This window comes from Mytilus californianus, unplaced genomic scaffold (genome assembly GCF_021869535.1).
Source record: "Mytilus californianus isolate M0D057914Y unplaced genomic scaffold, xbMytCali1.0.p SCAF_5, whole genome shotgun sequence".
Taxonomy (NCBI): domain Eukaryota; kingdom Metazoa; phylum Mollusca; class Bivalvia; order Mytilida; family Mytilidae; genus Mytilus; species Mytilus californianus.
The window spans coordinates 41662322-42076701 of record NW_026262701.1 but is presented as its reverse complement, the minus strand read 5'-3'; the positions used below and the strand labels follow the sequence as shown (position 1 = coordinate 42076701).

The following is a 414380-nucleotide window of genomic DNA, read 5'->3' as shown; positions in this document are numbered from 1 at the left end:
AAATGTTCTTCGTCTTCAACTTTATCCGACGTGCATTTTTTACATAATCTTTGTGATTTATCTATATAGTGTTTTGCATATCTATCCGTCTCTATTTTTAGGGGGTGTGCACTTGTTCTGATCTTGCACAGTGCATGTCTATCTTTAAATTCTTTTAATTCCAGATATTTTTTCTGTACCAAAAAAGTGTTTAATTGAAAAACAAGTCAAATACCTTTATCTGATTTAACAGTATTTTCTCTAAAATCTCTCCAATAATTCAGAAAACTTTTACATGCTTAACTATAGTACATAATCGGCCAACACTTACATTTGAGTTTGAATATGACGAGCAGTATAAATATATAACCAGTGTAATTGCTGCATGTAGTAAATGATAATCGCAACAGGATAAAATAACTAACAAACATACAATGAACAAATTACCAGAAAGAAGTTTAATGGCAAACTAGCAGTTAAAGTCATCACACCTTTTTTTGTCAAAATTGATTTAACAATATTAAAATAAATAGGTGGGGTTTGATTGCTAATGAGTCAACTATCCACAACAGTCCAAATGACGTGGATGAAATATATATAATCAGCTATAAAAGGTCCCAACCGGGACAACCGGGTTTTCTGTATTTTGAAGGAGCTTTTAGGTTTGTTTGACCTACCACATTCTGTGCCTATTTTGAATTTTCCAATCTATTAAAGACCATAACTCCTGAACGGCAAAGAACTGAATTATCAATATCGAAATTATCCTCCATTTTGTCATTAACAACATATCAAATAAACTCTTCATAGTTACAGCATAAAAATTTGGTACTCCAGTGTGTAATGGTTGAACGGTTCATAATTTATTACGCGGAAACATAAAGTGCTATTTTAAAATCTATCAAGGACAGTAACTCCTAAACGGTGCATGTTGAAATCGTCAATATCGAACTTGACTTCCATTTTGTCATCAGTAACAACATATATATATTTGAAAAGTATTGGTGTAATGGTTCATAAGTTATTACAGGTAAACGACATAACGTGCAGTTTTCTAATCTATTAAGGACCGATGATAACTTTTGACCAGTAAAAGTGAAAATTGTCGATATCGAACTTGACCTCCATTTTATCATCAGTAACATTTAAAAAGCATTAGCAGAAAGGTTCAGAAGTTATTGCACGGAAACAATATAAAGTGTCATTTTCCAATATAGCAAAGAAAATAAGTCCTTGAACTCCAGAACATGGCTGCGCATTTATTATTCCTTCGTGAATATTTATACATGTATAGCTTTAAAAGTTTTGGTGTTGAGCGTTCCAGAAGGAGGTAAATCCAGAATTTTGTTTGGACGCACCATACAGTCAACACTCAGTCAGACTCGTATACATTCCTGTGATATCAAGACTGAGGCCCTTTGTGTGTTGATAATTGTCTAGACTTAAATGCACCTTTACAAACAGATATGTGCAACAATTCAATAAAAATCGGTTTTATATATACACACAAAAATGGACAATTTTCTTTAAATATAAACCACATACTGAAAAGAGAACCATAATAAAAGGAAAATAAAAAAAAGTAGAAATTGTTTTTTTTTTTTTTTTTTCGAAATGACGATTCTATTAGATATATATTATATAAATTCAATAACGAATAAACAACACTTGAAATTATGTTCAGAAATAAATGCAGGTTTTAAATTCAATTGATGCACACCGCGAGAACGGTTCAAATGAACATTATCGCCCCCAAAAAGGGAAAATTAACAATAGGAAACGAAAAATCGTCTCTTTTGCATGTGTAAAACGCTACGTAAAAAACAAAGGATAGAGTAAAATTCATATAACTATATCGCTATGTTCGAGGCTGTATAGTGACGTTTTTAATTCAGTAAACGAAATCAATGTTTAACTGAATGGTAAATTATAAAATCAAGGATTTCGTAACAGCCAATTACTTAAAATTCTATTTTACTAAATTATTTGATCCTAACAAGGGTTTGGTATGGAAGTCTTGCTCTACCTACCTGTAGACTAGTGCGATGTTGCTCCGACGTCTCTATGCATTTTAGGACTCGCTGGGGCCGTGGCTCTAACTGAGAATCGTCTGACGGTTGTAATAAGAAGACAATTAAACGTCAAAGCAATCTCAAACTCAAGACAATCTAATTAAAATATAGTTCTCTGATTTCGTTATACTCTATATGAGCTATATACGAGCACGCGAGTTAATATGGATCCGAATTTTAATCAGATTGTCTCAGACTACCTGTGGAAATCGTATTACAAGCAGGGCATAACATCCTAATTTTCACTATGGTGTTGTTTATAGAGCTCACAACATTAGAAACGGTCCATACACATCTTATGAATATACTTTTTACATCGGATGTGACCTTGAGAGGTCATACCGGTGTTATGTTGCCGCAGAAATTTCTTTGCCGTTTGACTGATAGCCGAACGTATTTCGTATATTTATGCGAATATTATCGAGTGCAAAATAACATTCCTTATCGTTTGTTATATATTAATTTCATCAATTAATATTCATGAAAATAATTTTTAAGAACATAGATAAATGTATGAAAATGTTTTGTCGTGAGAAATATATGTATCAATAAAAAATCATGGATACCGAAAATTTGTGTTAACGCATGTAGAAGAATATCTCGAGAACGTTTTGCAACAAAAGCGGGAAAATATGAATGCCTACTCAAATCCAGTCTATTAGAAAAACGAATTATTACAGAAGAGTGTCCACCATTCACTTGCATTGCACTAATCCATCATTAGAATAGTAGAATAGAATGATATATAAATGGATGAAAATTTGCCTGTAGAGTTATTAAGATGATCTGCCGCAATATATATATAACTGGTATACAAATATTAATATAATATATAACAACAAACCAGAGTATACTGATAACAAATGATTATATCACTACAATATAATAATTATTACAGTGAGGTTGAATTCCCTGTCATTTATTCATCATCCACACAGGAATTTGTCTCAGAAAATATATGTATGTACCTTAACCTAACTTTCAGGTATAAAGATGTAATTTTTCCGAGACAAGTGCTTGTGACCATCCACCAGAACTTGCTGTCATCCGATGTTCAGTACTTCAGTTCTTTGATTCTTAAAGGTTATTTGCTAGTTGAAATAGGCGTTGAACTAGTTTGCAGCAACTGCGAGTATTTCTAGGTACTTTGTGTCTTTGGTCTTTTTGATAGTTTTATTTGTGCTTTGCGTCGATCTGATGGATCAGTCCCATTATGGCCGATTTTTACAGTTTGCTCTTATTTTGTGCTGTTAATACACCACTGTCACAGTTTTTATTTTTTTTATCGTTTGTTGCTGTCTGTCATATTTGTTTCCCGTTTTTTTTAACATAAATCAGGCCGATAGATTTCACATTTGAATGGTTTCACAATTTTTCATAGTCAACTATACGGTATAAGATTTGCTCATTATTGAAGGTCATACGCAGACCTTTAGCTACTTACATCTACGTCATTTGGTAACTGGTGGATAGTTGTCTCATTGGCAATCATATACTTAAATCTCATTACTTTATTATTTGATACATTTATCTGATTGTAACTAATTTTTGAAGCAGTCGTTAGAACCATATTTATATTGAAGTCGTTAGAACCAGTTCTTGCAGTTGTTAAATCCCCCTTTCATTAGTAAGACCTACAAAATATATACCAATTAGACATATTTAGATATGATTACATAACATGAACGGTACACAGACGTTAAGGTTACCGAGGACAAGGCTTAAATACTGTTGTAATTTGTATTTTGTTTGTTACAAGCTTTATTTTATATGCTTTACGACAATAAAGATTTTTATTATTGGTTTGCTTGGTAATATTCATGCTCGTTTCAGTGATATAGTATACCGTTTTAGACTTTAAAACTGTGCCCCTCTTATTGCAAATTCAATCTTTAACTTAATGAATCACAGGCAAAACTTCTTAAAGACCGAACGAAACACGAATCAATAGACATTTTTAAAAATAAAAGATACAATCAAACATTAATACAGTGACATTTATTCTTCTTTAATAGACCATCAACTAAGAATTTGAGTAGTTTAACGATGTTCCAATATCATTTATAGATGAAGAAGACACAAATCAAGGTGACAAAAAAAAACTAAGGGAGTCACATGAACTCCAAAATTGATCGAGACCGGATTCTTCGATATGATAAGCGTCACCTGCAATGCATGCATCACCCGCCATACGAATCCACCCTCAGTCAAATGGTCACTATAAAACTGTGACTTGAACTTCTTCCGTTTCGGTAGAAGAAGTATTGCTAAGTGGGGCCTCCGTTTCGCTATGTCGGATATATAAATACACAATCGGGAATGGACACAATCAGTTAAATTTCAGATTGGACAACTATTCTGGTATCTTAACACCTAATTGCAGTGTAACCTTTGAAGATTGGGATATGTTGGTAAAACGAAAGGTATGACTCAATGGGGGACGATGAATGCCAAACCTTCATTCGTGTTTTTAAAATTTGCACATTGTCCTCTGTATGACGAAACTATTGAAGTAGCCAAACAATGCGTAACCTTTCAGTCAAATCCTAGTTAAACTGGTCTTCAGCATTATATATAAACGCAAAACCTTGAAACTGTTTCCTAGTTTTACCAGTTCGTAAACAATCTTCTGAATGATACTTCAAATCTGAACACCCAGTGGCAAATATCGCATGTATATCTTTGACGAAAACACATTTATACAATACTAGTACTACGTTTTAGGATGAGATGAAGGGCGGGACATTTGATCTGCCACTGGAAAATGAGGATATGTTAGATAGGGAAGCGAGTTAATCTTACCACATGCCACATACGGACCATCAAAGAGTTGTTGCAAACGTTCTTTGAAGTGCAAATAGCGTATCCCTCTCTCTACACGAGGCATCGGGTTTTAAGTTCCAATATCGGTCGGACGTTGCTGAGTATTTATACATCCCACAGAGTCAAAGGGGCAGCTCCCGATAGCACGAGATTTGCAAACGGACCGGAGAAGTCAATGGGACATGAATTTAACCTCATGCCAATACAGCAATTTAAGCCTCGTACCAATCAATAAGGAATAGAAAACTCAATTAATATCATGTTTCGGCTTACTTAGTATTTCTGATTAATCTTGTGCAAGTTTCAAATTCACATATTCCGGTTGACCACGTTATAACTGAGGAGTTTAACATTGTCAACAACACGTCTCTATGAAAGGATCAAAATATGTTTGTACAGCATGTTTGCAAGAAATTAGTCAATTACTCAGAGGTATGGTGCTAGCAAGTTCTTTTGTGTCTTCCAAGGGTAAAAACCATGCAGATTCGGTGGACTCGTGGTAGCTTGCTTGCCTCAAGTGCGATTAGTCGTGGGTCGATTCCGGGTGAAACCATTGACATGGAAATTGGTATTTGCTACTTCTCCCGTAAGCACGTGTCATTTAAAGAGTTATAGCAAAAAATGATCGGCTCGGAGTTTTGTGGACTGTTACCTCGTGAACTAGCATTTAAAATCCGATTAAACGTGTCTCTATTTAATTTGTATTCATACCATATCAACATGTTCTAGTCTTGATATGCACGTAATAGTTGCCACTTGATATCAATCATCGATCCGCAATCCATCAAGGATAGCTTGATCATAATGATGTGTTTATAAGTAAATTGTCGACCAGCAATCCAACACTCATATCCATCTGTAAAGATATAATTAAGCTCGTAAATACAGACAATTTTAGAAAAGAACAAAATGGTACAAAAAACAGAGAGACTGCTAGAAAAGGAAAGAAATACAATACGGTTTGCTTTCTTAAGTATCTAAATCCTCAGTGCTACTGGGCCGCTCGCTCCTTGTGAGTCCACTTTGCGCGTGTGCTCTGCCCACTGAACCTTGCTACACCACTGCAATCCTAGCCCATCTCCTCGTGCAATAGTATAAAAAAAACTTTCCTATTGAAATTACACTGATTGAAACAAAAAGTTCCTCTGAAACTGACATCATCAAGAGTCTCGTTTTTTTTCCTTTTCTTAACAGCATTATACTATCTGTACAACATATTTGTGATGTTTGTTTAACGTGTTTTTATAACACAGTCGGCATTCCTATGGAAACCAAAATGCTCGTCTTTTCCCGGACTTGTTCCTTCCTTCATAGGAGACAGACTATCAATACGATTGAAATGAATCTAGCATGGCGTGCACATCGGCAATATAAAATAACTTCATGGGTAGAAAATGCATTTATCAATAAGATTCAAACTCGCAAAAAAAACAACTTTTCCCGATGAATAAGATAAGATAAGATAGATAAGATATTTCTATTCCAATTAAAGGGCCCATGAAGAGCAAAGTAATTTATTACAATGATTTCGATAATTGACACAATAATTTTGATAATCATATATACATATGAATATAATTATCTCAATTCTAAGATCTTAAACAACAGCCAGATCAGAGCCATACACATATCAGTAAAAAAGCATAACAATTATATTTAATATCAACAGGCAAATATTCTCAATGGGTTACATATAAACATATCTGTACTATATTGATAGTTTCTGAGTTATAACCATTTATTAATATAAATTGCAATAATTTTCAATACCTCTAGGTTTTCTTCAATAAAAAGCCAATTAAACTTGGCACTTGCGTTTAACATTTCGAAAATTTTACAACTTATCTAAATTTTATCATACAACTCTTTTCTCAAGAGATTATAAAAGGGACATTGACAAATAAAATGTTCTTCGTCTTCAACTTTATCCAACGTGCACTTTTTACATAATCTTTGTGATTTATCTATAAAGTGTTTTGCATATCTATCCGTCTCTATTTTAAGGGGGTGTGCACTTGTTCTGATCTTGCACAGTGCATGTCTATCTTTAAATTCTTTTAATTCCAGATAGTTTTCTGTACCAAAACTTGAAATGTTTAATTGAAAAACAAGTCAAATACCTTTATCTGATTTAACAGTATTTTTTCTAAAATCTCTCCAATAATTCAGAAAACGTTTACATAATTTATTCTTAACTATAGTACATAATCGGCCAACACTTACATTTGAGTTTGAATATGACGAGCAGTTTAAATATATAACCAGTGTAATTGCTGCATGTAGTAAATGATAATTGCAACAGGATAAAATAACTAACAAACATACAATGAACAAATTACCAGAAAGAAGTTTAATGGCAAACTAGCAGTTAAAGTCATCGCACCTTTATTTGTCAAAATTGATTTAACAATATTAAAATAAATAGGTGGGGTTTGATTGCTAATGAGTCAACTATCCACAACAGTCCAAATGACTTGGATGAATTATATATAATCAGCTATAAAAGGCCCCAACCGGGACAACCGGGTTTTCTGTATTTTGAAGGGGCTTTTAGGTTTGTTTGACCTACCACATTCTGTGCCTATTTTGAATTTTCCAATTTATCAAAGACCATAACTTCTGAACGGCAAAGGACTGAATTAACAATATCGAAATTAACCTCCAGGTTTTGTCATTAACAACATATCAAATAAATTAACTCTTCGAACTTACAGCATTAAAATTTGTTACTCCAGTTTGTAATGGTTGAACGGTTCATAATTTATTACGCGGAAACATAAAGTGCTATTTTAGAATATATCAAGGACCGTAACTCCTGAACGGTATATGTTGACATTTTCAATATCGAACTTGACCTCCATTTTGTCATCAGTAACAACATATATATATTTGAAAAGCGTTGATTTAATGGTTCATAAGTTATTGCAGGTAAACGACATAACGTGCAATTTTCTAATCAGTAAAAGTGAAAATTGTCGATATCGAACTTGACCTCCATTTTATCATCAGTAACATTTAAAAAGCATTAGTGGTTAGATTCAGAAGTTATTGCACGGAAACAATATTAAGTGTCATTTTCCAATATAGCAAAGAAAATAAGTCCTTGAACTCCAGAACATGGCTGTGTATTTATACATCCCTCAAAGCCAAAACGTAGAGCTTCGTGAATATTTATACATGTATAGCTTTAAAAATTTTGATGTTGAACGTTCCAGAAGAAGGTAAATCCAGAAATTTGCTTGGACACACCATACAGTCAACACTCAGTTAGACTCATATACACAAAAAAATGGACAATTTTCTTTAAATATAAACCACATACTGAAAAGAGAACCATAATAAAAGGAAAATAAAAAAAGGAGAATTTTTTTTTTTTTTTTTTTTTCGAAATGACAATTCTATCAGATATATATTTTATAAATTCAATAACGAATAAACAACACTTGAAATTATGTTCAGAAATAAATGCAGGTTTTAAATATAATTGATGCACACCGCGAGAACGGTTCAAATGAACATTATCGCCCCCAAAAAGGGAAAATTAACAATAGGAAACGAAAAATCGTCTCTTTTCTGAACAAAACGCTACGTAAAAAACAAAGGATAGAGTAAAATTCACACAACTATTTCGTTATGTCCTTAGCTGTAGTGATGTTTTTAATTCAGTAAACGAAATCAATGTATAACGGAATGGTCAATTATAAAATCAAGTATTTCGTAACAGTCACTTACTTAAAATCATTTTACTAAATTATTTGATCCTAACAAGGGTTTGGTATGGAAGTCTTGCTCTACCTACCTGTAGACTAGTGCGATATTGATCTAAGTCTCTATGCATTTTAGGACTTGCTGGGGCCGTGGCTCTAACCGAGAATCGTCTGACGGTTGTAATGAGAAGACAATTAAACGTCAAAGCAACCTCAAACTCAATCTAAATATGATATAGTTCTATGATTTCGTTATACTCGTTAGAGCTATATACGAGCACGCGAGTTAATATGGATCCGAATTTTAATACTCATTAGAGCTATATACGAGCACGCGAGTTAATATGGATCCGAATTTTAATACTCATAAGAGCTATATACGAGCACGCGAGTTAATATGGATCCGAATTTTAATACTCATGTCATTAGAGCTATATACGAGCACGCAAGTTAATATGGATCCGAATTTTAATCAGATTGTCTCAGACTACCTGTGGAAATCCTATTACAAGCAGGGTATAAAATCCTAATTTTCACTAGGTGTTGTTTATAGAGCTCACAATTTAAGAAACGGTCCATACAAACTTGTAGGTCTTATGAATATACTTTTTCTAAAAGGTTATTTGCTAGTTGAACTAGTTTGCAGTAACTGCGAGTACTTCTAGGTACTTTGTGTCTTTGGTCTTTTTGTTAGTTTTATTTGTCGATCTGATGAATCAGTCCCATTCTGGTCGAATTTTACAGTTTGATCTTATTTTGTGCTGTTAATACACCACTGTCCCAGTTTTTATTTTATTTTTTTTTTGGGGGGGGGGGTAAATAAGTGCTCACAAACACATTTAACCCTTCCACATCATTATGTGCCTATCCAAATTCAAAAGCATGACATTCTGTGGTAATCGTTTGTTGTTGTCATATTTGTTTCCCTTTTCTTTTTAAACATTAATCTATTAAATTTATCTGATTGTAACTTATTTTTGAAGCAGTCGTTATAACCATATTTATATTGAAGTCGTTAGAACCAGTTCTTGCAGTCGTTAAATCTCCCATTCATTAGTAAGAACTACAAAATATATACCAATTAGACATGTTTAGATACGATTACATAACATTAACGGTACATATTTCATACAATACAAACGTTAAGGTTACTGAGGACATGGCTTGGATAACTGATTGTTAAAAGAATTGTTTTATAAATGTTGTAATTTGTATTTTGTTTGTTACAAGCTTTATTTGATATGCTTTACGACAATAAAGATTTTTATTATTGGTTTGCTTGGTAATATTCATGTTCGTTTCAGTGATATAGTATACCGCATAAAGATCGACTTTCCGTTTTGGACTTTAAAACTGTGTCCCTCTTTTTGCAAATTCGTTCCTTAACTGTAATGAATCACAGGCAAAACTTCTTAAAGACCCAACGAAACACGAATCAATAGACATGTTTAACAATAAACGATACAACCAAATATAATACGGTGACATTTGTTCTTCTTTAATAGACCATCAACTAAGAATTTTAGTAGTTTAAACGATGTTCCAATATCATTTATAGATATAGAAAACACAAATCAAGATAACAAAAAAAAAACTAAGGGAGTCATATGAACTCCAAAAAGGATCGAGACCGGATGCCTCGACATGATAGGCTTCACCCGCCATACGAATCCACCCTCAGTCAAAAGGTCTCAATCGGGAAAAGGACACAATCAGTTAAATTACAGACTGGACAACTATTCTGGTAACTAAACACCTAAGACCGCGAAAACATGTCGCTTGTGAGTCGAGACACACACACATCATATTTGTCAACCAATTCGTAATGATGACCATAAAACGTAGTTTCGATTCCAGTTGTTCTTCCTCATAACTCTGTTGGATAAATTATAGGATTTTTTTATATTGTTCATTTGCTTCTTAAAGTGTTTGGTGGTGCTTTGTTGCCTCCGGATACCAAGGGTTGACATGATGATAGAGAAATATAGTCATTCCTTGGACTTCTTACGTTTCGACGGTAGAAGTCTTACTAAGTGGGGCCTCCGTTTAGCTGTGTCAGATGTATAAATACGCAGCCACGTCAGGATGAAACGAATGCGTTAAATCCGATGCCTCGTGTACAGAGAGTGCAATGCCCTCTGCACATTATAGAACCCTTGTAACAACTTTTTGAGGGGTCCGTAGGTTGCCTTTTTTAAGGCATTTTTTTTTACCCAACCCAACATACCCTCATTCCTTAGTGACAGTTCAAATTTCCCGCCTTTCATCCCGATCGAACCATACCTTGTAGAACCGGTAACTAGTGTATTAGTTGTTAATTTGTTCTCGTCGTGAACATGCATGAAACGTTTGTCACTGCACGTAAAGCAAACACGAATAAATAAATCCGGTGTCTCCCGTTCCAACAGTTAACCTTTGCTTTGGTGAGGCGTTCGTTTAACAGTGTGGGCAGTATCAATACGCAGTCACGTCAGGTTTGAATGGGGACGTTTAATCTGATGCCTCGTGTACATGTAGAGTGTGTCTCGCCCTCTGCACATCATAGAATCCTTAAAACAAATTTCTGTCCCTACCTAATAGATATCAGGGGCAGATTCAGGATTTTTGAAAGGGGGCGTAGAATAGAATCTTTCGCCGAGCGGATAAAGGCGAAAAATTGTTTTGACCTTTTTTGGCTAAAAAAAACATAAAATAAGTGTAAAATGCACTAATTTAACGGTTCCTGGCGTGGGGCATGTATATTTCATAGTTAAAGTGTAAGGGTTGGACATTTTTGATGCAGTATTTTCCCCATTGATTGTCTATTATAAAATGATTGGATGGATCCAAAGCTATGTACCCATATATTTGATGTGGGATTTGTCAGTAAAAAATGGACATGGAAAAATTCTCCCTAGCCAAGTCAGTCACTGAAATAGAGGTCACAACTAACATCTGAAGAATGCATTGCGAATTTGTGATTCGCACCCAAGATGCATCTGATCTTACATACTAATATAATTGATGTTTTACTTTATTCACTTATCAATAAAAAATAAATCCACAAACACATTTATTGAGAGTTTCTAGTGACGACTTCTGTACAAATCTGTCGTCTAAGCCATAGGGTTCACCAGAAGCATCTTCCTCGGATTTCGTCGATGATTTTTCCATAGTCAAGTTCAATGTTTATGGACATACAAAGAGTTAAGGCACGGACCATTTGATTTTCTGAGGGTGGCCTGGGATTTACATGCGAACCAAAAAAATAATTACGCCCGTTTTTAATACATTTAATGCTAAATAATTTTGTTGGAAATTGTTTTTTTTTCTAATAGCAAAAAAGTGGGCAAGATTATTGTTTTCAACCCAGGTACGGCCAGAATTTTTTTAAGGCAAAAATCAGGTCCAGAATTTTTGTTCTCTAAAATATATCCCGAATCCCCGATAGACCCCTACTGTGCAGAGACTACCTATTTGTCATTGTTATTGTCCCGAACAGGCGTGAACCATTTGTATCTAAACAAACAGCAACTAATCAATCAATCGGATGTCTCCTTATGGATATAGTGCACACTGGAGTTCGGTATTTTTGTTATTTTACTTTTGATATGTGCGTGTCTACATTGACGTCTTTGATTTCTATGAATGATGCTGGAATATCTACCTAACTTTAGTGTCGTTGTGTTGTTTCCTATTGACTTATAACTCACAACTCCTTTTTATTCAAGTTAAATAATGAATCATATACATCTAGATTTATCACGAGAAACGAGCCATCCGTATACTTCTCGCATTAATTTAACAAGGTCCTGTATACTATCTTGTCAAGACACGAGACTCTTTTGCTACACAACTGCAATCCTAGCCCATCTTCTCGTGCAATAGTATAAAACATTTGTCCTCTCTATCCTTTAGACAAATATTACTCATTCTAAACTGATTGAAAGATTGAAAAAAATAGTCCAAATTGTTTCATAAAACAGGATGGCCAACCTAGATGCAAATATGGGAACAGTATACTTTCCTATTGAAATTACACCGATTTAAACAAAAAGTTCCCCTGAAACTGACATCATCCAGATTCTTGGTCTTTTATTCTAAACAGCATTATGATATCTGTACAACATATTTGTGACGTTTGTCTAACGTGTTTTATTACACAGTCGGCATTCCTATGGAAACCAAAATGCTCATCGTAACGTGTTTTTTTTATAACACAGTCGGCATTCCTATGGAAACAAAAATGCTCATCGTTTCCGGGACTTGTTCCTTCCTTCAAATGAGACAGACTATCAATATATACGTTAGTGGAAAGGTTCAGAAGTTATTGCACGGAAAAAATATAAAGTATCATTTTCCAATATAGCAAGGAAAATAAGTCCTTTAACTCCAGAAAGTGGCTGCGTATTAATACATCCCTCAAAGCCAAAACGTAGAGCTTCGTGAATATTTATACATGTATAGCTTTAAAAATTTTGATGTTAAGCGTTCCAGAAAAAGGTAAATCCAGAAATTTGTTTGGACGCACCATACAGTCAACACTCAGTTAGACTCATATACACAAAAAAATGGACAATTTTCTTTAAATATAAACCACATACTGAAAAGAGAACCATAATAAAAGGAAAATAAAAAAAAAGTAGAAATTGTTTTTGTTTTTTTGTTGGTTTTTTTTTCGAAATGACGATTCTATTAGATATATATTATATAAATTCAATAACGAATAAACAGCACTTGAAATTATGTTCAGAAATAAATGCAGGTTTTAAATATAATCAATGCACACCGCGAGAACGGTTCAAATGAACATTATCGCCCCCAAAAAGGGAAAATTAACAATAGGAAACGAAAAATCGTCTCTTTTCTGAACAAAACGCTACGTAAAAAACAAAGGATAGAGTAAAATTCATACAACTATTTCGCTATGTTCTTGGCTGTAGTGATGTTTTTAATTTAGTAAACGAAATCAATGTATAACGGAATGGTCAATTATAAAATCAAGTATTTCGTAACAGTCACTTACTTAAAACTCTATTTTACTAAATTATTTGATCCTAACAAATGTTTGGTATGGTAGTCTTGCTCTACCTACCTGTAGACTAGTGCGATATTGCTCTGAGGTCTATATGCATTTTAGGACTTGCTGGGGCCGTGGCTCTAACTGAGAATCGTCTGACGGTTGTAATAAGAAGACAATTAAACGTCAAAGCAATCTCAAACTCAATCTAATTATGATATAGTTCTCTGATTTCGTTATACTCATAAGAGCTATATACGAGCACGCGAGTTAATATGGATCCGAATTTTAATACTCATTAGAGCTATATACGAGCACCAGAGTTAATATGGATCCGAATTTTAATCAGATTGTCTCAGATTACCTGTGGAAATCTTTTTACAAGCAGGGTATAAAATCCTAATTTTCACTAGGTGTTGTTTATAGAGCTCACAATTTAAGAAACGGTCCATACAAACTTGTAGGTCTTATGAATATACTTTTTCTAAAAGGTTATTTGCTAGTTGAACTAGTTTGCAGTAACTGCGAGTACTTCTAGGTACTTTGTGTCTTTGGTCTTTTTGTTAGTTTTATTTGTCGATGTGATGAATCAGTCCCATTCTGGTCGAATTTTACAGTTTGATCTTATTTTGTGCTGTTAATACACCACTGTCCCAGTTTTTATTTTATTTTTTGTTCATGGTTTTTTTTTTGGGGGGAGGGTTGGTAAGTGCTCACATAATTATGTGCCTATCCAAATTCAGAAGCATGAAATTCTGTGGTAATCGTTTGTTGCTGTCTGTCATATTTGTTTCCCTTTTCTTTTTAAAAATAAATCAGGGCGATAGAGTTCACATTTAAATGGTTTCACATTTTATCATAGTTAACTATACGGTATAAGATTTGCTCAATGTTCAAGGTCTTACGCAGACCTTTAGTTATTTACATCTACGTCATTTGGTATCTGGTGGATAGTTGTCTCATTGGCAATCATAAACTTAAATCTCATTACTTTTTTATTTGATAAATTTATCTGATTGTAACTTTTTTTTGAAGCAGTCGTTAGAACCATATTTATATCGAAGTCGTTAGAACCAGTTCTTGCAGTCGTTAGATCACCCTTTCATTAGTAAGACCTACAAAAGATATACCAATTAGACATATTTAGATATGATTACATTAACGGTACATATTTCATACAATACAGACGTTAAGGTTACTGAGGACATGGCTTGGATAACTGATTGTTAAAAGATTTGTTTTATAAATGTTGTAATTTGTATTTTGTTTGTTACAAGCTTTATTTGATATGCTTTACGACAATAAAGATTTTTATTATTGGTTTGCTTGGTAATATTCATGTTCGTTTCAGTGATATAGTATACCGCATAAAGATCGAGTTTCCGTTTTGGACTTTAAAACTGTGCCCCTCTTTTTACAAATTCGTTCCTTAACTGTAATGAATCACAGACAAATCTTCTTAAAGACCCAACGAAACACGAATCAATAGACATTTTTAACAATAAACGATACAACCAAATATAATACGGTGACATTTGTTCTTCTTTAATAGACCATCAACTATGAATTTTAGTAGTTTAAACGATGTTCCAGTATCATTTATAGATTAAGAAGACACAAATCAAGATGACAAAAAAAAACTAAGGGAGTCATATGGACTCCAAAAAGGATCGAGACCGGATGCCTCAACATAATAGGCGTCACCTGCCATACGAATCCACCCTCAGTCAAAAGGTCACAATCGGGAAAAGGACACAATCAGTTAAATTACAGACTGGACAACTATTCTGGTATCTAAACACCTAAGACCGTGAAAACATGTCGCTTGTGAGTCGAGACACACACACACATCATATTGGTCAACCAATTCGTGATGATGACCATAAAACGTAGTGTCGATTTCAGTCGTTCTTCCTAATAGTTTAAACATATTTTATTGTTCAGAAACTAAACAAATGGATGAGGCACAAGTTCTACAACTTAATAATGTCTTCTCCAGTACAGACACAATTTACAAATAAATGAACGTTCTTCCTAATAACTCTTTTGGGTAAACTAGGGGATTTTGTTCATATTGTTCATCTGTTTCTTAAAGTGTTTGGTGATGCTCTGTTGTCTCCGGACTCCAAGGGTTGACATAGGGTATAGATATATAGTCATCCCTTGGACTTCTTCCGTTTCGACAGTAGAAGTCTTGCTAAGTGGGGCCTCCGTTTAGCTGTGTCAGATGTATAAATACGCAGCCACGTCAGGATGACACGAATGCGTTAAATCCGATTCCTCGTGTACAGAGAGTGCAATGCCCTCTGCACATTATAGAACCCTTGTAACAACTTTTTGAGGGGTCCGTAGGTTGCCTTTTTTAAGGCAAATTTTTGTTACCCTACCCAACATAGCCTCATTCCTTAGTGACAGTTCAAATTTATCGCCTTTCATCCCGATCGAACAATACCTTGTAGAACCTGTAACTAGTGTATTAGTTGTTAATTTGTTCTTGTCGTGAACATGCATGAAACGTTTGTCACTGCACGTAAAGCAAACACGAATAAATAAATCCAGTGTGTGCATGGGGCGATCGTTTAACAGTGTGGGCTGTATCAATACGCAGGTACGGCCAGAATTTGTTTAAAGGCAAAAATCAGGGCCAGAATTTTTGTTCTCTAAAATATCTCAGACCCCCCCCCCCCCCCCCCCCCCCCTCCCCCCCGAAAATCAAATGGTCCGTAACTTAGACTTTTAATCTATCTAGAGATTACTGACTGGAGCTCATTATTCAGCAATGTTATTAATGGGCGGGGGCGTGTGGGGTTAAATATGTTTTCGTAGGTAAATTATATAGTTGTGGAACTTTTTTTTATCATGTGAGTGTAATAGAGTATTACCTTCTGTTGGGGGGAATTGTGAAATAGGAGTCAATACGTCCTAGTTCCATCCTTTGTCGCTTTGGCATCATGGCATCATGCTTGTCATCCTCAGCCTTAGCAATATGTTACTGTGATTTGAATTTCAAAATGACTAGTGACGTTTTTTCGACGTACTGGTCAACTCCAGGGTAGCGAATCACGTGACTTTGGCATAATCAATAGTATATTACACGTAAATACAAGCGAATAATATCTTTATAAGTAACGAATTGTCGCATAAAAATTAAATATACGGGAAATGGCAAAGTTAACGAAATCTAGTCTGATTAATCATTTTAACAGTCTTAATTAGAAAAAAAGAAAAAAAAGTGCAAGTAAAAGGGGGGGGCGTACGCCCTCTACGCTCCCCTCTGGATCCGCCACTGGAAATTCATTTTCTAATGGCAGTTCAAATTCCTTTGCAGAACTGGCATACCTAGTGTATTAGTTGTTAATTTGTTTGAGTCCTGAACATGAATGAAACATTTGCCACTGCACACAAAGCAAACAACAACCAATTGTTTAGGTAATGCGTCTGTTAGCAGTGTGGGATGTATAAATACGCAGCTACGTCAGGTTTGAATAGGGACGTTAAATCGGATGACTCATGTACTTTTAAGAAGTGTCACACTCTCTTCACACGTGATGAACCCTTATATCAACCTTTTAGGGGTCTGTAGGTGGATTGTTTCAAGGCATTTGTATGTCCCTATCAAACCCTCATTTTCTAGTGGCAGTACAAATTTCCCGCCCTTCATCCCGAATCCCCGAGAGACCCCTACTGTGCAGAGACTACCTATTTGTCATTGTTATCGTCCTGGACAGGCGTGAACCATTTGTATATATCTAAACAAAAAGCAACTAATCAATCAATCGGATGTCTCCTTATGGATATAGTGCACATTGGAGTTCGGTATTTTTGTCAGTTATTTTACTTTTTGATATGTGCGTGTCTACATTGACGTCTTTGATTTCTATGAATGATGCTGAAATATCTACCTAACTTTAGTGACGTTGTGTTGTTTCCTATTGACTTATACCTCACAACTCCTTTTTATTCAAGTTAAATATAAATGACTCATATACATCTAGATTTATCATGAGAAACTAGCCATCCGTACACTTCTCGCATTAATTTAACAAGGTCCTGTATACTATCTTGTCAAGACACTATACTCTTTTTTATTTTCAAGACATAATATGACAAAGTGAACTCATTGACACTGTCTAATACGCGGACGCATGATATTCTGGTTTGACCATATATATCACGGACACGTGTGTGCCAATGTTATAATGAATATGAATTTGTAATACTAGTACCTTGAGTTGATACATTCGTTATTTCATAGAAATAACACGTTTGACACTGTCATTAGCATTGAATGAGTGCATGATTGTTGTTTGCTAAACGTCCAGTGGTTAATATTCCATGCATAATAGGTACGAGAACAAATTAACAATAAATACAATAGGTAGGTCCTGCAAGTTAGGGGTAAACCGGAATGAAGGGCGGAAAATTTGAAATCAGTCCTTATTCCGACCGGACGTGGCTGCGTATTTATACATCCTCACAATCAAACGGGCGCCCCACTTCAGCAAAGGTTTACTGCCGGGAAGGTTTTTTTTAATTTCTAAAGGGTTAATGATATACAATAGGCATCGCGGGTATATATATGTTAGCCACCCGTATAAATGCACTGTTGCATCTTCATACATTGGGATAGGGGGACAAAGTGAGTTGCTGTGAAAATGGTCTACCTGCATGATCAAAAGATTTACATTGAGTTTCATATATTTTGCTTGTTAAATGCTTTTAATTAATTTTGATATCTTTTCATTATTAATTCAATTTTATCTAAAAAGAATAGTTTACATGATGAGTAAAAACAAATTGGACAAAGAAATATAAGCATCCCTTGGACTTCTCCCGTTTGTCAGTAAAACTCTTGCTAAAATGGGTAGTCCGTTTTAGGTGTGCGGGATGTATAAATACGCAGCCACGTCTAGTCGGAATGAGGACGCTAAATCAGATGCTACGCTCCCTACACATTAAAGGACCCTTCCAATATCTCTCAAGGGTCAATGGGTAGCCTGTTGTAAGGCAACATTTATATCCCCTTTCCAACATACGCACACATTTTACAATGGTAGACAAAATTCTCGCCCTTCATCCCGGTCGACCATTCAGTGTGTTCTAGTCCTAAATATACATGAACTATTTGCCACTTGACGTTAAACAAACAACAATTTATCAATCAAAGATCGGCATAATCTTTATCAATTCTTTGTTTGTTGATTTTTTTAAATTCTATATTAGCAGTAAGACGAGATCTTTTCAACAGGTAAGGGTAAATTTTAGTGAGTTGTTTTCATGTCCACAATACTTCAAAACAAGTTAGAAAATTGTCTGCGCTAATTTGATGAGGGAAAATGAACAGAGCATTAGGGATAAGTGGTAGGTTCGTATCTATCTTTAGATCATAAGAATCAATGTGTATTAAATATCCGCGAAAATATTACGCAGCCACCAATCAAAGATTCGACCGTGATCACCTCGAGTGCGGTAGGTCATGAGATCGATCCCTGGCCAGGAGCAGAATCGTACTGCATACAATGAGCAACCTTTCCTATTCATTCACCACAGCTGAGACTACTATAGCGTTATAGTAGTCTCAGACCATAGCGAGTAGTCTCGGATCCTTCAAGAAGCTATTGTCATTTGACTACCAAATAAACGTGTAAATATGTACACGTGCACCTTTATCCAAAAATACTTGACCGTACACGCGCACCGACCCCAAAATGATATAAAAGTCAATCTATTATCTAATGACGTTGCCTTGGTAACTCAGTGGTAGAAGAATTAGAATTAATACTTTAAATTTATGATTCTCCGTTTAGCACGGGACACAAAAGTCCGAATAACTGTGTGTCCGTTTAGGATAATTTGTCTTTCTGCAAACTGACACCTTTAAATATCTAGCGCGATAAAATCTGGTTTTAGGTTCTTAAGATGTTATCGTGCTGAATACGCATTTGATATTTAATTTTTTCTTTACACGGTAAACAAACATCAATCAATCAAATTACCTTTGACGAAAAGTTACAAATATTTCACCTGTTTTTTTAGGTAAGTAGGTCTATTCATAGATATTATAGCCACTGTACAGATGACTTATGTTACGAAGTTTTCGTCTGTCATATGCCAAGTGTCCTTGACCTCATTTTTATGGTTCAGCGACTGCTTAAAATATGTATAGTTTTTTTGTCATGTAAATTTTTGACTTACTTAGTATCATGAGTAGTAGGATAAATTAATATATTTGGTATATGGGCTCCTTGCAACGTCTACATGTCCGTCAGACAGGGTTCAGCGGACCTCAACCTCCTTTCATGTATAAGCGCTGCAGTAGGTCTATTATATGTGATATACATGTCAGTCTTGCAGGTTTCATCTGACCTCGACCTCATTTTTATGTTTCATTGGTCAATGTTAAGTTTTTGTGTTCTGGTCTGTTTTTCAAATACAGTAAGCAATAGTTCAACTATATTTGGTGCTTAGAATGATTGCAAGGTGAAAATTTCTGTCTGGGAGGTATCATCTGTCCTTGACCTCATTTTCATGGTTCATTGGTCAATGTTAAGTTTCTGTAGGTTAATCTTCTTCTCAGATACTATAAGTAATAGGTCAACTATATTAGGTGTATGGACTGATTGTAAGGTTTACATATCTGTCTGACAAGGTTCATCTGACCTTGACCTCATTTTTATGGTTCATTGGTCAATATTTAGTTTTCCTGGATAAGTCTGTTTCTTTGATACTATCACCAAAAGGTCAATATCATATAGTATACGGTATGATTGTAAGGTGCACATGTCTGTCTGGCAGGGTTTATCTGACCTTGACCTCATTGTCATGGATCAATGATAAATTTAGTTGATGTGATACTGGTAGTAAATCTTTATCTTCAAGACTTTCAACGTTAAATCAACCATAGTCAGTAAAGCAATCGAGACATTTCAGCGTGACCACTTTTGTTTGTTACAAAACAAACATGGTTAAAGAATTGACATTTTCATCAGTTTTTCTAGTATTTCACTTTTACCAATTGAAAAAGTGGTCTTCCCCTTTTTTTTTTAAATCCTGGACCAGCCACTGTAAATGCGCACGGTTTCCGAACTTGAACCTCGGACGCATTTGATAAGTTTTGTCAAGTCCCTTGTCCTCAGTTTTATTGACCCTTGTTATATAGAACCCTAGTCTTTTCATTTGAAATGGTGTTGACTGTTTGAAAATACAGTTTTATTTAGGTCGGTATTATTTGAGATAGTGTCGGCGTCAACAAGTGGTTAAAACTTAGGACAGTTTGAATTCTTTGTGTAGTTTACCTGTTAAATATTGCCATTTGAATTTCAATATTTGAATTATTCTATCAAAATTGTGTAAAATGGAGAAAATATCTCATTATCAACAGTTCATTTTGTTGTCGAGCCTGCGATTTTTGTCGCAGAAAGCTCGACATAGGGACGGCGGCTACGGCGGCGGCGGCGGCGTCAGCTAACTTCTTAAAAGCTTTATATTTTAGAAGGTGGAAGACCTGGATGCTTCATACTTTGTATATGGATGCCTCATTTTACGAAAATTCCGTCAGTCACATGTCCAATGTCCTTGACCTCATTTTCATGGTTCAGTGACTACTTGAAAAAAAGTTAAGATTTTTTTGTAATGTTAAATTCTCTCTTATTATAAGTAGTAGGATAACTATATTTGGTATGTGCGTACCTTGCAAGGTCCTCATGCCCGTCTGACAGTTTTCACTTGACCTCGACCTCACTTCATGGATCAGTGAACAAGGTTAAGTTTTGGTGGTCAAGTCCATTTCTCAGATACTATAAGCAATAGGTCAAGTAAATTCGGTGTATGGAAGGACTATAAGGTGTAAATGTCCAACTGGCAGGTGTCATCTGACCTTGACCTCATTCTCATGGTTCAGTGGTTAAAGTTAAGTTTTTGTGTTTTGGTCTGTTTTTCTTATACTGTATGCAATAGGTCTACTATATTTGGTGTATGGAATGATTGTAAGGAGTACATGTCTGGCTGGCAGGTTTCATTTGACCTTGACCTCATTTTCATGGTTCAGTGGTCAAAGTTAAGATTTTGAGGTTTGGTCTTTTTATCTAATACTATATGCAATAGGTCAACTATATTTGGTGTATGGAAATATTTTATGATCTATATGTCAGTCGCGCAGGTTTTATTTGACCTTGACCTCATTTACACAGTTCATTGCTCAGTGTTAAGTTTTAGTGTTGTGGTCTGTTTTTCTTAAACTATAAGCAATAGGTCAACTATATTTGTTGTATGGAAGAATTGTTAGCTGTACATGCCTGCCTGGCATGGTTCATCTGACCTTGATCTCATTTTCATGGTTCATTGGTCAATGTTTAGTTTTCTTGGTTAATGTTAAGTTTATGTGACAGTTGTAATAAAGCTTTATATTTATGACTATCAACATAATATCAATGATTAGTAATGAAGGCGAGACATTTCAACGTGTGCACTCTTGTTTTATTTCTTTTTTATTTATCAATTATATTATAAAGAAATATAACGACGGTTCTAATTGCATATTACATGTACTCAAAAATAACATTTCTTAGCTCTTCATTAAATTTACATTAAGAATAAAACTTGGTTTCTAATGAGTAACAACTGTGGCATAGTAGTCTGTAATGGGCGCGTAATGATTTTTGCGCGCAAATGTAATGCACCGTCTGTAATTTATTAAGGATATAAAGAGACATTTAAAACATCTATAAGCATCAAATTAGTTTTGTCAATACAAACGATAAAGAGTTCACAAAGCAAAAAGGACCCAAACCCGGACAAGCAATCAGAGTTATTATTTCTAAATGTTATAATAGAAAATTTAGATAGAACATTATCCGTATATATATAACAGTGTCCTTTTGTATAGCAAATACGTAAAAATTCTAAGTAAGTGTTGTGAAATTGTTTTTTTTTTTAATCCTACCTGAAATGCTTTTTTTATCGCTTATTCTTAGTTCTGATTATTTTTCTACATTTAAATTTGGTATTCATATAATGATGTTATACAATGTACCCTCAAATTGTTCTTAAAATTGTAATATAAAAAACTGTTTTCATCTTTTTTTCTAGTTCAGTACAAATATTTGCTTAACATTTTGACATAATATTAAAATGAATTACTCTTCTTTTTATCCTCTGCAGTTGTCTGTCTAATATGTGAAGCATCTAATTAATTCAATTTATAATTCTGTTACCATATGAATCCAAACATTTACTAAAAAGTATAAGTAGGTTTATATCAGTATATTTATTTACGTTAATAATTTCGATATTTATATATTTATAGCTTGTAAATTTGATCAAATGCTCCCGGGAATCTCACTCAATTCGAGATACTAAATTTGATGCGTCTTATCAAAGTACAAAATTGCAAATTTCCAAACTAAGTTTTCTCTATAAATTGCGTCAAAGATTTTTTCCTGTTTTTAGGAATCTATTTTTAGCTCTATATATATAAAGAAATATATCTATTGCCGGATACGTACACCTGTGTGTCCTTGTAATTTAAGTAAAACTTGGTTTTTAATAGATAATAAGAAGGATTGGACGTCACTTATACTGGTAGAGTACAATATTTTATTCCAAATAAGGCCTAATAAGGCTTACGGACGGCCTAGCGTTTCTTACCATTCTGTGGTACTGTGCGACTTTCGCAGTTATGAAAGTTACAAAATTGAGTGTTAAAACAATATGATTTAAAACAAAATAATTATCTCATAATGAACTAATTTTCAATCAGATCAAATGCTATAGTCACACCTTTTTATTAATTATCCATTCATGTATTGTGTTCATTCATCAATTAGTAGATTGAATTTAACACCAGGTGGCGTTAGCTCTACATTTATTAAACTTATCGATCTGCGGCATCTGTCAACCAGTTTTAATGACCAAACACACAATTAAATTATTTCCAACAGCTGTAGAGACATAAAAATTTTCTCTCATTAAGTTTTTCATATATTTACACGTGAAAATGTACGCATAAATAGACATCGCCTTAGAAAATTGATTTCACAGGCAGTGGCACCGCCCAATCAGCATCATCAGCTACCTGTGTTTCGTCTGCTGATAGCTATCTACAGACAATTCATTTTGTATGCTACAAGATTTCCAAGGTATACTGAAGAAACGCGTGTTTAATATTCGATTAACAGTTTAAAGACAAAAAGTTGACATTGATTTTTATGCATTTTTAGCAACGGAGGCTGCGGATTAATGTATTAAAAGCCCGTGCGCGGACTGACGTCACTTAGTAACCCCCATAACAGAAAAGATATCTGCACAACGAAGCGATCGATTTTTACATTGGATGGTAGCAAGTTGCCGCATATTTAAACAGGCTTTGTCGTGTGGCTTGTTTGCATCTATGAAACCGGTATATGGTAGCCATTTTGTTGATGAAATATTTAGCCGGAGATATGCTTTAGCTAAAAATATATGAAGTTTTCATACATGTCCGTGTTTTTACCGGCATCGCTAAAACGGTGTGATGAGTAAGATAGTTGGATGTATATACGAGAGGTGATTCTGTGAGTCAATAGCTTTTACTTTATATTCAATGAATATATGATAATAACGAATTATTTGGATTGTACTTAAAATATATTAATACACCACATTGTTTGGTCTTAAACAATTCCATCTCTTTAGAGCTTGAGCGTACATATCAGGCTCAGGGGTGGAATACATCGTTAATTAAAGGATTTTTAGATTAAAGACGTGCATAAAAATGGGGTGTACTATGAGTGCAGAGGATAGGGCGGCCCTTGAGAGGAGTAAGGCCATAGAGAAAAATTTGAAAGAGGATGGTATACAAGCGGCGAAAGACATCAAATTACTGCTTCTAGGTAAGTGTATTATCGTATTTTAATGTTAATTATGCATGATAATCGAAAATGAACAGATATGGATGTATATTTGCTGACATTTTGGAATTTGATTTATGCATATAGTGGTCGCCATTTTGAATTGTGTGGAAACTATAATATTAATTATGAAGAAGCGGTATTATTGATGTAGTATGGCCTAACAGATTGATGATAAAGCTTAGTGTTTGTACATTATATATACACATATTGATATAAAAATAGAGTTGCTTATAATTAACATTTTATCTCTCTACAGGGGCCGGCGAATCTGGAAAAAGTACTATCGTTAAACAGATGAAGTAAGTTAATGCTACATTAGTATGTGATGGGCTAAGGAGGAAATACTACGGATTTCCTATCATATGGGGGCGCAATAAGGGATAACATTATACTATTGATGGCTTAAGTATTTAATACATAATAAGCTTACATATTTTAATACAATTGTACCCAAATTGAGTATTTATAATATATTGGAATACCTTTTTTTTTTACTTTGTACTCGAGACTTTGTATTAATAGTCGATTTGCCGGCTTAGTTACGTATTGAGGAAGTCTTTTTTTAAGTAAGATATTCCCACTAGCCATATCAGTCCAACATTGAAGTATGATTCACGATTAAAAAAGATTTAACGTTCAAAGGTATATTAGAATTATTGGTATATTTAATAGAGGAAACCAACATGACACATAAAAGGTGGTTCTCCTTATAATCACTAAGGACTTGAAAGACTTGAGAAGATGACACTCAACAAGTTGTTTTCTCTTCATTTATAAAGTACTTGTATATGAAAATTCATTGACTTTTAGATGAATTTAGTCGTGGGTATTTGAAATGTATTAGATAATTGATACTGCTGTTTAGAATATCTGATCTGGGACTGAACACATGCTAAAATAGGTCACAATAAATTTGTCCCAGATCTGAATACAAGCAAGAATGTTGTGTATGTCTAGTGTGGGGCAGGCCGAGGAAGTTCAATTCTTTAATTTTAGTCTTGGAATTTGACACTAGTCCTAGTAGAAGATGGCCAGCTGAATAATATCGAACTTTTAACCCGAATTTAAACTAATCTTTGTGTGATTGACCAGAGGACAAATCTATGAAGGAAGAACATTACGAACTGAATGAGTTACATTTCAAAATATTCCACAATGACACCCAATGCAAACGGCTTTCAAACTTCATATTGCACAATCCAATCCACTTCATTGATAAAAATGCATCATATTCATTGATGCCTTTTACAGATTTTTACTGGTTAAGAATCATATACACTATCAATCATTCATAATCATTTACAACAAATAATCTGTTTACAAACTATATACCAATTCATCATGGCATGAACTACTGAGTCTGTAGTCGAAACAAACTGACATGACATCAAATACTACCTATGAGAATGAATAAAAGGAGACGTGATGGGATAAAAATCAATCAGACAGCAACCCAGCAGCAATTAAAATGATAAGATCAAATACAACAGAGGAGATACACTTATACATATAGGTCATCAGTGAAGTGTGTATAATATGTCTAGCTCTAAGTCCCCTCGAAATAAGACAATCTTAAAATGAATGAGAAGATCAAAGATCAAAAACATGATGTATGTAAACAGAACCACTGCCAAGGTTTTTGACTTCGATGGAGGATAATCAGTATGTTTTTAATTTGAAGAAAACCGTCTCTCGTTGTATCTTTTGTGTAGTATGTAACAGAAATCATTTTGCAGTGAATTCCATAACATATTAGAGTGCATACATATACTTTGAACGATGTTGAAGAAAACAGAAAATTTGTGTGTTTAATCGTTATTTCCGAAATGAAAATATTATGAAATACTGGAAGTTTATGACATAAAAACAAAATCTGTATTGATCAAATTTATCGACAAAGGGGCGCTGGGCTAAAAATTGCATTTCATTTATTTAAAAGTTCTTTATTTACTGTAAACGATGCACACGAAGTCTTTTCTATACGTATTTTAAAGTAAACTGAGACTAAAGTTATGACATATAATCCCTTACAATACTCATAACCAATTATGTAATTAACTTCAAATAATTATCCATGTCTACACACCAAATATTTGTTTACAATATTCATCTGTCAGGTTGATTGCCTTGAAAATGACATCATTGTCATTGTTTTGACTTTGTTTGTTTGTTTATACGAAAATGGAAAACTGACAAAAGAAACTGAAATAGTGCAGCTAGTGTGAAAAACGTTCACTATATTTAAAAAAGTTTAAACACGAAAATTTTGACCTTTAGTAATATAAACAAAAAACATACTAACACTTCCTTTATTTGGTCATAGCAATGTGACAAACAGCACTGTCAGTGTTTTTTATTCTTATATTTATTTACAACAGCTCTGCACACGTGTGTTATATAAACTGAATGGCTGAAATGATTTAAGATTTACATAAGTTTTAAACAGAGGTATTAAAAAACGTTAAAGATTCAAAAGAATAATGAAGTATTGTAAGACTTTTGCGCCGATATGGCGTAAAACGAAAATCAATCAATTAGTTTGGTAAGAATACAATGATCCTACGTATATCAATTCAGAAACAGATGTTAAGAAGGCTCTTTCGGATTCTTTAACTTAGGAATTGAAGATTTTGAATATATGTAAATTCACAGACATACATGTCGTTGGTCAATACTATAACAACCCAACGGTTATTAAGCAAAACATCAAATTATTTTGAGGTTATAATCCTTTTTTAATAGACGAGCGTCAGATACTGAATCGCACTTAGTCTAGAAAGGATGTAAATGAACAGGGACTACAAAAGGTCCTGTTGACACAAAAGCACTGCCCCTCCCCCGAAAAAAATCCCAACACCAACCATCATGTCATGGTTTCTGACGTTTACCTTCATATTAACAAGACGAGGGACAAAACCTTTGTTTTAGTATTTAACCCCAGCCTTTTTATCTCGATCGTTGGAATCACTAATGGACAGTAATGGTACAAAGACAAACGAATATGTATAATAAGAATCCAATAAGAAAAACACTTGAATCAACCGGATTGGTATTGCAGGTGACATAAACACAATATTATTAGCATAATACACGGCTACATCCTATACCAACGGGAAGCTTATTTTCTGCACTTTTTGTTTGGCCTGGTGGTAAAAATGATGAATGTCTATTTTCATTTCCCATAATACTATATTTTTTTCTTTCTAACGCCCAGGAAAGTTTTAACAATTTAAATTGTACAATTCAATGTACATACAAGAAGTCTGTTAAACAATCTATCATGTCTTTTCTGAAGCTTAACTAGGCAATATGTGGCAAAATATCACAATTATCTTTTAGATAATACATCGTTATTTGTCATTATCGATAAGAACTTATTTTTTTTATTTTTCCACGAAGTAATGAAAGTAAGAGAACAAATATGTTTTTTCGAACGTGTTTTATGATAAAGGCAAACATTATATACTGTGAAGCAATGTAAACGTATAACACCTGTTTAGTTCCATACGCCATTAGGGCATGAATGGTAAATATTATATCGTAAATCGACAAACTCAACACCCCCCTTTTTTCGCTTCCGTTCTCGTCAAATGAGTATTGAATGGTATCGTCATTCATCACATCCTGTTGTTAACTTGTTGTAATTATCATTTTTTGGCAACGTAAACGTTATTGTATAAAAAATAAGTAATGCCGTTGATCCTCATGTGGGTTATCCCATTCCCAACCTCCGACATGCGGTTCTTTATAATCAGAAATTCTTTACATCTCGGAGATGATTTGATTCATTTTACTGAAACATATATATATATATATATCATTCATACAGATTAACGTTACCGAATTTAACTTTTGGGAGATACATTTTACGACAAAGAAACAGGCCTTATAATCTATTTTTCAACGAGAACGGTTGTAGGCCAGTCTCTTATGTAACATATAAAAGACAAACAGTAAACAAAGAGCGAAAAACTTCCTGTTAAAAAGATTATTATCAGAATCATTAATTCAACAAGTAAAGAGTAAAACGTCCTGTTTATAAAGAAGAAATTTAAAACTCTTGTTCAAAAGATACATGTATCTCCTTCCTCCCTTTACACGTTTTTACAATGCAAACGAAAAATACGAATCTTGATCTCTCGTATTACAAATGTACTCCATTTACCTCTTTGTCGTGTTAAAGACAGTAGTATTTGTGTAGCATTTTTCAACCTGATAATGACCATGATGACTGTCATCTTCGCTAGCCAAGGGTTACGACCCAGACCCCTCTTCTCTTGGGGAGGAGGGGACTGGATTGTAACCCTTGGCTATAGAGAAGATGAATGACTGCATACAAGTATTTCAACATCGAACAAGTGTTTTATTAAACATAGTCATGAGTACTTTCTAAAAGATTTCAAAAACTTTATCATCATTCAACAAAGAATTTTATATTGTTTGAGGCGATGAACAATTGATCTGCAAAAAATATCTTTTCTTTCAATAAATGTCTACCACTTTTACTTGATTTCCTGAAAAGTGCAATTGTTTTTGAAAAATTTGTCATAAATATTTTTAGCGTACGTTTAAACTTTGCTCTATAACTGTCTGATGTTTCCACATATCATATGAAGGTTCAAAGCCAAAATCTGGGACCCGTACTCAACCATAATATGCTAATTAAGAAATTGTTAGTCCTTGACCTTTCACTGATTTGACGGAATTTGCACTTGACGAAAAATTGAAGTCCAGACAAAACAGATAGTACAGTGAATGGTTTATGATATAGCAGTGTGTTGGGTTGGTGCATTTCTACCTAACTGAATTGTATATTGTATGATTGCATGATTGGTTGATTGATTTGTGCTTGCTTACCGTCCAGTGGCAATTATTTCATACATATTCAGGACGAGAAACCATAATCAATACAATAGGTAGTTTCTGCATGAGCGTGAAATTTGGACTTTCACTGGATATGTTTGGATTGGGATAGAAATGTTGCCTTGCAACATGCCACCAATACGGACCCCTTAAAGAGTTATGAGGGTTTTTTTTAACGTATAGAGAGCGTACAGGAGCACATTTTCTATACGAGGCATTGGACTAAGCGTCAACATTCCGACAAGACGTGGCTGTGTATTTATACATCCCGCACAATAAGGATTTATACCTCCGGTCGTAACTATAATCCATTCACCCTTGGGGTTTTCGAATTTATACCTGACGTCACTCCACTACTGTAGCCTGCATGCGCAATCTAAAATTTCTTAACATTTTTATACGCCCGTTTACGGGACGTATTATGGTATACCGTTGTCCGTCTGTCCGTCCGTCCGTCGTCAACATGTCGGACATACTCAAAAACACTTTAACCAATTTGCATAAAACTTTGGTGAATTGTTTATATCTATTGACGTGAGCTCCCTTTTGTTTTTTATAAATTTTAGATTATACGTTTCCGAGTAATGGGGTTTTATTCATAAAAAAAAGGGGGATTTTCCAGTTTTCGGACAATAACTCAAGAATGCTTTCACCAACTTGCAAGAAACTGTGGTGAATTGTTTATATCTATTGACATGAGCTCCCTTTCAATTTTTATATATTTTAGATTTTACGTTTCCGAGTTGCAGGGTTTTATTCATAAAAAAAGGGGGATTTTCCAGTTTTCGGACAAAAAATCAAAAAATACTTTCAGCAGTTCTTATGAAACTTTGGTGAATTGTTTATATCTATTGATGTAAGCTCCGTTTAGAATTTCATAAATTTTACATTTTACATTACTGAGTTATGGGGTTTTATTCATTAAAAAAGGGGGGATTTTCCAGTTTTCGGACAATAACTCAAAAATGCTGTCAGCAATTCTCATGAAACTTTGGTGAATTGTTTATATATATTGATGTAAGCCCCCTTTACATTTTCATAAATTTCTAATATGACAATGAGAATTAAATGAACTTTAATTGTTTAAAGTCTGACTACAGATTTACTAAGTATTGCGCAACAGCAAAGTGTATTGCACAACAGCAAGAAATCTGTAATTGAATATAAATTCAATTCATATAACCAATTTCAAGTTCATTGACTACATTTATTCAGAAACCTATAATATGTCAAATATTTAATACAATTCAAATTCAGACCTGTATCAAGCTTGAATATTGTGTCCATTTTTGCCCCAACTGTTCAGGGTTGGACCTCTGCGGGCGTATCCAGCTGCGCTCAGCGAAGCAGTTTATTTTTTTTAACTGCAATTGAATTTTTCATATCTTATCAGTTGTAGACAGTGTCCCACCATTAAATGCATTTGTAAACAACTGTCCACCTCATAAAGACCAAGACACGGGGAAGTGATTTTTGAGAGATTAACAAATTTATATATAGATATTAGTCTATTGTTGAAGATCTCTCAATGTCTTTTTTTGTGGCGTTGGATTTTGGCTGTCTCGTCAACATATATCCCACACCAATCAGGTTCCTATCTTCGCACTTGGTATAATTTTATCAGTGCTAAAAACTCATAAAAGACACCAGGCTCGCAATTTTGTACGGCAGACTCGCGTTCCGTCTACATGAGACTCTTTAGTGGTGCTCGAATCAATTAAAACCAGTTGGACGGCAAAATCGTTTACGAAGTTTGAGAGCTATTAAAAGGAAAAATTCAAAAAAGTGTTGGCAAATTTGACTAAGACCATCTATGTCTGTTAGATGCCCAGTCAATAAAACACCGGAAATGAATGGACAAGCAGCCGCTTGTAGACGAAGAAAGAGAGACCATCCATTTCTTAATTATTTAGATATTTATATGGCTTTGACAATCTGATTAAAATTCAGATATATCGCAACTGGCGTGCTCATATCAGCATAATGAAATCCGAGATATATATTTTAAATAGATTGATAGCTTTGGAATAAACTGACGACAAACGAAATTCGGATTGACCATATATATCATGTGGTTAACATTCTGGAAGGGAAGCATATCCTCTCAGATGTGAAGAAGCTGTGTTCCCCACTAGTTCAAGGCTACGCATAAAAGAAATCCGAATATATCTCTTTTTAATAATAATAATAATAATAATAATAATAATAATAATAATAATAAAAATGATAATAAATAGTGTCAGTTTTAAGCGCTGGCCAGATACTTGAAAGGTAACATTCTCAATAATATAAAATAACGGGAAAAGAGAAAGAACAATGGAACTGAAGTCCAGGAAAAGAGGAAGGAAAAGAAAAAAATAAGATTTTTTGTATGATACAACCAACGCCTCACTATGATTATATTTAAAATGTCCGACGATACTTGTTCAAATTCACAACTAAGAGTTAAGATAAACTGATTTTTATCAATCAATACAATGCTAAACCTCTTTTCTACGGAAATACAATGTAATGTTCAGTAAATTGTGGCGATGTCTAACCCTAAAATAATTTTACAGAAAAAAGAAGGGACATTGTTTCCCCAACCGTTCCTTAAAGGGTAAAAAAAGGGGGCGGGGGTAATTACCCCTTCCCAATCTGTTCTATTGAACCAGTCTACTTTAACTTTGGTATTCAATGCAAAATTATGTATATTAATTAGTATGCGACTGACTGCATGGGAAATAAATGACAGCTCCAGAAATAAAAATATCATGCACGATAGTCACCTAAAATCACTAGCAATAAAGCTATACGGCTCATGTATGTATATACAACTTGTATTTGGTAAGTATCATACATTTTAACTGTCCAGTTTTTACTCGAATATCTTCCGCTGTGCAGTCAGGTTGTGCTTCTTATTTCTTCAACGATGGATATAGAATGCTAATTGAACCCTTTATTAAAACAAACAAGTACATATAAACTATATTATACCATGAACTGGTAAACGTTGATTTAACCATTGCGGAAGAGTGTGGGGTGATCGGGTTTAAAGTTACAGACAGACTGCATGGTTAGTCACCAAGAGTTGTACACAGGAAAAGGAAATACATGTAGTACTGCTCATGTATTCAGTCGATCTAAGAAATCAGGATCCTGCCATTTTGAAAAGGTGTGTTCCAACCCCTGAATACTATGAAACGTTCGCATTATTTTAAAAAATGAAAAAAGTGGGGTTCGACCCCCGGAACTCCACGCCCTTCCGGGATCCGCCAATCGAAAATGTGAGAACTTTTATCATAATTATAATAGTACGAATTAGGTTATGAATTCTATTTCTACCCTTGTCCAAAAATTTGAAATTCAGAAGGATCAACGTTCTTGTCATCAGAAGTTATTTACACGTAGTCATAAGAAATGTATGTAGTTTAGCTGTACCCGTTTATCTGATAGACTATATCATGCCACCACGTGCTGATTCCAGCGATATGGTTGTTGCAATCAATGCAGACGACTTAACAAAGCTGCTAATCAATTTCAATGATTCATGTAAATTGATTAAAATGAAATAAAAAATTTCTGTTTTATCAACTGAAAATATATAGAGATGGTAATCTGATTCATACGGACTACAGGTACGACATTACGGCATGTCCTATTCAAATTTGAACTAATTATAAAAAATGATACGATGCTGGAGATCAATATTGTGTGTAACTATACATCAATACGAAGTTGGTGCCAGGGAACAGATGTCTGGCGTTAATTATATGCTGCTTGATCGATTATTGGTCTCGGAAATCGATCACCAGGCAGTTGACACGTTGATTCTGTCACAAACAGTTATTCATAACGAGTATCATGTTCAACAGTTTGCCGTCCCATCAAATGTGGAAGAAAGTAGAAGTCCATTCCTCTACAAAGCAACCCTTCTACAAACGAATTTGATTCGAACACAATTCCATCCCTCCTGATCTTTATTTCGAAATATACGTTACAGATAAACTCCGACTTGACTACAGTTGTGTTCGACGTGACCAACCTGTTTAATAACCCATTGAACGATATATCAATAGTATAATTACAATGATGAGGATTTTGTTTTAAGTTGGCGGTTTATTTAGAACTGTCCATCAGATTTTCATGAAGCGGTGGTTGGATCGATGAAATCCGGGACGTTTTTGACAGATTTTTAAAACTTGACCTGCATCATTAGGCATTTGAAGATGTAAGCGACCAGCTTCCTCCTCGATCGTACACTTGTCACCGAATACGTCTCACTTATCACCGAATTTCATTTACCCCTGAATTGTTTAAATGATACTTGTGGTGGGGGTCACTAATGAAGCAGGAACTGCTATACCTTCATGAAACCCCAGTGTCATTTCCTGCTTATATTCCGATGTGTTTTGCTCAATGTAGTTTCGGATTAATGTTATCGAAGACTGTTTGTTTTTTCATCATTGTTTTATGGTAATTTTGTTATACGTCTTTCTTCGTCGACTTCTGATTGTTAACTCGTGATTTATCTATTTTGTTATATGTAGCATCTGTAATAATTTTAAATTCAGGTTTATCATGTTTATCCCACTATATTTTTCGGCAAATGCCTATACAAGTCGGGAATATGGCATTTGTTTTCCATTCGTTTCGTTGGTTGATATATATCAGGTTTTATGGACTTCCCCCTTTTGGAATTCACCTTGGAGTTCGTTTTGTTAAAACCTTTTTCAATTACAAGTATGGGCTAAAATTTGGGAAAGTCTCCATCTTATTTAAACTTCGATGGAACCTCAAATGGGATGTAAGGAAGCTCCCGGATCGCGTTTAAGTTCAAATGCGGATCCAGGATTTTGAAAAAAGGGGGTAAAACTATACTGTTAGGAATAGAACATGTAAAAAGTCTTAGCATTAACCATATATGTAGTTCCATAAGGGGATCGGGTTCCCTTGCCCCTGCCTGCAGATCCGCCTCTGAAGTATTCTGATTTTCATTATATCGGTTCCAGATTGAAATGAATACAGATACTGTTTCAGTCTTATCTCTACGAGGTTGTAAAGTTGCCACAAATCGATTTTACCATTGGAGATATTTACTCATGAATTGTCTATTTATAGGTTTATTCGATCAGTATATCTACGAAAAGAAGTTAACTTTGCTTGACATCAATTTCAGATATCCTGACGTCATTGACTTCTGTTTTTCGTGTGTTGCTCTATAATATTTGTGTCATTCCCATCACTTCAATAGAAAATATAAATAGGCAAAGAAATGCAATTATTTACTTTGTCACACACTACGTCATAAATAGTTATCATGAATGCACCGAGCATTTTACTTTAAACTGTAAATTCTGTTTTTTATAGGAAACCCAGCTTCGCAAATCAGTCCCTAAAGTCTCATCGTGCACTCTTTCGCCTAAGAATTATCATTAAGTTATATATGTTTTTTTTAAATGATACATAAGGGAAAATATGCTTAGTTATCATAAACAGCAAAATGTTAAACCGTCATTGTCTGGGCACAAAATATGATTGTATGATTGAAGTTACCTCGAGGTTGTTACCCAAGGAACAAACTTGAGAGTAACAACAATCATATGAAATAACAAATCCGTCTTTGTTAAATCATTTGTTTGAATGAACGGCATTTGTGAGACCGCATGACATTATTACATTATAAGAAGTGGATGGTCAACATATATATGTAAGCTTCGGGTTTTATTTTCTATATGTTAAACATTTATTCACATATTATTACCTTTTTTTACAGATTAGGCATGAACAAAAACTGTTTTAATTTCGTACTTGTTAAAGTGATCTGTTGCACTGGTTGGTATTTTTGGCACTTTTTATATTTATCTCTCAAATTCCAATCACGGACGCACACCAACAACAAACAATCTTTAAACTTCAAAATTGTTCAATACTTGTTAGACGGATATTATTTTTAAATGTCTTCAGAAATGATGCTAAAAACAATTTCAAAAATAGATTCAGGAAAATAAATTAATTTGAAATATCTCGTTGCACAGAAAAACAGACATGGATGTTATTACAAAGATAGGAAAAACTTATTATAGAAAAAGATTATGTTTTATTATATTTTGATCTAAACATAGTCAATTTTCTATAAATATATATTCATGCTCTTTGAAAATAGAAATTCTTCGGTTCCAATCAAGTTATAAAAAAATGATAAAGTGCAATCGGTTATTTTAAGAACTTTGATAAACAATATATGGCAAGGAGGAAACTGTTTGTATTAAGTAGATTTTTAAATTTAAATTTAACAAGTACAAATAAGTAAAATCGTATACACGTTTCGGTATATGAAACAAATATAAACTCAATTATTTTATTCTTATGAAAGATAGCATACATCTATAGTACAGAAAAGCGCGAACCAAGAAATTGTTGTAAATTTGTAAAGATATGTGTTCTTTGCTAACCAATGAAAAAGGTTGATTGATGTTCTTTGCAAACATATAAAATAGGTAATTGGTGTTCTTTGCAAACCGATGAAAATTGATTGGTGTTCTTTCCTAACCAATGAAAAGGTTGATTGGTGTTCTTTCCTAACAAACGAAAAGGTTGATTGGTGTTCTGCAAACCGATGAAAGATTGATGGGTATTTTTGCAAACCCATGAAGGGTTAATTGGTGTTTTTGCAAACCTATAAAATAGGTGATTGGTGTTCTTTGCAAACCGATGAAAGGTCTGATTGGTGTTCTTTACAAACAGATAAAAGGTTGATTGGTGTTCTTTGCTAATCAATGAAAAGGTTGATTGGTGTTTTTGCAAACATATAAAATGGGTGATTGGTGTTCTTTGCAAACCGATGAAAAATTGATTGGTGTTCTTTCCTAACCAATGAAAAGGTTGATTGGTGTTCTTTCCTAACAAACGAAAAGGTTGATTGGTGTTCCGCAAACCGATGAAAGATTGATAGGTATTTTTGCAAACCCATGAAGGGTTGATTGGTGTTTTTGCAAACCTATAAAATGGGTGATTGCTGTTCTTTGCAAACCGATGAAAGGTCTGATTGGTGTTCTTTATAAACCGATGAAAGGTTGATTGGTGTTCTTTGCTAATCAATGAAAGAGTTGATTTGTGTTCTTTGCAAACCAATGATTGAAAGGTTGATTGGTATTTTTGCAAACCGATGAAAGGGTTGCTTGGTGTTCTTTGTAAACTGATAAAAGGGTTGCTTGGTGTTCTTTGTAAACTGATAAAACTAAAGGGTTGCTTGGTGTTCTTTGTAAACTAATCAAAAGGTTGATTGGTGTTCCTTGCTAACCAATAAAAGGGTTGATTATTGTTCTTTGCTAACCAATTTATGGCTTGATTGGTGTTCTTTGTAAAGTGCATGATAAAAGGGTTGATTCGTGTTCATTGTTGAGTGCTCATAGATTCTGAAGATAAATGTTATTTTCATTGGATGAATAGTTAAACAGATATATTTTGATAAATTGAGTGGGAGAGAAAAAAAATACAGTTGTTGTTGACATTTATCACGTACTCCCAAAATTGTCATTTCAGAAGATGAGCGGAAATGGCCTTCGTGATTATTGTAGGGAGAAGGTCTTTTAAGGATCAATTCATTTTTACATCGCTGAAATTGTGAGTCGTTAGGCAGTGTATTTTTTCGGAACCATCTGAAAGCCTGATTATTGAAAGTTCTAATATAAATTAAATATTTCAAAAATCCATCTAACAGGCTTCATAGTTCAAGAAAATAGTATATACAGCCCCGTCACATTGCACGCGCACATGTCTGTGCGGCAAGTCGGGGACATGGTCATTAGTTTATAAGGCATGAACATGGATATCTTAATAATTCAAGTTTTAATTCATTGGTTAGCGTCATAGCAACCAGAAAGGTATCACATGAATAAACCCGTTTCCTGGCATCACGAGATCTCAGCTAGTATAAATTCCCACCTTGGTGACTAGCTCTGTATGTGTTGATGCAATTTTTTATTTAAAAAATTTTAAGTGCTTTTATTGGAATTATTACTAATCAAGGTTATTTTTGCAAATGTTTATTTCGAATGAGTTTATTGGTGTGTAGAAACACTAATCTTTGATTTACAAATCTTTCGGACTGTTGATTTTGATTACACATCACTCAATGTAAACTCCTTAAAAAAGTCATTGTTACTATTGGTTATTTTCATTTAGGAGATTTAGTGTTGGTTGCAGATCTGTGGTATAGTCGGGTTATTTTGAGGTTGACATATTGTATAGACACTTCATGGATCTCGTCATGGTCTCTTGTTAGTGACTTCTTGATGTCTTTGTTTTATTGTGTCTTTGTGTGGCTATCTCTCATGCGTGTATACATGTATATCACAACTAGCACGGGTGGTGACGTTTTCCGAGTCATCCCGTTTTGATCCATTTGCCAGTATATTCAGAAAGTTGAATGTGGGCAGTATATGGAAGAAGAAGAAGAAGAAGATTTTATGGAAACGAATTTAAATTGCTGAAAAAAAGAAAATTTGACCTGTCGAAGATTTACTAATTAGGATAATATTAGCAGCTGGTATCAGCATATTAAAGTTATGAAGTTTTCACAAATACGTCGCCTTAAACATTCCGGAGCCGGTTTCACAAAAAAACTTACGACTAAGATCGATCGTAAGTATACTGAATTGTTAATGACTTACGATCAATCTTAGTCGTAAGTTTTTTTGTGAAACCGACTCCTGGTCCGAACTTAAAGTTGCTTTTGATATGTGCCTGATTTACGGATAATAAGAAATGTCCGCTACCATTCCGAGTACTAGTATTGATGTTTCCGGCGGTTATATTAATCATTACTGTTTTACTCTAACTGTAATTAGTTCCACGTCCTCTATATTAGAATTGCAAGTAATATTGAGAATTCAAAACATATAAGGGAAACTTGGATAAACCTGAGATATTCACAAGACATTGTCAAGGGTGATGATCTTGGCTTATTTTAGCCCCTCCCCCTTTTTAGTATGAAGTCTTGAAGTAGAAAGCATGTATCTGTATCTGTATGGGTACGTCATAGCAACCAATACTGCGACTCTTTTCACAAAAAATCTTACGATTAAAATTGATCGTAAGTTATACTGAAATGTGTATGACTTACGAGTATTTGTACGCTAAGGATTTTTTGTGAAAAGAGCCGCAGGTTTTTATATGACACGGATCATCAAAATAACTGACAGTAGGTATGGTATTAATATATACTAATGATAATATACCATGACATTTTTGTGGGTTTTAAAAAGATTCTTGAAATTTTTGATCTAAGATTAAGCGTTTCCAAAAACTCCCTATGCCACTATTAAACTACAAACATTTGACATAAATTGTTAACATGTCATTAGATTATACAACCTATATTTTTAATTCTTTGGTTCAGTTTATATGATCCACCAACGTAATAAGAGTACAAATATTTTGATGATAATTTTGCATACTCTTTTAATCTGCATACAACTAACATTATATCATATGTTCTGTTTTTTTCTCAGAATTATCCATGAAGGAGGTTTCACAAGTGAGGATAACAAACAATATAAACCTGTAGTTTACAGTAATACAATCCAGTCACTGGTGGCCATCATCAGGGCAATGGGCACACTTAATATTCCATTTGGTGAAAATGACCGAGAGGTTTGTATATATATCTTATATTTTATCACTTTTTACTTACAGAAAATTCAAATATATTATGACTTACTAAAATTATGACAGATGTTTTTGTACCTATAAAAGAACATATATATTTTTTTATCTATCATATTTAGGACACCAAATTTCAGATTACTTCATGCAATTTTATTTTACCCTGCAAGCAGTAAAACTTGTTCAATCATAAATGTTTCAACAATTGAACATTTGAATTCAATTCATTTAGAATGTTAACAGTGGATCAAAATGTTCATTGTTATAAAGACCTTTTTGTTCATAACAACAAATTCTGTAAGTTTTTAAGCAATAACATTTTATTATGTTATGAATTATTGCCTTTCATCATCCTAAATCTTTTGAGCAATTATATATTATCTCTCCTTGTCTTTGGTTCCATAGAAATAAAGAAGAACAAAAGTTGTTATCTTTTTATTCAAAATGTATTTAAAAGGTTTGAACATCCTTTAACTACTGTTGCATCTGATACATGGTTAATTAGAATGTTGAGCCACCAGACTTTTAGTAAAATTCTTTCAAAGCCCGAAGCTATATACTTGCAGCCATGTCTGCTCAAATGAATGTTTTGGCACAATCTGTTTGTTTATTTCCTCTTGACTGGTAAATTTAATTTAATTTCCTTTTATCAGACATTGGTATTTGCTGAAAAGCATTAAAACATATATTAGAGATTCAGTTATTAATCATTTTCTCTTTTGATATTTAACCTTCCATGAACTTTGAAAAATGAGGATTTTGTATTAAACTATGTATATCAAGTATATGCTGTACACATCTTCCTTGGCAGCTAAATATAGAAATTCTACAGATCAATATAGATTTGTGTTTAATACAACAAGTAGTTGTGTGTGTCTTCTAAGGAAAAATCAATAGTCAGCTTTACACTGCAAATGTGTATAGTTGATGCTTCAATATAAGTATACTACAGTTCCATCTGTATTTCTAATGATTTTTGATATCTTTACATAACATATTAAATGTTTTTTCATGGTGATAAAATGATCAAATTCATTAAAATATACATATGATTATCTGTTAGAAACATCATTGCTTATGGATTTTAAAGCAACTTCATCTTGCTGATATCTGTCTCACAGTCGATATTCAAGTTCAATTGGCAATGTACATTTCAAAAAGGATAAGACTTGTCATACCTTTGATATGGGGTGGGTGGTAGTATTATTTTATCAAAGAAATCTTTTCATGAATTACTGTATGATTTATGAACCTAGAGTTTTTCTCACAATTTTTAAATGAATAAAAGGGGGTGGGAATGGGAGTTAAAATTCCTTAAACATACATTCAATATAAAAATAGAGATGGTCTATGATTGCTTATGACTCTGATTGGACAACGTTCCACCAGAGACCAAAGGACGAGGATGTAAATAAATCAATTACAGAAAAAGTGTATTTCTTTCGTTAGCAACAAGGAGTGTGGATTTATTAGATTGGCGTTTTTAAGTCCTGTCATTTAACCATTCTGTTGTGCCATTGCAGAAACCACTTTATATTATTTCAGAATAAAAAGTCTCTTGGTTGCCATAAGAAGTTAAACACAATCGTTCTGAGAAGATAGTCTGCAAATCATTGCAGCAAAAATGTTGCATATTCATTATACCAGGCAGTCCATTGGCCAATCTTTTATTTTTTGTCTGACTGATTTATGCCAGTGGTACTCCTGTTTCCTGCTACAACCATTAGTTGAAAGCTAATGCCAAGACCAAATTTCTGTCCACCATGAAGGGAAATTTTGTTTAGCCTCCTGTTTAGGAATAAACTTATACCAATGTTCACACAGTTTAAATTTATCCTATGATGGTTAACTTAAATTATTTCAGTTCCCAATTGTTAAAATTTAACCCCTCTTTGGGGTATTCCCTAAAAAAAAAAAACCTACCCATTGGCTCAAATTGTTAATGACAACAAAATAGAAGACACTATTGCACATGTAATTTCCCTGTTCTTGATGTCTATGATAAAGTAATAACCTTACATTAACTGCTCTTTTGTTTTCACACAGAGAATGCAAGGCAATTTAATTGGTTTGATCCGCATTGATTCTACCTAAAATTAGGGGTAATCATGGTTTGATCCACATTGATTCTACCGAAAATTACGGGTGATCATGGTTTGACTTTGGCTAAGAAACTTTAACCCAGGTTAACTACTTTGGATTGATTGATTGAATGTTGCTTGCTTAACATCAAAGTTGGACCAGAATTAAAATTACTTGAGTTAAAAGGGTATTAGACATTAAGCATTTCCAGTTCAGAATTTCTATATGCAGTATCCCAATGTAGGAATGCTGTAGCAGGGAAAAAGATTAGCAGGGGCCCAGTAGCCAATGCCACTAAAATTTGGGTTGGGCCCTAAAATTTTCATTAAAATTCCCATAGTGCTTATGTTAATTTTCACATTGTGGCAAGTTGAGCCCTAGTTAGAAAATGTTAGTCTTATTTCCTGCTGTAGCTAACAGTTTTATTTTTATTTATTAAATACCGAGTTTAATTTCCTTAGGATAAAGAGAGGTGAAAGATAACAAAGGGACATTCAAACCCATAAGTCGAAAATAAACTGACATAAACTGACAACGCCATGATAAAGTTTTAAAATTACCCCCCAACTGAGTTTAACTTCCTTATTATTAATCATTGTTTGCTTTACATCCAGTGGCAAATATGAACTTCCTTAAGATAAAGTTTTAATTTTAGTGATGGTAATTGTTTGTTTGTTGAATTACAGAATTTAAAGCTTAACCTGATTCAAAATTTTTTTAATCACCAAGTTTTTATCAAAAAATGCTTACAATGTAAATGAATATGTGAAAAATTTCCTTATAGATACAGAGGTTCAAGTTTATAATCATTGAGGAAGTTTTATTTAAAAATGAATTTTATCACGGGATAGTTTGTTTTGGAAAAGTTAGCAAAAATGTGGTTATCTGGGTCAAAATTGCTATGCGTCATCTGCCTGTGGACCCAACTGGTCCTTAAAACAGGTTGTCAGAAGTCATAGCAATCTTGGACTAAGGTTCATCTAGGTATAACTTTGCTCCATCTTTCATAAATCTTTTCATGAGAATACATGTTAGTATTTTTAGGTCACTCAGTTTCACCTGCTCCATTATGTTCAAAGCAGTAGTAACGACACAGTTAAAGTTAAGCATTTCAGTATTTTTCTTTTGGCCAACCTACTCTAATAAAAAATAGATTTTGGTAAAAAAAAGTTAATATTTCACTTCATTAAAATTTATTTTTTCAAAAATATTTCAGTTATTTTAGTTTTAGTCCATCTCAACAAAATGAATATTATCTATTGTAGCACTGTTGTTGTCAATGATTTTTTTATGTAGAAATGTCTCACCTCAAAATTGCATGCATTAGGATACATAATAGGTAACAAAAGGTTACCTATGGTTTTGTTTCAAGCAAATAGTCACCCTGGCATATATATCATGGAAGTGCAGTTGTAGGAAAATTAGTGACCTACAGTCAAAAAGATATTTAAAATATTTGTGGCTTAGATTTAAATATATACCACCTGTTGTTGACTTTTGTTTGCTTTAATGGAAAATTAGTTATTTCAATGAAATTTTGTGCTGAAAAGTTGGGAGGAAATTTTTAAAAATAGCTTTTGTAACCATAAATATCATCTAAAATCTTCAATGAGTATCACATGTCAAAAATCTTAAGTTTATAATTTTGCTTAGCTGTACATGTATTTAAACTATTACAAGTTCAAGGATGGACACCAATTAATTTATATGGATTAAACAGGAAACTCTTACATCGAAAGATTTGTACATGTGTGATGAAAGAGGTACTATGAATTTAAAGGGGAATGAAAAACTAATGCTTATTTTTTTAAATTTTAATCTCAGAAAAAGGGGGGGGGGGGGGGGGTTTCTAGGGATTAAAAAAAAATCAGTTATATAAGTAGAGTACTGTGAAAATACTGTAAGATATCAGTTCACCTCATGAATTTGTTTGACAATTGTACTACTTGTAGCCAAGATATATTAAGAATTATAGAAATGACTGAGAAAAAACATTTCCATCTCACCATTACTCTCACGAAGGGAACCAGATTTCCCAGTGATGGAAGAATTAAGCTTTATATTTTTTTCAAGGCAAGTCATTTTTAAAATGACTTGTAGATTGATTGATTGATTTGTTTGATGACGCAGAATATAATTTCCTGACAAAAAAAAATACGTAATTTAAAGGCAAATATGTCACAAAAAATCACTTCCCTTTATGCAATACTTATCTACTTGAACTTCTCACGAAAATCTATATTTTATATCATTATGAAAATGTAATAAAGTTTGATTGGTTAAACAAATGAAATAGAATGTAGAAAATTAGACTGATCGACAATTAACTCTTAACTTAATGTAAATAAGCTACAAAACAGCTGAGGGGTTCCTCATTTCCACATGTCTACAATCGCATTGAGCATTTATAGGTGGACAGCATTTCAATATGGTCTCTTATACCTAATTTGCAACAATCTATATACGGTGTGGACAAGTTATTTCTTTTCTTTTCTATATGTATGACACTTGCACTATCAATACCTTGACATAATTAGTTTTTAAAAGATTTTGTTTTCAATATTACAAAATTAGAATGGACAGAAATAGGCTGCTGGTGGTGTTCAGGCTATAAAAGCTCCCATGCTATATATAAAGGCTCTCGAAAATTTAAGTCAAGAACAACTTTGTTCACAAAAAACAAATTGAAGAACATATTTGTTTACATAAAAAATTTCTTTGCGCATGGCCTTGATTCCTTCAAACTTTAAATATATACCTCATTTTCAATATATTGAGAAAAAATTGGAAGCCAGTCAAATAATAAATTGATTATATATTGTTGATTGAATTATCAATAGTTCTGTGCAATTTTCAAAAGCCTTGTAAACATATGATTTAATTAGAAATAAGCTCCAGGATAAGTATAAGTTTACATATCACATCCTCTTGAAGAAATTCAAACAGAAACAGACCTAATACCAAATGTCATAGAAGCAAAACATATACACATTAGACCTGAGTTATATAAACAATGGTTTTTGTTGAAAATATAATCTGAAGTATGTGTTTGTGTCTGTTAGTACAAATCACTTTTACATGATTTTGAAAGTCAGTTTTGAGAAGATGTGATGTGTGTAAACTTTTATCTTATTTTCTTGTTTTTCTGTGCTTCGTTAAGAGTTTTGATGTTAAAAAAAATGACAAAAAATAGAATGACCATTTGAAAATTTAGGTTTCTACAAGTTGACAAATTGTACCAGAAATTTGACACTTCGCTTGTTATTATACTCAGACTCTGAAGAAGAGGAGTAATACCAGTCTTCCTTGTCTATCAGTTTGTCTGTCACAGAAATTTTTCTTTGTATTTTTCAAGAATTATGAATGAGAGTTTCCTGAATTTGGTATCATGAGCTCTTCATGTGAGCAATTGTTATACTGGTACTATGTGACGTGTTTTCATATCCATTGCTTATCAACATTATGTTTACAGAATACCTTAAAGAGGGAATATCCATAGTGATTAATAGCTCACTATTCAACATTTTATTTTAGGGAGTGGGTCTTTCAGGATTTTGACTTTTTTAGGCTTGACATATCATGAAAGTGACTTGCCTATCCATTCAGCTTTTCAAATTGAACAGCATGTTTCAAATTGCATCTTACAATTGCTTTTGAGAACTAGATTCAGTTAATCAAATAATGGCAGAAAATAACTGAAAAATCTAAAACTGTTTGGAAACGTGTATTATCATCTTTTACTGCCAAACTGCATGCAGATTTGATTTTGGCACGATGGATAGTAAGTTGTCCCAAATATAGTCCAAGGGAGTGATGATTGGGATTGGGCTTGACAGATATGGTATCTTACTAAAATAGCTACTATGTTTTGAAATACAGAAGAGGAAGAAAAGATAAGATTTAAAAATGAGGATCCCTGATACGAAACCCAAATTTTAAATTGTTCATCTGAAACTTAAAAATCTGTCTTTGCTCTTCAAATCTTGTTTATTTTGCAAAGAGAAAGTATAAGATGTAAGTACAATGAGATATATATAATTTTCACCATGATATAACGTTAATGCAAATTTATTGTTTACAAAACTTTAAAAAATTTTAAAATCCTTAGCTGTATTTGGTAAAACTTTTCAAAATTTTGGGTCCTCAATGCTCTTCAACTTCATACATTATTTGGCCTTTTAACTTTTATGATTTGAGTGTCACTGATGAGTCTTTTGTAGATGAAACGCGTGTCTGGCGTACATAATTTGAAGACTGGTATCTATGATGAGTTTATTAATACTAGTGCTGTGTAATGCTGTCAAGCACTAAAAATGTTTCAAAATTCTTGAGAAAAAATGTGGTGTCATTCACTGTACATTCTTTTGGTATTAATTTATGTTTTTAGGTCATGATGTTATCTGTCTATATTTATGTGAAGGAAAGGATGTATTTACTTTAAGTAGTATTGTTATCATCCTCTTTAAAGCCTTTAAAATACTTCAGTTTTCATATATCCATCAGAGGTCATTACTGGAGACTTACAAGAACTTAGCTTTGATATAGAGAATATTCAACTAGAATATGATGTATTTTATTTTAAGAAGGATTACTCTTAACACTTTTCACACCATTTGAATTATTTCAACAGTATTAAATCTTGTAGTAGATTTTGATCTGGGTTTAGATAATAATCATTACTGTGTCATTGTATTTATAAACTGGACTTGACAACATTCTTTTATCTTTTTTATCATGACCACAACCCTTTTAAAGTGGGAGGATAAAAATTATTGGAAAAAATATGAACTGTAGTTAAATTATAGGTTTAATTTTATGTGTGGTTCTGGTTAAGAAAATTTTAAATGTTGAGATAAATATGTCTTTTGGTCTACAAATTGGTATGTAATGTCAAAAAATTAACATCTTTGGTGAAAAGTAAATATTATATGCTCAAATAATGAATTTAGAATTATAGAACAAAATGTATGATTTAGATATAGTATTCCTTTAAACAAATATAGTTAGAGCTACTTAAATTTCACATTTATAATCTGTAAACATTTAATTATGAGATATTGAGAATAATTTTAATGGGAAAATTTTGAACAATATGCAGGTTAACCAAACACAACAGAATTTATCAGTCAATACCATAAAATCAATGCCTCCTTCTGCAGTGGGGAAAATTGACAACTTTGTTGCCATAGCAACCACTACACATTGAGAAAAAAAAATCAAACACAGGTGAACAAGTTTCTGTATATTTTGATAATCACATGTGAAAACATAATAGAAGATTATTAGGTATGTCCAATAATTAATAGAATTGGTCATTAGTTTGGTGGTAGGTTCATTCATCGTGAAGCTATCAAATTAAGTATATTCATGTAAGATTTTCATTATGCTAAAATTGAAAAAAAATATTTCTTGTTTTAAAGTATATTTGATTCAAACCAAATATATTGATATAGGCCCATTTACCTAGATATGTTGCCTCTTGTGACAGATGGGAAATATTGAAGTCATGTTTTAATTAAAATTCAGTGGAGTTATGCTAATTTTTTTCAACTGATGATTTTCAGCCTGTGTCATAACTTTTACAATTTTTAAAAGCTAGTCTAGTTAATACATTATAGAGGAAATAGAGGTTTTGAATAAAATCTTTAAAGATAACTTCATATTTGTCTTGTTTACAGGAAAGTGAAGATTTGCAAAAAGTGACTGTTTTCGAAGTATTGGACCAGCAGTGTATTGATCACTGGTTTGATTTTGATTGGCTATAACAGTCACACCCATAACTGATTTTGATTTCTGACAGAGTTCTCAGACAACACCTGTTTGACCTAATCCTTTAGTCTAAAACAAATCTCAATTTTATATCCTAAAAACTAAGCTGTCAGTGTTTTATTTAAGCTAGACAGTATTATAGTAGTAGGTCAGACACAAAAAAAACCAGTGTAAACTGTAAGAACTAAATAAGGTCAAAATGAACCATCTTTCCCCTTTTGATAAAAAGAAGAAACTACAGGGCCATTGGCAGTATGAATCAGGTCACCATAATTGAATGAAAATAGTGAAAACTGTAAACAATATTAAGTGACCCCTTTCCCCCCTCCCCCAGAAATAAAGAAAGGAAGTATGAAATATGTCAGAGACCTAATTTTGTGTTACTACCAAATGTGCCTTTAAAAGTTCAAGATAGGGTCCGAGTACACAGTTATCGTCCTTTGATTTTCGTTGTCCACGAATAAAGTCCCTAGTGTGGACAGTGTGTTGCTTGCCAATTTTTTTAGTACCCCTTCCAAATGTATTCCTTCATGTTTTATGCCTCAAATAGCAAGTAGGGGGATGAAATTACACTGTAAAAAAATTTGGGTCATGAATTGCAAAGTAAAGTAGTGATTTGGTCCAGCTGAAAAAGGTTAAAAATTAGCACTTCGGAAGCTGTCAAAAGATTTCAAGACCCCCTTAACATAGAATTGTCCATATTTTGAGTTAGAGCCGATGAAGTTTTCTATAATTTTGATATAATTTGTCCCAAAAGTAGTACAACACACTGTAAAAATATTATTGAGAAAGCGCAGGTGGGATTTTTTTTATTTTCATTTATTGTCTAAAAGAAATGCACTACGAAATAACTGTGTACTCGGACCTAAGAGGCGAAATCAGTAAATATAGAATCTGTACTTTGGCAACTTCCCTGAATGATTTAATGGTGTCAATTTGTCAGATAGCATGAAACTAAAGGATTTAAACTTTTATTTGATAGAAATTCTGCAAAAATTACCCATTTTGGCATTATATGGTCAAAATAAGCATTTCAAAGCTTTTTCAATTTTGATGCATAAGTGGCATTCTGACTTTCTATGTGACAGGTTTTCCTGTGTCAATATTTGTGTTTCTATGCTTTAACCCAGTTGTATTACTCATTTGTGAACTCTGAATCTACAGAAAATAAGATTATCTCAGACAATATGTGCAAAATGTGTTGTATAAATGACCCTCGTGTAACGGCCTGTTTGGATCAAGTTAAATGTGAGGACCTAGGTACATAAAAGTTGAAGTCCATAATAAAGATTTCACTAAATTTGTATTAAAAGCACTTCACAATGTCTTTTGTACCTGTTTCATTTCACATAGTATCTTTCTTTTCTTATGTTAAATAGCAAGTGGTTCAAATATAAGCCTGCTGAGGCTAAAATTGCATGCGAGTTTTTCACTAAAAAGTGAAAAATCTTTGTATCAGACCATACTGTCTGCAAAAAAAGTAGAATGCAAGAGTCCCTTTATGCTCAGATTTATTGTATCATGTAACCTGAGTATAGAAATTATAAAAGAGACACAAATTTTTATTTCCTATAGCTTCAGTATGCATTTTTAAATGTAAATATGTGCTACGGCCTAAATTGACCCTAAATTATTTTCAGTCTTACTTGGCTTAAGACCCTTTTATACTAATATGGTATGCTATTTGTAATTTTTCTTTCCATTTAAAGTACATTTAATACATATGTAAGGATTATTTATAACCAAAAAACTCCACAAATTTAAAATTGCTGGAAAATAATACATCTTCATGTAAGGCCCCCCTTCATTGGAAAACCTCCATTTTTTGGCACAGGCTCATATAAATTTGACTTTTAAATAATTGTGATAAGTCTGATAAATCAAATGAGTATTCTATTGCTTTAAATACATAATATGTCATATATAAAGCCCTTTAAAATGTAATTTTTTGCAATATTTTAATTTTTAAAGCCCCAAATGTTGATAGTTGAAATTTTTCAATTTAAACGTCAAAATTTAACACGCGAAGTTGAATATAGAATTTATCATATTGTCTATAATATATATCCTATTGCCATGAAACTTTGTCAGCAGTCTCATAATTTATTAAGCTTTAGTCATACCAAGTTTTATTAAGATTGGTCAAATTTTTCTATCCTATTAGGTCCGAGTACACAGTTATCGTCCTTTGATTTTCGTTGTCCACGAATAAAGTCCCTAGTGTGGACAGTGTGTTGCTTGCCAATTTTTTTAGTACCCCTTCCAAATGTATTCCTTCATGTTTTATGCCTCAAATAGCAAGTAGGGGGATGAAATTACACTGTAAAAAAATTTGGGTCATGAATTGCAAAGTAAAGTAGTGATTTGGTCCAGCTGAAAAAGGTTAAAAATTAGCACTTCGGAAGCTGTCAAAAGATTTCAAGACCCCCTTAACATAGAATTGTCCATATTTTGAGTTAGAGCCGATGAAGTTTTCTATAATTTTGATATAATTTGTCCCAAAAGTAGTACAACACACTGTAAAAATATTATTGAGAAAGCGCAGGTGGGATTTTTTTTATTTTCATTTATTGTCTAAAAGAAATGCACTACGAAATAACTGTGTACTCGGACCATAGACCTTTTGAGTCATAAAGTTCAAGATGATTTTGTTGAATTGAAAAAAAAAATACTACTGTCTTGTACAATGGACCATTCCATTTAATATATGAAAAAGGGGGGGGGGGTCTTTTCTTGTCTAAATATGTAAAAATGAGGGGTTGATGGCACAATTTGGCATCTTAGGGATTGAAATTTGCCTGAAAATTTTCTTGAGGGGGTCTTTGACAAGGTAACCATCCACTCCCCCTGTCCAGAAATTAAATGGAATGGCCCAATAAAAGAGGCTTTATAGAAGATTTAAGTATAAGCTTCTGTTATGAGAGGTCTAATGAACTCACAACTCCCTGAATTGTGAAAAAATGCATTTGATTCAAGGCCCAAAAACAACAAAAACAACAAATGATTATAGATTCTTTTTTTTTTTCTTTTTCAGTCTGATGCAAAGTTAGTTTTAGATGTGATAGCACGTATGGAAGATACTGAACCATTTTCAGAAGAACTTCTAGCTGCCATGAAAAGATTATGGGCAGACACTGGTGTACAAGAATGTTTTGGGAGATCAAATGAATACCAATTAAATGATTCAGCAAAATAGTAAGTTTTACAGTAAAATTTGCAATCAAACATTTATTTTGTAGTACTAACAAAGAACAAATACCAGGTAGATTACTGTCAGTTCTTTGGTTGTTGATTTTTATGCCCCACCTAGGGGCATTATGTTTTTCGGTCTGTGCGTCAGTTCATCCATCCGTCCGTCTGTCTGTCCCGCTTCAAGTTAAAGTGTTTGATCAAGGTAGTTTTTGATGAAGTTGAAGTCCAATCAACTTGAAACTTAGTACATATGTTCCCTATTATATGATCTTTCTAATTTTAATGCCAAATTAGAGTTTTGACCCCAATTTCACTGTCCACTGAACATAGAAAATGATAGTGTGAGTGGGGCATCCATGTACTATGGACACATTTTTGTTCAACTTATTAAGGAGTGGGGCTATATTGCAATCACGTTTTCTGTCCTTCCATTTGTTAGTCCTTCCATTTGTCAGTCCTTTATTCCATCTGTCCTTGTGTCCAACAAATATTTTTTTGTCAGACTTTTCTCAGAAACTCCTATACATTATTTCTTCACATTTGATTAGCAGCTAGCCAGTGATGAGTTGTAATGTGTTAGCACATTTCTTTAATATTGCTGAACAGAATGACTTCATATTTTGTCAGCAGCACATCAGTGATGTAACATGTTTGTGCATTTGAGATCTGTCAAGACACCTTCCCTGTACTTCATGTTTTCCCATACTTTGAATTCTGAATTGGGCTATGCTTAGCATGACAATGCCTCACCAACACAGTAACAGACACAGTTACTACTTTTATTGTCATCCACCAGATGGGGATTCAAGATTTTGAAAAAAGGGGGGTCGACCGCCAAACTATGCAGTGTTTGGAATGGGACATGTAAAAAGACTATGTATTGACTATAGATGTAGCATCGTAAAAAGGGGGGCACCCTGGGTTCCCCCCTAAATTTGCCACTGTCCACTACCTCTTTCCAACATATAACAGTTTTCTCTTATCCTCTGAGGGAAATTTATTTGCATGTTTGACTGTAAAATTTATATTTATACAGGTTTTCAACTTTTGATATTTTAAGAGCATTCTAGTTCAGAAGTAATTTCTTCTTTAATCTTGTTCTGTATTGTTACTTGAAATAGTCTATCCTCCTCTTAATCAGTGTTTTAAAATCACATCCTGCTCATTATTCAAAAACTTAACAAATTATATATTTGACTAAGGGGTCTCGGTGACTGAGTGGTCTAAGAAGTTCATCTACTGTATCACTAGCCTGTCAACACTGTGGTTGTGAGATGCCGAACCCTGCACGTGGCAGGTGTGTTTGACTCGAATCTTAATCGACTAGGGTTTCTTCTTTTCCTGCCAAAGGTCCTGGTTCTCTCCTGGCACTCAGGCTGCCGCAATATAGCCAATTAAGTGCTGATAGAGGCATTCAACACCAAAAAATCCATCATATATTGACAAGTAGTAAGCTAATGAGAATTGTGCCCCCATTTACCCAGACTTATCACCAAAAATAATTAAATTTTGTTGAGGTATGTTTTATAGGTTTGTACATGTGTTCAATTTGAATGTCTATGAAATTACAAGTTAGAGTGTGAGAAACATATTTCTCTAATTCTTCGTCAATTTATCCCTTTCTGCACCTATTGTATAAAAAAATTTAATCAAAGTGTGGTTCGTTTGGTCTCAGTTCTTCATTGGTTAAAATCTGATTATGACGTCAAATTTACTTGCTTTCCTTTGAATTTCCTATTGTGACGGCATGAAAAAAGGCGACCATGCCTGATGATGTCACATAGAAAGAACACATCTTTTTACAGATCATTCGAAAAGACGGAATAAGTTTGCCTGCATATTGTTTGAAAATCATTAGAGAAACAGATTCCACCACCAAATCTCGTGTAATGCGATATTTATCCACTCTCGACAGTTAAATTTTAAATATTTAAAAATTTAACTGTCTCCAGTGGATAAATATCGTATCACACCCGATGCAGTGGTAGAATCTATATATAATCTTTATCATGTTTATGTATGCCATAACATGTGTCACATTTTCCATTCCTTTAATGTTCTACTTTTTGTTTGCTTTATACTTGTATGAAATTTCTGTCAACAACATTGAATGGGGGCATAACTAATAAGAAATAGCTCATAGGACATCTTGTTATTTTTAGTTTGACCTTGTCCTTGTTACCATGTTAAATGTTTTGTATGAATTGCTGCCATACTTTGAAAATTGAAAATATTGACAGACATCACAGTGTAGCTGTTTCTCAGGCTCATTTAGAACGTGATAATTGCCAGACAATATTTTACCATATAAGGTTAAAACTACTAGAAAAAAGATGAAAAAACTCTTTTTATGCATTTATCATATATGAAACTCCTTAAGGGGGAAGGGAGCCAAGCCCTCTGCCCCCCTCAAATCTCCCTCTGTTTCTTATAATCAGTCTAGAAGTAGATTGTACTTATGTTGAAAATATTGACTTAAAAGTAGTTCACAAACATTGTATTGAACATATATATGTGGGATCAACTATCAATGAACAGATGGCTAATTAATTCTAATACCTTCAAATTGTGCAAAATCAGCAGTTTTAACAAATAGGTTAGTAAACTCCCGCCCCCTTTATGATGCATGCCAGAACTGCAGGTAGCTCAGAACAATCACATTAGACGGAATTATATTTAATAATCCCAAGAGAAAACTTAGATATTCTCCATGAATATATAACCAGTATTCTGCCCACATATTTATTAAAAAATAATATTTTACTTCATACAGACCAAAGATTATACACAAATGCAATTATTGATTTAATTACCGTATTTATAACTTGTTTACTAATCATATAACCCATTAGAGATACAGCAAAACATCATGAGTCATTTTCTCTACTAAAAATATGCACCGTTCAAACAGAGCTCTATAGCTTTGCTATAAATATCAAAGTTCAAGCTGCTTTAAGAAGATATGTGTGCCAAAAAGTACATACAATTATTCAAGTATTTCTCATCCAAAGATTTTAAGGCAGATTTCACACTCAATGCATCATTACTGATTCTAAGATGTACAATCAGATAAATATAATTACACCAAACAAATAACATGAATAAATGGCTTTGTGACTATGGTATGCCAGATAGACACATACTGATCAAGACATTGCAAGGAAGATAAATGAATGGTGTACATTCTTTTGATTCCTTCAAGGAGATTCTATGCACCTAAGTTATATCTTCAAATTTTGCTCTGCATCTAAGATATATTAAACATTTCTACAAACTCATTTCACCACTCTAGGGCTGAAAGATTCAAGTTGTACTTTTTGAAGGGAAACTTCAATGGTTTGCATGAATGAAAAGAAATGTGGGTTATACAAGATCGTGAGGATCTGCCCATTTAGTCATAGTTCTAGCCTAATTTTTCCTCAATTTATACATTATTTTAAAATTCTCCAATGAATAGGAGGGGTGAAACCACTAGAACATCCCCCTCTTGATCTGACAATAAAGGCCTGTCAGCTGATGTAAATTTTGAACACTTCCTGTTTTACAGAAGTCTAATAAATTATTGATGGAAATGAATTTATACAATTCTGCATAATTGGATATTGAAACCATTCTTTATCATGTTTATTTTTGACCTGCCTTGTTGCAGACTATGATATTCGACCCATTCTTCCACCCACTGAATTTACAGAGGAGTATATTATTACAAACGAATTAAATAGTTTTAATTTGTGAATTTTATATTGTTGCAAAGGTTGATGTGCAGTTTTAGAAAACAAAATAATTTAAGAGCAGAATATTAAATATTATCTGGTCACTTTGGGATTGGTGAATTGAAACCCAATAGGAGTTTACGGTAATATTTGTGTAGGCAGCCATGTTTTACGCAGAATATTGAAAATTACGAAGTCTTTGTGGTTTTTACCACAATACTATATTATCTCTGGGATATTAGGATTGCTAATTTTATTATTGACAAATTATCAATTCAAAAATTGCGACAAGTGTTCCTGATTTGATGCATGTACACTTTAGCCTTAGAATGTCAAATTCAAAGATGTTCCCTATCCCCTTCCTAACTGCACCCAGTAGACAATAGGATGGGTGGATTGTAGACTTTATTTCTTGTTGGTAAGATCGTTACCATATTGAAGATTAAAATGTGAGAAGTTACTCCTAGAGTTTGAAATAAGGCATTATTTTCTATCAAATAATATGTTGAAAGTAGTGTGCATTTTATTGACTAGATGATTTCTATCTTCACTAATTGTTTCCCTTACAACAAATGTTGCTTCTAGGTGAAAAAATATTCCTGTCTGGTGCTGGAACAAGTCTACCATTGGCAACACCTAAATCTTTAACATAATTTCTTGTAACTGTTCCAGTATTTTTTATATTCCATAAGACCTTTTTAAAGAAAGTAATAGCTGTTAAATTCAAATTATTATGGAAACTGGTGAAATTTACCTGTAATGTTGCCTAAGCTTCAGTGTTTTGTATTACTATTTTTGATTTGATTCTTTTTAATTTATATAAAAACAAATAGATTGCTATAATGCCAATTAAACAACTACTTGTATCCATATTGACCAGAGGACAAAGATGTGAACATTTAAGTGTCACTCTAAAAAACAGGTGACGTTTGTATTCAGATTCAAAATGCATAGGTAATACAACAGCGAGTCAAGAAGAGGGTTTTTGCCTTTATAGCAAGTTTGACTGTTTGTGCTACACTGCAGCTTTTCCAATGTCACCAGTTTGATAAGCATATTGCTATAAGATTTGAATTGGTCAGATTTATGACATCATGACATAGATCTCTTTGAATTTAAAATTTCTGTCTTGTCAGATTGGAGACTAATTTCTTTGATATGATTATGAACTTTCAACTTTCTTTTTTCAGCTTTTTAGATGATTTAGATCGTTTAGGAGCTAAAGATTATATGCCAACAGAACAAGACATATTACGAACTAGAGTAAAGACAACTGGAATTGTAGAAGTACACTTTTCATTTAAGAATTTAAATTTCAAGTAAGTATTTTGTATATGGTGGCCCTCCTTGTCTTTATACATGCCTGATGACAAAACAAACTCCATAACTGATAAAAATATAAGAACTGAAATATAGAATTATTCTATTAGTCTTAGAACTGGTGAAAACTGGTCAGATATAATATAATACAGTTTCAGTTTTTGGAAAAGATTTGTTTTCTCGTTTGAATTGTTTTACATTTGTCATTTCAGGCCTTTTATATATATAAATAGCTGACTTTGCAGTATGGTTTTTGCTCATTGTTGAAGGCCGTACGGTGACCTATAGTAGTTAATTTCTGTGTCATTTGGTTTTTTGTGGAGAGTCGTCTCATTGGCAATTATACCACATCTTTCTTATTTTTATATTATCTTACTTTAAGGAATGACATTTGAGTGAAGGTCAATGAGACAGCAACCAAACAACAAAAGGCATGATTTTTTGGGTATATTCCAGGAAATGTGTTGTATTGAAATTAATAAGTGACTTTTTTATGTTGCTCTTCATCTAATTGTATCATTCTATTAATTCACACAGGATAATGTGTAAGTAGTCTATCAAACTCACACATAAGAGTTTTTATCTTATATTTAGGCTTTAAGATAAAGTAGGTATGACTTCATCTGAAGTATTGCAACCCTGGAGGTTAATGAGGCATCGTCTGCAATACTGTTAAACATTATTTTTAAATTCAAAGTAATTCAAATTTTCGTAAAGTACATATTTGATTGCGTGTATTATTTGCAAAAATATCTATCTTAATTTCCTTCTGCCTCTTTTTATCATAGTCTGTGTAAAGATATAGAATTCTTAGTAACAACATGAACAAGTTTCTTCCTGTTTATACAGATTTTTGTAATATCATAATTGATTTTTGTATAAATAGATTTCCATGGCAAACAGTAATTCTTCAAACATAATTAGAAATGACCAATAAAGTATTGATATACATCAACTGGTTAGGGAGCTACCATTTAATTTTTATGGGGGGGGGGGGGGGGGGGGGGGCTAGGATGAAAAATCTTGTCCTTCATTTTTTTTAGTTGTAATCTCTGTCCTGCCTTTTCATTTTTCTCTCTATTCGGTCCTGCATTTTTTTTTATTAGTTGATCCTGACTTTTTTTACATAATTTGTCATTCTGCATTTTTTTTTGCAAAGTTGCTCATCCTGCCTTTTTTTTTTTACTCAAAACTCCTGTCCAGCCTTTTTTCAAATTTCATCTTATTTCAACATGTGGTGTATTTTAACATCAATTGATCAGAATATATTAGTTCTCTTTTAATTTATTGAATTTATTGGGAAAATACAGTGATGAAATTGATTTCTGTTGATGACATCATTGCTGGTTATTGTTTAAACCTCAAAGTTATATCTCTGGGGAATCTATCTGTCTGAAAATTATTATTATCTTTTTGTCCATGGATTTACAATGTTACATTATCAATATTGATCCTTGTCTGTGACGATAACTTGGATCACATTCATTAATATGCCTAGCATTTAGGTCAGCTGGTAGCTATAGGCCCCTGAGGCCTTTTTTCTGATTTTTGCATTTACTGGTTGAAAATTATAATGGCCTTGGTTTTTGTTAAATAATTCTTTTGGCTTGCTAAATTTATTAGAAATTTTGGACTTTGACTGTACAGTTTTTTTTTAAAAAATATTCTGAAATATAAATGTACAACACCCATGGTCCAATTTCAAACTAAAGAGTATTTTTAAAGTCATTCACACTGTGATACATGTAAATGGTTGTACATTGAATCGACATTCAAGCATAAAAATGTTCTCTTTGAATTCAAGTCTACAAAGGGGCCGCTGTGTTCAAGTAGTCTAAGTAGTTCAACTACTATATCACTAGCCCATCAACACTTAGGTTGTGAGGTCGAACCCTGCATGTGGAATTTGACTCTAATCTTGGTTGACAAGGATTGTCAGTTTTCCTGACAAAGGTCTGTGGTTCTCTCCGGGCACTCTGACTTCCACCACCAATAAAAATTGACCACCATGTTGTAGCCAATAGTGCTGAAAGTTGTGTGTAAACACCAAAAATCAATCAATCAATCATGTTCACAAAGTTGGAGGCAAGTTGACATCTTACACTTATTTACACATACAGAGATCTTGATAGCACTAACATTGTCTGATTGTTCCTCTTTCTCTGGCTTACACATACACTTAAGACATGAAGTGCTTTGTTGATGCAATGGTAGTAGGACCAAGTTTTTTTTTGAGAAAATTAGCAGATTTGATTAAGTTTCTTTTCTATTTACAGATTATTTGATGTAGGAGGACAGAGATCAGAAAGGAAGAAATGGATACACTGTTTTGAAGATGTAACAGCCATTATATTTTGTGTAGCAATGAGTGAATATGACCAAGTACTACATGAAGATGAAACTACAGTAAGTCACTTCATTTATAGCAATGCTGCTCATCTATTCACTTACTTTTTAAAAATATTTAATTCACCATTGCAGAGTCCAAAGAATTCTGAGTTATATTTTCAAAAATATTAACACAAAAGTGTTTGGATTGGTTACCATGGTAAACAAATTAAACGATGGAAATTCAGTATTCCCCAAGGTCTCTCAAACCTTACCAGACATTTGGTCCAGTTAATATGGGGACTGCACTGGACTGAGGATCATTCTTACCTGTCATTTTGTTATTTTTCATATAAAAAATTCTGAATATTTACTGGACATTTGGTCTAGTTAAGCAACATCGTTTACCAGACCAAACCCAATTTTACCCGTCATTTGCCAATGTCCGATGGAACTTTAGAATTACTGGAAATTCAGCAAATAATTTAATACAATTTTATTTCAGTATATGAACAATGAAAAGTCCTTTAGATTTAAAAACTTCAAATTGTTATAAAACCTTTTTGAAATATGAATGGCCATTAAAAATCAAAATTGCACAATTAAATGCTGGTAAATTAATTGTAAAGTCAACTGAATCAGATTATTTCACCTGAGCAATTTATTGTATGTAATGTCGGTATCAATATGTAACAAAGCCCAGAATAAATATATGAACAAATATAATACTGATCAATGTTGAAATGAGCATAGAGCATGACAGGAAAGGATCATTTAGATACTAATAGGATAATTGGACTTTTTTGTCCAAGCAAACATGATTTAATGAAGCAAAACATTCTAAATACAAGTGTTTCATGATTTAAAAGTGAACAAATACTGTAAATTCAGAAATTATTGGGAGGTTTTTATGATTGGGATCAATGTGACTTGGTTAGTAACGCAATAATTTGATCTCACAATCTGATATTTGATAATATATCTGTATGCAGATGTTTTATTGTGAAACTTGATTTTCTATATAGTTTTGGCTTCATAAAATCATAATGGCTGCCTTTCAAACGTGTATTATAGGCCCGATTTGAAATTCAAAAGTTCTAAATTTTCCTATTAGAATCGAAATAATTCTGTCATGCCATGCTCTATGCTCATTTTAAAATGGGTAGGCATTATATTTGTCAACATTTTACACATCTTTAAAGCTTGGTATAAAAATATTGACAAATATAATGCCTACCCATGTTAAAATGAGCATTAAGTATGGCATGAAAGAATTATTTCTTAATTTTTGTCTTTTCTTAAAAAATCTCAATAATAAATGCGCGCAATAATTTCTGAATTTACAGTATATATAAACTTAATTCTTTAAAAAGGTTTTATTGAATTTCATTGCCAGTTGCTCCCACTCAAATGTCCATTTCATCTCCAGTGTCTTTCAAAATATAATTGACATTGCATATTCGATGGCGATGTCAGGAATGTGTACTACATGTATTTGTAATAAGAACATTACAAAGGAAAAGAAGAGAATCATATTAGACCGACCTTTAGGTGTTTTTTGGGTTTGAGTTGATTGGTTGTTGCTTCATTGAAATTTCTCCTGTTAGTCATATAAAAAATCTACTTCCTCATTGTGGTAATATCTTTTTGTTCAAACTGAAATTGGCCTTTTGTTTTCACTTTAATTATGTTTATTTTGAAAAAAAAATCAGAAAGATAATGTGTTTTGACCTTTCATGAAGTTATTAGATAATTGAATTCTAAAGTTGTCATGGATTCTATCTGTTACTTTATATTCTTTTAAATTTTACATAATAGTCAAATGACTTTTTCAGCATTATATATATCGAATATTTCTTATAATATAACATTTCAAAATCTTAAATAAATTATGGAAATCCTCTAATAGACCACTTTCGAGTTATGTCCTTCACCAAAAAAGTTCATCAATTATGCGCGCCTTTATGACGTCATTTATATGATAGAGGGGATGGCCTGTATCCCTGCTCTATTAAAGTTCATCAAGCGTCTTTGTGATCGTCATTATGCAGGATAAACTAGAAATAATATATGATCCATAGGTACTTCATCACAATTCCCTAGTGCAGCAGAACTGATGAGCAATTATAAGAATTTAATTTGCTGAATATAGCATCATATTTTCTCAACCACTTGCTCAACATGGAAAGGAAGTGACGATGCCCCTAAATGCATGAACAATGTTCATTAAAACCAAAGTTTTTGACGGAGATGCAACGAACTCGAAAGATGTCTATTATGTTACCATATATCATATATGATTACATAGTGCACCTCCATATCACAAAGCATCAATTTATTTTGTACCATAATTGCTAACTGCATGGTCAGGCAAAAAATCTTTAAACAGGTTTTCTGATGATTGAAAGTGATGATTTTTTTACTTTTGCCATTCAGGAGTTATGTCCTTGATAGATTGGAAAATAGCCACATAAAGTGGCAGTTTAAACAAGCCTGAACATGCCTTCAAAGTACAAAAAAAACCTGGTTTGCTGTCAGTTTGACAGCTAATTTCATTTTTTTATTGAAAAGAAGATTGATTTATAATAAGTTCCACAGATAAGTGTTGGTTTGCCAAAACCAAAACAAGATTAGCTTTGTTAAGTTAAGCTCAGTTGTATGCTTCCGCACAGCTGTTTTTAACTATGTATGGAAATGATGAATGTTAAACATTGCAGCTCACATGTGTCAAATTTAACAGTCAAAGATGTTCCTGTATTGTTTCTATCATTAAACTGTGTTTTTATATATCTATTTCCAGAATCGAATGCAAGAAAGTCTAAAACTGTTTGATTCAATTTGTAACAACAAATGGTTTACAGACACATCTATTATATTATTTCTTAACAAGAAAGATCTCTTTGAAGAAAAGATTAAGAAATCATCATTGACAATTTGTTTCCCTGAATATACAGGTATGTCATATATGTAAAAACTATTTTCAAATAACTACAAAATAACATTATACAATGGTGCCTATAAAATGAATTATTCCACAGTTTAAGGTAGAACTCTAATTTTTAAAATTGAAAAAAAAGGTATAGATGGTGTATTTAGTACATAAACCCAAATGGCAACACTCACTTGACAGAACCAAAACAAAAGAACAGTGCTTTAATTGCTGTTATTCATCTCTAAGTCACAGTTATGCCTTGGACATTTAGCAATAGGTACATGTAACACAGTACAACCAGTTTGAGAGGAATTCTTTTGTAAATTATGGGTAAAGAAATCTTGAAAAAAACTTGACATAAGTTGCCTGAAAATCTCATGGTAGAAAACAGAAACAACTCATACACAGAAGACAACAATGGGCCTCATGTTAGAAAAGTTAGCATGAAGTAATGTATGAATAGGGCAAATAATTGTAGAACACTAATAACGCATTGTGTAGTATATTAGAAGTAAATTCTAGACTGAGAAACCTTTAATATATAGACCAAGACTTTGATAGAAACATGGGTGTTTCAGAAATCAAAGTTGTGAAGTACATGGGATAGGTCTATGATCTTTGATGAATGCAGTTATTTTCATATTACCCACCTTTTGACTCCAGAGTTTATAATTTTTTACAACAGGTTACCTACTCTGTGGTAGAACATCCTGGTACTGGGTCAAGTAAGAGCAACTGAAAAAGTAAAATCTAGCTACAATCGGTACAATCTTGGAGGAAAATTAACTGTTTTATGTTTTTTATGCAAGACAAAACTTTCTGAAAACATTAAACTTTACCCCCAAATTTCACTGACTATATGTTAGATTTTACTTCTTTGGGTTGCTCTTACTTGACCGAGTACCAGGATGTCCTACTGCAGAGTAGGTATCCTGTCAAAAAACGATAAAATCCAAAGTCAAAAGTCGGTAATATGAAAATAGTCTATTATAAGTCTCAATATTTGTTTTCCAAGCTCTTAGTCTTGAACATACTGGGGATTGATTATTATACGAGGGTCACCAATTTTGATGGATTTCATGGGTACAGGGGAACCACGAATTTAGATGTTTAATGAATTAAGAATGTTCTATAGGAATGTATACAGAATCTGTTAAAACCACAAAATCAAATATCTATGAAAATGCAAGCTTTCCTCAATCCACGAAAATAAATGAATCCACATTACCGGATGAACATTGTTCCAAATGTACATGTGTCTTGTGGAAGGAAATGATATCATATGTACATGTGTCTTGTGCAAGGAAATCATATCATGTACATGTGTCTTGTGCAAGGAAATGATATCATATGTACATGTGTCTTGTGCAAGGATATCATATCATATGTACATGTGTCTTGTGCAAGGAAATCATACCATATGTACATGTGTCTTGTGCTAGGAAATCATATCATATGTACATGTGTCTTGTGCAAGGAAATCATATCACATGTACATGTCTTGTGCAAGGAAATCATATCATATGTACATATGTCTTGTGCAAGGAAATCATATCATATGTATTTTACAGGTAATCAAACCTATGAGGAGGCAGCTGCTTATATCCAGGCACAGTTTGAAGCTAAGAACAAAAGTTCAACGAAAGAAATCTACTGTCATCAAACTTGTGCAACTGATACGCAGAACGTCCAGTTTGTCTTTGATGCTGTTACCGATGTAATCATAGCCAACAATCTACGTGGATGTGGCTTGTATTAGTCTTGGGCTGTTGAGCGTTTGTATGTGATTTGTATTTCTACGTGCATTGTGAGAATCAATGTGACCATGACATTAGTAAACAAATTGACAAACGATAAACAATCATAATTTGCAAAGTTCCGAAGTACTGTGTAACCGTCTGAAATATTAAATGTGTTATAACTGTGCAATTATGAAATAGTTTATCACCAAGAAATACCTACACAGTGATCATTTATGTTAAACACTAGAATGTGACTGCTCATGAAGAGATGTGTAACACAGAAAGGTTGAGGCCAAGCCTAATAATCAGGACTAGAATTTTTTTTTTAGAAAAAAAAATGGATTGTTTCTGGTCTTGACATCGAATGTGAAAGTAGTATGATGAAAAGAAATGGAGGAATATGAAATAAACCATTTCTATATTGTTGTCACTTGCTAAATCACAGTACCACAGATATTTCATGATATAAATGTTTTTTCTTTTCATTTTGCCTTGAAAATACCGTGCATTTTTATGTTAGTAATTCACAAACATTATGTCATCAAACATCTAATGTAATTCTCTGTACTACCTATAATATATTAACTAATCTGTATTTCAATGTGATAAATATAGAATATGATAATACTTGGGAAATTCCCTTTTATGCGCTGGTGGATTTCAGAATTCATATTCATTTACCGTTGTTCCAGAAGCCACACCTCCTTATATATGCAGAATACATTTACTGTAATGTGACATTTATGATTGACTAAATATAGATCACCAATATCATCATTTGTGAATACTGAAATCCACCAGGAACGAGAGATTAATGGGCAATGTTTGTCCTTTAGAGCTCTTATATATACTGCAATTATTTGTCACCAGTCTGGAAACTATTTATGACTTGTGAAAATCTGTAAAGAGCTCAAATATTCTGTCTCAGTTTTTTTTTTTTGAACAATTCCATTTAAAAGTGCTAGGGTAAGGAAATGATTATTATTTAGTTGTCAAGATTTGTTTTGTTTTGTAAATGGCATAGTAATATATAATATAATCAGAAAGATGTTTTAGGAGTAACTTGTATTTTCATGACTGCACCCCTCAGATATCTACAGTTTCATTTATCAATGAAATGTACATGTACTTTGTTATTTTATGATAATAGCAGCATTCAGCTAGTAGTAATGCAGTATTCGGTTATTCACAGAGTGCCAGTCCACTCTTCAACAATTTACATCAGGTCGATATCACTGCTGTCAACAAATTTCAGGATCTAATTGTTACCCAAACTAGCAAACATGATTCAAATTGAAAGATCATATGGATTGTCTGGTATATGTTGATGTTTTCAGTTTACATATTTTGTGTTTTATACATGCCAAAATTTAATTTAACTTTTTATATTTTTTTCTGTTGTATTTATCAATAGAAAACCAATAGTTTACATTCTGTTTTTTTCTAATTAAAATTTTTCTTGAGGATAACGTCTTTTTTTCGAAGTATTTTACATTTAGTTCATAATTATTATTTACTGTAGAATTGATATATTTTATTACCATGACTACAGGAATATGAAGAGCAAGTGTCTTTTTGCCTCAATGACCTTTATGACAAACAAAACAAGTTTATGCATTTTTTTCTTTTTTCAGTGCATGAAAAATATTTACCGGTAATGTATTAAATAGGAGATCAGAGGGAAGGGATTGTGCAATTTTCTGGGAGGATTTCACCAATTTTCACAGCTTCAAATTATAATAATAGTAGTATTATTTATGTATATTGTAGTCAGTTAAGTTAAACACATCAGTGTGTGATATAGATATTACAATATTGTTGGAATTATTTATAAAGATTATATGTGACCATGATGCATGTGAAATCTGAGTGCCTGAGAAGCTTGATGTTCAATTTTCTAGTTTCTGTGAATGTTTGTGCTATTTATGGAAAGATGACATTTTTGAGATATTGTGTATATTTGTGGATAAATATTTCCTTTTAAATGTAGAACATTACTGGGAAATTTGTAGCATTTTTTTTTCAGACAGTGGCTACAGTAATTAACCAGCATTTTTCAATAGTCATTATCTGATCTTACTTGTCAAGTGAAGTTCTGCATCACTGATCATAGTAGAAAAAGTTAATTACTTCAGCTGCATGATAAGTATATAGTTTTAGAGCTATGGTAAATTGCAAATTTATTGTACCCAAAACAGAAGTTTTCACCTGATAGAAACCAAGCAGATAGATTTAGTTGATATAAAAGGGATAATAAACATTGTTGATCTTTCCAGTTTTTAATCCGTTTATTTCAGTAACTTATGTAAAAAAAAATTTAAAAAAATGAAGGGCTTGATAATTTTCAGTTAACAAAGCATTGTGAATTAAAAAAACACTTTCTCATAGCTTCTAATACAAATATACTTTGTAAAAGTTCCAAAAATCCACCATGCGAGACAAAATTAAAATTGTGTATAAATATATGTTATCAAGAAGTTGTGCAAACCTTTAAATTTTGAAACACATTGTACTTGTGTGGTGGGGTCATCCAAATTCATGCTGACACGCTCTAGGAAACTTAACGAATTCAAAAATATTGTGAAAGAAAAATTGTATTTGAAAATGACTGAAGAATGTTTTGTGCTATTGAGGTGAATAAATTTTTGCAACTTGTTAACAATTAAACATAAAATAAATTTTTCTTAGCATGTGAGGCGTAAACACAAAACTTTTATGAAAAATAACTTTCCAGTGATTATTAAATAAGCAGTGGGAGCAAAATTTCCTTTCTAATTGCACCATTTAATAAAAATTCAGTTTAAGATTTCATTTCAGATATTAAAAGTAGGCCATACTAGTGTAATCAATATTTGTATGAACAGCAGGACAAAGAAAAGGAACATTGCTTTTACCATAATAAGTTTAGATTTGGGACCATAAAATTCAGACATAGTTATCTAGAAATCAAAATGATCATATTTGCTATGTGAATGGTCCAATTTTTCCCAAATATGTTTAGTATAATTTTCCAACAGTAGTGTGAATCTCAACTTCCCATTATTTCTTGATTTTCACCCTGCTTGAAAATTGAAATGCCTAAATATATACCAGGTTTAAAGCAGTTAAAATTTTATAGCGTGTTGAACAAACAAAGGAAAAAATATTGCTTTGTGCTTGAGGTATTCTTAATGGAATTTCCTGTAATGTTTTGTAGAAATATTGTGTGTATTATGACATAAAAAAAATCATGTGTTTATTCAAATTGTGATGACAGTTGCTTAAAAGTAAGAATGCTTAAAGAAATTGATTCATTGAAAAAATAATGACCAGTTACTAAAAAATGAGCAGGCTTATAAAGTATGTAGTCATATTAAATATTTGACAGTAACCCCTTCAAGATGAGTAAATTATGCTCAGTAATTGTTGGATATTTTAAAATCTGTACAGTTAGTTGGGTGTATGGATACTGGTCAATTACGGAGTAAATAGATTTCGCTGCAACATTGACTACTCTTTAAGATTTAGAAAACTATACCCAGAAATTGTTTTAAGATTTTATATTCCATACCATTTATTGATTCCGTGGAAACTGATCACTTGCAGAATTTTGAAATATATTTGTTGTTTACTATTTATTCTGTGTGTGCTCAGCCAAATTGTTACCATCTTACAAAGAAAAAACAGAATAAGTATTAAATGACTTATTAAACAAAATTCTGTAAAGTTTTCAGTCCAATAAATGATTATTTCCAATTTTTTTTTTAATTATATTAATTATAAAATATTTTGAATAAAGGAATTTGTAACAGATCTTTTAGCTTAAACTTATTGCATATTTCTTTAGAATGACAATGTTAAACAAAACTTAATATTGTTTTGAGAGAGAAAAAAAGGTCAATGAATTGAATTACACAAAACTTAATATTTTACCATATCTTGGCATATAAGTATAAATATTAAAACAATTATCTGTTGTGCAAGTTGCAAAATTACAATATTGTCTTAAAATTAATAGCACTATGTTTGTTTTTAATATAAATATATATATATACATATACATATTCATGTGTTTAGGGAGATGATAAAAGATTTGAATTGAATGCCGACTATTTTTAGACTAACACTTTTAGTTCATGTTTTTTATTTTATTAGGCAAATGGTTTTGTTGAACATATCGTACGTTTTGTATTGCAGATTTTCATTTCAATTTTTTTAACTGTTTATTTGTATTACTTGCGTTTTGTCATATTGTAATAATGTGATACTTAAAACATGCTACACTTATTACGGTACTTCTTTCTCCCTTTTGCCGTGGATCTAAAGATGCATAGATGAATTCTGAAATGGCCCCTAAATTTTGTAATCTTTTAAAAAAGGGAAACAATTTTTTTTTCAAATATATTACAATCTGAAAATTAAGGCTTGTAATAACTTGTAAGAATAATTTTAAGAGAGAAAATGTGTTTCAAAAAGGTAAACTTTTTTAAGAGATGCATGGTTTTGAAAATGGTGGATTAACTTATAAAATCAGATAAACAGTTTACAGTTGTTATTGAGCATTTTCTAACTTAGGTTAAAAGGGTGATTCCCTTAAGAGGATTTCCTACCTTAGGTATTTTAAATTTGAAGCCTAACATGTTTATTTGAGTATTGTATACCTCCTATTTCTCAAGTATGATTTTAAACAACCACGAGTTAATCTTTGCTTACCAAAATTCAAATGAAAAATTAATGATAGCCCTAACAAGAAATATATTCAGCTTTACTTAAACTTTTACATACATTCAGTATAATTTTTGCTTTAAGACTATGAATGAAAAAATCTGCTCTTTCAGTTAGGTAAACATAGTTTTCATTCAATCTTAGCTTTACAAGTATTTTAGCCACTACTATTTCGAATGAAGTGATTGCAGATTAATTCAAGTTAATCAGATATATTCTTTTGCTTTTATGTGAGATATGTATAAATATTTTCACATGTTGAAAAAGATATCAATTAAAAACGTATAGACAAGTATTTGAATCTACGTTAAGAGATAATTTTGTGATGTTGTACAAAATAAAGAAATGCTATATAACACAAATTTCTGCTTTTTTCTATTTTCTATTATGTATAATTTGACTCTTTCTTGTTACTGACATGTGCAATAACTTATTTTCTCTCTAGTCAATGTTAATAAATGTCACAATATTGCTTCTGTGTTGTTTTATGTCATAAAAAAGGGGGAGAGAAGTTACAAAGGGAGCGAGCAAAAAAACATAAGTTTGAAACTATGAACCCACCCCCCCAAAAAATGTAAAAAAAGTCAAACAACAAACTTTACACAGAAACTAAGGATTGAGCAACTTGAACCAGGGGTTCAAATAATACGTGTTGAGGTCTAGGACTTGACTTTTCTGGAAGGATTATTTGATTTTTGAATTACAAAAGACCAGGCCCCTTTTCACTTTAAGATTCAAATGGTTCTGGACCTTTCATTCTTTAAAGTAAAGCAAATTTGAACCCCACTAAAATCCATGTTCAATGATTTTACTACATAATTCAGTAAAAAATGTTGAAATTAACAAATATTCAAGTCACAACACAAAAGGATTTACGACCCAAAAAGACAAAAAGATAACAATTTTTATTTTCATACTTTAAGATAAATTATATTGAACCTGACTGCTTTGATAATTGCATCATGCAACCCTTAAGAGTTGATCTTCCACAAAAAGATTTACAGAAAGGTAAAATGTAAATCTATCCAATATGCATAAACATATAACGATCTGGATAATGTCAGTAGTTGTTTTTATACGCCCGTCAAATTTTTGACGGGACGTATTATGTTATACAAATGTCCTGCGTCCGTCCGTCTGTCTGTCCGGCGTAAACATGTCGCACCGTAACTTGAGAATGACTTATCCAAATTTCATGAAACTTAACATAGTTGTTTCTTATGATGGTCAAACGATCTGTATACTTTTTGGTGAAAATAAGATTAAAACTTTTTGAGTTACGGGACTTAGTAACTAAAACAGGTGTGTGTTTTTTTTCACATGTCGCGCCGTATCTCAAAAACGATTTATGACTATTGCTTAAAATTTTACACACTTCTTAGTTATATTAATCTAAAGATCTGTATACTTTTTGGTTTTGATTCAAAATTTTATTTTTGAGATATTGATTTTTTTTTTTTAAAAGGGGGGTTTTCACATGTCGCGCCGTATCTCAAAAACGATTTATGATTATTGCTTAAAATTTTACACACTTCTTAGTTATATTAATTTAAAGATCTGTATACCTTTTGGTTTTGATTCAAAATTTTATTTTAGAGATATTGAGTTTTTTGTAAAAAAAAAAGGGGGTTTTCGCATGTCACGCCGTATGTCAGAAACTATTTATGGTTATTGCATAAAAATTCACACACAAGACGACGGGCGTATCATGGGCTCATGGCGCAGCTGTTTATTAGTATTCAACCCAACCTCATTTCAGTATACTGTAAATTCAAAAATAAGTTGGAGGTTTTTATTGTCGAGCCTTTTACTTTAGTCGAAAAAGCGAGACATAGCGATCCTACATTCCGTCGGCGGCGTCCACAAATATTCACTCTGTGGTTAAAGTTTTTGAAATTTTAATAACTTTCTTAAACTATCCTGGATTTCTACCAAACTTGGACAGAAGCTTGTTTATGATCATAAGATAGTATCCAGAAGTAAATTTTGTAAAAATAAAATTCCATTTTTTCTGTATTTTACTTATAAATGGACTTAGATTTTCTGTCAGGAAACAACACATTCACTCTGTGGTTAAAGTTTTAAAAATTTTAATAACTTTCTTATACTATTTTGGATTTGTACCAAACTTGGACAGAAGCTTGTTTATGATCAAAAGCTAGTATCTAGAAGGAAATTTTGTAAAAAAATAAATCCATTTTTTCTGTATTTTACTTTTAAATGGACTTGGATTTTCTGCCAGGAAACAACACATTCACTCTGTGGTTCAAGTTTTTAAAATTTTAATAACTTTCTCATACTATTTTGGATTTGTACCAAACTTGGACAGAAGCTTGTTTATGATCAAATGCTAGTATCTAGAAGGAAATTTTGTTTTCTTCCAGTTAACATTACATTCAGTCTGCAGTTAAAGTTTTTAAACATTTATTAGATTCATAAACTATCCTGGATTTTTACCAAACTTGGACAGAAGCTTCTTACAATCAAAAGATAGTATCAAGTGGAATATTTTTATTGATTTACTTCCTCCATTTTGTTGAGCCTGCGATTAACAGAAAAAGTAGGCGAGACACTGGGTTCCGCGGAACCCTTACAAATTTTATTAATGCAATAATGAGACTTGGTGATTATAGCAATAATAAGAACTGGCATTCTGATATCTAATACATATATTATCTGCATGCAGATTTTCCTGAAATCACAATAATTAATCTCACATTTTTGTCCATTCTTAAAAAATTGCAAAAATAAATGCATGCAATAATTTCTGAATGTACAGTAGATCACAAGAAATAAAAATTGTAACTTCCCAAGTCTGGAATCTACTCAGTGATTGTCATTTTCTGTAATTGCATTTTAATAGAATTGATATATATTCAGCTATCTTATTTAAATTCATGAATAATTTACAAGATTTAGCATTTATACAGTTTGGGTACTTATAAATCCTATGACTAAATTAGGAGTCTTTAAAAGAAATCTGCTTGCAAATAAAAGGTGCTAATTAGGCAATAGCAAACTAAATATAAATTGTCTGGTAAAAGTACTTTTTTACAATCACTCCTTATTTGAAACTACAGTACATTTGTATTTGAAAAAGGTTGATGAAGATAACACTATAAATTCCGTGCGTCCAAAGAGCGGTTCTGTTTTTATCTACATCAGGTATGCTTAAGCCCTAAGCATTTGATTTGAAAGCCAAGGATGTAAAAATATGCAGTCATGCTAGGGGCTATATGACCAAACAGGGCCTAAAAAGAATAACACAAATTTCTGAGGTAATCGTTTTCTGAGGGACTTACAACCTTAGATTCTAATAATTTCTTAATGGAATTTAATATTAATATCATACATTTTAAACTAACTGAAGCATGCACAATTGGATTGGTGCCTCATAAGTGTAATGCATGGGTGCACAAATATCATTGGTCATACATACGGTACTCTTTATCAACATAATAAACAACATTAACACTTGAACAATACAAAAACTCTATGTCACTGAAGCATTATGAAAATGATAGAGCCTCATGTTCTCCTTGAAACTGAAGTGCACAGATGCAGCATTACAACAGCACACCACATCAATGGTATTTCTTATATACTACTTTATGAATGCATCTTATCTAAAAACTACATTTGAACACTGTAAAAAGTCTGGGTTCATAGTCTTCCTGAAACTGAAGTGCAATTATGTTGAGATAATGAATGAATGGTATATCATAAAAATTTTCCAAACACACCTACCCAGAAAACTTATTGTATGCTCTTGTGTATACATTTTGTTACTCTACCAATTCAGATTTAAAAAGGGGAGTTGAGATTTTAACAAGAGTGCACACACTTAAATGTCTCGCCTGCTTTACTGATCATTGATTTTATGTTGATAGTCTTAAAGATAAAGGTTTTACTACAAGTATCACATAAACTTAACATTTTTAAAGATCCATGACAATGAGATCAAGCTTAAGGTCAGATAAATCCTTTCAGACAGATGTGTACACAATTATTCCATACATCAAATATAGTTGACCTGTTGCTTATGGTAATTGAAAAACAGACCAAAACACAAAAACTTAGCATTGACCAATGAACCATGAAAATTAGGTCAAGGTCAGATGATACCTGCTTACAATCATTTCATAAACTTAATATAAGCTGACCAATTGCTATTAGTATTTGAAAAACAGACCAAAACTCAAAAACTTAAAATTTACCAATGAACCATGAAATGAGGTCAAGGTCAGATGAAACATGCCAGACTGACATGCACCACTTACAAACATAGTTGACCCACTGCTTATAGTATCTGAGAAATGACTTAATCATGCAACTATAACCTTGATCACTGATCCATGAAATGAGGTCTAGGTCAAGTGAATCCTGTCTGGCAGACATATAGATGTTGCAAGGAATCCATATATCATATACATGTATAGTTATCTATTACTCATAATAAGTGAGAAATTCACATGACAAAAACACTATGATTTTTTTCAAGCAGTCTCTGAACCATGAAAATGAGGTCAAGGACAATGGACATATGACAGACAGAAACTTGGTAACATAAGGTATCTGCAGACAAGGTATGAACATGTGATGAAGCATCCAGGTCTTCTACCTTCTGAAATATAAAGCTTTATACAAATAGTTTCACTGCCGCTGGATAGTAATCTGTAATTTATTGTTGAACTTGCCACATTTTTGTTTGCCTGTCCCAAGTTAGGAACCTCATCAGTAGTTAGTTACAACTTTATGTTATTTGGAGAGTTGGGTTTTAATTGCAGATCTATAGGTGTTTGTATCTGTTCAATTTATTCACAACTTTTATAAACTCGGACGATTTAGAACTTGACATATTGTGTAGACATCTGTCTCTTGTTGAACCTCTTAGATATGTAATTTTTGTTTTTGAGTTGCTGTCCCATTAACTTCATCTTCTTTATATTATCTAAACATTATTTTTTATTTTTTTCATCACTGTATATATCACTGAAGCAGACCTAGGGGAATGGACTCATTTTCTGCACTCTGTTGAGATGCATGGATGCTTATGCAACTGTTTACCAGTTATCATTGATGTATCATAAGACTTTATTCTGACACTGGTGTTGACCATGACAATGATGCTGTTATTAGTAAACATCAACTATGACAATCCACATAGGAGAGACAAACATTTCAAAGTTCCATCTACTGTTTAGATAATTCATTAATTTGAAGATTCGATCATCTGAACAGGGGTTTTAAAATTAAAAACAACCAAACAAATGAAAGTACCTTAAGTGAACAAGCTTGTATATCCTACGCCCCGAAAATTCCTTACTACAACTTTATTTTATCTCTGGTGGATAGTTGTCTCATTAGCTATCATACCACATCTCCTCATTTTATCAACATTTAACTCCTATAGGTTCTCAGACCAGACATGATTTGTGATGAATGGCCAGACCAATACTTGCATTACTTTAAGTTCAATCTAGACATACATCTACACGTCCAACCCCCGAAAAAATCCATATGATTTTTACTGAATGATACATGTAGTACAGAATAATGTGTCAAGGGAGGGTGACATGTCTTTCTTGCAGGCAGTTACCTTGTGAACTAATACATTAAAGGTCTTAGTTCAAAGCAGGTTTAATATTCATATCACATCAGCATGTTCTTGTCCTGAATACCGGTATGCATTTAATTTGCCACTGGACAATAAACAGCCATCCATCCATCTAGATAGGCAAATAGGGAGGTTTGTACACACATAAAACTGTTTTACCAATATGTGCCTGCCAAGTCATGGCTATCTGGACCAAGTGTTGTTCTTTATCATTTAAAAGACCCTGTTTATACATCATTTTTTTTAAGTTTCAGTGTTTGTGGTGTATCAACCAATATTTTTGGTAAATCCTGTTTTATATTTTAATAAATCATGTTGAGATTTAATTTTCTTTGGCTAACTTGAGTAATACAATTTTACTAATGGATACACCTAAAGTTAAAATTTCCCAAAAAATACAACTAAATATTATTTTATATACATATGCACATTAATGGCTTTACAATCTGTTGATATTGCACATGGTCATCTTTGACTATTATTGACGTCTTTACACCAAATCCATTAAATGTTGGATGTGTACTGATTGATATTTTAGTCTAAGATGCATAATTTTTTTATAATTTGTTATTGAATTTGAACAGGCTGTCAGTAATTGTGAGTACTCTCTGATACCCTGCCACGTCAGGTCTGTGTCTTTGTGTGACGTTTTTCTGCTTTGTATCAATCTGATGAGTTAACATTTCTCGTTTGAATTGTTTTACATCTGTCATTTCAGGGCCTTTTATAGCAGACTATGCGGTATGCGATTTGCTCATTGTTGAAGGCAGTGACCTTTAGTTGTAAACTTCTATGTCATTTGGTCTCTGGTAGAGAGTTGTCTCATTGGCGATCATACCACATCTACTTATTTTTATATTGTTGAATGTTTGCTGTCATCATAATGTCCTGTTTGTAGTATTTTATTTTTCACCAAAACATATACAAGTGTTTTCTACTTTTTTTCTTGCAAATTGTCTGTTCAATTTGGATTTTACATTGAGGTAATTCAACATTTGCTCCATATGAAAGTCAATAAAGCTTGGATGAAACAGCTTAGCAATTTTGATGTCAAAACCTACATTTTTTTTTAACCTATTTGCCCCCCAATCCAACCTCTAGCCCTGATTCGAACAGCCGTTCTTTTCTAGCCTATATGTCCTTCCACTTTTTCAGAACTGCCACAGCTGAACTGTGTTGACAGCAAAGACTTCAATCTTGCAATTAATGGTCCATAAACTCTTTCCAGATGTGTTATGAAAATATGACAACCTTAATGATGTCTTCAGATAGAAATTGGAAAACTGTAAAAAGTATGGTAGCCTAAAATCAGGTAGGAGTGGGGAGTCATTTAGTGGCCACTACTTTAATGTCATAGTCCCTAGGTATTTACTGTTGTCCAAAATTCATTTATAGGTAGTTCAGAAACAAAAGGAGGTATCATATAGCAAGAAAAATTCTGGTCTGTAAAAACAAGGTCAGTTTTGTCAGAAAAATGTAAAAGTTTTGATAGACCTGGCTTGCCATTAATAATTCTCAAGCAAGACAATAAAGTAAAATTTACTTCCAGTCAGCATGGATGGGTTGCTGTAACTGAAAGGTAATAATTAAATGACAAAGAATAACAGATTTGTCGATGTTCACCTCTCAGATTTCAATTTTCATTTTTTGACAAAGCAAACAACATGTTTTGTATATTATACATTTTATTAACAGAAGAAAACAATTTGGTAATGTCTACCACATCTAAAATGACAGAATTCAAACAAAAAATATGTTGTTACAAATAAGGATATCTTAACAATCATGTAAAAATTGCTTGACAATATGAAAACATTATATAACAATGAATTACATTTTTTTCATAACTTCAGTTTAAACTTCAGTTCAGATAAATGCATTACTATGACAAATAATAATGTTGCATTGGAAATATATGATAAATTATTTATGACACATCTTTTTTGTATACAAGCGCTTATATTATTACCTAACGACTGATATGGATTCTTGGAATGATATCAGAACTGATTTGAAAAATGACATATGATCATTCATACATTTTTTACAAAAATATGTGAGACTAAAATTACAGAAATTATTTTAAATATCCGTTCAAGAAATTACTACTTTTGTATTCAGATACTTGAAAACTGGTTGTAATTTTAATCCAAATGTAAAAGTATCTTCTTGCCATTCATTATCAATTGTGTTATATAATATTGTACAAAGGCAATTCAGTTAAAAAATCACTCATAAAAGTAATTTGTCATTGTAAATGCAGGTGTGTGTAGATGCTTCATTTCAAAATCTGATTGTTTATTCAAACCATGTAGTGAGACAGAAGACAGGGTCAACAATGAGGTTGTAAATCAGAGTATAATCACTATCATCACCTGGATTCACCAGCAATCACATTGTGTCATGATGTTTCAGTTAAAACCTTATCCACATAAGGGGTTTTCTTTGAATCAACTTGTGCACACTGTATACAGAAATATATGTCAACTCCAGAACTTACTCATTTACTGATCAATATAAAAACTTCTATTTGTTGCACTCATTGATATATTTATAAGATTATTATACACTGTATATTGCATAAATAATATAGAGCAGAAAACAACAAAGTGAAAGAACTTTTATATTGCACATCTTGTTTTGATTTTTTTTCACTTAAAAGAATACAAATCTGCCTACATAAAAAGTTTTGAAGACAAAGAAAGAGGTATGATAAGAGCCATTATTTGGGCCCTTAAATAATTAAACATAGTAATATTCTTAAATGTGTATTTTATTGAACTAATTTATTTAACCTAAAATGGCAACTTCCAATTTGATTAAAATCAGATGTTGTGATACGCTTCGCTTCTTCTAATGTGGAGAGTATCGTAGCATAAACTAACAGCTGATTTTAATGAGAATGGGCCACTTCCCACATAGTTTATAAAAAAATAAGTGGGGAATGTGTCCATGGGACACAGATGATGCCCCCGCTTGCAAATAATTTTAAAAAGGGACATAACTCAAGAACTGTACAAGTGACGCTACCCAAATTTGTACTTGATGTGAGTTTTGTGGTAATAAGCATTGTGTATACGTTTCAAAACATTTTAGTTGAGGCAAACTTAAGTTAGAGAACGGAAACAAAAAATTCAGCAATTTTTCCATTTGTAAAGGGGCATAACTCTAAAACGGTAAAAGTGACGCCACTAAAATTCAAACTTGATCTGTGTTTTGTGGTAATTAGCATTGCATAAGTTTCATAACATTTAGTTGAGGCAAACTAAAGTAGAGAACAAAAAAAATAAAAATTAAGCAATTTTTGTATTTGTAAAGGGGCATAACTCTAGAATGGTAAAAGTGACGCCACCAAAATTCAAACTTGATCTGTGTTTTGTGGTACATGTAATAGGCATAAAAATCTCAGCCACAGCATTTCCCTAAAAAGAGATTTCCTAATATGTTTATTATCTAAATATTAATTAAAAATTTTAAAGCCCAAACAAAAAAGTAAGACTAAATTCAAAATAGAAATATTGATATTGAACAAACTAAAAAACTACTTTTGTGAACATATATGCATCTTAATGAGATTATTTCATATATTCATTTTTTATTTAAAATATTCAATAGGCCAAACAAGTGGGCTTATCATACTGTATGATTTCTGCATAGAAGGGAAATAACTCAATCTAACACTTATAACCTATTACATGTATTACTATTGACAACTTGAAAATAATAAATGAGGCAACTATACAAACACCATGTTTTAAAAGGTAAAACTATTACAATTCAAAACTCACAAAAATATTTATTTTATGTTTATTCAAATCCATTTTGAACATTAACTTAGCCATGACAAGTAAAAACTATTTTGTAATTGGTCATAAAGTCCTCATTTAGTACAGACATTTTATTATCAGATTATTTTTAAACCTTGATAAAGACCTTTAACATAGATGTATTGGGCCACCATTTTCTGTCTTTTATACCATATTTGGTTTTATAAGTTTGAGTTATACCTTTTAATTTTGGTGGTTGAACCATCGACTTGTATATTAGTTTTGTTTTTTGTTACTAAATGTACAATCCCTTCAAGAATTCTGAATCATTTTGTTACTGACAACATTTAAAAAACATCATACATACAACAAAAAGCATATATATATGTTATTGAATTATTTAGCTCTAAATATAATCCATATGGATTCTGGAATTACACATATATATTTTATCAATTTTTTCCTTATATGGCTATTACAATAACATTGGTGAATACTGTCCCAAGTAGAATAATATATTGTAATTCAAACATGATTTGCATAATTACGAATCCTTTTTAGGGCTTTGACTTCTGATTTTTGTTCTAGGTTATTTTATGGTAGAATATGTTCATCAGAAAATTTTCGTATCCTATAAACACATTGAATCAGATGGAAATTTAACAAGTATCTTTCGAAAAAGAAAGCATGAGAAATGAGAAATGGAGAGTTATATTTTTAATGTTTTGCCAAGGGAATAAAAGTTGTTAAAAAGTGTTATGGAGCTTGTGAAGAAGTTAGAAAGGTGGAAGTAATATAATAACATTCATTAAACCCCTATATTGATCCCCACAGAGGTGAAACCCTGTTTCTAAGATTATACAAAAGTGGTCCATACTTTCACTCTTTTCCAATCATTGTTTACATTTCACACACTGACCACTAACTGTAACCCGGTTATTCAAACAATCACAATTCATACCTCATGAGATGACGCTGACAATCTGTTCATGTCTCCCATAGAGTTTAACTCTAAATTTACTTCCACTCTGAAGCATGCCCTTTCATTTCGTATCAAATATTCCTGTGAGAAAATTCTGACTTGTTTGTAAATAGCAACTGTATCACAGATGGTTTATACTTCAGTATCAATTCTAAAATCTACGATCTGGTCACGTCATAAGGAGGGTCTGGGTTTTAGAATCAATTTACCAGTCTGAAATAAAAAAAATAATTAATACATTAGTTGACTGATCCCAACAGATATATGAGCATTTGATTGCTTTATGGGAATCATGCTAAGAATACTACTGTGGATTCATTAATATTCGTTGGATACCAGTTTTCGTGGATTTAGTGGGTAAAGGTAAACCAGGAAATTAAATGTTCAACGAAGTACAAATTTTCAATAGGCTTGTATGCAGACTTCGGCAAAACCGTGAAATTAAATATCCACGAACATACAAGTTTTCCTGTATCCACGAAAATTGGTACCCACAAAAATAAATGAATCCACAGTATTTGCAATAACATTGGAAATTAAATTCATTTCAAGTATACATGAAAGGTGCCACTAGTATAAAACAAGAACTGCTTACCCTGCCCAAGACTTCACCCTGAGTTTTAGGTTTCCTGTTCAATATTTAGTTTTTTGAGACTGATGTATCTTTTCATCTTTTTTCTACTGACCATGGTGTTATAAGTCTTTCTACAACTTACAATTTTTTGTGTTCCCATGGTATCTTCTTCCTTTTTTATGTAATTAAGAAAATACATGAATAATTTGAATGACTTATAGGAAAAATACATAAATTTTCTCAAAATGTAAACTGCACAATTATCATGATTAAGGTGGATATGAATTAGGTCCTAAATACTATGACTATATGTGTGTCTATAATGTAGGAATGCTTATTGGCAATGACAATTAAAGACATTTAGTGACTGGACATCTGTCCTGTTAATGATGATGAATGGCTGTTTTACGTCCAGTGTCAAGTCTTTGGTGTGACTTGGTTTGGGATAGAACTCATGACCTTCTACACTCGAAGTGAGCATGATACCATGAGATCACAGAGGTGAGAGTTGTCTGATGAAGATCAGCAATAAAAGTGATGTTCCTACAATATATAGGCTATTTCTATTATTTTCTGGGACTTTTTAATATAGGCATGCATATCCTCTCTTTTCAAACCATCATTTAATGTCTTTTTTTTATAAAATACTTACTTCATCACAAGACATATTATAATCTGCCAAAACCTGTCTACATCTGGTTGCTATACTAGTAAGTGTTAAGGTTATCTAATATTTGACAAGTGCTTATGCATTTATCATTTTTGTCGAGCTTCGACTTTAGTCGAAAAAGCGAGACATAGCGATCCTACATTCCATCGGCGGCGGCGTCCACAAATATTCACTCTGTGGTTAAAGTTTTTGAAATTTTAATAACTTTCTTAAACTATCCTGGATTTCTACCAAACTTGGACAGAAGCTTGTTTATGATCATAAGATAGTATCCAGAGGTAAATTTTGTAAAAATAAAATTCCATTTTTTCTGTATTTAACTTTCAAATGGACTTAGATTTTCTGTCAGGAAACAACACATTCACTCTGTGGTTAAAGTTTTAAAAATTTTGATAACTTTCTTAAACTATCCTGGGTTTCTACCAAACTTGGACAGAAGCTTGTTTATGATTATAAGATAGTATCCAGAAGTAAATTTTGTAAAAAAAAAAACCATTTTTTCCTTATTTTACTTTTAAATGGACATAGATTTTCTGTCAGGAAACCATACATTCACTCTGTGGTTAAAGTTTTTAAAATTTTAATAACTTTCTTATACTATTTTGGATTTGTACCAAACTTGGACAGAAGCTTGTTTATGATCAAAAGCTAGTATCTAGAAGGAAATTTTGTAAAAAAATAAATCCATTTTTTCCTTATTTTACTTTTAAATGGACTAAGATTTTCTGCTAGGAAACAACACATTCACTCTGTGGTTAAAGTTTTTAAAATTTTAATAACTTTCTTATACTATTTTGGATTTGTACCAAACTTGGACAGAAGCTTGTTTATAATTAAATGCTAGTATCTAGAAGGAAATTTTGTTTTCTTCCAGTTAACATTACATTCAGTCTGCAGTTAAAGATTTTAAACATTTATTAGATTCATAAACTATCCTGGATTTTTACCAAACTTGGACAGAAGCTTCTTACAATCAAAAGATAGTATCAAGAGGAATATTTTTATTGATTTACTTCCTCATTTTTGTTGAGCCTGCGATTAACAGAAAAAGTAGGCGAGACACTGGGTTCCGCGGAACCCTTACAATTTTTTTTCATGTAATGGAGTTTATTTTTAGAAGTCATAGAAAACCATATGATCATAGTATACTGTTAATCTTTCACTTGTGTGGACTTCAATATACAGTCTCTCCTGAAACTTTGTGGTTGATAGTTATTTTAAAATTCATGTTCAATCAACATAATTTTGAAGAGTAAGCTGCACTTTTTTATTTGCCATATAGGACACAGAGTTTTGTAATGATCCAAACTTGTAGAAATAAAAATACTGGGTGTGTAAATAATGAATTGATGGCTTGTGAACAATTACTGTCAGTACACAGTATATAAATCAAGACATAGGTGATATTTAGAAAAAAAACAACTCTAAATTTTGAACTGGAATGGCATTTTGTAGACTTCCACAACTGTTTCCCTATAATCTTGGAACTCAGGTTATCAATGTATACCATGAGGCCAAATATTACACTGTAGCATTTTCAGAAACTATTCAGTTATTCAGCAAGAAAGTCCTGTTAAAATTTTTTTTTATCATCATGACCACAGGTTTAAACAATTCTGATAAGACTTACAGCCCAACCAAATTGAAAAAACAGAAATATCAGACTAAAAAATTTTAACAATAATGTTTCATTTTAAAGATGAGTTAGTATTATCCTACAAGTATCTTTTTAATATTTGACAAGTAAAGTGACAAAATATCATTAATCAAACAGATTATAAATTCATTTATCTTAAACACTTCTCTAGGTCACCTACTCGGATACTTATAAAACACTTACCTTGACCACTTGACAACAAAGATCAAAAGTTTTAAGATCATTATGTATACCGGTAATAAAGGATACATTGATGGTGCAACAACCCTTTTATGAATTCCACACAAAAATAACATTAACAGCACTATACAACTAATGGTAAAACAGGGATGATTCCATAATGATGTTGACAAATATACCTGAAAAGAAAAAAAATATACATGTATATTATCAAGATGACACATAATTTAATGATTCCATTTATGAATCTTACTCAGGAAATATGTGAAAAGAGGTTCATCAATAATTTGGGATTCAAAATCTAATGTATTCAAGGTAATATTTTCAAAAGTGTGCACTAAAACGTTGTGATTGGCTAACAATGTCCTGAACAATGAAAATTCTGCCAAAGATTCTGAAATACAGAATTACTGGTTCCTTATATCTCAAATTCAACAGGCCATTTTGCCAAGTGGACTAATTTCAAATTGCAAATTCTTCCCTCTTAAATTATGTTGTATAGACTCTATGTCCTCGTAAACTATGTCTAGACCATCAAACAGTGACATTCCCATAATGGAATATTTCTAATCGGTCCTGCACCTGGATTTTTAACAAGTACAAGATACATTTTTAGTGGTGAAGGAAGCCTGCATGCCCTGACCTTCAACAGGAAAACTGACAATCCTTGTCCATTAAGATTGGAGTGTAACGCACCTGCCATCATGCAGGGTTCAAACTCACAATCTCAATGTTGATAGGCTTATGATACAGCAGTTGAACTACTTTGACCACTCGGCCACAAAAGCCCCACAAATAACAAGAGTAAAACAGTTGTCAGTCATATCAAAACTCTTTTACAAGCATAACTTATAAAATACTTTGATTTACTGCCATTTGTTAGTAAAGATGAAATACTGATTCATTGATAAATTATCCTCAACTTCATTTAAATATTTCTGTTCTCTTAAAGTCATATGAAAAGAGTTTCTCGTAACTTCAATGTTATCGAAATTTTTGACCCATGCACGTATATATATATATATATATATATATATACTAAACTTAGTCCTGTATGCACTTTTTTTTACATACTGTGGATTCATTTTTATTCGTGGTATACCAATTTTCGTGGGTTTCGTGGGTCACAGCGAACCACGAATTTAAGAATTCAACGAAGAATAATCCCGAGAAATGTGTATGGAGTCGGATGTTTATTTCCAGTTATGTTATGCAGTTCTAGTATAGTGTTGACTAACGATAAACATTGTAACATAACACGTGTTTTTCTTGAAAGAAGATACAAGTATTTTGATTAAATCAATAATAAATATATCGAATATCAGTGACAATTTACTTTTTAAAATTGATTTAAACTGTTCATGGAAAATAAATGCAAGTTGTTAATTACCGTGTCATAGTTTGGTTTACTGGTGATTAAAAATCAATAGGATTAACGGTGCGGGGATATTGCCCGTAGGTAATATTATTTATGACAGGAACATTTATTTTCACACCTTTTACTTATACTTATATATTATATCGTGATTAGGGAAATGAGCTTTCGATCATAGAGTTTTAAATGCCTTATAAAATTCCGACAAGAATTTATAAATTGTAAAACAAACAAATAATTAGTTGTCTCTGTCCATTATTGTAATAGAAGTTTTCAATGAACACTTTAAGCTAGAATGACCAAGCGAGGATTTTGACAATTCAAAACCTTTTCAATGAATTCTTTCTTTTTTGTTTGTTTTATTATTGATCAAACCAAGGAGGGTATATGATCTCCTAAATTAAAAAGAAATCGACGAATTACGTATCGGATTTTTTTTTTTTTTTTTTGCTATCAGCGATCCACGAATTTACGTATACCACGAAACGTCTTTTTTTCTCTATCCACGAAAATTGATACCCACGAAAATAAATGAATCCACAGTATATTACAAATCTATAACCTATTATTGACAAATAATTTTTCATTCAGTGATTGTTGATGGCAAGATAGTTAACTTTCGAGTTTGTTGCCGTAGTTTACTGGATCGTGACATTGATAAACAATCAATACGGAGCACCTGGAGCACCTGAACAATAAATGAATTGATAGAGCCATGATATATTTTTTATACTTTCCATGCATTCCAATTTGTTAATCAAACTTTTCCTTAACAGTTGTTAAATGTTTAAGTGTATTTAATTTGTGTTTTAAGAATCAGTTTTTACTATTCACCTTCCAGTGCATGTTTGTTTACATTCTTTCATCACAGTTTTCGTCTCACACTTGTGCTGTGTGGTGGCTGAAGTTCTAACAAGAGGTTTCATAGTTAAGGACACTGCATACAGGACTATATCCGTGAATCAGTGTAAGGGAAGACAGTAATTCAATAGCAGTACATTTATGAAGATTTTGATAATATAAAGAATTATCTTTTACAAGAAAGTTCATGTACACTTGTTTTATAGTAAAACTTATCCTTTCAAGTTTTTAAAACATATTTAACTTTTTTTTAAATGTGAAATTTCATGACTTTAATAGAAAGATGCATGAAAAAATCCTGGGGAATTATGCAATTTTAAGTCAATAAAGTTATCTCTTTCCAGAAATCATTCTTAGACTTTTACAAAAACAGGAGCAAAATTTCATGTACTTCATGCTGTAAAACCTATGATACAGTCTCTTGTATGAAGTTGGACTGTTTGAAAAAAATGAACCAGAATTTAAAGTCCTCCAAAAATGACTGAAATCGTGTGAAAAAAATCTAAAATTTCTCGTTCATCCATATATTGTCTTGTTCAAATCTGCAGGATTTCCTCTTGGAATTCCTGTTTTAATGCAGTTTGATCAATATCTTTTTCTTTTGTTAAATCTGTCCTATTTTGACAGTAACATTTGGATTGCTATACATATGTTATTTGTATAAATGTTCAAACTTGTTTTATACCTACTTTAGTTGTATACGGATCAAGAAGCCAGGTGCCAGCACCTGCAGCTGTGCAAACTGATATCACAATCAATACCACTGAAAAGAACAGGATTAGATCAAAATTAATAGAATAATGATTAATTTCATCATCTACCATCCTATCATTTGAAATACTTGAATTACGATCAAATTAAAAAAATACCTAAATTTTTTTTTTAAATGCATGCAACTGCTTTAAACTAAACAAATAGCTTCTCCAAGCGCAGCTGAATACGACCGCAGAGGTCCAACCCTGAACAGTTGGGGCAAAAATGGACACAATATTCGCGCTTGATACAGGTCTGAATTTGGATTGTAATTAAATATTTGACACATAATAGGTTTCTGACAGAGAATAACTGTAGTTAAAGAACTTAGAATTGGTTACATGATTTGAATTTATATTCAATTTTTTGCTTTTGTGCATTACACTTTGCTGTTGCGAATTGACTCCCCCTCCCCCACAAAAAAAAAATTACCCCCCTTTTTTGGGGCTTTTGTGCAATACACTATGCTGTTGCGTATTGACCTCCCCTTTTTTTTTGCCAAAAAAAAACTATTTGAAGAATTTGTCTTTTTAATTTCTGAAATCTGAAATGAGAAAAAATTTTTTTTTTTTTTTTCTCACCTCCTCCCACCCCTTTTCCCCCCCAAAAAATTCTTTCCCTCAAGATATGGTCATAATCTCAATTCAAATTTCCAATGGAGTTTGCAACCATAATTACCCATTTAAATACATCATAAAAGTCTTAAAATAGAAAATGACATACATAATCATGGATAAAATTAATATTCCTTTATAGTAACTTCTAATAAATTGCTTTGCTGAGCGCAGCTGGATACGACTGCAGAGGTCCAAACCCTGAAAAGTTGGGGCCGAAATGGACACAATATTCACCTTCCCCTTTCCCTTATTCCAAAAAAAATCATTCCCTCAAGATATAGTCATAATCTCAATTCAAATTTAAAAAAAATTTGCAACCATAATTACCCTTTTAAATACATCATACAAGTCTTAAAATACAAAATGACATACATAGTCATGGCTAAAATTAAAATTAATTAATAGTAACTTTTAAAAATAAATTGACAGCTAATCACCTCAAGACAATCATCATTTCTTAATACATAATTTACAAGCAGTGTAAGGGAGGTAATCAAACATTGTTGTTTTAAATTGGGATTGGATTACCTCCCTTAGACTGCTTTAAATTGTCTTAATTGTCCTTTAACCAGGAAAAAAAACTTGTTTTCCCCCTTTTTTGCCTCTAATTCCTTAATGGTTTGAGCCATAACCCCCCATAGTCAATCCTAACCATCCCTTTGTTGTATGGAAACTTGTGGTATAATTTTAGAGAGATTCACACTCTTAAACACAAGTTATTGTCTGGAAACTACAAAAATGCTTATTTGGGTCCCTTTTTAGGCCCCTTATTCCTAAACAGTTGGGACCATAACCCCCAAAATCAATCCGAACCTCCTTTAGTGGTTATAAACCTTGTGTTAAAATTTCATTGATTTCTATTTAATTATACTAAAGTTATTATCCAGAAAGCATCTGTCTTCAGAAGATGCTGATGAGGACGACAACGTGATACCAATATAAAACAAAATTTTTTTTTAATTTTTGCGGTCGTATAAAAATAAATTGACAGCTAATCATCTCAAGACAATACAACATTTCTTTATACCTAATTTAAAAGCAGTGTAAGGGAGGTAATCAAAACGTTGTGTTTGGATTACCTCTCTTACACTGCTTTTAAATTTTCTTAAGTAATTGTCCATTAACCAGGAAACCCTTGTTTTCCCCCTTTTTTGCCCCTAATTCCTAAACGGTTTGTGGTATGGAAACTTGTGGTATAATTTCAGAGAGATCCATACACCGTTCCACAAATTATTGTCTGGAAACTAGAAAAATGCTTATTTGGACCCCTAATGCCTAAACTGTTAGGACCATAACCCCCAAAATCAATCCCAACCTTCCTTTTCTGGTTATAAACCTTGTATTTAAATTTCATAGATTTCTATTTAATTATACTTAAGTTATTGTCCGGAAACCAACTGTCTTCGGACGACACTGACGACGACGACGTGATACCAATATACGAACCGCAAAATTTTTTCGGTCGTATAAAAACTTGCTTTGACTTAATTTATCTTACCACAAGGTGGTTTGGGTTTGTCTTGTATAGTTCTTGCGTGGAGGTCTTCTATTCAAATGATCCAAAACCATATAGGGTCACAATCTAGTTTCCCCATTCTCTTCCCTAACCTTTATCCTATTTGAACCCTAACTCTTTTTAAGTCCTAACTTATCTGGACCCATTGTGCTCTAGAAATTACAGTTGCCTAGAACAATTGAAAATTTGCCCACAGAAAGTGAATATCCAATTCAAAGTGGATTTGATTCTAATTCTAAATGCCAGTTATAAATCATTCAGTGGGGAAAAAAGCATTTATCTGAGATAGTAAAATTATATTGTATAATTTCCTATGGAAATAGAAACAAGGGGTGGTAATAGGAAAACTTGGTCTCTAATATTGAATATGGCAAAAACTTAAACCTCAATATTGAATATCATATAGCTGATACCCCTTAACTAAAGCATCATAGTTGAAAAAAAATATTGAAATAATAAATTGGCAGATTTATTTTAATAATATTCAAGTTCAAGATCTAATAAAAATGACAACTCACTTCGCCATAACCTAGCTGTTGGCTGAACCTTGTCGATTACTTCTGTTAATCTTCTTTCAAAGGCCTTCAAGTCTGAAATAACATTAAAAAGAGTCATGTTAAAAAATATCAATCTAAAATAAACATCATGTCACAAATGTTTGAAAAATACATGAGGGTATGGATGTGGTATTACGGAATAAAGAAAATATTGGGCAAAAAACAGAATGATGGGCCCAAAAGTAAAGAATAGAGAAAAATGCACCAATTCAAAGAAATACAGAATTGACAATAATAGGGTGTCAAAATATACAAAAAAGAGAAAAAATGGGCAAAACAATTGAAGAAAAGAGAAAACAGGTATTAAAATGAATGAATAAATAAATGAACACGTCCCCATCCAGACCCTTTTACAAGTACACTTCAGCTTATGTGAATTTTGCATTTTAAACCTCCCAAAAGTGGATAGCCTAACCATGTGATTGTCCCTATTCAAGTTAAACATCTTGTATCAACTGATATGAATTGAATACAAATTGAACTCTCTAGGCACTCCTGCTTCCTTCACCAATAAAAACTGGTCCCCATGATATAACCAAGAGTACTGAAAGTAGTAAACATGTATTAAACACCAAATATCAAATTGAATTCTTTTTGTGTTGATATCATTAAATTGTACTTTTAAATCTTACTATCATGACTATTGTAAACAATTGAAAAATTATGTCCATTTCACACGGTGGAAAGGATGGTTAAGCTAGAACTCCTAGTGTCCAATACCACTATGGATAAGTAAAAAACAAAATGCAGCTGATATGTATAGCATGTATAGTAAAGTTGTAGAGTAGACCGCCTATATCAGCAGAATAATGATGGTCTCTTAGAGCAAATTTTTTTAGCATTATTACGTTAAGAAATGGTGATTTGAATTAGAAATGTCTTTTTAACTTAAACATAAAATTATCATGTCATGTAACTATGTTTTATTACACTTAATAAAAGAGGATCTTGACTTAATAAGTTGGAAAATTTCAACTTTAAAAAATGGCAAAGCCAAATGATTATAATTGAAAATCTCGCAAGAACTCTCACCACGCAAGCATATTATTTCGATGGATATTATTAAAGTTTCCATGTGATGTAATTTCAGTTTGAGTTATTTCCCTTGGCTGTTATTTTGGAGGGGTAAATGGTTGATTTTCTTAATTTTCTTAATTGACTAACAAAGCTAATATATGCAGTACATACAAGTCTGATAAAAGATCCCTACTTGATTATAGAGATGAATAAAGCAAGGCTAAAATTAAATTAAAATTGTTCAAAACTTCTATAGTCTAGAGGTCAGCATAAAAAGTTGCATTTGGCTGATTTATGAAGGAATTTTTGCATGTTGACCTCCAACATGGCGACAAAAGGAAAGTAACTCTTTCTCAAAGGTGTCAGTCAACCAGTTGATTAAAACTTATCTACACAGTGTATATAATGAAAACTGACAAGAAAATTCCTTTTATTCTTAAGTATTAAAATCCTTGCTCGCAGTATGTGTAGTGGTACAGTCCCGCCAAGAAAATTTACGCTAATTCTGCGTAAAGAAATGAACAATCGTGACTGGAAAATTATGTGTTTACCTGTTATATGTACGTGAGTCCATTTTGATCACGACAAGCTCAAAACTTTAATAGTGGACCTTCATGGACATCGTGATCAATAATAATATGTATTGTGAAAAGCGCAGGACTTTCTTTAGTCGATTAACTTTGTGTTTTATTGAATGTTATTGGTACGATGAATATTTGTTGCTGTAACTATTTAACGAGTAAATAATATATTGGTCAGAATATTTGTTGTGCGAAAGGTTATACATATTTATTGATATATGTAAAATTCTAGAGGTTACGACAAAACCTACAGTATACACAGGTTTTTGGTTAATAAATAATTATTCAAGCTCAGGTAAAGTCTGATTGATAGGGGGCAGTCTTTCATTTGCATACTGTGTAAACGTGATACATACCATGTGAATATCAATTAGCAAATACACAAGTGTAAACCAATGAACAGATGAATCCGGTCATAATAGGCTTCTGAAGGAGGAGCTACATATATGACTGATTGTATTTGATTACTCTATTTTGCGTACAATCTTTCATTAACAATTTTGATTTGATTCATAAAATCATCAATGCTACTTGTAATTAATTATGAAAGAAAAATATTTCAACTGATAGTTTTTATAAATATCAGAGCTTTTATAAATATCAGAGACTATAGTAGTCTCAGTAAATATCCAGAATTTTTAAAACTCTACCTTTTTCCCAAAATATTTACTTTTATCATTAACGGAAATTTACTTTTATTAATTATAAGGGCTTATGGAAAGGTTGAGAGAAGCTTGTGTGTTTTAAGTCTATTGCAAATTCTTGAGGGATGAGAAAATGATAAATAATACGGCTCATTCAGAATTCAATGTCGAGCTCAGGGCTTATACCGCACTCGATTATTGTTTGCTTAACATCCACAGACAAATGAATGAGTGCATATTTAAGAGAGCACACTATGAAAAAAAACAGAAGTGACTGACATCTGAGAATTTTGGGGTGAAATGTTTAACTTTTATTATATTATGGCATAGTTTTATTCCCCCCCGCAATAAAAAAATAAAATGCTCCGCAGGGCGCAGCTTGATACGACCGCAGAGGTCGAACCCTGAACAGTTGGGGCAAGTATGGACACAACATTCAAGCTTGTTACAGCTCTGAATTTGGATTGTGATTAAATATTTGACACAGCATAGGTTTCTGACACAGAATGAATGTGGTCTACAGTCTTCACGATGAACTTTAAAATCTACAGGCCCGGAGCTCAATTTTTGGAAAATTTTATTTAGATTCTGTTGGCCTGTAGATATGATATTACAGGCCCGAGAGCAATTTTACTAGCCTGGGCTGCTGGGCCTGTGGTTTTGCGTGAAGACTGGGTCTAAGAACTTAAAAATTTTAAATTGGAAATTCACCTATTATGGTCCAATATCCAAAATCTAAATACATGGTTAGATTCAGCATATCAAAGAACCCCAAGAATTCAATTTTTGATGAAATCAAACAAAGTTTAATTTTGGACCCTTTTGACCTCAATGTGGACAAAGTTGATAATGGGGCCATAATCAAAAATCTAAATACATGGTTAGATTCAGCATATCAAAGAACCCCATATATTCAATTTTTGTTGAAATCAAACAAAAAAGTTTAATTTTGGACCCCGATTTGGACCAACTTGAAAACTGAGCCCATAATCAAAAATCTAAATACATATTTAGATTCAGCATATCAAAGAACTCTAAGAATTCAATTTTTGTTAAAATCAAACTAAGTTTAATTTTGGACCCTTTGGACCTTAATGTAGACCAATTTGAAAACAGAACCAATAAAATGCTTCGCTAGGGCGCAGCTTGATACGACCGCAGAGGTCGAACCCTGAACAGTTGGGGCAAGTATGGACACAACATTCAAGCTTGATACAGCTCTGAATTTGGATTGTTATTAAATATTTGACACAGCATAGGTTTCTGACACAGAAAGAATGTGGTCTAAGAACTTGAATTTTTTTAATTTACCTATTATGGTCCAATGTCCAAAATCAAAATACATGGTTAGATTCAGCATATCAAAGAACCCCATATATTCAATTTTTGTTAAAATCAAACAAAGTTTAATTTTGGACCCCAACTTGGACAAACTTGAAAACTGGGCCCATAATCAAAAATCTAAACACATGTTTAGATTCAGCATATCAAAGAACCCCAAGAATTCAATTTTTGTTAAAATCAAACTAAGTTTCATTTTGGACCCTTTGGACCTCAATGAAGACCAATTTAAAAAACGGGACCCAAATTAAAAATCTAAAAACACGGTTAGATTTGGCATATCAAAGAACCCCAATAATTCAATTTTTGATGAAATCAAACAAAGTTTAATTTTGGACCCTTTTGACCTCAATATGAACCAATTTGATAACGGGGTCCACAAATAAAAAATCTAAATACATGGTTAGATTCAGCATATCAAAGAACCTCAAATATTCAATTTTTGTTGAAATCAAAAAAAGTTTAATTTTGGACCCCAATTTGGACCAACTTGAAAACTGGGCCCATAATCAAAAATCTAAATACATGTTTAGATTCAGCATATCAAAGAACCCCATATATTCAATTTTTGTTGAAATCAAACAAAGTTTAGATACTGGACCCTATCTTGGACCAACTTGAAAACTGGGCCCATAATCAAAAATCTAAACACATGTTTAGATTCAGCATATCAAAGAACCCCAAGAATTCAATTTTTGTTAAAATCAAACTTAGTTAAATTTTGGACCCTTTGGACCTTAATGTAGACCAATTTAAAAAACAGGACCCAAATTAAAAATCTAAATACACAGTTAGATTTGGCATATCAAAGAACCCCAATTATTCAATTTTAGATGAAATCAAACAAAGTTTAATTTTGGACCCTTTTGACCTCAATATGAACCAATTTGATAACGGGGTCCACAAATAAAAAATCTAAATACATGGTTAGATTCAGCATATCAAAGAACCCCACATATTCAATTTTTGTTGAAATCAAACAAAGTTTAATTTTGGACCCCAATTTGGACCAACTTGAAAACTGGGCCAAAAATCAAAATCTAAATACATGTTTAGATTCAGCATATCAAAGAACCTCATATATTCAATTTTTGCTAAAATCAAACAAAGTTTAATTTTGGACCCTTTGGACCTTAATGTAGACTAATTTGAAAACTGGACCCAAAATTAAAAATCTAAATACACTGTTAGATTCGGCATAACAAATAAATAAATGTGATCAAAGATTTTACAAATCTAATGCGCCATACTGTGCAATTAAAGATTACTTCTTGAAATTTTTCAATATTTGAAATTTGAAAAAAAAATAATATTTGAAGAATAATTCTTTTTAATTTCTGAAATCTGAAATAAGAAAAAATTGACCCCCCACAATTTCTTTTTATCCCCCCCCCCCCTTTTTTCCCCAAAAAAATTCTTTTCCTCAAGATATGGTCATAATCTCAATTCAAATTTCCAATGGAGTTGGCAACCATAATTACCCATTTAAATTTACCATAGTGCTAACTTAATCTATTTTATAATAGAATTAAAAATATAGTGTCAAATCTTTCATATGGATTTTTTTGTAAAAAAAAAAGATGCAACATTTGCAGATATTTTTACTGGTCTTCCTTTATAAATATGCATTTCTTTAAACATAATTTAAAAGCAGTGTAAGGGAAGTAACCAAAACGTTGTATTTGGATTACCTCCCTTACACTGTTTTAAATTATCTTTATTGTTCATTAACCATTACTTTATACATAATTTTAAAGCAGTGTAAGGGAGATAATTTCAATGATGAATTTGATTTATCTCCCTTACACTGCTTTAAATTATGTTTTGTACTAAAGTATTTGTCCATTAACCAGGACAACCTTGTTTTTCCCCCTTTTTTGCCCCTAATTCCTAAACGGTTTGAGCCATAACCCCCCAAAGCAAATCCTAACAATCCCTTTGTGGTATGGAAACTTGTAGTATAATTTCAGAGAGATCCATACACTGTTCCACAGTTATTGTCTGGAAACTAGAAAATGCTTATTTTTGGCCCCTAATTCCTTAACTGTTGGTACAATAACCCCCAAAATCAATCCCAACCTTCCTTTTGTGGTATTTAACCTTATGGTCAAATTTCAAAAAGATCCATTCACTTAAACTAAAGTTAGAGTGCGAAAACCAGTGTGTATTCGGACGACGACGCCGGACGACGACGACGACGCCGGACGACAACGACGACGACGACGACGCCAACGTCATACCAATATACGACCACAAAATTTTTTTGCGGTCGTATAAATATTAAGAATCTAAATACACGGTTAGATTCGGCATATCAAAGAACCCCAATAATTCAATTTTTGATGAAATCAAACAAAGTTTAATTTTGGACCCTTTGGACCTTAATGTAGACCAATTTAAAAACGGGGCCCAAAATCTAAAAACTTAATACACGGTTAGAATCAGCATATTAAAGAACCCCAATAATTCAATTTTTGATGAAATCAAACAAAGTTTAATTTTGGACCCTTTGGACCTCAATGTGGACCAATTTAAAAACGGGGCCCAAAATCCAAAAACTTAATACACGGTTAGATTCAGCATATTAAAGAACCTCAAGAATTTAAGAATAAAACCCCATTGAAATTGGTCAAGAAATAAGCAAATTATACGAGGTATCTTCTTTTGCACAATACTGTGCAATTGAATATTTCTTGCTATTGCGCAATATTGTACAATTGACAATTTCTTGCTATTGCGCAATATTGTGCTATTGGATATTTCTTGCTATTGCGCAATACTGTGCAATTGAAGATTTCTTGCTATTGTGCAATACTGTGCAATTGAAGATTTCTTGCTATTGTGCAATACTGTGCAATTGAAAATTTCTTGCTATTGCACAATACTTATTATATAATAATTTACACATCCTGTTTGGTGTGTATCTCCTACCATATCATTATTATTTGCTTTTAAATATAAAACAGAAATAACTAACTTAAAATGGAAAATTTTAAAAGAAAAAAAATAGGAAAAAAAGAAAAAAAAGGAAAAAAAAAAAAATCCCCCCCCCAAATTTTTTGAACCCCCTTATGATTCATCACCCCCAAACTCAATCCCAGCCTTCCCTTTGTGGTATAGTACCTTGCAGTACAATTTCAGAGAGATCCATACACTTGAACACAAGTTATTGTCTGGAAACTAGAAAAATGCTTATTTTTGGCCCCTTATTCCTAAACATTTTAGGCAATTACCCCCAAACTCAATTCCAGCTTTCCCTTTGTGATATGGAACCTTGTAGTACAATTTCAGAAAGATCCATACACTTACACAGAAGTTATTGTCATTAAAACTAGAAAAATGCTTGTTTTTTTGCTCCTTTATGGCCCCTAATTCCTAAAATTTTGAGGCAATTACCCCCAAAATCAATCCCAGCCTTCCCTTTGTGGTATGGTACCTTGCAGTACAATTTCAGAGAGATCCATACACTTGATCACAAGTAATTGTCTGGAAACTAGAAAAATGCTTATTTTTGGCCCCTTTTTCGTAAACGTTTTGGGCAATTACCCCCAGACTCAATTCCAGCTTTCCCTTTGTGATATGGAACCTTGTAGTACAATTTCATAAAGATCCATACACTTACACACAAGTTATTGTCATGAAACTAGAAAAATGCTTGTTTTTTGCCCCTTTTTGGCCCCTAATTCTAAAATTTGGAGGCAATTACCCCCAAAATCAATCCCAGCATTCCCTTTGTGATATGGAACCTTGTGGTACAATGTCAGAGATATCCATACACTTACACACAAGTTATTGTCATGAAGCTAGAAAAATGCTTGTTTTTTGCCCCTTTTTTGCCCCTAATTCCTAAAATTTGGAGGCAATTACCCCCAAAACCAATCCCAGCATTCCCTTGGAGATATGGAACCTTGTGGTACAATGTCAGAGAGATCCATACACTTGCACACAAGTTATGTCTGGAAGTTACAATAAAATGCTCCGCTGGGGCGCAGCTTGATACGACCGCAAAGGTCGAACCCTGAACAGTTGGGGCAAGTATGGACACAACATTCAAGTTTGATACAGCACTGAATTTGGATTGTAATTAAATATTTGACACAGCATAGGTTTCTGACACAGAATGAAAGTGGTCTAAGAACTTAAAAATTTTCAATTTACATATTCATACATGTGATAGACTGTGAAACTCAGATCAGGAGATTGGGAAATTTTGGTCAGGAGATTAGGACTCAGATCAGGAGGTTTTTAATCGACATTAATTTTGTTGTAAATGTAACCGTGTGCTGTAAAAATGGTCTTTTAAAGTGTGTTTTCTTCAACTTTCCAACCAATTTATTATGTTTATAGTACCCTTGTACTTATAAAGTTTCTCCATCTTTATATTCTACATGTTCAATCTAACATTGTTTTTTTCCAGTATGTTCTTTAAATTTTTTACTTCATATTCTATAAAACAATCATTGCAACCAGAACATTTGTTTAGCTGTCTGCAAATAGCTTTTATTTTATTTTTTCTCTTGCAAATAGTTTTTATTTGCAAACTCAGAAATTCATTCTACCTGAAAAGTTAGGGTCATAGTTATTATATAAATTTCAATTTAAGCCTTAAAAGGAAGTATAGAATCCTCAAATAATTTTCAAATTATTATTTTTTTATTTGTCCTAAGACATTTAAAATCATTTAATAACCATCCTTTTATGATTATTTGTTCAATTTATATTTTATTTATATTCTTTTAAAAATTTTCATTATTAAAAGGAAAGTAACTTAAAACAGGATAAATCAAGGGAAGTAACCCAATAAATACACAGTTTTTGTTACACAACGGCAGTTAGCCTGAGGTAAAAATCGTTGCTTACCAGTATGTTTGACACCCAAGCTGACAAGTGAAGCCATATAATTATGCATGTTAATTGATTTACAGGTAAAATATAACTTCAGGTAATGTCAGTTACACCAGATGCCTGAGATGTTATGTTGGGCAGAAATTTTTCATTCATGAAAAATTTCATACACAGGATTTTTTCAACAGGAGGTCGGGAGGAGACCCCTGAAAACGGGATTATCGTACTCCCGTCGAGAGGTTCACATGTATGCCTATTCAAACCATATCATTATTATTTGCTTTTATATATAAATCAGAAATAACAAATTTAAAATGGAAAATGTTAAAGAAAAAAAAGGAAAAAAAAAATCCCCCCCCAATTTTTTGAACCCCCTTATGATTCATCGCCCCCAAACTCAATCCCAGCTTTCCCTTTGTGGTATGGTACCTTGCAGTACAATTTCAGAGAGATTCATACACTTGAACACAAGTTATTGTCTGGAAACTAGAAAAATGCTTGTTTTTTGGCCCCTTTTTGGCCCCAAATTCCTAAACGTTTAGGGCAATTACCCCCAAACTCAATTCCAGCTTTCCCTTTGTGATATGGAACCTTGCAGTACAATTTCATAAAGATCCATACACTTACACACAAGTTATTGTCCTGAAACTAGAAAAATGCATGTTTTTTTTGCCCTTTTATGGCCCCTAATTACTAAAATTTTGAGGGAAAACCCCCAAAATCAATCCCAGCATTCCCTTTGTGATATGGAACCTTGTAGTACAATTTCATAAAGATCCATACACTCACAAACAAGTTATTGTCATGAAACTAGAAAAATGCTTGTTTTTTGCCCCTTTTTGGCCCCTAATTCCTAATATTTGGAGGAAATTACCCCAAAAATCAATCCCAGTATTCCCTTTGTGATATGGAACCTTGTAGTACAATTTCATAAAGATCCATACACTTACAAACAAGTTATTGTCATGAAACTAGAAAAATGCTTGTTTTTTGCCCCTTTTTGGCCCCTAATTCCTAAAATTTGGAGACAATTACCCCCAAAATCAATCCCAGCATTCCCTTTGTGATATGGAACCTTGTGGTACAATGTCAGAGAGATCCATACACTTACACACAAGTTATGTCTGGAAGTTACAAAAATGCTTATTTTTGGCCCCTTTTGGCCCCTAATTCCTTAACTGTTAGTACCATAACCCCCAAAATCAATCCCCACCTTCCTTTTGTGGTATTGAACCTTATGGTAAAATTTCAATGAGATCCATTCACTTAAACTAAAGTTAGAGTGCGAAAACTAATGTGTATTCGGACGACGACGCTGGACGACGACGACGACGCCAACGTCATACCAATAAACGACCACAAAAATTTTTTTGCGGTCGTATAAAAATGCTTATTTTTGGCCCCTAATTCCTTAACTGTTGGTACCATAACCCTCAAAATGAATCCCCACCTTCCTTTTGTGGTATTGAACCTTATGGTAAAATTTCATAGAGATCCATTCACTTAAACGACGACGACGCCAACGTCATACCAATAAACGATCGCAAAATTTTTTTGCGGTCGTATAAAAAATTAGGGGAAGTTTGCATAATAAGTTATAGGCATTATAATATATTATATACACAAGTAATTTTTCACATTTCTAACAAATGCAAAAAGAATTGATTTACAGGCTTTTATGCCTGATAAATTTATAAATACTTTGTGTCATATTAATAAAATCGCATTGAAGACAATAATCAGACAATCCGATGACCATGCAAGGTTGGCAAAAAAGCGGTCAATACTAGTATTGACCATGCCGGCGGTAAATACTGGGAAATACTGGCAAATACTGGTCGATTGAAATTTTGAGTAGACATTACTATAAAAACCACTCTCTACCTGGTCAATTACTTTTAGTAATAAAATAATGAAAGTGTTAAAGTCATTTTAAATGTTCTCATGTCTTATTGTATTGTAAAAAGGAAACTCATCAGGTGGCTTTTGCACTGACTATAGCATTGCAATCATTACATTTTGCACTGATTTGTTGTTGTCTTATATTGTATAGAAGTTCCAAATAGGGTCTTCAGGTTTCAGTTTGGTGCTTAAGGTCAAGATGGTTGTACTATGTGTATCTAAAAATTGATTATGTAAAGGTAAAATTTTTACTACATTATATATTTTTTGGTTGAAAACATAAATTACAGTTCAGCCATAAGAGTAAAGGCAGGGAAAAACCTTAACGGTCGCCCAGTCGCCCATGGCCTGGGCGATCTTTTTATTCAGTTGTGGTAGCCCAGGTGGCGAATTGAAAACAAAGTACTCGACAGACGGAAATCCGCTGTTTACCGTGGCTCCAAGTGCCGGCTACTTCACTGACAAAAATATAAATTCAAAAAGAAAAAAAAATCTTTTTAAAATGTATACAGGCAAGTGTCGAGAGTCGTATTGTCGCAAAGTCGCAGTCGCGATAAACAAGGATGTAAAATCAGAGTTTACCTTTGACTAAATATAGTTCACGTTAATTCAGGTCACTGATTGGTCGTCTATTTAAAGTCCAGAAAGTATCGTATGTTTGCAAGGATAACAAGAGAGACGTTCCGATGGTCATTTACAATATGAAGTGATCAAATACCCTGTTCAGTTTTGGCTTCAAGAAAGCGAAGAAATTCAGAGAAGATGACAATAGCATGTTATGAAATAATATCAGTCAAATAAAAGAACGTATAATATATAATAATGTTAAGAATCTGGAAAACAGTACCTTTTGTAGTTCCCTTTTCAAAGCCCACGTGGTGTCCAGAGAATGAAGGTCAAAAACGAAAGTAGAATATTGTCGACCACAAATAAATAACATTAGTTTAAAATGATTTTAGTTTCCTACTTACTGAACAGTTTACAAAAAAGAGAAAATCAGAGGAGATATCAATTTTATGACAATGCTTTTGAAATACGTGTACTGTACAAGTCTTTTGAGAAACTAGGGGGGTCATTTGTTTACAAATGTACGTAGTTACGCAAAATAAATCGATCAAGATATTTAATAAATTAGATTATCAAAGAAATAAAATTAAATATTTCATCGATCATCTACATGTATTTAAGGACAGAGAATTCTTTAGTTGTCCTTAAAAAGATATTAAAAAAAAACTGGTACACAGGGTATGAAGATTCCCATTTTGTAAATGATTTTTTTTTAATTAAATTTGATTGAAGTCAACAACAAAAATAAGACAAAATTTACATTTTCCCAAGCATCTAAATCACCTCCAGGTATGCTCAGAATGCAGGGTTTCGAGTCTAAAATTTCAAAATTTTCTTGGGGGGCATACCCCTAAACCCCCCTAGCACGTTCAGCCCGCTTTGCGGGCTTCACCGGTGATACTCATAGTGAAATAAAGTGGGTTACTAACTTTTTGTCTGGGCTAACTCATTTTCAAGTCTAGTAGCCCAGCTGGCTACTGGCCTTACAAAGTTAAGTTTCACCCCTGAAGGTCCTTGATACCTTCCATTTCCTGCATAAAGATGATTTTCATCTCACATTTAATAGACAGGAAATATTTTATTGTTTAAGTGAGTCTTCAAATATCACTTTTATTACTTTCAACCATGTTTTGTCATCATTTCAGTGTCTTCCCTAGAAAAATTGTCATGCATGGTGGGTCCATGGTAGATTTGCAACGCGGCGCACGATGTTTCTTTTTCAGAATTAGTTACACTACATAATTTATATGTTTATAGCCATACACCAATCTAATTGTTTTATTATAGGTAAGTCATGGAACTTTAAAGTATTTATTACAGATGAGAGGAATTAATGAGAGACCTTATAAACAATACTAAAAATAATCCAGTCTGCACTAGTTATTTACAAATTTATGTCATGTACACATTATTTTGTTGATATCTTCCTCTGTTTCAACTTTCCAAAGGTCCCCACACATTTTTCAAAATCAAAATCTTTTTCCTTTGGTCCTTCAATTGATATATGCATTAAGCAATTCAGCACTTTTTGGCATAGTCTGTTTCTCAAAGGTGTTTTAAGTCTGTTTAAACATGAAAAACACCTTTCACAATCAGCTGTTGAAACTGGCAAAACAAGACCAATTGCTGCATACTTAGACAGACAAGGATGCTGTCACGGAATAGAAGTTCCTTCATAATATAAGTTCCAAATGGAAACAATATTCTGGAATATTATTTCCACTGGAATAAATATTACAGTAAATGTTCCTAACGGAATAAATGGTATAGAATATTTGTTCCAATGCCTAAATGTCATGTCTTTACATTCTTTCACTAACAGTGTCCTCAATTTGCTGATAGAATGGTTTCAGCAGCAACAGCAAGTTGTTAAATAAAACTTTGAATGTCATCATTGCTTCACAAAGATTTTACAGGAAACAATAAAAAAAGTCTATTTGCGTTAATTACAGAAGTCGTCAATGAAGAATACCTGACATACGGATGGCATATTTGAAAATTACCTGTTTGGAAGCTAAGCTGACATTTTATTTCATGACAATTAACTTTTTTTTTTAAATACATTCTTGTCCGATTTATTTATGACGCTTCATAATTGTATCTTGCCGAAGTGAAAGACCACTTGTGTAAAAAACGGCAAATGAATCCGCTATGTGACCCATTGAATTAAAGATAGAACAACACTAGTTTATTAAAAACAATATTTCCGTAAATAACTACGTATGTTTTGAAAGTTTTTCCATCAAATGTTTTAAATATTTCATAAGACACGTCTTTTTCTCGGCCCGGTTGCGGTGATGTGTATTCTTTGATATAATCAATCAACCGCGACTAATCTAAAAATAACTGATTGTTGTGACCAATCAAAAAATAATGCATCGATGTAAATATACATTGATATAGCTGATGGAAAAACTGCGAAACTTTATTTAAAAAAAAAAGTTTTGTCCATTCTCGGTGAAATTACGTTAGTTTTATTTTATAATACCAGAGACTATACCAATTTTTTTTAATTTACTTTTTTAAAGATCACAGTAAAACAACGATGTCAAACACTGGCCCATTTTTTGGTGAAATTTATACTGGAAAAGGTTAAACTTTTTATTTAGCACAGAAGGATATGCATTGGGGATTAATCTTACTATTTATTTATCAGCTAACTGGCAACTTCCATTATGTAACCGAAGTCTCGATTTACAAATGTATAACCAACTAATCAAGAAGGTTGTAAAATCCCCGCACGCGCGACGTGATGCATCCAATTATCAGTCGGATGAGTTTAAAACACCCGTGGAGTGTTGTTACTTGTCACTTCACTTTCAAAATATCGATAATAAATATTTTACAGTTATAATTTTCACACATAGCGGGATGCATTGCGGCAATGATGAAAGCATGACGGTCGAAATTTATGCGTAGCGGTACCGCAATGCTTGAATAGCCTAGGGAAAACACTGCATTTATTGGGGGCTGTTGTTTTTATAGTAATTAAATAATCACACCTAGCAATGCCAGGTGATAGGTAATAAGACACCTGTAACTTCATTTACCTGTAGTTTTATGTACCTGTAAAAAATTATGCATTTTCAATAAAAACAAGAAATGATTGTAACAGGATGCTGTTACGAAGTCTCCCAAATGAAGCTCCCATAATTCGTAATTCCCAGGGTCGCCTGACATTGGGCAACGTCCAGTGAAAATTGGTTTGGTCCAGTAAAGTTATATGCATTAGGGATGCCTGGGAACTAACCTTGTATATCATTCAAATCATCTTGGCATGACAAACCAGAATATATATGGTTTAGGGGTGGGGATCTCGACCATTTACAAGATACTAGAACATTGGGGGTGGAGGGAACCCCTGGGGACTGACCCTATACGTCATTCAAATGTTTTTTACATGACGAACAGGAATATATATGGTTTAGGGGTGGGGATCTCAACCATTTACAAGATATTAGAACATTGGGGGTGGGGGGAACTCCTGGGGACTGACCGTATACGTCATTCAAATGTTCGAGACATGACAAATAGGAATATAGATGGTTTAGGGGTGGGGATCTCAACCATTTACAAGATATTAGAACTTTCTTAAATGGCAGGGGGTGGGGGTAACCCCTGGGGACTAACCCTGTATTTCATTTGATGTGCTTTATCATGACAAACCAGAATATATATGGTTTAGGGGTGGGGATCTCGACCATTTACAAGATATTAGAACTTTCTCAAATGTCAGGGGGTCGGGGTGACCCCTGGGGACTAAACCTGTATATCATTCAAACCATCTTAGCATGACAAACCAGAATATATATGGTTTAGGGGTGGGGATCTTGACCACTTACAAGATATTAGAACTTTCTTAAATGGCAGGGGATGGGGGTGACCCCTGGGGACTAACCCTGTATTTCATTTGATGTGCTTTATCATGACAAACCAGAATATATATGGTTTAGGGATGGGGATCTCGACCATTTACAAGATATTAGAACTTTCTCAAATGGCAGGGGGTCAGGATGACCCCTGGGGACTAACCCTGTATATCATTCAAACCATCTTAGCATGACAAACCAGAATATATATGGTTTTGGTGTGGGGATCTTGACCACTTACAAAGATATTAGAACTTTCTTAAATGGCAGGGGGTGGGGGTGACCCCTGGGGACTTACCCTGTATTTCATTTGATGTGCTTTATCATGACAAACCAGAATATATATGGTTTAGGGGTAAGGATCTCGACCATTTACAAGATATTAGAACTTTCTCAAATGTCAGGGGGTCGGGGTGACCCCTGGGGACTAACCCTGTATATCATTCAAACCATCTTAGCATGACAAACCAGAATATATATGGTTTAGGGGTGGGGATCTTGACCACTTACAAGATATTAGAACTTTCTTAAATGGCAGGGGGTGGGGGTGACCCCTGGGGACTAACCCTGTATTTCATTTGATGTGCTTTATCATGACAAACCAGAATATATATGGTTAAGGGATGGGGATCTCGACCATTTACAAGATATTAGAACTTTCTCAAATGGCAGGGGGTCGGGATGACCCCTGGGGACTAACCATGTATATCATTCAAACCATCTTAGCATGACAAACCAGAATATATATGGTTTAGGTGTGGGGATCTTGACCACTTACAAAGATATTAGAACTTTCTTAAATGGCAGGGGGTGGGGTGACCCCTGGGGACTAATCCTGTATTTCATTTGATGTGCTTTATCATGACAAACCAGAGTATATATGGTTTAGGGGTGGGGATCTCGACCATTTACAAGATATTAGAACTTTCTCAAATGGCAGGGGGTCAGGATGACCCCTGGGGACTAACCCTGTATATCATTCAAACCATCTTAGCATGACAAACCAGAATATATATGGTTTAGGGATGGGGATCTTGACCACTTACAAGGTATTAGAACTTTCTTAAATGGCAGGGGGTGGGGTTGACCCCTGGGGACAAACCCTGTATTTCATTTAATGGGCTTTATCATTTAGAACATTTTCAATTAAAAAGATTGTGTCTATCACAAACGGTTTTCAATTTATAATCATTTGAAAATTTAAAAAAATAAAATCCCATAGGGTTCTATAGTAAAACCCTCTTTTCTTTTTGCCCCTCAAAGTACCCCTTTATAAACCCCATTGCACAAACAAAACCCTGATTGCACCACTAGACATGTTAGTCTAACATATTGTGAAACCCTAAGTTAATCTGACAAGCGGTTATGGAGAACGTGTGCGGACAAGTTCAAATTTAAAAGCGGCGGAAGAGGAAGAAGAAGAAGAAGAAGAAGAAGAAGAATTCGTTTGGGAGACTTAATTATCTTGATTGAAAAATGTTATAATAATTAATTTGTCAATTCTTTATATATATCTAAAATATGCAATATCATGACCTATAAGGACTGAATTAGTAGGTAAAAGTGTTAAAAATTCGTAAGGGTTCCACGGAACCCAGTGTCTCGCCTACTTTTGCTGTTAATCGCAGGCTCAACAAAAATGAGGGAAAAAAATCAATAAAAATATTCCTTTAGATACTATCTTTTGATTGTAAGAAGCTTCTGTCAAAGTTTGGTATAAATCCAGGATAGTTTATGAATCTAATAAATGTTTTAAAAACTTTAACTGCAGACTGTATTTAATGTTAACTGGAAGAAAAACGAAGTCCATTTATTAGTAAAATATGGATAAACAGGTACAAATTTTAACAAAATTTCCTTCTGGATACTAGCTTTTGATCATAAACAAGCTTCTGTCCAAATTTGGTACAAATCCAGGATAGTTTAAGAAAGTTATTAAAATTTTAAAAACTTTAACCAGAGTGAAAATATTGTTTCCTGGCAGAAAAACTAAGTCCATATTTAAGTAAAATACGGAAAAAATGAAATTTTTTTTTAACAGATTTACTTCTGGATACTATCTTATGATCATAAACAAGCTCCTGTCCGAGTTTGGTACAAATCCAGGATAATTTAAGAAAGTTATTAAAATTTTAAAAACTTTAACCACAGAGTGAATGTAATGTTTCCTGGCAGAAAAACTAAGTCCATTTATAAGTAAAATACGGAAAAAATGAAATTTTTTTTTAACAAATTTACTTCTGGATACTATCTTATGATCATAAACAAGCTTCTGTCCAAGTTTGGTACAAATCCTGGACAGTTTAAGAAAGTTATTAAAATTTTAAAAACTTTAACCACAGAGTGAATGTATTGTTTCCTGGCAGAAAAACTAAGTCCATTTATAAGTAAAATACGGAAAAAATGGAATTTTTTTTTAACAAATTTACTTCTGGATACTATCTTATGATCATAAACAAGCTTCTTTCCGAGTTTGGTACAAATCCAGGATGATTTAAGAAAGTTATTAAAATTTTATAAACTTTAACCACAGAGTGAATGTAATGTTTCCTGGCAGAAAAACTAAGTCCATTTACAAGTAAAATACGGAAAAACAGGAATTTTATTTTTACAAAATTTACTTCTGGATACTATCTTATGATCATAAACAAGCTTCTGTCCAAGTTTGGTAGAAATCCAGGATAGTTTAAGAAAGTTATTAAAATTTCAAAAACTTTAACCACAGAGTGAATATTTGTGGACGCCGCCGACGACGGAATGTAGGATCGCTATGTCTCGCTTTTTCGACTAAAGTCGAAGGCTCAACAAAAATGAATAAAACATATCAAATTCATTCATTTATATCAGCTGAAACATGCCAAAAGATAAAAGTTTAAATATATCTTACTTTTTATCATTTTTTTACTTCAATAAATAGTAAAAATTCGTAAGGGTTCCGCGGAACCCAGTGTCTCGCCTACTTTTGCTGTTAATCGCAGGCTCAACAAAAATGAGGAAAACAATTAATAAAAATATTCCTTTCTATACCATCTTTTGATTGTAAGTAGCTTCTGTCCAAGTTCGGTACAAATCCAGGATAGTTTATGAATCTAATAAATGTTTTAAAAACTTAAACTGCAGACTGTATGTAATGTTAACTGGAAGAAAAACTAAGTCCATTTATAAGTAAAATACAGAAAAAATTGAACAAAATTTTAACAAAATTTCCTTCTAGATACTAGCTTTTAATCATAAACAAGCTTCTGTCCAAGTTTGGTACAAATCCAGGATAGTTTAAGAAAGTTGCTAAAATTTTAAAAACTTTAACCAGAGTGAATGTAATGTTAACTGGCAGAAAAACTAAGTCCATTTATAAGTAAAATACGGAAAAAATGGAATTTTTTTTTACAAAATTTACTTCTGGATACTATCTTTTAATCATAAACAAGCTTCTTTCCAAGTTTGGTAGAAATCCAGGATAGTTTAAGAAAGTTATTAAAATTTCAAAAACTTTAACCAAGGAGTGAATGTTATGTTTCTTGGCAGAAAAACTAAGTCCATTTATAAGTAAAATACATTTTTTTTTTACAAAATTTACTTTTGAATATTATCTTATGATCATAAACAAGCTTCTGTCCAAGTTTGGTAGAAATCCAGGATAGTTTAAGAAAGTTATTAAAATTTCAAAAACTTTAACCACAGAGTGAATATTTGTGGACGCCGTCGACGACGACTCCGACGGAATGTAGGATCGCTATGTCTCGCTTTTTCGACAAAAGTCGAAGGCTCGACAAAAATTCGTAAGGGCTCCGCGGAACCCAGTGTCTCGCCTACTTTTTCTGTTAATCGCAGGCTCAACAAAAATGAGGAAGTAAACAATAAAAATATTCCTCCTGATACTATCTTTTGATTGTAAGAAGCTTCTGTCCAAGTTTGGTAAAAAACCCAGGATAGTTTATGAATCTAATAAATGTTTAAAAACTTTAACTGCAGACTGAATGTAATGTTAACTGGAAGAAAACAAAATTTCCTTCTAGATACTAGCATTTGATCATAAACAAGCTTCTTTCCAAGTTTGGTACAAATCCAAAATAGTATAAGAAAGTTATTAAATTTTTAAAAACTTTAACCACAGAGTGAATGTGTTGTTTCCAGGCAGAAAATCTAAGTCCATTTAAAAGTAAAATAAGGAAAAAATGGATTTTTTTTTTTACAAAATTTACTTCTGGATACTATCTTATGATCATAAACAAGCTTCTGTCCAAGTTTGGTAGAAACCCAGGATAGTTTAAGAAAGTTATTAAAATTTTAAAAACTTTAACCACAGAGTGAATGTAATATTTCCCGATAGAAAAACTAAGTCCATTTATAAGTAAAATACGGAAAAACAGGAATTTTATTTTTACAAAATTTACTTCTGGATACTATCTTATGATCATAAACAAGCTTCTGTCCAAGTTTGGTAGAAATCCAGGATAGTTTAAGAAAGTTACTAAAATTTCAAAAAACTTTAACCACAGAGTGAATATTTGTGGACGCCGCCGACGACGGAATGTAGGATCGCTATGTCTCGCTTTTTCGACTAAAGTCGAAGGCTCGAAAAAAAACACCATGAAAATTTCAATCGACCAGGTATTGTAATCGATGTAACATATCTATCAGGGTACAATAAAGATAGCATGTTTTAAATTAGTAAAAACAAATCACTCTTTATTGGAAGACAAAATTAAAATATTTTTCGTTGAATCAACACAAGTAATTTAGATATCACAATATAAATTTGTTATAAATAAAGAAGTGTTTAAACTTTTTTTTTAATTCTACATGCAGACCTTGATAATTTTTATTATTAATTCTACACACAGACCTTGATAGACCTCATTGCTTATCTTATTTGCACTCACAAAAAGATAGCAAACTTCAGTACCTGAATTGATTTTAAAATCTTAAAAATTCCCAATAATAGACTGTCATCGCGGACTTCGCTGATCAATGGGGACATAATCTAGGTGACATGTTGCAATCATTTAATTGTGTCCATCAGGGATTTCCGTGAACTTTAATTAATGTCCATCACGGAACCGAGGAATACGTGTTTTCAATTGTAGCTGCAGTGTAGACATTCAGACCCAACATACACATATTTCCCTCATTCTATAAAGTCATGTTGCTTTACATTGTAGTCCTATCTGGACACTTCCGTTGTCCCGAGCCCAGTCGGGTCCTAAGTATAAATACAGCCAGCGCATGGGTCCCTAGCAGCCTGGATATTGACAACAACAAAACAACTGAAACTAACTAAGCTTTTCACTTGGTAAGAATTCTAGAACGTCTACCACTAGGGGAATTATATTGTTTATGTAACAATCCATTAAGTACTTTTAAAGTAAATAAATCATCTAACGTTATACTTGTTTATATCAAATATCTAGTCCAAATAATTATGACGTTTTGTACAGCTTTTTGATAAATTTTTTTTGGACGCCTACCTTCAACTTTGTAGGAAGGCGTAACAGCAAAAATCAAAAATAGCATTTCTAGACGGTGTAATTATTTGGACTATCAAATATCGAACTTTGCAATGAACAGAGTACGAGTTACAAGATTCAGTCTTTACCACAAAACATACTCCTGTTACATATGCATTGCAAGGTCGTGCAAATATGATATTCTGCTTTGAACAATATTGGTTAATATAAGAGGAATAACACTATATTGTGTACAACTTTTTTTTGCCAGCAGAGCTGTCAAAACTCAAACTGCAAGACAGGATGTTTTGTCAATTACAACTGATCAACCTGCGTGTGACAGGGTATGTCCTAGATATTTTTTAAAAGGGCTCAGTTTTTTTTATGTTAATGAGTTTTTGAACTGAAATTATTGGTCGTGTTCATGAGATATAACTCTTTTAGTACCCTCTGTCTGCTCAGCTGACATTTTCGGCATCAAGAACTAGCACCGGTCTTACTTGTAAAAAATGTTTTGATTGGATACGTTTTTCAGCATAGCCAATAATATCATCCAATGCATAATGTATAATCGACAACGAGGCTGAAGCAGTGCGGGCGATTGTTCATTATCTACATTTGGTACTGTTTGTTATTTACTGAAACATTTCCAATAAGATTTGGAAAGATAGTGCTTGTTTTGTGAAATACTTCACGTAATCAAAGGTTTGCAGAAAAAAAACGATGAAATAAACCAGATTAGAACGTTTCTTGCTCACTTTCGTATCTTGCACATGTGCTAGAAAAAGCTAAATAATGTATGATTTAATGATCATCAAAACAAACACTTTTAGTATCAAAGTATTTGAAATATGTACATAGCTAAAATTGTTTACACATACATGTATGATAGACACCTGAACAAAAGTGCCAAAAATGGCTACAACTTGCCAACTGATAGATAGTGTAACTGTGTATGCGAATCCCTGAAAACCACCAAAACTTATGGCACTGGCTACTGTTAACGCAAAAAAAAACTATAAATAATTATTGTTACTTCCGAGACTAATTGTCGAGATGTATTTCTGGAGAGGGACCAGATTTCATACGGAAATTGCAGGCAACAATAATTTGAATCTGGGTCCATTCGCCCTAAGTCACGATCGCTCTCATTCACATTTGCACCCTTTTTAAAGGTTATGCTTTAGTTGGTGTATTGCTATAAAATAAAGATAATAAGTGTGTTTATTGTTAAAAATAAAGTGACAATCTAAAAACGTAAACAGGTTTTGATTTTGTGAATTATTTTGACGAAAATGAATAATAGATATTTTCATGATGATCAAAGGACTCGTCATTTGTCTCTAACACATGTATGTAAAAAAAAGGCGGAAGATACCAAACGGCTATCAAACTAGTCACAATGACATTGCTACGACAACAACAAATGAAACAAAAACCGGGCTACAAAGCACATGTTTATCTTTCATGCTTTCGATTGAAAATCTTCTTTGTTTTTACAATGATACCAGAAGTCCATTACTCTAGTAATGGACTTTTGATGATACCCAATTAGCTTTATAAATACTAATTAATAGTTATCATACATGATTAACATTTGATAATTAATTATCTAATCACACAATAAATATTTCATTCGCAAAAATTCACGAACTTTTATTCATGAAAATACAGATATATTGATATATACATCTAATAATTCAACTGGTATCTGCATAAAAATAGGGTGCCTACAAACCCAGTAGGCAAACGTGGGGTGCGAATGTGTTTTGGGAGGGAACGGACCAGATACCCAATAATTTAATTTTTTATTGTTACCTGCAGTTGTTACACGAAAAAATTCATAAAAATGTTTGATTTGCGAGCAATCTGTGAAATAAATTTAAACAATAAAATTATGATGTTAAATCATTAACATGATTAAACTTCCAGATGTTTTGACCCATGTGACGTTCATTTTTGCCAAAGGGGGTTGATTAAAACATCTTGCTATTCAAATGAACAAGATGTCCAATTTGTGGTTGGTGAAAAGTTTATATCTTTTCTAAATTTCAATGATAAACTTCAACGATTCAAGATGGAAATTTTGACACGAAGACAGTACAAAGTATCCTGATGCTACACACAAAAAAGACCTTATTTTCAAATGTAAAAAATTTGCGGGTAACAATAACTGCAGGTAACAATAAAATATGAAATTGGGTCCCTCTTCCATTTTGTGTCTAACACATGTATGTAAAAGAAAGGCGGAAGATACCAAACGGCTATCAAACTAGTCACAATGACATTGCTACGACAACAATTAATGAAACAAAAACCGGGCTACATTTGTGCGGATAACCATAGCCAGTGCCAAACTTTAAAGAAAACCTTTGCAAATGAAATTATTTATATTATCAATATCGGGTATAATAAAGACTAGGTATATGTGCTATGTTTACTCATTTCAATCAAATTTTAAATTCAATTTCCGTTAATTCAGAATTCTTGAGTAGTTTTCTCTCCTTTTAGGGTAATGATGCCGACTCATGACTAGAAAGTAGAAACGGATTAAGAGTGAATTTTACTGTTATAAAACAATGTTTATTTCCATGAAACAAATTTAGTGACAATAAATAGTAAAAATATCTTTCTTAATCATGTTAATGGATTTTTTTCATTCACTGCACTGTTTCAAAATTTCTGACAAAAAAAAAAGAGTTTTTACTTCTTTAAAATAGTTTTCCACATCTTGGCATGAGGAGATCTAAGTTTATCTCATGTCAAGCTATGACATTTTAAATCTTTCTACAAATATTTTTAAACATAAAGGTTATCAATTGGCTAAGATTTACTTCATTTAATTCAGTTTTGTGGAAAAAATCATACATGTATATTGTAAACTGGTTCAGGATGCTGCATATTTTAGTTGTAAGAGTCTAGTTTGGTGGTAAGACAAATTTTAAGTCTGCATTGTTGAAATTTTTTTTTTAAGTCTAAAGTTCTTGCTAGAGACCTTAAATGTTGATCTGCTACTTTTCAGCATGGTAGGCACATCAAATTAAGACTCTTCGGGATTTTTTTCAAAACGGTTTTTTATTCGGAATTTTACATTTTGCACTAAGAGATGTTCTTAAAGGTAAATACAAGTATAAGTTTGTCTTTAAATCTTGATTTCCATTAAGTTATTGCAAAAACTGGTGAAACACGTCAAATAAAAAGTACATGAGAATGAAGAGAGACGTTACCATGAATGCCAAAAGTTGTTCTGTAGAACAACAAAAAATTGGCAGTTTTAATTTGTATTAAATAAATTATATTTAGTGGGTTTATTTGTTCAGACATCCTACATGTCCTGTATACTAATGTGTCTTTTTACAATATATATAAAATACATAAATGTACAGTACATTATGCATTAAATGACCATTTGCATCTGGCAAAAATATTTAAAAATAATTGTTTAAATGCAGGATGAAGTTCCATAAAACAGAATGGAATATATAAGTAGACAAAATTTGTATAATACTGCAAATAACATGAAAAAGAAATCCTTAATATTTTGACATCTTGTAAATCTTGGGACTTTATTTCAATGCTTTAGTGATATGATTTTTGACATAAGTTCACCATGGTCTGGGTCATTGTGGATTTGTTGTTTATTATTGGGTTGGTTTACAAATCTAGGGAATAATTGATTCTACAGGCAAGAATTTGGTTCAGACCAGTTAAATCAGAAATATGCCCTTTTAATTTCCTCAAACTTGTCAAATGATTATAATAATAACTTCATGTTTACAAGTTTCTTAGGGGTGGAAGCAAATAGTTCTGCTTTAATTTATACTAGTCTAGGAGAGAAATAATGATTTGGACAATTTAAAATTGACAACAGTAATTTTACTGTGAGCCAAAATTAGCAAGGAGGTTGAAAATTAAGGTCAGAGAGAAAAGAACAATGAGGGACAAAAAATTTTGCATGCTCTTAAATATTGCTATCATATTGTTCAATAATTGTTTTATATTTCCATTACAGGATTTTTTGCCTCTTTGAATGTTATTCTTTACATTTTGAGAATATTACAGATATAGTTTTTGGTAAAAAATGCCAACCAGATCCCGTAGTAGATCACGCGAGCGTTTAGACCGATTTGGTAGAGTTATTGTATCGTTGAAGAGATCCAGGAGTCGAAGTCCAAGAATCAGAAGAAGTCGCAGCAGAAGTCGGAGTCGTAATAGTAGATCACATCGTAGGTCATTGAGTCGCGACAGAAGGTCACCTAGGAGATCACCAAGAAGGTCACCAAGGAGATCTCCAAGAAGGTCGCCAAGGAGATCTCCAAGAAGGTCACCAAGGAGATCCCCTAGAGTTCACAGAAGAAGCCGTAGTCGAAGTCGCAGTCATAGTTCATCATTAAGACGTAGATCTCCTAGACCAAGAAGTAAAACACCTCCAATTGGAAATCGTACAAATATAAATGATATTGAGCTGATGAAGGCTAGAGTGTTTGTTGGCAATGTTCCAGTTGGAACTATTACGAAGAAAGAGCTAGAGGACATATTTGGAAAATATGGCAAAATAATAGGTAAGAATTGACAGCATTGTAGTTAATTAAACAATCTGAAGATTCTGAGTCCTGTCGATCCATAGTTAGAGAGATATTAGGCCCTATAGTTAGTCAAACAATTCTGTGGAATGAGAGAAAGAAAAATTATTATTGAACATGTACTCAAAACTTTGCTTATAGTTATACATGTACATATTGAAACAACTGGCAAAATTTTATAACAAAAGGAATTCATTCATTACAGTAAATAAAAAAAATCTGCTTCAAACAGCCAAGATATCAGTGTGTTATTGTACATGCATTGAGACATTATTATTCACCGAAACGTTGATCTTATTCATTAGCAACCAATTTGATTGAGTTGCCGGACCGCAAATGGTATAAAACAAGAATGAAGAAACAAGAGTGCATTCTAAATTCTGTTGTATACGAAAAATATTCATCACTGATGTAGTAGTCATTGATATTGCCATGCAAGTTAGCAACTATGAGGACCCGTTATAATATGTTATTTTATGAATGTTATAAGAAGAACTTCAAATGTGTAAAGTTAAAAAAACAATTCATTCAAAGATAGGGATGTGTTTATGACCATTGATGAAGCCACACTAATAAACAGTCGTAAAAGGCGTAATAATTTGTTGTAACATGTATCCTGCTTATATGATTGGTCATTGATGATCCTAAAAAATAATGCATTTAAATCGGGTCAGTCAGGCATCATTTCAATTATATTGTACCTTCCATATGCATACGACCACAATTGGCAACTTTTACCTCGCATGCAGTTTATTAATAAAAATTAAGTTTGCTGAAAAGAGAATTCTCTAATGAACTCATTAGAAAACATCGCTTAACATGTACTTAAAATCCGGTAAAAATATAAATATCAGATGTAATTTGATTTTAATGGCACACTTCTGAATTGCAAAACAATGTCATTTTCGGGTGTGTTTTCGTCTAACACAAAAAATGACAATCACCCTCAAAATACTAGCTACATATAAAAAGAGGTTCAGAAAAACAAGGGATTACGACATCGCCCATGGCTGGGATCATGACAAATTGTTTTTGTGTTTTCAATCTGTAGATTTATTGTTCTTGTGAGCAGTGAAATAAAAAATGGTGGATTCTGGCGTTGTAAATTTGAAGAAAACATTCCACATATGTTAATATTCGTTGAATAAGTTGTTGATATGGTTTTAAATGGAAACCAGAAGGAGTGGAACCTGAGGAATTGACGGTCACCTATTGCATGATCTCGGTTGCAAATGGTTCAGATTCTTAATTTGACTTCATTACTGAACACATATATTTTTTGTCTTGAATACATTAGTAGTTAAAAACATTAAAATGACCATTGCTAAAGTTGAAATGACAATTTCGTGTGAAAATTAGGTGACCGTGTTAAACAGTTGACCGCTGAAAAGAGTTAAATTATATAGAGAAAAATGTTTTGAAGGGTCTGAAACTGACTACTGAAAAAAGATGACAGTTTAAGGCAGATTTGACAGTAATGTTTATTCCCACAACTGACCAACTTAAAAATGTGGCGATTAAATAAAACATTTTTTTTTTTTTTTTTATATAAAAATGTGCTTTGTCAAAATTTCCTGATACTGTTCCGGGTTTCTAAACAAAACATCAAAAATACTGATTTTCACAAATTTAAATGACAAGGAATGGCATGTGGAACAGGTGATAAATCTAATTATTCATTAACTTTTTCTTAAAAAACATGGATACATGTACATTTGTATGTCAGACTTTCAATTGTTGCCAAGTTAAAGGTATTTGCAGTTGGTATCTATACATGTAGTTTTCTGTCTCTCTAGAAAAGAACCCTACCTACTGAACGAGTTAAAAAATAGAGGGTCAGGTTTGGGAAACAAATTTTGATGAAAGATCATTATTAACATTCGAAGTTCTGCTTTCACTATGAAATTTCAGATGTTGAAATAGGATTCAAAGAGTTCGTGCCAATCAATACATTGATAAAATTTTATGTTTCTATGAGTCTTAAGGTCAAAAACAATATTTATTTGTCTATTTCCTGTCTTTAGTCTTAAAACAATTGGTCTGTCGGGATTCTTTCTCTTTTTTGTTATTAGCGAAATCCAGAAAAATCATGTGTTTTCTCCTGATTTACACGACACTTCCAGTAATTTTTGCATGGACAACTGAACGTTTGCAATTTCCAATGTTTTTACCCCATTTTTTGTCAATATTGTTTAAGCATGTTATAGATTTGTAATCTATTCTTAAAGACACAACACCATTTAGCGTAGGTTTTTGTGGCAAGTCAGTTTTCGGATCAGTGTTCAAAAATAGGAAACATTAAGAGGTAGGAAACAGACATACATTTTTTTTTGGTTTATGTAAAGTTTACTGTAGTGTGGCTATGGAGAAGAATAAAGAAAATAAAGAACATTCAATTTGTTGACTTCCTTTTGCCTTTTTAATGCTATTAGTTAGCAAGTGTGTTTATGCTAAGTTAGTTCAAATTTGCAATTAAGTTGTTTGGAAGATGATTTAGTCATTGAATTTTGTAAGAAAGTTTTATGGATTTGGCATTAACTTATTTCATCTCTTTTTTTTTTATTTATTTAAAAATGAAAACATTTGTACATGTACAAAGATTGTCCAATTTAGAATAAGCACACTTCCTTTCCTTGTATTGTTTTCCATGCCCCTAAAAATCAGTGCTTGTAATGTGAACTTTGCTTCTGTTGTGAATGCAGGGAAAATATCTACCTGAATTACTAGGAAATATATATTCTTTTAAAGAATAAGTAATCAGTAGTTTTCAAGCACCAGCACAACCAATGTACATGCATAAAACAATATTCTATTTCTTACCAAATTGATATTATGTTAGATGTTTTGACAATTTAATTCATTAATAAGACATAATAAAAATACAAGCCTTATATTTGTAAAGGCCAGACAGGTGTTTCATCTTCATAAGACTCATCAGTGGTGCTCGAATCAAAACAATTAGAAAGCCAAAATCAGTTGCTTAGTTAAAAAGCTTTGAAAACAAAAATATGCCATAAGGTTGTCTCAAACATTTTAACAGCCATCTATACCTGGAGGTAGAAAATCTTAATTCAGTGTTTTGAATGATTTAATGTTAAAATAAAATGTATTAGAGATGACTGTATCAATGATATTTCATATAGTACTGGCTTCTGGGCTGGCGATTACGATATCTTAGGGAGGAAAATTCCACCAGCAGTGACATCAACTAATGGGCTGAAAAGGTTATGAAAAATACTAGGCTTATAACTTAATAAGCTTAAAATCTAAAACATTTTACCTTTCGAAAGTTAGAAAAAATTAATTCATATTATACTGGACGAGTGCTTTTTGATGGCCATCATATATTTCATTTTGTATGCAATCCTTTTTACTACCCAGTACTTTGTGCCTTATTCTTATCATATTCAGGCAATTTCTTTACATACATGCATGTACTGTAGGTTAGTGCTGCACATTATCTCTGGCCTATGTAATCAAAGATCAGATTCTCAACAGTTTAGCAAAGTTCACACTAAATAAATAATAATAAAAAGAAGGAGTACTCTATGCTGTGCGAAAATAATCGTGATGTAATACTGTAAAACACAGCATCAAAAGCAGCAGAGATGGAAATTATTTTGCGCGAAATTTCACGTGAGCGTTTTATCGTATTTAGAAATTTGCTGATCTTTTTTATTTGACTGTTGACTAAGACAATTAGAACAACCGTGGATTCGTACTATATGGTAAAGTTATCAGTATACAAGTGTATTGTTATTGTACTTCCTCATGCTGAAAAGTACGCAGATCTAACATTTAATTATAGGTTTTAGTGTTAAATATGCTATGTTCATGAATATGAAGATATTTATTACAATAAAAGTGTATAATGTAAGTCTTAGTATCCGATTATTATATTGAATTAATCCTTAAAATGAAATAGAAATACAGAAAATACAAAAGAAAACGGAAAATCAACCGAACAGATATATTTGAAAGGAATAAATATATATATGTTAGCACAATTAAAAACAAGGCTTTGATGGTATACATGGTATATATGCATTAAATTCAATATAAAGATAAAATGTTTTAAAAGACTGAAATAAATGTGATCTATGTATAAATTAATTAATTAATTGTTTAAAAAATCCCAGCTTGAAGTATCCAGATTCAAATTTTTACCAATTTTAGTGAGAGAGAAAAAAGATGATACATTTTCGGAAAAAGCCATGTTGTGTTGAATATTTTCCATCTTAACAAATACAAATAAGTGTAAATAAATGTTTTTAAGATAATATTTAAATTTAAAGAAATTAAAAAAAAAATTCATTTTATTTAAAATATGCTTATAAAAGAAGAAAAAACGCTAAGAAACCTGTAAGTTTTTGCATAAAGGGGTATACAGTCTTAAAATTTAATAAAAGGTATCAGTGGTTGGTGAATTCAATTTGGAATAAGAGAAGAGGTGTTGAAAGATTTAAAGAATGCTTGACACAACACAGCTGTTTCTATACTCTCTTTTTATATTATGGCTGTTCTATTGAAACTGCAATATAATGTTCATTGAAAAGGGGCTTCGAATTTGATGCCTCAGAATCTAACATGTAGATAACAGTAAGATGTATATTATATGAACATTCATTCAAAATTAATTGAAATTTTATTACCTGCATGTAGCTGTAAAAGACACAAAATACTTTTGAGAGTATTAATCAAATCATTGGGTACCAAATTCTCATTCATTTACAAAAAACCATTAAAGTTAGAACCCAAAGCTAACTGTGCTTCATTATAAAAATCAATTAGAAAAATGTGTATTATTCTGTAATGTTCTTGTATTTTAGGTCTCTCACTTCACGACAGAGGATTTGCATTTGTACAATACGAAAAAGAAGAAGACGCACTGCAAGCAGTAGAGAACGAAAATGGGGGCCTGTTGAAAGGCAGCAAGCTAGGTAAGACTGAAAATTACAGGTTTTCTAAAAAGTGAATAAAATTTTTTATTGTAATTTTGATGGTTGGAACCATAAAAGCATGTACATGTAGATAGTGGTTGAAACATTTCCATAATTTCCGAGGAGTATTTCTGAAAACCCACTTTGTAAGACATTATAAATTGTTAAATTTCACACCATATACAGTTAACTCTAGTTGTCTTCAACTCGGTTGAGGTTGAAGTTTTCCTGTGGTCCCAAACTTTGTTTCATATAAATATATGTATTTTGACTCCTGATGAGTCAAAATTTTGGTAGACTCTGATCAAATTTATGGTCCCAAAGGATAATAAAAGCATTTGAATTGCATTATTCATCTTGATTTAAAACCCATATGATAAAACATGACCTCATGGATTTAAATGGATTGAAAAGTTCACCTGTAATTAAATTTCTGGTCACTGACCACTGTATTGATTTATGACATATTTTCCACTAGTGTTTATCTAAGATTATCTTTGATCACCATGATAAATAATTAGTGATACATTGTTCTAGTTTATGAAAAATTATTCAAAATGTTTTAAAAACAATTAACCGTAATCATACATTAATGAGCTTCGTTGTGCATAAAGTAGGGATTAGGACTTAAAACTACTCAGTCAGCGTCTTTAATTTTTTTGGTATTTTTTTTCTCTTTCAGAAAAAGATTGAAATAAAAGAAATGAAAAAAAATCTTATTTTTCTAAACAAATCTCTTGTATATGAGAATGAAGAATTTAGTCAACTTTAAATCTAGCTAAGATCGATTGGAAATTACTCTCTCGGCTAAAAACCACAGGATAAAAATTGTCACTGTACAAAGAATATATAAATGTTGAACAATCATATAATTTTATTATAATAATAAAATACCATTACACACAGATACATCGATCCTAGACTAGAATATCGATCCCCTACCCATATTCTTCTTGATTAATTTTAGCCTTACCCAGCTAAGCAAGAGTTGTATCCCTTGGTTTGTCAAACTTCTAGTATTTGTTTGAGTCGAACTATGGGTATCTCAAAATATTTCTTTGGTAAGGCTGACTTCGAGACAATGAGAGTTGGCTGTACCTTAATTATGACATTTTTATGGAAGAGCCTTTTGCCCTCAGTTTGGTCATTTGAAAAATTCCTCATTTATGACATAATGTTTAGATTTTAACTATGTTGATTTCAAATGTGAAATAAGGAGTAATCAATAAGTCATTACAAATTTCATTATTATAATCTGTTAATTTAAAGTTCTATATTGTAGATGTTAAAATGGCATTAGATGGTAGAAAAGGAATACAAAATCCTGCACCTACAAGACAAAGTCCAAGTTCAACAGCTAATAGCACACCTGGTGGATACGACAGAGATAGGTATATGTTTAAATTTACATGAGTTTGTGGGTTCAATTATGCTTTAGTTTTTATACGACCGCAAAAAAATTTTTGTGGTCGTATATTGGTATGACGTTGGCTTCGTCGTCGTCGTCCGAATACACAATGGTTTTCGCACTCTAACTTTAGTTTAAGTGAATGGATCTCTATGAAATTTTACCATAAGGTTCAATACCACAATAGGAAGGTGGGGATTGATTTTGGGGGTTATGGTACCAACAGTTAAGGAATTAGGGGCCAAAAAGGGGCCGAAAATAAGCATTTTTGTAACTTCCGGACATAACTTGTGTGTTAGCATATGGATCTCTTTGACATTGTACCACAAGATTCCATATCACAAAGGGTCAATGCTGGGATTGATTTTGGGGTTAATTGCCTCAAAATTTTAGGAATAAGGGGCCAAAAGGGGGCAAAAAACAAGCATTTTTCTAGTTTCATGACAATAACTTGTGTGTAAGTGTATGGATCTTTCTGAAATTTTACTACAAGGTTCCATTTCACAAAGGGAAAGCTGGAATTGAGTGTTGTGGTAATTGCCCAAAACGTTTAGTAATAAGGGGCCTAAAAAGGGTTTAAAATAAGTATTTTTTAGTTTCTAGACAATAACTTGTGTTCAAGTGTATGGATCTCTCTAAAATTGTATTACAAGGTACCATACCACAAAGGCAAGGCTGTTATTTAGCTTGGTTTGGGGGGAAAGGGGGGTGGGGGTGATGAATCATAAGGGGGGCGGGGGTCAAAAAAGGGGTAATTTTTTTTTTTCCTTTTTTTTTTGTTTAAAATTTACATTTTAAGTTAGTTATTTTTTATCACGAAGAGAAAGTAGGAATTGAGTTTTGGGGTTAATTGCTCAAACATTTATGAATAAGGGGCCAAATATTGGTCGAAAATAAGGATTTTTTTAGTGTGCTCTAATGTTTAAGGAATAAGGGGAAAAAAGGTTAAAAAACAAGGGTTTCCATTTTAATAGACAAATAATTGAGTAAAGAACATTATTTAAAAGCAGTGTAAGGTTGGTAATTCAAACTCATTTAAATATCTCATCTACACTGCTTTTAAATTATGTAAATTGGAAATTTGCCAATAACTTTATTGTTAATAAATGCATTGGAAATTTGCCAACAATTTTAGTGTAATAAACTTCATTGGAAATTTGCCAATATAAAATTTTGCTGATGAAGGTTTTTTGTTTACCTTTAGCCTTGACTATGAAGTCATTTTCTATTTTTATAGCCTTATGATGTAGTTGAATTATTTAATACTTTTATGATGTGTTTAAATGGGGTTTTATCATGTTTATGGTTGCAAATTTATTGTTTTAGTATAATAAACTCCATTTAAAATTTGCCAATAAAAAAACTTTTTGTTTATTTTTAGCTATGATTATGATGTCATTTTCTATTTTACTTTTATGGTTGCAAAGAAATTTTTATTTTTAGATATTACTGTTAAATGATGCTGATTAAGGTTTTTGCTATGTTTAGCCATGACTATGATGTCATTTTCTATTTTAATATCTGTTATGATGTATTTAAATGGGCTTTTATGGTTACAAAGGAATTTTATTTTTAGATATTACTATAAAATGTTGCTGATGCTGATTAAGGATTTTGTTTATTTTTAGCCATGACTATGATGTCATTTTCTATTTTAATACCTTTATGATGTAATTTCCATTTTTAGATATTACTGTTAAATGATGCTGATTAAGGGTTTTTTGCTATGTTTAGCCATGACTATGATGTCATTTTCTATTTTAATATCTTTATGATGTATTTAAATGGGCTTTTATGGTTACAAAGGAATTTTATTTTTAGATATTACTTTAAATGTTGCTGATTAAGGATTTTTGTTTATTTTTAGCCATGACTACAGTCTTCACACTTAACTTTTCAACCTACAAGTCAGTAGGACTTGTGGTTCATAAATTTTTACAAGTCCCCAGAAAATTCTACAAGACACCCAAATTATTATCACCGCTTAGCAGCGCGAAGCGCTGTGAACCAGCTAGGAGGGTCTGGGGGCATGCCCCCCAGAAAAATTTGAAAAATTAGATGCATAATCCTGCATTCTGAGAGCTTTGAGTGTCATGTTTTGAAGATAAATTTAATAGGAATAACATTGACAATTGGAGTAAAAAGTAGCTGTTATAATAATTTTATTCTCTTAAAAATTTAGAAAGAAGGTGCCTTCTCTAGAATGCTGTAACATTTTTCAGCCTCTGATGGTTCAGCTGCAGGCTTCTCATATTTAGAGCAATAAATTTGTGACTCTTATTCTTCTCGTGAATTTTAATAGTATCCAGTTTAAAGTTATCACTACCTGGGGTCACAAACTGTGAATCCATTTTATATTCTGTGCAACATGAACAGAACATTTTGTTTTTCAACTCATACATCAACCACGGACTTCCTTCTTACCAACTGGAAAGGAACTGACGCGACCGTGTAGCGTCGTACTTTCTCTTCCTTACATTTTCATCGGCGGGGGGCTAAAACGGCTTCCCCGGACGAGCTCCGCCAGTACATTGCCGAAGAAACATTTTGGGAATATAAGTTAGGGGGAAGGAAACCAATGATCTGTCATTTCATACAATGTCTCGATCCAGTATTAATCGCAATACGTTTAATTCATGTGAAAAAGCGCAAAATAGAAACCGATTTATTGGTATCACTAATTACCAAAGACGCAAAGAGCGTACCAACTACCGAAAAAATCTACAAGCCCAGTCGGACTTTTGAACAACAAATTTGACAAGTCCGCGGCCGATTTTACTGGCCAGGACCGTCGGACTTGTGGCTAATTTCGAAGACTGTGACTATGATGTCACTTTCTATTTTAATACCTTTATGATGTATTTAAATGGGCTTCCATGTATTTAGATTTTTGATTATTTATACATGTTACCAAATTGGTCCACATTGAACAAAAACGGTCCAAATTTCAACTTTATTACATTACATCAAACATTGAATTCTACATATTCTTTGATATATTGAAATTAACAAACAATTTAGTTTATGGAGATTCCACCATAATAGGTAAATTAAATTTTTTCCAATTCTTACACCACATTCATCCTGTGTCAGAAACCTATGCTGTGTCAAATATTTAATGACAATCCAAAATCATAGCTGTATCAAGCTTGAATTTTGTGTCCATACTTGCCCCAACTGTTCAGGGTTCGACCTCTGCGGTCGTATCAAGCTGCGCCCCAGCGAAGCATTTTATTGATTATGGGCCCAGTTTTCAAGTTGGTCCAAATCGGAGTCCAAAATTAAACTTTGTTTGATTTCAACAAAAATTGAATATATGGGGTTCTTTGATACGATGAATCTAACCATGTATTTTGATTTTTGGGCCCCGTTATCAACTTTGTCCACATTGAGGTCAAAAGGGTCCAAAATTAAACTTTGTTTGATTTCATCAAAAATTGAATTATTGGGGTTCTTTGATATGCCGAATCTAACTGTGTATTTAGATTCTTAATTTTTGGTTCCGTTTTCAAATTGGTCTACATTAAGGTCCAAAGGGTCCAAAATTAAACTTAGTTTGATTTTAACAAAAATTGAATTCTTAGGGTTCTTTGATATGCTGAATCTAAACATGTATTTAGATTTTTGATTATGGGCCCAGTTTTCAAGTTGGTCCAAATCGGGGTCCAAAATTAAACTTTGTTTGATTTCAACAAAAATTGAATATATGGGGTTCTTTGATATGCTGAATCTAACCATGTATTTAGATTTTTGATTGGTGGGCCCCGTTATCAACTTTTTGTCCACATTGAGGTCAAAAGGGTCCAAAATTAAACTTTGTTTGATTTCATCAAAAATTGAATTCTTGGAGTTCTTTGATATGCTGAATCTAACCATGTATTTAGATTTTGGATATTGGACCATAATAGGTGAATGTCCAATTTAAAATTTTTAAGTTCTTAGACCACATTCATTCTGTGTTAGAAACCTATGCTGTGTCAAATATTTAATCACAATCCAAATGCAAAGCTGTATCAAGCTTGAATGTTGTGTCCATACTTCCCCCAACTGTTCAGGGTTTGACCTCTGCGGTCGTATCAAGCTGCGCCCTGCGGAGCATTTTATTTTGAGCTAGTAGTGTGTGAACTTGGTACGGGGTAGATTTGACAACTAGTCAAATACATTGGTCCTAAATACTAATTTTACAGAATAAAGAATGTATTCATACTGTTTTACATTCAGTTGAAAGCAATAACCTCATGAAAGTTTTACTTCTTAAATAAGATCACAATGCATGTGTCCAGCCTTCAGATCTCAAATCTTTTGATTTTTTTATGTCAATTTTTAATTTAGAAAACATTTGTTTATGTTAATTAAAGTTATGAATCAGGTGTATAGCTGTCACCTGTAACCTGTTGTACTTAGTCCATGTATGTAAGAAATTCTACTCCTTTAAAAAGGAACAATGTCTAGATGTTCTTTATTGACTCATTAATTACTTACCTTCCAGAAAAAAACTATTGGTTGAATTATAATGCAAATGAAATTGTCAATTTAGATATCCACCTCCTCCACAAAGCAGACCAGCAATAGACGATAGAGAAAGGTCTACCATGTCTAGAGAAAGGTAAGTTTCAATTATATCTTTATCAAATTAGTTAATTATTTTGTAACAGAATGATATAAAGCAACTTTTGAGAGAGAGAGAAAAAAATCACAAATTGCAACACAAATTTAGTATTTGGAACTTTTTTTTAGAGTTAAATAAGAAAAAAATTAGCAGAAATGGTTATTTTATGTGGTTTGTAGAAAAAAAATGTGAAAACAGTAAGGCCTTTAAAAATCGAGCTTATTTACAAAGTATATGAATTCAAAGTCCTGTTCCATGTTAAAAAATACTTCTGTGGTCTAACTTTATTATACTCAGATTTCCCGTCTTCACTTGTACCTGTTAAAATGACATCCTTAAAAATTATTTGCAATAAATCATGCTATTTCTTTTTCTTGTGAAACGGTAACCTTCATTTTGCATAAAATATAAATAACCCAATCATAAAATTGAGATTGTTAAAGGATGCAATGTTTATCCATTATCTTGTTTGCATTAGAAAATAATATCCAATGGTATAAAAGTACAGATTGAAAAAAAAATTCAGTTAAAAATGTAGCTTTATACATTTTTACTAGTCAGAAATTTTCTTTATGAATGTATTGATGAGATTTTTCTGGAGAATGGTACTGCTCTGCATAAATTAAAAGCAAGGTACATCTCTTGTTGTAATTGTGATAAAATTGTCTATTCAGATATCCACCTCCACCAGCCAGGTCTGGCTCATCTGATAGAGATAGAGACAGGCAAGTTTTGATCAGTTTTCATTCTTTACAAAAGTTATATCCATCTTTAAAATGAGGGATGCATAGAATTGATTTGTATACATAGATGATGCTATTTGTAAAATTTCAATAAAATGCATAGAAACAACTGTCATTTTAACAATTTGTAAGATATATCTCAAAAGTATAAAAATATTTGTGATTTATATGAAATTAATATCTCTACTTTCTAAGATAAAAAAAGACCTTCAATAAATATAAATGTTCGCCAAAAAAAATTACAATAAGAAAGTATGAAAAAGTGAATAATTATCCCTCATTTTGTTGGATATAAAAGTATTTGGACCATTGGGAAGATGATATTCTTCAATCCATGGTAATATTATTTTGGTTTTTACAGATATCCTCCACCCCCTGAAGGAAGAGAGAGATCCCCACTGAGAGCAGATCCATACGATGATAGATACAGAGATCCCTACAGGGACCCACCCCCTCCACGGTATGTCAAGTTATTAGAACTGATTCTTATCTTTCAACATCAGAATTAATGTAAAGGGGACAGTTTTACTTATCTTGCCGCATTTCGTTGTCTCCATTATTATAATAACAATATTTACACTGAATAATGGAAATAATTTTGGTGCGTGTATTTCATCAAATATATGAGGATTATTTTCAAAAGCTATGCTGTAAACATCATGTATTTGAAATTATTAAGACTACATTAAGGAGTCATAAGGACATATATTAAAGATCCATGTTTAACATAAAGTGACTTGCATGTATTTGAAAGATGAAAGTTATCAAAAATTTTGATCTGATGATCTGACTGATCCATCTTCTAATGTTATATTTTAGTTTTGGCCAAATGAGCAGCTAAGCGGAGGAATCAAAAGGAATAAGAAAATTTTTTTTTTGTGTTGTAATGTGGTAGTTTTCTTGTTTTTATCTAGTGATATTTACAGGAGAGATGATCCCTATGCTGACCCTTACAGGAGACCACCACTCCCAGATGATCCATATTATGACAGATATCGAGATGATCCATACAGGTACTTTTGCACATTGAAATTATTTGATAACCAGCAAAAACGATGCAGTAAGAGAGACAATATTTTAATGTTAAAAATTTCAGGTGTTTTTTTCTTTATAATTAAAGTTAGCATAGAAAAGAAAAATGACTGACGAAAGGAAGCAAGTGTTTAGCACTTTAGAAAATACTTGGATTTACAGATACAACCAAAAATCCTTTTTATAGGGAGTAAATAAACATCTTATTGTGCTTCTTTTACACTGTAATCTGCAGTGTAGTTTTATTTGAATAAACAGTTCAAATATCTTCACAAAATAAAACTTTTGTATTATCGACACTTTAAAAACCAAAGGTAAACAGTTATAAAAACAATGGATGACTAGTTCTCAATAGATTTTTTTTTTATTTGAATCGTTTTAATGCTACTTTGTGTATATAATAGCAGATACCCACCACCACCACCAAGAAGGGATCCATATGCTGACCCCTACAGGGATCCATATTACAGAGACCCAGCTTATGAAGTTCCTGCTGTGAGAAAGCCTCCTCCACCACTAGACTGCTCAATTATTATACTGAATAGTGCTCTTATGTATGTATTTATATTCATGTTTCTAATTACCATTTTATTGGAATTTTTCATCTTTTCTCCCTAGAAATTAAAATTACAATTATAGATATGAAAATCAAATCTAGCATGTCTATTTATAACTAAGATGTATTTGGAAGTGTATGAAAGGACTTCCAATATTCCACCACAGCCATTATACTTTCTTTTTTAGTAATTTAACATACAAAAAAAATGAGTAATGTGTATATATATATTGAAAATTACAATAGATATACAGTTTTTCAACTTAATAAGGGCTATTCCATTAAAAAGAATGTACCAGTGTCGGACGGCAATTATAAAAAATCCTGTTGGTTGTTGATGTGTTGAAGCGTTTATGGCCAGTGGCCCTTGGTGTTTAGAGAAACTAAGTATTGTTGGTTGTTGGTCTTCTTTGACAGTCAGTTTTCATGACTGTCGGTTTCATTGTGTTATTTTTCGTTATTTATTATTATTTGTTTTTTGCAAGGACTTATATAACCGATTGTTTTTGTCTCCTGCTCATATCGTGATATTGGCAGGCGCAACGTTGTGTTCTACCTTTGGTACCAGTTCCGGAAGTGCAAGAGTTACTTCCCTTTAATGACAAGCACATGACGAAGGATGTCAAATTCGAAAATAATATTCGGAGGTTCAAATTATCCGAGGTCCCCGACCTACCACTATTGCAATCGGACTTTCGTTTTGGTTACTAGCAAGGCCCGACGGACCTTCGATTTGAAAGAAAATAAAAATAAACTTTGCCGACCTTTTTAACCACCAGTATGGTCATTTTAAAGCCATATTACTATTGAGATCGTATACCCCTCCAGGGATTTTTCTAGTATTCCACAGGGTCCAAATACCGGACCCATTCCTATTGGCAATGGCAAATACCCTACAACTACATTTTTCCCAATTTTCAGTTTGGGACCAAAATTTTCAAACGATCTCAAAATTTATTTTTATCTTTATTATTCATGACAGCGATGCTCATTTTGTTCAACCGCTAGCTTTATACTGAAAATCGCCAACAAGTAATGTGTAAATACGAGTAAAATCGTATCTGACTGACAAAAGAACATTGAAAAACAATGGATGCCAAAAACCGGAAATGAAGACGATTACAATACCGAATCAGATTCCGGGGTCGGATAAGGGTAATTCCGGGTTTGCCGATCAAAAACAATAAAAAAAATAATAATTCCAGGAAGGTGACAAAATACATCTATGATGATTAAATATAAACACTAGAATTGAAAACCAAAAGATATATGGAATAGAAAGAAAAAGAATGAAATATTTTATACAGAAACTCAATTTAACTTTTAGTTCACAAATTTTCATGTCAAAATCCAATGAAATCATACTGTCACATTTCATTGATCATTAATAAATGTTGATATTACATGTAGATGTTTTTATAGAGTATACATATATCTACAATTCCAAGAGGTAATTTCTTCTCAATTTTGAAGGGCCAGTAAAAAATAAGTTAAGATATATTCCAGTTGGTTCTTGTATTATCATGAAACGACTTCCTGTTGGTTGGTGTTAAGATTCATGGTACATTCCTCTTGGTCATGGGGGTACTTAAAAATTGCCTTCTGACCCTAGTACCTCCTTTTTAATGGAATAGCCCTAAGAAGGGGTGTTTACTCATAAATTCAGTTAAATATAACTATGTCTTACAGCCGTCAAAACAAAGTCTATTTCGCTTATTAGAATCATTATAATTTAACTCTGTTATAAGGATTGAATGAGTTGGTAAAATTGTATAGAAATAAAGAAATTTCTTTGAAGTCTGACAATACTGATGTTAAATATTGACAGTGTCTGATTTGGTGAAACAATTATGGTTCAATGTCACATCTTTATTAGTTTCCAGACATACAAATGCTTTTACATATTTTATGCATACATAAGTCGATTAAATAAAGCAGCTAGTTAGAACATAAGGCATCCACAGCCAACCTGCAAGCTCTATACTAGAACATCCTTTAACATTTGATGTCACTTGTTGTAAGAGAAGAGAGATAACTGTAACTGATTTGAAGGATTTCATATTGGCAGGATAATTTATTGATTGATAGAAAAGGAAATCAAGAACCATGAGATGTTATGATGTATATACTCCTAATTTCAGGAAATTCGCAGAGTTTGTTGAAAGAAAATTGAAAGCTGTACAAGTGTTTTGTTCAATCAGCTTGATAAATGAAGAGCGAACAATTCCTCAAGTTGTAGAAGATGCTGCCAAGAAACTGTGCCTGTTTGCTATAGTTGTAAATAGTCAAAACGAAGTTCATCAGTCATTAACAGTCAATATTTTACATGGAACTCCGCAAGGTAAGACTGAATTTGGACTGAGGAAATTGATAGAGGCAAAATGCTTACTCCTTATAAAGACATTAAGGCTAAAATTATAATATTGCATTAGATTCACGGTTGACTCTTTCACAACTGGACACTGAAATTTAATTTATGAAGTTTTTATAACATGAAGATATTGTCTAAAAGACAGGTATAACCTACATAACAGTTTTCAGATGTAAAATTCTTCAATTTTCCAGTTTGATGCTATGTGCACATTTTGATACTGCTACAGTGTTCTCCCCAGGCCGATATGACGCTGCGGTACCGCAGCGCCTTCATAATATTTTTGAAGATCCCGCAGCGTCTTAATTGGCCGCTGTCCCTTAATACTTGATCCCGCAGCGTGTTAATTTTCACATTTTCATTATAAATGTTGGTTAAAATTGTCAAGTAACTGATCACCGCTGATGGGTCGGTCAGTGTTACGCAATAACTGATAATTAGTTTTACCTGAGCCACGCTTATCTCAGCCTTATCGGACTATGTTATCAGGTAATAGCGTAAGTGATCATCAAGAAGATAGATATTTTTTGAAGAAAATAAAAAAATTTAAAAACTTCAGTGCAGAAATTGAAGAAATAGATCGCAAATACATTGTATTTACGCATCGTGTGTGTGATCACTTGACCATTTATATAACGAAATTTTTCATTGGTCGAGAAGAAGAATCTATTTAAACACGACCAATGAACGTGTTGAATACACATGATAAATTTGAATACACATTGCTAAAAAATTTACGATGAAAACTATGAATGAAAGTATTATTAGTTGAAAAAATTAAAATAAAGTTTGATTAAAGATAACGAGGAGTGATTTACTTTAATAGAAAATGAAAAAATGTTGCTTGCAAGGTAAATTCGTCTGAAACTGTCATATTTTTAGAAATAAAGTGATCATTGAACATCGATCGTGAATCCGTGCGTCGGGAAATATGTGACAATCAAAACGGGTACAGTATCGCCACAGCTTCTGTATAATGTCACTGGTAAATAATTTCAATGGTTTTAACTTAAACGAATTTGTAAAATTTCGTTTATATCTATCTGCCAAAGATAGTATTAAACAATAATACGCACGGAAGCGTAATGTGAAACTACGGAAACTGGTCAGCTGTTCATTTATAAAAAAAAATTGTTTTAAAAAGTTGTATACCAAATATCTTAACCATATTCGATTTTATTAATTCTGAATGAACATGTTCTCTGCAAATAACAAAGGGGTGAATTATAAGTAAAAGGTAGATGATGGAAGTATAGAAGTTTTTTTCAGATCAATGACTTCTAATGAAAAGGGGAATACACCTCCGTCTACACTGTCAGTATAAGCAGATTTCATTGCTTCTCATAATCCCAACCACGCTCAAGTTTTAGCAATTGATAAAAGCAAGCACCATGTTTCTGGTTTCAATGACAAGTGGCTGACTGAGTTTTCATGGCTTAGAAATGTTAAAGGGGGTATAAGCAAAAGTTATTGTGAGTGGGGGTTTAATTTTTAACCCTGAAGAGGATAAAGACAAAGTTGAGGAACAGACTGTCCAACAAAATAACACTATCTAAAAACAATATCCCTAGAAGGAGCAGAGAGTAGAGATGAATATTTATATTTTGACTTCTTTAATTGACTGAATATAAATAACTTTTGTGTTTAAAATCAATTTATTTCATATATATATTCTTGTAATTCATTAATACTCTGCATTATTAAACACATAACACAAAGCATTATAATTCATATTCATATTGCATGTCATGATTTATGACTTATTGCTTCAGATCACTCTAAAAAAAGAGTAACGCGCCCTTGAATTTTGCGCCTTAAAAAAATCCTGGGGAGAACACTGTGCTATGCAATTTCTTACAATGGTCAGAAAACGAGTGCTTCCAGTTTTGCCAACTGAAATCGCTTGATTATACAAAATGCAAAAGAATTTGAAGAGAGACACTTACAGAATTTATACCGGATGTATGAAATGTCTGGTTTATGGAATGAATTTCAGACATTTGTTAAATATGACTTGAAATTCTCTTTCTTTCTCAATCTATCACTATCAGCTGCTTTTAACATTGCATGTTGTTCATCACAGAATTATAGATTATCTATAGTTCTTAAAACAAGAAGTTTCTGGGCACAATCGCATCATAGGGCAATAACCATGAGAGGAGATGTAGCAGAGAAACTTCCTCAAGTTTGAAAGACCAACAGTTCCTTGTCTAGCTTAATAACATTCTATGACAGTTACTATGGAATAATAAACATTTATATTAAAAATGTAATGTAGATTCATATTAAATTTATCGAGCGTCAAAAATATTCTTAACTGCAAAATAAAAAGTATTGATTATTAAAGATGTTAAGATTGAGAAGACTTCAAGCAATTACGTATACCGGTATATAAGATCAGGACTTTAAACAATTATGTATACCTGTATATAAGATCGAGACTTAAATAATTGTGTGTATATGATAGAATGTCGAGACTTTTAATAATTGCGTGAATATGATAGAATATCGGGACTTCTTATAATTGTGTGTATATGATAGAATATCGGGACTTCTTACAATTGTTTGTATATGATAGAATATCAAGACTTTTTATAATTGCGTGAATATGATAGAATATCGAGACTTCTTACAATTATGTGTATATGATAGAATATCGAGACCTTTTTATAATTGCGTGAATATGATAGAATATCGGGACTTCTTACAATTGTGTGTATATGATAGAATATCAAGACTTTTTTTAATTGCGTGAATATGATAGAATATCGAGACTTTTTATAATTGTGTGAATATGATAGAATATCTGGACTTCTTACAATTGCTTGAATATGATAGAATATTGGGTCTTACAATTGCGTGAACATGATAGAATATCAGGATTTCTTACAAATGCATGAATATGCTAGAATATAGGGACTTCTTACAATTGCAGAATATCGGGACTTCTTACAATTGCGTATTTATGAGAGAATATGAAATCTTCAACCAAATCGAGATCAAGCGACTGTGAACAATAACATATAATACATAAATGATTCAATGATGCTCACTTTAGCTAGTGTTGTGAATTGTCAAACAAATTTTTCTTCCTACTATTAGCATCATATTACATTTTTATCGTTGCCTTTATTTTATAAAAATGGGAAAATTGATATAAAATTAGGTGGGGTATGTGTACAGACGGACAGGAAATAAAATGTCCATTTCACGATGAACGTAAAAAAAAATAGCTTGCACGAAACACATTGAATAACAAGCTGCAAGCACGAAAACAGGAGAAATAAAATTTGCCAACATATTGCACAAAAATAACCCTTTACCACCCTCGGTAAAAGTTGTCATAAAATACCATAGTCTGGGTTCATATATCACAGTTGTTGTGGTGTATTTGAGAAAGTAAAACAGTGTTTAAAAAGCATAACAGAATTTAAACAGAAAAAAACATGACAATATATACGTGATATATAACTACATGTAGTTGAGGTCTATTTCACAAAATAGTGTAAAAGTGGTGATAATGCAATTTTAAAGAAAAAGACATGTTTATGATGAACTACAGTTTATGCATGATCGGGTAAAATGAAAATAGCCTTGCATCACCTTTTACACTTTTTTGGGGATAGCCCTTAAAGCTATTTAAAATCATAATATTACCTTTCATGGTATAAATGAAAGCTTAAGGTGTTAATCTGTGTAATTTGAATAAAATATTAACTAAAACAGGGTTTTGTCGTTTTGGAAATCCACGAGTGTATAATGTTCATGATATAACTTAAAGTGACTATTTACTGTATTATGATGCTGGAAACACTTAAATAGAAATCTCTTTTTATGAAACCAAGATCACACATAATTTGTTTAATAAATTGCTTATTGTATGCGGTCGTGAAATTAATAAAAGTGTGAACCTCCAAAATGTGTTAATACTGAATTCGAAGTTTGAAATATATTATATTGTTACATATATGTATGTCGTAATAATTATTTGAGCTGAAACGGTTGCATTGACATCCCATAGAATAATTTTATAAAATTCTGCGATGCATATTTAAAATAAACGTGTTATGTTTTAAATGTACGCGCTTTTGTTTGTTGGATGTTAGTTGCTGTATAACAAGAAATTATTCATATAAAAATATACTAATTAATATATATTAAAGTATCGAGGACGAAAATTATGATGTTGCTTTTGTTATGATATGACATGGTTCTATGTAAGATAAGATACAAAAAGTGGAGAAAAAATTATTATAAATATAAAAGTGATCATAGAATGATCCTTAAAAGCTTACTGTATAAAAAATGAACTATTTAATAAATTGCATTTACTTAAAAAGGTTATTTAAAAAACCAGGAAATACACTACAGATAGTATACATATGTAGTGATCAAGCATAATCTAATGGAATGCCAGGTATCGTGTCGTATACCAAATAATTATAAAATAAACAAATGTCTTTAGAATAATGCTTTAACATTAAATACTTATTAAAGCTTTAATTCATTATAAAGTTCAATTCGGTAGCCTCACTTACATTATAAACAGATTTGTGTCTTAAACTAATGGTGACCTTTAGGTATTTTTGATCATTTCGAAGGTGTTTTGTATTGGTCTAGATAAGTTGGATATAAGCGTTTAGATTAGAAGTATGTGTTCAATAAATGTATTTTTGTACTTATAAAATCTTAAATAAACTTAAAACATATGCATGTTTGACAATTTGTTTGTTTCTTGAGGTCTTCAATATAACTGGACATATATACTAAGTTAATCAATTTTCAGTAAGCAGTACTAAAATATTTTCATATGAACGGAGCTTTAGGAAGATCATAGCAGTAACTTTTGTGCTTTATGAAAATATTAAAAACAGTCCTTGATTTAAAAAATGTTCATACATTACTAAAATAAGATTGTTAGATCTCTTCAGAATTATCGGTTTATAGCTTTAGAGCTCTCCGATACCTATTCATGACTTAATTGATTTTAGATAATTATCTGTGTAAAAATGTACGGTTTAGAAAAATGTTGGTTTAGATGATTTCTGAAGTCATGTTACATAAAAAACTAAATGAAAGGTTGAGTTACTTTATGTTTTTTAATAATATAAATATTGTTTTGAATATAAGATAAGATGAGCTACAAAATTTAAAAAGTTTTCTAATTAACTGATGTAAGTTCTTTGTAATAATGTATATTCAAATACTGCGCATTATATGTAAAATGAAAAAAAAGCCATCTGTTAGTTATTTATGTAAATACCGTTGCGTGTTATGTAAAATGAAATAAAAAGTCATCTGTTAGTCATAAAATATATAAATACAGCTGCGTGTAATGTAAAATAAAAAAGTGCCGAACAGAATTTCTTGTTATACAGTTGACTCGTGTTTACATACAAAACAAACATGGAGTACAAGGTAATGAATTTGTTAATAACTTTTCTTCTATTTTACGATAAATTTTCTAGACCATCACTGACTAAAAGAAAATTGTTTTATTCAAAATTATTCTGAGTTATTTAAATTCAATTTCAAAACGAATCTTCTGAACGTAATTATTTAAAATTCAGATTGAAATGAATTTTAAATTTTCAGTGGAAAAAAATTGCTTATTCAGCAATGGAGGCAGGATAGAAATAAAATATTGTGATGTAGATTGATTATCTTTTACTGACCTGCCTTTTGTACCATTTTATCCACAGAACATAGAAATATGCCAGTAGATGATGCTATCACTCTAATCGGTAGAAGTTTTGATGCATATCAGCTCGCTAAACGTGAAAAAGAGACAGCAGCTGCCAGACCTGCCGTTACCCCTGCGGCAAGGGCTCCGCCTCCGTTTGTACCACCTTCACAGGACATACTCTACCTATTGAATCTGTTGGCCGACAAGCGACAACTTACTGTTGAGGAGTTGGATAAAGTTATTACTTATTTGACAGAAAGAAGAAATCAACTTCTAGAGGCTGAGGGTCGTATCCCTCCTAAATCTTCTTATCCTGACAGTAAGTTTTTTGTTATTTATGTTTTGCTCTGACATATAAGTCTCCAAGGGATTGGAAAGGCAATACCCACTTAGCTCATGGCAAGTTAATTCAAATGAGGGCTATTCCTGTAAAAGTCATACAGCTTACAAACTTAGAAGGAATGATCCATATAAGAAGTAGTGATTTTTATCACTCCTAATTAAAATCAAGCATGGTCTCTATTGCTACTACTTAAAGAAAATTTGATTAAAATTCCACCAAATTATGAAATCCATTTCCACAAAACTTACAGTAAATGAGACATTTTTTATTATCTCTGAAACACTAAACGAACTGGCTTCAAACATGGATGACATTTTTACTGAAAAAAGACAATTTTGAAGAAGAAGAAAATTGAAAAATCTTGCAATGCCACACTTAAGTAAATGATTATTGCTGTCATACAGATGATTTCTTTTACATAGAAATAAAATTTGAAAGTTTTTCACGGTTATTTAGCCTGAATGGATTAGATCTTTTACATTTGGAGATTTCATCAAAGAAAGTTTAAAATTCATTAAAAAGTACTTTGGTGTCTTGGTTACTGTTCATTTGATACAAATCTGTAATTTTCATGGAAAAAGTGTTGATTGTGGTTTTTGAATTTTATGAGGTGGGTATATCATTTTGTATTTGTTACTTTTGTTGTTTTTGTTGTTTTATTTCTTTTCATATTTGATTATGTTCTTTTTTCATAATTCCCAACCTCAATATGCCATAGTTAAAAAAATATAGTAATTCTTCCAAGAACGCCAACCATCTCTGTGGTTAAGTGGTAGCTTGGTCACCTTGAGTGCCTGTGGTCATGGGTTTGAACCCGGCAGGGTCAAACCAGAGATGTTAAAATTGGTGTTAACTGCTTCTCTAAGCACGATACATTAAGGAGTAAGAGCAAAGACTGGTCGAATAATATGACCAGGTAGGGTGTTTTCAAGCGGACTTTTACCTTGTGAACTAGCCCAATTAAAAATCTGGCTCAGCGTATCAGTCTAGTACAATATTACATTACCATAATTTTGTCCTGAAAATGCATTTAATTTGCTGCTGGACATTACACAGCCATCCATCATCATCATCATCCAAGAATGCCCACTTGCAAAGTGGGTGGTATACTGCTATCATTTTGTCCATCTGTAACTTTTGTTGTCAAGGTATGATATAATATTTGGTCTAGAACTATAAAATGTTGTACTGTCTAAGCATTGTTTAGATCTGCCCAACATTAACTACCTGTTTGACAATACTTTGAATTTATAATTATACCCTCTTTTGGTCAATGTTTTTCTTAGCTTGTACGTAAAGGAAAGACATATTTGTTCTGGAGCTTGATAATGTTGAGTTGTACTGTGTAAGTGAGTGATGGTATACCTTGCACGACATTATATGCAACTTCTTTATCTTATCTATCAGTACATGTCACTTTAGTCAATCAAAGCTATATAAGGTTTTGAGTCATGCTCTAGTCTTTTTCCATAAAATGGCTGATTTAGTGGTTTACCCAGGATTTTCCAAATTCTTGACCACCAATAAAACAGACTTAATCAATACACCTGCTGTACAATATGCATTGATTTTTTATTCAACATGTTCAAGGGTTGTTCCATTTATAGGAAAGGATACATACCCATGTATGCTGCTCAGCACATACAGATAATTCCCACATAAAAGCCGAGTTTTAAATATATAAGAACATCATTTATTATCCTTATAAAGCATTGTAACATAGCCTTTTGAAATTCACAAAAGCAATAACCTACTGATATTTTGTCTAGCATATAGCACAAAAGGTTATTCAAACACTTTTAAAATTTGATTTGCTGCCAAAAATGCATATAACACTCACCAAATCAAATAGAATATAGTTGAAAAAGCAATGAAAACTTCCATTAAACATTAAATGTGTGATAAATTGTTTCTATGGGAGAAACTTCCATGAATGGATAAGTCCCAATGCGATTGTACAAATAAAGCAAGTGAATTAATACCCCTTATAATTTGCAAGTACTTGCATACAGCTTTTGTGTTCATTACATTTAACACACACTTTTCGGTATTTATTAAAAAAAATCCCGCTATGACTTATCACAGTTATTTTGTACATATATACTTAAAACAATATGAATAACATTGTATGTTAAATTTTCCACACAAAACATAGGGGAGTCATGAAATTATAGGAATTTTGACAGAGAGAAGAGTTGAATACCTGTAAAAAGTAAATTTAAGATTAGCATCCGTCAATGACAGAACCTGGCCACAATATACCTACTGTGGATGGGTCATTATTAGTGGGGTACTCAATTTTGTGGGAGTTTTATGAACATGGTGAACTACAAATTAAAATGTTCAAACAAAAAAACACAAAAATACACACTGGACACTACGTATTCGCTAGCAACAATCAATCAACAAAAATACAATTTTTCGTCAGTCCAGAGTATCTGTGAAAGCAAAACAGAATTCTCAGTAATTATGCATAATGACGAAAAATGCCTTAACAAACTTAGCTCTACAACAGTCCCCAAAAATCAAATAAAAGGTAATTATAAAAAAGAACCGCATTAAGAAACGACAACTGAAAAGTAAAATGATAGTAAAAACTCAAAATGTGTTAATAAGTAAAAATGGTCCTTACGTGAAAGTTTGTTTATCCATTTGAATACCCTAATTTGAAGGTTTAACCTTCAACTGTAGCATAATTACTTTTTTCAAATTGAATTACAGGAATCATTAAAACTAATGAGTTCCAGATTACTTATCATTGAAGTTATACTTCACAGTTGTTATAGTAAAATAATGCTCCCTTTAAAATTGAAAATTGTTAGAATTGGTTAGTTTCTTTATGGTCTCTACATGTATTACTTTTTTTTAGGGAATCAGCTAAAACAATAAATTATAAAATCATCTGCTTCATGGCAATTAGAGGTTCAGATAAATAAATTTCTTACTTGTCTGTTGGGCAAGTCTTTTCGCCTTATCATGCTTATTGCAGAAGCAATGCCTTTAATAGGCTTGCAGTTTCTGGCTGCAAAATGTAGACAGTTGTTAAATTTGTGATTATGCTACACAGGGGAGACATATCTGTGTGTTAAAAAATTATGTAATTGATTTATGCTCCTTGGTAGATTAGAAATCCTGCTGTCTGCCCTTTTCTGACTAAGTTTTTAATCCTTTCAATTTTGAAGAAAATTGTATTCAAAATGACAATACTGTTTCCATAGAAACATTAAAATTACAACCGCTAGTAGAACACCAATAGTTTAAACATTCTTATCCCCCCTCAATCTGCAACCCCAAAACATGCATAATAATGAACATTGAAAAGTAGTATATTAACTTTAACATATTTAAAGACTTACATTCCATATCTAAAAATAAATACAAAATAAGAAAACACATACAAAAATCTCCTAGCACAGTGGAGTGAAGTGTTATATATGGGAAATAGGTTTTTATGCTATGAGGGTTGTTTGTTTTGATTGTAGGAGACCCTGAACTGATGTCTTCAAGGCATCTGAAAAGACCATTAGATAGTGCTGATATGTATTCTGATTCTTCTGAAGCATTGAGAACATCTCAATATATTGATCGTCTAATGTCCATTGGAAAATCAGAGGAGCTTCCAATGGATGCTTACGACATATATCAGAAACAATTACAAGTTGCTTTATTGAAGGAACAGACAGAAAATGCTATATTAGCTAAAGCGGGACTCCTTTCCGCTCCTCAAAAACATGCACTTCTATCTGTTCCTGAGCCTGTCCAGCCACCTCATTTACTGGAAACTCCAGTTGCTAGTTCACATGGTCAGTTACTAAGCTTATTTGAAGTAAAAAGTGAACTACCAAGCTTGTTTGATACTCCAGTTCAACCACAGAGCTTGCTAGGAACTCCACTACTTGATAAGCACCCATCTGACTTGTTTGAAACATCACTACCGGATACAAAGGTTCAAAGTTTAATGAGCATTGATGTAGGTCCAAAAAAGAAGGCAAGGTTGTCTGGACCGCAACCATTGATGCAGCAGGATGTACAACCAACTATGTCATTAGAAAGAATGAGTCAGCATGGTAACAAGAGAATAGAAAAAGTACCAGGTGATGGACCAAGATCAAAAGAAGAACGTAGAATGATGGCCAAAGTTGATGGACCACCAGTCATGCCTGCCATAGCTGATGTCCTCAAGACTGTATGTACAACGACTGCAAATATGTATCAGCTTGTAGAACGCTACAATATTCCTCAGAATTGTCTATATCTGAAGCCACCTATTGTACATCAGGATTTGTTTTCCAAAATCGATGCGAGACAGAGAAGTTACGACAATTTTCTCCAAAGCATGCAGATGCAGTTAGCTGTTGCTGTAGTACCACTTATTCAGACTTGTGCCTTCTTTGAGAACAGCATAACAATCGACAATGAGGTGGTGTATCAGCTTCTCAAAGACAGCATGCTTCTCTTGTGTAACTTCATTTTGGAGATGACCGTCAAACGCAGGCACCTCCTGAGAAACCATCTTCCAAAGGAGGTTAGGTGGCTTTGTGTACGCAAGATGGTGATCGGTGACCATTTCTTTCCTGAAGAGTTTCTTGGTCATACTGAAGATGCGAAGGCTTTGAGACAAGCATTTGACCAGGCTCACAAGACTGGTGAAGAGGAAAAGCATATATTTGCACAACAGTTGCTGAACAAAAAGCGTGTCGATGATACCCTGTCAGATATACCAACATGGTCAAAGATTGCTGAACTAGTTAATTTAAGCTCCACCGTTCCTGTCAATCAGCAGTTTGTGAAGAAACTGCGAGAAAAGTATCTGATACCTGAGAATTGTCACTGTTTAAGGCCACCAACATGTAACCCTAGTATCTGGCATAAAATGAATCATGAGGCAATGCATGATGATCGAGACTTGCAAAACCCTCAGAGGTTAATAGGTCATGCTATTGTACCAATAATTAGAATGCTGGAGAGCATTAAGTTTGTTAATGTACAACCTTTGAAGATGTTCTCAATGCTAAAGGAGACATTGTACATTTTATGCACTACTCAGAGGGAAATATCCGTCATGCGAAGGCGTTACTTGAAGAATGCTCTTCCAGAGCCATTTAAAGTCAAGTGTGATAGCAGGATCCCAATTACCCGCTATTTGTGTGGTGATGGTACAGAAAGTAAGATTAAAGTTAACCAGACAAATGTATTGCTATTTTTTTTAGGAAAGAAAGAATACATGCTAGATCTTGTAAATGTTATTTGTACATTAACAGACATTATTAAGGGGCCTCAATTAAAGTTTTTATCAGGTACTATAATGAAAATTGATCCCTTAAAAAGTGTTTAAAAACTGAACCCAATTTCTTATTTTGGAAAAATTCTGTCATTTTGTATACATACAAGTTGCCAATACAATGAGAAAGAACAGGATAACGATTGCTATCCATCTTATTCAATGTTGCCTTACTGAATATGCATAAAAGTTTGCCATTGGAAGTTAATCAAACAACAACCAACGATACCCTATACAGTAATACCAATACACGTACAGACACAAATAAAAGTCCTTCTTCCTGTTAAAGGAAGGCCTTAAAACTCAGCATATGTAAGTCAATGATGCCAATACCAAAACCAGTATTGACATGATTTAAATATATTTTGACTTTAATTTTTCACTTGATAAATTATGACAGTTCCATTTAGTTTGAGATCACTAAAGTAGGTGTCATATGCTTCCATAGAAATATTTGCCTTAAAGTAGAGGCACACTTTTTTTTACCTTTGCATCAAATGAAATATGGTGTCTTAAACAAATTCTTTCTTGCCAATTTGGGTGCCCCTAGAGGCTGTTTTGTACAAAGACCAAAAACACTTGTTTGAGCAAGTTCAAAACACAACACAAAAAGAAGAGGAAAAAGTTATTGTTGTAAATAGTGCACAGCAATCGTGTGCAAGCAATGTTCACCGAGGCCCCTTCATAATTATAAAAACATGAACCACCAACACTATTGGTCTTGAATCTTGTATAGATTCACAGATCATGAAAATGTGAACTTCAATCAGTCACTGATTGAAATAAAAAAACTATACTTATTGCATTTTGTGCTAATGTATTCAGCATACGAGGTCTGAAAAAGTTACATGGTACTGTAATATGTATTCGCTGTACAATCCTTGGTGGTGCTACCATCAGCTTAATAAACCATTGCAAGTAAAAAAGCAGATTTGAAGCTGCTTTGTAGTCATTTAGATGGCAAGCTTATTAAGTTACCCTTGTAAGCAGCTATGAAGCTGCTTCAGAATCATTTTGGTTGACAGATACTTTTTAAGTATCTATCAAAATCTATGGCCATTTCAAGGCCTAAAACATGGAGCTTCAAAGGTGCATTCATATGATTAAACACATTTTTATTTTGCCCATCCTTAGGCTTAATCTGTTGCCCTGTATTTGTGTTTCCTGAATAAAAGAGTTTCTTTTATAAAGTATTGCCATTATGCACAATTCCTTAGATATATAAAAAAATTTCTTTCAACAGATAATAATGTATGTCATAATGTATTCAGAGTTTTACTGGACATCTGGTTCAGTACAAAGTAACCTTATATCATATTATAGGTTCTAACTATTTTAAAATGCTTTCATTATGCTTTACTTTACATAACTCAGAAATTCTCTATCCACTGAATGGTGTATTAGTTAATGTCAAAGTAATTGAGTTGAATATTCACCTAGAAATTCCACATTAGCGCAAAGTTAAGTTGCCTCAGTTGCTTTAACGACAGTAATATATGGTGTAAGGACCTATGACTGCAAGCTTTTACCATGATTACTGTAAAATATTCAGCTTATTATATTGGTCTAGAACACATCAGGATCTTTCACATAGCCTTACAATATGTTCATTTCCTCAATTATGTCAGCAGCAAAAATTTTGTAAACTATATATCTTACTAATTTTCTTTAATTGGAGCCTTAACATTGACTTGTAATTCCATCCTCAAAGAGATATGGCTATCATATATCCAAATGTTCTTTGTAAAATAAAACATGATTAAAAAGATTTACTTGTAAGCTTTCAAAGTCTGTATAAACATTAATAAACGGACGGAAAGTTAGAACTAAGATGTTTGTTTTCTGCTTTTAGGTTATGGTGCAGGAGAGCCAAAACCTGATACACAGAAAGATCTACAGGCTAAAATATTAAGTATCTTAAATGGGCCAGGAGAAGGACCAGGACTAGGAAGCATGGTAGGATTATCACAACAGCCCCAGGGCAATGGATCTATGGATGGTAGACAAGCACCAGGGGGAATGTCGTCTCTCATCAATCTGGATAACCCCAATGTTCAGAAAGCTTTAGATAATCTCATTCAAAGTGGTCCTAACTTGTTAAAGACATTGTCACATGCTCCTGGGAACCCATTACAACCCGGAGCTGCTATAACCAGCCGTGACAGTCAACATACTCAGCCTCAACCATCAATGGGGCAAAATCAAGGCTATCCTCCCAGGGGACAGTCTATGGGCATGCAGCAAGGAGTCAGACCTCCCTTTAGTGGTGCTGGTGGACAACCTATGAGAATGTCAAATCCAGGGGGAATACCACCCAGACGGCCACCTCCACAATACTGATGAGACTTGTTATTTTATTGTGACATTTTAGTTACATTTATGTAGTAACAGTGCTTTAATTTGTCTAACATGGATAAAGTGTAATGACTTGAAGTATTTTCAACATATCCTGCAAATGAAGAAATATCAAGATAGCGAGAAAAGGCATTGTATACTTGAAAGATTTACCAATTTATAATGTAAGATTTTCATTGAAGGATTTGTTTACTCATAATATATATAGTTGAATGAAAAAATGATTCAGAGTAAGTGTAATGAAAGAAAGAAAGAAAAAACACATACAGCCATAAAAGAAGCTATCCTACATTCTCGTCCGAGTCCGCCTTGATTTTTAATTTTTTACCATTGAAAGAAAAAAAAAGATTGATTTTTATATTCGACACTTTGAAAATAGTAAAATTATGTTTTAAACATTGTCTGTTTGAATTTATTAAGGGAGTTGAATGAGAATTTAGGCATTTTCCTTTGTGTCTTCTTTGAGCATGGTTAGTTCACATTTCTAGTCTGTATCAAACAATAGCTTATTTCATTTTCTGCTCACTATTTCCAAGGTACCAGAACATTTAAGAAATCATTAACAATTAACATTTATTATAAGATAATGTGTATGTATTATATTATTTGTTTGTTTGCTGTTATATTTTTGTTTGTTAATGAACATTTTTCACCTGTCAACAAGTTGTCAAAAACATTAGAGCATTATCGATTGTGTACAGAATCATGTTTATCACACTAGAACTGTCATTTTATTGTAGATTAAGAAATGATTTTACTTAATTCATCCATCTTGTTGATCTTCCAATAAACCATTTGAAAATCATTGTAAAGGTTCATTGTATGAAGATAATTATATAAACAAAGTCCATATTTCAGTCAAAATTTTATATTTTTGCATCCAGTTTACATAAGAGATATTAAAATGTTAAGTTAAGAACATTATACAATACATCACAGACTTTTATAGAAGTCAAAATCTGAAAACTTTGCTACTTGTCGTGTTGATTTTTATTGTGGGAAAGGTATCATTACTGCTGTTTATTCTGTGTATTCCCTGAAAAAACTTAAGAATCACTGACAACCTGAAAATATTAATATTGCATCTTTGGTGAGATTTTATAACATACATTTTTTTAATTGAAATATCAAAATATCAGAATTGTTATGATTTTATAAAAAATCCTATTTGTCATACATATTTTTGTAGGAAATATCATTGTAGCATATAAAGCATGTTGAATCATTCAGAAGTCTCAAAAATCTAGCACCAAATTTTAACATCATTGAAAAAAGGCCATTGTATGAAAAATAAAGAAATTGATATCAATGTCTGTTGTAAATTCTATGCTGAGATACTACATTTAAAGGAGTTACATTTTATACAATAAGTTGAATGTTTAGAAAGTATGGCGGTCTTTAGATGTTCTCTTTCTTGTTCTCTGATTATTGGTGAGACACAGACATGGCTGAGACCAAAGGGCTCTAAAAAAGAGTAGATCATTGTAAATTCCTTGAATTACACAAAAAAAGAAGCGATCTAAATAAGTAAAAAGTGCATTTAATAAGGAAACAATTAATCCTCCAAATGTTGTCTTAAAATCAAATATTTATGATATAAGGTGTTCTGCAATTTAATCATCATCTATTAAATAAATTGCATGAACTTCAAAAGTATCTTTTCAAAATCCTATTCAGGTAAATTCTGGGTAATTTATTAATACTTTTTTTTATTGAAACTATACCAAAATTTTTAATTCTTATAAGGAAACTGCGGTGCTCAATAATGCCTGAGAAAGGTAATATGACCATGGCAATCATACCACATCTCCTTATTTTTATACGACTGCAAAAAAATTTTTGTGGTCGTATATTGGTATGACGTTGGCGTCGTCGTCGTCGTCCGGCGTCGTCGTCCGAATACACATTAGTTTTCGCACTCTAACTTTAGTTTAAGTGAATGGATCTCAATGAAATTTTACCATAAGGTTCAATACCACAAAAGGAAGGTGGGGATTGATTTTGGGGGTTATGGTACTAACAGTTAAGGAATTAGGGGCCAAAAAGGGGCCAAAAATAAGCATTTTTGTAACTTCCAGACATAACTTGTGTGTAAGTATATGGATCTCTCTGACATTGTACCACAAGGTTCCATATCACAAAGGGAATGCTGGGATTGATTTTGGGGGTAATTGCCTCCAAATTTTAGGAATTAGGGACCAAAAAGGGGCAAAAAACAAGCATTTTTCTAGTTTCATGACAATAACTTGTGTGTTAGTGTATGGATCTCTCTGACATTGTATCACAAGATTCCATATCACAAAGGGAATACTGGGATTGATTTTTGGGGGTAATTTCCTCCAAATTTGGGGAATTAGGGGCCAAAATGGGGCAAAAAACAAGCATTTTTCTAGTTTCAGGACAATAACTTGTGTGTTAGTGTATGGATCTTTATGAAATTGTACTGCAAGGTTCCATATCACAAAGGGAAAGCTGGGTTGGAGTTTGGGGGTAATTGCCCAAAACGTTTAGGAATTAGGGGCCAAAAAGGGACAAAAAAACAAGCATTTTTCTAGTTTCCAGACAATAACTTGTGTTCAAGTGAATGGATCTCTCTAAAATTGTACTGCAAGGTACCATACCACAAAGGGAAAGCTGGGATTGAGTGTGGGGGCGATGAATCATAAGGGGGTTCAAAAAATTTTGGGGGGGGATTTTTTTTTCCTTTTTTTTCTTTAAAATTTTCCATTTTAAATTGGTTATTTCTGATTTATATTTAAAAGCAAATAATAATGATATGGTTTGAATAGCATACATGTGAACCTCCCGACAGGAGTACAATAATCCTGTTTTCAGGAGTCTCCTCCCGACCTCCGGTTGAAGAGGAAAATTATATCCCGTGTATGAAATTTTTCATGAATGAAAAATTTCTGCCCAACATATCATCTCAGGCATCTGGTGTAACTCACATTACCTGAAGTTATATTTTACCTGTAAATCAATTAACATGCATAATTATATGGCTTCACTTGTCAGCTTGGGTGTCAAACATACTGGTAATCAACGATTTTTTACCTCAGGCTAACTGCCGTTGTGTAACAAAAACTGTGTATTTATTGGGTTACTTCCCTTGATTTATCCTGTTTTAAGTTACTTTCCTTTTAATAATGAAAATTTTTAAAAGAATATAAATAAAATATAAATTGAACAAATAATCATAAAAGGATGGTAAATAAATGATTTTAAATGTCTTAGGACAAATAAAAAAATAATAATTTGAAAATTATTTGAGGATTCTATACTTCCTTTCAAGGCTTAAATTGAAATTTATATAATAACTATGACCCTTGTTTTACAGTTAGAATGATTTTCTGAGTATGCAAACAAAAGCTAAAAGAGAAAAAAAAAAAAAAAAAAAACAAACAAAAGCTATTTGCAGATAGTTAAACAAATGTTCTGGTTACAATAAATGTTTTATAGAATATGAAGTAAAAAATTTAAAGAACATACTGAAAAAAAAAAAATGTTAGATTGAACATGTAAAATATAAAGATGGAGAAACTTTATAAGTACAAGGGTACTATAAACATAATAAATTGGATGGAAAGTTGAAGAAAACACACTTTAAAAGACCATTTTTACAGCACACGGTTACATTTACGACAAAATTTATGTCGATTAAAAACCTCCTGATCTGAGTCCTAATCTCCTGACCAAAATTTCCCAATCTCCTGATCTGAGTTTCACAGTCCATCACATATATGAATAGGTAAATTAAAAAATTATAAGTTCTTAGACCACTTTCATTCTGTGTCAGAAACCTATGCTGTGTCAAATATTTAATTACAATCCAAATTCAGTGCTGTATCAAGCTTGAATGTTGTGTCCATACTTGCCCCAACTGTTCAGGGTTTGACCTCTGCGGTCGTATCAAGCTGCGCCCCAGCGGAGCATTTTATTATACAAGTGCATTCATGAAAGGTCACTTGTATTCTCCAAGCACTCAAGACTTCTACAATTACATACATGCATTAACAAAATATCTGAGATTTTTTTTATTATATATAAAAACTGAATGAAATATATTCATTGAATTGTATAGCATACCAATGACATTGAAAGCAAAAACCTTCAGCAAAACTTCCAACAATGTACAAATACGAGTATTGAATTGTTGCTGTAACACTGTCCCAGATTAAGGTGATGGTTGAGCATTCACATACATATTAAACTTGCCACATATCTAAGTACATATCCCAAGCTGGCCAGAGGCCTTAGTCATTTTGAGGTCTTTGGCTGTCGTTATCAGTTTGCACTTTGATTTATCTGTCAGTCGCTATTTTTATTTCTTTCATATTTGATATAATGGGGCCTTTTATAGATTACCTCAAAGTTATTTTAAAGGAATTTATTGATGTGACAGTTTGATGGACTCACTCCCAAACTTAATGAAGTCCAAAGGTTTATGGTAAGTTTGTAAGAGAAAGGCAGAGTTTACAAACCAATAAACTCTGTAAAAATTACCTTTCTTGTGATACTTGTAATTCCAATAAACGTACTCAAAATATGTCTTAGAGAAAAAATGTCATCAAAACGTCCATAATCATTTCGCCTGTGTAGGAATTTATACTTTTTGATTGCCATGACGCTCACCTATGAAATATACCATACCTTAACATACAACATTGAAAATATTCATTTATGAAGGCAATAAATGAATATGATCATCTGTAAATGTGTAGATATCACTTTCAAGTCCTATAGTCCTTGGTGCATAGTTGTCTAAATAGAAATTTCATTACATCTGCTTATATTTAAATAATAACCAGGTTATATTTTTGCCTTGCCTGTGATGAAAGTCGCACAATGCGAGACATGGAGATGCTAATCTGGAAGAGGTGTAAACTATTTTATAAAACTTTATATTTCAAAAGGTAGAAGACCTGGATGCTTCAATTTGTCATGCACATTTTCCTTGATCTTATTTACTAGTATATGGTACAGCGACTGCTTTAAAACTTGTATAGTAATGAAATGTATTGTGAATTTCTCCTTTATTATGAGTAATGGGATAAATATATTTGGTATATGGGATCCTTGCAATGTCTTTATGTATATCAAACAGGGTTCACCTGACCACTACTAATGGATTCCATTTTGTGGATCAGTTAAGTTTTATGGCTAAGTGGGTTTATCAGATACTATAGGCAATAGGTTAACTATTTTTAGTGTATGGAATGATTATATGGTGACCTATAGTTGTTAACTTCAACTTCATGGTTTCTGGTGGAGAGTTGTCTCATTGGCAATGGTACCACATCTTATTTTTATATTGGGAACTTAGTGATTTTCAGGAATATTTTCAAAAATTGGGAACAATTTTGGCATTTAACCCAATTCTTTAAAACTTCACAGAGAGTTGGCACATCTATAGAGGTTATGCACCTTCCATCTGCTAGTCAAAGGGGGCATTAAGTGTTACCCTTGACCTTCCTTCCCATTTTAATTTCCACACTCTAGCTTAAGTTTTCCTGATCGAAATTTTATGAATCTACACAATGCTAAGAACCAAAACTTGCAGACAGAGTTTGAATTTGGGCAGTTAGTCCATTACCGTTCTAGAGTTATGCCCCTTTATAACTTAATTGCAAATTTTACAAAACTCCTACACAATGCTAGAAACCAAGCTTGAGCGGGGGCATTCATGTCCTTAGACACATTCGTCTTTTATTTTTACATTTTATATTTCCATAAAGGAGTAGGTGGAGTAATTAAGACCCCTTTTTGGCCCCAAAATATAGCAGTTTTACAAAATTGTTAAAATGTAAACTTTAAGATATTTATTGGTAAGAAGAATGCATCTGCTACATAAATATGGGCTGTTTTTGATAATACAATGCACATATATTGGGTACTAGCATCCTTTAGTCGTGCTAAATTACTGAAATCTTCACAATTTTAGAATTTTAGTTAAATTTTAGACGGTTTCCGTCTAAAATGAAAGTGGCCGCATTTTTGTTCATTCTTAATATTGAAATGTAAGTTGTATTTGATGATAATACATAACATATATAAAGGTTGAGGATGAACACGGATGCGGCCACTTTCATTTTTGACAAAAACCATCTGAAAAGTGACATTTTTGGCATATTTGATATATTTTTCATATTTAAGCTTGAATCGGAGCGTTTTTAATGACTAAATCAGTTAAAATCTTTTCCATAAAGTAATAGAATCAACTGAAATAGACACTTTAGTGTTCAAAAAGTGTCCAAAATCCTTCGTCATATGAACCTGAAATTTGAGGCCAAAATCGGCCCTTACCGGACCTACTCCTTTGAATGTTTAGTATAGATCCTTCTCCATTGTTAAAAAAATAATATGTGCAACCCTGCCATTTGAGTTTTTGATCTATTTTCACATTTTATATTGTAATGTTCAGTAAAGACCATTTTACATTGTTTAAGAGACAATCTGCACAACCCATCCATTTGAGTCTTTAAATCTTTGAATGACTGTGATCTGTTTTTCTTTCTTTTTTTCAAATGCATCATACTTTTTTGTAAATATATAAAGATATGAAGATGTTGAATGATTGCCAATGAGACAACTCTCTACCAGAGACCAAATTACATCGAAGTAAGCAACTATAGGTCGCTGTACAGTCTTCAACAATGAGCAAAACCGATACCGCATAGCAAGCTATAAAAGGCCCCCCAAGATTTATGCAAAACAATACAGGAAAACAAACGACATACTGCAACAATCGACAACCACTGAATTACATGTTCCTGACATCGGACCGGCACATACAGAATGTGGACGGGTTAAACATGTTTGCAGGTGCCCAACCCTCTCCTAACCTGGGGCAGTTGTGTTACACCACGACACAATAACAGACTTATAAAAATCAGTTGAAAAGGGCTTAACTTATCAGATCGATACCAAGCAAAAAACAAATAACATAAACACTAAAGACTACGTTTGGTTGTTGGATACAGTTATGCTAAATTAATAATATAAAGCAAATAAAATGGAGTTAGTACTAGTTAGTTATTTACACTGTGAAAGAAATCATTACTAAACTATATTTGCAGCATCCTTCAATAATGATTAATTTTTAGAGGAAATGGTTATAGTTATTGGCAACATCATATTTTCACAGAAAAAAAAAGATAAGGTGTTAAGAAACTTGAGATGGTTTTATCCTTTTTTTTTTATTATTGGAATAATAAGTAGAACTGAAAAATAATGATTTTTTTTTACGTTCATATGAACTAATGAATGTCAGATATTTGTTAATTAAAGTAGAAATAAATTCAATATATGCATACTCTTGATTCTTCAGTGGACAAGACTGGTAACTGAATAAAAGAAGTAGAACTAACAAGTAAAAGAATAAGGTCAATATGATCTGATGAATGTCCGATATCAATTGATCTTGTTGGACATTTGTCTTTTTTTTATACTTGCTGGATATGTGTCAAGAGAGATGTGGTGTTTTCTTCAATGAGACAGCAACTTCCTAAGTACACAAAAATCCTAAAAGCATTTATGCTATAATTAAAGTTGGGGAAACTGCATAAGGAACAATAAAGTAAGTTTGTTTCTTTTCCCCTGATGATAGCAAAACAGATAAATTGATAATTTCCTTTGTTAACTCTACTGAAACAAATGCACTTGACATGATAGGCATAAATAATTGTATTGACCCAACAAATTATGGACTCCCATATTGTATTGGACCTCTTTTTGTGTTGCTATTATCAGGCAAAAAGGCTTGATATTTTCCATCTAAGGTTCAACCTGCCCAAACAAAAAAGATTTATTACAAGCATTATGGATATTTCCAGTTAAAAGTTCGAGGCCTAGCCCAAAACTTAGTAGCCTGGGCTACTACGCCTCTGTCAATCTTTTTCCCTGCTTATGTAGCAAGAAAACCAATGTCAAACCAAACATATACTTGATTCTCTTTCTGTAAATTAAAAAGATTATCTTCCTTTCCCGAGTCTGCATTAAACAAGATTAATATTTTAACTTTTCAATTAAAATACAACTATACTATGATTTACAAACCTACTTTGGTTTTTTATGCCCACACCGCTAGGCTATGGGGCCATTAAGGTTTACCCTTGTCTGTATGTCATGAAATTGGTTTCCATTCTCTAACTCGAGGTTTGTCTCAACAATTGAATTTGCTGTTTCCACACTCAAACTTTACTTTACCTCAACCAAATATTATGAAATTTGGACACAATGCTTATTACCACCAAACACAGATCAAGTTAGAATTTAGGTGGCATTACTTTCACCTTGAGTTATGTCCCTGTATGAATGAAAATAATGCTGAATTTTCCATTTCCACATTCTAACTTGACTTTGTCTCAACAAAATTTTATGAAACTTTTACCCATTTGCTTATTACCATCAAACACGGATCAAGTTCAAATTTGGGTGGCATTACTTTCACCATTCTCAGTTATGTCCCTTTATAAACGGGAAAAAATGCTGAATTTGCAGTATATTTACAAGCTAGGGCATCTGTGTCCCATGGACACAAGAATATTCTTCTTTTATTTCAAATATGATATTAGACATTGCTTTGTTTTAAAGCATAAAGTTTGTACTTCACAAACCAATGACGTCATTTCAAGGTATGCTTATCTGCCAATAACGTTAGAATAAAGAAGTAATTCACATTTCAAAATGAAAAATGTTGAATAGTGCTGTTTGGTACATTTTTGTCATTGTATAACCATCCAATATAACTAAACAAATATCCTTTTAATTTAATTATGGGAAAATATTCATAATTTGAAACTGGATGTTAAAACAGCCACCAATCAAACAATTATTGTTGATGTGATATTCACTTGGATTCAAAGTAAGAAATTTTCTTTAAAATCACATATTTTAGACTGCATGTCTTAAATGTATACATCATTATTCCTTGCTAAAAAGATGAAAGCCTATATCTATTACTACAATATTAAGTTTGCTTCTTAATGTTTGCTGATTTCATTGTATCCCAAACGAGTATCCTGAAGCATCAACGCTGGAAGATTCAAGAAGAAAGACAGGATGTCGAGAAAGACAAAGATCAACTAACGGTACTCCTTTCTGTGTACTATATGAAATGTATAAATAGATAAAAGGCTATGAATAAAACTTACCCGAGTACGTGATTTTTAATGCAAAAACATGGTTCAGTTTCAAATTTTAATTTGAATATTTAGAAATGCTATATACAAGATACTGAAATACTTGAGGTAATAACATGCTGATAAAAACAAAAATTTGAAAAATTTTCTACAGAAATAATTTGCTTATAAAAAAATTTATAAACAATTGTTTTATAATTTGTTATCTGAGTCAACAGCATAGTACGAGAAGGCATAATAAAAAAAAGAAAATAATAATCCTTCTGGAAAAAATGAGCTGCTAATTGACTTCGGTATGGAAAAATCGGTATTCTGTTTATCGGAAAGGATTTTCTTCTATAAAAAATACAAATACAGCTTCTTATGCAATCAAGGCTTCTATAAAAAAAGCGCACAAAAAGGCTTTTGTTACCGTATTTAACAAAACGAAAAGGTAAATCTTTTAATTTTGTGACATGCAGTACATGTATAACCTACAAACATGTTATAAACAAACTGTTATCACAGTAGTTACCTCCGTGTAAAATTTACGGTCAATCTTTATTCAATCCTGCATTTAAGACAATAGACCATCTTCGAGTTCATTGCATTTTCGTCAAAAACTTTGGTTTTAGTGAACATCATTCGTGCGTTTAGGGGGTGTTGTCACTTCCTTCCCATGTTGAGCTAGCGGTTGAATAAATATGATGCTATGTTGCACAAATTATTCGGAATATTAAATTCTTAATATTGATAATCCTGCATAATGACGATCACGAAGACCCTTGATGAACTTTAATGGAGCAGGGATACAGGCGATTCCCTCTATCTGGTAAATGTCGTCATAAAGGCACGCATAATTGACAAGCCTTTCCAGTGAAGGACATAACTCGTGTCTTGATAAGAACAAAAAAAGTATTCTGTGTAGCAGCGTTAAATTTTGGTAATAAATCTATGTTCACTGCAGTACAACGCTCAATAAAATATTGCTAAATAAACAAGAAAAAATGTATCGAGAATGTCGTAATAAATATTAAAATTAAAATAAAAAAACGGAGCAATGATCTTGTCTTAATGCAGTATATTTTCTATTTTCTTATTTGATGAGTATGAAATAAAAAAATATTATTAGTTTGAATATTTATAACTAATTAAAAATACAATATAAAAAGTATGTAATAATGTGTTTTATTTAAGTGTTAAATCTTGAGATATAACAGTCATTTAGTAGCCAAATACTTATTAAAATGGGTTTATTTATGTGTTTAAATCTTGAGATATTACTGTTATTTAGTAGCCAAATACATGGCATTATAGAGCACAACTCGTATTCAAAGCATGTTAATTTCTAACCTGAACTTTGGATTGGCACATCATGCCTTTCCCACTTTGATAATACTTTAATAGATCACCTAAACAGATAATTCTCTGTTAGCTTGGGCCATTGATTTGGCTCTGTTGTCAGATTTAAGCATAAAATTAGGTGAATGATTCTGGTTTAGTGGGGCCTCTAGGTATTGAATTAGGTAATCTGGCTATGGCAAAAATTCTCAAAAAAAAAAGAAAATTAGCATGCATCTATGATAAGTTTTGATGTTAATAAGCTGATTTAAGGAATTAAATCTTTGGATAGTTTCTTTGGAATGTTAGTCAATTGAAACTTTAGTGAGTTACTTCCCCTTATTGTAGTTAAATGTGCTCTTAAATTTATGTCCAGTTCAAAATGAGAAGTTCAAATTTACTTTCTGCTTCTACGTAGAAACCACACATAAAAAAACAGAAAAATATGTTACCTAAAGTTCTGGTCATCTCTATTCAAGTTGTGCTCTGACAGTACCTAGCCATGGTGGCATTTGATGTTCCAAGAATCTTACAAATTAATTATTAATTTATACTCAAAGCTGAATATTGATTAAGATGTATCAAGGTGTTACAGAATTTTAATGAGAATTTCATATTTAAGACTGAGATCTTGTTATTACTTGGCATCCATTTTGGTATGGCCTAGGATGAATGACTTGTTGAGACATGGGTAAACCATATGGCAGTATTAGAGTATCAAATTTCTTTAATCATTTTTCTTAACTTTATGGACAATGGTAATTTTCCAATTTGTTTGAGGTACTTTTCTTAATATTGTTCAAATACATTGTATAAAAAAATTCCTAAATCCAAGCAGTGCATATCAGAAGATTAGAAAGGTAATAGTATCTGGTACTGCCTCTTAATAATTAAGATAGATGCTGCTGAAATTATTAATAGAAAAAACGGTCAAACAGACGCATCATTTTCTACAGAAATAAGAAATTAGTTGTGTGGTACATATGTGAACTTAATGTGATTTAAAAGGAAAATTTACAAAGGGGCAAGCATAGTTTTAAATAAAAAATGGACAGACAAAAGCCAGGATAAATGTAAAATGTCTTGAAACTAAAGATTAGGCAGCACCAATTCCACTAAAACCTATAAATACTTGGATATTTCACAAGAGTTAGCAGTCTCAGCTCCTTGATGCCACAAATGTGTGCAAAAAGGTTTTGTTTTTTTCACTTATTACTGCTGACAAGTTGTATAAGAGGAAATAAGGGATACATTTTCTTGATAGCCAATTTCAATTTAATAGTGATTTTATTGTTGTTCTTCATTCTTAAAAAAGGATTTTAAAAGTCTTTTAGAATAGTGAGTGCAAAACAATACTGCCATTTGTTGAAGGTGAAATTGACAGAAAAACAATTCAAAGCCAATAAGTAATGAATTGCCAGTTACCAGTCAGAATATGTATAGTAAATTTAAAGCTCCATATAAATGTTCAGTTATTTATATTTTCAGGAGTAAAAACTGGTTGATATGTCCTTCCAAGATTTAGTGATGACTGCCATTTTCATGACAAGTTTTGTAAAAGAAACCAGTCCTGATTATAGCCAAAGTAAGTTGAAAAGAATTTTCACCAAGAAATCTTAATGAGATGATGTCACATGACAAGAGATGATTCTTTAGTCTGTAGTTCTGTACATTGTGTGGAAATTTTTCTACAGATTAATAGTAAATTGTATTGAGTAATGTGTGATGCCACTCCAGAATGTCCTCTTTGAATTGCATTGTTAAAATTTATTGCTGGGAATTTGCTAAATAATAAATTAAAGTGACCAGTAGTTGCCATACATTTAATAACTCGTGTTCAATTTTTTCGTTGTGGGTAACACAGTTATAAATGATTTCATTTTTGTCAGATTTGTGATCCATCATGAAGACCAATTTTCCTGAGGGCACACAGACTGCAGTATGTCAGTTCTTCTTAAACTGACTTTTGTGCTAGTGGGATAGTTTACATTAAAAAAATTTCAAGATAGTTTTATAAAATTTGTGGAGACCAAGATAAGTTATGTGAATCCAACATGGTCAAATCAGACCTGTGGCCTAGAGGGTTGTTTTTTTTAACTGACATCTCATTTGAAACATCCTGTGATCTTTAAAAATGTTCAAAACTTTACTTAGAAGACTTTATAAATTTGTTTAAAAGTGACCTTTGACCTGAGGCATTTTTAAAAGCAACCTTGCAACCTAAGTACTGGAGCAACAATACTTGAATGCAGCTGTAAGTCGTTGAAGGTAGGTCTTTGATATTTTCTGTTTTATTTATTCACAACTTTAACACATTCAGACAATATAAATCTGGACATAATAAACAGACACCTATCTATTGATTTTATGATGACCGCTAGATGTCATTTTGATAATGTCATTTGACTGATGTTTCAATTAAATATTCGAAGAATCTTCTTTTATTTCATAATTGTATAGGTGCAAAGACTTCATTATGTTGGTGTTAATAGAAGACTGACCCATAAGATTAAAAGTTAATTTCAATCAGATATATAGTTTAGGTAATGCTAAATTTTATACTGAAAAAATCTCGAATTAATGGTTACAACTCAATTATCTGGTGCGTAGCTACGTTTACGTCAAATTGCACATGAATTTTGGAGAGAGAAAGTATTTTGATCAAAATTTTCGTGTAAAAAGGTGAGAGAATTAGATGATGTTAAAATAATTAATAGAATGACAGACTTGCTTTTTGATTCAGCCATGCTTGATCTATGCGATCACTCTGGTTTTGGAGATGGTGCAGAATACTGAGTTGAAGACATATCATGAAACCAATTATGTGTTTTAATGAATTGCAGAAACTTTCTACACCATTTTAATCATCAACTGCAAACTTTTGACATGTTATTTGCCCTTAAATTAAGAAAAGATTGGTCGAATAGTGACTTTATTTTAGATATACACTTGCATATAGTTCCTTTCTAAATCAAAATTCATGATGATTTACTATTTATGAATTAATTTGAAAAAGTATTTGTACATCAATTGAATCAGTTGATAAGAATTTTGAAAGTATTATATTAGTATCTTGTGCTTGTTTAAATTATTGTTCAGTGAAATGTAGGTCAACATGTGTAATAATATATCTTTATATAGTTGATTCCCACACTTTTTTGAAATGGTATTCTTTCCATAGGCAAGTAAGAGTCAGAATGATTATTAACTGTCATGATTTTCAAATAAGTATTAATGAGAAACAACCCCAGGCTTAATTCAAAACAGTTAATATCTCATGACCTGTTACATAATTAAATAGACACAATTTATTACACACCTAACTGAATACACACATTCTTGACCTCAATAGTAAACCTACAGATGTATTATTTATTTTGGTCTACACTACATTAAAATATTCTGTTAATTTTGCTAGCTAGCTGAATGATTAATCTGATGTGGTTTTTTTTTTCAAAGAAAATGCTTAAAATGAAAAAAATATCTGGGACTATTATACTAATAGTATAATAGTCCCAGAAAATATGTATAAAAAAATGCAAGCAAATTTTATTTTACTTGTAAAACCAGTGCCATTATCATCTGACATAAGTCAACAATCAAGTTCTAATTAATTAGTTACAATTATCAGAAATTTGGTTGAAATATTAAACAAAATTGAATAACTCTTTATCTGAGCATTTTCTGCAATAAAATTTATTTAGATATAAGAAGATGTGGTATGAGTGCCAATGAGACAACTCTCCATCCAAGTCAAAATTTATAAAAGTAAACCTTTATAGGTCAAAGTACGGTCTTTGTTTGTTTTACATTTATATCCCATTATATTGCTATTTAACAGTAATTGGAAATATCTCAGCATTAGGTATTTGTACATTCAGATTTGAATACAGGAAATGTATTTTTTCTTAATGAAGAATGAACACCAATTAAGATAAAAAATAGTTATTATTTTTTTTAATTTTTGTTGTTGAGAAAGTGCATTTATAAGGGCTCTTTCTGGAAATTATTAAACCTGTCATTATTAATGGCATATAAAACTTGTTTGACGATTTTCCTTTCCATTCTTGTCAAAAATAAAATCTGACAGAGTCTAAAATCGAAAGATCAGTATATATATCTATATTTGCATCAATATTGCGAAATTCCCTACCTTTGGACAATAACATAGAAATTTTACAGTAAGACTGGAAATGAAAAGAGAAAAAATTTTGAAAAAAGTATGGTCAGAAAGAATATGAGACTAGCTATGGCTGGATCACAACTATCCTTACAAAGTTTTGAATTTTTTGTTGATTGATTGGTTTAACCCACAACTCCTTTTAAACATATTTTAAAGTATCTGGTTTGGACATTTTTCTTTAAAACAAATGACCATTAGATTCCAAATCAACACAATGAATAAATCTAACATGAAAAAAAAAACCCAAATCAAACTCTAAAAGAGAGGCGAAATATACCAAAGGGATATTCAAACTCATCAGTTGAAAACAAACTAACAATGCCATTTCAAAAGACGAAAAACTATGAAAAGACAAACAACAGTACATAACAGACAACATAGAAAACTAAAGACTTGGCAATAAAAACCTCACTTAAAACTGAGGGTGATCTCAGGTTCTATAGAAGGGTAAGCAGATCCTGTTCCACATGTGGCACCTGTTGTGTTGCTCATGTAAGTAAAAACCCGATGATATGTCTAATTCGGTAGGTCGCACTCAGGGAAAAGAGGACAGGGATTGTGGTTTCAAACAGTGGAATATATCCGTCGTAATCTGTGAAACAGATATTCCGAAACAGTCAAACAACTTTTATTATTCCACTGTTTAAACATATTGATAGTTTAATCAATATTTGATTGGTTGAGACGATCCCACGTGTCATTGAACAAATCTTCATATTCCATTCTGAGGATCATATTCCCTTCTGAAATCTCGGGATTACTTCATGCGACGTTACGCACGGTTAAAGTACATAACGTTTTGAACTTCTTATTCTTCTTAAAATAGCGATAGCAAAATTCATTATCATGTTCAAATTTATTTCAGACGATAAAACAAAAAGACTTATTATAATTAAATTTTGATCCTTACTATTTATCAATGGGTATCTCGTGTTTAGTTTGACTTACAAAAACAAGCGGATAAGAAAAAAAATGTATGCAAAATAATATTTAATGTATTGATAGTAAACAAAGCATAGGCGGTGGAATAAAACATTCATTTCCCTTTGCCTCGGGAGATATGAAGATTTGCTCACCCTCGAAAAATCATATTTCCCTCGGGCAGAGCCCTCGTGAAATATGAATATTCTTGGGAGAACAAATCTTCATATTTCCCTCCGGCACGGGAAATAAATGTATAATAGCGATCTTAAAATTTTTGAAGGGATGATTTCAACTTCACCACTTGGAACTCTTGGTTTGATAGCTTCCTTGTAAGCAGCAACATCCATCAAGGAAATCATGATAGGAAATGCAAGCTCTGGGATATATATACTCCATATGCAGGTTCTGCTGGAATGTTGCTACATAGAAATGGAAAGTTCACAACTGGGAAGCTGAAATCATCTCTTATGTAGTAATGTTTTGTTCTCAACCGTCCAAGTATGTTGCTATTGATTAGTTTTTAATGACAGAAATGGTATAATTTTTACGATAACGCATGAACTTCTGGGGGTTTCGCCCCTAACCAGGAGGTCCTCTGCCCTGGGCTCGCTGGGAGCCCTCAGACCCCTCGCCGAGGTTCAGGGGTACACGTAAAAACGGCCTAGATATGCAACTGATTATATCACAATATAATATATAATAAGTCATCTGGAGAGGAGTAACAATTTTTCTGTTGGTGGGTCAGCCAAAAAATTAATAAAATATGTGATATTGAAAAAAAAATCTGATATTTATCAAGTGAAAAATGTATTGGGATAAAACTATAGGATTTTAACTCACCAAAATAAAGGGGGGGGGGGGGGGGGGGGGACATCTTAAAAAATATCCATCTTTGGGGTTTTTTTCCAAATAAAAAGAAAGAATTGAAACGTTCAGCAAAATAAGATTTATATATTGCCCTTAAATGACTAATTCTACTAATTTTTTGAATTTTTGCCAAGTATTTCGAAAGTTTTAATAGATAGGTATCAACAGTAAACAGTAAAAAATGATCATAATACAAGATCCACAAAAATGACGCTAAATAAGATTTACAAATCAGCACACATAACTGATTGCAATAAAGATAAAAATGAATATAAAAATGACATATTTTTACATGGTGAGTAATCCAGACTGACATTATTTATGTAACTGTTTGTTTTTATTTCTATACAAACAATTGTTTTCCTTTTGTAAGAAAAATGAATCTAGAATGATAATGTTCTAATAAATTGATATATATTCATAGGATGAGATATTTATATTTTCACCTTGATTTTAATTTTCCTTTCAGCTGTTCCTTGACGTCAGGAGATGTTTATGGACGAGAGGAACTCCTTTGTCCATTATCTAAAACTCAGAGGTTGAATCACCAGTGAGTATTGTACTTATTAATTAAACTGAATCTACTTCAAAACCTTGTTCACTGTAATATACATATTAAACTGAATCTACATCAAAACATTTATATTATTAATGACACATTAACCAAAATTTTGAATTTTCATAATTAGATCATTTAAAAAATGAAAACAACACGTTATAAATTTAATGCATTTGAAGTGCTTTTCTGGATTAACCTTCATCAGGAATGCTTAAAGCCGAATATTTAAAAAGCCAAGAATATATAAGAATCGAAAATTCAGAACAAGACAAAACAAAAAACATCCCAATTTATATATTTCCATAAAAAAAAATATGAACTGAATTAAATCAAAACAAAACAAAACAAAAGACAGCCTGAATTGAAATTTTAGTATGGAAAAGTTAAGATATTTAATTACAACATGTGTTTATTTCATTTTTGATTCTTTTTATAATTATTACATTTATTATTTTTAGGCAGTACATTGGATTTGAGGTAGATGGGACTCGGGAGCACCATGATAAACCTCTAGAGAAATTCGAATAGTTCAAGACAAAAGTGGATAGTTAGACCTGAAGTGGTCTTCCTCAGGCCAAATAAAATAATTAAAAAAAATTATATGGATATCTTTGTGTATTATATTATGGATTTATATTCAACTTCATTCTTTATTTGTCCTTTTTAACTTTTTGATTCAAGAGTCACTGATGAGACTTTTGTAGATGAAATGTGCGTCTGGAGTACAAAATTTTAATCCTCATGTTTATGATGATTTTATTGTCCCCCGCACAACAAGTTGCGGGGGACATAGAAATACCGGGCGTACGTCTGGTCTTGTTTGCGCTCTCACGTGTACAATTCTTGCCAGATTTTTTATTAAACTTATATCATAGGTTTATATCAGCAAGTATCTTAGACGAGTTTGAAAATCAGTGCTGATCAATTATTTTTTAAAGAGTTATGTTCCTTGGAAACATTGATTATACGGAAAATTGCATTGTTAACACTCTCATTAGTTCAATTGTTGCCAGAATTTTATGAAACTTATATCATAGGTTTACATCAGTAATGTCTTAAATTTGACACTTTCGAAAATAACTACTGATCAAATATTTGAACAAGTTGTGCCCTTGGAATTATTGATTATAATGGAACTACATTGCATTTGCTCTGAAGCCTTCATTTCTCTAAGATATTAATAAAAAGTCTTCTAGAACAAAAAAAAAGTGCTTTTTTATACGACCGCAAAAAAATTTTGTGGTCGTATATTGGTATGACGTTGTCGTCGTCGTCGTCGTCCGGCGTCGTCGTCCGAATACATATTGGTTTTCGCACTCTAACTTTAGTTTAAGTGAATGGATCTTTTTGAAATTTTACCATAAGGTTAAATACCACAAAAGGAAGGTTGGGATTGATTTTGGGGGTTATGGTACCAACAGTTAAGGAATTAGGGGCCAAAAAGGGGCCAAAAATGAGCATTTTCTAGTTTCCAGACAATAACTGTGGAACGGTGTATGGATCGCTCTGAAATTATACTACAAGTTTCCATACCACAAAGGGATGGTTAGGATTTGCTTTGGGGGGTTATGGCTCAAACCGTTTAGGAATTAGGGGCAAAAAAGGGGGGAAAAAAAAGGTTGTCCTGGTTAATGGACAAATACTTTAGTACAAAACATAATTTAAAGCAGTGTAAGGGAGATAAATCAAATACATCATTGAAATTATCTCCCTTACACTGCTTTTAAATTATGTATAAAGTAATAGTTAATGAACAATAAAGATAATCTAAAACAGTGTAAGGGAGGTAATCCAAATACAACGTTTTGGTTACTTCCCTTACACTGCTTTTAAATTATGTTTAAAGAAATGCATATTTATAAAGGAAGACCAGTAAAAATATCTGCAAATGTTTTCATCTTTTTTTTTTACAAAAAAATCCATATGAAAGATTTGACACTATATTTTTATTAATTCTATTATAAAATAGATTAAGTTAGCACTATGGTAAATTTAAATGGGTAATTATGGTTGCCGACTCCATTGGAAATTTGAATTGAGATTATGACCATATCTTGAGGGAAAGAATTTTTTTGGGGGAAAAAGGGGGGGGGGGGGGATAAAAAGAAATTGTGGGGGGCCAATTTTTTCTCATTTCAGATTTCAGAAATTAAAAAGAATTATTCTTCAAATATTATTTTTTTTTCAAATTTCAAATATTGAAAAATTTCAAGAAGTAATCTTTAATTGCACAGTATGGCGCATTAGATTTGTAAAATCTTTGATCACATTTATTTATTTGTTATGCCGAATCTAACAGTGTATTTAGATTTTTAATTTTGGGTCCAGTTTTCAAATTGGTCTACATTAATGTCCAAAGGGTCCAAAATTAAACTTTGTTTGATTTTAGCAAAAATTGAATATATGAGGTTCTTTGATATGCTGAATCTAAACATGTATTTAGATTTTTGATTTTTGGCCCAGTTTTCAAGTTGGTCCAAATTGGGGTCCAAAATTAAACTTTGTTTGATTTCAACAAAAATTGAATATATGGGGTTCTTTGATATGCTGAATCTAACCATGTATTTAGATTTTTTATTTGTGGACCCCGTTATCTAATTGGTTCATATTGAGGTCAAAAGGGTCCAAAATTAAACTTTGTTTGATTTCATCTAAAATTGAATTATTGGGGTTCTTTGATATTCCAAATCTAACTGTGTATTTAGGTTTTTAATTTTGGGTCCTGTTTTTTAAATTGGTCTACATTGAGGTCCAAAGGGTCCAAATTAAACTTAGTTTGATTTTAACAAAAATTGAATTCTTGGGGTTCTTTGATTTGCTGAATCTAAACATGTGTTTAGATTTTTGATTATGGGCCCAGTTTTCAAGTTGGTCCAAGATAGGTTCCAGTATTTAAACTTTGTTTGATTTCAACAAAAATTGAATATATGGGGTTCTTTGATATGCTGAATCTAAACATGTATTTAGATTTTTGATTATGGGCCCAGTTTTCAAGTTTGTCCAAATTGGGGTCCAAAATTAAACTTTGTTTGATTTCAACAAAAATTGAATATATGAGGTTCTTTGATATGCTGAATCTAACCATGTATTTAGATTTTTTATTTGTAGGCCCCGCTATCAAATTGGTTCATATTGAGGTCAAAAGGGTCCAAAATTAAACTTTGTTTGATTTCATCGAAAATTGAATATATGGGGTTCTTTGATATGCCAAATCTAACCGTGTTTTTAGATTTTTAATTTGGGTCCCGTTTTTTAAATTGGTCTTCATTGAGGTCCAAAGGGTCCAAAATTAAACTTAGTTTGATTTTAACAAAAATTGAATTCTTGGGGTTCTTTGATATGCTGAATCTAAACATGTGTTTAGATTTTTGATTATGGGCCCAGTTTTCAAGTTGGTCCAAGTTGGGGTCCAAAATTATATTTTTTTTGATTTCAACAAAAATTGAATATATGGGGTTCTTTGATATGCTGAATCTAACCATGAACTTAGATTTTTTATTTGTGGGCCCCGCTATCAAATTGGTTCATATTGAGGTCAAAAGGGTCCAAAATTAAACTTTGTTTGATTTCATCAAAAATTGAATTATTGGGGTTTTTTGATATTCCAAATCTAACCGTGTATTTAGATTTTTAATTTTAAGTCCCGTTTTTTAAATTGGTCTACATTAAGGTCCAAAGGGTCCAAAATTAAACTTTGTTTGATTTTAACAAAAATTGAATATATGGGGTTCTTTGATATGCTGAATCTAACCATGTATTTTGATTTTGGACATTGGACCATAATAGGTAAATTAAAAAAATTCAAGTTCTTAGACCACATTCTTTCTGTGTCAGAAACCTATGCTGTGTCAAATATTTAATAACAATCCAAATTCAGAGCTGTATCAAGCTTGAATGTTGTGTCCATACTTGCCCCAACTGTTCAGGGTTCGACCTCTGCGGTCGTATCAAGCTGCGCCCCAGCGAAGCATTTTATTTAGTTATTGCCCTTGTACCTTGGATAGATAAAATATGTGCAATGCGGGGGACATTGGAACCCTGTTCTTTCATTAATATTACAAAAAATTTTACTGGATAATAAGAACATATATTCTCTTAAGAAAGTTTATTCAAATAGAATTGTGCAAAAAGGCATTTTCATATTTTATTTTCACTGTGGATATTGTAATGTTTCATGACTTAAACCCCCAAAAAATAGTAATTACGATGTTTTTAAAAAATGATAAGGGATTACATATCAATTGATATATTTTCAACCTTGCAACTGCAAGTATACTATTAAACATATTTTAATTAATTGGGTTGACTTTGCTGATATTAGTAGGAAGCATTTCAATGTCAATAATATGTATGATTTATTTGATAGTGTTCCAATTACAAATATTGTTTCATTCTTAAAAGAAGTTTGGAATATATTGTAAAATATAAAAATGTTGTATAAATTTAAAATGATTTTAATTTTTTATCATCTTATCTTAGTGTTGAATTTTATTTGTAAATAAGCAATTTTGCTTTAGACTTGAGTTTTAGTTTATTAAAGGACCTTTTGTCTGATTTTAAAAATGTACTTTAATGTGTAATATATTTGAATTAGCTCTCGCCGCGATATAGCCTTTTTGCGCTGATGCTGCGTAAAGCAAGCACCAATCAATCAATATATTTTCACCCAAATAAATATTTGTAAAGAATGAAATACATTCCAATATGCATAGTGAAAATTATACAATGAATATTGCTTTCTTGTTTGTCTAAGAAGGGATTTGTCTTCATTTGATTCAATAGGGGGAAATTATAAAACGCTTACTGCTTAAGTACACTTTGGTTGGTGTTTTTTAGGTTCTGTTTTGTCATATATTTTCTCTCACAGGTGACACATACAAATTTCTTATCAGGATTAACACCCTGTTCATGTGCTGAAAAGTTATTTCTATTATCAAAATGTTGGTCAAAGTATTTACATTGGATTTTACTAGAACAACAGTGAGTCAGATAATTGTCTTTTCCATTAAATTACTTGTCACATTCAAAAAGACTGGTTGACCAAAAAGGAATACATGATTTTATGTTTTGAGGAACAAATCAATACAGGAAATGCTTAAAAGTGCACTGTTATTCATTATCATCCATTTTATATGTCAGCAATAGATGGATTCGTGCCTTATATTGGAACACCTTAGCCTGGTGTTTTTGTTGGGACCAAAACTGATCATACTCTACTACTATGGACTGTTCAAACAAAGCTATATATTCCTATCAGAACACGAACACCATTATTTAAAACAAACATTCATGGACATATATGATTAGAGAGAGAATACAAGATAAACTATTGAGCATTACACAATATCATGTCTTCCTGCACTGTTCATAAAGTTACTGAATGAAAATATACTCTAGTTCACAGGCCATTAGTATACTATAAGAGTGCATGATGTCTATATCAACAGGTTAACTACAAAAAAAAGTACTTGAGCTTGCTTTTAGTATCTGCAACCTTTCTTTGACATGGTACTGTTTAATATTGTTTCATCTTTGTACCTGTGTTGTTTGTTGTCTATTTTGTATTATTGAGTTCATTGATTTTTCTATACTGGTTTTTTGCTCAATTGGGTCATGGGGTACTGTATAAGTTATTGCCATCAATTGTTGATGTTGTCCATGCCTGAACTTTTTACATTTTAATCTTCTCTGAAGCTGCCAGTTAAATAAGAACCAGGTTCCCTTTTGCAATTTCAATTTTATTATAAAATGTAAAAAAGCCTTGACTAGTTCTTAATTGGATCTTTTTCAAAAGCCTGAATGCTAAGTAAAATAAAGCTCTTCATATTAAAAAGTGCAATATATGCTCCAAAGTCAACACATTTTGGAGATATTGTCAAAGCAAATATGGATTTGCCCATGATGTATATCAGGACTAGAAATATTTTCATCAATATATCCAATTTTAGATCGGACACTTCTAGCATTCAAATAAAATATTTAAATTTCATATTCACAGGAGCCAGGGTTTTCAGTTACATCATTAAACCCAGCATCAAAAGTAACACGATAAAACTAAAACTAGTATCTACACAAAAATTACAAAAAGGCAAAATTTATAAAGATAGCCAGAACAAGTTTTAACATCATATAATATATATATATTGAACAAAACAATGGGAAAAGTAGATATGATTTCATATAATACAACTTTTTCTTTTTAAGAACTGAAAAACATTCCATCATTGGAAATAAAATGTTTCTATTGAGATCTCAATTTGAGATCTCGTATTGGATTAAGGATTTTGTTCCTATTGTTTTTTCAATGCTAAACATACGAAAGTTTTTATAGAAAATCGACATGCTTTTCAACTGCACCCTCGCAAATGAAAATTCAGCACTAATTCAATACAGAATTTCTGCATTCAATGCTAGCAATGACTTGCCCTAAAAACAATTTTGGAAATATAGATATTGATTTAAAAACAACAATATAGATATGGACCTGTTTTAGTACACCTTGAGGTTGTGCTCAACTTTAGTGACTTAGGCTGTGTTCACATTGAGCTAAACTCGGTGTGGTATACAGTGGCGGGTGGGGGGGGGGGGGGAGTCCGGGGGTTGGAACCCCCCCCCCCCTTTATCCTGAGTTAGAAACCCCCCCTTTATAAATGGCTGGATCCGCCCCTGGGTGTAAGTGTACTCCAATCTTAATCTAAACTCTATTACGTTCCTATTGATAAAAATCAATGTTTACATGTAGTTAAAAACAGGGTTTTACTACTTGCAGTCGATAGTCAATGTAGACCTTGTATGGGTTAAGTGTACATAAAAGTTAAACTAGATATTAAGAAAGTGGATTTTATTATGAATATGTAAGGAAGTTGCTTATATTGAATAAAAATTATTATAATATTATAATTTATTTACCTATTTATATGACAAAAACTAAAAAATTGCTCATTTAAAAACAATTAAATTTAATAGCCTTAGTGGACCATTTGATTTTCAGAGGAAGGGGAGATTGTATGCTGATAGAATATAGATATAGGAAGATGTGGTATGAGTGCCAATGAGACAACTCTCCATCCAAGTTACAATTTATAAAAGTAAACCATTATAGGTCAAGGTACGGCCTTCAACACGGAGCATTGGCTCACACCGAACAGCAAGCTATAAAGGGCCCCAAAAATTACTAGTGTAAAACCATTCAAACGGAAAAACCAACGGTCTAATCTATATAAAAACGAGAAACGAGAAACACGTATGAACTACATAAACAGACGACAACTACTGTAATCAGATTCCTGGCTTAGGACAGGTGCAAACATTCATTTTACACCGGTTGATAGTACGGCTATTGTACTTAGAATAGCGCGAAAATGATTTAAATTATTTTCGTTTTTTTTTTGTACACAACTTTTTTTTTGCAAGGTCCTGCATTTTGTATGACGAAATTTTCATTTTCATCATGTCTTGGACAAGATTATTTTTTACAGTTATTTCCAGTCAAGACTATTCATTTACAAAATCACGATTGTGTAGGTGTCTGGGGAATAGAAATATAGTCACTTATGTCTTCTTCCGATCGGCCGTAAAACCCTTGCCAAAGTGGGGCGTCCGTTTGGCTGTGCGGGACATAGGTAGCAATACACAGTTAGAAGTTTAGTTTCGCATTATGGCCATGGTGAATTTTTTAAATATGAAAGTTTTTGTACAATAAAATTGATTTTTAGATAATTGAAGAATAATATAGCCGCCTTAGTGGGTTTATATGAACATTTAGATTGTTTTTAGCATGTTTTATAGGCCATTTTTCTGTTTGACAGTCCGTATTTTCCTATCCGTACCGCCCATAGGTCCATATATTATTGCAGTGTTTATCAACAAAGATTTTGCGCTCGATCTTTTCAATTCAATTTTATGGAAAAACGAGCAGAAATGCATATGATTTTTTTTGGACCTTTTGATAGATATATGTCTATGGATTCAGGAAAGGTATCACTGTAATTGATTGAAATTTTCCTTTGGACCAAATTTTGGAGACTTTTGTGACATGTTCACCCCCCTTTTATGCAATATTTTGTATCAAAGAAATGCAGATTGTTGCCATGGTTACACCCAAAAGAGATTATATTTCACCATTATAACCATTAGAAATCAAATCTATGGAAGATTCTCTTTCTATAAATATACACATGCATAACACAAATATTAAGCCTTATTTGTTAGAAAGGAAGGGAAAGAGGGTGTTTAAAAATTATGAGTGTCAATTTTAAGTTTTTTTCCTAACTGTGTATTGCTACCTTATGGCATTTGACAAAGCAAAGAATTGCTTATTTTTAGACAAATCATACCACAAATCTATTGATATTTAGATTATAGATACAATTCTGAGGGAGAAACATCTTTTAGTATGACAATATATGTTAGTTTTTTTGTTTATTGTCCTTAGCAACCAATATAGACATTTTGACACAAAGACTTGGTTCGGTCATAAATTGATACTTTATTGGCTACCCCTTGGAAAAGAAACAATGCGCGTTATGTAGAAACCTCAGAAGGGAACGCTTTATATTTTTTCATGCGACTAAATCAAATTTATTATTTTAGCAAGTATAAAGTCACAATTTAGCATGAATTAAGTCTAAATTTGTTCCCGCTGTTATAAATTAATTCAGTATTTGCTAAATTTTAACCAAGGCTTTGGCATGCTAATACACAACAAAATTGACATTCTAAAGCCTTAAAATAGCTTTAACTTGTAAAATTTGTCTACTATTAAGGTTAATTTAAGTTTTTAAACAAGAAAAGACAAGCACAGAAGGTATAGTTTTAGAAATTTGACTAAAAAAGGAGAATTTACACTTTGACATGGCATGTTTCACCAAATCACTTTTTTGTTGCATTTCAGTGTCAACTGCTAACCTTCATAAAATATTTATTTCTGAACCAATTATCAAAACTAGCAGGCCAATTTGCTCGTTTAAACTAGCAGAACACAGAAATCCATTTTAAGTGGAATTGGAAAAAAAAATGTTTATCCTTAAGGTAGCAATACACAGTTAGAAGTTTAGTTTCGCATTATGGCCATGGTGAATTTTTTAAATATGAAAGTTTTTGTACAATAAAATTGATTTTTAGATAATTGAAGAATAATATAGCCGCCTTAGTGGGTTTATATGAACATTTAGATTGTTTTTAGCATGTTTTATAGGCCATTTTTCTGTTTGACAGTCCGTATTTTCCTATCCGTACCGCCCATAGGTCCATATATTATTGCAGTGTTTATCAACAAAGATTTTGCGCTCGATCTTTTCAATTCAATTTTATGGAAAAACGAGCAGAAATGCATATGATTTTTTTTGGACCTTTTGATAGATATATGTCTATGGATTCAGGAAAGGTATCACTGTAATTGATTGAAATTTTCCTTTGGACCAAATTTTGGAGACTTTTGTGACATGTTCACCCCCCTTTTATGCAATATTTTGTATCAAAGAAATGCAGATTGGTGCCATGGTTACACCCAAAAGAGATTATATTTCACCATTATAACCATTAGAAATCAAATCTATGGAAGATTCTCTTTCTATAAATATACACATGCATAACACAAATATTAAGCCTTATTTGTTAGAAAGGAAGGGAAAGAGGGTGTTTAAAAATTATGAGTGTCAATTTTAAGTTTTTTTCCTAACTGTGTATTGCTACCATACAAGTACTCCGCCACGTTAGTCAGAATGGGGACATTGAATCCGATGCCTCGTGGATAGAGTGCCACGCTCTCTGCACGTTACGAACCTTTGCAACAACTCTTTGAGGGGTCCGTAGGAGGCTTGATATAATGAAAAATTTCTGTCCACATCCAATATACTGTCATTTTCCAATGGCAGTCCAAATTGTCCCGATCTTCATCTCGGACATCCTCTATTCCATGACCTTCCTATTGTATTTATTGTGAAATTGTTCTCGTCCTGAACATGCATGAAATATTTGCCACTGGACATTAAGCAAACGACAATCAATCAATGAATCATTTTCATTGTTTAAGCCTGTTTTAAACAATAAAACGATTTTCTTAAGATACCAACCACTCATCTTCATGGGAAAAGCCATTTTTATATTCGTTTATAAAAAAAAAAACAAAAAACATAATTTTTTTTAATAACATACAGGAACATTTTCTACATTCCATGCTGAAACCCTCAGCCCTTCTTTTTCAATGGTATCAAACGATTTTTATCACATAACTCCTGAAACAAATATATTTTTTCTAAAAAAAATAATTGAATTTAAACGATTTATCTACCCCCCCTAAGAAATATAATCGAAAAAAATATGAATTGGTCTGAGCCTAACAAAAGATTAAAGAGAAAGTTTTCATTCAATTCTAAGTTATGTACATGCAAATTCAAGTACATGTTGTTTACCGGTGTGAACAATTTTCATGTACAGATGAGAATAACCCGAATAATTCAGTCCCTCCCCGTAATCGATCCCCCCTACTTGCGAGGTTAATAAAGTAATCGCAGATCAGCGGAATATAACGACTGAATTATTCGGGTTAAGATGAGAACAAAATTAACTTGATGTGAAACCAGTGTTCATTTCATGAAACTAATTGTAAGCATGTTTACAGTACGCGACGTTTGGTGTGGACACGGCCTCAGTATGAAGTTCGCCGACTGAATTGTAAAGTTATTTTAACACTTTCGGTAAACAATAAGCGATACCACAACATGGACAAACAAGTAAATAATCTTTATATAAACTGTGAAAAAAATCCCTGTATTAAGCGTCTGCAGGTTTTCCTCAAAAATATCGTCTTAAAGTTGCCTCACAATTCACATTTTCCATTAAATCCAATGAAATAACCAATATTGAAATATCATTTCTGTGAATGATATTTGTACAAATGGCATATCAGTTTTGTCCATTTTCTGTTGTTAATATTAATGCCCTTTGAAATTTCATGATGCACAAACCTTGGAAAAAGGGGTCATACATTTTTTTTAGAATCATAACCCATTATCTAATATATTAACATTAAATAATAATTTTTTTATTGCTTCATGTGTAGGATCACTTATACTTAGTAGCCATGGATATATAATAAAATGCAAATGAACAAGTAGGTGTAATTATACACCACAAATACACGATTCCATGATATATAGTTAAATTTGTACTCTACAATGAAAGAACAATGACCAAAAAAGCAGTTTGTATTTACATAAAAACATTTTTAAAAATACGAGCAAGTGGGTATCATTGGCGTATCTTTTCCGAGGGTAATAATTAACACGATCACATAACAGAAGTGTTATTATAACGGATCGACAATATTGGTAAAACAAGAGAAGAAAAATTCAAAGGTAAATTCAAATATTCGGTTGTTACAAAAATACAAAAAGGATAGTCAAAACTCTTAAGTCGAAAAACAAACAGACAAAATGCCATGGCAAAATAAAAAGAAAAACGACAAAAAGACAAACAACAGTACACAGAACAAAACATGGAAAATAAAGACTGAGTAAAACGAACCCCACCAAAAAACCGGGGGTACAACGATCGAGTGGACCCAATTACCCAGTCACAAATAAAACGTTTGATTCGAAATTATAGCCTGGATTACAGTTATTTATATTACCCCACTGACGGTAAGTCCTTGTATATTTATTAAACAAGAAAATAAATTTTGTTCCGATCGCACTGTCACATTTCCTCGTTCAGCGAATCATGAAATCTGGGTCAAAATTCTAATTCTATTTCATCCGGATTACTGTTCTCAACAGATAAACTGGGCATAGCCATATTTTTTGTCCGTATCAGAACTGTTATATATCAAGACGAGCTGTGATAAACTTATTATTGTCTGTCTATCCTAAAATATCTGGAGAATTATATTTTTTAGATGGTAGATGTCTGGATGTTAGACATGTAGCATAATGATTATTATTGTAACTGAACTTATGGTTCTATTCCTGTCTTGAATAAAATGTAGAGATGTATATGATATTCAGAAATATATGTAGGTGTATATGAACAATTTATATTTCACGTGGAATTGTGTTATGAAATAAAATTGATAATGGAAATGGGAAAACAGCCCAGGAAAGCATATAGTAATGTTTGGTTATTTGAATGCCAAATAAGGGACCTTAGTTGAAAAAATCAACTATTCTAAAAACAATATTGAATACCACATTTTGGTTTAGTTAATGTTTTAAGATATATATAAGGCTTTTGAGTTTTCAAGTAATGTCATATATAGGACAAGGAGTGCACATTTTACTCATCTTAAAAAAAATTCAATCTATTTTAAAAACTAAACGTTTAAATGGCCAAGATGGAAGTTTCAACAAAAAAAGAGTGTCAAACAAAATCTTATTACTGCTGTAGACTGTAACAAGTTGACGCCATCCTTTATACAGAAAAATGACAAAATAAACTGGCAAGCATTACAAATTGAAAGTATGTGCACTAAAAATTACAAAAAGATGTCAATGTATAGCAAAACAGTGGAAAGTTGGACCATATAATGCGAACCATTGGTAAAACGACTAAGCAAGTGTATGCATATTTACTGTTTCATATTTTAAACATTTTCTTTTAAAAATTTGACGAACTACGCCTGGCATTGTCCATTGCACGGTCTCAAACCCAGATATAGCCGGATGAAAGTAATATTTTATCATCAACAGTACCATAGTTGTTCATTTATACAAATAAATATATTGTATATTGTTGCAAATGAATTGTTCTATTCATTTTACATGTAAATTTAGTGGGACAATGATAATGAAAAAGTACTAGCTTCATGTCCCTTTATCTATAGGTCCCAGACATTATCCTTATAGAAAAATTCCTAAGGGGTTCAGCGGAACCCAGTGTCTCGCCTGCTATTGCTGCTGTCTGTGTAAAAGTGTAATGTTGACTTTAAAAAAGAGTCCATTATCAGTAAAATACAGAAATTAAAATAAAAAATAAAAAATTTCTTTAGATGCTGTTTCTTGGTATTGAAGATTAGCTTCTGTCCAAGTTTCATAACAATCGATGAAGGTTTACAAATTTAACATGTCAAAAAAGTTTAATCCCAGACTGTCTGTAAATGTTGACTGAAAAACTAAGTCTATCTATTAAAAAAAACTGAAAATGAAAAAAAAAAATGTATTTTGAAAAGTTTGCTTCAGACATTATCTCTTAATCATAAAAAAGCTACTGCTGAAGTTTCATAAAATTCCATGAAGCTTTGACAAAGTAGTTGACCTGTAACAAACTTTAACCCCAGACTGTATCAACTTGGTAACTATAAAAAAAAACTTAAGTCCATTTATCAGTAAAATACAGGGAAGTGAAAATAAATATTTTCAAAAGTTTGTTCATGATACTCTATCTTGGTCATTATCAAGCTTCTGTCCAATTTCATAAAATTCTTTGAAGGTTTGACAAAGTTAATGATGATTGAAAAACTTTAACCTCAGACTGAATCTGAATGTTTATTTGTAAAAAAAAAAACTAAGTCCATTTATCAGTAAAATACGGAAAAATAAAAATAAATATTTTCAAAATTTTACTCTTGATACTGTATTTTGGTCATAAACAAGCTTCTGTCCAAATTTCCTAAAAATTCCATGGAGGTTTGACAAAGTTATTAATGTCTAAAAAAAAACTCCAACCACAGACTGAATCTAAATGTTGACGCGCTGACGCCGACGACGGAATCTAGGATCGCTATGTCTCGCTTTTGCGACATAAATGTCGCAGGCTCGACAATAAATGGCATCATACACATATAATTAGACTCTTTCTTATACATAATGTTATTGTGTTTTATTCTATTTTTTCGACCCGAACAATTTTGGGTGTTTTACGTATGGACCTTGACATATTTACAAGTAGGGGTGCGGAGGTTTGAATTTGTTTTTCGAGCTTTATTTGATGATCACAATGCTTTGTTGTCGTGGTAATAATAATTAAACGTCAATATCGTCTACCGCTAAAGCTATTGTTGTAAATAAGGATCTTATAGTAATGCCTATCCTTTGTGAGAACTTGACAGTACTTGTGAACTTGAAAAAATTGGAAGGGTGAAAAAGCAATTTCAACTTGAAAAAAGCTGTGAGCAGATTATTAAAGCAATATATTAAGAAACTGACGGTTAAATACTTGTTTCCATGGCAACAAAGCATTTTTTTTTTGTTCAAATGAAACTTATATATAAAAATAAGGATAATATGTGGTGTGATTCCCAATGATGCAACAATCCACCAGAGTTCAAATGACGTGGATGTAAGCAATTATGGGTCACCGTACGGCCTTCAACAATGAGAAAAACCAATACCGTATCTGTGTCTGCTATTGAAAATGCCCTCGATGTGACAAATGAAAAATGTGCCAATTACAACCATCTAGCTATATATAGGGAAGTGGATCTTGGGTTAAGGGATAAAAAAAATCACTAGTACGTTTAATTGTATCAAACTTTTTGTTTTCGGAGCTTCTAAGTAACACGGATTATTTTAATTCTGTTGCAAGGGCAATCGGATAATCTCGGGTAACTTCGTTTCTGTTACGAATGGTTGCACTATTATGAATTATGAATTAATGAAACTGTCTCTCGTCTGAGATCGGCCGATTCCGTTCCTCCATAGAAGGAGAGAAGTGGATTCAACCCGCCAGGAGGATTGCCGATCGATGAAACTGTATTACAAAACAAATGCTTAACTGATTAAAGAGTTATCCCCCTCAACCCAAGACTATTCCATTAAATGTGTTACAGTAGTCTAAGCTCAACTAACCATTTCTGAGCCAATTTTAGTAGATATTCTCCACATACACCTGCTTGTGTAAATTCTTCCAACAATTATTTTGCTGAATAACAGATATTGCTTCGTGTTGCCACACTGCACAACATGACGGACCAAAAAAAAATGTTATCGTTTTTATAAATTTTATTCATTTGTCAGTGAATTAAAATCGCACCATTTGAGTAATCTAGCGGGTAGAAAAGAGAACCCATTAATTCAGAGCTCTCGTGTACTCAATCCGACCATTGAATCAGATCGTAGCACGAGCGACAAACAAATCTGACGGAGCATGAAAATGAGATTGTCATATAGAACTGAGGCTTGAAGCATTCATAATAAATGTCACAACAAAAAGAATTTTTAAAATCTTCAAAATTCTAAAGCACACACTATTTAAAATATATATGGACTTGTTCTTACAAATATATCTTAATTTTGGCTCAACTTGAAATATTGAAAAAATAAACCAAGACGTTTGAGTAACTGCTCCCCAAAGACCCAATGCAGTGTTGAGACATAAAACAAAAATACAATTAAAATTTTGCTAAACGGCCATCAAACAGCAAAATTATAAATGTTTACCCCATAAAAATAGAACACGTATTCTACATGCCAAGGTACAGACAGAAGTGTTGCGTCATTGGCGTTAATAATAGAGAAATGTTTTAAAAAAATCTGAATGTTCAATTTTCAAAACGATGTCAAACACCTCTCACATGTGTTGGTTGTGTTACCATGTCGACAAGATCTCATTCAGCTCAACAGTAAGGTGTGAATTAATTTAAGGTCAAAGATATTATTTAAAACTATCATAGACGCATATATATTATGAATTCACGTAATAGCGACTTATTCATAACCTGGAAATACTTTCACTGGTAAGTATATAAACATTTATTAATTGGAAAAATTATATGTCTTTATATTTAAAAAATAACGTACAATTTTATTTTTTTTCTTGTATTTTTGGTTTTTTTTTTTGGCTATTGGATATTCCATTACCTTTGGTGCAACCTGGATTGTTGTTTTTTTTTTGTATCTTTGAGTTTTACTTATTTATTCTATAAATGGGTTATTCTTTAAATGAAATGCGTTTTACATGGCGATTTTGATTGTAAGAGGTCATTAATTTTGAGGAAGTAAAATTCATGGTTGACCTATCAGAAGCAGATGACGTTTCGATTTAACAGTTATGTATTATAATACTTGTGGATGTCCATCTAAGATTTTAGATCTATGATTATACTGTCGCAAATATCCGTTTTCCTATTCTTCTGAAGCGTCGCCGGAAATTTTAATTTGAGAAAGTAAAATCAACAACTGACAACAAAAAACGCATAACTTGTTATTCCTCTATTTGAGCCACGAGCACATTTAATCCAAAATAAATATAACTTTAACACTTGAATTACGACAATAGTGTACTCGCGGTACCAGTTCTGTGTGATTTGAATTCTGAGTCAAAGTGTATTATGACTTTATTGCCATAACAGAATTGGATCGAGTTTCTGAGAAAATGTTTAACTGTTCAGGTGTGGGGGTAAAGTAGACTCCACCTAAAATAGAGCGATTCCAGTAAATTTTTCTTCGATTAATAGACGATTTAAAAAAAAAATCGCAACCATTGAACCGAGCCCTCATCCCTTCAACTCATGGCTTTGATTGTTCGTGATAATTTTTAATCAAGAAATAGGCATCGAAAGCTTAAGATGTTCATGTATAAATAAGTTACAGGAAAAGATGTCATTGCAGTTAATCTTTTTTTTATGACCGGTGCGCTTTGTATATATACCGAAAGTTTGTTCCATAGTTGTACTGTTACACTATTGTCTAATGTAAAGGGCGGAATGAACGCTCACTCACATGTTAAATCCCTCCATGTTCTTATATGCCCGTTCCATAGTTGTACTGTTACACTAATGTCTAATGTAAAGGACGGAATGAAGGCTCACTCACATGTTAAATCCCTCCACGTTCTCATATGCCCGTTCCAAGCATGGAGCATGTATTCCAGATGTTTTCGTTGGTCACTGTCTGCAATTTTTCGTTTAATGTTTTATTTGTTTTATTTAGCATAAATCATCACGTTGGTTTTCATTTATTATATTTTTGTTTCACATTTTGTCATTCCGAAAATGAAGATGTGTGGTATGCTTCAATGAGACAGCAGCCACCTAATGTTTAACAGATAACCCAATACTTAATCCATTTTAAGAAATCTTTCATGATCAGTTTGGTCATCAGCCTTTTTTTCATTCTAGATCGAGTGACTTTATTATTTTTCTCTTCGGTCAATCTGTCGGTGACCCTTATCGGTCTATCAATGAATAATATTTCACTGCTGCAGTACAGTACAGTTTTGAACAATTTGATCATCATGACCTTCATTTCATGCTTGAGTGACTTTTGTTATACTAGTATTTCTTATATGAGTTTATATTATTGAATTCCCTCGTGGTATTTAGACAATAATGTTTAATCACAGCATTCATGTTGTATTGTGAAACATACTTTTTTATCATTTGGGTCGTCATTACCTACATTTTTATTCTTGGTCGACTTGTCTTAAGTTTTGTATTAAGGTCCAAATCACACTACGTAAACGGTGTCCTTTATAAAGTGTGCCTTCGTGTTCGCGGTGTACTGTGACTTCTATTGGTCAATATATATGTCCTTGTGGTGTTCGAAATGGAAGCCACTGCACACAAAGTCACATCTCATCGATGACACCGTTTACAAAAATGTACATATTGTGCAAATGGGAGCCTTTCAAATATGTTTTTACACAAAAGTGTCGTTCAGGCAATGCAGTTAGTTTTAAATCATTGAAAAATACTATATAATTCATTTTTCAGAGAAAATACAATGAATTAAATAGATACCAACCTTTGAAAAAAAGAATGTGTAACATCAGTTTGGCTAACTCTACATGTGAACAGAGAACCACCACATTGTCTCTCAGTGTTTGTGTAATGTCTACCGTGATACTGGCGTCAGCGGTATCAGTTGGCACCAGCACCAATATTGGCGCACTTTGTAAGATTTTTTCAAGATATCAACAATGGAGAAGTAAAGTTCCTCTGATACAACTATTATTGGTGTCAACTGTTGTCTGTGCAATTTTATGTCCGTTCGAAATCGTACGCATTTGGTTGGCATGGACTAAGCATGACGTCATTTTACCGTGTACCGTTCATCATTTTCTGCATTTGATGGCAGAGACTTGTACTTTTGTAACTACTTTGATGATAACATATGAAAGGCTCCAGAAAATTAAAAACAGATACCCCATAGATGCACAGATGAATCCGAAACGAGCAGTTGGATTGTGTTCCTGGCTTTGTATAACTCCAGTGTTTTTGTATTTAGCTAACAGAGACAACGAGAGTTATGACTTTATATCAGTGTTTTGTTACGTTTGCTTTCTCAATAACAAATTTGTTTCAACATATATGATACCACAGATAATCTCATCAAGCTTCTTTTCATTGTCTTTCATACTTTCTTTAGCTATGTATGCCATTGGGATAAGAATTTTATGGACTTCATCGTTGTCGGCCGTTAGAACAATGGAGTTGAGAGAAGGGTCCAATCATTTTGGTCCAGATCTATCGCATTTAAATAACGTTAAACGACTATCAAGTCCATTCAGAGCTTCAGATTTTTCAGAATCAAAGAGTAAGCCACAAGATGATTCCCATGATGCATTGCATATTGAAAGCTTCAGCAGCAATACTTCACCTAGCAAACAATCAGAAAGCTCAAACCCTGAAAGTACATGTCTAGATGTTTTGACAAAAGATGAAATAAAACTGAACATTGAAAAACTTGAAAAATTAAGTAATGAATTTATAGAGCAGTCAACGTTGGGGAATGTATTCAATGATAGTAAATCTGACGAAGATATTGACCCAAGCCAGTTGAACCCATTACGTCACACACGAAGAAGCGCTGGAAACACGTGGAATTTTGGGGTTGACAGTGATACCAGCAGCATGTCCAGTAAACACTCTATGCCTATCAGGAGTTCAACCAGGAGGAAGAGGCTCAAGAAAAAAAGAGACAAATTGAAAAATCAAGTTTCAGTAGATAGCGTTGGAACAGCTTCGGTTGTATCTGAACAATCAAACACTTTCGCTAACTTAGATGGAACTGACATCGTCCAAATTTGGAAAGACGATTTTGTCAGAAAAAATTCAGCTGGGAATTCAAACAATCAACTCCCCGCCGAACCTAGCCAGGATAAAATCTCAATTATTCTTGAACAGCCAGAATATGATAAAACATCAATTAAATCAAACGAAGGTTGTATACGAGAGAGTGAAGGAAATGTTGAAAAATGTTGTCTTGCAGAGAGAGAAAAGGAAACTAGTTCTAGTACAAACCCACTAACGACAATAAGCTCTGGCTGTTTATCGTACACTTCTGATAAGAAATCCGGAATGTCTATAAGTAGTATCGAGAATCGGCATTTGAGTGGCATGTCGCCTATAGATGATAGATGGAACTCTTCGAAAACCAGATTAATTCACGTAAAATCGATGGAATGCGATTTTCAAAGAAGAAAATCCAGCAAACGTTTTCTTCAGTATTCGAAAAGCTTGGAGATGCGAAGACAAGAGAGCTGTTTTTTCTGGGATGATGAAGACCAAAAAACTCCTGTAAAGCAGTCTTTAAAACAAAGGTCTAAATCATTCGATATGAATATTTTGAGAACCAGCACCCGCGACGAAATGCCAGTGGTAAAAATTCAGGATTTTGGCGAGTTGGGAGTCGATCTCAGAAAATTTCACGTTACTCGACTGTCAAGTTCTATGATAAATTTGAAAACACAAGAATTTACACAAAAGACGACGTACAGGTCTTCACAAACTCAAACTGACAACGAACTATTTTTCCCCGACAACCAGTATGATGATCTACCTGAAATCCGAATAATTCGCCCGAGTGTTCCTTCTAAGCACATATCTCCACGACGGTCGCAGTGGTCAAAACCAATGACTGTCAGACGGATATTGGAAGACGATATTACTGAACTAAGTCCGAATACTGAAAATATACGACAAAGGGATATGACAATGGACAGTCAGTATAGAAGCAATGCATTAGGTACGCCAACAGGGCATCAAGCTACTAGGAAATCTACCATACAAACAATCAAACGAAGCGTGTTAATAATGGTTGCATTTGCGTTAGCATATTTTCCGGTGTTTTTAGTTACTGTCTTGAATTTAGGGAGTTTAATTTCATTACAAAGCTTGTTAGACTGGTATCAGTTTTGTAAATGTATCCAATACACGTATTTTGCCTTTGTTCCGATAATATACGTATATACAAACAAAGGTTTGGTGAAAACTTTGAATCAAGCACCACGGAATTTTAAATTTTAATTAAGAAAATTAGAAATTTACTAATTTCAATTAAATTATGCGTCAGTTTGCACCATTTTTTTTGTACTGGCATAATGCTACTTCGATATTGACCCTTTGATAAAATTTCAATTGAAATTGTTGGCAAATGTTATCATCACGATTAGCTAATTTTTATAATGGTTCGGGGTGTTATTTCTCTGTATATCCTTTCAAGGGCGTAGGAGACAGGGGTGAGGGGCCAACTATGTTTGACACTCCCCTGAGCCCCACTGTAAAAAAAAATGAAACATAAAAGAAAGATGATACTATTAGTGTTTTTTTCTTTCTTGTCAGTTTCAGAAGTTTGCCTACCTCTCCCTCTTCAGTCTCCTCATACGCCACTGTGTATAGAGGCATTAGCTGTCAAATGTATGTTCACCGTTTTGACTCAAATTCTCATATTTGATTTATAACATACTAAAATGTTTATCCAAATTGCAAAGAGTCCAAATGAAACAATTAACAATGCATGGACTCTTTATAATGTATCAGCGTTTCGTGTGCATTTTAAACTAGACGCCATTTAATTAACAATCGAGATGACCTCCAAAGAATGCCGGTCGTCATTCGACCCATTATTGATATCAATATAAAAACAAAAACACAGACAAGCACGTGCAATCGTTTTAGAATTACGATTTTTCTATGCCTGTTTGGTCTCATTTCATAGATTAAAATAAAGACGTAAATCATCGATACACCTGTATAAAAAAATTGTGGTGGCCGAATTAGTCTTGGCTCTTCTCGGTAACTCCCTTGTTCCACTTTTGAATGTTGATATTCTTTTCTTTTTGATAACTGAACATGCTTAGCACATGTGTTACTTATCTCCAGCATAGCTAATGCCCCTTTAATGTGTATACGATTCTTGGGGTTATATACAAACATTGAGCACTGAGTTGTTGCATGTGTTAGTTGAAATGCAACCTTTCAAAATATATGTCGATATATTGAGTAATATTAAACGTGACAGAGCTTAGGTAAAAACTTACCAAAGACACAGGTAAAGACAAGTCTGAACAGGCGGGTATCTGGGCAGTTGAAATTAAACTCTTTTATTAAAGAAGGTAAAATTGATACAACAAAGTTGGCATTTATTTTTTTATTGTTTACACATGTTGCTATGGTCATTGAAAGTTTAAAAGTATATACAGCAGTATAATAAAATATTTGCTGTTATATTCTTATTTATTCACAAATTATATAGTATTGAGCTACAATATATAATGCATCTTTTTGATTAAAGACAAATAGTAAAAAAACAACTGATTGTTTTGTATGTGCAAATACTTTGGAACTTGAAGATGAATATATATAAATTCCATTGAAAAACTCCACGTAAAGATAAGAGATTGGTTTGTTGAAACATAGATACATCTATGGTTGAAATCATTGTTTGCATCTCTGCTCCCTGGCAACAGCACTTTGGAGATAGTTTTTGAAAGCTGGTAACTACCCTATTGTGAAGAGAAAGTCGGGTACACCTTTTATCCTTTTCGTAAAATTGACTTAATTTCATAACAGCTTGTGATCGCAAAATATTTGATTTCAACATTACATCGTCCTAAATATGCGTAAAATATTTGCCACTGGATGTTAAGTAAACAACAATAAATAAATGCATCAATTCAAGTTGCGCTTTAATTTACTGGCCATTATTGATTTTCTCAATACTAATTAAGCACGTCCTCAAAGCCGCTATTAGTTCAGTAATTATAACTGTAGTGAGGACGCAATGTGCCTATTTCTCACCTGGCGTGTTTGCATAAAACTAATACAATGCAACAAACATTTTTGTGTAAAATGAGAACTTGTGGGACTACAGTTTTGCTCTGTCTTTTATTAGTTTCAGGCAGAAAGCAAGGTGAAAATCGTTAACATAAAGGTCAATAACTCCTATAACAAAATGACTGATGACTTTGGCCATGTTGACTACTACATGTAGCTCTTATTTAGCTAAACATTTTGCTGTAGTTTTCATAAAAAAATGAATCAAACTCGTTATTTAAGGACAATTACTCCTAGAAAGAGTGGACTGACGATTTCAGCTTTGATCTATTTGTAGATCATATTTCGCTGATCATTTTTGCTGTTAACAGTTTTGTTTGTTTCTATTATCGCCAAATATCTAGCAAAACCGTACATAGGACAATAACTCGTGAAGTTACTGACGATTTCGTCCATGTTATTGTATATAGTTTTGATCTATCTACTATAGTTTCCGCCAATTATGCAAAAAAAAATGGTAAAATCGTCATTAATGTTAATAAGTCTTATAAGGAGTACTAGCTAGATGACTGACAACTTCGACCATGTTGACTCATTTGTAGATCTTTTAGAATTCTACCATTACAATTTTCATCTACTGACATCATCTACTATTTATTCTACCAAAAAAAACCGCCATAAATGGGTTAGAACTAATCGTCATTTAGAGGAATAATTCATAAAAGGAGTCGACAGTGTTCTCGAAAACTGGCGGTCCTGTCGATTCTGACCACCTTACACCAGGCAGGTTCACCAATTTTTAGTCTTGTGGTGGTCCTCAGTGATGTCAAATTAATAGTTTGTAGTGGTTTTATTCTTTTCAAGGCTTTCTGGTTCCTGATCACAATGTATTTTTATTTTGAATCCATATTGAATCATAGAAAAATGGGTTTGAACCGACCTCCAAACGATTCATGATTCTGTAATGAGGAGTACCCAAATTGCATCCATCCTTAAAAATCGTATAACAGATGTTTTGTTTTATTTCTTCAAATACTTAGAACAATTTGACATTATTCCATGATTACTATTCATTTTTTAAGAAATGGATGCTTGTAACATATTTAATTTGCTCTTTTTTAAAAGATGACTTTTTGTGGACGTCGCATGGCGACGTTTCCATAGATTTTACTTTTTCCAGTGAATACTTCATCTGTTGATATATACTGTGAAAGTTTTGCGCATATCTACATATAATTAGCTATATTGAAAGACGTGCATAATGTCAAATCATCAAAATACAAATTGTTTAGTCTCAAAAAAAACTTATAAGATTTCCGCTGCTTTTGTAATGCTTAACAGGGGCAATTTGGGTACTCGGTGCAATTTGGGTACTGTGACGTTAATAAGTCTATATCAATTTCATCACATGTACTGGTCTCTGCATTTTTCTTCTTCGTGTATACCTTAATATAACACGTGTAACTTCGTGGTATATATTAATTAAGGTATTTATGAAGAAAAAAAAGTTCCGAGACAACTTAAGCGCCTGTGTATATCATTACATATAAATACACGGTTTATCATTACATATAAATACACGGTATATCATTACATATAAATGCACGATATATCATTACATATAAATGCACGGTATATCATTACATATAAATACACGGTATATCATTACATATAAATGCACGGTATATCATTACATATAAATACACGGTATATCATTACATATAAATACACGAGTATTGTTGGAAACTATTTAATTGAACAATAATCAAAGAAACAGTCATAAAGTCGGAGCTCTGTCTATACATCCTGAACATATCAAAGGAAAATATGGTTTCGTCATAATATCAACAACAACAAAAAACACAAAAAAAAATATTGAAAATCGTCATTTGAGGATTATTTAACTTCTATTCATGGTCGTCTGACAAGTCCAAATAATCATGACGTCTTGAAAGGCTGTTTTAATTTTGCCCCAGCAAAAAAAATAAGAATAGCTTTTCAAGACGTCATAGTATTGTCGTAGGAAGGCATCACAGCAAAAAAAAATAAAAAAAATAAATAAACTAGCCTTTCAAGACGTCATAATTATTTGGACTATAGGTCATGATATATCGGCTTTCCACTTTTGTCCCATGTCAAATTTCCTCCATCTATCATGTGTGACCATCTATAACAGTTTTCAAGATGCTAGATACTTTTTTCTTTTACCCCTATGTTCTAGTTTTAGTCATAGCAGTCGTGATGGTTGGCAGTCGGGTCAATTCGGAAACAAATTTGATAAAACTATATAATTTAAGGATGATAGTGTGTCAAAGATTAATTTTGGTTGCAATTGACAAGTAGTTTCAGAGAAGATTTTTGTAAAAGTTAACGGGTACAACCGACATCATCAGAATACATGTTCTTCGTAATTTAAAAAGCGACATCACGAATAATGATTAGGCCAAATAATTATGACGTCTTGAAAGGCTATTTTATTTTTTTGCTTTGATGCTTCGACGCCTTCTTGTCGCAGGAAGACGTCAAAGCAAAAAAATAAAATAGCCTTTCAAGACGTCATAATTATTTGGACTAGAATAATGATATAATATGTGTTTACATCTTCTCCCTAATAATATTTCCCATTCTCCAATTTTCTGATAATCAAACTCGTTTAAAGTTTCGATAGAACATAATTGATTCAAAATTTGAACGCCGCCTCATTAGCCTGTAGTTCAGTGGTTGTCGTTGGTTCATGTCTGTCATATTTGTTGTTCGTAAATTGCTTAATTTTTGTTGTGAATTAGGCCGATAGTTTTCTCAATTGAATTGTTTTACAGTTTTCATGTCGGTGCCTTTTATAGCCGACTATACTGTATTTTTCCCTCGTTGTAGAAGGCCGTATAGTTGCCTATAATTGTTTATATCTACTTCATTTGAACTTTGGGGGATAGTTGTCTCATTGGTAATCATACCACATCTCCTTATTTTTATACTATCGACAATTGTGTGTTCTATATTATAGACAATATGTGTATCAAAAGCAACAGGTCTTGATAACATAAGTGCAAAGTTTTTAAAGATGTCTTCTCATGCTATTTCACTACCACTTTGTCACATTTTTAACTTAAGTATTAAAAAATGTATTTTTCCATCTTCATTTAAATTGGCAAAAGTCATACCAGTTTATAAGAACAAAGGTTCAAAACAGGATGTTTTTAATAACAGACCAATTGTAATTTTACCACTCATTTCTAAAATCCTCGAAAAACATGTGAAAACACACTTAGCAAAGTATCTTAATAAATACAACTTATTGTATAGAATGCAGTCAGCATTTCGCGCAAACCATTCTTGTCAAACTGCGTTAACAGCTTTATTGGATAAATGGCTTAAAGCCATTGATGATGGCGATCTTGTTGGGGCAGTATTTCTAGATCTAGCAAAAGCCTTTGATCTTCTCAGTCATGAACTGCTTATTCAAAAATTAAACAAATACAAATTTGCTTATACTTCGCTGCGATGGTTTACATCATATTTGGCTGACAGATATCAGATGGTATCTATTTCAAATACATTTTCAGACTTACAAAAACAAAAAAACGGGTGTACCTCAAGGATCCGTTTTAGGACCTGTGTTGTTTTTAATTTTTTATAAATGATCTTCCTTTGTCTAATCCTAATCATAACACCGAGTTATTTGCTGATGATAGCACCATATCAGTCATTGGACAAAACAAAAGTTGTATCAGTCATAAACTTAATACGGTTTTACAAGATATTTTTCGCTGGTGTGATGACAATAAAATGGCTGTAAATGTATCTAAAACGAAGGCTATATGTATTGGCTCTAAACAGAAGCTTTCAGTGACATCAAATGAAAACATTAATATTGCTATGAATGGACAACAAATTAAAGAAAGTACATGTGAAAAGGTTCTAGGTATTTTTGTTGGTGCATCTCCATCTTGGTCTTCTCATATTGATTATATCATAAAAAGGGTTAACTCTTCTTTAGCTTTACTAAAAAGGATAAAGAAATATTTAAATCACAAAGCTAGACAAATGTTCTATAACGCTTACGTTTTACCTCACTTAGATTATTGTTGTTCAATATGGGGAAACTGTAATAACTTTCTATTAGATAAAATATAAAAGATAGTTTACTAAAACTGCAAAAGAGGGCAGCAAGAATAATTTTAGACGAACATGATTACACCAAACCTTCAAGCGAATTATTTCCGAGTCACGAATGTAACATTGTGCCGATTACACAAAGAATACATTATCATAAATCATTACTAATGTATAAGGCAAAACATGGCTTAGCTCCAGAATATATGTCCAGTCTTATTTTATCAGCATCTGCAAACCAAAAATACAATACGAGATTTTCGTCCTCAGATAATTTTATAATTCCAAAACCAAATACAGAGTTGTATAAGTCTAGTTTCTCGTACAATGGACCAAAAGTATGGAATGCTCTTCCTAATTCAATTAAAAAATCAAACACAGTATTAGAATTTAAACATAACTACAAATCTATGTACTTTTAACATTACCATGATATTTGTACTGTAATGCCATATATAATAATTGTTTATTGTATTTAAATTGTATTACATCTTTATTTATCATTATTATTGAATATGTATTGTTTATTTTTAATGTAATTATTATTGTATTAAGAGAGCCTTATTGAAAATTGGTGTAATCCAAATGAGTTACTCTCTCTAAATAAAAATATTATTATTATTATTATTATTATTATTATTATTATTATTATTATTATTATTATTATTATTATTATTATTATTACAATAATTATATGTATGTTATATTATCGACAATATATGTTTTATATGAGGGTCATCATTTCTGTATTCTTAGCCACGGTCTTTGTTTTCTGTCCCATTTTTTTTTTTGAGGTCGAAGGTTTGTTTTGACCAATGACAACACTCGTTCTTGCTTGACTGATTATGTCGCACGGCCTTTCGCTAAGCTTGGCCGCAGTTAAGTGTATCTCCACTGAGTCTAGTTATCCCCTATAACCAGCTAGTGCATACATGTTATTATTAAGGGGTGCTTATTTCCCCAAACCCGCTTTTTTGTTATTTTTTCCCACCTTCACTTAATTATACCTCTGTCCAGTTTATAACAGTGGCCCCAAGCGGTGATTCTAGGACTTGAATAGAAGAGTAATTCTTCTTGTGATAAAGATAAAAAAAAAACCTAACATTTTGTAAAACTTTGCTGCATATATTGATAAAAACATCCAGGAAGATATACTATGCAAAGCCGGAAAATAATTCATATGGAAGTGTCTTATAATCATCCTATACACAATGCATTTTCTCAAATATAAATAAGAAGATATGGTATGAGTGCCAATGAGACAACTCTCCATCCAAGTCACAATGTATAAAAAGTAAACAATTATAGGTCAAAGTACGGCCTTCAACACGGAGCCTTGGCTCACACCGAACAGCAAGCTATAAATGGCACCAAAATGACAATCTACTAATTTTCAACCACTGTATCATGTGTATGTGCAGTGGCATAGTTAGGCAATTTTTAAGTAAACGCCCGAACCTCGACTAAGCCCTGGTAGCCCCAGGAAGCTAACGCGATATCGATAAAGAGCATTCCTGTCATTAAAAACTCACCAAAATGCAACATACTTTGGAGACTAATGTGTTTATTTTGTTTTTATGTTTGATTTATTCATTGTGCTGATTTAGCACATTATCTAATGATCATTGGTTTCAGAGAAAAAAAGTCAAAAATCAGTTGCTGTAAAATATGTTTAAAAGGAGATGTGGGGTAAAACATTCAATCTACGAAAGATCGAAAACTTTAGAGATAGTAAAAAGGCAATTCTTCATTTCAATGTTGTCGTTATATTCATTATTTTGACTTTATCTAATTAATTTCTTTCTCCTTTTTATGCGCAAATTTCGTAAATGGACACACGAAATTATTAATTTTCATAGATTTCCAGGTGTAATACAAAAATGCAAACCACATATCGTATCTCAGCTTCCACAATTTATAGTAAAGAAAACTTCAATCAAAACTAGATAACTGACATGTCATTTTATGTGTCAAAGAGACTGATGCTTACAAAGCAAATGTTCACAGGTTGTCAATTTTCATAATTGTTTGCACCAGCAAGTAATTCAGGATGCCATTTTGTGTTCTCGATTAATATATGAGCTGAGTCGGATAGAAATCGACCGTCTTATGCAAATGAATATCAATATATATACCTCTGTTAACCTATTTCCGGGTTGAAAAAATCTCTATGCAAAGTCTGTAACTGTTTGAAAATTGAGTTGTTATAAGAAACCTACAAAAGAGACCAAAATTCTTTTATTTCGTATTTGAATGTTCCAAAAAACAATCAGAGTCTTAATATACATGTACATGTATACGTGCACTTGCATAAGGTCGATTTTTATAGTCCGACGCAGCTCATATGTTTTTCAAGTTTCATTAGTAAAATCCAAGCACTATGCATTTTGTTGGGCATTTTCGTAAATGGTGTGTAACCATTAATTTTGACATAGAGACTCATCAATCACTTTGAAATAACTTAATACATCTATATATCAGTTTTTGATAGACATTTCTCAAAATTTTTGATTTTTTTTTTTAACCAAAAAAGAAGTTTTTTTCCAAAATTAATGACCCTAATTTCACTAAAATATAATATGCACAACTGTACAAAATTTTATTGACCTTCTACCTATACTTTTGAAGTTTTAGCGTTTACAAAAATTGTTGACGGACAGACGGACAAAGTGAAAACTATGCGGGGCCCTAATAAGTACATTTATCAAACAATCAAATGTAAAGTTTTGTACAATAATGTGAATAAAAGTTACCAGAATTGTATAAATCACTGCAACAGTCAATACTTTAGAAATAAAATATATTTGAAGTTCAAAGTCAGTATTAGAACAGCATTTTCCTGTTTTAGCGTGTTAACATAAGTAGATTCAGACTTTGTTAGAAAATGAAAAAATATATAATATGATACCATGAATAAAAGGTAGTATTTCGTCACTTTTATTTTAAATAAAAATTCATAGAAGAAAGAATTACAAGGATCATGTGTTTTAATCAATTCTTTTTTTTTTATTTTGATGATTAACATTTTTGTTTTCTATAAAATTCATGTGTACACCCAGGCGTTACGACGTAAACGTAGCTACTGGTGTGTACTCCTTTTCAGGGAAATTTTCTGTATAAATAAATAGTCCTGTTAACATCCGTCCGTTTATAATCTCTGTGATATAAATATAGGAATTTAAGAAAATAAATTACAAAATAATCAAACCTTGAAACATTGAGCATTTTCTATTGAATTTATGATCACAATAGAAAAACAAAAGATATAGGTATCCATCCATGACATAAAATCAGTTCATGCACAGCAAAAAAACACACAAAAAGCATAGGAACAGCTGTTCTTCATCTCAAAGTCACAGTGAGGCCTTCAACACGGAGCAAAAAAAAACTCCCACCTCACTGCAAGTTTAAGACGGCCCCTAGCACCGGCTTGAGCGGAATTCTTTGCAAAAATAATTTGGATAGATTTTGTAAGATGTAACACCACCTAATCGGGCCCAGTCAGAAAAGAACATACTGGAAAGTAGTACATATTTAAAACAAAATAGTTCCTACGCATAAGGGTAAATCTTACAAGCATTCTTTTGAAAAACGTACAGAACAGTTAAAAATTCAATTTATAATTGAAATATGTTTTGTCACCATAATTCCTCTTGCATTAATCATTTTACTGATTTCTTAGTCTTAATATAAGATAGAGTATTCTCATTTTGATTTTGTGAAAGAATGTATCGATAATTAACTTATCGACAAGTCAATATTTGTTTTATATGAAGTTCTTAATTTGTCTAAGAATTCTTATAGCGGAAAAATTGGATGGGGGTGTCCCTGTTGAGTGCATTCTATTTGGTTTTTCGCCTGTTGTCGTTAATATAACTTTTGCAGCAAGGGGCGGATCCAGGGTTTCAGAAAGGGGTCGTAATTCCAGAAAACGAAATATAAATCGCCGAGCGAAGCGAGTCGAAACCTTGAGAAACTTGAAGTTTCTTTTTTGGCGAAAGGAGAGGCGTAAAGCCCCATCCCTCCTGGGGCCAGTTGAAGCTGCGGTTAACGTCAATTGGCAAAGTGAAATGATTGGCCTGTAATGTTAACTAACTTTTCAGAAATAATCCGTACTTATTTATTCTTGCTATTTAAGTTTTTGTTTAATGGGGAAAAGTTGTAGCAGTATCGGTAGAAAATATCTGTACACAGAAGAAACATTGTTGCAGTGAAAATTTGTAGAGGCTAGTATAATATAACGCACATTTGAAAATATGATGGTTTTTAAAACAATCAAACGAATTATTTACGTAACATAGAATAATGTAGACTCACTCATCGCTTTGCTGAAGTACTGCAAGGTTTCAGAAGCACTGAATGTGGTTATACATCGATCCTTGTAAATTTATTGACTCATCGGTAGAAGAAGCAGCAGAAGATCGTGAGGAAGACAGTCGAACGCCTTAGAAAGATCCTTTAGTATTGACCCAATAAACTTATTTTGATCAAGTGCCATCTTCAAATCCTCAATGATTCTGAGTAGGGTATTTGACGTCCGTATTTTGGCCGTAAAGCTGATAAGTATGGGACTATATGGTAGAAGTGGGTATTGAAGTGGTCACGCAAAATTGTAAATGAACCAGTTACTTCATCTTGGATGCATGACAGAGATTTAAATTGCATTTACATGTGTTGAAATTATCCGAAGGGGAAACTTCCCACAGTAGTAAAAGAGGATGTACAATTACATTACGTATGCTAGGGGTAATGATGAAGGAATAGATCAACACGTAGGGTGGGGCACAAAAAAAATGCTTGATCATTATGCAAATGTTGGGAAATTGATAAGTCCTTAAGAGCCGGCTTCAATTTAGGTAAGGGAAGTTCTTCTTTTGATAAAGTTGCAAATCAATATACTGGTTTGAGCAAATTGAAAGTTTCTGTTTCAATTAATTATGTTTGTGTTGAATACAATTAGGGTAATATATAGCAATGTTCTGACATGGAACATATATATACTTCAGTCTTTTTATAAGTATTGGATATGTTTTATGATAGGTATAGTTGTATAATAATAAGGTTTTGTATTTAGTCAGTCAGTTATGTCATATTATTTCACGTTTATATACGTCGTTGGTTTGTTGAATCCAATATCTTATATATGAGAGGCACCAATGTGAACTTGTAATATTTCACTATTACTAGTACTTGTTTTAATAGATGGTAAAATTGCTATAAATAAGCGATAACTAATTTTAAAACTGATTATGTACCTGTGGGACAGTTTTACCAGTCGTGTAGCCACACAGGCATTTTGTTCGAATACCGCAACGGATTTTATGTATTCAAAACATGATTGGCTTTATTGTTCACCACGAACATTTGAAAAAGTTAAGTTTTGTTGCACCGGTGATTTATTGTATATTTATAGTCTCTTTTTATGTTATTGTTCTAACTCGTTGTTCGAAGATTATTAAAAAAAAATTTTTTTTAAATAAATATAAATAAATAAATAAATAAAATGTTACTGGTGATAGTTCAGATCGCAAGTTTAAGGATATATATGATTTGAAATACAGAGTTACACCTACATGACCTATACTTATTTGAACCTTTAGAAAGGCTTGGCTTGGCTTGGCATAAAGCATGCATTACTTTGTATTTTTCGGAACTGAAATACGTATGCAATATATTCATAAAATTGAGAATGGAAATGGGGGATGTGTCAAAGAGACAACAACCCGACCAAAGAGCAGAAAACAGCCGAAGGCCACCAATGGGTCTTCAACACAGCGAGAAAAAAACGCACCCGGAGGCGGGCTTTAGCTGGCCCCTAAGCAAAAATGTGTACTAGTTCAATGAAAATGTACGTCACACTAAACTCCAAAACATATATTAAATGAACTAAAATTAAAAAAACATACAAGACTAACAAAGGACAGAGGCTCCTGACTTGGGACAGGCGCAGAAATGCGGCGGGGTTAAACATGTTTTGTGAGATCTCAACCCTCCCCTATACCTCTAGCCAATGTAGAATAAACAAACACACAGCAAGACGCACAGTAAAACTCAGTAAAACATGTAAGTGGCAGGGTGTATGGAAACAGTGTGATTTAACACAAATGAGAGACTATTAGAACGTTTATTTGGTTGGTAGATATCTGAGAACCAGTTAATAGTTCGTATTGATTAGTTCACTTGGTTCCTTTCATCCCTTTTTCAAACCTCTTATGGTTTGTTGAATCCAATATCTTATATATGAGGAGCCGATGTGAACTTGTCACACTGAGTAATATTCCACTATGCAGCTTTTTCTTTTCCGTTACTATGAGTTATATAAAATAGTGAACGTTTCGGCTTTGAAATCAGAATCATTGCCTGCACACTAAGAAAACGCAACTAGATAGGTCTAAGTACAGCTTTCACATTCAGCGGCAGACATTTATGATAAAAATACACATATACCGGCCGGTATTACCCATGCACACTGCATTTAAGGAATTACTGTAATATTTTTTCTGCCTATGAAGTATAATAACATCAAAAATGTGGTGCACACTGAATAACCCGCGTAGCAGTCTTTCCTTATAATTTAATTCTAAATTCCATTTTTAAGGAGTAAATCATGAAAAAACGTTAACTAATGACATCACGGTCATAACTTTTTCCTGAGTATTGAAATAGGGGGGGGGGGGGGGGCAAATAGGTCATCAAGTTCTAGCATCCTATGAAAACTGCTAAAATGATATACTAGTAGTTTGGAATTTTCTTTCACAAAAAAGACCCAAATTCCTGCCAAAAACGACAAGCAAACATAAATAATGCTATACAGCGACTTTTTAACGCAAAATATGACATTCAGGTCTGAATACGAGACCGTCGTTGTTTATTCTATTTTAATGGTAATACACCACCTTCAGAAAATTCCCGCTACGAACGCTGTTGGAACCGGAAATATACAATTTCCTCATGAAACTGAACAGATAAAAATCATTTACCCTCAAAATGTCCCAGTATATTCAAGTAGCCGAAGACGAAGGTGAAGAGCCAATTGAAATCCCTAGCGAAGATGATGCGACTCTGCTCTTGTCAACTCTATCTGCCCAGTTCCCCGGAGCATGTGGAATGAAATACAGAAATCCAACCACTGGAAATTTTCGAGGCATTAGACTGACGGATGGTACATTATTCCCACCTGATGGTAACTGGGGACAGAACGTCTATATTGTAGTGTTTGCAAAAGGTAATGGTTGTTTGACCTGTCCATGTATTTATTAAGAAAAAAATGTGAGTTTTTTTTGCAAATTAATATGCGCTGATCTTGTTTTATGTTTACATCTCAAAAGTAATTCGGAAGACAGAACATGGAAACGTTTTAAGGGATGGATTTATATACATACAAAGTTATTAACATTTTGTATTTTAGAACAATTGATATCTTGATATGTGTCCACACAACAGTGTTGTGTTTAATGTGGGTTTTCCCTCTTCTTATAAATGTGTTGACTGTTGTTATCTCCCTTGTAATTACACTATCTTTTATTTGTAGGCGGCATCAAAAAGTATTAATAGCATTAAAATTTACTGGAAAAATTATATAATGACAGTCACAGACAGACAGAATAAAACAAACAAAAATTATAAATAGCTGTCTTTAAACCACCAGGTCTCTTTTGATTTCATTTAAACATTTGATGGCGTTTTCAAAGCTTACTGAATTCACTTCAAGAAGAAAATCAAAATCTAAAGGTTCTTCCAGTGATAACATAAATTTTTTGAACAAGTTTTTCTCTTTCAGTTTCTTTTTTTTTCAAAAATTAAGATCTGTGTTTAAAATTTGTGATTAATTATTTCCAAATCTTCAGACAACGATTGGATAGTAAATTAAAACCAAATTCCTAAATTTCATTTAATAGTGAATTGATACAGACTACCCTGTTACACTGATTAAATCATGGGGGTAAAAGAGCACAAATTACTTCATAAATCAACAAAATTCAACTTGTATACAGATATATACATGTTTACAGATTGCTAGACTCAAGAAAAACATCTCCCAATTTTCAACCCATCTACCATGTTTTCAGATAGAGTTTGGGCCTCAAATCAGGAAATTTTTGGAGACGTTTTTCTGTGTCATTTTGCCATTTTGTAAGAATTGATATTTTTCTCTTAACAAGATAAAGAAACTGTTTCAAATTGTTACAATAAAATGATAATAAATCCATACCTTTGAACTTATTTAGGACTTGTAAAAATAAATGAGAAAATGAGTTTTCTAACATCCATTCATGATATAAGAATAAGAAGTTATAAAAAATTGAATAAGTGAACAATATGATTATGTTTTATACTGGGTAGTTTTCACTATCTTTGATGTGTTCACTTCATAGTAAACTTTTATACTAGGTGTATTTGATTTTTTCATATGAAACATTTCAACAATAATTCTTTCAGAATCGGTTTATATTATCTTTCTCAATTTACATTTTTCATTTTGGTAATTTTAATCTTGAAACATAATCATCATGTTCATTTAACCAAATTATATAAAATGAGACTCTTGTTCCAATGCCATGAAAACTAATCTAATTTTATGAAATTTTCCATTGAATTTTAATTTCCATTTTCTTTGTCTTTTTATAAAGAAAATAAAAGAAAAGGTGAGGAAGGTATTGAAAATCCTGGAGCAAAGAACAAATGTCTAGACAAGCAACGATGCAGTGACCTAATTGTTCTTGGGTTGCCATGGAAGAGTACAGAAGATGATCTGAGGCGGTACTTTTCACAGTTTGGTGAACTTTTGCTGGTTCAGGTGTGTTTAGTCTTGGAATTAATTATAAATTTGTACTGGAAGTGAAATGTTTATATCTTGTAAATATACACAAAACATTTGAAAAGAAGAAAAAATCTATACAGGAAATAGAGCATTCTATATAATAAGGATAGCAAGTTCTCAAAAGAAGGTTATTGCAAATTTTACAGCATAGAACTATATTTAGTTATGTACCACATTTATTTTTATCAAAATCATGTCTGTAAATGGTACCTAGAAGAACAATTTATCACATTTTTGTTTGAATGAAAGGAATAAACGTATGTAGGAATGTCCAGAATGAGCTTCTTTTCATAAATGCAAAATAGTTATATTTATTAATTGAAGTGACATGAAAACAAGTAGTATACTCTTATTTTAGGTAAAGAGAGATCCAAAAACAGGACAGTCCAAAGGTTTTGGTTTTATTCGATTTTCTGAATACGAGTCTCAGGTCAAAGTTTGTTCACAAAGGCATATGATTGATGGTAGATGGTGTGATGTCACAATTCCAAACTCTAATGTAAGTACCGATTTAGATTGTTTTACTTTTAGTTTTATAGTAACCAGGGCCTTTTTTAGAGGTCTTGTACTTTGTTCTGCCCACCTAAACTTATTTCATACATTATAACAGTATATCATGAGCATTCAAAAATTAGCATGTTAAAGAACGCTTATATTACAAGGGTTATTTTTAAATAAATCACTTTTCGTGTACTGTACACTTAATATAGATTTAACCAGTATCAATTTCCAAAAATTTCAGGAAGGTGCTGCTCAGATGGTTAGTCGAAAAGTGTTTGTTGCCAGATGTACAGAAGATTTGACAACAGAAGATTTGCGTCAGTACTTCAGCAAGTATGGGGAAGTTGTAGATGTGTTCATTCCAAAGCCATTTAGAGCTTTTGCATTTGTTACATTTGCAGATCCAGCAATAGCTCGAGCTCTGTGTGGTGAAGATCATATCATCAAAGGAGCTAGTGTTTACATAACTACAGCAGCGCCAAAAAATTCTGAAAAAATAGTGATGAAGGATAAGGAGAGAGGGTATCAGAATTCTGGTGGTTCTCGTAACCAGAATTATCAAGGTGGATGGAATGTGCAGCAGCAAGGAAAACCAATTCAAACCCTTCCTCCTGCACCAATGGGTGATCCCAATTTCAACCAGTTTGGGATGAATTTGTTGAATTCTGCCATGTTTGCAGCTGCCCAAGCTGTTTTAAGTGGCCAGGCTAATTTTCCTGGTCAACAACAACCTCCACCTGTTCAGCAAACCACCCAGCCCGCATCAGCTAGTGATTCCTTTACTAGTCAGACTTATGATTCAACACGTCAAAACAGCAGTAGAGGTTTCTTTGGGGGTTGGAGTGGGGGGACAGATGGCAGTAGTTATGCCAGCTGGGGAGGGGCACAACAACAACAGCAACCACAGCAACAACAACCAAGTGGTTGGAATTAGGACTTTTAAATTGTTATTGTTTTAGCATCAGTACTTAAATCCTCAAAAGTAATCATGTAGATGAAAACTAAATATTTTCCATAATTTTTCTTAAATTCTTACACTTAAGAGGTTATATAATGGAACAGGCCTGCCATCTTCAATATGGTGCAAATCGCTAAAATAGTGAAAATTGTCTAAATTTTTCAGTTAACGCAGGTTAAACATCCATTGTTTGTCTTGATGCAAGATTTTAGAGTAGATTTGTTTTTGGTTTCCACAGAATTCCCCTGAGACATGTTTCACTGTTAATGCATTTTATCCTGTTTCATTTCAGGACGATTGTTTTAAAATTCTAGCATGGCCTGATGAAAAATTGTAGACAAAAAATAGGCTATAGCCATCCTGGTCCTCATTTTAAAATACATGTCTACTTTTAACAAAACTTAGGAAATGTTGAGATTACCTTGATTTCATTTTTTTACCGACTGGATTTCAATAATGTTGCATTTGACAAAAAAAATATTTTACTTTCGTAGGATTTTTTCTCTGATAAAAAGATTGAAGCCGCATTTCTTTATAGTACATTTACTTAATGTTGTTTCAATTTTCTGTGTCTGCCTAAATCTATCTGATGTTCAAAGACTAATTAGGTTTTTGAAATGCCACTTGGGTTTTGGGGGGTACATTGATGCTTAATTCATTAATTATTAAGTAAACTTTTACTTCAGGTCCCCATTTGTGTATTATATTCTGAATAATTGTCCATTTATAGTCCTTTGCTGGAAGACAGTGGACTCTTGGTTATCTTTTTACAATCTTCTTGTAAACATTAAAATGTCCATGTTCAATGTTCAGACAGCTGTCAAAATTTATTATAAAGGAAGTATTGACGATGAAAAAAATATTTTTTTGTCTAGGAAATAAAAAGCTTAGATTTGAAAATACTAAAAATGTAATGTCATATAACCTCAAATTTAATTCTTACAGAAAAAGCACTTTTTTTACCTGTTCTGGCTATATAAAATGCATAACTTCGGTGGATACATGTAGTTGTCTCATTGGCAATCATACCACATCTCCTTATTTTTATATAATTCAATTTAATCATCTTTCAATTTCAAAGTCTATTCTCTATTGAAAAAAGCTACAATTATTTTATATAACATTGATTCCAGGAACAGTCAATGTTTCATTTTTTCTGAAATTATTTAACTAGATTGACGTATGTGTAATAATTATTTCAGCATAATATGAAAGCTCAGAATCAGGTTGTTCCCAGTTCCCAATTTTTATACATGTTCTAGTGCTAGAGTAATATTTTTATATTATTTTTTTTTCTGTTGTTTGTTATTTAGTAAAATTTATATGGTTTTATCTGTAAATTCTAAAAAAAAATATGTTGGTGCGGTTTTAAGTGACGAATGAATTTTATTGAATCATGAACTAAAGAACTTGGATGTGATGATGTGTGAAATTAAGATCATGGGTGAAAATTGAAAGATTTGACATTTCCATCAAATGGATATGGTATGAACTAGACTTGTGTGTATCAGAATGGATCGAATCTGTACGAGTAACAAAAACGCGAACTCGAACAAAATGTGTGGATCTTGTGATGGACTGGATTGAATCGTGTGTGGATTTGCTGCAGACTGAATTGAACTGAATGGATTAAACTGCTATCTGTTATATTGTGTGGACTGAATTTGTGTGATTTTTGAATGAAATGTTATTTTTGGTTTGATTCTTTGACAAATGAAATTAGTTTTCAAAAAAAATTATGAAATGTGTGTAAAATCATGATTTATTCATTACCCCACCATTAGAATTCATGTTTAATTTTTTAAAGCCAAATGCCATTAAATTAATTTTCACCTTAACATAAATAATTTAAAAAAAACAGTTTTGCTTACTGTTTTCACTGTCAGCATTAAATACATAAGTGGCATATAAACATAAAATCAAGCAACATTTAAAAAGATATTAGGAGGGAAGGGGATCTGAAAGTTATTCCAAAGCAATAAAAGTGAGTGACGTTTGGTTTCAGCCTTATTTTTGTTGGTATTTTTTCTGACCTTTGAACAAATTTTAGAGGTTCGAAATTGAAAACGGAATTTAATACCCCCAAACAATTACACACTTTTACCCCTGGCCTTTGGTCTACATAGGGACTGCCACATTACTTGTACATGTATTGTATGCCAGTGTAATGATAACCTCAAACTGAATAAGATTTTTTTCTTTTCAAATCAGGAGTAATATAATCATGACTTTAATCACCTAAGTTTCAAGTACAAGTGTTTAGCTAAATACTGTTTTTATTTATTGATTAGCCCCTTTTTGAACAAAAATCAATTTGCTCTGACTCATCATAACTTATACAAATTAATTTGGATGTGATTTTGTGAATGTGGTGTGAATAAAAATATATATCAAAGTATACTTGTGTTTGTATGTATGATGTTTGCCAGAAGATGAAAGATGGTGTCTGTTTTGTTTCAAACAACATACCTATGAAAATTTGTGTTAATTAGTTGGGAGGGATTGGGGTAGCATATATATGGAAAGATAAGTAATTTAGATCTGGTATGCTAACAGAGATATCATTGCACATTTATACTGACATATTTTGTTCATTGCACTTATTTTGATAAACTAAACCATAGAATTAAATTATAATATTTTATTTTTGGGGTTTAAAGTTCCATCATTCCCATTTCTTAAAGTTTTATAATACAAAATTCATCATGTAAACGGCAGAAAAGTCTGTTGTTTGAAACAATTTGGCATGAATGTGGATTCTTATCATCAAAGATATTCACAAGGTCTCAAATTTACTATCCAATGCCAAAATTTCTATTATATCACTTATTGATATGTCTAACTGTGGCCACTCTAAAAAGTATGTTTGAATTTAATTTTTTCCTGCTTCCATATTGCATGTATTGTCAGGTTTTGAATTAAAAAGCTGAATTATAGTCCAAGTTTACAAATTTTTATATTGAAACATAAAATATGAAATCATTGATTTAAATATGAATCCAGCTTTGTATTTTGAGAGAATAGATATCTAAAATGTAAGAAAAGAAAACGTTTCTTTTATAGATTTGAATTCTGCTAGTAATTTAACTTCTTCTTTAAAAATGTTTTTTAAAAGATTTTTAATTTTAAGAGCCATTGGATAGTATTTTGAGCAAGTATATCCATGAAAGATGGTATACAATTTTATTTTTTTTTGTCATCATTGATCTCTTGTTGCTTTTTAGAATGGTGTTCAAAGACTTTACTGAAGATATTGGAAAAATGAAGATTTAAGTACACAGTTTAGAAATAACATGAGCATTGGAGGTGTTCAGAACCAGCATGTAATTATCATTGAAAGCAGCAATTATTGAGGAGAAAACAGTAACACACATAGCAACTCTATTTTAATGAGGATGCTAAGCTCCAAGAGGTTGCTGTATTTAAGATATGGGAGATCAAAATGATAAAATAAGTTTGAGACATTGGAAAAAGGAGGGTACTCTCAACCCAGAAATATTAACTGCTTATGTACATGATATGTAGCTCATTGGCGTTCTTAAAAAGAGATTGATCAATGATGTCAAGTCCAGAGATAAGGAATAACTGCCCTGTCCATGGATACAACTTATGATAATGTAGCATTGAGCTAACGAGAGAAATACCTGGCATTTCACACCTGTTTCAGTAGAATTAAATGGCTGAATGGGTTTTTTTTTTGGAGGACAACAATTCAAAAGTGGAAACTGGTGCTTCAAAACAGTAGATAGTTCTACTAAAAGAAGACAATTTTTTAAGATTCTTACACTTTTTAGTTAAGTCTTTCACATCTTGCTATTTCCCCATTATTTTCTCTTAAAATAGGTTTCTTATCAAAATATAAACATAAATAATAACTTCCTCAAAGACAATTTTTGCAGACTAAAGAAATGAGAGACAAATAATGGAAAAAGCAAAACAGGGAATCTTTCTTTCACTGGAATTAAATTTTGATGATCCAAACGATGTGGTATCTGGGACAGCAGAACTTGAAAGCTGAAAAATTAGGAATGAAGGAACATTACAACTGATGCTGAAAAAAGTTGCTTTAACGCTACAAATCTGGAATTCAATGAAGGATAGTTCTGGGTATATTTGTATATTGGCCAAAATTTGTTCCTGATAGATCGGTCTTCTTGAAGTATCACGTTAAAACAATCATACGCAACGTGATTATTCCAAACAAAGAAGGATTTCTTTTCATACTACACTAACAGGGTGTTGTCCCGAAAAGCTTACAATATTAGCCAATGGATGTAATACACTAATCTATCATCCTAATGAAACCAAACTATTATACAATTAGTTTACAAACTACCGTCATGCCATGATGGGTTGATCCATCGAAGGTCCGGACAACATAGCAAACAGGATGTTAAAGGACTTCACTCAAACTAGCATCTAGTCCAGCAACCATATTCAAACTGTCCGTAGACTCGGGTAAATTGGAAAGGAGAGATCAAACATATATGCATTTTCAAGAAAGGTGATAAACAGCAAGCAGAAAATTATTAACTGATTTTATTAACAGCATAACCGAGAAAACTTTTAGGACATATAATCTACATGCACGTTCTCCTTTTGATCATACAGCTCTCCAAGTGTGAAGGTAGTTATACATTGTTGGCCTTCAATTTTGGGGATATTGGCATTCCTAGTGAAGGTTAATTCAGAAAAACTTTTCGGATTCAAGAAATAAATGTGTTAATTTAATTTTTCTCACATTATGATATCATGGCATAACATCAGGATAAGTCAGTAAAATGCACATAACAACGCTAAATAACTTCCTGAATGACCAAGGAAACCAAACATGTAGCCATACTGGACTTCTCTAAAGCGACTGCATCTGAACAAACAACAATTAGACATAGGGGACACACTTTCATGACTTAAAAATTTCCTGACAAACTGGAAAATAAAACAGTTGTTGAAGGTTGAAAAATCGGATAAAGTAAGAAAGATTTGAATCAGAAGTGTCTGAAAGGACCTAAATTTTTTGGATGCCACCTTAATTTGGTGGATGTTTCATTCCCAAGGGTAGCACCATGGTCAGTACTTTTGTGATGACATGAAACATCATTGATATGTTCATTTTCTTTAAATTTATTGTTTATAAAATATTGAACTATTAGAAACACGAAGGGTTTTCTACCCAGGCATACATTGATAACTTTAGTCGTATAAATTTTGGCATAACTTTTCAGAATTATCGGTTTACAATGCTATTGGTAACTTCGTATTAAATTCGACCTTCAGACTGTTTTAAGTCGGAGTTCGGGACTTCAACTGTTGAGTGGTGCAGAAACTCGCGTCTGGTGTACCAAATTCGAAGCCTTACTAGTATATTAGGGTGGTAAAGGGGGGGGGGGGGGGTCTGAACACGGAAACACGTGAAATAAAAATCGCAAAAACGTTGCACGGAAAATAAAAAATCCGGTAAAACGAAGCACGAGAAATAAAATCGTAAATATTAAGGAAAAGGGTACTAGAAGTTATTACTCAGCCGTTCTTAGAGATCATGCAGTCATTATTAATGGACGACATGAAGACCCTGCGGTCACCTTTTAGCGTCCGCTAGTTGAATTTGATTTGAAAAAATATTATTCATAGTAATTTGATGGACTTTATTACATACCATACATATACAATAGAATTGCAAAAGTAGAATGGTAACAGTATACATCAAGTTCTATTAGATTACACAAGTTTTACTTTTTAGTCAAATGCGGTACAAGCACGAGAAATGAAGAGTTCCGACACGAAACACGGAAAATAAATAAAGGGAAACACGAAGCACGCACATCTAACCAAACACGAGAAAACGAGAAATAAAACGTCAAAACCCGAAAACACGTAAAATAAAAAGGCCGAAAACGTTGCACGAAAATAACCCTTTACTACCCTCGTATATATATCCTGTGAATTTTACGACCACTGATTTTCCTCTGCCACATATATGATCTGCTAGACAGTCACTTCAACAGTCCGAATTTCGCTGGTGAATATCACCAATAGATACAGAATAATTAAAACTTCGGATGACTTGAACATTCTACAAAATATGGGGATGGAGATTCAATGCAAAATAACTTGCTACAATGAGCATTCGAAATACTAGTACTACACTCTGAACAACCATATATTAGAGGGGGTTCAAGACGGACCCCTAAATATCATCATGGATTGAAATGGTCCATTCCATTAAACAAAGAAGCTAGGAAAGTTGAATCAACACTGGAAATCTGGGATTCCTACGAGAAACCTTGGACATTACACAGAAAGCTGTGAGAAAAACAGCATAACTCCATGTTAAGGTCAGGAATGGAATACGGAGCAGCTATCTTGAAGCCGTATAAAAACGACATAATAAAACTAGGAACAGATAAAGGAAGAACAATTATTACCATTTGCAAGGCCTTTCAAATAACAAACTGGCAGCAAGACCATTTGAGCTTTAACCGTTTATTTTTTGTTCTATAAAGAGGGTGGTAAACGGGGTGCTTGCCTGAAAAAAAAACGTGAAATAATTTCTGTCATTAACGTTGCACGAAAAATAAAGACTCATGTGAACCTTTTGTGACTGATTCACTCTCTTCCTGTATATATAAACTCTCTGTTTTACTTGATATTCCCGATTTAGTATACACATTTATGATATAAATGGTTAACTGCTTTTAAAAAAGTATATACCGATCTTCTCAACTTTTAAAATGCAAATATCCCGCAGACACGAAAGTGTATTCTTGATCTATTTCATTGTCTTTATTAACAAGAATACATACGTTGTCATATTAGCCACACCACCAGCAACCGTGGCCAGGTATCAGAAATAGGAAGTTTGAACAGACAGATGATGAAAAGTGCAAACACTTTAAAGCTCGTCACTGTTAAGATGTCGATCCTATTTAAAGTCATTCTTTTCATTTTATCAAAATATTCAAAGAATCGGTAATGAGGCATGTATATACGAGATACAAAAGTAAAATCATATCAGATTTTAACTTAATATGAAGTCATTATGTAAAGTTGTTTCTTAGAAAAATCTAACGGGAATATTTGTTGGAATGACGAACAGAAGCACAAGTTATTGTAAACATCAAAGACCTTTCCGTTTGATCAAAAAACAAAATTGAATCCATTTTTTCTAGACGATCCCTGCCAAGTGTTTGAATTTTATTTGAAAAACACCGAACACGCAAAATAAGCATTTGAAAATCACGATGCACGCAAAATAAAATAAGCAGAACACGTTGAACGAGGCACCTGTCTTGCACGACTGAACGTCAAATAAAATAGTAAAAACACGTTGAATGTGAAATAAAAAAACGGGCGATCACGTTGCACGAAAATAACGCTTTACCACCCTATATAAAAGGTTTTTTACTTGTCCAGTCGGATACACAATTTCTCTTATTCTACGATATCTCCTCAAAATGAGCTACGCTTTCTTCACCAATGCTCCACAAAGAGCAGACTGAACAGACCCTGCAAGCTGTACTGTTCTGATTTTCCTTGTATTTAAAATCTCTGCCAGTATTATGTCATCATTTGAGAACGAAAGCGTGTTGGCTCTCTTTTATGGATAAAACCGTTTCTGAAGCGACGGTTCTTTTCACGGATTACGACCCGAGTTGTACTTCCTACAAACTTCATTACATGTATACATACGTTTGATTTCTCAAAATGTTTACAGTAGCAATTAACTTCATTGCAGGGTAAGCGACAAAGAAGAAATTACATTTCTATAAAATGTTTCTATTAAAGACATTTTTTGTCTATACTGTTTACATGGAATATTGTGACAATCAACCATTTCTACCCAAAGCATACATTGATTACTTAAGTCGTATTTGGCATAACTTTTCGAAATTATCGGTTTTCAATGCTTTTGTGATCTTCGTATTTAATTCGGCCTTCAAACTGTTTTAAGTCGAGCGCGGGACTGCCACCGAGTGGTGTAGACGAACATATATAAGTTTTAAATTAATCTTTTCCACGAACTTATTCTTAGGAACTTTGATGTATTTCATGAAATTGAATATTATATGAAAAGAGGGACATTTCTTTTTCTATCCGTTTCATACGCATTATCAAATTCTAGTTGTCCACTGGGCGTTGAGCATTGTGGGGCCCTTTATAGCTTGCTGTTTTGTGTGAGCCAAGGCTCCATGTTGAAGGCCGTACTTTGACCTATAATTGTTAACTTTTTACACATTGTGACTTGGATGAAGAGTTGTCTCATTAGCACTCATACCACATCTTCTTATTTATATATATGGTTGCTTGTCACATTATTCCGTGTAAACCTCCATGTTTTGTAATTCTATGAAGTGATTGGAAATGGCAATGGTGGAAAAAAATAATATATTTGACATATAGGGACAAACAAAAGTAAAATCTCTATCACAGTCTTAACAACTTTTATTTTTTAATGGAATTGATTTCTTTTCCTGCAGATGACACGAGATTTTCAAAAGAGTCTACAAGAACGATTGTGATAATGAAATACATGTATCATTGTAACATATATATGGAACCGTCTGTCCCCATTAATCAAATTTGTAAAAGGGTTCGTTTATGTCAAAACAAATTTTGGATTCATAATTGTACCAGTCTTTTGCAATTTTTAAAAGCATTTTCAGGCTCGCATTCGCATTACCAATCATAGTCACGACAGTTTAAGTTTAGTATACACTTTTTTGTTTGTTGAACAAACACATTTTTTATTAATCAACAGGTTCTAGTCGCGTTAGGAAAAAACCAATCACAAAGACGGTTTAGGGAGGGGGCTTGGGCCCCTGGTCCCCCTTGTGGAGCTACATATATGGTTAACACTTAAGACTTTTTACATGTCCCACTTCTAACTTTGCCTAGTTTGTCCTCCCCTTTCTCAAAATCTTGGATCCGCATCTGAATCAATCAATACAATAAGTGATAAGAGGAAATCCTGACAGGTTGTCAAAGGTTCGATTTTCTTTAAATGCTTTGCAGCAGTGAGTCTTGAAAGCGATTTGAATTCTGCAAGTCTGTACATTAGAACACATTGTTTTGAATCTGTTGTCTCATTTCGTCTACAATCCGTCAACTATTTGTATAAAGCTTTATATTCCAGAGGGCAGAAGACCCGAATGCTTCATACTTCGTTTACAGATGCCGTATGTGACGAAGTTTCACGGTCTGTCATAATTAGGCCTCATTTTCATCGTTCAGCGATTGCACGAAAAAAAAGGTGTTTTTTTGTCGTAAAATTCCCACTTATTATGTGAAATAGGGGAACTATATTTGGTATATGGGTTTCTTGCAAGCTAGGTCTTCATGTCCTCATTTAATGGATTAGTAGTCAAGGTTAAAGTTACGTGACTATGTTTGTTTCTCAGATACTATAAGCAGTAGGTTAACTATATTTAGTGTGTTATATCTATAAATGTAAGGTGTACATGTCAGTCTCGCATGTTTCATCTGAACTTGACCTCATTTTCATGGTTCATTGGTAAATGTTTAGTTTTGTGTTTTGGTCTGTTTTTGTCGAGCCTTCGACTTTTGTCGAAAAAGCGAGACATAGCGATCCTACATTCCGTCGGCGTCGTCGTCGTCGGCGGCGTCCACAAATATTCACTCTGTGGTTAAAGTTTTTGAAATTTTAATAACTTTCTTAAACTATCCTGGATTTCTACCAAACTTGGACAGAAGCTTGTTTATGATCATAAGATTATATTCAAAAGTAAATTTTGTAAAAATAAATTCCATTTTTTCCGTATTTAACTTATAAATGGACTTAGTTTTTCTGCCAGGAAACATTACATTCACTCTGTGGTTAAAGTTTTTGAAATTTTAATAACTTTCTTAAACTATCCTGGATTTCTACCAAACTTGGAAAGAAGCTTGTTTATGATCATAAGATAGTATCCAGAAGTAAATTTTGTAAAAAAAAAATTCCCTTTTTTTCCGTATTTTACTTATAAATGGACTTAGTTTTTCTGCCAGTTAACATTACATTCACTCTGTGGTTAAAGTTTTTAAAATTTTAACAACTTTCTTAAACTATCCTGGATTTGTACCACACTTGGACAGAAGCTTGTTTATGATCAAAAGCTAGTATCTGGAAGGAAATTTTGTTCCATTTTTTCCGTATTTTACTTATAAATGGACTTAGTTTTTCTTCCAGTTAACTTTACATACAGTCTGCAGTTAAAGTTTTAAAAACATTTATTAGATTCAAAAACCATCCTGGATTTTTACCAAACTTGGACAGAAGCTACTTACAATCAAAAGATAGTATAGAGAGGAATATTTTTATTAATTTTTTAACTCATTTTTGTTGAGCCTGCGATTAACAGCAAAAGTAGGCGAGACACTGGGTTCCGCGGAACCCTTACGAATTTTTTTAAGACTATAAGCAATCGATCAACTACGATGTATGTCTGGTATCATCTGACCTTGATCTCATTTTCATGGTCTATTGGTCAATGTTTAGCTTTACTGGATAAGTATGTTTCGTAGATACTATAAGCAACAGTTAATCTATATTTGTCGCATATTATGATATTTAGGTGTAAATATCTGTTTGGCTTGTATCATCTTACCTTGATCCCATGTTCATGGTTCATTGGTCAATGTTAAGTTTTTGTAATTTGGTCGATTTCTCAGATACTATAAGCTATAGAAAAGCAGTATTTAGTGTATGGAATGGCTGGATAAGGTGTACATGTCTATCTCAGATGTTTCAGCTGACCTCGACTTTTTTCATGGTTCATTGGTCAATGTTAAGTTTTTCCCGTTTGATCTGTTTCTCCGATACTGTATGCAATAAGACCCACCATATTTGGTGTATGGGGTGTACATGTATGTCTGGCAGTATTTATCTGACCTTGACTTCATTTGTATTGTTCAATGGTTAATGTTCAATTTTCGTAATTCGGTCGGTTAATTTTCTATACTTTAAGCAATAAATAGGCTAACTTATATATTTGCTGTATGGTATGATTGTAAAATGTACATGTCTATCTGGGTTTTTAATTACCTTGACCTCATTTACATGGATCATTGATTATGTCAAGTTTATGTGTAACTTGTAGTAAAACCTTCATTTAACAGACATTCAAAATATATTCAATCATGATAAGTAAAGCAGGTGAGACATTTCAGCTTGTATAAACTCTTTGTTTAATTATGCTTTACATCCTGTATAGCATATTCTAAATGAGAACATGTAATAGGATTATGAACCTTGCTTGATTCTAGAACGACATATATAGCTGGCCTTTGAACTAGCTAGATTGCTAATTAACAGATCATTGGAACACGTTATTTCTACTCCAGGTAGACTAGTCTTTGTTCTTACTCCTTAAAGCTACTAGCTTAGCAGAGAAGCAGCTTATAAGTTGGTTCCAATTTTTAAGTTTTTGGTTTGATAACCTGGACAGGGAATTAATCAGCATTTAATATGACGAGACCAGTAATACCTAACAAAACAAGAGTGCACACGCTGAAATGTCTCACCTGCTTTACTAATCATTGACATTATGTTGATAGTCCTAAATATAAAGCTTTACTACAACTATCAACCTTACAATCATTCAATACACTAAATATAGTTGACCTATTGCCTATAGTTTCTAAGAAACAGACTTAACCAAGAAAACTAAACATTGACCAATGAACCATGAAAATGAGGTCAAGGTCAGATGAACCATTCCAGGCAGACATGTATACCTTACAATCAACCTATGCATTAAATATAGTTGACCTATTGCTTATAGTATCTAAGAAACAAACTTAACCATGAAAACTTAACATTGACCAATGAACCAACAAAATGAGGTCAAGGTCAGATGATACCTGCCAGACAGACATATACAGCTTACAATCCTTCTATACAAAAAATATAGTTGACCTATTGCTTATAGTTTAAGAAAAACAGACCAAAACACAAAAACTTAACACTGAGCAATGAACCGTGAAAATGAGGTCAAGGTAAAAAAAGCCAGCGAGACTGACATGTGCATCATAAAATATTTCCATACACCAAATATAGTTGACCTATTGCATTTAGTATTAGAAAAAAAGACCCAAACTCAAAAACTTCCGAATTTCGCTGGTGAATATCGCCTATAGATACAGAATAACTAAAACTTCGGATGACTTGGACATTCTACAAAATATGGGGATTGAGATTCAATGCAAAATAACTTGCTACAATGAGCATTCGAAATACTAGTACTACACTCTGAACAACCATATATTAGAGGGGGTTAAGACGGTCCTCTAAATATCATCATGGATTGAAATGGTCCATTCCATTAAACAAAGAAGCTAGGAAAGTTGAATCAACACTGAAAATCTGGGATTCCTACGAGAAACCTTGGACATTGCACAGAAAGCTGTGAGAAAAACAGCATAACTCCATGTTAAGGTCAGGAATGGAATACGGAGCAGCTATCTTGGAGCTGTATAAAAACGACATAATAAAACTAGGAACAGATATAAAAGGAAGAACAATCGCCTTAAAAAAATCCCTATTATTGCGAACCCAATGAAAGTTTTCCACAGTGCCATCTCTATCTTGACCAGGTATTTAAACTTTTGTAATTTCACCTGTCCTATTGAATAAATACAATAGCTATTGTTCTCCATGTAGTTTTTTCACTGGGACCTTTAAATTTCTTCTAAGAGAAATCTATCACTCATTGATTAATTTACCTGAGTAAAAAAAAATCTTGTTAATAGAGGAAAATACATGTTTTATACTCAAAACTGCATGTGATGTTATATTTATTCAATATTGATAATATATTTTCAATCGGTTGAATGTTAACAGTGATGCAAAGTTGAAACATTAATAAAATATAAAAAAAGAAGATGTGGTATGATTGCCAATGAGACAACTCTCAACAAGAGACCAAATGACACAGAAATTAACAACTATAGGTCACCGTGCGGCCTTCAAGTTCAACAATGAGCAAAGCCCATACCGCACAGTCAGCTATAAAAGGCCCCGAAATGACAACGTAAAACAATTCAAACGCGAAAACTAACGGCCTAATTTATGTACAAAAAATGAACAAAAAACAAATATGTAACACATAATCAAACGACAACCACTGAATTACAGGCTCTTTTATTATTAATAATAATATTTTTTCATTCAGTTTAATATAAACATTGATTCAATCATAAAAAGTTGATTTCTGTCAAAACTTTCAACATTGTTCCTTTTAAAAAAAAATTTGTTTGACATGAATAAAAACCTGAAAATTATGATGTTCAAATTAAGATCTTCTTAAATGTATTCTATAACTAGACAAAAAAAAATCAAATTTCATTGATAAAACTTTTGTTTGAAATCAACTTTTTATGATTGAATCAATGTTTATATTAAACTGAATGAAAATATATTATCAATATTGAATAAATACATCATCACACGCAGTAAATGAGTATAAAAAAGTATTTTTATCTACATATAAGAAATTGTTTTTACTGAGGTAAATTAATCAATGAGTGATAGATTTCTCTTAGAAGAAATTAAAGGTCCCAGTGAATAAACTACACAGAGAAAAATAGCTATTGTATTCATTCAATAGGACAGGTGAACTTACAAAAGTTTAAATACCTGGTCAAGATAGACTGAGATGGCACTGTGGAAAACTTTCATTGGGTTCGCAATAATAGCATATCAAATACTATTATTACTATTTGCAAGGCCTTTCAAATAACAAACCGGCAGCAAGACCATTTGAGCTTTAACCGTTTATTTTTTGTTCTATAAAGAGCCTCAGGGTGGTAAAGGGGGTGCTTGCCTGAAAAAAACGTTGAAAACGTGAAAAATTTCTGTCATTAACGTTGCACGAAAAATAAAGACTGATGTGAACCTTTTGTGACTGATTCACTCTCTTCCTGTATATATAAACTCTCTGTTTTACTTGATATTCCCGATTTAGTATACACATTTATGATATAAACGGTTTACGGCTTTTAAAAAAAGTATATACCGATCTTCTCAACTTTTAAAATGCAAATATCCCGCAGACACGAAAGTGCATTCTTGATCTATTTCATTGTCTTTATTAACAAGAATACATACGTTGTCATATTAGCCACACCACCAGCAACCGTGGCTAAGTATCAGAAATAGGAAGTTTGAACAGACAGATGATGAAAAGTGCAAACACTTTAAAGCTCATCACTGTTAAGATGTCGATCCTATTTAAAGTCATTCTTTTCATTTTATCAAAATATTCAAAGAATCGGTAATGATCGAGGCATGTATCTACGAGATACAAAGTAAAATCATATCAATATGAAGTCATTATGTAAAGTTGTTTCGTAGAAAAATCTAACGGGCATATTTGTTGGAATGACGAACAGAAGCACAAGTTGATTGTAAACATCAAAGGCCTTTCCGTTTTATCAAAAAAACAAAATCGAATCCATTTTTTCTAGACGATCCCTGCCAAGTGTTTGAATTTTATTTGAAAAACACCGAACACGCAAAATAAGCATTTGAAAATCACGATGCACGTAAAATTAAATAAGCAGAACACGTTGAACGAGGCACCTGTCTTGCACGACTGAACGTCAAATAAGATAGTAAAAACATGTTGAACGTGAAATAAAAAACTGCGATCACGTTGCACGAAAATAACTCTTTACCACCCTCTATAATAAAACGTTTTTTTTCTTGCCCAGTCGGATACACAATTTCTCTTATTCTACGATATCTCCTCAAATGAACTACGCTCTCTTCACTAATGCTCCACAAAGAGCAGACTGAACAGACTTAAAATCTCTGCCACTATTATAAAATCTTTTAAAGACTTGCTTTACCATTATGTCATCATTTGAGAACGATAGCGGCTGCGTGTTGGCTCTCTTTTCCGGATAGAACAGTTTATGAAGCGACGGTTCTTTTCACTGGTTACGATCTGAGATGTTCTTCCTTCAAACTTTGTACATGTATACGTTTGATTTCGCAAAATGTTCACAGTAACAATAAACTTCATTGCAGGGTAAGCGACAAAGAAGAAATTACAAAATTGGACCACTTTCTAGAAAATATTTCTATTAAAGACTTAACACTTCTTTTGCCTATACTGTTTACATGGAATAATATGACGAGCAACCATTTCTACCCCAGGTATACATTGATTACTTTAGTCGTATTTGGCCTGACTTTTCGAAATTATCGGTTTCAATGCTTTTGGGATCTTCGTATTTAATTCGGCCTCCAAACTGTTTTAAGTCGAGTGATGGACTGCCACTGAGTGGTTTAGACGAAACTCATATATAATATGTATAAGTTCGAAATTAATCTTTTCCATGAACTTATTCTAAGGAACTTGGATGTATTTCATGAAAATGAATACTTTATAAAAAGAGGGACATTTCTTTTTCTTTTGTTAATTTCTATCCGTTTAATTTCCTACTCATTATCAAATCCTAGTTATCTACTTGACGTTGACCTCAGATAATCTCTCTTTTTGATGCACTATCTTTTGCTGCAACTACTTTAAGAAATTTGGATTGAAACCTTGTTTATAGAGAATCATTGAAGGTAAGTTTCTGTCAGCTTTGAATTAACAGGATGGTAGCGCTGCAATTGTGCTTACTTTACAAAAAAATAGCTTAGATACAAGCCTTGTAAAAAATACACGCAGGTACTTCCTTTCATGTATATCACGCATAATCGAACAATATAAGTATTGCTTTTAATTTCTTGCAAATGTGTTCATTTATTAAACAGCTTATATATTTTGAAGATACTTAATGTTGATAATGCAAATGGTTGCTTGTCACATTATTAGTCCCCTACCGACGAAATAATCAGTTTTCCGCACTTTTTTTCGTCATGCTTGAAGATATTGACTTGATAATTGTTATATAGTTTACACCATGACAAGTTATAGATCAAGTTAAAATTTTGTTCCAATACAATGAATTTTTAACCAGAAGGAGACTATGTATTGCCATGCAATACTCACAGCTAGAATGCTTGTTCCATGTAAACCTCCATTTTTTGTCATTCTATGAAGTGATCGGAAATAGCAAAGGCGCGGGAAAACATAATATATTTGATATAGGAGCAAACAAAAGTAAAATCTCTATTACAGTATTAGGTTTGGTCCTAGTCTTAACAACTTTTATTTTTTAATGGAATGGAGTTCGTTTCTTGCAGATGACACGTCGAGATTTTCAAAATGGTGTTAAGAACTACTGTGATAATAAAATGAATGTATCATTGGAACATATATGGAACACCCATTTATCAAATTTGTAAAAGGGTTCCTTTACGTCAAAACAAATTTTGGATTCCTAATTGTCCTAGTCTTCTTGGAATCTTTATAGACATTTTCAGGCTTGTATTCGCATTACCAATCATAGTCATGACAGTTTAAGTATAGTAAACACTTTTTTGTTTGATTGTTGAACAAGCACATTTTTTGAATTAATCAAAAGGCTCTAGTCACGTTAGGAAAATACCTATCCCAAAGACGGTTTAAGGAAGGAGCAGGGAGCTACATATATGGTTAACACTTGTACTTTTTACATGTCCAACTTCTAACTTTGCCTAGTTTGCCCTCCTTTTTTTTCAAAATCCTGGATCCGCATCGGAATCAATACAATAAGTGATAAGAGGAAATCCTGACGGTTTGTCAAAGGTTCGATTTTCGTTAAACGCTTTGCAGCACTTAGTCTTGAATTCTGCAGTCGGTACAGGAACACATTGTTTTAATTATTTGTCTCGTCTGCGAGACGAAGGTTTTAATCCGTCAGCAGAGGCTTTAACTATTCGTATAAAGCTTTATATTCCAGAGGGCAGAAGACCTGAATGCTTCATACTGTGTTTTCAGAAGCCTTATGTGACAAAGTTTCCGTCTGTCATAATTGTGTCCAATCTCCTTGACCTCATTTTCATCGTTCAGTTTTTATTTTTTATTTTTTTTGTCGTCGTAAAATTCCCACTTATTATGTGAAATAGGATAACTATATTTGGTTTCTTGAAAGCTAGGTCTTCGTGTGTCACAGTGTTCACCTGACCTCGACCTCATTTATTGTATTAGTAGTCGAGGTTAAAGTTACGTGATTGTTTGTTTCTCAGATACTACAAACTATATTTGGTGTGTTGAATGAATGTAAGATGTACACGTCAGTCTGGCAGGTTTCATCTGACCTAGACATCATTTTCATGGTTCATTGGTCAATGTTAAGTTTTTGTGTTTTGGTCTGTTTCAAAGACTATCAGCAATAGGTCAACTATATATGGTGTATCGAATGACTAAGGTGTACATGTCTGTCTGGTATCATCTGACCTTGCCCTCATTTTCACTGTCTATTGGTCAATGTTTAGCTTTACTGGATAAGTCTGTTTCTTAAATACTATACAAGCAACAGGTCATCTATATTTGGTGCCTATTATATTTAGGTGTAAATATCTGTTTGGTATGTATTATCTTACCTAGACCTCATGTTCATGGTTCATTGGTCAATGTTAAGTTTTTGTGATTTGGTCGTTTTCTAAGATGCTATAAGCTATAGATAAGCAGTATTTGGTGTATGGAATGGCTGGATAAGGTGTACATGTCTATCTCGGAGGTTTCATCTGACCTCGCTTTTTTTCATGGTTGATTGGTCAATGTTAATTTTGTCCAGTTTGGTCTATTTCTCAGATACTGTAAGCAATAGGGCCCGCCATATTTTGTGTATGGAATGATTGTTATGTGTACATGTCTGTCAAGCAGGATTCATCTGACCTTGAACTCATTTTTATTGTTCAATGGTCAATGTTCAGTTTTCGTAATTCGGTCGGATTTTTTTACACTTTCAGCAATAGGCTAACTTAAATATTTGGTGTATGGTATGATTGTAAAATGTACATATCTATCTAGGTTCTTATGACCTTGACCTCATTTACATGGATCATTGATAATGTCAAGTTTATGTAATACTTGTAGTAAAACCTTCTTATTATAGACATTCAAAATATATTCAATCATGATCTGGCTTTTCAACTAATTAGTTTACTAATTAACAAGATCATTGAAACACGTTATTTCTACTCCAGGTAGATTAGGTTTGTTCTTACTCCTTTCCTTAACACTACTTGCATGACAGATAAGCAGCCTATACATTTGTACCAATTTTAAAGTTCTTGGTTTAATTACCTGAACAGGGAATGAATCCGTATTTAATATGACGAGACCAGAAATACCTAAAAAAATTGCATTGAATCATCGGAATTGGTCTTCCATAGACTTCCGAACAAATACAGGGGGGGGTTTCCGTGGGTTGATCCCCCTTTTTTTAACGATCAATGCATTTCGCAAATACCCCTCCATAACATGATATATCTGTTTAATTACACCTAATAGATTTGGATTGAAACTAATTCATTCACATGTTTATGCATAATTTTGAGGATAAGAGGATATTATCATAGAACCACGGGAATTATACATGTACTAATACATGTTAGCCATAGCTCGCTTTTTTATGTAACGTCATATCCAAAAAATTTTGGCGGGAAAATGCTCGAGAGGGTAAAAAAGGAATACTGTAAATTCAGATATTATTGCGTGCATTTATTATTGCGATTTTTAAAAACTTGACAAGAATGCAAGTTCAATTATTGCGATTATAGAAAAATCTACATATAGATCAATGGTTTAGCTATCTAAATGCGAGTTCTTATTATTGCGATACTAAACGAGTCGCATTATACGCATTAATAAAAACCTCACAATAATTTCTGAATTTACGGTATCCAAAATGGCAAATACCATGGTATTTGAGGCAAATTCACCGGCAGTGGTGAAAAATAGGCAAACTCGTTTGAAATGAGGAAAAAATATTAGAATATGCGAAAAATACACTGGCTATCAACCAATCAAAATCTGGCTTTCTTTTATAAGGTGTAATTAGGTTATAAATTCTTTGGGTAGATAACCTATTTTCATCACAATTAAAATTGATGCTCACCAATAAACTGTTGACACAGAGAAATGTCTCGACTGTCGGCATAAAACTCAGTAAAAGACAATCTGATGGACAGCAACATTGCTAATTAATTTAAAGTCCCTGGACCATGAACTAGTGGGCAGGACCTCGAAATGCTCAACAAACTGAGATGTTCAGGCAGTAATGTAGCTTTATAGAAATATCGTTGTCTATTGTAAGTAGTTCCTGTCAAACTAACTTAAGCAGAAACCTTAACATTGAAATTTGGTAATTAATTGAAAGTCACTGAACCATGACCTACGGGACAAGGAGTCGAAAAAGTCAACAAACTCAGTGGCGGATCAAGAAATTTTCATAAGTGGGGTCCGCTCCAGTGATTCCCTAAATAATCACCAAATTTTTCCCACAAAAGCGGGGTCCGATCCCCTGCCCCCACCCCTAAATCTGCCTCTGAAACTGATATGTACTGATAGTAATGCAACTTTATATTACATATCCATGCTCTATCACAAGTAGTTCCTATCAAACTTACTTAAGCAGAAAACAACAATTGTTGACGCTAACTACGACGACCATGCCAGAAAAGCAATCCCTGTCTCGCTTTCTGCAACTTCCATCACAGGAGAGAGAAAAATGGAATTCAACCGTTTTAAATTGTAACAAATGGAACCAAACAATTTCAGTTGCATCTAAAATAAGTAAACAGGTAGACTATTTGAGTGTGTCTCACTTTGATGAGGAAGTTTAAATTTACATTCAACAGGTATTAGGTCACTATAACCACAAAGTAATTCATTTCCCTTTAGACTTATAGTAGTTTCTAAACTTGCTACTTCTCATTTGATTGTGCATTCATTCTATATAAATTTTAGGTCTTAATTTTTGTATGTTTTGGTCATAATCTAATATAAGATCATGTAAATTTAGAAATTTTTAGCGATGTTTTTATTTTGTAAAATTGAGATGGGATACATTTAACAAAAACAAGAGTGCATACACTGAAATGTCTCGCCTGCTTTACTGACCATTGATTTTATGTTGATAGTCCTAAATATAAAGTTTTAATACAAGTATCACACAAACTTAACATAATCAAAGAAAATGAGGTCAAGGTCAGATAAACCAAGCCAGAAATACATGTACACCTTAAAATCATTCCATACACTAAATATAGTTGACCTATTGCTCATAGTATACAAGAAACAGACCAAACCCATGAAAACTTTATATTGAGCAAAGAACCAAGAAAACAAGGTCAATGTCAGATGAACCCTGCCAGACAGACATGTACACCTTACAATCATTCTATGCTTTAAAAGTTGACCTAGTCCTATTGCACATAGTATCTAAGAAACAAACTTAGCCAAGAAAACTTAACATTGATCAATGAACCACAAAAATGAGGTCAAGGTCAGATGAATCCTGTCAGACAGACATGTACACCTTACATGCTTTAAATATAGTTGACCTATTGCATATATCATCTAAAAAACAAACTTAAACAGGAAAACTTCACATTGACCAATGAACCGAGAAAATGAGGACAAGGTCAGATGATAACTACCAGACAAACATATACACCTTACAATCATTCCATATATCAAATTATCAAATATAGTTGACCTATTGCATATATCATCTAAGAAACAAACTTAAACAGGAAAACTTAACATTGAGCAATGAACCGTAAAAATGAGGTCAAAGTCGAATAAAACCTGCTAGACTGACATTTACATCGTAAAATATTTTCATACACCAAATATAGTTAGACTTATTGCATACGGAAACTTCATAACATAAGGCATCTATATACAAAGTATGAAGGATCCAGGTCTTCTACCTTCTGAAATATTAAGTTTATAAGAAGTTTGCTAATGCCGCCAGATCACCATCCCTATGTCTCGCTTTCTGCGACACGATAATGAAAACCATCATTTCAAATTTTGATATCATTATTTACATTCAGAACTTTTATATAATCTTAAATTCCTTAGAATTAAGCATTAGTGTCCATTGTTCAAACATTGCAATAATTAATGCACACAGAAATTTCAGAATTTACAGTATCAACAAAGGACCAAGGACAAGAGCAAAGCATAGTAGTCTTAGTCTCTTCGACACTGAACTTACAAATAATAATTGATCCCTTTCTGTTGCAAAACAATAATTCCAGAATTTTTCAAAGAACTTAAAAATAAACATCACTTTTTAATACTGTTCCTTTACTGAAAATTTTTTGAAAAGTGAAAATAGCAATTTCTCTTTTCTTAACAAAAATCCACTTCAAGACATGATTTATTCTTAAATGATGTCAAAGTTGATTTTGATCAACTGAAATTAGGGTGGGTTTTACATTACCAATACGGTCACCTGTCCATAATCAGGGGCTCATGGTTATAATATCCATAGAGAATATTAAACATAAATAGTGACTTAGTATTAGGCCAACTAAAATTCGATTTTCATTCAGATTTTTTTTTTAAAATGGGGAGGGTGGAAGGATTTTATTTTTTAATTTTTATTTCCTCCGAAACCCTTTTGTAATTTGTTCTTCATATGCAAGGGCAATATAAGTAAGGTTATTTCATATATATAAGTAACTCTACATAATTTAAAAATTTTTTGTAATAAATATTTCTGATTGGCAATCACTGTTCTTCATGTACACTTGTAACTGCCGCTTTAGAAACCTTTATTCAGTAAATAGCAAAAACGTTGAGAAATGCTTTTTTTTAGACTACCTACATCAAATTTATTTTGCTTTCTATATATAAAGCTATGGTTTGTAGTGCCCATAAAATTGAAGCATATGCATTGGTATGCAACACAAGTATTATGAATACAGAGTTCTACTCGTAACTTGAATGTTTCATGCCCTTTCGTAATTGATCTCAATTCTTGGAAGATAATTTTGTCATCAGAGAGCAGCAGAATATGTAGACTTAATAATTTTGGTGAAATTACTCGAAGAAATACGAAAACCGAAATTTGCAACAGGAAGTTTGAATGAAACAAAATTATCGGCAGTTACTGGTAATGGAAATGAACAAAATACAGAATTTGTAAATTTTTTACAGTAAAAAAAATTGGGGCAGGGCTGGGGAAGGAATGAAAATCTTATCAATTAATTTTAATTGGTCTTATCTATGTGATTGTTGAACAATAACATTAAGATTCCAGGAGATGCTTCACACCAATAATGATATAATACACTGTTGACACAGAGAGATGTCTCACCTGTCAGCAGAAAATCCAGAAAAACAATCTGATGGACAGCAACATTAAAAATTAATTCAGTCACAGGACCATGACCAAGTGGGCAGAGCTTCAAAATAGTCAAAAACTGGTATGTACTGATAGTGATGCAACTTTATAGAAAATATCATTGATCTATCACAAGGAGTGATATCAAACTGACTTAAGCAGATTACTTAACAATCCAATTAACATCCACACCGCTGAAAATGCAACATAAATGTCTCTGCTTCCACGTCTTTCGTCACAGTTGAGACAAAAATCTAAAATGCCAGTTTTCCTTTTTGCGAAACATGTTCCTTTCCAATTTTCAAAATAGAAAAAAGTTTTTGCCAGACTATTTACAGTATCCCATTTTAATTGGAATTGATGCCAGCCAATACTTATTGTGTAACAAGCTGTTACAATGAAAAGACAAAAAGACTTCTAGATGTTTTATTTGGTTTAAAAATTCCTGCAGGTCAAAAAAACACATTACACTCCTTAATATTATATATCAATATAATGAATTCGTAATTTCTTCTCTCATAAAGGAGAAATTACAAATATTTCATTTAAATACCAAATTTGAACTCTGTCAAATGTTACTAGAGCTAATATTTGAGAGAACTGCCAGAAACTAGTAGTAAAATATCAGATCTTTTACAATGTAACTGACTCAATGAGAATCGGATTAACTATCATCCGATGATCTAAATTATCCTCTCTACAAGGTGCACACTCCAGATAAAATGTTTTTATACACAATGTTTGGTTTGGACACCCAAATTCTTGATACATGTATAATATCATAAACTGACAAAGACGTGAATAAGATGAAGAAAAGGATAAATAAGACAGGAAACACAAGAGTAACAAAAAAACAAATATATAGTTAACATGGTTATACAAAAATGGTGCATCATAAGTTATAAAATAATAAAAAACAGCTTTTTGTACAACGAAATAAAACTATTGCTAATTTTTCCATGATTGATACTAATAAAAACAGGAATAAAAAACGTACAAATTCTTGATTATAGAAAACTGTTCAGAAATGTAATAAGTAAACAGTGCAGATACTGTTATAAATCTGGTTTGAAATCTTTTCGGTATTTTTCCAATAAAATTTTGTCAGTGTTTTTATACAATGTTCAACTTAGAAATATGATCTAACTGATTTATAAAGTATGTTAAATTTATAAACAATTGAATGTCAAATGAGAAATTACAGCACTCTCACACATGCAAACAGGTTTTAGAAAGTACATTACTTGTATCCTTGCAATATTTAAAAATTTACTATGACAATGAGTCAGTAATGTAATTATTTTCAATAACTTAAGATAGGGTTACTCAAATTGTGAAAAAAAAACCCATGTCCAACAGAATAAATTGCTTTACAGTCAGACCCACTATTAAAGTTCATTTACACCGGGATTGAGAAAATTTTAATGAGATACATAAAAAGAAATTGATGACTTTACAATCCAAGACTGAAATTAAGTGTGTGCATGTCCCTCAATGTAAGGGACCAGCCCATGTATAAACAGAAAGTGTATCTAAATCCTAGCTAACCCTATAATAAGCGTGTAGCAGATTACACAGGCATAATCTATATAATTATATGCACCATACATATATATATAAAATATATCACAAGTATTTCTACTGAAGTCTTAAGTCTTGCTGGTCTCACTAGACCTTTTGGCACACTTCTAGGGAACTGTTTCCCTTCATTTTAGTCCATATCCTGTATGATCATCTGCTCAAGTGTTTTTAGTTGGTAATCTGATTGGCCTCATAGCATCAGAATGCCATGTCCTGATGTTGGCTAATGCTCTGTTAATTTTATTGCACCAATTTATCCTTTCTTCTTTTGTGTCAGCAGAAAGCATATGTCTAAAAATAAAAATAAAACATATATTGATTCATTGAATGATGGGTACTTAAAATCCAGCAGCACATATAACATGCATTTATTCAGGATAACATGTTAATTGAGATACGAATATGCTGCTCTATACTAGACCAATGCAAAAGTCTAAATCAGAGTTAATCAGTCTTTTCTTTTCCTCCTATATTCTTGGTGCAAATTTTAAAGTTTTTGATTTGACCAAACCCTGGATTCAACCCCCTGCAATAGAAGCTAGAAGACTACCCTAGACTGACGAAAGTGTATAATTAGATTTGACAAGTTAAAAATGTCATGTACTAGAGATGAGAACAAGCTTTAAAAGTCATTATATTTTTTACACTACCATCCTGGTCTTTTTCAGGGTTCACATGCTTAACCCTTAGACTGCTGCATTCATTTCTATTGTACTTTTGTGTATTGCTGAATAAAATTTTAATCACTGATGAAATAAACATGTTTACTTACAATTGTAATATCTTTGTAAATATTGAATATTCATCAATAAAAAAGTATTGTTATATTCTGTATTTTTTATTTATTTATTTTTGTGTGAGTCTCTGGTCATTTATTACCTGTACAGGTGCAAATAGAGGTAAACAAAGGTAATTTTTTTTTTTCCATGTTTTATTAACACGAATCCATCAATGTAAAAACTTTTCAAAAGTATCCATGACTTCAGAATTGAACCAATATTGTTAAAAGTCTCTTTTAAGAACTAGTTCCATTGCGATTATCAAAAGAAAAAAGTTTCTTCTCGGACCAAAGTTTTTTTTTATGCAACTATTTTCCGGTATTTTCCTTCCGACTTTCGACTTTTACTTCCATGTACAAATATGTTTTAACAACAAGTTCATTGATATAACTTTCGTCAATAAATAATCTTGACAAACATAATGTTTGAATCTATCGATGTCAGTGATCAATATTGATTCACAGTTGAAAGGCGCAATGATAAACATCGCAAATCCTGTTTCATGTCATCCATTTCGAACATCGTCTGGGGAATCCCTGTGGTTCCCGCTTTAAAAGTCTTCTGTTCGCAGTTTTGCTAGAATGTTTCTATTTCCATCTATTATATCTTCTGTTCTCGTCCAAATCATTTAAATTGGCCGCCGCTGTTACATTGTTATCATTGAAATACTTCTGAAAATGTTGGCCATCACTCCAAACAATTTCCGCCGTTTTGTTACTTTTTCCATCTAAATTTTTCACTTTCGGTTTCATGCTTATACCTGATTTAAAGTCAAGAGAACCTTGAAAGTACGCAGAATTTTAACCAATCATAATCCATTCAAGTCTAAACTGCCGCAATCTCATGAATATTGACCCCGCCCATTCCATGGTAACTGTGTAAACAAATGAGATACAGAAACGACAATAGTCGCGCGTAGCAGTAGCGGACTGCTTTATCAGAACGACAATAGTCGCGCTAGCAGTCTAAGGGTTAATAGTGTTAGAATGTCTATGTTCTAACAAAAGGGTGTAGAAATTTGCCTGCCTAAGGATAAGATTTTTTTTTGTTTCGGTTGATTGGTCTGAGATGTTCATTATAACACACCATCTACTGACCACTCAGTAAGTTATTGGATTTCCATCTCTATCTGCTTTGTAAACACAAGCTTGGACTTGGTCAATGACTGTCTTTGGAAAAATTTGATATGGTTCTTTTTTTGCCATAAAGAATTTGGTGGCAGCATTATTCTTGGTAGTCTCTGATTAATTTATGAACAACTTGTCTAAAACTCCAAGATTTTCAGAACTTATTGTATAGACATTAGTCTATTGAAGAGTATGTTGACCATACTTTTTCCTGGTTTTATTGCATTCTTAGGTTGTCGTTCAACAAACTTATACTTGGAACCTCATATTTTCATGTTTTTTACTCATTATTTTAGATAATTCTTTTCTTTAATTTTATTTCATTTATCATACCTTGTGGTTGTCATGGTATTGTATGTTTTTGAAATCAAAGTGTCTGGTTCCCCTCTCCTTGGCTGTCGCACTGTTACCAGTTCAAATGTATTAGGTCTTGCACAGATATCCCTTGGTATCAAGCCTACTTTTTCTGTTATACATCTCTTCAGGTCAAAATATCCAATAGGATCCTAGAACAGCCAAAATAAACATCGTTTACCATTTTTCAATATTAGATGCTGTATATTTGTAAGATGTGAAAGTGTCTGAATATAAAAAAGAAGATGTGGTATGATTGCCAATGAGACAACTCTCCACAAGAGACCAAATGACACAGAAATTAACAACTATAGGTCACCGTAAGGTCTTCAACAATGAAAGTGTCTGAAGTTGTATGTCATTTAGCTATGTAGTTTTTTTTTTTTAATAATTAGGGTTTCAATGACAAATCTTTTGTTTCTGTCAAATTTTAGGCTTGATGTTGCCCACTTGATGTCTTTCGGTTATTTGTGTCATTAGGTATCTGTCTCATCAAAAGATACCAACAACTTTTTGTTTTAAATTTCCATCTCCTGAATGAAGCAGTTGGACGAGTTCCCTTCATGATGTAAAACTAATATGTCAAATTGTTCAATCTAACTATTCTGAAGTTTTTATATCTGAATTAACTGTCCACTTATGGACTATCAGAAAAAACATACTGTAAATTCAGAAATTAGTGTGTGCATTTATTACTGCAATTTTTAAAGAATGGACAAAAATGCGAGATTAATAATTGTGATTTCAAGAAAATCTACATACAGTAATATGTATCAGATATCAGAATGCCAGTTCTTATCATTGCGATCCTCACCCTGTCGCATTATTCACATTAATTAAAACCTCTCAATAATTTCTGAATTTACAGAAAACAACCTGAACAGAACTTTCACTAAGAATATAAGACATTTTAAATAAGGTTTTTTCAACAAAAGTTCTACCCTATATCTTTTTCATTTCAACCTATTTTGTAAGTCTATATTCTCCGAACCATTCCCATGTACCTTCTTATATTACCATTCTATTTGCTTTCGTGCAGCAATACATACACACTTAAAAAATTATACCAAAAGCACCGGTCTCCATTCATTACCTTTTTCTGTTCATCATCAGGGTATTTCCAGAAACACAACTTGTTACCAGTTAACACACACCATCTTCTGTGCCAGGCTCCAAGACCACTGACATCTTCAAACATTGTCTGAAAGGAGGACATTTTGAGATATTAGTTCATACAAGCTTGTACGTAATTCATAAATTTAATTCGTTTTGTTTGAAAAAAATACGGTCTGGTTTTGTAACCATTCCATATAATAAATAAATAAACCCTGCTCATGTACTAGATTGACACGCTGAAAAGATGTAAAATGGGGTTGACATATTTTTTCCTCAGTTTATTTTCATACTTGTTTCACTTCAACAGTTTCGGTCATTTCTGTGATATCACTTGAGTATGTGTTCCAAGAAAATTTATATTTTATGTTTTGAGTATTGCATAATTTTTTTTCATTTGAAGTGACTCTTTTAGTTTCATTTTTTTTCCAAGAACAAAATGCATTTAATGGTCGGATATCCAGCACCAACATAGGTCGAACAAAAAACCAAAATTTATTTTCAAATAATTTAATATGAACTCATAAGTTGAGCAGCCATAACACTGACAAGATGTGATTTATTATTAGTCCATAAAGAAACAACCTTACCAAAAATCCTCTCTCTTCAACATTTTGTTCCATCAAACATTTCAGTCTCATGTAAATAGTTCCATGCAAGGGAGATAAATAGGAAATCTGAAATAAAGAAAATCATTTGTTTCAAAATGTTTCTGTTAGCAAAGTTTTTTTTCCAAAAAAAAAAGGTATAGATAGGCCAAATATTTAATGCATTGCGTGTTAAATGAACATTTTTCTAAAATTATAAACATAAGAATAATTTAGAATTTTTCATTTTTTTTTGTATGACTATAAGGACTAAATTACAAAAAAATCATGTATCTTGCAAAAATAATAGTTCTAAAACTGCCAGGGTAGCATTGTCTTACTACAACAAATCACTTAAGAATATTCATAACCAGAAACTTTATGTTACTCATTACTTACTCTTTCAAGGGTAAAACTTGTCTTGTCTAAGGATTTCATTGAGATAGGCAGAGTTGTTATCAGTGTAAAGCTGGTTGTTCTTACTGCTGTCGGACCACCAGGACTTGGCACTACAAATACATCAAACTCATTCATTTCAGACGTTTACAACTCAGGAGTATGAAAGTTAGAGAAGAGGAAATTGGTCTTTTTCGAACAATTGTTCACTTTTTTCTACAAGTACATTTAAGGGTTGTCAATTAAACCATACACAGTACCAAGGGGAGACACTTTAATAAAGAGTTGTGACATGAGCGCATAATATGCCGTTGCTTTTTCAATGAATAAAGTTCCATTACTCCTCAATGTCATACCAGAAATTTATAAATAAATTAAGGATGCTTATTTTAATAGATACAACAGTCGCCAAAGTTTCATGAAAACTGCTCAAAGCATTTTTGAGTTCTTTTTCGAAAACTGGAAAATCCCCCTTTTTTATGAATAAAATCACATAACTCGGAAACGTAAGATCTAAAATTTATAAAAATCGAATGGGATCTCACATAAATAGATATAAACAATTCACCAAAGTTTCATGAAAACTGCTCAAAACATTTTTGAGTTCTTGTTCGAAAACTGGAAAATCCCCCTTTTTTATGAATAAAATCACCAAACTCGGAAACGTAAAATCTAAAATTTATAAAAATCGAAAGGGAGCTTACGTCAATAGATATAAAAAATTCACCAAAATTTCATGAAAATTGGTTGAATTGTTTTTGAGTTATTGTCCTACAATTTGACGATGGACAGCCAGAGGTTTACCATAATACGTCCCGTAAACAGAGGTATAAAAATGGGGCATTCTTGTATAGAGGCAATTTTAGAATTTTTCTTCCATTACGCTACAAAAAAACTCCCACTCATAGTTGAGATTTCAAAGTGTCTTCCTAGGTTCCATGTATGTTGTTGTGGAACGGACATCAATTTTAAATTACTTTACAGCCCTCTTTTAAATGGCCTTCTATTCTTTTTATAGTGTTTTGCACAGAAAATATTTGAGGTATCTTTCTCAGCAGGGTTTGAGGAAGATAATTTAATTTGTCAAAAAGGTTACTTTTTCCCTCTTCCCATTGATTCAGTATTGTTTTCTATCAATATTCCAATATGATACTTGTAATTTATAAAAAGCTAACAAAAACCTTTTCCAATCATTTGGGGAAAACCAGTTTGTGATTAACATATACCATGTGATACAATCCACAGCAAAGTGTTGAAAAATTGGTGCAAGGAAATTAAATGCAATTGTATGAAAATTATGGATCAAGAGACCATCACTTTTGAAAATAAATTCATTTTAATAACAAAAAGAATATGAGTCTTTGTGTATGTATTTTATATAATTTCCATCCCTAGGTCACATCAATCCAACCATACCTCTGTTCCTTGGACAATTACAACCAATCATACAACATGGACATGTGTATGCTAAAATTAAAGTTAATTATCTATGCAATAGGTATTTTTCATATTGTTTTTTATACAGTGAAGTATTTCTATAGTCCCCCTAAAAAAAAAACAAAAAACAAACCAACACCAGAAATCTCAAAGGATTATTATGTTTATGGTCCAAGAGACAAGTTTTTATTTCTCATTAAATTCCATGTCCAAGTAACAAAAAAAGTCTTTTCCATAGACAGACACAATCATAACAAAATTTGACAGATGGAATAGCTTCTTCTGAGATATAAATAAGTCACTAAGGAACCTTTCCTATAATTAATTTTTGCAATGGTTAATATTTGTAGTTTTGTTTCCCTAAATATATGGCATTTAAAAGCATTGATAACATATTGAAAACAAGAATTTGTCCATAGTACACATATGCCCCAATAGCACTATCATTTTCTGTGTTCTGTGGACTGTGAAATTGGGGTCAAAACTCTAATTTGGCATTAAAATTAGAAAGATCATATCAAAGGGAACATGGGTACTAAGTTTCAAGTTGATTGGACTTCAACTTCACTAAAAAACTACCTTGACCAAAAACTTTAACCTGAAGCGGGACAGACGGACGAACAGACTGAAAAACATAATGCTGCTAGGTGGGGCATAAAAAATGTTAGTATCAGAGAATACCCCTAATGTTGGATCTGATTAAAACTTTGCAAGTCAAATGAATGTATAACACATAAAATTTAACTCCTTGTGTCAGTTCAATTTATTGCTTTCTTGAAGATTGTTGAGGAAATGTTAACCAAAGTAATGTACCATCATCTTTGTCTTTTTAAGGAATCATTTGGTCACTCATGGTACAGATTACATTAGATCAAATTTATAAAGTGTTATTTTTCATATTAAATTCATAACAACCCATGCTTTTAAAGTCCATCAAATCTATGTTCAAACATTGATTAAGTAGGGAGAGTATAAAGTATCAAATTATAGCTACAGAAACTTGTACACACTTACTAGTAACATGTGAACTTTTCATTGAAGATTTTTTAGGTGTTTTCTTCTTTTTATCTTTCCCAACAGACTCCCTAGAAACATTCTGAAATAAAAACAATTGCAATGGTTTTAAGCAGAATTAATGCAGTATTGTTTTCAAACATGTGAGGCCATTAAAAAAATGTTTCATCAGCCTCTTCTGGTTCATTGAGACTATTGTGCTTCTGTTATTAAACATTTTTCAAAATAAAATGTTCCCTTATTTTGTTAAGTATATCTAACTTTCTTTGTAAGACCCATTTGGCCAACAAACTGCACTCAAATTGTAGAGTTTTAATGGTGGACAGAATAATAAATGTTTTGATGTTCATAGAGTATGGTCTTCAAAATAAGAAGTTGTAGAAACTGACATTTTTCACAACAAATCATAAAAAAAAAGAAAGTTTCAATACAAATTACAATCAATCAAATCATATAAAGATTTTTTGTGAAAAGAGCAAAAGGAGTATAATAAATTTAAGAACTAGGATTTTAAATTCTCTCTGTCAAAAAAACATATGAATATTGTATTAGAAACAAAATTTACAGTTTACAAATATCTCACCATACTGAATATTTCCATTGTAAGTTTAAAACTGCCTGAGATTCCATGTATTTTAATAAGATTAGGAAAGTCCAGACTTCCTCTCATCATAGGATCATGGGTAGATAACATCTGTGTGGTTATAATCTGAGCATTGTTTCTTATCAGGATTAAAAAGTAATGTACTGTTGTATCTGAAAATGTAAATAAACAATTGCCACATGCTGATTGTGCAACATGTCTTTACCCCGTTAACATAAAGACTATATCAAGTGACAATTTCAAAATTCTTAATCAACTAATTGAAGTTCCTGGGTATGTTTCTTGTGCAAATGTTAGAATGTCAACGCATATTTTCGGTTCATGCTTCACGAAATTTGTAAACACTAGACAGAAACATTTTTTCACCTCTACACAGAAGAGAGATCGTGCTGCCATTGGTCAAGATTGGTTTAGTCAGAATGGGTGTGACTTCTATCTATCGATAGATGGCGCAGCATTGAAATCACAAATGTTGGCTTAATCTGCCAAGGGTGGAGAGGAGGGGACTTGGCTAGTGAAGATGATGCATCGTGATATTTGATATGTTTGCATCATTATATTGTATATACCCCTACCAAGTGGCTGTACAATATGTCTGAAAATCATATTCACAGTATAACTTGAACTTAACAAGTTGCATGTAGATATAAATTGATTATTCCTTATCACAGGAGCTGAATCACATATAATAAACATGTTCAATTCAGATTCACCTATGCAGTAATTGTAATATTCTAATTAATATAATTTCTAACACAACACAAGTCTTCAATGACACAAAGTTGGTTCAAATCCACTGTCAGAGAAAAAGTTCAAATCCACTGAGAAAATAGTAATCAAAGATTATGTAACAAGACAGAAAAGTGAATAGATGGACAACCCGAATATTATTTACTCCAAATATTGCTTAAAAGAGGTGTGAAAAATTTTCAATAATTGACATTTGTATATGACTTCTTATTGATAGCATCTATCTCTTCTTTTTAATAAATGTTTACCTGATGTTGTTCCAATCTTTGTAACAAATTCCTTTTTCAATGGCAGTCTGATATCACTAATTGTAAGAGAGCCTTTAGTTCCATGTCCAGGTGGGTCTAGTTGTCCCGTTTCTTTCAAACGCTGCATTTCTGTTAAATATGCTTGCCTTTTCTGACCTTAAGTAACATTCAAAATAAACATATTATTTTTCTTTCAATATATCACTTTTCAGATGGATTAATGAAAACTTTACATCTCTTTTCATATACACTTGATGTTTTGGAAATTAAAAGTACACAGGTTTATTTGCTTTAATTTAAATATGACTCAAAGAAACATGGTGTCATGTGAATATCAATAAGACGCCAAGCCAACAACACAAGTAAAACCCAGTTAAGGCATTTTTGACAAACTTCAATAATAAAGTACCGCCATATAAAATACACATTCTATAAATTATTACTGAGCATTACTAACTCACATTATGTGAGGCTAATGAAATCAATGTGTTTGCAATTTATCAGATATGTTTTTATTTTTATTTTTTTATACAGTCGACTCCACTTAATTGAATACCGCTTAATAGCATAATTCGGTTAATTGCATACTTTTCTCCTGCACAAAACCATTTCCCATTCATCTAATGTTAAATTGTCCGGTTATATGCATAGCCTTACAAGTGGCATTTCGGTTAATTGCATAGAAAATAATCGCCAGCTAGATATGCTTAGTTAAAACTGACGAGATTTTTTTACCGGAAACGGCAATTTGGTAAGTATATTTTTCTTGAATGCATCATAATTTTCGTTATTATTTCATATTTACTTCTGTGTTATTTAAATAAAGTTTTAAAACAGTTTCTTTCGTGTTTATATGATTGTAAAATAAGCCTTGATGTGTACACAGGTAAAGTTTCCCATGTTCTATTTTAAGCCTCGAGGTCATAAAAATGTCAAACAGCTGATTGTCGTAAAAACACGACCATTCTATCTCAAAAGGTGTTAATTATTGATTGGATTTCAAACATTGTTCATAGATTACATTTTGGGTGAATTTTTAAAACAATAACACCTGCTAATTATCGATCATTATCCAATGTGTAATCTCGTAATTCGGCTTGGGGTGATCTACACTTATGTTAAATTGTATAGGGCATTTATATTTGGTTGAAGAATTTTATACATCAATCTTTTATTTTTAATATTTTTTGAAAAGAACATTAACTTCTAATTATTATATTTTCTCACTTTCAACACTCGTGTCCAGCAAATAACCCGTGCAGGGCCCCATTACCTGTTAACTGCTTTGCATATACGAAACTAACGAGGTTAAAGTAACAGTGTTACATCACTGTGCAATCGGTAAATACTGCATATCAAAGGCAGTTCATTACACATTTATTGTTTAAAATGATTATAAACTGTGTAGTATTGTTAAACAGTTTATTTTAATCAGACCGTAACAATGTACATTGTACATCCGGGTCATAGAAACAAATCTATTTTTAGAACAATTTTATTTTCGTATCTCAGGTAAAGGAAAAGTTGGTACGTAAATAAACTAAAACAAAATGTGTTTATAAACGTTATTGAAAGAATACACAATGAATTAACATGTATGACACTAGACAAATAACTTTTATTAGAATAAATAAGCATTCAATATGTTGTAAGTGGATTATGGACGTTCATCTTTCTTCAGGGATTTCCTTTACTGATCTGCACTATCGATGTTGTTTGACTCCGTAATTTGGCATTTCGGATATAAGCATACTCCGCTTAATTGCATATTTTCGTCTGACAAATAGGCTATGCAAATAACCGGAATGTACTGTATTATTTATTTGTCTAAAATAATTCCATAAATAATCATAGAAATCAATAAAATAACACCTATCTTATCCACACAAATCGACTTGATTTGTTTATTCAGATTTTGCTGTCTTAATATACACCCTAATATCAGAGACATATAATACAAGTATGAAGAGACACTATAATATGAATACTTACAAGCTAACAACAAAAGTCTATTGCATTCTACTTGTTCTGCTGACCCAGCAAAATGTGAATTACCCAGGCAGCACTGGTTTAGAGCATTACTCGTTTGCATTATAACACTTTGTTCTTGACTGACTAGTTCCTGTAACTCCTAAAATTATAAATCAAAAAAATTGTTATTTCTTTTTTCCTTCAGATTTTAGGGATATAATTTATGCATCAATAACTCATTCCTTGAAAAATTAAGTCTCCTTATTTCCAAAATCAAGCAACAAGAACAAAAAAAGAACAACAAAAAACAAAACCAGATTTACATGAATGAAAACATTATCATCATATATATATATATATATCTGAGGGTCTTATTTTACATTGACTATATGTACATTGCTTGAATAAAAATAAAAGAAGAATGTGTCTGAGGATACTTATGCCCCCTCTCAAGCTTTGCAACAAAAAAGGGACAGACGGTCAAGGGTACCACTTAATGCCCCTGTCGCCTACGTCGGGGCATAAAAATCTAACTCGATCATACATGAATTCTCTCCTGCACAGACTTTCTTTCTACATCAGGTGGTAGGTGAGTTGGCATTTCTATTTCTTCTTCCTGAATGTCTGCCTGGAACTGACGATTTCTCACTATTTTTCGGTCTGGTGATGTTGGTCCATCCCTATATGAAAAAATTAAAATCTCCAAATAAAATATAATATGAAAGCAATGACTTTTCTGTTGCCCATATAAAATAAAAAAAAAAATTAAAAAAAAAGGTCAGGGACAGGATCAATTCAGTAGAAAATTTCTGACCATATTTGCAAAATTACACTATAGACTTTGAAAGACTAAGTTTTTTTGGGGTTGTAGTTTCCTCTGCATGGTACTGATATGAATACAAGAGACATAATGTTTTACTGTTAAATTCTATAGTAGATTGTTTCAATTGGCATGCATCACTGTACAGGCAGCATTGTATAGGGTATTGTTTCACATACTTGCATCACTGTATAGGCAGCATTGTATAGGGTATTGTTTCACATACTTGCATCACTGTACAGGCTGCATTGTATAGGGTATTGTTTCACATACTTGCATCACTGTACAGGCAGCATTGTATAGGGTATTGTTTCACATACTTGCATCACTGTACAGGCTGCATTGTATAGGGTATTGTTTCACATACTTGCATCACTGTACAGGCTACATTGTATAGGGTATTGTTTCACATACTTGCATCACTGTACAGGCAGCATTGTATAGGGTATTGTTTCACATACTTGCATCACTGTACAGGCAGCATTGTATAGGGTATTGTTTCACATACTTGCATCACTGTATAGGATAAAATGTCAATGTTCACATATAAACCAGTGTTTTCATTATTAAAAGGACAAAATGAAAACTTACCTTTTCAAAATTTCATAGAAACCTAAAACTTCATCATAAAGCCGCTTACCTTTTATTTCTATACATACTAACACTATATACTAGATTATGCTTACCTTTTATTTCTATACATACTAACACTATATACTAGATTATGCTTACCTTTTATTTCTATACATACTAACACTATATACTAGATTAAGCTTACCTTTTATTTCTATACATACTAACACTATATACTAGATTATGCTTACCTTTTATTTCTATACATACTAACACTATATACTAGATTATGCTTACCTTTTATTTCTATACATACTAACACTATATACTAGATTATGTTCATCACCATTTGATTCATATGCACCACTAGTGGCTATCATGTGACTTCTCCTTTTTCTCTGAAAAGTAAAATGGGTAGAATTTAATTAACGATAACATATTTAGTGGTTTTGTTGAGTGTATCTGTCGTCAAGATTATATATAACAGGAAGAAAATATATGATACTAATTTTGGTGTAACATATAATTTTTTGTTTCATATCCAAACAATATCCTTACAAAAATTTGACATACAGTTTCAGGGTTGGCAAAAACCCAGGTTTTATGAGTATTGCCCAGCCAAGTAGGAAATACTGGGAAAACCCAGGTTTTACTGGGTTTTACCGGGTAATACTGGGTAATGTAAAATACTGGCCTGAATTTGAAAGAGGATTCAGTGATCAAACACAAATGCAATACATTTAAGATATTTATAAACATATTTTGATTTATAAATAAGTTTACTTGTTTGAGAGTCTTATAATACAAGTGTATACATTTGAAAAAGTATTATTCTAGCAACTCTGAGACAAGTGTACGTTGAAGACACATTAGATAAATATTAATGGAAAAAGCCTTTCTCAATAATTCTCCTAAAAATCTATTAAATCACCCTTCTGTCTAGATTTGTCAAACTGTTAACATAAAGCCAAAGAATTCATTTTTTTCAAATATATATAACTACATGTAATATTAAGAATTAACAATTACATGTAAGGAAATTACTTTTAAATAATTCATATGTACATCACTAATTAATAAGTAATTATTCAGATTAGAACACAGACTCTCAATGGTTATCTGTATAAAATGTATATATTTAGTTATAATACTATGAAACTACAACAAATCTTTACTATTTAGTGTTGATATAAGCTTAAAAAATTATATTGCCCAGTATTACCCGTTTCTGGGAGTATTGCCCAGCCCGGGAAAACCCGGGAGGGGGGGGAGGTAGTGGTAATACTTTGCCAAACCTGTACAGTTTGGATAAATAAAACAAATTTGGCCGGGTTCGTGTTGCTTAGTCTTTGGTTTTCTATGTTGTGTCATCTGTACTATTATTTGTCTGTCTTTTTATTTTTGGCCATGGCGTTGTCAGTTTGTTTTCGATCTATGAGTTTGACTGTCCCTCTGGTATCTTTCATCCCTCTTTGGTGATAAAATTAACAATGAAAAATTCCATAAACCTATAATCTTTTACAGCATTAGAAAAAAAAACATCCTATGGAAATCTTTTATTTATGTCACTTACGGCTTTATAAGATTATCGACTTTCTCTTATTCATAAAGTATGGAGTTGTAGAATAAATGAGAATAGTTTCTAACTTACTGGTGTTACTTGTGGTGGTTTTGCCTCAGACTCTGTATCACTCATTGCCTCATCAAGAAAATCATCAATTTCTGCTTCATTTGTTTCATCATCAGTTTCCTGCATCCTCCTTGAATCTTCATTGAAAGAGCTTTGATTAGAATCAGTCTCACTGTTCAGACTGCTTGTTGAACTCCCTTGGCTTGAAGATGTTTCGTCAAGGTACTGTTTGAGATTTGTTGTGCTCTGATGTCTGACTGCCGATGGCACAGATGCCACTGTATGTTGTGTTTTTCTGCTGTGACTTTCTGATTTCTGTGGGGTGGCATCTTGTGGTGGTCCATGTGGAAGTATACTTTCTCTTCGAACTGAAGCAGGTACAAATGCACTAAGACTGCAGTCGTCTCCATCAGTGTCATCTTCCATGTAATGGCGAGCTTGATTATTAATAAGAGGTAAATCTTTGACAGGATGATCTATATCTGTAGAAAAAGCACTATTAGAACTTTCAAAAGAATCGTCTTGAGTGTCCATATCATCTGTGGTAGGATCTCCATTTTCTCCAATGTCTGTCTCATCCTCTGTGCTGGATGAAGACTTTTTAACGTACAATTCATCATCTTCAGTGCTATCAAAACTGTCTTCAAACTGAACCTTCTTTCCAGAATTGTCTTGAGTTTTGTTGGTAGGAACATCTGGCTTATCATTCCTTTTCTGTGAGATAAGTCGATATAAACTGGTTCCTGGTTTTGCAGACTGTTTACCATTTGCTTTGTAATTTGGCTGAGTTGTTGGGCGGGGTGGCAATGCTTTGTTTATTTGTTCTGGTAGTGGTGGTGCTGCTGGAGGTAAGGGTGCTTTCCCCTTTCGGGAGCTCTCCTCACCTGAAGATTCGGAACCACTTTTTTGTTGACCTTTCTTGAAGTCATAGGAAGCCTGTTCATCTGAAAGGTCAAATCCCATTTCAGCTAACTTTCTATCAAAATCTAGCATAAACAACAAAGCAAATGAAGAAACCAATTACCAAGCATGCAAAAGAAAATTAGAATATTGTTAACCCTTACCATGCTGAGCCCTTCATATGACGGGATGACCCAGACCACCGTTATTTGGCTCTAATGGCTCTCCATACTTTTAGAGGTCAACTTTATGATACTTATTTCGAAATGGATGCATGTTCCCTCAACCTGAGGCTATCTATTGTCATGTTTCTCATGTTTAAGTAGCATTTTGAGCTCAAATACTAACTTGGAAAATTGAAATTGGATAAAACTGGTTTTTCTGGAGGGGTGGGCTTCCCTTCTGTGTCTTACACAGGAAGTTCAGAGGCCTAAAACTTTCAAAAATAGTGTAAACCCGCAGACATATATCTACTGATCATAATTATTTTTGAAATACGCAGAGGAAACGACTACTTCCAGTTTCAGGTCCAGTTGAAGTCCAAAATCGGAAAAAATCGTGAAATTCCGTATTTTTTGTCCAAATGACCTTCTTTAGACTGGTGTTCCCAGATCAGTTTCACTCCAACCTAAGAACTGTTTGGGTTAATGTGTTTACTGGGGTCCACTGTACATGCAGACTACAGATGGATACCTATATCAGCATCCCTCGGTCTTTGGGGTCAAGTAATAGGACGAAAAATCGTCAAAAATGACGCTTTTTGCACCTGATGACCAACTTTGGGGCAAATTCTCGCCACCCACCCCCACTTCCTCACCCCAACCACCCCGCCCCGTGATCCCCTACCTTAGATTTAAAGAAATCAATATGCTTCAGCAGCAGGGTAAAGCTCATTTGCATATAATTTGCATATTTTTGCAAATAAACGAAAATTAGACTTTTTCTGAAAACAATTCAGCATGGTAAGTGTAATGTTATCTTATTTTCAATGTTGAATTTAAAAAAAACACCCATACTTTTAAATAGTGTTAATTGAAAGGGCAATGGAATCTATTCATGCATTTGCCACCAATGAAAGTTGTTTCTTTGGTACAACCCCATTTCATGATCCCTTCACCACTGTTAATCCCAGAAAATGTTCAGTGTAAAATGGATTAGAACATGATGAACCAATTAATGCAATAAATATCAGATCTGAAAAAAAACATTGTGAGCATACACTTGATTAAATTGGAATAAATTACTTTTAAGACATAAGGCAAACACATGTAAATGGGTTTACCCATCCATATTTTGTGTCTGAACCATGAGATCTTTATGGTTATAATTGCCAATGTTTGTAGGTCTATTTTTTCTGAGGTATAGTTTGTTGGTGAGGACTGTTGCATTGTCCAATATTTTTGGAAGTCCATATTGTTTTATTCATATTTATTCCATATCATCATGTATTCCTTGTGACTATTTTAAATGATTGCCAACTGGATGTTAAACACTTGTTCATCAAATATGTCAGTGTTAAAAATATTTCTGATAATAAAAAAAATATTTGTTTACCTTCTCTTGCTTTGGCCCTGATTGCATCCCTTTTCCCTACTGGCACAGTAGCATTCTTGACCTCAGTTGGTTGATTGACATTGTCCTGAAATAACATATTGTAAACATTCCATACTGATTATACCAATATTTGTCTCATTTGTTCAAATATATCTTAAACATTTAGGTCCAGTGCAAAAGAGGAACAAAAAGAAAACAGTGCAACAGAATGCTTATTTCTTTTTTTGTATGGATCTATTTTTTTAATATATAAATGCCTTAACATTCATAAAAAAAATCAATTTTAAATAAGGTCTTTTTTAAATGATTCATTTTTTTCATAAAAAGGATATTTACCATGCATCTTCTCAATCCAATCACCGTATATCTAGCTCTTATGATCTAGTGTCCAAGCTTAAAATGTTCATACTGGAATTGATCAAGCCATACATTTTTAATATTGACATTAACTTTAAAACCTAATTTTACCCTGAAAAAGATTTTTACAGAAGTGCATTGTCAGCATCTTCACACGTCTAACATTGAAAATTGTGATCTCAATTTACATTTTCCAACATCTGATGCATTCTGGGTAATACTTATCATTTTAGGGTGAAAACAATGAAAGTCGTCTCCTAGGTCTATTAGAAACAATGAATTAATGCAAACAGCAACTCTACTACTTCTGATCATACATTTTTAAACCTTTTAAAGGGACAAATATATTAAATCACCTGTAATTTGTCCTCCTTTAATACACCATTAGTCCATCTGTTCTGTAAAGTATTTAGTTCTGCCATTCTTTGTTTCCTCATCTGATCAGCCACATCACCTGTCTTACTGTGCTGTACCTGATCAAACAACTTCTGATGGATCATTTTTGTAGCACTACCAATCTTACCAGCTGGAGATTGTCCAGGCTGAAGGTTGCTGACTGGAGTTGATATACTACTCTGTATTTTGGTTGCCTTTTCCATGATACTATCTTTAACAACTTTACTTGGAGTTATGGTTCTTGCTTTTGATATATTTGACTGTATGGGACCTTGTCTGCATGGAGATTTAGTAGGTGAGCTTCCAGGATCTACTTTCTTAATGTTTGAAACTTGGTTTGATGATGTCATGGTTTCCCAGGCAGACATACGAGCATTGACCGAATAGGCTGTTGGCTCTTCTTCTTTTGGTGGCACAGAACTGTTCACTCTTTGTTGCCATGAAGCCATTCTAGATGACACAGGCTTAGAAGCTGGATCATCACTGTCGGGTTCCCTGTTTACAGTAGGTTGGAAGGCCTCAGAAGATGATGGAGTCTGACAAGGTGGTTTATTATTAACTGGTGTTGCCATCTGTTTAACAGGTTGCTCAACTTTGGAAACAACAGGCTTACATGTGGCACCAATAGCTGTACCATTTTTTGAGGGCAAATTAACTGGTTCTTTGTTTACTAGTTGTTTAACTTGATGCTTAGGCTTAACCTCTGAACTATGAGAGTCCATCAGTACAATTGATGTTTTGCTCTTAATTGGTGATCCAGTTGGAGGAGCTGGAGCGGCATATTTCTTTGGTGAGGGAAAGGCAGGTGGAGGTGGTGGGGCAGGTACACTTCCTGGACTCGTTTTCTTAGTTGGCGATTGCATAACAATGTCTGCAGAATTATCCCTTTTAGATGTTTGCCATTTTGAATCTACATTAGATTTTGGAGCAGGAGGTTGTACACTATCTTCCTTCTTAGGAGGCTGCCATTTTGGTCTTTTCTCTTCTGTATTTTTACTACTTCTGCAAAAGAATAATATGGTCATGTTCATAAATTAAAGGTAAAATCTTGATTCTGTATATACATCTTTTCAGAATCTGAGCCTCCATAGTTTCAGTAAAACCCATATATAAAGCAAGGCATATAAACTGATCTCTTCTTATTTTTGAATTAACATTTTTAATTTTTTAGTTGTTTAACCTGTAGTAAAGACAAAATATACTATTGGCCATATTCCTGATTTTTTTTGGGGAAAATATTCTTGACTGTTTACTTCTTTAACAATATGTTATCAAAATAGTTTTGTTTCGGCTTCAAATATTGTACATTCTTGAATCATATCAATCTTGTCAATTGGTTTTTTGTAATGAAAATGTCTGTATACATGGTTTTAAATTTTGAAAAGTATACCTCAATATAACAGCAGTCTAATGATACAAATAACTTGGATACATTTAGAGGTCAACATAGTTTTCAAATTTAGTCTTTTACAACAAATCAAGCTCTAAATTGTCCATAGTTTAAAAAATTTGTACAGGTTCCGCTGAACCCAGTGTCTCACCTACTTTTGCTGTTAGTCGCAGGCTCAACAAAAATGGGGAAATAATTATTAAAAATTTTCCTCTAGATACTATCTTTTGAATGTAAGAAGCTTCTGTTCAAGTTTGATAAGAATCCAGGATGGTTTATGAATCTAATAAATGTTTTAAAAACTTTAACTGCAGACTGTATGTAATGTTAACTGGAAGAAAAACTAAGTCCATTTATAAGTAATATAAGGAAGAACAGGAAATTTTTTTTTACAAAATTTCCTTCTAGATACTAGCTTTTGATCACAAACAAGCTTCTGTCCAAGTTTGGTACATATCCAGGATAGTTTAAGAAAGTTATTAAAATTTTGAAAACTTTAACCACAGAGTGAATGTAATGTTAACTGGCAGAAAAACTAAGTCCATTTATAAGTAAAATACGAATAAACAGGATTTTTTTTTGAACAAAATTTACTTTTGAATACTATCTTATAATCATAAACAAGCTTCTTTCCAAGTATGGTACAAATCCAGGATAGTTTAAGAAAGTTATTAAAATTTCAAAAACTTGAACCACAGAGCGAATGTAATGTTAACTGTCAGAAAAACTAAGTCCATTTATGAGTAAAATATGGATAAACAGGATTTTTATTTTTACAAAATTTACTTCTGGATACTATCTTATGATCATAAACAAGCTTCTGTCCAAGTTTGGTAGAAATCCAGGATAGTTTAAGAAAGTTATTAAAATTTGAAAAACTTTAACCACAGAGTGAATATTTGTGGACGCTGCCGATGACGGAATGTAGGATCGCTATGTCTTGCTTTTGCGACAAAAGTCGCATGCTCGACAAAAACTGTGACTCAATTAAACAGAAACTAACATAGAAATGCAATCAATGCCAAATTCTACAAATGACCTGGTTTCATTTGACTGGAAAGGCAAACGGTCAGTGAAACCTGTAATATATTAAACCATTCAGATATGAAAGACTTCTTAAAGCATCAATTATATATGGTGTTTCTAATACCACTAGCCCATTACTTACGGAATTGTGGGATGACTAAGATCATCTTCCCAATTGTTTATTGTGGCAGCTAAGTTAGCAAGTCTCCCTCTCCTCTGTCCTTCTACTTTAGGTGGTTCTTTTTCCTCTGTTAGGGTATTCTGTATAGACTTTCTAGGAACTGGTTTAGGATGTGAAGTGTCAGAATCTGTACCATCTGTATTTAAAATTATTCATCTCTTTAAAACACTTTTCTTTTTTAATTAGTTTTAATTTAGTATGCCTTTATTTCAAGCTTTTACCTTTATTTGGCTTGAGGCATTTTTAGAAAAATGTTTGTGTGCAACAATATGTTTTTTTTTTACTTTTTTTGTTTTTCACAACAGACGACCTATATCTTTTCAATGAATACAAAATCTATTTACCTTCCCATTATTTTTGTGGCATAAACATTATATCAGGAAACAAAGAAGTCTTTTCATCAGTGACTTCCACAAAAGGTCTTGGAATTAACTTTTTTTCAAAAGATTTTTTGTACTGGTCTTAAAGTGTCCCAAATTGTAGTGGAATTCAGAAATGGTGTTGCATTATGAGACTGTGAATGTTTTGGAGGTTTTGATTTTTCACATTATGACTGTTTAATAGAATGGTAGTTTGATTTCAAGAGGTTCATTTGATAGCTACATGTTGAGTGCTCACAAACATGCTTAACATACAGCCACATTTGTTGTGTGTCTGTACTAAGCCAGGAATCTGTAATTCAGTGGTAGTTGGCTGCGTCTGTCATAACTGTTATTTGCTAAAATCTAGTTGCTATCTTTCTTTTTCTTTTGAATTAATGTTATATTTCCCTTTGAAGAGATGCAAACTGTGTACAGGACTATTTCATACCTTCTGAAGACCAATCAGTTCTCTGTTGTGTCAAATGATGCATTCTAGATCTCACACTACTTATAGCCGGTGTGTCTGGCTTAATATTTATTTCATCTTCTCTAACACATTGTCTCTTGCCAGGTGATGCTGAAAAAGATATGGTTGCTGAATAATTGTGGAACTACAAATTTATAACACAATATTAATGTTTATTAATTCTTTTGCATATATTTAAAAGAAGGAAAAAGTATCATACAATTTAAATATTCATTTATCTACCTTCTCTTTTTCCTTTGTACATTACAAGATGATTCAGCACTTCACTACAAAACTTCATGACAGTTTAACAAAGTGAACTGAACTGACCACTACCATGAAATATAGTCAAGGTGATTCAGAATGTCACTACAAAATACTGTGACAGTTTAACAGTCTCATTGAACTGGTCACTACCATGGAATATATTGCATATCCTAAACCCAGTTTACTAATTTGTGTATGTCAAGATATGATATATAATAATGTATGTACATGATGTATTGAAATCTGCAAATAAGTTTCCAAAATAATAAGTTCTGTTTCTTGTCTGAGATACCTCTTTACTAACCTGACACATTTTATGTACATTTTTGGTTAGGCACCGTCAAAGCCAAGAACATTTCCGAATTTTCCAAATACATGTATCTTCAATTATTGGTTCAATTAAATGATTGAAGAAGAAAAAAAACTATTTTACCTATCAACCAACCCTAATATTTTTCAACTGGGAGACAGGAAACAAGTATATAGGTTTTTTTGTGTCTATGATATGCATGTACATGAATTAAAATCTGTAAATAACCAATACTTCTTGTATCAGATATATAAATCAAAATACCTTCTTTCATGAGAGTTTTGGTATCAGATTGTGGTAAATTATCTGTGGTGTTGTCCTGCAGGAATCTTTTTCGAGGCGTAACTTCAGGGGTTTTCCCCATTTTCTGATTTAACATCTCTCTTCTCTGTCGTGTTCTCTCTAGAAGTTGCTGAAAGTACAAATGCAGAGTAATGCAATCACTGTATCAAAATAATTTCATGCTGCTCTGCTTTGTTCAATATTTTGTGTTTTTAATCCAAATTTTGCAAGTACAATGTCTCTCATAACATTCCACTGATCAACGTAATTCAACCTGCCTCAGGGGCACTTTTCACAAAAAATTGAGTATTATGTCTCATAAAATTTTTCTGTGAAATGAGTCACAGGTCTACGAATGAAGCTGGTAATAAAAAAGTAAACACCACTTAAAAGTTACCTAGAACAAACCTAATGATGTTCATAAAACAATCACTCTTGATATGTGCCATCAAATGTTTTCTGTTGTGAAGCTTCAAAATTAAGGGAAATCTCTATTGTTCCATCAAAGATACCAATTCTGTTTTGTATTCGATGGGAGAGAAAGCACCTATTGACGGTGTTGGAGAGCTGTCTTGAGGCTCATGACTGACTTAGCTCACACTATGTCTTATTCCAGCTGATTCCAAAGGATTACAATTTACGAAGAACAAATTCTTAAAATCCTTTTTATTTCCTTCAATAATCCTTCTTGCTATTTGGTAATCTGTGACACTTCATGATCAACTATTGATGTCATACAACAATCATTTTTCTTTTGTAGCGCAAGACATTTTACTCTTGTGACAAATAGGATAAGATTTATTTTACTTAATAAAGTTGAATGTTGTTCTATAGGGATCAGATGCAAAAAAAAACAGGTGTCTGAATCCTAACAGAGAAATCATAAAGGCAATGTAAGGGGTGTGTCATGACTCATGACGGGTACAAGTCAAATCGGCACCTAAAGAAAAAGTCAAATCGGCACCTGGTTAAATCGGCATCCGGTCAAATCAGCACCTATTTATAGTCAAATCGGCATTTAGGTGGTCAAATCGGCATCCGATTAATATAAATAATTATTAATATGACTTGTATAAATGATCTTTCAATTTCTAATTATGTTTAACAAAATTTAGTTGGGATTTATTTTATTCATTAAATCGTTGAAAATCATCACATGTTAATTATTTAGCAGTTAGAATACATAAGTTAATTTGTTTGAAGTTTTCTCAACATTCAATGACTGATGTTTTGATTAGTTTTCTTTTCAATTAATTAAATAATAACTTTTATCAATTAAATGGAATAAGGTTTGACATCTCATTTATACGGACTAATCATGCACATATACATCCACATGCTATTATTTGTTTCTTCGTTTGAATTCAATTTTCAAAACAACGCCTTGTCTGATCAGCATTTTTCATTTGGTCAGTTGTGATTTTTTACAACTAACACAATACAAATTTCATTAATTTTCAGGTATCTAGTTTCTACTTACTTCTGTATATGGGTCCATTATTAATACAAATCCTGTTTATGTTCAAATATTTTCGGTAACATTAGCCAATTTTCCCATTCAAATTTGGCGGTACGAAATAACGTAAAATCTCGAGCATCTGCGAGAAAATTCAAATATTTCGATCTCAATCTACTTTGCGTTTCATATTTATCAAAATTGATCTTGAAAGTTGGTGTCACGTGATGATCATGTGACTGCAGAAGGTGTTAAAAAATCCTGAGCCATGTCACTGGGGAAAACAGTTGCCTTTGTCCTTGTTTTTGTCATCTGTTTACATGGTTCAAAAGCATCTAGATCGAGAAAATTCCTAAATTTCGGCGCGAATGGTGGAACCAACTGTGCCAGTAAGTTTCTTGACTTTTTATGATATACTATTGTCAATTTTATGATCAGATTAATTTACCAGAGCAGTTATCATCTGTCTAGACAGGTGTTACCTCTGACAGAGGACAAAGTCCTTTTTAGTATTTTTTTATTAACTTATAAAATAGACATTTTTTTAAACTTTTCAATAATGTCACCAATAATTTTACATAATACTTAGTATAAGAAAAAACACCTGTTACTGTATGCACACATTATATTAAAGTGGAAATACAACTATTTTGACTTTGTCACCTATTTAAGGAATTAAAAATTTTCTGAACATTTTTTAACATCACAATAGAATTATATGACGTTACAGAACAAAAGTGATTGTTTTGCAAAATGCAAGGATTTTTATTTCTTACAATATCCTGTATGAAATATTCCACACAGAATGTACACGGAATATAGTAGGAATATTGCATTGAATTCCTACCAGAAAAGAGTGATATTCTAGTCAGACAGTAGTAGGAATCCACACGGAAAATAGCCGAAATATTTAAATTAGCAGGAATTTCTTAGTAGGAATTAATATTGTATATTCCTACCAGGAATATTTAAATTAGCAGGAATAATTTGGCGGGAAAATAAAGTTCCTACTAGAAAACCTGGCAGGAATTTTTCAAAATTCCATATAGAAAAAAATATTTTCTAGTAGGAATCTAAAAATATACAAAATGTAAGTGTAATATATTCACAAATACACAACTGGGTCAATCATTTAAGTTTGAATCTCAACAACAAAAAACAAAGGAAATGCATGGAATATATTCATTTAAAAAAAATTGACTTTTAAAATTTTTGAGGAAGCTGTGATATATCCAAGCATATATGTAGATGGGCAAAAATGTTGATTCTAAGATGAAATTAAGGAGTTATAAAAAATTAATAAGTAAAATTATGCACTATTGTTGAATTAACTGATTACCAAATATATTGGCAAACAGATAAAAAAATTCATCTTAAAAGTATAAAATTTACCTTCAATCTACATGAGCCATATTTTCCAACTTTTGAATTTGTGAACTGGAACTTGTTTGCATTTATATAACACAGCAAAATTTGTGTCATTAGCAAACAAGAATCCAGTTTAAGATAATTAAAAAGATTCCATGTAGAAAGATTTTCTAGTAGGAGTAAATTAATTCTGGTAGGAATCTTGTAGTAGGAAAATGAATAATCTTATCATATTTTCTGTCCAAAATCCCACTTGAGATTTTCAAAACAGAAAAAAATCCATACAGACTTTTATAATTCCAGCTAGATGGTAGGATTTTGCAAGTGGAGAAAATAAAAAATCCAGTCCGAATTTTGTTCATTTTCCATGTCCGCCTACTTTCTATATAGAATCTTTGATTCTAGGTGGATTCCTACTACATTCCTACTAGTGTCTAGGTGGAATCCTACTACTTATTTCGTACGGGTTAAATCCTTAGCAAAAGTCATTTATACAGTCAATTGGAGCAAAAAGAACGTCAATCAGAGTAAAATCCTTGAACAGCAATTTGGTGTACACCCTATATATTTTTATTGCCATTTTGATTGAAACCTGAACATGCTGAAGGAACAACAGATTTCCTACTTCATAAATGAGTTATAATGATAAATATGCAGTACTGTAAAATCCTTGGCAAATGGAGCTCACAAATCTGTACAAATAAAGTATGAAACAATTTTGGATAAGATTTCCCTACTGAGGACTTTAACCCATATTTAACTTAATACAAAGCCTCAAATTTAAGCAACAGTCAGAGTTTTGTGCATTTTAACAGCAATGTCAAAAAATGATCCAAAATATTTGGATTGAGATCAACTGAGTGTAAATTAAACAGCCTTTACATTGTAATACAACAAAAAGCAAGTTTTTAAACCTTGTGGTAAAAGCATAGTTTACAGGTATGAATTATATTACACTTTGACAGCTTTAGATGATGCCAGAAGCTCTGTGTGATCATTTGTACGTTTAATTTACAAATATTGAGTGGACCTTGGTCAATCTAAGAAATAAGTTTTGTAAATCTTTGGATCATTGGGTGATACTAAAAATCAACTTGGGATGCCTGGAGTTTAAAGGCACCAAGAAAGAAAATAATAATGAAAATTATGTAGCTTTTAATATTTTATATTGCATTCTAAATTCTAAGTTTTGGTAAAGCCAATTTAGATTATTAAGAAGTTTCTCTGAGGGTAGTATATATTTTGGACAAACAAAACAGAAATGATAAATAATTGCTTCCTGGGAGCCTATTAAACTCCAGGCATCCCAAATTGCATTTGCAATGTATACTGTGCAAGGGTACAAATTTGCTAAATTTGCAAGGTTCAGGACTATTTAAATTTTCAAGTGAAAGATCCTTCTTAAGAAAGTCAGAGTATAAAGCAATAATGAAATGGACAGAGGTCTTATACTTTTATTACTGTAATAAAAAAAATAAAGGTTTGAAATGGCTTTAAGAAATGAAGGTCTTGGATCCACACTAATTTTAAAGATTCTAGTTATTGTTTTCTTTCTGAACATTTGTTAGAATAGGTCGTCTTGATTAATCTTAATTCTTTAATTAATTCTTAATATTAAAATTGAAAATATTCCATTTTTTTTCAGCATGTACTGTTATTTTTACATTTGGAGAACAACTAGCAACTATACACAATGAAACAGTAACGAAATCTTTAGAAAGGTTCTGCAATTATTTACCACCTGCAGTCGCAATACCATGTAAAGTATTTGTAGACTACATTGCATATGAGATTATACGTGTGTAAGTAAGATATATATTAATATTTTGTTCTTAGTGATCATATATATGATTTTAATTGCCCTGCAATTAGTGACAGGATCTAGAGCATTATTCATGAGAAAAAACTCATCAAAGATACCAGGCTTATAAACTAGTATGCCAGACATGGGCCTGGTCTACATAATACTCATCAATCAGTGGCACTTGAATCAAACTATTTAGAAGGTTACTGCGAACTTTTTATGATTAAATCAGTGTTTATATTGAACAGATTGAAAATATATTATTGATATTGAATAAATACAACATCACATGCAGTTTTTTAGTTAAATAGATATAGGAAGATGTGGTATGAGTGCCAATGAGACAACTCTCCATCCAAGTAACAATTTATAAAAGTAAACCATTATAGGTCAAGGTACGGCCTTTAACACGGAGCATTGGCTCATACCAAACAGCAAGCTATAAAGGGCCCCAAAAAATTACTATTGTAAAACCATTCAAACGGGAAAACCAACGGTCTAATCTATAGAGAAACGAGAAACACGTATGAACTACATAAACAGACGACAACTACTGTACATCAGATTCCTGACTTAGGACAGGTGCAAACATTTGCAGCGGGATTAAACGTTTTAATGGTACCAAACCTTCTCCCTTTTCTGAAACAATAGTATAACATCACAACATAGAAAGACACACTATAAGATATCAATTGGAAGGCTAAACTCAATCAAAATACGTAAATTAACACACATTGAACGAATAAATTTGATCTGTGATACCTGAATGCAAATACATAGTTAATAAAAATTATAAGGGATAAATAATTAAGGTCAACATGTATTTTCATCTTTAAGAAGATAATTTTTTTACTCAGGTAAATTAATCAATGAGTTGGTGGCCATGTTGAGAAAAGAGTGTATCTATTTAGTAGAATCATTCGATATTCATTTAAGATTATTACCTTGCTTTGTACACATAATTTGTCAGATTTTTTAGATGTGAAACTTTAAGGAGAATTCTGGCTATTTGTGTCTTTGACCCATTTTTTATAATTTATGGTCTGTTATATTTTTGAAAACATTTTATATTATCCGGAAGTTAATGACAATATAGATGTGCTGACTGCAGAAAAGCTTCAACAGTTATTTCATATACATGATATAATTTATTGATAATTCTATCAAATCAATCAAAGGATAACTACTTTAATCTTGGTCTAATTGTTTCAAGGTCAGAGGCTAATAAAATTCACACAAAGAGTTATGTGAAATCAATTTATTCTACAAAGATGTATTAATTATCACAATTACTCTATCTGAGTCAGTGACTTTAAAAAAAATTCTGTATCAGGCATTTGTAAGATGATATTAGAATTTTTTCAGAACAAAAATACACTTACTCTGCACTCTGTCCATGAATCCACATGGATCAACTTTTGACCATGAGTGTCTGTGTGTGACCATGATTTCTATTTTCTATATAAATTGTATCAGTTCTTGATTTTGTACCTAATGAAAACATTACTTACCTCTGTCCCTATTGCTAAATTCTGAAAACAAAATCATTTAGCATGTAGGTAATTGATAAACTCTAATTTTATTTTTAGATTACCAGCGAAATACAATCCAGATGAAGCCTGTCAAGGACTTGGTTTTTGCTTCACTGATACTGGGGAAGAACAGTGCCACCTGTTTCCAAAACCAAAAGTATGTTATTTCAATATGCCCATGGTAGACATGATGTATTATGTTATACCCTTGGCCATCTGTGCGCCTGTTCACACGTACAAAAGCTAAAGAATGCTAATTGATCATGTTTCATGAAACTTATATGGAATATTTCAATCTATGGAAAAAACTCCCTTTGGATTGAAACTGAAACTAGTTTGGCTGTAATAAATTTGCCCAAAATAAACATTCTTTATCTGGCACCTGTCTATTGTTGAAGACTGTAATATTGCCCTCTAGACGTTTTTGGTTATTTTGATTGTTAATATGCTCCTCCTCTTATTAACATATATACAACATCTTCCTAATTATTTGAATTTAAGAAAAGCAAGAAATGATGACATAGTTAAGATTTTAGTTTTAATTGTTTCAAATGATCAAATTATAAAAAAAAAAAGAAGTTAATTTTGTTTATTATGCCTACAAAGACTGACGTCACATAAGATAGTTGAGCTTTATTTATATAGATTATTTTTTAAATAGGTTAGCCGAGTATTCAATGCAGGAAGGAAGAGAGCAGCTCCTAACATATGTGAACTGCCTGGAATTAAAGAGATTTGTAAACTTATAGACAAGTAAGGAGTTTTTCATTTACCTTGTTCATGGCAAGTATCACAAAAAATGACTTGGAACAGATTTTTATACGACCGCAAAAAAATTTTTGTGGTCGTATATTGGTATGACGTTGGCGTCGTCGTCGTCGTCGTCGTCGTCGTCCGGCGTCGTCGTCCGAATACACATTAGTTTTCGCACTCTAACTTTAGTTTAAGTGAATGGATCTCAATGAAATTTTACCATAAGGTTCAATACCACAAAAGGAAGGTGGGGATTGATTTTGGGGGTTATGGTACTAACAGTTAAGGAATTAGGGGCCAAAAAGGGGCCAAAAATAAGCATTTTTTTAACTTCCAGACATAACTTGTGTGTAAGTATATGGATCTCTCTGACATTGTACCACAAGGTTCCATATCACAAAGGGAATGCTGGGATTGATTTTGGGGGTAATTGCCTCCAAATTTTAGGAATTAGGGGCCAAAAAGGGGCAAAAAACAAGCATTTTTCTAGTTTCATGACAATAACTTGTGTGTAAGTGTATGGATCTCTCTGACATTGTATCACAAGGTTCCATATCACAAAGGGAATACTGGGATTGATTTTTGGGGGTAATTTCCTCCAAATTTTGGGAATTAGGGGCCAAAAAGGGGCAAAAAACAAGCATTTTTCTAGTTTCAGGACAATAACTTGTTTGTAAGTGTATGGATCTTTATGAAATTGTACTGCAAGGTTCCATATCACAAAGGGAAAGCTGGGTTGGAGTTTGGGGGTAATTGCCCTAAACGTTTAGGAATTAGGGGCCAAAAAGGGACAAAAAAACAAGCATTTTTCTAGTTTCCAGACAATAACTTGTGTTCAAGTGAATGGATCTCTCTAAAATTGTACTGCAAGGTACCATACCACAAAGGGAAAGCTGGGATTGAGTGTGGGGGCGATGAATCATAAGGGGGTTCAAAAAATTTGGGGGGGGGGATTTTTTTTTCCTTTTTTTTCTTTAAAATTTTCCATTTTAAATTGGTTATTTTCTGATTTATATATAAAAGCAAATAATAATGATATGGTTTGAATAGCATACATGTGAACCTCCCGACAGGAGTACAATAATCCTGTTTTCAGGAGTCTCCTCCCGACCTCCGGTTGAAGAGGAAAATTATAATCCTGTGTATGAAATTTTTCATGAATGAAAAATTTCTGCCCAACATATCATCTCAGGCATCTGGTGTAACTCACATTACCTGAAGTTATATTTTACCTGTAAATCAATTAACATGCATAATTATATGGCTTCACTTGTCAGCTTGGGTGTCAAACATACTGGTAATCAATGATTTTTTACCTCAGGCTAACTGCCGTTGTGTAACAAAAACTGTGTATTTATTGGGTTACTTCCCTTGATTTATCCTGTTTTAAGTTACTTTCCTTTTAATAATGAAAATTTTTAAAAGAATATAAATAAAATATAAATTGAACAAATAATCATAAAAGGATGGTAAATAAATGATTTTAAATGTCTTAGGACAAATAAAAAAATAATAATTTGAAAATTATTTGAGGTTTCTATACTTCCTTTCAAGGCTTAAATTGAAATTTATATAATAACTATGACCCTTGTTTTACAGTTTGAATGATTTTCTGAGTATGCAAACAAAAGCTATTTGCAGATAGTTAAACAAATGTTCTGGTTGCAATAAATGTTTTATAGAATATGAAGTAAAAAATTTAAAGAACATACTGAAAAAAAAAAATGTTAGATTGAACATGTAAAATATAAAGATGGAGAAACTTTATAAGTACAAGGGTACTATAAACATAATAAATTGGATGGAAAGTTGAAGAAAACACACTTTAAAAGACCATTTTTACAGCACACGGTTACATTTACGACAAAATTTATGTCGATTAAAAACCTCCTGATCTGAGTCCTAATCTCCTGACCAAAATTTCCCAATCTCCTGATCTGAGTTTCACAGTCCATCACATGTATGAATAGGTAAATTAAAAAATTATAAGTTCTTAGACCACTTTCATTCTGTGTCAGAAACCTATGCTGTGTCAAATATTTAATTACAATCCAAATTCAGTGCTGTATCAAACTTGAATGTTGTGTCCATACTAGCCCCAACTGTTCAGGGTTTGACCTCTGCGGTCGTATCAAGCTGCGCCCCAGCGGAGCATTTTATTGCATATGAAGAGCAATTAACACAATTGGTGCAACAAGCAGGGAACTAAATACCTTTCATAAGCATCTTACTTTAATATGTCTGTTATACAGTAAGATTTTTGTTGTTTAATCTCTAGTGTTTCATGTTTCATTTTTCTGTCCTGCAAGTTGTGACATTTGCATGCCATACTATATCTTCTTATTTTTCTGTTACTTACTATGCAGTTTAGGCTTTGCTCACTTTGAAGGCTGTACGGTGTCCTATAGATGTTAATTAACTTCTTTGTCATTTGGTCTCTGGTGGAGAGTTGTCTCATTGGCAATCATACCACATCTTCTTATTTTTATATGTTCTCATTTAGAACCCCCACCCTCTAACCTAACGAAAAGTACAAAAAAGTTAGGAGATTTACTGATGTGGCAATCTAAAACGACAAGTCAAAAAAAAGGAAATAGCACAATGACCAAAAGGAAAAAGACAAATAACAGAGCACTAAATACAACACAGAAAATATAACATCAGAGCAATAGAAACCCAATGAAATATTGAGATTGGAGTCGAGTGCACCTGCACGAGCGAGGTTCGAACTCACAACCTCAGTGTTGACTGGCTAGTGATTACAGTAGTAACTACTTAGACCACTCGGCCACCGAGGCCCCCCCCCCCCCAAAAAAAAAAATTATGAGCGTATTCATGTGCTTCGGAAGGGTTGGCAGTTCCTTACTGACTTGTGTGCTGCCTGACAGCAAAGCTTATGAGACACTTAGGGTATTCTCTCATCTTGCCATCGATGTCCTTCAGGTCACACTTTATAAATACACAACTTCATAGAAACTGCCTAACAGAATTCAAACAAACTTGAACAGATTATTCTTCTGGACACAAAATTGTGCAGCTGCTATTTTAATGTTTGATCTGTGTGATTTTTGGAATTCCAAGTTTCAATACATGGACTTCAATCCATAGTCTATATGTCAACATAATTATTTAAATGTTACCTTAATTATTTCAGAATATTTGATGGTCATATGCCAGCAGTTGATTTAGATGGTGACAGATTTAGTGTCATGAAGGTATTTAAGGTTAAATGTGTGAAGTCATACAACATTAAACTGCTTTTTTCTAGATAGAAATATTTCTTCAAATAAAAAATGAAAATACAGAAAAGAAGAAAATTATTATGTACTTCAGACTTTTTATTTTCATAAGTTTCAAAATGTGTTCATTGTGAAAATCTTGAAAATGTTGCTTTTGCATCATGTACCCCTATGTCTTTTTTACACCTTTTAAGTACTGGTATTTCTCTTGTCTGCCCAAAGAGGTGTCAGGTGTTTGATTTAAAAAAGCAACTTTTATTTAGCTAAAAAAAGGTGTGAGTGAATAAGACAGCAACCCAACAACATAGAAAACATGATATCTAGTTATCTTCAATCTTATAGGCAATTTTAAATTCTTTTACAAAATTTTCAAGCTCTAAATTACCCCAAATATTCATTTCCTGTTTAGATCAGGTTGAAAGGTCAAAGCAAAGAACAATTCTTGTTAAAGGTTCATTATAATTTTTAATACTTTTTTTATAGACATTTAGAGGAACATCATGGAGAGGAAAAGACTGTGATGATGGAAGCAAAGATATACATCCTGGTTCCAGGTAAAGTGAACACTGAAATGTTAGTTATATACCCATCTGTCATGGAAAAACTTACCTAGTTAGCTGGAAAAGTGTTCCATGTATATTATATATAATGTGTTGTCTTCATGACTGTCTGATGTATTTTGTCATTTCCAATCAAAATTTCTCTGCAAACTTTAAGTGTGATGTGCAAATGTTTGTATGAAAAAAATGTCTACTGTGATAGCCTTGGCTATATATTTAAGATAATGAGATATCCAGAGTAAAAATAAAAAGAAAGAAGAAAAATAAAATTTACATATTCAATTCTTTTGTTGAATTAGGAAACCACATAACATCTTCATATTAAAGTAGTCGATTATGTTAAGTTTTCATGATTGTTATATAAACAGTGCTTAGAGAAACAGAGTCCATGACTGTATCTTGTGCTATACAATATGTATCCACCTTAATGGTAAATTTTAAATATTTAAATTGCTTGGCAAGCCTTGTGTCTCACTCAATGCAGTAGTAGAATGTTTAATCTCTCTAATTTTAGCCAGTTTATACTAATCCTGATCCATTGTCTATTTTTTTTAATCAAAAGGTGTTTACTTTTTCTCTGACCTTCATTTAACTAAAATCAGTTTTGTCTTGCAAATCTTTAGTTTTGCCTTTGTGACATCATTGAATAAAGATAAGCTAAAAAAAGCTTGACTTAGTTGTGCTGTTTTTGGCATCTATATAAAAATAAGGAGATGTGGTATGATTGCCAATGAGACAACTATCCACCAAAGTTCAAATGAAGTGGATGTAAGCAATTATAGGCAACAGTACGGCCTTCAACAATGAGAAAAACCCATACCGTATAGTCAGCTATAACTTAGGCCCTGACATGAAAAATATGAAACAATAGATCAGATTAAGGGGAACCACTAGTGGTAGGTCAATTATATTTGGTATGCTGTTGTATTAACATTGGTACATCTCATTTTCATGGAGATTATTTGGCCCAGTCCCCTCAGTCATGGTCAATTGACTTTTTAACTTTTGCCTAGTTCACATGTTAAAGTTTGTTATTAAAGTCAGTTTAAGGGGAACCACTAGTGGTAGGTTCATTTTATTTAGTATGCAAATGTATTAGCATTGACACATCTCACTCTCATGGATATTATTATGTCAGCAGTTTATTGGTATTTTTACAGGCCTCATTTCTCAGATGTAAACAAAGATACTAACTGTAATGGGATATATGTAAGTAAACATGGATTATTAGAATAAACTTACAAAAATATGACACAGGATAAGAAAATTGCATTTAGGATTATATAACCAGTCTTCACATAGTACACCAATCTGAAAACAAAACCAAAAATTTTTTTCCCACTATTTAAAGTTTGATTTTATTACTGGACCAAATAAGAATAGACTGCATGCATTTAAAAAAAAGACTTGAATGAAAAACACTCTAAACATGGGAGATAATGCATTCTACCAAAAAATTATGAACATGTTAATATTTCAACACGTAAAATATATCAAAATTGGATTTAGATTTGTTAATACCAAGTTTAGAAATAATGAATAAAACGCGGTTAAGTTTGAATAAAATTTTGTTGATGTTTAAAACCACTTTCAACACACTTTGCTATATAATAACAATTACAACCAGTTTTTATTGGTGGAGGAAGCTGGAGTACCCAGAGAGAACCAATGATCTTTGAAAAACTGGAAAACTGTCAATCCTAGTCGATTTAGATCAGAGTCAAGCACACCTGGCACAAATTCACAGCCACAGTGTTGACATTTCCTGTTTGAATAGCAGATAAGAATCCTGTTGAGTAATGAGAACATGATATTTGCAAGGAATATAATTTGTTTAGAACTTATAAAAAGTGGAAGCAGTATACTGTGTTTGTACTTAATTAAAACCAATATAAGTCACACAAAACTTAATTTTATGTTATTTGGATTTAGTACTTTACAATTGCATACCACTTTTTGAAAGATTTTACTTGTAATAGATAAATTCCCAACATTCTTCAGACAAAACTTTTGAATGTCATTTCATGCTATACATAATAGATAATATTACATATGGTGTAGTGTTCTTCTTTTTTCATTGGTAATTACAAACACGTGATTCAAAGAGTATTTAATTATATGGATGCTATGTTCTATTAGATATATATTGACGGTAAAAAAAACAATGTAAAATACACAGAAAGAACACTGAAGTCTATTTCCATAATACACTATTTATATATGTAATATTTATATTAATAAGGACTTTCGCTCAGTCAATAAGTTACATGTGGACCTGTTAGATTATATTGACTTCGTCCTCGGTCAATTCAATCTGAACAGGTCCATATATAGCTTATTGACCTCCTCAAAAGTCCATAATTGATAAATATACATATCAATTTGTTTTTTTGGTTTCTTTAACTGATGCAATTCCTTCAAATTCCATGTTTGACCAGCATTTCTATTGTTTTTGTTCAAATATCAGGGTGCTGATAGCTCAGGAAATGCATATGAAGACCAGTTATGTCTGAACAGTCAGCAAAGAGGAGCTGTTGTCTTAGGAGATTCAATCAGTGCTCACTTCCACTTGCCAAGAGAATGGTTTAACACAACAGAAATGTCATATGTAAGATACATTTATACAGTAATTGCTGAAATTCAAGAAATTGTTATGATTGGTGTTTTGATTTGAAATTCCAGATCTAGTATTTTTTTGTGATTGATTGATTGATTGTTGGTGATTAATGCCACTTTCAGCACACTTGGTTATATCATTGCAGCCAGTTTTTATTGGTAGAGGGAGCCAGAGTGCCCAGAGAGTACCACTTATATATTAGGAAGGAAAACTGACAATCCTAGATGAACACACTTTGCCCTGAGCCAGCAATGGCCTCAAAATTATGCCATCTATAGATGTTTGATTTTTGTAGAATTTCTTTTAATCTAGTTGACAAGTTCTCCAAAAATTTGATACAGTGATCTTTGAACTGTATATTTTTTTGGTTATACAATGTACAAGCCTGACCTTTTTTTGTAAAAAGATGGGGGAAATTAATGTTTTTCATTGCCTTTGTCATCAGTATGTATCATTATTTACTAAATAGAGCTTCGTAAATTTTTTTTTTAGGTTGTTTTTGAACCATTGTTGAATATTTTAGAAAATGAACTTGATTGGCCAGAACTATCATCTATGACTGGTAAGTAATTAAGCTGGGAAATATTAACTTTATTTTTCTTTGCAATCTATAATATTGGTGATTACCCTAATGTTGAAATAAGTTTGGGCTTACAAATGGAAAACTAAAATGTTTAACAGATAAATGTGCAATGGTTATCAATATCTTAAATAGTGACACTGTAAAAGAAAAAGATAATGTCATAATTCTATGTAATTTGTACCGGTAACAATTTGTTGACAAGATCGTACTAAGATCTTAACTATTTAAGCCATCTATTAAGAATTCGATCTTCTTTACAACTGCATCAAGGGTAATACAAAATTTTAACTCTCTGAAGTTTAATTATTTCCTTCGTCACGGTGGAGAAATGTCAAATTTCAATTTATGCAATGTAAAACACTAATGCATTATTATTTAAAGATGATACAAATGGTCAAGCATTGATGTCTTATTCTGGTGGTATAAGCATTGTTTTCTTTTTGTATGTTAATCCTCAATCTTGGTAACTTTTTTCACAACTGGTCACATTGGCAAAATCAGTTAAAGGCAAAAATGATTTCAACTAAACTTAATTTTAACCACTGATGAGCACAGAATAATCAGACCATATTGTGTATGCCAAAATAATGGAAAATAGTTGCATGATATATTAATTTCTTGAACTGAATACAGTTTTTATGTTGAAAGTTTTTAGCAATATGAAATCTTTATAGACATTTTTCTTGTTGTTTATTTGTTTTTTTGGATGTTTTCCAAATAAAATGGTAGGTGTTTTGTAACAGCTAACTAAATATTTTCAGCAGAATACACTAGTTTAAAAATTCCCTGACATATTATTTTTAAGTACATGAACTTACCTTAAAGCATCAGATAATTTCTTTTAAAGGATTTATACCAAACCCTTATCCATTGATTAACCATGGACCTACAGATTCTGTTTATATGAGACTGAAGGCAAGAAATAGATGTAACCATAGAGATTATCAAAACATTGCAGTCAATGGTTAGTTATAAGATATGTTTAGAACTGGGTTGCGTTCAATATCGTAGCGGCTACATAGGACTAAGTAGATTTATGACTATTGAATGTGTAGCTAACCTAGTTGCTACATAGATATCGATAGCAGCTAGGCTAGCTACTCGTTCAGTAGTCATAAATCTACGTAGCACTACGTAGCCGCTATGATATTGAATGCAACCCTGGTCTATACTTGCAGAATAGATTTATGCAATAAAAAGGTTGAGTAGATATTATGGTTTTATTGCATAAGTGAAAAATACGTTCAAATGTTAAGGCAGAGTCCTTTTTAGAGATGCAAATTTTACCATAAAATAAATGAAAAAAAAAAAATTGACAATCATAAGGTCAAATCAAACAATTATGGATAAGTTTCATTTGTTCTACACTTATAATTCATACTGTGTTCTAAGGAAATCCTTCATAGTTTTAAATAAACTTTCTTTTTCTGTACCAGGTGCTAGATCTGGTTCAATGGATGATATAATGTTAAGGTTTGTTATCCCTTGCTATGATAATACATGCAATGTTTCTCCCAGCTGTCAAAAATTGCACATCAACACTCAAAAGGGCACTTTGTAATACATTGACACACACAAAAAAAAATATGTACATGCATCTGTATATGACATTCTTAGTAAAACATGCATACATCTACAAAGAAAAACACATTGGTGGCCTTAATTCGTCTGTTGTCTGCTCTTTGGTTGGATTGTTTGTCTCTTTGACATATTCCCCATTTCCATTCTCAACTTGACATTTGAATATGCTATAGAAAGAGAATTATGCGAATGTAATAGCACCAAGCATTCATCTTTTGTGGGAGGCATGTTTTTTTTTCTCAAATAGAAATTTTTGTTATTTTTTTTAACAAATTTTCAATAAAAATACTTTCTTCTCTGAAACAAACTACTTGTTTATCAAGAAGTTTAGAATCAAACAAAACCCTGTTGACCCACAATAGATGAATAGTTGCTGCTTACACATAAAGGGTCTTGTTGGCAGAGTGGTCTAAATAATTAAAGTAGATTAAGTATCACTAGCCTGTCAACACTGAAGTTGTGAGTTCAAACCCCGCACGTGGCAGGTGCATTAGATTCCAATCTTAACTAACTCAGATTGTCAGTTTTTCTGCTGAAGGTCGGTAATTCTCTCCAGGAACTCCGGCTTCCATAAACCAATAAAAAACTGACAACCACAATATAGCCTAGTGAAAGTGACATTAATCACCAACACTCAATCAAAAATACAAAAAGAAGGAATATCCTAGACCTGAAATTTTTAAATGAAATCCCAATACCATAATAATTTCTTGAATCACATTAAACATCAACAATCAATCAATCTCAAGTATAAAATTATAAAAGAAATGTGTAATAAATCTTTATTTATTTATGTTTTTTTTTTTAGGCTTGAGCAATAGAAAACACACACAACCTTACTCAACTGCAATTGGCTTCAAACGTTAACCACAAATGTTGCAAATGACTTTTAGGGAGCTACCATTTGATTTTTATGGGGGGGGGGGGGGGGCTAGGATGAAAAATGTTGTCCTGCCTTTTTATTTTTCACTCTTTTCGGTCCTGCCTTTTTTTTTTTTAGTTTATCCTGCCTTTTTTTTTAACATAAATTATCATCCTGCCTTTTTTTTTGCCAAGTCGCTCATCCTGCCTTTTTTTTTTACTCAAAACTCCTGTCCTGCCTATTTTTTTCAAATTTCATCCTAGCCCCCCCCCCCATAAAAATCAAATGGTAGCTCCCTTAAAGCTTTATCATATAAATCACCATACTTTACCCTTATACACTGAACATTTCAGCACTGGACAAAACTGATAAAAACTGTTTCATTATATGTTCTCAATTTCTTTTCATTGAGATTGAGATTTGGAATGAGAATGCATGAATATTAAACATTAGTATAATTGAATACATTAATTGAAATAAAAGACTTAATTTTGACAACTTATTTAAAGTTTCAAATAAAATGCTTCTGTGCTAGTATGTAATGAATAGTCTATATATAACTATCTCATTGTAAAAGTCTTCATGAAGAAATTTACTCATAATGAGCAGAGTATATTGTATGTACAAAATATATTTGTCTTGTAGTATGTTCCGTAACCCAACAGCAGATTACCCAGTGATTCTATTCTATGCTTTGGTTGGCAATGATGTCTGTAATGGGTAAGTTTGTTTTTGATAAATTCTTTTTTTTCTTCAATTTTTGTTTTATTTGTAGCATATTTTGTTTACATTTTTTTGTATCTTTATTGGAACATGCCTTGAAGGTAGCCAATTGATATCTACATCATAGAAAACAGCATGGGAAATTCAATTTGCTATCTTCAAGGCATGTTCCAATAACGATACAAAAAATGTAAACAAAATATGCTACAAAAAAATAAGTAAAAAATAATACAACAAGATTTTGTATATTATGCATATCAATGATGTGGTAAGAGATGATAGGTGGCTCATTTGTTGTAAATTATGAAACATTCCAACATATTTGAAACAAGTATCTAAGAAAACTGTTCATATAGACACAAGGGGTAATATTGATCTACCAGTAAGGGTATGAAATCTGTACTAATCAATTTAAGCTTCCACAATGTTTAGTTTGAAGATCACTACAAATATCATTGGTTTATTCTTTGAAGTATGGTCCATTTTTATAATCTTGCCTGTGACTAAAGTCACAGTATTGGAGACATAGGGATTACTATCCAGGGCAGCAATGTAAACTATTTATATAATGCTTTATATTTCAGAAGGAAGAAGACCTGGATGCTTCATACCTTGTAGGCAGATAACTTATGTTACAAAGTTTCGGTCTGTCATATGTCCAGTGTCTTGACCTCATTTTCCTGGCTCAGCGACTGCTTGAAAAAAATTTTTAAGTTTTTTTGTGGAGTAATAGGATAACTATATTTGGTATATGGGGTCCTTGCAAAGTCTACATGTCAGACAGCTTTCACCTGACCTTGACTTCATTATTTGAACAGTGATCAAAGTTAAAGTTACATGATTAGGTCCTTTTCTCAGATACTATAAACAGTAAGTCAACTATAAATGTGGTGTGTGGGATGATTATAAGGGATACATGTCAGTCTGGCAGGTTTCATCTGACCTTCCCTCATTTCTATGGTTCATTGGTCAATGTTAAGCTTTTGTGTTTTGGTCAGTTTAACAAATTCTATAAGCAGCAGGTCAACTTTATTTGTGTATGAAATGATTGTAAGGTGCACATGTCTGTCTGGTAGGTACCATCTGACTTTGACCTAACTTTCATGGTTCATTAGTCAATGTTAAGTTTTTGTGTTTTGGTCTGTTTTCCAAATACTATAAGCAGAAACCATCTATATTTGGTGTATGGAATAATTGTAAGGTGAACTTGTCTGTCTGTCAGGATTTATCTGACCTTGACCTCATTGTCATGGATCTTTAAAATGTTAAGTTTATGTGATATTTGTAGTAAAAGCTTTATCTTTAAGACTTTCAATATAATCAATGGTCAGTAAAACAGGCTAGACATTTCAGCATGTGCACTCTTGTTTATTAGGAAATTTTTCCTTAATTCCATACTGTAAATTCAGATATAAATGCATCTCTTTATTATTGCAAACCCAGCCCCTTGACCTGGAAAAAATGTGAATCTAATTAATGAGATTGCCAAAAATTTTATGTAGAAAAATCACAACTGAATTCATGAATGCGGGTTTTTATTATTGCGAACCTAATACTGTCACATTTTTTTGCATTGAAAAAAAAACTTGGCAATAATTTCTGATTTCCAAAATTCCTTCTTAGAATACCTATTTCTCTGTCAAAAGAAATTAACATTATCCATAATTACCATTATAATTTGCATAACATAATTTACTTTCAGACATCCAGATACTATTGATCACATGACCAAACCCGATCAAATGAAGAACAACACAATGCAAACACTGAAATACTTGGTAATTTTTTCTTGATCTATTTCTTATGAGTTAGATTTGCATTTTATTGTCACATATAACAGCATGGAACAACTAACATTCGAAGAGTTTACCTTTATGATTACCTATATTGTATCTGCTATTAAACCAATTTTGATTTTTATTGAAACATGTTTGATATGACGTGCCAACAAAAGAGCAGTACTATATTAAGTTATAAGAAAGATCTTGCTATGTGTAAAATTCCAAATATCCAATTGCAACTCAGAAAATCAACCATTTTTAGCTTACCTGGCCCATAGGGCCAAGTGACCTTTTCTCATCACTTGGTGTCTGTCATCCTCGTTAACTTTCACAAAAATTATCTCCTCTGAAACAATTGTGCCAAATTTAACCAAACTTGGCCACAATCATCATTAGGGTATCAATTAAAATGAAGAGTCGGATGACACCCGCCTGCCAACCAACGTTGCCAACATGGCTAAAAATAAAACCTATGGGTAAAATGTAAGTTCTGTCTATTATCTTGAAATCGCTATAAATAGAGAAAACCTGAATAGACAGAAATGTTTATAATGATGAGATCTACCTATCGTCTGTTTACATCAAAACTGTCAGATGACTTCTTTTAGGAGTTATTGCCCTTTAATAATGATTTATATCAATTTTTTGCGTTTTTGAATAATAACTTAAATACTGTATCAGATAGAGAGAAACTTTAAATAGCAAAATTGATCAGCAAGACAAGATGTACAAATAAGGCAAATAATATCTTCAGTTCACTCCTTATTGGAGTTATTGCTCTTTAACAGGGGCGGATCCAGCCATTTATAAAAGAGGGGGGGGTTCCACCTATATGTCCCCATTCAAATGCATTGATCGTCAAAAAAAAGGGGGGGTTCCAATGCCTGAACCCCTTCCCCCCCCCTGGATCCGCCACTGTCTTTAATGATGATTTTTACCCGTTTTTAGTGTTATGTCTCTTATCAGCAATACAAGATCAACAAAAAATGGATTTTGGTCATGAATATTATTCTAGTCCACAATATTAGAGAGTGTCTATTGTTGAAGATGCACATACACCTAGGTGAGCAACAAATGCTCTCTAGAGCCACTATGTTATATGAAAATTGATATAACGTAAATCATGTTATTTTGCAGGATCAAACACTACCTAAGGGCAGTCATGTTTTCCTTACAGCACTTGCAGATGGCAGGGTATTGTATGACAGTCTGCACAGTAGAATCCATCCTATTGGTTCACTTAGAAATGATGTCACATATGCAAACTTCTACGATTATTTTAACTGTTTACAGGTACATGTGAATCAATCATTCCAATGTTTTATGTTAAGTCTTATTTCATTGTAAAGCGTCATGGCAACCTAGTATACACATCAAATTAACTCCTTTAAAATAATCTTTATAACTATAATATTTTTTATTAGTTTAAGTTGCTATTAATATGCAAGTTTTAATAAATTTGTGCATTTCTTTATATATAGATATGTATAATTTTTTCTTTTTGTGTGGTATTGTCAACTTTAGATGACCCAATAGCTATTAAATTTTATGCTATCTTGACACTCTTTTATATACATAATGTATATATAAAAACATTTATCTGGTATTGTGGTACCACTTCAATTACTGCTTAATAGTAAGATATTAAGTTTTAAAAAAAAAGTATTGTTGTATAAATTTATTTAATTCTCATTACATTTGTCATTAGACCTTTTTCTGTTCTGTAAATATTTACTGTAGGAAAATTTTAAATAAATTTTTCACAAAAGGTTTATAATATTTTGTATGTGCATTGCAGGTGTCCCCATGCACAGGATGGATGAATTCAAACGACACAATGAGAAATTTAACCACAGATGTACGGTATACAATATACTGTGAATTCAGTATCATTTGTGAGATACCAATTGTCGTGGTTTAAGTGGGTTTAGGTCAACCACAAATTTAAATATTCAACAAAGTACAAACTATAAGCTTGTGTATATACACATTTTGTCTCAACCACAAAAATGCAAGTTTTCCTCAATCCACAAAAATTGGTACCATGAAGAAATGATTTCACAGTATAAATTTTTGTTATTCAGTAATAGTTCATATCTTTGAAGTGTTCATTTACTGTACAAAATCAAATAAATTTAGTTTCAGCATTCACATTATACTATCATAATTACAAAAAGGCAAGACATATATCTGTGTCAACAGTTTATTATAAATGTTATTTATGACATGATCATTTAAAATGTCAACTTTTATTCTTATTATAAATGTGTCATTTTATTTTGTTTTCTGATTTTAGAGAGCCAATGAGTTGAATTCAATTTTACAACAGCTTTCAACTGAATATCAGTCCAAAAATTACAAGTTGTATTATGTAGATAACCCAATTAACCAAGGTAAGATTATCATTATAGAGTAACTCCGTTTTAAGTCTCAAAAATTGTCCTGTACTTTTTGTAACTCTTTGTTACCTAATGGTTGAAGCTAAACTTTGCCAGTTTTTGCCAGTTTTAAGTGCATTAGAATCTACTTTTAGAAGCAGCTAATTGTTAGCTCACCTGGCCCATAGGGCCAAGTGAGCTTTTTTCATCACTTGGCGTCCGTAGTCTGTCGTCCTTCGTTTGTTGTCCGTTGTCTGTCGTCCGTCGTCGTCCATTTTTCGTCGTCATCCTCCTCTGAAACTACTGCCCCTGAATTAGTAATTTTAAGGAAATTTTGCAGTTTTTGGTTATTATCATAAATATTATTATAAATAGAGATAAACTGTAAACATCAATAATGTTCAGCAAAGTAAGATCTACAAAAAAGTCAACATGACCAAAATGGTCAATTGACCCCTTTAGGAGTTATTGCCCTTTATAGTCTATTTTTAACAATTTTTCGTAAATTTTTGTAATCTTTTACAAAAATCTTCTCTTCTGAAACTACTCTGCCAAATTTAACCAAACTTGGCCACAATCATCTAGTTTAAAAAATGTGTCTGATGACCCCGCCTGCAAACCAAGATGGCCAACATGGCTAAAAATAGAACATAGGGGTAAAATGCAGTATTATGCTTATATCTCTGAAACTAAAGCATTTAGAGCAAATTTGACAATGGGGTAGAATGTTCATCCAGTTAAGATCTATCTATCTATCTGTCCTGAAATTTTCAGACGAATCAGACAAGCCGTTGTTGGGTTGCTGCCCCTGAATTCGTAATTTTAAGGAAATTTTGCAGTTTTTTGTTATTATCTTGAATATTACTATAGATAGAGATAAACTGTAAACAGCAATAATGTTCAACAAAGTAAGATCTACAAATAAGTCACTATGACCAATATGGTCAATTGACCCCATAAGGAGCTATTGCCTTTTAAAGTCAAATTTAACAATCATTCTTAAATTTTTGTAATCTTTACAAAAATCTTCTCACCTGAAACAATTGAGACAAATTTAACCAAACTTGGCCACAATCATCACTAGGGTATCTAGTTTAAAAATGTGTCTGATGACCCTGCCTGCCAACCAACATGTCAGACATGGCTTAAAATAGAACTTAGGGGGAAAATGCCTTTTTAGTCCCCTACGTCGAAGTTGAAGGGGACTTGAGGTTTGCACTCCGTCCGTCTGTCCGTCTGTCTGTCCTTCTGTCAGTCCGGCAAATCAGTTTTCCACACTTTTTTTCTTCATGCTTGAAGATATTGATTTGATATTTGGTATATTGTTTTATCATGACAAGTTACAAATCAAGTTCGAATTTTGTTCCGGTCTAAAATTTTGTGCAGAGGTATGGTCCTTGGACTTAGAAAATTCACTCAAATATTCAGTTTTCCGCACTTTTTTTCGCCATTCTTGAAGATATTGATTTATTAATTGGTACATTGTTTTATCATGACAAGTTACAGATCAAGTTTGAATTTTGTTCCAGTCTGATGATTTTGTGCAGAGTTATGGTCCTTGGACTTAAAAAATTCACTCAAATAATCAGTTTTCCGCACTTTTTTTCATCATGCTTGAAGATATTGATTTGATAATTGGTATATAGTTTAATCATGACAAGTTACAGACCAAGTTTGAATTTTGTTTCGTTTTGATGATTTTTTGCAGAGTTATGGACTTATGGTCCTTGGACTTAGAAAATTCACTTAAATTATCAGTTTTCTGCACTTTTTTTTCGTCATGCTTGAAGATATTGACTTGATATTTGTTATATAGTTTACACCATGACGACAAGTTATAGATCAAGTTAGCATTTTGTTCCAGTACAATTAATTTTTAACCCGTAGGGGACTATGTATTGCCATGCAATACTCTCAGAATGCTTGTTGACTTATATCTCTGAAACTAAAGCAAATGTATAACGGTTGCATTATTTCATGCATCAATTGTAAATAAAAAATATCAGGTGAGCGACACAGGCTCCTTGGAGCCTCTAGTTCCATTTACCACCAGAACTTCTCTGAATTAATCATAAATAGTATTTAAATTACCGTTACTAAATAGCATTTATCCCCCTCCCACTTCTCCCCTTTCCATCATGCTTTAGTGACTCAGGAATTATATCACAAATTTATCTTTATTTCTAGAACAGATTTAATTGTCATTTCAACATTCTCTTTATTCTCCATGTATATATCAAAGATTGTTGTTTTTACTACGTTTATAATTTGTTTTTTAGTTTTGAATGAGTATGAGAAAAATGGAGGACAAAAATGGGAATTGTTGGAGCCAGTTGATGGATTTCATTCAAATCAGGTACATGTTTACTCATCAGTTCAACAAACTTAATATTATAACAAAGTGAGTTGATTCTACCAGCAAGGTTACCATGCTTGTTATACTTTTGTACATATAAGGCTTAAATTAAAATATTGTTTGTTTGCAGTTTACCAACCGACCTTCGAAAATCTGCCCGACTGTGAAAATGTTATTGCTTTTAATTTGAAGAAATTATTTTTAATTCTTCCATTGAAGCGATCTGGAACATCGGGTCATTTCCGTGATTGATTTAAAGTCTAGGTCAATTACACATTTCAAGTTCGATTTTCTACCTTTCTTTCAAGCGTTCATGGAACCTTTTAATGATAAAGCACATGTCAATTGTTTACATGTATCTATGAAGTCATGGAGGAGTACTTTACTCTGTCGTTCTTCTGTCAATTTTAAGTCAAATAACAAACAAAAAAGTTTAATAGTAAACTGTTTATACAGATTCAGGCAGAGTTGCACATGAAATGATGTCTTCGATGATATCATTGATGATGATGAAGCGTATATTCATAAAACCGACACGATAACCGTTTCATTGGGTACATAATCTTTTTGAGGCTGACTTTATGGAACCAATATCAGTGGTTAAACAATTTGAAATCAGCGTGAAGTATGTCATATTTTCTATAAATCAGTGTGAAGACGACAAAGACGAAACTACTCCTCCATGACTTCATGGATACCTGAAAACATGCCTGTATGGGAGGAAGGGCGCATTTGAAATGTTAATGGATAGTCAATGCCAAATCAATAAGAAGCCACAAAAACTACACAAAGATGTAGAGCAAATAAATGGTTGGCTTGAATATAAATATACTCTCTCTGTATTATATCTATCTTTTATTGCAATGAGTATGCTCCTTTACGACTTTAGGATAAGGGGAGCTTCCTAACTCCTAACAATTATTTTTCTCTCTTACAATATTAGATATACTCAAACTGTGGCCTGTGTGAATTGAATTAAAACATGTCCTTTGGAGCTACATGTATGCTGCCAATATTTTGGTTTATGCAGTTAAAACATTTCAGTACAGACTATATGCTTTTAAAGAGGTGCTATGGATTTAAACCTGCAGTCTAAATTTGTTTGGTTTTGATTAAAGCATGGCATCAACATATCTTTCAAAATATAATCTTATTACATATAATTAAATATTGTTAAAAATATAAGAACAGTCAGATGTCTAATATTTTTTTTTAATTGCCTTTTTTTTCAATTGAGGAAGATTCAATGGTTGATTTTTATTTTATTTAAAACACTCGTACATTGTCTTATGAATTAATATCTACATTTGTCTGATGAAAATACTCTACTCATGAAAACATTCTAGTCAAGAGGCATATATATATTTCAGTGAATATATTTTTTAGAACAATTCTAGTCATTCCTTGTTTATAAGTGTTCTAGTATTTAATAATACCATATTTTTATGTCATAAATTGGATAATGACACTATGTTATAGTTTCAGTTTTGGTTAAAAAGTTTTTTATCTAAAAATGCCTGTTCATTTCATGTTGGTTTTCAATGAATGTTGTTTTAAATAGTTTTTTCTTCACAAGAAACTTGGTTTGTGTAACTGCTTGTTAAACTTTATTATTTTAAACTTTTTTTGGCTGATAAAATAAAATATTTTTCCTACCTGCCGACCCTTTAGTCTGAAGGCACAGTCGGAAAACTGCAAAAAAACATATTTGTAAGGTTGGCCTAATTTATTGCATGAACTTGGAACTGATAGTGACACTATTCATGAAATCTTTTATTTTTTTTATTAGAAATTTCGTAAAATTGCAAAAAAATGACATTTTTCTCTGTCAGTAATACTTTCAATTTGTAGTAGTATCACACTTACAAGCAATAACATGGTTATAGCACTAATGTTAGTGAAAATGAGTTAATTTTTAACATTGAAAAAAGGACAGAAAGGGGACAATGATTTGGTTTTCTAGTTCGGGGAGGAGGATTTTAGAAATGAATAACTTGTTCTGGTAAGAACTGAAAATAAATAACTTTGCGCAAGGTAGGATAACATTAATATTCTGCAATACAAATGCAGGAAACATATGTGTACACAAGTGAAAATAATTTCTTTTTGCGGCACAGCCACACAAAAAATAAGCATGTGTGGCAACAGAAAAAAATAAATGATCAATCTGAAAAAATCCTCCTGCCCCTTCTCCCCAGAATATCAAATGGCCATCCCCTAATCACCAATTTTTGTGCAATTACCAGTGGCGGATCTAGAAATTTTCATAAGTGGGGGCCCACTGACTGCCTAAGAGGGGGCCTGCTCGTCATGCTTCAGTGATTCCCTATATAATCAACCAAATTTTTCCCAAAAAAGGCTACAGGGCTGTATGTTACATGTGTAACCTATAAAGTTTATGTAGATAAAAAAATTGAAAAGAAATAAATTCATACAATTTTATGGATATCCAAACCTTCCGTAATTGGCAGTTTCAGGTTTCTACCCAGCATTATTTCTTCTTTGACAAGATAAATTATACAAACTAAACTCATGTACATATTTTTATATTTGAAATGATATTGTATTTTACAGATAGGCCAAGCTTTGACAGCCAAAGTGGTATGGGAGAACCTAGAAACCAATTATCCTGATGTGATAGGCCCTGAAAATCCTAACAACAGTAAAATAGAACAGATTTTTGGATCACAGGGTGGCTACTGATGTGAAAGAAGGACGTATTTGTAAAATTGACATTTTTATATGATGTAATTTATGGATCAGGAATAAGAAAAAAAGTTAATGCTATCTAAAATTAGAAAAAAATAATTAAATAAAAAAATTCTTTCAAAGATACTTGATATAATCTGCTGGGTTAATCTACATGAACTTACATGTCTTGTAATCAGTTTGAGCATAATAGAAGTACCATGCTAATTTGATGCAATAAAATTGTGCCAAATAAAATTTTAATTTGTTCATAAATATTTGTTCCCAAAACATTATTACACCACTCTAGGAGTGGGTGCTATATAGCATTCATCTTGGCAGTCCTTCTGTCCAACTGTCCTTATTTCTGTCCATATGTTCCCCCATCCATCAGTCTGTTCATTGCCAAGCAATTTTTTTCTATCACACGTTTCTAAGGTACTACTGAACAAACTGATGTTACCAGGTATATTTGGTCTGCAGCTTGGCAGTGATGAGTTGTAAGGTGTGAGCACATTTCCGATCTATAAGACACCTACTTCCTATTGGCTGGTACTTTGAATTTTTCTTTATGTTGAATGAATTTAAAAGTTTTCATAAAACATTTCTCTAGTACTACAGAACTACTTTATATTTGGTCAGGAGCTTGACAGTGATTATAGAATCTGTTAAATCCTGTGATCACTGATCTCAAACATGTTTAAGAACAAATATATTACAGGGCTAGGTGTCTTACCTGGCAAACATCACCTTACACCAAATGTCATTGCAATGAGAATTTCCAGGCCATCATGAAGTTCAACCAATTTTAAAAAAAATCTAACTTGATGTAATTGATTTTTGGCATAATTTGAACTCATCCTGAAAATGCATGAAACTTCTTTTAAACTGAGTTTTACTGTGTGTATTGCTATGTGTTTCTTTATTCTACATTGGCTACAGGTATAGGGGGAGGTTTGAGGTCTCACATAACATGTTTAACCCCGTCGCATTTTTGCGCCTGTCCCAAGTGGGTCTCATTGGGGTCTAAGCGTGACCCGGGATTGCCGATTTTTTGTAAGCGTGACACGTGAAAGTCAAATTATTGTGCCGTGAAATCAGGAAATGAAGTCTAGGGGGACACGGGAAATTACAAAAAAATGAGAATTGCTTACGTACATAGTGTAAGCGGGATACGGGAATCTGACGAAACAGTAAGCGGGATCAGGGATCAGAACTCCCCAATGAGACCCCCTCCCAAGTCAGGAGCCTTTGGCCTTTGTTAGTCTTGTATGTTTTTAAATTTTAGTTCATTTATATGATTTGGAGTTTAGGGTGACATCCATTTTCACTGAACTAGTACACAATTTTATTTAGGGGCCAGCTGAGGACCACCTCCGGGTGTGGGATTTTCTCGCTGTGTTGAAGACCCATTGGTGGCCTTCGGCTGTTGTGTGCTCTTTGGTCGGGTTGTTGTCTCTTTGACATATTCCCCATTTCCATTCTCAATTTTATGAAATATCTGGACAAGCTTTATAGTTAACAACAATAATCAATGTATAGTCCCTAAAGGACAGCATGCTGTCTTTAATAATACATAGTTGGTGTATATACAAGATGTGATCCTAAATTGCCTTGAATCTAGAAAAGAAACGAACAATTGAACAACCATCTCCTTTAAATCTAGATCAGTGGAAAAACAAGGTGTACATAAAGAAAATATAATAAAAACCAGTGCAAGTAGCAATTTAAAACTCTATAATACCATAAAATAGAAACAAAAAGGAATATCAAAACAATGATAAACAATAGCATTTAAAAAAAAATCTTGCACTTACTGAGAGCAAGCTCCAAGTACTAGCCTGCTGGTATGAAATCCTGTCATTCTAAACTCTAATACTGGTGGCTGTACAGCAGAGTAGATTCAATACAGCAAAGTGATACAGAGTACAGGAATAAGCAATCTAATGCAATATCACTGAAATATTTGTGTAGAATTTCAATGCAGAAAAAGAAGTAAGGAGACATTTAAACATGAATAAATGGAGATGCAGGGTAAACATCAATGAAACAGCAACCCAACAACACAAAAAACAAGTGTATATTTTTAATGCAATCTTTAATTTTAAAATCTGAAAAATAATTTTCATTAAAAATACAGAATCACACCTTCACAACAAGTGAGATATTATCTCAGGTACTGTTTGATAGAGGAAAACATTTATTTATACAGCTTGCTTTTGTATCTGCTTATATTGAAAAAGAATTGCAAAAGGGGTTAGCTTGAATCTTCATTGTAGCCATTACTCACTTTGGGAAAAAAGTTTCATGAAAGATTAAGGTTTCAAGTGGGATACCATCGATGGATGTTGACCAAGTCTTTCTTTTCTTTCACTCATTCTGTCAATTTTTGATATGGTTAGGTCTTGGTGGGAAATGTGATTTACATAATACACTACGTTCAAAAAATACTATTGAAAGTTCATACTCTGATTAAAAATCAACAAAGCTAGATTATACATCTGACCGGTAAGGTTGAACTGGTTTTTGCAGTCTGTAATTGATTGACAGATTTTTCTATTGTACTCCTTTGATATGAGCTAGTAAGAGCATTTTCCCATCAATTACTTCAATCAAATCTTAATGTTAGAACAAACAAAAATAAGGTTTCATGCACACCAAGGATGTATAACTAACATATAATCTAATATACGTCCTTGTGCACACGCACTGGTTATAACTAGACAATAAACTTCAATGGAGTTTTTAAACACAGTGTAAGAAAGAAAGAAGAAACTTGAAATCTAACAATATACTTCTGCCAAGTACATTGTTTGCTATGTTTTGTTTGTGTTTCACATTTCAAATACAGTCAGTTAGAATGGATAAAACAAAATAACCAAAATAAAATTAATTTCGAATAAAGTTTGGGTGTTTATTTTGTACATTCACACAGCAAGGTCCTAAACAATGCTCAATACACAGAGACAATTGTGTGAAAATATTAGACTTCAAAGTATAGTATGGTGAATAGCTTATCTTCTGATGTCCACCGTTCATTTGTTATTTAATCCACCAAAGGTTTGATCTTTTTGAATACATAGATTGCAAAAAATTCCAATCAAATTAAAATCATATCCGTCAGAGTGAGATTTCTGATTTGACTAGATAAGATTGCTAATATTTTTATGCCCCACCTACATGTTTTCTGGTGTGTGTGTATTTTTTCTGTATCAGGTTAAAGTTTTGCTTCAAAGTGGTTTACTATGAAGCTATGATCTCCTCAACTTGAAACAAATTTAGTACACATATAGATAAAAGGAGGTGCGGGTATACATCAATGAGACAGCAACCCAGCAACAAAAATATCCAAAAAACATCTACAAGGCAATATATACAGTCCGTCTGAAACAGTTACACATCAATACTCAGACACAGTTTGACATATAGGTGTTATACTTGGGAGAATATAAGCTTTTATACTTGGGAGAATATACAGTCTACAACAATAGACAGGTGTCTATACAAAATATCAATTTCTAAATCGACTCAAGTCTAGAAAAGATGTACATCAATTTAACAAAAACAATCAAAGATCTTCCATTAACATCTGTTACAAGAATAAAGTTAGTTAGAAATTGTAAAATTTGTTAATTTCTATATCAAAAGGAGTTGTTCGATAATTGTTTGGTTGAGATGCCATTTTGATTATGGTAAAGATACTTCAGAGTGTCAGCTGTCAGAATAAGTAGCTTTATCTGGTATTTGGACATTATGTTATATCATTCATCAGTATCATGTACTTCTTAGTTATCCCAATATTTACAAATAATGTACGTTACAAAAAGTTTCCAGGGGTGTTGTTGAAATTTGGAAATTATGATTTAAAGTTGTAGTTGAAATTTGTTAATGTGATTTAAAGCTAATATGTATTTAAAGGTTAATTTAATATATAACGGAAACACTTTTATTTCTGGGGTCCAAGGTTTTAATTCAGTGATATTCCCAACCCATAATGCACATTCCAAATATTAGTCTTTGAAAGTTATTTTTGAAGCATATAACCATATGGTAATAATGAAAGGAAGGGAAGTATAACATAATGCTATTTTTAAAAGAATTAAAGAACATAATTAATTTGTTTTAAGGGTAGGGAGGAGGGTAGATATTTAATTAAGTATTCATAAGGATCATAGGTCTGTTGTTAGTTAATGTGGCGCTTCCAGTATTTTGATATTTAATCGAAGTAACGAGGTTTGGAGATGCTTTTCAATCCAAATCTTATATATTGGGACATGGGAATCATTTATAATAGAACACTATTTGCGGGAAAGGAATTTGTTGATACATTTTGTCTTTTGTCCCTTTAGCACCTCGTTTGGAGATGCTTTTCAATCCAAATCTTATATATTGAGACATGGGAATCATTTATAATAGAACACAAATCTTTCATGTAAAGTTTACAACAATATTAAAAATCATGCTGGCTTGATACAAGAGAGGGTTGAGATCTCACAAAACATGTCTAACCCCGTCACATTTTTGCACCTATCCCAAGTCAGGAACCTCTGGCCTTTGTTAGTCTTGTATGTTTTTTTTAAATTTTGGTTCATTTATATGTTTCAGAGTTTAGTGTGGCGTCCATTTTCACTGAATTAGTATACATTATTGTTTAGGGGCCAGCTGAAGCATTCGGATTTTCTCGCTGTGTTGAAGACCCATTGGTGGCCTTGGGCTGTTTTCTGCTCTTTGGTTGGGTTGTTGTCTCTTTGATGCATTCCATGTTTCCATTCTCAATTTTATTTGTATTTTGAAATGGGTTTTAATTTGTATACAATATTTTCAAATAGATTGTTAAAATTTTTTGAAGGTGATATGATTTCAGAAAAAAACACCAAGCTACTTTTTGATTCATGTTTAATTTTTCTGTGACAATATTTTCTTAAAAAGTGAAGGATTAATATAGAAAACAAAATAAATATTAAAATCTTTTTGCTGGGACTATTACACTAATATATTACTATTTGTCCTAGATTTTTGATACTATTATCAGAGAATGACAGAGATGTATACAGTATATAAATATATGTCTCTGCTATGATATTTTTTGTATGTTTTGTATTTAAAAAAAATGTTGTTTTATATTTTGTATAGGGTCTGATTTTGTTTGGTTTTTTGGGGGGGGGTTTGTTCGTTTGTTTGTTGGGGTTTTTGTCATTCTCACAATATGTTGTTTTATAGCTGATTCATAGCTTCTTCAAAAAAAGTCCGCGAAACTAACTGCTTCCCCGTCTTGTAGTTTGGGAGCAGTAAATTATTCATTTCTCTTTATCCAATCAGATTCTTTGTTTAACCGGCATGCGACTGAAGTGTGCTACTGTGTCATGTTCTCATAAATGAACCATGTGTTGTGCATTGACTTACGGTAAGACTTGAATGAAACTCAGTGTGGATCAGTGTGCGTTCAAGTAGAAAACTTCTACTAAGATACGTCACGTCCATCTTAAGGAAGTAGATAAATGACACAGCACAATTTTACAGACAAAACATTCACTTCATGTATATCCTCTCTTACTCTTAGTCTTACTTATTTACGTCCCTTAGACAACTAGTGAACTACATCAGCAACTGATATGATCAGGTTATGTTAACTGGCTGTATGAACTAATATAGCCCGATTGGGCTATACACGTATAAGTTATATCGAGCAATGGAAATTATCTCCGTATTCAGATGCGGTTCCAGGATTTTGAAAAAAAAGGGGGGGCATATTAAAAGTATATGCATTTCCATACATGTATCTCCATAAGGAGGGGGCTGCCTAGTCCCCATCAGTCTCTGTTATTGTAGTATTTTGAAGGGTTCAACTGAAACCAGGTTAAGGCACATAAATAGACTGTAAACAAACATACAAATGCATATATGGACAAACATCCAACATGTCTTTCATAATCTATACATAAAGTTATCAATCTTTTCATGTTTTATACTAAACCATAGAGAGAGCACCTGTGTACACTGTTGGAGATCTGATTTAAAGCTCATGACCGACTTAATTGGCCAACTTAATTCCTCTTCCAGTTGGTTTGAATGAATCACAGTCTTTACAAAGAATGAATTGAACTCGGTCTTCCATGTATATGGAGTTGAATCAAGTCCATTTGATTTTCCACCTTTGTTGACACTTTAATGTCTAGGTTTTATGAACCTTTTACGTAAATTTTTAACAGGAGTTATAGCTCTCACCAAACCGTAAACCACCTTGTACAGAAATACCAGCTGCTGTCTCTTTTTCTGGACAGCAGGTTATCTAATTTTAAGGGCTAGCATTGATGGAATAACCCCTCTTCTGTTGATGTTTAATCTCCTGTGATAAATCTCATATCTCTGATTTGGAAGCTTTCAAGTTGGTTTATATATTGTCTGTGGTATATGGATAGCATGCCATTGCCCCATATTACTTCGTAGAACTTTATTAACAATATATTATTTGTTTTCTTTCAGTCTTTGATACAGAATTGTAGGTTATGTTTGAGTTCAAATTTCTTGCAAAGCCAAGTGTTTAGGACGCATTCTTTTGAAACTGTGACTAAAACTTTCTTTGCATTGTCCCAGTCTATGGCCAATTTCTCTAGTTCATGTAGGTCTCATAATATTGTGTGTTCATGTTGTGATTTGATGTTCCTGTATACATGTATCAGACAATTATCAGTATACAGTTGATTTAACTGCACCTGGTACAGTTGCAGTTTAATAATGATGTGACCAAGGAAGTATAGTTCCTTGTGGTTCTCCACAGACCACAATAGACTAGCTTCTTCTGATCTATCTCCATCAACTACTACTTACATTTTCCTCTGTGTTAGTAACATTTCTAACCATTTATAAAGTTTTCTCTCACACATATTCAATATTGTGTTCCACAGTGTCAAATGCTTAACTATATAAGGTTGAATGAAAGATATAATGAACCTGTACAAAACAAGACACTTTTGTTGTCAGTAAATGTTTTATGTATGCCATGTGATAATGTGGTCCTATCATAAAAAAATATTTTTCTTATTCATTACCTCACATTTAGTTGTATTAAGAAATGCTGAGTTACCCCCCTTGCAAAATATTTACAACTCATTGATAGTTGTTGAAATATGACAAATTCCATGAAAGGGTCAAATGACCTACGTTAAAATAAGATTGTTTTGTAACTTTATCGAAAATGAAGATGATATAAACAGTTTTCAATTTTGCAGGACTTAGCATGCATTTCAACATGAATCAGTCCCAGATTTTACACCTCAGCAAATGGTTCAATAACCAAGATTTTAACTTATGAGAATTTTGTTTTCAGATGTTAGAATATTCCATAATTGCAGCTCACAAGATGGAAACTAGCTAGATTAACCAGGTAAGTCTTGGTAGACTGAAAAAGGTGTCTGTGAGTTATTACAAATGTATGCTATCAAAATGTAAATAAATAACATCAAAATTATGCAAGTTTAACAATACAAGACTATGCATGAATTTATCTTACATGGATTATATTATGAAACAATCAATACTAGATATTGTAAATTCAGAAATTATTCTGGGCATTTATTATTGCGATTTTTGAAGAATTGAGATTGAGATTAATTATTGCAATTTAGGAAAATCTGCATACAGATATATGTATCAAATATCAGAATACAGGTTTTTATACAACCGCAAAAAATTTGCGGTTGTATATTGGTATCACCTCGTTGTCAGCATCGTCCGAAGACAGTTGGTTTCCGGACAATAACTTAAGTATAATTAAATAGAAATCTATGAAATTTAAACACAAGGTTTATAACCACAAAAGGAAGGCTGGGATTGATTTTGGGGGTTATGGTCCTAACAGTTTAGGAATTAGGGACCAAAAAGGGGTCCAAATAAACATTTTTCTACTTTCCAGACAATAACTTTTGGAACGGTGTATGGATCTCTCTGAAATTATACCACAAGTTTCCATACCACAAAGGGATGGTTAGGATTTGCTTTGGGGGGTTTATTTTTTTTTCATTTCATATTTCAGAAATTAAAAAGAAAAATTCTTCAAATATTATTTTTTTTTGCAAAAAAAAAGTGTTGGGGGGGGGGGGGGGGGGATGTGTGTGTCAATACACAACAGCATAGTGTATTGCACAAAAGCAAAAAAAAAAAGGGGGTAAATTTTTTAATTTTGGGTGTGGGGGGAGGGGGGGTCAATTCGAAACAGCAAAGTGTATTGCACAAAAGCAAAAAATTGAATATAAATTCAAATCATATAACCAATTCTAAGTTCTTTGACTACAGTTATTTTGTGTCAGAAACCTATTATGTGTCAAATATTTAATTACAATCCAAATTCAGACCTGTATCAAGCGCGAATATTGTGTCCTTTTTTGCCCCAACTGTTCAGGGTTGGACCTCTGCGGTCATATCCAGCTGAGCTCAGCGAAGCAATTTATTATTATTGCGATACTCACCAAGTCGTGTTATTTGCATTAAAACAAACCTCGCAATAATTTATGAATTTACAGTATAAATTCAATTTTCAGAAACTAGTGTATTATGGGTAATATGTGTTTATGTACACTGCTATGTTATTTTAAATTTAATGCCACAAAGATTAAAAGTGATAACGTTTGTTTTAAACAACATGAAGATTTTTACACCCTTGAAAATGATCCATTGTTTAAAGTTTAGTGCAGCACTGCCAGTTTCAGATGATTTCCCACGGGTTCTCGCCCAAGATAATATATCTGTAACATGTCTGGAAGGGAAATTGCCCCATTTGTTTTAGGTGCTAGAGTTACAATATTCAATTTGAATAAGTACACTTGAAAATACATTGTTCCTTTGTTATCAAAATTTATTACTTTTACTCTGTTTGATTTTATGTAAAAATTTAAGAAGATGTCATTTTTATTTAAAACAAACAATAAGATATTATGATAGTCTTTTATCAGAATCCAACTATACTTGTGGAGGTAAATTTAGTTACATAGTGTGCTAGTGACCTAATACGATATATATGGGGTCAGTAAATTCCATATGGGGATTCAAGCTTTATCTTACCGACTATTTTAGACTAATATACCGTTAGTATTAAGAACCTACTTCTGTTGGTCTGTACAAAAACAAATGCCAACAATAACAACTTGTTAGCTTTAAATGTGTTTTATGAATTAATTTCAATTGTTCATCATCAATTTCTTCGTCTGTTGAAATCTTTTAAGATTTTTCCTAAACACAGTGTTGTTTTTATAAAGGGACGTAAAACAACTAATAACCGTGTATAAACCCTACAACTAACCCAATGTGGAATATATATACACAGTCTCCATGCAATTGCTTTTAACCAATCATATTCCTAGAAATGTATAGGAGGTAAGATAATTGAATATACTCAGTACAAGCTGTGTGTTGTGATCAAAATTGAAATCCCACACTTTTTACAAAACTACAGAGTTTAATCTCAGTTATTTAAAATTATGAATAATTACTGTTTACTTAAATGTTGAACATACTGAGTGTTGATTACGCTTCATTTAGATAACAAAATCAATTTGTATGTCCTTTGGTCTAACAAATATCTCAGGAACTACTGTACAAACTGATATCATATTTGGGTAGCAGCTTGAAATTGATGAAGTGTGTGTGTGTGCTGTTCATAGCTTTTTCTTTTCTGATATTTTGAATTTATCAATATGAAAACATAAAGTTTTATCACACTTTTCTTAGGATGTACTGAACAGAATGATGTCATATTTGGTCAGCAATTTGACAGTGATGAGTTGAAATACATGTGTGTGCTTTTCAGATCTGTCTCTCACTTCCTGTTTAGGTATGCTAACCACAAAAACACATGCAACTTGTTGTTTTGATTGGTCCATTGTTGAGTCAATGACATTTCAAAGAATTTCGAGAATTTTTTTTTTCACTAAATGCCTGTTTTTCATTGTAAAATAATCCTTTATGAGTTTAACACTTCAAATAACATCTAATTAGAAAATAATTGTTAGTTGGCATGTATTTGTCTTTGCTTAAAATATTTTGGTACTACCGGTACATGTAATACAAGAGAATTTTTTATAGCTTATTGGAGTTAACAAGTTGGTCTGGCATGTGTCATGTAAGAGGTGTTGATCCATCCTTGGAATCTACAATAAAATGTCTATTAAAGCAGTTGATATGGGTGAAGAGTAGCATAGTGATTGATATTTTTGTCGTGAACCTTTTAACCTGTGTAGAAATTTTGTTTTTGAACATTTGTAGCTTTTGAAAAATGAGATTTCAATTTGGCCAAAAAATATATTCCTGAACTTTTTGTGGATGAGCTGTTCAGTTCGGTAGATTCATCTTCAGCCAGTTGGTATTGTTAGTTTAACTTAGTTATGATGACTTAACAGATGTTGACATTGAAAAGACTCCTATGAAATGTTTATGAAAGTAGAAATTGTAGATAAATAATTAATTTGGATTTTTATTGAACTCATGAGAAATATGTCAAGATGTTCAAAGGTGTATTCCCACTGCATTAATAATATTCTGTTCTGATACAAAATTTTACCATGATTCAGCAAATTATGTTTTATAAATTGCTGAGTCATTCTATCAGAGATACTTCTTAATATATATCTTACCAGAATCTAGCATGATGTGAAAGGGGTTTTGCACTGTCATTCAAATATTTCTACTATTCCTTTTGAGAAAGTACATATATGTACATGTATATTCCTTGTTTAATTTCTACAGATTTTTTCATGAAACAGGTTAGTTTAATCATGTTTATGCTTGCTTTTGAAAAATATATTTATTTAATATTGTAAAGTTATATTATTTTTCTGTATAATATTATTTTAAGTGTACAGACTAAATATATTGAAAAAACTAGATACTTTGTTGATGTAAATGTGTCTAGATGGCAATTCTGTACCACTTGCGCCTTTTTTTTTTTGTTGGAAAGGTTAAAGAAGGTAAACATTTTCTTTTCCACTTTATTACATGTATGTACAGCAGTTTCAGGAAAAACATTTTTTCCAGCCAATTAATTCAAATAAGGCATCAGTACCAAGTAGATGAATTAAATACATGAATAATGCTATATAAACATGGTGCATCTGAAGTGCTTTCTGGATTTACCTAAATCTGTCATCAGTAATGTTAAAACCAAAAATTTTTGAAAGCCAAAGATGTACAATTACTTGAGGAGCTACATGACCACAAGGGACCTAAAACATTTAGCCCAAACCAACTACGGTAAAGTGTGCCTGAGGAAGTTATAACTTTAGTTTCTAAATTATTTCTTAATTTATCAATGGGAAAAAAAAAAATAGTATGTTATAAAACATTTCAGTTGAATTTTATATAGGGTCTAAATTTTTCTGATTTCATAATTTTTTCTAAAGTTATATGATAAGTTGTTTGGTAAAAACTATATGCTAGAATACTTAACTTTTGTTTGAATTAATTGAAAATTACCATGGACTTAGGATAGGTTAAATACTGTACTTTAAAATAATGACGTAGCGGTGGGTTATTCAGTATCGCTTTCCTCTTCGTTACTGAAACTCATAAATGGAAGTAGTTCATTTTAAAAGTTTTTAACGATTTAAGATTTTTAAAATGTTCTTTGTTTTATCGATCTTTACATAATACAAAAGTTCTGAAAACTGCCTTGTTATCAATATACTGTCATACTTTACAGAGATTTTACACGTTTTAAAATGATGAATGTTTTCTTCAGAATTAAACACCATTAAGACAACAACATAACGCAAGTTTCCAAAACAAAGCATTACAGGTTACCGTACAACATTTTTGGAGTAATAATGTTTGCAATTAGGTTGCTATGTGATTGAAATTGATCATCATGATCATGGGTCTCCTGATTTTTTCAATAGGATTTTTAAAAATTACATAATTCTTGTCAGAAAAAATATAGGTTTGTTTAATAATAATAATTGTGATACATGTATTAAAAAGTCATTATAGAACAAATAATTTTGTAAGGAAATGTACTTTTATGGTTTTATTGTGAGGAAACGTGGGTTGAAAAATATGACGAAAGTATTATGTTATATTATTTTTTTACTAAATACTTAAATAAGTAAACATAATTAGATTTTGATCATTAAAGTGCATCTATACATATACAATTTAATTGCTTTCCATCTCAGTTATTTTATATGGTCATAAATACCTTTAATGATTTGGAATTATAGGCATCGAATTTCCAAACACCTTGAACTATTTAGAATAATGAGAGCAAAACTTCTTAATTATTTAAGTTCTTTTTATATATAGTCAGATCATGTTTCCTAATGTTAATATGACTTGGAATTTTTGCCCTATTTACGAGAAACTTCTAAAATATAACCCACTGTATTAAGTTATGTCAATATCACCAGAAAATGAAAAAGTTTTTAATATCTGATTTTAATTATCATTTAATTGTTTACATCTTTGTCCTTCAGTCTTTAATGGGGAGTTGTCTCATTGATAATCATTTGACATCTCATATTTTTCATAAGATCTGAGATAACAGTTTCAAAAGCAAAACAATCACCTTTGTCAAAAATTAAATAGCCATCCAATTTTAGAATGTACAAGTGATAGGCACCATTCTATTCGTGTTTCTAATTAAAATTCTTAATAAAGTTCTTTAAAATTATTGACATATCAGATTTAGGTTGAATTTGAAAGCCATTTAAAAAAAAATCGTTTTGGGAAAGCAAAAGTAGTTAGGAATCATATAACATGGGGAAAAACTGATAGCACATTTTGAATAGCATCGTAGCAGCATTCCTTCTTGACCTTTTGTTACATGATATGATATGTTTGATGGGATATGGTTCCTGATTGAAAAAGAATTGGTCCATTTCAACTCAACATTCTTAACTAAGATAACTTGTATAATGAGATCTGATATGATTGCCAATGACTTGCAATGAGACAATTATCCATATGGGTCATCTTATAAACTCAGACTAAAAGTTTCAGAGCCGATAACGTCTTCTTTTATATGGTGATTGAAAAAAATTTGTAACTTTGTTTCTGTTAAAATTTTGAAATTTGTTCAATGGAATAAAATAGTTCCCCATTAAAAGTCATTCATTGTCAGTTTCATCTTAAAACAGACATTCTTATTTAGAAGGTGTTAATTGAATGTGTCAAATACAAGTTAAATTGACATTATCTTTAGTGAAGAAAATCAATAGTCATCTGTACTTCAAAAAGATTACTTTTTACAGTAAAAAAAGACAATAGATGGTAATCAGGACTTGACAATATAAATGGGGTTATCAGGGGTAGTGGTTATTGGTTATCAGTAATATCACTTAAAGTTTTCCTGCTTTTTAGTTCACCTGGCCTCAAAAAGGACCAGTGTGACCTGTAACCATCAGTAAGTGTCAGATGTTCCTTAGTTATTCATATTTCTCTATGAATCTATGGGGTTAATTTATAGAGCCTTGACATGTAAATTGGTGGATAGTCCTTCTGTAAAAAAGTAACAGTTTCATTTCTCTTTATCATGGAGCTAACTGAACCAAACTTGCTTTCTTTAATTTATACTCGTCTTAAACCTAAGGGGCCTTGGTGGCCTAGTGGTAGTCGAACTACTGTATCACTAGCCTGTCAACACTGAGGTTGTGAGTTCCAATCCCTCATGTGGCAAGTGTGCTCAACTCCAATCTTGATTGACTAGTTTTTCTAGTCGATGGTTCCCTCCCGGCAATCTGGCTTCCTCCACCAATAAAAACTGACTTCCACAAAAAAGCACAATAGTGCTGAAAGTGGTGTTAAACACCAATCAATCAATCAATCCATATGGCAAAATCAAAGGTACTTTATTTAAATCATTTGCACCACGTGACTTTGTCCCTTTTGATCAAATTACTTCCCTTAGCTTAAGATTGAAAATATAATTTATTATAGATTTGCAGATAATCCAGTCCTTTTCCGTCATGTATCTAAAACTAATGTATCTTTAAAAACTTCCTTTGGCGGATATTTACAAAAATGCTGTGTAATTCTAAGGGAAAATGCTTAAAATTTGACTTTTTACGAAATGGGAAGGTTGAAATCATCAAGTTTTTAAAAGAATTTGGCCGAAAACTTAAGAAAGCAGGTAAGTTAAAAGTTATTTAACTTTAAAATTCAACCTACAAGGTGTTTCCCTATATGCGAACAAATCATGAACAATATCTTCTTGCATGTGTATTTCTGTTTTGAATCTTGCTATTTTACGATTTTACGTCATTTTATTTGATCTTATATAGCAGTTACACAATGGTTATGCTTCCGATTTTTAAACTAAAAAGGCCGAAAGATTTCAGAGTAGACAATGTCCATTTGTACACGGACAGAAGCCTAAAAACATGAACAATTCACCTATATGCGAACAAATTGTTCATTCGACATAGGTATTTGCATATTGGCATTTTTATACGACCGCAAAAAAATTTTTGTGGTCGTATATTGGTATGACGTTGGCGTCGTCGTCGTCCGGCGTCGTCGTCGTTGTCGTCGTCGTCGTCGTCGTCCGGCGTCGTCCGAAGACACATTGGTTTTCGCACTCTAACTTTAGTTAAAGTTAATGGATCTTTATGAAATTTTACCACAAGGTTCAATACCACAAAAGGAAGGTTGGGATTGATTTTGGGGGTTATGGTAATAACAGTAAAGGAATTAGGGGCCAAAAAGGGGCCAAAAATAAGCATTTTTGTAACTTCCAGACATAACTTGTGTGTTAGTGTATGGATCTCTCTGACATTGTACCACAAGGTTCCATATCACTAAAGGAATGCTGGGATTGATTTTGGGGGTAATTGCCTCCAAATTTTAGGAATTAGGGGCCAAAAAAGGGGCAAAAAACAAGCATTTTTCTAGTTTCATGACAATAACTTGTGTGTAAGTGTATGGATCTTTCTGAAATTGTACTACAAGGTTCCATATCACAAAGGGAAAGCTAGGTTTGAGTTTGGGGGTAATTGCCCTAAACGTTTAGGAATTTGGGGCCAAAAAGGGGCCAAAAAACACATTTTTTTCTAGTTTCCAGACAATAACTTGTGTTCAAGTGTATGGATCTCTCTGAAATTGTACTGCAAGGTACCAGACCACAAAGGGAAGGCTGGGATTGAGTTTGGGGGTGATGAATCATAATGGGGGTTCAAAAAATTTTGGGGGGGGATTTATTTTTTTTTCATTTTTTTTCTTTTTTTCCTTTTTTGTTTCTTTTAAAATTTTCCATTTTAAGTTGGTTATTTCTGATTTATATTTAAAATCAAATAATAATGATATGGTAGGAGATACACACTAAACAGGATGTGTAAATTATTATATAATAAGTATTGTGCAATAGCAAGAAATTTTCAATTGCACAGTATTGCACAATAGCAAGAAATCTTCAATTGCACAGTATTGCGCAATAGCAAGAAATCTTCAATTGCACAGTATTGCGCAATAGCAAGAAATATCCAATAGCACAATATTGCGCAATAGCAAGAAATTGTCAATTGATAGTATTGCGCAATAGCAAGAAATATTTAATAGCACAGGATTGTGCAAAAGAAGATACTTCCTATAAATTGCTTATTTCTTGACCAATTTCAATGGGGTTTTATTCTTGATTTCATGGGGTTCTTTAATATGCTGAATCTAACCGTGTATTTAGTTTTTGGATTTTGGGCCCCGTTTTTAAATTGGTCCACATTGAGGTCCAAAGGGTCCAAAATTAAACTTTGTTTGATTTCATCAAAAATTGAATTATTGGGGTTCTTTGATATGCCGAATCTAACTGTGTATTTAGATTCTTAAATTTTGGTTCCGTTTTCAAATTGGTCTACATTAAGGTCCAAAGGGTCCAAAATTAAACTTAGTTTGATTTTAACAAAAATTGAATTCTTAGGGTTCTTTGATATGCTGAATCTAAACATGTATTTAGATTTTTGATTATGGGCCCAGTTTTCAAGTTGGTCCAAATCGGGGTCCAAAATTAAACTTTGTTTGATTTCAACAAAAATTGAATATATGGGGTTCTTTGATATGCTGAATCTAACTATGTATTTAGATTTTTGATTTTTGGGCCCCGTTATCAACTTTGTCCACATTGAGGTCAAAAGGGTCCAAAATTAAACTTTGTTTGATTTCATCAAAAATTGAATTATTGGGGTTCTTTGATATGCCGAATCTAACCGTGTATTTAGATTCTTAATTTTTGGTTCCGTTTTCAAATTGGTCTACATTAAGGTCCAAAGGGTCCAAAATTAAACTTAGTTTGATTTTAACAAAAATTGAATTCTTAGGGTTCTTTGATATGCTGAATCTAAACATGTATTTAGATTTTTGATTATGGGCCCAGTTTTCAAGTTGGTCCAAATCCGGGTCCAAAATTAAACTTTGTTTGATTTCAACAAAAATTGAATATATGGGGTTCTTTGATATGCTGAATCTAACCATGTATTTAGATTTTTGATTTTTGGGCCCCGTTATCAACTTTGTCCACATTGAGGTCAAAAGGGTCCAAAATTAAACTTTGTTTGATTTCATCAAAAATTGAATTCTTGGGGTTCTTTGATATGCTGAATCTAACCATGTATTTAGATTTTGGATATTGGACCATAATAGGTGAATGTCCAATTTAAAATTTTTAAGTTCTTAGACCACATTCAATCTGTGTTAGAAACCTATGCTGTGTCAAATATTTAATCACAATCCAAATCCAAAGCTGTATCAAGCTTGAATGTTGTGTCCATACTTCCCCCAACTGTTCAGGGTTCGACCTCTGCGGTCGTATCAAGCTGCGCCCTGCGGAGCATTTTATTATTAAAAGGGCTTATATAATCCTATTGTAAGGCAAAATGGACGCTATGCAAATTAGCAAATTACCCCAAATTTTGCCATATGCCTAAACTTTAAATTTTAAAAAAATTTCATAGGTATGTTGATCAGAAAATAATATTAAAAGGTTTCTTTCTTTCATGTAAAATTTAGAATTTACAATGTATCCCCATATTTGTATTGCCATGAGCAACACAATGGGTACCACTAGTGGAGCATGAACTGCTTACCCTTCCAGAGTACATTATTTCACTCCAGTGTTCTCCACCATATTATCATCATGGTATATAATATGATGCTATCTGAAATAATTTTCTTATAGAAAGTGTTATGGATGTGAAGGGATAATTTCTAGAAACAAGATGGTATCTCAATATTTCCTATTTACCAGGTTGCTGTATAAAATTTGTGTTGAGAATTCTGCACTCCCAGTTGTTTTGTTGGATTCATATGATGTTGCTCAATCTTCAGTTTTCTTCTTTGTTGAGGATTGTTGTTAGTCTGTTCATCTTTTTTATGCCCCCGCTGTAGCGGAGGGGGCATTAAGTTTTACCCTTGTCCGTACGTCCCAAAGTTGGTTTCCGTTCTCTAACTTTAGTTTGCCTCAACCAAATGTTATGAAACTTATACAAAATGTTTATTACCACAAAACACAGATCAAGTTTGAATTTTGGGGGGGGTGTCACTTTAACCGTTTTAGAGTTATACCCTTTACAAATGGAAAAATTGCTGAATATTTTGTTTCCTTTCTATAACTTTAGTTTGCCTCAACCAAATGTTATAAAACTTGTACAAAATGCTTATAACCACAAAACACAGATAAAGTTTGAATTTTGGTGGCGTCACTTTAAAAGTTCTAGAGTTATGCCCCTTTACAAATGAAAAAATTGCTGAATTTTTTTTCGTTTCTGTTCTCTAACTTAAGTTTGCCTCAACCAATTGTTATGAAACTTATACACAATTCTAATTACCACAAAACTCAGATCAAGTACTAATTTGGGTAGTGTCACTTTTACCCTTCTTCAGTTATGTCCCTTTAAAACTTTATATGATATGCAAGCGGGGGGCATCATCTGTGTCTCATGGACACATTCCCCATTAATTTATAAATTTTTGATATGATATTGAGGAGTTATGGAACTTTATTCGTTTAAAAAGCAACGGGCGTATCATGCGCTCATGGCGCAGCTCTTTATTGATTATTTGTATTGGTATTTTCTCCCCCCATTTAACCAAGTATGGTAAAAGGGGGGTGTATATAATTTGTGCTTTGTAATACCATTACTGTTTGCTAATAGTATCTGCACAATAAGATATAAATGTTTGTAGATATACCATAATCTGGAGTTACTCATTCAGGAGAATTGTGTCCGAAAACCATGAATGTATCAAAAGAAAATCACTTCTGTCTATATTTTAATTCAATAAATTGCTATTTTCACATTTTTTCTGGTTAATAAATGAAGCTTTGCTGCTACAGTGACTGAACCCACTCAAAGTAGCTGTTAAAACAAACATGAATTATTGAACAGATTGCTATAGAATTCCAGGTTACTTAAAGAGGCCAAAAGCTAAAATAAATTCACGACATTAACATGATTAATGAGGTCGGATCAGTATTATTGTTGATACAAAGAATTGTTATGTAATGTTAAAGAATTGCTCATTTTGTGGTCTAGTTAATATTAAGTAAACCTAAATAAAGACTTTAAGAAAAGTTTTTATTACCACATTGCTTTGTATATAATTGGTTCCTGGTCATAGTTAATAATTAGGAGATCTATATATATAATCAATGTTCTGTTATATGACTGGGTCATAATATAGAACATGTCGGCCTGTTTCATATTTTTTAAAGCGGGGTGCTTTTAAAAGGAGAAATGTTAAATGGATTTATTAATCTTTAGATTTTAGTGTCAGTGACTTGTTATGGTAGTTTGCACTTTCCATAGTGAGTGGTCTTGATAGTCACACATGTGGTCAACATTAAACTGACCAGGTAAGATTGATGGCTAAAATACAATGTTCATTTATCAATATTTGTTTTTTTAATGAATTGCCATTCAGTCTATTGTTAACATGGTAACTAGAATCTTTGTAAAATTTTTGATTTATGTTTGAATTATTTGTAAAAGAATCTAGCTAGGACAATTGTCAGCTTATGTATACAAGCTAAGTGTGTATTTCTAGAAAATGATTGGGTGTCAAAATATTTCATATTATGGATATTTGTATGTAATCAGCTTCATAATTAAAGTGGTTAACATGTAGCATGGATTGATACAGTAAGTCATTAAGTTGGACATGTAGAGAAAAGGTTGTAAAAGTTACGTAAATTGTTGAATTAAAACCATTTGATGATTTATCAGATCTCAGTTACATACATCTAAATTCTTATACAAATAATTTAAACATATTTTAAAAATTTACAAACATTCCAGAATTGAATTTTTCAAAAGGAATGCCAGGTGCTGAAATTATAAGGAAACAATTTCCTTTATGGTTTAAATGAAGCTATTGTCTTCAACTTTTAAGGACTTTAGTTGGATTTACTCATGCCATATGATTTTTTGCATTATTTGCAATCAATCTGAAAAATATGTGTTTTTTAATGTATCTTTTTTTTTATTGACACTTAATTTTGATTAAAAAAAAAAAAAACAACAAATACTATGTAGGTGTATTAAATAAATCATGATTAATATCCTTTTGTTCTTTTGTTGTACTGTTCAACCTTTGAATTATTTAAGGAAGGATTGGCTTTAAGCCACTTAAAGATAACTAATTCCCTAATGTATTTATAATAAAAAGATTTAAGATAAAACTAAAAATAATAATGATGATATTCCTTTCCGAATGAGAATGATGTATTTTAACATCATCATTAAACTGGTCCTTGCTCTTAAATAATAATTCAAAATATATTTATTTATAGACACTCTTAAATATAAAAACAAAAGAACATTGTATTACAAGATTTCCTGGAAATGAGGTTGCAGATACTGGTGCATTTTTAAAACAACTTGAAATATTTTTTTAAGAAAAGTTGAGATTTCTTAGAATAAGGTTGTGATATTCAATTGTAAAAATTGTTTATGGATTTTACTTAATTTTAGTGAGGTAATTTACATATTTATACATAAGTAATCTTAAGGCAAAAAATACTAAGTTTTGATAAGATTATATTTGCTGTCAACAGCAGGTCAAATCAAAACACAATATAAAGGGTCATTTTTGTCGAGCCTTCGACTTTTGTCGAAAAAAGCAAGACATAGCGATCCTACATTCCGTCAGCGTCATCCACAAATATTCACTCTGTGGTTTATAAAGTTTTGAAATTTTAATAACTTTCTCAAACTATCCTGTATTTGTACCAAACTTGGACAGAAGCTTGTTTTTGATCATAAGATAGTATCCAGAAGTAAATTTGTTAAAAAAAAAAATTTCATTTTTTCCGTATTTTACTTATAAATGGACTTAGTTTTTTCTGCCAGGAAACAATACATTCACTCTGTGGTTAAAGTTTTTAAAATTTTAATAACTTTCTTAAACTATCCTGTATTTGTACCAAACTTGGACAGAAGGTTGTTTATGATCAAAAGCTAGTATCTAGAAGAAAATCTTGTTAAAATTTTGTACCTATTTATCCGTATTTTACTTATGAATGGACTTAGTTTTTCTTCCAGTTAACATTAAATACAGTCTGCAGTTAAAGTTTTTAAAACATTTATTAGATTCATAAACTATCCTGGATTTATACCAAACTTTGACAGAAGCTTCTTACAATCAAAAGATAGTACTTATCTAAAGGGATATTTTTATTGTTTTTTTTCCTCATTTTGTTGAGCCTTGGATTAACAGCAAAAGTAGGCGAGACACTGGGTTCCGTGGAACCCTTACAAATTTTTTCTTTAGTCACCACAGATATTCTCATCAGCCTTTCAACCTTTTAAAATGCTGACAAGATATCATTTTTGACCTTGGAAATATTATCAACTAGATGATTTGTTTAGTTATATTTGTATATGTCACTGTTGTATTTACTGAAAAGGTGATATATTGTATTCAAATTCTGTATAGAGGCTCGATTGTGGAACATAAACAATTATTGAAATTTTAGTGATCCCCAGCTTAAAAAAATGTATGCATCACAGAGGATTTTATCTAAATTTTGTATGTCCATTGTACAATACAAGTTTTTTTGTATGACTGAAGAAAAATGACTAATAATTCCAACTGTAAATAATTGATATTTCAAGGCTGAATATAAGCTGACCTGTTATTCACATGTTATTGTTTGGGTAACAGTTCAATGTTGCTTAAATATTTGCTGTCCTTGTTCACTTATGATTGTCCATGGTATGTACATGATGTATGCATGTATGATGTACATGTGTCCTCAACAACATGTGCAGCTGGTGCTATTAAGGACAAATACAAGGAATAGAAAATTATCATGTATTGATTTAGATATAAAACATATATCAGAGCTATTGACTATTAAATTGAACCATAATGATTCCATTAGCTGTTATTTTCATTCATTGAGCCTTTATGTCTACTGTGCAAATTTATGGTGATATTTTGTTGTTAAGTTTTCATTTAGATTTTGATATTTAATCATGCCTGCAGATGTTAACAAAAGTAAAGTTATGGTTCCTAAATATCAAATGCACTTATAAGAGTCTAAAATCCATATTATTCTAGTAAGATTTTTGCAAATGAATAACAGAACTTGTGACAACAACCCAACACCTCAAAAAAGACGGTAGACATTAAAAGGTCAACATACAGTCTGCAACCTAAGACACCAGTCTATACTATATGCCAAGCTCTAAATTTAGACAATAGGTTTGTGAATAAATTGAATAAAGACTATAGATCAAAGATAGACATCAGATTCTTTGGCAGACATTAAACACTAAGATCCATGTTGTAACCAACAACTCCCATGATTCCTGGCTTGAAATGTGCACTTTCACATGAAAAAGTGTTAAACATGTTTTTTGAGCAATCAACCCCTCCTTATGGATCAATGCCCTTACAGAAAATAGATAGAACCATGGAAGTATAATACTTCCATGATAGAACATAGAATAAAAATTCAGATTAGAAATTTTTTAAATATTTGTTTTACAGAGGACAAAAACACAATTAGTAAAAGTAAAGCTAAATGATACCAGATCAAAGACTGTCCTATGATCTTTGGTGGGTAGATGTAATTGTCTCATTGGCAATCAAACCATATCTCTTTTTTTATATCAAAGAGCTTAATCACAATATTGTTGTCCATGCTGTCTGAAATCAGCATATATATATTAAAGTAAACAGAATATAAGATTTATATAGGGTATATGAGCTTGCATACTAAAGTTTCATTAATTTATTTGACCTTAGAGGGTAATTTAAGTCAAATTCCTTTTTTGTTATCTGTTAACTTAGAAACCTGATAAGTAGTCTATATAAATGTACTCTTGACATCCTGGTTAATTATAGGACAACATCGATACAGGAATTGACACTTTTATTTATCTAATAATCAAAAGGGTTCTTCAATTTTTTTCTCACAAATTTGGTTTTTGTAAAGGGTAGGTCATTTTAAAATCAGTGATTATTACTTGTGGTATTGCTGAAGAAAGATCTATTTTTAAATCATTGGAACAATTGTAGACTGGTATTTCTGTTTTAGATTCTGTGACCTTTGATCTACTGATGTCTTACTCACTTTTATACTTTTTCTTTTTTATGGTAAAAATTTTCTTTAACATACATGTAGATCTGTGATGAGAAAAATGGTGTGATGCATATTTTATAGCAGAAAAATAATTTTTATTAAATTGTGTTGTATATTTTTATAAAAATTTAGATTTTGATTATGTTAGCTGTATATATATACATTTTATAACAGTTATTATTCAAAAGAAACAATATATCTTTTTCAGGGGGTGTTGACACAGTTGAGATGTGTGGGAAATATTGATCTGTCTAGGAAACCCTTTCCATTGACTAAGTGAGTCCTCCAAGGAAAAGAAAACACCCTCAGTATGTCTGCTACACCTCATAGAAAGGACTGCACTGATGTCATCATTATTGGTAAGGAGACAATTTATATCATCTAGGCCATGCCAGATTTATTTTGGTTGCATTAGATTTATGTGACTTATAACCAAAAAAAAGGTGTTGTTTAGAGAAACAGTATTGTATGTTTATGATTTGCAGGCATCAATTAATAATTTGATGGTTTCAAATTGAATTTATTGGAGATGTGTGAATGGAGCAAAGAAACAGCTATTTGCAACAATCAATTGAAGTTGATGTCCCCAAATCATCAAATACAATACAGATATCTCCATTCTAATGCAATTAAATGAAAATACAGGGAAATCATATATTTATAAATGAATCACAGGACATCTGTGTTTGAGTGTACAATTCCAGACCATCAATCTTGAAACTGATGTGCTGAAATTTGTGGCATTGTCCAATTGAAATGAACTTTTAAAAGCTGTATAAGAATTAATTTTTTTCTGAAATCATTTGCAGCATGATTTTGCAGACATTTCAATAAACATGTTTTAGTCTAATGCTGATGTCGATATTCAAAAGAGAAAAAAAATGTTTTGATCACAGTATGTGGTGCCACAATGTGGAATTAGTTACTTTATAATATGTTACTTTTGGACAATTACTGTTGCAAAAAAATATTCCTTCCTTATGAATCAGGTAAGCACAGAACTAACAAACTTTTGATAGTGTTGTACCATGCTAATTAATTGAAAACTATTTTATATCCTTACATATATTTATTTTAAATTGAATACATTTCATAAATATTACTTTTTACCAATATTTTCTCCAATCATTTTTTAGTTCAACCAAGAACTATAAATGAATATAATGACCATGTATTTGATTATACATATACAAGTTCATACATACTATAAATTCAGACATTAATATTATATTTAATGTTTGTATTGACTTGTCAGAACAATACAAAATTGCATTACTTAAAACTTACATTTTAATGTAATCAATGAAGTACATGTATTAGATTCAACTTATTGTCAATTGATCACTTTCATTCAACTTATAATTATTGATAATAAGAATTACATATATATATTGATTTCCAGATTTACAGTTGGGCTCAAGAACTGTGGTTCAACTCTTTTTCTTCTTAAGTCTAATGATGAGTATTTTTTTGTACATTTTGTAGGTTTTTTAAGACATAATCCTTTTTACAGGAAATGGACCATCAGGGATCTGTCTGTCTTTCCTCTTATCAGGAAATCGTCCCTATTACAATGGAGGATCCCATTCCAATGTTTACTTGAACAAAAAATTAGAGAAGCTGGATAAAAATAAATCAATAGTTGAAGAGGTATGTAAGATAGTTTTTTTATTCATCAAATAATTGATTTTGAGTAAGAATGTTTCAATTTCTGTTTGTACTTTCAGACATGTTGACTAAGATATTGACCTCATAGCTGAGAAACCATGTATGGTATAGAATGGTATTTTTTCAGTGCACTCATTTACTTTTATTCTACAGCACTGTAACCCTTTGTACAAAAGAAATTGTCTATGGAAATTGGTAGCTCTAAATGGATTCATTATTAATTGCTGGATTCCAGTTTTCGTGGATTTTGTGGGTACAGGTGAACTACTAATTAAAATGTTCAACAAGTACAAATTTCAGTAGGCTTGTATGCAGAATTTGGTAAAACCACAATATTAAATATCCATGAAAATGCAATTTTATTTTAAAATCCACGAAAACTGGTATCCACGAAAAAAATATATGAATCCACAGTAATCTATACTGAAATGTTCATGACCTACAAATTATTTTATTAGATTTTTGTGAAAGAAGAAGCAGTTCATGATTTAAATTTTTTTGTTAGCTTACCTAATTTAATGTTGTTTTAAACTTACCATTAAACGTAACAGCATATGAAAGATATATTCTTTCTTAATAGATATACTGTTTGATGTAAGAAATGGCTACATCTGCAGCTTAATTAGGCAAATCTATATTAACATACTTTATTTTTCCTTCTTTCAGGACTTAGAATATCTGTCTGAAGGCTTAGATGGGAGATCGTCTAACCCTGTTGCTTTGCTTTTTGATAACCTATGTCGACCTGATGCTGACATGGGTGTAAACAATCCATCCCTGTTGTCATGGAAACATGAACCCAAACACAGTATTAATCACATAGTTCTTGGAAAGGGTAAACCTGGAGGAGCTTGGCAGGTAAGAAAGAATTTTTCATCAGCGTGTTTAATGTACAGCATGTTCAATAAATGGTGTGGCATTGACAATCCAATGGGAATATTTAATGATTTTGTTTTGTGGTAAGCTTTTTATTTGAACTCTTCTCGGGAGTTGATTGGCAAAAGTTTTCTTAGTTGCATTTCTACATATTAACTTGTTACTTTGTTTCATTAGTTTTTTAAATTTTCTTCTCATATGTTAAAAAACGTTTTTGCCTTCAAATAAGTGAACTTAATTTTCACTCACAGAAAATGGATGGGAATATGCAGACATTAAGCTTAGCCAACTGGATGGAGCTGCCATCTCTTCCATTTAAAGACTGGATCATGAATCATCACATGTGAGTATTAAACAAACAATAAAAAATTTACACTTTTTATCCAAAATTAGGAACCGCCATTCATAAATAAGGGGCAAGTCTTTAGTAATATGGTCTTTAAAATTCAATAGACTTTGTTGAGGCAGAATACACTGGAAGTTGCTGTTTATGTCTTGTTATAAAATGTAACTAAGGATGAATCAGGTATGACAAAGTGAAAAATGTAAAGTGATATCTGTTAAGATTGATCTTTATCATGTAGATCATGTGCAAATGTAAAACATGTGAAACATGTAAATGCTAAACTTGAAGGTATTTTCTGATTAAATCTTTTCGTGATAATTTGGTAGTCTACTTAGTACTTCTGTGAGGTAAAATGTGACTTTTCCATGACGAATAAGACTATTCTAGAAAGACAAAGATGTATAAATGTACTATATATTTAAAAGGGCCTAACAGTGAGCCAAACTGTAAGGCCATCTCTGTCTAAAGGTGTTAAAACACAATTTATCTACTGAGAATTTATCTAAATATGCAAGAAAAAGCTTGGGGGAAGGGGTTTAGTTTGATTGTTATGATTGTCTTTCAATGTTTCAAATTTGAATACTGGTACAGTTTGAGCTGATAAATAACATTTAGTTTAATTGGTACTTTCAGTTTGAATTATCTTATATGTTGACCTTTTAATATTAACATGTATCTTGTTAAATCAGATAATTATTTATATGGGGGGGGGAGTAAACCTGATAATGCAAGACATTCTCTCATCAATTCATTACATCCCTCTCTCCCACAGAAAAAAATCAAACAATTAGAAAATATAGAACTATAGTAATCAAACAAAAGTACACTTATTGATTTATTTATGTGATAGACAAAATATGAGATGAAAACTAGGCAGAAATGAGTGAATAATTCAAATATTCAAAGTGTATGTAACTAAACTTTTAGAAATTAGTAGAAATCTACATATAGGGGTATCATGCATTGTTGAACTGTGACCTTGTGACCCAAAGTTTAAATGTCATTGATAAGGAATTATATTTATCTGTTATTGACACTGTTTTCTCCCACTCATTAAAGTATTTATAATGTTACCTGGTATGTTGTCACAAGAGTCTTTGAGGTCTTATTTGTTAACCAAGATTTATTGATAATAATCTTGGCCCAGATTTGAACCATGTTTTAAATACTGAACCTAAGACCACAGATTAACTATTTCCATATACCCTAATGCTTTTAGTGGGTGGATGAATTTTTTTTTATAATCTGTCTATGCATGGATAAAATTTAAATTTTAATCTTCTTAACCTGTGAGTTTACCGTAACAGACCACCATGCAAAGCTGTAGTTGCAACAAAAGTACATTGGTTTTTTAATTTAATTGTTGCAAAATATCATTGAATTTTGTACTTATAAAGTATTAAAAGTTATTGATTTGTGTCAAGTGTGTTTTCCCAGGCATTGACAAAAATGTATAAATAGGTCTAATAATATCTTCACTGATTGATATAATATGTTTACAAGGGTGGAACTTACATTGTTGAAAATATTTTAAAATCCAGTTGCAAAAATTTAAATATATTCATAATAGAAAACATTTAAAGTATCCGCACCCTTTGTATACTAAGGTGTTCTATTTAAATGACATATATCCAAAAGTATATGGAACAAGGAATTTATGTTCTGCAATGACACATTGACATATATTTATTATATGCTGGATGCTGAGGAATTTGACATAAATAATGAGTATACCAGGAAATAACAGTATATCACAGAAACAACACTTTTATTGCTGTTTTTATGCCCCACTAAGGGGCATTATGTTTTTCGGTCTGTGTGTCCATTTGTTTGTCCGTTCGTCCGTTCGTTCGTTCATTCGTCTATCTGTCCCGCTTCAGGTTGAAGTTTTTGGTCAAGGTAGTTTTTATATGTATTATGGTATACCGTTGACCGTCCGTCCGTCCGTCCTCGTCAACATGTCGGACATTAATTCAAAAACTCTTTAACCAATATGCATGAAACTTTGGTGAATTGTTTATATCTATTGACGTGAGCTCCCTTTCGTTTTTTTATAAATTTCAGATTTACCATTTCTGAGTTTTGGGGTTTTATTCATTAAAAAAGGAGGGATTTTCCAGTTTTCGGACAATAACTCAAAAAATATATCACCAATTTGCATGAAACTTTTGTAAATTGTTCATATCTATTGACGTGAGCTCCCTTTCGATTTTTATAAATTTTGGATTTTCCTTTTCCGAGTTTTAGGGTTTTATTCATTAAAAAAGGGGGGATTTTCCAGTTTTCAGACAAAAACTCAAGAACAATTTCACCAATTTGCAAGAAACTTTGATGAATTGTTTATTTCTATCGACATGAGCTCCCTTTTGATTTTTATAAATTTCAGACTATACGTTTCCGATTTATGGGGTTTTATTCATTACAAAAAGGGGGATTTTCCAGTTTTCAGACAATAATTCAAAATTGCTTTCAGCATTTTTATTGAAACTTTGGTAAATTGTTTATATCTATTTTTGTAAGCTCCCTTTTGATTTTTATAAATTTTCAATTTCACATTTCCGAGTTATAAGATTTTATTTGTTTATAGTCTGACATCAGATTTACAAAGTATTGCGCAACAGCACAGTGTATTGCACAACAGCAAGAAATCTTTCATATAACCAATTTCAAGTTCTGTTGACTACATTTATTCAGAAACCTATAATATATCAAATATTTAATTACAATCCAAATTCAGACCTGTATCAAGCTTGAATATTGTGTCCATTTTTGCCCCAACTGTTAAGGGTTGGACCTCTGCGGGCGTATCCAGCTGCGCTCAGCGAAGCAGTTTATTGATGAAGTTGAAGTCCAATCAACTTGAAACTTAGTACACATGTTCCCTATGGTATGATCTTTCTAATTTTAATGCCAAATTTGAATTTTGACCCCAATTTCACGGTCCACTGAACATAGAAAATGTTAGTGCGAGTGGGGCATCCGTGTACTATGGACACATTCTTGTTCATCTAGACATTATTATCAGATTTGGTACCAAGATTTTGAAATGGTGGGGTTAAACCATATATAGTTAAGTAAGGGTTGAATGAAGCCAAAGGGAAATAAAGTGCACGGTTTAAGTTGTGTCTTTTTACTTGCATTTAAATTTGATGATTTAATTTTTTCACAGAAAAGAGGATGAAGAGGTGTACAGGAACCGTGCCAGTGTAGCAGATGTTAAAAATTACTATACCAGCTTTGTGAAACAGAATCAGTTGAATTCCTTCTATAATAATCATACAGTTACCTCAGTGCGAAAAGTGTTTGATTTCAAATCTTGCATAGACTCAGAAAGTGGCGAGAGGTTGCCATGTTGCAAGAACTTTAAGGACAACCATCCATTTTTGTGGGAAGTTAGAGGGTACATTGAAAATTTTGAAAATGATTCGGCTACAGACAAGGAGCATGGAACTAAATTACATGAAGAATTTTGTTATATGGCTCCTCATGTTGTCATAGCAACGGGTACATTTGATATTTCTAATAGACTTAATATACCAGGTGAAAATCTGTCATATGCTGTACATACACTTCAAGATTTTGAAAAATGCCTTGTGGAAAGACGAAAATATTCTTCATTGGACCCCATTTTGATTGTAGGGTCTGGTCTGAGTGCAGCAGACGCCATACTTATGGCACTAGAATCAAACGTTTCAGTGATTCATGTTTTTAGGAAAGGTCCAAATGACCCCAGTATTATTTTCAAGAAGCTGCCTGCAGGCATTTACCCTGAATACCACCGAGTTCATGCCTTGATGAAAAATAAGATATCGGACCCCCTGTATAAGTCCTACTGCAAACATCAATTAATTGATTTAAAAGATGACCAAGGAGCACTTTTAGAGTCAACAGATAGCAAAGACATAATTTCTGTAGATATATCTATGGCTGTGATATTAATAGGATCTCGTCCTGATTTATCATTCCTCCCATATGAAGCCAAAAACTTAGGTGTTGTACCAAGATATCCAATAGAATGTAAACCTAATCCATTAGATGTGGACCAGTATAGTTTTCAGTGCAATCATGAAGTTGGACTTTTTGCAATGGGACCATTGGTAGGAGAGAATTTTGTGAGATTTGGTTTGGGCGGTTCCTTAGGAATTAGCAATTTTCTGTACAAAAAGAAACAGAAGGACTGTTTGTAATGAAGAAATCTACATTTTTTTGTTCTCATCATAATACTGTTCGGAGAAATACATGTATTACTTTTATTTATTGCTATTTGTACTTTTGTAAAATGACAATAATTTTTTATACTACATTGTCTTTCAAGAATACACATGTCAATTTGACTAACGTGGTAGAAAAATCATATTAAATAATTTGAAAGTTTCATTATTTGTCAGGTCCTTTTTCACAGATATGCATTACCAATACATGTATTGATTTTTGTGTCACATGTTCCTACTTTCATAATTTTACATTGCAATTTATCACACCTGCATATATGTGTATATTTAGTCATGAATTATACTTGAGATAAGGGACTAATATTCATTAAAAAAAAAGGTCATTTTATAGAAAAAAAGGAGGAAATAAAAGACACTTATTACTATACATTAGATGATAAAAAGTGTGATTTACCAGTAGTTCTGTCCCATGGCTGTGTTTTGGGATAATTGTTCTCAGACTATCTCCTCAGTACATTTTTATGCACATAAGTTTATTGTTTTACATTCGAACTTTTGTAGTGAAACAGGTTTTTGCAGAATTTATAATTGAATTATTTTCATCTTTCATTCTACAAAATGTACTACCATTATAAAACTCCACTGGTTTATGGACATTGTTACTAACAGATCAAATTGCCTTCAGAAAGCAAGCAAACAATATGTGAACACCTGTTTTGTCAACCTTCAGAAATAAGGTAATTTATTTTTTCCTTTTTTGGTATATAAAAGAACAAAAAATAAATGTTTCTTCACGTTTAAATGAAATCCAGGATACTTGTTTTTGTCGAGCCTGCGACTTTTGTCGCAGAAAGCAGAAAGCTCGACATAGGGATAGTGATACGGCGGTGGCGGCGTTAGCTAACTTTTTAAAAGCTTTATATTTTACAAGGTGGAAGACCTGGATGCTTAATACTTTGTATATAGATGCCTCATGTTACGAAGTTTCCGTCAGTCACATGTCCAATGTCCTTGACCTCATTTTCATGGTTCAGTGACTACTTGAAAAAAAAGTTAAGGTTTTTTTGTAACGCTAAATTCTCTCTTATTATAAGTAATAGGATAACTATATTTGGTATGTGCGTACCTTACAAGGTCCTCATGCCTGTCAGACAGTTTTCACTTGACCTCGACCTCATTCCATGGATCAGTGAACAAGGTTAAGTTTTGGTGGTCAAGTCCATATCTCAGATACTATAAGCAATAGGTTTAGTATATTCAGTGTATGGAAGGACTGTAAGGTGTACATGTCCAACTGGCAGGTGTCATCTGACCTTGACCTCATTTTCATGGTTCAGTGGTCTAAGTTAAGTTTTTGAGTTTTGGTCTTTTTTTCTAATACTATATGCAATAGGTCAACTATATTTGGTATATGGAAATATTTTATGATCTATATGTCGGTCGCACAGGTTTTATTTGACCTTGACCTCATTTTCACGGTTCATTGCTCAGTGTTAAGTTTTTGTGTAATGGTCTGTTTTTCTTAAACTATAAGCAATAGGTCAACTATATTTGTTGTATGGAAGAATTGTTAGCTGTACATGTCTGCCTGGCATGGTTCATCTGACCTTGACCTCATTTTCATGGTTCATTGATCAATTTTTAGTTTTTCGGTTAATGTTAAGTTTATGTGACAGTTGTAATAAAGCTTTATATTTAGGACTATCAACATAATATCAATGATTAATAAAGAAGGCGAGACATTTCAGTGTGTGCACTCTTGTTATATGATTATGCAGGAAATCAGCCAGTCAAGAAAAGTTATCAAAAAGTATTTTGTAATGCCATGTTACTCTAATTCACCAACATTGAATGAACGCTTAGGAAGCAGTTGGTTTGTCATATTTCAAAGCTAAGAGTAATAGCTCAGGACCAAATAGATTTTTACAATGGTGGCTGTTATTGCAGCATAAAAGCAAAAAATGTGAGAATTTACTGGAAGATTTATTTCCAGTTTTAATTGAACATGCTCTAAATATTAAAAGGGTACTACAATGTAAATTGTAAGATATATTTTATGATTTTTTTTGTTTTTTATATATTGCATGAAAATCTAAGCTTTTGATTTTTTTGTTTTATGATTTTTAACTTAATTATTGTGTTACTGAAAAATGGCAAACCAGGTCTTGAGTTGTGCTTTTTATACGACCGCAAAAAAATTTTTGTGGTCGTATATTGGTATGACGTTGGCGTCGTCGTCGTCCGGCGTCGTCGTCGTCGTCGTCGTCGTCGTCCGGCGTCGTCCGGCGTCGTCCGAAGACACATTGGTTTTCGCACTCTAACTTTAGTTTAAGTGAATGGATCTTTATGAAATTTTACCACAAGGTTCAATACCACAAAAGGAAGGTTGGGATTGATTTTGGGGGTTATGGTAATAACAGTAAAGGAATTAGGGGCCAAAAAGGGGCCAAAAATAAGCATTTTTGTAACTTCCAGAAATAACTTGTGTGTTAGTGTATGGATCTCTCTGACATTGTACCACAAGGTTCCATATCACTAAAGGGAAGGCTGGGATTGATTTTGGGGGTAATTGCCTCCAAATTTTAGGAATTAGGGGCCAAAAAAGGGGCAAAAAACAAGCATTTTTCTAGTTTCATGACAATAACTTGTGTGTAAGTGTATGGATCTTTCTGAAATTGTACTACAAGGTTCCATATCACAAAGGGAAAGCTGGGTTTGAGTTTGGGGGTAATTGCCCTAAACGTTTAGGAATTTGGGGCCAAAAAGGGGCCAAAAAACACATTTTTTTCTAGTTTCCAGACAATAACTTGTGTTCAAGTGTATGGATCTCTCTGAAATTGTACTGCAAGGTACCATACCACAAAGGGAAGGCTGGGATTGAGTTTGGGGGTGATGAATCATAATGGGGGTTCAAAAAATTTTGGGGGGGGGGATTTATTTTTTTTTCCTTTTTTTTCTTTTTTTCCTTTTTTGTTTCTTTTAAAATTTTCCATTTTAAGTTGGTTATTTCTGATTTATATTTAAAATCAAATAATAATGATATGGTAGGAGATACACACCAAACAGGATGTGTAAATTATTATATAATAAGTATTGTGCAATAGCAAGAAATTTTCAATTGCACAGTATTGCACAATAGCAAGAAATCTTCAATTGCACAGTATTGCGCAATAGCAAGAAATCTTCAATTGCACAGTATTGCGCAATAGCAAGAAATATCCAATAGCACAATATTGCGCAATAGCAAGAAATTGTCAATTGTACAGTATTGCGCAATAGCAAGAAATATTTAATAGCACAGGATTGTGCAAAAGAAGATACTTCCTATAAATTGCTTATTTCTTGACCAATTTCAATGGGGTTTTATTCTTGATTTCATGGGGTTCTTTAATATGCTGAATATAACCGTGTATTTAGTTTTTATACGACCGCAAAAATTGAAAATTTTTTGGTCGTATATTGGTATGACGTTGGCGTCGTCGTCGTCGTCGTCGTCGTCGTCGTCGTCGTCGTCGTCTGGCGTCGTCCGGCGTCGTCCGAAGACACATTGGTTTTCGCACTCTAACTTTAGTTTAAGTGAATGGATCTCCATGAAATTTTACCATAAGGTTCAATACCACGAAAGGAAGGTGGGGATTGATTTTGGGGGTTATGGTACCAACAGTTAAGGAATTAGGGGCCAAAAAGGGGCCAAAAATAAGCATTTTTGTAACTTCCAGACAATAACTTGTGTGTAAGTGTATGGATCTCTCTGACATTGTACCACAAGGTTCCATATCACAAAGGGAAGGCTGTAATTGATTTTGGGGGTAGTTGCCTCAAAATTTTAGGAATTAGGGGCCAAAAAAGGGGCAAAAAACAAGCATTTTTCTAGTTTCATGACAATAACTTGTGTGTAAGTGTTTGGATATTTCTGAAATTGTACTACAAGGTTCCATATCACAAAGGGAAAGCTGGAATTGAGTTTGGGGGTAATTGCCCGAAACGTTTAGGAATTGGGGGCCAAAAAGGGGCCAAAAATAAGCATTTTTCTAGTTTCCAGGCAATAACTTGTGTTCAAGTGTATGGATCTCTCTGAAATTGTACTGCAAGGTACCATACCACAAAGGGAAGGCTGGGATTGAGTTTGGGGGTGATGAATCATAAGGGGGTTCAAAAAATTTGGGGGGGGGGATTTTTTTTTTTCTTTTTTTTTCTTTTTTTCCTTTTTTTTTTCTTTTAAAATTTTCCATTTTAAGTTGGTTATTTCCGATTAATATTTAAAAGCAAATAATAATGATATGGTAGGAGATACACACCAAACAGGATGTGTAAATTATTATATAATAAGTATTGTGCAATAGCAAGAAATTTTCAATTGCACAGTATTGCACAATTGCAAGAAATCTTCAATTGCACAGTATTGCGCAATAGCAAGAAATCTTCAATTGCACAGTATTGCGCAATAGCAAGAAATATCCAATAGCACAATATTGCGCAATAGCAAGAAATTGTCAATTGTACAGTATTGCACAATAGCAAGAAATATTCAATTGCACAGTATTGTGCAAAAGAAGATACTTCGTATAAATTGCTTATTTCTTGATCAATTTCAATGGGGTTTTATTCTTGAATTCTTGGGGTTCTTTAATATGCTGAATCTAACCGTGTATTAAGTTTTTGGATTTTGGGCCCCGTTTTTAAATTGGTCCAAATTGAGGTCTAAAGGGTCCAAAATTTAACTTTGTTTGATTTCATCAAAAATTGAATTATTGGGGTTCTTTGATATGCCGAATCTAACCGTGTATTTAGATTCTTAATTTTTGGTTCCGTTTTCAAATTGGTCTACATTAAGGTCAAAAGGGTCCAAAATTAAACTTAGTTTGATTTTAACAAAAATTGAATTCTTGGGGTTCTTTGATATGCTGAATCTAAACATGTGTTTAGATTTTTGATTATGGGCCCAGTTTTCAAGTTGGTCCAAGTTGGGGTCCAAAATTAAACTTTGTTTGATTTCAACAAAAATTGAATATATGGGGTTCTTTGATATGCTGAATCTAAACATGTATTTAGATTTTAGATTTTTGGCCCAGTTTTCAAGTTGGTCCAAATTGGGGTCCAAAATTAAACTTTGTTTGATTTCATCAAAAATTGAATATATGGGGTTCTTTGATATGCTGAATCTTACCATGTATTTAGATTTTTTATTTGTGGGCCCGCTATCAAATTGGTTCATATTGAGGTCAAAAGGGTCCAAAATTAAACTTTGTTTGATTTCATCAAAAATTTAATTATTGTGGTTCTTTGATATGCCAAATCTAACCGTGTATTTAGATTTTTAATTTTGGGTCCCGTTTTTAAAATTGGTCTACATTTAGGTCCAAAGGGTCCAAAATTAAACTTAGTTTGATTTTAAGAAAAATTGAATTTTTGGGGTTCTTTGATATGCTGAATCTAAACATGTGTTTAGATTTTTGATTATGGAACCAGTTTTCAAGTTTGTCCAAGTTGGGGTCCAAAATTAAACTTTGTTTGATTTCAACAAAAATTGAATATATGGGGTTCTTTGATATGCTGAATCTAAACATGTATTTAGATTTTAGATTTTTGGCCCAGTTTTCAAGTTGGTCCAAATTGGGGTCCAAAATTAAACTTTGTTTGATTTCAACAAAAATTGAATATATGGGGTTCTTTGATATGCTGAATCTTACCATGTACTTAGATTTTTTATTTTGTGGGCCTGCTATCAAATTGGTTCATATTGAGGTCAAAAGGGTCCAAAATTAAACTTTGTTTGATTTCATCAAAAATTGAATTACTGGGGTTCTTTGATATGCCAAATCTAACCGTGTGTTTAGATTTTTAATTTTGGGTCCCGTTTTTTAAATTGGTCTACATTAAGGTCCAAAGGGTCCAAAATTAAACTTAGTTTGATTTTAACAAAAATTGAATTCTTGGGGTACTTTGATATGCTGAATCTAAACATGTGTTTAGATTTTTGATTATGGGACCAGTTTTCAAGTTTGTCCAAGTTGGGGTCCAAAATTAAACTTTGTTTGATTTCAACAAAAATTGAATATATGGGGTTCTTTGATATGCTGAATCTAACCATGTATTTTGATTTTGGACATTGGACCATAATAGGTAAATTAAAAAAATTGAAGTTCTTAGACCACATTCTTTCTGTGTCAGAAACCTATGCTGTGTCAAATATTTAATCACAATCCAAATTCAGAGTTGTATCAAGCTTGAATGTTGTGTCCATACTTGCCCCAACTGTTCAGGGTTCGACCTCTGCGGTCGTATCAAGCTGCGCCCAGCGAAGCATTTTATTATACCTCTGTGCCAAGATAGACATACATATGGTATACTGTAATATTTGTGTCACTTTTTTCACACACATCATTTGGTAGCCAAAGCTTACTTTTACCAATCCCATTTTTGCACAAGTTACAGTCTAATGAAAATAATGTATTTTTTGTTGTTGCTGATTTTCATTTTTCCTACAATGACTTACATGACCATAATGACTTAAACATTTTTTCATTTTATATAAACCTGTTTTGTGGAAATTTGTACTCAATACAAGTACTCAAAATGCAATTTTTAGGTCACCTGGCCCAAAGGGCCAAGTGAGCTTTTCTCTTCACTTGGCGTCCGTCGTCCGTAAACTTTTACAAAAATCTTCTCCTCTGAAACTACCGGGCCAAATTTAACCAAACTTGGCCACAATCATCATTGGGGTATCTAGTTTAAAAAATGTGTCAGGTGACCCGGCCAACCAACCAAGATGGCCGCCATGGCTAAAAATAGAACATGGGGGTAAAATGTAGATTTTGGCTTATATCTCTGAAACCAAAGCATTTTTAGAGCAAATCTGACATGGGGTAAAATTGTTTATCAGGTCAAGATCTATCTGCCCTGAAATTTGCAGATGAATCTGACAACCCGTTGTTGGGTTGCTGCCCCTGAATTGGTAATTTTAAGGAAATTTTGCCGTTTTTGGTTATTATCTTGAATATTGTTATAGATAGAGATAAACTGTAAACAGCAATAATGTACAGCAAAGTAAGATCTACAAATAAGTCAACTTGACCAAAATGGTCAGTTGATCCCTTAAGGAGTTATTGCCCTTTATATTCAATTTTTAACCATTTTTCGTAAATTTTTGTAATCTTTTACAAAAATCTTCTCCTCTGAAACTACTAAGACAAATTTAACCAAACTTGTTCACAATCATCATTAGGGTATCTTGTTTAAAAAATGTGTCCGATGACCCCGCCCGCGAACCAAGATGGCCGATATGGCTAAAAAATAGTACATAGGGCAAAATGCAGTTTTTGGCTCATATCTCTGAAACCAAAGCATTAAGAGCAAATCTGACAGGATAAAATTGTTCATTAGGTCAAGATCTATCTGCCCTGAATTTTTCAGACCAATCAGGCAACACGTTGTTGGGTTGCTGCCCCTGAATTGGTAATTTTAAGAAAATTTTGCAGCTTATCTTGAATATTATTATAGATAGAGATAAACTGTAAACAGCAATAATGTACAGCAAAGTAAGATCTACAAATAAATCAACATGACCAAAATTGTCAATTGACCCCTTAAGGAGTTATTGCCCTTTATAGTCAATATTTTACAATTTTCATAAATTTTGTAAATTTTTGTAAATTTTTACAAAATATTTTCCACTGTAACTACTGGGCCAAGTTCATTATAGATAGAGATAATTGTAAGCAGCAAGAATGTTCAGTAAAGTAAGATCTACAAACACATCACCATCACCAAAACACAATTTTGTCATGAATCCATCTGTGTCCTTTGTTTAATATGCACATAGACCAAGATGAGCGACACAGGCTCTTTTGAGCCTCTAGTTTGCATATATCAAAAGCTTTTTTCAGCAGTTTTTGTAAAATATGTAAAAGCTTTTGATCATAGCATTAACCATGATAGGTATAAATATGATCATGATTGGTGTTCCATCATATCATTAACCATGATAGGTATTAATATGATCGTGATTGATGTTCGATCATATCATTAACCATGATAGGTATTAATATGATCACTGTTCGATCACAACAATAACTATGATAGGTATTAATATGATCTTGATTGCTTAAAAATGTGTGAAGATGATAGATTTCAAATATAGGAAATACATTCAATTTTTATCAATCACTATGTCTTCTGATTTAATAGGTATTAGTTTTTTTCTTTTCTTTACATAATTTCAGGTGCAATATCTAATAAATACATAATGTAATATTCATCCTACCCCATTTGCAAGTAAAAACCTATGTTTATTGGTACTGCTGTTCATGAGCAATATTTTTGGTTACTTTAACCTGCATCATCAAATTATCATGCTTATAGTACATTAAAATAAGTGTTCTCATAGAAATTTTATTTAGGCAAATTTAACTTTCATACTTGAATGGAAAAGCTAAAACTTTAAATTTTTTATGATATACATAAGATCTTAAAGATCATTGGATGCAGTCATAAACATTTTGAGTACAGCAATCGATTTTGGTACTCAAGACTCAGAAATCAACCAATCAAAATACTGCATTTGGTGTTTCAAGCACAAATTGTGTTCTACAAGTACTGAGTCAAGTTTTATGATCGAAAGGTCTGAATAGTATGCTTTTGCTAGCTAGTGACAAGATGATTTTATTCTAGATCAACCAAAAACACAGAATTATTTTGCCAATTGAATTTGTTAGGTTATAAGTATTCAATGGAATGAGCAAGTACACTTTCATGAGGGAGAGCTAAGAAAGAACTTTGCCCATTGAATGCATTGGGTTTTTTTTTCTACCCCTGAAGGTCCAGTTGAAAATCTAAATGACCTCAAAATGTTGATGATTTTTACAGGATTTTGTTACTGCATATAATTACAGAACAGTGCCTTTTCAGTGATTTATTGTTTCAAATTGCTACATATGTATACAGTTTGTACTAATAGGAAAGTAAGTTTGTACAACAGTATTTATTGCTGTCTGGAAAACCCATGAGTTAAACATTGTTTTTGAATTTGGACAACTTTTAAAATAAGTATGTTGAATGCAACCTTTATTTATCTTGAACCATTGACATAAAGTAGCAAATTTTTGCATTTTTTTAAGCAAACATTTTAAATTTGCACAACTATGTCTAACAGTAATAAAGTTTCCTGTTGTCATCTTTGTGAAAAAAAAACTTGTAATTTAAAAATGAAGATTTTAACTTTTTGGATTCAGCAACATTGTGAAATTCATGGATTTCCCATTTTGAGGAATTGTACAATAGAAAATTGTTCCTTGTCATGTTCTTATAATTTATACTTTTATTAAATGTTAACTGATGTGACTTTATCAGTTAACTATATTATATCTTGGTTCCTTAGTTGTTTTCAGATTTTGCTTATTGTCTGTAATATTCAGCACATTTGGAGAAAAAGATATGAATTATGTGTTCACAATATAAATGAAAATAGATATAGGGTAAAAGTCAAATAGGCAGAAAACAAAAGGACAAGAAAAGGTCAGCATATGGCCTACAACAAATGATGTGTCTGTATAGGATGTCAAGCTCTAAAACAAACACGACAAATCAATAAGGAGATGTGGTATGTTTCCAATGAGAAAACTATCTATCAGAGACCAAAGGACGAGGATACAAACAAATGTAGGTCACTTTATGACCTTCAACAATGAACAAAACCCATACTGTAGAGTAAACTACAACAGGCCCTGCCATGTCAAAACGTAAAACAATTCAAGAGAAACACCAATGGATTGGTTTATGCTGAACAAAAAACAAATATGACAGACAACAACCAGTTATATGCTCCTGATTTGTGACAGACACATAAAGAATGTGGCAGGTTAAGATCTTTGAGAACCCTCAACCCTCACCCTGACAGGGGAAAGTGGTGTAACAGCACAGCAAAAGAACAAACTATATAAAAAATAAGTTGAAACAAATCACACACAAAAAAACTAACAAAAAGAACATTAACCCGCTGTATTTGTTTGCACCTGTCCTAAGTCAGGAACCTGTTGTTCAGTGGTTGTTGTTTGTTGATGTTGTTCATAAGTGTTTCTTGTTTTTATACGACCGCAAAAAAATTTTGCGATCGTATATTGGTATGGCGTCGTCGTCATCGTCGTCCGAAGACACAGTGGTTTTCGCACTCTAACTTTAGTTTAAGTGAATGGATCTCTATGAAATTTTACCATAAGGTTCAATACCACAAAAGGAAGGTAGGGATTGATTTTGGGGGTTATGGTACCAACAGTTAAGGAATTAGGGGCAAAAAATAAGCATTTTTGTAACTTCCAGACATAACTTGTGTGTTAGTGTATGGATATCTCTGACATTGTACAAGGTTCCATATCACAAAGGGAATGCTGGGATTGATTTTGGGGGAATTGCCTCAAAATATTAGGAATTAGGGGCCAAAAAAGGGGCAAAAAACAAGCATTTTTATATGGACAAATACTTGAGTACAAAACATAATTTAAAGCAGTGTAAGGGAGATAAATCAAATACATCATTTGAATTACCTCCCTTACACTGCTTTTAAATTATGTATAAAGTAATGGTTAATGAACAATTAAGACAATTTAAAACAGTGTAAGGGAGGTAATCCACATACAACGTTTTGATTACTTCCCTTACACTGCTTTTAAATTATGTTTCAAGAAATGCATATTTATTTAAGGAATGACTAATATTTTTTCTGTCTATGAAGAAATAACATAAAAAATATGGTGCACACTGAATAACCCGGGTAGCGGGTTATTTAAAAGTGTGCACCACAATTTTTATGTTATTTCGAATAGACAGAAAAAATATTAAAGTCATTTCTTATAATTTAATTCTAAAAAGGAGTAAATCATGATAAAAACGTTGATGACGTCGCGGTCACATGACAAAATTATGTCTATGAGCTGATAGACAAAACACTTTCAGCCAATCAGAAGACGTGTTACATCCAAAATTAAATTATAAAGGAAGACCAGTAAAAATATCTGCAAATGTTGCATCTTTTTTTTTTTTTACAAAAAAATCCATAAAAAGAAATTGTGGGGGGTCAATTTTTTCTCATTTCAGATTTCAGAAATTAAAAAGAATTATTCTTCAAATATTATTTTTTTTTCAAATTTCAAATATTGAAAAATTTCAAGAAGTAATCTTTAATTGCACAGTATGGCGCATTAGATTTATAAAATCTTTGACCACATTTATTTATTTTTTATTTGTTATGCCAAATCTGACCGTGTATTTAGATTTTTAATTTTGGGTCCAGTTTTCAAATTGGTCTACATTAAGGTCCAAAGGGTCCAAAATTAAACTTAGTTTGATTTTAACAAAAATTGAATATATGGGGTTCTTTGATATGCTGAATCTAAACATGTATTTAGATTTTTTTATTTCGGGCCCAGTTTTCAAGTTGGTCCAAATTTGGGGTCCAAAATTAAACTTTGTTTGATTTCAACAAAAATTGAATATATGGGGTTCTTTGATATGCTGAATCTAACCATGTATTTAGATTTTTTATTTGTGGGCCCCGCTATCAAATTGGTTCATATTGAGGTCAAAAGGGTCCAAAAATAAACTTTGTTTTATTTCATCAAAAATTGAATTATTGGGGTTCTTTGATATGCCAAATCTAACCGTGTATTTAGATTTTTAATTTTGGGTCCAGTTTTCAAATTGGTCTACATTAAGGTCCAAAGGGTCCAAAATTAAACTTAGTTTGATTTTAACAAAAATTGAATATATGGGGTTCTTTGATATGCTGAATCTAAACATGTATTTAGATTTTTGATTATGGGCCCAGTTTTCAAGTTGGTCCAAATTGGGGTCCAAAATTTAACTTTGTTTGATTTCAACAAAAATTGAATATATGGGGTTCTTTGATATGCTGAATCTAACCATGTATTTAGATTTTTTATTTGTGGGCCCCGCTATCAAATTGGTTCATATTGAGGTCAAAAGGGTCCAAAATTAAACTTTGTTTTATTTTATCAAAAATTGAATTATTGGGGTTCTTTGATATGCCAAATCTAACTGTGTATTTACATTTTTTATTTTGGGTCCCGTTTTTTAAATTGGTCTACATTAAGGTCCAAAGGGTCCAAAATTAAACTTAGTTTGATTTTAACAAAAATTGAATATATGGGGTTCTTTGATATGCTGAATCTAAACATGTATTTAGATTTTTTTATTTCGGGCCCAGTTTTTAAGTTGGTCCAAATTGGGGTCCAAAATTAAACTTTGTTTGATTTCAACAAAATTGAATATATGGGGTTCTTTGATATGCTGAATCTAACCATGTATTTAGATTTTTTATTTGTGGGCCCCACTATCAAATTGGTTCATATTGAGGTCAAAAGGGTCCAAAAATAAACTTTGTTTTATTTCATCAAAAATTGAATTATTGGGGTTCTTTGATATGCCAAATCTAACCGTGTATTTAGAATTTTAATTTTGGGTCCAGTTTTCAAATTGGTATACATTAAGGTCCAAAGGGTCCAAAATTAAACTTAGTTTGATTTTAACAAAAATTGAATATATGGGGTTCTTTGATATGCTGAATCTAAACATGTAATTAGATTTTTTATTTTGGGCCCAGTTTTCAAGTTGGTCCAAATTGGGGTCCAAAATTTAACTTTGTTTGATTTCAACAAAAATTGAATATATGGGGTTCTTTGATATGCTGAATCTAACCATGTATTTAGATTTTTATTTGTGGGCCCCGCTATCAAATTGGTTCATATTGAGGTCAAAAGGGTCCAAAATTAAACTTTGTTTTATTTCATCAAAAATTGAATTATTGGGGTTCTTTGATATGCCAAATCTAACTGTGTATTTACATTTTTTATTTTGGGTCCCGTTTTTTAAATTGGTCTACATTAAGGTCCAAAGGGTCCAAAATTAAACTTAGTTTGATTTTAACAAAAATTGAATATATGGGGTTCTTTGATATGCTGAATCTAAACATGTATTTAGATTTTTTTATTTCGGGCCCAGTTTTTAAGTTGGTCCAAATTGGGGTCCAAAATTTAACTTTGTTTGATTTCAACAAAAATTGAATATATGGGGTTCTTTGATATGCTGAATCTAACCATGTATTTAGATTTTTTATTTGTGGGCCCCGCTATCAAATTGGTTCATATTGAGGTCAAAAGGGTCCAAAAATAAACTGTTTTATTTCATCAAAAATTGAATTATTGGGGTTCTTTGATATGCCAAATCTAACCGTGTATTTAGATTTTTAATTTTGGGTCCAGTTTTCAAATTGGTCTACATTAAGGTCCAAAGGGTCCAAAATTAAACTTAGTTTGATTTTAACAAAAATTGAATATATGGGGTTCTTTGATATGCTGAATCTAAACATGTATATAGATTTTTTATTTTGGGCCCAGTTTTCAAGTTGGTCCAAATTGGGGTCCAAAATTTAACTTTGTTTGATTTCAACAAAAAATGAATATATGGGGTTCTTTGATATGCTGAATCTAACCATGTATTTTGATTTTTGGGCCCCGTTATCAAATTGGTCCACATTGAGGTCAAAAGGGTCCAAAATTAAACTTTGTTTGATTTCATCAAAAATTGAATTCTTTGGATTCTTTGATATGCTGAATCTAACCATGTATTTAGATTTTGGATATTGGACAATATTAGGTAAATTAAAAAAATTTAAGTTCTTAGACCACATTCATTCTGTGTCAGAAACCTGTGCTGTGTCAAATATTTAATCACAATCCAAATTCAGAGCTGTATCAAACTTGAATGTTGTGTCCATACTTGCCCCAACTGTTCAGGGTTCGACCTCTGCGGTCGTATCAAGCTGTGCCCAGCGGAACATTTTATTTATATTTATTAGACCATTGGTTTTCCTGTTTGAATTGTTTTACAGTCATTTGGGAGCCCTTTATAGCTTGCTGTTCTGTGTGAGCCTAGGCTCCGTGTTGAAGGCCGTACTTTGATCTATACCGGTAATTGTCAACTTTTACACATTGTGACTTGGATGGAGTGTTGTCTCATTGGCACTCATACCACATCTTCTTATTTCTATAAACACAAGGTACCAATATCAGGGTACTCACAGTTACTCAAAATCAATTCCAACTAATAGATACACCATGTTCTTCCAGACTAAAATATCAATCTGTACACAACCAATGGATTTGGTGTAAAGATGTCATAAAACAGTCTAAGAAAAGCACCGCCTGGTGCAATGCCAGAATAAATGTTTCGACAGGATATAGACCAAAAATGTTCACTGTATACCAATACATATTTAGTTGGGTTTTAATTTGTTAAAACACAAAATCAATGTTATTGACAATGGAGTCATTATAACCTTTTAGTCTTCTATGACGCCCTGTAACCTAAAAAAAAAGTGAAAGAATGCTTATGCAATTAAGGTGACATTGTACATATATATATTTGTAAAATAAACACAAACCTTCAAAATTTTAATGCAATAGCCTAAACTTGTGTGGTGATATAATTTGTTCTTATGGAAACAACAAAAGTTTTAAGACCATATGAAGTAGGTTAGTAACTATATTTCACCGTACAGCCTTCAATAAAATGCTCCGCTGGGGCGCAGCTTGATACGACCGCAGAGGTCGAACCCTGAACAGTTGGGGCAAGTATGGACACAACATTCAAGCTTGATACAGCACTGAATTTGGATTGTAATTAAATATTTGACACAGCATAGGTTTCTCACACAGAATGAAAGTAGTCTAAGAACTTAAATTTTTTTAATTTACCTATTCAAACCATATCATTATTATTTGCTTTTATATATAAATCAGAAATAACCAATTTAAAATGGAAAATTTTAAAGAAAAAAAAGGAAAAAAAAATCCCCCCCCCCCCAAATTTTTTGAAACCCCCTTATGATTCATCACCCCCAAACTCAATCCCAGCCTTCCCTTTGTGGTATGGTACCTTGCAGTACAATTTCAGAGAGATCCATACACTTGAACACAAATTATTGTCTGGAAACTAGAAAAATGCTTGGGTTTTTTGCACCTTTTTGGCCCCAAATTCCTAAAAGTTTAGGGCAATTACCCCCAAACTCAAACCAAGCTTTCCCTTTGTGATATGGAACCTTGCAGTACAATGTCATAAAGATCCATACACTTACACACAAGTTATTGTCATGAAACTAGAAAAATGCTTGTTTTTTTGCCCCTTTATGGCCCCTAATTCCTAACATTTTGAGACAATTACCCCCAAAAACAATCCCAGCCTTCCCTTTGTGGTATGGTACCTTGCAGTACAATTTCAGAGAGATCCATACACTTGAACACAAGTTATTGTCTGGAAACTAGAAAAATGCTTATTTTTGGCCCCTTATTCCTAAACGTTTTGGGCAAGTACCCCCAAACTCAATTCCAGCTTTCCCTTTGTGATATGGAACCTTGTAGTACAATTTCATAAATATCCATACACTTACACACAAGTTATTGTCATGAAAATAGAAAAATGCTTGTTTTTTGCCCCCTAATTCCTAAAATTTGGAGGCAATTACCCCCAAAATCAATCCCAGCATTCAAACCCTCAATCAGCATCATTTAACAGTAATATCTAAAATAGTAAAAATGGAAATTACATAATAAAGGTATTAAAATAGAAAATGACATCATAGTCATGGCTAAAAATAAACAAAATCCTTAATCAGCAACATTTTACAGTAATATCTAAAAATAAAATTCCTTTGTAACCATAAAAGCCCATTTAAATACATCATGACAGATATTAAAATAGAAAATGACATCATAGTCATGGCTAAACATAGCAAAAACCTTAATCAGCATCATTTAACAGTAATATCTAAAAATAAAAATTTCTTTGCAACCATAAAAGTAAAATAGAAAATGACATCATAATCATAGCTAAAAATAAACAAAAATTTTTTTTATTACCAAATTTTAAATGGAGTTTATTAAACTAAAACAATAAATTTGCAACCATAAAACCCCATTTAAACACATCATAAAAGTATTAAATAATTCAACTACATCATAAGGCTATAAAAATAGAAAATGACTTCATAGTCAAGGCTAAAGGTAAACAAAAAACCTTCATCAGCAAAATTTTATATTGGCAAATTTCCAATGAAGTTTATTATACTAAAATTGTTGGCAAATTTCCAATGCATTTATTAACAATAAAGTTATTGGCAAATTTCCAATTTACATAATTTAAAAGCAGCGTAAGTGAGATATTTAAATGAGTTTGAATTACCAACCTTACACTGCTTTTAAATAATGTTTTGTACTTATTTGTCTATTAACCTGGAAACCCTTGTTTTTTCACCTTTTTTTCCCTTATTATTTAAAGGTTTGAGCCATAACCCTACCCCAAAGCCAATTCTTAAATTCCAATGTAACCTAAATTTACAATATACATAACTTCAATTTAAGTTTTTGATAAAATCAAACCACATCATTATTATTTGCTTTTATATCTAAATCAGAAATAATTAACCAACTTTAAGTGGAAAATTTTCACACATCACGCCCCCCCAAACTCAATCCCAGCCTTCAGTTTGTGGTATGGTACCTTGCAGTACAATTTCACAGAGATCCAATTACTTAAACACAATTAATTGTTGGAAACTAAAAAAAAATGCTTATTTTTAACCCCTTTTTTAGCCCCTTATTCCTAAACATTTGAGCAATTATCCCCCAAACTCAATTCCAACTTTCTCTTTGTGATCAGAATTAACCAACTTAAAATGGAAAATTTAAAAGAAAAAAAAAAGGAAAAAAAATCCCCCCCCCAAAAATTTTTTGACCCACTTCCCTTTGTGGTATGGTACCTTTAAGTACAATTTCAGAGAAATCCATACACTTGAACACAAGTTAATGTCTGGAAACTAAAAAAATGCTTATTTTTGCCCCCTTTTTTGGCCACTTATTAATAAATGTTTTGGGCAAACATTTTACAATAATATTTAAAACTGAAATTAATTTGTAACCTTAAAATTAAATAGAAAATGACATCATAGTCATAGCTAAAAATAAACAAACTATTGGTAAATTTCCAATGGAGTTTATTATATTAAAACAATAAATTTGCAACCATAAAAGCGCATTAAAATACATCATAAAAGTATTAAAAATAAAAATTTAACTACATCATAAGGCTATTAAAATAGAAAATGACATCATAGTCAGACTAAAGGTAAACAAAAAACCTTCATCAGCAAAATTTTATATTGGCAAATTTATAATGAAGTTTATTATACTAAAATAATGGGCAAATTTCCAATTTACATAATTCAAACATAGTGCAGGTGAGATATTTAAATGAGTTTGAATTACCAACCTTACACTGCTTTTAAATAATGTTCTTTACTCAATTATTTGTCTATTAAAATGGAAACCCTAGTTTTTTAACCTTTTTTCCCCTTATTCCTTAAACGAAAAAAAATGATTACCCCTTTTTTGACCCCCCCCCCCTATGATTCATCACCCCCCCTTCCCCCCCAAACCAAGCTCAACAACAGCCTTGCCTTTGTGGTATGGTACCTTGTAATACAATTTTAGAGAGATCCATACACTTGAACACAAGTTATTGTCTAGAAACTAAAAAATGCTTATTTTTCACCCCTTTTTAGGCCCCTTATTACTAAACGTTTTGGGCAATTACCACAAAACTCAATTCCAGCTTTCCCTTAGCGAAATGGAACCTTGTAGTAAAATTTCAGAAAGATCCATACACTTACACACAAGTTATTGTCATGAAACTAGAAAAATGCTTGTTTTTTGCCCCCTTTTGGCCCCTTATTCCTAAAATTTCGAGGAAATTAACCCCAAAATCAATCCCATCATCGACCCTTTGTGATATGGAATCTTGTAGTACAATGTCAAAGAGATCCATACAATAACACACAAGTTATGTCTGGAAGTTACAAAAATGCTTATTTTCGGCCCCTTTTTGGCCCCTAATTATTTAACTGTTGGTACCATAACCCCCAAAATCAATCCCCACCTTCCTATTGTGGTATTGAACCTTATGGTAAAATTTCATAGAGATCCATTCACTTAAACTAAAGTTAGAGTGCGAAAACCATTGTGTATTCGGACGACGACGCCAACGTCATACCAATATACGACCACAAAATTTTTTTGCGGTCGTATAAAAATTAGCAAAACCCGCACTGCATATCAGGCTATAAAAGGCCCAGATATGACAAATGTAAAACAATTCAAATGAGAAAACTAATGGCATAATTAATAAAAAAAACAATAAAAAAACAATAAAAAAAAACAAATATGGTTAACAGTTACAAACAACAACCACTGATATACAAGCTCCTGACTTAGGACAGGAACATAGAGAATGTAGCAGGGTTAAACATATTTGTGGCCATGCCAACCCTCCCCTAACCTGAGTCAGTGGTGTAACAGCACAACTTATCAGATCAATACAAAGCACAAAAACACAAAAGACCCAAAGTACAGATCTGACAGTATGCACATTTAGTGAAAGCTAGTCCAAAGCCAATAACAACTAGTAAAAAAATCCTGTAACTGGGAATAAAATTTCACTCATTACACATAAAACTTTCAATGGATTTAGTGTAAAGACTTCATTAACATTCAGAAAACATGACCTTGTACAATGTTAAAACATAGAGCTATCGACAGATTTTAATTGTAAATTTGTGTTTAGCAATAATATTTAGTTTGGTTTCTTTGAAAACAAAATCAATATTTATACCAATAAAATCAATATTCAAAGGTCTAAAAACTGTGTCGAATTGGTCACCTTTTAGGATAAGTTTTTTTTAGGATCAAGGATCAATAAGTTTACCCCGATCGTATCTAAATTTACAGGCTGGGTAAACAACATCACCATTAAAAATGGGATGTGCTATCCCTTTTGTAATAAGTTTTCTACAGGTACACCCAAAGTTCCAAAATAAATCTTTGTACCAATGAAAGAATTTAATAAGGTTTTAAGTAATTTCTTGGTAAGGAAATCTTTGACTTAATCGTTTACCAATAAGTAATACATGATAGATTACTTCACTGAAAAATAAAACGTCACTACAGACACAGACATAGCGAATACAAGTTGAGATATACATGTATAAACACAGTAAGATGGTGCTAAAGGAACGTCACTGTCCAAAAAAGGAAAATTAACAAGCATTCTGAGAGTATATACATAGTCCCCTACCGGTTAAAAATTAATTGTACTGGAACAAAATGCTAACTTGATCTATAACTTGTCATGGTGTAAACTATATTACAAATATCAAATCAATATCTTCATGCATGACGAAAAAAAGTGTGGAAAACTGATTATTTAAGTGAATTTTCTAAGTCCAAGGACCATAACTCTGCATAAAATCATCAGACCAGAACAAAATTCGAACTTGGTCTGTAACATGTCATGATAAAACTATATACCAATTATCAAATCAATATCTTCAAACACGAAGAAAAAAAGTGTGGAAAACTGATTTGCCAGACTGACAGATGGACAGACAGACAGACAGACGGAGTGTAAACCTAAAGTCCCCTTCAACTTCGTCAGTAGGGGACTAAAAATAGGATACAAAAAATCGTCCCTTTTGTCATAAATTATTGTGAAGAGTTTCCAGTGAGTCCTCTATCAATTAATTCAATAAATCTGAACTAGTTATACAGCTTTAATAAATACAAAATATTGCACAAATCAATAAATTATCAACGGCATCATTCACTTTTGTTCACTGTCTTTATTTGGTTCTTCTTTAATGTCTGTGGAATGTTTAGTTTGCAGGTAATCTTCAGTTTTAAATATGTTTGGCACTTCATAATCTGCTTGCTTTGTTACTTTAGTCTGCGTTCTTTTCTGAAAATAAAAAAAGAAAACAGTCAAAGCACATGAATATGTGTCTATAGGACACATGCTGCCCTACTTGCAGAGCAGAAAACAAAATGCACTCTGCTATCTTTGGCAGGCATAAAATTAGGATTTTAATGTACAGGACAGTCAGATATTTAAAGGCTTTAATTGTCAAGGTCCAGACTACAATTCAAAGCTGCATAAAATAACATTTTTTTTTTCCTCAGAAGGACTAGTTGTAATTTTCACAAATGTAGCTGTGTCAAACAGGGTCATTGCCATGTTGGTTCAATTCTGAATGACTTCTGTCTTTGATTGATGACTATCTGCATCCTTCACAAAGGACAATTCCTAAGAATTTCCTACAGAATGTTTTATGTAAGATCTAGCATTAGACTAAAGTTCAATAAATTTTCATTCTCTTTTTCATTTATAATTATTTTTGTGTTCCTGTCCATTTAATTTTTTTAATGGTTTTTCCTGTGATATCTATGGGATTTGAACAGGTCTTTTTATTATTTGCATCAAAGGGGTGCTGTATAAATGACATGAAACCAAACTTCCTTTTATTCATATATACAAATTTCTTAAACCTTGATTAAAAAAAAATAAACTGTTATCACAGAGATATGTCTCTCCTTTTTGTAATTTAGATAATGCAAATGTTGAAATTAAAATAGCAATACTTTAACATGTAAGTTATGCAAATATTCAAAGTCGATGAACCATGACTGAAGGTACATGGCTAAAAAATCTCCATGGAAATGAGATGTGCCAATGCTAATACAACTGCATACCAAATACCATTGACTTATTATAAGTCGTTCCCTTTAAACAAACCTAAACACAAACATTAACTTGTAAACTATGTAAAAGTTTCAAAGTTAATGAACCATGATCAGGGGTAGGGCTATATAATCTCCATGGAAACGATACTTGCAAATGCCAATAAATTTGCATACCAAATATCATTGACTTAATATTAGCAGTTCATCTTAAACTGATCTAATCACAAACTAATACATGTAAACTAAGCAAAAGTTTCAAAGTAAATAGACCATGACTGAGGGGGCGTGGCCAAATATTCTTCATGGAAATGAGATGTGCTAATGCTTGTACAACTGAACACCAATTAACATTGGCCTACCACTAATGGTTCCCCTTGAACTGACCTAATCACAACCTAATACATGTTAACTTAGCAGAATTTTGAAAGTCTATAGACCATGACTAAGGGGGCGGAGCCAAATAATCGCCATGGAAATGAGATATGCCAATGCCTATACAACTGCATACCAAATATCATTGACCTACCACTAGTGGTTCCCCATAAATTGACCTAATCACTAACTGATACATGTAAACTATGAAAAGTTTCAAAGTCAATAGACCTTGACTGAAGGGGCTGGGCCAAATAATCTCCATGGTAATGAGATGTGCCAATGCTAATACAACTGCATACCAAATATCATTGACCTACCACTAGTGGTTCACCATGAACTAGACCTAATCACAAACTAATACATTGTTGACGCCGCCGCCGCCGCCGGAAACAGCATAACTATGTCTCGCTTTTTGACTCCGTCAAGGCGAGACAAAAACTAAAGTATGTTTTTTTTGGTTTCAAACATTATCAGGAAGGAATATTGATTAATAATTGGCTATTACCGGTCAGTTGGGTTCAATTTGGTCAAAATAAGCCCCAAAACTTCACTGATACATTATTGAATTACAAGACCTAAATAACTCCATATGCATGCGAACTATTATTTCAACTCCTGATTGTGCAATATGGCAATTATTATTCAATATTCCTTCTTGATTTCTCTAATAGCTCTGTTTTGAAGTCTCATCCTTATATCATTATAATGTCAAGTCAATATTATTATAAAAAGGTCATTTGATTTTGAGCTACTTACGGGACTAACAAATGACGATAACATTTTCTTCAGACCACTAAATGATCCCATCTGATCTTCAGCCTTCACCAGTTCAGTTTCCATTATAGATACATTGTCCTTCACTAACAGTACAAATTTCTGTGAAATGAGATGGTTAAGCATTTTGTAGAGATATTTATAGACATTGACACACAGCCCTAGATTATGATAAAGCAAGGCAGATCTAAATGTATACTGGTGATTGTGAATTCATTTATTGTCATAGGTAACAATTTTTGTGGGTAGGGAAAATTTGTTGTATTTTCATGGAGTTTTGATTTTGTAGTTAAACAAAAGTCTGCATACAAACCTATAGAAAATTTTCACTTCATTGAATATTGAAATTCGAGGTTCACCTGTACCAATGAAATCCATGAAAATTGATATCTCACAAATAATAATGCATCCACATAATGCTAGAAATTTCATTGAAAAAAAAAACATTTGGAAAATATTCATCATTCAGAACCTGAGATAATAAGGATTATTTCTGGGTAAAGGGAAATAACTCTTGAAAAGAGGAAAGTGTTCTTGTGGTTGTCTCATGAAGGTTTATAATGAGAATCAATGTGAAACCGAATTAAATTCATCTGTTTTCCAGACCTCTGTATAGTGTGGGTCAGATTGATAAGAGCAGCCCCCTCCACAATTACCTCTTTTCTTTGTTATTCAATTTTCAAACTTTGACTTTGGGTTCAAACTGCTTCTTTAATCTTCAGAACATAATAATAAATTGGTATGGTGATTGAACTTAAACCTGAATTTGGAAACCACTTTCAAAAAGCTGGACATCAAAAGTATGGAAAGGCTATGAATTGAAATATACAAGATGTTTGGTCAATCAGAACAAAAGTTATCAACAGAAACAACTGTTTCTACAGAAAGTATAATTATACTATTGCGTCTCCTGTTTTTCACAAACCAAAATATGATACTTTTATACAGTTTTTTTGTGACTTGCTCTCTAAGAAAATATTACCTCTAGTTTGTCAATTTTATCAAAAACACTCTGCATTTCATTACATTTGTTTTGTATTAATGGCATGGCATCATTCATACAAATAGCTGTGTCACTTCTAACCTGCAATACAATAAAAGTTATCACACATGGTAATAAGTTTTTATTAAGAAAGTAACTGTAAACACTGAGCTTATATATAATTTTGACATTTTTACCTATTATGTCTGATTGTTTTGTTCACACATTGTTGTCAATATAATGGAATTTTATGCCACTATCATGCAAGTGAGAGGTTTGGCTAGCTATAAAACCAGGTTTAATCCACCATTTTCTAAATAAGGAAATGCCTGTACCAAGTCAGGAATATGACAGTTGTTTTCTATTCGTTTGATGTGTTTGAGCTTTGGATTTTGCCTTTTGATTAGGGACTTTCCGATTTGAATTTTCCTTGGAGTTCGTTTTTTTGTTTCTTTACCATATATATATATATATACATGTACATGTATATAAACAAGTCTAAATTGAAAACAACGTTCAAACCTATGATTGCGTTGGATAAAATCCGCAAATTTTATACGTGTGCTTGCAAAACAAATTTCTTAGTAGAGGGGTCTAAATACAGCACAAACAACATTTTCCAAAAGACCAAATGAGTGAAAAAGTATATTTTAACAAAACGCATTTGACTAGCAGGTTGAACAACTGATGTTCTTAAACCCTGCTGACTGCCATGGGCGACTGCCAAATAAACGGATCACAAGATGTAACAAAATAGATCTTATATAATATATATACTTCTGTCCCATTCAGTGAACATACATATATATGTCTTGACTCAATAGGTAGCTATTGGTCATGTTTGGAATTTTAAATGCATGACAGAAAAATTGCATCCTGGTAATGTTTTCAAAAGCATACAGAAACATTGTGATTGGCTTACAACTTCCTTTACAATAGAAATTCAACAAATGATGTCACATTATGATTTACATTTTGGAGGGGCCTGATGGGGGGGTCTCATCACGATTCAAGAGTTGATTTTTTTGTCAATCACGATTCATAGAAAATAAATTTCCATGATCACGGATCACGAAAATATAAAAAAAAAAAAATCTGTAGAAAAACGGATCACGATAGCCAAAATGCGCCGATCACGAAGAAAGAAAATAACCCATCAGGCCCCTCATTTTGGGGTACGAACAATAAAATTACCCTTAGTCCAATAGATTCTGAATGTTTAATTGTTTTTCAGTGATTATTTATATAGAAACTAATTTTTCTGCATAAAGTTTGACGTTTCAAAGAAGTCACTTCATGTAAGCATTTAGAGGACACTGATAATTCATCCTACTCTTTTCTTTTACTGTCTTATGATATCATGATGCTGAGAGTATGACATTGTGACCTGCATGTATTCAGTTAAATAGTGCTAAGAAATTCTTAATCCATGAAATGCTCAGAACTTGAACAATTTTATCTGTAATATTATATATTTCAAATAAGAGGTTGGGTGACAATGAACAGAAGTTCCTATCTTGATCAGATCTACTAATTTACTCTCTGCTAAATTTACTCAATACATTTCTAGACATCCAGTGATATAGTAAAACTTGACATATTGAACAGAAACCTGTCTATTTTCGAAGACCATATGTTGACCTCTAATTCATCTTTGGGTTCTTAGTGTTGTTGGGTTGATGTCTCATTGACATTTACCCCCAATTTGCTTCTTATTTAAGTTCCTTTTGTCTGTTTCTATTGAACCTGTGCTTGTGTCCGTAATCGTTTTTAAAGCACAGTCAGCAGATAATTTCTATTTTTTTCAAATTTCCTCAATATGCAACTTTTTACCTCTAAAAAAAGTTATATTTTTCTAAGGAGTCTTTTAAAACATTCAATGACATTCAAGTGTATAATTGATTGAACTTCATTTCAAAATAATATCAGAAATCATTTTTTATCACAAAACAAAGAATCCCTGTAAATCAAGGAAAGATTCTAAAAGGATTACTGTAACAAGGGAAATTTTCACAGGTGATTTACACAGATTATTTTCTCTATAAGGATAACATCCCTAATGTATCTCCTTGCCTAAGTACGATCTTTATGGAATATCAGAATCAGGGACAAGAAAAACACAAAAAATAAAACCTCATGAACAGGTTTGTCCCATGAAATCAAGAAATGTAATCTCAGCAAAACTAGATCATTTTATAGTATAAGGTACCAGAAGAAGATTTTCTTCAATAAAAGTGGGTAAACCTTTGTCAGATTATTTGGGTCTCTATTCTTTATCAATTTTTGGCCCATTTTTCTGAAGTAATTGCCTATCATTCTCTATTCTGTATAAACCCCATCCACACCCTCATACTAGTATTTAAACTTATGTTTAGGTCAAAATTACCAATTCAACCAGTTGACCAAATTCTTCCAACTTTGTCAGCATCTCTTCTACAGTTGTGAAAAATTTTCCATACTGAAATGAGAAGGTTGTAAATAATTAAAATTCAATTCTACTTATACATCAAAGATTTTGCAATTAAGTAACTGGATGTTTCCATTAGTCGGACAGAAATTATTGTACATTCTTTTAATAATTGTAAAACAACCACAGTTTCAATTCTGTGTTTATTTTGTAGATGTATGCTTATTTACTATAAAGTTCCACAAAATCTAATTTGGATCCATACTGAATCATAAAAAAATGGGTTTGAACCAACCTACACAATCCCAAGATTCTGCATTGAGGAGTACCTAAAGTTAATAATTCCATGCTTAACTTCACAACCGTAAAATCAAATAACTGATGTTTTGTTTCATTTCTCCACATTTTTAGGACAATTTAACAATTATCCTTGCTTACTATTCATTTTGTAAAAAAAAGATGGCCGTGACATATTTTAATCGCTCATTTTTTAAAAAGTTGACTTTTTGTGGATGTTGCATGTGACGTGTCCATAGATTTGACTTTTTCACTACATACTTCATCTGTTGATATATAATGTGACTGTTTTGTGTTTATCTAAATATGTTTAGCTATGCTGAAAGAAGTGCATAATCATGATAATTGCAAATTAGGAAAATACAAATTGTTAGTCTATAGGAAAACTTTTAAAGATTTCCACTGCTGTTTTACAAAATGGGTGCAAATTGGGTATTGTGACATTAATAATTGCGTCAGTAGAGGTCACAAAACAAGATAACTAAATCTTGTGCACATTTTAATGTCTTTATGGGTGTTTTGAACCTAGATATGATCAGATATGTCTTTTGATTACTTGTGTATAGTTTGGTTGCTGTCTCATTGACCTATACACCACATAATCTCCTTTTATTCATATCTGTATGAAATAAATTCGTAGCAAAAAGCTGTATTTTGATACATGATATATAGTCATTTATACTGATTTATTACTTTTATAACAAAACCAGTGGCAGTGAAGGGTGAACTTTGATCAAGTTTTAATCTTATGTTCGTATGAAAATAGATTGCACATAAACTACCTCGGCTTCCGTATCAATTTTCATGTATTGTGAGTATTCAATAGCAAGGTCTGCCACAACTTTCGAACTAGGATCATTGTTTTCTTCTGTTTCTTCTGGATTCAGCTTTTCAACATTTTCTACTTCCATTTTCATTTATGACAATAAAGTGTGCATTTCAACATTGGGTAACATCGTTTCGTTTATCACTGTGTAGTGTTCATTTTAGGTTTTCAGGTTAGTCAAGCGTCTTGTGGATTGTTTTTCTTGTTATAATTATGACAATTCAAGAGCCACGTAGAACATTTTCAAAATATCACCTGAATTATAAGTGAAAAATCTTATGATTAGTCTTTAAACTTTTACTGACTGTTCTTTATAAAATTATACAGTATGACATAAAATATGTGCTTTCAGAAATAAAAATAAATAATTGGGGTCACGGGATACGTTCTATTGCTACCGGAGACATATATACACAACATGTATATGTGTATATATGTCTCAGTTGCTACTTGGCAAAATTGGCAACTTCATAATTAACACATTAATTTCTTTTTATTACCGTTGCATTAAAGCCAGTATTGGTATCCACAACGTATTTATACAGATACAGATCATATAAGATCATATTACAATGTAGTTACATTATTTGATTTATCTTCTATCTCCCCTCATATGGCAAAGTTGTAAAATACTGAATAAGACAAAAAATATTCCGAGTGTATTTGATGAAAAAAGCAGTCGTAAAAATATGATAAAACAAATACTTTTCTTCAGTAGATGAATAGTCTCATAAATTAATCAAATTGGTCTCTCAAATTTTGCACATTTCCTTTAAAATCTTGACCGACTGCTTTTCATTACTAATACTTCAAGGACGTATAACTAACATACGTCCTTGATTACTATTACAATTCAAGATGGCGGTAGACTCCCGTATTACCTTAACCGACTGTGCGAGGGCTTAATAGCCAGTCAAGGTAGTTAAAACACCCCATAAGTAAGTTCTACCTTAACCGACCGTGCGAGGGCTTTATAGCCAGTCAAGGTCGTTAAAAGCCCCCATAAGTTCTACCTTTAAGGGTAAAAATTGCAGACTCGCGATGAGTATTATAAAAAAAAAATGAGTATTATAAAAGATTGAAATATAAACAAAGTCAGAGAAGGACAGACGTACACCACCAAACGAAAAAAAGATGAACGACAGTCTACAAAACACTTAGAAAGTTATAAATTAAGTATGCGGCAAGTTGAAACCCAACCAAAACCAAGGGGGAGACTGGGGTGCCCCGGAAAGGTAAGTAGATCCTGCTCGACTAGTATTGCTCCTCGCCTTTGACCGGAGGTAAATCGTTTCCTGTTAAGAAATTCACAAAAAAGAAAAATACTTCAGATCTGGTCAATTTTACACAGTCGACCTAAATGAAACTATTTAGCAAGGCTACCTTTTAAAGAAGAGGGGCGAAAGATACCAGAGGGACATTCAAACTCATGAATCGAAAATAAACTGACAACGCCATGGCTAAAAAGAAAAAGACAAAAAGACAAACAATAGTATACAAAACACAACATTGAAAACTAAAGACTTAGCAACACGAACCCCACCAAAAACTAGGGGTGGTCTCAGGTGCTCCGGAAGGGTAAGCAGATCCTGCTCAACATGTGGAACCCGTCGTGTTGCTCATTTTAGTACAAACCCGGTAAATAGTCTAATTCGGTAGGTCACATTCGTGAAAAGGGAACGGGATTGTAGTTATGACCTTAGGAACAAATCACTATCTATATATATACAGTCTTTCCAAGAATTTTCTTCTTTTTCAGTCTTTATATAAAATGTACTGAATTCGAGAATTTTTTATTTGAATTATGACGTAATTGCAAACCGAAACCAAATAGAAAAAAAACATAGAAAAAAACCAAACAAAATAATCAGTTTTTTTATGGAAAATAATTTGACGAAAAGCGAAAAGTATTGTTTTTGAAGGACTTTGAACAATCTATTTAAGGACTAGAAGGATATTTTGTTTAGAATCAAAATCTGATTTATTTCGCCCCAAGCGCAGGTAGTTGCAATGTATCTCTGAAGCGCGGTTTCAAATTGATTGCTGATATAACATAACAAACAAACGATGATTTCGGTGCTCACAACAGATGCCATTTGGCAGATGGACCACTAAACTTTGTCTGTGGGGATGCTTCAAGTGTGAAATCTTGGTATTCAGTAGCATTAAAGGGGCATTAGCTGTCAAATTCATGTTCACCGATTTGATTCAAATTCTCATTTGATTTATAACATATTAAAACATATATATCCAATTTATAAAAAGGTCTAAAATAAACAATTTACGATGCATTGACTCGATGATATGCAACAGCATTTCGTGTGTATTTTAGTCTAGAAGCCATCTACTTAACCATTGGGGTGACGTCTGAAGACTGCCGACGGTCATATAATCCAATATAAACATAAATATAGAGATAAATATATAGCGAACACGTGCAATTGGATTTTTCTAGGTCTGTTTGATTTCATATTATATCTTAAAAGAATATGTTAATCATCGTTTTTACCTGTATAAGAATGAGTTTTTTTGGATTGAATCATGCAGTCAACCAAATGGTTTACCCTTGTATTACTTTCAATGTTGGCATTCTTTTCCTTTTAATAGATGAACTCGCCTAGTTTATGCGGAACCCACTCTTTAGCTAAGGGGTTAAATTGAAGGTCACATGGATACGAAGTCAATGGGGTCGAATTATTCACTTGCAAGTGAGTAATTCATCAGTCATGTTTCTTAATTTATTTTGACAAAATTGATACAAACTGACTGCTAAAAGCGAATTGTTATTTCACTGTTTCACTTTCATTAATGACTGAACAAAAAAAATATATATATAACTAGACAGTCACATGATTACCCAGATTTTCCCTCTGTATAAGACATTGGGGGTATATATTGGGTTTCTAAGTGAACTTTTAATAACTTTATCATGTAGTTTAATATGCGTAACACACACAAAAACGGTGACTTTGGGGATGACAACATTCTCCATATATGGAAGACAACTTTATGTTTATAAATTCGAATTTGAAAAGAAGTCTTGACAATATCACGAGCACTTGTAACCCCTGTAAAATTGAAATTTCAGTGGCATTAACATATCATTTTAAAATAATCGTATAACAGGGTTTTGAAAAGTAGAAATAACAAATTTTAACATCAGTTTACTCTATGCTCGTGGATTCTATACATATAAAAATAAGGAGATGTAGAGATAAGGACAAGGATCACGGCAAACAAGTACAGGTCGCCATAGGGCTTTCGATAAGGAACGACCCCATACCGTATAGCAAGATATACTAAAACATCCTTGGAAATGGAAAGAAAATGTTATCAATTCAAAGAGTAAACCAACGCAAACAAAACAACTGACAAGTGATAAACAAATTAAAGAACCAAGCAATTAAAGACTACTCGCAGTTACCGAAAGCTAGTTCAAAGCCCAAGCTCAACTAATAGATAGACCATACATTCTTAGACAAAATATACCAATCTATATACTTCAAACGGATTTTGTGTGAAGACGTTATAAGTAATCTGAAACTAGAGGCTCTAAAGAGCCTGTGTCGCTCACCTTGGTCTATGTGCATATTAAACAAAGGACACAGATGGATTCATGACAAAATTGTGTTTTGGTGATGGTGATGTGTTCGTAGATCTTACTTTACTGAACATTCTTGCTCCTTACTATTATCTTTATCTATAATGAACTTGGCCCGGTAGTTACAGTAGAAAATACTTTGTAAAAATTTACAAAAATTTACAAAATTTATGAAAATTGTAAAAAATTGACTATAAAGGGCAATAACTCCTTAAGGGGTCAACTGACAATTTTGGTCATGTTGCCTTATTTGTAGATCTAACTTTGCTGTACATTATTGCTGTTTACAGTTTATCTCTATCTATAATAATATTCAAGATAATAACCAAAAGCTGCAAAATTTTCTTAAAATTACCAATTCAGGGGCAGCAACCCAACAACGTGTTGCCTGATTGGTCTGAAAATTTCAGGGCAGATAGATCTTGACCTAATTAACAATTTTATCCGCATCAGATTTGCTCTAAATGCTTTGGTTTCAGAGATATGAGCCAAAAACTGCATTTTACCCTATGTACTATTTTTTAGCCATGTCGGCCATCTTGGTTCGCGGGCGGGGTCATCGGACACATTTTTTAAACTAGATACCCTAATGATGATTGTGGACAAGTTTGGTTAAGTTTGTCTCAGCAGTTTCAGAGGAGAAGATTTTTGTAAAAGATTACAAAAATTTACGAAAAATGGTTAAAAATTGACTATAAAGGGCAATAACGCCTTAAGGGGTCAACTGACCATTTTGGTCAAGTTGACTCATTTGTAGATCTTACTTTGCTGAACATTATTGCTGTTTACAGTTTATCTCTATCTATAATAATATTCAAGATAATAACCAAAAACGGCAAAATTTCCTTAAAATTACCAATTCAGGGGCAGCAACCCAACAACGGGTTGTCCGATTCATCTGAAAATTTCAGGGCAGATAGATCTTGACCTGATAAACAATTTTACTCGCGTCAGATTTGCTCTAAATGCTTTGGTTTCAGAGATATAAGCCAAAAACTGCATTTTACCCCTATGTTCTATTTTTAGCCATGGCGGCCATCTTGGTTGGCAGGCGGGGTCATCGGACACATTTTTTAAACTAGATACCCTAATGATGATTGTGGCCAAGTTTGGTTAAATTTGGCCTAGTAGTTTCAGAGGGGAAGATTTTTGTAAAAGTTAACGGACGACGACGACGGACGACGACGGACGACGGACGACGGACGCCAAGTGATGAGAAAAGCACCTTTGGCCCTTTGGGCCAGGTGAGCTAAAAAGCATGACCTTGTGCAATGCCAAAAAAGGTAATAATCGACAGGATGCAGCTGTTTATAATGATTGGATATCAATATATGTTTAGTTATGTACTATATTATTGAAAGAAAAATCAATGTTAGTATCGATAAAGACAATTTTACAAGATATTACTACAATGTTCAATTCTTTTAAGAATAAGATTTTTTTTCAAAGAACAAATCAGTTTACATTTATCGTTTGTTTGCTTCTATCTGCGGGATTTTTAATTGGCTTTTATCGCTGAAAGTGTAAAAGTAACATATATAATTTAACAATATTCATATGCAGATCTTCATGCAGTAGCATGCAAGAATTTATAAAAAAAAATAAGATAACACTTTTTACCAAACATGTCTAACTTTTCAAGTGTTAAGGTGCATTTTCTCTACATAAATATGTTATTATTATATATATCATGTTTGATTTTTTAAACAATCAGCATAAAAGTGCGCTCTTTATATATATTCGGAATAGTTGTGTTAAAGAGTACCCAACCTACACAATGAATGCGGAAGATTGTTTCATTTGAATGATCAAAAGAAAAATTAACAGATCGAATGCAGCTAGGTTAGAGGCACTTTAACTCAACATATAAAAATTGTTTAAAATCAAATAAATCTTTTTGATAAACGTTCTAAAAGGGTGTTTTGTTTATCCGGTTGAGTGGTAGGCACTTTAACTCAACATAAAAAGATTGTTTAAAAATCAAATAAATCCTTTTAAAGTTTTAAAAGGGTGTTTTTATTTACCCGGTAGTGTGGGCATAAAAACTATCTTGAGAATTTAGTAAATTCACATGGAATTTTTCTCTTTTTGTTCTTTTGGGATCAGTATTATTCTATTATCATCGACATCATTGCCAATCTTATTCATGATTATCATCATTATTATCAATATTATTTTTATCATGATCATTCTTCTTCCAGTGGCAAATATAACATGTATATCTGGACAATAACATGTTGATATGATATGAATAACTGTTTCTGTAACTAGTTTACAAGTTATGGTTGTTAGACCTCAGCTCAACCTCTTACGTCGAGTCGTGTTTTTCTGTCAGGATGTTCCTTCCCTTATTTCCGTATAGCCTTTGACTTTTCCTGAGTCATCCACAAGGCAGTGGAGCTATTTATCCCAAATGGCTTCCAGGGCTTCCAGGGCAGTAAGCAAGTAAATAAGTCAGTCAGTCAGTCAGTCAGTCGGTCGGTCGGTCGGTCGGTCGGTCGGTCGGTGAGTGAGTGAGTGATATGAATATGAACATACAGTATTTGGACTCCGGGTAGGATCTTTCTCTTACTCCTAAATGCCACGTGACTATAGATGAAAAACAATTCTTTGACCCAGGTTAATTGGAGGATTTTGCGCCAGCATACATGTTTAACCCCGCCACATTCTGAATGTGTCTGTCCAAAGTCGGGAACCTGTATTCGTTTGTTGCTGTATATCACATTTGTTTTTCGTTTATTGTTTTGTACGTAAATCAGGTCGTTAGTTTTTCTTGTTTGAACTGTTTTACGTTTGGCATTTTATAGCTTACTATGTGGTATTGTTTTTGCTCCGTATTGAAGGCCGTACGGTACGTCATTTGGACTCTGGTGGAGAGTTGTCTCATTGGAAATCATACCGCATCTTCCTAGTTTTATATTTGGCTTACTTCTTGACCTCCCGCATATGAGGCGAGAACGCTACTACGAGACCAACGAGATAGCTTTTCAACTGGAGACTTAGGAGGCTCAATATTGCAATGATTTCCCTAGAAAATAAAGGAGAATAAATATTAAGAAGACGCATTTATAACCTAAATCATGCATGTCATAATCGATTTTCATGCATTGGCGATCGATTATTTTTCAAACGTATTGCAAGGTGTTAGCGGTGGAATATAAACTGTCTTTGATAGGATAGGACTAGGTTAAAAAAAGGGAAAACCACCAGAAAATAATATCAGCTATATTATTCGAAATTTCAATCACGCAATTTATTAAAAAATGTGATTGGCCCGAGAAAAAGCATTGCTACACTTTTTAAATTTTGATATTTTACTAATTATAACTATATACTAGGTACTATTCGTTATGAAATAGATACGAATAATTCCAATACTACCTGATCATGAAAAAAAAATGACTTGATATTTTTAATGACATATATTGCAGATTATGGAATTGCATGTATTTCCCTTTTCAGTCTTTTTATAGTGCATTCTATATAATTTATATCTCCATGACCATATGTTTAAGTAGAATTTATGTGTAGTTTTTCTAATATAACTTTGTATTACGAACAAAACCACCCATGATTCACTGCTTGCATAATTATTAGGTGGAGTGGTACTTATAAAATGTACAAGAAATTCAAAACTATAAAAACTGAATTTATCTTCTATTCTTTTTCTTTAGCTCATCAAATCTATAACAAAGTTTAAAGAGTGGATGCACACGAGATAAAATAGTTTGAGAAGTTAAAGTGCACATTTTAAAAAATACAAACCTGAAAACTTAAAAACTCGATAACAAAATCTGAACCTGTCAGATTTTGAACTGATGTGCAAATTGGATTAAAATCTCAATTTTGTATATTAAAGTTGTTTGCCATAATAGTATGGTATCAATAAAAAGATCATATGAACCTTGAAAGACGGGCCGGACATAAACACCCTATAGTAACAGATGTAACCGCGAAAACTTAACATTGACCATGCAATGAACTATGAATATGAGGTCAAGGTCCGATGAACCCTTCATGACGGACAAGAGCACCAATTATTCCATACATGAAAAACAAAGATAACGTATTGCTTGTAGTATCTGAGAAACAAATATAACCACGAAACCTTAAAAGTTGACCAATGGTCCATGAAATTGAGGCCAAAGTCATATGCATCTAGCTAAACGGACATGAACAACATATAATCATTCCATTCTCCAATAAAGTTGACCGTTTGCTTGTAGTAGCTGAGACACATAACAATAAACCAATGAACAATGAAAAAGAGGTCAAGGTCAGATGAACCCTGCCAATCGGACTAATTCATCTTACAATCATTTCATACATAAAATATTGCTTGTATTCTCCGTGAAACGACTCTTTCATCTTACAATCATTTCATACATAGAATATTGCTTGTATTATCCGCGAAACGGACCATACCATAACTGGTAAAGCTTAACGTTCTCTCATAAACGAGACAACAAAGTCAGGGTCAGATGAAACTAACCCGACAGACATGTACACATCACAATCATTCCATACACCAATATAGGTGACTTAATTATTGATAATTGTATATGAGAAACATGCCAAACCACCACAACTTAACATCGACCAATGAACCATGAAAATGAGGTCAAGGTCATATTAAACCTGCACCTTACAATCATCACTTACAACAAATTTAGTGTACCGATTGTCTATAGTATCTGAGAATTGGACCCAATCAGGAAAACTAACCTTGGTAACTGATAAAAAAAAAAGAAATTTCCTGTCTGATGAACATGTGGAATTGGAAGGATCGTATGTACCAAGTAGATTTATCATGTTACTTTTAACAAAAAAGAAATTCATGAGACAATTTTTTTTTATTAAAGTAGTTGTTAAAGCATGAAAATGAGGTCAAGGACAATGGTACATGCTCTACCAAAATTTCGAATATAATGTGTCTGTATAAAATATATCTGGTTAAAAGTTGAGCTAATGATATTTAGACAACCACTATAAAACAATTCGGTATAATTGTGCTTCGTCAGCTTTATATTTTCTGTGTTTCATTTAAAGCTATTCTGTTTTTCGTTGTCTGTATGGTTTCCATATATAATGTCTTGTAAGGTAATAATACTATATAATATAAGCCTCTGGTCTTGTCTATACTTTGTCCTGAACAAATTTCAATATTTCACATTCAGTAATGAATTTGGTAATGTCTTTGGGGAAGACCATTCAGTTACCAATCCGCTGTTGTATAATGCCTTATTCTAAGTACAGACTACCTTTGCAAATGGAAAGGTCAAATTAAGATGAACCCTGCCAGACAGACATGTATACCTTACAATTTTTTCATACACCAAATATAGTTGACCTTTTGCTTAAAGTATTTGAGAAACTGACCAAAGCACAAAAACTTCACATTAAACAATGAACCATGAAAATGAGGTCAATGTAAGATGAAACCTGCCACGGACACTGTTTGGCAGCTGCCCACCTGCCTGCCGTACATCCCCAAATCAATATCCGATTTTTCTTTCGAAAATCTGGTTAATCATAGTTACATTTCCTAAATCTATAATAGTATATATTAATAGCAAGGTATTAGAGTAAAACACAACTCTGTTCGTCATATTGATTCAAGTGTTTTCCTTATTCCAAAACATTCCTCTTTAAATGGTTTAAAAGCTTATAAGACAGGCGTCATGTGGAGCAAGAGCTGCTTACCCTTCTGGAGCACCTACGAGTACCCCCCGTTTTTGGTGGGCTTAAATGTTGGTCAATCTTCAGTTTTTTGTCTCTCTTCAACTTTATGAGTTTTTTTTTGTTATTTGAAATACTGGTCAGTGTTTGATATTCAACTTAAGTGTGTTTTGACATAGGAAAGATATTGTATAAATGTTAAATTGAACAGGACATTTAAACTGCAGTATACATGAATTAAGGTAGACACAATTAACTATAGTTTCCATGTATCCCAACATTTTTGTCTGGTTTTTTTTAAAGAATATTTAATTCAGTTTCAATTTGGATTTAGTGGGAATTTTAATTTACTTCTGACAGTCAATTATTAAATTAAATTATGTGCTTTAAAACATTCATGTAGTCTATTCTAAATGCTTTTCTGCAATAATATCACATTTATATTGATTTACTACTGCCATTAGTCAGGATGTCAAGTTTGATCCTTAGGTATAAATGGTGCCTGTTTGCAATGAGCTCTTGATTGCATAATTGTGCTAAGAATCAATTCTCTATCACAAAATGGATGTAGTGTTTCATTTGATAATTTGTCTCGATTTATTTTTGTTAAGGTTTATTTAATTAATGCTTTCTTCTTCTTCAGTTATACAACAAAACTTCAGGATACTGAAGATTACTTGTTGTTGCGCATGCGTGTTTAAATTTAATTTTCTTGTAGATGCCAAAGAACAAAAAAAAAAAATATATACAAATTTGACAATTTGTGCATGTATATTACAAAAACTAGTGATTAAAATAAAATTTATATACAAAAATTTAAATCAGTTGGCAGAGAACACCTTGTGTAAGGTGTGCTCTGAAACTGTCAACTGTGGTTGACTGTACTGTGGCTATAGGTAGCATGTTCCATTGTATGATGGTGTGTGGGAAAAATGACCACTTATATGTTTCCTTTGTGGTTCGTATATGTCTATAAGTATTTGGATGGTTTTGTCTTGTTCTACTGTCTGTTGGTATTAAAATTTCAGATGGTATAGCAATGAGGCCGTGAATTACTTTGTAAAATATAATAAGACGTGTTTTAAGGCGGCGTTCAGCTAATGTTGGTAGTTTTAAATTATTCATCATATTTGTAACGCTACTGGTGTTATGGTAGTTGTTACAAATGTACCTAGTTGCTCTTCTTTGAACCATTTCTATTTTTTGGGTAGCATCTTTTGTGTGAGGGTCCCATAAACTGCAGCTGTATTCTAATTTAGGTCTGACTATTGCTTGATATGCTCTTGATTTAATGTCTGTGTTTGATATTTTTAAATTTCTTTTAAGGAATCCTAAAGATTTATTGCCGTTTGAGATAATATTGTCATAATGTAGGTTCCATTTAAGATTTGATTGTAGAGTAACGCCCAGATATTTAGCAGATGTAACAGATTCAAGAATGTGACTATGAAGGATGTAATCATGTAAATATGGTTTCTTTTTATGTGAAATTGAAAGTTTAGTACATTTATCAGGGTGGAAAGCCATAAGCCAATCTGCTTCCCACTTTGCTGCAGCGTTTAGATCTTCTTGTAATTTATCACAGTCTGATTGATTTTCAAATCATATTAAAGTTATTTTCTATTTTCTAAGATTAAAAAACTTATAGTACAAACCTGAGCTTTTTGGACTTTAATAACACGGACACAGATAATCTGTCATATGATTTATTTAGCTTGGTTACGACAATTTATACACTGCTTTACAATGAAGATATTATTTTACATATTTTACATTAGATATACAATGTTTTACTACATGATTATAATGGAAGCAGTGACTTTATATTGGCTCTCTCTATAAAAATCTGGAAACAATGCCCTATAAAACACTAAAAAAAGCACAAATATTTGAAAAGCCATCAAACCACATAAAGATTTTTCAAGATTCTATAAATATTAACCACTTCATTGCATATAAAAAAAAATTCTGCGTAAGAAAATTCTAATTTCAGAAAGGATCAAAAGCCACTGCATGAAATGAGTATGAATGATTTTATTAATGGAAACTACAATTTCTGAGATCAATTGAAAAACTTTCTTGTTGCATGTGGGCAGCAACTTTTAAGCAAGAAAAAGAAGAAAATAAAAATGTTACATACACAGGTATATGTACACACCATACACTCTCACATCTATAAGCACTCATCACTATACACTTTATGACTAGCATCAGGCACTAAAAGTTTACTCTGTGTTTATTGTAATTCTGCCAATTTCATTTAAAGCTACCAAAACATGCTTGTTTTTCAGACAATATCCAAGACAAAAATATTTGTATTTACATATTTTACCTTTACAATTGTACCCCCTAAAACGAAGGAAGAAAGGAAAGAAAGAAAAAAAGGGACAAATGTCAAGTGAAAATGAAGAAATTGAATAATTAATAATTATAATTCATATAAATTTTATAAATGTGAATGAAAAAGAAATGAGCATTAGACATGATTTCTGGTAGGAGAAATATCTAGCCCCAAATTATGTTTTTTTTAAAGAAAAAACCCAGAATTGTGTACAATTGATTTAAAGCAAATCATACATAATTGGGCAATATTTCTGATTTGATGAAATTTTGTATGCATTTATTTTGATTTAAATTAAAAGAAATACTTGCAATAATTAATCACAGTGTAGCCTAAAGAATCTTTATAAACTACCTATTTCAATTCTTATTATACCTTTATGTTAAAGGATGTGTTTCATGTTAATGAATAAGTTTTTAATAAAAAATATTTCCTAATTATGCAAAACAATTTTTTAAAATCTGTTTAACATGCCATAGTTTTTTTCAAATATTATTAAATCCCCAGACCACAATTCCAGCATGCAAGCTTTCTGTTCAATCTAAAACTGACAGAATTGCAATAAATCTACATTACAGGCAATTAATACAAGGAATTCAGGGTATTTAAAGTGTCTAAATTAAAATAAATAAAAAGCATAGATTTACAAAAAAATACAAATAAGCAAGACAAAGCCAGTTGTCCAACTCAAAACTTGGTGTGTGAGTAAAATTATAATCTAACACCCTAAAAATTTATATCCAATATGTACATGTCACAACTGATTTCTTCTTTTCACAACCATTCTGATCTAAACAATTTTATTTAACATGATACAATATATTCAATTATTCATATTTAATTGATTCAATAATCCTGTATTTAGACATATAACATATTGTGAATGGAAATGCCATTGCAAATAAACATGCAAATTTAATCATATTTCTGTTTAAAAAATTAGAAAATATTTATGAGCAATAATTGAATTAAAATATCCATTTAAAGTCCATAACAACAACTTCACATATCCTCCTGAGAGTCTGGAATCGCTGTATAATAAATAAAAAATACATCACACACCAGTTTGTTGGAAACAATTCTTAACTGCTAAGGGCTGTCTAGGTTTATGTCCCTGAAAAGAGAAAAAAAAACATAAGATCATCATAGAAACTATGTTAAGATATATTCAAGATACTATCAATAATTACACACATTGTTTTAGACAGATCAAGAATTTCAAGTTCTGGTTTACCATCAAATGTAACATTATGTATTTGCTTTTCCTGAACTTTGGGAGTATTTTAAAGATTTCATTTACATCCATAAATTGAGGTCAATGCCTTATGTAATACTTTTAATTTCATATGTAATAGTATATTTTTTCTATTAGGAATACTATTAATATGGAAATATAGTTCTCCAAAATATTAAAAAATGTGTGATTTTCACGAAACTGTTAGTAATGCAGAAATGGAAACAAATTTCTTTCCGGAAGATGTCTATGTCTATCATTTGGTTTGTAATGATTACTTTTAAGTCTTCACTTGTCCTATCTTATTCAATATTTGCCAATTATAAAAAAATGAAAATAAAAAATAAACCAAACAAGTATCATACACATGTATCTAGACCAAATTTTGAACAGTGCATATAATTAATAAATCTTTTTGTGCAATAGAATAAAATGTGCATTAGTAGAATGAACAAGTGATAACTAAACAATCCCCATTCAACATAATATATGTGTACTTAAATTGCATAATAAAGAACTTTGAAATCATGCAAGTTAATGAGAAATGCTCCTCATTAGGCTACTCAAAAAGTCTTATGATTTTAATTTTTTCAAATCATTAAAACATAAAGTTCAATGTTAAAATCCACTAAAACTTTAAAGCAAATGAGAAGCAGTGTGTCGAGGAAAACAATATCAGTCTAATGCCTACCATGTTAACATTCTTGACAGCTGAAGTTAACAACAAAACAGACAAGAAAAGTGGGACAGATAATATAGTTCACTTTGAATGCATCTATTCATTGTAAAGCAGTGATTTTCATCAAATTTTGCCATTATCATTAATTTATGGTTATAATAATAATACATTTGCACTTGAAATACAAAACTAAATATATAGTTATTTTGGCAATGTCTTGCAATTGGGTAATACGAGCACACGGAAAAAAATTAGTTACTATTAATTTATTTTTTATCATGTTATACATATTATAAATAAGGAGCACATAAATACTAAATTAGACTTCAAGATGTTTAAATAAAATAGTTACAAAACATATTTGGCAGAACAATTTGTTTAGATTCCCTACTATTTCAAAATATTTTTCAAAATGAGATGTTTTAGATTTTAAGGACTAACATTTCATAAGAATACTTATAAGACTATCATGTTTTAAAAAGATAAACACATCTTCAAAAGGCAATTAGTGATTTCAACATACTTTTATCTACAATATTGTAATCACATACAGAGAATATATATTCACTATAGAAATGTTTAATAAATTTCAAAATTTGTACATTAATAATAAACATATTGAACTACTTCCCCTATTTCAACAGAGGGGCAATTTGTTTTTGTTTTATCACAAATTAATGTGTTTAATAAAAAATAAACTGAAAAGCTTTTAATTTTTTTACATTCATAATAAACATATGCACTTATTTCCCTCAATTCAACAGAGGAGTGATTAGTATTCATTTATCTTATAATTCCATTTTCATCTTGCATCATTTGAGATATTAATTGAGTTTTTATAAAAAAAATTTTATTTAATATCCAAAAGAATAATTATTTATTGTAATCAAAATAAATACAAGTATTGATGTAATAAAACAGTTCTGTCTGACCTGAATAATAATCTGCATTTTCTTTTTCCATTCGATCATTTATAAAATACATGAATAACTGTTAAACAATATTCTTATCTGAGGTAAAAATCTTATTTTGTAACAATGGGAGTAACTTTTGCAGTCATTTTTTTAGGTGTGGTTTGCAGCTTATTAAAAACTTTTGCCAGATTTTTCATTGGTGTGAGTTGTTTGCCCATGTTTTTTAAGGGTGTGGTTATCAGTAAGAGCCCTGTTGGTGGCTTCTTGTTTCTAGGCGTGGTTGGTGTTTGTAACGAAAACAACTTTTTGTTTATTGGAGATCTAGGTGTTTTTCTCGACAACGACTCCCTGATTCTAGGACTTGTTGGAGTTCTTGTTCCTGATAACAACAGCTTCCTGTTTTTGGGAGTTGTTTGTACTTTCGAAGTTGCAAACTTCCTTTTTCTAGAAACAATAGCTGGTGACTTTTTGTATTGGGGAGTTGTTGGCATTTTTGTTGTTGAAAGCCTCCTGTCTTTGGCTAATTTGGATATTGAAAGCTTCTTGTTTCTGGGAGATGGTGTTTTTGCTGGTGACGACTTCTGTTCCATGGGTGTGTCTGGTGTTTTTGATACTGATTTCTTTTCAAAAATGTTGATCAACTGACTAACCTTCGTTGAACTTTTAGAGGCTGACACAAACCCATGCTGCCTTGTCAAACGTTTGTTCTTTGGAGTAAACCCTATGCTAAATGTTGTACTAGGCTGAAAGCATAAAAATCATTATTTAAATTAAACAGAAAAAAAAATTAAATACTGTCTTTTTAATAACTGAACTATCTCATTTGATGCTGTCTTGTTTAATCTTTTACAGAATTACTGTACCAAATTCACCACCAATTAACTTTCATATAGTAAAAAGGGAAGGTAGGTAGGATACTTCTTTTGGATCCTTAAATTTGAAAACCACAATGTTATGAATTTGTCAATTCAGAAATTATTGTGAGGTTTTTATTAATGCGAATAATATGACTGGGTGAGTATCCCAATAACAAGAACCTGCATTTTGATATCTGATACATACTAGTATATCTAAATGCAGATTTTCCTGAAATCGCAATACTTAATTTTGCATTTTTGTCCATTCTTCAAAAATCGCAATAATAAATGCATGCAATAATTTCTGAATTTACAGGATGTAAATATTTTATCCTTTATATGATCACAAGCCTGTCAGATTTCAATTTATTAAATTTCTTCTTTGCATTTTTAAAATAAATAATGTCTATAAAAAAAGGATGTCTGGTTCCTATTTCCTCTGCAATATATCTTATCCTCCATTAAAGTGTTCAAAATCAGTTAGATATTCAAGCAAAAATGAATTCATAGAAATATAGGACTACTCCATCATACTTTTATAAAATGCTCTTCAGGAAAACGCCAGGCCTAATGCATATATCAATTGGAAAAAAAAACATTTTATATATATACACTGCTCCAATCATTAAACTTGTTTCTTCAAATGTAAATAAAGGTTCTAGCCAGCTACAAATATGCCTCACAGTCAACCAAATCACTAATCCATTACAATCTAGTAATTGGCACCTTAGAAGCCATAAAAAAAGAGCTCTCACAGAAATTTGATTTCAAATAATTTTTATTTTACCTTAACATTTTCATTGGTCTCCTTTTTAGGAGTCTTCTTTGGAGTACGCTTCGGTGTCCGTCTCCTACCACTAGTCATTGGAGACCGGGGGGAATGTAGTAAACCTCTTCCTGGTGTCCCTCTAGAATTCCTCTTGTTAGAATTGCCAGGTGTAGGTGGACCTGGCTTCTGATAAACTGTATTTACATGTTTGGCCTGTAAAAGAACAAGTCATTGATTCAAGTGTGATTGACTGATAAAGAACTCTAATGCAACATTATTTATAACATTCCTTTTTGATTCAATAACACCACAAATTTCAGGGCATCAATTCACTGATGGATGGTCTGAATTTTTTTATGATCAACCAGTATTTTGTGTGTGTTTAAGATGAGGCTCTCAATGTTAAGTAAAAATGTTAATCTTTATTTGTGCATGAATATTGTGCAAGATTTCTTCAGAATGCATTTTTTTGTTTACATTCTTTTCCTAAAGACACAAAAACAATTGTCTACCTGCTTGTTCTTAGTACTGTCATAAAATTCTGTTTTCAGATCATCTTCCTCCACCAATTCTTGTTTCCTTTTCTTTAGACTGTTGGTACTCAGGCTGCTCTGCTGCAGTGATCTGTCAGGAAAAGCCCGGAGTTGAATCTTCTGTGTTTCAACAGGGTATGATGTCTTAAGATGTGGAAGACAAAGTGTGTTTCGTCGTGATAACTCACCAAGTCGCTTCCATTCAAGTACTTCACCTTCATCGTCCTCATCATTCACAAATCTTTTCATACCTTCTGAAAATTAAATTTTAAAAAATTCATTACAGAATGTACTGCTCGGACAACAAATTACAGATTTTCTGTCAAAATTTGCTAAAAAACCCTAAAAATACATAAACAAAATTTGAAACCAATTTGAGTGAGAACGACTTTCATCAGGTACATTTCAGACCAGAAATTTGAAAAACACAAAATTTAAACATTGAAAAGCATCAAAACCAAATTGGCGTAAACAGAAATATAGCTCTTATAAAACCAGCTACTGAGTTCAAAACTAATAAGTTGGCACTTCACATCAACATTGTTTCATTCTACCAGCTATTTACATGGGAAATACTTTTGAGAATTTGTGATTGCGAAATTAAACCAGCCAGAAAGGCGTCTTTGTTTAGATTAATCTTTATGTTTGTATGATTTTTTTAAAGTCAGTTGTGTTGTATGTCTGTGATGTATGTTTTCACAGTTTTAACTGCTGGATCCCAATTATTGTCACATTAACCTATTATGTCTGTTTGGGTTGCTCACTCAACTTTGTCATACAAGTGGGAGGGTTTAGCTAGCTGGAAAATCACGTTTAACCCACCATTTTCTTTGGAAAATGCATGTACCAAGTCAGGAATATGAATGTTGTCTCCATTCATTCCATTGGTTGATAGTGTTTAACGTTAAGATTTTGTCAGTTTAATGGACTTCCCATTTTTGAATTAACCCTTAGAGATCATATTTTTTTTCATATTTAATACGAAACCACTCCATAAAATATGAAATAACTTACTTGAAGTTGTTGATCGCACAGAATCTATACTAGCTATGGTGGCGTTCAGATTAGGATCGGATAGTGATGTCCGTCTGCCGTGACTTCTCAATGATAAAGGAGAAACATTCTTCTCATCTCCATCACTGTATAAATATAAAACAACTGAACTCATATTTGGACTGTTTGATTAGGTAAGGTTAGTTAAAGTAACTTTTTGTTAAAGCATTTGACTGTTTCCCACCATTTCAAATATTTATTGATTAGTATTCTATTTTCCCAAATGTATTGATATCATATAATTTTAGTCAACCACACTAATTATCTCAATTTTTTTCTTTTTTGTTTGTTCTTGGATACTTTACATCTTCCTGGCTCATATAAAATATTCCAAATAATGACAAATGAAACAAATGGGATAAAACTTACTTTGAACACGTTTCAGAGATTATATGAAAACTGTTGGTTTTCTCATTTGAATTGGTTTACATTTTGTCATGTTGGGGCCTTCAATAACTTACTTAAGTGTTTTGCTCATTGTTGAAGGCCATACAGTACAGTAACCTATAGTTGCTTAAATCTAAGTCCTTTTGTCTCTGTCACCAGGTGGATAATAGTCCTATTGGCAATCATACCATATTTTCTTATTTTCATATAAATACCATTCTATTGGACCAAACATATGATAAAATACAAAGAAGTCTGACAAACCTTTTACATGGATGTTCCAATGAACTCTGAGATGGGTTTCTTTCCAGGGAAAATTTTCTTGATGATCTGAGGTTATAAGGAGTAAGTGGACCACCATCATCACGGAAACTGGTTTCTTAAAAAATAATTAAAGATAAAATTATAGGATTTTTCTATTTTCCTTTCTTTATACTAAATATATAAAATAATATAAGACTTACACTAATCACACATTACTTTCATAATCACTTTTAAGGCACACAAATTGTAAAGAAAACTTTTTTTTGTCTTTGACTAACCCGGAAACTATTGCAAACATAACCTGCAACCAAAGATAATATATGATTCTATCAAAAGCTGAAATCTACAAATGATATACCGTGGATTTCTTTATTTTCATGATGCCACTGGATGTTAAGCAACCAACAATCAATCAATCAATCATTATTTTCATGAATACCATTTACATAGATAAATTGTATTTTTGTAGATAGTTAATATGATGATTTTGACAAATTCTGCATAAAGCCTATATGTATGTACATGTATATAGGAAATATGTATTGTTTTGAAAAAAAAAAAATACAATGATTCTTTTGACTCATTATCAATTTAATTCTGAGCTTCATTGTTACTATATAAGATATATTAAATGTTATTTTACCAATTAGGCTAACATCTGACTCTTTCTTTAACTTCATGAATTCTGAATTATCTCCCAAAAACACTGTGCCAGCATCATCTAATTTATGGCGTAGTTGTCTAACTTGTTTATCAGCATAATCTAACTGAACTTCCAAGGTCTTTACTTTGTTTTCTATTAAGTGATAAATAAAATTATTACATCAGAAATCCAGAAATAAGGTAACTATTTGATAAGAGAAAGCAGAAAGTTATATAAAATATAAAATATCATGTCTTATAAATGCTTCGCTTTTTTTTCTTTGGGTTGCTGTCTAATTGACTAAAATCAACATTTCCTTAATACTTTAATATATGAATTTGTTATGAATGTGTTATGGATATTAATCAGAGTTAGACATTTTTTTTAAAATGAAGAAATTTGATTCCAGGTCTTTTATACATCAGCACTTTTCATTTCTATAACTTTATCTGCTAAGTATACTTTTACATTGATTTTTTTCCGACATTCAAGCAAATTGATGTTACAAAAAGGCAACCTCATAAACATATAAATATATATACATACATTTTTGTATGGTCAGCAGCAAAAATCCATCAAATTAAATTTATTCCATATGCTCGAAAAAGTTTTTATTCTATTAATTTTTTAAAAATTTGAACACATTTTTATTATATTACAACTGATGTATGATAACCCTGAAAAAGTTTGATAAACTAAAGATTTGTTGAATACTTTAAAAAATTTTGAGACTTACGAAGTGTTTTATTTTTGTTCAGTTCTTCCTGCAGTTGAGATTTTAATGGTGCCACCTCCATCTCAGTCTTACAGAACTTATGTTTCTGTTCCTCTATATGACCTTTCAGTTGTTCGAGTTCTTTTTCTAACTTTTCAGATTTTGCCTTATAGTTGTTTTTCAACTTATTCATTTCTGTCTCCAACTTCTCAGTTTTTTCTTTGAAGTTGTCGGCCAGTTTTTTGTTGATGGCAACCTCTTGTTGTAGAAGTAGATTGGTCTCTTTCTTCTGGGCATAGTATTTTTGGTACTGTGCAATTGTTTTGTCTTTCTTGTCAGTATTTTCTCCTATGTTCTTCATCTGTTGTTGAAGCTGGAGTGTAAATAACAAAAAATAAATCCTCAAAATACAGATATAGACTTTTTCCATGTGAGTACAAAAACCGAAAAGACATGAAATTGTTTGTATCTGAAAAAAATAATTTCTTCATCATTGTTCTGACATTAATTCCAAAACAGAAATAATATCAGCTAGCAAAATAAATACAATTGTACACAATGAGAAATGGTCACAAACTGTAAAACAACAAAATTTCACATTTTTTTGTGAGTGAAAAAACAATGCAAATATATCATTACAATTATGTCATACTTAAGATCTACACATTATCAAAGGAACATAACTCCAGACAACAAAAAATTTCCATACATGTAAATCATGTCATGTTGTGTTGTCATCTACATACAATTATTCATCAGTCAACTGCCTTTTTATCTTTGCAATCACTAAACCAATAAATGGGGCACTTAATCTTAAGTACAAATTAAATTTAAAATTTTCCATACATGTATTTTCTGTTGGTTAGCTTCTGTATACTGTTTCTTACAGCCCTCCATTTCCTCAGACCACTGTTTCTCCCTGTACTCAAGTTCCTCTTTCAGTTCTTTAACCTTTTTGTCTAATTGATCTCGATGGAAATTTTTCTCCACTTCTAACTTCTGGACCTAAAATGAAATATTTGAATACTCAATATAATAATAAGTTCAACTTGCATTTTGACTGCCACTCATAAATATGGTATTATAAAATTATAAGCAAAGATGTTGCCACATAGATCGTCCTGAATATGCATGAAAGATTTCTCACTGCATAGATCTAAGACAATAAATGATATAAGAAATAGTTCCATAAATGGTAAACAAATTGGAAGCATTCAAATTTTGTGGCTGGTTCAAAACAGCATATTTCAAAGTATTAATTTCTAATTTTGTGATTCCATGATTTTCATGTTACAATTTAATAGTTTTTTGTTGCACTTCAATGAAAATAGGAAGTTGGTACACCGTCAATACTACTGAGGTTACTCATTCTACTATACTTTACCCTATAATAAAGTGGAAATCTTCCAATAAACTTTTAAAATTTCTTGGATGTTGTTTTACCTGTGATTTAAACATTTCTATTTTCTTCTTTAACTTTTCTTGATCTGTGAAATCAGTGTTTTTCAAATCTAAAGTCTTTTCGTAGTCAAGGATAAGCTGATTTTTCTCTTCTTCTACTGCAGCCAGCTAGAATATTCATTTTTTTTTAAATAAATCATTACTATGATATTACAAAGGGTAAAAAACATTTCATTGATTCACTTATTTGCTTGCTTTATGTTCAGTGGCAAATATTTCATGCAAGTTAAGGATGAAAAGACATTGCAGATGCTCGATATACATTTTGTTTTAATCATGGCACCTTATAAAACTGAAAGAGTAAGAAATGAGACTTTGATATACACAGTTTAGCTGTTCATTGTCCCTAAAATTTCATGCATGCACAAGTTTGAATTGTAACAAATGGAAATGTTTCATGGTTTTAGGTTGTCTTTGTACACATGTATTTTTTTAAAGCAGTTAGTAATAATGTTTTAATTTACACTGATTTTCACAATTTTCTAATTTAAACTATTTTTTAATGTTCTTTTGCAACATATTTGTAAGACAGAACGGATAAAAAAAATGCTTAACAGAAATACTATTGAATAGGTCTTTGGTTTTGCACACAAGATAACCAATATCTGATTATTAAATGACTAATATTTTTTCTGTCTATGAAGAAATAACCTCAAAATGTGGTGCACACTGAATAACCCGCATAGCGCGTTATTTAAAAGTGTGCATCAAATTTATGAGGTTATTTCAAATAGACAGAAAAAATATTACAGTCTTTCCTTATATTTTAATTTTAAATTCCATTTTTCAGGAGTAAATCATGAAAAAAACGTTGATGACGTCACGGTCTCATGACAAAATCAAATCATGTCTATGAGCTGATAGACAAAAACCTTTCAGACAATCAGGAGACGTGTTACATCCAAAATTAAATTATCTAACAATAACAAAATTACCTGCTGTTTCAAGCTATTGTTTTCAGCTAATGATGTTTCCATTCTTTCTTCCAGATGGTGGCACGATTCTTCCATGTTTATTCTTCGTTGCTTTTCATCCTCTATTTGTCTGTTCTTCTCTCTTTCAAGTTCGGACATTTTACCATTATACTCTTCCCTAAGATTATCAAGGTCAGAGTCCCAAGCATTTTTACTGGCTTTCAGAGAAGTTTCATAGCTCGTTCTTTTTTCACGCAAAGCAGACTGAAGCTCATTGACCCTTTCTTTATTTTGTTTTAATTCATTCGTCAAGTCTTTCTGATTTGACATTTCTTTCTTCAATATAGATTCTATATTAGCAAGCTTCTGTTTGTAATCTGTTTCTGTCTTTCCTTTGTCCTCATTCATTTCTTTCGTCAAAGTCTGAATCTCAGTTTGTCTTTGAGTAAGCCTATTTTCAAGGTAATTCACTCTTTCCTGGAATGCCATCTTCTGATTGGACAAGATCATTTCCCTTTCTTGAACCAGTGCCTCATACTGTGACTGGTACCTGACTTCCTGCTCCTGAACTTGACTGTCATATTCCTGTTTCTGTTCATCACTAGCTTGAGCATACTCATCTTGCAGTTGCTCTAGTTGTGACTGCCAGTATTTTTCAGTTTCAGAGACCTTTACCTTACATTCCTTTCTCAAACTGATCATTTTTTCATTTTCTTGTTTCTGTTCACCTGTCATTCTTTCAACTTGAAGTTTAAATTCACTTTTTAATGATTCTAAATCATTTTTGGATTGCTCTTTCAGTTGCACAATAGTATTTTCAAACTTCTGTTTTGATTCTGAAAATTCTGAATTTAGTGACTGAAGTTCCATTTTATGATTTTCGAAAAGTTCATTCTTTTCTTTAGACAGTTTTTCATTTGTTCCTTTCAACCTTGTTTCACATTCATTTAAAACTGTTTCCTTCTCGCTATGAATCTGTTCTAATTCCTGTGAATGCTCTTGCTTCAATAGTTCCAACGATGACTTCAGATCTCTGTTTTCTTGTTCAAGTCTAAGAATTTCAGTGTCACATGAAAGCAAATCAGATTTCATTTTTTCAATTTCAGAGTTCAGCACATTCATTTCTGACTCACTTGATTCCTTTAATTCTAAAAATTCATTTTTATGAGATTCTAATAATGTCTGAATCTTCTCATTCAATTCAATTTCTTTATTATTGAAAACAAGTTGTAAATTTTTCAGTTCATGGTTCACATTTTCTAGACTTTTGTTTAAATCCTCGTTATTCTCAGTAAGTTGTGAAACCTGTTCGTTGGAAGAAACAACTTTTTCCTGTGAATTCTGTAATGAAATTTTCAAATCAGAAATCTGAGCATCACGTAAAGATACAGCTTCAACCTCCCGACTAAGAGATGAAGATTTTTCTTCCAGCACTTTTTCAGTGTCTACAAGTTTATTATTGACTTCACATAACTCTTTCTCCAACTGATTCACAAGACAATTAATCTCTTTATGTTTGTGTCTTGTTTCATCGTTTTCTTTACATTCTTTCAGTAACTTTTCATTCAAATCTTCTACTTTCACATTCAAACTTTTATTTTCTGAGCATAGTTTATCGTTGTCTGCCTGTTTAGATTCCGCAACTTTCTTAATCAGAACAATCTGACCAGTCAGGTCATCAACCTTCTCATTCTTCTCCTCACTAAGATTTTCCAAGTCCCGTTTTCGACTTTCCAACTCAGATATTTGTTGGTGTAATTCCTTCATTCTGCTGTCACGAGTTCTTTCATGATCAGTCACTGATCTATATTTCATGTCCAATTCATTATACTCAGCAGCGACTTTATTCAATTCAGCTTGACCTCTTTGCACTTCCTTAGTAAGCTTCTCCTCTGACACAGCAGTCGTGAGACGTTGTTGTTCCAGCTCATTGTTTAAGCTGGTTAGAATACCATTATGACTTGCTGTTTCCTTATCATACTTTCCTTGTAATTCTGCCAGCTGATTTTTAAACTGAGCAATCTGAATATGGCATAATCTCTCTTTCTCTTTTCCTCTCTCCATTTCTTTTTCTAGTGAAGTCTGTATTTCATTCATGCATGATTCTAAGTTCTGCTGGGTATCTAAACTACTTGCCTCTTTGGCCGACAAACAATTCCTTAGTTTCTGAATCTCAGTTTCATGTTCCTGTGAAATCTTATTCACTAATTCAGCATGATTTTCTTGTTCAACACTAAGATTTTCTTTCATTTCTTCCAACTGCTTTTGTAAGTTTTCTTTGCTGTTTGTAACCTGAGACACCTGACCTTTCAAATCATTCACACATTGTTTATGGCTCATTATTTCACTTTGCAAGTTCTCAATTTCCAAGCACTTTTCTTTAACAGAGTCTTTTAAATCAGATATTTCTTCAGAAAGTGATTCTTGGTCATGCTGACTCCACTGATATTTACCTTGTAAAGCCTTAAGTTCTTTCCTTAGGCTGTCTTCTTGATCTTTTGCCTTATTTTCAAATTTACAATATTTTTGTTCCATTGTAGATACTGATTTCTCACTGGCTACCTTCAGGTTGTCAAGATCATTTTTCAAAGCAATATTTTCATCTTTGACGCTCTGCAACTGATCACACATGTCATTTTCTTTTTGCCTAGCTGTTGTTTTAAAAGCGAGTAGTTCCGATGAAATTTTGTCAATTTTTTGCACATACGAATCTTTCTGTTCTGCAATCTGTTCTTCCAATTTATTTTTATTTTCAGTTAATTGTGCTATTTCAATTTGAAGCCTGTTTTCTGTTTCTGTAAGTTCCTCCTGAATTTCTTTCAGCTCTTCTCTTATTGCTGTAATTGTATTATCCTTTGTCCATTTTTCATTCTCCAAAAGAATTTCAGTCTGTTTCTGTGACAATTGTAAGGTTTGTACCTTAGATTTCAGTGTTTCCTCAATTTTGGCTGCCTCTTCCTGTTCTGTGTGTAGTTTCGCTTTTAGCTCTGCGACTTGTTCTTCAAGCTTTTGATTTGATTTAAGAAGGCGTTGTTCAAGAGTTTTCTTTTCAGACAAAGCCACATCAATAGATGCTGCCATGGTTTGACGTCGGTTCTCACTTGCTTGTTTAGTGCCCTCTAATTCCTACAACAATCAAGAAAAGTATAAATGGATTTTAAATCCTGAGGGCAAGGTGACCTAATATCTTTTAGGCTATTCTGTTTAGGCCCTTTATTTGTAAATGTAGTTCTCAGTGTCTAATGTAATTGGTGTCAATTTTTTTTAATCTTGAGCATACCTGATGAAAATGACGGATAGTGTAGTGTGTGTATCATGATTGTATTAGAAATAAAATTATAGTTTTAAAAATTTTAATGAAATAATATGGTGTTAGATCACATGTTTTCCGATTCCTACATAATCAAGTGATTTTCTGATAAAATATGAACTGAAAGTTAATTAAAATCTAAAAGGAAGCTACAACAAAGAAAAGTTGACAAATAATAGGAAAAGACAGGAAAGTGCCCAAAGACTATGTTTAAATGAAAAAACTCCTTTTTTCTTACAGAAAACCATTTTTTGTTGAAAAGTTTCAACTTTTTATTTCAAAATGTTTTGTTTTAATTTTTTTTTAGAAGTCGCTGATTCAGAGACAAATTATTCCACTGTTACATGAAAGTTGCCTGACCTGCACTGTTAACTTGAACTCTGTCTGTAATCGTGACTGATCTTTCTGTAAAGTGATGATTTGTTCTTCAGCAGCTTTCCTGGCAGCTATGGCAGATTCCTCTGATGAAATAAGTTTAGCTTCTGACTGTCTTAGATGGTTTATCTCTTGTTCTACCTCTTTTACCTTCTTTTCCAACTTGGTCTGATTTTCTTGGTAAACGTCGATGCTAGATTTAAGTTTAGAAACTTCTAGCTGAAGCTGGTCTACCTGACTTTCTTTTTCTAAATACTGTTTATGAACATCACTGAACTTTGCCTGCCAAGAAGATAGTTAAATAATTAACAGCTGATTTTTAATTTCATTGTATATTTAATGAACTCCTAAGTATTCTTGAGATAGTATCATATACTGTATATTCATATCGAACACTTGAACATTTTTAATATTTCTTAGTTGCATAAAAACAATAACAATGTCATTAATTTATTTACTGATTTCTTGTAACAATGTATGTATGCACTGTAGTTTGAACACCAAAAAGATCAATAATAGAAGAAAAAAAAACAGTTTGATTTTTGGACTTGTAATGTACTTCATTGGAACTATTTTCAATATAGAATTTACATTTCATAATACATTGTAATTAAAATGTCAAGGAAATACACAAAAAAACCTGTAATAAATTTAAATCCATCAATCCAAAATACTTCCTACAAATTGTTAATGTCAGATTAGCTGGCACATAAACAATTCTGCTTCATCAGAATGCATCTATTTAAGAGAAGTTTAATTGGGTATCGCAAAATTTACTATTGTTTGTAGTTGCACAAATGTAAAGAAAGTGGCATTCAATCTGATCAAATTTAAAGACTAAACCAACCTCGAAAGTATCTCTAGCTTCTGAAACAGCATCAAGTTTCTGTTGTAGTTGTTCATGTGCTGACAATTCAACCCACGACGACTTCATATGTGCCATTTCATCTTCCAATTCCTTAATTCGTTTGTCACTGATCACCCCCATACTTTCGCCATTTACAGCACCTGTTGGGAGAAGAAAGGATATGTACATATTAAATGAGCAGAACTTGTAAGAATTATGATTATCTCAAACAATTAACAGATTGCAAAATTAATGGATTTCAAAATCATCCAATATTTGATTTTTTATTAAGTCTGTTCCAAAACTGATCATGGTGCGAGGCACTCAAATTATACATTTTCCTTAGAATTTTGTAAGAACTGCATGTAAAATTCAAATTTTATATTATGGGTGGTTGGTGTCTCCCATCCCCACCATGTGTTTCATTCTGGAACAGCCCTGACCTTCAAAGCAAAAAAACATAACTTGATAAAAATACATGTTTTTCAAAAAATAATAATCAAATAAATATTTAATTGTCATGGTTGCCAATTTGCTTCCTACATATAAAGATATTATTTAATTGATTTAGCTATACTGCAAACATTTTTATTCTGTATGGAAGTATTAATAATTTTTTTATAGTTTACCAACCTAAATGATATGTAAAATATCTTTTTTGTCACAATTTTGCTATTTTATAAGATATCTAGATTTCCTCTATATTTGTTTCTTAAAAAATGTAAAAACTAAATTCACTTTAAAACACAGCACCATGTTTAACCCCAAAATCATCATGAACTTGACCTTTCACCTATGATCTTAAATTCAAATAGGGTCTAGTTTCTCCTGATGATTATTCAATGTATTATGTACCAAATAAATGTGATGATGAGCTGTACATAACAATGTCAACTGTTACTCAAATATGTTACAAGCATATAATCCAAGCAAATAACAAAACCATGCTACTATAATATCCATCATTACATACTGTTAGGGAATTATACATTATTTACCTCTGCAACTTAAGAGCTCTTCAAATTCTTCTTGATCTTTTTTCAAGCTCTCAATTTGACTTATTAAATTTCTGTTTTTCTCCTCAGAATGACACATCCCTATGTTTTTGCTTTCCAATTCACTATTCTTGTGTTGAATCAAGCTTTCTAATTCTGACAATCTAACAGACTTGAGATGACACTGAGTTCTGTATTCTTCATGGCTTTTCTTAAGACTGTCCATAGTCTGAACCTAAAGATTATATACAAATTTCACTGAATGTTTATAATGCATTCAAAAATGAATTAAGTATGAGTTAAAATTTTTATATAACTTATTTATAAGATATCTAGATTTCCCCTTATATTTGTTTCTTAGAAAATGTAAAAAAATAAATTCAATTTAAAACACAGCACCATGTTTAACCCCAAAATCATCATGAACTTGACCTTTCACCTATGATCTTAAATTCAAATAGGGTCTAGTTTCTCCTGATGATTATTCAATGTACCAAATAAATGTGATGATGAGCTGTACATAATTTCATAATGTAAATTTTGGTTATTATGTAGTGTTTCCTGAACATATTTTGACAAAGTAAAACTCAAAAGGTTTACTGTTTCACAAACAAACTTACAGTGCTGTGTCCACAAAGTATCTAGCTACTGAATGCAAAAAGACAACAGTTCTGTAAATTTAACAGTTGTATAAACAATGTGAGAAAACTATGTTAGCTAGTTGAAATGTTGGATGGTCAGACTCCAAACATACCTCTGCTCTCATTTTTGAAAACTCGTCTGTAAGCTGTTTATTTTCTTGTTCTACAATCACATAATGATCTTTGATGTTCTGCAATTCGTTCATTTTCTGTTGAACCCTGGAAAAAGAGTAAAGAATTTGAGAAATGCTCAAACTTCAGAATCTGGAAGTCTGAATGATCTCTCAAAATATTGAGTTTAGTTGAATAGTAATGAATGCAGCTGTTTATTGAAATAAAATTGTTCCATCAACTTATCATTAATTTTTTTACTTGCCATGATCAGCATGGCGGGTGCAGTTAGTGGAGCAGAACTGCTCACCTTTTTTTAGCACAAGAGATTACCCCAACTCCCCGTTTTTGGTTGGGTTCATGTTGCTCAATCTCCAGTTATTTTGTGTATTGTTTTGTAACGGGTAATGTCTTTTTAAGGTGGTATATAACACTACAGGGAGATAACTGTAAAAATCAGCTGAACATTTTAATCATGTTCTATTGTTAAGGAAATATTAAGCTTCTCAATGATCAAAATAAGTGTTTGTCAAACTATTAGTTATCCAATGAAATTTTTCCGATAAAGTGTGTGGTTCAAGTTTTTTGAAATTTTTACTTTTTTATCAAAGGGTCAAAGTGAATATTTTGTCAAAATTTTATGAAATTAAACGAGCCAAATTAATTCTAGTCAATGTGTTTGCTACCACCTTAATGTTTTTCTTTTGGTCATGGTGTTATGGGTTTTTCTTTGACTTATGGTTTTCGATTGCCCCATGGTATCTTCTACCTCTCTTTTTATTGTTGCAAGAGCGTTTATAATACATTTGTACCTTGTGAGATCCTTTTCATTCTTCTCTTTTTCTTGTCTCAGTGTATCTATTTCATCTACCATGTCTTGAACTTTTCTCTGTTGTTTCACTACTTTCTCAAATTCTTTTATTTTATTATCTATAGAAAACATTAAACATCATTAATCATATTACATGGGTCATGATACCACTTGATCACCTATTCTGCAATTAAAATCAGATCGTAAAGTGTTTTGAAATATACCCAAATACCAAAAGAGCAATAACTATATAAAATCCCCAGTAACTGCATGAAAATATGTGATTTACAAATGTAGGTCGTAACTAGGTTAAAAATACTGATGAGGCTGCAACTCAAGAGATACATGAAAAAAAAACAGTAAGCACCTTTATCATTTAACTTTTCCGTCTTTTCATGGAGGTCAAATTCCAGTTCTGTCCTAAGATGTCTTTCATTCTGTAGAGACAACTCAAGCTTTTTAATTTCCCTCTCTCTCTGTCGAATAAGTGCCTGAAATGAAAAGGCATAACCTCATCTATAATGTAAATACTGCATTTGACACTTGTAAGTTTACTCTGCTAACACCAATAGCTTGCAAATGAAAATAATAACTTTCACACATGATAAGTTGCATAGTTCATCATTTATATTCAGAATGTATTTTTATGACCCTTAATTGGTTAATATATGTGACAATGTCTGTAGTACTCAATTCAAAAATAAGATTTTTTTAAACAAATTTTAAATCATGATAATATCCTCATGGTATGGTAGTCATGATTTTCACTAAAATTGTTTTTTAAACTTGTGATGTGTATGCCATTAATTTTCACAAGCAAAAGTGGGTATTTTTTTTCGTTTAAAACACAGTTTGTCAGACTAACTTGTATGGTTAGTAAATTCAACCATGGTCAATAAAATTAAAAAGATTGCAGGCAATGATATTTGTAGTTTTTTTAAGGACAGTTTGTCATCAATGACACATGAAACCATTTAAAATACAAAATGGTGCTTAATCTGAAATGTAAAGATCACTGGCTTATTTCATTAAAATCTGTATGCTTGGAAAATATTCTGCATCTTCCTTCAATGTGAATTACTTGCAAATGACTTTGTTTTAGTAATCTTAATTTCATGTAACTTTTTAAAAGTCAGTTGTTAGAAATTTGAATATAGATTTGTACAATACCTTCTGTGCCAGTTGTGGCGACTGCATCAATGCACTTAGTGGTGTACATGGTGAATTAGCTATGGTCATCATTCTGAGTGGAGAGGCTATTTCTGATGACAAACTTGTGTTAAACTGATGGTGTTGAGATACAGGACTAGCCACTACAAATATTCAAATGACATTACAGATTCATTATAGTTTCAGAAACACATTACTGAAGTTTTTTTTTAAAAAGTCTCACAATCCTGCTGGCTCATGAGGGATTTCCCTTTAAAATAAATGTGAGAGGGAAGGAAAAGTACTTTTATTTTGGACATGTGTCCATTATATGTACAATTACCCAAAGAAAAATACAATTACTCAAAGAAAGATACAATTACTCAGAGAAAGATTTATATGTACAATTACTCAAAAGAAAGATTTATATGTACAATTACTCAAAGAAAAATTTATAAGTACAATTACTCAAAGAAAAATTTATATGCAAAATTACTCAAAAATTTATATGAACAATTACTAAAAGATTTATATGCACTATTACTCAAATAAAGTATGTTGGGTTGTGAGGTATTTTGGAAGTACCTTCCAACCCTCCTAAATCCATTTTAATGGAATACTGCTGAAAATTCTGTTATATATTTTTTTCCCTATAAACATAAAATATATACTTTTATAACTGTACATATTGAATTATTACAGAGGTCTGTTTCTGAGTAGAACTTGACAATTGTGGTAATTTTACAAAATCAAAGGTTCCACGACATTTTGAATCACAGCAGTATTTGAATATGACAATTGAATGCAAAATTATTTTTCAGTTTTGGTGCATTATTGAAATTCATTTAGTATCCCAAGTGAACCCTATGAACTGACAATACAACTACTTTAACCTTGAAAATACATTTATAACCTATAAAATTATATCATTTATGATTCAATCTGGATTGCCAAATCTGTTAAACACATGGCATTTCTTATTAAAACAGCTACTTCATCTATACAAAAAATGTTAGTAAGCAACTTATGTTAGCAAAATCTAAACTTGGAAATAAATATTAATATAACATAAGCTTGCAGGTAATCATTCTTTACAATATTTACAAGCATGCTGTGAAAAATAAAAAAAAGAAAAGCAAAAGTGAAAAAGGTAAAAGAACCAACCAGTACCATGATTTGAAAATCTACTAAAGCTGAAAGAATGGTCCACATTTGGTGTTGACGTCACTCGACTCATGTTGCCTTGGGTAACTAGTTGGAAGAAAAGAGCAGCATCTTGGTGAGCATTGGTGTCTAAGAACAGAAAACAAGGTACCGAGAGGGTGCAAGGTTATTATTTAATACTGCCATTATTAGATGTGTATATATTCTCTTTCTCTCCATGTTGAACCTCTTTCAATAGTGAAACAACTTCAACTTAAGGGTCAAACCAGAACGTTTTTACATTCTGTACATATTGAACCAAATAAAAATAAAACGTCTTATACAAAAAATTTATAATTAGCATGTTGTTCCTAAGTGTGTACGAGTTTTTTTTTAACATTTTGAAACACAAAATCAGTACAGATAATTTTCATTTAACTTTATGCTATAACTGTTATCCGAAAATTTAAATTGACAACATGGAGTTTTTCTTTTTTTGTAAATTTTGATTTATATAAACTTTTAATAGTCCCCACTCTTTTTGAACTATAATTATTCTATTTAAATCTTTAATTCATAAGACATGATATAAGCACTAAGATATAGCTTAATAACAAGTTCAAATGGCTAAAAAATAAATGATTACTTATTTTTATATTGATTACAAGGGCTTGTTGCTTGTATTATTTACCCCTATATTTTACAGCTATTGGTTGTCAGCTTGTGAGAGAGCTATCCTTTTTTAATTTCATAATTATTTCCATTGGTGGATAGTTGTCTTATCGGGAATCATACCACATATTCTTATTTTTATGTTATTGCCTGACAAAACAATAATCTGCAAGTCAGTTTAATACTGATTTTTTTCTTGGAAATCTTTCCTCAGCATCTAGGAAAACATTCAAATTTTATGTTTTAGGAAATATTTGATTTGATTTAGAGAAATCTGTATAATGATTCCGATTTTTTTTTTCATTCTTAAAGGACCATTTCAATAAAAATTACCTTAACATTATAAATATGACACAACTACAAGTTAAAGTTATATAAAAATTACCTTAACATTATAAATATGACACAACTACAAGTTAAAGTTATCTACAAAGAATAGAGAAGTAACAAAAAACACATACATGTACATTCATTGCACATCTAGCAAGCAAAACAAACATAAACAATAAAACATATTTAATACAAACAAACCTGTAGTTTTAGTAAGAATATCAGCAAAGTCTTCAGTCAAGTGGTTACCAACGTCTTGAGCATTGATGATCAATGGCTGTAACATTTGCATAATCTCCATCTGTACTAATTCCGGGAGACTTGTTGCCGTGGTTACAAATGTATTGTTCTTCTTCTCTAGTACACATGCTTCTAACAATGCTAATAATATCTAAAACAGATTCAAAAGATAAGAAATGACACGTTTACTTAAAGAGTTGGACACATGGGACCCATTAAGACGTTTTGACCACTGGCTGGAAATCATAAAGACAACACAAACAGACATATTTGCACTTTAGTGCTGAGATTACATCATCCCAATCAAGAATCAACAAAATCATTACAATTTTGAAATAACTGAAAAATTGAACAATTCTTTGGATTTCAGGGGCCAGATAATACTTTATCTAATCTTTCATGTCATACTTTTATTGGCTTCTTTGACAATGGTCCAAATGTCACTTAATGCTTTACTTGATCTCAACTTGTAATATCTATTCTGTTACCATGTTATTATAATGTAAGGCCAAACATAAAAGAATGTGTTTAGGTTTTCCTCCATAAGAAAAATAGGATCTTTTTTTTTCTTTTGAGTATATGGGAAGATCTGCCATCTTCAGAGTTCTATAAATAAATCTTTTTTTCATGGTGGTTTTGAAGAAAATCTGCTGGTCCTCTCTTTTATTTCTATTGCAAATTACCAAAATTGTGTCGGACCTTTGCAAAATTTTGGTGGCCAAAACCTTTGAAACAACACTTTTCAAGAACTTTGAATTTTGTCACAATTGAATTTCAAGAATGCCAAAAAAAAAAAAAACATTTGAGGGTAGGTATTTTGAGGCACAAATAAAACATGTCAATCAGGAAACCCTAAACACTAGTATTTTTTTTTATTTTGGCTTAACTTTATTCTGCTACCATGTTTTTTTGTTTTACAACAAACCTTTCCAAGTTCCCATTCTTTGTCTTTTCTGTTAACACTGTCCTGAACAATAAGCTTGAAGTCTAGGAGAGTACTTCCAGGCAGTAGTGACACTGAATAAAATCCTATAATACAGAATATCACCAATCAAATTTTGAATAAATAATTCATGTATTTTGTTAATTTATTTGTTGAAGACAAAGATTGAAACTGTTTGCTTGCCCCATGTGAATGACTAACGAGTATTTGACATACCGACATATACAATGATATAAATTGCTTCCAATTTTTGTTTGTCGGGCAATTACATTATTTCATTTTTGCTACAAAATGTGGTAAGTTCTTTTATTAATAAGGTTTGCCTTTATTGTATACTTTGCTCTCAACATATTTAACATAATCTGTGCTTGATAACAGTTTAATCAGTCATTTGTATTAAAGTTATATTTATATGTGTGATGATTTAAGACCATTATCTATTCACATGTAATGTTACATCATCATGAAGGAAATCAAGAGTGCCTTGAAAACACAAAACAAACTTTGCTGATTTCCTGGCAATCCTTGACCACATGCTGATAGACTGAAAGTGTATCATCAATTTTGCATATGACTGAACTGAAATAAAATTGAAAACAATTCACAAGTGGTGATTATAGATGGCTTGGTCACCAAGTTTCTTTTTAATTTATTCCCCAAGATTTCTTTCTAAACAGCAAAACTTTTAAGGATCCAGCTTGTGCCTTCACCCTACAGAAGAAACTCAAAAAATTTTCTTGCGAGGGTTTATTTGTGATTTCATCATCACCATTGCAAGTAGTTTTGTCTGGCAGTCTGATCATTAACAGAAAAATATTGTATGTGCATTATCTGTTTTGTTTTGGGGAAGATAATAAATATCAAAATCATATATATGTCAGGAAAGCACACTCTGAAAAATATATGTAGAAACAATACTTGTAAGTACCTTCTAAATACTGTTTTACCAAATCTAATCTTTGTTGAGCTGTCTGTGGTGCTTCTGGAACTAAACATTCATCTCTACAAAAAATATAGCATAGTAAATACTGTATGTATGCAACTAGCATGATGTATTATTGCTCTACATTTCCTTACATTTTAACCTTTGATCCACTTATCAAAAATTTTGAGACATAATTTGGCTTACACATGCTAGAGTATCCAGTAAATATAAGCTGGTTTTATTTCTTAAGGGGAGTTTATACAGTTTCACAGGGTATTGTCATTTTTTTCTGACCTTTATGAAGTCCATGTACATGGACTCTTGTGTAAAACCACTACCATCAGTATATCATCAGAAAAAAAAAAAAACTTTTAGAGGCATTTGATATTCTCAGAACTATCCGGAAACTCCTAAATAAACCTTTATTTAAATTTTTTATATTATCACTCATTGTACTTACGATAGCTGTAAAAGTTGTATAAAAGCTTTTCCATCTTGTAAATCTAAAACTGATCTGATAGAATTACTTGGAACTAATGAATTAACCTGAAAGTAAAACAAACTAAATAGTATTATATAAATGTAGTAGAACTGTAAAGATTTTATGCAGCTTGATTCAAGATTTACGTTGAAAATAAAATCTGTACAAATTTAGTATAAATGATGAAGGAAGACCTATATATATTTGTACACGGAGTCAACATTTACTGTTATATTAAATACACAATCTCTGAAATCAAACTATAAAAGATCTTTGAAATGCCAATGGAAAAGTGTTGTGTGTAGGGAAATGCCAATGGAAAAGCGATACGTGTAGGGAGAGATGAACAATTGTGCATCAAAGTGTAATCTACATTTTGGCATTGAGCCAGTACCAAGACAATAAACAAATAAAATGTTCATTTTAAGGTAAATCAAAATTATACATACCCATTCAATCAGTGCTTTTCTTTTATTATTGTCCATTGTTTATCTTTGTCATACATGAATGAAATTTAAAATCTGCAAAAATTACATTTTTATTATTAATTTTAAGATTTATTGAAAAATTGATAAAAGAGACAAACACAACTGACTAAGAATAAAAAGAGGAACAAGTAACGGATGGTAAGTGATTTCATTAATCTGCAGGTTGAGTACTTTTTGCTTCATGTTTGTTTTCAGGAACTTGATAAACGTTGATTTCCCCAAACTGACAGAATAAATTTAGAACTTCTGATTTGTTTACAGCATGTTGGAGAGACCTTTGTCCTGGTTTTATATATACATTGTGTATATCAGCACTTCCACAATTTGCAATTTGTCAAAGGACATAGTGACAATGTTTATTGTGTTTTTTTTGTGAATTCTGTCGCATATTCTAACCCTATGACAGCACTAGAGACATATCTATCTCACAAAATTTATATGATGTCACAAAATTCAGTTTGAAGAGGTATTCTGAAATTCTAGAAACGAAGTAAATAATAAATACTGCAAAGCCCAAGGACACAACATTAATTCTAAAAATGTTAGTAGTCAAAGGGTTAATGAAATAATTTAGCAGCTGTAACATCTAATATGTTGATTTTATTTTTGAAGAAATCCTCCTAAAAACCTAATAATCAGTTGGGAAAATCTACACACATACCTTTCTTGGACCTTATTTCTATTTTAGATTTTGTGACACGTCATATTGACATTAATCACTTATCATTTCCACTGTGACATCAAAATATATCCAGAATTTTTATCCAATAGTCGGTTATCAGTCATTTCGAAGTTCCATCAGTCGAGACATTGGCAAATGACTGGTAAAATTGGGTTTGGTCAGACAAAAGTGGTTGAAGTCTCAACATTTTCTGGACCAAATGTCTGGTAAGGTTTGAAAGACCTTGGAAAATACTGGGCTATAAATAAAGTTATTGTGTGTTGTTAATTTTTGGTTTGGTTTTTGCTTTGTCATGTAACACTAAAAAAGTGAAGTCTGGTTATTTTGTTCGTGGGTGGTAACTGTATGTCCAGTCATTTTGTTATCATAACATTAACCCTCTTGCTGCCAGAGGTACACACGTCCATATTTTTAATTTATGCAAGCACCTGTTCATTACTCACTGTACAACATGTATCTCTTTTAAATAAACATTAAAGATTATACAGTATAATTTTTCTTCTATAGGTATTGCTTGTAATGTCATATATCGAATGATGCCCTAGTTGGTCATGGTGACTTGAGACCTCCAACTTCTGCATAATAATAGCAGCATTTCCTGGCACATGTAATGTACATGTATAGTTGTATGATATTAGCAGCAAGAATATTTTTAGGGTTACCTGAGCCAAGCTCATGGCTATGAGTATGATTCTACTAATTTTGACTTCACACACTTATTGATTAAATTACACTCCTGTGTTTATTTGTTAGAATATTTATTTGCATGTTGTATGAAAAAAGAGGGGGACACGAACAAAAGTTTTTTTTTCTATTTGAAAGCTGCTGACAAGATGACGAAAATGAAGCGTCAGAGTAAAGCTTTAACCACATTCATTTGAAATTTTAACCATGAGAAAACCTCTAATGTCAACTTCGACGTGATGACGCCAGACTTTTCAGTCTCGATACCAAATATATATTCTGCTTTTTTTATTTTGATTGGGATAATTTGTTGAAACATCAAAATAATTTTGTTGGTACAAAGCTAAGAATAAACCACACACACTACATTTCATGGAAACTAACCATTGGCATTTGTTTGTAAATTACGCCATTCGCATCTTCAGCTGGAGAACTTTATTTTGAATTTCAGCGGTCAGCCTCGTTTTGGAATTTTCTAATTCATTTCGAAGAAACGAACTTTGCATGTAGTCTTCAATTTCAATATATTTATTAAAACTATCCCAATAATGACACCAATAGCTCATTTATTAAAGGATTCCCTTTTTTCCAACTGACATTTAATTTCAAATGTAGGTCGAGAAATGAAAGCCCGAATCATAAATGCATAGTAAAAGGGGGGGTTCGAGTAATATCGGTACGTTTTAGAAGAAACGAACTTAACACGTTTAATTCAAATAAATCATTAATGAAAAATATCCCAATAATGACACCAATAACTCATTTATTACAGGTTTTTTTCTCTGATATTCTAATTTCGAAATCTAGGTAGAGAAATGAAAGCCCTATTCATAAATGCAAGGTTAAAAAAAGGGGGGGGGGGGGGGGGTGTGGTAATATTTGTACGTTAGATTAGATAGCAGATGACAAAGTGCACGTTTTCCATAATTGTTAAACCAGTAATATTTTTACAAAAAAAATAACTGATAATTTAAAAGAAATATAACAAATGTAACCAGCGGAACTCATTCTCAAAGCTAAAAAATAACTATACAAAGTATTACAAACTAATGAATAAATATGAAGTATGTTTTATTCATGTTGTAAATTTTCTTCTTCTTGTATTGCTTTTACCATGAAGGTTTTCTTTTATGCAATAAAGTTCTATGATAAAGTATGTTTAAACTAATACAACAAACATATTAATATCTATAAAAGGTCGATAATTATATGAACAAACACTTAATTACTATGGAGATAGAAATTAACAAAATCAGAGATTAAATAATAGCATACAACCAAAATACGACACAGATAATCAAATGCATTTTAGCTGATATAAATATTATCGAAAACCTTCACATTTCTAATTTTACCTCTTTTGACGGCACTGTCATTTCATCTGAAACAATTGATTAACATTCAGTTTGCTTTCAGTGTGTCACATAAACAGCAAAGCTAGTTAAATCACCAATTACGTTTTTCGTGTCATAGTTTCCTTGAGGCCACAACAGACTAAAAAGCACTTTAACGCTTTTACAATAAAACAATATCCGTTCTCACGTAGAGAGATAAGATCAATTTGTGACATTGAGTAAAGTTATACTTAATTGCAGTGGGCCTTCTAACAGAACCTCATTTGCCACACCCACGGGAATCTGACAATATGTATTCTTTGTAAAGCTACATTTAAAAAAGAAAATAATAAAAAAAAAAAAAAAAAAAAAAAATGAAGAAAAAAAAAACAAACTAAAAACAACAACGGAGTTATATGGTAATTTCTCTTTGGTTGCTAATCTTGCTGTTAGAAATAAAGCATCTAACATTGATATTATTTATGACATTTTCACCACGATTAAAACTTATTTCGGTGGGATAACTTAATTAAAATCAAAGTACTGAAGTACTGAACATCGGATGACCGCAGGTTCTTGTGGATGGTCAAAAGCACATGTCACAGAAATAGATCACATCTCTATACCTGAAACTGAGGTTAATTTACAGAGATATATTTTTTTCTGATACAAGTTCGTGCATGGATGATGAATAAATGACAGGAAATTCAACCGCACCGTAATAACTATTATATTGTAGTGATACAAATCAGTATACCTGGGACTATTATACTAATATAATAATAGTCCCAGAGTATACACTGGTTTGTTGTTATATATTATAAGACACTCTTCTGTAAAAAAATCGATTTTTCTAAAAGATTTGATATGAGAAGCCATTCATATTTTCTCGCAAAACAATAACAGAGTTATCGGTCCTTGCCGGGAGTGTCGCAAAACGTTCTTGAGATATTCTTCCGTAAGCTTTAACACAATTTTTCGGTACGTGTGCATAGATATCATCAATGATTTTTTACTTTTATATATAAAACTAACGACAACACATTTTCATATTATTAATTTGTGTATTAATAAAAATATTTATAGGAGTATCCATTGAAAAAATGAATTTGAAACAAGCGATACGTAATGTTATTTTGCACTAGATAATGATCGCGGACCTATAATTTTTATAGATCGGTTAAAAACCCAAAAATAATTTGCATAATGGAAATTTAGGCGATAGCAATACATCGAAATGACCTCACGGTCATCGCGATGTAAAAATGAAAATGTTAAAATTCAAACAATGATGAACTATATGGAATAGGCGCCCAAAGCATTGATAAGTTAAAGAACTCTCCTTAGAATTATAACCTTGTGTGAAATGTATCATATATACGTCTTAAGGGCATACGATACAGTTTTGATCCCACGGTGAATTTTTGACGAAAGTTTGCATACAAGCTATTTTTCACCTAGTCAATTCAGATATGTAATAAAAAATATATCTTCATGTACTACTTTTAGAGATAAATGGGGTCAAAATTTTAGACATTTACTGGAAATTTCGGTTTCTTGGACATTTCTATCCTTTAGAAAGACATACCTAACTTTTTTTGTTTTAAAGATAAACGCAAGTGGATTTTTGCAAAAGTGTCTGGAATATAAGTGTGCTTTGAATTTGTGAAACAATTCTTTGGAAGTAATTCATTTTTATCACATTTTCATGATTCTAGTCAAAGAACGGCATTTTTTGCTGTATATTTATCTAGTTTTAAAAAATTCATCGGTAATTTGTTCATAAAAATTGGCACAAATAATCTTCATACATAATCAAGCCAAATGTAATTTTTAAAAGAGGGGCCCATGAAATCGTTTTCAAGTTAAATCAGTCTGAATGATAAAATTCAGTCAAAAATGCATCTTTTCACGATATATCACAGTTTGACGTCGTGAAAAATAAATTTTACGTTAGCAATGTCGTTACCTCCCCTGTAACTGTATCGTATGCCCTTAATCGGTAACGAAGTAATTTGACGTTTTCAATTCATAATCGAGGACGTTTGTTCTTATCTTTAATATTCATATCAATGAATATTAAAAGAATCGTTCTCAAATGTAACAAAAAAATCACGTGTAAAAATCGACACAATTTATTATAAAGATTTATCACATGAACTGAAATCTGGATTAGGCATGCAGGATCATTTTTGTAATGGTTAAAATCAATTTTAATATAATAATTTTAATTTTAGAATTAAGAAATAGGATTGTACACAAGTTATTGCAACTTTTATTAACTTGAGTCCTCTCCCTACATATAAAATACACATATATGATGCCAGCAAAACATATATAGAAAGGCTTTAGAAATGAAAGGCGAAAAGTCGCACTTACATTGGTGCAAAAAAAAAAGAACAAAAATAAAGAACAAAACAATAAAACAAACAAGATAAAACTTCGCAAAACAGCTGACTTGGAATATAAAAACCGCTTCGCATGTGTAATGAAAAAAACCCCGAACCTTATCGAAAAATGTTAAGGTAGTTTTGTAGTGACATGCATCGTTTCCAGTATCAATGTATATTATTATTCATGTTTATAAGACCAATAGCCAGAGATATTATTGGTTGCAATATAATCGGCATTCCAGAAGGTAATGGATAGCATCTTCAACAGGTAGAAGCATCGGGACATTCAGGATCACAGGCACTTGTCTCTGTAAGAATCATATACCTATCATATATATACTATACTTTAATATGTAGAGACTAGTTACTATTCTTCTTCTTCTTCTTATGTATCCAGTTATCCATCAGATTTTTGATGATTACTAACTGCTGCGCATGCGTAGGATAATAGTAAATAAATTTTTACAAAAGAATAGTGCCAAAAATAAACAAATACTAACATGACATGTGGTTAAAACTATTTACATAACTACTGAGGTTTACTGTTCTATATTGTAGAGAACAGTAGGTGTCAACTATTCTCTAAAAATATTTAGAGTGGGGGAAAATACTACCTTTGGAGGTAGTAAATTCCATTGTGTAATAGTAAACGGAAAAAAATAATATTTGTAACAGTCTTTAAATGTAAGTAGGTGAACAATTTTATAGAACATTATTAGTCTAGTTTTAAGTCTGCGTTGAGAATGTCTGTAACGCTACTGGTGTTGTGATAACGATTACAGGCATACCTAGCAGCCCGACGCTGAACCATCTCAAGTTTATTTCATTGTTCAGCAGTTTGAGGGTTCCAATGCGAACAAGCATATTCTAGTTTCAGTCCGACAAGTGCTAGATACGCCTGAGACTTAATGTTTGTGATGGATGCTTTAAGATTTCTTTTAAGGAAGCCTAGGGTTTTATTTGCATTTCCAATGATGTTGTTTGTATGCTGGGTCCATTTTAAGTCGGATTGAAGTGTTATACCAAGATATTTAGCGGAGGAGACAGATTCTAGGGTATGGCTGTGGAGAATGTAGTCGTGTTGATCGTATTTTTCTTGTTTGAGGCAGTGAGAACTGTACATTTGTCAGGATGGAAAGCCATTAGCCAGTCTTCTTCCCACTTTGCAGCAGCATCAAGATCTTCCTGTGGTCTAGCACAATCTTTTTTAGATTTAATGCTTTTGTATATGATGCTTTCGTCTGCGAACAGTCTGAGTTTACTGAATTTCAAATATTCCAGAAATAGAACAGGACCCAGAACTGTTCCCTGTGGGACACCAGAAGTAACTGGAGCAAATCTGATGACTCTCCATCCAGGACAACTGTTTGTGTGCGGTTTGATAAAAAGGCAGAGATCCAGTTTAGTGTTTTATTTTGTATACCATAAAAATTTAGTTTGTATAAGAGTCTTTGGTGTGGGACTTTTTCAAAGGCTTTGGCAAAGTCCATAATTATTAGGTCTGTTCGGGTGTTATTGTCTGAATTTGAAGCTAGTTCTTGTACGAAAGATAGAAGTTGTGTATAGGTTGTTATTTTCGAGGGGGTTAATTAGGTGTTTTGTTATGACATGTTCCGTTAGTTTGCAACTGATACAAGTGAGAGAGATTGGTCTGTAATTAACTGCGTTGTATTTTCCCCCTTTTTTGTATGCTGGTGCGACATTTGCATGTTTCTAGTCAGATGGTATACAGCCAGTTGTAAGTGATTTCTGGAAAATAATGGCGAGGATTGGTGCCGTTGTGTTTTGGAGTTGTTTTAGTATTCTGCCGCTGATGTTGTTTGGGCCAGTGGCTTTGTGTGGATTGATGTTGTGTAAGAGTTCTTGTATGCCAGGTGTAGTAATTGTGAGAGATGGTATGACTGGATGGGGACTTGTCCCTTTATCAGGCATATTACTTTCTTTTTCGGTGGTGAAGACTGATTGGAATTGCTCATTTAATATGTTGGCTTTTTGTTTTGTATCAGTTATTTATTGTCCCTCTTTTTTTAGGGGAGCAACTCCACTATTGTCAGTTCTAATTGATTTTATATAAGAAAAGAGTTTCTTTGGTTTTGATTGATTGCTGTAACTTTGGTCAGGGTCATTTGTTGGAAGGTCAAGTATCATTTTTTCTATGTATGTACAATAGGCACGTCTCTGTTCTTTATTTTAGTTTTTTTATATTTTTCTATATGCATTTTGTCCTTTTTCATTTTATAGTACAATTTATTCTTTTTATTTATCATTTTTCTGAGTTTGTTGTGCACCCAGGGAAGGCGATGTTTATATGTTAGGGAGCTACCATTTGATTTTTAGGGGTGGGGACTAGGATGAAAAATTGTGTCCTTCATTTTTTTTAGTTGTAATCTCTGTCCTGCCTTTTGATTTTTCACTCTATTCAGTCCTGCCTTTTTTGATTAGTTTTTCCTGATTTTTTTTTACATAAATTGTCATCTTGCCTTTTTTTTTTGCCAAGTTGCTCATCCTGCCTTTTTTTAATTCATTTTCACATTTCATTCTAGCCCCCCATAAAAATCAAATGGTAGCTCCCTTAACATTTTATGTGAGATATTTGTATCTATTGATTTTGTGATGTTGTTTTTAAATAAATCCCACATTTCATTTATAGAACTGTTAGTGTTATTATTCCTATCAGTAAGCTCTTCTAGTGTGTTTTGTAAGTCTGCTTCTATATTTTCCCAGTTTGCTATGTCGTATTTAAGGATTTTTCTAGGATGTTGTCTGACTTTTCGAAGCCAAGTATCTGTTTCTATGTAGACGATGTCATGGTCGCTTAGACCTAGTGGTGGGAGTGTGTTTACTTTATTGACAATTGTTGGATTGTTAACTAGGATTAAGTCTAATATTCTTTCTTTTCTAGTTGGTGTATTAACTATTTGTTGAATATTCTTGCAAATTCTTAATTTATTGTTTTTTTCCCTACTTTTTCAGATTCATGCTCAAATCAACATCCCATACTTCGAATATATATTCTAAACGTGGTCTTGTATTAAAGTTACAAAAATATTTTATAAGTGTTTTTTGAAGTGTAAAGGTTAAGTTATATAGGTTTACCTGTTAATGCATTTAGACCACCTCGTCACCCGTTAATGCAGATTTTGCATTATCATCTACATCGGTAGTCCTGTTTCAATCGGATGAGAGTGGACGCCCTAGTGCTTCAGATAATCAACAATTTCAACGTTTTCACCATGAAATACAGTATAATATATTCATTGCTGGTGGTTATACATATGCAATTACTAATGCTTTGGATCTAAATCAGACTTGCATATTTTCAGATGGTATATCTTGATAAGTATTGTCAACATATGAAATTGAACAAGAATATTCGTTTAATAGGTTTGTTTTTTCTTCATCACTGTCAGTAGTTTATAGATGTTCAAATCTCATAAATCGACTACGAAGACAAATCGAAAGTATCAAACAAAAACTGAGAAAATCGTTAAAATTAACTACAAAAAGAGAGAGACCGGTGCATTGACAGGGTAAGTGTCTCCTATTATGCATGCAGCCATGCAAATTCACACTTAGTCAAAATACTAGTATCGCAATTGAGAATCGGACACAAGCGGATGCGCATTTCGACAAATAATGTCTCTTCAGTGATGCTCCGTGTCATAACATTTGAAAACAAACGAGGTAGCGCTGATAAGAATCAAAAGTATAAGGAATCAGAGATATGTATGAGGGAATCACATTCCTAGATTTCAAATGATTTCCAAAGTTTTATAACTGCATATTTCAATAAAATGATATCCGTATTTTCTTGCAAGTACTGAAGCGCTTAGTTACTTGGATGTTGATACTTCACCCCAGCAGAGGTATCAAACAAATGGTAGAAATCACAGTAAACGATATCACTTTTATTGCACTAGATGCGCATTTCGGCAAACACTGTCTTGATCTTCAGTGATGCTCAATGCCAAAATATTTAAAAACCCAAAACACAATACAAGATCATACAAACTTCGTAGCGATGATATAACCTAAAGGAACAATAGTATAGCCAAACTCGATAAGGAATCAGTGCTAAGATTGAGGGAGATAAAATTGAGAATGGAAATGGGGAATGTGTCAAAGACACAACAACCCGACCACAGAGCAGACAACACCGAAGGCCACCAATGGGTCTTCAATGCAGCGAGAAACTTCCGCACCCGGAGGCGTCCTTCAGCTGGCCCCTAAACAAATATGTATACTAGTTCAGTGATAATGGACGTCATACTAAACTCCAAATTATACACAGGAAACTAAAATTAAAAATGATACAAGACTTACAAAAGCCAGAGGCTCCTGACTTGGGACAGGTGCAAAAATGCGGCGGGGTTAAACATGTTTTTTTGAGATCCCAACCCTCCCCTATACCTCTAGCCAATGTAGAAAAAACAAACGAACAACAGTACGCACAATAAAACTCAGTATAAGAGAAGTCCGAGTCCGATGTAAGAATAGGAAACAAAAGAAAATAAACAAAATGACAATAATACATTATTAACAACAGACTACTAGCAGTTACTGACATGCCAGCTCCAGACCTCAATTAAACTGATTGAAAGATTATGTCTTCATCATATGAATATCAGGCACAATCCCTCCTGTTAGGGGTTTAGTATTATACCGTCATAAAATATATGAGAAGAACATAATTCGTGTCATGCCAACAACTGGTTTTAAAACACATGTGTTTAATTCCGATGCAAAGACCCTATACGTGAATCAATATTAAAGCCAAAATATGCAATCTTTAATGACCTGACAACAGTATCGTAACTATATCCCTTCTTAATAAGTCTGTTTAAAGGTTTTGTTAGCTTTTGAGGTGAATACTGACATTTTTGTGCTTTGTAAAGAATATTACCATAAAAGATAGGATGTGAAATACCCGAACGTATAAGATGTCTGCATGTTGAGTTATATTTACGAATGATGTCCTTATACCTATGATAAAATTTAGTAAATGTTTTGACTAGTTTATGATATCAAAAACCCTGGTGTAATAATTTTTCAGTAATACATAAATTTCTCTCGCTAAAATTTAATACGTTGTTACATCACGAGCGAATCGTTTAAGTTGAGATATATAAACACCATAAGATGGTGACAAGGGAACGTCACTATCTAAAAATGGATAATTAACGATAGGAAATGAAAAATCATCTCTTTTATCATAAATTTTTGTATTAAGCTTACCGTTAATGATATAGATATCAAGATCGAGGAAAGGACAGTGGTCATTGTTAGTATTAGCTTTATTTAAAGTAAGTTCAACAGGATAAATTTCTTTAGTATACATACTGAAGTCGTCATTATTGAGAGCCAATATATCATCCAAATATATAAAAGTATTGTTAAATTTTTGTATCAGATGTTGTTTCGATGGGTCTTTGCTGATTTTAGTCATAAATTGTAACTCATAACAATACAAAAACATGTCCGCAATAAGTGGTGCACAGTTAGTCCCCATTGGAATTAAGATAACTTGACGATATACGGAATCTCCAATGTTGTCAAGTAAAAATTCAAGGGCAGATATCGTATCAAAGCATGTCCAATTGACATAGTTCTTTTGTTTGTTGCTACTAAAAAATGACCTAAAAGAGTTTGAACATATGTATTCGCATTCCGACTTTATAAATGCCCATTTAAATAAGTGTGTTTTCTTAATAAGAATATGAGGCAAAGTGGTATATAGGGTAGAAAAATCAAAACTTTGAACAGATTCAAAATCACCAATATATGCATGCAATTTATCAAGTACTTCCTTTCATTTCTTGGTTCCAATGATTTCTAAAGTTTCTACATTTCTTGGTTCCAATGATTTCTAAAGTTTTTAAAACTGCAAATTTCATAATTTCCTAAGTTGTTTACTAAGAGACCAATAAGCTTTTGAATCGGATTTCGAAACAGAGTCGACAAATTCGTTGGCACTTTAGAAAAACTTTCAATGGGTTTAATTTATCACTTTGATAACAGTTGAATGTTGGAAGTTGTATTCAATAAGAGCATGATTGATTTTGATTTTCTTATATGCTGAATGAAAACGATTCCGAATTCTTATTTCCATTCAGATTTCTGCATTAAACCATGCAACTTTACTGAGTTTGTCCATAAAGGGGCGCAAAGGGATAGCCAACAATCTGTCGTTAAACTTTATTGCCAAAAAAACATAGATGTTGTTAAAGAGAAACGTTATAGCTTTAACCACACTATCACACTTCCAGCAAGCATATCAAGCATATTTACATTTTTCAATATATAAAAAGGCTTTATATGAGTCGCAATAAAAAAAATGCATTTATATTTTTCAAACGATCATTTAATTAAACAGGACACCTTTTGTTTGATAAGAATGTGTTGAAGTGTAGTGTAGAGAGTTGAGAATTCAAAACGGTCTACCGAATTAAAAGGACCATCAAACCACGTATTTTTTCTATCTGCATTATTATAACAGAAGTCGATTTGAAAAGATCTCTAGAGCTTGTGCCTTTTCGATTGATTATTGGATATCGAATTAAGATATAAAAAAAACATGGAATTGAAATGATAAAAACATGACTTTATTATAAGATAATGTTAATCCTATACTTTGTTGTTATGATACAACATGAACATAAAACCTAAAATTCAAAGACCTATTTATGATGTTGTTATTTGAAATGTCGATTCCGAAACACTGACTACCAACAAGATGGGACATGAAACTTTTCTACATTGAAGTTCTGTACATTGCACAATACCATCACTGCATATACCTTTTATGCGTTACTATAAGAAATCTTTGCCGAGGTACAGTCACCGATATAAGAACATATGACGGCATGATAATCATATCAGTAGATTAAGTACCTGCGCTAGCTTTCAGTGAATGCGAAGATTGTTTGAAACAATGTTGTTTATCATTTTTGTACTTTGTGTTTTTATGCCCCACCTAGGGGCATTATGTTTTTTGGTCTGTTCGTCCGTTCGTCCGTCCGTCCGTCCGTCTGTCCCGCTTCATGTTAAAGTTTTTGGTCAAGGTAGTTTTTGATGAAGTTGATGTCCAATCAACTTGAAACTTAGTACACATGTTCCCTATGATATGATCTTTCTGATTTTAATGCCAAATTAGAGATTTGAACCCAATTTCACGGTCCACTGAACATAGAAAATGATAGTGCGAGTGGGGCATCCGTGTACTATTTACACATTCTTGTTGTTATTTTACTTTTTGCAATGCAAAATTTCTGGCCCTGTCCAATATACCCTCATTTCCCAGTGGTAGTCCATTTTTACCGCGCCCTTCATGTCTGTCGACCTACCTTGCTGAACCTACCGATTGTATATACTGTTAACTCCATACAAGTTGTTGTCAGTGTTTTTTTTATTCTATTTTTCAAACATTCAATTTCAACATTTAACATTCAACATTCGATTCCAAAATTCCACATTCGTTTTTCAACATTCAACATTCGATTTTTAACATTCAACATTCAAATTTTGTTTTGTTTTGTTTTTTTCCCTTTTTTTTTAACATTCGATTCCAATTTTCAACATTCAGCATTCGATTTCATTATTCAACATTTGTTTTCAACGTTTGATATTTGATTTCAACATCCAATTTCAACATTTAACATTAAACATTCGATTTTGATATTTGATTTCAACATTCAACATTCGATTCCAAAATTCCACATTCGTTTTTTTACATTCAACATTCGATTTCAACATTCAACATTCAAATTTTGTTTTCTTTTCTTTTTTCCCCATTTTTTAACATTCGATTCCAATTTTCAACTTTCGATTATATTATTCAACATTTGTTTTCACCGTTCAACATTCGTTTTTCAATTTCAATATCAACATTGAACATTTATTTTTTTTCATATTTTTTTTTCCCATTTAAAGTTTTTTTCAACATTCAACAATTAATTTTCAACATTCAACATTAAAAAAAAAAATGAAAAAAAAAAAGAAAATGAAAAAAGAAAATAATTGAATGTTGAAGGTTGAAATCGAATGTTAAATGGTGAAAAACGAATGCTGAATTAAAAGAAACGAATGTTTTATATTGAAGTCGAATGTTGTATGTTGAAATTGAATGTTGCAATCGAATGTTAAAAAAATTAAAAAAAAAAATCAATTCAATTTCTAAAAAAGGTTAAACTTTTAAAAAAAATTGTTAACTGCTCTTTCCCGTTCTTTGAGTATTCTTGGGAATGTATTTGACCGCTGTCGCACTGTGTGTTTATATTGGTGAAATCATAGTTTTATTATAAAACACAGGGTTCATTTGCTAGGCAACAGTAGTTTAACAAAGTTCAAATCTCATGAATCGATTAAAAAAACGAAAACAACACTTTACAAATTTCATACGTCCGACGCGCTTTCCTAGATTTACTTTCATCAGGATAACTAAAAACCGAGTATTTGAAAGCCAAGGATGTATGAGAGCCGAGACAGTTAAAGAGCTGTATGACCAAAAAGGACATAAAATAATAGCCAAATCCATCTTAGATAAACTTTGCCTGAGAGAGTTGAAACCTTAGTTTCTTTATAATTTCGAAAAGATTAAAATCTTGATAACCACCAGAAACGGAGGGACTCGCATGAAATCCAAAAAGGAGAGACATTAGGTTAGTCGACATGGTAAATTTCTTCTACTTTGCATGCGTCGTCCCCTGTCATGATAGTACACACTGAGTCAAAATTTTACAATCGAAAATAGGAAACAATCGGTAATTAGTTATCAAAGGTACCAGGATTATAATTTAATACGCCAGACGCGCGTTTCGTCTACATAAGACTCATCAGTGACGCTTAGATCAAATTGCAAAAATTGCAGACCAGACGACTATTCTTGTATTCAAGGACAGCGAAAACGTTTTGCTAGGGAGTTGAGAGCAATAGTTTATAATAATGAGTTTGCCTCCTCAAGAGGAGCAGTTGGTTAACCAGTTTTATCAAGAATGTGTCAGTTCAAACAACAGACAGTAAAATTGCAATGTTTATGTAGGCATAACTTTATTAAAAAAAATAAACTTAATTCCTTATTGAGGGTCGGTATATTTAAGAACAACAATCATTTGGACGAGTAACACACAGCAAAACTTTCGGACAATAGTCAACAATTAAGATATAAGTATAAATTAATTGGGGCCATGATTTTTCGCTGAAATCACATATTCGTTCAACTGTAAAAATTCACAAGATATGAACCTAATACCGATATGAAAAATCATCCTAGCTACTTGTATGTACATGGATAAAATCTTATGAATCAAATTATACATGTATAACGCGAATGATGTTCCAGCGTCTGAATGTAATGGAACTATTCTAAATCAAGAGGATTATAAGAATTAACTGCGTATTAACATCATTTGCATCAATAGTCATGTGTATAAACATTTTGTCAAGCTCTTACTTCCCTATAGGATACGAATGATAATTATTTTGTTTGAATTAAGTGTACAGATCATTGATGAAAACATATATACCGCTTAGCTAAAAGGTCAGAAGGTATTTATTTTCAATTTATTTCTTTCTCCAGATCCCGAAGTACAAACCTCCCTACTTGCATAAGCTAATTCTCGACCAGTAAATGATGTAGAAACCCATTAAAGATACCAGGCTAGAACTATACATTAGTTAATAATAAGGATAATTTATATATACTGCATGATACTGCATTTAAGAAATGTACAACAGATTGTGCAAAATGTACGAAAATGTTGAAACAATATAGTCTTATTTACTATTATGTGCAATGTTAGATATTTTTCTCACAAAGCGGGTCCCCTTCCACTTCTGACATTGATGACCTTCTTTCGAATCATCGAAATTCCGTGCAGAGCATTTTTTTGTGAGAAAACCCAACATTCAGCTGTTCATCTTATAAATTCTTTACCAATGCCAACTTCTAATTACTTTAATTGTCTAGGAGTTCTTCCCATCATTATCAAAAGCCTTTCAGTTAATGTCCTATTCAAGATCTGGAAATCAAGTTTTACAACATTTGACACGTGCAAAATTGATAAGATAGTTGCAATACAAGAACACGTTATCAATGAAAATAACATTTTATTATATTGATGCTTCCGGGAGCCTTCTGGATTTAACCTCCGCTGTAACACTGAAACAAACAATTCTAAAGACAAGAATGTACAAATACTTGAATTCCTTAACAAACCAAAAAGCGACATAAAAAGAAGTCAAAACGATCTGAGGTGAGCTTTAACTACAGAAGCTGGAATCTTAGTTTCTGAATAATTTCAAAAGTTATCAACCAGTCTGGAGATTTTTTAAAATTTGCCAAAAAAATAATCAGTTTAGATTAGACATACTAGTGTTGAGAATACCGCGGGAGTTAAAACGTCGCGTTTTACCAATTGTATCTAGGGTTGACGTCAATGCGGGACGTAGCCTTAGCAGCTCTAATATATATATATGAAGTAAACGTTAAACTGTATGGTTGTGTTCTTTCTGTATAACGATAGTTGAGTTAGCCCCGACATTCAGGTGCCGTAACCAAAGGATTACATCGAAGATGGAGAAGTTAAAGAATATTAGGACTGGAAATAGAAGTGCAGTGACGAGACTTTTCCGAAAATTCGAGGAGGCGAAGGAAAACACGGACTTCGACAGAGATGAACTACTTGCAACATACGATAATCTTACGCAAAAGAAGAAATTGTTGGAAAAACTGAACGAACAGATATTGGAAGCAACGAATTTAGACAACGTTGAAAGTGAAATAGTAGATACAGATGAGTATTCAAATAATTTAGACACTAAACTTAGACATTTTCGTAATTTTATACAAATTGGTCAAAACCGTACACCAAGTTCCAATGTAACACAATCTTCATATCAAGTACTCAATGTAGAAAGCCCTCCTTTCCGCCCGGCAAATGTTGATAACTTTCAAAACGCAACACCATTCTATGCTTCATTTCCGCTCAACCACAGACAAGCTACAATGGCTCTGATACAGGTCATATAGCACCACAAAATATAGCTAGTACTAGTAACCATCGTTTACCCAAGTTATCACTACCGAAGTTTAATGGCAACATTTTAGATTGGCAAACGTTTTGGGACTCGTACGAATCTGCTGTACATTTTAATCCTACTTTGACAAACATTGAGAAATTTAATTATCTGAAATCGCAACTTGAAAGCGAGGCATTAATTACGATAACTGGATTTGCGCTTACAAATGGTAATTACATGGAGGCTATAAATGTACTCAATGAACGGTTCGGACAAACACACAGAATTACGGAAGCCTACTTACAAGCTCTTGTAGATATTGCCCAACCACGATACACCTTGTCAAGCTTAAGATTATTTTATGACCGATGTGAAGCCTACGTAAGAGGTTTAGATTCGCTCGGACAACCTGAGACGTCATATGGAACTTTACTGGTACCGATTATCATGAGAAAGTTACCCAATGAAATCAGACAACACTTAGCCAGAGAACACGGACCGTCCAGTTGGAATTTGAAAGATTTGAGGAAGAGCATACTTAACGAAATTCAAATCATGGAGGCAGGACAAAATACGGGCACTTATCTTGATTCTATAGACCACCAGTTTGCAAACACATCTATAAGTACATTTCACACAGGAAATAATTCACCACAAGGACACATAGCACACAACGCTAAGAAAGGCCAGCCCCGGAATATTAAGGAGAGACCATGTATTTTTTGTAAAGACATACATGCGCCAACATACTGTACCAAGGTTAGTGATCCTAAAGCCCGCATATCTATAGTTAAACGAGACAATTTATGCTTTAATTGTTTAGGGAATCATCATGCCAATGAGTGTAAATCAAAAAGAACGTGTAGACACTGTAACAAGAGACACCATTCCAACTTGTGTAATGTAGGTAACCATGGTAACAGGGAAACTGTAAGCAACCCAGAGAAAAAGAACAATCAAAATCATAATCAATCTACATCTGTCAATATCATTAATAATACTGAAAATAAGGAAGATACGAAAATTTTACATTCTTCGACACAGATGCGCACAAATGTGCTATTGAAGACTGCTGTAGCTCCTGTATGGTCAGGTAGTATGTGTATGGATACTAATATTTTATTTGATGAAGGTGCACAAAGATCTTTTTTAACTGATGATCTAGCGAAAAAATTGAATTTGAAAACTGAAGGAGTTGAAATTGTACATCTATCGGCATTTGGAAAGGATAACACCAGCACGAGAGAACTACGTAAATCCACCGTACACATTGAAACAGAGAATAGGCGTAAATTTCCAATTGAAGTTCTAATTGTACCTACCATAGCAGTCCCACTTCAGAATCACATGCGCTACGTTAAACGAGATATGAATTATCTAAAAGGATTGAGACTCGCTCATACAGTTACTAAAGAAGATTCTTTTGAAATTTCTTTACTTATTGGTGCCGACTATTATTGGGATTTTATTGAAGACGAGGTTATACGAGGAGATGGACCGACCACGGTAAGATCAAAGCTTGGGTATTTGCTATCAGGACCCTTACAATCAGGTAGAGCACATTCGTCTACGACAGCTGGCATCTTTAACGTACTAGTTTCGCACAAATCAGAAGAATTTAACTTGGAATCGTTCTGGAAACTTGAATCGATAGGCATAGATTCATCCGAAAATCATGAGAAGGAGACAAATTATTTGAAAGACTATCAAGATTCATCAATTGAATTTCTCGGAGATAGGTATTCGGCGAAATTACCATGGAAACAAGATTACGAAGAATTACCGTCAAATTATGATGTAGCCAAAAGGAGAACGGAGAACGTTATCAGAAGAATAGGCAAAGAACACAACCATACAGTTTAACGTTTACTTCATATATATATTAGAGCTGCTAAGGCTACGTCCCGCATTGACGTCAACCCTAGATACAATTGGTAAAACGCGACGTTTTAACTCCCGCGGTATTCTCAACATTCTCCGGGCCGCTAAAAGTAAATATTAAAATTAAATTACAATAAAGTAAAAATGAATTAAAATTACTGTCTCTCAAATTCAAAACTTAAACTTAATAACTTTAGCACAGTCACTATCTTCCAGATTAGTTATCTTCTAGTTAAATCACAATGAGTCTATTACGTACACAGATAACAGTGTCTATTTTTTCCGCGCACCTGTTCACATAGTCAATGCAATTTTATCATATAATCATATATCAATACGTGTAACTAAACGAGAAATATTGAGATATTCGTCAGGAATTTACGATCCGCTAGGATTACTGAGTCCAGTTACAATTACGGCTAAAATTTTATTGCAAGAAATATGGAAACTTGGATTAAAATGGGACAGTTTAATAGAAGGGGACCTATGTAACCAATGGATCAGTATACGCGATAATATTGAGACCGCAACACTAACAGTATTTCCTCGATATTACTTCACTGAGACTACAGGATCAACAAATCACAGTCTTCACATATTTGTTGACGCAAGTACAAAGGCATATGGTGCGGTAGGATATATATGTAACGGACATGAGACAGCACTTGTAATGGCAAAGTCACGAGTAGCACCATTTAAGGAAATTACACTCCCACAACTTGAGTTAATGGCAGCCGTAATCGGAGCACGCTTAGCTAAACACCTTCAATAAACGATGGAGTGCGAAAACATCACTTTTTGGTCGGATAGCCAGATCGTTTTACACTGGCTTAAGTCAACAAAGACATTAAAACGTTTCATACAAAATCGCGTGAATGAAATAAACGAATTGACAAAATCATGGGAATGGAAGTATTGTCCTACAAGCGATAACCCAGCTGATCTAGTAACACGAGGGATAACGGCCGAGCAATACACAAACAGCACATTATGGATTAAAGGTCCGCATTGGTTAACAGACCGTTCAACTTACCCAAAATCAACATCAATCGACACGTCTTTATCCGTTTTGTTAACAGAAAATGACAATACATGTATTAGCCAACCAAAGGACGATTCGATTTGTCAACTTGGAATTAACTTTATTATTGATATTGAACGATATTCGTCGTACCAGAAACTGTTACGTATCACGTCATATGTACTACGGTTTATAGAAAACTGTAGAATTGAAAAGACTTTAAGGACACTAGAACATTTAAAACCAAGTGAACTATCCAAATCTGTTGAGGTATGGATTCGAAATTGTCAGGAGACGGCTTTTGCTACGGAATATAACGCATTGAAGTATAACAGTAGAACACGGAACAGTTTACCGAGAATCAGACAATTAAGATTATTTCTTGACGACAGGAGCATCATCAGTGGTGGTGGAAGAATTCAGAATGCGCCCTTATCGGAGTCAACAAAATTTCCGTATATCTTACCTAACGATCATAAAATTTCTAAACTTATTGTATTAGATGCCCATGAAAGAATTTGTCATTCCGGAGTAAATGCCACTATCGTACATTTGAGACAAAGTTTTTGGATACCTGCAATCCGACAGTTTGTTCGGAAAACACTCAGGAAATGTGTTACTTGTAGAAAGGTGGTTGGACTACCATATGCAGCACCGGATCCACCGCCACTGCCTAAGATTCGTCTACAAGAAGCTGACCCTTTTACAGCTACAGGGATAGATTTCACAGGCGCATTACAAGTAAAAGATAACGACAATGTCATAAAGAAAGTCTACATATGTTTATTCACTTGCGCCTCTACGAGAGCGATACATCTTGAAGTCGTTACAAATTTGTCAGAAGAAACGTTTTTACAAGCTTTTCGGCGCTTTTCAAGCAGAAAATCTTTACCGAAAGTTGTTATGACCGACAATGGTTCTACTTTTGTATCCGCTTCAGAAGACATCAAACAACTTTGTAATTCAAAAAAGTTAAAAGAAACATTATCAGCACAAGGAATCGACTGGTTTTTCATCCCTAAACGTGCTCCATGGTTTGGTGGATGGTGGGAGCGTCTTATTGGAATGACGAAAACGAATTTGAAAAAAGTCCTAGGAAAATCACTTGAAAAATTTAGAGATTCTTCAGACAATTGTTACAGAGATAGAATCCGTCTTAAATGATCGACCATTAACATATGTTTCTTCAGACCCGGAGGATCTTGAACCGCTTACTCCAGCTCATCTTCTTTATGGACGTAGGATAAATACATTACCGTACATGGATACTCGTGAAATTGACATGTTTAATGAGACATTTATGAGCAAAACAAGTTTTATCAAACGTGTTCAAAGACAATCATTACTCTTACAACAATTCTGGAACCGATGGAAAACCGAATATTTAACGTCATTGCGTGAATTCCACAAGAAAAAGGGAAGCAATTCCACGATAATCAGAATAGGCGATATTGTTCAGATTCATGATGAAAACCGAAGAATAATGTGGAAAACCGGGATTGTGGAAAACCTAACTAAAGGAAATGATGGACTAGTTCGTTCCGCTATTATTCGAACCAAAACTGGAACTACATCACGTCCGATCGTCAAGTTGTATCCTCTTGAACTTTGTACAGACATCGAAACATCAAAGGACGAAGAAGCTCGACAGAAGGAGGAACCAAGTGCGACAACAAGCCGGATATTGCCAAACCGAGAAGCAGCCAGAAGAGCCAGGAAAAATATTAAAAATGGACTAAATAATGCGTAACCAATGAACTGTTCTGATTTATTGTGGACTTTTACAAATATGCTTGATTTTAATTGACTAATTGCAAAAACCGATTATATGATAAAATTGCATTGACTATGTGAACAGGTGCGCGGAAAAAATAGACACTGTTATCTGTGTACGTAATAGACTCATTGTGATTTAACTAGAAGATAACTAATCTGGAAGATAGTGACTGTGCTAAAGTTATTAAGTTTAAGTTTTGAATTTGAGAGACAGTAATTTTAATTCATTTTTACTTATCGTAATTTAATTTTAATATTTACTTTTAGCGGCCCGGAGAATGTTGAGAATACCGCGGGAGTTAAAACGTCGCGTTTTACCAATTGTATCTAGGGTTGACGTCAATGCGGGACGTAGCCTTAGCAGCTCTAATATATATATATGAAGTAAACGTTAAACTGTATGGTTGTGTTCTTTCTGTATAACGATATTTGAGTTAGCCCCGACATCTAGAAAACTAAAAAAGGATGTAGCTGCTTGTTAATGTTGACATGTACCTCGACCGGGCTGTTTGTTTTTATTTTTTTTCACATTTTGTAATCCTTGGGTCTTTTATGCTTATTGTTCATGGTTAAAGATATGAAAAAGAGTGGCAACATTCAAACTCATAAGGTAGCAATACACAGTTAGCAGTGTGGTTCGCATATTGGCCTCGGTGGATTTTTCAAATATGACCAAAAGACAAACAATAGTCTATAAAACACAACAAAGAAAACTAAAGATTGAGCAACACGAACCCCATCAAAATCCGAGGGGTGATCTCAAGTGCATCGGACAGGTTAGCAGATCCTGCTTCACATGTGACACCCGTCGTGTTACTCTTATAAAAACGTTGATAAATTATATCAATTGATTGTGGCATCACGCAATAGCGGATTCAATTTGGTAATTGACTCTTATCGAACAATACGACATCACCAAAGTCATTAAACATTAGTCAAGTAAATTTTCTAACCCTGAAACTTGAATGAATGTGGGATTTTGAAATTGAAAGTTTTTAATGATAAAGGATAGACAACTTTTGAAGATTGTTAACATTTAACACAACGCAGACATTGAAAAATAATTAAAAAAAAAACCAAACACAATGAACAACACTGAAAACTGAATCAAAAGCAATACTAATCCCTTTCAAACAAAACAAGGAGTGATCTTAGGTGGTCCGTAAGGGTAAGCAGATCCTGCTCAACATGTGGCACCCGTCTTGTTGCTCGTGTTAGTATAGTGAAAACCCGGTGATAAGTCTCAATCGGTAGGTCATATTCGACAAAATCGGACAGGATTGTGGTTACAACAACTTAACGTATAGTCATTGGAAAAAAATGTTGTTTTGTATGTAACTATCTCAACATGTAAAATAATTGCATTTAAGATGGGATCGTTTTCATGTGGCTATTCGTTATCGAATATAATTTCCATGGATCATTTGATCAGATATTTGGCTGAAATAAAACTAAGTCAAGATAAAAATCAGATGTTCTTTATGTATATACGTAGCATCTATGAAATCAAATATGTACAGTTAATTGACAAACTATTAAATAAATATATCTATTATCAGTAAATTAATATCTATATACAAGATGTCGTAATCATCCAATAAATAGGTCAGGAAAGTTGACTACGATTGCGAGAAGGTTGATTCCATAGAATAAGTATTTATTTTATTTCTTCTATTTATACTATTTGGGTCAGTAGATAAGACAATCAAAACTTTCGTTTTGTTAACATGCAATAAACCACCAATACACAACCAATAATGGGTGCTCAAAATAAAGTTTAAATTTGGATAATGACGACTAAAACTCAAGTTATGATACAAAAAAAAATTGTTAAAAAGGTAAAATAGGAACAGCTGATTAATGAAATGGCTGCAATAAATTACTGACAAATGGGTTCTAAGCACATTAAACATTGATATATACATTACGAGTATTAAATAGTAACACTATGTACAGTGTGGTTGGGTAAAGCAACCTTAATATCAAGTCAAACTTATTTTTATCTTTTTTCCCATGTCAGTGACTATATATATATATATAAAGCATTCAACTTAAGAACGTAAAAAAATGTGAAAGAAAGGATTTGCTATGATATTTTTTTAACAATCTGATTAAAATACAGATCATGTGTTCTCGCTTCCCTTATAAAGATCTCACAACACTCCGTTCTACTTTCTGTTCTTGTAATTATATTACATCAGCCAATGAAATTCCAGCCTTCAAATTTGTGAAGGTGTGAATCATTACGACAAAACCAGATGATTCTGAAAGGTCATTTAAACAGAAATTAAAATGAAGCGTTTTTAGATCTTTGTAAGCAAAGCGTGGACAAAGGATCTGTATTTTAACAGTTTGAATGCACTCGATAATACTTAATATTGTTGAATTTATATTTGGCGCAAGGCAAAAGAGAGGCGGAAGATACCAAAGGGATTTTGAATCCCATAAGTCAATGACAACGCCATTGCAAAAGCAAAAAGACAAGCAACTCAATATCCCCCTTGTGTTATCCATAAGATCATTTGTTTGTAAGCTATTAAAATAAGGATTATGGTAAAGTAGTAGTATTAGTAATATATAAATAACACATAGCTGAGAGGGTGAAAGAGCAGATTGTTACACAGAGAAACATTGTCAACTGAGGCGAAGCCAAGGTTGACAATGTCTTTTCGGGGGGTAACAATCTACTCTATCTCCCTCTCAGATATGTGTCATTTAATTTATTATACTGAATGTTCTGCTATTAAATTTCAAATTCAAAGTAATAAACTATGTCGTCTTGTACATAACAATTATCCGTATTTATTAAAGCGCACACTTGAGCAATCGTCTCCGTGAAGGGTAATAGAGTATTTGCCATGGGATAGAGTAAATTGTCTCCCTCGTATTGTAACGTTTCCCACGTTACGACTGGAAATTATAATACGGTAAATTTGTTAAGCCTGTTTTAGGCAACAATGACAAACTCTTACTTTACAACATTAAATCCTCTGGGCAGGCAGCTATTGCAAATGGAAATGATCAAGACAGAATAAATAAACGAAATATTTATTATCTCAGTATCAACATGATTAAAAATAACGATTCAATTCAATAATATATATACATAGTTTTTGAAAGTTTATTCTCCCGTCTATAAATATCAATATAAATTAAATGGCTTAACAATTTACGTGAGTCCAAAAAGACGTCATGTGACGGTGTGTGGCTTTAGTATAAATAGTAATTAAACGACTGAGTCATTTATTCTTGGTCTAAATAGCCGTAACCCTTTAAAATGTAATGAGTCTTTTATTTATGCAGTTATAGAGTCTTTTTATAGACCTAAAGTATGCTTGTATGATTTATTATAATCACCTTGAAACTTTGAGTATAATATTTATTAAACACGCTCAGCGTCGAAAAGATTGTTGCAATATCACAAAGTGATAATATTGAGAGTACTTAGTACCTCGGGAGCCAATTCACGACTGAAGTTAACTTAACAAAGTGTTCTCTATTTATACTAAATTCCAACGCACTTGATTATGACGTCACAATTATCGATTACGACAATTGATCTGCTTTACGGCAGTAAAATAAAATAAACGAAATGTCTAACGTCAAAAGTTGTGTTTGTGACTCAGTGAAAATATGGTGAAAGCGATACATATATAGTATTTATGACAAGAAACAATTAATACAGATAAAAATACCACATTAGAATATCATTTATACATGTACAATGGATAATTTAATCAACAGAATAATACAAAATGGTAAGTAACACACTGACTCAATTGAGGAAAATCCTCCAATATGTCCCTTTCTCTCTCATAATTTGGAGAAATCATGAAGTAATGTTTTAACATAACTATAAATACAAAAGTAATAATGCCCTTATAATATTTTGAGCCTACATTTATATGTTTATCCCATTTATAACCATATTTATGTAGAATAAACATTGCAAAGAAAACACAGCTTTAACATGTAAACACAATCATGAAATAATTGAGGACTTGACTATGTTGTCATATGTGTATCTTAAAATTCTCAGTATAGTGAAAAGATATTTAAAAAAAAAAGAAATAAGTTAGTAATATTTGAGAGGTATGAAAAGTTATTTAATGAAGTCATAATTTGCCATGATATACAAAAATAGTTTATTATTATTATTTCTGTCAAGAACGAAACGTACTTCCACGATAGGGACAGTCGGTGTTGGTAAATCCGTTACATTGCCCCCTACCTGAAAGAACTGTTCGTCCCGGACAGGATTTAACTTCAAATCATAAGATATTAAATGTCTTATATAAAAGAACAGCACATAATTAAATTTTTTTTAAGTCAGCTTTTTGGAAAAGCTACTATTTCGACTTTAAGTCAGCTTTTTTAGAAAAGCTAATACTTTGATTTTAAATCAGCTTTTTAGAAAAGCTAATTCTTTGAATAAAATAAAATCACACACCTAATTTTCTCATACATTACATACTGGTTACTTAGCACTCACACAATTACTATAATACAATAAAAGCATGTTAAACATCAAAAGAATTGTCTACCTCTATATTCACATTAATTGTTTCTACTGTGTCTGAATTGGAAGATGAACTGTCACTGTCACTATCACTATCACTGCTCTCGCCGCTCGACATTTCAGAGTCACTAATCACAATCATAGATCCATCAATGACTTGTTTTCTCTCGTTAATGTCTTCAGTATCTGAAATAATTTCAGTTGGTATTTCCACGGGCTTTTCATCGGACTCAACAGTGTTAAACTTTGTGGAAGCGTCAGTGCTACACATATCTGTACCAGTGGCAGCATCAGCTATCGGCCACACCACGAACGGCATAGTGTTTGTTGCTGTTTCTTTACACTCACAATTATCGGTCTGGATGTTTACGCTTTTCATACCAGCTAACTTTGGGTCAGCTACCCAAGTATAACTTAAGGAATAAATAGTCCCATCCGGGAAGACTACTTTTTCGTCTTTCTTTACACACCCATAACCGTAGGGGATAATGGAACCAGCATAGTTATCGCTGTGAACAGCGGCTTTTCTAATTTGAAATATCTCGGCAGCTTTGGTGGATTTATCAAACTGACTAGGGGGAGCCAGAAATCTTTGCCATTTCTTGCCTTGCTCAGTAGCTGCATTGTCAGGTAAGGCCAAGTGGCTACTGTCCTTCTTTTCTGAATGATTGTCAAGAGTTCTTTGCCTCTTCGGAGTAGGAGGAATGGGTGACACAATTTTCTTAGGCAAGTCAAACAAAGTTAACAAATTTTTCTTTATTGGTGTAACATTATGATTCTCAATGCCCAGGCTGATTGTTACAGGCGATGTTGTAAGGCTTGCAGTCCCCTTCGAATCTGCTGCTATATCAATGTGTTGTTCCTGTGGACTGTTTGGACTTCTGGTTTTAGTTTTATTGTCTAAAGATTTCACTGTTGGTCTTGCGGACAAATCTGCGTTGTATGGCCTTATACGATTTCTTACTCTTTCTGTCCCAGCAAAGGGTGTGGCAGGAATGGTAACTTCAGAAACACTCAGTTTTGTAACACCATGGCAGACTCTTTGATGAGTCCTCATCCTATATTTCAATGTTGATGCCACTAGATGCGGACACATGTTACACCTGAGCATTTTGTTTGGGTGACTGGTCCTTACATGCCTCATCAGCGTCTGCCTATTTCTATATTGGGCCCCACACTTAAAACAATCAAACAACTGAAAATCATCGAAAAATTAAATGTTTTGTTCTTCTAGGATATACATGCATACAGCTATTCTTAGAAGTATAAATATGTATATATATTTTTATGTTTTTTTGTCTTAAGTTAGAATTCAGACATGCATACAGTGCTTTAGAGCTTTGATCTTTTTTTATACATTTTAGTTGACAAACCCATTGTCGACTTTCCCGTAAAAACGTTTGAGTCTATCATGATGGACGACCTGAAATTTTGAATTAGGACTCTTCTGAATCCTATAAATAACATCAGAAATCACTTCTGTTATAATATAAGGACCATCCCATTGCTTTTGGAGCTTTGGACTTATATGTTTTACCCTAGCTAATATGTTTAACCACACAGAGTCACAGACTTTATAAGAATTTTGATTTGCCCTTAAATCATATTGACGTTTTTGTCTATTACTAGCCGTAATGATATTTTTACACGCTTTCTGTTGTACATCCCACATGAGGGTTTGTACCTTTTGGACATAAGCATTTGTTGTTTCAGTTTCATTGGGAAATTCATCCCTTTGTGGATGAGGTCCATAAATTAAATCTATAGGGAGTTCGATTTCACGACCCAGCATGAGCATACATGGTGATAATTTAGTGGTTTCATGTTCAGATGAACGATATGCCATTAAGGCCCAAGGTAGCTGCTCGTCCCAATCTCTCTGATTTTTACAGACATATTTACTGATTATGTTTTCTAAAGAACGATTTAAACGTTCTACAAGTCCGTCACTTTGTGGACGAAAAGCAGTCGTCCTTGTTTTATGGATGCGTAGTTTTTCGCATAACTCCTTAAAAAGCTTTGATTCAAATTTCCCTCCTTGATCTGTATGTATTTGGCGTGGAATACCAAACCTACAGATAAAAATTTTAATAAAACTATCTTCTACTGTTTGAGCTTCAATGTCAGGCAATGGGTACCCCTCAGCCCATTTAGTGAAATAGTCGGAGACCACTAAAGCATATTTGTTCCCTCTATAAGAGAGTGGAAAAGGGCCAACTAAATCCATTGCAACCCTTTCTAATGGGGCGCCTACATTATATTGCTTCATTTTGCTTTTAGACCTTGTAGAGGATCGTTTGCGTGAATTGCAAGCAATACAGTTTTGCAAGTGTGTTATTACATCTTGTTTGTATCCTAACCAATAAAACCGATTTTGAACCCTTGCAGTCGTTTTATGGATGCCAAGGTGTCCACTTTGTAAGTCATTATGTAACATCTCGAGTATGTCTTGTTTCCAGACATTTGGAACTATCAATTGCAAAATAGTTTGCTCAGTCGTGGCATGAATCCACTTTCTATATAAAACATCATTTATCATAACTATGCGTTCCCACTGAGACCAATATTTTTTTAGCTGGACATTTTCAACAGCTATATCAGACCAACTTGGTCTTGTTTTGTACACCTTTTTCAATGAACGTAACTGAGAAAGAACCAAATCTTGGTCTTCAGACTCAGACATTTGTCTATCAGTTTTATGTTTAAACCAAATGTTCATGACTTCGTCTTCATTAGACAAGTCGTCTTGTCTAGACGTTTTCTTTGTTCTCCTGAAAAATTCACGAGGCTCATTTTGAGAGTTTTCAAATTCATTTTGATCTTGCTTAGAGCAATAATTACAGTCGACACACGGACGACGTGACAAACCGTCAGCGTTGCCATGCTGTTTGCCTGGGCGATGTTGCACCTTAAACTGATAAGTGTTTAAAATTTCCAGCCATCTGGCCATTTGACCTTCAGGATTTTTAAATCTGAGAAGCCAGGTAAGGGCACCATGATCTGTACGTACCAAAAACTTGGTCCCATACAGATAATGGTGAAACTGCTTTACGCTTAAAATAATAGCAAACAGTTCTCTTCTGGTAACACAGTATTGTCGCTGAGCTTGGCTCAGTGACTTGCTAAAGTATGCAACTACAGTTTCTTTACCATCGTGAATTTGGGACAGTACGGCTCCAATGCCAAAACCGCTGGCATCTGTGTCTAAAATAAAGGTTTTTGACATGTCTGGATAACCTAATATTGGGGATGATATAAGAGCATTTTTCAGTTTCTGAAAAGCCATGTTGCATTCATCAGTCCATTCAAATAAACAATTTTTCTCAGTCAGTTTATGTAAAGGTCGTGCTATATTAGCAAAATTTTGAATTAAATTACGGTAATAAGAAAAGGTGCCAAGAAAGCTCCGAACATCTGTAATTGTTTGGGGTATAGGCCACATTTTAACACTTTCAATTTTCTCAGGATCAGCTGCAATTCCTTCATGTGAGACAATATGTCCAAGGAAAGAAACTTTATTTTGAAAAAAAGAACATTTTTTAGGGGCAACCTTGAGACCTTGTGCTGCAATACGATCTAGAACATCTCCGAGCCTAGTCAAATGAGATTCAAATGAATCTGAAAATACAATGATATCATCAATGTATATTAAACAGGTCTCCCAATTTAGTCCTGCTAAAATATATTCCATGAGTCTCTGAAAAGTAGCAACACCATTACATAAACCCATCGGCATTACATTAAAATGAAACAACCCTTTGTTACTTGTAAATGCCGTTTTTTCCTTATCTTTTTCGTCCATTTCTACCTGCCAATAACCACCAGAGAGGTCCATGACACTCAGCCATTTGCAGCCTCTTAGAGCATCTAATGCATCATCAATGCGAATTAAAGGGTAGGAATCATGTATCGTTATATTATTCAAAGGACGAAAATCAATGCATATTCTTGTACTACCATCACTCTTCTTTGTAACTGGTACAATGCATGATGCCCAAGGACTTTTCGAAGGCTCAATGACCCCACAGTCGAGAAGTCTTTGTATTTCATCATTTACCTCCTCTTTCTTAGAGAGTGGTAGACGACGAGGTGCTTGTTTTATGGGCTTTGCATTTCCCGTGCTAATTGTGTGCTTGATAGAGCTGGCCCTCCCCAAATCACTTTTACTTTTAGAAAACGTTGTGTCATACTTTATTAAAAGTTTATCTAATTGACTTATTTGGTCCTCACTCAAGAGTTTGCTACTTCTTTCTCGTAAGTCTGTCAAATGACTGGGAATTTCTTTTGATTCGTCAAAAGAAGTCACGTTCATCAGTTTATTTATATCAGCATGAGCTGAGTCAAAATTAACCTCGACTGCTTCACATATAGCAACATGTGTGTCTGGTTGAATTATTTGCTCAAAGTCAGTCATGTTGGCCATTCTTATTGGTATTTGGCCGCAACTTGGATCTACCACTGCTTTTGCAATTAATAAATTATCAGTGTGCTTTGAAGGTAAAACTTGTGTCATGGCATTCATTATACTACTAGCATCTCCTTTTATAGCACACGAAGTAATTACTTCCGTATTTGGAGGAATAGTCAATTTTTCCGTTATAGAAACCTTGAACACAGACTCTATTTGACTCTCTTTAATACAATGTATATAATTTTGACCGATAATGAGTACACCTTTTCCTAACTCGAGAGTGCATTCGTATTGATGCAAAAAGTCATATCCAATGACGGCTGGTACATCGATATTAGCTATTGTAAATTTATGGGTAACTTTGAAATTACCTATCTGAAGAGGTAAGTATACATAACCTAATGTATTTATAAAACTCCCGTCGGGTAAACAAAGTTTTGTATTATTTTTCTTTATTTCAGGTCTTAATTCAGATGGTATCATATTATATTTTCTAGGATGCAAGATACAAATAGTTGACCCTGTGTCAACTAAACAATTTATATTGATTTCCGAAAATAAACATTTAATGAATAAACTTTCTTGTTTATTTGTCTTCGTAATATGTATAGACCTTGAATCGTTTAAATCAGTAACTGGTGACCGGTCCCCATCTCCAGCACTTAAATGTGTCCCGAAGTCATAAAATTATTATCAGTTTGCGTCCCTTGTATTTCTAGTACTTATAAAAGTAGGGTTTTGTTGTATTTTCCCAGATTTTACGCAGTTGTGTTTCTTGTCCCATTCAAGTTTTCTACACTCCCTTTTCATGTGACCCTTTTTTCCACAATAGAAACAAGTAATTGCTTTGTCTGAAATATGAGTGTTAAAACTGAGGGTTCCTATTTGATCACTTATTTTAGAAAGTCGAGTTACCAACTCGTCATTAGATTCCTCCGTTTCATCTATCTTACGTAACCCTTGTTTTGGGTTATTGGTTCGTTTTTGATCTAGAGTAAATGCTTCATATTCAACCCCGAAACGTATACAATCATCAATGGTCTTTGGTTCCCTTTGAAAAATGGAAAGCTGAATTTTGGAGTCATTTAATGCCCTTACAAAACAGTCTTTTCCCAACTGATTTCTTATGTCTACAGTTGCAGTGGGATAAGCTAAACGTGTTATTCTTCTGATATCTTGTGCCATCTCTGGCAAAGTTTGACCAGATTTTCTATAATATGAGTTCAATTGAACTTTATACATATTTTCTTGGTTCACTGGTTCGAACCGAGACGTCAAGGCAGAAACCAAGTAAGTATAGTCAAACCTTTTTAAAGGCTCTATTTCAGTAACAATCCCTTGAGCAACCCCCCTTAAATTAATGGCAAGCTCATATGCTTTAGTATGATCATCCCAATTGTTAACAGCGGCAACCATTTCAAACTGTACAATATAATCTTGCCGGCCAGTATTTCCGTCAAATGTTGGCGGTTTCTTTGCCTTAGATATATTTTTCGATTATTGAACTGGATGACTAGACGTGTTACTATTAATTGGTAACATTGGGTAGGAGCTAACATTATTTGTGCCATTCCCCACTATAGTGTTCCTTCTATCAGGAGTAGTCATGATGTCTACACACCTGTTTCTGTCCACCTGGACAGTTCCGCACCCCCAACACGCGTGTTAGGATGCGCCTTCCATGGAGAGTTAATGCTGGGCCCATTGCATTGATCACTCTGACCGCGGATACCATTTTGTCTATTCTCACTCATAAGACTATCTCCCCCTCCACAGGATAACCCAAAAGACAATTGACGATGATTTTCATCCGAATGACTCTCCAATAAACCTATTATCCTCCTCTCTGCCTCCCTATGTTTAACCAATTCCTGTTGCAATTTTTGCATATTTAAACTTTCATCAGTGTGTGCCAATGAAGTGTCAGATGAAATACCTTTCTGACTTTCTGAATTTATTACCCGCATTTGGACCTCACCCGATGGCGTCATATCTAAAATATGTGTGTTATTTATGTTAGAGTCTATGTCCCTTCTTAAGGTAGATAGGGTGTCTTCCTCCATCTTGGATTTTGAAATACCAGAAAACAATCGGTCTAGATCTTTAATAAAAGGTGCAAATATTGAGAATAGTAGGTAATTCATGTGTAAGAATTTTCATTTGAATACAGAAAATGACATATTTTATCCTATTTATGGTTGTATTTTACAAAAAAACAGAATACTTTTGTTTGATTCTATTTTTTCCAACTTTGCCACATAAGGGGAGGCAACTCAAATGTAAGGGCAGATAATTCAGATAAAGTGACTTTTACAATAGAATGTGTTAGGAATTTACCTATTTTATTATGTAGCAAGAAAACGGGTCCCGTGACCCCATTTTTTCTTTTTCTTATCTGAAAGCATACTACTAGAGCTATCTTCTCATATTTTATCTCAAAATTCTATGGTGTAGTTTTCGTTTTATTGCAGAAAATTGGGTTTTTCATGCATAATCTATACAACATCTGTCAATTTTGCACAACCTGTAGCGTGAAAATAAGCCCCGTGACCCATTCTTTTTATTTTTTTTTTTAAAAAAGCATGATATAAACTACATTTTGGCAAATTATTAAAAAAATCTATGGATCATAATTTAGACACCCCATCTACCTTAATGCGGGGAGTCGTGAAGACGCTCCCGATGTTGTAGCCATATCATCACTATGTGTACTTGATTGATCAAACATTACACAGCTGGGCTGCCGAGAGTTATTTGTATTGAACATAACAAATTATCAAAAAGAAATATCAAATTTTATTCCAGCCGATTTTTTTTTTAACCTTTTTAATTTAAAAGGTTCCCCACATTGGCCACCAATGTAACGTTTCCCACGTTACGACTGGAAATTATAATACGGTAAATTTGTTAAGCCTGTTTTAGGCAACAATGACAAACTCTTACTTTACAACATTAAATGCTCTGGGTAGGCAGCTATTGCAAATGGAAATGATCAAGACAGAATAAATAAATGAAATATTTATTATCTCAGTATCAACATGATTAAAAATAACGATTCAATTCAATAATATATATACATAGTTTTTGAAAGTTTATTCTCCCGTCTATAAATATAAGTATAAATTAAATGGCTTAACAATTTACGTGAGTCCAAAAAGACGTCATGTGACGGTGTGTGGCTTTAGTATAAATAGTAATTAAACGACTGAGTCATTTATTCTTGGTCTAAATAGCCGTGACTCTTTTAAAATGTAATGAGTCTTTTATTTATGCAGTTATAGAGTCTTTTTATAGACCTAAAGTATGCTTGTATGATTTATTATAATCACCTTGAAACTTTGAGTATAATATTTATTAAACACGCTCAGCGTCGAAAAGATTGTTGCAATATCACAAAGTGATAATATTGAGAGTACTTAGTACCTCGGGAGCCAATTCACGACTGAAGTTAACTTAACAAAGTGTTCTCTATTTATACTAAATTCCAACGCACTTGATTATGACGTCACAGTGATCGATTACGACAATTGATCTGCTTTACGGCAGTAAAATAAAATAAACGAAATGTCTAACGTCAAAAGTTGTGTTTGTGACTCAGTGAAAATATGGTGAAAGCGATACATATATAGTATTTATGACAAGAAACAATTAATACAGATAAAAATACCACATATCATTTATACATGTACAATGGATAATTTAATCAACAGAATAATACAAAATGGTAAGTAACACACTGACTCAATTGAGGAAAATCCTCCAATATGTCCCTTTCTCTCTCATAATTTGGAGAAATCATGAAGTAATGTTTTAACATAACTATAAATACAAAAGTAATAATGCCCTTATAATATTTTGAGCCTACATTTATATGTTTATCCCATTTATAACCATATTTATGTAGAATAAACATTGCAAAGAAAACACAGCTTTAACATGTAAACACAATCATGAAATAATTGAGGACTTGACTATGTTGTCATATGTGTATCTTAAAATTCTCAGTATAGTGAAAAGATATTTAAAAAAAAAACAAATAAGTTAGTAATATTTGAGAGGTATGAAAGTTATTTAGGGACCGGTCAAAATTTCTTGATGCATGGGACCGGTGCAAAAAGAAAATTGTCTGAAATAATTCTCTTGATCCCATGGTTACTGGCAGAATAAAAATATGCTTGTCCCATGCACTTTACCTAGTAAAAAAGTGTGTGTCCCATGTTAAAGCACAAAAAACATGATCAAAGTTGTGGCTACATTTCATGCTACAATGTATTTGGATAGCTGAAAAATAATGCTACTTTGTGTGAACTGAATCTATATTGTTGTTATAAAGTAAACAAAACAATACATAAGCATATTTTATTGCCAACACAGGAGCCCAAACAGATGACAACATGTTATTGACTATAATAAATGATACATGCAATATTAAACAATTAACATGTATGAAGTGTATGGTAGAATACATTTTTTCAAAAAAATTGCAGCTTAATTTAGAATCTGACTATTCTAAATTAACAGTGGGTAGGTAAATTCTGCTTTATGGGAGGACAGAATTATATTTGAAAATCATGCTTTTTTGTGCAGAAACACTATCCATGAATTCGTTTTTTTTACATTTGTTTAACAGTTATACATGTAAAATATCTAATCAAATTTTTACATATTTTTTTAATTTTATATCAAAGTATTTTTTCATGTTTATTCTGTTCCAAAGTTTTTTTTTGTTGCCTTCACTGTTCTTTAAGGGACTGGTCAATATTTATTGGGGGGTTGGGACCGGTGCAATTCATATTTCTCCCTTAAAAAAAGCTATGTCCTACCCTCTGAATATACCAAAAAAAAGTGTCTGTCCTATATGAAATATCTACTAAATAAGTATATGTCCTATCTAATCTATGAATAAATCAAACAGACTATAGTTGTTAAATTCTGTGTCATTTGGTCTCTTGTGGAGAGTTGTCTCATTGGCAATCATACCACATCTTCTTTTTTATATTTAACTTCATTTTTATCAGATTAACATAGATCACATATAGTAGTCTTTGAATTTGTCTGGAATTTTAAATAATCTCCTCCTTGAAGAAGGCAAATAAGATTCCTTTTCAATTTCACTACCACTACTACTACTACTACTACTATTACTACTGTATTCATCATTTAGTATTATTATCATCATTGTCATTATCACTGTCAGAACTGTCATAGGCTCTTATTACAAGGTCATCTTCTTCATCACTTTGGATTTGTTCATTATCTACACTACAAACTGCTCAGAATCTGAAAAGACCAGATTTTGTGCTCACATTTTACTTGACTAGTCTCGACATGTTGATATATATCATATGAATATATCAAAAAGGGATCAAACATTAAAGAAATTATTAAAATTGTCCTTCTGATTAAAGTGGTGAAGTATAAAGCAATACCTCCTGCTTGGGGCAAAAAGATCACACCTACCAGAGAGTATTAAATTCTAAATAACATTCATTCAAAATTGCAACATCCTGTTAAACTTAAATAGCAAGGCCTTTTGAATTCACTAGATAAGTAGGTAAATGGACAGAAAGTCACAGGACAAAAAGTCACAAATTTGATAGGACAAAAAGTCACAAATAATATGTATACACTTGTTTGAATATTTTAGAGAAAGATCTTTAAATATTTACTTTTTATTACATATATTTATTTTACAGTTGAGGAAACTGTTCATTAGACTTGATAAATAAAGATTTATTAAATTTTAATCATGCAAAAGATATATTTCTTCGCACCATGAAGCCGTTTAAGTACCAACCCACTTTGACATTTTGTTTTCATAACAATTATCTGATCATTATAAATACTTTTTTATATAAATTTTGTTTACAAAGTTGCTTTATATAAGTTAAAGAAAAGTACAAACATGTTTTTTTTAAATAAGTGTTTTCTTGTTAAAGAAAAATAATCTCAAAACTGAATTGTGACTATTTGTCCTATGGCTTTTTGTCTGTGACTTTTTGTCCTGTGACTTTCTGTCCTACATTCGATAAGTAATACACGAGTTTAAGAAAAGTAGGGCTTTCTTTTTACTTGTAAAACACACATGTACTGATGTAATTAAACCTTATTAAAGTGCCTCTTGTATGCCATGTCTTTAAATCTGACAAAAAATATTTAAATTTGATTAAAATAAATTTTTACTGTAACTTTGGAACACATTTCCTTTTTTAAAAGGTTATCAAGGATTGTTATGAAAGTTCTATTATCATGATTATATTAAATTCTTGTTTTAACAAAACAAAGGTGTCATTTTTAAAATTTTATAACTTTTTCAAATCAGCTTGGATTTTCATCAAACTTTTCAGCTATCTTTATTATATATTTATCTTACAAAATACCAGGTTGTTTTGTGTTTTGGTGTATTGTGTCAAATTTAAGGACTTAGTTAATTGGTAAAAAAAGGCTAAAATTTTCAGTTTTGACAAAATTCAGATAGAAACCTATAATTTAAATATTTAAATATTGACAGCAATAAACCAAATTACCAAATAACCTGTTTTTTTGTAAGATAAAAATATAATGAAGATAGCTGTAGATTTGGATGAAAATTCAAGTTGCTTTGAAATAGTTATAAAATAATTCAAAGTTAACTATCCAAATTTAGTCTGAACTGCAAATTCTAGCTTTTTTTAACTTGATTAATTTAATCCTTAAATTTGACAGCAATACCCAAAACTACATAACGACCTGGGATTCAATAAGATCAGTATATAACTGATATAGCTGTATAGTTTGATGAAAATCCAAGTTGATTTGAAAAAGTTATAAAAAACATTAAAGTGTACTATCTGAATTTAGTCCAAAATGCAAATTCTATCTTTTTTTACCTAGATTAATTTAATCCTTAAATTTGACAGCAATACATAAACTACATAACGACCTGGGATTCAGTAAGATCAATATATAACTGAAAAAGCTGAATAGTTTGATGAAAATCCAAGTTGATTTGAAAAAGTTATAAAACAAATTAAAGTGTACGGGTACTATCTGAATTGAGTCCAAACTGCAAATTCTAGATTTTTTTTACCTAGATTAATTTAATCCTTAAATTTGACAGCAATACCCCAAACTACATAACGACCTGGGATTCAGTAAGATCAGTATATAACTGAGATAGCTGTATAGTTTGATGAAAATCTAAGTTGATTTGAAAAAGTTATAAAAAACATTAAAGTGTACTATCTGAATTTAGTCCAAAATGCAAATTCTACCTTTTTTTACCTAGATTAATTTGGTCCTTAAATTTGACAACAATACACCAAACTGCATAACGACCTGGGATTCAGTAAGATCAATATATAAATAAGATAGCTGTATAGTTTGATGAAAATCCAAGTTGATTTGAAAAAGTTATAAAATTAATTAAAGATGACTATCTGAATTTCATCATTTTTTTTTTACCTATTAATTTAATTCTTTAATTTCACAGCAATGAACCAAACTACCAAAAAAACTGGAATTTTGATAGATCTATATTTAATTTAGTTAGATGGGCTGATTTACACCATATGTTACTTGTTTGTTCCTCAATTAATCTTGTTTATTTTGTTGTAATTAAATTTGTATAGACTATTTTCTACATTCATACATATGCCATAACAATATTGCTGTCCTATCAGTGCTGAAAACTAAAAAAGTAGAAGTCCTATCAAAAATTAAGTTAAAAAAATGTGTGTCCTACTGCGTTTTGCACCGGTCCCAAACCCCCAATAAATATTGACCGGTCCCTAAATCTTGAGAATTTGGTATGTTGTAACTGTTAAATTCACATTGCTAGATGTTCATGATGTTTTTTTTGTTTGTTATAGATTTATCAAATAATTTTTTTTTCATATACAGACATTGTTTCAAAAAGTTCATGTCCCATGCTTGCCAATAATGAAAAAAACATTGAGTCCCATTCCTGTAAACACTGCAAAAAGTGCTTGTCCCATTACAGTTTGCACCGGTCCCATGCATCAAGAAATTTTGACCGGTCCCTTAATGAAGTCATAATTTGCCATGATATACAAAAATAGTTTATTATTATTATTTCTGTCAAGAACGAAACGTACTTCCACGATAGGGACAGTCGGTGTTGGTAAATCCGTTACAGTATTACCCAATCAAAATCTGGCATTTTGACATGTAGTATAATAATGATAATTGTTTTATAGTATAAGCCCGTTCTATTTTCGTTGATCCTTGATCATGACATCAACTGATGCGACAAATCACCGACGTTTTAGATGTCAGTAGCAACAAAAACGTGGCACGTGTGAAACAGGAACTGCTTACCCTTCCGGAACACATGGATTCACAACAAGGTTTTGCTCTGATCTGTTGGTCAATATTTAGTTTTTTACGTGTAGACATGAACTTGATTATCGTCGGTTTTCCTTTTGGTATTGGTCTCGGATGTTTTTTTTCTACGATATTTGGTTTTTGATTTTTACCCCTTTTATCAGCGACCAGTTAAGTGAAACGCATAATTAGATCTTGAATATATTGACAATGCATTAGATTGTATCATTACTTCTATCAGAGTCAGCGTCCATAAATTTCAATGCTTGATGATTTAAAACTTAGATGCATATGCTGCATTTCAAAAAAAAGTTTTGATTTTCTTTTTTTCAAATGTACAACAAACAGAATCGCCATGCCCCTAAAAAATGAAAACAACACGTTAAATAATTTCATGCGTCTGAAGCGCTTTCCTGAATGGATTTACATTCATCAAGAATGCTCAAAGCCGAAAGCTTCATCATAACATTGAGAAGCCTTGTTCTTATCGCCGGAGAGTTCATAGCATATTCCAAGTATTCCTAAATTCGAAAGTGGAGAATATGTCATAATTGTTTTGTCTTCCACTGCTAACTTTAAATCACATATTGCCTGTCGCCTGTTGGGAATATCACCAAGATGATGATAACATAGAAATCTAAGAAAGTATGACATAACATTAGGCAGTATAAAAATGACAAAGTCTCCCACCGCTAGCTTCAATTCTTCTGGTATTAATGATGAGTCTTTCAAGTACATAACACAGTCTAGAGTAGCTATTTTCATCCTGTTGTTCAATGTCATTGTGGAATGTACATTTTGTCTGTAAATATTTAAACAATCATCAGTGTAGATATTACCGCCTACAAACAACATATTAGGTGTACATCTTGATAACACATACTGTACTAGTCTTAAAGTTACATTGTACTGTCCTGTCACGTAATAAAACGACGCGTATAACAACCAACCCGACACAGCATCTGTCTTTATACCGTCTTTTAAATATCTATGATAACAACTGTGTATCCTGTACGTTTTATTCAATGTGATTGGTAACGGTAGTATTTGTACTAGATGTTGACTTATTTTGGAATAGTGATATTTACATACGTCAATAATAAATTTGGAAGATTCAGACTTCAATAAATATTCAATCAATTCAAACTCTTTATGATAATGTGACAGTTCTCTTACAGACGAATATGGAAGGTAAAACACTTTATAAAATAGTATGTCTAACTTGCCAAGTCGATGTTCGCTATGTTTACCTAATGAAAGATACAAATTATTGTACGATGGAAATAAATTCTTTAACAATCCATTAGTTCCACCACACTTAATACTATCAAGGACGCTAAGAAGTATTGTATTGTTACTCTGATTGATCTTTCCTAAGAACATGTTGTGTTCTGGTATGAAATAGTTTGGACAGTAACATTTGTTTATCCATGATATTAATTTATCAAGGCAGAGAGAAAAACAATAAAACAATTTAGATAATTGAAATATTTCAATATCTTCCTCCTCCGAGACCCAGAATAGAGCCGTCTTTAAAAAATAGGAACACATTAAATCTTTGACGTCATTGTTTTTGTTAACGATACACTTAAATGTTAATTTCAGAAGACTGTAACATAACAGTTGTGTGAAATTAAACGAGTGTATAAGTAGCTTTTCTGCCACAGAGAATGACAATCTCCATAATAAGTAACTATCTGATATAGTTTTAGGACCTATAGGTACTAACAAACATCCGTAATTGATGATCCTGTCAATTACAAAATTTGGGGGCCATTGCTTTCGATAACGCCATGCCCATGGATTTGCGTTGTTAGGTAAAACTGTACTGCGTAGGCAGAATGCAATATCAAAAGTTTCCTCTTGGTCTGATATACATGGACCATGTAAAGATAGCGGCATATTCAAATAAAGCTGCTGAATACTGTTAAGAAAGCTGTCTGCTGATAGATAAAAACATTTACCAGTATCTCCAAAAGAAACAGATGGTATCAAGAGGGATTCATCAACCTCTCCTGCTATCAATTTGAGTCTCGTAAATCCAGGATGATCAGTATCGGTCTCCATAACCAGTGTAGGCCGTTGTAAGGGCTGTTTGATATTTCGTGTATTCTGTATTACGTCTACATTATTGATAACGTACATTACATCTCGGTCACTGCCTGGTAAATCTAACCCTTCTGCTAAACTTCCACTTGATATTCTGGTATGATTATCCGACGTTGCATTATATATCATATCATGTATGATGCAGAGTCGTTGTCTATTACGTATATCTATTTCAGTACCAACCGTATTTATGAGGTGTTTATATAAGTTTATTTCTTCAAAATAATTTCCTGGCCCAAGCAAGTAATCTATAAAATTTTGATATATTTAGTTAAACCGTAATAATGGTTGTAAAAAATAATTATTTACATTCATGCATCCTTTTTTGTGTTGCTGTTGTTTCATGACTTTTAATTTGTACTCCGAAATTATACCAAATTTCCTTAATTTCAATTCCAAAACAGTCCTTATTGTTGACGTCATAATAATAAACATTTAACTTCACAAATTAAATGTACAATAAATGTCATTGTTTCGGCCTGCCGTTTTTTGCACAACTTCAGAGGTCTTTAAATGCTCTTCACGCCAACCATCTTCTCTTAAACCCACATTGGTAGAATGGGCTAAGCAGGTCAGCTACTGTTTCAGTAGTCTGTCAACACTGAGGTTGTGCGTTCGAACCCCGTACGTGGCAGGTGCGTTTGACTTTAATCTTAATTGACTTGGATTGTCAGTTTTCTGCCGTAGGTCGTTGGTTCTCTCCGGCACTCCGGCTTCCTCCACCAATAAAAACTGGCCGTCACGATATAGCCAATAGTGCTGAAAGTAACGTTAAACACAAACAATCAACCGTCATCAATCTTTTCAATCCACCATTTTCTTCGGCAATTGCTTGTACCAAATCAGGAATAAGACAGTTGTTTTCCACACGTTCTGTTCCTTCTACATAAGGAAATGCCTGAACAAAGTCAAGAATATGACAGTTGTGTTCCATTCGTTAGATGTGTTTGAGCTTTTGATTTTGCCATTTTATAAAGGACTTTCCGTTTTGAATTTCCCTTGGAGTTCGGTATTTTTGTTATTTTACTTTTTGGATGATATAGTCAAGCATTTGGTTTAGTCAGGTTTTATGGAAACCCCCTTATTGAATTTACCTTGGAGTTCGGATTTTGTTATTTTACTTTCTGGATGATATAGTCAAGCGTTTGGTTTTGTCAGGTTTTATGAACACCCCCTTTTTGAATTTACCTTGGAGTTCGGTATTTTGTTAATAATTTTTCAACTTCGGGTTTGATTTGGCCTTCCAGTTGTTTTGTTGTTCGAGCACCACTAATAAGGGAGCTACCATTTGATTTTTATGGGGGGGGGGGGGGGGGGGACTAGGATAAATTTTGAAAAAAAAAGGAAGGACAGGAGTTTTAAGTAAAAAAAATAAGGCAGGATGATAATTTTAAAAAAAAGTCAGGATAAACTAAAAAAAAGGCAGGACCGAATAGAGTGAAAAACAAAAAGGTAACTCCCTAAGTCTTATGTAGACCACGCCTGTCCCACCAAATTACAAGCCTTGTCTATTTTTGAATGATTTATCTATCAACTGTATATTCACCACTGTTTGTAATATGATAGATACTGAATAAATATATACATACATTTCCCTTGGTCTGTACAGTCCTGTAAGTATTCAAGATATTCGTTTGAAGATTTATTTGGATATCTAATGTTTAGTATACATTGTTCTTGTGTTTTCCTTCTTTCTAAGCAAGCTCTAAACTCGCGTTCAAACTGACCGATTGTTAATCCAAAAACATCATTTGAGATAATCATCCCTCCGTCTAAAGATTGATAAATCAATGGCGTGTATCTGCGTATTCGAGGATATGGAAAACGTTTTAAACCATATTTTGCCCAATACGTAATTTTCCTCATTCTGTACAAACATTCGTCGTCATCGTTTTCTTTGTTTCTTGTCTTTCTAATCATGGCGGCTGTAAGGAAGACGTTATTTAACACAATTGGTTATAAGATATATATATATTTCGCAATATTACTGTTGTATACATAAAGAAACAAACAGATGTACTCAGTTATAAACATCTATCCCATCGAACTTGAAATAAAGAATACCACATATATCCAATAAGTCGGTTCATATCTTGACTTACATTAAGCAATTGACAATATGGGTCGGTTTACACCCATTCTGTACGACAAAACTAATGCATAGTGTTGTTTGTCTTTTGGTCGTTTTTGTTTTGTTTTTTGACATGGCATTGTCAATATAAAAATAAGGAGATGTGCTATGATTGCCAAAGTGACAACTATCCTGCAACGTTTAAATGAAGTGGATGTTAGCAGTAATAGGCAACCGTAAGGCCTTCAACAATTAGAAAAAAAACCATACCGTATAGACGACTATAAAAGGCCCCGACATGAAAAATATGAAACAATTCAATTGAGAAAACTAACGGCCTAATTTAAAACAAAACAATGTATGAAAAGCATATATCACAGATGTGAATCAACGACAACCACTGAACTACAGGCTCCTGACTTGGGACAGTCACATAAAGAATTTGGCAGTTCATTTTCGACTTATGAGTTTAATTATCCCTTTGGCACCTTTCGCCCCTGTTCAGCTTACCAATTGTGATCTTGTTATTTCTATGTAGTAACATTCAAGCAGCACCTGCATATTAAGTATATATCTCTTATATCATACGATAAACAATAGCTGCTTGTGTTTCCTATCATAATTTTCTTGATAGTGGGTTGTTGCTCACCAGAAAGCTACAAAACCAACGATTCGAAGTGGTAAAGTTGAAGTCATCCCTTCAAAAGTTTTACGAACGCCATCATGCGTTGGTTGACCTTTATGTATATGTTCCAATTGACATAGCCACAATTTCTCCAGGAGAACGAAAACTGTTTATCTTTCATGAGCACCTATCATTACTTGATTTAAAGTTTGATACTGCCATAATCTGATTTCTAAATGACCATGATGACGTTGCATTAGTAAGATTTTCATCTTGACAAGGTGTTTTTCGTAGTCATTTAGAATTCTTTGTCCTTCTATGTTTATTGAGAAGTATGTTTTTGTTGGCTGATGTGATCTATTGTGCTGTTGAGTATTTTTTTTATTCCTCTTATCACTCTTATTTATTATACAAAATTATGACATATGTCAAAGAAAGATGATATCACATTAAAGTATATGTCGACTAGATAAAATTATGTGCTTATAAATTTTTAGGAATTTAAACGATGTAAACAACTTTTATGAAAACAGCAGACAATTTGAACCTAAATAATATTTACCTGTTTCGTTAGAACAAACAGACTGCTACAGCTGATAAGAATTGAAAGTCTGGGTACCTTTTCTAAGAACACATTGTAATGAATAAAGCTGATTTTAATTGCGATGCTGTTAACATATTCTATGAAAATAGAATTAACTGCTGATTTAACTTGGAACTGTGGATACCTCTTTTCTGAAAACCAGAAGATAACTGAAGCTGATTTAATTTTGAATGATGTAAAAATCTTTTTTGACAAAATTTGACGTTTTTAGCTGATATGATCTTGTTAATAAACAATTAATCTTTTATCGGAGTTCAGTGGTTTCTTAAAATTTCGTGGTGTCGATTTCAAACGTACTGCCTAATAACTCTGTTGGAACAGTTTTTAGTCACTAGCATACCCGTGCAATTTGTAGAGGCAGACATAACTGTACAAACAGTGTACTAATTAAAGCTATTCATGATCAGATCATATTTGAAATTACAACGTTTTTGTATATTTAAGTAGTCATCATTTTTTAAAGTAAGGAATACTTTGCAACCTTAACTTCTGGGAGATAATCTAATATTATTCGATGATAGCACGAACGGATATATTTCTTGTATGATTAGAATTTTACTGCAGAGATTTAGACCTTACCTTTCTTTCAATGGAGCTTGATATTAATTCGTCACTTCGCCTCACAATAACACTTGTACTATTCATAGAAGTAGTAAAGGAAGATGAAACAAAAAGAGGGAAAAACTTCCTGGTGAAAAGTTGTAAAGTACTTGTCCTGAGTATATCTTATTAATTTGTTCGTACTAAAACATAAGTGTTTAAGAGAATTGTATAATGTACTTAAAAGGAAGTCGAAACATAACGTTAGTGAATCCTAGTTTGAAATCTAATTCATTTCTAAATTTTTAATACATACATTTGTCACTGGTTATATATTAACAGCAGCGCCTGCATATGGAGTAAACATAGCCAAGAAGATTTAATATTTCACGGCTTGCGTGTCCTATCATGAATTTCTTGATACTGGATTGCTGCTTACAATAAAGCTATTAAACAAAGGTTTCAAAGTGGTAACGTTTGTTATATTGCTTTGCTAAAGGTTGTTATTTTTTCTGTTTTTTTTTTTAAAAGTCAATTGTTTATAAAAGGAACGGGTACGCCATTTGGGTAACCAGATAATATCAAACCCTCTGAGCCTCAATAAGTAGGTTTCCCAACCAAAATTCTTTTCAATATAGAATATTATAAAGGAAGTCATGGGGAGGAATTTTGTATGTCACTTAACCATTTTCAGTATAAATGGTAAAAAAAGCATTAAACTTTGAACAAACTGGTTATTCCCTCCCTGGTTCAATTCAAAAGAGACAACCTAAGCCACAAATCGAATATAACACCATAATCAAAAGAAAAAGGCCGAATACACAATCAACAGTTTTCATAGCACTTCATAGAAAACTAAAGATTGACTAACAGGAACCTTACAAATAATTTTTGACGACTTCAGGTCCTCTGGAAAGGCACGAAGATCTTGCTTCACTAGTAAAGTAGATAAACATTCCATCTTTTACAATATCAATCTGATTATATAAAATAAAATAACAGTTTCATAATGTTACATTAAATTTTCCTCGAATTTTGATTCAAAGGCGATGGTTAGATAATATTCTTTTGAAAATATATCTACTGTAGGTGTTCAATTCATACAAATGCTGATCTTTTATCGGCTGAAAGCTATATTCTATCATTCTTCATAAAACAACCCATGCCGTTTGACTACAATCCTAATTTATAAAATTCTTAGCTCCGCCTATTATATTAATCAACACTATTTTGTCGCATTGATCGTGTCCTTCTTGCATACTATTAATGCTTTTTAAAATATCGCAAAATTTATTTATTTGAAAGAAGCAGTTGACAATATATTTTTTTATATGGATAATTGATATAATAAAATTGAGAATGGAAATGGGGAATATGTCAAAGAGACAACAACCCGACCAAAGAGCAGACAACAGCCCAAGGCCACCAATGGGTCTTAAATGCAGCGAGAAAATCCCGCACCCGGAGGTGGTCCTCAGCTGGCCCCTATATAAAATTGTGTGCTAGTACAGTGAAAATGGACGTCACACTAAACTCCAAAACATATAAATGAACTAAAATTAAAAAACATACAAGACCAACAAAGACCAGAAGCTCCTGAATTGGGACAGGGGAAAAAATGCGGCGGGATTAAACATGTTTTGTGAGATCTCAACCCTTCCCTTATACCTCTAGTCAATGTAGAAAAAAGAAACACATAGCAATACGCAAAGTAAAAATCAGTTTAAAAGAAGTCCGAGTCCGATGTCAGAATAGGTAACAAAAGAAACTAGGCAAAATGACAATGATACATAAATGAACAAAGGACTACTAGCAGTTACTGACATACCAGCTCCAAACCTCAATTAAACTGATTGAAAGATTATGTCTTCATCATATGAAAATCAAGTACAATCCCTCCCGTTAGGGGTTTAGTATCATACTATCATAAAATATATGAGAAGAACATAACCCGTGTCATGCCAACAACTGATTTTAGAATAAATGTGTTTATTTCCGATGCAAAGACCCTTTGAGTGAATCAATATTAATACCAAATATGCAATCCTTAATGACTTGACAACAGTATCGTAACTATATCATTTCCGAATAAGTCTGTTTAAAGGTTTGGTTAGCTTTTGAGGTGAATGCCGACATTTTTGTGCTTTGTAAAGAATATTATTATAAAATACTGGATGTGAAATACCTGAACGTATAAGATGTCTGCATGTTGATTTATATTTACGAATGATGTCCTTGTACCGATGATAAAATTAAAGTAAATGTTCTGACTAGTTTGTGATATCGAAAACCCTGGTGTAATTACATTTCAATAATACAGAGATTTCTTTCGTTGAAATCAAATACGTTGTTACATACATGAGCAAATCGAACAAGTTGCGATATATAAACACCATAAGATGGCGACAAGGGAACGTCACCATCTAAAAATGGACAATAAACTATAGGAAATGAAAAATCATCTCGTTTATCATAAATTTTGGTATTAAGTTTCCAGTTAAAAATAAAGATATCAAGATCCAGGAAAGGGCAGTGTTCATTGTAAGTATAAATATATAACAACAAATTCTAAGCCTTTGCAATGATCGAAATTTACAGTTAAGTCTGCCTCATATCTTGACTTACATCTAAAAATTGACAAGGACAAAAGAGATGATTTCAGCTTCCCAATTGTGAACTTTCCATTTGTATGTAGCAAAATTCCAGTAGCACCGGCTTATGGAGCATATATTTCCCAGTTGATACGATATTCAAGAGCTTGCATTTCCCATCATGATTTCTTTGACAGAGGGTTGCTTCTAACAAGGAAGTTATTGAACAAAGAGTTCCAAGTGAAGTTGAAATCATTCATTTGAAAATTTTACAGACGCATCACGACTTGGTTGACCGTTATGGAATATCTATTTAAAAGATGACGACGGGTATGTTGATTGTCGAAACTACAATCCAGTCCTCGTTTCCTGAATGTAACTGGTTTGTACTAAAATGAGCAACACGACGGGTGCCTCATATGGAGCAGGATCTCCTCACCCTTTCGGAGCACCTAAGTGCACCCCGGGTTTTGGTTGGGTTCGTGCTGCTCAGTCTTAGTTTTTTATGTTGTGTTTTGTATACTGTTTTTTTACTTGTGTTTTAATCGTTTTTAGTTTTTTGCCGTGGCATTGTCAGTTTGAATTTTTTGAAGTTTGAATATCCTTTCGCCTCTTTTTTATAAGAAATGAAAAAAGTGAAAATTACATTTTTAGCAGAAAGCGCATTTGGTCAACAAATAAATAGCTATAAACAACTCAATCATCTTCTTTGGTAAAAAAAACTCGGGGAAGGGGACATTTATTGTGCAATGAGGGAAGAGACGATTGAGTAAGTTACTTTTTCAAGCATCATAGTATATTATTAGGTTAGAAATTCTGAAATGTTAAGTATTTTTAAAAATGCAAATACAACCACAGTCATAAATCCACCTGGTATTTGACAAATCTACGTTTTTCCTATCCATGAAATACCGTTATATAGCTAAAGGTTTATTTTTGTCAAAACATGTATGCCAGGTTAATATTTGAAATGTATGAAATGGGTGGGGTACTGAATGTCTCAACTGCTCAAATCCATCACAAAATGACCATAGTCCCACCACAGAGGTACAGATGCGTGATTGGCCTCTTAAATGTATTATCTGATTAGGAATTTTTGTATCCTTGTCTTTAGTATAATTTTTTCATACAAAAGCCATGAAAGTTCTTTCTCTACCTTTGACCTTGTTTCACAGAAATTACACCGTTCGACTTTTTGGTTTGACTACTGGGCAAACAACAATTCATTATAATAAGCTTTCGACTTGTTCAATATAGTTCTATGTTTGATGGGCACATTAAGGTCCTTATATAAGAGCTTTTAAAAAGAATTGAAATCGCCAAAAAGGTAATCATTGTAGAGGATATTCGTTATAAAGAAAGCCCTTGGACATGTTTAATTATATTCGCATAGAATAACTTTCATTACAATCATAATTGAACCTGTTTTGAAATGAAAATATTTCCTTAACCTCATCACAACTCAATCGTTTCAATGCCTTTACATTCTATATAACAAATTTTCAGATAAGTTGTTTATGTGAATTTTCGAAAGACCTACTATAAAACCTGTCAAATATATTACAAAAGGCAGACTAGAAAAATAAATAAAAAATAAACAGCTAACAAACAATATTTTTGAGGGATGCATTTAAAAATAAATGAAATGTCTGATGTCAATGGTGAGGGAAATGGTAATAATTTTTTTTTAAAGGAGAGTGTCAGTTGAATTCTCTTTATAGGAATTGTTATAAAGTGTCATGAATATGATAACCAACATTCTTACAATTAACTTTGATAATTTGTTTAACCTCATTGGTTGATATCTTTAGTGGAAGTACATGTGATACATTCTCATTCTTTCAATATCCAAGCTATGGGATGGTCGTGCTCTATGTGTTGTCGGCAAAGTAATTATATTCTTTAACTTTTACTTACATTTGCCTTGGTGGCAATATAGCCTTGGTGGCTTTAAGACCTTGGTGGTCATTTATATATGCCTTGGTGGCAATAAACTTAGGTGGTAATTTATATTTGCCTTGGTGGCAATAGACCTAGGTGGTCATTTTTATAATTTTTTACATTTGCCTTGGTGGCAACATTAAATAGAAAATACTAGCCGTGGTGGCTTTAAGACCTTGGTGGTCATTTATATTCGCCTTGATGGCTTCTTAATAGACCTAGGTGGTCATTTTTTACCTTGATGGTGAAATGTTTTGGGATTTAGACTTTGCCATGGGTAGTTATTATTAACCCAGGTGGTCAGATATTTGGTATGCCGTGCGTCGGTTAAACGCCGGTCAAAGAGCTATCGCGTTAAAATATTTTATGTATAATTGGACTTTGTTAAAATATTTTATGTATAATAAGACTTTGTTAGAAAAGAATAGTAAGATTGAGAAAGTGAAAGCATTTAGTGTGAAATTACATGTCACTTGGTATTAGTTTTGTTGGCTGAAGTGATGTGTATTGAATTATAAGGTGTCTTCGTCGAGGTCCGCGTTGAGCGGTCTGTTTGAATGTACATAGAATATGAATAGAATGTTTATGTTTTCAGATCATGGGAGTTACTGACAAGCTGATGTATGAAGGAGAAGCAATATGACATTGCACGGTAATTCATGTCAATGAGTTCGATCAACCTTAAAGGACAGGTTTTTTTTTATTAGAATCTGGTGAGTACAAATTCCATGTTTAAGTAATGATTTGATTTCAGAAAATATAATAATAAAAAAAAAAGAAATGGTGTAAATATAGACATAACACTAGATTATGTTTTTCTGTCTTGAAGAGAAAGGCAGAAGATGCCAGTATGGCACGATACTTGAATTAAAAAAAAAAAAACTGTGATGGAACAGCTTTATGTTGAACTGAAAGTATTTAAAAGTAATTCTAAAAATTTGTCCCTAATTTTGAGATGTATATTATATGATTTGTATATAATTTCATTGATGTGTTGAAAGATGTCACAAAAATCTGTTTGACTTGGAAGATTAATTGTTGCAATATTTTTGTTTTGTTTTATTTACTAAATATAATGTGGAATGAATATGTATACCAATGTATACTAAAATTTTATGTATGATGAAATTTTCTAATTTAAATTTCTTTGTCTACAGTTCGAGGGACACTGATTCCCTAGTGGTTTTCCACGTGGATTGTAGGCAAAGGAATTTTTCCTTTTCGAAGTGTGATTAATGCTGTACAAGTACAAATTAACAAATTGTCATTGGTTAATATATTTTAAGCAGAGTTGAGAAGAATCAAGTGGAAATACAATTGTCAATGTTCCTGATTGGGAAGTAAAGAGTGAGTTTGATCCAACAACAGTAAAGTAAGCGACAAGCCAGCATAGTTGAAACTTGGAGGTGAAGTCCCTTTGCTTACAACAAGCTTTCATCATGCTAAAGATGTGATTTAAATAATGTTCATTTTGATATGAGTCCATTGCATTAACTGGACTTTATAAGTTTCTATGTGGTCGAATTCATGTGAACTTATTGAATTGTGAAACTATTTATAAAGAACTGTGTACACGTATCTTGAAATTGTTAGTGGCATTGTAAAGAAATAAAAGAATAATATTTAATAAAAGTGTTGAAGACACTTTTGTTTTGAGTTTTGGGAATACTATTCCTAAAGAGAAAGCCTTGCTAGTGGTGTTATTTGAGATTGGCATGCAAATATGCTGTATGGACAATATAGTTTTCTATGCCCATAACTAAACATGAACTGGATGCAAGATTGTATCAATCACTGAGGATATGGATATAACCTCATTGGTTGATTTCTTTAGCGGAAGTACATGTGAAAAATCCTCATTTTTTCAATATCCAAGTGGTTGGTTTAAGGGCTATATTTGATCAGGCAATACATATTGACTGTTTGGGTTGATGAGGTCCTTGATATGTTTCCCCCTCTCCCACCCATTAGTACATAAATAAACATTGCATACATTGTTATAATAAATGTAAGATTCGAATCAGAGGGATGGATTGTTTTGCTCTACATAATTGTATGATATGCATGATTTGCTAACTAATAAGAACTTCAAGTGTTATGTCATTTTGTCATTTCTTACCGATAGTCATAAATATGCAAAAAATGCAGTTACGTTACGGATACTTCTTGAAAAAGAAATCTTTATATTTCAAGTGAATTTAATGTCCCTCAGAAAAATAAGTATAATTTGCATGTCTTTGAAAACGAAAATAACATTTATGTAAAAAGATACAAGCATTTCTGAAATTCTATTTCAATAATGAACAATTTTGTCAATGTATTTGTGAACGAGTAATAATTTGCAAAGTAAATGCAATTAACCTACTTACAATTATTGATCGATTTGTCAAAACGACTTGAAACTAGCTCAGTCAATATATACCATACATGTCATAGGCAGTTCGGGACAACGACAATTCCGGAAATGAATTATAATTGTCAAACTAACTTTTTAAATTTACTTATAAAAAGTTAAATAGGTTACTCATTTTTTTTCTATTAAAATATTTGACTCATTGTTTTAATAATATATCTTTACATGTATATTTTACGTGTTATGATTGCTTCCTATGGAAGGGGAAAACCGTCATAATCTGAATAAATCAAAACTACCCAGTTTAAAAATCAGAAGAATTAAAATGATTGTAATAGAGGTGTATAAAATTATGAGTAAACAATGTCCGTTATATCTACATCACCTTATTGAAATTAAAAACTGTAATTACTCTTTCAGAAATAATAATATAGCAGATATTCCCAGGGTAAGGACAACTACCCATGGGCTACACTCATTCAGATATGCAGGAGTCAAACTCTGGAACGAACTGCCGAATAAGATGAGGGAAGATATGCCTTTGGGACAGTTCAAAAGTTTGGTTGGTAATTGGGAGGGCAGTTCGTGTCAGTGTTCCTCCTGCAGATCTCAGTGTGCTGTAGATCGCTTATTTATCTTATTTACTCTGGCTTTTATATTTTGATACATACTTTTTTATTTGTGTTTTTTAAATGCTAGAATTACTTTTAGTGCTTTATATAATAGCTATTGCATGAATGTTATTTTATCTGCATTTTATGTTTGCTTTATATTCTTTAATTTTACTTATTAATTGCTATAATTTGCTGTGCTGATACCATTTATTTATTCTTTGCATGATGTGCTTACTGTTTCATGTGTTTTATGTCTTGTGCTTATCATATATATGTATGTCGGATAAAAGCTCTACAGAGCTTATGTTATATTGTTATATGTATAACCGACTTTAAATGAATCTTTTATGCTTTTTGCTTTATTTCTCAATTTAAATTCATTGCATACTGAGGGACTTTAAAAAAGCAACACACATTTTGGTGATTTTTTTTTCAAATCATTATTGATCCTCATATAACGACTATTCATGCTTACCATTGATTGTTACTCATTTTTATATCAAGTTACTTAAAAACTATTACATAAACGAAATACCCAATGAAATAGCGGTAAATTAATTAAAGTGCACCCTGACAGTAACCATTATAATGGGACGACATGCATCATATAATTTCTGAAAAATATGAAACAATCCAAATATTCAGATGATAAATGCTAAGTTGACATAGTTACTTATATATGACTTATCTTCTATAATAAACGTATGTTTCTAACCAATTCAAGGACTCACGGCGTGAATGAAAAGGGGTATGGGGTATGCGTTAACCAGACCGCGACAAAAATAACAATTCGACATATAGGGGGCAAAATACAATGTCTGTTGAGATCCTTAGGAAATGCGGAAGCTATGAATCTTGCTGTTAACAATCAAGAGGAGAAACAGCAACAAAAGCGCTATTCCTTTAAAATAACTATATAATTATATCCTTGTATTTCATGAAATTGTCATTATCATTCATCTTACATCAACTCTTTTTCAAGAGGTACAAAACAGAACTAAAAACTTCCCCAACAGAACCGATAAACTTTTCTGTAAATCTTTTAGGCGCTAGTTACAGACAGTCATTGCCTTCGACGGAAACACGTCCATTGATAAGAGGAAAACCAGGGTTTCAGTGCACACCACATGATTTGAACATTACACATGACTTAATCAATTCAACTTTCGAACTGCAAACTTTTTTTAGGCAATGAAATTTATGTTTATACATTTATTTACATGAATGGCATATTTGAAAATGAGAATTAAAAAGAATAATCTAGTGTTGCGTTTTTAAAGTCCGTCAGTATATATTGATCATCTGACATGTTTTCTCCCAGGAGATTGAAGATAGCATGATTCTTGCACATGCATGGTATTTAAAGATACTCTTTTACATTCCTTTGCAAAAGATATAATATAATTTTGATATAAACTCGATTTAAATAAACACTATCAGCAGAGAGTTTTATGTCGGTTGGCATATAACACCTTGTGCAACCACACGTTTCAAAAGCTGTAAATTGTAGCCGGCTGTACTGTGGTTTGTAGAAACATGATCATTTGAATGCCGGTGTATTTGTGTGTTGCTTATGTCTAAATGCATATTGATGGTTTATTTAACAGGTTGTTTCCTTCGTGTATGATAAGCGTTTTAGTTAATTTGTCCATGTGTGCAAATTTCTTAAAATTCGCATAAATCTTTTTCAATCCTCATGTCATTTTAGTTAGCAGTAACGAAATGCTGACAAACAGTCCAGCAGCAGAGCTATCGACCCAGTAATAGCCATAATATTAAACGGGTCAATTTAATTGTAAGATATGATGATTTGACAAAAAATAAAAGATGGTAAAATTCGTCATTCAAGGGCAATAGCTCCTATTATAAAAAGTCGTTTGATGTAAAAGAACAGCAGAGAGATCTCAACACTTTGAACTTTTTTGTTTACACCTGACAGATTTTTCCTCCATATATAAATTGAGAATGGAATGGGGAATGTGTCAAAGAGACAAAAACCCGACAAAAGAGCAGAAAACAGCACAAGGCCATCAATGGGTCTTCAACACAGCGAGATAATCCCGCACCCGGAGGCGGGCTTCAGCTGGCCCCTAAAAAAAAATGTGTACTAGTTATGTGAAAATGGACGTCACACTAAACTCCGAAATATATAAATGAACTAAAATTAAATAAAACATACAAGACTAAAAAAACCCAGAGGCTCCTGACTTGGGACAGGGGCAAAAATGCGGCGCGGTTAAACAAGTTTTGTGAGATCTCAACCCCCCCCCCCCCCCCTATACCTCTAGCCAATGTAGAATAAACAAAAACACAGCAATAAGCACAGTAAAACTCAGTTTAAAAGAAGTCCGAGTCCGATGTCAGAATAGGTAACAGAAGAAACTAAGCAAAATGACAATGATACATAAATTAACAAAGGACTACTAGCAGTTACTGACATGCCAGCTTCAGATCTAAATTAAATTGATTGAAAGATTATGTCTTCATCATATGAAAATCAAGCACAATCCTTCTCGTTAGGGGCTTAGTATCATACCATCATAAAATGCATATATCGCTTTTCAAGATAATACACAAAACTGGAATTTTACCGTTTCGATCTATTTTAAGCTATGTTGGCAGTGTTGGTTGTCAGGCGGTGTCATCGGACACTTTTGCAAAACTCGACACCCCAATGATGATTGTGTTAAATTCATTTACATTTGGCTTAGTTGTTTCAGAGGAGGAGAATTTTGTAAAAATTAACGGACGACGACATACGGCGCACGCCAAGTGGTAGGTAAAGTTAACCCTGGTCCTGTGGATCAGGTGACATAAAGAGCACATACAAGTTATTCGGCTGCTGTACTGGTAAATGTGTCCATTGTTTTTTTTTACTAATTCAAGACGCATCACAAAAGAATGTTAATTATCCGATGGCGGCGATGACGTGTCTGCAGAAGATGAAAATAAAATTACTTAAACAATAAGTTGGGGGTAATTTTATATCGACAATACGGTTGACTGTTTATTCCTATCTCCCGAGGGGCTTGTATGTAAATTAGACTGGCAATTGATAATAAGGCTACTATTTTTGGTCTCATGGATTTGAAACCCAAAAAGTATAATAAATCTAGCAAGAACATTCTTCCATTAAAACGTTTAATCCCGCTGCAAATGTTTGCATCTGTCCTAAGTCAGGAATCTGATTACAGTAGTTGTCGTCTGTTTATGTGGTTCATACGTGTTTTGTTTCTCGTTTTTATATAGATTAGACCGTTGGTTTTTCCGTTTGAATGGTTTTACACTAGTAATTTTTTGGGGCCCTTTATAGCTTGCTGTTCGGTGTGAGCCAATGCTCCGTGTTGAAGGCCGTACCTTGACCTATAATGGTTTACTTTTATAAATTGTAATTTGGATGGAGAGTTGTCTCATTGGCACCCATACCACATCTTCCTATATCTATTCAAATCTTCATTAGTCGGACTGATATCAGAACCCCAAAAAATAGTTTGCCTCCAAATGTATTGTATAAAGATGATTATATCTTTAAAATATCTTTTTCGGCGAAGCTTTAGGTCTTTCAACTTGTGACCTTTCTGCACTAAAGTTTCCTGATTATGTTAACCTGTTCATTTATCAATGCAATAAACATAGTTTTGAAAGTCTTGTTTAATTCTACAAATTTTATAATTTCAAGGTAAAATAATGGCTCTCATCATACGTCATCCTGTACTGGCGCAATAGTCCAACTCGTTGGGTAAACACCAGTCAAAAATGATCTCGATTAGAACTTTTTGTACAGTGTAAAAACTGTAAATATAAAAAAGGGGATGTGGTTTAATTGCAAATGAGACAACTAGCCACCAACGTTCAAATGAAGTATATGTAGTTTCAATCCATTTAGGACTCTGCAGGAAAAACATGCACAACGTGATGTGTGCGCTGACGAGGGAACTGACGTACGATGAATGAACGACTTATATGGTAGAATGTTTTTATTTTCATGCAGACGATACAAAAATCTTTTTTTTTCTATTTTTTTATTTCAGTCTCCTTATCATCATTGCTGTGGTTTTCAATGAGTAATGAGGACCTCTCCACGTAGACCAGTTTATTCCATCAGCATAAGAGGAATGTTTTCCGGATAGGTAGAGTCCATTCAGATTAGCACTATGACATGAGTAATACCACCAGGCTCCTTTGTAAACAGCTGCACAATTTCCAGAAAATTAGTACGACAAATCAATGGGAACAGACGGAATTTTAATTAGGTTGTGGGGTGGTGGGTGGTGGGAGAGTGAAATGTGAAATGTTACATGCCCCTTACGCCTTTGGTATCACTTAAGGACGAAAACGTTTGTGTCGATTTTGGTCCGGAAAACGAACTGTATGTTCCAGCAAATGAAGTAAGGATTAATTCGAAAAATATCTTTCTATCTATCTATCTATATATATATATATATATATAAAATAAGCAAGTCTAAAAGGGCACAACATCACAAAAAAAAAATAAAGTCATAAACAAGTGTTAAATATTTCGGATAACTCGTTGGGGTTTGGTCAAGGGCCGACAGACTTGCTTGGGAAAGTTTTTGGATAAGGAAGTTAAGGACAGTTTCCCCAGAGGGCATTAATGAAAAAACATAGAATGAGTCCCTACCATCACTTGTTTCCAGTAACTCAGGCTTCAGAACAGGACTCTTACAGTTTTAAGGAATTTATTCCTCCTCCTAAACATCAATATTGAAAAAAATTACCAGCGTACTGATTCGTGATAATTTGTATAACGATCAAGATTACTATTACAGTGTGACTACCACATGTCAAGATAAGAACCATTTGACATCGATTATAGTTATCCGAAATATTTAACAGTTGTCCATATTTTATGTTTTTGGTGATGTTGTACCCTTTTAGACTTGCTTAATATATATTTTATTTTTTAGTGTACTGTATCATAATTATATGATCCATCGCCCCGTAAGATTTATCGTTGGCTATTATTCAGACATTTTATATATATGGTTTAAATACTGATATGGTCCGGCCTGTTTATAACCAAACGAGTATACACTTGCATGGTTCGATAATATGCGTATGGTCGAACCATACGAGTATACGCATATGGTCATGATTTGAGAGTTTATGCATAGAAGAGACTTCTCCTTCAAGAGTTAATACAATAAACAGTTTAACACTGTGTCAAGAACAATATCAAATGGATGGTAGACGATAATATATTTGAGAAGCCTAATCTTTGCTACTGATTACAAAATCGTAATAGTACTAGTATGAAGGATTTACAAGAAGAAACACGCGCTATCATGCTAAGCATACCTCCACTTGCTATTCAAAGTCTCGGAAAATAGGAATTACCGCTGAGAGATCCGAAAAGCGCACACACGTTGCAATGCATCACTGATCAAATATGAACTTATTAATATGTTCTGTAGTTTGGAAGAACTGTGTGACTAAATTTGTCATGTTCATTCAACATATTGAAAAAATTCAAAACATCGGTAAAAAGGTAGTTGTATTTGGCAAATCCAAAAAGTGCTCATATAGTAGAGCTCATTACTGTCAACACGGAGTGAAAACAATAGGACTGTGTTTAAAACTCAACTGAATTATATTCTTTGGAACTACACGATCACTTTTGTTACGTATGATGCTTATTAAGCTCACCTGGATTTATATGTATTTTCAACATTATGGACTAGAATATAATTCATGACTAAAATCTCATTTTGGTGATATAATCTTTCTAATAATTTTTTCTTTATCTTTTACAGTTTTTTGCAAAAAAATTGGAAACAATCATTCTGAAAGGCCAATAACTCATGTAGTCGACGGACATTTTCAACCATGGTAATTTATTTGCAGATCTTGCATTGTCTTTCTGGTCGTTTTTTAAGTTTACAGTTTAGTTTGTAAAGAATGGCCATTTAGTAGGGATAATAACACCTATAAGGAGTCGACCAATGACTTCAGATGTTTGACAAATTCCAAAAGATCTTTCCCTGTTGACCGTTTTTCTTTTTTCCTTATGTCTCTTTATCTATTATCGTTTTAAAAAAAATAGATTAAAACGCAAAAATGGGTAATTTCGGTCATGTTGATTTATTTGTAGATTTTGACTTGATAATCATCTATGTTATTTAAAATTTCTCTCTATCTTTTCTTGTTTTCAAGATTAAAGGTAAATATGAATTTTTGTTTTACTAGCGAACCATAGTCATTTAAGGGCAGTAACTCCTATCAAAAGTAGTCTGACAGTTTTGGTGTAAATTGATAGTAGGTATATCTCAAAAACCTGAACCTTTCTGCCCGTCAGATCTTCCCCATCTTTAACGGTTACCAAGCTTGCATCTTACATTTATGTTCTATTTTAACTAAGTTGGTCATGTTGCCTGGCAGGATCATCGAACACATTTTTTTTAGAACTAGAAACCTCAAGAATAATTGTGGCATGATAGTATTATAGTTCCAATTGTTCCGGTAGTTTCAGAGAACATTTTTGTAAAAGTTTACGGACGACGACGGACGCCATGTGATGAAAATAGGTCATTTGACTCTTTGGGTCAGATAAGCTAAAAATGTTAAACTATTTCCGTTAAATATAATTCTTTTATTTTATTTGTTATGAACTCATTAATGACTTACGAAAATGTTACTATCATTTTTAAATGTTGCGTCGTGTTTTTTTTTAAATATTTGTTTATTTTTGGTTAAATGATGTTGCATATGGGAACGATGCGTTTGGGTATGCTTTTTTAATCATAATATTTTTTTTTCCAGGTATCTAATTTAAAAAAAGGTGTCCGATAATCCCGCCAACCAACATGGCCGACATACATTAGATGTATGTTTCATTATAATACGTTATTCTGATTGGCCAACTGCAATCTCCTGTTATTCCTTAATCAACTTCATTACACAATGAAATATCATTCATGATGACACGAAGTCCCACATTAAAGTGCACAGGTAAATTAAATAAAAACTTGATAAAAATCGTGTTTTCATGATTCTAGCTAAAAATATAATTATAAGTATTGAATGCTTCTTTTTGTAACTTCAAAGGGTTGTAAAACCGTTGACCGTGCGCACAGTTTTAGAATGAAGCGCTTCCGCGCTTCATAAAAAATGTACTTCGGTCAACGTTT

At 32.4% G+C, this 414380-nt stretch overlaps 10 protein-coding genes and 1 long non-coding RNA gene across 30 annotated transcripts; 5 read left to right on the top strand and 6 right to left on the bottom strand.

Moving 5' to 3' along the window:
- The first annotated feature begins 23436 nt into the window (after positions 1-23436).
- On the top strand, positions 23437-67234 carry LOC127702206 (guanine nucleotide-binding protein G(o) subunit alpha). Its single transcript, XM_052206316.1, has 8 exons — positions 23437-24448; positions 24726-24768; positions 38827-38968; positions 49866-50026; positions 54927-55055; positions 57333-57462; positions 60185-60338; positions 61888-67234. Exons 1-8 carry the CDS (start codon positions 24331-24333, stop codon positions 62073-62075), a joined length of 1065 nt encoding a protein of 354 aa, XP_052062276.1. The 5' UTR covers positions 23437-24330; the 3' UTR covers positions 62076-67234.
- A 9192-nt stretch (positions 67235-76426) lies between these two features.
- LOC127702211 (nuclear envelope phosphatase-regulatory subunit 1-like) lies at positions 76427-106599 on the bottom strand. Its single transcript, XM_052206323.1, has 6 exons — positions 106549-106599; positions 85850-85921; positions 83135-83208; positions 80279-80388; positions 78355-78409; positions 76427-77341 (listed from the first exon to the last, which is right to left on the bottom strand). The coding sequence occupies exons 1-6, from the start codon at positions 106577-106579 to the stop codon at positions 77303-77305; spliced, it is 381 nt and encodes a 126-aa protein (XP_052062283.1). The 5' UTR covers positions 106580-106599; the 3' UTR covers positions 76427-77302.
- LOC127702214 (uncharacterized) lies at positions 93915-95750 on the bottom strand. The gene is made up of 2 exons (XR_007982321.1): positions 95070-95750; positions 93915-94907 (listed from the first exon to the last, which is right to left on the bottom strand). It is a non-coding gene; the product is annotated as an uncharacterized LOC127702214 (long non-coding RNA).
- A 78-nt stretch (positions 106600-106677) lies between the features above and the next one.
- LOC127702198 (nuclear receptor coactivator 5-like) lies at positions 106678-303300 on the top strand. 14 transcript variants are annotated; one of them, XM_052206299.1, is made up of 15 exons: positions 106678-106722; positions 110164-110663; positions 115514-115624; positions 116907-117015; positions 121570-121638; positions 122316-122366; positions 122746-122844; positions 123299-123397; positions 123821-123970; positions 126114-126313; positions 151957-152053; positions 152358-152736; positions 155856-156073; positions 156912-156992; positions 157460-157637. In XM_052206299.1, the coding sequence occupies exons 2-11, from the start codon at positions 110183-110185 to the stop codon at positions 151971-151973; spliced, it is 1386 nt and encodes a 461-aa protein (XP_052062259.1). In that variant the 5' UTR covers positions 106678-106722; positions 110164-110182; the 3' UTR covers positions 151974-152053; positions 152358-152736; positions 155856-156073; positions 156912-156992; positions 157460-157637. The 14 variants fall into 14 exon arrangements, with proteins under 14 accessions (XP_052062259.1, XP_052062251.1, XP_052062250.1 ...); XM_052206291.1 differs by lacking the exons at positions 151957-152053; positions 152358-152736; positions 155856-156073; positions 156912-156992; positions 157460-157637 and adding exons at positions 132046-132348; positions 139506-142458; positions 296628-301928; positions 302023-303300; XM_052206290.1 differs by lacking the exons at positions 151957-152053; positions 152358-152736; positions 155856-156073; positions 156912-156992; positions 157460-157637 and adding exons at positions 132046-132348; positions 139506-142458; positions 296628-301978; positions 302023-303300.
- LOC127702205 (TAR DNA-binding protein 43-like) lies at positions 189969-195723 on the top strand. Its single transcript, XM_052206315.1, has 4 exons — positions 189969-190270; positions 191676-191842; positions 192225-192365; positions 192609-195723. Exons 1-4 carry the CDS (start codon positions 190033-190035, stop codon positions 193299-193301), a joined length of 1239 nt encoding a protein of 412 aa, XP_052062275.1. The 5' UTR covers positions 189969-190032; the 3' UTR covers positions 193302-195723.
- LOC127702197 (anillin-like) lies at positions 215977-239634 on the bottom strand. 2 transcript variants are annotated; one of them, XM_052206286.1, is made up of 18 exons: positions 239520-239634; positions 238022-238169; positions 237163-237291; positions 236314-236488; positions 233716-234757; positions 233003-233087; positions 230570-231534; positions 229216-229316; positions 228070-228205; positions 227547-227685; positions 225555-225710; positions 224536-224708; positions 223953-224034; positions 221505-221614; positions 221109-221195; positions 220499-220606; positions 219385-219557; positions 215977-217436 (listed from the first exon to the last, which is right to left on the bottom strand). In XM_052206286.1, the coding sequence occupies exons 1-18, from the start codon at positions 239535-239537 to the stop codon at positions 217304-217306; spliced, it is 3960 nt and encodes a 1319-aa protein (XP_052062246.1). In that variant the 5' UTR covers positions 239538-239634; the 3' UTR covers positions 215977-217303. The 2 variants fall into 2 exon arrangements, with proteins under 2 accessions (XP_052062246.1, XP_052062247.1); XM_052206287.1 differs by having other exon boundaries at positions 230570-231492.
- LOC127702200 (acyloxyacyl hydrolase-like) lies at positions 239717-264578 on the top strand. 2 transcript variants are annotated; one of them, XM_052206305.1, is made up of 18 exons: positions 239717-239884; positions 242509-242665; positions 244257-244356; positions 244861-244952; positions 248107-248167; positions 248675-248745; positions 249912-249960; positions 251219-251359; positions 251861-251930; positions 252799-252915; positions 253388-253424; positions 255040-255114; positions 256820-256895; positions 258036-258191; positions 258697-258756; positions 259195-259291; positions 261556-261632; positions 264207-264578. In XM_052206305.1, the coding sequence occupies exons 1-18, from the start codon at positions 239764-239766 to the stop codon at positions 264333-264335; spliced, it is 1686 nt and encodes a 561-aa protein (XP_052062265.1). In that variant the 5' UTR covers positions 239717-239763; the 3' UTR covers positions 264336-264578. The 2 variants fall into 2 exon arrangements, 1 of the variants encoding a protein (XP_052062265.1); XR_007982316.1 differs by lacking the exon at positions 264207-264578 and having other exon boundaries at positions 258697-258761.
- Positions 269663-294145, top strand: LOC127702201 (oxidative stress-induced growth inhibitor 2-like). 5 transcript variants are annotated; one of them, XM_052206307.1, is made up of 8 exons: positions 269667-269724; positions 271648-271704; positions 283052-283143; positions 287087-287237; positions 288392-288528; positions 289213-289404; positions 289674-289765; positions 292938-294145. In XM_052206307.1, exons 4-8 carry the CDS (start codon positions 287189-287191, stop codon positions 293953-293955), a joined length of 1488 nt encoding a protein of 495 aa, XP_052062267.1. In that variant the 5' UTR covers positions 269667-269724; positions 271648-271704; positions 283052-283143; positions 287087-287188; the 3' UTR covers positions 293956-294145. The 5 variants fall into 5 exon arrangements, with proteins under 5 accessions (XP_052062268.1, XP_052062267.1, XP_052062266.1 ...); XM_052206308.1 differs by lacking the exon at positions 283052-283143 and having other exon boundaries at positions 269663-269724; XM_052206306.1 differs by lacking the exons at positions 269667-269724; positions 271648-271704 and having other exon boundaries at positions 282957-283143.
- Positions 303301-313595: 10295 nt separating the features above from the next.
- LOC127702209 (biogenesis of lysosome-related organelles complex 1 subunit 4-like) lies at positions 313596-320352 on the bottom strand. Its single transcript, XM_052206321.1, has 5 exons — positions 320194-320352; positions 319094-319165; positions 316708-316809; positions 315708-315827; positions 313596-313794 (listed from the first exon to the last, which is right to left on the bottom strand). Exons 1-5 carry the CDS (start codon positions 320326-320328, stop codon positions 313660-313662), a joined length of 564 nt encoding a protein of 187 aa, XP_052062281.1. The 5' UTR covers positions 320329-320352; the 3' UTR covers positions 313596-313659.
- A 10857-nt stretch (positions 320353-331209) lies between these two features.
- On the bottom strand, positions 331210-350679 carry LOC127702196 (putative leucine-rich repeat-containing protein DDB_G0290503). Its single transcript, XM_052206285.1, has 19 exons — positions 350542-350679; positions 349739-349862; positions 349373-349490; positions 348563-348668; positions 347812-348043; positions 346814-346974; positions 345952-346248; positions 342303-345407; positions 341350-341475; positions 340753-340911; positions 339928-340279; positions 339192-339344; positions 338549-338663; positions 337859-337983; positions 336824-337098; positions 336330-336524; positions 335336-335428; positions 333784-333803; positions 331210-332972 (listed from the first exon to the last, which is right to left on the bottom strand). Exons 1-19 carry the CDS (start codon positions 350611-350613, stop codon positions 332948-332950), a joined length of 5853 nt encoding a protein of 1950 aa, XP_052062245.1. The 5' UTR covers positions 350614-350679; the 3' UTR covers positions 331210-332947.
- Positions 350680-351365: 686 nt separating this feature from the next.
- On the bottom strand, positions 351366-357567 carry LOC127701983 (uncharacterized). Its single transcript, XM_052205955.1, has 8 exons — positions 357493-357567; positions 355704-355775; positions 355234-355319; positions 354777-354850; positions 353831-353934; positions 352867-353056; positions 351685-351771; positions 351366-351433 (listed from the first exon to the last, which is right to left on the bottom strand). Exons 2-8 carry the CDS (start codon positions 355737-355739, stop codon positions 351366-351368), a joined length of 645 nt encoding a protein of 214 aa, XP_052061915.1. The 5' UTR covers positions 355740-355775; positions 357493-357567.
- Between the last annotated feature and the right edge of the window lie 56813 nt (positions 357568-414380).

Coding starts and splice junctions, on each gene's coding strand:
- LOC127702206 (XM_052206316.1), top strand. CDS start 24,331: ATGGGGTGTACTATGAGTGCAGAGGATAGGGCGGCCCTTGAGAGGAGT. Junction 24,449..24,725: donor CATCAAATTACTGCTTCTAG/GTAAGTGTATTA, acceptor ATCTCTCTACAG/GGGCCGGCGAATCTGGAAAA. Junction 38,969..49,865: donor TTGGTGAAAATGACCGAGAG/GTTTGTATATAT, acceptor TTTCTTTTTCAG/TCTGATGCAAAGTTAGTTTT.
- LOC127702211 (XM_052206323.1), bottom strand. CDS start 106,579: ATGCCGAAAATGTCAGCTGAGCAGACAGAGG. Junction 83,209..85,849: donor AACAGCTAGGTTATGGCGAA/GTGAGTTGTCAT, acceptor TGTTCTTTTCAG/TGGTATTGATTGTGATATCA. Junction 78,410..80,278: donor AGGGTTGTTGCACCATCAAT/GTATCCTTTATT, acceptor AACACTTACTAG/TATAGCAACCAGATGTAGAC.
- LOC127702198 (XM_052206291.1), top strand. CDS start 110,183: ATGCCAACCAGATCCCGTAGTAGATCACGCGAGCGTTTAGACCGATTT. Junction 123,398..123,820: donor TATCGAGATGATCCATACAG/GTACTTTTGCAC, acceptor TGTATATAATAG/CAGATACCCACCACCACCAC. Junction 123,971..126,113: donor ATACTGAATAGTGCTCTTAT/GTATGTATTTAT, acceptor TCCTAATTTCAG/GAAATTCGCAGAGTTTGTTG.
- LOC127702205 (XM_052206315.1), top strand. CDS start 190,033: ATGTCCCAGTATATTCAAGTAGCCGAAGACGAAGGTGAAGAGCCAATT. Junction 191,843..192,224: donor GTGAACTTTTGCTGGTTCAG/GTGTGTTTAGTC, acceptor CTCTTATTTTAG/GTAAAGAGAGATCCAAAAAC. Junction 192,366..192,608: donor TCACAATTCCAAACTCTAAT/GTAAGTACCGAT, acceptor CAAAAATTTCAG/GAAGGTGCTGCTCAGATGGT.
- LOC127702197 (XM_052206286.1), bottom strand. Junction 231,535..233,002: donor CAGGGCCAAAGCAAGAGAAG/GTAAACAAATAT, acceptor TGTTTATGCTAG/ATTTTGATAGAAAGTTAGCT. Junction 228,206..229,215: donor AGTATGTATAGAAATAAAAG/GTAAGCATAATC, acceptor TTTTTCATATAG/GGATGGACCAACATCACCAG.
- LOC127702200 (XM_052206305.1), top strand. CDS start 239,764: ATGTCACTGGGGAAAACAGTTGCCTTTGTCCTTGTTTTTGTCATCTGT. Junction 244,953..248,106: donor ATTTGTAAACTTATAGACAA/GTAAGGAGTTTT, acceptor TAATTATTTCAG/AATATTTGATGGTCATATGC. Junction 248,746..249,911: donor GATATACATCCTGGTTCCAG/GTAAAGTGAACA, acceptor GTATTTTTACAG/GCCTCATTTCTCAGATGTAA.
- LOC127702201 (XM_052206308.1), top strand. CDS start 287,189: ATGTCTGCTACACCTCATAGAAAGGACTGCACTGATGTCATCATTATT. Junction 288,529..289,212: donor ATAAATCAATAGTTGAAGAG/GTATGTAAGATA, acceptor TCCTTCTTTCAG/GACTTAGAATATCTGTCTGA. Junction 289,405..289,673: donor AACCTGGAGGAGCTTGGCAG/GTAAGAAAGAAT, acceptor TTTCACTCACAG/AAAATGGATGGGAATATGCA.
- LOC127702209 (XM_052206321.1), bottom strand. CDS start 320,328: ATGAAAATGGAAGTAGAAAATGTTGAAAAGCTGAATCCAGAAGAAACA. Junction 316,810..319,093: donor TTGGTCAACTGGTTGAATTG/GTAATTTTGACC, acceptor ATTGTATTGCAG/GTTAGAAGTGACACAGCTAT. Junction 313,795..315,707: donor TATCGTCATTTGTTAGTCCC/GTAAGTAGCTCA, acceptor TTTTATTTTCAG/AAAAGAACGCAGACTAAAGT.
- LOC127702196 (XM_052206285.1), bottom strand. CDS start 350,613: ATGATGACCATAGCTAATTCACCATGTACACCACTAAGTGCATTGATG. Junction 341,476..342,302: donor ACAATAGCTTGAAACAGCAG/GTAATTTTGTTA, acceptor TGAATATTCTAG/CTGGCTGCAGTAGAAGAAGA. Junction 339,345..339,927: donor GAACAAAAATAAAACACTTC/GTAAGTCTCAAA, acceptor ATCACTTAATAG/AAAACAAAGTAAAGACCTTG.
- LOC127701983 (XM_052205955.1), bottom strand. CDS start 355,739: ATGGACAATAATAAAAGAAAAGCACTGATTGAATGG. Junction 354,851..355,233: donor ATACAACTTTTACAGCTATC/GTAAGTACAATG, acceptor TATTTTTTGTAG/AGATGAATGTTTAGTTCCAG. Junction 351,434..351,684: donor ATTTTCAAATCATGGTACTG/GTTGGTTCTTTT, acceptor ATAATTTTATAG/GTTATAAATGTATTTTCAAG.